The sequence below is a fragment of the Zeugodacus cucurbitae genome, chromosome 4 (genome assembly GCF_028554725.1).
Source record: "Zeugodacus cucurbitae isolate PBARC_wt_2022May chromosome 4, idZeuCucr1.2, whole genome shotgun sequence".
NCBI lineage: Eukaryota > Metazoa > Arthropoda > Insecta > Diptera > Tephritidae > Zeugodacus > Zeugodacus cucurbitae.
Genome location: NC_071669.1, coordinates 53986097 through 54562812, shown reverse-complemented (window position 1 = coordinate 54562812; position 576716 = coordinate 53986097). Strand labels below are relative to the sequence as shown.

Here is a 576716-nt window from a genome sequence, read left to right as displayed (position 1 = left end):
ATTTTGCTCAACTTCGAAAGCAACCTTCCTATGGTGCCAAGAAACAAGTGTGCCAGGTTTCATCAAGATATCTTAATTTTTACTCAAGTTACAGTTTGCACAGACGGACAGATGGACAGATTCTGATTTGAACTCCACTAAAGAGTATAAAAATGTAAGGGTTTTAAGGGGATCCCCCCATTCTCGATTGCACAAAAATTAACTAAATGGCAGGCATTTGAACATTTTTTGTTGATAATCGCCTTTTTTTCAGCCACAAATCAAGTTGAAAAGTAAAAAAGATGTTCACCGATTTGATTTATCCTAGTTCAGACTATACCTATATATGTATAGAATAACGTATAAAAACTTGGAACCGATTGGATTAATAAGTTTTGAATAACCTCATGCGCCAGTCGTAAAAACACTGCTTCGAGAAAAACGCGTTTAAAGACTTGAGAAGCAAATTGTTGGGTATAAAACCTACCTACATTCAATCAGCTATCGGCTATATCTTCAAAAGTTTTTGAAATGTTTACTTGAAATTTTAAAGAAACATTCTTGCATTCAAAAACGATTTTTGAAACCGAGTATGGGGAGGTCCCCTTAAATGTTAAAATCTGGTAGGGAAAGGAAAACCCAATTCTTCCAAATAGTACAATTTCAAGTTACTGTATTTGCTGTCAGTGATGGACTAGTTGACTCTAACCGAATAAAAATATCAAACATTGCCTCCTGATACCTGCTGAAATTGGTAACCCCGTATACAGAAGAAAACTATTTTACAGAGGTCTACGTTAAACATTGTCAAATTGTAGGTGCCTAAACCGGTCATTTCCCAATGGGCCAACATTCGGTTAATTGTAGTTGTTATACGAAAAAGGCGAGATCTTCATTTACTTCTGAACTTTCCAGTTTTATGGAGGTTATGTGCTTCATCTGGATTAATCAATTAGATCGGTTTGAGTCCAATGAAGAGCTTCTCACTCAACTCTTGTGGAATACTTAATTTGGGATCCAAATAGAATAAATACAGAGGTTTAAAACAATTTTAGTCTTAACTCGAACCGAAAAGAGTAAGCAGATGAGATCCAAATAAAAGCCATCGTCATCCTCATTCCTCCGTAGGTAGGGTAGGGAGATAAAGTGGATGTCGTAGGACGCACTCAGGCCTTTAGAAAGCCCATTGTGACTCCACCAGGACTAGAATCCCCTCACATTACCTAGTCCTCTCTGAACAAACTGTGGTCTTGATAAAGTTATTCAATTCAACAAGTTTTATAAATGCTACCTCGGAGATATCGTCAAGAAATTTGTGACCGATAGTTGCCTTACTTTTACTGTGCAAAGCCTTGCATCCACATAGAAGATGTTCTGCAGTCACCTCCTCTTCTTCGTCCTGGCAACTTCTCCAATAGTCACTATAGAAAACAATTTTACAGAGGTCTACGTTAAACATAGTCAAATTGTAGGTGTCTAAACCGGTCTTCATTCGGTTAATTGTAGTTGTTATACGGCGAGATCTTCATTTACTTTTGAACTTTCCAGTTTTGGTCCATAACTGCCTAAATGGAATCCACGTACTATCTGTTATTGGATCAGCAGCTACAGTACCTTATCTAATCGAACAGTGTACTTTAGGCTATATTTCCAGTTAAAAGAAAATAATATAATTTAATTATATAATTGAAATTTGCTCAAAATTACTGTTTATGGAGTTTATGTGCTTCATCTGGATTAATCAATTAGATCGGCTTGAGTCCAATGAGAAGCTTCTCACTCAACATCACTTTGACATAGGTTTAAATGGGACATCCTTGTGGAATACTTAATTCGGGATCCAAATAGAATAAATACAGAGGTTGAAAATAATTGTAGTCTGAACTCGAACCGAATTGAGAGTAAGAAAATGGGATCCAAATCAATCGATGATGAGATCCATCGTCATCCTCATTCCTCCCTAGGTAGGTAGGGAGGTAAAGTGGATATCGTAGGATGCACATAGGCCTTTAGTAGGCCCACCGGAACTAGAATCCGCTCACACTCCCATGTTCGATCTAAACTATCCCGTAACCTTAATAAAGTTATTTGATTTAACAAGTTCTATAAGTACAACTTCGGCGACATCGTCAAGGAAATCGTGGCCGATCGTTGGTTTTCTTTTCCTATGCAAAGCCTTGCATCCATATAGAAGATGGTTTGCAGTCACCTCCTCTTCCACTTCCTGTCAGCTTTTGCAATAGTCATTGTATGGTGTCCCCAGTCTACTGGCATACCTTTCAATCAACCAGTGACCTGTTATCATTCTTACTAAAGTTCTTAAGTCATTTGTTTTAAATTTCAATAAACGGCATGTGCGGGCCTTATTTCATTAAGGCCACCTTTATCTGCTTGTTGAGCAAGTCAGGGATTATTTCCACCGAGACCATAGCCAAGTCTACGACGTATGAAATATCTATGTCATCCCTCCATTAATTACCGTTACATATTTTAGTCAGATGCGGCTTGAGCATTAAACGGATGTCTGACGTCTGAGTTCACCATCATTCCCACTTCATTTGAGTTTAGTTTCCGAAGCAGGCCCCTAACAGTGAATGTCGGTTTTTCGTGAGCTCTCGTTCTGGTTGTTCGTGTGCTTGAGCTGAACCCTACTTCGTAATTTCTAGTCCAAGTCAAGTCCATTCGTCCTTGTTCCTACATCTGTGAAACGTGTCCAGAGAATGAACCCCCAAGAAATTTAAAGAATTCGTTTTTCACTCGGATTTTCCTCGACCATTAGGCATATGTGCCTACACTTTATATATTCTGCATCTTGAAGACTTTCATCTGGAACAAAAAAGAGGTTAAGTTTCAAAAGAAAAATATATTTGACCTTTTCACTCGAGGTCATCGACCAAAACTTCGAATATTGATAGCTGAAGTATTCGCCTATTATATAATACAAATTTCCTTACCTAAATTGACAGTCATTTTCAATAGTTCACAGTTCCTAACACAATTTTGCACATGCACATATACTTCAGCCTAAACGTGTGTCTCACTCACAGGCAATCTTAAAGTGTCAAATGAATACAAAATACCAAATTTTCAAAATTTAAACTCGTCATTTGCATATTTTTATTAGATCAAACACGTGTTGTACTTGAATGAGTCTGTATAAGCGTATAAGTGGCATATTCTGCCTAACCATTTAGCCATAGAAAAGCTAAAAATACACACACACCAACGCACACACAGATGTGTCTCGAACATGTTTTATTTACTCTGCATAGAGCATAAAGTGTTAAACCAATAGCTTTTGGCAATTTCATTTTTGCTTGCGACTGCAGAAAAATATTGGCTATGAAAGTGTATTATGGCGTCTTGCAAATTTCACACGCACACAAGCACACACACACGGCCATACAATAGCTTACATGTGTGCTTACTTTGGAGCAGAATTGGCGCTCGGATGTGAGTGTGTGGCATGGCATGTAAGTCAACGCTTTTGTACAAGCATATTTGTGTTACAGCGTGTAAGTGTGTTGTTGCAGACATGTAAGTAGCCTTGTAAGCAACGAGCTTTCACATTTTATACGCTCACACTTATTGGCAAAGACGATTTTTGGCCAATTATGCCACGTCATCGCATCTTCGGCAAACGCACAGTGGGTTGGTTTAGAAAATTAAAATAAAGAAATTTTTTTTTAAATGTTGAGTTTCACAATTCTCAGCTTTCATCGATTTTATCAGGTACTTAAGCTATAGAGAGATTTTAAATCTCAATGTTTTACTTGAATTTTGATTAAAATGTCGAAATGACGAAAAAACATGAAAGAACGGCTGTACCGAAGTTAATATACCCTTCACAGGTACATTTCTTTTAGTAACTATGTGTTTAAGCAAATCTAAAGACGTAAGAAAAAGTAAGTAAAAAAAAAGAAAGCATTTTACTAATTCTTTTTAGCCGGGTTGTTTGTAATCCATAATAAGTTATCCATGTCAAATTTCGTGAAGATACCACGTCAAATGCGGAAGTTTTCCATACAAGCCCTTGATTCCGATCGTTCGGTTTGTATGGCAGCTATATGATATAGTGAACCGATCTGAATAATTTTTTTGGAGATTAAATTATTTCTATGAACAATAGCTCACACCAAATTTCGTGAAGATATGTAGTAAAATGCGGAAGTTTTCCATACAAGCCCTTGATTCCGATCGTTCGGTTTGTATGGCAGCTATATGATATAGTGAACCGATCTGAATAATTTTTTCGGAGATTAAATTATTTCTATGAACAATAGCTCACACCAAATTTCGGGAATATATGTAGTAAAATGCGGAAGTTTTCCATACAAGCCCTTGATTCCGATCGTTCGGTTTGTATGGCAGCTATATGATATAGTGAACCGATCTGAATAATTTTTTCGGAGATTAAATTATTTCTATGAACAATAGCTCACACCAAATTTCGTGAAGATATGTAGTAAAATGCGGAAGTTTTCCATACAAGCCCTTGATTCCGATCGTTCGGTTTGTATGGCAGCTATATGATATAGTGAACCGATCTGAATAATTTTTTCGGAGATTAAATTATTTCTATGAACAATAGCTCACACCAAATTTCGGGAATATATGTAGTAAAATGCGGAAGTTTTCCATACAAGCCCTTGATTCCGATCGTTCGGTTTGTATGGCAGCTATATGATATAGTGAACCGATCTGAATAATTTTTTCGGAGATTAAATTATTTCTATGAACAATAGCTCACACCAAATTTCGGGAATATATGTAGTAAAATGCGGAAGTTTTCCATACAAGCCCTTGATTCCGATCGTTCGGTTTGTATGGCAGCTATATGATATAGTGAACCGATCTAAATATTTTTTTCGGAGATTAAATTATTTCTATGAACAATAACTCACACCAAATTTCGTGAATATATGTAGTAAAATGCGGAAGTTTTCCATACAAGCCCTTGATTCCGATCGTTCAGTTTGTATGGCAGCTATATGATATAGTGGTACGATATCGGCAGTTCCGACAAAGGAGCAGCTTCTTGAAGAGCAAATAACATCTCCAAAATTTCAAAACGATATCTTAAAAACTGAAGGACTAGTTCGTATATATACTGACGGACAGACGGACGGACATGGCTAAATCGACTCAGCTGAACATACTGATCATTTAAATATATACTTTATAGGGTCTCTGACGCTTCCTTCTGGGTGTTACAAACATCGTGACAAGCTTAATATACCCTGTCTGTTCAGGGTATAATTAAATGCGTATACCGTGCAAATGTCGAGAATTCGGCTTAAAAAGTGACATTTTTTCAGTTGAGAATAAGTTTGGAATGCAAACAGATCTCTTCAAATATTTTGATGGGTTAATGTTTGCACAAATGTCCAAGATCGATATAAAACGATCGATTAAATCGATTTAATCGACCAGTGCTTGACCCTAGAGACATCTATAGAAAAACGGCGGAAGCAAAGTTGTAGACCTAATAGTATGTGAGGTAATTCCTGGACCGATTTCAATAATTTTCACCACCAAGCTACATTATCTATTTTTGAAAAATCTATAATTGGGTATATGATAGCTAGGGGAAGCTATGTCCCGATTTTAACAATTTTTGGTACAGATACACACTATTAGAAGAAAAAGATTCACTCTGAGGGATTTACCGATAGTTTCGATGAAAAATTACCCTAAAGCACTGAGTTCTTCATTTTAGATATCCGGGTCCTTAAAAAGTTATAGACCGATTTCGACAGTTTTTTCACAAGTGAAGCCATAGATGATACAAAGTATTTGTGTTTTAGTTTTATTCCACTATCTTCATTGGTTTCTTATGTATATACTATATAGTAAAGGAATCAGATGGAATTAAAAATTGAGTTATATGGGAAGTAGGCGTGCTTGTGAACCGATTTCGCCATTTTTTCATCCATGTCATAAGATTGACAAGCAAGTATTATACACCGAATTTCATTGATATTGGTCGTGTAGTTTTTGAGATATGGTTTTGACCCATAAGTGGGCGACACCACGCCCATTTTCCATTTCTTTAAAAAATCTGAATGCAACTTTTTCTCCCATTTCTTCTGTAAAATTTTGTGTTTCTGATGTTTTCCCTAGTGCGTTAGCACACTTTTAGTAATTTTCAACCAAACCTTTGTATGGAAGGTAGGCGTGGTTATTATCCGATTAAATAAATTTTTATAGTGTGTTAAGGGGTGGGTAAGGGATATGCCCTTTCTTCCTTGTGCGATCTTTTATACCAAAGTTTACTTTCATAACTTTATTTATGGCTTAGTTATGGCACTTTATAGGTTTTCGGTTTTCGCCATTTTGTGGGCGTGGCAATGGTCGGATTTCATGCATTTTCAATATCACTGCTTCTACGTCCCAAGTAACATGTGTACCAAGTTTCGTCCAGAATTCATAAAAAAAAATAAATTAGTAAAATAAAAAAATTTAGAAAATTTTGAGGTTAGGTTCATATCCCAGAAATACGTTAATATTGATTGAGTTTTGTGGTATTTTTTGTGTTTGTGTTTGCTTTTATATTGAGGTTAGTTTTTTATGAGAAACTGATTTTATGTCCATTACGAATACCTCGGAACATTTCATTTTATTGTAAGACATTTTGAGGTTAGGTTTGTATGACAGATACATATGAATTAAAATATTATTTTGGAGTTTTTGGGTTTATTTATAATACTCTTATAAATATATGGAGACCAAATAAAGTCTTACATAGAACTGTTTTTGGCGTTTTTTTATTTTAATATTTTAAGGTTAGTTCTCCATAGAAGGTACACTTTATATTGAAACTATCATAGATAATTCTCCAATGTGAATTTCTACATTTATTACACAAATGTAGGAAAAATTACGATGCCAAATATTGGATAATACGTTTTTTATCACATTTCAAATCTTTATTTTGAGGTTAGCCTTTGCTTTGAACTAATCGTTCTCCATGATTTTGCATATTTCCACTAATTTGTATTCAAAAAGCTTGCTTAAGTCCTCCAATCACTCTTTCTAATTTTATCCAAGAAATATACAATTCCGACCCACTGTACAACGCTCCAATATATCGTAGATATGTCTAAGAGCACATATAAAGTAGCTCAGCAACTTTAAAAACAACTATAAATAAATTTTCAAACCAAATTCATGTTTCTCCGAGAAAGTTTATTTTCATTTAAAGTTTGATAGAATTCTTCACGATAGGAACAGTTGCCAATACAACGCCTGACACAAAGAATTAAGCGCTTAATTCAAGCGGAAAAGCAAACAACAAAAAACATATACTTCGACTAGATGACAGTTCGAGGCATACATACATCTCCCTACAAATTTATAACGGTTTTCAATAATATTTGTACGTACTGGGTGTGTGTTCTTGGACCAACTTTAAAGTGTTTTTTGTAGTATATAGATGAGACTAACTGCATATGTGTTTGTATGTATATATGTATTCCTATCCACTTGAACTTTTCCAGCTGCTCCCATTTAATTCTGCCATGGTGAACTGTGAAAGAGAATTGTAATTAAAGCATATCGAATGTAAATTTCCCAAAAAAAACCACAACACACTCGGTACTTGCTGTACAATCGATATTGAGCGCCATAGGGCGAGTGGACAAATCGTAGCAAAAGAATTCATGCCAACGCCCCGGCCGCTCAGAAACTTCAAGCAGAACCACAAAATATTCACTTGGTGAATTTCACAGCGGTTTGTTGTGTTAATCAAGGAGTGTGTGAGTGTATTTGCCTTTATCTGGTTATACTTGGGTCTACTACTTACATTAGGTTGAATGTGGGGACATATGTACATATAAAAAAAGTAAATATTTTCAGAGCGTTTAAAAGATTTGGAAAATATTTTTGTGGTTATTTAATTCTATTCAGAAATTTAATTTTTTTTTATAAAAAGGTGGCAACTCTTTAAAAATATATGTCCGATATTATTTTTTTAATAGTTTATTTTAATATTCGTATTGTAATGTTTCACCGATTTTATCATTTAACTGTAAAATAATAATTATGTTATTTAATGGAAAATAAAAAGGTGGCAGCACTTCCAAAAAAAATTATTTGCTACTATTATACTTATTAAGTCATTTAAATTGATTTCCAAAAAGTTACAAAATTTTTGTAAACTAAAATTTTTAAATAGGTGGCAACACTCTTTTAAAAAGGTGGCAACACTCTTTATAAATATTTTCAACTCCTTATATTTTTTATTCAATTTAAATTTTCGAATGACAACTATCTGATTTTCTTTTTCACTCTAAAACATCGGATTTTTACCTTTACCATGGTGGCAACCCTAATAGCTGCGAGATCATTTGGCGAAAGTAGTTTGGTAAATTCAAACCAAATTTTACTTCTTCTACATATTACCTACAATTTAAATATAATTCTGTTTATCTTCTACATCTTTTCTTTAAAGAATTCTCTCAATTCTTAAGCATTAAAATCTACCGACCACTAGCTGGGTTTCTATGAAAGACTAACCTAGAACTAGATTACTAATATTGCCAAAATTTATATTTGAAATGCCCATCGCCACTACAAACGAATGATCTAGTTGTTCGAAGAACCGCTCTCAAGAGACCATTCCATAAGGAGCTACATAATCTAAAAGCTCGTATGTAACCTCTGAATATAAGAGTTTACTAGTTAGGTGATTGGCCAGGAAATTATGTGCATTCTACTAAGGATAAAGAGACACTGCCTCGAGAGACTAATTTACTTTGCCATCAATGTCATCTATGGTCTTTAGAGTAGATAGTTAAGACTGTCAGTCATGAGGTTCATATACAAATTAAGTCAAATAGAATCTTCTCCGAAAATATTTCTTATGTTAAAAAGGCGTCTCGACCATACTACAAATAAGAGAAGAAGGTTTTCGAACGAACTATTAATAAGGGGTTTAAACGTTCCAAGATCGAAAAACCGGTTAAGAGTTTGGTAAATCGAAACTCATTTTTTGATAACAAGTCAAAGCTGCAACATAGCGATTAGACAAGTGGCGAATAGATCATGCCATTAGTGTTAAATTAAAGAAAGATTACTATATAAATACCCATGCCATACAAAAACTTATGAATTTCTTTTATAATTACAATTACCAGTACTTATAATTACCAACAAAGTATTGCAATTAATGGTTTCAATGGAAATGCTCCAAGTCAGCAGAATAATTACGTGATAACGGAACGAGCCGAGAGTACGGAGCAATGAGTAACGGCCAACATCTTGCGGCAGCACACAGTCGTTACGGAAAAGACGCCCGTCCGTACGTCCGCTCGTCCATCCACCTCGGCTTGGACGCCCACCACAAAAAGCGCTCATTGCCCTGCGCCAGCTGGCCTGCAGTGCAGCGGGCGAAGCGAAGCGGGGTAAAACCCGAAAGAATTGCTACTCATCGCCTTAATGGCACATCAGCTATTATGAAATTGAGCACGTATCTGTTGCACTTTTGCCTGACGTCGCATACGCAACGACCCCAATGGGTCATTACGCCAGCTGCTAGCTGGGGAAAATGCAAATAACTGCAATTTATTGCAAACTCTCACATCAATTATGCTGCACTAAGTGAAAAAGCTAAGAGTTTCTCAAAGAACCGAGCCATGATTCGCTTATGATTTTGCAATGCGGGGAAACCATATACATAATTTATAATATGTGTTTGTAGAGATTTTGTAAGCGACAGCCTGTTGGTCGCACAAAAAATATCAATCGATTGACGATGGCTTTCAATTTCTAATCGAGGTCAGTACACGACATTTTTGAGGCGAACCACAATCAGACTTTTTTCAATATGTGGAAGCATAACGGCTTTATTTGCAAATATATATCGAGGCTAAAGGTCATATTCCTTCGAAGGAAACTTATCATTAGACCCCTCGGCTTTAAAGACTCCAAGGTATCAACGAGAAAGGCACTCAGTGGGGGCAAATCTCTCAAGTGTTCCCTTAAGAAAAGATATGATCCCAAGTTGGTAGAAGTATCTATGAAAGCTTCTATAGATGGATCGGAAAAATTACTTGTCCCACCTTTCCTGCTTATAAACATTTGCAAGTCCAGGCTAAATCCAAGTTAACTGATATAGCCTTCGTTGCTCAAATGGATCCAAATTTTGTTGCCATATCTCCAATGATTACTGGAAAATATCCGATGCAGACTATGGAGATATCACAACCTAAAATTTCAAACGAACTATCCTATCTTATCTCCACAAATTTAGGGTGTAGTGGTATACACGATTTGAGTGAGCTCTACATCATTCCTTTGAGTAAAACTATATCCATTGTTGCAGTAGAGGTCGAAACTTTCGAAATTTCGACACAATTACCCTGATATCGTGACCCCTCAAACTTCATTTTACTTATTACTAATATATCTATCTATCATAGAAAAACTTTGATAGATATCATCCCTGAAGTCTTCGGAATTTTTCATCAGAAATACAGCTGATAATTATAACCTTGTGGAGACTGGGAGTTTCAAAAAGTATATTCCAGAACCCACTGATTGAAGTTTTAGGTTATACAGATCAGTTCAGCGATAGTCTAAGAAGCTATTGCTGTTGTTGATGGTTCCGGTTTTATAGACCTGACTTCCAAGAGTGTCGATCTTAGCTCTGTTGTTCCGGATTCAAAAGTATTAAATGTCTGACCTTCCAGCCTAAAAAAGATATATTGAAGTAAACCTTAGCGTAATCCCTCTACTTCATCGGAATCCCCTAGTTTTTAAGAATTTCACATCTTCCGAAACCAAAATGATTAGCAATTATATACTAATACTTCAAGAGATGTAATTATATAAATACTTATACAAATTCTTTAAGCATCATCTCCACTTAAATATTTGAATTCGACGCCGTTATCAACCATGCCATCGTTTAAGACAATCTCCATTATTAATTGTTAAGTAAAATTCGCTCTCTTAACGCGCTGATTACTTCCAGTCGCTGCACTTTGACCAAAGCTGCGCAAAATTCCTCTTCTGCTAATCCTAATTAAATCTGCACTCGACTGGACAAAGATAGTTCGCGAGTTGCTGAATTTAGTGGAATGACGGAACGCTTTCTGGCTAGTTTATTATATTTATGAAGCCATTCAAATCGTTTTGATGGCACGAGAGAATCTCTGTTGTGAGAATTTAATATCAGTAAGTTGTTGAAAATTAGAATTAGTTTGAAGAATTCAACATGAACTTCAGAATTAATATTCGTATTACCATATAAAGCTAGTTTTTGATAAATTATGGAGCGAAAGAGTTTGAGAAACTAGAAATATTTCCACAACTACAAAAAAATAAAACTCTTCAAGAGTTGGCAAATATTAGGATGTCAAATATCTTCCTTCCGCCTTTTTGCCTTTTGAATTCCGCGGCTATGTAGAAAGAGCTCGTATCTGGCAATACTATACATATTTGAAAGGTCTTGACATTCGCGCTATGTTAAAGTTTTCCTTCGTTAAAGGCAAATCCGCTAGAGAAATGTTCCGTGAGATTAATGGTGTTTTGGGGGATGGTACTCTATCGCTTCGAACTGCGGTGGAATGGTTTCGACGATTCGGAGTAGGTGAAAACGACACCATGGATAAGCCAGCCGGCGGAAGACCTGTGACGACGAATACCGATCTAATCTTGGAAAATATCGAGTTAGAACGGCATATGGCATATCATGACATCGCCCAGGAGATGGGTGTTAGTCACCAAGTCATTTTAAACCATCTGCGGAATGCTGGATATACAAAAAAGCTTGAGGTTTGGGTGTCGCATGATTTGACGCAAAAAAAACCTTCTGGACCGAATCAACGCCTGCGATATGCTGCTGAACGAATTCGGCCCATTTTTGAAGCGGATGGTGACTGGCGACGAAAAATTGATCACATACGACAATGTCTAGCGAAAACGATCGTGATCGAAGGCCGGCGAATCGTCCCAAACGGCAGCCAAGCCGGAATTAACGACCAGGAAGGTTTTGCTGCGTGTTTGGTGGGATTGGATAAGAACATCCACTATGAGCTGCTTCCATATGGTCAGACGCTTAATTCTACCATCTACTGCGAACAACTGGACCGCTTGAAGCATGCGATCGACCAGAAGCGTCCAGAATTGGCCAACAGGAAGGGTATAGTGTTCCCCAGGTCAAGACCAGACCACATACTTCGTTGATGAATCGTCAGAAGCTACGGGAGCTCGGATGGGAGGATTTATCGCATCCACCATACAGCCCGGATATAGCACCAAGGGATTACCACCTGTTCCTGTCCATGACGAACGCCCTTGGTGATGTAGAGTTGAACTTAAAAGAGGGTTGTGAAAAGTGGCCATCCGGGTTCTTCGCAAATAAGTCATGCTGATCAGCTGGCTGGGCTATACACTATTCAATAGATGTTTGTAGAAGCATATTCCTCAAATCTTTCGGACAAAAATTGAATTGAAAAGCTATTGAGCTTTATCTAAGCCAAACTAAATCGAACAGCTCGTCTACGTTGTGAGTTTGATTTCCGGTGGTAGGTTCTTTCAGAAGGAGTTTGTTACATACGTTTGAGTTCCATTTTAAATCGTGAATTTTAAGTCCACAATTGAATTATTTCGAAGGTTGGGCTTCCTTACATTTCTTCTTGTGATCTTCATTATGTTATCTACCTTCATGTCCCAGCTTTGATTTTGTTTTTGTAAATGCAAGAAGAAGAACTAAAGTCACACAACCTTCCATTATTGGCCTCTGTCGATAGAATCATGTTTGTCTCTCTATCTTTAGTCCATTTATCTATTATTTCAAACTCACTTTCAGGTACTCAAATTCCTTTTGAAATATGTTGGTCGAACTTTATATTCTAAAAGTTGGTTCAGAAACTACTTTCATTTACTAGTTATACAGTTATTAAACAAGTTGAAGAGATGCATTAAACAAATTCAATAGCTAACAGAGCTTAAGTATTGAAAAGACGGACTTATGACGATTAAGCTGCAATTTTCGGTAGGAAATACTTGCGGTTAAGGAGCTGGACTCTGATTTTCTAAGGGACCGAACTAATTCAGTTCTTGGGAAGTCTACAGATTCTACCACAGAGAAAGCTTCAGCGCAATCGGTAATTATATATTGAACTTGAACTGTAGGATCAAAATAATCATCCGGGCGCAGTCTCCAAAACTTTGCCTCGAGCGATTTTTCTATTTAATACCTTCAGAGTTCTATTCTCAGAAAGTCAGTTTTCTTATTATCAAGAAACCCAGTCAAAATAAAGATTTTCTAGCAACAAATAAAATAAAGCCAATATTGACTTATGTAATTTTTTGAGTGAAATCAGAACATCCTCTTCGAGGGTACACACACGTGGTTCCACTCATATCAGAAATGTACACAAATTCCGTTACGCGGAAAGTAAAAAGAAAAAGAGCAAAAGCGTCCAAGCACCGATGTCGTGAATAATGAGCGACATGTACTGACTTTTGTTTGTTGTGAAATACAAAGAGCGGGGTGCTGTCGGCACAGCTGGTGCTGATGTTACGCGGCTGTAGCGAATGCGAATATGGACGCAGTTGCGATGAAAATCGGTCACGCTGTAACACAGTACACATACACTGGAAGTGACACAACTGACCCCACTTCATACACATACATACATATGAGTATATAGAGAGAAGCAATTGCATTTCTATCGACGACGACAACATCGATGGGGGCATTCTATAGCATTGCTTCCTATTCTAAACTTCTGTGTAACTGTTGGTGGGTGTGTTCGATTGCACAGCAGGTCGCTAGTGCATTTTCGTTTGTTTGCATCGCCCGCGGCTCAATTCACCTTCCTTCCCTTTTGCAGCAAGCGTCGCTTAACGACAACGACGATTTGCTAAGCAGCTCTGCCAGCAGCGTTGGATTGCGCGGATGCTGCGCGTTGCCTGTTCGCTGGCGGCGACGGATGCGATAACAGCGCAAAGATTTTCGTATCGCAATTAAAATGAACTTTTCGCCGTTGTTATAGTTGTTGTTGTTATTGTTGCATTTGAAAATCACTGAGGCGCAATAAACTCGGCAAATCGCGCTTATTTTCGCCCCAAAACTTTCGCACTAACGGGGACAACACTTCCGTTCGCCCACAATCAGTGCGCAGTAGAGCGCGACTGCCGTGACTGTGTGTGTGGGTGTGTGTGTGCGTTGAATGGAATTATGTGATTAATTGCAAATCATTTTCAGCTAAATGGCCAGTTTGAATAGTTGTAGTCGCAATTAATTACTTTCATAACTATCTGTTTGCGGAAAATCTCAACTTTTTGGGTTTTTTTGTATTTGTGAATAACGAAAAAAACAAGATTTCTTCTCGATCTATCATCCGATTAAATGCTGAGTATTTTTCAATTGAACTATATTTAAGGAGTTAGGTTAGGTTTAGAGCCTTCAAAAATAAAAAAATTTAATATTGCAGTAAGGGAAATTAATCAAATTTATTTCTCTAAATGTGTCTTTCTCTCTCTAAAGTATAACACTTGACTGATCTAACTGTTTAAGATTTTTTTCGAGATGGCACATTTATATTTATACTTTGCCTTGAAGCAGCAATGAAAGTTTTTTTGATGATTTTAAGGGGTTAGGAGTAGTCTGGATTTTCAAAATATAAATATTTTGTTTTTTTTTGCATTTTCGTTAAGTCAAATATCTTAAAAATATCTGGGCCAGATCGTAGCTTTTTTCAAAAATTTCGATTTTTTAAGACCAAATAACTGTTGATTTTTTTCCAAAAATCTAGAAAAAAAAATTCCTTAAGAATTTAAAGACGTAAGAAAAAGTAAGTAAAAAAAAGAAAACATTTTACTAATTCTTTTTAGCCGGGTTGTTTGCTAGAAACATTAAGGTTATACAGTTAACCGATCTGAACAATTTCTTCGGAGATTATATTATTAACTTAAGCAGCAATCCATGTCAAATTTCGTAAAGATACCACATCAAATGCGAAAATTTTCCATACAAGCCATTGATTCCGATCGTTCGGTTTGTATGACAGCTATATGCTATAGTGAACCGATCTGAACAATTTTTTCGGAGATTTTCAATGAGCAATAACTCACACCAAATTTCGTGAAGATATGTAGTAAAATGCGGAAGTTTTCCATACAAGCCATTGATTCCGATCGTTCGGTTTGTATGACAGCTATATGCTATAATGGTCCGATATCGGTAGTTCCGACAAATGAGCAGCTTCTTGAAGAGATAATAACATCTGCAAAATTTCAAAACGATATCTTAAAAACAGAAGGACTAGTTCGTAAATATACAGACGGACAGACAGACGGACAGGGCTAAATCGACTCAGTTCAACATACTGATCATTTATATATATGCTTTATAGGGCCTCCAACGCTTTCTTCTGGGTGTTACAAACTTCGTGACAAACTTAATATACCCTGTTCAGGATATAAAGATATCTATTTGGATTAAAAAAATTAAGATTGTGAACTCTTTGAATGCTATCTCCATATCGATGTTCTCATCTCAAATATGAATGTGTTCCTAAATTCAGAGTTCCAAATCTGAAAACGGTTTTTATTGGAGTTATTACATTCAAGATCAAATATACTTCGAAACAGACAGATCCTAAGACAGGATTATATCTATTCTGTATTGTATCGGATTATACGGTACGGGTTTTAGGTTGGTTTTATTCTTCAAACACTTAATTTATATAGAACTCTTTCGATATATGAGGTTATAATTCGTTTATTTATTAGAAAATTTTGAAGTAGATTAGTTGAATATATTGGCTACCCGTAGCGACATTAATAGCCATCATAGCGTCAACAGGAGCGTGACAATCTCAAGAGCAATATGGAACTGCTGTGAGAACTGATGCAGTTTGCCGGTGACTGGCGGACGGAACGATTCTTCTTCTTCCACAAAGTCCGGTATATTATTCGTATTACTAAATAGGTGTGTGACTTCACTTAAAACATCTTATTTTATCATATCTGCACAAAAACCCGTAAAAAATAAATCCTTTCAAAAATCAAAGCCTTGGAAATTATACTTCATTTCCACATTATTTACTTGCCTGTGTGATATGTATTGTAGTACATAACATGAACTGTTTGTGAACAAACAATTATCCTTATCCTTGTACAATTGTTTGGCTTTGAATTTATTTCGTAGAACTACCTCAGAGATAATCTTGTTTATTTAAACAATTTATTTCTCAGTATTTTGCTACAAGTGGCAACTGCAGCTCGAATCGCTTGACAAAACCACACAAAATAAAGTGATTTTGATATTCCGAGAAGTGCAGAGTTGAGTGCGTTTTTGTTGCAGGAGATTTTCATTTCATTTTTAACGACTTTTAATTATATTATGGCGAGCCCTATTTACTTTGCTTTCATTAAAAAGTTTCTATACTAATTTTATTTTTATGCAACTGAAAGGGAGAAAAAATGTGTATTTATGTCGTAGAAAATTTGTATAGTATTTATATATTTTTTTCATTACCCTCTGAGAATGATTGAGAGAGTATATTTTTAAAATTAATTGAGGTATAATAAAGAAGCTCTAATAGACATTATCCAGATATATAAGATATAGATAGAGAATTCTAGTCTATAGTTATTTCTCGAAGCCAATCCATATCATTTTTGGTACGATACGAAAAATCGAGGCTGAATTTATATTAGAGGGGAGTTAAATAACTAGAATATAACTTTCAATCCTTCCGATCGGACGGAGAAATATATCCCAGTTACATATGTTCTGGACCCAATGGTTGATTACCTTAAAAAATGTTTTTAATAGAACATAAAATAATATCAGTCGCCTCTGAGTAAGTATTGTCAAACTCGCAAGGATATTTATGCAACAATTATTGAAATAGAAGCTTAGTCGAATACTTAATATTTATTATATGGGAGGTCTTCATAACTCTAGCTAGATAACTCTAGAAACCCTTAGAGAAATGGGTAAATTAAATAATATCTATAGTACCGGCGATTTCTCTTTATATAGTTCTAAAATGGTTAAATCGGACGAAGATCAGATTCTCCAACTATATAACGGTATTTGAAGCTCCAAGAGTACATTGAACGTTTCAGATCTTATGTTTTATGTACTAAATATCTACCAATGAATGAAATCGGTTTACAACTTAGCTTATCTTAGTTATAGCGAATATATATAGAGATATTTTTTTAATGAAGGGTTGGCATAACCTCACTTTTATATTTATCATCTAAAAACACTTTGACTTGTTCAGTCCAGAGAAAACACTTACCGCCCGACGATATGACTATGACTATGATGTAGATACTTCATATTAGGTTGGCAAATATCTCGTTTTTTGCTCTTTATTCAATAATACCTCCTCGTAGAAGCCCCCATCCTTACCCGCGAAGAACTGGGACATCCACTTTTCACAAGCCTATTTTGAGTTCAACTTTACACCACCAAGGGCGTTCGCCATGGACAGAAACAGTTGGTAATCACTTGGTGCTATGTCCGAGCTATATGGTGGATGCGAAAAACCTCCCATCCGAGGTCCCGTAGAGTTGAGTGCGTTTTTGCTGCAGGAGATTTTCATTTCATTTTTAATGACTTTTAATTATATTATGGCGAGCCCTATTTACTTTGCTTTCATTAAAAAGTTTCTATACGAAATATATTTTCATGCAACTGAAAGGAAGAAAAAATGTGTATTTATGTCGTAGAAAATTTGTATAGTATTTATATATTTTTTTCATTACCCTCTGAGAATGATTGAGAGAGTATATTTTTAAAATTAATTGAGGTATAATAAAGAAGACCTAATAGAAATTATCCAGAGATATAAGATATTGATAGAGAATTCTAGTCTATAGTTATTTCTCGAAGCCAATCCATATCATTTTTGGTACGATACGAAAAATCGAGGCTGAATTTATATTATAGGGGAGTTAAATAACTAGAATATAACTTTCAATCCTTCCGATCGGGCGGAGAAACATATCCCAGTTACATATGTTCTGGACCCAATGGTTGATTACCTTAAAAAATGTTTTTAATAGAACATAAAATAATATCAGTCGCCTCTGAGAAAGTATTGCCAAACTTCCAAGAATATTTCTGCAAAAATTATTGAAATAGAAGCTTAGTCTAATACTTAATATTTATTACATAGGAGGTCTTGATAACTCTGGCTAGATAACTCTAGAAACCCTTAGAGAAATGGGTAAATTAAATAATATCTATAGTACCGGCGATTTCTTTTTATATAGTTCTAAAATGGTTAAATCGGACGAAGATCAGATTCTCCAACTATATAACGGTATTTGAAGCTCCAAGAGTACATTGAACGTTTCAGATCTTATGTTTTATGTACTAAATATCTACCAATGAATGAAATCGGTTTACAACTTAGCTTATCTTAGTTATAGCGAATATATATAGAGATATTTTTTTAATGAAGGGTTGGCATAACCTCACTTTTATATTTATCATCTAAAAACACTTTGACTTGTTCAGTCCAGAGAAAACACTTACCGCCCGACGATATGACTATGACTATGATGTAGATACTTCATATTAGGTTGGCAAATATCTCGTTTTTTGCTCTTTATTCAATAATACCTCCTCGTAGAAGCCCCCATCCTTACCCGCGAAGAACTGGGACATCCACTTTTCACAAGCCTATTTTGAGTTCAACTTTACACCACCAAGGGCGTTCGCCATGGACAGAAACAGTTGGTAATCACTTGGTGCTATGTCCGAGCTATATGGTGGATGCGAAAAACCTCCCATCCGAAGTCCCGTAGCTTCTGACGATTCATCAACGAAGTATGTGGTCTGATCTTGACCTGGGGAACACTATACCCTTCCTGTTGGCCAATTCTGGACGCTTCTGGTCGATCGCTGCTTCAAGCGGTCCAGTTCGCAGTGGTAAAATTAAGCGTCTGGCCATATGGGAGCAGCTTAAAGTGGATGATTCCTTTCCAATCACAACAAACACACAGCAAACCTGCCTGACCGTCAATCCCAGCTTGGTCGTTTTCGCTTGATATTGTCGTATGTGATCCATTTTTCATCGCCAGTCACCATCCACTTCAAAAGTGGATCGAGTTCGTTCCGTTTCAGCAGCATATCGCAGGTGTTGATTCGGTCCAGAAGGTTTTTTTGCGTCAAATCATGTGGCACCCAAACATCAAGCTTTTTTGTGTATCCAGCCTTCTGCAGATGGTTTAAAATAGTTTGGTGACTAACTCCCATCATCTGGGCGATTTAACGAGATGCCACATGCCGGTCTAACTCGATGTTTTCCATGATTTGATCGGTATTCATCGTCACAGGTCTTCCGCCGGCTGGCTTATCCATGGTATCGTTTTTACCCGCTCTGAATCGTCGAAACCATTCCTCCGCAGTTCGAAGTGAAACCTCAAAACACCATTAATCTCACGGAACATTTCTCTAACGGATTTGCCTTTACCGAAATTTCGCGAATTTCGGCGTTAGTGAACTCCATGTTTACACGTCTATAACTGTTGAACGCAATATCCAAACTAATCATGCATAGCGTCGATTTGTAGGTTATGTCAACACCTTTTAAAGATGTAAAGTATTGCCAGATACGAGCTCTGTAGCGCCTTAGCGCCTTAGCCACAGCGGCGAAATTAAAAAGACAATTTTGAAAAGAAAATTAAATTCTCCCCCGAAATAAATTTCCTAAGGAAAAATTGTATTTTATATTTATTAGCAATATCTATTAAGGATTTGTGCACCCTTTCGCCAGCGAAATTGAAGCTGATATAAATGAATAAAACTTTGTAAAATTTTCATTTAAATTCATAGCATTCATATTATTTATTATGCTCACTAATCAAATAATCAAACATATTTTGGCAACTTCTGAAAGAGTTCTCGGGACTTGCGGCTGCCGTCCTTGCTTTCAGACGCATTTCGTTAATATTTAACACCACAAATCAAACCCCGACGGCTATTTATTCAATGGAGTTCGGTGTACTCCATCAGTTGATTGTGTATTTAGGGCCATTTGTCGGTGGTCTTAGTGGGCAAAATCGAATGAAAAGGGCGAAATAAGCAATTTGTATTACAGCAACATTTCAGAAAAGTGGAAAAAAGAAGAAGTGGAAAAAATGAGCAAAAGTGCGTGGAAAGCGGTAAACTCATTCATCTCATTGGCGCTCAACAATGCTGAGGCACGTAAAAGGATTGGGGTTTCTTTCTTTTTTCCAGACGCATGTTTACATTTGGTATATATTTATGTAGGTGGGTTTTTTAATCACATATATTTAATGCGAAATTGCATATATTTTTCATTGCGCTTTTATTCAACGCAACCTATAGCGTTGGCCATTTCATAAATTAAACCTTTTCAATGTGAGGGCTTTTAATGAAAATGCGGTTGAATTGAGTTAAGGTGGAACTCATTACCGAGTGGGCGGGTTATAGAATGCTTTTCACGCATTTTTGTTCGATGGTGTTTTCAGAAATGTTAGGTTATGAGTGGAACTTCATATGTAGATACATTTTAAAATGTAAAAGAAACGTTTTTTTCAAAAACAAAAATTAACAAGTAAGGAAGGGTAGTATATAAAGGAAGGTATATAAAGTATGGTATAAAGTTCATTGAAAATTGAAAACCCTAATAAAGTTATGACCTAGGTGAAGTTATGACCCGATTTCACTCATTTTTGGCACAGAGACATATTATTAGAAGAGAAATATTCCCTATGAATTCCTTCAAAATATCTGAAAGACATACTTATATTTCTGTTAATAAGTGTATTAGAAGCTCTGAGGTCATCATGTTCGATATATGAGGCCTTGAAAACCTTAGGTCCGATTTCGGCGATTTTTAGAGATGAGCTGCCACACTATAAATGCAGTATTTCTGCAAAGTTCTGTTCCGATATCTTCACTGGTACTTACTTTATATATTGTAAAGATAAAAGATTCAGATTGACTTCACAGTTCTGATATATGTAAGTAGACGTGGTTGTAAACCGATTTGGACTATTTTCATAAGATATCATTGGGATGCCAGGATAATATTAAGAATCGTATTTCATTGAAATTGGTCTTAAAGTTTCGGAGATATGGTTTTTGACCCATAAGTGGGCAGAGCCACACCCACTTAAAATTTTGTATACCAATTTGAGTGCAGCCCTTCTGTACCTTCTTCATAATTAAATTTAAGGTTTCTAGTGTTTTTTCTTAGTGAATTAAAGCATGTTTAGTAGTTTTCATGGGAGGTGGGCATGGTTATAATACGATTTCCTCCATTTTTGGACTGTATAAGGTAGTAGTTCCGCTTTTTCCAGATTGGATAAGGAAGCGAAGCGTATGGGTCTGGTGGTGAACGAGGACAAGACGAAATATCTCCTGTCATCAAACAAACAGTCAGCGCATTCGCTTCTTGGCTCCCACGTCACTGTTGACAGTCATACCTTTGAAGTAGTAGATAATTTCGTCTACCTGGGAACCAGCATTAACAGCAATAACAATGTCAGCCTGGAAATCCAACGCAGAATCACTCTTGCCAACAGGTGCTACTATGGACTAAGTAGGCAATTGAAAAGTAAAGTCCTCTCTCGACGAACCAAAATCAAACTCTACAAGTCGCTTATCATTCCAGTCCTGCTTTATGGTATAGAAGCTTGGACGATGTCAACATCCGATGAGACGGCACTAGGAGTTTTCAAGAGAAAGGAGTATTCGCAGTATCCGCTGGTGGAAGCCGAGGAAGAGGGAGACCTCCACTCCGATGGAAGGACCAGGTGGATAAGGACCTGTCTTCACTTGATATTACCAATTGGGGCCAAACTGCCAAAAGAAGAGATGCGTGGTGCGCTGTTTTGGACTCGGCTATAACCGCGTAAGCGGTGTCTACGCCAATCAAGAAGAAGAAGAAGAAGGTAGTACCTAAAAGAAAGGACTGTAGAGAGCGTGTAAATTTACGAGATATGTACAAAATATTAGTAGGGGCGGGACCACGTTCAGTTCCACAAAAAAATACATCCACATATGTCCCTTCATAGCGCAATCCTTTGTACCAAACGCATTTCCGATTTCAATATCTATGACCCTTCGTCTCACCGATGCTCACTCAACTAAAATAAACTAAAATCCTTCAAACGGCATAAGAACTCTGTTCGGCCACGTTTTCGAATACTTCTTTTTATTTATGAATCATGAATTAATTTTTATTAAATTCTATTCTCAAAGAGTAATTAATTAAAGAAGTAATAGGTCGTTGTGTGCCAGTCGCTTTAGCATTTAAATTGCATACTTTCACTGAACTGTGGTACTTCATTAATAATTAATGAGACACTTAAGCGCTTTTACTCTTCTGCGAAAATATGCAGTTCACGCTTATTACGTTAGACTTTATTATTTTCTTTTTTATATCTTTCTCTTGTTTTATTTTTCTCCTGTTGTGCGCACCGACTAATGGATTAATAACTTCAATAACTTGAACTTAATATGCCTTCAACAGGTAGAGATAATTAATTCATGAATAAATTATATACGTTAAGTCATCAGCTGTGTTTCTGCTTATGAACTTGGTTACACAACTTAGTGCATGGAAATCAACTTGCAACGGAGAGCTTAAGATTGTAATACACTGAAAATTATTTGATTGATTGATATGAATGGACACTCCATAGATAAAATAGAATAAAGAGAGAAGAAAAGAGAGCTGGAGCCAGTGTAGTAGAGACTTTTTGGGGAAATTCAAACATAATTTCAAATCTGTATTTTGGGAAGGGAAGCGAGAGTGTTAAGGTCGGTGCTGACTTATAGAAAAACTAAGTAGCGCAACACGTTTATTCTGATATATTCGTCAGTGAAATAAATTATAAAATCAATTAGATTTGCCTATCAAAAATTATGATACAAATTTATTCGAAAAACGTCCGAAATAATATTTTTTTCTAAGTATTATAGGATATTTACCGAGACGTTTTTTCAAAATTTCACGAGTTTTTTAAGACAAATTTTCGAATAAAATCTTCAAAATCACTTTAGACCGTACCAATATTTGAGAATAACTGAAGTAAATGGACTTTTTAGTCGCCCACCGTTCTTTTCCATCGATTTCAGAAAAATTGTCAGCATATCTCTTAGCGGTACCAAAGTGGAGACAAAATACTTGTTTGGCAAATTGACATTACCGATGATATTGTCAATGCTTATCGACCGGAATTATTATTCTCAATTCAAGATCTCAATAGAAATATGGAATATAGAGTCCATGTATTTTCCACTGACTAAAAAGGCTAAGAGTAATAATCATGGAATAATTATTCCTTTGAAGTCCGTAACGATTATTTGTGGGCTTAGAGCACTTCACTTCGAATCATTTGGATACCATTGATTCATCTTGCAGATTAAGTCTACTAATTTATATATACTGTCATTATCAATGCTTCAAAGAGCATCACATGGATGAGCCAGCCGGCGGAAGACCTGACCTGACGACGAATACCGATCAAATCGTGGAAAACATCGGGTTAGACCGGCATGTGGCATCTCGTGACCTCGCCCAGGAGAAGGGAGTTAGTCACCAAACCATTTTTAACCATCTGCAGAAGGCTGGATACACAAAAAAGCTTGATGTTTGGGTGCCGCTTGATTTGACGCAAAAAACCTTCTGGACCGAATCAATGCGTGCGATGTGCTGCTGAAACGGAACGAACTCGATCCACTTTTGAAGTGGATGGTGACTGGCGATGAAAAATGGATCACATACGACAATATCAAGCGAAAACGTTCGTTGCCGAAGGGCGGTGAATCGTCCCAAACTGTGGTCAAGCCGTGATAGACGGTCAGGAAGGTTTTGCTGTGTGTTTGGTGGGATTGGAAGGGAACCCTCCACTATGAGCTGCGCCCATATGGCGAGACGCTTAAGTCTATGTATGTATGTGATTGGCGTTGCAACCGTTTAGCCGGTTATAGCCGAATCGACGATAGTGCGCCACCTGTCTCTCTCCTTCGCAGTTCGGCGCCAGTTGGAGATCCCAAGTGTAACCAGGTCGCTCTCCACCTGGTCCCTCCAACGGAGTGGAGGCCTTCCCCTTCCTCGGCTTCCTCCGGCGGGTACTGCATCGAACACTTTCAGGGCTGGAGTGTTTTCGTCCATTCGGACAACATGACCTAGCCAGCGTAGCCGCTGTCTTTTTATTCGCTGAACTATGTCAATGTCGTCGTATAACTCGTACAGCTCATCGTTCCATCGTCTGCGGTATTCGCCGTTGCCAATGTTCTGAGGACCATAAATCTTGCGCAAAATTTTCCTCTCGAAAACTCCTAGTGTCGTCTCATCTGATGTTGACATCGTCCAAGCTTCTGCACCGTAAAGCAGGACGGGAATGATAAGCGACTTGTAGAGCTTGATTTTGGTTCGTCGAGAGAGGACTTTACTGTTCAATTGCCTACTCAGTCCAAAGTAGCACCTGTTGGCAAGAGTTATTCTGCGCTGGATTTCGAGGCTGACATTGTTCGTGTTGTTGATGCTGGTTCCCAGGTATACGAAATTATCTACGACCTCGAAGTTATGACTGTCAACAGTGACGTGGGAGCCAAGACGCGAATGCGCCGACTGTTTGTTTGATGACAGGAGATATTTCGTCTTGTCCTCATTCACCTCCAGACCCATTCGCTTCGCCTCCTTATCCATGCGGGAAAAAGCAGAACAAACGGCGCGGTTGTTGCTTCCGATGATATCAATATCATCGGCGTACGCCAGGAGCTGTACACTCTTGTAGAAGATTGTACCTTCTCGGTTTAGCTCTGCAGCTCTTATAATTTTTTCCAGCATCAGGTTAAAGAAGTCGCACGATAGTGAGTCACCTTGTCTGAAACCTCGTTTGGTATCGAACGGCTCGGAGAGGTCCTTCCCAATCATGACGGAGCTTTTGGTGTTGCTCAACGTCAATTTACACAGCCGTATTAGTTTTGCGGGGATACCAAATTCAGACATCGCGGCGTAAAGGCAACTCCTTTTCGTGCTGTCGAAAGCAGCTTTAAAATCGACAAAAAGGTGGTGTGTGTCGATCCTCTTTTCTCGGGTCTTTTCCAAGATTTGGCGCATGGTGAATATGTGGTCAGTTGTCGATTTTCCAGGTCTAAAGCCACACTGATAAGGTCCAATCAGTTTGTTGACGGTGGGCTTTAGTCTTTCACACAATACGCTCGATAGAACCTTGTATGCGATATTTAGGAGGCTGATCCCACGGTAATTGGCGCAGATTGTGGGATCTCCCTTTTTATGGATTGGGCAGAGCACACTGAGATTCCAATCGTCAGGCATGCTTTCTTCCGACCATATTCTGCAAAGAAGCTGATGCATGCACCTTATCAGTTCTTCGCCGCCGTATTTGAATAGTTCTGCCGGTAATCTATCGGCCCCCGCTGCTTTGTTGTTCTTCAAGCGGGTAATTGCTATTCGAATTTCTTCATGGTCGGGTAATGGAACATCTGTTCCATCGTCATCGATTGGGGGATCGGGTTCGCCATCTCCTGGTGTTGTACTCTCACTGCCATTCAGCAGGTCGGAGAAGTGTTCCCTCCATAATCCCAGTATGCCCTGGACATCGGTTACCAGATTACCACCTTGGTCTCTACATGAGGATGCTCCGGTCTTGAAACCTTCGTTAAGTCGCTTCATTTTTTCATAAAATTTTCGAGCATTCCCTCTGTCTGCCAGCTTCTCAAGCTCTTCGTACTCACGCATTTCGGCCTCTTTCTTTTTTTGTCTGCAAATGCGTCTCGCTTCCCTCTTCAGCTCTCGGTATCTATCCCATCCCGCACGTGTTGTGGTCGTTTGCAATGTTGCGAGGTAGGCAGTCTGTTTTCTCTCCGCTGCGAGACGGCACTCCTCATCGTACCAGCTTGTTTTTTGTCGTTGCCGAAAACCAATTGTTTCGGCTGCAGCGGTACGCAGTGAGTTTGAGATGCCGTTCCACAGTTCCCTTATACCGAGATGCTGATGAGTGCTCTCAGAGAGCAGGAGTGCAAGTCGAGTAGAGTATTTCGTGGCTGTCTGTTGCGATTGCAGCTTTTCGACGTCGAACCTTCCTTGTGTTTGTTGACGGGCATTCTTTGCTGCACAGAGGCGGGTGCGTATCTTCGCTGCGACCAGATAATGGTCCGAGTCTATATTTGGTCCTCGGAGCGTACGCACGTCTAAAACACTGGAGACATGTCTTCCGTCTATCACAACGTGATCGATTTGGTTCCGCGTGTTTCGATCAGGAGACAGCCAAGTAGCTTGATGTATTTTCTTATGCTGGAATCTGGTACTACAGACGACCATATTTCGGGCCCCAGCGAAGCCGTTTGGCGATGTTTCGTCATGGAGGCTGAATTTTCCGACTGTTGTGCCAAAGACACCTTCTTTACGCACCCTGGCGTTAAAATCACCAAGCACGACTTTTACATCGTGGCGGGGGCAGCGCTCATAGGTGCGTTCTAGGCGCTCATAGAAAGCATCTTTGGTCACATCGTCCTTCTCTTCCGTTGGGGCGTGGGCGCAAATCAGCGATATGTTGAAGAACCTCGCTTTGATGCGGATTGTGGCTAGACGTTCATCCACCGGGGTGAATGCCAGGACTCTGCGACGGAGTCTCTCTCCCACCACAAATCCAACACCAAATTTGCGCTCCTTTATATGGCCGCTGTAGTAGATGTCACAAGGACCCACCTTCTTCCGTCCTTGTCCCGTCCATCGCACTTCTTGGATGGCGGTGATGTCAGCCTTAAGTCGTATGAGGACATCAACCAGCTGGGCAGAGGCACCTTCCCAATTAAGGGTCCGGACATTCCAGGTGCATGCCCTTATATCATTATCCTTAAAACGTTTGCAGGGGTCGTCATCAAAAGGGGGGTGTCTCATCCGAGGCTTTCGTAGATTTTTCATTGGGGGGTGTTTTTATGTGGTGGGTCCCAAACCCTACGCACAACCGCATAAGCGGGCTTCGCCTTCTCACTTTAGCTCGCCTTCAAACGGATGTCTGTTGGCTACCCAGAGGATACTTGGTCTAAAACCGGAAGTCGTGAGCTGCTTGAACCATGTGGAGAAGAATCGTTTCTGGCCACTCCCAAGTGAGTGACAATCAAAAACTTTCCTCACTTGCGTGAACTTCTACACATGATCCCATCTACCATTACTGCGAAAAACTGGACCGCTTGAAGCAGGCGAGAAGCGTTCAGAATTGGCCAACTGGAAAGGTGTAGTGTTCCACCAGGACAACGCCAGACCACACACTTCGTTGATGACTCGTCAGAAGCTACGGGAGCTCGGATGGGAGGTTTTATCGCATCCACCATACAGCTCGGACATAGCACCAAGTGATTACCACCGATTCCTGTCCATGGCGAACGCCTTTGGTGGTTAAAGTTGAAAATAAATAAAAACGTATTTTCCTCTGAAATATATTGACGGAATGACTTTTCTCCGAGTAGGAGACAAAGTTGCTTAATCCTTGTTAAGTGCTTTTTAAATCTTTAGAAACTCAGAAAATATCGCTGAAATATAAAAAATTATCTAGTTCTATATAAGAAAGACCTCTTCTATAGGATCGAATTTTTATAACACGTTTATTATTGAGTTGAGCTCATTGTGGAAAAGAGAGTAAAACGAGAATAGAGGAAGAAAATGACTGAGAGAGAGAGAGAGATGTGGGGTGTTCAAAATATAACTAGAATTGAAAAAATGTAAAACTTCCCAGGTTTAGAGAGTCCAGTCCTGAAATACAATAAAATTTTCAGCTGTATTCATCGGTTACCTTGTCTCTAGCAGCTGCTAAGGTTAGATGGGTATTTATGAGCTTTGCCATTTTCGTTTGTTAAAAACTCACCGTTCGTTGTTAGTTCATGAATTCTCGCCCAAAAACTATACTGTAACGATGCTCCAGCTCTCATATTCGCCAGTCGTGACTCCGTGTGACTATTATCTAGGTACAAGAAATCGCCGAAAGAGTCATTGGCTACGCCAAAAAAAGAATTTGAGAAGTGTTACGACGCTTTGAAGAAGCACTGGCATACTATTGAATGGAGACTATTTTGAAGGCGGCAGCATTAATGTAGTCGAATGATTATATAATTAAAAAAAATAATATTCCTGTTATTTTTTTAACACAACTCGTATAGTACCGTTTTTAACTGTGTCTGTTTACTGTTTTTAACTGTGCCTTTTCATCGCTACACTGTGTTCATAGCCTAAACTGGACTCTTTTAATATGAAACTCTTTCTTTCTTTCGTAAAAATTTCTCTAAACTCTTTCTCTCCGTGTACTTTACATCGATAGGTTAGTGCTCATCATCAACAATAAAACGATTGTTGCTCTCAGCGAAAGCCTGCTTATTGTTGCACAGACAACCACACCCACACCTTCACACAGCTGTCTGCTGTTCGAGGTGCAAGTGGTAGATGTTATCATTATTATTATTAACTGCGAATTGTGTGTGGAAGGGGGGAGTGGCGGGCACGACGAGTGCGAAAGCCAAGTGATGCTAATGGTGGAAGGTGTTGTTGTGGCATATTTTGAGTTTCGATGTTTTGCAGCCTTTTCAACTTCACAATAAGTGAGTGCATGAAGGAGTGGAAGTATGTTTACATGTACATATGTATGTGTGTGTTAGTGCCTTTTAAGACGAGCACTTGCACACTTGACTGCTTTGCGCACACGGTTCAATGGTTGCTTTTGTATTGCATACAAGCCGGCGAGGTCGGAGGTTGTGTAGTTGTGGCATTCATTTGTGTTACTGTTGTTGTTGTTGCGTTTTTCATTGTTAGTGTATCGTGCTGCCACTTCAGTGGAAACTTGTTGCAATCTTTTTGTGTGGGGGGTTGGTGGTGTGTTTGAAACTCGAAAGGATTTAGAAATCACCGCTATTCAATGATTTGCACACTCTTACACTCATCTACACACAAACGTCTCCCACTCATGTACGCGCGTATGTGGCGCCACACTCAGACCTGCCACACTTATTGTGTTGTCTTGTGTTGTGTTGCATGTATTTAAATTCGTAGCGCTGTCAAAAGCGTTTTCGCCACAGTCTTTTGCACAACCCAAAATTATGATGACAGGTTAACAAAATATTTCATGTGCTTTTGCTTCTCCTCTCCTACTTACGTAGATTTCGGCAAATTTCGCTCCGTGACTTGGTTGTTGTTTTTGTTGCTGTTGTATTATGAAATATGTTCGTGTAATAAAAAGGGTGTGGAAATTCCTTGGCAAGCACTTTATTCAACTGTAAAATATTTAATGTGTGGTGACATTTTATTAAAGGCGCTTTTTGTTTGTGTGTGCTAGGGTGGTCCTTAAAAATCCAAAACAATTTTTTTTTTTAATTTCTTCTAACAATCTGAAATATCATTGTAAACTAGTATAAAATCCTATTTTTGCTTTTCATTAGGCTTGTTTAAGGCTTACCCTAATATATGAGGACTCAAAAAATTAAAATGAAAATTCTCTGTCGAATTTTTCTAAACGATATTATTGTTTTTGTTATACAAAATTTCATCTTATTACATTCAAACTAAAAATTAATCCATTTAAGACACACCCTAATCGTCTCCAGTCGGGTCCAAAATGTTTATATATTTTCTTCGGAAAAAGGAATGTGAAAAAAGGTAATCTTCTGCTAAAAGTTATAGCTTTAATCTTTAGAGACTGAGGTGAAAATCTAAATTTTGCTTCCTCTATGACCTACCCTAATATTTCAGTATCCAATTTATAAATTTATTTATGGTTTCTTTGATCAATATAGTAACGATTCTGGATAGTATAACCAAAATTAGAGCTTTAACCTTCCTCTATAGAGGAATATGAACTTCGTCCTAACGGTGACACACCTTAATGATTCGACGCATCCATTTGGGACCACAACTGATATATGATCGCTTCGACTGTAGTACTAATTTTAGGTATTTTATTACAAAATTAATACATTTCTTGAGTCACCTTGAAGATACATGACATTTGAGTCTCATATGACTCTCCCTAATCCCTCACCGTCTCTAATCAGAACCGACATTGTTTATTTAAAGCCTTCAAACAGCATTGTTCTACATATATGTAACCCAAACGATTTCTAAATTATATATAAAGGGTGATCCATTTCGAGGATCCCTATTCTTTTTTTTTAAGAGAAACTCACAGGAAATTCAAATTTAATGGGGAACGTTTACTATCATTCGAAAGAACATTCTTCGCAGCTTATTTTTTCAGATTATCTCTTTCAAATGTTGGCCGCGGCTATGGCTTAGTTGGTTAATCCGTTCAGTCCAATTTTCGACGACTCGTTCGAGCATTTCGACTGGTAACTGGTGAAAGACACGTGTGATGTTTTGCTTCAAGGCCTGAATCGAAGCGGGATTGTCCGCATAGTTTAGACTTTACATATCACCACAGGAAAAACTCTAAGGGTGTGATATCACACGATCTTGGTGGCCAATCGACTGACCCAAAACGTGATTTTATCTGCTCACCAAAGTGTTCTCTTAATAATTCCATTGATTGATGCGCTGTGTGGGAAGTGGAGTGGTCTCTTTGAAACCAAATATCGCCGAGATCACGAACTTCAATTCCAGGCATCAAGTAGTCGATTATCATGGCGCGATAACAGTCCGAGTTGAGGCGAACGGAGCCGAATCGACTCTCCACGGTCTTCGGGTACACTCTCAGGTACGGCTGCTGTATTTTCATCACAGCGTGCTAGGTCGAATATTATCCAATAATGATTGCTGGGTCTCAAGATGGGTGTTGGTATTGAGAATAGTACGATCAGTAGGCCGATTATGTTGACCACAAGTTGAGCAACTTGTAAACGTTGTTCAGGACGAAGTCTTTCCATGATGAAATGCGAAATAATACTGAACAAAAACAACATGACAGCTTAACACGACTCACTCATGATCTGTTAGAAAACAGGCTTTTGGAAAAGTACCTCTACTTGGATTGCCCGATATAAAAAATTCGTTTTTCATATGAGGACCACCCTAATGCACAAACTAATGGTGCGAGTAGTAGTTTTGGCTAAAATTTGGAGCAAAATGGCTAAATGACATTCCAACCGAACTTCGATTATTGTCGCTTCGTCGCGCACCAAACCGCTTGCAAAAACCGCCACACGTGAAAGCCGCACAAAGGAACGCTTAGTGACTTCTTGGAATTCCTGCGCATAAAAGCCCAATTGTGTACTCCGAGTCAATATGTTAAAGGTCGTGTGGGTTATGGGAACATATAGCGGTTATTTAATTTAGCGCTCGCACCGGCGTCGCAAATGTTAGTCGCACATAATTTAAGTGCCACGTGTAGGTGTTTAGGACTGGGGAGACGCGCAGCAGGAAAGGATTGCTTGTCACTTTCATCGTCCATTAATTGTGGTTGTTATTCAATTTGCCTCGAAGTATGAAGTATAGGTGGGAATTCACTCGAATACTAATGAAAGCACTTTCTTAATGAGGCAGGCAGCTAATTTTATACTCTCAAGAAAGTCATTAGTAATTACTGAAAGCTTAAAGGAACTTTTGTATGATATTAAATTTGAAGTTTTGAGTATATTTGCACTTTCTCGATTTAATAAGTGAAGCATACTTTAAATTTTCGTACTTTTGCCTAAATTTAACACTGGAAAATTCAATAAACATCACCATTAAAACCTCTTCAATGGTTAGTTTAGTTGAGGTTAGACAACTGTACTTTCGTACTACGGTACTAATGAGATTCATTAAAATACCACTAAGAAAAAGGAAAACAAAAAAGAGGTACAAAAAAATGTAAGGACGACTGTATAGGTTGGATTAAAGAATCTCAGGAATTCTTTAAATATACCTAAAGCAGAGCTAAGGATAGCGTTGAAAGGTCTGATATTTTTATGTCAGTGGTAGAACAAATTACTATAGCCAGGAATCGATATTTATTAATTTCTGCATCGGTTTATCGATATATTTTCTCTATTTCGCTTCGAAATTTAATTTTCTTTTCGTTCCTATATAGCGGATATTTATCGATAGTTTTCATTTACTAATCGTTTTTATTCCGGTCGCATATCGATATCTTTTTTCACTTTTAATTTGCTCTATTATTTATCGATATGTATTTCGATACTTTATAAATCGATTATTTTCATTCAAAATGGCTTCTTTTCATGTCGATGTATATCGATATACTTCTTTCATCTCTATAATACATTCATCGCATCGATGTTTTTAACATTCTCGAAATATTTGCTCCATTTCGCTTCGGAATTTAATTTACTCTTCGTTCTAAAATCATGCATATTTATCGATATTTTTCATTTACTAATCGCTTTTATTTTCATCGCATATCGATATATTTTTCACTTTTAATTTGCTCTATTATTTATCGATAGATATTTCGATACTTTATAAATCGTTTTTTTTTTCATTTACTAATCGCTTCTGTTCGTGTCAATGTGTGTATATCGATATACTTTCTCACGTTCATCTCTATTATACATTCTTTGTATCGATGTTTTTAAACATTCTCGATATATTTTTCGTTCTAAAATCATGGATATTTATCGATATTATTAATTTACTAATCATTTATATTCTTATCGATATACATACATATGTGGATGGTATATATGTATATATGTATATAGATATACATATTTTTTCACTTCGCATATATGACTTTCAATTTGCTTTATTATTTATCGATAATTTATAAATCGATTTTTCATTTATTAATAAATGTTTTCAAGTCGATATATAACGATATACTTTCTATCGAACATATCTATCTATGTATTGGTGTCGATATTTTTAAACTTTATCGATAAATTCATTGTAACAAATATCTGTATTCGATATAATAATCGATATTCATGATAATATTCGATCTCAGATATACATTTACACACAATAGAACGCTTAGAATTGAAATGTCTACTACTAAATAATTCTTTAGAAGTCAATAAACCCTAAATTGGAGCCACTCTCAGTCTCAGAGCCTCAACTAGGGGGAAGCATATAATAAGAAAATCCATTCGAATAAAATTGAAAACAACTCCAGATTTGATCTACAGTTGTTCCATCATTCCATGACTTAAGATGACTTATGCGTCCACAAAATCTAAAATAATAAAAGTTAAGTACTTTTGTGGCATGAGCAACATTTTCAAAGGCAAAACTCGAAGAACCCCATAATTATTACCATAGAAATAGTATTATAATATTAGGTTGACATTATATTGGTTTCCCAGAAAATACAGCTTATTGTTTAGAACCCATGAACCTATAAAACAATGTTACGCCATTGGCAACTTGAAAAGTCGCTATCTCAAGTTATTTGCTTTCTTGCTTCCATAAAAAGTCACAACACTTTACAACAAACGGCAATTAACGGTATGTTTTCTCACCTCTTTTTTCCCCCATTTAAATTTGTCTCATTTAAATGGCGGCTTAGAAGTCAAATGTGCAAAAAAATGATGTCAACTTTGCGGACTCGGTCGCGTCGTTTCGCAGACCCAAGTCCGTTCGCAAATTCATTGACATTTTTCCTTTAAGCTGTTGTAAGCTCTTAATTGAACAAGGCACCAGACAAGCACCACTCGAAAGTTTCAATTCGCGTCTTTTTTTCCTTCTTGTTTTTATTGCTTCGGCATGGCTGCTGGGAATAATTAATCTTCTTGAACAAAATTTTTCCTCACTTACTAAACTATGCTACATACAAACGTAGAAACATGGAAACAACTTGCAACAAGTGGCTTGAGTGCGGACTTTTAATTAAGTTGCAAAAATATTGTGGCGTAATTTAAAAATAATAAAAACCGTTTAATTTTAAAGGCGCAAATGTACCAGCGGGATCAATTGGCAGGGTGCTTAAAGGAAAGTTTTTTATTTCTTATGAATTTTCCCAGCAAACGGGGCTCAATTAATTGAGATATTAAAGTTGTAAAGTGAAGTGAGTCTTCCTCGGTGTTTGTTTCGTCTGGCGTTCTGCACTTTTACTGACAACTTCTCAGAAGTACCTGTATATACCAAGGTTTGAGCTTGAAGACCTCGTTTATGAAAAACTCTTTTCTATAAATTTATTTTATAGAATTTATTTACTTCGGTCGGAACTTGAAAATAAGAACTAACAAAAGAAGGAACTCGTATTTCAATGCATTCTACAGCTACTACTTGTCTTAGTTTTCTCAAAAGTCGGTTATACGGAAATGAAATGGACCTCGATTCTTATTCTAGCAATGATTGTCACTTCTGCAATATTTTCCAATCGAAAAAGGGATATCCGAGAAATTTGTTACAAAGGCGGGACATCCCAGAAGAAAATGATGTGATAATTCCACCTCGTCCTCCTCCATGCAGCTTCTACAGCTAGCATCCGGTAAGATTTTTAACCTTACAGTGTGGAGCCAGTTTGAACCCCTACGACTATGGTGAGGTAAAATTTACTGAGAGCGAAGGGCTGGGTAGACCTTCTGCCTTTCACCTTAGGTCAGACGGATCTGGCGACTGCTCAAGTGCTAGTGCCTGACCAGCGCTTGCTCAGCTCAGCTCAACAGAGGCCCTTCTGTCCAGTAGTAAACCACAATAGGACAATGGTGATGAGCCATTCGGAGTTGTCTTTCCTGCGTAAGAAAAAAACAGATAATCTTATCAAAATACGGTTGGAGCTCGGCATTATTTCAAATTGGGGATTGGGTGTCAGTATAGAATGTAACTTGGAACATGTTATTATTATTTCCGTAACTTCTATGTATTATTGTGATTATGCGATTATTGTCATGGTTCTGACAACTCATGACTTTTTTTTTTAACCGAAGAGGGGTCATTAAATTTAATTTCGATTCCAATAAAAGAGAGGTGTTCCAGTTTTGTGAAAGACAAACCAGGAACCTACGCCTTTTATCACTCCACGGATGACTGACCAGCTACATTCCCATTTGCACCAACTTCGTCTGTCCTCCGAGTGGAACGTCGACTTCGCGAAAACAAACAAATTTCGGACAATTATCATATCTGATTCTGGTTATTGACCACCGACAACTTATAGTCGTATTTGCAGCGACATGATTGGTTTTACGAGTGGAAAGTTAAACAGAGAAAAAAAAAGAAATTTCGGGTTTCTGGATAAAAGTGTGTACTTTTAAATTACGTAACGTATATTTCATGGACTTTCGAAAATCAACGAAAATTTCTTTTTTTTTGCTTTGAGAGTTATCTATATTGTTCTCAGTATCCCTCAATGAAGAAATCGCTCATTACCTAGTAAAAGGAAAGCAATATTTGAGCTAGTTGCAATTGTATAAAGGATTATCTGTTTGGTCAGGCTTTAAATTTCCTGGGCCCTCCCGAAGATTTTCGGCGATGAACTAGCTAAAATGGTTCTGGAGAAGTTGGATGGTGCGGACTAGTGCGACTAGTCTAAGAAAGAACTAAAATCCTCAGATTTTCCCATCTCTCCTCTATTTTACTAGTTTCAGAACTTTCACTTCGAGCCCCGAAGGTCCGATTATCTAACTTTTAAAGAGTTATCCAAAAGCTAACATAACCTCACTTAACACGAGCAAAAAAAGTATTGTGCTGGTCAAATGTGTTGATCAAAAAAGGGGCGTGGCAGTTAAATCTGATGAAAGTCGCTTAGTCGTGGCTAATATTTAAAGAGAATAACCGCGGAAATAAAACCAAGTGTCGAGATAATCAAAACTAACGGTACGTGCTCTGGAGTATATACTGGTGCACACACCACATTTCTTTAGCATGTTTGCGCTTGATTTATTAAGTATGGCTGCGCCTGCGAGCAAAAAAATCCAAAGCTGGTAGAAAAGGAACAAAAAGCGAAGAAATGTGCATGCATTTTAATGTTAAATAAAAGCTCATAAAAATGCAATGAAGTCAACTAGGAGAGCTGTGATTTCTGCCACATGCGGCTGTCACACGAAGAAACACCACGCAAACATGGCGCCGCGCTCGCGCTGATGTCCCTTGCGCAAAAACGACATGCAACGGATTTGTTTGCGCAAAAAAAAGAGACAGAAACAGAAACAAACAACCACAAGAAAATGTTGGAAGAAAGAAAAATGTTGAAAAAATAAGACTTTGGAAGAAAAGAAAATGTTGGAAGCTAGCAAAATGTTGAAATAAGAAAATCTTGGTGAATACGGAAAACAGCGCTCTCTTCTGCACTATGCGTGATGCTTAGGAATTCATATAACCGTGTCGAAGTGTTGTACAACGAAAAAACTCGCACGTTCACCAAACAATAGAAAAAGCCAAGGAAGTTTCTGCAGAAATTGCATCAGTGAGCAGCGTTCGGCGAGCAGCGAGCGTGAGCGCAACGGATGCGCCAAAAGAACCAAGTCGCTGCTGCACAAGTCGCTCATACCAAATGACATCCACAAATGTGCCTCAAGTCATTGCCAACTGTCGAAGTGCCTCTAGGGTCCAATGACGCAAGCAAGTTTTCGTGGATTTTTACAAAGAACCGGAATCCGAATTCATAACAGTTTTGTTGTGAATTTAGAATACATAATAGTTTTACCTACATTTTAAAATAATATTTTTATGTGGCATCTGCTCCCTATTAAGGTTAGGATGAGCTCGTCATCGATTTTTTTTTGTGGAAACCATAATGTTATTCAACAAGTGGCCGAAGTAGACCTTCGAATAGCTGGTGAATGAGATGATTTTCGTATCTGTATTCTGTATTCAAAAACAGTCGAGTTTTGACTTGAAAATTTTCCTTGGATACTTCGGAATAAGTTCAGTAAACTCTCTTCTCTTTTAAATGTAACCCAAGACCCAAGATGGGAGTCAAAAATCAGAAGAATGGATGTTGATAATATGCAATGAATCGACACTTGAAGATTTATGGATTTTATGAATATCACTAGGCCACAAAAAATAAATGGTCAAAACAATCTACTAGATCATATGACGTTTTCTAGAAATCAGTGTATCGTAACCCTGACTTTGAACCGATTTAATATTAATAGACTTCGAGAGAAGTACCTTAGTCTTAATTTAGTGTCGAAGTCGAATACTAGCAAAGATTTAAGCGAAGAATACATGATTGTACCGTCATAGTCTTAAGCATTTCAAAAATATATCGCTCTTACACGCCGAGTAAATAACCTCAGGCGCTTCGATTTTATTCCGAGGCTACTGGACTACCATCATGTCGACGAGCCCTACCCTGGCGGTCTATTCTCTGCTCTCATACCTACAAGAGAAGGTTGAATGGGTAGAAGTCGCTGGAGGAGAGACGCGGTAAGCTTCTTTACGGATGGGTCGAAGTTAGCGGGGAAAGTTGGGGGAGGAGTTTATTGTCCGAAGCTTCTCATTAACTTCAGCTTTAGGCTTCCGGATCATTGTAGCGTGTTTCAAGCGGAAGTGGCGGCCATAAAGGTTGTAGCGGATTCACTGCTGTGGAGTGCATCAGCTTTTAGAAAGGTAACGATCCACTCTGATAGTAGGGCGGCAACATTAGCCGTAAGCTCAATGACTGTGCGCTCCAGGCTGGTAAAGGATTGCCAGTCCTCGCTATCATTTGCATCGGAGCACTTTGCTATCATACTAGTTTGGGTGCCTGGCCACAGCGGAATCGCAGGAAAGTGCAAGGCTGATGAGCTTGCTAGGCTAGGTACTTTTGTTGCACTTACAGTGGAATGGGAACAAACAGGAGCGCCGCTGTCCTCTTGCAAATTGCTTCTGGATGAATGGGTCTCAGTCGAACTGAGCAGGCGCTGGACAGTCACTAGCACCTGTCCTGTCGCAAGATCATTCTGGCCCAAAGTAAATCGCAAGAGGTCAAGGGAACTCTTTGCCCTAAACAAGATCAATCTTTCCCAAGTTATAGGTGTTCTAACTAGCCATTGTCCCATTGGGACTCACGCGGTCAAATTAAAAATTTTACCGGATGCTAACTGCAAAAGCTGCCTCGAAGAAGGTGAGGTAGAATACTCCCAGCATTTCCTTTTGGAATGTCCCGCCTTTGCGAGATATAGACAAAAAATCATTGGATCTCACTTTTTTGGGCACCCCCGCGAATTAGCGGACACAGAAGTTAAAAACCTCTACAGATTTGTGGTAGCTTCCAAGCGCTTTGTCGATTCATAAATAAGTGAGGGGGTTGAATTTTTACGGCATCACAAGCAGTCCTTTGTCTAAGACAGTCTAAGTGGGTTTCCCCCTTTATAAGGAAACAGCCTTCGTACCTAACCTAACCTAACCTACCCGCCGAGATAGTGTAGATTTCACGTCCGTCTTTAGAAAACTTTACAAAATCAGGATTTCAGTATAAAATCATCAAGATTTAACTATCTGTGCTCACAAGGGACTTCATAAATTGAGGAATTGCATTTGTTCCAAGCTGACATAGATCATTCGTTGGAATTTGGGACTTACTAATAAAATGCAAGCTTTTAACCTCGCCAGGGGAGAGTTAGATCGGTAATTCAGAAGCTGCCGATATCCTTGGCCGGATAAGAATCCGGGTCTGTACCGATTACTTTTAACCGACAGTCGTGGATACGGGACAATTCCAGTAATGCAGATCCGGCTGTTGGGGAGATTTTAGTTACTATTATTAAAAAGTGTTTATTTTGGACTAATTAAATCGTGGCCGGCTGTTGTTGGAATCGGCAGAGATGAGAATTATTTATCAGATTGGGCAATTTCACTGGATACCACGAAGCCCTCTATCTATTTTGCTCCCTTTGAAATAACTTACTCAAAATTGCTTCACTAAAACTTCATCTGCTCCTGTGGATCACTGTATCTTCCCTTTTGGCTATTCTTCTGAACAAATCCACAGATTTTAATATTCTTTGTACCATATATTCTAACCATGTTCAAATTAAGCTTGACCATCCAATGAGACTTCCTTCGCCAGAACCCACTAAACTTAGTTGCAAAGAGCCCCAGTTCCTTCATTTCCAATCATGGAAAGTGTTAGCCATAAAGCGTAATTCGATATACTCCACCACTTACATTCGTGCTAGCAACAACAGACGCATTGGAAATATTTGTAAACGTGACAAAATGGCAAAATCTTGTAAACAAACCACAATGTGTTTATGGCCTTTGGAGCTGTCTTGCCAGTTAAGCTTGATTAATTAAGTGCTGCACACGAAAAATGCCGCCACTTCAGCACTCAGTTCCCTCTACAACAAAGACACACACACACACGGACACAACTTTTTGGATCTTATCCTTTCTGGTGTTTTTGCCAAAGTTAAAAGAAATTCCTGCCATTCTCGCATACATACAAACACACATACACACACAATTATAAATGACAAGTTTCGTAGAAGTTTGCGAGGCTGACGTCAGTCTTTGATAAATGGGCAGTGCAGAAAGCTTGGCAAAACTACATAACTATTAGGTGAAATGAGTTTGGTTCCAAGCAGATTTGGACGATGAGAAATTTAATGTTGAGCAGAAAACAAGATTGCAAATGTGAGAATATCTAACAATTAATAAAATACATTTTTTGGCATTTTTCTGTGAAAGCATAATGGCGACGGAATTTCGAAATAATTTCTTATAAACAAGTGCACTCTAAAGGTCAGTCATGGAGGCCAGACATAAAACTTAGATTCTTGAAAATATTAGAATTTGAAAATATCTTTTGAGGGTAATTTCTTGGATACAGAGGCATTAGACGAGTCTTTCTAGAAAATCTTTAGTATCTTATTGGAAGTGGAATTTAATCAGTATTTTATAGAATTCAATGTAAGATTTTACGATGGAAGTGTCTTTCTGAAAAATAATGCTCATATTTATATAGATATTTAGTGTGTAGTGTAGACATTTTAATGTATGGTATTTCAATCAGTCAATCACTTTGTAGGAATATTTGAAATTGTACTTGCTTTGCTTAGGCTTAGATTTCATTTATAATATGAAGAGCTGGCTTTCCTATCGGTCAATTCTGCTCTATACTTTGTTTCTTTAACTATTGTAATCTTGGTTAATGGGAATTGTACTCCTATTCAACGATTTCGTAATCGAAGTGATTGATATATTCATAGGATAATAGAATATTCTGAACTCTTGCCAACAGGTGCTACTTTGGACTGAGTAGGGAATTGAACAGTAAAGTCCTCTCTCGACGAACCAAAATCAAACTCTACAAGTCGCTTATCATTCCCGTCCTGCTTTATGGTGCAGAAGCTTGGAAGATGTCAACATCAGATGAGACGACACTAGGAGTTTTCGAAAGGAAAATTTTGCGCAAGATTTATGGTCCTCAGAACATTGGCAACGGCGAATACCGCAGACGATGGAACGATCGGCTGTACGAGTTATACGACGACATTGACATAGTTCAGCGTATAAAAAGACAGCGGCTACGCTGGCTAGGTCATGTTGTCCGAATGGACGAAAACACTCCAGCCCTGAAAGTGTTCGATGCAGTACCCGCCGGAGGAAGCCGAGGAAGGGGAAGGCCTCCACTCCGTTGGAGGGACCAGGTGGAGAGCGAGCTGGTTACACTTGGGATCTCCAACTGGCGCCGAACTGCGAAGGAGAGAGAGAGAGAAGTGGCGCACTATGGTCGATTCGGCTATAACCGGCTAAACGGTTGCAACGCCAATCACATACATACAATAGATTGGGCCCCTTATAACTTCATATTATCAAATGGAAATAATCTCAGACTGATTTCAAAGTTATAAAGTTCATCAGTTCCTTAGTGCGCTGTTTGTGTGCTTAAGACTAGTCGAGGAGTGTGAGAGCGCCTGGTCATAACAGAATCGGTGCAACTGTAAGATTTTTTCTTGCACAGAGTAATCATAGGACGCCCAGTAGCCTACTTAGTCCTAACAAAATCGCCTTGCCAACTTCTAGAGGCTCGAACCGAACATAGTCGAATGAATAGCCCGAAGTGAAGCAAAGGTAGTCGCATTTTGTCAAAGTGGTCTGAAGAAGGCGAAATAGTATCATCACGGCACTTTATTCTGGAATATCCTGCAATCGAAGCCAAAACCATTACGTCAAATAATCCAGACTTGATCTGTACCGTCTTGACTCAGAGATAAGGACAGAACAGGTTTTCGGAATAACTTTACCCTAGCGACACCTAACGATATTTTATGTACCATATAAAAATCTTCTCGTCATTACAAGCACTAATTTTATTATATTTATAGGTTTTTTAAAATTATTAGAGCTTTTTGTCTGTCTGATAGAAAGGGTCTTTCAATAAGAGCGTTGCAAAACAAAAAATAAAACAAATACGGTTTGGGATTTAAATGAAATTCTGTCTTCCTATGAAAGTACATTCGATGCCATTTTGCATGGAACTCGATTTCTTTTACGTAGCCATCACGGGTACGCTTATCCAGACGATGAACACAATTTTTGTGAGATAACACATTCACCAAACTTGGTTTTCAATAAATCGATGTGGTGTGTGGCTTGTGGCGCCATTCTGTTGGAACCACATATTGTCCAAGTTCATATCATCCAGTTCGGGGCTAAAATATTCGGTTATCATTGAACAAAAGCGATTCCCATTCACAGTCACGCCGTTGGATCATAAACCGCACCAAACTTTTTTTTTTTTTTTTGGGATGCAATTATGACTCATGAAGTACGTGTGGATTGCTGTCTGACCAATAACGCGTATTTTGCTTATTGACGAAGCCATTCAGCCAGAAATTAACCTCATCGCTAACAATGATTTTTCGATGAAAATCCGGATAATTCACAAACATACGACGATTCTGGTGATCCATCGGCTTCAGTTCTTGCATCAATTTGATCTTGTAAGGATCTAAACCAAGTTCTTTTCGCGAAATTCGCCACGACAATGTTTCAGAGATGCCAAACGCTTGAGGAAGGCGTCTGAGAGACTGATTTTGGTCTCCATCGATGCGCTAGCGGCAGCAATATTCTCGACACTATGGGCACTTTTCTGTATCACTGGCAAGGGAACATTCTGTACTGTGCCTGTGGATTGGAAATTTTTTCACTAGACAATTGAGCGTTGATCTGACAGAACGAATATGACGACCATAAATTGGACGTAGCGCTCTTAAAGTTGAGGCTACTGACTCCGATTTCGGTAGTAAATTTTAATAAATTCGACTGGTTGTTAGATCGTATATCTTTCCATGAATAAATAGCAAACCTTACTAAAGAGAAATGCCAAAAGAGCTGGAGAAAATATGGGGTACTATGAACATACCACAATTGAAGCTCTTAATATGTATGCATATATAACATAAACTCTCTATGACCCGATTTACTATAAACAATTATGTATATCTCTGACTTTCGAATTACAAATTCACACTTGTATTTAATACCTGCGCCGAATTAAATCGTGTAATTATATTACATTCCATTCAAAAGTAATTTATGATAATCACTACATTATTCACCACGGCTGTGAGTGTCAGCTGGGGCGCAGAACTGTTGACAGCTGTCAAAATGTGAGTAGACTACTGATTTTACTGTTGTGTGTGGAAGTTTATTGTAAACTCAAATTAGCCTTTGAACTTTAATAATGCGTACGGTAAACTGTAAACTGTTAAGCACAAATTGTAAATTATATGCATGCAGATAACTGGGCATACTCCAACAGTGAGTGGTGGACACGAACGGCGAGTTGTATAGTGGGAAAACTGGCATGCAATTTGTTTTCAAAATGTCAGGAACTTGTAAATAATGCGTAATTGTTGTGATTATGAAACGTAAATTCGGCACCACAGTGCATAACGGCGTTATAATGTGCGAGTAGCGGTTGTTATTGCGTAGTGTGGTGAAGTTGGGTGTAGGCGACAAGGTGGCAAAATCAATGTACAAAAATACATATTTAAGTAAAATGCAGTTACACTCGTTGATGTAATTTAAAAAAATGTTGCATTACATAGGCAACATGCCACACACACTCACTCATACATACATACATCGCGCGTATTGCCACCACCAAAACACTTTTGGACTTATGTAATTAAAAGCTTTCAAATGAAATAATAGCTTTTGAAACTGCATTACGCACAATTAGCCAGCTATTCAGCTATCAGTGTTTGCACAGTTGCGCGCACAAACTCTGGCAAAGTGTGTGCAACAACATTTAATTAGCTGTAATGCAACGCCCCAATAGCTCGAATATACAATTTAATGACACGACATTATACAAGTATGCATCTCTCTGCAGCGTATTCTCGGGTATGTACGAGTGAGTGCAGTCACGTGGGTGTTGCTAATTTTGTTGTTTGCTTAAAAGTCGCTCATAAATTGTTGAATAATTTTTGGCCGACCATTAAAACAATTTGCGCGAAAAAGTTTTTAAATTGCTTCGGCGTGTTTTCGCATAAAACTATACCGTTAATTGGCAATGCGGGAACTCTCAAATTGTATGCACAGATATGCTAAAGTGTTAACTGGGGTAATGCATTACGTTTTAGGTGTCATTAAATCACTGTTTGGATATGCAAAAGATGTATTAAACGAAAAAGTACTCTATTGCGAGTATTTGAAGTACAAAGGAAGTAATGGGAGGTAATGCGAGTTATAAATTATTAAATACTTTAATATTTTTTGTAATACTGGGAAGCTCATGAAATAAAACAAGATTTTTTTTAGTAATCTGAAGTAATGTATGTGTAATGCAGAAAGAAATATTTAAGATTTTCAGTACAAATAAGTAATGAGGAGTAATGCAAGGGTTAACATATTTAAAATTTTCATAAATTTGAAAAATAAATTAATATAGTAATAAAATGCTGTAAAGCAATAATTTGTATAATTAATTCTAAGTAATGCTTGGTAATCACGATGGTAATGTTTAAAAATTTTCCTTAATTTTGCAATATAAAGTAAAAAAAATTAAGGAAAACAAATTTTTTTATAAGTAATCTAAAGTAATGTATGGTAATCGCGATGGTAATGTTCCATAATTATGCAAAATTAAGTAAAAATAATAATTTTTATAAATAATCTAAAGTAATGCATGGTAATCGCGATGGTAATTTTTAATAATATTCCATATTTTTCCAAATTAAGGTAATAACGTAGTAAAGCAAAATTTTTTCTAAGTAATCTAAAGTAATGCATGGTAATCGCGACGTTACTGTCTAATAATGTTCCATAATTTTGCATTATTATGTAACAAATGTAGTAAAATAATGATTTTTATAAGTAATCTAAAGTAATGCATAGTAATCACTCAGTAATTTTTTATAATATTCCATATCTTTGCGTTATTAAATAACAAATACAACAAAGCAGTAATTTTTTATAAGTAATCTAAAGTGATGCAAGGTAATCACAGTGATAATGTTTAATAAATTTGCAATATTAAGCAACAAATACAGTAAAGCATTTTTTTTTATGTTGCATATATTTGCAATAATAAGTTACAAATACATTAAAACAATATTTTTACAAGTAATCTAAAGTAATGACTGGTAATCACGATGACAATGTTTAACAATTGTCCATAATTTTACGATATTAAATAACAAATGCAGTAAAACAACATTTTTTATAAGTAATCTAAAGTAATGCGTGGTAATCGCGACGGTAAATTTCCATAATTTTACAATATTAAATAACAAATGCAGTAAAACAATATTTTTTATAAGTAATCAGAAGTAATGCATGGTAATCGCAACGTTACTGTTTAATAATGTTCCATAATTTCGCTTTTTTAAGTAATTAATGCAGTAATGCAATAATTTTTATAAATAATCTAAAGTAATGCATGGTAATCGCGATGGTAATTTTTAATAATATTCCAAATCTTTGAAATATTAAGTGACAAATGCAGTAAAGGTAAAATTTTTAAAGAAAATCTAAGGTAAAGCATGGTAATCGTGATGGTAATGCTTATGATTTTTAGTATAATAATTGTTGTACGATATTGGAAACAGTAATGGCTAGTATTTACGGTAGAAATTAGGTGTTCTATAATGGAAATAGTTGGTTGGCAACATAAAAGAGTAATACAAAGAGTGTAAATTTGTGTAAATTTGTCTATACAATAAACCAGTTGGTAAGGTATCATATCTTCTAAACTATTGACGTTACATTTTTTTCATGCAAAGTTTCGACAAGTAAAAGAAATTCGATTTTTTTATACAAAATGTAATGTCTAGTAATGCAAATTGTAGCGATAAGTCTTTCAACAGAAAATTTTGACGAAGATGGGCGAAAAGCAAAACACTGAGATCATTACAGAGCAGCTCCTTTTTAATTTTGGTCTTCTTTCTTTTATATAGTTCTCAAACGTCTAACTCACTCTCTCTCTATTCTTCCACCATTTTACCAACGTGGTCAAAACATCTTTTTCTAGCAATTTCCATATTCTGTCTTTAATTTCTAATCCAATTAAAAGCACCATAAATATTTCATCAATAAGCATAAAGCTTAAAGCTTTAAGCTCACTCACAATACCAAAAGTGACCTTAATTTGCTAACAAAATTTATCTTCATCAAATTTAAAGCGCCACAAAATACAAACACTCAAACGCACTCACACATAAAATCTTGAGGACCTCCTTGTGGCGCATAAGTTTGAATGACCCATTTTCATTACAGACTATGTAAAACTGGAACGCATAAAAAAAAACTTTCAACTGTCAGTCGCAATATCAACCGAACTACTATAAGTATTGAGAATTGTGGAATTGTGGCATCTGCTCTCTGACAACTTAAGTTTCTTGCACTCGCTCGCTCAGTGTATGAAGTTGTCAAGGACAAAGGCATTAACTTTCTCCACTTGAACGATGTGCAGATGTATGTTCGTGTATGTAGACGAAGTGAAGAATACAGAGTAAGAAGAGCGAGTAGGAAACTAAATGATGGCAGCAACAATAACAACGTGCACAGCTGAGACAATTGCACGCAATGAATTATGTCGACCACCTGCATGCCTGCCATTTCAGCTTATTGGAAAACTTTATGCGTTGACTTTAAATGCAAGCCAGTGCTTAGGTAATACATACATATGTACAGATATACAAGCATACTAATGTACGGTTGTATGTTTATATGGGGATGCAAGCATAACAAGTATGATGTCGTCATGCTTAGTTTTGCATGCATTTGGAATTTTGTTTATATATGTATATGGCATTATATAGTTATAGTAGGGTAGTCCTTAAATATATTTTTATAGAAAAGTTTAGCAAAATTTAATGAAAATTTTACTTTTTGTATTTTAGGACCACCATATTATGATGAAAATTTTCTTCCTTATGTATGACTTATTCTCGACTACTTACATTAATTTTTGGTTACAAATTAAGACAGTTTTATTGAAATTCTCATCTAAAACAAATGGGTGGTCACTTATAGCGAAAAAATAATATTTATATTTTTTTTTAGACATATATAAGAAGACAAGACAAGAATTAAAAGTTTGAGATTCAATAAATTCTATGTAAACTTTTTTAAGGGATTAGGGGGGTTTCAAAATTTGTAAAAAATGTATTCTCTTATAAAATGGTGCAATAGGTTTAAAGTATTATTCAAAAATAGCAAATCGATCCGAGTAATATTCTAAGAAATATACCAAAAATATCAAAGCTTTAGATGTGTATATTTACTTTCTGGTTTCATGAACTACCCTATTTTAATATTGATTCGAAATTACAAAATATTGAAATTGAAATATTTTTCAATATGCAACATATTTCAGATATCTTTATCAATATTAAAATCGACGTATTTTTTCGGAGTAAAGGATTTCAAATTTTTGGAAAATTTAAAAAAAAATTTAAACCTAAACGTCTTTTTCTATCTCAAAGGATCACCCTAAGATATTATATTAAATTTTTCCGATTGGCAAAATAATTTATACGCGCAATTTTCGTTTATATTGCCATTAACCCAAAGTTGGAAATTTTAAGTGTTTGGAATTTAAAAAATTTTATATGAAAATCTTCTTTCTGCTTTTAAGGACCACGCTACTTTTGAAATAAATTTTTTAAATATTAAACAAAATTTTGTTGTCTCTTAATATAATCAAATACCGTAGTTGTAGTTAAAAAAACAACTGAAGTACTTTTTTCTTCAAGGAGCACACTATGAAATTCAAATATTTCAAATAAATACATGTATGTTTTCCGTACAGACAGAAAACATAAAAACGATGGCATGCACTATAGTCGTACCGATATGGGAGTTGCATTTTGAAAATTTTAGGCAAAAAATTTTACTTTTAAGAACCACCCTATGTTTATAAAATACTTATTTTTTCTAATTTAGAAAATCATTTGCTTGTATATGATCTAACTTTTATTATTGTAATACTCAGCAGGGATTTGATATCTGTTATACAATTTTTTAAGGACCACCCTATGAAGAAAAAAAACTTAAAATTAAAAATGTTTCCGTTCGGAGACGTAATTTAAACAAAATATCTTCAAAAATTGTGATACCAAATTAGTGGTTAAAGTTAGAAATTCTGATATAAAAACTATCTTAATTTAAGAACTACCCTATTAATATGAAAAATATTATTTTTGCAATCCACAATATTATTTATATCTACTCGCCATAAATTTAGTAATATCCAGATGGGATTTGATATCAAATATATAAAAAATAAATCATAAAAAATACGACCACCCTAATGTAAGTTTATGTGACTGATGAATGCATAACACATTGAATTATTTTCAAATTGCACTCACTTACCCTTCGAGAGTCGCACATATTTTGCATTTTGCCTTTCTATGCAAATACATACATACGGACTAATGCATAAAATTTCTATGCCAACTAACTTTTCGATAACGATTTGCTGCCGTGAATATGTTGCCCAACAGCGTCTAATAACAGTAAATGGCATTTCAAGTGCACTTCTGCGTGCTTTCTTCGACCTTCTGTCGTACAGCGTTGTATTACGATTTCTATTAGCTCTCCGAGATAACCGAGATCTTTGCAAGAGTTTGTAAATGCAAGTGACAGTGTCAGTGTATGGCAAGTGTATATGTGTGCGCGTGTGCCTGCTGCTGGCGGCTGCTGAATATTTATGTGACAAATTATGGCATCTCCAACAATCAGCATACGTGATTAATTCGAAATTTTTGCTATTTTATAGTTGTTGTTGTTCATGTTGTTGCTTTTACATTTACCACTGCATCTAAGGCTGGGGAAAGTTTTCTCATTTCAAACTTTTACTGTGCACACAGTTGCAGCTGAAGTACATGTTTGCCTGAATGGAGGTTAATGCATTCGTTGTCTTGTGTAATGTTCATGAAAGTTGAAAGTTGAAAGTTTTCGTTACAACAACTTTTCACGTGTCGTCCGTGCTTGCGTACTATACGTTTACATACTTATATATACACTTCCATACTCGTTTACAAGAAGTTTTGTGCGTTTACGAATGTGGCCTGTTGGAAAAATTTAGAAGTGAAAGCTTTTTACATACTTGATTGAGCTTTCAGGAGCTTTCGTTACAGAGCTTTCATTAGTAGAGCTTTCGATTGGTTTCCTCGTCACGGAACCTGTAGTCAACGTTGGTCCTTATGATCTTAATGATTTCTCAGCGTCTTGACAATCGGATCTAATAGGCTGGACCCATTAAGCTCGAAAACTTTCCAGTTATTTAAAAGCACTGACTCTTTAGAGTAAACGTAAACAGATTATAAACCTGGAGGCCATATTTTCTTATGGGATAGGAAGAAAAAGGTTTCGGATGTTCGTTTCTATATATAAATTGGACGACTCGTTCGGGTTAGGCACTTAACACGACATTTGCTGAACTTTGGATTTGTTCATATGTTCTCCAAACACCATAAATAGTCTTCGAAAGGAAGTATTCCCGCTATTTCCACTTGATCCTAACAGAAATTCAGTTGAGGAACTTGATTTTCCCTACCACCTTGATGAAAACAGCCCTCTCTTCTCATTATCTATCCATTCCGAAAGATACATTTTTTTGTAGAACCTTCTTCTCCTGTAAACTTTACCTTTCGTCGCTTACGGAGATTTCTCAGTTTCTTTAAAAGGTCAATAAATCATCCTTAAGAACTCGATTATCCCGCCAAAAACCTCTTAGGCTTACAGATAGCAGTTCTTTTATTGGACATCTTGAGCATTCGGGCGATTATTCCTTTAGTGTCTTCTTAAATTCTTCAGAGTGCAAAACTTCGGGGAATAAACTCAAACCCTGCAGCTGGCACTGATACTCACAGAACTCGCTGAAATTCCTGGAACCGAAAAAGCTGTCGCTTAAGGATCTACATTTCCTGTTTTAGAATCTGCTTCGTGGAACGGCTATGACTTTTTCTTACTACTCTTCGTTATTAATGTGTTTTGAAAGTAGATATATGATCTCAACTTTCTACTGTCCGACAAAGTTGGATCTTGCACTTTGTAACCTTGAACCTATGGTCTCGTGGTTATCTACTTACGTCAAGCTAGAATCTTATGAGATCTGCTTTCAAAGCTAGAACAAAAGCAATACCATGACGCCGGGCCAATCGCACCAATGATGAGAAAACTGCAAGGTAGTCTGAGCCACTCAGTCTCGGTTTCACAGGTCGGATTCGGTATATACAAGCCAGTAAATCAGACCGTTGCCATTTTGGCAGCCCAGAAACCAATATTACCTAAGTCATATATCCAAGTCTAAAGGTATAAGAGACAACTATAGGGAGCAATCTAGATATAATTAGTCATTCAAGACTCTTGAATAAAATGTCATCATAAAAGCCAGATCTATAATCAGAACAGATTATAGATCCTCAACTCTGCAAAGTAATTCCGAAGTCCACAATTCAACTTGTAATTCTTGCAATTTTCCTACCGACCCAAAGTCATAAACTTACAGCCAAATGGTGGCAACGCTCGGCATTGGTTGCAATATTACCTTTCGGCTATAAAATGAAAATTCATTGCTGCCATTGTGCTGATATGGAAATGAGCTTGCGTGAGTGTCCTGCAGCTATATGGTTTATTTGCTTTAACAATTAAATAAATACTTTAATTAATATTTGCCGTACATTTGGAAAATCTGTGCATGAAGAAGCACAAAAGCCTAGAATTGCCCTTATAAACAAGAGGTAAATAAAACTGGAAAAAGAGTTGTGTGAATGTATGTCTGTTTGAATTATAAGGAGTCCCTAAGAGTTTTCTATTAATTTTGTTTCCATTATATGCATATGCAAATGAATTTTCGGATTGTGAAATAAATGAATATAAATTGCAAGAGATGTGCATATTTTTTGTTTTTTTTTAGATAAAGAAGAAGGCAAGAAACTGTTAATTTTTCCACAAAACAGTAAGGGAAAAATAAATTTTCATAGACACTGTTGGCTTTAAGACACAGATCGATTTCAAGGAAGATGGCCATTCAATGGCAATAGAAAGACGATAATGATCCTGAGTTAAGTGTTAATTAGTCAGAAATTGTTCGACCTCGGAGCTATGTATTTGCAAGACTGTCGAGACATTGAAAAATCTCTGGAAAGTGGTCTGGAAGCATGGGAAAGTTTGCTCTGTATACTAGCAATCTATAACAGTGTTTACGTTGAGCGATCGCAATGTTTATTTATAGGACATCTATGGACTCATTAAAAAACGCTTTTCTCTAAGACTGTAAGTTTCGACTTCTCACTGACCGCTAAAAATAATTTCCTTAACCATTTCACACAACTCTCTTTTTGATTTTACCCATAGAAATTTTATAGTGCAATTATCTATATTTCAAATGTGATGGTAACCCTATTCAGTTTATTTCCTGGAAGCTAATAATCATTTTTTTTAATTTTATTAAATATTTGGTTGGCAAATATCTCCCTTTCGCTTTTTTGCTCTTTATTCAATGCTTTATAAAAAGTGTTACAATGATCGGATTTAGTTCAAATACTTGCCGTTTCGTTCGGTAATCTGTTTCCATCTAGACGGCAAGTTCATAATACCCCCCTCCTTATTTGCGAAAAACTCGGAGAGCCACTTTCCACAAGCCTCTTTTGAGTTCAACTTTACACCACCAAGGGCATTCGCCATGGACAGGAACAGGTGGTAATCACTTGGCGCTATGTCCGGGCTATATGGTGGATGCGATAAAACCTCCCATCCGAGCTCCCGTAGCTTCTGACGTGTCATCAACGAATTGTGTGGTCTGCCGTTTTCCTGGTGGAACATATGGGAGCAGCTCATAGTGGATGATTCCCTTCGAGTCCCTCCAAACACACAGTAAAACCTTCCTGGCCGTCAATCCCGTCTTGGCCACTGTTTGGGACGATTCACCGGACTTCGACCACGACCGTTTTCGCTTAATATTGTCGTATGGGATACATTTTTGGTCGCCAGTCACCATCCGTTTCAAAAATGGGTCGAGTTCGTTCCGTTTCAGCAGCATATCGCAGGCGTTGATTCGGTCCAGGAGGTTTTTTTGCGTCAAATCATGCGACACCCAAGCATCAAGCTTTTTTGTGTATCCAGCCTTCTGCAGATGGTTTAAAATGGTTTGGTGACTAACTCTCATCTCCTGGGGATGTCATGAGATGCCACATGCCGGTCTAACTCGATGTTTTCCATGATTTGATCGGTATTCGTCCTCACAGGTTTTCTGCCAGCTGGCTTATCCATGGTGTCGTTTTAACCCGCACTGAATCGTCGAAACTCCGCAGTTCGAAGTGATAGAGTACCATCCTCCAAAACACCATTAATATCACGGAACGTTTATCTAGCGGATTTGCTTTTAACGAAGTAAAACTTTAAAATAGAGCGAATTTCGGCTTTAGTGAACTCCATGTTTACACGTCTATAACTGTTGAACGCAATATGCAACGTAATCATGCATAGCGTCATTTTGTAGGTTATGTAATGTCAATAGCCGCGAAATTCAAAATACTAAAAGGCGGAAGGAAGATATTTGCCAACCTAATATACATATGCACTATTTCATTAATTTTCCTTTAATTTTTTATACTCCAACCAAGGTGGCAACTCTGTAATGTCATACTGTAGTGACAGCCCTTATCAAATAGGGCTAAATAGTCCTTATCAAATCTAAAGCCTTATTTGAAATGTATTAAATAAAAAAGGGTGGCAACCCTGTTACAATAAACCTAAAATTTTGAAATTTTTTAAGAATTTTTACTCAGTTTATATTACTTAGCATTTGTTTTTAACACATTTTTATTTCAAATCAGGTGGCAACTCCATCAAAATATAACTTGGCTTTAGCATTTATTATTTAGTATTCAAATTTGGCTGTCCATAATGCCTGATTTTAACATTTTACTTCTAATAAATATTTTTTAAAGACATCTGGCAACTCTTTAGGATTTTATTTATTGTCTCTCCATCTTGAAAGCTCTCAATTCTAATTGGCTTTTTCCTATGTTTTTAAAGATTATGTATGTGTCTATGTATGTATGTGCGGTAATACATTTTCTATGCCATCTACTAAATTTCGGTATGCAAATAAATTTCAAAGCTTTAATAGGTTTCTTAAAATATTCGTAAATTTACGAAAATTAATTCGTCTGGCCTACTAAAGAAATTTATATGCTCAATTGCTAAATCAATACATAAAAAAGGCTATCATTTGTGTTATATACATATGTATGTATATAAATATTTACATATGTGAAGTGTTCATATAGTCATATGTTTAGACTTGCAGTAATATTTCAGCTGTAAGTGATAGAAGACGCTAGCTTTAAGTTTTATGTGCAATAAAACCTGAGTACTAACCTACTCAATATGCAAGTTTCTTAATTTGTTTATTTGTATATCTATATATATGTATGTATGTATATTTATTTATAGTTATCTATATATACTTATATGATTGCCTTCGCTGTTATTCTCGAAGCAACTTTTAGCTTCGCATCAACTTAACATAATGACCTCGACGATAAAGCGTAGCATTTGCACAGTTTTACTTGCAACAAAATTTACAGCTCATATGGAGCTGAGTTACCCTGATGGAGCGTAAATTCGGTTATAAAAACATATCTTATGATGTGTAAAGACCACCATACAATTACTGCAAGTAGTGTGTGAGTGCATGCCCGCTAGGGAAAATATATACAATATAGGTTAGGTTAGGTCTCCAAAAAGATTAGATATAATAAAATGAAACTTGGATCATATCAGATAGTCCTTTTTGAAAGCAGAATAACCACTGAAGTAGGATATTAAGTCTCGGTGAAGCCTGAATACACTTAATAAGAATTATAAAATGTACCATTTCATCAGATTTTATGCAGCTGGAAATAAAAAATTCGCAGCTTTCTTCATCCTTTTGACATACTTCGCTTTCACTGTGTTCCCGGCCTAACAAAAATATTGAAAATAATTGTCTAAATGATGGACTTTTTTTAAATCATATTGTCTAAACTCGAAGTTTTTTCTTTCACTCTAAATTTTCTTTTCCTTTTTGTTATAGAGTTGCATTAGGAAATATTTTTTTTCGTTTTCTTCATATCTGCTAAGTCATTTATTTCTTTCACAACATGTCCTATTAAATTTTTTAACAATTTTGTATTTTATTTTTGTCTTACAGGGTCTACTAAACCCTCGGGTTAACGATCCATACAAGTAGGTAAGTACTTACATTTCCTTTTCTGTTTATATTTAGAGCTTAAAGTGAACGTTTCAATTATTTTCGGGACAATACTTAATGAGTAGAGTTATGGTGAAACTGTACTTTAAGGTTATTATTAATATATATGGAGTATAAAATTCATAAATCAGAGAGTACTTTATACATACCTATTTAAATAATGTTTACAGCAGCTTAATTGTTATTAAATTAATTTTAAAATGTGAAACGAAATGAGAGGTTCTCACTTTGTATGGTCACTGTTAGATTTCCGGACGAACTAAGTACTTTCTCTTCTCTGTTGATAAGTTAGTTAAAATTTTTAAGCTATAATAAATCTTGCCCCATATGAAAAGAGAAACTAATAGAAAGGTATAAATATAAATTTGGTCTAGCGATACAGTTTTTTATTCCAATTTGTGCAGAATAAACTTTTTGGATGACTGTCTCTCGGAAAATAGTTTCTATACCAATATGGTTTATAAGAACCCCCAAAAGTAGATCTAGAATCTGAGCCTCACATTCCCAGAGAAATGTGTCAGTCAGGTTTGTTTCTAATAACTAGAGTCCCCTAAGCAGAACGAGAGCAGGAAATTCTCTGTTAATATCCCATTTAATTATCTTTTCTATCCTTTTGGTTAAGTTACAGGCATTCTAGGGAAACCTGGACGTAGTTAGTGCTCGACGAACCAACGTTCAGACAGCAAAATGTAGAGAAACTATCCAAATTTGAAGAAGCTTATGGACCTTGGTCTGCAAGCCGAGACCGACATAGGTTTGGTTTGCATTACCAGAGTCCAATAAGCAAACTCGAACAGGTCTCGAAGAAATCCTCTGCTAAGAATCGGAACGTTTTGAAATATTTAATGTCTCCATCGAGTTCAAATAAGCTATATCCCGTTTAGTTATCTTAGCCATCAGATCCTTTTAGTTAAGTTACAGGGTTTTACCAGAAACCTGGCCGAAGTTAGTCTATGAAGAATCATCTTTTAGACAGCAATAATTAAAGTAAAGAAACTTCCTGCAGGAATAATTACAGTGGCTTAAAAAAATTAAGGTTAGTCAAAGGATTTTCTCGGAAACCTGGACGAAGTTAGTCTTGAAGAATTTGAAGAAGCAGTTATGTCCCAGGCTTTTTCCAGAAATCTAGACAAAGATAGTCTTCGAAGAACCAACGTTTAGACAACAAAAATTGATGTAGATGATTTTTTGTAAATTTGAAGAAGCAGTTATGAACCTTCAGGAGTAAATACTCCGACTTTAAAAAATTATGGCTACATCACAGGCTTTTCCCGAAAACCTGGCCGAAGATAGATAGTGTCCGACGAACCAACTTTTCGAAAGCAAGAATTGTTGCAGAGAAAATTTTCAAGTTTTAAGAAGCAGTTATGAACCTTTGTATACAAGTGTTGGGCTTGTCGAATTAAGAGTCGAGACTTCGGTCCGCCATCCGGCTCATAACTTAGAAACAGTCTGAAACCGTCGACTCTATATACAATCTATCAAATATAGCCGTAACAGCTGAAAAAAATCTAAAATCTAGACCATTCCTAGTTAATTTTGCACAAATTTTCTAACTAAATACGAAGCATAATTGAAGTTTCCCCCCAACAGCGCTGCATTGAAACTTTGCAACTTTTTAAAATTTTTATCGAAACTCTAAAAAGAGTAAAAGAAAAACGAATTTTGCCTTAATGGGTTTTTCCAACTAAACGACTTCCCCGACATGCCAAAACATATTTTTTCAACTTCCCTATTTTTCTCCCCTTTCCCGTCCTTAATCTTCCGCTTCGCGCAAAATACCGTAATTTGAATAGAAAAACGCGAATATGCATTGGCTACTGATGCCTGATAATGGCGCTACTACTACAGGGGAGCTGTGGCGGTTGCGGCGCCTGCCGCGCGCAAAGTGCCAAAATGCGAGCAAGGGCTGTCTATTCAACTTTCCGTTGCGTAAATCCTCATAGCACTGCTGACAGCTTTGACTTTTGTTGGCAACAAATCCAAGCTGTCAAAATATGCATGCCAAGTCAAGTGCAGCCGCAATTTTCCTATTTTCCGCGTATCACTCGCTGTTTGTATACGTATGTAGAAGGGTGAAGCAGCGTCAGCAATGCTGTGGTTGTCTTTGTTTTTGTGTTTTTGGTTCACCATTTTGCGATTTGGATTTCGAATGCATAGTTTTTCTTCTTAGCTGTCCGTTACAATTTGAATAGAGGTGTCGTAATGTCATAACAGAAATTATTACAGTGCTTTCTGAAAAATGATCCACACGCAGTGATTCGCTGTGACTACGCAATTCATGCATACCTATGTATATACTCACATTGAGGTAGGTGAATATTGTAGACTGGATTAGAATTGCAAATGAAATTTAAACCATATTCAAAAATTAAATTTCTTCAAGGCACGTTTTGAAGAGAGGATATGGCCTGGAAAGCTTAGGTTAGGCAAATAATAACACAAAGTTCGTCGAACGGATTAAAAGGTTCCCAAGAAGACAGTATACAATCACAAATAACAGTTTTTTGAACGAAATTTCTAGAGCAACCTCTTGAGCTCAGGAATATTAGAGCAATATTTGGATAATATTGGAAAAATTAAGTTGGTTACAATGGCAATTTCAAGATGGTCTCTTCTTTCAATACTCTAAATGGTTTCGAATTGCCGAAAAATTGATTTAATAAAGATGGATCGTGATGGATACATTGTTGAAGAATATTTGAACATATGAAAGCTCGGAAAGCTTGAATAGAGTTTCGAGCTCTTCAATTGAGATAATTATTTGATTGGACATACAACTTGACTCCAGCATTTCACTCCGCAATCCAATCAACAACGCTCCATCTAGACTACCTTGATCCAAAGCCTGCAGAGTCTCAACAGTCTCATATCGTCTATTTTTGAGATCGGATCGGATCTCCAAGTTTATGAAACTCAGATTAATGTGGCTGGTTGAATCCTATTAGTGAATATATGAATATTTGGATATACGAGAGCTCGGCGCAAAGTGGGTACCGCATGAGTTCACAGACGACCAATAACAAATATCGAATTAATGACTCTGAGTAGAGTTTGCTGTTCAACTGTAATACCCTCAATATTTCGCCGTCGATATGTGACGAACTATGAAACCCGAGCTGAATTGAATTTCACTCCAGTGTCTATTCAAATACATCCAAGTGGGCTATAAGCGTGAACCTGGATCGAAAGCAAGAGTCCACGCAACAGCGTTACGTTTGAGGCTCGCCATGACTACAGCGATATTGGAACATTTAAAGACGGAAATGGCAAAATCTTACAACTGAATCTTCCGTATTAACATAAGGATGAGCAGGAGGCCTCGAAATTCAGAAAGCTGAGTTCAAATTCTAAACTATACTGATCATGTAACGGTGAAAGAGAAATTTTCTGGAAGAGAAAGTCATATCTCTTTATCTCAAGAAGATAATATTGATTCATAGACACAGAAATCGGAAGTACAGTTCAGACCCTTGTCTTCTAGGTATATCACTGAACAGATTAGCTTTATATTTAATGTCCAGCCATATAGCAACGTGAAAGAATTTATAATTGGGCAGAAAATTGGTTTTCTAGTACTCTACTCGATCAGATCTTATATAGGACTGTTAAAGTTTTGACTGGAAGCTGACAGCTCGACTTTATGATTTTATGGGAATCTTTTGATTGACAAAAATCCGTTTAAACTTTTATAATGAAAACCATGGGTCGCCGGTGTAAAGATCAATATTTTCTATAATTTTAGTTAGTTCTTCAGAAACGGATTTCACACACGATCCGGAAAAGATTTATAGTGTAGCTTTTTCATATCCATATTCGACTTGGAATTATCATTAGGAATGATAAAATATTATATATAACCAGTGCAACCTAGAATCACTCTTGGGAACCTATATTAGGAGTTTATTTAAAAAGGGCTCGAAAATTACATGTTAAGATTTTTTGAAAGAAGAGTGCAAAATATGATCGAGTCCAATGATTTGCCTACGGCATTCCAACTTGGAAAGACCATATCAAGTAAATGTTCCGATGTTGGACGATTTTATACTATTGGAACTGATCTTGAGTTTCATCCGACCGATTTGCTGTCAACTTTAAGTGACAAAAACTACACGAGTTATAACGGGTGATTTTTTTGAGGTTAGGATTTTCATGCATTAGTATTTGACAGATCACGTGGGATTTCAGACATGGTGTCAAAGAGAAAGATGCTCAGTATGCTTTGACATTTCATCATGAATAGACTTACTAACGAGCAACGCTTGCAAATCATTGAATTTTATTACCAAAATCAGTGTTCGGTTCGAAATGTGAAAATCCGCTTTTTTATCGACAAATTTTGTTCAGCGATGAGGCTCATTTCTGGTTGAATGGCTACGTAAATAAGCAAAATTGCCGCATTTGGGGTGAAGAGCAACCAGAAGCCGTTCAAGAACTGCCCATGCATCCCGAAAAATGCACTGTTTGGTGTGGTTTGTACGCTGGTGGAATCATTGGACCGTATTTTTTCAAAGATGCTGTTGGACGCAACGTTACGGTGAATGGCGATCGCTATCGTTCGATGCTAACAAACTTTTTGTTGCCAAAAATGGAAGAACTGAACTTGGTTGACATGTGGTTTCAACAAGATGGCGCTACATGCCACACAGCTCGCGATTCTATGGCCATTTTGAGGGAAAACTTCGGAGAACAATTCATCTCAAGAAATGGACCCGTAAGTTGGCCACCAAGATCATGCGATTTAACGCCTTTAGACTATTTTTTGTGGGGCTACGTCAAGTCTAAAGTCTACAGAAATAAGCCAGCAACTATTCCAGCTTTGGAAGACAACATTTCCGAAGAAATTCGGGCTATTCCGGCCGAAATGCTCGAAAAAGTTGCCCAAAATTGGACTTTCCGAATGGACCACCTAAGACGCAGCCGCGGTCAACATTTAAATGAAATTATCTTCAAAAAGTAAATGTCATGAACCAATCTAACGTTTCAAATAAAGAACCGATGAGATTTTGCAAATTTTATGCGTTTTTTTTTTTAAAAAGTTATCAAGCTCTTAAAAAATCACCCTTTACTTGTGAAAGATCCTTTGACCCCAGTAGATACAAATTTTCCGTTGCCAAATCTAGGATATAGTACAATCCAGAACGCATAATAAGCTGATTAGAGTCTTACCAATCTGACTTCGTTGCAAATCAAAAGGCCACTCCATGTCTATTATAAGTTACTTCGGAAGCAGGCTCAAGAACTCTATCATGTCTTACCCTGCATTGCATTTACTATTGGAAACCTCTTAAAAGTTTAACTCGGCCAGCATTTACTATCACTTTGGAAGAATATTAAATTATCAGTGAAGTGTTGGGTGACAGGGCAACGCCTCATAACTCGTCACACGATGAACCAAAACAAAAAGATGTCAACTGCTGAAACCTGAAGCCAAGTTTATATCTACATATATATCAACTACAAGAGTGTGCAACATATGCAATCGCCAGTAGTGAAGGCAAAAACAAAAACATAAAAAACAAAAAATCCAGTGCACTCGATTAACTTTATGCAATATATCTCTTGGGACCGTGTCGCGAAAGAATGAATTTTTCCTGCTTTATTCTTTTGTATACTCAAGTAGTTGTTGGCAGCGCATTTGTTGTTGCGCTGTTGTCATATCTTATTCTGTCATAACGGAAATTGCTGTTGTACATTAAAGCGTCCCACAGCTCAAGCGTGTAAAACAAAGAGAAAGAGCATTTTTGAAGTGTAGAATATTAAAGAGTTGTTAATATTAGATTTATTCTGCTACAGAGTTTAACGGTGTTGGAGCTGCATATACGCTACCCATGAGAGACAAAAGTGTTTTAGTGCTAAGAGTACAAGGAATGACCCAAGGGTTGCAATTGGACCTGAAAAGGCGGAAGTTCAGCAAGTAGTTGGTTTTACTTTTTTTATTTGTTGTAGTTGTAACGTTCTAAAGTATGTCTCAAGTAGTTTTTGTGAAGTCAAGTTGACAGTAATTAAGTCGGGTGAAAATCTGGATCAGTTTCAGTCCATATACCTGACCTGCGTCGGAACATTTATTTGATATTGTCTTCCCTAGTTGGTCTTTCAATACTGAGGGTGGCTAGGACCAATGTCGGAACATTTATTTGGTATTGTCCTCCTCAGTTGGTCTTTCGATACAGAGAGTGGCTAGGACATAGGATAATTATTTTACTCGATCATATTTTACGCTTTTCTTTCAGAAAGGTTCCGAAGAGTGATTCTAGGTTAAACCAGTTACATATTTTATAGAAGTTAATGATTCTTCATCTTCTTCTTAATGATAATTCTAAGACTAATAAGGATAAGAAACCAAAAATTATATGAAAAGAACTACATCACTCACGAAACTTTCCCGGAGAGAGATCGTGTCTAAAGTCCGTTTCTGAAGAACTAGTTAAAATTATAGAAAAAGTTGATCCTTACACCGGCGACCCATGGTATTCATTATAAAAGCTTAAATGGATTTTTGTCAATCAAAAGATTCCCATAACGTCGAGCTGTCAGCTTCCAGTCAAAACTGTATCAGTCCTATATAAAAGACGTCTCTTTGGTCGAGGAGGGTACTAGCGAACCTTTCCAGCAACGGTCCGTAGGCACTTGTCACCTTTTTGTAAGGACTTAACGATATCATGTGATGCCAAAAAACAATTTTATCTGAAACATTCCATCTAATATGACTAACCCGTGAAGATGAATTCTTTCTACTTAGAAATCTCTATGATAAATTCTTTCACGGTGCTGTACGTCTGAGGACATTAAATATAAAGCTAATTTGTTCAGAGATGTACCTAGAAGACAAGGGTCTGAACTGAACTTCGGATTTCTGTGTCTATGAATCAATATTATATTCTTGAGATAAAGAGATTCGACTTTATCTCCTAGAAAACTTTTATTTCTAAGTGACATAATCAGTATAGTTTAGAATTTGAACCCAGCTTTCTGAATTTCGAGGCCTCCTGCTGTTAGCTCAACCTTATGCTTATACGAAAGATTCAGTTGTAACATTTTTGAGGTTATTATGAGGTCTTGACTACATATGGTAGGTTGTCAGTTTGATTTCCAACTGAAGGAGAATCTGAAATATTATATAACATAGTTTCTTTTATGAAACCGGTAGCCCCTCAACTATGTATCTACAAGCCTATATTTTATTCGAAAAAACTGAATATTTTCCCCATTCAATATTTTGAGTAGTTAATGACAGCTTACAAGCCTTCACTCATCTAAAATACTGACCAGTAAGAAGAAGAATTGGAAAAACATCATCTTCCACTTCAATGCTACCTCACATTTCCATTTCCATTTCTTGCGCAACACTTCGAAAACTAGAAGAGAAGAATTGAGCATATTGTTGTCAGCATTTGATAGTTGATATCTGCAGCACAACTATTGAGTGCTCAACCGTTATATAACGGTGAAAAAGTGTTGATTGCCTATTTGTGCAGCAGTTACATATTATTTCAAGTGCAACTAAAGTTAAACGTAGATTCCACTGACAGGCTGTCAATAAATGCAAACGTACTTTGGCAGCGGCGCGTTGCCAACCAACTGAGACGCCGTGATTGCTGACAGGCGGAAGCGCACATCCGGCATTCGCTTACTTTTAAAAGCCAGCTTTTTTTCGCAATCACGTGCTATGTTTCGCTGTAGCTACCGCTAGAGCACGTGTGCAAGTGCAGTTGTTGTGGCGCAAAGTCAGAGTGAGTGGTGAATGGAATACTGAGAGTGTGCATTCGAGGAATTTCTTATTATATTTTTTTTTAGCTTTTTGCAATTGTGCACTTTTATGTGAGTATAGTTTATTTATTCTTTTATATTTATTCAATTTTCAAAAAAAAAATCGCTCTATATAATAGTAGGAAAGAAATTGCACAGCTCCCTTATTAGGTGCTGCAGTGCGTATGAGTAATGTTAATTTCATACTATATTGTCTTAGGCGGGATTTTTGTTTAAATCATTTGTTTGATTTTTATTTAAAGTCTTACTTAAAATAATGAATTTACTTTGAGAGTTTGATCATTTTAAAATGAAAACCATTACTGATATATACCATATACCGCAAGAAAAAGATCTGACATTCCTATTTACCCTTCACATTATTTTCGATATGGTCATGGGTGCTCAAGCTAAGTAATTTTGACTATGGTGCGATAGTCATTTCCTCATTACTTGACGTTAATTTAAAAATTATGGGGAATTTAAGTCCTTCCAATCTAATGTTCTTATTAATATATAATTTAATCAATTTTGATATCCAATGCCATCATAATTGTTCATTCTTCTCGTTTTCGAAACAAGCAATAACGGTTTGTTTGCTGTTTTTATACTCTCGCAACATGTTGTACAGAGTATTATGGTTTTGTTCACATAAAGGTCGTTTGTGTCACCAAGAAAAAAAATAGTTAGATATGGGGTTATATATATATATACAAAATTCTATATCTCTAAAAAACTCTATATAAGGAACAGATGTGTTCAAAAAATAACGGGAATTTTTTTTTATTATTTATTCATTCATCCACATTAATGTTGTCCGCAATATTATTAAGTTTTCCGGCTTGTAGCATTCTTCTAACGTTCCAAGAGCCAATATTCAAATCAATATTCCTTTTTTCCGTTCTGAGGCTTATGTTTTGCTTCCATTACAAAGTATTTTCAACGAGTGAGTTGTCGGCACAACGTCGTCTAGGCTAATTTTTCCTACAGTCGCCGATAGTCTGCTATTCTCCGGACTACTAATCGCCTGTTTAATCTTTCGAGAATTGGCTGTTAAGGATATACCGTCCATACTCGGTCGTCAGAGCCTCTTTCGTTATCGACACAATACACCGACGTGTAGGTGAGGATGGCAGTTGAATAGGAGAGGCTCTATAATTGCTTCACTGTCCCATAGCATCCCATTAATGTTGTCGCAAAATAGTGTCCATTCGATATTACGCACTTAGGTCAGTGTTTCTTCCAATCCTCGAAACACTTCTCAAACTCGGTTTTTGGGGTAGCCTTTGGCTCTTTGAACGATTTCTCGTATGCTTCTAAAACCAAGGCCCTTTAATGTTCTATTTATTTTGGGAAATAGGAAGAATGGTGAAGAATGATAACTAGTTCTTCTTTCAGTCAAACCACGAGTTTGTTATTTACATTTTTCAACTTCGAGCTTTCTTCGTCTCTATTGTTTTAAAACGGGTCTGTTATTATTTATCTATATGGATAACTGTTTCATCTGACGCATATGACAAAAGGAGTTTGTAACTTATGAGATCATACCACTTTTAGCATTCCGAACTGCATACTGGAAACTTTAGAGAATTCTGATTTGAGCTAAAATCGGGAATAGTTCACTATGATACAGATTCTTTTAATGTTAAAATCTGAATGGCTTAGTTAATATCGCTTTGGAAATCTCTTGGGAAGAAAACATTTGGTGTGTTAAGTTTTAGCTCTAAGCTAGAAACCAAAATAAAATAAAATACGGCGCAACCTCTCTGGGACAGATACTCACAGTCGAGCGATTTTTGTTCGCCTAAAAGAGGTGTCCGCCTAAGAAAGGGTCCTTTGTTATAAAAATGTAACTTGGTGCATGAAAAAATGTTCGCTCAGGGAGGTTGGTTGGTTGGTTGGTTGGTTGGTTGATTGAAAAGGGAGACGAAGAGAGCCTGACCGCCAATGAACGCTCTTAATCGATTATTAGGTCCAATGTGCTCCCCGTAGATACCCTGAGAAGCATCACCAGAACAACTCGGTCGATTTAACGAAGCTTCTGAGTTTTTTCCATCGCAGCTGCCCAATTTCTCTTAGATTAGAGTAATGGGAGCCATGGAAGGTATCTCTTCTTAACCGACAGAAGGCTGGGCATTCGCAAAGATAATACTCTAGTGTCCCGTCATCTTCCGCGCACGCCCTGCATTCTGGCGGGTCTACTATACCAAGTCGCTGCAGGTGGTTTCTTACACATGTTCCAGGACCTGAGATATTCCACTAGTATACATTGCTTTAGGCAGCACTTGAGAGAACTGAAAGGTCTGGGGCTCAAGGGAGGTATTCTTCCAATAGAGGTGTACATTAGGAGAGGTTTCTCTCTACTAAAATAAATTAGTTATTCCAGACTGCAGTCTATGTTTATAGATCAGATCAAAACACTGTCGCGCAATGAAGAGTAAGCAATCAATGCTAGTCAAAACCTTGATTCTCCGTACTAAAACTTAATAAAAAGGATAATCCTAGATATATGAAGTGCACAATCTACCACCAACAACAACAACAACTACCAAAATTGCGTCACGACAAATAACTACGATATAGCGTCTGCTCACTTGAGACAACAATCTCTTGCTGATAACCACAAAATGTATTCTTCGAATTAACATAAGAACCACCCTAATGCAAATTACACCGCCATATGCATTTATGAAAATATTTACTTGCGGCTGCGACACAGCGCCACACTGGCAGCTGCTTCCGCAATCATCAACGTCAAAGCAAAGTTGCGCGCTGCAATCACACAGACAGCTTTACATATACATATGCGGTTGCATATGCGACTCTGCATGTGCGCTGCACATCCTTCCTGCTGCTGTCACCGTGCATATTTTGCAACTCAGCCACTTCTCCACAACAAGCATTTATCGGCAACAGCAGCAGCACACGTACAATTTCCTCGTCGCGCTTTCTTTGGCAGCACTTCTGCCACGCACACACACACTCACTCACGCTCTTACACTTAAATTTCGTGTTTCTTCAGCCACCGCTGCCGCCGCTGCTGCTGCTGTTGGCTGTGTGTTGCCAACACTTATCATCTGCTTTTGCCCTGCGTTGCACCCTCCCCAATGTCGGTCGGTGTGCTCGTTTTAATGTCGCTTCAGGTAATTTCATTTAGCAAAATTCGTACTTACGGCATTGGCAACAAAAAATTGTAGCAACAACAACAACAACAACAACACCAACAACTAAAGTGAGAACAATAATGACACTGACAACGGAAGCCATACCTGTTGGCAAAATATTATCTTGTTACGAATTTCCCCCGAAATACACTGAGGCATACACACTCAGACTCACATACATACATATCCATACAGACACTTGTAAATTTGTATTTTTGTTGTATACATTCTGGTTACTTATAAAAAAAAGTGTTGTGTGCTCACGTAAATGCCAGCATTCGCATTCAAGTTGCATTTACTACATTTCTTCACGCCGCGCTTCTTCTTCCCCTTCTTCTTCCCCTTTTTTTCCCATTCTTCACCATTCCAACGCAATTCTCAACCGTTCATTATCCAGCTGCCAGAAAGTTACTACACATTTGCATTGTTTCAATCTAATTTCAGTGCGTTGTGTGCTGTTTCCACTCCTTATGTAAATGCAATTCTTATAATCTTATCCACTTCTGAGATATAGTCAAGGTTAACAATTTAAATAAATTTTCTTCTGAAAAAATGTATTTTAAGGTTAGGTTGAAATTTTCTTCTGAAAAAATTTATTTTAAGGTTAGGTTGAAGAGTTTTTGTGGCATATTTTATGTTATTCTACAAGAAAGTAGTTCACGCTGCATCTGAAGAAACGTCTCACGTCGTAAAGACACCCATAAGTTCAACTTTGACCGAATTTATGGGGTTTCAATTGATCTCTACCTAACCCGAAGGCTCCAAGATTATATGTGCATGAACTTTTTGCAAAAATAATTAAAGATTACAAAATTGCAAAATATTTCTGAGTATGCAGGTTTGTTATTATTAATGTATACGATATAAAAAAAAAAAAATTAACAAATTTCTAAATATTTTTTAAACTATAAAACAGAATTGAAGTTTAGGCTAATAGTAAATATTTATATGTGCATTTTACTATTTTTACCAGTAAAGCCTATACATTTGAGTTTAATTGAAAGAAATGTTTATTTTAAAACTAAATTAAGCCGCTTAATCAGAGAATTAACTACTGACTGTAGAATAGTTATATAAATATTGGCAAATTCTTGCTTTATGGCTAATTTGAGGTGACGTACTGTCTCAAACTGCTTTTCGTTTTGGAAAAGGTTCCCCCAGAGATCCTCAATAGGATTTAGGTTCGAACTCAATGCTGCACATTGTAATACCGGAATTTTCCGGTCGTTAAAGATGTCTTTCGTGTGGATTGAAGCGTTATCCTTTCAATAAGTCCAGTTATACGCCATAAATATTGCCAGCAAATTTTATTAACTCGCTGTCCAAAAGATCTACATTGATATTAGCACTCATTTGAGTGAATATAAAACATGTACGTAAATAGCATTCCACAGCAGCAAAATGCAGCCCATGAAATCAAAGTACCGCTTCCAAAACATCGCTTGTAGTAGGAACGTCGTTCCTGGTGCGTATCTCTTCAATATTTCTTGCAATGACTTGGGCCGACAAAATTTAATTTTTTTTCGTCACTAAAGACTGTATTCTATCACTCATCGGCACAGAATTGGTATTTATTTGCAAACCTCAAATGTGCTTTATTGTGTCTTTCTTTAGCGTTGGTTTAGGTGCCATGTAGGTGTGTTTCAGAAACTGATATTTATGTATAATTGGAAAAATTATATTTATTGTGATTTTCTGTCTTAACTAGGCCCTTATTTGATGGCTGCTTATCAAGTCCGCAACTACTAGCCGTGGAATCATCCTTTCGCACCGCTCATAAATGTTGTTTTTCGTCCCCTGCGTCGCACTATACCATAATTAGTGGGGTTTTTAAGAAATTTGGAGATACAGTTCCGATGTCGTTTTGGTCTACAGCCATTTTGGAATCGCTTTCATGCATTCCTATGATTATTACTTGTTCCTCGACTGATAAACTAGTACCATGAGGTATTTTAGGCTTAAAGTTAAATAAATGTAATAAAATTTTTTAATAATTCATTAAGTTAATGCACCTACAATAATTTTGAAAACAAATTTTAGCAAAAAAAAGTTTTTGCTGCGACACTAAGAAAGATCCGCTAAACTGATTTTGCACATATAAATATTTACTATGCAATACCCAATTCACAAACACATTCTTAATGTAACTGTACAACGAACGAGAAAAGTATGAAACAATTTTCGTTGCATAGTAACGGTAACATATCAACCTTTTATTCCACATTTACCGAAATCCAAAAAATAACAGTGATTAAGAAATATAAACAAAAGCGGAAATGCACATATAATTATTTGACTGGGGTATTTATTTGCTTAGAACTTCGTTAAAAAATTTTCGATATTTAGCAATACCAAACATGCAGCATTCGAGAGAACTGTTCACCGCAAGATTTTTGGAGCCGTCCGCGGAAGTAAGGAGTACCGAAGTACATGAACTCTACAGCGACTTTGATATAGTAAAAACGCATAAAAATCCAATGATTTTCCAATTGGGACAATGTTCAGCGAGAAGCTACTTCGATTCAAGGTCCATGGGTGGACAACGGAAGCAAGCGGGTCTACGCATTCAATGAAAGGACTAAGTGCATACAAACTTGCCTGCAGTTGGGATGTACAACAGTCGTGACTTCGCAAAGGATGAAGGCAAATGGCCAACTTTTGTATTCTCGGCTCAGACCGACCCACGGTTGTAGTGCAAAGGTGAAGTCATGAAGAAGTCGATTACCAGTCGCTGGGCTTAAGAGGTTATATACAGTTAGGAGGTCGAAAAAAAGGCATTTTTCAAGAATTTTTCGAAGCAAACTATTTGGTTTATTGATTTGAAACTTGGCAGGGGTATATTATGACAACCTTAAACTATATTCACATATTTTTTATTGCCAAAAATAATTATCGGGAACGTTGATATTGCCAATTTTGCAGAGGTCCGCAAAAAAAAGCATCTTGCGGTGAGCACGATATCTCTGGACAGGAACATCTAAAATGTGAAAACCAAATAAATTTCATTAATATAATGAACAATCTATTGATTCATCGAAGGAATTAGCAAAAAAAAAAAATGTTGACAAAATGGCGGCTAGTCAAAGCAAAAGTTTCGATTTTCGACCAAAATTCGGTTCTTTAATTGTTTATAAAAATAAGAAATTTTCATCGGATGGGGAAATCCTTCGATTAATTACTAAGAAATATAGTTAAGAAGCTTGTGTAAAATTCAGACCGATCGGTTCAGCCCATTCTGAGAAATCTGGCTCACCCACTTTGAAAACACCATTTCGAGAAAAACGAGTTTAAAGTTTTGAAAGCACTTTACATGTAGTCAGCGCGCCTTCACTAATGTGTCTATAACTTCGAAAATATTCGACGGATCGACTTGAAATTTTGTGCGTGTATACTCAGATATATATATATTAAGAAAACGCAAAAAAAAATGTTTTTTTTTTTTTTAATTCCTAACTGTATATAACACCTTAAGACAAGTGATATTCTTCTTCCATCTCAGAATACGATTTCTTTTAAATTGAAACTGGTAAGTAATCCAAAAGGAACATTCTAACAGAACCTGCTGAAAACTGGTCATTCGGAGAGCTTGAGAGCTTTCGTCATCTTCAGCGAATGATCTACTCTGTAGCAAATCTGCCTTATCGAGTAAATGACCTTTACTAAATACTCAGACCTTTTGGATCCTTTTATTTCGGAAGAGATACCATCACCTCTATCAGCCCTAGAATGTTATTATGCTTTATTGACAAGACGGAGTTCAATGATATACTGCGATAATAGTCAAGGGCATAATAGATCACAGGTCGCCCTGTGATAATCCACCTTTACCCATAAATTGTTGGAGGCTCTGTCAACCATCCATTTGACTCCAAAAATAAGGTTTTGGGAAAGCACTTTATTGTTGGTGTTCCAAGGTGAGATGTGTTTCCTTAGCTTCCATTGTTTTAAGCAGCATTTGATGGAATTGAACGGTCTTGGGAACTGGTTCCTGGGCTGCCAGCGAGGATTTGCTTTTAAATTACTTCCAGGTACATGAGCCCAAATGGTGTTAACGAAGTACCTCACAGAGAGTATATTTCTTTCTCTCTGTGGTGCCATCTCAGTATTGGAATCATCGAGTTTGAGGGTAACTTTCACTATCGGTTCTATTGGGTTAATGCACCTTCGGTCAATGACTACTTCACTAGAGAGGGTATAAGTGGAATACTATTACTTTGAAGACTCATTTTCTCGATCACATTGTTAGTAAAGCCTTCGTTTTGTAATAATATTCGATATATTGATGCATCCACATTTTGGGCCCTGGTTATAGTTGCCTTTAAAACGGCCAACGTATCTAAGTCTGCATAAGTGTTGTGCTTCCTGAAAAAGTAAAACCATTTATTTCTGTTCTCTTAGAGTCCTTTAGTTTAATCTCATCTATAATAAGAGAGAATTCTTACAGATTGCCAAAGGTAGTTGACTATAACTACTCTTCTAAAGGCTTCGATTTTCTTTTCCTGCTATTATGTTGTCGGTATTGATGCTATCCAAACACAGAAAGGTCCTCATTGGACCCCTACTCTTAACATTTCCATGATAAATCTATGTTTGGAAGTTTGCTCCCCGGAGTGGCAGATATGGTTTGTGTTGTTTGGGCCTTTCTAAATGACTCAATAGTGATTTCTTCTTTCAATGAATATCCAGCTTCTATTTTAAAATATTAAAGACCTTAAATAAAAGTTGTACTTAGCGGCCACAGAGCTTTCAGTTTGGAAATTAAATATATTAAAGCATGTTCGTGTCAGTGACTCCATAACCAAGATATTACTCTTTGAAGTAAATGTGTCTACACTCCAAACACTTCTAACAACACATAATAATACATGCATATAAGTATAATCAAGTATTCCTATGTTTGTAAACTCTTAACTTATGTAAATATCATGAAATGTTCCTTGCGCGCCACACCACTTCAGTATGGAAAAACTCTTCGCAAAACGCCGCGAGCTCCATTTGTTCATTGTTGCCAAAGCGAGTCGAATGGCGAATGGTGGTTGTGGCGTTGGTCCGCGCGGCTGGCGTCACGTCTAAATTCAACTGCAGTGGCTTTGGTGGGCGCCAATTTTGACATTCGTAGATAAATTTAAGATTTATTTAAATAAGTTCTTGCCAACTTTAATTTACAAGGCGGAAGCCGGATGGACAAACCCACACAATTAAAGAAAATTAAAAGATAAAAGGACTGTGTGCAGTACTGTAATGCCTGTGGACGATGGCAGTTTCATTTTGAACCCATCATTGGATGGGACGTTATGAGATATCAGTAAAGTTACTAATCGATAAAATTTTCCGGAGCTTGGGATGAAAGATGTCATGAGCCTTTATGAGCGAACTGTTGAATGAAAGGCTTTTAAGACACCTAATAAACATATTATCTAATTTTTATACGGCTGAATGTGATGTCAGTAGACTACCTCATATGAAGCCACACTTTAGGGGCCCAAAAAAGCAACGATTTTAAACTTTGCAATGAAGTATTGAATCATAGATTGCAGTGTCTTTGTTGTGGAACACTTAATCCTCTTCGAAATCCGAAACAAGGGTCTACTGTTAACGGTAATTACTAATCGACACATCATTTTTTCGCTTCCTTAACCATCTCCAACCGTTAAAATATCTTAACTGAAAATCTAGAAACCATATAACAGTGTAAAAATATTATCTGAGACATTTAAAGAGTCAATGAGCCTAATTGAAGGGTTTTCTCTTCAAAGCCATATATAACAGAAGTGCTCATTGCTATCAGAAAACACAAGAGGAAAATTTGGTTTGAAAAGTGAACTTCTACGTAGAGTCATACTTCATGAGAAGTCTAAAGCTTGAAAGAAATTGTCGATGAAAATCAGTCTCGATGTATTAGAAAATTCTACTTTGATTTGAAATAGAAAGGGTCGGATCGAATCTTATTTCAGTTAATCAGGCTAAATTTCCGGAAAAGTGAGAAAACCCTTGGTAATAACAGGTTTTAGTCAGAAAAGAAGGTGGTTATAATTTGATATCAACAGAAATGGTATTATAAATTTTCTATGCAAATTATTCAGAGTTCTTTGACCATATTGAATCAGACTTTTCAGAATGTTTCCTGTAATTATCTTCTTCCCCCCATAATGAAAGATATCTAATGGAAAAGGTTCTTATTAACCTACCAGTGAATGACTCACGTTGAACATCCTTCAAAAAATTCACATCGGTAACCTCGAAAAGTTGTAAGAGATGGCATAGGCTATCAACTCAATAGATTCTTCTAGCTGAGACTATTTCCTAACTATAGATCGACCTTAAGAGGAATAATGTCGACTAAAATCCAGTTTTGAAGACATTTATAGAGTTTTTTGAAATTTGAGTCAAGGTCCGATAATCTAGACTATATATTTGTCTCTTATATACGTTATATAGTGAGAGCTTTTTTCGTGCGTTTGGTTTTAACGACATCTCCAGGACGATACCGGAATTAAAATTTTCGACAGTCTTTATATAATCTTGAAAGTGGCCCTATAAAGTATATATATAAATGATCAGTATGTTGAACTGAGTGGATGTCCGTCTGTCTGTCCGTCGGTCTGTAAATATACGAACTAGTCCTTCAGTTTTTAAGATATCGTTTTGAAATTTTGCAGATGTTATTATCTATTCAAGAAGCTGCTTATTTGCCGGAACTGCCCATATCGCACCACTATTTCATATAGCTGCCATATAAACTGAACGATAGAAATCAAGGGCTTGTATGGAAAACTTCCGCATTTCACTACATATCTTCACGAAATTTGGTGTGAGTTATTGCTGATAGAAATAATTTAATCTCCGAAAAAATAGTTCAGATCGGTTCACTTTAGAATATAGCTGCCATACAAACTGAACGATCGGAATCAATCTCCGAAAAAATTGTTCAGATCGGTTCACTATAGCATATAGCTGTCATACAAACTGAACGATCGGAATCAAGGGCTTGTATGGAAAATTTTCGCATTTGACGTGATATTTTCACGAAATTTGACATGGATTACTGCTTAAGGCAATAATATAATCTCTGAAGAAATTGTTCAGATCGGCTGACTATATAACCTTAATGTTTCTAGCAAACAACCCGGCTAAAAAGAATTAGTAAAATGTTTTCTTTTTTTTACTTACTTTTTCTTACGTCTTTAGATTTGCTTAAACACATAGTTACTAAAAGAAATGCACCTGTGAAGGGTATATTAGCTTCGGTACAGCCGAAGCTAACGTTTTTTCTTGTTCTTTACACATTTTTAAATATTTTGGAGTTCAGCTACCCAGAGAATGTGCAGATTTGGAGAGAAGTATTTATATTGAGCAATTAGAACTTGTATACTGTTAATAGCGTTTAGCCAAATTAATTGCTGAATTAAAATTTTAATTGAGAAACCCTTTTTTTTGCCTTTTACACTACCGGTTACTCGATAACCGATCAGCTGTTATACAATTTTGTTTCTGCTTTTCATAAGAAATTGGGCAGTTTCATCAGCTGATTGAAATTTTTAGCAGCGACATCTACCGTAGCTTTTTTATCAATAAATTCAGCCAATCAGCCAATCTTTGTCGCAGAGTTGCATTTCATTTTCAAATCGATTAAGATTCAATTATAAATTAATGTAGATTTTTATTTTGTATGGTAAATAGATCTTAATAAGCGTTTTAATCAGGCAGAGGCCGGTTAATTGAACAATTAGCTCCTGTGTAAAAAGGCTATAAGGCCATTATTTACCTGAAATCCGTTCTAAAGTAGTTATGGCACAACTTCGCCTAAATTCACCAACAGCAAACTAGCGTTGGGTATAAAAACCACTGCTTCCAAAGCCTTCGGTGAATAGTCAGTCCGTGTAAATATATGTATGTATGTGAGTGTGTTCAAAGTGCATTTGTGTACTAAATTCAATAAGGATTAAAAGCCGTTGTCCAAAAATATTTTCTATTTATTTAGCGCGCCAATGTGTCTGCTTCCGTTTATTTGTCTGGCGTTGCAAGCACTCGCACATACAAACAAACAAAAATTATTTCAATATGCAGTAGAGCAAATGAATGCACACAGACAAACACAACTACAGATATATAATGAATATAAGTATTTTTGTGTGTGCATAGTTGCAATGCAACATTTCGCATTCCAAATATGAAAGGTAACGGCGTTGCGTTGCGAGCGTGTTCGCCTGCCAATTGGGTCAAGTGACAGCGACATGGATGATTGCCAGCAAAAATTTTTGTGCTGAAAAGCTTCAAACGCGCACAAAGAAAAAATTATACATATACGAGTATAACTTTATAACATTTTGCTTACAACATAAAGAAGTCACAGTGGAAATTTGTGAAAACGCAAATACACAGACAAACATACACATTCATATCCTCACACACAAACACATACTTGTTAAAATGATTTTCTATTGAAAATTTTTAAACTTTTTGCGTACAAACTGCGCCGTTGCGATTTTCCAACACAATTCACGCAAACAGTACAGTTACATACATACAATCATACAAACACTCACAAATGTAAAAATTTACAATGAAAGAATCCACAACTGCAACTTATGGCTACAAAAATTAAGAAATATCTATTGTTGAAGTTCCTCATACAACAAGAGCGTATCAGACCGCATACAACCGTTATAAAATGTTATTTATAAAAAAACAACAGTAAAAAATATTGTATGCTTATCTTCAAATCTTCAAACCCATTTAAGTTCCGTGGATAATAAAGAATCATTGAAGCTGGCTTAAGGAGTTACATGGGTTTCGTGGATTCAAAAAATCGATTTTTTGTTTTTTGGCTTATTAATTTCTACAAGATCTCAGGAATATTATCCTAAAGTTTCAAGTCGATCCGAATAATAGTTTCGGAGATACAGCTTCTGGAAGATGTGCGCTCCAAGTCAAGTACTATTATTACTCAAACTTTAAACGCGTTTTTCTCGGAACCGTGGTTTCAACCGATCTTGATGAAATTTTGAACAGGTGTTCGAGATACAATTTACTCGTGCTTGAACGAAGGATTTTATTTTTTTTTTTTTCAATTACAACTATTATAAAAAAGCAAAATGTCAAGAAAATGTGTCCGAAATTTTTATTTGTTTGGAAAAATGTCTGCCAAAATTCCAATTTTCGCTTTCACTTTTTTTGTCTTTCCTTCGTTCAAGCACGAGATTATGGTCTTACCTAAAAAACTTATTTTTATTTCTTCATTTTGGATGATCCTGTCTGGAGTTATGCTGACAACGCGGACGCACCTTTTTTCATAGGGGTCACCGGAAATGACGTCACAATGGAGGAGCTTTGATTTTTTTTTGAAAATTTCAGAAATTATTCTTTAAATATGTATCTATAAAGTAGCAAGATAGTTTGAATTAAATAAATATTTTTTACATAAAAAAAAATATTGAAAATAGGCCATTTTTTACGCGACAAAACCCATGTAACCCCTTAACTTGAAGCTCATGACTATTGCACATATATTATAATTAAATATCTCAAAAAAAGTAGCTACTGTAAACCACCAACACTTCAAAATATATATATAATTCGATATTTTTAAAAGCTGAAAAATTACAAAAAGTAGTACCTTGAAACGAAAAATACTCAAGAACAGTAAACTGAGCCCCGGAAGCCATTAGTCTTCTGTTCCTGATTCAAAAGCGACGCTACAAAAAACCCGTTAGGTACAACAAACGACGCCATATTTTGCCCTCTCTTTTGACATTTCTCTTCAGCAAGTTTTGCCATTTCATCAAGGAAAGTTATACGATCCAACAACAACGAGTCGAAATTATTAAAATTTAATACCGAAATTCGGAGTCAGTGGGCTCACGTTAAAGTTATGGTCGGCTCATTTCTGGCTGAATGGCTTCGTCAATAAGCAAAAAATGCGTTATTGATCAGGCAGCAATCCACACGAACTCCATAAGTCATGAAAAAAATACGGTTTGGAGCGGTTTATGGATCGACGGGGTCATTGAGCAGCTTTTCTCCCATGATGATCAAGACCGGCATGTTACTGTGAGTGGGAATCGCTACCGCTCAATGATAACCGAATATTTTTGGCCCAAATTGGATAATATGGACTTTGAATATATGTGTTTCCAACAGGACGACGACACAAGCCACACAGCCAATGTCACAATCGATCGATTGAAAACCATGTTTGGCCGCCTCGGTCTGATTTGACGCCGTTAGACTATGTCCTGTGGGACTACGTCAAGTATATGGTCTATGCCAACAGGCCAGCGACGATTGATGAACTTCGTACGAATATCGAAATTGCAGCAATATCAGCCGATTTATGCTCGAAAACCGTCAGAAATTTGGTTCCACGTCTGGACTTCTGCAAGCGTGCTCCTGATGGCCATACAAAAGAAATCGTGTTCCATACATAATGTCATCTTTAAAGCTCTTATTGGAAAACCCTTTATTATTTACAGAATTATACACGCAAAAACAACAGCGAAGAAAAAAATTGAAATGTAAAAAAAATTAAAATGAATTCAAAACTGAGTATTTTGAAATATTTGGCTCAGAAAAATGTTTTCGATATAAGGTAACACAGTCGAATTTTAAAATTTCCATTTTTCCAGAAGTCCAAAAGTCCATTTGTCATTTTTTTTTTTATTTTTTATTATGTTGTTATACATGCCCAGGAAGAACAATAATACTTTCAGCTGTATTCATTGCTTACTTTTAGTTTTGTTAAAAGCTCACATTTAGTTACTTTTTCGCAAACTCTTGACCAACTATTGGACTATTTTGCAGGCGAAAATATAAATGTAGGCGACTGAATAAATATTTCTTTTTTTTTCAAAAAACGAAAATTCCCGTTATTTCAGTTTATTTCCGAGAAGCTTATAAGCATTATACAATATTGTGTTATATAATTTGTTTCTTAGTTTGACCCTTACAATAGGTAGCAAAATTATGTAAATCTTTTATATGAGTTAAAGACTTACCGAAGGCTCTCCGGAAGTTCTTCTTATAAGCTTTACAGCTTGAACATATTTTCTAGTTGACAAGTTCAATTGGTGGCAACTTCAATAATTTACTTATGTATCTCACATAAATCTTTCAGGAATTCCTTATTGTACTCTCCACATTTTAGGCAACTTTAGTTCCAATTAAATTTATTTTAACTGTATATTTATTAGACTATAATAATAGGTTTTATCAATAGCTGGTAATTATGAATTACATACTACCTGATTACCTCTAATTCAAAGTCAATATTTTTATTTGCAATATTCTGTTTTGTTATTGTTCATTATTATCCTTATTCAATAGACGTGCTATAACGAATTTACAGCTCCGATTAAATAAGTACGAATCTGAAACTTTCAAAATCTATTTTCGTACTTTTGGGCTTCTGTCTAAGATTTTCTTACGGACCAATTTCCCGACTGTTACTAATGTCATTAAGAATCTATTTCATGAAACAACGACAAGAGATACATTCAGTGAACTAAGTATCCGGAAATTCTTATTTTAGAATTTGCCGCTGAGAATATTAAAAAAAAAAAGGTTGGCACAACTGTCAGCCACTATTCTATCAATTGTTATTAACGATGCGATTTTTACTATGGATTCAACCATGTCGAAAACTCAAGTTTACGATTGGTATAAACGAGGGGCGAGAAGAAGTGAACGATTTGCCACATTCAGGACGGCCTTCGACTTCTTCAACTGAAGAAAACGTCGACAAAATAAAGGAAATGGTGCTCGAAAATCATTCATTCAGTTATTATAGTTTGCGAGAGATGTCCCATGAGACCTCTCGTCATATTTTGGTTGATATTTTTGGTATACGGAAACTCGCAGCGCGATTGATGCCAAAAGATCTGAATTTTCTTCAAAAAGTGAATTGCATTTAGGTGGCTGAAGACATGCTTGAACGCGTAAATTCTGATCCAACGTTCATCGAACGCGTCATAACTGGTGACGAGACATGGGTTTTCGAGTACGACATGCAATCAAGTCAATAATCATCGGATTGGCGCGACAAAACTGAGTCGAAATATTAACATTTCCCATTGTTTGAGGAATAGCAATATATTGGCAACAAATTTACCACAATTTCAACGATTTCTATGCAATTTAAAACTATTTATACAATTTATGAAATAAGGCATTGTCAAATTTAAGTCAGACAGTCTAGAAAAACCAATGAAAATGATTGTAATTTCTTATTTTTGAAAAGAATTTATGGCAACAATGTCTGACTCAAATAAAGACTTTGCATGTTATTGTGATCTCTTTAGTTATTTACTATTTTGGTCACATTTAATGGCAATCTTGCCAATTTCATAAAACGATTTTTTATGGCATTTTCTGACATTAATTTTGGGGTCAAATCGATTGTCTTATTGATAAACAGTTCAGTAAAATAAAAATTGGGAGCTTGTAGATATTTCAATTCATACTTTTCCCAGCCCACTGAAATTTCACATTTGTCATTTTAGTGTCATTAAATTTGACATAGTGTAAAGCGAGCATTATTCTATAAGTCTATTTTCTCCGAAGTGTCTTGAATACCTTTCATTGTCTAAAAGCTGCCGTAAACAGTGCCTAACGCTAATGCCACGCTATTAATACACTACCTTATTGTAACGGTAAATATACTTTCTATATATAATATAACTCACCGTAAAATTTACTCCACAAAAAATCACTTAAGCGGATAATAAATCTCGACTCTTGTCAGAGTACCCGTAGCATGGCTAATTAGGCGTAACATAATAATGAAGCTTTGCTTAAATTAAACATGTTACACCCAATACAACAAAAACAACAATAACAAAAGCAATTGTAGCAACAATAATAATATCAGCAGTGCTGGCAACAACAACAATAATAATAATTATTATGTAACAAGCAATAAATCACTGGTGAAACAATACAATGAAGCTACTTGATTGCCTTCCATGTTCCGTTGAGTAGTTCAATATCCTTTCACCAAACAGTACGAGTATAATACTTGACTTGATTTCCTCCTGCCCATTTGGCAAACAGTAAAAGCAATTAATGGCATGGCAGTGGTAAGGCAAGGCACGGCAATTCTAAAGATGCCAAGAATAACAACAACAACAGCAAAAACACGGCATGGTAATGAAGCGGCAAAATGGCCAGGCCCGTCCGCCACAAGACTTCAGCACTTCGGTATCGTTATTAACTATTGGAGTGCTAACTGCCAGTGTAACGGTATATTGTTGCATGCAACTGATTAGTTGGTGCTGCCGCATGCTTAGTGCGTGCCATTTGGTGCATGCAACTGCATTGCATTGCTTCGAGATTTATGCATTTCTTGTGCTGTTGAGATCGCTGCCGATACGACGGCTATGCGGACTACTGTTCGCCAAGCTCATGCTTGCCGTACTTCCCATGTAAATTGAGTGGCGTTCGTAGGTAATGCAATTTCATTTGGATATCTCAGTGTTGGCATTGGCAACACGTACGCAGTAGTTGCAGCTTTGCGCTTATAGCTTGCAATTAAATTATATACGAAATTTGTAGGCGTTGTGTGGTGTTGCATTGGAGACTTATAGTTTCGCTTTTAGCGCTAAATAGGCTTTGCTCAGCACTTCCAAGCTTCACTGAGGCATCGTTGTTAAATGATATTATTAGCACGAATCGTGTCTAAGGAGTGCGAATGTGCAAAATAAATTCCATTTTATCTGGAGCAACAAGTCAAGGAACTCATTCCCACTACCCACTCTTTCAAATAGAGATTATTACCAAAGAGGTTTTGAAGAGTTCCCTTAGCTCAGAAGATATTCTCAGCTGTCCTAAATGAATCGTTCTTTTGGTAATTCACACGAAGTTGAGCCTAATCTTCTCCTGATATGAAATATAAAAGAACAAACAAGAAGTCTTACTTTTGTATGACTGTGAATTGTTGAAGACCAAAGTCGATCTGATTACACACCTTTGGGTGAGATGTAAAGAGATCAGAACTCATTAAAATAAATATTCACTATCTTCCAGAGTTTTTTTCTTTACAGGAATATCTCATTTTGCTTTAGTTTATTATTTTAAATGACTTTATCAAGATTTAGTTTGGAGACTACTATATCATAATTTCATCTGCCCATGATTCTCAACCACTCACATAGTGAGGAAATGGAAAAAGGAAAAATGAAGTATTAAAATCAAAGAAAGATATGCGCGGAACTGAAAAGATAAGAGCCATATAAAGGGTTTTTCAATACGGACGCTACAAAAGCACAGCAAACGACGCCATATTTTTTCCGCTCTTCTGACATTTCTCTCCAGTAAGGATTGCCATGGAAAGATATACGATCCAATAACGTGTCGAAATTATTAAAATTTACTACCTAAATTCGGAGTCAGTAGCCTCAACTTTAAAAGCGCTACGTCCTACGCAGCGATGAGGCTCATTTCTGGCTGAATACCGAAAAAATTACGTTTTGTAGTTCTTCCGTGATGATCAACACCGGCACGTCACTCTGAATGGGAATATTAACCGAATGAATTTTTGGCCCAAATTGGATGATATGGACTTGGACAATATGTGGTTCCAATAGGATGGCGCGACAAGCCGCACAGCCAATGTCACAATCGATTTATTGAAAACCACGTTTGATGAACGTGTTATCTCATGAAGTGACCCAGTGAATTGACCGCCTCGGTCGTGTGATTTGATGCCGCTGGACTATTTTCTGTGGGACTACGTCAACTCTATGGTCTGTGTCAGCAGACCAGCGACGATTTATGAACTTCGTACGAATATCGAACGTGAAATTACAGCAGTATTGGCCGATTTTTGCTTGAAAACCGTCGAAAATTGGGTTCAACGTTTGAACATCTGCAAGCGTGCCAGATTCACATACCCAATTTATTAAAAAAAAAACTTTTGTAGCGCTCTTATTGAAAAACCCTTAAGAACAGATGATATAATATGTGATATATCTGATGGCATCAAAATATTTAAGCGAATTTAAACACATATAGAGTAAAATATTGAATTGCTTGAAAGAAACATCAATTATGAAAGTATATTTTATAAAACCTCAGTTTTCTTCCATAAGTACTATTTCGAACTGCCTTAGACTCGCAATATTAGAAAACAACTGATATAGAATAGTCGACTTCGAGAATATCGCTTAGATGGCCATATTGTCAATCAGGGAGAAGAAGGAAGGTGCGGAATGTGTGGATTTCGAATTGGATGTTTTATTTACAACCTTTCCTTAGTGCAACTTGCTTTTCTGAAATGACCCTGCTTTAGACCTCGACGCCGTTTCCAGATTATTAAAATTTTTTGAATTCTTCCTTCTATCATATACACTCAGAATAACCACTCATCAAAGGCTAAGCTTTTTAAAACTGGACTTTAAATTAACAAAAAGTGGGAACATTATTGGAAAGATGGCGTATGTGTCTTCGGCAACTAGTCATTGTGACTGAGTGTTTCTGTGAAGGATTTGCAGACCAAGTCTAGACTCTAATACCAAGAATACTTGATTAACAAATTAAAAACAAATATCACATAGCGAAGGATCAATTTGTATGGAGACCCAATGTAAGAACAAGGGACTCAATAAGCTTCGCTCCTGTCCTCTGGTGGTAATAATATGTGTATATTAATTAAGGTGCTAAAATTTCTAGTTATTTTAACTTTCGGTTTCTCTGCCGCTGCATTCGAACTCAAATAAAGGACCAGATTTTTGTTTTTATTTTTTGTAGCCAAGTATGTGGTGGCAACCTAGGATGGTCCTGGTACATGTCTTTATGTCTAAGGACATGTCTTCATGTCTTAAAAAAGTATAAAGATTTTATATGTATAGAGTGGTTGATCGAAATGAATTTTTCAGAAACTTTTTCAAAAATAAAGGTGTCAAAGATTACGCCTCCTTGGTAAAATATCGTTATCTAGCAAAGAATTGGTATGCCTATAATACATATATGTCAATTTTTCATTTATTTTTGAAGTATTCATTCAGATTACACTTTGGGAGAAAGGAACGAGTGATTTTTTTACACATTTTTCAATCTTTAGATAAACAATTCTTCAGCACGTGTGTATGTCCTTGAACTCCACACAAACGGATGGACCGATATGAATAAAATATTGTTTTGTGTCTTCTGCTGGATTCGAGAATGGTTTGTAGTCACCATTCGGTTCAATTTAAATAGTGCATTTAAAAACACTAACCGAAATTTTTGGAATTTGGTCAAGTTTACGAGACTTTAGGCACTGTACACGTCCAGTAATTTACAATTTGGGGTCTTTTCGTCACTTTGGTACTAGTATTTCCTTATTATTATACCATTATATACTCCTTAGATGGTTAAATAAAACATTGCTGATAACCTTTTTACCCCATTAGGAATTATAGGGCCCTAGTTGGACCACTTCCAACTATATCATTTTAAAAATGCAAATAGCAAAAATGAATCACCAACTTATTGACAAATTCTTTGTAAATGTCATTACGAAGAATAGGTAACGGTAAAATACGGTTAATTGTGTAACACGTGCTAAAAAAGTAAAAAACGAAGTGTGTAAAGTGATTCTTGACACTAACAAAATTTAGTGATACTTGTTTTTTGTTGTTTTTGCATCGCTTTTAAATTTTTTGTGCATCAATTCTCTTTAAATACTATCTGTAACCATCCCTGATTAAAAAAAATGTTGAACTGAAGTAAAAAGTAATATATTTTGCTGCGGAAAGTGAAAAAGTGTATTTCTATTCAATGTGTAAACTGTTTCTTGACAAATTGTATATCGAGTCTGCTAGTACTTTTAATAAAAAAACGATTCACTTCATTCCACAGAGCTGTATTATTGTCTTTCTGTTCTTTAAAAAAACAATACAATGAAAAATGCGATAAGGACCACCCTATATTTGATACAATTTTATGAATTTTGATTTTTTAACAAACTAACTGTGCATTTTTTAACCAAAAATACACACCCGACTCCCCAACTTTCGCTCAATACAATGTAGTTTAACATAGAACACTAATAACGATGTCTAAACACCAACCACACACACACACCTGCGAACAAACACTTTTGTATGAGTATCCACTTCGCCATGCAACATTTACGGTGTCAAGAGGCATTCTCACCATTTCTTAACAACAAAAAATGTAACTGTGTAACAACAACAACAATAAAAATGAAAAAATATAAAAACACGGAAAAAAACTAAAAAAGTAAAGAAACAAGTGAAGAAGAGAAAAGAGAAAAACACACACCCACACCTAATATAAAAGGAAAATAGCCACAAGCGCCGGATGCTAAAGCTGAGCAGCTGGAAGCAACATAACGTTGCATTTCCTTTCGGCGTACACTTTTGGTATATTTGTTGTTGTGTTTGTTGCAAGTGAGCGAAAGAGTGACAGAGAGAGAGAGTGAGAGGAGAGAGGGAATGACGCAAACACGTTTGTTAATTCAGCTCAAGCCTTCAAGGCAATTTGCACGTTCATATCGCGTCACTTCAGCGCTTGTCGACTGGCGTGAGCCAACATAGAGACACACAAACACACATACATACATACATATATATGTACACATACATATATACTTTTCTAGTGACATAGGGACTTCACTTGGCTATTGCTTGGACAAGAGTGCTGCCATTGCGCTGCTATTATATCTACAGTGGACCTGCGGGCTTATAAACACACATGGACCCATATGCATATGTTTGTGTGTATGTATGTAAGTTGCACTAAGTGCTTTGCTTTCGCTATCGTTTGTTGAATTTTTCAGTGGTCCTTACAAGCACACACACTCCTCGAGACACACATGCATACACACATGAACACATCATTGGTGGATATGCATATGCATTATAGTATTGGTGGCGAAGTCTTTATGCTATCATCTCCTCGGGTTAGTCAGGTCATCGCGTTGGCATTAAGTTGGCTATAAAAGGTAAAATGAAAGAATAAACAATTCAAAGGATGTGCTTTTCTTTGCACCATTTTTCTCTCGCTTTTTCGATTTTTTTTTCTTGTTTTGCTTTTTTTGTAATGTTGAACTAAAAAGTTTTGGCCTTTTCACTTTTTAAGCGGATGCATTAAGCGTCGTCGTCAATTTAAAGGGGTCCATAATATTGTCTGGCAATTAGGCTAAAGTGGTTGGCCACATTAAGCACGAAAATAGTTATAACGGTAAATCGAAGAATGCAATTCAATAAATTCACTTAACGTTAATTTTATTGCTTTTGAGGTTATGTAAGTCGTATTGGATAGTTGATTTCTTTTTTTTAGTAGATCTAGTATATTGCTTTTTATCAAGAGCTGGAGTACAGAACTAGCATTCAACTTTATATGATGAGATGGAGTGCTTTAGTTAATAATTTATTCTATGAGCGCTCACTAACTGTAAAATGCTTTTTTAGGCCTTTTAAGACTCAGCTCATTGCTCCGTGGCATATTTTTAGGCGTAAATACATGATTTCATTCACAAATGTTTGTACTTCTCAACCGATTAATGAAATAATTAAATTTCATACCTCATTTATAATTAGGAAACGCTAAAACGGGGCGGAAGATTTTTCCAGACGAACAAATGTCTTCTTTGAGGTCCCAAAAAATGCGAAAATCCATTTAAATTAAATACAAATTGTGGTTGATTGAAGTAGATCATCGAGAAGACTACACGCTAGTGACTAAGCTTAAACTTCAGTCTTAATATTTTCCGCTAGAACTACCAATCAGATTTATAAATACGTCAAACTTCATCAAACTATACCTTTCATATCCTTGCAGTCGAGTTTCTAAGCAATCGAAATATAGATATTCAATGGTTCCTACTTCTAGAGTATTTTATGAATTTATAACATGGAGCTCTTTCAAGATCTTTTTTTAGATATTGAATCTACTATTAATAAACATGAATTACTTCGTCAGTTTTCTATTCTTATTTCGATTTGGAGGAAGCATTCTTGGATAGCGTTGCTTCTAGGGTGAGTACAAGCATAGGACTGGTATCCGTTCTTAAAACAATCGGACCTGCGTAATCGGTCGGGTGCTGACTACCAAGACTTCTCACATATCTGAATATAGCAGTCTATTGCATTTATACCAGTTGTGTATTCGTTTCGCCACTCTCCAAGCTCTGGCAAATCGAACAAATCTATTATTTGAATTCGTATGCAGTTGAACTTTTAGTGCTGGGTCCCAAACCCTTCGCACAACCACAGAAGCGGACTTCGCCCTCTCACTTTAGCTCGCCTTCAAACGGATGTCTGTTGGCTACCCAGAGGATACTCGGTCTAAAACCGGAAGTCGTGAGCTGCTTGAGTCATATGCAACAGAATCGTTCCTGGCCACTTCCAAGTGAATGGCAATCAAAAACTTTCCTCACTTTCCGTCCCCTATCGCTCGGCTATCGGTTCCTACGCCAAATATATATATATATATGCAGTTGAACTTCCCTAACTCAAATCACCACAATCCACAAAACAACTTCGAGATATAGAGACTTCGAGTTAGGGAAGGTAATTTTTATGAAATTTTACATATTTCACTATCTATTTTTATAGGGCTTTCGTTTGTCATTAAGGGCATTACATAAGTAGAAGTAACGTTATTTTCACATTACAACCCTGTAATTTTCGTAGAAATCTGCTGCAATTATTTTGAAAGTGAAAATATCAAAGAATTTTCAGATTGACCTTAATTTAATGTCTACGTAAAGGCAGTAAACGAAACATAGCACCAAGATAATTATACGAAGGTGGAACCATGTCCAAATTACTGCACAGTAATCACCACATGACCTGTCAACCTATATGCACCATGAACATATAAGAGTACATGTTCGGGTATGTGTGGGTATTTCGTAGATAAGACACACTACACTCGACATGAGGTGTTGCTGGCCAACAAGAAATGTTCGTCTTCCAAGCAGTTTTGAAACCAAAGAGAATAATTTATAAACCGACTTTAATGCCAACTTAGGGAGTCCTTATTTATCCCGATCTTCTGACCTGGTACAATACTGTCAATATATTCCCAATATTGATCTGTTTAAGATTCTTAAAACTCTGTTGATTAGGCTTGATGGTTTGTTAGTTATAAGATTGTTATAGAACCGGCCCCAAAAACTTTGCTCGATTTCGGAAGGCTTTTGAAGAATTGACAAAGCTGTATTTGTGGTCCGATATAAAGATCAAAATGATTGGCTTAGGTCCAAATTTTCACGACAAAGAAGGTCGACAATTAAATTGAGTTTTAGTCTTCAAAATCTTTTCGTGAAGATGAGACTTTCATTAGGTATACTGTTATAAAAACTCTTTCATTATCCAACGAAGTTTGCCGATCCGCAAAGTGTAGCGCATGCAAATGCCACAAGCGCCGCTCAGTTCAGTCAAAAGGAAAGGCACAATGTTAAAGGAAGGCGATAATTAAAGTGACAACAAGGTAAACAATGTGCGAAACAATGACTGCAATGAGCAAGTGCACACCGTGGCACCGTGTCGAGTCGTCGTTAGAGCTGTTCCTAAGGCAGTTGGAGGTGAATATAAAAGGCTTGCATGCTGCCATCGTTACACCTGGAAACATGTAGGCAAGCATGGTTGTAGATGTGTATGTATTAGGTATATGGGTTAAATGCATTTCACTTTCGGTTCCTTTAACTGTACTTTTATGGGCGATTTCTCGAGAAAGTGTTGAGAGCTAACGCCTTCCAATAACAGCCACTAATTTCATCTACAGTCCAATATTCGTAATTTTATTAATTCAAAATTGCTGATTGTCGATACCAAGTAGATCTTATGGAAATGAGATGTTCTTGTAGAACTACAAGCAAGTAAATTTTCAGTTTTTACCAACTATCCATCGTCTACCCAAAGATCAAATTTTTTATAACTTACTTATGGAGTAAACAGTTCTCGGTTACTGGTTTCATCCACCCATCAATGGCACCAGCTCAACATTATAACTTTGTATATGTACTGGGGGTGAGGGTGGACTGGGTAGCATTATTTGAATCAATGATCGAGCTCGTTTTGAGGCTTACTCGTTGGAGTCTCCACAGCTTATGAATTAATACCCGGTTTTCACCTAATCTTTGGTTAAGGTTAGGTTCCATGACTGTTTCCTCCAGAGGAAACACACATAGACTATTAAGGACAGTCCTTGGTGATGCCCAAAACTGTCTCCCTCAGAGGCTAGAGGCTACTACAAATCTGTAGAGGTTTTTAACTTATATCAAATATCTCCCTTCCGCTTTTTCAATGCTTTATATAAGGTGTTACAGGGATCAGATTAAGTTTAAATATGCGCCGTTTCGTTCGATAATCTGTTTCCATCTAGACGGCAAGTTCATAATACCCCCTCGTAGAAACCCCCCTCCTTATTTGCGAAGAACTCGGACAGCCACTTTTCTCAACCCTCTTTTGAGTTCAACTTTAGATCACCAAGGGCGTTCGACATGGACAGGAACAGGTGGTGATCACATGGCGCTTTGTCCGAGCTTTATGGTGGATGCGGTAAAACCGCCCATCCGAGCTCCCGTAGCTTCTGACGATTCATCAACGAAGTGTGTGGTCTGGCGTTGACCTGGTGGAACACTACACCCTTCCAGTTTGCCAATTCTGGACGCTTCTGGACGATCGCCTGCTTCAAGCGGTCCAGTTGTTCGCAATAGATGGTAGAATCACGCGTCTGGCCATATGGGAACAGCTCATGGAGGATGATTCCCTTCCAATTCCACCAAACACACAGCAAAACCTTCCTGGCCGTCAATCCCGGCTTGGCCACTGTTTGGGATTTGGGTTTGGGATTCACCGTCCTTCGACCACGACCGTTTTCGCTTGATATTGACGTATATGATCCATTTTTCGTCGCCAGTCACAATCCGCTTCAAAAATGTGTGGAGTTCATTCCGATTCAGCAGTATATCACAGGCGGTGATTCGGTCCAGGAGGTTTTTTTGCGTCAAATAATGCGGCACCCAAACTAACTCCCATCTCCTGGGCGATGTCATGAGATGCCACATACCGGTCTAACTCGATGTTTTCCATGATTTGATCGGTATTCATCGTCACAGGTCTTCAGCCTGCTGGCTTACTACACCTGTACTTTAAAAATTATTGCTCTCAACTCTAAAACTACTTTAACACACACACCTAACTGTACTTATTCTAACCTAAAATAATCTCCAGGGAGCATTTTCACATGTGTAATGTGTTAATTAACAATTCATATTGAGTAACAAAAGAGAAAATTATAAAACACAGGTGTTGAGCTCGCACACGCAAACAAACCAACGAGCACTTACGAATAAATAAATCGCACAAACCGCAATTATGTAGAAGAAATGAAGCAACCGAAAACGCAGTCGCGCCAACCAACCAAACGTGCATTCAGTCTGCGGTTGCTACGTGACGTGAAGTCGAAAGCAGAATTTGACGGAAGATTTTGGCGAATATTTATGACTGCAAGTGCTTTTGGGACGTGACAAATAGCTGTGGAGCCGCAGCCGCAACATTTTCTTAATATTTTCGCTAGAGTAAAATTACGGTATTTATGGCGCAGCGTGTGCTCCAGCATTGGGCGAGAGCGATGGTAAGAGATCTCTGAAAAAACTAGTAAACATTTTATTATTCGTCAAACGGTAGACGATGAATGATTATTTGACTCTCATTGATTTACTCAGAGGCTGTATTTTTGTTGACCTCTACTTTCGGTAGCAAAAGTGGTTTATCGGGCAGTCCACTCTGGGCAATTTTCTTGGAATTTATTTTTAGTTTGCTGTAACTCCAAGGTCTTTACTGTTTCGTAGACCTTCGTTCCGTCGGTAAGGATGGGATCTAACCTGTTTTTCCAGACAGGAATAGATGGGGCACTTAATATTACGGGACGTCCAGCTCTGAAAGTATTCGATGCAGTACCCGCTGGAGGAAGCCGCGGAAGAGGACGACCTCCACTCCGGTGGAAAGACCAAGTGCAAAGTGACCTGGCTTCACTTGGTGTTTCCAGTTGGCGCCAAAAAGCAAAAACGAGGAATGAGTGGCGCGCTCTGGTGGATTCGGCTATAATCGCTTAAAGCGGTTCCTACGCCAAATATATATATATATAGATGACTAATTAAAGCTTCTATTGGAGATTAGTATAACTTTTCTTAGTAAGACTAAGGGGGATTTCGGAGGTTTAGAAGTTTCCTCTAAATAATTTGTCATCCTTTCGACGGTCTTGCCAAATTTTTTTCTGACCACAGATGACCTAATTATATCAAAAGCTTTCCGCCAAAAAAATTGAAATCGAGTTTATGTCTAGAAGGTCTTTAATATACTCCTTTTGTACTCCTTTTGAACTCTTTTCACGATTAGGTATTGCTCGCAGAGCATTTAAGACTAGTTTAAGTTCTGCCAAAGGAAATTTTTTATTCAAGTCGTTTTGAAATATTTAGACTGGAGTATTAGGATTTATTTGATGTCGGAAACCGCTCAATCAGTGGTACCGATCGATGTCTGGAACTTTCAGTCCACTGCCTAAGCTTTGTCCTTGTGGTTAGAGATCTCGCCTAGTTCGTCATGCCATCATATGGATTATTAGGCGTTTTTTAAACCAACAGATATATAAATCCTTGAAAGAAACACCCTTCAGGCAGTTCTCATTATTCCATCGGAAGAGTTTCTTACTCCAAAATTACACATACTCAGTTCCACGGAACACCCACTTACAATAGATGATATACAATTTCCAGTCTTACGTTCACTTTCGAACACTGAAAACCGTTATGCATAAACCCACCTCTCGTACACTTAACTTCCGTTACATATTGTCCGTTACCTGCCAGTTCACACCGACGTAAATATGTGACGTAAAGTAAAGTAATAAAATGGAGTTTTCCGAGACTTTCTAATTCGTTGTTCGGAATAATTTATGTGATTGTTACTGAGTGCTAGTCATACGCACCGGGCTATAACATAAGTTTCCCACGAAAGTGTTTATGGGTTGCCGGTTAAAGTAATTTGCGGGCGTCGTCTTGCAGTATACACACACTCACATTTACTCACACACGCACACATATAGGTTTCCATATACATATATACATTTTAAATATATGCACATAAATCACCGTTATGCAGTTTAGAGTTGGTGTGAAAGTTTCAGTGTTGCAACAGCTGTTCCTAACTTTCAAAGCGAACATTATGCGCGCGCCGCGGTTTGTTTATGTTTCTGTCATAAATGGCTATACAAAATGCATTATACATACATATTAACCTAATGGGTCTATTAAGTGCGGCTGCGAGGCAAGCCAAAGTATCCTCGTATGCGATATATGGTAGTTCGTGTGCAGTCGTGTGTGTATGTTCGTTGTTGTAAACGGCAGCTGTTCCTTCGGCACTTGGGTATGAATTATAGCGCTGCAGCCGCGAAGACAAAGCCACAAATGTGAAATTCTAAGTGGTTCTACATTTAACGGTTTCCCATAAAAGTCAAAACCCATCATTATATTGAAATTAGAGCGTTTTTTTAAACAAATTAACAGTGGTCTTAGGTCCACATGGTGGAGAACGCATATGTTGGTACTGTTTACATTGGTTATACAATAAGTTGTGGTACATTATGAAAATTATGTAATCGATAATGGGTTGAGCTGAGTCCAATGTCTACTTTTTGTGAAAAATAAAATTTACGAAATGACTTCTTCTGCTATTGAAATGTATTTTGAACTCAGTGTAAATTTGAAAAGCAGAACTTTCACTCAAGTTAGACTGAGTCTGAATTCCGAGATTAGTAGATACTAAGGGTTTTCTCGAATATTTATGCTTTGTATCACAAATTTATTATACTTTGGTAGTGGGCTCCGATATATGTGGAGCGATGACAACACACCTCCTGTTACACTAAGGTTCTTAAACAGCCGCATTACTCAAAACATTGGGAGCTCAGAAAGTTTCTTGTGTCGAACTCAATCCCATTAATGCGCATAGAAATCAACGAGAGGAAGATGCCCATCATCCCAAATATTGAAGAAAGTCTAGAATATAATATAAACTGCTGCAACACAGAAGAAATAATAATGCCTTTAATAACAGTATTCAAACAAAATAAACAGCGTCCTTAGATTTAATTCAAACACTTATTCGACCCAACTTTTTAGGGGAAACTCCCGATGCTTGTGGTTTACTCCAACTATCCGATTAACACCTTCAACTCCGAGTTTTTGGTCGTCGATTTTTGTTTTGATCCGAAATTCTAACTGTAACATAATTCCTTCTGTAGTCTATAGCCTCCTGTAAAAGCACTGGTTCAAAAACACAATAACTGAGAGATCTACAAAGTACACAAAAACAAAGATTCGGAGAGGTGATTAATGAGGGAGATGGAGTGAGTCTCATTCCAGTCAGTTGGTAGTCTCAGAGCCAAATTTGTGATCTTGATCCTTGGAGAATAAATATAAGCGGTAGAAAGATTTATAGCCTCACTGGTAGTAGACTCAATTCAAAGTTAGTAAGGTGATGTCTGACTTCCCCTGAAGCAATGATATACAAACTTCCAGTTGTAATGTGGATCGCAGACCTTTATGTTTTCATTAAAGCTTTAGAGCACATTAAAAAATTCATTAAATGGGGTTTCCAGAATCACTGCCTACGAATTTGAGGGAGGGGTAAGGGTTTCAGCGTAAAAAAAAACACTTTTTTTGTGATTTTTTATCTCAAATATCGATTAAGCAATTTTATTCAAACCTTTTATACATTATTCAGCATAGTTTTGACTATGTTCTGTAAATTTTTCATGCAAAAATATTAAACCATTAGCCGGTGACAGAGCTTCCCCTAGGACGTCTTGAAAAAAAAAAACAATCTGCGGTGTTCACTGTAACTCAGCCGGAAATTATCTGAAAATGAAAAACCATAAAAATTTAGTTAAATTTTAAACAAATCTTTCCCAAAACGTTCTCTGATTATTTTTTTATACCCTGAACAGGGTATATTAAGTTTGTCACGAAGTTTGTAACACCCAGAAGGAAGCGTCGGAGACCCTATAAAGTGTATATATAAATGATCAGTATGTTGAACTGAATCGATTTAGCCATGTCCGTCTGTCTGTCCGTCTGTCTGTATATATACGAACTAGTCCTTCAGTTTTTAAGATATCGTTTTGAAATTTCGCAGATGTTATTTCCTCTTCAAGAAGCTGCTCATTTGTCGGAACTGCCGATATCGGACCATAGAAATAATTTAATCTCCAATTGTTCATAGAAATAATTTAATCTCCAAAAAAATTGTTCGGATCGGTTCACTATAGCATATAGCTGCCATACAATCCGAACGATCGGAATCAATGGCTTGTATGGAACATTTTCGCATTTGACGTGGTATCTTCACAAAATTTGACATGGATTACTGCTTAAGGTAATAATATAATCTCCGAAGAAATTGTTCAGATCGGTTAACTATATAACCTTAATGTTTCTAGCAAACAACCCGGCTAAAAAGAATTAGTAAAATGTTTTCTTTTTTTACTTACTTTTTCTTACGTCTTTAGATTTGCTTAAACACATAGTTACTAAAAGAAATGCACCTGTGAAGGGTATATTAGCTTTTGGCGGCCATTTAAAGTGTGAACCGTTATTTTTGACAAAAATTTCTGCCATTTTCAGGGTGAGAAACACCCTTAACACGGACTTCGAAAAAGTAGTTTTGAGAAACACGCGTTTAAAGTTTATGAAACAAAATCCCAAGAATATTGCTTAAATCGATTTTTCGAAAGTGAAAACCCTTACCCCGCCCTTGACGTTACTTTTCAAAAATTTTCTTTTTAATTACCCATATTGGTCCGCCATTTTGAATTTTGAAAAAAAAACCGTATTCGTAATCTGCGACTCCGAAATCCCCGGAATTGCAATAATTAAAAAAAAAAACCTCTTCGCTATATTGGTTTTTTTGGGGTTAACACACATAGTAAGACCCCAATTCAGAACCAATTTTTATGAATTACGAACGTCGTTTTTACCGTATCGTAAAAGCAGGTTGAAGAGTTTATGAGTCTTAAATAAATAAAAAGGTTATCTATAAAAGCATAACAACATTTGGCAGAATTTTTATGATATTATAATCTTGTACTGTATCTCTTGTATTTTAAAAGTTTAAACCCGAATCTCGAATTGAAACAATGAAGATTCCATTGCTTTTTATTTTGTATACATTTTTAAAGATTTTTTTATACGTTCTTGAATTTTTTGAGACTATCTCATATTCGATTCCACCCGAACTTAGCCCTGCCTTACTTATCAAAACCCGAAAAATCATAAATTAAGCCTCAATTGTCTAATTTTGTTATTTCATAAACCCAGCGAGAAGTGTGCGAAATGCCAGTTGAACAAGTGAAACACTTAATGCAAAACGGCAGAGCGCCTAAAATTATGCAACAATAAGTTAATTTCGAGTGTATTATCCCAGGATATTAAAATAATATTGCAAAAAAATTATACACACAGTCTATTGCTGGCAATTTTTTTCATTGATAGTTTTTGTTTTTTGTTTTTTTTTTTTGTCATTTCTGCTGCCGGCAAGCTTAAAATCATTAGCCGATCATTAGCTGGTATTATGACACATAATAGCTAGATATTTTGAACTAAGCAGCTTTCCATACAATGGACCAATGATTTTCCAAACAAAATGATAATAGTTAGTAGCATAAAAGCCCGGCACAGTGTCGTGCCGTTGAGACTAAAAAAGCATGCACAAGCCTAGCGCACACACATACACGGGCATGGAAAAATAAGTGTTCACATGTGTCTATGGGTGTTAGAGCTTTGGTATAGCCACTTTGGCCTAAAACAATAGCCTGGGAGTAATATGCCAGTTGTGAAATAACTAGAATATAAACAGCAGTTCCGCAATTAAAAACAACAATACATTGTTAAAGCTGAATATATATGTATGTGTGTGTATTCGTGCTTGAATTGTGCACAAAAACAATAAACGACAGACTCGTTCAACTATCATATGGCATAATTGTGATTTACCAGCACGAACACGAATACATTTTGCAATTTTTACTCTACATGAGTGTGTATATGTAAAGGGTGATTTTTTAAGAGCTTGATAACTTTAAAAAAAAAAAAAACGCATAAAATTTGCAAAATCTCATCGGTTCTTTATTTGAAACGTTAGATTGGTTCATGACATTTACTTTTTGAAGATAATTTCATTTAAATGTTGACCGCGGCTGCGTCTTAGGTGGTCCATTCGGAAAGTCCAATTTTGGGCAACTTTTTCGAGCATTTCGGCCGGAATAGCCCGAATTTCTTCGGAAATGTTGTCTTCCAAAGCTGGAATAGTTGCTGGCTTATTTCTGTAGACTTTAGACTTGACGCAGCCCCACAAAAAATAGTCTAAAGGCGTTAAATCGCATGATCTTGGTGGCCAACTTACGGGTCCATTTCTTGAGATGAATTGTTCTCCGAAGTTTTCCCTCAAAATGGCCATAGAATCGCGAGCTGTGTGGCATGTAGCGCCATCTTGTTGAAACCACATGTCAACCAAGTTCAGTTCTTCCATTTTTGGCAACAAAAAGTTTGTTAGCATCGAACGATAGCGATCGCCATTCACCGTAACGTTGCGTCCAACAGCATCTTTGAAAAAATACGGTCCAATGATTCCACCAGCGTACAAACCACACCAAACAGTGCATTTTTCGGGATGCATGGGCAGTTCTTGAACGGCTTCTGGTTGCTCTTCACCCCAAATGCGGCAATTTTGCTTATTTACGTAGCCATTCAACCAGAAATGAGCCTCATCGCTGAACAAAATTTGTCGATAAAAAAGCGGATTTTCTGCCAACTTTTCTAGGGCCCATTCACTGAAAATTCGACGTTGTGGCAGATCGTTCGGCTTCAGTTCTTGCACGAGCTGTATTTTATACGGTTTTACACCAAGATCTTTGCGTAAAATCTTCCATGTGGTCGAATAACACAAACCCAATTGCTGCGAACGGCGACGAATCGACATTTCACGGTCTTCAGCCACACTCTCAGAAACAGACGCAATATTCTCTTCTGTACGCACTGTACGCATTCGTGTGGTTGGTTTAATGTCCAATAAAGTAAACTGAGTGCGAAACTTGGTCACAATCGCATTAATTGTTTGCTCACTTGGTCGATTATGTAGACCATAAATCGGACGTAAAGCGCGAAACACATTTCGAACCGAACACTGATTTTGGTAATAAAATTCAATGATTTGCAAGCGTTGCTCGTTAGTAAGTCTATTCATGATGAAATGTCAAAGCATACTGAGCATCTTTCTCTTTGACACCATGTCTGAAATCCCACGTGATCTGTCAAATACTAATGCATGAAAATCCTAACCTCAAAAAAATCACCCGTTATATATGTATGTATGTATCTATGTATGTAATCCTTTATTTATGCATGCCTATCAGCAATGAGTGTGTCAGAAGTCGCGGCCTTATTGTGTATTGTAAATTGTCATCAGAGTCGTTAGTTAGTGTTTTGCTGATTGCAGCTACTGCGCAACAATAAATTCTTTTGTTACTGACATTACACATAAATTACGTTGAACTCTGCTCATCGGGCGCAACATGAGTAGCAGCGAAAAGCAGTGGCAACTGAATAGAAAATGTGTATACATATATGGCGAATATGTGTTGGCAAGGACAAAATTGTCATTGAAGTACACTTACACTCATATACAAATACACATACAGATACATTGATGACATGTAAATAAGCATTTTTGCATAAATAAATCCATGTAAATTTTGTATTTAATTAATTTATTTCGTTATACATATTTTTATCCACTTACAAGTAAGTAGACAAGCATGCAGGCATACATTCTAGGTGTGTTCAAAAAATAACGGGAATTTTTGTTTTCGAAAAAAATATTTATTAATTTATCTATATTAATATAATTGTCTTCAAAATAGTCGCCATTCGTTATTATGCACTTATGCCAGCGCGCCTTCCAATCGACGAAATACTACTCAAAATCGATTTTTGAGATAGCCTTTAGCTCTTTCAGTGATTTCGAATATGCTTGCAAAACGTTTTATTTTTGGAAATAGAAAAAACTCACACGGAGTCATGTCCGGCAATATAACTTTGTATTGACTGAATTGAAAGAAAAGTGAAAAATGGAGTTTTGAACAATTTTTTTGGAATATGGAAATTTTAAAATTCCCGTTAGTTTTTGAACACATCTCCTTCATAAGTATATTTTTTCCATGTATAACATAAAATTGCATACGGAAATAAATAAATAAAATTGTACTACTCGTAGTGTATTACACAGAAACCTTGCGAACTTGCTTTATTGTGCAATGACAAGTTGAGTCCTTGAATATTTACGTACATGTTACATGGATAGTTTCTTCATGTAGTTTATTTGCTTAATTATTTCGCTCACAAATCATTTTTGAAAATAATTTTTAGCAATTATTCTCATCATTCAAACTAGATGAGCTATAGTTAATTTATTCACCTTAACCATAACCTCACTTTTTTATAATATACACATAAAAACAAAAGCTCTTCTAAACATGGGATACTTCTAAAGATCGAAGACCTACCTGATTCTCAAATTATCTTCATTATCACATCTCACACATTGTATTTCGTATTGTTAAGGTGGTTTTGACGAGCAAATTTTAACCATAATCTCATTTTTTTCATAACAAACAGATGACAGCATACAATGATTCTTCATTATTGCATACTTCTAAAGACTTAAGATATACTCAGATTTTCACAACATTAGGTAATATCTTCAAATGTCACATCTCAGTCTATTTTGTATAACCATTGAGGATTTTACGAGCAAAATTTGTCCTTATCTACAATTCTATATTTTGTCGTCTCAAATCCGTCGTCTCCATGTAACTCAGTTGTTAGTTAATTAGGAATTCGTAGATAAAGAGAATACTCAAAATATGTGGCCTATCCACTGATGTACTACAATACTCGTATATACATAAATATATATTTGGCGTAGAAACCGCTTTAAGCGATTATAGCGGAATCCACCAGAGCGCGCCACTCGTTTCTCGTTTTTGCTTTTTGGCGCCAACTGGAAACATCAAGTGAAGCCAGGTCATTTTGCAATTGGTCTTTCCACCGGAGTTGGTGTCGTCCTCTTCCGCGGCTTCCTCCAGCGGGTACTGCATCGAACACTTTCAGAGGTGGAGTGTTTTCATCCATTCGTACAACATCACCTAGCCAGCGTAGCCGCTGTCTTTTTATTCGCTGGACTATGTCAATGTCGTCGTATAAATCGGTGTTTGCCGTTTCCAATGTTTAGAGGACCATAAATCTTACGCAAAACCTTTCTCTCGAAAACCCCCAAGAGTCGTCTCATCGGATGTTATCATCGTCCACGCTTCGGCGCCATACATCAGGACGGGAATAATGAGCGACTTGTAGAGTTTGATTTTTGTTCGTCGAGAGAGGACTTTACTGTTCAATTGCCTACTTAGTCCATAGTAGCACCTGTTGGCAAGAGTGATTCTGCGTTGGATTTCCAGGCTGACATTGTTATTGCTGTTAATGCTGGTTCCTAGGTAGACGAAACTATCTACTACTTCAAAGGTATGACTGTCAACTGTGACGTGGGAGCCAAGACGCGAGTGCGCTGACTGTTTGTTTGCAGACAGGAGATATTTCGTCTTGTCCTCATTCACCACCAGACCCATACGCCTCGCTTCTTTATCTAGTCTGGAAAAAGCAGAACTAACGGCCAGTAGCTGTACACTCTTATAGAAGATTGTACCTTCTCTATTTAGCTCTGCAGCTCGTATTATTTTTTCCAGCAATAGATTGAAGAAGTCGCACCATAGTGAGTCACCCTGTCTGGAACCTCGTTTGGTATGGAACGGCTCGGAAAGGTCCTTCCCGATCCTGACGGAGCTTTTGGTGTTGCTCAACGTCAGTTTACATAGCCGTATTAGTTTTGGAGGGATACAATATACTTATATAAAATCTCAAATCTTAGTAAATCTCTAAAGTAGATAACATTGAGTGCCTCTAAGCTCACTAGTTTCGTTCTAACTCACAGAATATACACAATATATCGCAAACATTTTTTGATAAAATAAATATATTTCATATTATCTCAATTTTACAGGTGTTTTTTGAACGATAGGTTGTCAATGAGGCAATACTTTTCGCAGAGTTGGTTTTTTTTGACAGCTGCTACTTGATTTAACTGTTATACTCTGTTTCACAATTAACATACTTACTCCGGAACAACGTTCATTGCTGAAATACCTACCCAATATTTGCAAAAAGTGGTCGAAAATCGAAGTATTAACTAAATCTATTACCAAAGTCTATGGATCAGAGGTACTCTCTCGATAAGCAAGTAAAAACGTTCGCCAATAATAATTGAATAAATTATCTCATAAAACACTCCCGCTTAAAAATGTAAACACCAACCAAAAATTCTATCTTTAATAGCCAATTTTTCTACTCTTCTTTTATTTTCGACTCGTATTCGATTAAGTTAAGTATATAGCCCTTTTGTATTAGTGTTATAACAGTTTTACGCCAGTTTATGATACAGGAAGTGTCTCCGACGTAAGATTCATGAAATGTACAACTTCAATATAGTCATCTAAAAGTATTTTAGGCTTTATGGCTTATAAAGGCTGATCCATTTCGAGGTTCTCTACATTAAAAAAACACAGAACAATCAAATTTAATTAGAAATGTTTATTATCATTCGAAAGAACATTCGTCTACGTCTCAGATGGTCCATTCGTTGAGACCAATTTTCGATTACTCGTTCGAGCTTTTCGACTGGTAACTGGCGAATGTTTTGCTCCAAGACCTGAATCGAAGCGGGATTGTCCGCATAGACTTTATATTTTACAGGATAAAGTCTAACGGCGTGATTTAACACGATCTTGGTGGCCCATCGATCGGCCCAAAAATTATATGCTCACCGAAGTGTTCGTTCAATAAATACATTGATTGATGCGATGTGTGGGCAGTGTCGTCATCTTGTTGAAACATTGTCTTGTTGAGCTCCAATTTCAAGAAAAAAAATAGTAGGTTATCATGGGGCGATAACGGTCGCCATTGACGGTTACACTATCGCTTAGATGACCATATGTTGAGCGAAGCGAAGCGTGAGTGGACAGCTTGACATAACTTACGCGTAATCTGTCAAAGAGGATATTGAAAAAAAGTACCCTACTTGGATCACCCTTTATATTTGTGTTTTGCTATTATAACAGTTTTTAAACCAGCTTATAATACTGAAAAGTATCGTCCGATGTACTTATAGGTATGTTAGGCTTGGTTTTTGCGAAGACTCATAAAATATTGCATAAATCCTATGCTGGTATAACTAACTTCTTATGATTTTGATTATAATGAAAACCACTCTTAGCCGTTTTAATCATCAGCAGGATATACACACATTTTTCGATAAAAATATGTCAATAGGTCAAAGCTCACCTTAACTGTATCCATATATTGAAATCTGTACCGGTCTATTCACCACAATTATAATTTTATCACTCGGACTTTAAAATTTTGATTGGCCGAATGTCACACCGGGAATCCATTTAACATCAATTGCAAATAGTTGAAAAGCTTTCAAAAGTTTCTATCAAAAATTTTGTGCTTTTTCTGTACAAATGTAATCACAGCCATTGATTACCATCAATAAAATAAATATTACAATCTCTGAGATTAACTGTATAATTTTCAAATATTACTTACAAAAATAACTTAATCCGATTATACACGAAAAGCACATACACTTCTACAAATATTTATTCTATTAATTTTTGTATCTCTATGATTTATAAATCTGAAGAGTATTCTGCGCAAAATGGCAAATAAATACATGAATACATAGCTTCATAAATATGTGGTACATGTGTGAATAATCCAATGGCGAATAATCCAGCTCTATTTTACACATTTTTGTTACTTTTGCCATTTTTGTTAGATTTTCTGTTTGTTTCGGAAAATTTATTAACTCTTCTATGTAGTTTAATACAAAATGCTTTGTTTTAATTTTACGACAAATGGAAAATATTTGTAGTCTAATTCAACTTTATTGTTATAGAAATTGTCGGTGAAAAGCTAATTGCTGAACTTGCACATACCGTTTTACAAATGCGTATGGTGTTTATTTTGTTCGACATTCTAAGTTTTATCTTGATTAAAAATTTAATATTATAACTCACTGAGTTGTTGGGAAAACTAACTTTGGTGACCCAAGTGGAAATGTGACAGAGAAGTGAAATTTCATTTTATATTTCACTGGTAGAAATGCTTAAAATTTGCGCTAGTGTGAAATAGTTCTCAAGGCATTGTCCAAAAAGTAACCGCTGCGGCTGACTCGTATAAATTCCATAATTTTTGACCACTTGGAAACAATTGGTCCGTATGTGAGCAATAAATGTTGTTCCGGAGTAAGTCTCCTCTCTTTCCTTCGCAGTTCGGCGCCAGTTAGAGATTCCAAGTGTAACCAGGTCGCTCTCCACTTGGTCCCTCCAACAGATCGGAGGCCTTCCCCTTCCTCGGCTTCCTCCGGCGCGTACTGCATCGAACACTTTCAGAGCTGGAGTGTTTTCTTCCATCCGTACAACATGACCTAGCCAGCGTTGCCGCTGTCTTTTTATTCGCTGAACTATGTCAATGTCGTCGTATAAATCGTACAGCTCATCGTTCCATCGTCTGCGGTATTCGCCGTTGCCAATGTTCTGAGGACCCTAAATCTTGCGCAAAATTTTCCTCTCGAAAACTCCTAGTGTTGTCTCATCTGAGGTTGACATCGTCCACGCTTCGGCGCCATATATCAAGACGGGAATAATGAGCGACTTGTAGAGTTTGATTTTTGTTCGTCGAGAGAGGACTTTACTTTTCAAATGCCTACTCAGTCCAAAGTAGCACCTGTTGGCAAGAGTGATTCTGCGCTAGATTTCGAGGCTGACATTGTTGGTGTTGTTGATACTGGATCACAGGTATACGAAATTATCTACGACTTCGAACTGTTTGCTTGATGACAGGAGATATTTCGTCTTGTCCTCATTCACCTCCAGACCCATTCGCTTCGCCTCCATATCCATGCGGGAAAAAGCAGAACAAACGGCGCGGTTGTTGCTTCCGATGAACTGGTATTCTCTAAGTTAGGTTAAGGATGTATCGATAATTAGGTGCAGGTGTCCCCATCTGTGATGACGAAGTCTGTATATATAGTTTAATAGTTTTGAAATATATGAACATTTATAAGAATACGCCGAGTCCTAAGATCTTTAAACTTTACGCACAATTCTACAGTTAAAAGTATATACTTTTTTTTTGTTCATCTGATCGAAAGCCCATTCGCACTTAATAACGAAGCCATATATCACTATTACTTTTTAAAGCTTCGAAGTACCGGTAAAACTGGCCACTTCTTCAACTTTGTCTCGCTTCCCTAACTGCTAATGTCTAATGTAGGATAATAATCTTTAAAAGTTTAGGAGCATATATAACAACATATAACGGATTCGATTCGATTCGAAAATATACGGTCTGATAATTTAAGATATATACTCATACATATTTTTTCTCATAGTTCCTAGATAGAATATACATAGGGCCTCATATAATATATCTAATGACCTGAAATTCTCATGTAAGAATCGATTAAGTTAACTAGAGAAAGTTTTTTTGAGTTAAACTGTTGTTACTAACTTCTCCGCCTCGAGTCAAGGGTTACGTGACCCAAAACTAGATACGAGATTCCGTCTGTAGTGAAATTAGTAACTTATAATCTAAGAAGGCTGTTAGTGGAAAGTAAGCAATTTGTAGGTTAAAATTATTGTTTAGTGCCCTGTCTTGTTTTTACAAAGATTTATAAAAACTCCAAATCATGTTGTACAGCTATGGAATGCGGCTTGAACAAGTTTTAAGATAATATATGAATATTTTGCTTAATAAAGGTAAATAAAACTTCGTAAGACTATTTGAGACAGTATTCAAACCTTTATCAGATTCCTTATCAAATAAGCAGACTATTTCAAATTTTTACTTAGAGAGTTATCGAAATAGGACATCCGATATTCTTACAGCAGCATTTATGAGAGAAAAATTAGAGAGTCTTTACCGAAACTAGCAAACTACTTCATATTTGTTTCTCTTGCCTAACTTCTTAATGTCAGGTTATAGTCTTCAAAGATTTCGGAGAATATATAACAAGATCTAACGCATTATATTCGAAAAATCTATAGCCTTCTGATAATGTAAGATATTTATATAATTTTTTCCCGCATAGTTCCTTGATGAAATAGAAGAACTCATTTAGATATCTAATGATCAGAATTTCTCATATTAGAGGCGGTAACTGGGATTCATCCAAGGCGTCCTATATGTCTTGGACATCATTATAAGATAGTAGAGAAATATTTTGTTAATAAAGGGAAATGAAAGCTGGTAATACTATCAATATAGTTGAGATAATCAGTCTCCAAAAAATTTCGAAGAAGGTTTTTAAGTCAAGATCTGATTGAGATTTACAAAGACATATACTGTTATGGCAGACAAATATTCATATTCTCGGATAGTCAAGCGGCTTTAAAATCATGAAAGTCTCATAGAATATCTTCTAAGATAGTGAAAGAATGCTTGGATTTATTATTGACAATGACGTCATATTTCACGATACACCTAAAATGGGTCCCAGGACATAGTGACATCCCTGGGAACTGTGTGGCAGATGAACTAGCCAGATTGGGCACCACACTGCAGTTGGAGGCCGATAAAGAGACAATCTATATACCTCCGGCAACCTGCAAATACTTAATCGATAAACATGCAGTAGATATGGCTGAATCACAATGGAAACAAGTAACGACTTGCTCCGTAAGCAGAAAAACGTGGCCAGAGTGGAATAAGAGTCGTACTTGTCGCTTATTGAAATTTAAGAGGAATGATACAAGAACCCTTGTAGGGGTGTTAACGGGACACTGTCTGATTGGGAGACACGCCATCAGACTGGGGCTACCTTTCAATGTTTACTGCAGGAGCTGCCAAGAAGAAGAAGAGGAAGAAACTATCACACACCTTCCTTGTGGATGCAAGGCTCTGTACAGAAAAAGAATCGCAACTATTGGACGCGGTTTTCCCGAGGAAACTTCTGGCGAAGTTGCTCATGTCAAATTGTGTGAACTTTTTCACTTTATCAGGACCACAGGGTGGTTCAATGTTGACTCGATTGTGTGAGGGATCTCAGTCCCAGTGGTATCCCAATGGGCCTCCCAAAGGCCTAGGTGCGTCGTTTGACAGCCACTTAACCTAACCTAACCTATAGCGGTATTACCTGTGGTCATGGAAATCCGATCTCGGTAACCTCAGAAACTTGATAAAGAGTTGTTCTTACATATAATAGAGAACACTGAACCCTAATATATTTGAACAAACTCTAACTGGATCTTGTGAGATTCATTTGGGTCTAAATAGTTTATAGATTAAAGCGATGTTTTAAAGATAGAAACACTGGTAGGATTCTCAAACTCACCGAAACAAACATTAGATTAGATGGTCGAAAAATAGCTCTTGGTTGAATAAAATCCGGCTAAATTCCGGCGACGTAAAACCGACTTTTGTGGAAATTCGGAATATTCCCTTCGTCTCAACTTTCCTACAGGGTTCTAAACACTTTCATTCAACTTCAAATACGAACAATTCATTCTGACATACTAAATTACACTGGAAGCGAAAGTTTTTAGACACAACATGAGAAAAAAGAAACTCTCACAGAATTAGAAACACCTGGACAAAGGGGTAGAGAGATGGAGACAGAGAGATGGAGACAGAGAGATGGCGACAGAGAGAGATAGACCCACACAAACTCACATAGAGATAAATGTGACTTGTTCACACCTGGAAAACTGAAGTTTACAAGTTTACGTGTGTTTTGTGGTCACAACAACAACTATATATGTATATAGAAATACGAATGTATGTATATCTTTGTCCTTGTTGGTGTTTGTGAAGTCATTGCGGTGATCGCTTGTTGTTGTCAACGGCTATTGTTAGGACTAACGCCTTTAGTTAACAATGCAACAACAACAATAACACACGAGTCATGTATATTAAGTTGCTGCATGGCAACTAAGAGTAAAACGGAAATTGCATGCAACAACAACACACACACACAGCGAGTTACAAAAACAAGCAGCTTTTGTTGTTAGGCAATCGGAGTGTGTTGGCTCACTCACAGTGTCTGGCAGCCTTAAATTACTCGGTCGCTTTGTTCTTTCGTCTATATTCTAATTTTTTGTTGTTATTATTGTTGTGTGCATTTTTTGGTATGTCCATGTGTCTGTGTGTGTGTTCTTTTCTGTTTATTTTGCCCATCAGAGTTTTATGTTTCACAGCTGTGCAGGACACACCGGCTGATTTCAGGTGAGAAATGCAACGAACCTGCAAACAAGTGATGTGACAAATGCAAGCCAAACTACAAGCCAGCTACACAACGGTACATTTACTGCGCTATTTTATGCTGTTGGCATTTTAAAAGTTTCGCATCTCTTTTTTTTTGCTTTTGTTGTCATTATTTTTTTTTTGTGTCTTTGGCTTGCTTGTTGCAAATTGCTTCGTTGTAATTAATTTTCTGTTTCCAGCACGTTTTTAGATGTACATGTCCGTCTGTCGCTCACATTTTACTTACAAATGTTATTTTTTTGCTCCCACATTTTTACACACTTATCAGTTGCGGATTAGAAATGCTCACTCGTCTTTCTTCCGCTCTCTTTGTCATTTTGAATTTTTTAATAAAATGCTTTAAAATTTCTATCGAGATTTATGGAGCGGAACCTCGTAAGTCCTTCCACAGACCACTTGGGCTTATACTTACACAGATATTACGGAATGGATTGGATGGCGGGCGTTCTTTGCTGCACAGAGGTGAGTGCGTATCTTCGCTGCTACTAGAAAGTTCTCCAAGTCAATGTTTGGTCCTCAAAGCGTTCACCCGTCATGACCACAACATGATCGATTTGATTGCGCGTGTTTCAATCAGGAGACAGCCAAGTAGCTTGATGAATTTTCTTGTGCTAGAATCTGGTACTACAGGCAACTATATTTTGGGCCGCAGCGAAGTCTATTAGCCGCAGGCCGTTTGGCGATGCTTCGTCATGGAGGCAGAATTTTCCGACGATTGTGCCAAAACACCTTCTTTACCCACCCTGGCGTTAAAATCGCCAAGCACGATTTTGACATCGTGGCGGGGGCAGCGCTCATAGATGCGTTCCAGGCGCTCATAAAAAGTATCTTTGGTCACATCGTCTCTTCCATTGGGGAGTGGGCGCAAATCAACGATATGTTGAAGAGCTTCGCTTTGATGCGAATTGTGGCTAGACGTTCATCCACCGTAGCGAATGCCAGGACTCGGCGACGGAGCTTCTCTGCCACCACAAAACCCACACAGATTTTGCGCTCTTTTATATGGCCACTATAGTAGATGTCACAAGGACCCACCTTCTTCCATCCTTGTCACGACCATCGCACTTCTTGGATAGCGGTGATGTCAGCCTTTAGTCGTTTCAGAACATCAACCAGCTAAGCAGAGGCACCTTCCCAATTAAGAGTCCGGAGATTTTAGGTGCATGCCCTCAAATCGTGTTCCTTAAAACGATTGCATAAGTCGTCATCAAAAGTGGGATTTCTCATTCGAGGCTCTGTTTGGTCTTTGATTGGGTTGGGTTTTTTATGTGGTGGGTCCCAAGCCCTCCGCACAACCGCAGAAGCAAGCTTTGGCTTCTCACTTTGGTTCGCCTCCAAACAGATGTCTGCTGGCTACCCTTAGGTCTAAAAACGGAAGTCGTTGACTGTTTGAGTCGTATGCAACGGCATTCAGAAACGTTTATCACTTACATGAACTTCTACATCCGACCCCATCCCCGAAACGAAAATTCCCGTTATTTTTTGAACACAACCAGTTTAAGTAGCCACAATTTTTGTACCAACGAAATTTCGATCTTTTTACAAAATTAGAAGGAGTGTTCGAGAACTATAGGCCAGGAAGAATCAACATACACGATTGAACTCACCTAGCTGGGGGTTACATAAGATCCTAGATCCTAGATAGATAGCTAACTAAGCCTCAATGGAGATCAAATTTGTTTATATTTTCTGTTGTTATGTGAAGTAAAGCTGAAAATGATGGGAGGTCAAGCTAGAGGTTATGCGAAGTCAAAAGAAACCAAGACAAGCGTTAAGAGAGATGAAGTAAGGTATTACCTTAGTTCAAGTTAAGAATTGGTTGTAACTGATCAATGAAGGTCAATCAGGTCCTTATAAAATTTTAATATTTTTATTCGAGATATTTCTTTGCTGATCTGACCTACTTAACACTACGAAACATGGATCCATTTTATACATTAAAGGACTAGCAATTTTCTAAACACTAAGGAAAGTTCGTTGAAGCAGTATATTTGTTGAGATCAAATTGCTCAACCTCCAAATGAGTGCAGAAACTTCATAGCGGTTGTTCCTTAGGTTCTAGTATACAGAACTCGTTACAATTACTTACTCATTGAGATCACTTAGCGTCTTTCCAAAAAATTACTCATTATATGAAATATTGTATTGCTTGGTTGAGAATCGATTTTATTTTTATGGACTCCGTTCTCTTGTAGACAACTCTAAGTTACTAGATCATATAAATAAAAAATATATATATATGTATATATTCTTAAACAATAAATATAAAATTCCAATTGAAATCAAAATAAATTTTTACTTAGAAACACAATCAACCTTTCTTCTTCTTCTTCTGAACCTTGACCACTTTGGCAACAATTCAATGTGTCGTCTAGACGTGTGTTATTTATTGTTAACGGAGCAAGTAGAAATTACATACTTCATTAACAAAGCGAAACCGAAATGAATTGACCAAAACTTTTACATTAGCTTGGACATTCTCCTATTTAGGTGGCTCGAGGTATTGTTTATTTGTAGCACAAATATGAGTGTGAGCCTTTGTGTGAATGAAATCGATACATCGTAGTTCAAGTTACTTTTCTTAATTGTGTGCTCACATTGTGTCAACGCTTGGCTAGAATTTCAGAAACGATACAATGGTTATAAATATTGAGTGGAATATAGTATATATAGATGATATATGTATATGTATGTATGTACATGTGGCAGAGACAGACCTCAATTTTAGAAAGAGAACCCTCTACATATTTTTCTCAATAACTTAGTGGTACTTACTTAAAATGCTTTTAAATTTCTGAACTCATCTGGAGGTCGAACATTATTTTTGTAATAGGTACCAATATGAAAAAAAAATAATGGACTTCTTCTTTCCGGCTTATATGACAGGATTTTTTCTCTCCGGTACTGGTTTCCCCGGTAAAGTTTAACGATCCTTTGGTTTCGGCTTGCAATTCACAATATTTATTTGGGTCCCTTCTGTCTTTGAGAAGCTGAGAATTTAAGGACCGGAACAAGATGTCGTTGTCAAATTGTTGGAAACTGAGATCAGCTCTCGAAAAAATGAAATTGGTTTAAGTTTTTTTAATTTTGTTTTTAACTGCCAGTTCGGAAAATATTTGATGTCTCAGAAAAAATGATATACCTCAGTCAAATAATTATATGTGCATGAACTTTTTGCAAAAAAAAAATTAAAGATTACATAATTGCAAAATATTTCTGAGTATGCAGGTTTGTTATTATTAATGTATACGATATAAAAAACAAAAAATTAACAAATTTTAAAATATTTTTTAAACTATAAAACAGAATTGAAGTTTAGGCTAATAGTAAATATTTATATGTGCATTTTACTATTTTTACCAATAAAGCCTATACATTTGAGTTTAACTAAAAGAAATGTTTATTTTAAAACTAAATTAAGCCGCTTAATCTGAGAATTAACTACTGACTGTAGTATTGTTATATAAATATTGGCAAATTCTTGCTTTATGGCTAATTTAATGTGACGTACTGTCTCAAACTGCTTTTCGTTTTGGAAAACAGGAGCAGAGAGGTTCCCCCAAAGATCCTCAATAGGATTAGGTTCAAACTCAATGCTGCACATTGTAACACCGGAATTTTCCGGTCGTTAAAGATGTTCTTCGTGTGGATTGAAGCGTTATCCTTTCGATATGTCCAGTTATATGCCATAAATATTGCCAGCAAATTTTATTAACCCGCTGTCCAAAAGATCTACATTGATATTAGCATTCATTTGAGTGAATATAAAACATGTAGATAGCTTTCCACAGCAGCAAAATGCAGCCCATGAAATCAAGGTACCGCTTCCAAAACATCGCTTGTAGTAGGAACGTCGTTCCTGGTGCGTATCTCTTCAATATTTCTTGCAATGACTTGGGCCGACAAAATTTAATTTTTTTTCGTCACTAAAGACTGTATTCTATCACTCATCGAAACAGAATTGGTATGTATTTGCAAACCTCAAATGTGCTTTATTGTGTCTTTCTTTAGCGTTGGTTTAGGTGCCATGGAGGTGTGTTTCAGAAACTGATTTTTATGTATAATTGGAAAAATTATATTTATTGTGATTTTCTGTCTTAACTAGGCCCTTATTTGATGGCTGCTTATCAAGTACGCAACTACTAGCCGTCGAATCATCCTTTCGCATCGTTCATCAATGTTTTTTTTCGTCCGCTACGTCGCACTATACCATAATCAGTGGGGTTTTTAAGAAATTTTGAGATACAGTTCCGATGTCGCTTTGGTCTACAGCCATTTTGGAATCGCTTTCATGCATTCCTATGATTATTACTTGTTCCTCGACTGATAAACTAGTACCATGAGGTATTTTAGGCTTAAAGTTAAATAAATGTAATAAAATTTTTTAATAATTTATTAAGTTAATGCACCTACAATAATTTTGAAAACAAATTTTAGCAAAAAAAGTTTTTGCTGCAACACTATCAGTAAGAAAGTTCCGCTCAACTGATCTTGTACATATAAATATTTACTATGCAATACCCAATTCACAAGCACATTCTTAATGTAACTGTACAACGAACGAGAAAAGTATGAAACAATTTTCGTTGCATAGTAACGGTAACATATCAACCTTTTATTCCACATTTACCGAAATCCAAAAAATAACAGTGAATAAGAAATATAAACAAAAGCAGAAATGCACATATAATTATTTGACTGGGGTATGCTGTAAAATTGCTATACATCTTCAAGATTTCTTTGACCCATCACTAGGCAGTACTACTGCTCTAGCTGTCCTCTCCCGTTAAGAAATACGAGTTCGTTTCGATTATGTCAAACTGTTAGCCCTGTCTACGAAAGATTCTTAAAAGACTTCTAAACCCTTTTCATAAATATTTGAGTGTCAATTTATCTCCAATTCGATGGCAATTAAGTGAAGTGACTTTCTTACTGCGTTTGAGATTTACCTTGTAAGCTCACAATATCTTCTCTCTCTCTCACTCTCAAAACGCTTTGTATCATTAAATCATGCCAGCTCGAGTGTTAAAACTCTTCACGAAGCAAATCACTGTACAAATAAATGTCTTACAACCAATCATAAATGCAAAATATTGCATCAAGCTTTCGACCTGAATGGATGCTCCTTAAATCAAAGCGCACTTACAACACTCTTCAGCTATGCTGGCTGCTTCTTCTTGTTATTTTTTGTTATTGTATGTTGTATTTTCTGCACCTGTCAATGTCATTCGTTTGTCGATCGATTTCAATCAGCAAAACTGTAAAGAAAAATCACTTCGCTCCGTCTCTCTTTATATCTCCCTCTCTTTCTGTCACACCCTGTATGCGCTTGCACTCGCTTATAAATTTATTCAAGTTGCACTAAAAAATGCAAATTCTTCTTGTAAAATTTCTCCTACTTTTTTCTCTGTTTTCCGTTATTATTTTTATTGCTACTCGCTGACAGTCGCTCGCAACGCTCGTAAGTTAGAGGAAGAAGTTCAGCAGCATAAAGTTAATTACATACAAGACAATTCCTTTGACATTGGCACGAGCCTCTGGATTGGCACTCAGGCAGATTATCCGAGAAGCGAGTGTATGCAAAACTGAAAATAAGTGCTCGAATCGTTATTTGAAATTCATATCTTCTTGGCAGGATGCAAGCTTACCACGCTCGTTGGTGCTTGCTTTCCTCCGAGTGTAACGGTAAACACACACTCGCTCAATCTACAAAGCTGTACGTAATCCACCGACTGACCCACCATGCCTCCCCCTTCCTCTTTCCAAGGCCCACCTGTTTACCCCAACAATTGTATGCTTTCATTGGGATCTCAAATAGGTCAGTTGTGGGCTCTGTTTGTTCGCTGCGTTTTGTTCGCTTTTTCGAAATTTCATTCGCACGTCGGTTAAAGGGATTCTTCTTACACCGTTATAGAGTATGTGTATATGGTGTATATCTATTGGTTCGCCACATTTCTACACTGCCACATGGCTTGTGCCCCCTGCATTGACACTTTATTGAGTAAAATAAACGACAAACTGTATGTGCCGTGCCAGAGTGCCAAAGTGTGCAAATATGTACTGAGCATAGAGTTCGAGTTCGAGAAAGGAAGAAAGGTAAACGTGTAAAAATGCACGTTTGTCGATAAAAATCGGTGATTGCTTCTGTATGTGTGTAGGCACTGCACCAAACTGATCACAAGTCGAATGTCAAAAAGTCAGTGGACGTGAAAAATGTGTTTGGACTTTATGCGGTTGAATGTGAATGTAAATTGAGTTGAAAGTGTGCAGATCTTAAGTCCGAGTTAAGGCTTCAAATTTAAAGCTAAGCAAATCTCGAAAAAGAACTTAAAGTGTATGAATTTGTTTGGACTTGGCTAGTGGGAGTCTATTAGATAGGAATGAAACCAGGCAAAAATTTTATTATATATAAAGCTCCCCAAAAACGCCCACTCTACTCTACTCAACAGGTTCCAACCTTTCTCAAAAGATGGCAAAGTCAGGAAGGATATCGCCCAAAAGTCACCCTTTCCAATGAAAGTTGGATTAAGTATACGGTTCAGAAGTAATGCCGACTCTTCGCGAATCAAGTATATTATTTACAAATTATTTATTATGCCCGTCTTACTAAATTTCCACCGTACCGAACAGTAACATACATATTCAAAAGAGAACTCCCGATTTGTAGGCTTCTGGTTCTCAAGGCTTAATCAGGCACTTTTAAGTGATAAGTGAAGTGAGCTAATAGATCGATCCAAAATGATTCAGGCTTCTTGCCTGTTGATGGCATACCTTACTCCTCTGTTATGCAAAAAACCTAAAATTAAAAAAAAAATCATTCCTAAATATCTAGATCTAAAATAGCAAGTGGGAGGTTTAGACCTCTGCATATGGTAATTTATTTTATATATCGATATCTCGCAATTTTAGTACTCGAAATAAATTAAGATTAATAGATCGGTAATACTCTGATTCTGTACTATATTAAAATTCACTGTCTTTAAATGAAATTGCACGGATCTCTAGATGTTCTGGAGCTGTTTAGTTCTTGTTGTTTACTGTGAGGTTTGAGCTGATGTTTCCCCATCAGATTAGTGTCACTGCGGCTTGTAATATATGGATGTGTGGTAATTCCAAAGACAAACAAAAATCTCCCATTTTTCACTTCTAATAAATAATGCAAATCGTGGACGATGTCGATAAATCTTGAAAAATATTTTGCAGTATTGTCGGAAATGATTTTGTGAAATATTTATCGACCTTTAAGCTTTAGCAATGGCAAATATTCCAGTCGGAGTGTATGATCCCTATATTCTCAGCTTTAAAAGATCTAAAGAGAGCTGAGGATATCTATAGAAAGTCACAGAGTAAAAAGGCCAAATACAATTGCATACACCTTTATGTATATATATATATATGTAATTGGCGTAGAAACCGTTCATCCGATTATAGCCGAATCGATAATAGCGCGCCAATCTTCCCTCTCCATCGCTATTCGGCGTCTGTTGGGAATCCCAAATGTAATCAGGCCGCTCTCCACATTTCTTTTGTGGAGTGGAGGTCACTCTCTTCCTCGGCTCCCACCAGCGGATACTGCATCGAACACTTTCAGAGCTGGGGCGCTTTCGTCCATTAGGACAACATGACCTAGGCAGGGTAGCCGCTGTCTTTCTATTTGTTGAACTATGTCTATGTCGTCGTATAAATCGTACAACTCATTGTTCCATCGTCTGCGGTATTCGCCGTTGCCAATGTTTAGAGGACCATAAATCTTGCGCAAAATTTTTCTCTCGAAAACTCCAAGAGTCGTCTCATCGGATGTTGTCATCGTCTACGCTTCTGCACCCTAAAGCAGTACGAGAATAATGAGCGACTTGGATTTCGATGCTGTCATTGTTGGTGTTGTTGATGCTGGTTCTTAGGTAGTCGAAATTATCTACGACTTCAAAGTTATGACTGTCAACAGTGACGTGGGAGCCAAGACGCGAGTGCAGAACCATTCGCTTCGCTTCCTTATCCAGTCCGGCAAAAGCAGAACTAACGGCGCGGTTGTTACTTCCAACGATATCAATATCATCGGCGTACGCCAGCAGCTGTACACTCTTATTGAAGATTGATTGATTGATTGTACTTCCCCTATTAAGCCCTGCAGCTCGTATTATTTTTTCCACCATCAGGTTAGAGTCTAAGACCACGTTTGGTATCGAATGGCATGGAGAGGTCCTTCCCGATCCTGAAACGTCTATCCCGTTTATGTGCTCAATAAATAAATAGAAGAATTTGGACCATCGCTTTGAAGTCCAACAGCGGTGATCCCCGTTCTGAACTACCGCTTCACTTAAGAATCTTTAATTGAACTAACATACATACATACGTTTTTAACTAACGTATGATTTTTTCAAGTTCCATATAAGTTTTTATGAATTATTTGACGAACTTCCCCAATTGATATCTAGATTGGAACCTTAAAGGATACATATATCACACCAAATCAGAAGTCATAAAAGTAAAACATTTCGAAGGATGAGGAAACCTCTCTATGAAGAGAAGATTCGTAGAATACCTAAGATTTGGAAAGAATACAATAATAGTAAAACTTCTTGAAAACAAAAAAAAAAGTGTTATGACCTGGGGATTTTACTATGTGTATCCAGGTCCATTTAACCCAATCAAGCGATTCCGATGTATTTTAAAAAACGCTGTCCACCATATTGGTTTTCTGTGGTTATGTCAAAACACTTAAATGGACCTCGGATTCGGATTTAGCGACCCCAAAAACATTATATCCACATAGCAACATCCCCAGTTATAACAAACATTTTTTTTTTTTTTTTGTGTAGCCGTGTTATCAGATCTGGACTTATTTTGAGTAAAATATCTATTAATGTTAACGAAATCTCTTAAAGCTTCCGACTTAAATTTGAATAAATCTGTAAAACAAAGAAAAACAATAACAAAGCTTACAACCACACAACCAAATAAACTAGATCACGTTTGCCACTTCCCTTGTTTATACCAAAAACTCGTACAATATTGACCTAATCAATCAAGCTTGTTAGTGCGAAAAGCGAACGAATTAAAGTCATTGGCATATCCTCACCACGGGCGTCAATAGTCTTCCACACAGCCATTACATGTATGAATATTATTTACACACACACACATTGGTAATAAATACATAAATCTCTAGATATCTATATATCTATATATGTAAGCACCGTTAGCATACGGATATTAACAATATTCTTATGTTCAACCACGCAGCGACAGACATTTTGGCCGTGGGGTGTGGTCCAATTAATGCCATGTCATCCCATGTCGCAAAGCAAAAACAACAGAAAACACTTTCGCTTACAAAACATGAAGAAAGTGTTTGCGCAAAGATCGATTGGTTTTGTTGGCCAACTGAATTATGTTTTTGTATTTACTGCAAATAGAAGTGGAACCTTATGTTTTTGGGTATATTTATATCACTTCATTTATTTCACATCATTATTCTTGCGGAGAGGTTGAGCATACTTCATATTAACGCCAAGAGACTATATTAAGCTTGGAAATTTGCTAAATGCCTGTTAGGACTTGAGGTCCTTTATATTTAGGGTATTTATCTTGATTTGATCCGAAAATTGAGGTGCTACAATTTCAAGAATCTCTCGATCACGCTGACCCCTTTTTTTTTGAAGTTTTTCAAGCCTTAAATAAAGTCGGAGGGTTTTAACATGACCTAAATTTGAAGGTCCCGTGCTTATTAAAACCCATTAGCTTTCAGAGTGAATACCTGTCGACGACGGCCTTAAGAACAGCGCGCTGATTTTGCTAAGCATTTTCAGTATAAATAACCATCTTAGTAGGGCTCGAGGCCCATCTAAAACCTCTGCCGTACTTTGGCTACGGCACCCGATAGCAGTGCAACTCCACACCGAGTAACCAAAGTCCCTCTGTCTGCATTTAGGTTTCAACCACAGATACCACGAAACTACCCAAAGGTCTCTGGTAAGACCTTGTAACCGAAGATAGTACCAGTTGAGCTACCATAGTGCTCTGCACTGGTGGACAATTGTGGCTTGAACATAATATATATAATATATAATTTTATTTTCTTCCACTTTATAATGAAATCCGTCAATAATATGTTCAAGATGTAGAGGGTGTGGGCTTTACAGCAATTATCAAAACAATATAAATTTATTTTATTAATTGAGAAAGCTTTTTTAATTGCAATTCATTTCTTTCCGCTTAAAAATTATATATATTCACCATACGAAAGTCAACATGCCACAATACCCCAACTGAAACATTGCTCCTTTTGTCAGAGGAGAAATGAAATGAAAGTCACCATGGGGAAAATGAGCATTCTCCTACTTGTGGATATTACTGAAGTTAATGGTGGAGAAATAAATATTACATGCGATATATTTTTAGTGACATTGTATGGTAATCACTAAGAAACCCCTTACAAAAATATCAAAAATAGAAATTGCCTAGCAGGAGAGTTATCACACTTCTTCTCATGGTGTGACTAGGGATAAAATCGACTTGAACTTACGAAAGGTTCATTCCCATTTCGACGCAACCAAACTGAACACCGGAGATGTTGATGTGAACTGAATAAGCTACTTATTCAGAATCCGTGATATATGCAGTTGAACCTCCCTAACTCGAATACCATAATCTCCAAAAATAGCTTCGAATTATGGTAAGGAATTTGACTTCTACTGCCAATTTAAAAAGTTCGAGATGTAGATAACTTCGAGTTATGGAAGTTCAACTGCATAGGAATGCTGTTACCACCTAGGAGGTCAAGGACCCCAGCAAGTTTGTTGCTGCTGGAGTCGCCGTTGCAGAGAAGAAGGTAGAAGCCAAAAAGGTGGAGTCGAATTCGGAAGAAGGCGACGATATGGGTTTCAGTCTCTTCGACTAAACAGCTCAACACTAATGTTGAACCTCAGTTAGCTGGGTTAGAATAATATTCCAATAAAATAATTTATTAATCTCCGATTATTGAGTTCCATGAACTATTTTTATAAGTATATTGGAAGACCCAAGACGTTTTCTTAGCTTTGACTGATCGAGCCTAAAATAACTAAATGTGGATTATGAAAACCTCAAGTCATCTAAATCCTTTTAACTCTCGAAGTCTCTTACGACTAAACGCAATACTTATAAAAGTTGCGTAATGGAAAACGAAATTACAATACTTTTTATTATTATTTTAAATAAACGTTATAACTATAGTTTAGCCTCAGCGAGCTTACAGCCGCCTCCACCATACATTTGTAGATATGGCAATACACACGCCGCCACTTTATCGGGACTATTGAGGTGAACGTGATGCTTCTCACCTTTCATTACATGAAATTCAAATGTGGGATTATTTGCGCGCAGAACACTAAAGACATCCTTAAGACTCTCCAACTCAATGTGATACGAGAGCTCAGCTTTAATGACAAGATAATGAATATTACGCAAGCGTTCAGCTAGCGCCAGCACCAGTTCCGGCTGCGTAAACAACATTTCCATCAGCTTAACTCGACCATCTCGAGAGAAATAATACATATCCGAGTGACCATCGGCCCGTCGAACACTACGCTCCAGCAGACACTTGCAATGCGCCAACTCGACCGATTGCTCCGAACCGCGATAAAGTAAATCAGTTAAGCTCTCATAATCGAAAATTGGCACCGGCGCTGGTGCCCGCAGTCGATCCTCCTCGTTCAACGCCTTCTCCGTCATAACGGACATCATATCGATTTGTATGTGCGGCGGAAAGTATAACGTGGTCAACGCATCAATCGCTATGATCATATCGACCGAGTTCGGAAAGAGTGCGGCGTAGTAAAAACTCAAAGCGGCGCCCATTGAGTGGCCCATAAAGGATACCTTGGGCCACTTATAATGGCGTACAACACGATGCACGATGCGTACAAAATCGTTGAAGTGGTACGACATGCCGGCGGGAAAGTGCGACGAACGTCCGTGACCGGGCAGATCGATAGCTAAAATGGATCGATGCGCTGCGATAAGTGGCGCCAAGCGTGCGAAACTGCCGGCGTTGTCTTGCCAACCGTGTAGAGCGAGCAGTGGCCGCCTCAGCTGATCGCCATACCAACAGCCGGCTATGTAACCCCAAGGCACGGGAATGCGCAATTCAACTGGCTGTAAAATTACGGAAAAAAATGTATTAACGATATTTTTTCACTTTCAAAAGACGTTGCAAGAAATGCACTCACTTGGCTCTCCGTCATTTTGTAACACTCTTTAAGGTTAACGGCACTTACTACTGGAACTATGTATTTTTCACTGCGTGATGTATGACCGTCTAAGACTCTCCACTTTAGCAAAGTAAACAATTCTCTCATCAATTTTGAAGTGGATATTTTATTTTTTTAACAGACAATTTAGTAGAAACTTCATACTTTAACGCTTAGGTCAAGTTGGCTTACAAATTAAGAAATATTAAACTATAAACATAAATGACCTTTGATCCCATTTTGCTGGCTCGCTTACGTAAAGCGGAAGCATGCGCAGCTGCTTACACTGTTGCGCAAAAGTATTAGTCTCATTGTTTCTAAGCTCTTTCTTAACTGTTAACAAGTAAAGGCAAATATCCGATCTCAATGATATATCGGGAATAATTGAGTAATTTTAAGAAATCTACCCCAGAAATGTATTATTAACACGTTGAGAACCATAAAGGGACTCCAAACCGAAGTCCAATAATCAATTTTTCACTAATGGCTCTTAAATATTTTAGGTTAGAATCTCTTGTTCCTAGATTCGGGTGAAGGATCGCTTAATATAAAATTTCTTGATGCTCACTAAATTATTAGACTCCACAAGCCATCCACAAATATTACTTTCGAACTGAACTTCCCTTAATAGCATTTCCTAAAGTCTACACTAGAAGTCTTCTGACATATCTATTGTAGATTGACCGTTATAATGTCTCAAATCCTCTTTAAATATTTTTTTCAAACTATATTAGATAAAACTAAACTATTAGACTCCCTAATCCATCTAAAAATATTACTCTCAAGCCGTAGTTGCCTTAATAGCAATTTCTAAAGTCTATACTCGGAGCTTTCCGGCATAAATGTCGCAGATCGACCTTTATAATATCTCAGTTCCCCTTTAAATATCTCTTTCAAACTATATTAGATTCGGCTTTAATTAAAAACTATTTCCCGCGTAAATAATCTAACTCAAAATGTGACGAATACTTTATTCCAACACTGTATATGCTACAACAATCGTTAGGCCTATTTAATAGATAATTTACTAACTCAATTACAAACTTTAATTACAAACTAAAAGCCGAAAATTCAAGTTCACAATTTAGCCTTTGACAGCAATTCACGGCGAGCATCCGACTCTACCGCTTGAACGAGCGACAGTGGACGATATCGCTGCAAAAACGGTATGATCAAATTCGCGACAACTACGGGTTGGTCCAGATGCACATGGTGTAAGCCGTCAGCAATTACATGTGTTTCAAAGTTCGGATTTTGCGCACTCAGCAAATCGATTAACTTCATCGTTTCCGGACCCATATTCCGTGAAGCACCACCTTTCAAAACCAAAAATGGCATTTTCGCCTCACAAATGCGCATAATCATAGCTCTGGAGAGCGGCTCATCGGCATTTATATCTAATATGTGCTTGAGCCGCGTGTCGCGTGAAAAGTAAAATTTACCGGGAAATTTACGTGATCTACTTAAGTTCCGCGCCAAAATGTATTTACAGTTTTCCAGATACATCGAACGGCCAGAGCCCTCGTAAAGCAGACGCTCACATTCAGCGAAGGTATAACTTGGTGGTTCTTCATATGGTGTGTCATCAATGAGGCGTTGATTATCGCGTTGCACCTTGAGCATCACATTACGTAACTTATCAACAGCGTTATCGAGTTTTATATAACGTCTTAAGGTGGTATCAATGCTAATTAGTACATCGACTTTATTTGGATATAGCATTGCGAAGTAAAATGACACAGCGCCACCCATAGAATGTCCTAGTAACGATATCTTGGTCCACTTATATGTCTTCATTAGACGTAATAGCACGCGTACAAATTCAGCGGTTTGATATAATATTCCAGCAGGTAGGTGTGAGGAGTGACCATGTCCGGGTAGATCGATACAGAGCACGCTGCCAGTTGCTTCGACGAGCAGTGGCGCCAATTTCGCAAATGTACCACAGTTATCCAGCCAACCATGTAACGCGATCAGTGGTTGTATCGACTTATCGCCATACCAGAGGCCGGATATGTGTCCCCATGGCACTGGTATCTGTATCTCTGTAAACTGGAGTAGAAAAGTGAAGTTAGTTTGCGTTATGGAAAAAATCATGGAAATCTTTGCTCATAAAAAAGTTCTACTTCAATAAAAAAATCGCGACTGATTTACATTATGGCACCGAATAACGTAAAATTGTTAATTTCCGTTCTCCTTCGAAATAGACAGCCGAAAGCTTTGAAATATTGGATGTGTGGAAAGGCTAGAAACCCTTGCCATTAAATCCTATCTGACATAATTCTTTGACAGTTTACACGCTTTTCGTAGTTTCGAATATAACCGTTATTAAGAGTGGAGCATGATTATTCAGCCAGAAAGAAGTTGGTATGGAAATCAATTCGTCTTGGCAATTTGATCTTTTTAATATACACATATCTTGAACGATATATAATTATCTCTCAGACTAACCGTCTGATCAACATTTTTAGAGAGAGTTTAAAATATATTTCGAGAGTCCAGTGAAATGTTTGACTCTGCTGTTTTATAGTTTGTCTCTCATTCTCCCGCCATTCATTCATTACTTGAAATGAAAGTCCAGATGAAGTCCAAAGTATTTGTTTCATATATTTTAATATAGGTACTTACAGTATATATTATTTGGTGTTCACATTGTTATTAAGTATTTAAATATTATACTTACAATTGCTGTCTCCACCATGCTCTGTATTATTATTATATCAAAATGGATAGTTCATTGAAGAATAAAAGAACTTCCAATGAGTTTCATTGTTAGAGAACAACTAATACAATTTGCGCTATAATCACAGCAAAGCTATCAAATTAGTAGTATTATATATGTACTTAAGAGAACGCTTTGGGATAAGAGAAAGATATGGAGACTGAGAGGAGAGCATATAAACAAATGTATAAAAGTTTAATTTCGGAGCTTTCCATTAACCCATGAATGGCTGATCAATTAGATATGGTATATATACGATCTATTCAACATTTAACATTCAGATAAATCAATCAAGTTCACAATTTAGCCATTGACAGCAATTCGCGGCGAGCATCCGACTGTACTGCGTAGCCACTCGGCAGTGGACGATATCGCTTCAAAAAAGGAATAATCAAATTCGCGACCACTTCAGGCTGATCCAAATGGAAATGGTGTAAGCCATCAGCAATCAGATGTGTTTCAAAGTTCGGATTTTGCGCACTCAGCAAATCGATTAACTTCAACGAGTCTGGCGCAATATTCGTTGATGCACCACCTCTTAATACCATATAAGGTAGTTTAGCAGCCGAAATGCGCATAACCATGGCTTTGGAGAGCGCCTCTTCGGCATTTACGTCCATTAAGTATTTGAGACGTGTGTCGCGTGAAAAGTAAAATTTATCGGGATATTTACGTGATCGGCTTAAATTGCGCGCCAAAATGTATTTACAGTTTTCCGGATACATTGAACGTCCAGAGCCCTCGTAGAGTAGCCGCTCACACTCAGCAAACGTATAGCTTGGTGGTTCTTCGAATGGTGAACCATCGACGAGACGTTGATTGTCGTGAAGCGCCTTGACCATCACATGGCGTACCACATCCACAGCGACATCTGGTTGGAAGTAACGTCGTAAAACAACATCAATGCTAATTAATACATCCACTTTGGTTGGATAGAAAGTTGCGAAGTAAAATGCCACAGCGCCACCCATAGAATGTCCGAGTAGCGATAACTTCGACCAATTATATGCTTTCATTAACCGTAATAGTACACGCACAAATTCATAATTGTGATATAATATTCCAGCCGGTAAATGTGAGGAGTGCCCATGTCCGGGTAGATCAATACAGAGCACACTGCCGGCAGTTTCGACGAGTAGCGGCGCTAATTTTGCAAATGTTCCAGAGTTATCTAGCCAACCGTGTAGCGCGATGAGTGGTTGTATCGACTGATCGCCATACCAGAGCCCGGATATGTGTCCCCATGGCACTGGTATCTGTATCTCTGTAAACTAGAGTAGAAAAGTGTGGTTAGTTTTCGCTATGGATAACAGTATTAGCATATTCTTTCTTTCTCTTGTCAGAATCATTATATTGAATATATATGTAGTTAGACCTATATCACCGATTTTGACACTAAACCATACTTATATATCAATTATTATTCTATAAATCTGGTATAATATCAATCGGAAGCATCCATACTCTGTATATGGAAGTTAGAAAGGATTTTATAATACATATTTTTGACTGGATAGTATATGCTGTTATTTTTTAGACAGTCATTGTACTATATAACCGTTACAACACAACCGTTATTGAGAGGTGGGCGTGTTTATTACCCAATTTTACACAGAAATGGTACGGCAATCTATTCGTATCGGCAAACTGATTTTTTTAATAGACGTTTATCTTGAATCAGATATAATTATCTCGAGTAGTTTCGGACTACAAGTATTTCAAATTTTTACCCTACTCACAAATACGACATATGGACAGCCGAAATGTATGACTGCGCTGTCTATGGTATGGATACGGGCTAATTCTCCAGCCATTCATTCATTACTTCAATTTCATGTTCAACACCTTTTCTTAATATATAAATATATACTTAATATTCTCTTTGTTGTTAATTGTTTTAATAATGTACTTACAATTACTGCCTCAGTCATACTTTGTATTAAATCGTGGGGTTCATTGAGGATTAATAGAACTTTTAACAATAAAAAAACAAAACAATGAGGTTCGTGGTTAACGAAGAACTAATACGGTTAGCTGAATAATCGCAACAAACTTATCAAATTTATTTGATTTCACAAAATTTTATATTAAGTAATTAAGAGAATCAAGTTGGAGAAGAGTGCAAACAAAAACAAAGAATCAGAGAGCGCACTCTCATAATCACACAAAGAAATGTAGAGAAGTTTAATCTCAAAGCTTTACTTAACCCATAAGCAGCCGCTTTAATATATATATACATACATATATCTAAACGATCTTTTCAACGACTAACATAGATATATAAATGCGCTTTATACATATATATTTCCAAAACTATATCGCTTAATATTATTCATCATCGAACAAAACCCTAAAGAAAAAAATTTACTCCACACCAATATCTAATTTCACCACGTCATTGTGAATGATACATTGCGCTGGCGACACAGCCGGTATGCGCGAAGAAGAAGCAGCACAACAGCTGATTGTCAATTCAGATTTATTTTATGGTTAGAAAGAAGTGTTTGTGCAATAGTTCATGAATTCCAATTGAATACGAGAAAATAATGGCGTTTTTGGCTAGAGGATTGTTTTCGGCGGCACGCCAACCAAGCCTCATAAATAATTTAACACGTAAGTAAAGAAAATCGTATGCATCTACCAAATTTAACTAATCTTTCCATTGCAGACACATTTCGTGCGCTCAGCATAGCACCTCGCCTGCTGCAACAACAAAAACCAACATTGGTGGATGCCGCAGTTGCAGCAAATAAAAGTGAAAAGATTTCTGAACTCGAACAAAAAGAATGTCAAGATGTTTTCGATAAAGTAGATAAACAAATTGCCGAACGCCAGGAGGGACGTTTATTTGCCATTGTGCACTTGTGTGGCAAACAATTTAAAATAACAGCTGGCGATATCATTCTTGTGGAGGGCTATTGGCCACCAACCATAGGCGATGAGATACGTTTGGAAAAAGTGCTGCTGGCCGGTGCAAAGGATTTCACCTTAATCGGTCGTCCACTGCTACCATCCGGTTTGGTGAATGTGAAGGCGACAATTATTGAGAAGACCTTAACGCATACGAAAACACATTTCAAGAAGAAGCGTAGGAAGCAATTCATGCGTATCAATTTCCAACGTTCACCGAACACTATGATTCGCATAAATTCAATTGAAGTTGAGCAAAAAGTCGGTGGTCCAACGCAAGTAATCAGTGAGCCGCGTATGTTTTAGTTGCATTTTTTTAACTGTTGTACATAAAGTGTATGCCAATAAAGTAGTTAAACATTTATTTTGTTCTTAAGATATGTGAAACGAGTGTGTGTTTTTGAAATAGTAAAATAAGTTTGTTAGTTTTACTTACTTGCAGTGAAGTTTGTGTGTTAGTTGGTGTTAATACTTTCCAATCAATTATTTATGTGGTTTTCTATGTATAATATAAGCAACGAAGTTTCTAAATTTAGCGTGGTTTTCATATAATTTACATTCGGAATTGTAAAGAAATTAGTTAATCTTTGTAAAACTAATAAAATTTTTGAGTTTAGACCATTCTGAATACCAGTTGACTTATACCAAAATAGTTTCGTTAAAACGCATTTAGGGGTAATGGTCATTATGCTCAACAAACTCACCACAAGGGGAATTAAGTAATTTTCACTTGGTGTATTGTGTCATACACACGAATATACAAATTTAAACGATTTGTAAATGTGGAATGACGATTATGATAATATAAATTATTACGAAAATCACTGCAGCATTTTGTCTTCTACCAGTTGTTCTGGTCTAACTAGCATAAATGTGTTGAATTCTATTTTATATAAATGGAGTGAGTCTGGAAACATGACCAATAACAAATTCAATACAGGAAATGATTTTGAATTTCTTTTTCTTTGTATTATTGCATTAATATCTTGCATATTACTCATTTTATACACAAATTTCTTTTAAACCACCATAAGTGTGAATATGTATGTGTTTTGACGATATTCGAGTATTTCCTTATTAGTGATTAGTATTTCCTTATGAGCTCATAAAAAGGAATTCTTTCATGTCCTAAAACATTTTTGTGTTTACAGCATTTATAGCTGGTAATGGTCATTGCTTGAAACCATATGACTTACTAATATAATAAGTATTCAGAAATTCTATGCATGTTTTGTGGAAATCAGAAAAATGGAAGGAGACAAAATTAACGTTCAATGTACTACTATGTATATACGTAGCGGAGTATCCTTAAAATAATGTAATAAAATGCTAAACTTTCACTCTTTAATATTGTGACCAGCATATTAAGATTTATGGCTTGAATAGCTTATCTTTTTACAGATTTTTTTATTAATTCAACTCTGTAGATTCCAAAGACGTATTCTCAATATTAATTAACTAAATGCTCTGGAATTAGGGGTTTCTTGGACTAAATTTTTATAAAAATGCTTCTTCAATTTCTATATTTTTTAGATAACATTTTTTAACTGGCTGTTATTCGATGTTACTTCAACTTTAATAAACCTAAATATTTTTTAAGACGAGTTTGATAAGGCAGATAGTCTACCACCTATATAGCTCCACCCTAAAGATTTGTAATATTGATTCTGAAAACATTTTTATTCAGTTCAATTACGGTTCCCGATAAGTCTTGCGTTCAATGAGGCTCAGCATCAGACTAACCACCTCTCTCCTTACCCAATGAAAGCAACTTATCTAACACCCCTCTAGTACATGGTGATGAAAACTTAGCCGGTGAAACGAATAAGTACTGTAGGTTTCCGAACTAACGAATATTCGTTTTAACGAAAACCGCTTATAACGAACAAGCAAATTTGTTACATTGAGTACCATAAATAACGAACATCGAGAATTGGTTAGTACCCAGTTTAACGAACAACATGAAGAAGACATATGAAGGAAGAGGAAAAAATCAAATATCATCGAACCAGAATTAAAAATAAAGCTGGAAAAAATTCAAACGAAATGTGCAAATTGAAAAAATGTTGAATTTTATAAAAAAGCTTAAAACTATTGAACAGCACCAGATAGAAGTATAAGTGTAATAATTGGTCCAATTGGTCCAATTGGAAGAATTTATTGGATTTATTTTTTAACAAATAATTAATAAAACAATTAATTATTTTAAGGTTTGATAACTTTTTTTTATTTTTTTTTTTTATTTTTTTTTCTGAACCATCAACATCTCAAGAATATTGTGTTAAAGTTTTAGGTCATTCGGAGAAAAACTAACGTTGTTACAGCAGGTTAAATAACGGTACCTCCAGCTACCTGCGCTGAGTGTACAAAACTTTGAATCGATTTTTTCAAATATGTCATTTTGTCATATGTAGGTGACCAGCCTACAGAAAAAACTACTGCATCGATCGTTTTGAAATTTTGAGCAAATAATTTAATTACTATCAATTTTACAATAACAAATAGGTCATTTTGGCTTGAAAATGGTATCAAAATTTGAAAAAAAACCCGACATCAATTGAAAGATAAACTAATAAACTAAGAAGGCAGTTTGATTTTTTGGTTTCGGATGATCCAGTGATGCTGTAGGCTGGGCACCGCACAAAAACTTTTTTTCGAGGTGCCTGCAGAGATCGACGATAAATCCGTTATTCCTCGCTATTTTTCGATAAAACTTTTTTTAAGTATCCTTCAAATGTAGTACTTTCATATAATATTAAGTAAAATAAACCTACAGCAACAATTTTTTCTAAAAAAATTCATGAAAAAAGGTCTTTTTTCGACGAAACAAACCTTACCCCCCCTTAAACTGCAATTTACGGACATTTAACTAATTTTTATTGAAAAACCTCTAAGTGAGTACTTGAATTAACGAAAAATTCGATATAACGAACAGGCCTGACAATTAATGTGTTCGTTATTTCGGAAAACTACTGTACTAATAATAAGTACAATAAATGGATACTCAAGCGCTTATCAGGAACTGAATCTTCTTTGGATATGTGAAGTTTGGTGTAATACACTGTCTCGCCACATTGCTCGCCTGTTAATAATCCAAGAAATTTCACCTCAATTACATTAACGTTTTCCGGTCAATACAAGTCAATGCAATGTAGCCTCTCTCGCCCCAAGCGTGGGAAATGAAACGCAATTCGGAGTAGGAGTACACTTTAATGACCTTTCGCAATTTCATGATTTTCTTTTAATTAAAACATACCAAAGAGAAACAAAATTCAAGGAATTTCGCCTTACAGCAGTGGACAAACATTTGTACCCATATAAGGTATGTGTGTGGTACCTTTTCGTGTGTGTGTGTGTGTTCGAAAGGAATTACTGCGCAATTATATTGACAATTGATTGCCAATCGCCAACCAAGGTGGAGTTAATTCAATAGTGGCCCTTTACTACTGATTTTTGTCGACAAATGAAGTTTCAATTAAATTCTATCTGGACCATAAGTTGTTATGGGACAGAAGTATTTCCTGTGACACTATTGGACGACATTGTTTGGGAACCTAACAGAAATGCGACATAAGACTTGGCTTAGAGCAATTGAAGCTTCTACCTATCGTACTAAATTATCTTTTTATCAGTTACTATTCTAAACCTTTCGGATCTTCAACATTCCAAAAAAGTATTCTACAACGAATTTATCCAATTATGTAAGATCGCGGTGACAAATATCGAGTCCAGTGAATATGAGATCTCCTATAGCGCAAGATTGTTACAGATCATGGAAATTGGACTCCAGTGAATAAAACGGTTGCAGAGAAACTTTTGGAAGAATTTATAACAGAAGATGTACATTCTCGAGCAGCAACCATTCTGACAATCTTGGGATCTTCAATGGAACTTCGATTTGATCTCAAGAAAGAGGATGGGTTGTTAGTGTTTAATTTAGTTTTTTACTGTGACTTCAATGATTTCTAATTTCTAATAATTTCGCCAACAAACTTCTCTTCTCAAGTGCTTCAATCGGTTTCTTCCAGCTTTGTAGATCAATGCTTCGCAAATTTGAGACTGCATTTGAACCTTCAGTCAGTACTGGCCAGTAATCTAGAAGTCGTAGTAATATCACTGGAGAGCTGATCTCTGAAGAGGGTAACCACGAACACCTCAGACAAAAACCGAATGAGCTGCAAACCACTGGCTGAATGTTAAGTACCATCGGAATGAATTTTGATATCGTCTCGTAATCGAAAATGAAACATTTTTAGAACTCACATACATTAAATAATAGGAAAAGTAAAATAATTGCAAGAATAGAAAATCAATTAAACGATTCCTGCGAATAAAACGGAACCGAAGAAGTCTATGAGAGAATTTATAACGGTTTCTTGTAGTCAATTCTTCAAATATGTAGAATGTTCTCCGAAGAACGAGAGTCGTAGTGCAATGTTGGCGTGGATTTGTTACTTAAAGTATCGAATTATTCGAAAGACGAAGAAATTTACATCGAAATAATCTATTAGGAAAAGCATAATAAATGGAAGAAGTGAAGATCAATTAGAGGATTCCTGCGGATAAAAGAGTGCCGAAGAAGCCTATGAGAGAACTTATAACAGTTTCTTCAAAAATGTGGAATGTTCTCCGAAGAACGAGAGTCGTGGTGTAATGATGGCGTGGATTTGATACCTAAAGAATCGAATATTTCGAAGGAAGAAGGAATTTACATCGAAAGAACCTATTAGGAAAACTAAAATAATTGGAAGAAGCGAAGATCAATTATAGGAATCCTGCGAATAAAAGGCTAACGAAGTAGCATATGGTAGAATTTATAATGGTTTCTTGTAGTTAAATCTTCAAATATGTAGAATATTCTCCGTAGAACGTATGTCATAGTGCATTGCTGTCGTGGATTTAAGGGGGTATTCTGGTCTAGACCCATGAATTTTAGGCATTTTTTAAACTAAGATAAAAAATATGAAAAAAATTTTTACTATCCATTTGTTTATGTTTTTTATTGACATTTTAATAATATAAAAAAATTTCCAGAAAAAAAACCAAAATTCGTCGAGATACGGGCTGGTGGAGTGGGGGCTTCAAAAAAAGGTGCATCCTGGTTGACGTGACTCCAACCCTTGTAGAGATCTAAAACACAAAAAATAAGAAGATTTTTCATTAGTAAGGATGTCGTTATCGGGTTGACCATTTCAAACAAAAAAAAAAATGGCGTCGAATTGAAAAAAAAAGTTTTTTTACCCGATTTTTTCGATCTTTTCGAATTTTTTAAAAATACTTCAAATCAAAATTTTTGGAAATCCAAAGCAGGCACAATGTTTAGAAGACCGCTCGGCCTGCTCTGACGCCACTTTACAAAATCGGCGGTATCTTCGAAAATAAGTCGAATTTTGAAACATCCTTCCAAGGGAAAGTCTAAACTTTCAAAATATGTAAAAAAATGATTTTTTCAATATCCTAGACCAGAATACCCCCTTAATGCTAGGAACATTTTCTTGGGATTCTTTTGGAAACTTTTACTGATCGGGTTTATAAAATTAAAGAAGATTTAATCAAAAAATTCAAAAAGATTCTCAGTGGGACATGATTTTATACTGAGATTCTTTTGAAAACTTTTAGTGATCAGATTTATAAAATTAAATCAAATATAAAAGCATAAATTAAAAGACGAGACATCATGTTTGTAACGGGTTTTGGTAAAAAAAAATTTCTGCGAACCAAAAAGTCACTGACTTGCCAAATTCGCGCCATAATCACCGTTAGACCCAATCGTTGCATAACAAAACGGTAAACACACACACCCATAGTATACTCGTATATACCCCTGACTACATAAACAACAAGCATGAACTTTTTACAAAGTGCAACGTACAAGAAGCGCAATAGAAATGACTGATAGCTGCGGTTACAGCATACAATAATAACAACAATAGCAAAAACAAAGAAATCCGCTGCAGCATGAAAAACAAATATTCCATTTTGTTTTGAAGATAAACAATAATATTTTCATAACTAAAAACAATCCTGCTGTCTATGCAAACACGTCGAGCCATTTGCAACAAACGAGTGCAATCGCAAATACACACACACACACGTACATATATACAAACATACATGCATACCCAGTATGTAGAGAGTCATGTTGAAAGAAAATGCCAACTTAGATTTGAATATTCATGTAATAATTTCGCAGTTCATGCTCACAACGTGCAGCCTCATATCCAGAGACACACACACATGTACTATCATATGCATGTATGTATGCATGTTGTATGTATGTGTGTTTGGCGCTCTATATGAGGCAACGAACGCACATAATTGGCATGGAATTTATGGTAATATAAATTTTACAGGATTTCATGAAAGTAAAATGAACGTTAGCCATAATGCCGACAAGGGCTAACCAAGCCAAGAGATTGGCATACCGAAAAATAGAGCAAAAACTAGCAACTACAAGAGGAGCCTAGCTGTAGGCTTCACTTATTTTAATGCATTTGTGTTCCAACTCCTCAACTATTATTAGGCGTAATGCTGTGCTGTGTCGAGATGGGGATTTGTTTGCCTTCTTACATACTCGTAAGTGGTGGCAAGTGAGTGAGTGACATTGTATGCGCTTGGAATGTCAACATGTCTGACTTTGTTGTTGCTGCAAGTACTACTGTATGCCAACTAAAATTGACTGCAACAACTTATTCACACATTCTTCACAGAGTGTCTGCGGTTTGTTGAAGAATACATGCTTTGGATAGTACTTAAATTAGTATAAACTATTAGACACTTGAAGGGTTGTCAGTTGGATTACAATGCATAGAAAATTAATGAAAGAAACTTATATTTGAAGGTACTTCAATATTTCATACAATTGCTATGAGTCAGAGAATTCCCAAGTGATTATTTCCCGGTTTATCGAGAAGTGTGTTCAAAACCCTAAGTTTATGAAGTGACTAACTAAGTTTCTTTGTGATCGATTGTTGTCGACGAGTATAACAGGTTTCCAAGTCATCGGACACTACCATATCCAAATGTAATTTGATATTCAGGCCACCAAAAAACCGTTTTCTAAACTATTTGGAAATATTCGATATACCCATAACGAGAGCTCGCCAAAAATCATCCCTAATTTGATAATCTCTGATGGTTAAACCATAGTTTATTCGAAGTTCTCCCTAACTCGAACTCTCGAATTGGCAATGGAAGTAAATTTTTATACAAATTACCTTCCATATCTCGAAGTCTCTCTAACTCGAAGTTTTTTTAGTTGATGTTGGTGATTCAAGTTAGGGAAGTTCAATTACTTCGTAATTACAAGCGATACATGGCAGCAATCAGTCTTCATTATACAAAAGGAATACTGAATCTATATATTGTTGTAGATTGAATCTGAACCCTATCATACAGTTGGCAAAATGACACCTCTCATATGGAAAAGTGTTAGGCTGACATTAAAAAAACGATCAGAAATGTGGTGGAACGCTTACCTTAAAATGCCTTACAGTGCCTGAGGCATTATGTGAAGCCTGGTAGTAAATTCTGTCTGGTGTTAGAGTTACTTTCAAAATGCATATTAGATCTACAACTATGCTTTTTGTTTGTAAATTTAAGGCTTTATTGTATAAAAATGGTTACAAAAATGTTATTCAAAATATTGGCCTTCGCTAGCTACTACTTTTGACCATCTTTCTGGCAGCATGCGTATTCCGTGACAAAAGAACTCCTCATCTTTCGAGTCGATCCAAGTATCAATCCAATTTTTGACTTCTTCATAAGAACTGAAGTGCTCGTTAGCTAGACCGTGTGCCATCCATCGGAACAAGTGTTAGTCAGATGGAGCAACGTCTGGAGAATACGGCGGGTGGGGTAAGATCTCCCATTTCAGCGTCTCCAAATATTTTTTGACCACCTTTGCGACGTGAGGCCATGCTGGAGAATGACTTTATCGTGTCTTTCCTCGTACTATGGCCGTTTTTCTTTTAGTGCTCGGCTCAAACGCATCAATTGCGTTCGGTATCGATCTCCTGTGATCATCTTGGTCGAGTAATGCTTCCAATTCAGCATCTTCGAAGATCTTCTTCCTTCCATCACCATGCCGGTCTTCGACTTCATAATCACCATTCTTAAAACGTTGAAACCATTCGCGACATGTTCTTTCACTTAGGACAGCCTCACCGTACGTATCCGAAAGCATTCGATGAGCCTCAGCCGCACTTTTCTTGGAATTTAAAAATAAAAGCAAAATTTCCTGCAAATGTCGAGAATTGGGCTCAAAAAGTGACATTTTCAGTTGAGAATAAGTTTAGGATGCAAACAGATCTCTACAAATATTTTGTTGGGTTAATGTTGACACAAATGTCCAAGATCGATATCAAACGATTTAATCGATTGACCCTAGAGACATCTATTGGAAAACGGCGTAAGCAAAGTTGTATAAAGAGCAACCTGAAGAGAATCAGGAGCTGCCATTTCATCCAGAAAAAGCAACGGTCCGGTAGAACCATCTTTCCATATTCCTTCAAAAATGATGGCAGTGAGAATGAAACTGTCAATGGCGGCCGTTATTGCGACATGATAACCGACTATTTGATGCAAGAAATTGAAGCTCGTGATCTCAGGGACATTTGGTTTCAACAAGACGGCTCCATTTCCCACACATCGCATCAATCAATGGATTTATTGAGAGAACAGTTAGGTGTAGTAGATAATTTCACGTTTGGGCCGGTCGATTGTCCGACACTGTTAGACTCTTTCCTTGTGGGGATATGTAAAGTCGTAAGTTCTATGCGGACAATCCCGCTTCGATTCAGGCCTTGGAGCAAAACATCACACGTGCCATTCGGCAGTTGTCAGTCGAAATGTTCGAACGAGTCATCGAAAATTGGACTCAACGCGCATGGAACCGTTGGACTCAGTGGTAGGAACACTCGAAATGGATCACCCTTTATTTAAATTTGTAATCCTAGCCGTTCTATATCTTCGATTATCGATGTACGATTGGGCTAGCATTACTCTCTTACTTAGTGGATTTTGGTTTAGATGTAGTGCATTATTGAAGATATAATAAATTAAAATAAAAGCTTAACTCTTATGCAGTGAGTAAATTTTTGTAGTAACAAGATCTTCATTTTTTCACTATCGGGAAAAGGAGGAGGCTCTTTCCTGGCCGGTGTTAACTTTACCCCACCCTCTGGTCGAATTAGATGATTTCAGTCGGATCAGGATATTCATTATTGATTCCCAAGCATGTTTCTAGTGTAAATACCAATCCACGATCGATTTTATAGGATATTAACTTTAATGAACGGGTAAAGGTCCATGAATCGTCGACATAATCTCTATCTGAATCTTATCAAAACTCTTTTCGCTAATCTTTGGCATATTTCAGGGCAATTAAGATGAAAACCTTACAATAGAAGTGTTTACTCTTGAAATATTGTGGATTTATGTTTATTTACTTCGAATTATAGTTCAGTTTTCCTCTTCTGGCTGGCAATTTTCGAACAAAATTTAACAGAGAAACATAAATTGTCACAATTAACATTCATTTGTTCATTTTATGGCACCAGTGTAGAATAACGCCACTAAGTTGCATACCCTCCAAAATGCTTATGCTTCTAATTAAAATAGACGGTCAATATCATGAGTAAAATACTGCGCATACGCAACCAAATTGAAACGAACGGTATTTAGAACAAATTGATAGTTACTTTACAAAATCTGTTTTACTTTTTCACCCCACCCCTCACCCTTATTGAATTCGTTCACCCTTATTGAATAAATTATATTTTTCCCCTCAAAAGAATCACACGCAATGACACCAGCAGCAGCTAACAAGCAGCCAATGGACCAGAGCCCAGTGCAATCACAGCACCTTTCAGCCCACAGCGCTCAGCTCGTGCTCTAATGGAAAATACGAGCATTGCATATTGCATTTATCGAATGGAATCATTTCGTCCTGGCTTGTTTGACTTAACTTTATTCTTTTGCCAGAAGAAAATCACTTATTGGTGAGGAAGGAGGGAGGGAGGCAGGGGTGCACAAATGACATTGTGCAAGTAGCTACAAAAGAATTTCGAAATGTACAATATGTGCATAAATACACCCACACACATACTTATTTGCTTCACTGTAAAAACAGTTGTAAAGTTAAAATTGTTTGAATCGAGGAAACCAGAAAGTTAAGCGAAATCCCACTCAGCCAATTTCCCATTCGATAAAGTTCGAAATTGCAACGAATTAAGTGAGAGAAGTGAAACAAAATGTATAAGAGAAGGAAAAGATGCAAAAAAATCAGAGGGTTCCCAAAAGCTTTTGGACGCAATTCATGCGAAATGCATTTTCAATATGTTTTTGTTTATTTACAGTTAACGAAGTATGTATTTATAACTGCGTTTGTTTTTTGGTTTTGGTTAACCGATAATTTCAATGCTTAAAACTGAAAAATAATCGATTTAATTCCTCGATTGTTAAAATAATCGATTATGAGTAAATGAAATTTATCGATAATAAAAATATTCTTACAGGGGTAGACTTAAGTCTTGGTATAGGGGGGCTTGTGGAACTATTGACCGATTTTGCCCATTTTCGGGATAGAGATACACTATTACAAGGAAGACATCTCCACTTAGATTCTTTTGAATATCTGATAGATGTATCTTATTTTCGTTAAAAAATTGGTCAGAAGCACTGTGTTCCCCATGTTCAGTATCTGTGACCTTGAAAACTTATAATCCAATCGACGGGTGCAAAATGGACAGCGGAGTAGGCACAGGGGTATACTCCGATGAACTACCGAAATTGGTTAGCATCTTCCTAGCGGAAGTACTGGTCATAGAGTAGGACTGTGAAGCTCTATTGGCTAACTACGAGAGGATAAATAAAGCAATAGTCAGGCGGCGGGGTATTGAACTCCCTAGAAGACAAAGCACAACTAGACTTGGTCTGGGTTCCGGGCCACAGAAACATTTTCGGTAACGAAAGGGCTGATAAGTTGGCAAAGGCAGGAGCCGTTCTAGACGAATCCGAGGCTGAGCTAATACCATGCCCACTTGGATCGATCAGAAGAGAGCTCAACTTACAATTCGTACAATTAGCTGAGAACAGATGAAAAATTCAACCAAACATAAAATAACTAAACAGATATGGACAAAATATGATAAGACTCTCGTCTCTCTACTCGGTTCTTATTAAATAGGTTCAGGAAAAGTATTTTCAGACTTACTGCTACGATAACGGGGCATTGGCCATTTGAAGAACATGCAATGAAATTGGACATGTCGTACAATAACATTTGCCGAGGCTTTGACCTAGGGGGGAATAAGGAAGCAATTTTCCACTTTCTCTGTGATTGTCTAGCCCTATCGCAAATCCGACACAGGACACTTGGAATCCATCAAGCATCAAACCTTGAATGGATGTCTACCTAAAGCATATCGGACATTAAGTAGCTTCATCGAAAACACAAAGTGGTTTGAACGGAAAGATGAAACGTGATAGCATTAAATTATTAGGTCTACGATTACTGTATCAAAATGGCACATCTAGTGCTAATTGAGCCAATAAAATTATATGGCTGCAGTCCAACCTATCTATAGTCCAATTCCACAAGTCACATAGCGAATGTCACAATCGATTTATTGAAAACCAAGTTTGGTGAACGTGTTATCACACGAAATGGCCCAGTCAATTGGGCCTATGTCTAGGGATGCAAACGATGTATCGATGTTTTAATGGCCGATGTTTTTGATTTCGATGGGTTTTGAAGAAACATCGATACATCGAACCATCGATGTTTCATTTCACGATGTTTGCATCCCTAGCTATGTCAAGTATATGATCAATGCTAACAAGCCAGCGACGATTGATGAACTTCGTATTAATTCGAACGTGAAATTGACGCAGTATCGGCCGATTTATGCTTGAAAACCGTCGAAAATTATACCCCTTTACTCTCTAAATCAAATTGAGCAATTAATCGATATTTTCTTGTAAACTCGATTATTGTCATAAACTCGAGTTTATGGTTTTGTAATTTTTAACGACTGTACTTTCATAGCTTTGAGTCAAGAAAAATTTCAGGTGTGGTAAACTCGAGTTTATTGCTAAACACTAAATGGAGCAATAAACTCGAGTTCAAAGATCAGTTAATTCAATTTATTTCTCCAAATTAGCTCAGAGTTAGGCATGAAATTTCAACAAACGACAAAAAAAAACGTTTTAAAAATCACTAAAACTAAAAATAAACTCGAGTTTAAAATTCAGTAAACTTTTACCAAAAGTTTTTATTTCAATTTAGTAAACTTCAACAAACATTTATTTTTTGAATCTGAGTTTGAAATCAGTGTTTAATGCTTAACACCAAAATGTACGATAAACTCGAGTTTATGAAAGGTCATGAACATAATATAAAACTTAGTTCAGTAACTTTTTTTCGAAAGCAAATAAACGATTTTTAGGCCTTATGCCGATGATTACACAATCCTTAGCACCAAATTAACTCATTAAAAACAAAAAAGTACGTATGTATGTCTCTAGTATAAGTATGGTATGCCTCCCGCATATCTACATGCACATTAATATGTACATCTCCTAATATGTACCCACATACAACAATAATATCGAACCCCTCAACACCTACCCCCCAGTGCATTTGTTGATCGATTTCGCATTGTTAAAGTTCCATCAAATATCGCTTGAGGAAATATCGTGCAAGTATTAAGCGGTCGACCAAATGAGAAACGGAAAAATAAGCACAAAGAGTGTAGCAATGTAGCAGTAACAAAAACAATGAACGTTCCGGGGGCAAGTAGCCATTGCAGCCGTAATGGAATTGTCAACGCAAGCTGACCGGTTGGGTTATATCTATCTATCATTGAGCAAGTGCGCTACGGCAATTGAACTTGCGGCAAATGTTGGCGCAATTCAAGCGACATGTCACTGCAGTTACACATACACACACAAACAGACAGACACACACACACACATACATACTCGAACACAAATACAATAATAAAGCTTACATGCGTGCATACTTATGGACTCACTTATCGATTTCTTTGGTTTGGATGTTGTTCCTTACAAAAATATAAATGAGTATGAGTGTGAGTGTATGTGTTCAGCTCAAAGTGCAGCACTGCACCGTTATATATGCGTATAAGTTCATTTTTGTTATTTTTGCGTTTTTCACTTTGTTACTTTGCCCCTTTGCAAGCAGAAGCACTTCAAATATTGAATATCGAATCGATTGGCCTTGCGTAAAACCCATTTATCTTGGATCGAAGTGGAACAGTTGCAATTGAAACTTGAGGCATACAAAGACTGTAAATGATGGAAATTTATTATTACTTGTGTAAACTACGGTAACGGTGATTGGCGAGAGTCAGCAAAAGGGCGGAAAAAAAAAATTGCGCTCTTTAAACAAAATTTTCGATTTCACTACAGTTAATTTGCTGTGGTATTTTCGTTTTTTAAACAGACCAATATACTTATAATAAAGCTTTTGGATATGATTTTAAACAATAAAGTGTTGAATCGAATCATTTGCGCTTTAAAGTATTTATATAAATTAATTCGAGTTAATGTTACTCATACGCCGTGACGTCCAAGGGATTATAAATTGAAAGAAATTGTACCTTTGAAAACAAATAGTGGAACATATATGCAAATAGATAAATATTAAATAGTAAATTATTAAATATATATTAGAAATAAAATTATTATTATTTTTTAATATTTTTAATTAATTTTAAGCTCAAATCAATCTTAAACTCAATATGAAGGAAAAATTAGCTTGTATACCAGCAGTAATTAAATTTTCAATAGGAATAAAACAAAAACGGTTTGGGATATCAATCAATTTTATTTATTCCTGTGAGAGCACATTCGATGGCATTATGTATGGAACTCGATTTCTTTTGCATGGCCATCAGGGGCACGCTTGCAAAAATCCAGACGCTGAACCCAATTTTCGACGGTTTTCAAGCATAAATCGGCCAATACTGCTGCAATTTCACGTTCGATATTCATACGAAGTTCATCAATCGTCACTAGCTTTTTGGCATAGACCATAGACTTGACGTAGTCACACAGGAAATAGTCTAACGCCGTCAAATCGCACGACCGAGGCGGCCCATTGATTGGGCCATTTCGTGAGATAACACGTTCACTAAACTTAGTTTTCAATAAATCGATTCTGAAATTCGCTGTGTTGCTCGTGGCGCCGTCCTGCTGGAACCAGATATTGTCCAAGTCCATATCATCCAATTCGGACCAAAAATATTCGGTTATCATTGAGCGTTAGCGATTCCCATTCACAGTAACGTGCGGGTCTTGATCATTACGCAGGAAGTACGGCTCAATACGCCCCCGGTCCATATACTGCTACAAATCGTAATTTTTTCGGGATGCAATGGTGACTCATGGAGTACGTGTGGATTACTGCCTAACCTATAAGGCATATTTTGCTTATTGACAAAGCCATTCAGCCAGAAATGAGCCTCATCGCTGAAGATGAAAATCCGGATTATTTTCAAGTTGTTGCTTAGCCCAATGCACAAACATAGGACGATTCTGATGGTCAAGCGCCTGCAGTTCTTGCGTCAATTTGATCTTGTAAGGATGTAGGCCAAGATCTTTTCGCAAAATTCGCTACAACGACGTCACAGGGATGCCAACGCTTGAGACCGACGTGTGAGATTTGGGTCTTCCTCCATTGATGCGCTGGTGGTAGCCATATTCTCGACACTACGGACACTTCTTTGTCTCACTGGCACGGGAACATTTTGTACTGTGCCTGTGGATTCAAATTTTTCCATTATACGCTCAATTGTTGATCTGACAAGACGATTATGACGACCATAATTTGGACGTAGCGCTCGTCCTATTTCCAAAAATAAATAGAATCTTAAAGGGCCGTCGATTTACAAGCACCCTAAAATCGAGTTCGAAAAGTGTTTCGACGATTGAAAGAAATGCTGGCATAAGTGCATAACATGGAAGGAGGACTATTTTGAAGGCGACATTAGAGTTAGTAGATGATTGATTTTTTTTTTTTTCAAAAAACCAGAATTAGTAGTTAATCTTCCTGGGTGTGTCCTGTACAATGAATTACCTAAGGCGAGCTTATAAATAATATACAGTGATCCCCGCTTAAGTGTCTCAAAAACATTCTATCTTAAGAAAGGACACTAAAGCAGAAAGGACACAACTGTAATTCTAATTTCGATAGGTTCCTCAAAGCGCCTTAATTTAATACCTTTACTCTAGGAATGAGTCTAATTTATTATTTATCATAACAACCCTTCCCAAAAAAATCTCCGAATGAAATCTCTTTTCCAGATGCTTAGTTTGATACCCATATTGTATAATTTCTTCTATTTCAGTAATTTAATGAATTAGCAAGACAGTTGGCAACTCGGCTGGAAAAAAATTTCTGCTGCAAATCTACTTCAGTTCTTTTAATATACTCGTATAACTCATATTGTAATAATTTGTTCAAATTCTTATTTGTTCGAATTGGAATTTCGAAAAAAATGTAAACTCTGATGCTTTCTTAATCTTCTTTGGATTTGGAAAGATTTCATCGATTTTTAAACAGCTGGCAACTCTATCAATAAATGTGTTTCAAAACATGGTAACTGAGCTAATGGGTCAGTTCTCGAGTGCTGTTTCCTTATCTTATTATAAATATTTTCATAAAATTTTCAACATATGGCAACCTTCTGACTTTTTTTTATAAAAAAATTGTGGTATTTCCCCGAACAATTAATGTTCAACTTCAGAAAAAGAAAATTTTCTATAAACATTTTAGATCTAAACCAATGCTTTATTACTTAAAATTACAATTCAATTAATTTCTAAATTAATCCAGCTCAATCCATTCGAATTTCAAATAATTTTTATGCACTTCCCGTTTTATAGTTATCGATAATCTGTACGACACTAACGTATGAGCCAATAATGCCACCAAATATGCCGAATGCAATTAAAAAGAGATTTTTCAACAAATTCAGTTTCCAAACGCCATACCCGATGGCGTATTGCACACAGATCTGCAGCAGGGCGGGGAAGATCAAACCGAGTATAGATAAGCAAAATGAGCCGACAAGCGATAAAAAGAGCGATAAATCCGGTATTGCCACAGCGAAGCAAACTGGAAAATGCAAAAATAATAAATTTAATTATCGGCAATTAAATGCAATTTTATAGTTATGGCGCTGCAAGTTACAACGTCCGACCAATTAAATACGGTTATAATATACATACGAAATGCGACTATAAATGAGCGGAGAAAAACTGATTGCTTTATGATTACTTACACGTCAGCAAAACAATGCCGGCTCTTATCAAAAGCTCATAAAGCACGTGCTTGGATGTATCTTTGGTGCGCTTCGATAGATATTTATTCCAAATGATATCGGCGGTGACATAGCCTTGCAGTGCATAGGTAATCCACGTGGTTATGGCGAAGATGATCTTTGCAACTTGTGCTAAACTGTGAAGAGAGAGTAATGGAGAGGTTAGAAAGTTGTCCTTAAATTGTGAGACGACTGAACTTTTTAAAAGAAAATGTGATGGATAGTGACTGCTTTAGAGAAAATGGTGTATGGTAGTTCCTTTTCGGTTGCCATGACTTCAAAGCATATTATAGGTCTTCTTCGATTTCTTCAGATGCATCTAACACTTTCTTGATCCAACTATTTGAGATTAAGAAACTTTTGTCTAGGAACCTTACTAGTTATTACGGTTTCTACGGAATTTAAGTTTGAAAGTTCTGCTTTATTAGGAACCCCGGTTTCTAAAGTATAGTTTGTTCCAAACCCAGAACGGTTATTCATATGAAATCTTACGAAATCCTATATTGTACACTTCAGGGCAACCTTCCAGAACACCGGTTGCCTTCATGAAGCTTAAAAAGCTTAAAAAGATCCAGACTTCCAACCTTACCTTCGATCGTCACGAAAAAGATTTTTTCAAATCCAAAAGCCTTATCTCAATATCTTTAAGACCTCTTTATTTTATTTAATTATTTTTTACACTTACATCGCCTTCTGTGGTATATTTAAGGTCACGCTGCCCAAAGCATCATCACCATATTCCCAGTAACCGAAGAAACCCAATAGGGTATACAAAGTCAGCACAATTGTCATGCCAATATTCAATACGCCGAAGGGCTTAACATAAGACTTGGGCTTCTCCATTTTCTCTTCAATAGCTAGAATCTAAGTCATAAAAAATACATGTTAATACTTTAAGTTACCTGTAATCTCCTAAATATAACTATAAGTAACTCACCACACCAACGGCTTCAATGGCAAACAGCACAGTGCCAAAGAAAATCGGTAATCGGGTAATAACTTGGAATGGTTGGCGTGTGCTAATCGGTGGCAAAGTCGCGAAAATATAATAAAGCACAATGCCAAAACCTGTAAACATATTAACAGTTATACATATTCCCATATTTTCTTCCATGTATTGTGTTCCCACTCACCCACGAACAGCAGTAAATTGGCAAACGTGGAAAAAGGCGCCAATGTTCTCAGACTTCTGATGCTATACAGCAGAAATAACGGTATTAATATGATGCACATATGCAGTCGCACATCCAAAACCACCAGATACTCATCGACAATCTGCTTGATGCTCTCCGCTATGAAAACCACATACACACAACAGATGCCAAAGTGATAGAAGGCGAGAAAACCGTCAACGAGTGGACTGGATATTGAATACCAGTGAATTAAAAGAGTTGAAAATAAAGAAAATATATATTTATAATGAATTCAGATAATAAAATATCTTAAAATGTTGGTTAAAACTTAAAAGTGGTGGAATTGGTAGATGTTTGTACCAATTTCTGGGAATATCTCCAAGCCGAAGTGCCTAAAATTTTAAAGGTACAGGGAAGATTAATTGATACTTTACAGAAACTTGTCAATTTTATTAAAAATATAGAGATCTAATTTTTCTAGCATTGAAAATTGGTCTAAAATAGTTCCAAAAAGTTCAGAATTAGTTTATAACCAATGAAAAATTTTGGAAACAAGAAATAAATATAATCAGTCAACCGGAAAGTGGATAATGAATAAGCCTCCGCGAGTATTTCTTCCACAAACTTAAAAACTTACGAAAAGTGGGCGCCAGAATTTATAAGATGACATCGAGTCCTCTTCACACATTAAGGTGAAGTTTAAACTAGGAAGTGATAACTCGAGGTATCTAGTATCAGCTTTGTCAATTAGGACTATATAAACGGATGACAATTATCACAAGAGTCGGATAATCGAATCGAAACTCGGATAACCCGAAAGGATCGGGACTTTTAACCGACCAAGGAGCAATTAGGTTTAGTTCTTCAATATATAATATCGTAAGACTATTTTACGCTGTAACAAAAGCAACATCGGATGAAAGCAAAGTTGCCAATTTGCCTTTAAAAAGGAATAGGAACTGGTCAACCCACAAAACCGATATATCATGGATTCTGTTTCAAAATCCCATGTATGACAGTATACAGAAGAGGCCGTTTTATTGATATCGTTGGCTTAATATAGAAAAGGCGTATCTACATTTTTTTCGAAATCGCGTTTTTAATGTATTCTGGTAGACTACTGTCAAATACTCCTCCCCTTAAAAAATTAGTGGGCTATTATCGTAAATAACGGATTTATAGTCATATAAAAAAAAACCCTAACTCATTCGAAGTTACAATAGCAACATAAAGCCCTTTCTCAAATAACTTCAAATAAATTAAAAATAATAACAAAATCATACCACAATTGAAATGTTTTTTGCATCTTCAGTTTTTAAGATTTTATTCAGTTTTTTCCTTCTCCTGAAAAGTAACGAAAAGTGTAGATACCCCTTTTCTATATTAAGCCATCGATATGTAGCAGAGAGTCTTTCCTTATAAAATTTGATAAAACTGGGTGCTATATAAGTTGGCGACTTCGTAAAACGCAAGTTTTTCTTTGCCTTCTATGAAATTGGCATGGCAGATTATTTTAAATATTTGTTCATTCCTAGATCTGGAACCATACAAAGGATTTCATAAGGTACCGACTATGAGGAACAAAATCAAATACAAGGTACTAATCAGATTGAAAATACTCATAAATTAGCGGAGCCCTTTTCGAACCACGCACTTAGAACCTAAAATTTATTATTTCGAAAATGAAACCTCGGAAATGTTTACGCGATCCAACATTTTTCGAAATATTTTTTTTTTTTTAATTTTTTAAAGATCAAACTTTGATCTGTCATAGCAACTGTCTGCTTCACCGAAAAGTTTTATACACCATTGATTAAGAAATAAAAAGGAAAATGTAGATTATATACATATTTTGAATTTTTTAATATCGTAGCTATATTCTGTAATTAAGAATATTTTTTAAGTATATTTTTCGAACTTCGAATTCAAATATTTCTATTTTGGAGGCTAAATCGGAAAAAACACTTTTTATTTTTATGACTCAATCTCCTGAACAAAAAATAGTTTGGTCCAATAACCAGAAAAAAGTCGATTTGCCATATAGTGTAATGCCTAAAATCACTAAACTCACAAGATTTTCTGATAAAACGATAATTAAAATGTGTACTACGAGAAAAGCTCAAATAAAATAATCCAGGTCTTAGATTTTAATGCTGTAAGGTAAAGAATAGCACTCGTTCGCACACGTTTAGACTATTATAAGATATAACTGACCGAGTTTTTTTTTTCAGATTTTGTCATATTCCACAAATAATTTAAAAACATACATACATACGTTGCTATTGGTAAGACACATTTGAAAATAGGTGGGCCTTCATGCAAACCAATTGTCATAGCCTCGGAAAATGTTAGATATGGTACACGCTTACGCTTGCACAGCTCATACATGGAGTTTATCTGTGAGAATGATGAAAATAGAATCGCATTAATTAAAGATTGAGAAAAAAATAAAAATCTTCAGGGGAATATTGTATAGTTATTTAGACAAAATTCTATAACCTATAAGATTAATTTCGCCGAAGAATTTATATTCCTTTAAGATTTGATATTCGACTTACCAATATATGCAGACAGTGCACTGCAATGCCGCCAATGATCAACGTTAGTATGGGTCCAGCCACATAACCAGCATTTGCGAAAGCACTGGGCATAGCTAATACTCCCGAACCTATTGAGGCCTTCAGAAAATGCGCAAATGTTTGCAGAGTTCTATTGAAAGATTTCGATATTAAAAATAATAACCACTTCTGTGTCTAGAAATCTAGAAAAATTCACTTACGTGGTGGGATTCTGTACATTGCGATGTAGATGCGGATCATAATCGTCCTCAGGACTAACTGCTTTGTGTCCATTTGTTGCTTCCTTCGCTTTTGGTAAGCCATTATGATGTGATTCTGCACTACTTGGAGAAATAATTTTTAAAGAAAACAAGTAAGGCAGGACTAAGTTCGGGTGTAACCGAACATTTTTCACTCTCGGAATTTATTGATATAGTTTTATTAAGATAACACAAAATTTGACCCATATATTCGTCATATATATGGTATAAAGTCCATTGAAAGTTGGAAACCCTAATATTAGGTATATGGGAGCTAGATTAAGTTGTGAGCCGATTTCAATAATTTTTGGCACGGAGACATATTATTAGAAGAAAAATATGCCTTCTGAATTTCTTCAAAATATCCGAGAGACATTTCTATATTTTCGGTAAAAAAAATTAGAAGCACTGAGGTCCTCATGTTCGATATATGGGGCCTTAAAAACTTATTGGTCCGATTTCGTTTTTTTTAGAAGGGCTCTGCCACACTATAAATGCAGTATTTATGCAATGTTCTGTTCCAATATCTTCATTAGTGCTTACTTTATATATTGCAAAGTAAACGATTCAGATCAACTTCAAAGTTCTGGTATATATGAAGCAGGCGTGATTGTGAACCGATTTGGACTATTTTCACAACATATCATTGGGAGGTAAGGGAACTATTACAAACCAAGTTTCATTGAAATCGGTCGAGTAGTTTCGGAGATATGATTTTTGACCCATAAGTGGGCGGAGCCACACCCATTTAAAATTTTGTATACCAATTTGAGTGCAGTCCTTCTGTACCTTTTTTAAAATGAAATTTAAGGTTTTTGGTGTTTTTCCTTACTGAATTAAAATATTTTTAGTAATTTCTAACATAACCTTTGTATGGGAGGTGAGCGTGGTTATAATTTCCGATTAGATTCCGATTTCCTCCATTTTTGGACTATATAAGGTAGTATCTAAAAGAAACGACTCTAGATAGTTTGGTTGATACAGCTTTAGTAGTTTACGAGATATGTACAAAAAAATTAGTAGGCGGTGGGGTCACGCCCACTTCCCCAAAAAAATTAACATCCATCGTTACATCGTTACAGCTAGCGCAGTCGGACGGACGGACGGACAGACGAACAGATTCGATTTGAACTCCACTCGTCACTCTAATCACTTTGGTATATAACGGGTGATTTTTTTGAGGTTAGGATTTTCATGCATTAGTATTTGACAGATCACGTGGGATTTCAGACATGGTGTCAAAGAGAAAGATGCTCAGTATGCTTTGACATTTCATCATGAATAGACTTACTAACGAGCAACGCTTGCAAATCATTGAATTTTATTACCAAAATCAGTGTTCGGTTCGAAATGTGTTTCGCGCTTTTTTATCGACAAATTTTGTTCAGCGATGAGGCTCATTTCTGGTTGAATGGCTACGTAAATAAGCAAAATTGCCGCATTTGGGGTGAAGAGCAACCAGAAGCCGTTCAAGAACTGCCCATGCATCCCGAAAAATGCACTGTTTGGTGTGGTTTGTACGCTGGTGGAATCATTGGACCGTATTTTTTCAAAGATGCTGTTGGACGCAACGTTACGGTGAATGGCGATCGCTATCGTTCGATGCTAACAAACTTTTTGTTGCCAAAAATGGAAGAACTGAACTTGGTTGACATGTGGTTTCAACAAGATGGCGCTACATGCCACACAGCTCGCGATTCTATGGCCATTTTGAGGGAAAACTTCGGAGAACAATTCATCTCAAGAAATGGACCCGTAAGTTGGCCACCAAGATCATGCGATTTAACGCCTTTAGACTATTTTTTGTGGGGCTACGTCAAGTCTAAAGTCTACAGAAATAAGCCAGCAACTATTCCAGCTTTGGAAGACAACATTTCCGAAGAAATTCGGGCTATTCCGGCCGAAATGCTCGAAAAAGTTGCCCAAAATTGGACTTTCCGAATGGACCACCTAAGACGCAGCCGCGGTCAACATTTAAATGAAATTATCTTCAAAAAGTAAATGTAACCAATCTAACGTTTCAAATAAAGAACCGATGAGATTTTGCAAATTTTATGCGTTTTTTTTTTTTAAAAAGTTATCAAGCTCTTAAAAAATCACCCTTTAGAACTCCATATCTAACTCGTTTGGTTTTCGTTATGTGAAGGAAACTATTATACTCTCGTAGCAACTTTGTTGAGTATAAATATCATAGAAGATTTTAACTGAAAGACTTTCAATTAAATTTTTTGTTAGATTTTTAGAGGTTTCTTAGATGATTTTGATTTAAGTGATTAGTCTCAAAACGAACAGGACGTGTATCATTCCAAATTTTGACTACCGACTACTTAGAAGGTTCTCATAGATCAAATTATTCAAATTAATCTGTGTCAAAACTAATATACTTTCCCGAAATTCTTCGAATTTTATCAACTCACTTCATTTTTTTAACAAAAATAATTATATAACGGTCTTATCCAAGAATTTTTTTACTATTAAATAATCGTTTTTGGTGAGAGCGAATTATAAAAGTTCGTTAAAACACTTCGGTGAAAGCTTTATAACACACGATTGACTTTTTTATAACTTTTTTAATTATTTCTTTAAACATATATTCATAATTTTATCACGACTTTCTCAAGGGTCCGATATTGTATTAAACGAAATGTATCCTTAGAGAAACTGAACAAATTTAAAATTTAGCATTTCTAGCCAAGCGCTGGATGTAGTTAAACCCGACACTTGATACTGAGACGTAAAGCTTTTCTGATTGCGAATTTTAGTTGTGATTGATGCCAGTGAACGAATTTACGACCTCCCGCCTGCATAGAGAGTTAACTACATTTTATTTTTTAAGACATATAATCTTAGACGATAGTTCAGATACTTCGCACTCCCATATATGACTAGATAACTTATATTATTGCCACCATAAACTATATATGACCGACAGTGCAAAATGGACTTAATTTGGCGATATTTACAGTGTAGCAGGAACTTGCTACGATTTCTAGTGGTTTTGATAAGAAAACTCTTTCGGTTATCTCGCTTATTACGCATGGAAGCTCATATCAAGAGGAGGCTTTTACTTTTGAGAGTATTTTATTAACTGCCAAGTATTATGTGGTAGGACTAGTGGTACAGGGTAGACAAATACACACGTTGGTACTTCAATTCTTAATTAGTAAACAAGGGTTGTTGGATAAGTATTTTATAAAAGGTAAAGATTAGATCTATGTAGCCATATTTTTATTGAATTCTGGATATACATTTCTATGTATATATGTATGTCTTGCCTAGTACAGCTCAACTGAAAGCATAAAACCAAACAAATTTCGTTAGGATGGGGATTTGTGGTGTTCTTTTTTTCTGCAAAAGGGGACGATTTTCTCAAAAATGCTATTTTCTTCATGCTATGAAATCGGTTGAAAACTCTTTCGGCAATCCAAGTCACCGCAACGACTTTTCGGAAAAACTTGATTTCGAGATAATCGCGTTTAAAGAGTCAAGTATACTTTTGTCTAGTGTAGCGGAGATGCAAGATGCAAAACGCTATAACTTCGCTTCTACCGCTTAAATCTCTATAAAAATTTGAGAAAACATTCTTAAGAACGTGTACTTTAAGATAAAAGAATACAAAAAATTTTGATTTTTTGACCGACTTCAACATATAAAACCCCCTAAATGTTATTGGTAACATTTTTATAAGCAAAGCTCCAACTTCTTTACCGCGTCTGAAAAAGTCTCATTTCTGGATGTCTACAAACTGAGCCTTCTAGTTCGACACGAAATTTCTACCCGGCGGGTGACTCTTTCAAGTTTGAAAACAAAATGAAGTCACAATACAATAATTTCACTAATTTGGTTGAGGCGACGGCCGAGCCCGAGCTTTTTTTTCTCTAGGTGGTCGTTATATATCACACTTTGAGAATCCAAGAAAACAGTAGTAATCTTTCCGGTTTCTTATCTTTCCGTTCTTTAAAGATTCATACTGCCTCAGCTATCTCGCACACCTTCAAACGACGAAACGAAATTGTGGACTTTTGTCATATTACCCTCCGTGTAGCCGTTTTTGAACCACCTGTAAATGGCTCACGAAAAATCGGACTGAGATTATTTGACGACATGTTTGAAATATGTCATTATTTTTATATTTAAAACTGGTCAGGAAAGCAAGCGCAAGTTGAACTTGTTGCAAGAAAGCCGAGCCTCGTACCCTTGGTGATAACAGGCCCACTGTTCGCGAACTTCGGAGTATGAGTCCAATGTAGGAAAACAATGTTGGAAGTTTTCGTAAATCAAAGAATCACAAAGGCTACTGATGAAGTTCGGAAACCTACAGAAGATCCAAACCCGTTCTCAAATTCGCAAGAAAGTTTAAAATCTTTGGATACACTGAGATTTTTATATTTTACCAAAAAGGTACTTTGAAAACCAGCTCTCTCTCCCTTTATCTCTCTTTAAAAGCTATAAATATTTAGATATATGGCATATATAGGGGTTAGAACTTCTTAAAGGGTGATGTTTTTATGTTTTTATGTTTCGAATAAAATCCAAATTTCTACTTTGCATTCGGTTTTGGTATTAGTCGAATAATGGTATTTGCCGAAGGATAAACATATGACGGCGTTAATGGTTGTAGACTCTTAAAGATCATCTTATAATATATGGTATTATAGCAACTAACAGTAAATTGAAATATATACCGTTTATCGATTTTTATCGACAACTGTTAGATGGCACAGCAATGATGACGATCTATCGATAGTTTTATTTGAGAATAACAGAAAAACGAAGTCAATGCCCTCTTTATTTATAACTGTTTATTTTTATTTTCCATAAAGCGTTGAAATAGTTAAGGAAACAATAAAAGATAAGTCATTAAAACATACGGTTACCGTGGGGTAATGCAACTAGGTCAGTAGCATATCAAAAATTGTTCGATGGAAAAAAGTGTAAAATCATAGTGATCTAGTAATTTCTTAGTTATTCATGAGTGATTTAGCGTCACAACTGTAAAATCATTACGTTTGCCAATTCATCTGTGCCTAGTTAGACACACCTTATCTGCATTTAAAATTAGTTAATCTTACTTTAACACAAAAGATTACTTAAATTTCGCTCGGCGCCATACAAACTTCGAATATTAGTAAAAGTTAGATAACACAAACACGCTCGCAATTTCGTGACTCAGTGCGTACATTCGTATTCGTATGTATTGTACATATATGAAAATCACAATCTCATAGCATTATTTTGATAATAATTTCATGATATGCTAGAGAAAACGAGCATGCTCATGTATAGTATGTATAATATGTACTATATACAAGCTTATCTTTTTGGCGAACTGCAACAATTGATAACAAATATGAAGAACCCGTTAAATTTGAACCAATTTTAGTTGGATCGGGACTGATGTATGGTACATATGAGTTATTTTAGTAATAAGGCTGACCAGTGAGACAAAGTTCTTCTATATTCATGGAGTATAATATGCCAAAAATCCACGATCTCGTATTGACAGACCGTCGATTGACTGTGTGAAAGGTCAGCTACCTTCAGTAGACACTTCAAAAGATCCCCGCCGTTTAATGACCGTTGACGAAACATGGAGACACTAGTACACATCAATGAATATAAAACAGTCTATAAACCTGTTCCGAAGTATTCGAAAATTGTTCTAACTGCCGAAAGATGATGACCGTTTTTTGGAAATCACAAAGTATGATCTACATCGACTATCTCGAGAAGAGCGAGATGATCTCAGAGTTTTACAATGCAGAGTTTTTGGGCCCTTACGATACAGCATATCACAAAGAACGATCCCAATCGTCGAAAACGAACTGCTCTTCCAGTGAGGTACGACATTACATCGAAGCAAAGCCATCACCATGATTAATTTGGTCCAATAAGGTTACGATCTTGTCAATGCATTACATTCTGGAGTTCCTAACGATGGATGAATTTTTTAAGCTAGCAGGACTAAATATTAAATGATTTAAAATTTGTATTGACTCTGAAAAAATTCAATAGAAAATAGTGAAAATGTCATTAAAGCTCTTAGAATGGTTCTAAAACTCTGAAATAATTCCATAAAAACAGGGAAAATGTGATTGAAGCACGTAGAATGGCTCTATAATGGTGATGGAGTTGGTGCTGGGATATAGTGTCCGGAGTTAGGCATAAAACAGCCGTTCAAATTGCCGAATCACTGCAGTATATGTATGTCAATCAGAGTTCTTTTCTATTGTGAGAGCTGCTGAGCTAGCCGCCAACGCACCAACTCGATACTCTAAAGTTAACGTCTATGTAGACAGCCAAGCAGCAATTAAGGCAATAACCTCGTTTCGAATATCGGCCAAAAGTATTTTGAGTAGCAGGGCAGCAATTGAGGATGTCACCAGGAATATGCGGTTACACTTCTACTGGGTGCCAGGCCATAAAGACATCGAGGACCACAAAATCGTTGACGGGATTGCCAAGAGTGGTGTACGGCTGTCACCCAAAAACATGATAGACATCGGTAAACCCGTGCACTGCCTTTATGATGATCTAGACAGGAACTTGATAATAATGTTCAAAGCACGCTGGAAGGGTCTACCGGGTTATAAGCCCGCTAAGATCATTCGCAAAGATCGGAAATATACAAGGTTCCTACTGGTACTCGATGAAAGGGCTGTACGACCATGGTTGAAATGCTTACTTACTGGTCACATTCTAGTAGCGGCACACGCCTATATGATGGTGCTGTCATATCGGGAGGAATGCAGGAAGTTTCAAGAGCAGGACTCCAAGGAAACAGAGGAGCATCTCTTGTGCGTTTGTCCTGTATTAGCGAGAATACGATACGTTGGAGAAGATATCGTTAGTGAAGCCTCATAAACTATTAAAATTCAAGTCAAGCGCAGGCATCGAGGCAAATTTGACTACTACTCAGAGATTACGTGAAGGCACTCCATCTGATATCGCTAAGGACCATAACTGGTCTATGCGTGGCCTGCAGGTCTACCAGACAAACCTAAGCTAACCTAAAGCTCGTAGAAGTCTCCTCTGAAGAAGGTATAATGCATCAATTTATCTTTAAAATTAAACGTTATAATATTTTTATCTTCCAAATATAGGGCATTCTCTGGAAAAAAAGCAACTTGAAAAAAAAAGTTCTTTATTTTCTTTGGCAATTATATATCTTATAGTACATGTAAAACCTAAAATAAAACATATGGTTTTAGGTCTGTGTAACGCGGGGTTGTCATATTATAAGGGGCCAAAGTTTTTTGTAAAAAAATTTTCGAACCGCCATAACTTTAAAACTAATGAACAGATTTTAAAACACCATGTGACTTTTTTGTACAGAATTTCTCAAACTTTGAAACTGTATATCGTAAAAATTTTTAAAATTAATATTTCATAGCAAAAAATGGAATTTTTAACAACTTATGCCCCCTTCGATTTTTTTGAAAATATCTTAAAATGTTCCTTATTTCATCACCTTTTTACCCCCCAAAGGGAATTTTGGAACAGCAATATTTGTATGAGCTACAAATAAAAAACCAACTCAGAACATGATGAAAAATCATTGATTTATGCACTATTATTATCAGAATTTAGCGTAACCCAGGATTAACGACGTGGACGTAGCAGACATTTAATCCCTTTTTGTTTCTTTTTATTTTTTAATATTTTTTTAATTTTTTGTATTTTTCAAATTTTTATTTTTTTTTGTTTTTGTTTTTTATTTAAAATTATCACGTACTTGAATCTAATATACGTAATAATTTAAAAAAAAGCAAAAACAAAAAAAAAATGCCACATATAACAAGAATTTCTATGACAAATGCGACAAAACAAGTATCGGGATCCCGAAATAATAGCGAAAATATTCGCAAAAAAACATTGCTAACACAGTGAAATTAAATAAATGTTCAACAGCTCGAGTATTTACAACATTTAAGGCATGTTATATAAAAATACATATAAACACACACACACGTACATACATACAAACATACATACATATATGTATATGTATAGATAGCGAATAAATGTACTATTATTAAGCAGTGAGTGAGTGATAAATTGAATTGATGGTAAAGCTTTGTTAAATAAACCAGTCTAAAAGCGAACTTCACCACAGTAACGCCGCAACAGCACAGTTCTTTAGTTGAGAACGGCAATTCGGGGATATCAGATACGTACATACATTTGTTTATATTTATCAAGCATATATATAATTTTTTTTTTTGGTTTCGCGCTTATAAAGAAATGGAGAAAGAGTAACATTTTATACAAGATATAATAGAAAACAACAACAATAACTTGGTAAATCCAAAGAGATTGTTGCGCCTACTGACGACTGTAGTCTATCTGCTGGCCTTCCCCCTAGTAGTAACGTGTAATATTTGTGTGCGAAATAAATTTCAAAGAAATCGTATGCATTTAACTAAATATATATACATATGTATATACTTAAAAATGTAATTTAAAACAGCAATTTTCGGGTGAAATTCTTTTTTTATTAACTCTCTTATTTGCTTATCAGCCGAAAAATATGAGTTGAGGTGTTCAGATATTTATAAGAGATAAATTATATAAATAGTTATATGTATTGTACAATTAACAGGTGAAACGTTGAAGCGGCTTGTCGTGAAGAAATCAAAAATCTAAAAAAAAAAACAACAACAACACACAACAACGGAAAAAAACTTAAAAGAGATAAGACACGAAAATGGTGTACTCCATACAGGTAAATAATATATTAAGACGCAGCCGACCGGACCGACTTTTATTTACACAATTTACTTCAAAATTAATCACATTTAACATACACATTTGTTGATAAATTAAACGCATGAGAAGAGTCTGCGAAAAAAATTAAAAATTATAATAACAACAAAAATGTGTAAAAAGTGTGTAAAAAGAATTTCTCCAAAAGCTGTGACAGAATACCCTAGAAAAAAGAATTTCATAAAAGTAAATACTCACAAAAAATATTAGCGGTTAATATCGTGAATAAAAGTCGCATAACCACATATAGAGACACCGCATTTACGCTGACCGATTAACTCATGCGAAACCAATTAAATATAAAGAGTATAAATAAAAATTGTGGTAGTTGAGTTTCTCTGAGCTGCTCTCACAAGAAGTGGTGAACATTTTGTTGTTGCATTAGAAATGTAGAGTTTCAATCCGAACAGCTGTGACAGCTTGTGAAGGAAAGCTTTCTAATTTTATAAATACGCTGAAAGCTTTGACTTTGACGTTGATCGAAAAAGCTTTTTTTCTCTTAAACAATATTTTTGTATGAGGTCTTGGACCTACGAGTAACACTCGCTAAACTCACACGACTAAAACGGTACTTAATGAAGTTCTGCACTTAATTTTGACTTTTTGGATCAAAAAGTTTTCGAAAATAATGTCTGTTTTGAGATGAAAGATATCAAATTATCTTGACGAAGTTGTAGACTCCAAGATTCATAATCAATAACAAAGTTATGATAGTAAGATGACATTGGACCAGATTGACGTCATTTCCTATATCTTCCACTGGAGCATATGTCCATATGGACCGGATACTTTTTCTTCAACTTACTATCCCAATAACGTTACATTTTAAGCAATCGTCTTTAGGATTTTTTGAGCAGTTTTTAATGTCAGCACACTCGACTATTGTTCGAAATTGACAAAATCCAAAGAGACAACACATCCATAATATTAACAAGTAAGGAGTTAAGTTAAGTTGTTAATTTCGAGTGTAACCGAACATTTTATACTCTCGCAATTGAAGAAGTTTTATTAAGATAACATACAAATATGCCCATAAATTCGGCATAAAGTTTGATAGAATAACGAAAATCGTCATAAATAGTATATGGGGACTGAGGTAAATCCTGAACCGATTACATTTATTTTCACCAGCAAGGTACACTATATCCAAGACTATACGCTCACTTAATTTTGCTAAGATATCTCACATATTAACCAATACATACATATATGCGGAATAAAGCCCACCGTATTTTTGAAAAACCTATAATTAGGCTTATGGGAGCTAGGAGATGTTGTGTCTCGATTTTAATAATTTTTGGAACAGAGACACACTATTAGAAGAAAACAATTTTATTACTGAATTACATTAAATTATCTAAGAGATTTACCCATATTTTCAGTTAAAATTTGCCTTTAGGCGCGGAGTTCCACATGTTCGATATCTGGGGCCTTGAAAAGTTATATTCCATTTTCGACAATTTTTTCACAATTGAAGTTAGTTATGATATGCAAAATTAGTGTGAAGTTTTATTTCGCTATCTATTATTGGTTCCTTATGTTTACATTATAAAGTGAAGGAATCAGATGGAATTCAAAATTGAGTGATAAGGAAAATAGTCGTGGTTGTGAAACATATTCGCCCATATTTCACCCATATCATCATGGTATCAGGAAAGTGTTATGTACCGAATTTCATTAAAATCGGTCGAGTAGTTCCTGAGATATGGTTTTTGACCCATAAGTGGGCGATGCCACGCCCATTTTCCATTTTGTAAAAAAATCTGAGTGCAGGTCCCTTCTGCTATTATTTCTGTGAAATTTAGTGTTTCTGATTTTTTTCGTTAGTGAGTTAACCCACTTTTAGTAATTTTCAACCTAACCTTTTTATGGGGCGTGGCGTGGTTATTATCCGATTTCAACTGTTTTTATGGTGTGCGGTGGGGTGCGTAAGAGAACCGACTGCAGAAAGTTTTGTTTATATAGCTCTATTAGTTTGCAAGTTAAATATAAATAACCGATTTGTGGGCGGGACCGCGCCCACTTCCCCAAAAAAAATACACCCAAATGTGTCCCTTCCTAGTGCGATCCTTTATTCCAAATTTTATTTTTATAACATTTCATTTATGGCTTAGTTATGACACTTTATGTGTTTTTGGTTTTCGCCATTTTGTGGGCGTGGCAATGGTCCGATTTTGCTCATTTACCAAGGAATATTAGTGGCAAGTTTCGTCAAGATATCTTAATTTTTACGCAAGTTATAGCTTGCATAGACGAACAGACAGACGGACGGACAGACATCCGGATTTCAACTCGTCTCGTCCGCCTGATCATTTTGATATATATAACCCAAAATCTAACTCTTTTATTTCTGGGTGACACAAACAACCGTTATGTGAACAAAACTATAATACTCTCTCTTCAGCAACTTTGTTGCGAAAGTATAAAAATACTGAATGACCTTGTTCGCCAATATGATCCTAACATATTTGCAATTAATCGAGTTAATAAAATTATTCCATTAAACACAGACACACATCTAATGTACGTCCCTTCGTTTCATCTTCCTCAGAGATAGTATCATCCACTAAGCATACATTGTACATATTTCAAATGTGTGATAACTGTTGAGTGATTACGACACCAAAGAGGAAGCTATACAAATATTCTTATCTAGAAATAAAATATCTATTTTGTCGCAACTTATCTATTAAATGAGTTCATACGATCACCTTGATGAGTGTTAAGTATTTGAAAACATATCTCATGAGGGCAATTATAACAATGTTTGATTGTAAAATAGTTACAGACCACTACAGACACTAGGTGTTACAGCAAATTTCAGACACTCTATTACAATAATTAAGGTTTACAAAGTGTACATGTAATGGAATGGTTTGACGTCTCGTCTTTTATTCGGGATCTGCGGTATGAAATTGATCACTTCTATAAATGATATATGTATACTCTCAAAAAAGACGAAGCAGTATTCTCTGACGAGCATAATCTCAAGGTAACCCTCCATTTACCTTGAGATTATGCGAATTTATGAGATTGATCCGAATTTGAAGACCTCCAAATTGACATATACAATGTATCTAGATATATCTGTCATATGTAATCTAAGGTCAGCTAAATTGAGCTTGGAATTGCAAAATGGAAAATCCGAAGTAAAAACACTTCTTTTTCAAAAACCTAATTTAGAAACTTCGAAAATTATGGTGTAGACTTAAGGAGACACTCAAGACAATAAATACCGTTCCTCATCGAAACAGGATCCGAAAACTAATAAGAAACCTCCAGCATTTCTTTAAAGCATTCTCATCTCAGATACATCTCATGAAAAATCATCACTAGTTAAAATTTGGACCGCTATTGATCTTGAACAACCAGAATTCAGTCATCTATATAATTTATAATTCATTTATAGAACTCGGAGACAGGTGAACTGCATTATATACATCGCGATTTGACCGATATAAGACAACAAGTTTTGGACTTGGAAACTGGTGAACCTTTAAATGGCACAGAAGTAAAGGTGCGCTATGTGAAGCATAATAATTTTCAAATACCGAAGCGGTATCTGTGTGACGCTAACGACAAAGAAGCGGAGGAGGTGGAGACAGCCATTTACAATGGCGAAAGCACAACAACCGCCACAACTACAGATAATGCAACGGAAGAGCAGTCTCGACAATCGTATAAGAAAGAGGATTTCATCAAAATGGACGGTGTGAAAAATGTATGTTCAATTTAGCAACAACAGCATCAACACCTTAACACTAAAGCACACATTTCATTCACAGGATATCATTTTTGGCTATCAAAAGGAGACTTATCAAATATTTCTTATACCGACCTTATTTTGCTTCTCCATTGGCTTATGTTTTATATTGCTTGTGATCGAGGGGTTTCTACACTGTTGGGTACATAAGAAAAACTCATTGAACACTAGTAAAATATATTACTTTCGCAGTCCACTGCATTTGCTGACGTCACAATTTTGTGCGATTTGTCGCAGTGAGAATGAAATGAAGAAAATCGAAATTTTCCAAGCGTTGAATAAGCAAATGCTACAAGCGGCTAAACAATCGAAAACTTTAAAAGATATGAGCAAAGTTATAACCTAGATATGTGTGCTGGACTTCAGCGTATGATGCCGTTAGACGTAGCAAGTGAAATGCTTTCGGAAAGTCGGTGCTAAATTTTGAAAAATTTACGGAAAGGCATCGAGAGATCATAATTTATATAAAGGATTAATTATATTGAAATTTATGAATTTCTGAAATTGATTCTATTTAACCGTTTTACAAAAACAATAAGACCATATTCATATGAGATATCAATACTCCTTGACAGCTAAATGAAAGCAATTTACTTGCCACATCTCTATATAATTTTATTATTTATACTACACTTTATTAAATAAATCGATAATTTCATTGAAAAGGATATATTAAAGCATATTAATGATTTATTGCGACCAAAAATAATTTTAAACAAGTAAGGAAAGGCTAAGTTCGGGTGCAACCGATCATTTTATACTCGCAATTTATTGCCATATTTTTATTAAGATAACACACAATTTGACCATATATTCGGTATAAAGTCCAATAGAAAAACGAAAATTATCATATACAGTATATAGGCTGAGTTAATTACTGAACCGATTTCACTCATTTTCATCACCTACATACATTATATCTAAGATTATATGCTCATAAGATATTTCATATATTAACCGATTTATAAGCTATTAAGTCCATCTTATTTTTGAAAATCCTATAATTAGGTGTATGAGAGCTAGGGGAAATTATGACCGGATTTTAACCATTTCTGGTACAGATTCCTTCTGAATTAAATTGAGGTATCTGAGAGATTTAACGATATTTTCGGTGAAAAATTACCATAAGGCACTGAGTTCTTCATATTCGATATCCGGGTCCTTGAAAAGTTATAGTCCGATTTCGACAATTTTTTCACAAGTGATCATATACAGTATTTGTGTAAAGTTTTATTTCGCTATCTTCATTGGTTCCTTATGTGAATATATATTAAAAAGTGAAGGAATAAGATGGAATTCGAAAAGAAGTTATATGGGAAGTCGTCGTGGTTGTGAACCGATTTCGTCCATTTTCCACACGTATCATCAGGGTGTCAAGAAAATATTGTATACCGAATTTCATTGAAATCTGTCGAGTAGTTCCTGAGATATGGTTTTTGACCCATAAGTGGGCTACGCCACGCCCATTTTCCATTAAAATCAATCCGAGGGCAACTTTCTTTTGCATTTCTTCTGTAAAATTTAGTGTTTCTGATCTTTTCCGTTGTTAAGTAACGCACTTTTAGTAATTTTCTACCTAACCTTTGTAGGGGAGGTGGGCGTGGTTACTATCAGATTTTATGTCAGTCGGATCTACATAACCCGGTACAGATACGAATTTTTATGAAGTCCAGAACTGTGAACTCAGCAGCATTCCCCAAATTATTTTGGGAAGTTTTCGCTACAACAACAACAACACTAATGTATAGATTGATCGAGGTAACCGTCAAAAAAATAATAGTTCCCCAAGTCCTCTCTCAATGCAAATAAAAAAAATAAAATAGCTGTATTCGATCTTTGAATCCTTTAAAACTTCGAGAGTGATGAATAGAACAAATCTCTAGTATCTACAATGGATTTCCATACACTATTTTCTCTTCGCACTTCCTGATGTGGTGGTAAAAAAATATATTTACTTTTTATTCAACATCGTGTAAAATACCAAATACAATTTACTTAGTAATATAAATGCAGACGTATCACTATGAAGTTTGACTTTTTCTAACACTTAACACGAACTCTTACAAAATTACGCAGTTCTTTTACAAATACACGACAGTAATTAAGCAAGTAAGGCACACAACATAATATTTAGTTTTCATCGATTTGAGCCATCTTCTTAAGATCGGGCGAAACTTCGAATTGCGCACCGGTGCAAGATCTCAGATCTTCCACTGATAAACCCTCGGCAATTTCAATTAAAGTCAAACCGACGCCTTTTTCCACAGAGAAGACAGCCTGAGTGAATAAGAAAAATATAAAATTATAACGGTTTCTATATAGTTGAAATAAATTTTTTGGAAACAAACCTTCTCCGAAATAATCAAATCTACTATGCCTTGACCCGTTAAAGGCAATGTGCATCTGTCCAAAATTTTGGGTGAACCATCCTTGGCATTATGTTCCATTGTAATAATGACTTTGGTGCCAGGAGCTGCTACCAAATCCATAGCGCCACCCATACCCTTCACAAGTTTACCCTGTTGACAGTTATATAGATTTTTTTATAAAATAGATAGATATACTTCCTTCATCAACAACTCACGGGTATCATCCAATTGGCCAAGTCACCAGTTGCGGACACTTCCATCGCACCGAGTATGGTTATATCGACATGTCCCCCACGTATCATGGCAAAACTGTCATCGGAACCAAAATATGAAGCACCAGGCACAACGGTGACACTCTCCTTGCCCGCATTAATTAGATCGGGATCAACTTGTTCCTTGGTTGGGAATGGTCCCAAACCTAAGATACCATTTTCGGATTGCAACAACACATTCATGCCTTTCGGTATATAATTGGAGGACAACACTGGCATGCCAATGCCCAAATTGACGTACATGCCATCGCGGAATTCCAAAGCCACACGCTTGGCAATGCGTTCACGTAACTCCTGTCCTGGACTGGATTTTGCCGTGTCGCCACTATCACGCAAACGCAGACGTTCCACACGTTTGTTATAGTTGTGACCCTTAATTATGCGATCCACATAGATGCCGGGTATATGCACCTCAGCGGGATTTAAGGCGCCAACTGGTACAATGTCTTCCACCTCAACAATGGTGACTTTAGCCGCGCGACTCATTGGCGCGTTGAAATTGCGTGCGGACTTGTTGAAAACTGGATGTGTAAAAAATTAAATAATTAATTAAAAATATTAATTTTTAATAAATCTAAAAATACACACCTAAATTGCCAAATGGATCCGCTTTGTGCGCCTTTATAATCGCGTAATCACCGAAAATGGATTCTTCCATCACGTAGTCTTTGCCATTGAATGTCTGCACCGGTTTTGGTTTACTGGCCACCGCCACCTTGCCATCTTTGCCATATTTAATGGGTGCGCCACCCTTTTGTACGAGCGTGCCATAACCGGTGGGCGTGAAGAATGCCGGAATTCCTGTTATAAATTAATAAAAAAAATATTGAAAATTTTTGGATGAATTTTATTTTTTATTTTACGTGACACTTACCTGCACCACCAGCTCTGATTTTCTCAGCAATTGTGCCCTGTGGCGTCAATTCAATGGCCAAATCACCAGCGAGATATTGCCGTACTAGCTCTTTATTTTCACCCACATACGAAGCGATCATTTTACTGATTTGCTTGTTTTGAATAAGTATGCCGATACCCCAATCTTCGACACCTGAAAGTATAGATATTTGATATTTAACACTTGAAAAAAATAGGTCAATGTCATCAGAAAGTTCCAGGATTTATTTCCAGCGTTCTATTTCAGCAGACAGATTTTCAAATTAGCATGCAAAGCATTTAACAGTAAATCGCTACTGACCTCCGTTATTTGAAACGCCAGTTATATTCTTAACACCCTTATCCCGCAGGGCATCAATTAATTTTTCAGGTATACCACATACACCAAATCCACCGAATAAGATTTTGGAACCATCTGGTATATCCGCAACGGCGGCCGCGGCATTTTCGAAGATCTTCGTTCTCTTAACATGGGTGGCGTAGCAGGCAGTGAGCTGAAAGAAATGCGAAAATACTATTTTTATGGAACTGAAACACTATAGGTTGATTGGTGAAATTGATTTGAATATTTTTTTTTTTCAAGATCGGAAATAGTCTTTATTGGAATAAAATTGACCATATTAATTTTACACGGAGGTCTATACTTGTACACTCTTTACTTCATCAAAACTAAACTGATTTCATCTTTTATAGGTTAAAATCGTTGGTTTTAGAGCACAAGCACAAGCTTATTGTAAATCAAACGATTAACGTTATATTCAACAAGATACCACTATTATAAAGATAATCGTAAATATTATTATCCAATGTCACCTTTGGAAGGAACTATAAATTTAATATATATAAAAAAAAACAAGTTATACACTCGCAATTCATAAGATATTAGTAAATCTTTATCATACTAGTTTAATGGGGACTAGATCAAAGTTTAGACCGATTTCAACACTATCTGGTGTATTTTGGGGCTAGAGGAAAGTTTATACTCGAGAAAATATTTCTACGTAATTTTATTAAGATAACTCAACTTGATCTATAGACCAGTATTCGGTATGAAAAACAACATAATGATGAGTTAGGGAAGGTAATTTGTATCATATATGACTTTTATTGCCAACAGTTCGAGTTATGGAGAACTACGAGTTATAGAAATTCGAGTTAGGGAAGGAAATTTGTATGAAATTTGATTTCTAAACGCTATTGCCAATTCAAGAGTTCGATTTATGGAGAACTTCGAGTTATAGAAGTTCAAGTTATTCAACTGTATATAATATATGTTGGGGCTGGCGTAATTCTTGGACCGATTACACCCATTTTCGCCTCCAAACTACATTATATTCAAAATTACACATTAACTTAATATTACTAATCTTACATATTGACTAAAATATATAGTATAAAGACATCCGGAAGTTTGAAAATCCGTCTATAGAGAAAGTATAGACCCGATTTCACTTATTTTTGTCACAGAGGCACATTATTATTTGGAAAATATACCTCTTGAGATTCTATAAGATATCTCAGAGATTTACTGATATTCTCAGCATTAACACTAAGGTACTCATATTGGGTATCTGGGATCTTGCTGAGAGATTAACTTTCTACAGTATTTTACCAAGTAAACCAAAATAAGAATCATGGCTATATATATATAGTGTAGCGAAGACAAGATCATATTAAAAACATCTAAATAAAGGTCTAAATATTCCCTACCGATTAATTAAAAACAGACATCGAAAAATCAAAATTTTGCGAATGTCGAATCGAACAAACAACTGGCATAATAATCGAATATACTGTAATAATCATAATGTCAGAGAGAGAGAGAGAGAAAGAGAGAGAAAGAGAGGGAGTGAGAGAGAGAGAGAAAATAGAAAGCGGATATAGAATTTTATTGTTGTATTTACACTCTCTCTTGAGTTGCTCTGTTCTGGAAAATTTTATTATTGTTTTCGAGTGCAAATTCATAGGTAAAAGAATATTAGGTGAAACTGTAAACCAAATCCCATATAGTCCATACCGGTTTCGTGGGCAGACCGCTGTGGTGAAAACGAAGAAATAATGGTCTGTTGTTGTTGTGATGGTATAAAATACTCTCTCAAATGTATTTGAAAGAAGGTTGCAAAGTTCTTAAGCTTTAGCCGTTTATAAATGCGGGTCCATAACGGTGAGGAATGCTCGACTTGCTAAATTTTGGGATTTTTTCCTCAAACGCAATTGTAATCCACATTAAAATATTAAACAGAAAAATTTTAATAAAGAAATAATAATTTTAAATTAAAAATAATTTTAATAAAAAAAAATTTAAAAATAATTTTAATAAAAAGAAATTGTAAAACTAAATAATGATAAACTGTTGTTATCGTGATGGTATAAAATACTCTCTCAAATGTATTTGGAAGAATGCTGCAAAGTTAAGCTTTAGACGTTTATAAATAAGGGTCCATAACGGTTACTAAGGTGCGACTAAAATTTGGGATTTTTCCTTAAACGCGATCGTAATCCACATTAAAGTATTAAAAAGAAAATGTTTAATAAAAAAAAATAATAATAATTTTAAATAAAAAAAATTAAAATAATAATAAAAATAATTTTAATAAAAAAATAATATTTTTCAATATAAAAAAATTTAAAAAATAATAAATTTAAAATATAATAATTTTAAATTAAAAAAAAAAATAAAATAATTGTAATAAAAAAATAATAATTTTCAATATAAAAAAATTAAAAAATAATAATTTTAAATAAAAAAAAAAATTAAAAAAGTAATAATTTTAAATTAAAAAAAAAATTAAAAATAATTTTAATAAAAAAATAATAATTTTCAATATTAAAAAATTAAAAATATAATAATTTTAAATTAAAAAAAAATTTAAAAATAATTTTAATAAAAATAATAATAATTTTAAATAAAAAAATTTAAAAAATAAATATTTTAAATTAAAAAATATTTAAAATAATTTTAATAAAAATAATAATAATTTTAAATAAAAAAATTTAAAAAATAAAAATTTTAAATTAAAAAAAATTTAAAATAATTTTAATAAAAAAAATAATAATTTTCAATAAAAAAATCAAAAAAAAATTTTAATAAAAAGAAATTGTAAAACTAAATAATGACGCCTGAAATTCTAGTTTCCAGTATTACATTACACGATTACATCTAGCGTTTACCTTTGCGTGCAACTAACATCTGGGCAATTAGGGAAACTCTATACAGAAGTTTATTATCAATACGTGTTGGCTGTTTATTTAGATATTTATGGATATTTTTGCCAGTTTAAGTGTGGGCAAATACTCGTACCTATCAATAAATAAGTGCTGACAGCAAAGTGGTTTGTACACAACTATAACGCTTTAGAATTTATCAATAAATTGAGATATTCGTGTCAAAAATGGGAATTTCATTTCACCTACGTGGGTCTTGTGACGTGCACGGCTGTGGGATGATCACAATTAGATTAGATTAATTAAATGAAGTGGATACATATACATAATGTACTCGGATATATGTACATATGTTTGTATGTACATAAACGCAAAATAAATTGTCATGTTGTTTAACTATCCACTTAGTTTATATAACCGCAAAATGACAATTCTGATACTGATAACTTGCGTGCTAATTTATATGCAAATTAAATTCCGTTATGGCCATAAACTGTTGGCAGAAACACATTTTTAGTAAATACACGATTTTTTTTTCGTCTTACTTAAATATGAAATAATAGAAGCAACACCAAACTAACTCAAGCGTATTTACAAACTTATTTACTTATATTTTATTATATTTATGCAGACCTATGTGTATGTATGTATGCAAATATTTAAGAAAATAAAACAACATTTTTTATATATGTACATATGCGCTTTCATTTCTCTTAAATTCATTGTTTTTGCGAAAATAATACGACTGCACAAACAAAAATAACTAGAACGGTTGCAAAAACAACAACAACAACCGGATTGCCCCCTATGAATTAAGAGAGTGCGAGTGCTATCTTCTCTGCACACACACACACATGCACAGTAATTTTAGCACCGATATTGTTGTTTAAATAAGTTATTTATGGGCACAGATTATAAAAACTATATATGCATTGTAGCAACAAATGACAATTAAGTGATTAGAAAATCAAACAAAGTAGCGTTTTCAATAAAATAATGGAGATTAAAAAGTTTGTAAAAAGAAAGTACCTGCTGCGTTTGCAGATAGCGCCTCAGCTGATTTTCGCAAATCACGGCGAAAAGTTCACATTATTTTGACATTAACCGCTTATAACACACAATTACAACAACAACATATACATATATTTATTTAGCATATTTAAATTTATAATTTCTATAAGCATTGCACCTTAAATTATTCTCACAAAAACACCGGCGTTCACCAAAAAAACTCACCTTAATTGCTTGCTGTCTGTAAATGGTATTGTTTGTCAACACTTTACGCAACTGTTGCACCAACATGTTTACAATATACTTAACAAAAAATGTATTTAAAAAATAAAATAATAATACGGTTCAACCATAAAAACCTTACTAATCAGTCGTGTGTGCCGAACAAGACTATTTTAGCGCGACAGAAGTACTAAATATGTGTTCCACTTGGAATAATAGTTGGTTAGCATAAAAGCTCTATATTTTGCGAGCTTAATTATCAAAAATTAGTGATGTGTGGAAACTAGTTACTCTAATAATAACAAACGATTTATTTTAAGGTATCGATAAAATAATTTTCTTCGATAAATATGTATAATTATATAGTTGGTTATAATTTTATGCAGAACATATCAAAAATATGCAGAAACATAAACGGGACTATAAAATAAAGGAGAAAATTAAATTTTCAAATTCTACAATCAGGAATTGAATAACACAATCGATATATAAAAGTATTAAATTAAATAATCGATACATTTTAGTTCACAATGCTATCGATAACTTTAATACTGCCATAGAAATATAACTGTTTTTTTATTTATTCAAAATAATCTGTAATAGCGATGGGCAATTATTAAACTGTGCATTTGCCACAAGAGTAGGATTACCGTAAACGAAGCGGACCCGAATAAATATCCGGCTAAGCATTAGTAACTGACAGCATTCTTCAAATTGATTTTGGAATGTCGCTACAACAACAATATTCCAGCATTTTGCTATATTTTTTATTAGCCCATACTTTCAGTAAGTCACTTATTTAACTTTTCTTCTATATAATAGACTAAATTTCTTCGGCAAAAGCGCTTTAATTTTACAAAATTTATAAAAAACTTAGCTATTTTCGATAAAACAGCGCCGAAAAGACAAATAGGTTCTGGTGCTGTTTTGTGATTCTGTAATAAGGTCAATTTCTCATAGTTGTTGTTGCGAAACCTGTCTAGAGAGAGAACATAAAAATGATTGTCATCGATTTCGTCCAACGAGAGGCGCAGGAAACGAGCTATTTCGAAATGATCCGACCATAGGGATACAGTAAAACCTGTCTGAGCTGGACACCTGCGGTTCAGCACTTTTTGTCCAAGTCACGCGAGTGTCCATGTTATGAAGAAATGATTGTTTGTACTATATTATGTTGGTATAGAACATTTTGTCCAATTTGAGCGAGGGTCCAAAGTATATGAGTGTCCAACTTTACAGGTTTTACTGCATTACTAACATTTATATCTCTAATTTTAATTTAATTAGTATCGAATTAATTTAATTCAAGCCGATAGAACTATCGATATTAGTTTGCGCAAACTTAGTATCCAATTCATCTGGTAACACTCGAAAAAGTTAAAACAAAATTGCACTACTCCTGTCAAATTCAACCAAACGCAAGATTACTTGCATTGTTTGTTAAAATTTATTTATAAAATAGGAAAACAAGTGTTTAAAAGTTGTATGCTTTAAAGAAACAAACAGTTAACTTCATTACTAATCGAATAATATCTCGTTTGCATACACATAAACGCTAATCAGCTGTTCGGGGCGATACGAATTTTAGCACGACGAGGTAAAAGAACTAGTACCGTTTTAGTGCAAAAAACTGAACAACAGTTCTTATGATTATGAACATTTAAGCAGTATATGGAATAATTATAGCTGAAATTTGTGAAAAAGTGGTTCTACTACGCAATTGCCAATTGAAAAAACTTGGTTATGCCCTGCTGATTTTATCCGATTAGACTTGTTTATATTTTGCTCTTGAACTAGAGTTGCCACAACGCCGTTAATCTACTTATACTAAAATCCCATAGACTACAAACATCTGATTGGGACTAATTTAAATATGCATTATTTAAATTGTTTAATAATAATTTATTGGTTCTAAACAATGAAATACAGCTTTATATCAAATATTAGATATTTAATTTATTGAATATTGCAGCATTTGTGTTTATTATTATTTTGAGTGCACATGCACCCACATCTTTTTGCGTACATACATACATACATATGCATATAAATGCAAGAACAGTGCTTTTAATGTGTTTCAATCACCCTTGCTGTGACTAGGTGATAACGTTGCTTCTCTTAATCCATCAAGAAAGTAAATAATCTGCAAGTGCAGCGGACAGATGCAATAGTTTATAGTTGATTAAATCGCGCTTGTTGAGTCTCGAAAACAGCAGCTCAGTAACTGTTAGCAAGTGTACCGCAGTGGTTTTAAATAAATATACGACACTTGTAAGCAACATATAACTGTATATAAATCAAATGCATCTGCTTAAAGATTACAAAATCGAATTATACGTATATTTAAGCACATATTTGCAGATAGTTCGCGTATGTGCTCAAATTTACATTAATAATACTTTCACTTTTCCTAGTCCTAATCATTTCAGCTCTCTTCTCAGATATTTACTAAATGAACGTTTGCGAAAGTGTATGTTAAATTAGCAACTAATAGTGGAACAGATGCCAATACAAATCGAAAGCAACAAAACTACAATTACTAAACAAATTAATACATTCGACTACTGCTTTGATGTGATACGTGCAAATAATGGAACAGCAGGCCAGCGAGCAGGCGGAGTGCAGTGCTTATTTGCTGCTGGAAACATTAACTACTATTTGGAAAAATTATCAAAATGCCGGCGATGACAATGCAGCTAAAGTGAGTACTTACAATAATGTGTACATTCAGTTGATAAAGCATTCTTTTGTTTCAGCTGCATTGGATGGAACTTTTTCTGTTCTATTTTCAATATGTAGAGGAGGACACATTGCAATCGGAGGGAATAAAAAGGTTACTGCTACATTATTAATATATTTTAATTGTGTTTATTTAAATAATTCTTTTTATTTTAATATCTGCTTGTGCCTTTACTGTCATGCGCTGCTAATTAAATTTCTGCATTTCATTGCTCTTTTAGTTTCATACACAATATACCCGAAGAGATCACCTCCTACCTCTTGGAGACAGTTTGTAACATCATCAACGAATCTCACTTATCAATTCCTTTACAAACAGCTGAATGTGATAGTAGTACTGACCTAGTACAAAGGGAGATAAGCATAAGCAACACGAACGCTACGAATTCCTTACTGACAAATCGAAGTTTTACTCCGGTAAGCAAACACTTTTGTTATATTGCTTTTATACAATTATTTTTTATTTAAAATTCGCTCCCATTTCAGTTGATATTAAATGCACCAAGTGATTGGAGTAAAATTATTGCTTTGCGGCAATTTTTAACAAATCACATCGGCAAGCATTTGTTGCGTTTTCTTTTACGCGTAGACAATAAGGTATGTTTTATGCTGCTTTTAATGTTTATTTACTATTACTAAACGGAATTTTTCCACAGCTTATCGCTTCACAAAAGGGCCTTTGCAATCTTTGTTGCAAATTGTTTCCGAATTGCAAATGGAATACGAAGGAGTTTATATTGGATACACCGCTTTCTATACTAACTGTCATCGGTAGTATTGCGCCAACACAGTTGTCCGGTGTCGACATGCATAGCACTGCACACATTTTGGATTGTGAAACACAGTCGGAGACAGTTTTATTAGATGCACAGCAGCAGCACGAGGAGAGATTTAAGACATTTAGTAATAGTGTTGTGAGCAGCGACGAAATCGCCTATTTACTCGTACAAATAATGGCGAAATGTGTGGCAAACGAGTGTGAAGATAATCTTAATAGTCAATCAGTATCAGTGATCTCATTAAATTTCGCATTGGAATGTTTATGTTGTGATGATGTTGTTTATGCAACCAGACAGAATGCCAACACAATCAAACTTGAACTGCTACAGCTTACAATACGTTGTATTAATAATATATTCAATGCTACAGCCAGCATAAATGTTTTGCAATTTCAAAATATTTTCAACATGTTGGCGGTCATATTGAAAAAGCATGCTATGGAAATTACAGAAATCAAATGTGAAAATGTAACGGAGAATGGCAACTACTCAACATTGGATTTTGGTTTGGAATTTCTCAGCGCCAGCAATTATGTTTTCTTTTACACGCTACAAAATATCATAATGCGTCTCAATAAATCTAAGGGAACGCATATAATTGGTGGCAATAAGAGCAGCCTAAATGATTTGCAGTGCATCGATGAGAAGGTGATTGATGTAAGCATTAAAACATTCCAGCAAGTGTTGCAGAAGTTGAAAAACATTGCTGTTGTGAATGCTGATGCGCGCATGCTCACTGAGTTAACTTTTCGAACACTGCTTAAGATCAACGAACAACTTTTCAAGCATGAACAGCAGTCCAAGAACAATGTCAATTATACGAATGGTGGTGGGAGTGCGCGTAGACGTTGTCGCCACTTGCGTCAAGCGCATTGTCACACACAAGCGCCAACCTTAAGCTGCTACTTTCAGGGCACCTTGCTGAATTTGCTACCCCACATCAGCGTCGATATGCAAGAGGATGCTGTGCGCTATTTATTACGCATCGGCATTTGTTGTTGTCACTATACAATCGATACCTATGCGTCGTGTTTGCATATGATTTCGCAACTAACGCCTTTATATCAAAATTGTACCTATAAATTTTTACATCGCCGCATACTTTATACTATCCTCACGCAAGATCATGGTGTGTACAATAAACGTGCGCCGGATACTTGTGCCAAATGTGATACAAAACTGAAGTCGCTTGAGTTTCGCAAGGAGATTTTACAGCTGTACAAGCAGCTGCATGTTGAGCTCAACACCGCGGAGTGTGGTGACAGTAAAATGTTGGCATTGCAACTGCTGTTAAAACATTTAAAAAACATATCAGATACATTGAGCAGCGATATGGCTGCGGGTATTTTGGCTGAGGTCATATTGCCCACATTTCGCAAATTCAAAGTGGAAATGTTGCAAAGTCGTAAAGCAAATAAAAGCAGCGAGTCTAAAAACGCAACAGAAACAACAACAAATAATTCACATATCAATATATCATTTCCGGATAGTGAAACTCGTACAGCCGACGGCCCCATGACTACTTTGGTCATCTTACAAGATTGTTTGAATATTTTTGTTGCTTATTTGGGTGGCGATATACGTTTGATTAAGGCGTTTTACAACGAAGAAAACATAATGCATTTGGAGGATCTCTACTATGAGCCACCGTTAGTGCATAGCATATGTGAGCTGATCAAAATTGGTATTGATAATGTAACCTTTTTGGGCGAAAGTAATCAAGAGCAAATGCTGCTGAGTCGTCGCCTCATTATGTTGTTACTGAATAGCAGCGCCTACAATGCTTTTCAATTTAATGCGTTAACATTCAATCAACAAATTGACAACGAAGCGTGCGAATTGTCGCCTAAAAAGTTGGTGGAAAAAGCGGACGCAATGAATGCGGTTGACATTTTATATGTAACAGCGCTCAAATGGTCATTTATACACGAGCTGCTGCAGACCAGTCAATGTTTCTACAACGCATTAACGTCTATGTACAATTTAAATAAGTGTAATGCGCCAACTGTTGAACCTGATGACTCACTAGCGCAAAGCAGGAGTGTAAAGGATTTTGTTACGTGCGAATTGTATGTTGGCAAAACGATTGACGACATTCTCTTACTAAATTATAATGCTTTGAGCACATTTTTGCAACTTTCGCAATGCAAATCTTCGAGTATTCCTACAAAACGCACACAATCGTCGCCACAACACAACACCAATACGGGCACGTCAACGCCAATGCAAGACGCACACTACAATGCAATCAGCGCCGAAGCCAACAAAGAAGACGCTTGTTTGTCAAGTTCACTGGAATATTTGCTCACTAGCATCGAAGTAGATGCGCTACAACAAACGTTTGGTTCGATTAGTTCATCGATTGCAGCGCATGTGTCAACAATTGACGCCTTTAGCGCAACATCGGCGGCGATTCCAAGTTTAACGAATAGCGATTGCAGTTTTGTCGCAAACGCACACACACAGCGTTATGCAGAAGCATATAATTTCACATTTTTAGACAAATTAAAAAGTCAGCATTCAACAAAATACACTGTAGATTTGCAAAGTATTGATGACGCAGAAATTAACGAAAGTGTTGTCATATTCGATGTACGTAATCAGCAAAGTGCAAGTGTAACACAAAATACAATATTACCGGCAACAACAACAACTACAACACTGCATGCTGTTAGTGTGGATGCGCTCGTTCCCACATCAGTTTGGAGCTGTGCTGCCAACGCCTTATCTACGTCCATGCTTGTAGCGGGTCCAGAAACGAATGCGGCCGTGCTTAGTATTGGCATAAGTATATTTGCGAAATTTTTCAGTGTACTCGGCTCATTTTTTGGTGCCAGCAAAACGGGTTCGTTAACCGATTTAAACAATAGTGCGTGTGAGCCAGAAATCGATTCGAATCTTATTTGCTTGCTCGAAAATAGTAGTGATAGTAAGCGTTATCTGCTAAGGCTTTTCGAGACTACAATGGCCATTAGCATCAAAAGTTTCAAAGACGAAGGCGGTAAGTAACGGTTGTTATATTATTGTCTGTTAAAATCATATATCATATATTATACTTGAAAAGTCATTTAGTGAACGTAGATTTTGAGTAAAATACAACCAACTGGTAACTTAATAACTTTAATTTATTTCTAAATTATCCTTGCGAAATATCAATAGCCCTGTAGGGAAAATTAAAGTTCTTCCATAATGAGCTGTGTAGGAATTGTTAATTGGTGGTTCTTTAAATAGCTTGAAGACCCAAAAGACAAAATAGTGTTCTTTGAAAATCATTTGAACTTCCCTAACTCGTATCACTATAATCCACAAAAAAACTTCGAGTTAGAGAGACTTCCGAGTTAAGGAAGGTAATTTGTATGAAATTTGACTTCTATTGCCAATTCAAGAGTTCGAGTTATGGAGAATTTCGAGTTACAGAAGTTCGAAGTATGGAAGTTCAACTGTATATAAATCTAAATATAAGTTAATTTGATCTTTTTGTTATTTAGATTGTGTTTAATTTCAATACTCTTTGTTTAAAAAAATATATCAATTAATAAGATATACTATACCAAACCTTAATTCACATAGACCCTTACCTAAAAATATTGTTTTAGAACAAAACTTTCGATAGAAAGAGAAAAAAATCTATAAAAATGAACCTAAATGATTGCAGAAAATCTTTGAAAATTAGCTGATTTTAATTTTCTTTTTATTTTTTGAAAATTAGAGAACTCTATTTATTACATTTACTCAGATGATAATGCTTGTTTCGTTTTGACTTTCATAACATTTGGTATCTTTTAGTGCCCCAAATGGCAACTATATTATAATTTCATTTTTCATGACTATGTTGTATTTTTTCCTACAGGGTAGTCATACATGATTTTGAAATGTGGTAATAGCTTTGCACGCAAGCGCATACATATATACATATGTTCGTATATGTTTAAGTTGTTAAATAGTACATACGCATGCTTCGAAGCCACACAAGTGTTTGCGGCAATTAGAGATGTGTTTTATACCAATCGGGACAGACGTGATTTAATATATTTGTTTGCAATGTTAATAATAATATTATGTTTGCCACTTTGTTAGATTTTTGATTGAAAAAGTTCTGTAGATTGCGCTATTCTTATTAAATATATTGCACAAAAGGAAAGGTTATGTAAGTTTGGAGCAAATTCATGATGATTTTGGTTTTTAGGTCAAATTTGGTATTTACCTAAAGCTTAAGCCTATATAAATCAATTACTTAACCCTCTCTCTATTAGCCCAAATCATATAATATATGAGGGCTGAGGTAATTCCTAACCTGATTTCACTCAGTTTCACCACCAAGATACACTATATCCAAGACTCACACGCTCACTTAATTTTGCTAATAGATCTCACATATTAACCAATATATACGGTATAAAGCCCTCCGTTTGATAATCCGAATATAAGGTATATGGGAGCTAGGGGAAGTTATGACTTTAACACACTATTAGAAGGAAAAGATCTCCTCTAAATTACATTAAAATATCGTGAGATATTTACCGATATTTTCGGTGAAAAATTACCCTTAGGCACTGTCGAGTCGAAGCACTTTCAGGAACTACTCCTGAGATATGGTATTTGCCCCATAAGTAGGCGCCGCCGCGCCCATTTTCAATTTTCCAACTGAGTGCAGCTTTCTGACATTTCTTCTGTACAGTTTAAGTTTGTGTTGTTTTCTGTTCCTTTGTATGGGAGGTGGGCGTGGTTATAATCCGATTTCACCTATTTTCAGAATGTATAAGGAAGTGCCTGAAAGACACGACTCTAGAGATTTTCGTTGACATAGCTTTAGTAGTTTACGAGATATGTACAAAAACCAAAAAACTAGGAGGCGGGGCCACGCCATATTTTCCAAAAAACTTACATCCAAATATGCCTCTCAATAATGTGATCCTTGTACAAATTTTCATAACTTTATAGCGATAGTGACCCTTCCACGGTCCCAAGGAACATTTGTACCAAGTTTCGTCATGATATCTTAATTTTTACTCAAGTTATCCGTTGTACAGACGGTCAGACAGATAGGATTTCAACTCTACTCTTCAACCTTCTTACTTTAATATATACATATAACCCAATATCTAACTCGTTTAGTTTTTGGCATTACACACAACCGTTATGTGAACAAAACTATAAAACTCTCTTAGCAACTCTGTTGTGAGAGTATAAAAAAATACTTTTTAGTATTTCGGGTTTAGCAATTTCGGGATTGTTATTTTCGGTACCACATTAATTATCAGCCTACCATCCCTAACCTCATATAAGAAAACCGACAAATAATGTAAGACTAGAGCTCAATGTTAAGGCTTTTGAGATTCACTTTTGTAAACATTATTTGTTCATTGTATTTTTTTCTTTAGTTCGAATACTTTTCAACGCAACTGTGTGCACTCCATACACACAATTTCTCTGCAGTTGCAGCGCAAAGCATCCTATATCTTTACACTATCGCTAAGATATCTTTAAGATAAGCACACAACAACAACACATTTCCCACAACAACTTAACCTTTAAGTTAGTCCTAATCTTATCTAGCCGCGCACAATGCAAATTATATTCAGAATATAAATATTAAAAGCATTACAACATTAATAAGGAAAACACATATTTTTTGATACACTTCTAGCGCAAACGATGGAAAAGCATTTGCTAAAGCTGAAGGCAGTGATATTGAGTAACACCATAGCCGGCAATGAGCCAGCTGCAGCGCATCACGAAGAGCATTCACGCGAAAACGCTGTGGTAAAAGCACTACAAAGTCTGCTGAAAATTGCAGAGCAGACCAACAACAACAGCAACACAACGCCAACCGCAATCGCCAACGATTTGAATGGCAGCAGCAGCAACAAGGCTTTGGAAAACAACGCTAGTGAAGAAACGGTATTGCCATCACCGTTACGACCACGTGCACGTTCCTTCAACAGCACAAGAACACAGTCCAAGCACAGCAATGTGACCACACCGCGCACAGCGGCGCCCAAGCGACAGTTGTCTGCCGAAAGTGGCGATGCAGATTATTTCTCCACGCGTATGTCGTTGTTCTGTGAAAGTGAAATGGAGTTGAGTGAGAATGAGAATGATACCAACTATGTAACGGCTGATGAGGGCTACGAAGCCGATGGTGAGATACCGGAAATCTCCGAATCGGAGACTGAATTGGATAAAGCCGAATTCTGGAACTCATTTCAACCGAGTTCGCGCTATCGTACTCACTTGCTGCATGATGGTCTCTGTCATTTGGTTGTGGAAATTCTAATTGAACTATCGGAGAGATGTATCGCCAATCCGTTGGGTTGGTGTGAGTGTTTGGTGCAATTGGCAAATCGGCTGTTTGTGATACGTGCGAGTATAGGAGACTCGCTGTTTTTGTTGCGTGGTTTTGCGCCAGTGCTGAAATGCGGTGATCCACGTTTGAGAGGTTCGTATACAAACTTTTTTTCTGGTTTTTATATTGGATTACATTTCAGTGCAAATTTAGACTTAGAAAATGTTTGATCTTTATATTTGAAGAATTTGACTGAATCCGAGTCGTATAAAAATCGTGAATCGATTTCACTCTTATACCCACCAAGGTACACTATATCCAAGATTATACCATCACTTAACTTGTCACAAAATGACCGATATATGCGGAATAAAGCCCACCGTATTTTTGAAAAACCTATAATTAGGTATATGGGAGCTAGAAGAAGTTAGATCCCGATTTTTAATATTTTTGCCACAGGAACACACTGAGAGATTTACCGGTATTTTCAGTGAAAAATTACCCTAAGGCACTGAGTTCTTCATATTCGATATCCGAGGCATATCAGTTATAGCCAAATCTCGACAATTCTTTCACAAGTGATGTCTCACCCCAAATACAGTATTTATATAACGTTTTATACCGCTATCTTCATTGGATCATAATGAATATATTATAAAGTGAAGGAATCAAATGGAATTCAAAATTGAGTTATATGGGAAGTAGGCGTGGTGGTGAACCGATTTCCATCCGTGTCATCAGAGTGTTAAGAAAATATTATATACCGACATTCATTGAAATCGGTCGAGTAGTTCCTGAGATATGGTTTTTGACCCATAAGTGGGCGACGCCACGAGTATAAAAATCGTTGCCTACAAATAGGCGCTGAATATGTTAGTAAAGTCGCACACCTATAACTAAAAATATTAAAATTGTATATTATATATAGATAAATTAAAAAAAAAGTACTCCATTTCTTTCAATTTTTCAATCTCTTTCCTCTAGAATTGCAACAATCTTTATTGGAACTAATTGTGGACGTGAATACGCCTGATGTTTTATGCACCTATTTTAATATTTTGGCCGCTAAGAATCCACCTGTGGATCTTTTAATAAAATATCTCAATCATATTTGTGGCAACAAACTACGAAAGCCTCAGGCAATGGTGGAATTAGAATTTCCGGTGACAGTTGGTAAGACAGTTATACACCAAAACTAATATTATCCTTTCTTTTATATTATTTTTCAATTTATTTAATATTTTTCTTCAATTTATTTATTTATAGACGGCAAATGCACCTCTACCAGTGATCAGCGCATAACAATGGATATCGATCACTTACGTAATCAGCATATAAACGCGCAAACACACACACCATTATCACGTACACCCTGTATTATGCCCATAACGCATGCGCGACTGTGGTCCAACGACGGTTTTACACTATCGCTTTGGCTGCAGCTGAAGGGTGCACACAATAGTAAACCCTCATCGATACTTACGGAGGAGGAAGCACGCAGTACACACGAAGATAGTCATGTAAGTGTAATTTGCGCGAATTTTGTAACATTTTGTAGAGTTTTTTAAATTTTTTTATCTTTAGAAAACACACATCGTTTCAATCGGCACCAATCAAGTGCTGCTGAGCGCTTATGTCAATCGCGATATGAAGTTAGTGTTTGAAACAAGCAAACCCAATGCAGAAATCCCCACTCAAACATCAGCAGCACAAACGCCAACAGAACCAACGAACGAAAATTTGGAGGAGCGAAATCAGACTCAACCAAGAGATTCGCCCAATCATACCAACAGCGACAATGCAAACACCACACCCACACCGTTGACTTCACCACCCCGCGCCGGCAGTCCTTCAACGCTGCGTGTTGCGCTAAAGCAAACGAAGCTCGTCATACTCAACAGTTTCAACAATATGCATCTCTTTAAGTACCATAACCACAATCAATCGTATGAGACCGCATCGGTTGCACTGAGACATTTTCGTTTCGCGCGCAACCGTTGGACACACATCGCATTTAGTGTGTGCACGCATCAAGACCACTTGGAGTTGAAGGTTTATGTCGATGGTGTGGAGCAGGAAATTGTCTATTTGCATTTTCGTAATGTACGCGCTCTACAGCGCAGCCATGCCTTTCAACTCATTTGCCTTGGTGATAGTGTGCCAGCCACCGGCAGCGCGCATAATGTGGGCGCTCCAACCGATTCGCGTTCCACCGTTGATGGCTATCCTCTAGCATTTAGTCTAACAAATTTACTGTTATTCAATTGTAAATTCAACGCATGGCAAACCATAGCCAATTTAACTGCTATGGGTCCAGATTTTTCCGAGCTCGCGCCACTGCAAGTGAACGCGTGGCGTCCCAATTACGGTTTTGTCAATATGGGTAGACTGAAGAGAGCGAATTTCGGTAATGTCGCGGAATCAATGCGTGCTTTGTATGAGTCACGCCTACTAGTTTACACCGCTGAGTCGCCGGATATTGTAATGGGCTTTAATAATGAAGTAAATGCTAAAGAAGGCAGCGTCTCAAGTGGTGAGTGGAGTTTTGAAGTTTTTATTTCTGAATTTTCGTTTATTATACTCTCGCAACAAAGTAGCTAAGAGAGTATTATAGTTTTGTTCACATTATGGTTGTTTGTAAGTCCTAAAACAAAACAAGTGAGATATAGAGTTATATATACCAAAGTCATGAGGGTGACGAGTAGAGTTAAAATCCGGATGTTTATCTGTCCGTCCGTGCAAGCTGTAACTTGAGTAAAAATTGAGATATCTTGATGAAAATTGGTACACGTATTTCTTGGCATTATAAGAAAGTTAAGTTCGAAGATAGATCGGATTACTGCCACGCCCACAAAATGGCGATAACCGAAAACCTATAAAGGGCTATAACTAACCCATAAATTTAAAAGATCGTTCTAAGAAGGAGCATATTTCAATTTATTTTTTTTTGGAAAGTGGGACGCCTAAAGATCTCGGATCAAAACTTTTCACAAATATATATAAAACTCATTAACATCGAACTATAACTTTTCAAGACCCCAGATGTCGAAAGTGAGGACCTAGAAGTTTGGGGTTAATTTTTTATTGAAAATATCGGCAAATCTCTCAGATATTCTAAAGAAATTCAAAGCAGATGTGTTTTTTCTAACAGGGTGCGTCTGTGAGCAAAATCAGGCCAATATTACCTCTATCCCCTATATACCTCATATTCGGATTTTCAAACTTCCGGAGGACTTTATACCGCTTAAACCGATAAATATGTGAAATATCTTGGCAAACTTTAGTGAGTATAGCTTGGTGGCAAAAATAGTTGAAATCAGTCCAGAAAATGCCCCAGGCCCCATATAGTATATATATTAATTTTTTAGTGGACTTTATTCCGAATATGTGAGTAAAATTGTGTGCTCTCTTATTAAAATTAAACAAATAAATTGCGAAAGTATAAAATGTTCGGATTCACCCGAGCTTATCCCTTGCTTACTTGTTTTTTTCTAAATTTTCACCTTTTTTGATAAACAATTTAATAATATTTTTTTTTTCAATCTTCAGCCGCACGCGTTTATGGATTGATTTTGTACGGTGAGCTGATACAGAATCATTTACGCTCCATTCAAGCCACTACTTTGCTATGCGGTGGCCTTTCAACGCAACTTTACTTATTCGCAAGGATTGTGGAGCTGAGCAGTAATTCATTGTCGCAGTACATGGCATTGGATATTTTCCTAAATATAGCCTTATCCGATTCCCAATTGTATGCCGAGTTTTTACGCATCAACTATATGAGCCTTATAGGTTATGTGGTGAAAACCGATCGTTGCACGAAGGATGTGCATCTCTTACGTAGCATTTTAAATAATGCCTGCTCACAAGCGATTATCAATAAAAAGGGTGACACATTGGAAATTTGCGAAAATACAACAGCTATCGTTGTGTATCCACAATTGATCATATCGATATTACATCGTTACTCGGATTGGCATCGTTCGGGCGTCGAACACTCGGATGTGCTGGACATGCTATTTCACTGCATTTTAGCGTTGACACGTGAGAAACATCCACAACGTGATTTAAATTTAGAACAGTTAAGTGAAGCGGGTCTCCTCAAAGAGTTGCTGAATTTATGCAAAGTTTATGTAATCGAATCGCCAAATCCCGTATACATATCAAAAAGTGCTGCCGAATCCTTTGTTGCTATATTATCCGTTTTCGCCGGTTCGCCGCCATCCACATCACTCATGGATGAGATAATGAAGCTATCGCTGCTGCTGCAGAAGCCTAGCGAATGTTACATCACACATGATAGATCGAAATTTTATTTTCTACTCACACCACTGGCGCCGGTGAAGGAGCGTTCAACGGCTGTATCCAGCTTCGATCGCGTCACAACACCATTTCGCCGCAAATCGAAACGTGAACGTCCCGGCATCGCCAAACCAACAGTGAGTGTCGACAAAAGCGATTTGAATGCCAAGCAAAATGAGCGCATCAAACGTTTACGCCGTTTACATATTGCGGCGACAAGCTCGCCCTTCAAACGCAATTTGCTCGAACTCGAAGATAACCTAGAAAATGTGGCCGATTGCGCGCGTTTGAATAAGAAAGCGCTGCGCTTGCTAAGTCCAGTTAATGTGGAGAATTGGCGCATGAAATTCAAACAAACACCCAACAGGCATGCGCCAACAAGTCCAATGAGAAAACAGCAAACTCCGAGTAATGCTGAGAGAAGACACTCATTAGCCGCTTATACACCGAATCGGATTAGTCATAAGCGTTTGCGTCACGCATCACTTAATTATTTAGCAAATGCTGAGACACCGAAGTTGCGCAAACGCAGCACACAATCATGCGTGGCGCCAGCTGATGGCAGCGATACTGATAAAGAAGCGCTAACTAACCAACAAATAGTCGTGTCAACAACGCAAACAGCCACAACGCAACAACGTCGCAGTCGATTGCTCGTCAAGACGGATTTCTACAGTTGGCCTGGCATTATTGCGTTGCAGGAGGGTCTGTTAACGCTGCTGAAAAATTTCCTCTGTCTTTTACCCGATAATGCTGTAGAAGAGGTATAACAAATCATCCGTTATATATTATCCATTACCAAAATTTGAAATTTTTACAATTCACAGGTCCTGAAGCATTATGTTAAAGTCGATATTATATTGGTCCTATGCAACAATAGCAGTTGTGCCGTGCGTACGGCCATAATCAAATTACTTGCCGTGCTGCTGAAGCGCCTACAGTCAAGTGACATCAACCAACATGTTAAGAACTTGTATCCTCAGCACTTGGCAAATCAAATGTCTATATATACAACCGATATGCAGATGTTTGAGGCCTGTTTGGAATGGGTCACCGGCGTTTATTATAGCACAACGAAAATCTTGCACTGTGATATGACCTTACAGATCGTTGAACGCTTCGGCATTAATACGCTACTCTCAGTTGTCATAAATATGACCAACAATCAGGGCGGTCTGAAGGCGAAAGCATTTAAAATACTCTACAAAATGTTCAATATGGTTTGTTTTTAAGTAAATTATTTGTAAATAATTCTTAATGGCGTTCAATTTTGTAGGAAAGCGAACAACAACAACTCTTAATAGATGCCGGTTTGCTGCTTTGCTGCATTAAGTCACTCTTCAATCTTTATTTGGGCTCTAGTGTTGTTGATGCCGTCATAGAGGAGTCTATTGTAGTGCTTTTAACGCAGATTGGCGAGAAGTCTTTGAAATCGCCGGGACAAATAAAGGTATTTTATATATGAAAATATTGAAAATATAGATTCATTCATCATCCTGAGCTAAATTCGAAAGATGTAGATGAATTTATCATTTTTTTACTTCATCTGAAAATATATATATACTCTCGCAACAAAGTTGCTAAGAGAGTATAATAGTTTCATAAAACTAAACGAGTTAGAGAGTATAATAGTTTCATAAAACTAAACGAGTTAGATTAGGGTTATGTTATCAAAATTATCAGGGTGACGAGTAGAGTTCAAATCCGTCCGTCTGTCAGTCCGTCCATCTGTCCGTGCAAGTGATAACTTGAGTAAAAATTTAGATATCTTAATGAAAGTTAGTACACGTGTAACTTGGCAGCATAAGATTGCTTTCGTAGATAGGCAAAATCGGACCACTGTCACGCCCACAAAATGGCGAAAACCGAAAACATATACAGTGGTCACCTCCCATATAAAGCTTATGTGGCGTGGCGTCGTCCACTTTTGGACCAAAAACCATATCTCGCGAACTATTCGACCGATTTCGATCAAATTTGGTACATAATAATTTCGCAACACCCAGAAGGGTGAAATCGGTTCACAACCACGCCAACTTCCCACATAAAACTCAGTGCTTAAGGGTAATTTTTCACCGAAAATATCGAAAAATCTATCAGATATTTTAATGTAATTCACATCGAATCTTTTTCTGTTAATAATGTGTCTCTGTAAAAAAAATGTTAAAATCGGGTCATAACTTCCCTAACCCCCATATATGTATGTACCTATATATCGTTTCATATGTCAGATCTCTTTGCCAAATTATGGGAGCGTATAGTCTTGGATATAGTGTACCTTGGGGGTGAAAATGAGTGAAATCGGGTTAGGAATTACCTCAGCCCTCATATATTATATATGATTTATGCCGAATATATAGTCCATATTGTGTGTTATATTAATAAAATTTACATCAATAAATTACGAGAGTATAAAATTTTCGGTTGCACCCTAACTTGGCCTTTCCTTACTTGTCCATATTACATTGAAGAATGTTGTTGACTGAAAATTAGAATCCGTTCCGGTTTCTTAGACCAGGCTGTCATTAGAACGGTAATTAATTACCGTCAATAAGTATTTAAAATATGTAAATCAAAATGATATCAAAAGTAGACACAATTAAGCCGAACTCGAAGTATAAGTGAAAACTGTTTTCCGCGGAGTTAATTTTCCTAACCTCTTCTCTTGTATTTAGTACGTTTGGGATATACTCAATATGCTGACATTCCTGCACGAGGGTGCCACTGGTTCGGTCATAAAGAATTTACGTTCTGCGCAAGCGCGTCTGCAATACGCATGGATACGCATGTTCTTCGAGTCGATAAACGAACCGAAGAATTTCAAAGGTACAAACATATTATATATAAAATTTTAATAAGCGTTACTATTATTCTACCCCAGTTATAGCGCTGCCCAACTCCAATTTATCACTCGCCGAGACCAAGGAGCGATTGCGTCTACTAATCGATCGTTGCGCACAATTCTTCACCATTTGCGATGCGAAGTACGCACCAAGCGTTACCGAGGTGGAACTATTCCAATTGATTGTGGCCTACAGCATTGCCACCAGTCAGCGTTGCAACAATTTCATTGCTTGGGGTCTGCAACCATCGCGTCCACATGAACTACGCGCCTACATTGTCGATGCACTTTGGAACTCTTGTCAAGCCGGGCTTTCGCCTCCTGTCATTTGTGATGGCAAGATAATCAAATCGTTTTTGTGGTTATGTCTGCTGGAGGATTTGGAGAAACCATTGCCGAACTTGGAGCGCCTCTGCAAGCATTTGGGTATAAACGAACATGACTCCACGTGGAATTTAGAGAGTGAATTGGAGCGCATTGAGCTCAATCGTAGCACTATAGCGGCCGAACAAAAAGTAAAATTAGAAGAGACCGTTTATCGTCTGGAGTCGCTGGCTGTGAGCTGCATTGAGTCATCAATGTTGAATACCAGGCGTGTTGCGGAACTGCAGGTTGGTCGCTGTTGTTATAAATTATTTGTGTAAGGTAATAATTCAGTTTTTGATATTCAAGAATTCCGAACGCAAGCTGCTGATGTATCAATTAAAAGACTATGACGACGCCAGCATATACAATAAGTGGTTAGGAATTGTGCGACGCATGACACACGAAGGTGCACCATGGCACTCAAAGGAGCGTTCCGAAAAGTATGTACCGAAGTATATTTTCTTTTTTTATTTATTTTTTTAATATTTTTTTTTTGAAATATTTTTTTATATTTTTTAAATTTTTTTTTATTTTTTAAATTTTTTTTTATTTTTTTATAAACATTTTCTTTAAATTTTTTTTTTGTTCGTATATTTTTTAAAAATTTTTTGTTCTTTTTTTAATTATTTTTTAATAATTTTTTATTTTTTTTAATATTTTTTATATATTTTTTATATTTCTTATATATTTTTATTTATTTATTTTTGTTCTGCAAATTTTAATTATATTTCCATGTACACTCTCCAGTTCTTGGGAGTTAGATGACACCGAGGGCCCATCGAGAGTACACACGCGCCTGCGTCGCTGTCATTTGGATATCGATAAACGTTTTTTCATGGAGGACTATTACAACAACACAACAGAATTACGTACCACTGATATTACAATGAACAATAGTGCCTCTTTCACCAACGAATATGTGCGTCCATTGGAATATCTACTATCCAGTTATGATCAACAGCTCAATATTTCGCTCAACTCGCAAATACTTTATAATTTTCCTGCCAAATTTCTACCCGTCGATGGCGAGATTGATGGTGAAATCATTATAACCGATCATAAACTGTATTTTATGGCTACATATCGTTGCAAGTACTTCTATATTAACTGTGATATCTCGAGTATAAGTGAAATTTGGTTGAAACGTTATCAGCATCAGGAGAAGGCTTTCGAAATATTTTTGGATACAAATCAATCATTATTTTTCTCACTACAAAATCAGGAAGATTATAAAATTATGTACGATGTATTTTGTGATAAAATCGTCACGCATCCCGATCAAGCGAAGATACTCGTTATTACGCAGCAGTGGCGCGAGGGTTTATTGACCAATTGGGAGTATTTAATGACACTGAATCAAATTGCCGGTCGCACTTATAATGATCTCATGCAATATCCCATATTTCCATGGATATTGTCTAATTATGCGTCGGATATTTTGGATTTGACTGACCAGACGAACTTTCGCAAGTTGGAGAAACCGGTTGCGGTGCAGCATGAGGACAATGAGGAGCACTACATCACCACCTACACGGTATATATTTTGCAGAATAATCTTATAGTGATATCTAAAATTTAATTTTCCTGTTTTATAGTATCTCAACAATACGATGACCAACATGGGTTCTTTGACACTAAAACCTTATCATTATAGCTCGCATTATTCGAATTCTGGCACTGTACTGCATTTCCTCGTGCGTGTACCGCCTTTTACCAGTTATTTTCTCAGATATCAAGGTAAATATTGGCATTTTTTGTATTTATTTTACTTAAGGCTGTAGTCTGCTATAGAAACCGAAAATAACGTTTTTTTAGCAATTTTTTTTGAAAGGGAAGGAAATGATTGCGGTAAACGGAATTTAAAGACGATAGTGTACTATATTTAAGGCTTAAAAAACAATATTTATTATTAAAAAATATTGAAATTTTTTCAAAGTTGTAAGTATTTGTTTGGAGCGCCTGGAGTATGCACTTGTAAATCGGTGCCGGTGATGGAGTCTGAAACAGTCGAATCTATTTTTTTTTTATTTTTATAAGTTTCTTTTCTTTATGAACTAAATACCGAATGATGAATGAAGTTATAAAATTCCAAATTTTTGAAAAAAAATTCACTTTTTTAAGAAAAAAAATTGACTTTAAGTTGCAAAACAAGTAGTTTAAATAATACTTGTGTCCAACTTTTTTAGTTTAAATAGAAGATAATTTAATACTGAAACTAGATCACTTTGGTTTTTTCGAGAAAACGCGCTTTAAAGTTCTGCCTGAGCATTCGCACCTGCTTGACGCTCGGCTACTTAAACTGCTCTAACTTCGAAAATATGTCGAATTGGCCTCTGGAATTTTAAAGACATATTCTTGGATAGTTTTGGAAGAGATTTAAAACAAAACAAAAAAATCGATTTTTTGAAGCCTGTAAGCAGACTACTGCCTTAATATACATTTATCTATTTCAGAGTCACATATTGTAAAATAATGTCCCTTTCATTGTTGTTGATCAGTATCTTATTAGTATTTTTAAAAGTACATTTCAGTCACAAATTACTCTTAGTATAATTTTAGGCGCATAAAATCTAAGTTTTTCTACTTACTGTAGACTCTTATTCATCATTACAAAAACGAAGATTCCCTACTATATTGAGTCCAGGGAATGTTTTATGCTAAGAACTCACATTTATTTCATTTTTATTAAACTAAAATTCCCCATTTCTTCAGACAATAATTTCGACTTACCTGATCGTACCTTTCACTCATTAAATACCACCTGGAATTTGGCGAGTCGTGATAGCCCCACAGACGTCAAAGAGCTGATACCGGAATTCTTCTGCTTACCGGAAATCTTTGAAAATTTCGAACGTTTCGATTTCGGCTGCCGACAAAATGGCGAACGCGTTGAAGACGTACAATTGCCACCGTGGTGTCTGCGAGATGCGCGTCTTTTCGTGCTCATACATCGCCAGGCATTGGAAGCAGAGTTGACACGCAATCAGCTGCATAATTGGATCGATCTGATATTCGGCTATAAACAGTCTGGTGACAGCGCTGTGGAAGCAATAAATGTTTTCCACCCGGCGGTAATTTCAAACACTAAAGGAAGACTTCAAATGTGAATTAAATATTTAAATTACTTTTTCAGACATATCCGTCATTCTTGGAATCCATAACAGTGGACCCAATAGAGCGCAGAGCTGTTGAGACCATGATTAGGACCTATGGCCAAATGCCGCGGCAATTATTCAAAAATCCACATCCACAAACGAAAACACTCAACTATTGCCTGGGCGCTAAGGAAGTGCTACCCACTGTGCGTGGCTTGAGGTGGGGCGTCTACTTGGGTTCACCGCAGCTACCAGCGCCGACGCTTGGTAATATCTATAAAATACCCAGCGCCGAGTATCTGGTTTCATTCAATAATACCAACGCCGTTTATGGCTTGCCAATGAAATCGTGCATTATGCAAGGTGCTGAGGTCGATACATTCAATGTGATTTCTTGGGATTATGATGATCACATTGTGCGTATACAACCGTTAAATAAATTATACACGAAGCCGAAAAATATACTACGCAGTCAGGTTATCGATGATATTACCGCCTGCGGTGCTGATCCGAATTCCAATCAACTTTGGTTTGGACACAAATCGGGACGCATAAGTATATACAAATGTGGCAACACAGAGCATAATAGCCGACCGGTGAAGAATCGACAAAATTATATACGTGGCCTGCGACGTTCATATAATTCGGCATTTCGCAAGCTTACAACCAAAAGTTATTCCGATGAAAGTGATACTGGCAATGTAACACCGTTGCTGAGTTCAACTACCGGCGGCGCAGCAGCCGATGCGCCACAACGCGATTGCGCCGATCTCTCATGGACAGGACCGACAATACTGTTGCGACACACCGACGAGGTAACCAGTATACGTTTATCGGTTGAATTCAAGATTGCCGTCTCAGCAGGGCGCGATGGTATTGCCGTTATTTGGGACCTAAATAAGTGAGTGCCACACTTTGTTGATATCTAATAACATTTGTTTTAATCCACACTCCATCCACCAGCTGGAATTATGTGCGCACAATAGATAGACCTGCGGAGATACATCACTCGCCAATAACGGTGATCACTATAAGCCCCACGCTGGGTGATATTGTCACTGTGCACACTACACCGCAGCAGTTGGCGCAAAAGGCATCGCCGGAGCGACAAAATCAGAAACCTAACGGCAACAGCCCCGCTGATAGTGGTCAAACAACAGCATCAGTGCCCGATGAATGCTTCGAGGTGACCGAGGAGAGTCTCGAAGATTTCGTGAATGTGTCCGTGCATCCAAATGGTAAATCCATATTGCGTTTGCACACGGTAAACGCGCGCTATGTACAACATATTGTGCATGAGGATCGTATATTGGCGGCCACCTATTCGTACATCAAGGAAGGTGTGGGTGTCAATGTGATCGCCACCGCTGTGGAAGGCGGCACCATACGTTTGTGGTCCAGTTGGAATTTGAGCTTTGTCAGCGAAATCATCACAGGCATATCAAATATACGAAGGTAAGAAAAATGAAATTTATTAAAAATATATGTGTGTGTGGTGAATAAATATAGTTTTCTTCCTTTTAGTATTGTTTACTCAACACATCAGCACCTTGTGGCGCTCACTAAAGATTCGCACATACAGGTGTGGGAAACCGAGGGACTTTATGGAAATTCACCGAAATTTCCACAAATAGCATATAAGTAATGGGCGTGATGAATTATACAGCATAAGCTTAAGAAAAAAACTCACTCAAACACATACATACAATATATTTAAAAAGCAATCACATTTTACAGAAATTCAAATAATTTGTTGTTGTAAAGAAGGGCTTTAATGCGGTAAGTTGTATTTATTTTAATACGAGCAACGTGAAATTATAATTTTGTTCGAAATGTGGTGATCTCAAATAACACTTCTAATTCACAGGGCAACTTCTATCAACTAATAAAAATATTAAATCAATTTAAATCAAGCCGAAAGAGACGAGTCATATTAGAAATTTTTTTAAACGACCTTATACATACATTTAACTTCTAAAAGTGTTTCTGTTATGATTATGCCTCTCATAAAGTCAAGCGCTGTGCGCAGATAGCTTAAATAGTCTTAATTAAGGCTCGAATAACATTAAGGCTCCCGTGATTATGAATAAAAGCAATTACGCAATCCTACATAGAGAACGAAAGAAACAACATTATTCAGCATTTTGTTAATAAGGAACAAATTATTCACAAAAATTCAAAATTGATGCTGCAGATTGAGGTTAAATCCGACCGTTCAGATACTTGTTCATTGTATATGAAGTATTTTTTATAATCGTAAATCAACTGCGGATTACGTCAGCATCTACTTAACACTCCACATTGCTGTACTATTCATTACAAATCATCATCTCATTGAATCCACAACTTTCAAAAGCAAATTCTACTATTCCATAGTCTCAACCGGTAAGTACATACTTCTCATCAACATACATACCGTAGATACAGCTGTGTTCAAAATAATAATAGTGCTATGAACTCAATATTCGAATTTCTTATAAAAATTTATTAATTTTTTGTCTGTGTTGAAATTGAGTACGAACATAACAGAAACATTAATTTTACATATTATTGGCTTTTTATATATTAACCTATAAGAAGGGCCAATTTCGGGTGTAACCGAACATCGAAGTTCATATGAAGTAGGCGTGGTTGTGAAGCGATTTGGCCTATTTTCACAACATATCATTAGGATGTAAGGAAACTATTATAAACCAAGTTTCATTAAAATTGGTCGAGTAGTTCCAGAGATATGGTTTTTGACCCATAAGTGGGCGACGCCACGCCCATTTTCCATTTTGTAAAAAAATCTGAGTGCAGCTACCATCTGACATTATGTGAAATTTAGTGTTTCTGACATTTTTGTTAGTGACTTAACCCACATTTAGTAATTTTCAACCTAACCTTTGTATGGGAGGTGGGCGTGGTTATTATCCAATTTCTTTCATTTTTGGTCTGTACTAAGATGTGGCTAAAAAAAAGACTACAGAAATCTTGGTTTATATAGCTTCATTGGTTTGCGAGATATGTACAAAAAACCTATTTGGGGGTAGGCCACGCCTTCATACCAAATTTTTGTTTTCGGTTTTCGCCATTTTGTGGGCGTGGCAGTGGTCCGATTTTGCTCATTTTCGAAAGCAACCTTCCTATGGTGCCAAGAAATAAGTGTGCCAAGTTTCATTAAGATATCTTAATTTTTACTCAAGTCACAGCTTACATCGACTGACGGACGGACAGACAGACATTCGGATTTGAACTCCACTCTTCACCCTGATCACTTTGGTATATATAACCCTATATCTAACTCGTTTAGTTTTGGGTGTTACAAACAACCGTTATGTGAACAAAACTATAATACTCTCCTTAGCTACTTTGTTGCGAGAGTATAAAAACCGCAAAATTTTTCAATAATGCTAATAAAACTAAAAAAACTCGAAAATTCGTTGTTTAAAAAAATAGAAGTAAATCACATCTGGTTTAAAAACAGTATCTGAAACATAGCTAAATCTAAAAATTATGTATAGATACAAAGAATTGAGGTTCAGTACAGTCGAATAGCCTCTATTATATAAAACTGCCTTACAGGGACGCGGCATAGAGTTGACTAGGCCTTCATAACGGGTTTAAGGTATTTCTTCCCAAGAAACCATCAATATTACCCAAAGTTCGCGATTATTGCCTTTCTGAATATCACCCCATAGGTTTTCTATGGAAATGAGGTCGAACCATTGATACGAAACCACCCCTTGTCTAGCCAACTTGTAAGTTTCGGTTCATTATCCTGCTGGAAGACCCATTTCGTTTTCAGTATAAGGTAACATTATGCTATGTATAAAGAAAAATTTCAACGTGGACATGTTGATCCATGACAGTGTAGATACTAGGGCTCTTAAAATTATTTGATTAACCTGAAAACCGATTATTCGAATATCCGGTTTGTAACCGTTCGTACGAATAATAACCGGTTAGCAGTATTCGGTTAGTCGCAATGTTCCGACTATTCGAATAGTCGTTCTACTGCGGTTATGCGAATAGTTATACTGTCACTATTCGAAAAAAAAAAATGGTTTGCAGTCTAAAAGCCTTTGATTTTCCGTATTCCAGCCACTTTATCATAATCAGAGAGGAGGCAATTCACAAGCTTTTTTGTATGTCTTATGTCATATTTTAATATTCTTAAAAAATACAACACTTGTGAGCACCGACTGACCCAAAAAAAAACCGGTTCTTCACAGAAAACCGACTACCCACTCGTCGAAGTTTTGCCCCAAAACGCCCCAAAGCCTCACCCACCGACCGCCCACACTGGGTTACTGGTTACTGCAGTACTAGGCATATGCCGCAAAAATCTGAAAAAATTCGGCAGCAAGTGGGTAGGGGTATGCATAGCGAACTCAAGAAACATACCAGGCAGTGTTGTATCAGTCATATTTTAATTTTGCATATGACAACAGTGTTGGTATGACAGTCATAAAGAAATAGCGGGTTTTTTGTTAGTTGTAATGCTTCACTTTTTTCAATAAAAATAAGAAAATGAATGAACTTACACTATTCGAATAGTCGACAACGAACGGTTAACCGAATAGTCGAAAACGAGCGGTTAATCGAATAGTCGATGACTGACGACTAGCCGAATAGTGCCAACCGAATATTATTATTCGAATAATGCCCTATTCGATTAATTCGGTTAGTCGAATACCAAGAGCTCTAGTAGATACGATATATGGGCCCAGCACCATAAAAATAAAAGACAAGCCCAAACTAATATTTTTGACCCTCCATATTTTATCGTCATCGTAGTGTGTCTAGGGTGGTATAAATCTTCGGTGGACAATGCACATACTGTCGTGAACCTGTGCCTCCAAAAAGAACGACTTTATTTTCATCTGTTCATAATATATTTCGTCTCTTTTTCAATTTCAATGAGAGAGACTCTAACACACGCACTATTATTATTTTGAACACAACTGTATATAGTTAAAAGTTCAATGCTTTGTATTTCATAATTAAAGTTTTCCCCAGTACATCCAAAAAATCAAACAAAAATAGTGAATTTATTATTTTTATTATTTTTTATTTTTTTTTTTTTTTTTTCGAATTATGAATAAATATTCGGGAGTATAAAACATTTATTAATATCATATTAACTATAATAAAAAAATACTTATTTCTAAGTAAATTATAGTTGCAAGGCTTTTCTATACTATAAGAATATAAATTAAAACAAAACATTTTATTTTTAATTGAAACACATAATTACGTACAAACACGTCTAATGCGCGAATACTGCTACACTTTGTACTTTCATGTATGCATATATACGAGTATTACCCTAACAGTATATTTAAACAAAAAAAAAAAATACTGTTATCCGCGCCATGGTGGCTTGCAGCAATTCATATGTTTATCAGTTTTATCCGATTTCGTGTTGGATGTGGTTGATTTGGTTTTACTAGCTAAAGCTAGTATTTCATCCAATTTATCAAATTCACTGGGTGATTTGCTAAGCAACTGTAAACAAAAATAAAATAAATTAACAAAATTGCTTGCATAAAAAGTGTATTTAACAAACCAATTCAATGTATGCCTGCAGTCTGTCCATTGGCTCGGGTGTAGTTCTGCGCTCATTGTCGTTATTTAGATTATTCTCTTTGAATTTCAATATGCGTTCACGCGTTTTACTATTTTTGGGCGTTTTATAATCACACTCGTCTTTATCCAATGCATTTTCATTGTTTGCCAAGGATTCGCAATCTGTGTTGTTGCTTATGCGATGTGATTGATTGCTTGGTGATGTCAATATTTCCAATGCCTTTTGCCATTGATCTTCCATGACACCGTGCAGCTTTTCGGCTATCACCGCTCTGTAAGCAAATGATTTTATTAAATTTTATGTTAAAAAGTATTTTATTTTTACGCAACCTTTTGTTTTTGTAAGCATTCAGTTTACAGTCCAGATCTTCAATTTTCTTTGTGGCATTCGCAAGTTGTATGCGATACAGCTCTACTTCCTCCTTTTGTTTCTCTTGCAGTAAATTCAGCTCCATCTCATTTTTTTCATTAATTAATTCAATCTGTTTGACCGCACGTTCAGCGATCAAACGTTCACGTTCACGCGCCTCTAACTTAAGTATTTCCTCATTCTTGTCTAATTGCTGTTGAAATTCCTTCATTTTGAGTTCCACTGCATTTTCTAGTTGTTGTTGGTAATGTGATTTAAGTGTCTTCTGTTGAATTTCCATTTTTTTCTTCAAATTCGTCTAAGTTATAAGTTGTATAAATAGTTATATCAATGAATAATAAAATTTTCTAATATTATTTATTTACCTCGCTCTCTGTGAGCGCCGTTACTTTCTCCTGCAATGCTTTTTTCTGTATTTCCAATGTGTCTGCGCGTGTTTTTTGCTTTTGTTGAAATTCCTGCAACAATTCCTTTTGATTCCGCAATGTACCGCAATCCTTTTCCAGCTCGTCGCAGCGTGTTTTGAGCTGCAATTAAATAGTATGCATTACATAAATATTTATTAATTTTGCTCATTTTATTTGTCGCACCTTTTCATTTAGATAATCTACTTTTACCAATTTATCCTTAAATTTGTTCAACTCATTTATAGCGAACTCTTCCGAACGCTTGCAGCCGTGAATCTTAACTTCAAGCTCTTCTATTTGTTGTTTATACATAGTTGTGCACTCGTTCGTTTTTCTAAATATATATATGTTATGCGTATTGTTTTTATGAAGAAAAGTCAAATATAATGGTAATAGGATGCATCATTCATTCATTAAAATTTATAAATTTTTACCTGGAAGTTGTCGATAATTCACTTTCCAGCTTTTCGCTTTTATCCTGAAATTTAGTTACTAAGCTTAATGCCTGTGTTAATTCCTTTTGAAGTGATTCCATTTTAGTGCTATAATGTGTATTATCTGCTTCAAGTTTTGAAACTTTTTCACGCAGTTGATTAACTTCGGCATCCAAGCTATATAAGGAGATACATTTAACACAATTAAAATATTGTAGAATAATTAAAAGAAAATCCAGCATAACAATGCAATACTTACGCTTTACATTCCGTTTGTGCATTGCATATGGCTGCATCTTTGGCACGATCCACTTCTATAGCTACCGACAGCCGCTGTTGATATTCAAGCAAACGCGTTTGCAAAGAATGCACTGTGCGTTCCAGATGCTGACGTCGCAATTGTTCTTCTATATACACCGACTGCTGTGGTACAGCACAAGCAATAGCAGTGCCTTGGCCACTTTTACCCCATATTTCACTTAAGCTAATTAGATTCATGTCAGCTCCCAATGTGTTTTTCACTTCGGCATAAGCTTGTGGATAGCGATTTTTTGTTTGCTGTGGTTTTTCTACGCTTGGATTTGTAATAATGGGTTCTGGCTGTTGCATGTAATGCATATTATCCAATTGTTCACGGTTACGATCGCCTAAGAAATTATCAATTTCATTTAAAATACCACCAGCATCTCTGTTATAATGCCGTTCAGTGTTGGTATAACATTTAGGTGTGGAATGTACCATTCCTTCCCTATTATTTCGTGCTGCTTGTGTGCCATTCGATATGGTGGATATGTCGGAAGCAGCGGTAAAACGACAATCCTTTTCACGTTCCAACAACTTCAAGCGGGAGTTGATTTCATTCAGTTCCATATATTTGTTCGCCACAAACAAATCCATATTTCTCCGATCAGTTGCGTTTTCAACATTTGTATTCGTTTCGGTAAGAGTTGCTTCCATTTCATGCATATTATTTTCTGAGCGATCCAAATGATTACTGTTGCCAATATATGCGCTCATGTAATTTTCATTGCTTGTAAATGCTGTAGCTGGAGTCCTTACAGGTTGAACTGTTTTAAACTCTTCCAATTCCTCCGGGGTAGCAGTAGCAAAGTAATTCGGTGGTATTAATAGCAAAATATCTGTATCATCTGAATCACTCATTACGCGGCGCTACCGCGTTTTACTTATAGTTTATTATGAGTTTGAATAAATTCAGATTGTTAAATGGTCGTTGTACTAAATTATTGTTTATAAATTAATTCCAAACTAAATTTGACATATCTCAAGACAACAATGTGGTATCTACTATGCAATTGGGCGCGCGATTATTCACAATCAGAGCGGCAGGTGTTTGGAAAAACCAGAGCAGGTAATTAAATGTTTGTAATGGTATTAGCAATAGGTGAAAGTAAGCTTTAAGAAAATCAGAATTATTTTCTTGTTTTATTAAATAATTGAATTTTTATCAACAATGAATTCACTAATTTGGGTAATTTATAAAATTTAAAAAAATATTTTATATTATTACTATTGTGAATGGTGTGTAATGATAGCAGCTGTTTTTTGTTTTGGAAGGTAAATAAATATATTTCTTTGAATTTTAAAATTAGTTTTAGAATTTAACTTTTAATTGTTGAAAGTTCAATTGGAATTGGTAGAAAATCTAGAACAAGGATTTACAATTATAATGTTTATATTTCGCTTTAAAATGCTCTTATTCACCAAAGCACAAAATTGCTAATATATTTGAGCATTTTATAAAAAAGCAAATTGTATTATATTAACAACTATTATATATAAAAATTTAATACAACAGATATTTGTTTACATATTTTAAAATACTTATTAAATTTATATGTACGGATTTTATTACGTGTCTGTAGTTGGTGGTGTAAACCGCTGTGTAGGAGCACTGAAGTCATCGTCACTGCTATTAGCTTGCTCATCTGTAATCATATCTTGCTCCTTATCCTGCACAACCATTTGTGTAGAACTGGCGCGCCTCTTCTCCTTGTGTGCCTTTTCCAATTCCTTTTCTATTCGGGCTATTTTATTTTTCTTCTCATTCAATATTAAAACAAATCTGCTCAGCATCTTCTGTTTCCATTCCTCTTTCTCTTGCAGTACCTCTTCAACAGCACCGATTACATTTGTTAGCGCTTTTTCTACCACCTGATCTTCATTTTTACTTTTTTCATTGTTGATCGTTTGCAATGCAACGTCCAACATATCATAATTTTTATCAGCTTCCCTCAATTGTATTTCCACATACATAATCTCCACATCCCCAGTTCGGTTCACACGCAGTATTTTATTTTCACGTTCCAACTCAATTTCAAAGCCAGTCAAGCCAATATCTGTGGTTAGCACTTTCTGGAGATTGTCCAAATATTCGTCCAACGAAATATCCAGTTCCTCTGCAGCCTCTACAAAATCTTTGGCGTCCACTTTTCCTTCATAATAATGCGTTGTGGACGATTCTTTCACAAATAATTTGACGAGCTGTTTCTCATGCCACTCACTATGCAGATATATGTAACGCTTTTTATCGGTTTCCGGATTTTTCAGCAATATTTTTTTTAAGAATACGGTACTCATTGTTTCAGCATTATCCATGGTTTCAGCTACAAATTATTAAAATAAAAATCTTGTGAAATTCAATAGCAAATAAATGTAATGTGACAGTTTGAATGCCTATGTAAATAAACCATATTTAACCAATGTATGGGTTTTGTGTAACTACTTTTTGCTACTATTTATTCAAAAGGGTTGACTTAATATTTTTATTATTAATTTATAAATATTATTAACTGTTTTAATATTCTGTAACGAGTATTTAGTTTGATCAGCTTCAACTTGCTTCTATATTTAAAACGTTGAGATGAATTTAAAATACAAATTTTCTTTCAATCAAGTATAGACATACTAACTGTAAAATTTTTCTGGCATTCCCCTTTGCTGCATGCCAAATATAAATGCCAAACAAATTAGTGTATAGTAGTAGTATTTATTATGTTTAAACATTATAGTTTTTTTTCTTCATAAAATGATTGTAAATAAAATTTATAATTATTAAGTTAATATGAATACATTATTATTTTATATATTTAAATTGCATTAAAACAATTTTAGATTGATACATTTATTTTTATTTACTGAAAAACAGCAATATGCATTTTTTTGTTTCTGTTTTAATTTTTTTCTTTGTTTTTAAATCACCATTAGCCAATACATCAAGTGCATATAGTATATGAATGTATGAATATTGTTGTAATATGTATATGTGTTTGTATATGTATGTACATCAAAGCATAATAATATATAAGCAAATAATATAGAGATTAATTACAATTGGTTTCAACTGAATTATATAATAACAAAACTTAAAATATACACAAAAAAAAAATTACTAGAAAATGTTAACAATCAAAGGCATGCAATGCATGTACATAAATAAGGAAATAATACATTTAGTCTTTATCGAATTACAGAATTTTCAACTCGAATACATTTACATAAACGTATATATGTATATATGTATGTATGTATGTACAAAAGTTAAACAGTTTCAACTTTGAGCTTTGGTCAATATGTGTATGTGTGTGTGTCTGTGTTGTTACACAAGTAAATATACATATATATAAAAAAGAACTGGACACATATTACCAGCATCAATAATGTATGCAACAGTTGAATTCACACATAATTTTATATAAATATGTGTACAATGATGAGCGCGCAGCCTCAATGCCTGCCTATATTTATGTGCATGTGCTGGAAAAAAATATACATATATGTCATACATTTAGCTGCAATACAATACTTATATAGTAAATAACATATTGGGAAACATAATTTGCTTTGCCACCGCTAACGGACATTTTAAATTATAATAATAAATACAATTTAGTTTAGCGCTTTACACTAATGCTAGTTGTAGACATTTAAAAAAAATGGTTATGTTTTAGGTGTGCGATTATCGAGGTTGCAGCATCTTCATAGTATAAGCAAATCATCATCACCAGCTTTTTTAGTCGGTTTCTTTTGATTATCCACAGCGGCGGTACTGGTGGCGCTGGCACTCGTATTGCCTGCGGCGATATTGGGAAGATTTTCAGCAGCTGCGGCACGCTCCTCTAAGAACTTGTCGAATTCGGTGCTGGTTAGGGTTTCCTCAAAGCCTTCAGCGCCTTCTTTCTGCAATGATTTTTTTGTTTTTAAACATTTCTCTAGCATTACATTAACAACAGTGTTATGTATATATGGTTTGCTTGCAATAAAAAAACAGCGCAAATATGCAGACCCTAGTGTTTTTGTAGCTTAACTACATGTAATAAACAGAAAATAAATAGTTTAACCTGTTTACTTACAGAACTGCCTAACCATGCCTCCATTTCATCAACTTCGTTTTCTCTTGCCGGCTTTGTTTACGTAATACGAAACATTTTCGTTTTTTTTTTTTTTCAATACAGAACCGAAAAATATGACAAAACAAAGAATAAAATGTTTAATACAACAACGCAATTGAAATGAAAAAAAAAATGGAAATTAAAATGAAAATTTTTATATAATTTAATAAAATATATAAATAGACATGTAAGCAGATGTATAATATTATTAAAAATAACTTAAACTACTTGATAAATAGGCGTTAAAATATGCACTCACTTTGCTTACAACAGCTGTTTCCTTAGTACGCTTGAATGGCAAATTAATGCTGCCAGCTGCAGCGTCAACAGTGGGAATGTCTTTCAACAGATCGCTTTTGCTGTAAAGTATGAGTGACATAAAGGAAGTGAGTCAATGAAAGGTTATGTTTCATTAAGAAATTAAAAATTTGTATTGCCAACAGAAGAAAATATATATTTCCATACTTATTAGTGTCGGTACGTGATTGCGCCAACATATCGAACTCATCAATATCTTTGTTTAACGGTTTAACTGGATTGGTAGCTAAAAGATATAGTATTACTTGAGACTTCTTTGGCTAAATAAATAGCATGCTTGCTTACTCATGGCGCTGAATGTGTTTGATAACTTCTCAGCACGCACATCCAGATCTATTAAGCGTGAATCATTTGGTATTGCACTAGCTTGTGAGGCACTAGTTGTGGGTGGCACACCAATGGCAGCACCCAAAATGGCCGAAGGCGAAGTTGTGCTACTGCTAGTGCGATTCTTTTCGTAACGTTGATGGCGTAAGAATAAATTGTTCAATTCGTCGTTAAGACGTAGTAACTCAGCGGTAAGCTCATCATCAGTAATGCGTCCGATTAGGTCGACAATTCTGGCTTGCATTTCTCTGCAAATAATTTCAAATTAAAAACATTTTTCTTATATAACATTATTAAAGTTAGTACACACTTGCATGTAGCTGTTAGCTCAGTTAGTAGCGCATAGTCGTCTGCATCCTCCTGTCCTGGTTTTAATTCAGTGAGCATTTCGCCTAAAACTGACATATTATGTGCGACCACTTCCAATTCGGATTGTAGCTTAGTAATTTGTTCCGCGCTCAAAACGGTGGGTCCATTATTCTAAAAATATAAACACACATTGCAATCAAGCTGTTTTGTCAAAAAATATTTTATGCATTTTACATGTGGCGCCATGGGTATAGCGTGTTGTGGTGAAATTGTCTGTTGTACAACCTGTGGCGGTGGCTCTGGTACACTCTGTAAATAAAAAAACAGTTATTTTTTAAATATATTTTTTAAACTTTTTTTAAATCACAGCTACTTACACGCTGTGGTGTGTAAATGGGTGCTAAATGTTCAATATCTGTCTGTGGAAACTCTATGCCCTTATTCTTCAACTCCATGTACATTTGTGTAATACCATTCAAATCCGGTTGATTCTTAAAAGCATCTGCCCAAATTTGTATTAAACTTAATACTTTCTCTTGCATCACCGCTGGCGGATCATTTTTTGGTCCAATCAATTTGATTAGCTCTTGTATGAAGTCCTTTTGTGCGACTAACACATGAAATGCTTTACCGCAGTTTTTAACGCATGTCTCCAGCACGGTCAATGTATACATAATAACCTGATTATCTTTGCCAGCATTTTGTGAGAGTCTTTTGCGTATGGCTTTCATGGCGTCACGTGCCGTATCCGAAGATTCGTTAATCATATCGCATATTTCCATGTTCAAGGCCCAATTTTCGGATGCCAAAGAACTATCGGTAGCTTGCTCTAAAAAAGAACAAAACGACAATTAGCAGGCTGGTATTAGTTTTTCCGAGTTTATAAATTGAATAGAGTGCAAAAATGCATTACAATAGTGTTAATCATCAGAGCAAATAGTCAAATTCACCGCTAAATGTGAACTATGAGTATTACTATTTACACTAAATTAGCATTATAGTGTGAAAATGAAACAAATTATTGATATTTGTTTGCATAAAGTCGAATTCGAAAGTATATATCTATGTATAAATAATAATTTTTATGTAACATGACGGTAATAGTAAATAAATAAGTCTACAACAATAATGCTGGTATGTACATATTTTCCGAGTAATTATAGCAAAGCATATGCCAAGGCTTCCATTAGATTTTATTACAGGTGCTTATCAACAAAATTCTTTGTTAAAGACACACTGAATTAAAGTTGAACAAATGTGTTTTTGTGTTGCTTTTTCCAGTTGCAAAAATTAGCTCATTTATTTATAAAAATCATACATTACTTTTACTATAACACTATGCATTCCAAATATTGCTTGCAGTTAGTTGGATTCAGTGTGATCTTGTTAATCGCATATCATGTGTCCTCTATCAGCATAACAAGCTAATCTTTTATATATTCATAAACATATGTGCAGACAGTGTATATACGAGTGTATCATAAAAAAATATACAATAACAAATCGTATATAGATAACGTCGGTTAAAGGGTTCCCTTGCTCACCGCAAATGCAATGGCGTGAGTCAACAATATTGAAATACATGTCGAACATACACAGCTTATAGATATATGTACATGTGAGGTGAAATGTATGAATAAAAATGTACATTTGTGGAAGTGCAATATTGCGAATTAGGCATTTAAATAAAGCAAATACTATAGTATAACTAAACTGACAAGTTGTTGCTATATATTTTCGCCAGCTTCGAATGCATTATTTCTATCTTATATTAGCGTATACACATACACACATCCATATGTATGCCGACTAGTATTGTGAAAAGTCAATTATCGTATCTATTACAGATTTAGTTATTTTTATTGCTTCACAAAGTATACACATTATTGTTTACACTCTTATGAATATAGCAAATTTGTTGACTTTTCGGTAAAACATTTTAGTTTTTTTATTTAATTTAATTACCTATTCGTTGTCCAATTGGAGTTGAGAATGGATTGTTGAAGAATGATGCCATTTTTTTGTTGGTTTGCTGCACTAGAAGATCTTATTTATATTTCACTATACTCCGTAGATAACTGAATGTTTAATATTAGTTATTTATTTGCGTTTTTCTAAAAACATTAAACACCACAAAAATACAATCCAATAGTTTTCTATATTTCTTCACCAGTTGTACATTTCATAATGACGTTTGTGAAATGACAAATGGATTATTTGTTTTTATTTGTTTTACACGTCAGTATTGCCATTACATTTTATAAACACATATATTTGTGGAGTAAAAGTCAATTTGAAATGTTTAATTACTAATAGAAAGATTAAGATTAATTAAATTTGTATGCAAACCATTTAGTTAGCGCTTTAAATAAATTATTTTCACTACGATTTATATAAATAAGAAATCATTTTTATTTACTTGTATCAGTCAATCATACGTCAGTGACATCTTGAAAGTTGTGGCAATAATTATTGCATCTGCTTGGCAGCACTCATAATTATACAAATTGGTAGCACTTACAAAATCTTTGCTGTCAAGTGTAGTGTGAGGACTGGGCCGATTAAGAAAATTTCTTAAATTTCGATATTTTTGGATTCAATCCTTGCCCATAGAAATAAACGAATATATTCGAAAAATGGCATGCAACGCAAATAAGGCACCTTTCCTTCGTTCGATTGCAGTAAGTTATTATATTAGAAATTTCTTGACAATTTGCTAACCCAAAACTTGGGGGAACCGTGGTTACGTAAAACAATTTTACCCATATACTTATCTGTCATTCCGCTAAAAATGATTGTTAATATTTTGTTCCAACATTAAAGAAACGCGGTTTGGCAAGTCAGTGCCCACGTCCATTGGGCCAAGCAGCTGAAGTCCAATCAACTGTGTTGAATAATAAATTAGTGGTCGCCACTGCCGAAGCCTCCCTCCCGGTTACGCGTGTATCCATTGTTTTGCGGTGAGTAATAACTTGACAATTGGTAACGCTTGAACGGTTATACTTATTGTGGATATGATTTTTAGTGCTGGATCTCGTAATGAAAGCTACGAAAACCAAGGAGCTGCACACTTGTTACGCCTCGCTGGTAGCTTATCCACCAAGAACTCTACTGCTTTTGCCATCACTCGTAATATCCAACAAGTTGGTGGTAGTTTGAGTGCATCGAACGATCGTGAATTGGTTACTTACACCGTCGAAACTACGTCTAATCAGATAGAGACAGGCTTGCGTTATTTACAAGACCTTGTACAACCAGCATTCAAGCCTTGGGAACTTGTTGACAATGTGCCACTTCTACGTAATCAATTGGCATCTGTTTCACCACAGGTAAAATATAAATAATTGCTTTAATACATAAATTACATTTGAAATTAATTGCAAATTTCAAAAAAGGCGCGCGTTGTAGAATTGTTGCACAAGGCTGCTTTCCGTTCCGGTTTGGGCAACTCGATCTACATACCAAAACACCAAATTGGAAAGTTGTCGAGCGAGTCACTGCTCCATTACGTTGCCAACACTTTCACTCCCAACCGTTGCGCAGTTGTAGGAGTCGGTATTGACCAAAACACCCTGTCTGGTTTTGCACAGAACCTTGAATTGGCATCCGGATCCGGAAAATCTGCTTCCGCTTGCTACTATGGTGGCGATGCACGCAAGGATACTGCTGGTAATGTTGCTCACGTCGCTGTAGCTGGACAAGGTGGTGCTCTGCTCAACCAGAAGGAGGCTTTGGCATTTGCCATTTTGAAGCAAGCTGTAGGTGGTGGTGCTGCCACCAAGCGGGGCAATATCAATGGCTCCTTTGGCAAAGCTTTGCACAGTGCCGTACCTGATGCATCCGTTTCATACCAAACCATTAATGCTGCCTATGAAGATGCTGGTCTGTTCGGCTTCTTGGTTTCTACCGATGGACAAAACATCGGCAAGGTAAATCGATATCAAATCGACTATTATTTCTTTACAATACTAAATATTTATATTATTAGGCCGTAGATGCTTTGACACGCGCCCTGAAATCCGGCTCGGTATCTTCCAGTGATGTTAATCGTGGAAAGGCTTTGCTTAAAGCTGCCATTTTGGAGAGCTACTCAACAGACAGCGCTTTGATCAATGAAATCGGTGTACAGGCTGTACATCTGAAACAGGTACACAGCGTCGACTCATTGTTGTCTGCTGTCGATGGTATCACTCAGCAAGAAGTGCAAGAGGCTGCCAAGAAAGCTGGCTCATCGAAATTGTCCGTTGCGGCCGTAGGCAACCTCGCCAACGTACCATATGCGTCAGACCTAGCTTAATTGTAAAATGATATGAATTACTGATACATTATTATTATTAAACATCCCAAATGAGAACTTGGCTAAAACATGTTTTGATCTTAAACCAAATCAATTGAATAGTGAAATTTAGTCACTCTAAAGTGTAATAAGCTGCATGTAGTAACGGTATTGTTAAAGTGATACACATTAAAAATACATTAGGATCAAAAAAATCTTTTTTATTTAAAAATCGTTTAGGCGTTGTCAAAACGAACTTTCTTTCCAGATATAATACAAGTAAGAGCTCTTTCGTAAATATGCCTTACGAGTATATCGTTTTATTCACCCTTTGGTATAAGTGATTTTCCAATCTTAGCAAGATTTACACTTATTTACACTATTTTATATACACTTTCTTATATGATATTACGTTAATACCGTTGATTATTATTATTTTTACTAATTATTTGAAAAATATATTTCAATTCTGTAGGCACGCACATTTTAAATAACTGCCACAATTACAATGGCGATAAATAGCATTATGATTACCAGCCAATAACCTATTAAATAACAAATTAATTATTTATCTGTTATTAGTGTCATCCTTTCGCTCCCATACATACCCCATGTACTATCTTTACGATTTATTTCGCCAATATTGCCCGTTTCGACATGTACACGCGCATCAACTCTATCCATAGTATCGGCCAAATTGTCCAATATATCTGAAAAGTATAAACAATTTATTTGTTGGCCCAACAGACAAAGCTAACCTAACCTATATATAATACAATGCCTATGTCACTTACCATTTTGATTCTCAACCTCTTGCCCCAGTTGTGAAGCGAGGCTTCGCTGTCGCGATATTGTCTGTGATAAAACTTCCAAGCCGCGATTTTGGCGTTCTAATATATCGATTTGATGTTGCTTTAAAACGTTTACATCGCCAACACTTTCTGCAGGAATTGAACTCCCATTGGGACCCGCAGGTTGATTGATCAAACTATGTGGCGGTTGAGCAAACAATTCGGCACGCTCTCCACGCGTATCTTGCGTGACCTTACGATTTACTTGTGCCAACTGAGTTTGTAGGTCGTCCACTTGTTGCTTTCTGCGGTAAAGCTCATCAGGTTCTCTAAATTGGGACAGAGAATTGTTTATAATAGAACAAAAATTTATAAAACATAATACTAAAACAAATTGTACATTGATCGCGTTCCTTCCAACAGTGTGAGCTTCTGATTAAGCTCCTTGACTTCACCTTCGAACTGCTTTAGCTCAGTTTGTATTGCAGTTGTGAGACGATTATATTCTTGTGAATTTTTTTGTCGCTTTTCTCGTAGTTGCAATTTTTGTATAATATTTTGATTAAGCGTTGAGCATGCCTCGCATTCTCTGGACCTGTAAGATTAAATATCAGCCTTTTGTAAGCAGTATTGCGACTTAAATCCCCATAATTTACCATGAGTCAACATCCAACAGTGACATTTTTATATATTCAACACAATATTATGCAAAATAAATGTTTATATACCGCACTTTCGTGAATTAGAGCAATAATAAAGGAATGTTGTTGAATATTTTTAATGTTTTATTAAATTATGAAAACAAATAAACTTGTTACTAAATATTTATCACTGATTTGTTAAACAGATGATTGAGTATTGTCAATGAGTTATCGATAACAGATAAAATTGATCGAAATAATTAATTATCGGCGAAATTTAATTTGCGATGTCGAGAGAATAGCTAGAAAAGCATATTAAACAAATAAACTTTTAAAAGAAATGTTTTATAGAATTATTTTAAAATATTTTAGATTTAATATATCTAATTTCTTCAATACAAAGCAACTTGTATTTCCACAACAAATGTTCCCCGAACAGACCTATTCATTCCTATTGGTTATTTTATGGCAGCACTTGTGCATTTGGTTGGGATATTTTTCATTAAGATTTTTGATTTCGTGCGGCTCGGTTTTTGGTCGGGGAAATTCTAGGAAAGTGGTTTTGCGATTACGAAAAAAAATTTTCTTTTCATGTGCATAATTTTTTAATTAAAGAATGAAGTTCTAAAACTATTTTATATAAACAAAATCAATTTAATAAAGGCAATGCGATAAACAAAGAGTTTTGCTTGTGCAATTTCAAGTGAATATAGGAAACGCAATTACAATTGGAGCGGATCGAAACGGGGCAAAAAGAAGCGAAAAAATACAAGGTGCGAAGATGTTAATTAATGTTGTTCTCTCATATATAAATATACTTAAGTAGATAATTTTGAAGTTTGTGATATACATCATACCACCTAGCCTCGTGTATGTGTCGGAATTTACTTAGTAGTAGGAAGTAAATAATTGTGGTTTTATAACTGCTGCGCCATGTTTGTCACGGCTTAGATAAGAACGGGAAGAAGACCTGCAAAACAGCTGTGAGTTTGTTTACTTAAATTCCAATTGGATATCAGCTACTGTGTTGAATATAAATTGATCTTCAAAATTCTTGCAAGTGCTTATTTATTCAAATCGATTCAAATCGATAGCATGAAATGCATTGTAATTATGTGGGATACACGCCCCCACACTATTATATGTGGGTGTAAATATGAATTTTGTTTGACTTCTACGCTGATAATATTTATTGGTACTTACTCCTACTTCTTTAGTGGACACCGAAGGCGGCCAATTCATACAGAATTTGAAAGAAAAAGACTTAGGAAACCTCGATTATTCGCACTTTTTAAGTATTTAATGCTTGCTGCGGTGGCAGAGGTGTTTAGAGAAATTGTGTTATCTGCGTTGGTGTTATTGTATCTATATTTTTACCTACATATATAAGAAGATGTTAGAAGGCTCGAAATCAGAGGAGATTCAAATATTTTAACGAACGCAAGCAAAACGTTGTATCAGCCTATCAGCAGTCTCGAAATAAGGTATATAGTTAATATTTTATGTTTTTAAATAAGAAAATGTACACTCAGGAGTATCTTTCTAAGGAAGAAGAAAACAGCAGCGAGGACCGTTGGACAGTTGGGTATTCGCTATAACAGCAGGACTAACTCAACTTACAACTAATGTTACTATCCATAATAAGTTTATATGTATAGCTATAATGAAACGATTTATTTGATCTCTCGGGATAAGTAACAAATCGGTTGTACATAATTACGGCAAAGTTCAATAATTATTTTTTACTGCGCCTGCTGGTGGTACAAGTATCATACCTTTCAATATCTCTCCCACTGGAAAGTGAGTACACTTAAGACCTTTCAATTAAACTCCGTCTATTATATGATCAGGAAATAAAGCTTTGGGAAGAATAATCTTATTACATGTAACATATATATTGTCACACGTGTCTTCCCTGCACTATCCTACCATTGTAAGTGTAGCTACATTGAAGTTAAATTTATCTAAGAGCAAAAATAAACTTGGCAACATTTGAAATGAACACCAAAAGCGTTCACTGTAACCTACAGAGGGTGGTTGGAGCGCCCGCTTTTCTACACTTGCAGTGACTTGCAGTGGGGGTAGTGAATCGCGCTGCTATAGGTGTATCGGAATATATTTGTATGCGAGTAGGCGAATATGAGGGTAAAAACGAAATGACAGAAAAGATTGATTTTTCCTGTGCTACGTTGCGCTCGTCTCTCCTGTTGTGTGTGTGTGAAAATATCAACTGAGAAATGACGACGTCGACCGAGCGCTGCTCCACTGCGACAACGATGACTGCGATAAGCCGTAGCGAAAACTTACAATTCTGCCTCAGAGCGCACGGTCGGAAAAATAGAAAATCAGTTCGGGTGAAAATTTAGAGAAATAACGTCACAGCTACGCAAGTACGCCAAAATTGTAGAAGAAGAATGTGAAAATTTTCATTTTATACAAAATTATAGGAAAAAATGCAAGTTTGCAAACCGAAATTGTAACGGGATTATTACATAATATACGGTAACGCGTACGAGAACCGTTGATCACTTTATATGGAAAACAACTTGCGCCGGAAATTGTATTAAAAACGAAATTCGTTAAAATTTCAATAATAACACATTTTCATTTTTAACAAAGGAGCTGAGCAGAGAAAAGTTTCGAAGTTTTTTTCACATTGAAAAATATTAAAATGAAACTTTAATTTTCAACCTAAAACAGATTATAAAATATAAATAAATTTTGTGAATTTAATTTTGCAACACCTGGTAGTGTATTGTATGGTGTAAAATACATTTACTAAACGCGTATCCATTTTCATTTAGAAAAAATAAAAATAAACTAAAACAATTACACATGTTTAAGTTAATAAGCATTTAAGTGAGTACTAAAATTTCACACTAACGCGACAAATTTGCATAAAATCAGCGAAACTGGAACGAAAACAAAAACAAAAACTTAGAATCCATAAAAAATCGGCTATGCAGTGCAAAGTTTATAGATATATCCATTGGTCTGTTTAGATACTGTCTTTTAAAGCATTAAAACAACGCTTTTGTGAGTACTTAAAGTTCGTATAAGCGTTTCGACCAACTAGCATACGGTTAACGGTTGCTGCAGTACCAGTTTTAAAGCTACATTGCATTACTTTAAGGTAGTGTTAGTGGAGGCAGCATACTTTCCATCAGCCGTGCCGAGCAGCACACCCGGAAATGAAGCAAGCAACAACATCCTGCGTCATTTAATTGTTGTCGTCGCAGTAGTCGTCAGCGTCACCTTTCTCATCGTGTTTACCGATATTCACGTCAGTGCTTCTGCTCCGATACACCTGGACGGATTTCTGAAATTGCTGTACGCATCGCATACGAAACAGCACAACAACAAATATTATATAGCTTTAGCTGTGAAACATTGAAGTACTTTGTAAAGTCAGTTTGGTTAGTTGGACCAAGTACCATTGTGTATCTTCAACATTAATAGCTGTGGCAGGTGGGTGAGTGCTACATACTTCCACGCAACATTTTATTTAAAACGGCATATAAAATAATTATACATTGTTCTTAATATTAGCAAATGTAAGAAAGAGGAAAGAGAGTACAGAATTTAAAATACATTGCGAAACAAAAACAAACCGAGAAACTAGTGAAAAGAAAATAAAAGTTTTTTGTAAAACGGCTAGAAAACAAAATAATGTCTAAATAATTTAAGTCAACGGCAAAGCGTCGGCACAGACAATATAACCTAAAAAAAAAGAAAACATCAAAGATAAAATACACAAAATAGCCAAGAAAATAAGGTAAAAAGTGAATAAATAAATTTTGCAAACGCAAATAAACAATAAGGAAAAGTTGTTGTATAATAACATATATCGCTACGTGTATGTGTGTGTGAAGAAAAACTATGTAAAAACAATGGAAATGAGATTGAGTTGATGAGAGGTGTTAGATTTATTTATACTACACTAAATTCTTCAAAGGCTGTGATTTGAGCTAGCAAAAAGCGTGTAAACATGCATACATAAAATTAGTATATACATATATATTTATTTGTATGTATATAAAATTGTGTATAAATTTTTAAACAGTGTAATATTACTACTTTTGCAAGCTGCATAGTTAACGAGCACATCAAATATGATAATTAATTGTTGTACCTCCCAAATAGTTATTATATCACTGCAATTTGCGCGCACATGTCTATGCATATACTATACATATATTGTATGTATGTATGTATGTATTTCGTTTATTTTGCATTGCCCCATTTTCATTGCCCCAGCTGCTCTACAACTAGCCTTTGTTGCCCCAATTTTATACGTATGTATGTATGTGTGTATATAGTGTAAATAGCAGAGCATTTCAGTTCAGACGAATGCTCTCAGTAGTCAGCATACAATAGCCAAAAATTGAAACCCTTAAGCTAAAGCTACACGTTTACATGTCACATGTTTGCAATAATGATTATACTATAATACAGTGTTGGTCATAGTAATGGTAACATAGTTTGAGAAATTCTTATTAAATGAAGGAAAAACAGAGAAATAGTTGATTATGTGTGTTAAAATACATTTTAAAATAATTTCAATATTTAAAGAAACATTTGAAAATGGACAGTTAACCTGTTAAGAAAAGCTTTATCTGTTTGTTCTTTGTAAACGTATGTCTATTTACATATCGGTCAGCGAAGGTTCTAATAATCTTAAAACAAAAAATAAAATTGAAAAGAAGGCAATTTGACCCTAATATCTTCAGTAATATCGTTATAGTGCCTATATTTCGACATTTACAGTATCGAGGAATCAATTGGGGGGGTTAATAGTCTTCCAAGTCCCAATTGACTAGATTATAGTGAATGAGAATCGCGAATTTAACCTGAGCGAATTGTATTATAAAGAGTTCATATATCGTTTTTGTTGCTGTTGCACCGGCACAAAAAATCCCCAAATGATTTTGAACAATGCTACCGAGTTAATAGTTCGGGTCTGTTCCAGTTACGTAGACCCGACTTTCGTGTGTACGTTCATATTTGATATATGACACTAGTAAACAGCGTTTTTAATGTAGGGAAATTTTTAGCAGTTTTTGTATAAATTTGATGCCCTGACTCCAAATCTGTTGTTAGTTTTTGCCTAGGACCTCATTTTTTGAAATACTAATATCTAAAAAATGAGAGCTGATAGTGAAAAACTGATTTTACATTTAGATTCAGCGCCCCAAATATAGCTAAAATCAGCTCAAAAATCCTTGGCAGCAAAAATATATTTTTTTTTTGTTGGCCTGTGTAATCTATTAATTTAAATAAATTTCTCATAGGTTGTGGGAACCTCTCTGGAACCTCGAGAGTACTGAAATATTTTGGCTAAATAATACTGTTTTGGTTAGTTGTAATAAGTTTGAAATTCTTTATATTTTCACTATAAAAATATTTTAATAATAAATTTTAACCAGAGGTAATATTTTTGCGTTCGGTATTATGAATAAGGATGTCCCTATATCCTACTGTCACATACGTTTGTAAAGGGTTTTTCAAAAACGGTTTGGAGTATCAAAGATATTATTTACTCTTGTGAGAGTATATTAGACGTCGTGAGATAACACGTTCACCAAACTTGGTTTTCAATAAATCGATTGTGACATTCGCTGTGTGGCTTGTGAGTCACATCCTGTTGGAACCACATATTGTCCAAGTCCATGTCATCCAATTCGGATCAACAATATTCGAATATCATTGAGCGGTCAGACAGGACAATTATGACGACCATAAATTAGACGTAGCGCTCTTAAGGCAGTAGTCTGCTTTAGAAGCCGAAAAAAGCGTTTTTTTTAGCAATTAAAAAAAAAAAACTTAAAAAACAATATTTATTATTAAAAAATATTGAAATTTTTTCAAAGTTGTAAGTATTTTTTTGGAGCTCCTGGAGACTGCACTTGTAAATCGGTGACCAAATTTTATTTTTAATTTTTATAAGTTTATTTTCTTTATGAACTAAGAAAATACTGAAGAAGTTATAAAATTACAAATTTTTTCGAAGATTGAAAAAAAAATTCACTTTTTTAAGAAAAAAAAATTGACTTTAAGTTGCAAAACAAGTAGTTTAAATAATACTTTTGTCCAACTTTTTTAGTTCAAATAGAAGATAATTTAATACTGAAGCTAGATCACTTTGGTTTTTTTCGATCGGACATATATTTGTTTTGCTATCGCCGGCACCGTTTTCTAACACTTGTGAAAATGAAAACTCCAGAAAACGCGCTTAAGGAGTTATATACAGTTAGAATTAAAAAAAAAATCGATTTTTTTTATTTAATTTTCTTAATGTACATATATTATATACTAGCTTTTTTCCCGCGGCTTTGCCTGCAGTGGAGTCATTAAATAAGTATGAGAGATAAAGGGCAAGGGCATAATAATAGCAATGAGTCAATATGATAACTAAATTTGATTGTTTGGCTAAGATCAACAATTTTTAAAAATTACTACAGACAGAAGTTTCAACACTTTAATATATGCTTATTGAAATGCAACAACAAATGTTAAAATATATCCGAGATATCCGGTATCCTAGGTATTATAACACTATTTCCCTTACCGACACCTGTTAATATAGTAGCACCAAGTATGTTTTGTCCAAATTTTGTTATCCGAAGCTTTGTTCCATTACATAGCCGAGGAGCATCTAGATTTCGCATAAGCATTACTGGTACATTTAGTTGCAATTGAAATTTATGTGACGGTACACCCGATAGTTCAAGTGAATTTAAAAGCTCCACAGGATATGAAGTACTTATTATTATTAAACTTTACCACCGGAACAGCACGTTCCAGCAGTTTCATCTTTCCATTTAAAAGCATCGCAGTACTGACATTTTTTATTCATTGAGCCAATAACAATTAATAGATGATTATGTTATTCAATTGAAGGATCATATTGAAACCCAGTACCATAAAACACAGCCCAATCATTACGCATTAAATTTCTGCGGCGCGTGGTCTGCATGTCTGCATTATGAATTCTTCTCGCCTGCGATTGTTCTGGTGTTTCTATTGCTCTTCTAGTTGTCTGCAGTGCAGCTTGTCTTTCTAAACGAACTCGTGCCTGAAGAGGCGTTTCAGCTGTTCTCAAAACTCTTTGTTGCTCTTCTTGTTGTTGTCTTCTCAGCTCTGCGTGAGCCGAAGTTTCTTGATTTCGTGCAACTTTTGCGGCCCGGGCCGCATAAGATCGACCAGATTTCCGCTTTCGAGGCATTTAAGAAAAAAAGCAGAGTAAAAATTAACATCAGCGAGTAAGATCTAAAATAATAAAGTAACAGCTAACCATAAAAATTACGGATAACCTCAAAAATTGGAATAGTTTTATACTGCATGTAACGACAGAAGAAAGTCACAATATATATATATATATTTGGCACAGGAACCGCTTTAAGCGATTATAGCCGAATCCACCAGAGCGCGCCACTCATTCCTCCTTTTTGCTTTTTGGCGCCAACTGGAAACACCAAGTGAAGCCAGGTCACTTTGCACTTGGTCTTTCCACCGGAGTGGAGGTCGTCCTCTTCCGCGGCTTCCTCCAGCGGGTACTGCATCAAATACTTTCAGAGCTGGAGTGTTTTCTTCCATCCGTACAACATGACCTAGCCAGCGTAGCCGCTGTCTTTTTATTCGCTGAACTATGTCAATGTCGTCGTATAAATCGTACAGCTCATCGTTCCATCGTCTGCGGTATTCGCCGTTGCCAATGTTTAGAGGACCATAAATCTTGCGCAAAACCTTTCTCTCGAAAACCCCAAGAGTCGTCTCATCGGATGTTGTCATCGTCCACGCTTCAGCGCCATACATCAGGACGGGAATAATGAGCGACTTATAGAGTTTGATTTTGGTTCGTCGAGAGAGGACTTTACTTTTCAATTGCCTACTCAGTCCAAAGTAGCACCTGTTGGCAAGAGTGATTCTGCGTTGGATTTCAAGGCTGACATTGTTGGTGTTGTTAATGCTGGTTCCCAGATAAACGAAATTATCTACAACTTCAAAGTTATGACTGTCAACAGTGACGTGGGAGCCAAGACGCGAGTGCGCTGACTGTTTGTTTGATGACAGGAGATATTTCGTCTTGTCCGCATTCACCACCAGACCCATACGTTTCGCTTCTTTATCTAGTCTGGAAAACGCAGAACAAACGGCGCGGTTGTTGCTTCCGATGATATCAATATCATCGGCATACGCCAGGAGCTGTACACTCTTGTAGAAGATTGTACCCTCTCTATTTAGCTCTGCTGCTCGTATTATTTTTTCCAGCAATAGATTGAAGAAGTCGCACGATAGTGAGTCACCCTGTCTGAAGCCTCGTTTGGTATCGAACGGCTCGGAGAGGTCCTTCCCGATCCTGACGGAGCTTTTGGTGTTGCTCAACGTCAGCTTACATAGCCGTATTAGTTTTGCAGGGATACCAAATTCAGACATCGCGGCATAAAGGCAGCTCCTTTTCGTGCTATCGAAGGCAGCTTTAAAATCGATAAAAAGATGGTGGGTATCGATTCTTCTCTCTCGGGTCTTTTCCAAGATTTGGCGCATGGTGAATATCTGGTCCATTGTAGATTTTCCAGGCCTAAAGCCACACTGATAAGGTCCAATCAGTTCGTTGACGGTGGGCTTTAGTCTTTCACACAATACGCTCGACAAAACCTTATATGCGATATTGAGGAGACTTATACCACGGTAGTTGGCGCAGATTGTGGGGTCTCCCTTCTTATGGATTGGGCAGAGCACACTAAGATTCCAATCGTCAGGCATGCTTTCTTCCGACCATATTCTAACGGGTGATTTTTTTGAGGTTAGGATTTTCATGCATTAGTATTTGACAGATCACGTGGGATTTCAGACATGGTGTCAAAGAGAAAGATGCTCAGTATGCTTTGACATTTCATCATGAATAGACTTACTAACGAGCAACGCTTGCAAATCATTGAATTTTATTACCAAAATCAGTGTTCGGTTCGAAATGTGTTTATCGACAAATTTTGTTCAGCGATGAGGCTCATTTCTGGTTGAATGGCTACGTAAATAAGCAAAATTGCCGCATTTGGGGTGAAGAGCAACCAGAAGCCGTTCAAGAACTGCCCATGCATCCCGAAAAATGCACTGTTTGGTGTGGTTTGTACGCTGGTGGAATCATTGGACCGTATTTTTTCAAAGATGCTGTTGGACGCAACGTTACGGTGAATGGCGATCGCTATCGTTCGATGCTAACAAACTTTTTGTTGCCAAAAATGGAAGAACTGAACTTGGTTGACATGTGGTTTCAACAAGATGGCGCTACATGCCACACAGCTCGCGATTCTATGGCCATTTTGAGGGAAAACTTCGGAGAACAATTCATCTCAAGAAATGGACCCGTAAGTTGGCCACCAAGATCATGCGATTTAACGCCTTTAGACTATTTTTTGTGGGGCTACGTCAAGTCTAAAGTCTACAGAAATAAGCCAGCAACTATTCCAGCTTTGGAAGACAACATTTCCGAAGAAATTCGGGCTATTCCGGCCGAAATGCTCGAAAAAGTTGCCCAAAATTGGACTTTCCGAATGGACCACCTAAGACGCAGCCGCGGTCAACATTTAAATGAAATTATCTTCAAAAAGTAAATGTCATGAACCAATCTAACGTTTCAAATAAAGAACCGATGAGATTTTGCAAATTTTATGCGTTTTTTTTTTAAAAAAAGTTATCAAGCTCTTAAAAAATCACCCTTTACAAAGAAGCTGATGCATGCACCTTATCAGTTCTTCGCCGCCGTATTTGAATAGCTCGGCCGGTAATCCATCGGCCCCCGCCGCTTTGTTGTTCTTCAAGCGGGTAATTGCTATTCGAATTTCTTCATGGTCGGGTAATGGAACATCTATTCCATCGTCATCGATTGGGGAATCGGGTTCGCCATCTCCTGGTGTTGTACTTTCACTGCCATTGAGCAGGTCGGAGAAGTGTTCCCTCCATAATCCCAGTGTGCTCTGGACATCCGTTACCAGATTACCTTCTCGGTCCCTACATGATAATGCTCCGGTCTTGAAACCTTCTGTTAATCGCCTCATCTTTTCATAAAATTTTCGAGCATTACCCATGTCGGCCAGCTTTCACAATAAATATAGAAAAATTATAAACAGTTGAAACTATATTCAATTGAATTAGATATTTTCGTTACCGCCTGTAATACAATGGGACGGTATTACAGCATTCAGGGTTGAAACTTCATGACTGTAAAACTTCATTACTGAAGTACATAGCTAAATTTGACGATTTTTTGACAAACAATTGTTTTATCTTTCGTAAAAATTTTTTTTTTAATATAAAGTACCCTATGTTGCTTCTAGTACCTTCAAGAGTATATGTACAAAGTTTCATGATGATCGGTTCAGTAGTTTTTGCGTGAAAGCGTAACAAACAAACTTACATTCGCATTTATAATATTAGTAGGGATTATAATACACACAGAAAATTTCATATCGTTCCGGTGAATATTTTCAAAGTTGTAAGCAAATTTGAAAAGGCGTTTCAGAGTGCTTGGAAGTACAAGGTCCGAGCGGCAGCGCGTTTTTCTCAAAATGGTGTTTTCAAATTCGGTGACCAACATTACTCGAAAACGGCTAGACCGATTAGTCTCAAATTTTAACACGACCTTCTTAAATATATTTTTTAGTAATTAATTGAAGATTTTTTCTCTCCGATAAATATTTTTTTTTTATAAACAATTTAAGGCTGAAATTTCGGTGAAGAATCGATTTTTTTTTTCGAATTGGCCTCTGGAATTTTAAAGACATATTCTTGGATAGTTTTGGAAGAGATTCAAAACAAAACAAAAAATCGATTTTTTGAAGCCTGTAAAGCAGACTACTGCCTTAAAATTTAGGCCACAGGCTCCGAATTTCGGTACTAATTTTAATGTTTTCGACTCGTTGTTGGATCGTATATCTTTCATGGATGAAATGGGAAACATTTGAAGATAAATGTCAAAAGACCGGTTGAAAAATATGGCTTCGTTTGCTGTCCCTATCGGCCTACTTTTGTAGCGTCCCTTTTGAAAACCCCATTATATGTCTGTTCGTGTATGTGCTCAAAAACATCAGCTGAACATTCCCAATTCCGTGTGTCTTTAATTAATGCAGCATGCGCTTACAAGTCAAAATTCCTGCATTGCACCACATACATATGAATCTCCAATTCTTTTTCTACTCTCTTTACAAATATCTATACATACAAACATACATACAAACATACAAAATATTTTGGTTGCAATATGGTTGCTGACATCTTCGCTATATTCGTATCTGTGTGTGCCATCTAGCATATATTCCAACAACAACTACAAGAGCACACGCTTAAACAATTACTCCACTACATACGCACGTACATATGTACATATTCCTAGCATCAGCGCGCATTGTATTTGCCAACCCTCGCTTAACGCTTGGTAACCCAAAAAATTTTTACCAAAGCTTCAAAGCTGACTGGCTGGCGGTGGTGCATAAAGTAACGGTAAACGACTTTTTTGACACAGCAAGTGCACGTGTGTATGTCTGATTGTATGCATGTATCTATATCTATTTCTATCATATACCCGTTAGCATAGTATATAACGCATGTTAGCCAGTCAGTCAGTTACTTGTAGATAGTTGATGGGGTCAGCAAGCGTGTGTGCGGGCGGCGGAGTCCCTTAAAAGCAGTAGCCGAATTAAAATCACCGAGAGCCAGAGTATACATACATATGGATAAAGTAGAGTAAAGCCAAAACAGCACATGGCCTAGTTTGCCAATTCTGCTTTGATTTGCTTTTTTCGTTTACTACCTTTTTGTATGCGTTTCTTTGTATGTATGTATGTGTATGTGTATGCGTATATTTTCATTTGCTATAGTATTACTATGGCATTTGCTGCTTCCGACCGACAATCAGTTCAGTCCAATGCTTTTCGATACACACACACACACACACACACCGAGATCTGGTTCACTGGCATTAAACTGTTAAGGTTGTACTAGGTACACATGAGACACATCTCACGAATTTTTTTTGCTTTCTTTAAATTCAATACATAAATACTTTGTACATACATATGTATGTTTGTATATGCATTTTACTTGTCATTGGCGAAATGAGTTCAAGTATGGAGCATAATAGTTGCCATTATATTTATTACGCTTTGTTGTTTTTGTTGGTGGACTCACTTTGCCGGCTAAGTGAAAAAAGTTAGAAATTAAAATAAAATATATTCTTTATCAATAGCATATTGTAATTCAAACATATTAACTTATGTATTAATTATGATAGTTAATTATGTCAAAGTGCATCGTACTTAATATTACTACTACTTAATATTATGCCAATATATATAATAGAAGTAAATCGGTAATTTTTTAGTATTTTTAAATGTAATTAAATATATTTTTTTTTTGTTTTTAAACTTTAACACAATTTTATTGAATTTTTCTAGAGTACAAGAATATTTTTTTTCTCACTTTTAAAATGGTGTCTGAGGATATTTTTTTGTCTACTGCCTTCGACGCGAGGTCCCAAACTGCTCTATTTATCAATCATCAACCATTTATCTAAAACAAAAACACTAAATATTTGGTTTTTAGGACATTAAACCTATAAAATAAAATAAAAAACAAGTAAGGAAGGCCTAAGTTTGGGTGCAACCGCACACTTTATACTCTCGCAATTTATTGATATAATTTTATTGATATTACACACAATTTGACTCATATATTTGGCATAAAGTCCAATAGAATAACGAATATCATCATATATAGTATATGAGGGCTGAGGTAATTCTTGAACTGATTTCACTCATTTTCACCACCAAGGTACACTATATCCAAGACTATATGCTCACTTAATTTTACTAAGATATCTCACATATTAACCGATATATGCGGTATAAAGCCCACCATATTTTTGAAAAACCTATAATTAGGTATATGGGAGGTAGGAGATTTATGACCCGATTGTAATAATTTTTGAAACAGAGACACAGTATTAGAAGAAAAAGATTCCCTCTGAGTTAAATAAAAATATCTGAGAGATTTTCCGATATTTTCAGAGAAAAATTACCCTAAGGCACTAAGTTCTTCATATTCGATATCCGGGGCCTTGAAAAGTTATACTCCGATTTCGATATTTTTCCACAAGTGATGCCACAGCTCGAGTACAGTATTTGTGTAAAGTTTTATTCCGCTATTGGTTCCTGATGTATACATTATAAAGTGAACGAATCTGATGGAATTCAAAATTTAATTATATGGAAAGTAGTCGTGGTTGTGAACCGAAATCGCCCATTTTTCATCCGTGTCATCATTGGAATCGGTCGAGTAGTTTCTGAGATATTGTCTTTGACCCATAAGTGGGCGACACCACGCCCATTTTCCATTTCATGGAAAAATTTAGTGCACCTTTCTTCTGCCATTTCTTCTGTAAAAATTTAATGTTTCTGATATTTCTCGTTAGTGATTTAACACACTTTTAGTACTTTTAACTAACATTAACGCACTTTTCAAGGAACATGTGTACCAAGCTTCGTCAATTAATTATCTTAATTTTTACCGAAGTTGTTTTTTTTTTGGTGAAAAAATATGTTTCCAAATAGCTCTTGTCCAGATAATCTTGTTCACGAAATTAATCTAAATAGCTCTACTTCAATTTCCAGGTGCCAAGACAATTTACATGTGGATGTACATATATATTTTCAGTATCGACTGTGCCACTATGAGCCATTGAAACTTCATATTTTCGGAAAAAAACGTCGCTCCAAGAACTTGTAGGATCCTCCATATAACAAATAACATAGATCATCAGATACTCACCAAAAACTAGCAGAAGATAAGATAAGATATAAGAATATCAAAAATTCATCGGTCGGTAAAAAAAACTAGAATATTAGAACCCTACAGCAACAGAAAGGCTGCGATGTTTTATCGGTTGTTTCGAACTCTAGATATCTGACCAGATGTTATGAACCTGATTACGGTTAATAAGAAAGTAAATATCGAGAAAATTTAAACAATAAATCTAAATATGTCTATCCTTAGATCCACCATAAATATTTGATAAAGCATTTAAAAATTATCCATTGAGTGAAGAATTTGTCCCCACAAACTATAAATATCAGTTTCATAAATTCAATTTTCTTAGGAAGTACCTGAGCCTCCATTGTACGCTTTGTTTTCCTAAAAATAGATCCCATACAGTTCACGTATATAACTACGAATTCCAGAAAATAACAAAGAAGCTCTAAACAAATAAAATGCAAATAATAGGTTAGGAAAATACCGAAATCTACCATGCAACAAACATCTGAAATTTGAGTATCTATTTAGGCGCGCAACACTCGCCTATACCCTCGTTAGCCAGCCAGCAACCCACTTGCCACCGACCGCACGAAGACCCAAACAATACATAATCGCTATATGTTTTTTCACCCACTTAGTATTCCGCTCTTTCGCAACATTGCACTGCACTCTCTTTCAAGCTTTTGTTTTGTTTACCTCGATTGTTTGTGTGCAAGCGCAGCGCTCTTTTGTCGCTTTGCAGCGCTCTCATGAGTACACAAACGTTCGATAGTAGGGCAAAATTATGTATCGATTATGTGGCATGGACCGACGGCCGACCGACCGACCGACCGACCGAGACCACTAACGATTCACTGCTTACAAACATCCGACAGCAATGACAGACACAGGGGCACGTCATTGTCGCTATGCCGCTGGAATTGACGAGCGTGAGTGCGAGGGTGCGGGCCGCGGGCGGTGTGGATGTTCATGTAGCAATTGACAAAAACATCGCAATCGCAAATCGCATAAAAATGATGATTGTCTTGCTTGACTGCATCGCTGTTTTGCCTCTCGCCTCGTCCGGTGCTAGGTCCATCGCTGCAGTGTCTATACATATTGTGGTGGGGGTGTTTATTAGCTTACAAATAACTGCGTCGACAAAAAACAGAACGTCGACCGCACCGCTCGAGCAAGGGTTGGAGTGAATGGGGCCACTGGGCTGGCGGTCACACATTAGCCGGGTGGCATTGCTCATCGCGTTGCGACGTTGCGGCTCAGTGGGCCGCTTCAATGGCATTTCAGTTTGACCAATTTTCACGTCTATGTCTATTTCTCACTATTCAGCTAGCTTTTGTTTCCAGCTCGTCGAATAGTCTGCGATGTTTTGTTTGGGTTTGCGCTGCTAATCACCATGCGACATTCATTCACATGCCTGTAGGTATGTCTGTATGTGGTTTTATTTCTATAGACTATGAGTTTGCTCGTTCATTTGTCTAACTGGGTGCTCCACGCGATAGCCGTTGAATGGAATCAGAAATTTACTGCTCATTTTAGTACTTTAAATGGCCTTCCGCCACGCTTGAGTAGCAATGTAAGGGGACTTTTTTCTGGTGGAGTGGTGCAGCCGTGTGATAGCAGACGTACATATGTAAATTTGATTCATTCATTTATGCTGTGGGAACATGGATTGGTTCATGTGCAATACTTTGTTGCCAGTTGTACGTCGGCATGTTTTTAATCCGCTAATGGCTGTCTTTCATATTAAGTTCAGAAGCTCAGACTTGATTTTAATGTATTAGTTCTCTTTTAATTTTTAAAATATATCACAATATTGTAAAATATTAGGTTCGCAAAATCTCCCTTCCGTTTTTTTGCTCTTTATTCAATGCTTTATAAAAAGTGTCAGAGTATCAGTGAGGATTTAGTTCAAATATGCGCAGTTTCGTTCGATAATCTTTTTCCATCTAGACGGCAACTTAATAATACCCCGCTCGTAGAAGCCCCTCTCCTTATTTGCGAAGAACTCGGACAACCACTTTTCACAAGCCTCTTTTGAGTTCAACTTTACACCACCAAGGGCGTTCGTCATGGACAGGAACAGGTGGTAATCACTTGGCGCTATGTCCGTGCTATATGGTGGATGCGATAAAACCCCCTATCCGAGCTCCCGTAGCTTCTGACGTGTCATCAACGAATTGTGTGGTCTGACGTTTTCCTGGTGGAACATATGGGAGCAGGTCATAGTGGATGATTCCCTTCGAGTCCCTCCAAACACACAGCAAAACCTTCCTGGCCGTCAATCCCGGCTTGGCCACAGTTTGGGACGATTCACCGGCCTTCGACCACGACCGTTTTCGCTTGATATTGTCGTATGTGATACATTTTTGGTCGCCAGTCACCATCCGCTTAAAAAATGGGTCGAGTTCGTTCCGTTTCAGCAGCATATCGCTTTATTCAGTCCAGAAGGTTTTTTCTGCGTCAAATCATGCGGCACCCAAACATCAAGCTTTGTTGTGCATCCAGCCTTCTGCAGATGGTTTAAAAAGGTTTTCGTGACTAACTCACATCTCCTGGGTGATGCCACGAGATGCCACACGTAGGTCTAACTCGACGTTTTCCATAATTTGATTGGTATTCATCGTCACAGTTCTTCCGCCGGCTGGCTTATCCGTGATGCCGTTTTCACCCGCTCTGAATCGTCGGAACCATTCCTCTGCAGTTCGAAGTGATAGAGTACCATCCGCCAAAACACCATTAATCTCACGGAACGTTTCTCTAGCCGATTTGCCTTTAACGAAGGAAAACTTTAAAATAGCGCGAATTTCGGCGTTAGTGAACTCCATGCTTACACGTCTATAACTGTTGAACGCAATATCCAAACTAATCAAGACCATTCAAAGATGTATAGTATAGCCAGATATGAGCGATTGTAGCGATTTTTTATATAGCCGCGAAATTAAAAGAAAAAAAGCGGAAGAGAAATATTTTACAACCAATATAATACAAGATCAGACTTTTAAGCATGATGTTCCGTGATTAGTTTGACTGACTATCTAAGGGCTGATGAATAAGAATTGGTTTAGTTTTGCACCCGACCTATGGACTAATACTTGAAATACGTAACTGCCTTATACCCGAAAGACCTCGGGTCTTTGAAAATTATAATTGATGTTACTGCCTTCTCGAAACAAGATTCTTTAAAGCATGATCTCGAACATAATCTAGTATAAGTCGGTTTTGTCTGAGCTTTCAGAGAACTTACTCATTTTGTGTTTTTACATTTTAGTATTGTAAGTTTGGAAACCCTTTAAGAGTGATCACTATGGGTCGCCGAATATTCGTTGTAGAAAATATGACTTTTCACCTTGAATCACAATATTTTCCAAAATATTCCTTCTAATAAGAACTTTCATCGGCTAAAACTGGCTAATTATCTAGTAACTTACATACCCACCCTTGTAGAAGCAATAAATTCAATTCAGAAAGGGGATTCACTTCATGTTTTATTTGCAGTGAGTTTTGAAATCAACAAACGAGCATGACTTACAATAAAACAATGCCTGTGATTATTGCATTTCGTGTGTGTGGCCTTCATAAAAATCCAATCAGTTTAATATGGTGAAATATGTCAATTATTTTGTTCTTTCGAATTAACAATGTGCCCTCTAGGGATACTTTTAGGTTATGAATTTGGGATTTTTCAAGGGTTTACGGTATAATATACAGCAAACATATTGACTGGTGGAGAATGAATATCTGTCTTGTTGACATCCGTCAAATGCTAAGAGAGAGTGTTTAGAGAAATTTAAAAGAGTTCTATTGTAAAACTCTTTCTTCCTCTTTTCTTCAACTATCTATTAGGTCTACAACTTCCGCCGTTTTTCAATAGATGTCTCCAGGGTCAAGCACTGGTCGATTAAATCGTTTTATATCGATCTTGGACATTTGTGTCAACATTTACCCAACAAAATATTTGTAGAGATCTGTTTGCATCCCAAACTTATCCTCAACTGAAAATGTCACTTTTTGAGCCAAATTCTCGGCATTTACGGAAAATTTTGCTTTTCTTTTTTAATTAAAAAAAAAGTGCGGCTGAGGCTCATCGAATGCTTTCGGAAACGTACGGTGAGGCTGTCTTAAGTGAAAAAAGCCTTAAATTTACAAAAAACGGCGGAAGCAAAGTTGTATTATAATACATTATTTTTTTTTTGTTCAAAGTGCATAAATTGATCGTAAAAATATATAAAATTTACCCATAAAATAGTTCAATCAGCCGTTTCACAAGTTCATATTTTTCCAGCAGGCCATATTAGACTCCACATGAGTATAAAAACAGATTTTAACGTGCACAATGGGGTTCTTGTGTCGTGTCACGCATAGCGTATTCATTTAAAGCTTCATTGGGATTTCATTGCAGTTAAAATTGATTAATTGTTTACACACATTCAATTAATGCTATCGAAAGTGAGGAATATTGATAGCATACTTAACCTCTATTTCGCTTTGATGCGCACAAGTGTTCGAAAGTGCACTGAGATATTTACAAATAAATCAAAAGCAATGTAAATCATGTATGAACATTTATTTCGTTATAATAAAATTTTCTGATTTATTACTACAATCTAAAGTTGGCTGTTTGTAACAATAATAAATATTATTCCTGTATAAATATTTCAGTTTTACGTAGTGAGTTAATCCATATTGGAATCCACAGTTCCTGAAGGGTTAATGTCAGTACATTAAGACATGGATAGAGATTTTTGCTTTAGATAGACTTAGATTGTTTGTCAGGTAAACAGATTCTTCTCATTATATATAGTATACTATGGCTTCGTGGAGGAGGTAGCCACAATGAGATTCCTATATTTATTACGATCGTATGCTAGCCTCTTTGGTTGACTCCAGCTTTTTTGGATCTTTGATATTTCGATGTCGAAATTTCTCAAGATAAGAGCATGTCGGCCTTTTCTTCGGTTAGCTTGTGGTTTCCAGTCAATAGCGTTCCCGGCGATTGTATCTGCATCTCGCATCAGAACATGCCCCAGCCAGCCCGATTTTCTTTTGAGGACTATTACTCCCGAAAACTTTATTCTCTCCGTACTTGCTCTTGTCACAAACTTCATTCAAACCTCTGAATTTTTCATATATTAGAGCTAACCTTGGTTCAATATAAAACTCGTCTTGTATTATCATTATTTTTGGTATCTTCATACATTTCGGTTTTATTTTCTTTTGTTGTGTTATTTGACTATGTATGTATATGTACAAATATTTATTGAAGCGGCATCCTTATAAATATTAATATTTCTTAAGTAAACATTGATGAAATTAGCAAACACCACATCTTCGTTATTTTAATAATTTAGCAAAGGAGCATTTTTAATAAAAATTATATTTATAGGGTTATGTTGAACTAGATAACCAATATTTGTATACAATCTGCATATATAAATATGTAATATGAAAATAACGACATATAAATAGCTCAATCTTATCTTGTTAACTCTAATTATTATGTACAAGTTTCTATATATTATATGTTAAGTTCAAAGTCGAATTCGCTTCGTTACTTGAGAGTTGTTAATTTCTACTTTTATGTATAGTTGTGTTCAAAATAATAATAGTGCGAGTGTTAGAGTCTTATCTATTGAAATTGGAAAAGAGGCGAAATATATTATGGACAGATGAAAATAAAGTCGTTATTTTTGGAGACGCAGGTTCACGACAGTGCATCATCGTCTACCGAAGACTGAATGCCACCCTAGACACACTACGATAATGGAAAAACATAGAGGGTCAAAAATATTAGTTTGGGCTAGTCTTATTTTTATGGGGCTGGGCCCGTCACTGCACTGTCATGGATCAACATGTCTACGTTGATTTTTTGAATGGCACAATGTTACCTTATACTGAAAACGAAATGTCTCTGGAATGGGTCTTCCAACAGAATAATGACCGGAAATATAAGTTGGCTAGCCAAGGAGTGATGTCGCATCAAAGGGATCTTAATCCTCTTGGTCTGCGCAATAGTCTGACCTCAATTCTTTATGTAATAGTGAAAGATTCTTGGGAAGAAATACCTAAAATTCGTTATGAAGGCCTAGTCAACACTATGCCGCGTCTCTGTAGATAGTTCTATATAATAGGGGCTTTTCGACCAAGTACTGAACCCCCTTTCTTTTACCTATGTTTCAGATACTTTTTTAAGGGGTTATATAAAGTTAGGAGGTCGAAAAAATGCATTTTTTAAGGATTTTTCGAACCAAACTATTTGGTTTATTGATTTGAAACTTGGCAGGGTTATATTATGACAACCTTAAACTATATTCACATATTTTTTATTGCCAAAAATAATTATCGGGAACGTTGATATTGCCAATTTTGCAGAGGTCCGCAAAAAAAAGGCATCTTGCGGTGAGCACGATATCTCTGGACTGGATTATCTAAAATGGAAAAACCAAATAAGTTTCATTAATATAATAAATAATCTAGTGATTGATCGAAGGAATTAGCAAAAAAAAAAATTGTTTGACAAAATGGCGGCTACTCAAAGCAAAAGGTTCGATTTTCGACCAAAATTCGGGTCTTTAATTGTTTATAAAAATAAGAAATTTTCAACGGATGGGGAAATCCTTCGATTTATTACTAAAAAATATATGTAGTTAAGAAGCTTGTGTAAAAATTTCAGACCGATCGGTTCAGCAGTTTCTTGCTCACCGACTTTGAAAACACCGTTTCGAGAAAAACGTGGTTAAAGTTTTGAAAGCACATTACATGTAGTCGGTGCGCCTACACTAATGTGTCTATAACTTCGAAAATATATTGAAATTTAGTGTGTGTATACTCAGATATATATATATATATATTAAAAATCGGTTTTATATAAATAAAAGCTATATATTATGTAAAATTAATGTTTCTGTTATGTTCGTACTCAATTTCAACACGGAAAAAAATTAATAAACTTTTTATAAGAAATTCAAATATTGACTTCTTAGCACTATTATTAATTTGAACACAGCACATAGGTTAAAATCTTTTTAAAATAGTCTCGATTGGAGACTAGCTAGGTGTAAATTGAGTTTTTGCTCTAATAAATGATAAGGATCCCACAAAATACTGTTGAAAGTACAGTCCAAAAGTGCCTTAAATACACAAATCAGCTGTTTACTTTTTCTTTCTCATTTTTATTAGTTATTGTCATTTGGTAAAGCTTTTATTATATTGTTTAAAACAGTGGTTTTATAAATATTTATATTTAACTGTGAATTTGTCTTTCAGTTGTAAACAAAAAAACAGCTGATATGAACATTGGCATGCTGTCCATTTGTTCTCAGAAATTAGTTCTTGTTCACGCTTACTATAATATTCCTATCTAAAATCTGTTAAATAATTATACATAAAAAAATAATAAATTATATTTTGTTTAGTGCAGATTCTCCGAAATTATCAACGAAATTTAAATTTAAAAACAAATGACAATTATAACTTGTCACTTTAAGCAAATTAATGCCAAATTAATCGCTTTTAAATTGTTTTCATGATTCACGAATCTACTCTAATAATGATTATCTACTTGGTGGCATCAAGTTTTTAATTACTGTTATCAGCAAATAGCTATGTGTGCGAATATGAATATGCCTCTTCTTTTTTTGTTTTTTAACATCATGAGTCATTCTAAATAAATTGAAAATAATAATACGATAATTATATATATCGCTTCTGTTTTGTTGATTATTTCAACAAATTTTTTTAGAAGATTATTTAGGAAACCGAATTGTTTTCGGTATAAAATGAGCTAATTCCCAAAAATTTTAAAATTTTAATCTTTGGTAGAGACCCTGCTCTTTATAATTATCTCAAAGTTAAAGAGGTGTTCTTAAATTAAGTCGTTGGAAATTTTGAAATTATGTATATTCAATTCGACTTAATGATGTCAAAATTGTAAACTGATTACTTTGTAACTAATCTAAAATTAGTTACGGAACTAGTATATATGCTTTTATTTGTCTGTTTCTATTTATTTTGAATGAAAATATAGAAAAATTTAAGAAACTGTAAATCAAAATGAACAGCAACAGCTGCTGTCAGCTTATCTTTCGTTGCTTTTATGTTTTGAGGCAGCGAATGCCTCGCGCCGATTAGTCATTTCCACTAATTTAGTTTACAATAAAAATGAAATGAGGGAAATACCGTCTTGCTCACAAATGTAGAACGCACAAACATGCCCCGTAAGAAAAGTAACTAGGAAGTAGGACGAACTTCTTAGTTGAGAAATACTTTCTATTATATTAGGTCTACAACTTTGCTTCCGCCGTTTTCCAATAGATGTCTCTAGGGTCAAGCACTGGTCGATTAAATCGTTTTATATCGATCTTGGACATTTGTGTCAACATTAACCCAACACAATTTTGTAGAGATCTATTTACATCCCAAACTTATTCTTAACTGAAAATGTCACTTTTTGAGCCGAATTCTCGACATTTGCGGGAAATTTTGCTTTGCTTTTTTAATTCCAAGAAAAGTGCGGCTGAGGCTCATCGAATGCTTTCGGATACGTACGGTGAGGCTGTGCTAAGTGAAAAAAGCCTTAATAGATGACTAGGTTAGGTTCTATGGTTGATCCTCTAGGTGGAGATCATACTTGAGTTGATATAGAAATCCGTTTGTGAAGTCAGAAAATCTTCTATAATTCATTTCATGTATAGACAAAGCGTCTTGAACTTCAAATGAGTTTTATTTCCTTTCTCGCCTGCTCACCAGAATGGTTTAAGATCCCAAGTGGTTTAATCTTAACTTTTCGAAGGCTTTCAAAGACAAAGTATTCATATAGGGAAATTAAAACCCATACAAATAGGGCTTTCCTTAACTTGTTGAGGGCGATTTCTTACAACAATAGCTTTCGTGGACCCCCGGGGATATGTATCATTTCATATTTTTTCAAATACTAATGTTAGAATTTTCCTATCGTGGATCTTCCCAAATATTGTATATGACATATTTTTATGTTCTTAGTGTCAACAAAAAATCGCAACGTCAGTTGGCTTCGTCAACGCTAAAAGAGTGGCCACGGCAAGAGTGCCGCATAAGCATTTTGTGTAAAAATAAATATAATGACTGAACATATAAATAAATATCTCATATACGAGTATGCATGAAGACAAATCTTTATGACTGTATCTTTTAACGCATTTGTTCGGTCATCAGCGGCAAAGTGTGGTTGATGTTGTTGATGGTGCAAAGTGTCGTAAATAATTATTGCTACTACTGAACATTTTTGAAGAGCTTTTGCTTTTTTGTTGTTATGAGAGACTCCTAATTTTTTTGTGAGATATACTTGGAAAGTACTCAATATTCTTTACATTTGTTAGTCTCTTTTGATTCAAAAATATTTGGATTAAGAATAGTCTTTTAATTAAATAATGTGTTGTTGTCAATAATTGAACTAATTCTAAAAGCATTGTTTCTAAATTGTTCAATTAACTGAACTGAAATATATGTATCTCGGACCAAACCCGTTTTGCAATAACAATATAAATTAATTAGCGTACACCAAATCTTCGAAGATTGTGTTTAATTATTTTATTTATATTATTGTTGTAGAAGTTACTCTAACCCTGTTTAGTGGTGAGAAATAAGAAATAAAATGAGTCGAATATAGTCAATTTTTCGTTTTTGAAAGCGCTTCTTCATGCTCCATAAAGTGCAGTTCTTCGATGAAATACATATCTGCGAAAGCATCCTAGTAGATATTGTTCGAATATTAATTTTCTATGTTCCTCTCTTTTAGATAGGTAGAAGTGGTATTCAGATCTATAACCATTTCATGTAGACTGTCAAAGGTCACAATTTTCTCTAAACAGAGATCGTGTTTGATTCTTTCCTCATGTTAGTTAAAATGGTTCGGTTTCTTACAGTGGAGAAGCTAGACTATTGGACAAGTATAGGGTTTTCTATAAGAGCGCTTCAAAAAGTTTTTGATAATAAAGTACATTCGGGCACGCTTGAACTCAATTTTCGATGGTTTGCAAGCATACATCGGCCGACACTGATGCAATTTCACGTTCGATATTCGTACGAAGCTCATCAATCGTCGCTGGCTTGTTGGCATAGACCATAGAATTGTAGAACGTAGCTCCACTGGAAATAGTCTAAAGGCGTCAAATCACACGATCGAGGTGGCCATTTGACTGGGTCATTTCGTGAGATAACACGTTCACCAAATTTGGTTTTCCATAAATCGATTGGGACATTCGCTGTGTGGTTTGCGGCGCCGTCGTGTTGGAACCACACATTGTTCAAGTCCATATCATCTAATTCGGGGCAAAAATATTCGGTTATCATTGAGCGGTAGCGATTCCCATTCACAGTAACGTGCGGGTCTTGATCATTACGGAAGAAGTACGACCTAATGAAACCGCACTAACCCGTAATTTTTTTCGGAATGCATTGGTGACTCCTGGAGTACGTGTGCATTGCTGAAGCCATTCGGCCAGAAATAAGCCGACCATAAATTTGACGTAGCGCTTTTGAAGCTGAGGCCACTGAATTTAATAATTTCGACTCATTGTTGGATCGTATATCTTTCCATGATGAAATGGCAAACATTACTGAAGAGAAATGTTAAATGAAAAAAAAAAAATTAAATTTGGCGTCGTTTGCTGTCACTATCGGTCTACCTTTGTAGCGTTCCTATTGAAAACCCCCTTAACCTGAACTTTTTTACATTTTTCTGGTGCAATGTGAGATATGATCTGCTTAATTATGTCACTACAAGCGTCTAAAAATAGATATTCATAGATGAATGAAAAACAATTAGTTATATAAGGAATATCGCCTAATTGTAGGCAACGATTTTTATTAAAATGGTTCTGTTGCCTACATTTAGGCTCTAAAAAACTTCAATATTAATATTGAGCGTTAAAAAATGTTTTTATCACTCGCTGTAACTCTATATTGCCATTTTAATATATTTATTTGCACATAACGGTATTATTATATTTATTTCACTAATTCATATTTCAATATTCTCTCTTTTTATCTACTTATCGGTTTTGCTGGTTTGCTGTGCTTATGGCTTGTATAACGCCACGCTCTGCTTGTGCGCGAACAACAACAATCCTCAACCATACGAAATGTATGTACATATATATGCAACAATCAACACATTGCCAATTCAACGAACAAACCAAAATATAAATAAATCATTTGAACTGACCAAACAACGAAACACAACTACATACGCCTGTCTGTATGTCTGTATGCACATAAATAATTATAACAATTTGGCCAACACTCACTCAACATCTATTATATTCTACCAAAATTTGTTGTTATCACCGCTGTTACTCAATAATGCGCATGCCAAATTACAAAAACAAAAACATATATTATTTTTTTCCTTCGGTAATTTGTATATCTTTTGGCGCTCCCAAAACCCCATCTTCTGCGGTGTACTCACCTTATGTATATATGAATCTATATGCATGTGCTGCTTTCTAAATTTAGGGCATCATCAATAGCAGCCAGAAAAAGCACAACCACCGTCGTCGGGACGCACGAGAGAGCAGCAGCAGCAACAGCAGCAACGTGTGGGCATTAAGTAGTCGACCGGCGCTATTGAAGGAGAACGCATTCGTTGCAGTCGAAAGTCTTTCGCACGCGTGCATATAGATAGTATGTTTGCGACGGATTTATTATTTGTATTGAACTAGAGTTGCGGAAAGTTTGAATCAACTTGTTGGAAATTGAATTAAACCGTTATTACAACTTCACGACGCAGCCTGCAGTTGGCAGTTTGAACATTAAATTTACATTTAGCTTAGCACGAAAAGCACAACAACAGCTAGGCAAGGTGTTAGTTGAGCCAGCGTTTTAATTGCGTTTCGCTTGTGCCAGAAAGCTACACTCAAAAAACAACAACAAAAACAACTGTTATTCAATATAAAAGCGTTTAAGGTGAATACATGCGCTCTTGATTATTTCCGCCGCTCTCCAAACCAACTGCAATAACTGCGACGACGACGACGACGACGAGTTTCAGCAAGTACTTCGTCGATTAAAGTGACGACCGGCTAAAACAGCGCAGAGTACGCTTGAGAACGCACACATATAAAATGGATTCACTTAAAATTCCAAAAGGTAATAAGCTTGGCGTATCATTATAATAACTGCATGTGACTGACGTCACACAGTTTTTTATTTACTTTTATATTTATATTTATATTTGTAGTGTTATAGTTGCTAAACATATGTTTCTTTGTTTCGCTTGCAGGTGGCAATAGCAATGCGGCAGGTGGCGCCGGCGGCAAACCCACTGGCAGCGTACCAATCACCGTGCGATTTAATGCCGGCGATGAATGTATTGACGATATCTTTCAGTCATTTCACAATAGCAACAATAGTGGCGGTGGCGTCGGCGGTGCGGGTGTTGTTGCCGGCGGCAATGGCAGTGTAGGCGGCGGCGGTGGTGGCGTTGGCAGTGGTGGTGGTGGTGGCGGTCCGAATGCCGGCGGTGGGGATTCCCTGTCGAGCAGCCCATCGCAACATCATCAGCTGCAGGCACAACAAAATGTAAGTGTGTTTTGTGTGTCTCTGTGTGTGTGTGTGTGTGTGTTTATCGTAATTAAAATAATAGCAATTAATAATGTATATTCATGATTATTTATGCATATACAGGTGGTTTGAACTCGCCAATTTTTTTCTGTTAGTTAATTATTTTGTTAAAATTAACTTTGCAACTCAATGTGTTGTAAATTATATTTCAAAATTAGAACTGTAGACAACAAGATTAAGAGAGCTTAAGAAGTAACAGGGATAGAAACTATGCTGGATTCAATATTGACAATTTATACCTGGTTAGCAGTCCTTAGCCGTATATACATAAATCTAAGTCGGTACTGAGTACGTAGACACGAAAGTTGTGGGAACGATATTGTTGTTAAGGGGTTAAATACAGTTAGACGGCCGAAAAAAAGTGAATTTTCCAGAATTTTTTCTGAGAAAACTTTTTTAATTTATTGATCCAAAAATTTATTCACATATTATGGTATCGTTTAACTGTATTTTAAGACTTAGTACTAGTAAAAATATTTATTTGAAAAAGAGCTACAGCTGATCTCCAGGACCTCCTCTCAAAAAACACGTTTTGCGGTGACCACTATATCTCGGAACTGGATCATTTGAAATTAAAAAACCGAACAGATTTCGTTAAAATAATATTAAATCTAGTAATTAATCGAAGGAATAAGCAAAATAAAATTTTTTGACAAAATGGCGGTTTCTCAAAAAAAAAAAATCGATTCTTCACCGAAATTTCGGCCTTAAATTGTTTATAAAAAAAAAAAAAATATTTATCGGAGAGAAAAAATCTTTGATTAATTACTAAAAAATATATTTAAGAAGGTCGTGTTAAAATTTGAGACTATTCGGTCTAGCCGTTTTCGAGTAATGTTGGTCACCGACTTTGAAAACACCATTTTGAGAAAAACGCGCTGCCGCTCGGACCCTGTACTTCCAAGCACTCTGAAACGCCTTTTCAAATTTGCTTGTAACTTTGAAGATATTCACCGGAACGATATGAAATTTTCTGTGTGTATTCTTAAATATATGTACATTAAGAAAATGAAATAAAAAAAAATCGATTTTTTGAAAATTCTAACTGTATGTAACGCCTTAATGTGTTAAAAAATTAATGGTGTGTTCAAAAAATAACGGGAATTGTAAAATTTTACGGGTTTGGAGAGTCCTTTTGTCAAATTTTTAAAATATTTATATATACTGAAACGATGCCCTAGCCTCCATATACGCATGAATATTTTTTTTTTCAACAAACGAGAATTCCCGTTATTTTTTTAAATCCCTCGCAATCTCTTCGACTGCTACCATATATATATACATGTATGTATCTTACAATTTAAGAGTTTATTATCTTTAAAATTAATTAGTTTAGGTTAACTCAGTTTAGAAAAGAAAAAGTATTTTTATTCTCTTTTATATATTTTATCCTCTCTTTTTAAACACTCCATATAAAAAGTAGTAGTCCGAAACATCGGGTGCACCTGTTCCAAGAGCTCCTCTTCAGGAAACGGTGATAGTAGGAACTTGTGTTAAGGCAGTAGTCTGCTTTACAGGCTTCAAAAAATCGATTTTTTGTTTTGTTTTAAATCTCTTCCAAAACTATCCAAGAATATGTCTTTAAAATTCCAGAGGGCAATTCGACATATTTTCGAAGCTAGAGCAGTTTTAGTGGCCGAGCGTCGAGCAGGTGCGAATGCTCAGGCAGACCTTTAAAGCGCGTTTTCTCGAGTTTTCATTTTTACAAGTGTTAGAAAACGGTGCCGGCGATAGCAAAACGAATATATGTCCGATCGAAAAAAACCAAAGTGATCTAGCTTCAGTATTAAATTATCTTCTATTTGAACTAAAAAAGTTGGACAGAAGTATTAATTAAACCACTAGTTTTGCAACTTAAAGTCAATTTTTTTCTTAAAAAAGTGAATTTTTTTTTTCAAACTTCGAAAAAATTTGTAATTTTATAACTTCTTCGGTATTTTCTTAGTTCATAAAGAAAAGAAACTTATAATAATTAAAAAAAAAAAAAATTGGTTCGACAGTTTCAGATGCATCGCACGACCTCCATCACCGGCACCGATTTACAAGTGCAGACTCCAGGCGCTCCAAAAAAATACTTACAACTTTGAAAAAATTTCAATATTTTTTAATAATAAATATTTTTTTCTAAACCTTAAATATAGTACACTATCGTCTTAAAATTCCGTTTACCACAATCATTTCCTTCCCTTTCAAACAAAATTGCTAAAAAACGTTTTTTTGGCTTCTAAAGCAGACTACTGCCTTAACTGAAAGAAAATAAAAACGTTTAAATTTACCAAAAAATTTATTATTAAATTGATATTTTGAAAATCCTAGACCGGCCTAACCTCTTAAGAGGGTCATCCCATTTGATGGAATTTTTTTTTAAATCATAAATCATAACGTGTCTAGAATACGGTAGTTTAGTGATTTTCAAAAATTCGAAGTCGTTTTATAGATACAGCAGTTAAAAAGGAGCTGTCCGAACAACAGAGCGCTGGCAACTGGAAACGTTGAACCTGTTTTTCTCAAAATTGTGCTTTTCAAACTTTCCTCTATCGTATCTCAAAAACGGCTTGACCGAATGACTTGAAATTTGCATATGTCAACGCAAAACTTCTATTTTTTAAAGCATAAAACTAAAAATAAAACACAAAATTCCATTTTTTTAGAGGCGTGGGTTTTTAGAACGCTGTTACTCATGTTCCACACAATATTTTTAAAATTCAATTAAAATTTATATTTATACTGTCAAAATATATGTAAATAAAAGATAATAAACTTAACTATTTACTGGTCTTAGACAACAAATTCTAAAAAATCTCAAAAAAACCGGCCGTCACATGGGATGACCCCCTTAATGCAACATTGAACAAATTTCTGCTATGCTTCGAAAACCCTCAACTCGAATGTTTGCATTTGAATTATGCTGACAAAGTAAATGTGGCTCATAGATTTGCGCTTCACTCTTATTTATTTTCTATTTAAAAATCGCATTCAACTGCATAGTACGCTCCCGGTATGGCATCGCTGTGTTATCGATACGAAATTCTTTATCAGATCGTTATCACACTGCAATAATAAACATTTAAAAATATGCTTGCGGTTTCTTCTAAAAGTCCATTATTCGCCGAATTGTTTATTTATGTTTCTATTTTATTGATCCATTACAAAAACCCTTTACGTTTGCAGTTTTCTGTGCTGCATTAAATCGCTGGCGTCCACTCGCCTGCATTTCAGTTTATTTCAGTTGACGTTGGCATTCGTGCAAAACAAGTTCAGTGCTGTTTCATATCGCGATTTCTGGCTGCCGGTTGTTGTGCTTTTTCACTTAATATACTACAATCTTGCTACTTTAGTATATACACACATACTGTACTATAATATATACGCATATAGAAGCTTGCATACGTGCTATATCGTGTTATACAAATATGCTGAGTGAGTCATACGAGTAGAATATACCATATACTTTTTGTGGTATTTTTTGCATTAATTCAAGAAATATGCTTCTGCAGTCTTCAATTTAGAAAAGAAAGTTTATATATTTGTTTGACTTTTTTTTCTTTGATACAAAGTCGCAGATTTGTGTGCTTTTTATACCAGAAGTGTTGAATTATATTCTCGGTATGTATTCCCATCCATATCATTTTTCAAGTGTAATACATGACTAGGATCGAAAACGTGTTTTTTTATTTGAGCACTACAAAAATATTTATCATTTAATTGGCTATATTTGCATTTTTTCGAAATATTAATTATTTCAAATGTTCCTTCCACATTAGTTCTCTTTGCATATCAAAATGTCATTAGATAACACGCAAATAAATTATAAATAAATTATATAATAAATTGAAAATGTAAGATGTTTCCGCCAAATAATTTTTCTTAATTTTTTATACAACCTAAATAATTACACAAGAATATAATCATATTTTTTGGAATAGAATGCTTATATACTTGACCTTGAAAAGGTCATAGAATACATTGCGAATCAAATTATGTGGTAAAGACTACTACAGACTGAAAAATCTTCGGCCTTTAGTAAGATCGCTCAACAAAGATTAAAATCTATATCTAAAAAAAAAATATCGTCCTTCGACTTAAGGGGTTTTTTTTAAATATATACGATCATACATACAGAGGTAGTCAAAATTATTTACACATCACACGTTTTTTTACAAGTTTCACAGAAAAAGCTTTCGCTTGTTGTTGTTGCTGTCGCAGAGTAACAAAATGATGCTATGTTGTTATAATCCTTGATCTATTCCCGAGCGAACGAAGTCGATTTGGCAAGAATTGCTAGAAATATGGCGGAGAAATAAGCGAATGAACTGAAGACTCGGAGTAGTCAAAAGTATTTACACACAACATAAACTCTATTATCCTGTTCTTATTTAATGATCACTATAAAATTTTAATGTTCAGTATAAGTTCCTATTCTAAGGCGATAAATTCATAATTGGTTACATTACCATTGGCATCAATAACAGCCTGCTATATGGTCCCAATTGATTCAACCCAATTGTGCACTAAGTTAACAGTTAATTTAGACCAAATGTTGGTAATTTCGGCGTTTTCGGTTATTATGTCAATTGTCCTCTGATATTTAACGAAAGACCAAACGTTTTGACTAAAGTTTTGGTCAGGGCTGTGCGGAGGTCAACTTGATTTGTTTCATATAAAACTTTTGTAGGTAAAGATCCTTCTTGAAATGGAGCATTGTCCTGTTGTAAAATGTAGTCAATAGTTGGAAAAGGTCGACGGACCACTACAATGGCAAGGTCATGTGAATTCTGATATATCCGGATGATTTAGGGTCCCTAAATTAGTACCAAATCTCCAAAACAGAAATAAGGAAAATTTCCCCAAAAAATCATAATGTCACTCCCGACTCTATTTAGCGTCTAAACTGCGTTATTCTTCTTCTCACGTGGTAAATGCATAAAGCGTTTACTAAAGAATCCCTGGAACTAAAATTCAGTCTTATCTGCCCACGACAGGCTTTAGGATGCATTTTAAGGCAAATGAAAGGCATATCGCTTTTCAGGTTCCGGAAATAAAGCTTTTTTTGGTTTTGGAAGTGGTCAACTTTATGCACAACGTAGGTGTTTATGTTACTATTTTTAAATGTCCTTAACAGTGTAGCATCATTGACTGTTCATGCAATATGATGATTCGAATATTAACAGGACTAATTGTGGGATTTTGTATGACAGTTCCTACTAATCTTCTGCATTCTCTTTGAGTTATCACAGGCTTCTGTCCAGTTCTCTTTAAATTATCCTTGTAATTGTTCGTGTCCTTCTTTTTAATAGCATTATAAACAGTATTCCATCAAATTCTATAAATTTTAACTAACTCCGAAGACGAAACCCGAGTTTTAAACTTAGTAACAGCCTCCAATGTAGTTATAATCTATAATTCCTTTGTTTTCGACATTTTATTTACCAATTTTTATATTTTAAGGCTGAGTTAGGTTGTTATGAATGCAATAGAATCCAATTACTACTCTAGCTTAAACCAAGTCCGAGGATAAAGACAAAATCGCCGTGTGTAAATACTTTTGACTACTCCGAGTCTTCAGTTCATTTGCTTATTTCTCCGCCATATTTCTAGCAATTCTAGCCAAACTGACTTCATTCGATCAGGAATAGATCAAGGTTTACAACAACATAGCATTTTGTTACTCTGCGACAACAACAACAACAAGCGAAAGCTTTTTATGTGAAACTTGTAAAAAATCGTCCGATGTGTAAATAATTTTGACTATCTCTGTATATTTCATGTAAACAATTCAGCATATCAAAGATACATATTTAAACAGTATTTTGTGAAATTTATATTTAAAAACTCGTAAAACTCAGCCGTTGTACAGTTCATCTCACTTGATGTCTAAAAAAAAATTCTTGCCGTGGATAGCATAACTCATTATTTTTATTTCATTATTTCGATGTTACATGGACAAATCTAGTTAACGAACGAAGGAAAAAAATATTAAAATTTTTGAGAGATTTAAAAAGAAATAAAATTTTCATTCGAAATCGTTATTCGTACAATAACTAGGTAATGTTATTTCAAAGATGTGTGCAAAATTTGAAGAAAATCGCTTCATAACTAATCGAGAAATCGTGTCCACTCGTGTTTCCGAGTTGAAAAAGTGAGATAAACGAAATTAATTTTTTTAATTGAAACTAGACCATGTCAGATTGGCGGAGCTTCCAAAGTGTCTATCTCTTAGAATTTTATTCGGATCGATTCGAAATTTTTAGATAATATTTTAAATATAGTTTACTATTTAATTATATAAAAAAATGCAATTGTAAAAGTTTTGAAACCCCCCTAATCCCTTAACTATCTACTGACCTTAAGGGAATCGATTTTTTTATTTTTTGCTTATTCGATAGTTTATACTTTCAAAAATATCCTGTGAAAGCGATAAGGTCGTATCTTGAATAGTTTTTGAATGGCAGCATTCTAAAGAGCGACCACTCGCACGAATAAGCCTTTATAGTTGAAACTTTAAACGTGTTTTTCTCGAAACGATATTTTTCAAAATTGCTGACATCATAACTCAACGAGAAATTGACCGATCTATACTATACAATGACCTACGATCTTTTTGATTTGTTGAAAATTTGCATTTTGGCATTAAAAAAACTACCTTTTTTTTCAGAACTACGCCATTTTGTTAATTAAAAAAAAAAAATGAATTCTTGAAATTTTCAAGAATCATAGGTCATTGTATAGGAAATATCTTCCAATTTAATTTTTTTTTTGAATTTCTTTGTTTCAGCTACTCATTCGGCCGGAAATCTTAAAATATAGCTGATATACTTTATTATGTTCAAAAAACTTCGAAACATTCGATCGAGTACTTAAAAAAAAATCACGATTTTTTCTTTTAAAGAAAACTATAATACTGTCATTGTTCCATGATATTTCATTCGATCGTTCTCATGTTCTCTCAAGTTATTGGTTTAAAACTGACACTATCTCAGCTATTTTTGTTTACAATAGAAATAATGAGAATCGTGTTTTGATAAAACATTGTTTTCTGATGTGAGAGAACACCGTTGATGGAAAGCAATGAATTTGTATGTGTTCAGGTATAACACTAGAACATCAGAAAACCAGAAGCATAGCGAAAATTAGTGAAAATATTGGCTGGGTGTTCGTGAAATAGAGTTGAATGAGTTAGTTAACCGCGTAGGTCCTACGTATAATCCGCGAATTGTTTACAAATGAAAAAATTTCAAAGGTTAATCTGACACTGATCAAACGCAAACATTATACACCTGGGTTTAATTGAAAATCCGCTATATGATTGTTACTTTTTTTAATTTGCAAAATATTGATTTTTTCTCTTATAATCTTTTTTTTAATTTTTCTTTCAAGCAAATAACATTTTAATTTTTTTGTATGTTGCCAATATAATTTTGGCTTGAAAACATAAATGTCTCATGATTTATAAAAACACATAATTAAGTATCCGCTACTTCGTCAAAATCTTTCCTCGCATTAGTGGTGAGTATGCAACCGCACACTAGTGAGCGCGTGTTTGGCGTGAGCACACATCCCTTCTTCTTCCTTTTTTATTGCTTTTTTTCGAGCTATTTAAATTATATTTTATTGCCAAGCAAATAAAAAAATATATATTATATGTTCGTACATAAGTGTATGCTAATTTGGCGCATGTGCTGCATCTCTTTGATAGCAGGTGTTTAACGAAGCAATTAAAATAATTGATGAGTAGTGAAATATTTTTAATTGCAAAATGAATTAAATGAAATATGGTGTGTAGTTTACAAAAACAAAAAACAATATTGAAACACATTCTGTTTAGGTTTGTCACCCTTGGCTGCTGTAAAACGAAATTTAATGCGCACTCTGAATTATGTGCATGAGTACATGTTTGTATGGGTGTTCGTGTGTACGAACAAACATTTAGGAATGCACTAATTGTTTAACAATATATTGTTGTAGTGTATATAAGTACATGGGTATTTAGCTATTTTTTTTTTATTTTACATTCTATACATATGTTACAAATGCAGCTGTGTACAAAATAATAATAGTGCTAAAAAGCCAATATTTGAATTTCTTATAAAAAGTTTATAAATTTTTTTTCTGTGTTGAAATTAAGTACAAACAAAACAGAAACAATAATTTTACATATTATATGGCTTTTATTAACACAAACCCGCAAAATTTTTCAATATCGCTATTAAAACTAAAATAGCTCGAAAATACTAGTAAATCACATTTGGTTTAAAAAAATATCTGAAATATAGGTAAATCTAAAAATTACATATAGATACACAGGAATGGGGTTCAGTATTTGGTCGAAAAGCCCTATTACGAGGGCTACTATATTTAGTTCTGGCTTAATAATGAAAAATTATCAACGAAAATGGTTTTATTGTTTTTCAAAATATTCTCCAAAAGATTTATACACTTTTGCATGCGCTCAAACCAATTTTCGAAGCAATTTTTTTTAGCCTGTTTTTGAGCGATTGTCAAATTGTGCGGGATTCAACGAGAACAAACCTTTTTTACGGCCAGGTGTTCATGCAATATCGAATGTATGCTGGTGGGAGAAATGCATAGGCATGCCTCTATCTAAAGGTATGTTTCATGACGGTCTTGCATTATCAGTTCACGTACGGCATCGATGTTTTCTGGCACAACGGCTGTTTTTGGACGACCTTCACGGAATTCGTCTTTGAGCGAGCGTCGGCCACGATTGAATTCGTTGTACCAGTTTTTCACAGTGCTATAGGATGGTGCTTCATAGCCATACAAAGATTTTAGTTCATCGATGCACTCTTGTCGCGATAATCCACGTCGAAAGTTGTGAAAAATGATCGCACGAAAATGTTCACGAGTTAATTCCATTTTTTGGCCGAGATGAATTTTTTAATTCCCTGTAAATATGTAAAACAATTCACGATTAAATGACAAAACGTTCTGAGTGATGTTATGCTAAAAAATGTCAAACTTTCCAATGGAAATGTCAGATTGTACCTGGCAACACTTAGTGTACGAAATATATAGCAGCCCTCGTATAAAAAACTGCTTTACAGGGACGCGGCGGAGAGTTGATTAGGCCTTCATAACGGATTTTAGATATTTCTTCCCAAGAATCCTTCACAATTACACAAAGTTCGCGATTATTGCTTTTCTGAATATCACCCCATAGGTTATCTATGGAATTGAGGTCGTATCATTTCGCCGGCCAGAGCATGACCTTAATCCCTTTGATACGAAACCACTCCTTGGCTAGCCGACTTGTATGTTGACCTGTGCCTCCAAAAAAAGAACGACTTTACTTTCATTTGTCCATAATATATTTCTTCACTTTTCCAATTTCAATGATAAGACTCTAACGCTCGCACTATTATTATTTTGGACACAACTGTAATTATAGGGTGCAACATCGCGGTGTAGAAACTTGTCGAATACTTATTTCAGTACAATAACAACCATCAATCGCTCCCCAAGAAATAATAAGCAATAAATAAATCCATTTCATGCTAAATGGCAGCATTATTATTCCATTTTTTTTTGGAACGAGGAAATTTATTTGAGATCATATTGTAGGGATTTTTTTCAAATAAAAATTCTAAAAATTTAAATATTGAATCGAAGATGTTTTGTTAGAAAGTTTAAAATATTTACTTTATTTACTTAAAATTAAATCATATTTTGCCTCAGAGTTGCCACCTAGAGATAAATTGAAAAAAAATTGAAATTAAAATTTTTTATTACTATTTTCTTATAATTTTTTAAATAATATTATTGTTTTTTTATTGGTTTATTTTCATTTCGGTCTCCATTTACTTATTTATTATATTGCTTTCTTCCAGGTGGATGACGTAAACACAAGGAATAATTTTCTGCAAGGCAACTTCTTCAATCGCAAAAGGTATGTACTGCAGAATTTTTCTAAATATCTCTATAATACTATATACTTAAATACTTGAATCAACAATCACCCCAAGAAAACATTTCTACCTTCTCTTACACATAACTACTGTTGCCAGTGATTTTTTTTATTGTAATCCGCTGCTGTGGGCCTAATCAAATGTTGGTTGCTGTGGTTATAAGTTTTTTTTATTTTTATGGTGTTTAGCGTAATTTTAGGATGGTAAGGGCAATGAAATAGAAAGAATATAGATTTTTAATTAATATTTTGTTTTTAATGTTGACTTTAAAAAGTTACAAGAAATTTTTTTATAAGTTTTATAACCGCAAATGGTAATAAAACGAGTATTTAAATTTTAGAATATTATTTTATACTTCTTTATAATATCTATCAAATAGTTTGGTATACATAATGTATTTTATTAATTTAAAAAAATGTTTGTATAGTCATGTATTCACCAAAATGTATTTATTGAAATGTATTTCTATATTTAATTTTATTCAATAAGGAAATAATTTGCCAAATATGTATAGTACTTTATAATAAAAAATATTTATATTTTCATTTATGTATTCATATTTATAGATTGTTTGATATTTATATATTTCTAATATGGAAATTTATATATCTAAGGTATTTACAGTACTTTAGGATACAACTTGTACTTAAACACTCACTATAGAGAAGCTAAAAGAAGTTTGATTTTGATAAATTAAAATATCATTGAAAACGTTTAGAATACCTATATAGTACCTAGGTCTACAACTTTGCTTTTTTTTGTATAAAAACGGTTACAAAAATGTTATTCAAAATATTGGCCGTCGCTAGATACTACTTTTGACCATTCTTTCTGGCAGCATGCGTATTGCGTGCAAATGTCGAGAATTCGGCTCAAAAAGTGACATTTTCAGTTGTGAATAAGTTTGGGATGCAAACAGATCTCTACAAATATTTTGTTGGGTTAATGTTGACACAAATGTCCAAGATCGATATAAAACGATTTAATCGATATTGATATTAATACACCTATTTTAATATTATTTTCTTTTGTATAATATTTAAAGTTAATACAGTAAAAGGTCTTTATGCGCGGGGTGTATATTCCATAAATATGCCGCGAATCCAGAAACCGTGAATACGGGATGGTAATTTATATGGGATTTTAGGGGATATGTTCCTAGGTGACAAAAAAAAACAAATAAGTATATAAAAAATTGATTTAATTGAAGTTTTTGAACATTTTAACTAATTATCTTAAGGCTTAGGCAATGGTTTGAAGAATTTTGTAGTTTTTTCCTGCTTAGCAGTTTTCAAAAGCCCCTTCAATTCAGACTGATACACAGCAGTCGCATTAGCAATTTGTCTCTTAAAAATTAGACTTCGTTCCATAGACGGATCAATGTTCATAAAGAAATCGCAGAGCTTATTTGCCATTCTTAAACCTTCACTAAGATTTTTCAAATTAAATGTCACGTTTCCAGTGCTTGTTGAACCCTTTTCATCAATAGGTTGTGTTCAGTTCCATGTGAGCCCGTTCTATATGGAAAAATTACCAAAAGTTCAAAAATATTGTGAAAATGGTGGAATATTTAACATTTTCTTGTAATAAGATCTATTTTACTTTTTTATTAGTCCATTTGACAAGCATATTGGGTTGAATACCTATTTGAATAATTTTATTATTATGTATGTGCTTATTAGATCCGCGAATAAAAAAATTTTTAGTCGCGAATATAGAAATTGGGTCTTATTTTTTTAATTCGCGTATAGTGAAAACGCGAATAAGGGAAGCGCGAATAAGGTGCTTTTACTGTATAAATATATTAATATAATACTATTTTTTAAGGCCGTATACATATTCATACATTTTTATACTCTCACAATAAGATTGCAAAGAGAGTATTATAGTTTTGTTCACATAACGGTTACTCAATTTTATATTCCATCTGATTCGTTCACTTTATAATATATGTATATAATACATTAGAACCATGAAATAGATATCACTTGTGGAAAAATTGTCGAGAACGGACTATAGCTTTTCAAGGCCCCTGATATTGAACATAAAGAACTCAGTGCCAAAAATGGCTAAAATCGGGTTATAACTTCCCATATACCTATTTTTTTTAATACGCTGGGCTATATTCTGCATATATCGGTTAATATGTGAAATACCATAGCCAAATTAAGTGAGGATCTTAGTCTTCGATATAGTGTACCTTGGAGGTGAAAATTAGTGAAATCGGTCCAACCTCAGTCCTCATTTACTATGTATGATGATTTTCGTTATTCTATTGGACTTTATGCCGAATATTTGGGTCTAATTATGTGTTAACTTAATAAACTATATCAATAAATTGCGAGAGTATAAAATGTTCGGTTGCACCCGAACATAGCTTTCCTTTTTTGTTATTTATGCATTTTAATTTAACTTTTTTCGATATTCAAATTCGATATTCATGAAAAAGTTGTGCTATATGAAAATTTTTGACTGATTCAAAACTTTTTCGATTTGACTCTTATAGTTGACAATTTAAGCTTCAATTTAAGCCTAATAAGAGACTTCTAGCACGTCAGCATAATTCTCTACACGTGATCAAAAAAGGCCAAAAACAGGGTTTTTTGAGACTTTGAGTCCATTTTGCTCAAAATCTCGATGTGATGGGCACTTTTGGAGGTCATATTCGTGTTCAGCGATGAAAATCCTATAAGAATATCATTGTCTGATCTTTGAAGCATTTTTTGTGTCGACCAGTGTAATTATTGTTCCGGAGTAAGTCTGTTCATTTTGAAATGGCACACCAAACTGAGTATTAATCATGTGACAGCTGTCAAAAGGACCAACTACGAAAAAAGTATTGTCTCATTGAAAACCATACGTCTTAAAAAATACCCATTATATTGTATTAAAATGTGAAAATTTCCAACTATTTAAAATTAACATTCCACAACTGCATAAATATTTTATTAGCACATTTTGCGGGTAGTTGCGAATTTATAGCTATTCATTTACGTTTTGAAAATTATTATTTGTTTACATTTGCTTGATAAGGCTTAAATGCATTAGTGCTAGTGATTGATCGTCATTCATAATTTGGCTACCATAAAATATTGTATAGAAATTACGAGCAAATGTGTGGAGATATCTAACGGGTGATTTTTTTGAGGTTAGGATTTTCATGCATTAGTATTTGACAGATCACGTGGGATTTCAGACATGGTGTCAAAGAGAAAGATGCTCAGTATGCTTTGACATTTCATCATGAATAGACTTACTAACGAGCTAACGTCGAATTTTCAGTGAATGGGCCCTAGAAAAGTTGGCAGAAAATCCGCTTTTTTATCGACAAATTTTGTTCAGCGATGAGGCTCATTTCTGGTTGAATGGCTACGTAAATAAGCAAAATTGCCGCATTTGGGGTGAAGAGCAACCAGAAGCCGTTCAAGAACTGCCCATGCATCCCGAAAAATGCACTGTTTGGTGTGGTTTGTACGCTGGTGGAATCATTGGACCGTATTTTTTCAAAGATGCTGTTGGACGCAACGTTACGGTGAATGGCGATCGCTATCGTTCGATGCTAACAAACTTTTTGTTGCCAAAAATGGAAGAACTGAACTTGGTTGACATGTGGTTTCAACAAGATGGCGCTACATGCCACACAGCTCGCGATTCTATGGCCATTTTGAGGGAAAACTTCGGAGAACAATTCATCTCAAGAAATGGACCCGTAAGTTGGCCACCAAGATCATGCGATTTAACGCCTTTAGACTATTTTTTGTGGGGCTACGTCAAGTCTAAAGTCTACAGAAATAAGCCAGCAACTATTCCAGCTTTGGAAGACAACATTTCCGAAGAAATTCGGGCTATTCCGGCCGAAATGCTCGAAAAAGTTGCCCAAAATTGGACTTTCCGAATGGACCACCTAAGACGCAGCCGCGGTCAACATTTAAATGAAATTATCTTCAAAAAGTAAATGTCATGAACCAATCTAACGTTTCAAATAAAGAACCGATGAGATTTTGCAAATTTTATGCGTTTTTTTTTTTTTTTAAGTTATCAAGCTCTTAAAAAATCACCCTTTATATCTAGTATATATTTGTGTGCATATACACTGGTGGTCACATAATTAAGGACACTCGGTTTTCTTTTAAAATATTGGTTTATTTTATAATTTAAAAGCGACATATTTTTTTAAACTTCAGTTACCATATTTATTATCTTCTAAGGTATAGATTTATTGAAAATTTAACGAACAGATTGTTTCCCATCTGAACCAAATAAATTAAACTTGGATTCATCGCTCAACAGTATTTGTTTCCAAAAATCTAAGGGTTTTCCGGTATACTTACTCCCTTGCAAATTTAATACGACTCTTTAAGTTTTTGTTTGATACGTGCGGTTTTTTTCTTGCGACGACATCTGATGGTTCGTGTTGATACATCGTTGGTCAGTTGATCCTTTATCGTGCCAAGAATTTGCCTGGAAGTTAAAAAAGGATTCGCCTTGCAAACTCTACAAATTACACGATCGTCCTTTGAAGTAGTTTTTCTGGGCCGTTTTTTTTTCTTATTTTACTCCTTGTCCTCCGTGATGAATCAAAGCATTGTGAACCATTGATTTTGAGCATAAAAGTTCCTTCGCTACGGCTCTAATGGACATTTTTTCCTTCACGTACTTGTAAATAATCATTTTCCTCAATTCTGGAGTACAACTCTTTTTTCGACCCATATCTAACAGTTATTTTATTTGATATTGAATATTTAGTTAATATACAAATGATTTATACAACTTACCGCAAGTTTTTGTGTTAAAATAATAAAAAATCCAATAAAAAAAATTGGTGTTCTTAATTATGTGACCAAGCACAAGCACACTCAAAATACAATAAATTCATTAAACCGCCGAATTTTAGTAAAAGTGTCTAAATTTGTCACTCAAAAACGTGCTACATTTTTGAGCACAGTTATAATATACCGTTGCAATTTACAGTGGGTCTCTAGGCGAAAATTTAGTGCTAAAAACATTGAACTGAAACGCTGTTTTACTCAACTTTATTTTGTCCCTAATTATGTGGCCACCAGTGTATATATATTTCTATTGTCATATGGCTTGAGCGCCAATTTATTAAATATATATGTATATAGCATATAAAAACGTTTTGAAGTAGTATAATATTTTTTTATTGTTGTTGTTGTTATTCCATTGCTGGCATTTTTGCCTCTTTTGTTCGCATTACATACGCGCTTTATTGTTAACTCCACCAGCACATCCCTCACATTCCATCTGGGCGGTCGTTCGTTCGTCCGGCCTGCTTATATGCGGCGGTTGACAACGAATTTATGAATGAACACAGACACGTTCAAGTATTGTTCTATTTTATAGTGGTTGAGCGCACTGTAGAACAGCAAATGGGTTTTTTTCTTCAAACATTTGTCTTGCCGGTTGCCGGAGTTGTTAGCAGACAGACAGACGGAGAGACAGGCTATTGCAAGTTTTGTTTGTGTTTGTCGTCAAGGGAGTGAAGTGGCGACTGAAGTAGCTGCTTACTGCTTGCTGCCTGCTGTCTGTCTTTTCGTGCAAGTGCAATGCATTGCTTTGCATTCATAGTCGCATACCCATGCAATCGCTGGTAAGCTTTTGCGCATACCACTACACAGCTTCTCTGGATATACATATGTGTGTAAATGTGTGCTTGTGTGTGTGTGCAAAATGCATTTACCAGTGCCAAGTCGCAAGTCAAAGCGATAATCAGGTGCAACGCTTTCAATTATGCGCCACGCTATATTGACGGCAGTGAATGACTTTTGCTTGCTTGCTTGCTTGAGACAGGAGGCTCTTTTAATAACCGCCTGCTGCCTTTTCTTTCTAGCATTGTTTTTTATTTCTTATTTTTTTTGTATTTTTTTATTTTTTTTTTATAAATTTTTTTTTTCATTTTCACCCTTTTAACGGTGTGCTACACTTTGCACTACACTCAAGTACTTATCCATTCTTGTTGCACTCTCGAGCTCGGCTAGGCATGGCGTGTGCGCTTGAATTGCAATTGCAATGCTGTTGCCATTAAGTGGATCTCACAGCTGCATTTGCATACAGATTTATGTCTGTGCATGCGCCGAGGCATGCAATATAGACAAGACACACATGTGTGTAGGTATGTGTATATGCATCCAAAGCATATATACAATTAAGCAGCTCAGCGTTGCTTGCTTGTTGGCTTGTTGGTTGACTGTCGCCTTGTCACTTTGCTTTGCGCAAAACTAACAACAATCTACATTGTTAATGACTTTGACTGTCGCGCTGCTATCAAGTGTCTCTACAGCGTCTCTATGTCTACTTAATTTAGCTTAGTTCGTCTGCGCTACAGCCTGTAGCCTGCACAACCCTTTGTGGCCACCCCAAAGTCTCAATCTGATTCCTTGCTTGCCAACCCCACTAATATATACTTTAGTAGTTACTACTTATTTGCTAGTGTTGACACTGCAAGGCACTTTGTTGTTGTTGTATTTTTATTTATTTTTTTGTTGTATTTTTTGTTGTTGTTGTATTGCTTTTGCCAGTGCATTACTCCCAACTCTTTCTCTACGCCAGCGCAAACAACAAAAGTCTGTGCTTTCTTGCACCTTTTCATTTTAAAAATTAAAAAGCGTCTGGCTTTAGCTTGTTAGGCCTGCATTCGAATCCCCTAGTCTGGTTGACGCGTGTCTCTTTTACACACACACACTCCGCTTGCCAATAGCACTATTGAATACTTCTTCTCCTCTATTTATGTAGTTGTTGCTGTTGGGGAAACTCCACTTGTATTCGCTGTGCTGTTGGGCTATTCTGCCTCAGTATGTGCATACGGCCGCTATAGCGCCTAAATGTGTGCTTTATTTTTTATATTTCTGCATTTCTTTGGCACTTTTTGCATTTGTTTTAGTTTTTTGTTTTTAAATTTTTCTTTTATTTTTATTTTTTTCGACTTTTTTGCTTTACATTTTTCTTTATTTAATATTTTATATATATTTTTTTTATTTTTTTAATTTTTTTTCTTTTTTTATTTTTTTTATTTTTTTTTTATTTTTTTTTTTTACTTTTTATAAATTCTTTCCTTTTCATTTATATTTGTGTTTTTATATTTTTTTGTGTTTTTGTTTCATTTCTTTCCTTTTTTATCCTTCCTTATGCTTTCTCCGCTTTGTTTGTGCCACTCTGTGTCTGCTACATTTCTATACATTGCAACCGTGCCGTTCGACATGTATTCAAATTACTTCCAGCATACATAGTTGTAAAGTCGCTAAATTGTACTGGCTTCGTTTTTTTACAAACATAATTTACACACACACATACCCACACACATGCACATATCTGTTCGTTGGTGTTCTAGCATTTGTAAAAGGAAACATTTGCGGAAGAAGTGCTTGTAGCGAGTTCGAGAGGTTATTGATTCCAACATAAATTAAATGCCACATATGTATGTATATATATGTATGTATGTATATGTAAGTTAATGCATTTTTCTAGACAGGGTGACTATGTTAGGTGTTGAAATATTAAATTTTTTTAGAATTTTTTACATTTTTTAGCTTTAAAGTTGCAAAATTTGAAAGTTTTTTGTTTGTGAAACGCCTACTATATCTTTCTCATCTAAGCAAAGAATCTACATTTAACAATCTTCATTCGGTGATGTTTGTGGTTGAATCGCTGGTGGATTGCGAGTCACTTCTTACTATTTCAAAGTTCCAAGTTATTTAATTTTGCCATTTTTAAGTGATAGCTTCACTCAATTAATGTCATTCCTTTCTATTTTTCATTAAATACTAGCAGACCGCTCCGGCTTCGCACGGGTTAAACAAACATTTCAAAAGTTATAAGTTTTTACACATTCTTCCATACATTTGTATGTACTTTCCCGTTTCTTGAGTGGGTACATATAAAAAAAGTAAAATGAGGAAAATTCGAACATTAAATCATGTTTAATTTGTAATGAGCTAAAACGTGATTACGATATCTAGTCTTTGATGTCCGTTGTCTTTTTTCTGATTATGAAGGCGTTGGGAACGCTCAGAGTTCGACTCCCTAGTATTTTGTTCTTCAAGCCGCTGCACACGCTCCGTACTCGACTCTCAAGCGGGTACTTGGGTAAGCGGGTAAATTTAGTTCAGCAAACAGCTGCGAGCGTTCTTTACTCGTCTCTCTGGCACGCGATTGCAATGCGAAGAGAATGACTTACAAAGCGATTTTCAGTTTCAGATTAAGATTCTACATCACGTAGTCTTTTTGATACTCTCACCTGAGAACTATTTCCCGAAAGTTCAAATTTTAGCAATAAATATAGCCTATGTTACTCGAGGTGAATGTAGCTTTCCAATGGTGAAAGAATATTTGAAATCGGCACAGTAGTGTTTGAGTTTATTCGTTACAAACATACATACAAATTTTTCCTCTTTACAATAGTAGTATAGATTTTTTAAGAATTTTTCAAAATCCACACAAATGCTGCACCCTTTAAGTAAATAGATGCATACTACTTCAAAATGCCTACAATGTAATGCCTCAACTCTGTTGTATTTATCTGCATTTTTATACTTCATATATGTCGAAGTCTTTTTTAAGTTTGCCTGCATCTAAAAGCATGCAATTAAAATTTCATATAGATGCAGACAGCTTGACTGCAGACGAGCGTTTGCTGTTCAATGGCTAAATGCGTGAAAAGTGTGCAGTCAACTTCATATAATATACAAGCATACGAACAAATCCATAAAAGTGTGAATGAAACATCAACTCAACCGCTTACATGCAAATACTTGCCCCTACATGTATGCTATGTTTACTTGTGCAGCAGTGAAGTGGTGTTCGGACGCCTAAAAGCATGCTTTCAAATGCACGAGTTTTACACACTTATTTTGTATACATTTTAAGGATCTTTCAAAGTCGTCTTAGAAGTATTTTCTGGGTTTTATTCCGCTTGTAATAGTTATAAAAATATATAAATTTATTTGAAAATTTTAAGTTTATATATCTCGCTTACTAAAATTCCTTAAAAACTATATGTTTTCAATTCTTTCCATAAAATTGGTAACTAAATTTTTTTCTACATCACTCGACCCATTTATTCATTTATTTTTAATCACTTTATGCAGCGTCTCTCCACTTGTGCTATCTAAACTCAGCTACCTAAAATTAAAGCAATTTGTTTAAGCTCTCGCGCCGTTTCCGCGTTTTATTCGAATTTGGTTGTGTAGTGTCTTCTCAGCGAAAAATAAATATATTGTTGGCGACAGCAATTTAAAAGGAGCAAAGCGTTAAAATTGAATTATTATTTTTTTCGACGCGATGTTATTTAGCTACTGTCGGAGCGTGGAGAAGACTGCAATCTAAACATTTAATTGACTGGAAAATTGAAAATGTGTCGCTGTTGATTAATTTACATGTCGTTTAGATGAACTACAGTTTATGCTTTAAAATTCGAAACGAAATATTTCAATGAAAAATTTCACTAAACGAAGAAAAGAAGGACACATTAAATTTATAAAGCATACACAAATTTTTACTTTTGAATATTAAATTAGCCCTTGAGACTTTTTAATACATGTATTTCATTAGTTTATGTTTACCAAAGAACTGTCCAGAATAACTTTGTACGGATTTGTAGTACAAAATTATTCCCTCAGTCTCATTTTGGAGCCTTTCATTGAGAGTATAAAACCACCAGTAATTCATGGAGTTAGAGAGCGAAATCTACATATATATCCTCCTTCAAAGAAACTTTACAATCTTTTTCCGTTAATTATGGAGTTAGGTGCGTTTCAGACTTTAAAAACAAGGATATTTTTACACTTTTTTTAATTAGTACTTTGTCTCTGTTTTGGTTCTGCACAAAAGTTTAGCAGTTTCGTAACACAGAAAAAACTCAACTTCCAAATATACTTGAATTTGCTGGACTTTCCTCTCATTAATTACCAGTGGTACAAATATCTCCTCAAGCCAAAATATGAATTATAAGAACCCATTGGTAATTGCCGTGGAAAATAAAACACGAATGGAAACCTAAAAAAAAATAATTTGATGTTCCTTACATCGAACAGCATATATTAAATCATCCTAAATGTAGAAAACATTTAAAATTTCCAATCAAGTAAATTGCGAAATATCATGAATGCTTTTATGGTAAAATTTATATTATTATATTTTTTTGTGAAATGAGGAGTCTATCTCTTTCTACCATATTCATATTTATTACCAATTATCCTAAATGTATGCTACGCTTAAGTTTCATGTTAATTTTATTATTATTAATCACAAAGCATTGGCTATAATTTGGATAGTAATGCAATAAGACACATAACTCTAGTGTGAACGATATATATTATGAATAATTGAATAGATTACAAGGATAGTCTACAACTTTGCTTCCGCCGTTTTCCAATAGATGTCTCTAGGGTCAAGCACTGGTCTATTAAATCGATTAAATCGTTTTATATCGATCTTGGACATTTGTGTCAACATTAACCCAATAAAATACGAGAGCTGCTATATATATTTCTGGCCTAATAATGAAAATAGGAATATTTATCAACGAAAATGGTTTTATTGTTTTTCAAAATATTCTCCATCAAGATTTATACACTTTTGCATGCGTTCAAACCAATTTTCAAAGCACTTTTTTTGAGCCTTTTTTTGAGCGATTGTCAAATTGTGCGGGATCCAACGAGAACAAACCTTTTTTACGGCCAGGTGTTCAAGCAATATTGAATGTATGCTGGTGGGAGAAGTGCATAGGCATGCCTCTATCTGAAGGTATGTTACATGACGGTCTTGCATTATCAGTTCACGTACGGCATCGATGTTTTCTGGCACAACGGCTGTTTTTGGACGACCTTCACGGAATTCGTCTTTGAGCGAGCGTCGGCCACGATTGAATTCGTTGTACCAGTTTTTCATAGTGCTATAGGATGGTGCTTCACAGCCATACAAAGATTTTAGTTCATCGATGCACTCTTGTCGCGATAATCCACGTCGAAAGTTGTGAAAAATGATCGCACGAAAATGTTCACGAGTTAATTCCATTTTTTGACCGAGATGAATTTTTTAATTCCCTGTAAATAAAACAATTCACGATTAAATGACAAAACGTTCTGAGTGATGTTATGCTAAAAAATGTCAAACTTTCCAATGGAAATGTCAGATTGCACCTGGCAACACTTAGTGTTGCCTAGGTCAGAATATATATATTTCTCGTATTAATGATAAATCATTGGCTCTAATTAGGTATAGTAAAGAATTGTATTATTAAGATTTTATTTGATTGAATACTCTTATAATAATATTAAGTAAAAGTATATGTATATTAGGATTCGTTAAATTAATTTATACCGTATATTAGGAATATAAATTTAGAGAAATAATTCAGAAAAAAGTATAAAATTTATATATCGTTATGTTCAAAATAATAATAGTGCGTGTGTTAGAGTCTTATTATTGAAATTGGAAAAGAGACGAAATATATTATGGATAGATTAATAAAGTGAAGTCGTTCTTTTTGGAGGCACAGGTTCACGACAGACTGAACACGTCAAAAATATTAGTTTGGGCTTTCTTTTATTTTTATGGTGCTGGGCCCATATATCGTATCTGTCATGTATCAACATGTCTACGTTGATATTTTGGTCCTACCTCAATTCCATAGATAACCTATGGGGTGACATTCAGAAGGGCAATAATCTTGAACTTTGGGTAATAGTGAAGGATTCTTGGGAAGAAATACCTAAAACTCGTTATGAAGGCCTAATCAACTCTATGCCGCGTCCCTGTAGATAGTTCTATATAATAGGGGCTTTTCGACCAATTACTGAACCCCATTTATTTTACCTATGTTTCAGATACTTTTTAAGGGGTTATATATGTACAGTTAGGAGGTCGAAAAAAAGGCATTTTTCAAGAATTTTTCGAAGCAAACTATTTGGTTTATTGATTTGAAACTTGGCAGGTATATTATGACAATCTTAAACTATATTCACATATTTTTTATTGCCAAAAATAATTATCGGGAACGTTGATATTGCCAATTCGCAACTCGTCCGCAAAAAAATGCATCTTGCGCTGAGCACGATATCTCTGGACTGGATCATCTAAAATGCAAAAACCAAATAAATTTCATTGATATAATAAATAATCTAGTGATTGATCGAAGGAATTAGCAAAAAAAAAATTGTTTGACAAAATGGCGGCTACTCAAAGCAAAAGGTTCGATTTTCGACCAAAATTCGGGTCTTTAATTGTTTATCAAAATAAGAAATTTTCATCGGATGGGGAAATCCTTCGATTAATTACTAAAAAATATAGTTAAGAAGCTTGTGTAAAAGTTTCAGACCGATCGGTTCAGCCGTTTCTGAGAAATCTTGCTCACCGACTTTGAAAACACCATCTCGAGAAAAACGAGTTTAAAGTTTTGAAAGCAATTTACATGTAGTAGGCGCGCCTACACTAATGTGTCTATAACTTCGAAAATATATTGAAATTTAGTGTGTGTATACTCAGATATATATATATATATTAAAAATCGGTTTTATATAAATAAAAGCTATGTAATATGTAAAATTAATGTTTCTGTTATGTTCGTACTCAATTTCAACACAGAAAAAATTAACAAACTTTTTATAAGAAATTCAAATATTGACTTCTTAGCACTATTATTATTTTGAACACAGCTGTATATACTTATATCGGATTAATACTGCTACTTTTTAGATATTTTTTAACAGTATAACTTTCAAATATTGTTTTATAATTATCAACAGTACAATCCACAGCAAGCCAACATTTGATGAAAAAAGACGCCAACACAATTGAAACATTTTTTTTTATCAACCCACCTTCCGCTCAACGTTGCAAGTGCAATAAAAAATGAATAATATTAAGTAAAATATATATTCACCTATTTTCTAAATATTCATACTTATTTTTAAGAAAAATAAATTATGAAAATATGCTTTGCAATTTCTCAAACGAATGCAACGATTTCGTTGTAATTGTTATTTCAAGTTTTGGGCGTTACTAATCTGTTATTCTGGGCTGTTTCCTATATATATAAATACATATTTTTTGTAAAAGTAACACGTGCTATACGTTTAACGTTTATGAAACACGCAATAATTCCTACTTATTGACTATTTAGTGTAGTTAAGGAAGTAAACTTTGGTCTAAAACAACATTTTTCATGCTGATATAATTCCTATAAACATTTGTAGTGAATAAAAACACAAATGAACCAACAAAAAATGTGCAAATAACAGTGTTTAAATGAAATATTAACGGTATTAATAACAATTTGTAAAACTAAAAACAACAACTAGTGCTTTTAAACGTTAAAATTACACAAAAACTCCGCCCAAACATGTTGAGCAACAAATTGCGGCAACATGTTGCAGCAAATCAGTAACTAGTGAAACTACAACTTCAACTACTAACTGTAAAACAACAAATATACACAGTACATAACAACACAACAAATTTGCCATTGCAAGGATAATAGTGGACATCGTGCAGGGATTTAAGCGCTCAGCATACTGCGCTGCCACAGCTTGCTCAACTTGCCGCAATCCGCACCAGCCGCACCAAGGAGCTCCATACAAGATTTTATTCTATGAATATTTTATACGCGACATTTGTATTTGTATGTATTTGTTAAATGTTTGCTTTTTGTAAATACATGTTAACATGCCAATAAGTGTGGTTGAATGTGTGTGTGTGTGCGTTGTTGTTGTTGTTGAACACTTGTAGTCAATTCGTAAACAACAACAAATCACAACAAAAGCAAATATTTGATGAAATATTAAATGTAAGTGTTGGGTGGACAGCAAATTAGTCGCCTAGCACAAGAACACACATCCATGAATTGCCAATAACGGTCAATCAATTTGTACTTTGTTAGCATATGCAGACAAACATACATACATACGTGTATATATATGTATCTACATACGTAAAAGACATAGTGTTATAAATGTTAAATGAAGGAACTGCGAACGCCCAGTGTAACATATATGTAATGCTTAATGCTTTGAAATTGTATATGATTAACAATAACAACAAGTACAATAGCAATGAGTAAAAGTTCCAGAAATATATGTACATATATTTGTAATGTCAATAAAGAGTGACAGAAAGAGAGAGAGAGAGAGAGAGAGGAATGTCAATTTCCTGTCAAATTATCATCTTGAAATGCATCAGTATTTTTTTTTTTGTTTTGTTATTGTTCAATTTGTAATGCTCGGCGCTCGTTTATTGAGTGGCACCATCACCTCCATCTCCATCGTTGCATATTTGTAACGCTGGGCGGAAGCGGGTTAATAACGAAATGTATTACTTACTGTATATCATGTTTTTTTGATTATAATTCTTAAGTAGATTTGTTATATAATTTATGTAGAACACAATTCAAGTGAATAATCTAATAAGTGTGTGATTGAATTGAAATATTGGAAATTTTCCAATTTGTATGATAATTAAATATTAGAGCACTTTGCATAGTTACTTACGGTTAATGAAAAAATAATTGAACTCTTAGGAAATCTCGATACCTTACGAACTATTTTTATTGGAGATATTTTACCAAATTTGAATCAGTACCCTAAACTATTCAGGTCTACATTAGACTTTAATGTAATATGCGAAATGTTTAAAAATATACCACTAAGCTAGCCAGTGATTTTGGGTACAGCCCAATTTACACTCTACAAGAAGTGCGAAGCCCCAAAAGCTCAGCGCATTAGCTATGGAATAGTCATCATTTCATTGTTGGACAGCCCCTAGTATAGTCAAGTTTGTCTAGTCTACTAGTCAACGTCCTTGTTGTATGAAGTTAGATTCGATATAGTCATCGTTTCTGACTTCCCAAATCTTCTAAAAGAAGTGCCAAGTCCCAAAAGCTCGACTTATTAGCAATGGAATAGTCATCATTTCATTGTTGGACAGCCCCTAGTCTAGTCTACTAGTCAACGTCCTTGATGCATGAAGTATTCGATTCGATATAGACATCTTGTCTGACTTCGCAATTATCTTCTCAACGACTAGACCAATTTTAGTAAGGTGTAGTGTATTCATCTCAAAACACATCTTTTCTATTTACCCATTTCTCTATTATGTACATATGTTATATGGCTTAATTGGACTTTACACCAATATTCCACACACTTGAAATGTAAAATGCAAGCCCTTTATGAAACCAGACAACTTCTGTAAATAGTTGGATCTCATTTATCGACAAAGGGTCTTCAAGTCATGACAAATCTGTATTAACTTTGTATTTTGCTTTCCACTGACTGAGGTTGTGAGATCCAAGGCGGTTAAAGTTGACTTTGTCTTCCTTATCCTAAATCAAACAATTTCGAGAACTGTCATCCCAAGACCATGTAAAATCCCTAAAAATAGGAATCAATTGAAGCTTTCTGAGGGCGAAGTGATCATAAGACTTAGTTTTTGGGATCAATCGGACCTTGCGACTGACTGCGTGAGTGCTAGTAGGTAACCTAGCTTATATTAGACCCTCTCCTTGTTAGCGTATGAACTCTATAATTTTCTGGTTTTGCTTCGGTCCGACGTCCGTACTTGGCTAATCAGGAATTGTGCCAAAACCCTCGATAGTAAGACTACCCTATTCTTAACTAATCTCGAAGTCGGTGCGTTCTAGGTTAGTATAGCCATTTGCTCTAGAAAATATATTAATATTCTGTCTTCTACTTCTCGAGTGGTTCCATTGAATTTGTTCATTTTTCTTTCTGCGGAGAATTTGTATTCAAAATATTGTTTCATCAGTTATTTAATACATAGATTTTAATTCTTTGAACTGATAAAATATATTTAATAAACCTTTTTTTAACATAGAAATTCAAACTATATATTAGACCCATTCTTGAATTGTGTTGTTACAGTAAGTTATGCAAACTTGTTTCATTTTCCAATATAAAATTTAAATAGTTAGTAATGTATTTCAAAAGTAGTCCACCTTACAAATTATCACCACTACCAAAACCACCAAAACCACAACCACCACCACCACACCACATAACCAGTACCAGTACATACCATGCATTGTTGCAACTTTTACATTTTATCAACCAAATTCATTGCTACATCGTCTCACATCTCTATCCTCCGCAGTGGACTGCCCAACAAGCAACAGCTATCACCGAATCATCCCTGTCCGCCACACGATGGCAACAGTCCTACCTCGCCCGGAGGCGGTGGATCACCATATAATGGATCGCAAGCTGGTGGCAGCGGTGTCATTTCGCCAAATTCCAATGCGGGCATTTCACCTAACAAATACCGACGCAGCATATCATTCCCGACTAAGGGCGGCACCTCGCCCACACCCGGCTACTCGTTGGACATGAATGCCGCACAGTCACACATACCCACACTGTCGGTGGGCAATAGCGGTAGTCAGAGTGCTGGTGCCACTGGTGGCGGTGATGCACCCTACCTTGGCGCCGGCTTCACGCCGGACCGTCTGGTGGGCAATGGACTTGATATGCGTCCAATCGATCACTGCTTAAACGATATAATGCGCAATATGGGCGCTGTGGGTGCTGGCGGCGATAATAATGTGGCCGCAGCCGCTGTGCTAGCCGAACGCATGCGCAATCAGAAGTTGAGCGAACATCATTTGAGCGAAGCTGACGCAGTGGCCATTGCAAGCGGTAACGGTGCTGGTGCTTACTTGGATGGCAATATGAAATTGAATTCACCATCGCGCGCATCACCACACTCGCAGGGCTCCGAACATACGGCACGCTATTCACGTAAAGTTTTCGTTGGTGGTTTGCCGCCCGACATCGATGAGGATGAGATCACCACATCGTTTCGACGTTTCGGACCGCTTGTCGTCGATTGGCCACACAAAGCCGAATCAAAGTCGTATTTCCCGCCCAAGGGTTACGCATTTCTGCTCTTCCAGGATGAGAATAGTGTGCAGCAGCTAATCGATTCGTGCATCACCGATGATGACAAACTCTACCTGTGCGTTTCCTCGCCAACCATCAAAGACAAACCGGTACAGATACGACCATGGCGTTTGGCCGACGCCGATTATGTGCTCGACGCAACTATGTCATTGGATCCGCGTAAAACCGTCTTTGTCGGCGGTGTACCGCGTCCTTTGAAAGCTTTCGAATTGGCTATGATCATGGATCGTCTGTATGGTGGTGTTTGCTATGCAGGCATCGACACCGATCCCGAGTTGAAATATCCGAAGGGTGCTGGACGCGTTGCATTCGCCAATCAACAAAGCTATATTGCCGCCATATCGGCGCGTTTCGTGCAACTGCAACATGGCGATATCGATAAGCGTGTCGAGGTGAAACCCTACGTGCTTGACGATCAGATGTGCGACGAGTGTGAGGGTCAACGTTGCGGCGGCAAATTTGCACCGTTCTTCTGCGCCAATGTCACGTGTCTGCAATACTATTGCGAAAATTGCTGGGGTGTCATACATGCGCGCCCCGGACGCGAATATCATAAACCACTAGTCAAAGAAGGCGCCGATCGGCCGAGGGCGGTGCCGTTCCGCTGGTGTTAACGGCGGCGCTAATAAGGCCAGCGAAGAGCCGCCGAGCGAAAGCTATCGACGGCTGATGGCGAATGCGCATCGCTTCAAGACGCGCGGCAAATGGAATGGTAAGGTGGATTGGCGCGTCGGCAGGCGTGAAACGAGCGCGGGGAGTTAAGTGAAGTATGGAGTATATAAAGAAAAGCGTTTAAAATAGAAAGAAATGGAGACACACACGGCGTGTTGATTGACGTTGTAGCAGACAGAGAGAGAGAGAGAGAGAGAGTGGGAGATAGCTTAAGCTGGATTTCAATGCACATGAATGTAATATTTTCTACTAACCCAACAACAAATTGCAAGCATTGAAATTTCTTACTTAAAACAATAGACACACACACACTGAAATACAGATACACACACACACACATAAACCAACAAAAATGCAAAAAACATAAACTTGTATGCGCCGAAGTTATGTGAAATTGCAAAAATAAATAGGTATATCCAAAAACAAACAAAAAACAAAAGAACCTAGAAAAATGCGAAAACGGTTTGAAAACTAACTGGTTTAAGAAATTTTATCATTACTAAAGCATAAATGTAGATAAAAATAAACTGAGAATGAGAAATTTTAGAAACATTTTTATGAGACAAAAACACCTACTTACATATGTATGTATGTGACTAAAACAGTGATGCGACTTAGGATGACAGGCTGATACTCGGATAAGATCTATGTAAATGTATAAAAGTTATATTAGACGGCCTCGAAAGAGCGTAGCATACACTGTGGCGCAAAGCAAAAATAATACTTACAACATTTTATAGCGTTTTCTTACTTACCATAATAACTACAACAACAACAACTACTATTACTACTGATTGCTCCGAAATTATTATGAACCTAGAAACGCTAGTTTAAATGAAGTAAATGTAAATGAAAGCGAAAACAAAAACAAAAATACCCAAAAATTACCCACAAGCATATTAACCTACAGTTTCGAGTTGCAATAATAGCTACATATATATACTATAAAGAAAGCATTTTTTCCAAACGTTTGTAAATCGTAGTAACAGCAAAAGAGTATTCTCGATAGTCAAGTTTCTGCAGCTACAGTTTGTACATTTTATTATGCTATAAATGAAATGCATATGTATGTAGTTGGTAAAAGGCCAACTGCAACCAACACATAATTGATACATACACAGTTAGCGAAAAACACACACACATACATACATACATATATGCATACAAAGGATCACTGAGCGGCGCATAGTTGCAGTTTCAATTGCGTTTTTGTCATTTTCTTGAATATAATACCGTTCAACCGCGCTACGCAGCTTACAAAAGCTTTGATGTGCATACTTTTAGGCGCTTATAACTAGCATATCTTACATGTGTAATGAATTTTGTAATAATTTTTTTTAAATAATTTTTTTTTTTTAAATAATTTTTGTTAAATAAACCGTTTTTTTGTTGCTTAATACAAGCATTTTGCATATATATGCCGAGCTTCTTTCGCATTGTCGAAAATTTCGTAGAAAACAAATGAAATGGTTTCTAAAACCAGCGCAGTATTTTTTTTGTTGTATTTTTAAATTTATGTAAACATACTAATAATCATATAACTAATATTAGTTGCAGCCTTTTTTTCATTAATATTATTTTTGCTATGCTAATCATAATACAAATACCTTGCATATCATTATGTTCACATGCTATGCATATTAATGTAATTTAATTTAGTTTTAATTTGTAACCTAAACATTTATAATGTTTTTTTTTTGTTTTTTTGTAATAATAATTTCATTGCAATTGCAATTTCATTGTGCAATCGTTAAACGAGTGAAGTAGTGCAAAATTAGCAAAAAAATATATAATTAGTGCACTCTGCTGTATTAAAACGGCAATAACTTTCAAAGGAGTGCAAAAAGCTAATTCTGCTTTATATGATACTAGTAAATATTTGTAGTGATAATGTATCCTCGCAGTTAGAGAAACCTCGTAGTGAGTAGAGAAGCCAATTGAATGCCAAAAAACACACAAAAGAACAATGTTAATAATAAGGAGGCAATCCAGCGTTAAATGCTAATGAAGTAAATGTTGAGTTTGTATAAGGCTCAAGCATAGAAAAATATTAATACAGTACAAATAAAAAATGAGTTTAAAAAAATAATTGTGCAAAATTGAAAGAAAAAATTTACCAAAAATATTAAAAAAAAAACAATTTCTTAATAAAATAATAGTTTAATTTTTTTTATGAATGCAAATTTGAGAAAAAAAATAATTTCTTAATAAATACTAGTTTAATTTTTTTTATGAAGGCAAATTTAAAAAAAAAAATGTATTCAAAAATATTTTTAAAAATTTTAATAGCTAAAAAAATATTTTTCGCACTAAGTACTAGTTATAATTTTTTTTTTATAAATGCAAATTTGAAAAAAAAATGTATTCAAAAATATTTAAAAAAATATGTTTTCCCATTAGACATTAGTTTAAAATTTTTTTTGCATGCTTTTTAAGCAAAAATAATGATTTCTAACAAATCAAAAATGTTATTTCGTACCAAAAATCAGTCTTACTGAATTTATTTAAATATTTAAAAGCATGTAATGAGTCTAAACTATTGACTATATAAATTAAAAAATTCAAAACAACATAATTTACTTCATTAGCATTTAAAAGCTGTTGAACGATCATCTGCGCATGATCAAATTAATTTCAAATACCTCAGCAATAATTTTTTTCCAACATGAAAAAATTGAAATACCACCAAAAAAGTAGTGCAATTAATTGGTAGACAAATATCGTTTGTCACTTTTTACCTATTAAATGTTTTTAATATAAAAAAAATATTTAGTTTTATAAAATATGCGTGGTGGAATTTAAATTAAAATTTTTATAATAATTTCTATATAATTTTTTTCAAACCTAGGTTAGGAATTTCTTACATTTTTGGAATATTGATTTTTAATTTTTTTACGCGTTTATAATTTTTTTTATTATTTTTTTAAGCTTTTACGATTTGATAATTAATTTTTGTGATTAGTTTTTTATTTCAAATTTGTTTTTTTATCTCAAATTCATTTTGTTTTATTTAAATTTATTATTTTCATTAATTTTTTTTTATTTTTTTAATTTTTTTTTTATTTTTTTAATTTTTTTTTTTTAGGATTTTTTTAAATTTTTTTTTTTAATTTTTATTTTATTTAATTTTTTTTATTATTTTTTTTTAAATTTTTTTTTATATTTTTTTTTGTATTTTCTTTTCCAATTATTTAATTATTTTTTTATTCAATTTTTTTAGTAATTTAATTTTTGTACATTTTATTTGGAAGTTTTTTTCAAATATGTTTTTTTAATACTTTTTCTACATTTTAGTTTTCTGATTTTTTTTTTTTAATTTAGTATATTTTTATTTTTAAATTTTTTTTTTCTAAATTCTATAATTTTTCTCCTAACTACTAGCTGTTAGAACAGCCTTTTTATTCTTAGTAATACCTGATGTGCTTTAAGTTTTGTAAACTTTCCTACATTTTACCCTAAGCTTTTTTAACTAGTTTTTTTTATTTTCATACATACTGTAATTTTTATAAATAATTGTTTGTGTTTTTCAGTTTTATATGCATTTTATACTTGTTTGTAATGTTTAGTCATACTGAATTTTGTTACATTTGTATTTGCAAATTTTGTTGATTTGATTTTTTTTAATAATTTTTATAAACAACAGATTTTTGTTACTATCAATACTACCAATAGTAGTGCGCCACACACACACACAGACATATCTTTATAATAAATAATAGTTTATAGCTTACTTGTTTTGGCTTAACGGTATTTACTACATTTACATCACTGCAACATTATTTTTTTAAACTTTCCTAAAGAAATTGTGTTTTTGCAGAGCCCAAATTAACTTGGAGAACAATATCATTGCTTATGCCAAATGAAATACATAGGTATACGAAATTATACATACAAATGAATACCGTTATCACTTTCGTAACTCTGATTAGTAACTGTTTTCGAAAATTTCTTCATATAACCTCAAAAAAAAAATAATTTCAACTGAATATGCAGTTTAAACAGACTTATTTTCACGCAATTTATTTCAAATATTCCCTTCATAAAATATATGCTTTTCTATTCAATGAATATAAAATGTGCTTAAGGCGCTTTCTGCGTTTTCGAACACTAAATGAATTTCGAACTAAACGCTAAAATATGCATAAACACAGACCTAACTCTTCAATAAAAAACACACAAACATATATACATTTTCAAAAAAAAAAACAAGCAAATAAATATTGAAAGCAAAGCAAAAAACATGCAAATACAAAAACAATTGTATAATTAAATATAATCTTCAATATTTTCTGGAGCAAAACCATTTTTATATAGAATTTTTGTAACATTTTTATTAAATATATTAAATAAAAGAAATACTGTAATACAACTATTAAAGTAAATAATGCGTATGCAATAAAATCTAATTAAGCTTAAGCAAGTCTAATAGCGTTAAAAATAAAAATAAAAAATAATTCATAAAAGAAAACTATTATCATATTAATGATTACAGAAAGAAAGAAGTGCAATATTGTAAAAATATTAAAAATAAAAATATAAAAATAAATTATATGTATGGTGATGTGTATAAACAACAACAAAATATGCATACAATCCTGTATAGAAATAATAGTTAATGGTTGGTCGACGGCATTTGAAAAAAAAAAACAAATAATGATGTTGAAAAAATGAAAGTGAAAGAAATGAAAAAGAATTGGTTACAAATAGCTGAGCGCTTAAAAAATATAATTTTTTTTATATAAAATATATAAATATGTAAATTTATAGCAATTTATGCAAATAACTTAAGTTGACTTAAGTTAAACTTGGCAATTTTGAGTTATGCTGTGCGCTTTGGCAAGTTACAAGTGTTATATATTGTCTCAAGCTATATTTTGAAAGCAGAAACTTCGGAATGTTAAATGTTTTGTGCTTATTTTTTATAGAAAACAAAATAGTTGAAATAACTAAAGTCGATTTAAGCTTTTTTAATATAATTATATATAGTTTTTGCAAAAAAACATGTAAAAAATTAAATTACAATGCTTTGGAAATTAAGAAAAAATAAATTTAGAATTTTTATTTTAAATTACAATTTTTTTTATATTTTACAGTTATTGTTTTTATTTTAAATTATTCTTTTTTATTTAAATTAATTTGTTTTAATACAAATAATTATTGTTTCGCTTGACTTTCAAAAGACTTTTATCAAATTACATTCAAATAATTAATTTTTCTTATATTTTTATTTATATTTTTTTAATTTTCTTTTTTTTAATATTCTTTTTTTTTAATTTTGTTAAATATAAATAATTTTTTAAGTGTAAAGCTATTTGTACAAAAAAAAAACTATTGAGCGACCGCTTTCCAGTAAACTGTCTGCTAAATATCATATTAAAATTGGAAAGCACACACATACCTACATAAAAAGAATTCAAAAAGATGATTATTTGAGGCAGAGTTGTATTCCTGAGCCTAAGTGAGCTACACAAGTGCGTGTGCTAGCCGTTTCTTCACACATACAGTCTTATACATATGTATGTATTAGAGAATACAAAATTTTATAAAATTAAGCAAAATAAAAAATTAAATATTTTATTAGATAATTTCTAAAAAAAAAACTAAAAACTGTAGAAATAAAAAAATCTGGAAGACAAGCGCGTTACTAAAGATCAAATGCGTTTACAAGCGGCCACAGCGTATATTTCAAGCTAAAATGCGTAGGCATGAATGATGAAAACTTAAATAAAAGTGTGTGTGAAAAAAAAATAAAAATTAAATAAAATAAAATAATATTAAATAATATGCGAAATTGTATCATCACATTAGTTAAATCTTTTTAGACAAATTTTTGCTATTGCTTTACTGAGTAAATAAAATAATAATAAATAAATTAAATAATTAAACTATATAGTATGAAGAAAAAACAAAATGTAATGTACCAAAAAAAAAACAACAGACTAAAGAGAACAACTAAGCAAATTAAATTAAAGGAAAAAAAATACAGAAATTGAATTAAAATATTAAATATTAATAATTATAGTGAAAAATAATAAAATGAAAAACGTAATGAAAATCAATTAATGACTTGTATCATGTATGTATAACTAAATCGATAGACATTTTCTAGAATTTTTATTGTTATTGTATATTGGATATGTTTTTTTTAACGTTCAAATATCGAACTTACATGCATACATACAAACATATTTATAAATTTGAAAAAAAGAAAAAATTATGTAAATCTACACGAGTTTTATAATGTACATACATACAAAGCAAAAGCATACATGTGCTGTATGGGGCGTGGTAGAAAGCGTTTTTTTTTAATATACTTTTAAGCCAATGATAGATGATGTTTGTATGCATAAAAGTCATTAGGTTTTTCTTAAAATACTTATATATAAAAAATACATAATAAATGAAGGCGAAATGCTGAAAGAGTTTGTAAAAAGCGGCTGCAAGGCTGGCTTTAAGCGCGTTGTAGTTGTGTAAATGTATGAGTGTGGACTTGAGTAATTCAATAAGTTCCACACACACAAGAAGCGCCTGCAGTATGACATATACGTTTCTAATTTTCTAAAGAAGGCTTATATTTAGAAAGCAAAATACATACATACATACAAACATATATAAAGATTATTAAATATTATATGAAATCGTAGAAAATTCAAGTTTTTTATAGATTTTTATACTTTTTTATACTTTACTGTTTATTAATGAACACAAAAAAAAAACATAAGTATCAAATGTATAGCGTAGGAGAAAACGCCAAAAACGCTGCAGCAAATGAAAATATAACACTATTACCAAGGTTTATAATCTATATAATTAAGCTTATAGTGGCAGAAAACGTTTTAAACTGTACTGTTTGGGTTTAATACAAGCGCGTAAACGGTAATTTAATTTTTTTTTTATAATGTTCATGCATTGAAACAAGTTAAAATGCTTAAATGAATTATTAATATTTATGGCAACCCTTATGCAAGCTTTATTTTATATGCTAAAAAGCTAAATAAATGAAAAAAACATTACTGTACTGTTGTATAAAGATTTAAACATAATTGCATAGCAAATTTAAGTTTTGTATTAAAACACTTTTTTTATATAATATAAAAATATATATTTTTTATAATTTTTTTAATAAATTTTTAAAATAATTTTTTTAAATATTTTTTTTTAATAATTTTTTTAAATAATTTTTTTTAATATAATTTGTTTAATATTTTTTTTAATAATTTTTTTTATATAATTTTTTTTAATACATTTGTTTAATAATTTTTTTTTACATATTTTTTTTTAATAATTTTTTTTTAAATAATTTTTTTAAATATTTTTTTTTAATACTGTTTGTTTAATATTTTTTTTAAATATTTTTTTTTTAATAATTCTTTTAATAATTTTTTCAATACAATTTGTTTACTAATTTTTTTTAAATAATTTTTTTTAATAAATTTTTTAAATAATTTTTTTTTTAATAATTTTTTTAAATAATTTTTTTTTTTAATAAAATTCTTTTTACATAAACGGCCAAAATCCAATTTTTTTTTTGAATAAAATTCTGTGCAATATTCTGTAATTGAAACAATACGCCAACAAGTTTATGCTAGTTTCTTAATAAAATTATTTGTATGCAATAAAAAATAAATAATTATTATTGGCAAATATTAAAAAAAGTCGAAAGCCAACTGGCTGAAACACAAAAAAAAAATTAAATAAATATTAAATAACAATAAATAACGCTAGGTTAGTCCTTTTTTATAGAAATTTTTTATATTCGAAATTTTTTACCTTCACACTTTGTTATTGTATGTATACAAATAATACATATCTATTGTATTACATAATACATAACAGTATGTATGTAGAGAGCGCTTAGTTTGTAGTCGTAGTTTGCTAATAGCTATAATGTTTTCAAAATATTTTTCCTATTTACACGCATAATCACGTTATTCAATAATTTTATTAAAATAAAAAAAAAAAATAGTTAATTTTTGTTGTGTTTGTTGAGTATATATATGTACATACATATATATATATATATATATATAACTATATATTTTTTGCTTGTTTATAATTATTTTTTATTAAAGACATTTGATTTTTATTGAATTGTCAAAGAGTACTACTGCTATTTTGTGGTTAATTAAATTGTAGTTATAATTTGTATTTGAGAATTTTTTATATTGAAATTTTAAACGTTTTGTATTATATTTTTGGAGAAGAAATTAAAAGAAAAACAAAAAAAAAATGGTAAAGACTACAAAATTAAAATGCGTTTTATTTCCAAGGTGTTTGAAAGAAAGTGAGATATTTTTTTTAAATAAACAAGTTTGCTAATTTTAAGCATTTAGTGTGTTATAACTTAATTTTCATTTCTTTTATACCCCTCCTCAACTTCTGTTACTCAGAAATTATTTTCTTCGAATTTTTTAGAAATTTTCATTGCTTCGACATGCAGCTACATACATATATAATATCTAACACTAAATTATGCTACTGTAATTTCCAACAAATATATATATATTAAATATACTAAAATTGCCTTAATAAACATGAACTCTACGTACACATACATACATGAATGCTTATACATATATGAAGTAATATAAATCAAACTAAATGAAAATTGGTTAAACTTACTAAATATGCATTCGAGTTTAAAGGAAAAAAAAAACAAAAACAAATAATAGTAGTTGTTTTATACTTTCTATACTTGCATAAAACAGAAAAAATCTTAAACTGAAACAGTTTTGCAAACAGAAACAGAACTTGAGAAGAGAAAAAGTTTTGCAAACAGAAACAGAATTCGAGAACAGAAACAGTTTTGCAAACAGAAACAGAACTCGAGAACAGAAACAGTATTGCAAACAGAATCGGAAGGAAAATCAGAAACAGAAACTGTTTTTGGTAGGAAAAGCGTAAAGAAATGCAAAAACAAAAAACTAACTGTCATTTACTAAAATACTGAAAAAAGTGAAAATCTGTTGGCAACAATAAAAACAACTTGAATTTGACGCTCGATCTTCTACTTGTTTAAAAATAAAGAGCAAATGCAAAATCTTTACGATAGTAAGCTATCAACAATACAATTTATCATCTACAATTTTTGAACAATACCTATTTATTACAACTTTTTCTACAAAATATAAAGAAACCGAAAGTAAAACCTAAAAAATTAAAAAATAAAAAAAAAAATTAAAATTCCGCGTTCTAATATTCTGAAAATATATTCAACTGAGGTGAATAAATGAAGACTCTCCTGCTATTGAAAGCGTAAGATATAAATATAAAAATAAAATAAAAGTAAGAATACAAAAAATATAAAATTTAAAAGCAAAACAACTACAAAACAAGAAAGTATTAGAAAAATATAATAAATAAACACACACACACATATGCAAATAAGAAATGTTAAAAAATGACATATGGTAACCCTTAAATATTAAAGGAAAAGTAGTACAATTTCTCCTTCATAGCTGTAGTGAAAATATAAAATAAAACAAAACAAGAAGAAAAACAATAATAATTAAATAAAACAATAATTAAAACAAAAATTAATTTAGTAAAATGTCAGTATGTAGCAGAAATTATACGCAACATATGCTAACTAACCCATTCTTGTAAAATATTCAATAGTTTACTGCGTTAAGGCCACTTACCAAAAATCTAATCCAATCCTAAATAGTATGTTAGCTACACACACAGGCAAATCTACCATGCAATTAAAAAATTATCACTAACAATACTTACCACAAATAGTGCGTTTATAACCAATACATACATACAACTATAAATATATATACACACTTACATATATAATATACTGTATGTTGAGGAGTTAACTTCAAATTTGCCTTAAATTTTTTTATTCTATCCAAATATAATGTTTAATATAAATGCCAGAGTTGCCAGTTTTGAATTATCTACTTTCGAAAGCGACTAAAAAATTAGGAAATTTATTTTATTGACAATTTGAATTAATTATGTAATAATTATTTTTTACAATTAAAATTTTTAAATTTATTATGAAAATAAAAAACAAAATATTTTATATGTAGCAACTATGCTGTTGTCTTCCATACATTTCGTAAGCGAAATATTGCAACTACACATAATTTCGCCTATTTCAATATAGTTAATGTTGTTGTGATTTGAAATTTATTTGATACATATTTTGAAATATATTTCCGAAAAGTAAAATTTTAATTACTGTGTATTATCAGTGCCGTTCACCACAAGCTTTGAGATAGTAACCAAAAAAAGTGAAAGCTATTCAAAATTTAAATGAAGTAGCGTGAAAACTTTCAAAAGCTCTGCTAATAATTTCTGTTTTAAATTGTCACAATCGAAGTAAACCCATTCTACTGCAATTTTGTCTGATGTTACCTTGAATATAAAGCCTAAAAGCTGATTTTAAGCTGAAATGATTTAATTTTGATTTTTTTCCTCTTTAGGTCTTTCAACATATAGTTGAAAGCTTTGACTTAAATTTAACATAAATTCGAGACGAAGGGCAAAGTATAATAACAAAGGCCCAGTTTACATTGCGCGATCATATGATCAACTTTTCTTCTGTGACAGCTCATAAAACTTTTACAGTAAGCTTTTCGGCTGTGTTTCCTGATCTAGCACTCCATTCAAAACGTCGTTGACTGTAACAGAATTCCAAGATTTAAAAAGAGCAAAAGAGCACTAATTTAATAGAGCTCATGTAGACATCTGAGTAATAGCCCTATATTCTTGCTTGTAGTAGTTTCCAAGATAATGATAACCGATAGAAACCAATATCCACTATGATCGCACACTAGATCGGCAAGAAACTTGGTCATTTTATAGATCAACTACGACTAAAATCGTAATTGGAAAGAGCCGCAGAAAAAAATATATATTTTTGATGGTTCATGGTAGAGCTCTTGGTATTCGACTAATCGACTAACCGAATTAACCGAATTTCAAACAATTGTCATTTATTCAAATGCTCGCAGCGGAGCAACAATAATGACAGCAGAACAACTATTCGAATAGTCGTAACATTGCGAATAATCGGTTACAAACCGGATATTCGAATAATCGGTTTTCAGGTTAATCGAATAATTTTAAGAGCCCTAGTTCATGGATCATTAAAGTGTTTCTTAGCTTCCAACCCGCTATTATATGGCTGCTATTCATATTTCGACTGTTTTAAGAGGCACACCTAGTGTAATGGCCTAAAAAAAGGTGATTTTTGGGAATTTTTATTAAAAAAATACTTTATCAATTATTTCAAAATTTTAAGAACATATTTACACATGTTTCAAGAATATACAGTGAAATTTTTGAAGAAAAAAAATTAAATATTTTTTAAGTTATAATCGAACTCCAACGGTGCGAAAAAAGTCCTTCACTGCTGCAGTGATTCCAGCCTTCTCCGTGGATGAAATCTAAAAAAAAAATCTCGTTAAACTATATAATATTGTCTGTACAATGACCTACGATAAAAAAAATCAAAAATTGACAATATGGCGGCGTTTAAAAAAAAATAGTCGAATTTTACCCAAAATTTTGGTCGTTTTTGGTCTGCCAAAATTCGATTTTTTGATCAGATCAAAAATCGATAGGTCATTGTAGGGAGAACTATATAAAGATCATGTAAAAAAACTCGATAGTGATCGGATCATTTCTTTTTGAGTAATCACTGTAGCAAAATTCGGAAAATGATGTTTCGAGAAAAACGCGTTTAAAGATAAAATGATCGTTTTCACTGTTACCGAGCGGCTGCTCTTTAAATTGCTATAACTCAAAAACTATTTATCTAGATGTCGAATATTTCAAAAAGAGTAAAAACAGAAGTAGAAGTTTGAAAATAATATTGGGGTATTCAATTTTCGAATACAGTTGTAAAATTTACCAGACAGAGTTTGACAGGTAACGAATTACAGAATAATCTTATATATGCTAACTATCTTCTCAAGAATTAATTGCTGCTTGCTGTGGTGAATACCATTCAAAATCTCTTTAAAAAACTTTAGATATTTATTTGGAAATAAATTGTAATATTTTTTTTTATAATTTCTCGACCAAAACTCAGTTTTCTGTCAATCGATATCTTTCACTTTTCTTTTTCGCAAATTTTAATGTTTAATTTTTTTCCTTTTCAATTACATTTACAATTACAATTTCTTAAAAAAAATATCTATATATTTTGTAGCACATTTTATAAAATTTGATTAGTATATGAAAAACAAGGTGCATAAAAGGAAATTCAAAGACGTTACCTTAGTAAACCGAGATCCCTAAAAATCTCTAAATTATCCTTACTATGTGTGCATGCATGTATTCATACTTTCATATCCCCTAAAGGGTTAAAAGCAGAAAACAAAAAAAAATTATATTAAATTAAATTACATAAATATACATGAGTAAGAAGTCTTATGGGGAGGATGAGTATAAATTAATTAATATAAAAAATATGCATTGTAATAAAAAGTTGCATAGAATATTTTTTGAAGATTTTCATAGCACAATTTTTGTGAGTTACGAATGCATACTTTATGATTACAAAAGACATATATACATATATACATGCGTATGTATATTTTTTATTTGATAATTTGTAGCTAGTGAATCAGTAAAATAAAGACAGAAAAACTAAATAAGTAAATACAAACACACATACGCCTACAGACAAAAATACATACATACCTATTAGAAATTAGATTTTGGAAAAAAATATATAAAAAAAATTGTAGACAAAGGGAAGGGAAGTTTATTGCATTCACAACTTTTTGATAATGTATTAGTAAAATAAAAATTTAAAAACAAAACTTACCCTAATTGGATGATGAATTTGGTACCTTTACATATTGACTTAAACTAAAAGATTATATAAGTAAAAGCCACAAAAAAACACTGTTTAAATACTAAATAAATTATACAGTAAAGTAAAAAAAAAACATATGAAATTGCGACACAATGTCAATGATGATAACCTAGAAGAAAGCAAACAACAAAAACAAAAACAAAAAACAACTAGAAACTCTAAAAAGTATTACTTTGGCGCGTAAACCGTTTGGTGCATAGTGGAACAGTAGTGTTGAAAATAATGGCAACAATGGAAATGCATTTTTAATTCTGGATAGCATTGTACCTTAATTGCATTAAAAGTTATATATATATACATACATACATATATATATATATATATATACTTAAATTTAATTGGAATAATAAAGGAAATTTAGTGAAATTAACGATAATTAGAAGCGAAACATATAAACATATAATACAAACATAAATTCAATAAAGAAATAGTTGAAAATAAAATAAATAAAATTCAAATAGCGAAATAGACAAGTGGCAACACCGCAACGTGTCGAGTGTCCCGCACAACTCGTCCTTCCATTGAAAAAAAAAAAAGAAAAACAATTACAACAGTAATAAATGCAAAAATACCGTTGTAACTGACATACTGCAGCTCAAAAAAAAATATTTGTATTAAAAAATAACAACAAAAAATACAATAAAAATAATGAATAATACAGTAAAAAAAAAAACAAAAATCAATTACAACAAGCAAATTAAAGTCAAAGCAAAAGAAGAAGAAGCAGAAGCAGAAATTAAACATTTGCAACCAAATACCCTTAACGACATGTAATTCCTTTAGCAAAATATTTACGAATACATACAATACAGAAATAATGAAATAATATAAATGCTTTAATATATTAAACAGAACAAAAACAATTAACTAACTACAACAAAAGCAAAAAGTAGTGTAAAAATTAAATTAAAAAAAAAATAAATAAAAATAAAATATCAAAATAGCGCGTCAAGCATGCATGATATCTATTATGGAAATATTTTTTTTTCATATTTTATATAATTACTTGATATACACAATATTTAAGAATATTATATATTTCATATACGAACAGAAAAATAACCTAAAAAAATATACTATGTATTATTTAATAGTTGAGATTTATAATTATTTGCAATAGAAAATACCAAAAAAACAAGAAAAGAATAACTTAGTGACAACAACAAATATTGTAGTTTTTTTCATTCTTTTAAATAAAAAAGCACACATTGGTAAATAAAAGTAAAAGTTTTATAATAAAAAATTTAATAATAAAAAATATAAAAAAGAGATGGAAATTTTTTAAAATTAATTTCTCGTGATTTGGTCCGCTGCTATTCGTTCCCTACTTCTATTAGAAAACGTATTGGAGAGTGAGTAGTAGAGTAGTAGTGAGAGTGTAGTTTCGTGACTGTTTGAGTGAATAAGGATTGTTATTAGAGACTTTCATAGAACTTTCCTTTGCCTTTTCCACTTTTTTCGCAGAATTTTTACTTATCGGTTATAGGGTGCCATATTTGTGACACATGAAAAGAGATTATTTTTCTATCCTTGTTAATGACTAAGTGTCGAAGTGAGATCTATTGGAGCAGCCCATTAATCTAACCTTATCACTTGCGGAGATTCTTATTGGGAATGCAAAATTGGTCCCTTTTTCTATCCTTGTGAATCACTTGCAGAGTTTTTTTATTGGGAATTTATACTTGGTTTCAATTGATACCTCCCTATTCGAACCAATACCAAACGTTTTTTCGAACTGCAAATCTATGGGTATATTTCAATCATAATGAAGTATACAATCCATTAGTCTTTCGAAGTTAGTCTCACGTTTTTAAGACGAAGATTCGGTAGTAATGAACTTTCCCTTGTAAGAAAACTACAGTGGAACTTCCAGAACTCGAACTTCTATAACTCGAACTTTTGTATTGTCAATAGCGTTTAGAAACCAAATTTAATACAAATTTCCTTCCATAACTCAAACTTCCTTAACTCGAAGTTCTATATAACTCGAACTCTTGAATTGGCAATAGAAGTCAAATCTCATACAAATTTCCTTCCATAAATCGATCTTTTCGTCCAGAGCATAATACAAAATTTAAAATTTTGCTACCGAGGCACAATTTTAAAAGATTCCCTCTATATCATATGGAGGAGAACAAAAAGTATGATATTACTCGAATGGATTTCATAAATCATGTAACAAAATCATGGGATATAGACGTTGAGAGCCAAACAATAGCCAAGTGCAACAAACAAAATTAAAGAATACATGTTTTATCGTTTTTAAATAAAACGTTATGCGAAGTAAATAATTAAAATTAAAAAAAAAATTAATCTATATTTTACAGAAAATTTAATGTTTTGAAAATTTCTATAACTCGAAGTTTTTTTGCGGATTATGGTGATTCGAATTAGAGAAGTTCCACTGTATCTTCAATCAGTAAGTTCGCTTCTTACAGGCAAGTCGGATCGGAGATCGTATTATGATGACCGAGTCCTTTTTTCACCTCGACTATTGCATGGTACATCCACACATACAATGTTCTAAACTCCTCTAGATAATGAAACATTTTAGATAATTTTTCAAACTTACAAGAACCCTTTACAGAATTATTGGATTACATCCTCTTCCAACATATATTCAATAGTAAGCACCGGGGAAAGTGTTTCCTGAAATTTATTGTTAACTAACTACTAAATCTTTAAGAATGTTTGGCTTCTTACTTTCTTGTTTGATTGGGTTGCGAACTGGATTGGGATATCAACATCTAAAGAACCGAGTACCCAATATTTCGTATCGTTATTAAACGGTTATTCGCTAACTAGGATTTCACAAACCGACTCGATTTGTTTGAATTATCATATATAAAGTGTTTGTATTGTTATATATAGAGTGTTTGGCTATGTTTCTTTTTACACCGATTTAAAGTCAAATTGATTGTGAAGCTTTTCCTAAAAGTCGGAATACTACTAAGTTATTTCTGTTCTAGTTTTTTTTTATTTTATAGTGTGATTGCTAGTATTGGTTCGATTGGTAAGAATTAGAAAGGCACTTTAGCTCTTGTAAGTTTTCGCTCCCATGATTTCAACTTTCACTCAATCAATTCAATTGATAATAAGGTTTTCTCCTCTTTCCCTTGCGTTAATTTGTATATTTTATAAATAATTAAAGATTCTTTATTGCAAATGCTACTCCATCACGAATAAATGTTTTTATTTGGAAGAATTTAATAAAAAAAAATTCGAAATTAAAAAAAAAATAAAAATAATTAATTTATTGAGTTAATTGTGTGTGTATTACATATGCATAGCAATGATTAAACTAAAACTGAAACTTGGCAGAAAAACTAAAGAAACAAATAATGGAATTTTACTTTTTTAAATTTCTGATTTCTAACCGAAACATAACAAAGGTACTTGCAAGAAGCAACAACAATAACAACAGCGAAGAATTGCAAAAAAGAGCGTAAATTGAAATCTATTAGATCAAAAATACAAATCCACACAATTATTGAATAAGAGTAAGAATTTCCATTAACAACAACAACAACAAGAAGTAAAAATGACTGTGTTGCAGAAAAAAACAAAAACATGTATGTAAATTACAAAAAAATTTAATTTAATTTATGCAAATAAACGATAAAATATATAGTAAGATTATATGAATTTTAAGAAACCATATAAACAAAATAAAAATAATAAAAAAAAAAAACAAAAAAAACGATATCTCCATTTAATAATAAAAAAACTACTTTTTTCTGAAATAAAAAAATGTCGGTTGTTTTATTTATTTAATTAAATATCCGGGTTGTAAAGGGATAAAGCTGTAATATAATTTTAGGGTAACAATTGAAATTTTTTGATAATTATGTCTTCACACTTTTCTCACCTGTGAGATTCATTTAGAATCAATTTTCAATAGTTCAGGCATTAATTAAATTTTGTCGCGTAAAAAATTGCTTATTTAAACATTTTTTTTCATGTAAAAAATTATTTATTTAATTCAAACCCTTTTGAGTGTTTTATATATACATATTTAAAAAATAATTTCTGAAATTTTCAAAAGAAAGGAGTAAAGCTCCTCCATTGTGACGTCATTTCCGGTGACCCCTCGGGAAAAAGGTGCTTCCGCGTTGTCAGCATAACTCCCGATCCCGATCATCCAAAATGAAAAAACAAAAATAAGTGTTTTAGGTAACACCATAATTTCGTGCTTGAATGAAGGAAAGACAAAAAAAGTGAAAATTGGAATTTTGGCATTTTTCCAAAAAAAATAAAAATTTCGGTCAAATTTGATTTTTTTAAATAGTTGTAAATGAAAAAAAAAACTTTCGTTCAAGCACGATTGTATCTCAAACACCTGTTTAAAATTTCATCAAGATGGGTTGAGTAGTTTTTCGAGAAAATTTGACAACCGTCTTTGAAAACACGGTTCCGAGAAAAACGCGTTTAAAGTTTTGAGTAACAATAATACTTGACTTGGAGCGCACACCTTCCAAAGGCTGTATCTCCGAAACTATTATTCCGTTCGGACAATATGAAAATTTAGGACAATATTCTTGAGATGTTGTAGAAATTAATAAGCCAAAAACAAAAAATCGATTTTTTGGATCCACAAAACCCATGTAACCCATTAAGTGCATCGTGGTCGATTACAACATCCGATGAGATGACTCATGGGGTTTTCGAGAGAAAGGTTTGGCGGAAGATTTATGGTCCCTTAAACATTGGCAACGGCGAATACCGCAGAAGATGGAATGATGAGCCGAATGTATTGTTCGACGACATAGACATAGTCCAGCGAATAAAAAGACAGCAGCTACGCTGGCTAGATCATGTTGTTCGAATGGATGAAAGTGCACCAGTTCTGAAAGTATTCGATGCAGCACCCGCTGGAGGAAGCCGCGGAAGAGGACTACCTCCACTCCGGTGGAAAGACCAAGTGCAAAGTGACTTGGCTTCACTTGGTGTTTCCAGTTGGCGCCAAAAAGCAAAAAGGAGGAACGAGTGGCGCGCTCTGGTGGATTCGGCTATAATCGCTTAAAGCGGTTTCTACGCCAAATATATATATATAATAATAATTATCTAGAAACAAATCGAACTGAGAATACATCTGAGAGAGAACATCTTATGGAAGAGAAACTAGCTTTCCATTTGAAAATTTTATGACAAAATTATGATAACATGAGTGCAAAAATCAAATAAATTTGACATCGATGATATATTGTTTTAGACGTGGCAATTCGACCTCAACCAATTCTCAAGGTCATGATAATATAATTGCAGTGTCAAACATGTATGATTTTTCCTAAAATTGTTATTTTGCGAATGGATATTGAAAAAAACTTTCTACTAAATTTCAAATATTCATTTTAGATTTTAATGAGCTGTCTTCGAATGACTACAAGAGTTAAAAGTTTTTAGAGACCCTTTCTTTAAATCATAATATGGAGGGCTTTCTGTTGACTATTCTTTTTTCTATTCTATAGACTTTGTCGTGTTCTACTCGGGCTTGATCAAGGTTTGGAGTTTATGCTATCTCTTAAACTCTAAAATGCTAACATTTTGTATCACTAGTAGCTATAGTACATATAAGGATTACGTTGAGCGGAATATTATTTTTAAACACTCCAATTTCTGACGAATGGGCAACATTTTTTAAAAAACAATTTTCTGTGTGTGACATTTGAATCTTGCTTTGAAGTCATTTTCACAATAAACAATTGACTTTCATATTTGATAACTTTTTTACAACACATTTTTGTTTGTGCATGTAGATCGGGCAGTATCGAAGGCGTGTCGCCAACTAGTACGGGACCAAATTTGATAGCGGCGCTTGCTGGCAGCGATACACCAACGGTTGGTACTTGGAAATTAATTAAGGGTAAAGTTTCACAGACACTTGAGGATATTAAATCGTCGAAAAATACCACACAAGTATTGTCAGCGTCCGTACCGAAAGGTGAGCCAGTTTTATTTTATTTACTTATATTTTACACATCGTTAAAAATTGAAATATTGTACTTGAATTTCTCACCAAATCTTTGCAGTTGAAAGTTCACGACAATATTTTCCACAGCAAACAAACGAACCCGATTCCGATCCCGAAAATCCCACAACACACTCTTCCATCAGCGATGATTTGCCATTTGACTTGGAACGTAAATCACCGCATTTGAAAGGTGGCGATTCTGATTCCTCCGCCGACGGCGAACTACTGCCCGAGGGTGAGATAGAACGTTCCAGATTGCGTCGCGGTCTTGCAAATCTTAAATCAAAAGTCAAATCTAAAACTCACCACCACACGCATCAATCACATTCGCCATCTCAACAACAGCCCGGTCTCACAACAGCAGCACTTTCATCGGCCACAATTTCCACTGCATTCGGCACAGCTGCCATCAAGCCAATGAAGAAGGAACCCACTGGTCCTTCATCTGCGGCTTCAAGTTCTTCACTGCGTGATGCGTTAATGCGTAGACGACGTCCATCACCGACTGAACAAGCCGCCGCCATGTCACGCGTAGAACCAGCAGAGAGTCAACCGACCGTTGCGGAGAAAAAATCGAATGCGAAAACTAAAAAACGCGGTATAATTTCTGGCAAAAAAGAGGTGGAAATCGAGTCGGGAGTTGAGATGATGGAAGATACTTTGCCAACCACGCCACAAACCTCAGCTGCAAACGCCGAAGAGCCTAGAAGTTCTTCACGCAATCGACAGGACTTGCGCCTACAATTCGATAAGAGTAGCTCGAATAAAGCTTCACCGCCACAAATACCAAGTGGTTTACCAGCTGACGGGGACACTATTAAGCGTCAAAATGAATTGGAAACTTTAAGACATGCTGCCGAGATACTAGAAAGAGAAAATGATCGTGAACGTGAGCGGCATTTGCAACCAAAGAAAAGGTTTACCGCTGACATGCCCATAAGTCGCTTGGCCGTGCTCATTGTAGTGTTGCTCTTACCCGTACATGGTTTTATACGCGGTGTATTGGCGTGTCTGATGAGTTTCGCCATTGTCGATTCGCTGAGTGTGTTGGCACGTTCGATCATTTATAAATTCTTTGAACATCATCCTGAGGGCACCGATTTCGAGATACCAGACTACACAAAAATGCCAATTTGTGAAGTGCCCGCCGTGGAGGAGCACAAAACAATTAAATCATATGCTGTAAGTACTTGCAAATCCATATTAACGGTGGTGAACTCATTTCTCTTGCCACATACCGGAGTGAAGTAAAAGATTCGTGAGCATATACGAATACTTGTAGTTATATAGACAGTTATATATATATAGACCAATGATCTCTTTTTAAAACAAAGCTTCCCAAAGAAATACCGTTGGGATAGCTCTCCAGCGTTTCATAGAATCTGCGAGCATGATATTGAGATATCAATTCTTGTACTATTTAACTTTTGAATGGATCTAAAGGTAGATCTTTGAGAAAAGTGCTGCTTAAAGACGTTCAGGGAACATTGAAATCGACAAGCCGCTTTCAAGATGGGAGCTTAGACACTCGTATAGTCGCTACGTTGAATTTTATTCCAATTTGAGAGAGATAAAGAGAGGTAGACTTTCTCTACCGGAAGTTAGAAATAGTAAGAGAAAGAGACAGAACGGGAGATAGATATGTGAGAGAGGGGAGGGTGATAAAGAGATATAGAGTTAATTTAAGCATTAAACCAAGAAAACTAATCTTAAATTGTGATCCCCAACCAAAGTGAATCTAATGAAATTAATAATTCAATTCTACAGGGTTGGATGAACGAGATTTTCAGCTATGATCCCTTAACCTATCACATTTCACAAACCAATTCGGTTTATTTGCGTCTCGATGGCACCTACTTACGTGTTTCGACAACAACAGCGCGCATACCGAAGCGGATCATGTGGAACGAGCAACCCATCGACATCAAACACATACACTTCACCAGTCATCGCGTGTTCAATTTGCTTGGTTGCAGTGTGGAACTTTTGCCACTGGGATTGGCACGCAAGAGGTACGCTATACCTTCAGTGGCACAATAAGCCAAATATTTAGGTGAAAATTAAATCTTAATTTGAAATAATTTCAGATACTTCAATCGTAAGTATCCAATACAGTTGATTATCAAAAATGGCGCTGAAGAGGATACACAACAGGAGCCATCGGAAATTCAATCAACTCAATTATCTGCTCGCGGCAGCAAGTCCGACTTGACATCGATGGATAGTAGAATGTCACAGGTTTCCACCGATATTTATGAGCAATATGGCGAATCCAAAGAGAAATCGTCATCAAACGTACAGGATATTGACTTCGCTGCTACCGTTATGAATGCCGATGTAAGTTCCGGAGAGTTTCTATGAATTTTTTCTATTTTTTTTTTTACTTAATGCTCACCCACACAGTTACAACAATTGCAAGACAACACGCTGAATAAGGATGGACTCATACCTTGTGGCGACGAGGTGCGCTTGATACTGTTTTCGCGCGGTGATCGTGAGAAGGAGGACTGGTATCGGCGTTTTGTGGCCGCCAGTGAGGGTGATGTGCACGATCAAATGTTGCGCTTGCCCAATCTGAAATTCGTGGATGATGCTGAACTGCAGCGGGTGGCGGCGAAAGCGGCACAAATGCACATGGAATCTGTAAATATTATTTATTTATCGCAATAATATAGATATATATATTTTTATTTTATTTTCTATATTTTTTCAGCGCGAAGGTGTTGCAAATGCAAATGAAGATCATGCAGAAACTGAGTCACATGTATTACCCGCGGATATGGCTCCGCCATTGGTGGTTGAGGGTAAGCCGGAGAAAGGTGAAACATTCAAAGACATTCCCGATGACATGGAAGTAGTGCCATCACCAACTGATGCCTTCGAAGGTTTACTCATGAGCTCATGTGCTGCACGCAATCCCCCAGATTATATACGTTTTATGGCTATATATCAGGTATGATTATCTGGGTATTTAATCAATAATAGTTCAATATATTTCATTATTTTTCATCCTCATCGAAATCATCTAACGGGAGGTCCAGAAAACAAGCTGTTTCGATAGGGTCGGACCAAAGGGAAAGGGGTGTTAGATGAGTAAGATTAAGGAGGTATGCAAAGAGACGGTTAATGTCATGCGGCGACTCTTTGCATGTAGGACATATTGAGTATGTCTGGATCTAGCCTGAATAAGTAGGAGATTAGTCTGCTCCAGAACGAAGTTGCGCAAGGGTTACTTTAGTTTCGCGAGGCAACTGCTCTGTTAATGGCTCCTCTGTGAATGGCGTTTAGTGCTCAACCTCATCTCCAAGTTTTACCAAATCACCAAAATCACTGTTAACTTTTTAATACATATGAGCGGAGAATAATTAAACTGCAACTTTTCTTGAATATGAAAAGACTCACTATTGTCATTGGAGGGAGGTTTGATTAGGCTTTATCTTATATATCTTCTATGATATGATAATGTTGATGGTATCAATAATATGATACGACAAAATCGACTATTTTATGGGTATCAGACTAAATGTTTCCCAAAAAAAAAAAATCATATATACCAAAATATACTGGATCCCCTATAGCATCTGTCATACAAGGTCGAAAAAATTTTTACACCATTGATATAAGAAGAAAATATTTTATATCCATATTTTAGATTTTTTAGAAACCAATAATAATATATACTTTTTTAATTCTTTCTTCGAACTTCGAAACCCAATATTTTGATTTAGAAGGCTAAATTCGAAAATTGGAGAATACACTTTTTCACTTAGGACTCAATCTCCCGGAAATATTTAAATTTTTTACTACAGATTGAGAAATTGTTCTTAAAAAAATCTGAACAAAATAGTGATGTGTAAAAATCGGTTTGGAGTCTTTGGTTCGTTCGCCTCAAATTCAGTCGATGTTTCATCCTTAAATTATTATTGTTAGGTTAGGTTAGTTGAGGTTGGTCTGGTAGGCCTGCAGGCCACACATAGACCAGCAATGGTCTTTGGCGATACCAGAATAGAGTACCTTCACATGTTCCCTGAGTAGTAGTCATCGTTTAGGATGCCTGCACCTGACGTGAATTTTAATATTTTATGAGGCTTCACCAACGATATCTCCTTATCGTATTGTTGGGCCCCTAAGTACCTGAAACGCTGTCTCGCTAACACAGTACAAACGCGCAAGAGATGCTCCACTGTTTCGATCCTCCCGATCCGATCGCCCAATCTTATTGGCATGTGTCACTTCTAGACTGTGACCAGTAAGGAAGCCAATCATGGTCCTACAGCCCTTTCTATCGAGCGCCAGCAGGAACCTTGTATAACCTTTGCAGTTTTACACCCCCGTAGATCCTTCCAGCGAGATTTGAGTTTTCTTGCCATGCACCTGTCTATGTCGTCGTCCAGAATGTGTATGGATTTACCGATGTCGTTCATGTTTCCGGGTAACAGCCGTACACCACTCTTGACAATCCCGTCTACGATTTCGTTGCCCTCGGTGCCTTTAGGGCCTGGCACCCCTGTAGAAGTGTAGCCACTGCTGTCCTGCTGCCCAGGTCACTTTTGGACGATATTCTAAACGAGGTTATCTTGCCTTGATTGCTGTTTGGCTGTCTACGTAGTTGTTAATTTTAGGGAATTGGGCTTGTGCGTTGGAGGCTAGCTCTGCTGCTTTCCCAATAGCAAAGACCTTTACTTGAAATATACTGCAGTGGTTCGGCAGTTTGAACGGTTGTTTTATGCCTAATTCCGGACAGTCCACCACTGCACCAACTCCCTCGTCCATTTTAGAGGCATCTGTATAGATATTTAAGGTGTTTTATTGTCATTGTTAAATGTTTAATTATCTTCAATTTACTTACTTTAGTTTTAAATTTACTTTAGTCCGATTTTATTTTATTTTTATTTAATTTTTTATAATTTCTTTAAGAGCGCTTGCAAAGATGCCAAAATTCCTGTTCATTCAAAACCAAACAGCACATTGGAGAAAATGCAAAAAGTATGCTATCATTTTCCATATTTATTGTTTTCATTTTAATAATAATTTTTATAACTTTTAACTAATTTTTGGTTAATTTTTAAATTGAAAAATATTTGGATTTCCATAATGCTTTTTCGGCATGCATTTTAAATATATATAAATAATACTAGTTATTTTTTTATTGTATAATATAATATAATAAATATTGTTCATCTAAACCTTAGTCGCGTCGCTCCAAACGTCATGCCAAAGATTTGTGGAAAGGCATTGATCAATCGTTATTTTTGGGTCCCTCTGGCAGCGTTGTTTGGGCTAATGTATTAATTGGGCGCGTGCTCTATAGCTGTCTTCATGACAATATGGTCAAGGATAAGATTAAGGAATTGCTACAGAAGAAGATCAGCGCCATAAAGGTGAGTAACAGATTTAAAGAACAAAGATACTCGCTACTTCACTCTTCGGAGGTCTGCTGAGATTTTCAGATATTAGTAGTAACAATGTAATGAGTAACATTTGTATCCAGTTCACATACAATAGTGCTTCTAGACTAGATCACTATTTCAATAATTAATGACATTAATTAATTACCAACATGCGATATCTATATACAAGTGTCTCTAACCGCTTCCATCCACAGCTACCCTCCTTCATTGAAGATGTGGTTATCACCAAAATCAATTTAGGCGACACCCCACCGCTCATACATCGCGTCTCACAACCCATGCTGGATGAGCGTGGCACTTGGGTAGATGCCGATGTCACATACGAAGGGCTGCTGCAATTAACCGTTACAACTAAATTGAATTTGATGCGTATTAAACAACAAAAACGTCCACAAGACCCTTTCAATATAACCGTACCGAATCCAGTGAATACCGGCCCGAATGTGCCAAGTACTACAAATTTCACGGTTGTGCCACCCATCGTGATCGCCGATGCGGAGGGGGCTGGCCGAAATAGCTCAAATCTGAGATCATTCACGGATGAGGCCGGCAACACGGATGAAGGGTCGAGTAATGTTATATTCGATAGCGATGCCGAGAGTACTGGTGATTCGGATACAGATCCAGAGAGTTTGAATGCGCCAACGGCGACCGGGTCCACAATGAATACTGGCGCATCAACGACGGCGGCCGGGCAAGGGTCGTCACAAGGCGATGCGGGCGCAGGTGCTGGGGCAGCGACAGAGTATGTGCTTATATTGGCTGTAACTTTAAACAGTTTTGCAATTTTTTTTTATTTTAAAAAAATTTACAGTTATCACTTCATACCCACGGCGCCAGGCAATGCGCGTCGCATTTTCCGCATTGTGGATCGCATTGCCGCTTCGAATTTCTTTCAATACGCCACCGATTTGCCAGTTGTACAACGCGCCATTGAGAATATGAACACGAATATAACGCTGCGTGTGGATCTGCGGGGCTTGGTCGGACGTGGCGTCATTAACATACCACCACCGCCATCCGATCGCATATGGCTGTCGTAAGTTGTCGATAATTTATCTATTTTTATACTCTCGCAACAAAAGTTGCTAAGAGAGTATTATAGTTTTGTCCACGTAACGGTTATTTGTAAGTCATAAAACTAAACGAGTTAGATATAGGGTTATATATATCAAAATGATCAGGGTGACGAGACGAGTCAAAATCCGAATGTCTGTCCGACCGTCCGTGCAACGGTTAACTTGAGTAAAAATTGAAATATCTTGATGAAACTTGGAACACATGTTTCTTGGGACCGTGAGAGGGTTGCCTTCGAAAATGGACCACTGCCACGCCCACAAAATGGCGAAAACCGACAACACATAAAGTATCATAACTAAGCCCTAAATAAAGTTATAAAAGTAAAATTGGAACAAAGAATCGCACTAGGCAGGGGCATATTTGGATGTAATTTTTTTGAGGAAGTTGGCGTGGCCCCGCCCCATACTAAGTTTTTTTGTATATATCTCGCAAACCAATAAAGCTATATAAGCCAAACTTTCTGCAGTCGATTCTCTTACGTACCCCACCACACACCATGAAAATAGTTGAAATCGGATAATAATCACGCCCACCTCCCATACAAAGGTTAGGTTGAAAATTACTAAAAGTGGGTTAATTCACTAACGAAAAACGTCAGAAATACTAAATTTTACAGAAGAAATTGCAGAAGGATGATGCACTCAGATTTTTTTACAAAATGGAAAATGGGCGTGGCATCGCCCACTTATGGGTCAAAAACCATATCTCAGGAACTACTTGACCGTTTCGAATGATTCGGTATATAATATTTTCTTGACACCCTGATGACACATGTGGAAAATGGATGAAATCGGTTCACAACCACGACAACTTCCCATGTAACTCAATTTTGAACTCCATCTTATTCCTTCACTTTACAATATATACATAAGGAACCAATGAAGATAGCGAAATAAAACTTTACACAAATACTGTATATGATCTGTGGCATCACTTGTGGAAAAATTGTCGAAATCGGACTATAACTTTTCAAAGCCCCGAATATCGAATATGAAGAATTCAGGATAATTTTACACTGAAAATTTCGGTAAATCTCTCAGGTATCTTAATTTAATTTAGAGGAAATATTTTTCATCTAATAGTGTAACTTCCCCTAGCTCTCATATAGCTAATTTTAGGATTTTCAAATTGGGTCAAATTGTGTGTTATCTTAATAAAAATATATCAATAAATTGCGAGAGTGTAAAATGTTCGGTCACAACCGAACTTAGCCCTTCCTTACTCGTTAATATTCAATATGTTAATTTCGAATTTATTTTCGAAATTTTTAAATAATTAAAATTATTTTCTCTTCATTCCAGCTTCCGTGGTCCACCACGTCTGTGGCTGTCAGCAAAACCAGCATTGGGTGAAAAATCCGTGGACTATAGCATTGTGACCGGCATCATTGAGAGCAAGTTGTGCGAAGTGGTGAATAAGTTTTTGGTTTTTCCCAATATGGTGGATGTAACCATACCTTTCCTAGGTCAACCGACCTATGAGTACTTGCGTGGTGAAAAAACTAGAAAAAAATCGTCTGAATAGATTTTGGCTAACATATTGAAATAATTGCACGTAAAGTGTATTGTTATGTTTACAACAACAAAAATTGTGTACGATTTTTTTTTTCTAATTTAAAATGTAGTGTTAAAAAGCTTACAGCTAGAATTTTTTCCAACTCTTTTTCTGTTTTTCTATATGTATATTCCCGGAGTTATATGCTCTTACTTATATACTCGTACAAGCAAATAGCAACATTGTCGTGATAAACAATTTCCAAATAAACTATAAAAATATATACATATATTTATTCATAAGCTGTAATTCCATAAAATTTAACATAACAAACGTACATACATATATAATATAATTGAATCACAAGTCACGATTTGTATAATTACAAAATTAAGTTTTTTTTTTTATTGAATACAAAGTAGTTAGTAGTAACAAATCGATGTTTCTTGAATTTATATATGTATACCAGCTATATATAATATATAAACCGTTATTCCATGAATTATACATTTCATAATTTAGTTGAATATATAATATTATGTAAGCATTGTTTTTATTGTATTTTTGTATTTTGTATATGTGGTGAACAGTGGTTATTAATAAATAGCGCAGAGTTGCTTATGACAAATTATACGTGTAACATTTATAATTATTAATTTATTTTTTTTTATTTTAATTTTTTTTTATCTTTTTACAATAATATTTAATTTACTTTTCAATTTCCATACAATTTAAGCGTCTGAGGAAAAAGAAGCATATTTCTCTAATTATTATTTTAGATTAAATACTTGAAATAAATGTAACGATTTATTAAAGTTTAAGGAGCTATACCAGTGTAACCCATGAAAAATTGAGCGATTTTCGTGAATCGAATGTTTCGAAGTATTTTGAACATAATAATATATCGCTCATTTACTTGAATAGTGTCACAACTCAAAAAACACGAGTTGAGTACACTCTATTTGGTCCATTTCTGCTCAACATTGTATTTAATATATTACAGGCCACTAGATTTGTCAATAAACTGATGGAATTTTTCTATATTTGCTAAATAAGAGACAATTGAAAACTTTAAACCGCTCTCCTGAAAAATCGACTTTTTTGAGTTGTGACACTATTCAAGTAAATGAGCGATATATTTTCAGCTATATTTTAAGTCTATTTTACGAAAATATTGAAAAATAACGGAGTTGGGGAGGTGCCCAAAAAAAGTTCCCTAACTGCTGACATGATTCTGGCCGAAGTAGCTGAAGGAAAAACTTTAAGGGGCACACCTTGTGTGATGGCCTAAAAAAAGGTGATTTTTGGGATTTTTTATTAAAAAAAAATACTTTATCAATTATTTCAAAATTTTAAGAATATATTTATACATGTTTCAAGAATATACAGTGAAATTTTTGAAGAAAAAAATTAAATATTTTTTAAGTTATAATCGATCTACAACGGCGCGAAAAAAAGGTCCTTCACTGCTGCAGTGATTCCGGGCTTCTCCGTGGATGAAATCTAAACAAAAAAAATCTCGCTAAACTAGATTATATTGACTGTACAATGACCTACGATAAAAAACAATCAAAAATTGACAATATGGCGGCGTTTAAAAAAAATAGTCGATTTTTACCCAAAATTTTGGTCTTTTTTGGCCTGCCAAAATTCGATTTTTTAATGAGATCAAAAATCGATTGATCATTGTACGGAGAACTATATAAAGAACATGTAAAAAAAAAAAAAACTCGATAGTGATCGGATCATTTCTTTTTGAGTAAACACTGTAGCAAAATTCGGAAAATGCTGTTTCGAGAAAAACGCGTTTAAAGACCGAGCGGCTGCTCTTTAAATTGCTATAACTCAAAAACTATTTGAGATATCGATTTGAAATTTTAATATGTCATTTTTAAAGGTGTAATCTACCGAAATATGAAAATCGATTTTTTTGAAATTTCACACTAGGTGTGCTCCTTAAAAAGGTAGTTTGACCTACAATTTTTGAAAAATGTCAAAAATTTACAAAATGGCGTAGTTCTGAAAAAAAAATTGTTTTTTTTAGGTAAAAAATGGTATACTCAGTTTAAATTTGAAGTCGATTGGTCAATTTCTCGTTGAGTTATGATGTCTTTTCGCGAAAAACCCTCTTAAAGTTTTGACTACAGCGACGTATACCTACGAGCGGTCGCTCTTTAGTATACTGTCATGCAAAAACTGTTCAAGATACGAGGTTACCGCTTTCATAGGATATTTTTGAAAACATAAACTAAAAATAAAAAAAAATTGAATTTTTGAAAGTTTCACCCTTAAGCATTTGAAAACACAACAATAACAAAAATAATCAAAACAATTTAAATTGTTTTATAATTGACATTACCACAGCAAATTAGTCAGGTTTGACAGGACGTGTGAGTGATATTCGAGCAGCATTATATGAAAATGATAATTTCGAAATACAGTTTTGTTTAAAAAATGAAAATTGATAAACAGTAAAAGGAATTGCATTACAAAAAAGATTTTCAAATTAATTTAATTCAAGAAACTTCATATTTACACTTTTTTTTTGTTTTTACTATTTAGATTTAATATTTTTTTTTCTTTTTTTCAAAAACTGAAAAACCGATTAACTAAAAATATTTTTGTACTAATATTGAAAAAAAAAACGCAACAATGGTTTAGAAAATATATTAATTGTAGTGTATATAAGTACTTATATGTATATTTAATAAAAATGAAATTATATATAATTTAAATTTATATTGTATTATTTATAATTTATATTAAAAATATATTATATTTTTATTAAATTCCAATTTTTTTACCAATCCTATCAGTTATAATATTAAAAAAAAATATATAAATACAGTTCAACTTGCCTAACTCGAATCACCATAATCCGCAAAAAAGCTTCGAGTTGGAGAGACTTCCGAGTTATGGAATTTAACGTGTAAGAAATTTGACTTCTATTGCCAATTCAATTATGGAAGTTCAACTGTAGTTGAATATAAAATTATTACAGTATTGTATTCATTTATATTTATGTTTAATTTTAAACACTTATTCCAGCGTTCTGAACGCTATTTGTTTTGTGAAATGCTTTAAAATAGATACATCATATTTATATGCATACCTACATACATAAAATTATAATTACAATTATATACAAATAAACAACAACGTATAAAGACAGATAAAGTTTCATAAGTATGTTAGTAACATATCTCTGATAGCTGAACAATATTTTCTTAAGAACTGTTATTCTTTTTAACTCTCTCTCTCTCTCTTCTTCTCTCAAATACTATAAACTTTATTAATTCCGATTAAAAATAAAAAATAAATAAATAAATTCAAAATTAAAAAAAAAACAAGTTTTCAAAGAGAAAATATAAAAAACTAAATTAAAAAAGAAATGTATAAAACAAAAATAAATTAAAATGATATACTGTGGAACTTCACTAACTCGAATTACCATAATCACAAAAAAAAAATACAAGTTCGAGAGACTTTGAGTTCAGGAAAGTAATTTGTATGATATTGGACTTATGTATATTGACAATTCAAGAGTTCGAGTTATGGTAGTTAAACTGTATATCATCTCATACATAAATACATAAACTTACAAGAATTTATAAAGGGTTGTTAATAATTTTATTTAAAAAAATATTATTTTTAAGTACAAGAATTAAAAAAAAATATATTTTTTTAATTTTAAGTTTGTCACTATAATTTCACTACTAGTAATATGAATATATTTATATATCTTGATATTTTGTATAATATATTATTTAACTACGATGCACACAACATTAAGCATAATCACACATACAAATGTGTATATTTTTACATAACAATAAAGGAACTCATACGTACACTTCTACTGTGAATTATTACCTAGTATGAACTTATTACTTAATTACATACAAATACTTGTATTAAATAAAAAATATTTACTAATTTAATGGCTGTAGATGTACGCTGTATATATCGTGCATAAATACATACATATATGTACATATATGTATGTACATATGTCTTAGTATATAAATGATTTTAAATAAACATTTAGCTAAACCAAAAAATATTGATTTTCTATATTTGCCATGGATTTACGTTGGAAAATATTCCAGAAATAAGTGGGGCATAATATTTATTATATCAATTTCAAAAAAAAAAAACTTACCGATATGTTGTAAAAGCTGTTTTTTGCATTCCATCAGCAACTACTCGATCATTTTGTATAAAATCTTCTATAATATAAAAATGAATCGCAAAATGTGTTGATAAGCGCATAACTCGAGAACGGCGAGAACGAACCGATTTCGTGAATTCTTTTTTTACAATATTCCTCGAAGTATAAGGATGGTTCTTACGGAGAGAAAAATTAAAAAAAATATCCCGAAAAAGTCTAAAATGCACACTTTTCTAATGTCTCATACAAACAATTTCTAATCTATAGATATAAAAATAAATTGCTCTGTTCATGAGTATCGCAAAAAGTCGAGGAAGGCCAGGAAAAGATTATAAAGTAATTAAATATGAAAAATTGCGAGGAAGAAAATAATAAGAGAATTTTATTTGAGTTGACAACAAAAATATGAAAAAAGAAAACAAAAAATAATAATATTTTAGAGGTTGTCATTGTTGCTTTGTTAAAATATTTTTGTTATTGTTCAATTTCATAAGGTTGTGTCGATAGCCCAAAACAATTTGTAACAAATAAGGAAAGGCTAAGGTTAGGTGCAACCGAACATTAAATCATTAAATCAAGATTTTCCAGATATTCAAGAAGTCGCTGGAGGCACTGCGCAGGATTCAAAAGATTTACGCGACAACCAAAAATTTTGTGGTGGAACCATGATTATGTTGGCAGTGATTTACGCAAGACTCTTCCAGTTAGTTATTCATGGATAATCGCATGCCTAAAATCATCGAATTTGTGGCGACACTTAAAGAATCGCCAATAAACTACTAACATACCACTGATTTTGCAACAATATCAAATTGCGATTGTACGAGTAGAAGCAGTTGGAAATGGTAGGTTCCCAGTTGACACCTCAATGGATTAATAACATTCCCTAAAGATTTCTGTCACTTCATTGACTCGAAGGAGAAGCTTATTCATCGTATTTTTCCTGAAATGAAACCACAATATGATAACCATAAATGACTGCTTGATGGACCTATATTGGTGGTAAAAAAACAAGGATCTCTTTGATTTTAATGCGACAATTTAGAATTTCGTTAAAGGAGAGTTGACACAGCTACAAACCAGGATGACGTATTCAATTATCCCACAGACTATTTTAAATTGCTGGACTATCCCCACTCACTTGCAATTAAAAGTAGTGTGAGTTGTAATCATGCTGCGTAACATAAATCAACCTCGACTTTGCATTAGATCAAGACTGGTTGTGAAGATAGTAATCAATATCGTCACAAAAGTCAAGATAAAGCCAAGTATGAAATTTGGTCATTTGTTACTTTCTTCAATATACGATTAAAAAATCAAAGTTTTACAAATTATGATGATTTACGCTTAATACAGATCTACAATAATTTCTATTAATAATTTTAAAATTTATCGGCTAAAACGTTTTTGTCTTTATGCGTAAGAATTTTTTTCTCTGCTTTGAAAAATTTACTAATTTAATGTATACCTTAGCTACAAAAACGTGTGCCCGGGTCTGCTAGTTTGATAAACCAAATTTACCATTTGAAAATAGTTGAAATCGGACAACAGCCACAGCTATTTCTCATATATCTTAAGAGGTTAGAGTAGTCAGGATTTACAAAAGATATTTTTTTTTTTACATTTTCGTTAAGAGTAATATCTCAAAAAATATTCTCTAAAAATTTGAAGTTGATCTGATAATTAATTTTCGAGTTAGTCGACAAATAACAAAGAGCGTTCGGGCACTCTAACACGCTAGTGTGAAACTTTCAATGCGTTTTCCACAAAACTATGTTTTTTGAACTGTTGACAACTGTAACTCGAAAACCGCTCAGTAGATTTTAATGAAATTGATACAGCTTTTAGAATACATAATTATCCTGGACCGGATCGTATATTTTTTTATTTGAAAAATTTCGATTTTTTAGGACCAATTAACTGTTGATTTTTTCCCGAAAATCTAGAAAAATGTTTCCCGAGGCCGCCATTTTGTTAATTTTTGAAAAAAATAGCTTCGATCAGGCCCGGGATTATCTATTTATAAAACTAATTTTTCTTATCCAATTGAATTTAGATGAATATCTTAGGATTTATGATTGTCCCCATAAGCACCTTTTTTTGGAACAGGGTCAACACAAACAGCTATAACTTTGGAAATTATAATTTTTTTTTTCAAACTTTTGTGACTTCGAGTCAAAACATTGTGCAATAATGCCATATTATTACTTTTTTAAAATCAGGCGTGGCACAACTTATATAAAAATAGTTGACATCAGACTTTAACTTCTGAAGCCCCCGAATATCACGTGAGCTTTACTGTAGCTCTACATGATTAGCTGAAAAACGACAAACAAATGACACGAAAGTCAATACTCACCAGCAACAAGCAAATCTCAATTTGTTTGTTTTTGTTTTTCTTTATTATTATTATTTAATAATATTTCAATTTTACAATAATTCACTTTTCGCTAATAAACTTCAAGAAAACTACGCATAGATTTACAAAACTTAAACTATAAAGAAATTTCCGTTTACATAGTCATGTAAGTATATATGTAAATGTATATGTATGTGTTGGATTACTATTAAAAACAGCTTACAGACATGCTTCTATATACATGTTTACATACTAAATATGTATGTATATATGTTTCTTTTTTCTAACACTAAATAATTCATATTGCATACTTATACAAATTATGTATAGGTATATAAATATATATATACAAGTATATATATATATATCAAATACATAACATACAAAATAAATTTATAGTTAAATATCTTAATAAAATTTGTTTTCGAAAATCATATTAAATGCTACGAAAAATTTGTTGACTCTTATCAAAAATGTGGAAAACACCTGTTTTATATTACATTTGCCAATAAGAATAATGAAATTTTAGTTATGTTAGTATGTGGGTATACAACATGCATTTTGTTTTAAAAAATTATTGTTTGATTAATTGTTAAAAATTGTTGAGATTTCATTTCATTTTGTTTTATTTTATTTTTGTTATATTTTGAATGTGGATTTTTTGTTTGTGTTTGAGAGTGTATAACGACTGAAGTGCAGCTGTACATTATTATATATTTATATATTATATTGATTTTTCATTTGGGAATTGATATTTAAAAACTTTTTTTAATTGTTTTATATTGTTAAAAAAAAATCAAAAATGTCCATACAAGTATATAACTGTATACTTATCGCACTTGGAATTCAAGCCAACGATTTTAATGATTTAAATTCATAATTCAGTTCGAAGTTTTCTCAAAATGTGGCAAAACTTTAATTGACTTTAGTTTAGGGTTAAGTATTTCAGTTTTGTTTTATTAATATTTTTTTATTAATAATATAAACTTTTATTAAAAAAATAATTTTTCGGAAAATTTAATGCATTTATAATTACAAAAATTCGAAATACGGTATTTTCGAAAAATCAGTTAGAAATTAGAATTACATTTGAACTTCTATAACTCGAAATCCTCCATAATTCGAACTCTTGAATTGGCAATAGTAGTCAAATTTCATACAAATTACCTTCCATAACTCGGAATTCTCTTTAAACCGAATTTTTTTTGTGGATTACAGTCATTCGAGTTAGGGAAGTTCAACTGTATATACTTGATATGCACTTCCTGTTGATACACCCTTTAGAAATGTAATGTTTAAAAATTGAATTTCGCTATTTTCTATGATTTAAGGGGTCACAAGGGTTTTAAGGGTTTTGTCACGTAAAAACTGGTCTATTTTCAATATATTTTTTCCATGTAAAAAATTATTTATTTAACTTTTTTCTGTCTTATAGATACATATTAAAAGAATAATTTCTGAAATTTTCAAAGAAAGAGTGAAACTCCTCCATTGCGACGTCATTTCCGGTGACCCCTCGGAAAAAAGGTGCTTCCGCGTTGTCAGCATAACTCCTGACAGGATCATCCAAAATGAAAAAACAAAAATAAGTGTTTAGGTAAGACCATAAACTCGTGCTTGAACGAAGGAAAGACCAAAAAAGTTATAATTGGAATTTTGGCAGACATTTTTCCAAAAAAACAAAAAATTCGGTAAAATTTGCTTGACATTTTTTTTTTTTTTTTTAAATAGTTTTTAATTAAAAAAAATAAAAACCTTCGTTCAAGCACGAGTAAATTGTATCTCGAACACCTGTGTAAAATTTCATCAATATAGGTTGAGTAGTTTTCGATAAAATTTGACAACAGACTTTGAAAAAACGGTTCCGAGGAAAACGCGTTTAAAGTTTTGAGTAACAATAATACTTGACTTGGAGCGCACGCCTTCCAAAGGCTGTATCTCCGAAACAATTATTCGAATCGACTTGAAAATTTAGGATAATATTCTTGAGATGTTGTAGAATAAGCCAAAAAACAAAAATCGATTTTTTGAATCCACGAAACCCTACGAACCCCTTAAATTTTTTTGTTATAATTTCTTGGTTCAGTTATTATAATTTCTTAGTTCTTTCGTTACAATTTCTTAGTTCTTCTTTTGTTATGATTTTCGTATAAATTTGTATCTTAAAAACATTTTGTTTTCAAAATTTTTATTTCGATCTGTACTACAATTGATTTGTGATGTATAGTGTGGAGAGTTTACTAGCTTACTAACTAAGCGAAATGATTTCTACAAGTGTTAGTTATTACTAGCAAGTATGCAGAGCTTATACTAAGATAACTAAAATCAAGTCTTAGTTCGATTTATAATTATAAATTTTTGTTGTTGTTACTTTAGATTTTTTTTTTTTTATTTTTGCTTGCAGATTCTTTACTTGAGTACACAACTACGCCAGATCATATTTACTCCAAATTTGCAAAGTCTAATTTAAGGCGCATATGCTTTGCCACATGCATACTCATTTGTCAGCAAACTGCTTTTTTACCTAACCATTTTCACGTGTATTTTGTCTTTAATTACTCATAAATATATAACAATAGTATTCAGTATGTTCGAAAAGTTCATATACATATGCATATAGTAGTTATGCAAGAGTTTAGTAAAAATTTACAAAAATGTCTGTAAACTACTTATTATAAAAAAAAAAATAAAAAAAAAGATTTCTACAAAATTTGTCCAAAAATTTGTAAAATCAACAAATCAACAATATAAACAATTTATATAGTATAAAAAGAGACAGAAATGACTTGTCTTTACGCCACAACAGCTTCACTTTTTGCTTCACTAGTCATATTTGGTGCAACTAATTTGCTAGCTTTGTGGAGAGTGAGAGAATCTTAAAGACGCATGCCATGGTACTTAGCGAACGCCTTGCACAGGCAGAATGCCAAAAAGATGGCGAACAAATGCACAATGCCAACGCCCAGCAGCACGCCGATAATGATTTCGCGATGGGAAATAATCCAGTCAGTGAAAACCTCATAGCAGCCCTGAAAGTAATAAATATATGAAATACAAAAAAAAAAATAAATACATGATATAAAAAAATTAAAAAAAAAATATCGCATGACATATTTTTCTTGAGTATGCAAAAATCGCATGATATATTTCTCTTGATTTTTTCTCATAAATTACCTTTTTGTAGTAACTATTGCTTTCGCTGGGATTTATCACACAATCATCGTCGCGTGGCAACATTTGGCTCACATCCTTCAGCACACAGCAGGCTTCGGGTAGCGTACGATTACCCTTGTTGCTGACCCATGCGAGTGAGGCATCAAAGTCGCGATAGTCATTCACACCACAGCAGCTCATTTGGCTCATCAGTTGATTCCACATGAGTGTAACGGCATCCATATTCTCGTGGGTAGAGTAATAATCGCTGATGGTCGATTGTAGGAAGGTCTTTGTTTCAGCGCGCGCCTAAAAGCATACCAAAAATGTTTTTGATTTGATGGAAAAAATGGCAATTGTGTTGAGTATAGTAACCTTTTCTTTATAGAAAGCAGCCAAGCCACCGGCGACTATTTCAGCAATGAGCAGCAGAATCATGAAAACGCCATACTTGAAAGAGAAAAAAAAGAATTATGAAATTTTGACTGAGATTTTATTAAAAAATATCTTTCGTAGAACTTTTTTGACAAATTGTTTATTGAAATATCTTTAAAATTTAATGGGTTTTATATAAAGTAAAAAAAATCAAAATTTATTTACAAAAAAAAATTAATTAGTGGTTGCCACATGTCCATACGTCATTCTAAATGTGTAAACAACACAAAAAAAATTAATAAAATGTTTCAATATTCGTAGTAATGAAAAATTATAATAAGAAAAACTATTTTATGGAGTTGCCACTTAAAATTTTTTTTATTTTTCAAACGTATTGAAAATTTTCAAACTTGAAATTAAATGAAAATTTCACAAAATACTGATACACTGAATTGTTTAAATGAAATATATGATTGTATATTTATTTTTATTGTAAAAATATCATTGTTTTTAGACTCTGAAACCCACCTAACCCTATAACTTCAATGTATTACCAAATAATTACGTATACGCCTAGTTGAGCCAGAACCAAGTTAAGGGGTAGTCAGAAACACGAAAAATGAGTATTTTCAGTAACATTTTAAAGTCACGAAAATTTGAAAAAAATTATAATTTCCAAAGTTATAGCAGTCTGTGTTGACCCAGTTTCAAAACAAGGCCCTTGCGGTGACAAACATAAGTCCTTGGAGATTCATGTAAAACCAATCGGATAAAAAAAATAGTTTTATAAATAGATAATCCTGGGCCTGATCGACGCTTTTTTGTTTTTTTTTTCACAAATTAACAAAATAGCGGCCTCAGGAAATTTTTTTCTATATTTTCGGCAAAAAATCATCAGTTATTGGGTCTTAAAAAATCGAAATTTTTGAAATAAAAAAAGCTTCGACGCGGCCCAGGATAATTATGTATTCTAAAAGCTGTATAAATTTCATTAAAATCTACTGAGCGGTTATCGAGTTACAGTAGTCACCAGTTCAAAAAACATAGTTTTGAGATAATATTTCACACTAGATTTACACACAGAAATTCTAATTATTTAATCACTTACACGGAGTCATCTATTCCTGGGCCATATAATAGTTCTTCAGCCATTGTGGTGTACTACTACATACATCAAAGTTTTATTTCATTGAAATAGAACCCAAGAAACCGGTTGCTTGCAGCTGCCGCTAGCTACCTGCTCCCGAGCGTTTTGGAGCGCCCGAGCGATCTTTGTTCTTTGTCGAATTACTCGAAAAGTTATTATCGAGATCAACTTTAACTTTTCGTAGAATATTTTTAAGATATTACACTTAACGAAAATGCAAAATCAAAAATTGATTTTTTGAAAATCCTGACTACCAATAACCCATTAAGCCTTAGCACATTATAATGGGAAGAACGTAAAAAGTGAAGACAGCAGAAAAATTAACAAAATCTATTAAACAAACTTTAATAATTAAATTTTTTTTTAAATACATAAGCACTGCCATTTTTTCGCCACTCAACTGTGCATACATACTATAGCAGTGCAATGGCCACAGTTTTATTTTTTTAGGAAAAATTTTGTACTTACATATCACATTTGTGACACAATTAACTACTTAGTGATGCAGCGAGTAATTTGCAACAACGAGCCACTGGAGTTGAGACGACCTATTAGTGACGAAATGGCATTCAGCCTGCTTCTGTTGTCTCAAAGTCGCGTAGAAAGTGCAGCAAATTGAATTTCAGTGTGCGCACGCTGAAATTAAATGGAGCAATTACATGCCTCTTTTTGCGCGACTGTCGTTGACAAGTTAACTACAAAAGCTGCCACAAACAGACCAAATCAGCTTTAACCAGCTATTTGCAAGGCATTGTCGTTGTGCGAAAATTGCATTATTGTTGTGAGCAACGGTTTAAAGTACGTTGCCCGAAATTTACTTTAGAAGAAAAATTCACGAATTATTTGATCTGAACAATATCAAAAATCACATAAATTCAAGCCACCCAAAACTCCAGCACTGAAAATAGTTTATATTAGCCACCTGCTAAATGCATGTCAATACATAGAGATGGATCTCTCCCTCAGAGATCTTATATCACGGTTTATCTGTAATACATAAATCATTTTGAGAAGTTAAAAAATAAATATAGGTTTTAACCGATTGGCTATGTAACTCGTGGCAGTATGACCTTCGGTTTTCCCTTTACTATTCAGTATGCACATCTTGAAAACTGCATTCATAATCAAATAAACATTTATACAGACATATAAGATAACGATAAATATAATGAAAAAATATAACCATAGATAATTCTAACTGCCGGTAACAAATACATTTATAACGACATCATAAAAAAATTACTGGTCCATATACCCACACATCCATACACACACAAATGTCGAAAATTATAAACAATTGTCGTGTGATAACGGCATTAAGATGCATTTTTATATTTTTAGAAATTCAGTTGCCGATGAGATACGTTCAAAACGCCCATTAGCGGTTGAAAAATGTTTGGATTGTGCAAAAAATCGGAAGGTGTCTTCAAATATGAATACCGACGACAGTTGCTGGCATCAATGTGCAGTAAGATAATAACAAATTATTTTTTTTTACTGTCTCCAAAAAGTGAAGTGAAATTGAAATTGGTGTGGAAACCATCTATGAGCAGCTAAGCTACGCAATAAAATTTCTCTGATTGAAATGAGCTAATAGTGGTTTAACAGTCATCATTTAAACTATTCCTGTTTCGTGGTTTTTATGTAAATTTTTATAAAAGTTCAAGTGATAACACAAACAGTCCTACTCTGCAAAACTACGATAATAATTACTCACAACGATAGGAAATTATCTAACTGATCCTGTCCTTTCCACTCTACAAATAAAAATTCGTCTATAACAAGAAACGTAAGGTTAAGTTCCACTTTTGGCAAGATGACAAAGATTTCCTTTGAATTTCTATAAAATATCTCAGAGATTTGCCGATATTTTCGATAACAAATTAGCCACAGGCATTAAAGTCTTCATATCCGATATCTGGGGTCTTGAAGTAGGCGTAGTTGTAAACCGCTTCTATGCTTTTGAAGTTGAAAATTGGAGTTATATTTCATTAAAATTTTTAAACCCTAATATGTGACTCCACCCATATGTGGAGAAATCGAAAGTCGAAATCTCTTATATCTAATGCTTAGCGAAACGACGACAGCTAGTGAGAATTTATAAGCAAATATATAAATTTAATTTTAATTTGAATTAATTAATTGGCTTATATTAGTCAAAGAACACCAGTGCCTCGATTTGATCCCCATTAAAAAGGGGTTTTCAATAGGGTAGCTACAAAAAGTAGCCCAATAGTAATAGGAAATAACACCATATATTTTCTCGCGCTTTTGACATTTCTCTTCAGTAAGGTTTGCCATTTCATCATGGTAAGATATAAGATCCAATAACGAGTCGAAATTATTAAAATTTACTACCGAAATTCAGAGTCAATGGCTACGTCCAATTTATGATAAGGCTCTTTTCTGGCTGAATGCCTTCGACAATAAGAAAAATATGTGTTATTGATCAGGCAGCAATCCACACGTACTCCATGAGTCACCATTGTATACAGAAAAAATTACGGTTTGGTGTGGTTTATGGGCCGACAGCGACATTGGGTCGTACTTCTTCCCTGATGATCAAGACCGGCACGTTACTGTGAATGGGAATCGCTACCGCTCAATGATAACTGAATTTTTTTGCCCGAATTGGATGATATGGACTTGGACAATATGTGGTTCCAACAGGAAGGCGCCAAAAGCCACACAATGAATATCACAATCGATTTATTGAAAACCAAGTTTGGTGAAAGTGTTATCCCACGAAATGGCCCAGTCAATTGGTCGCCTCGGTCGTGCATATGACGCCGTTAAACTATTTCCTGTGGGGCTACGTCAAGTCTATGGTCTATGCCAACAAGCCACCGACGATTGATGAACTTCGTACGAATATCGAAGGTGAAATTGCAGCAGTATCGGCCGATTTATGCTTGAAAACTGTTGAAAATTGGGTTCAGCGTCTGGGCTCCTGCCAGCGTTCCCGTGGTGGCTATGCAAAAGAAATCGAGTTCCATATACATATAATGGCATCGAATGTACTTTCACGGGAAAAAAGAATTTCATTCCGTTTTTGTTTTAATAAAAAAAAGAACTTTTGTACCGCGGGTTATTAAAAAACCCTTTATAAATATTTGACTTAAAGATTGCGTAAAATGAAATGATATCTTATTACATTTACAAGCTCAATGCAAGTATATGAACGTATAAGTAAATATTCACTTATTAAATTATCTAATTAATTAATTACAGACGGTATTCTCGTATAAACCCCTTAGATAAATATTTATATTTTATTTGCTTATCCAAATTATATAAATTTTTTTATCACATTTACAGTTACGATCACGTCATTTTGCCATGGCTTCGCTTTCGGTTGGTTGTCGGTAATTCTTGCCAAATTGCAGTCGCCCACAGAGACTGAATTGGACTTTGTCATTAATGTAGAGGAGAGTTCTTGGTTTGGTGGAATGTCATCGCTGGGCGGTGTTTGCGGTAATATCGTCTATGGCGGTCTGGTAGACCTTATCGGGCGTAAAGCTAGCAATTATTGCCTGGCAGTGCCTTATATAGTACGTGTATACTGAGTTTTGAAGAAATCGGTAGTCTTATATGCATGTTTAATCTATTTGTATAGGTTTCTTGGATTCTCATATATTTTGCAAACTCCGTGGAATATCTGTATGTGGGCCGCTTTTTAGCTGGTGTCACAGGTGGTGGCACATATGTCATCATACCGATATTTATTGGCGAAATCGCCGAACCAAAGTACGTTGGGTCTAACAGAGTGTTTTTTGTACTAGTATATAAACTAGTCAGTTATTTAAAAATTCTTGTATCCATTTAAATGCATTTTCTTGTCTATCTCTTTCAGAATACGCGGTCGCCTAATCTCACTCTTTTCTCTAACCTTATATAGCGGCACATTATGTGGTTATATAATAACAGCACGCATACGATACCATTTGATACCGATAGTCGGTGTAGTAATACCGTTAATTTTTGTGATATTTCAAATATTTTTCCCGGAAACACCAATGTTTTTGCTACAACGTGGACGAGATGAACGCGCTAAAGAGTCCTTGAAGTTCTATCGGAACTACGCACCGACCACCAAAGAGAGTGCAACGGAATTTGAAGAGGCATTCCAAAAGCTCAAGAGCGATGTGACTAGTCATCAGGCAAATGCGAATACTTTGACATGGCATGATTTCTGTAAGTGAAAGCGTGAAACTGGTAACACGAAATATTTATTTCGCTCTCGTTCTCTATCACTCACTCTCTCTCTTTCTCTTCAAATGACAGGTAATAAACGCGCTGTGATTGCCTTTGGCAATGGTCTTGTTCTCATGTGGCTGAATGTCTTCTGTGGCTCCTATGCATTACTTTACTACACTTCCAGTATTTTTGTCGCCGCACGCACCGAACTGCATCCAGACACGAATACCATTATAGTCGGGCTGGTGCAAGTCATCGGTGTTTATACGGCAACTATTCTGGTCGATAGATTTGGTCGCCGTCCTTTGCTGATATTCTCCTGTGCTGCCACCGGTGTGGGCATGACGATATTTGGTCTGTATGGTTATCTCTTGACAAACACCTCGGTCGATTTATCGCCTGTTAGCGCTTGGTTGCCGCTGGTGAATGTTTGCCTCATTATGTTCGTGATCAATTCGGGTCTAATACCAATACCATTTGTTTTGCTGGTGGAGTTAATGCCGCCGAAGGTCAGTCAAAATACTGGGATTATAAATTCTATATAAACTAACCTATATTTTTGTTTCACATATTTTAATTAGATACGCGCCAAAGCGGCCGCCGTTTGCTTGGTGCTATTCAATAGCATCGCTTTTCTTCTTATGAAAATGTTCCCGATAACATTGGTTGCTTTCGGTCTCTATCTGCCGATGTGGTTCTTCGCACTTACAAGTTTTCTTGGCTTGATTTATGTAGTGGTCTTCATTAAGGAAACCAATGGCATGTCGCTCAACAAAATTGAAGCATGAGTATTATAGTTAATGTATACATAGTACAAAATGTGGATTTAATAGTCAATAAGTGATATTATATATACTAAGGGTAATGTCAATGTAAGTGCGGAAATAAAATGAAAATTAGTTTTAATGTGTGTTATTTTTTAAAATGTCCTCTATTGATACGATACATTTTATAATTTCGCTAATTGTTACTCAGAGTTTACTAGTTCTTTTTGTTGTTATCGAAATGTTCAAGATGGGAGGATCACCAAATCGGGTATTAACCACGTCCACCCACCATATTATGCTTATGTTCGAGAACACTAAAACTAGAACATAAAACATATAAAAAAATCAAGACACATGGTATCTGACAAAGTTACCACACCTACTTTCAGTTTCTGTCCCAATCCCATGTTCCAATGCCCAATACTCATATACTTATTTACGCGTTTCTGGGAAGGAAGCTTTATCAGCTTTTTACATCCATATAGACAGTTATAGACGTGTAAACATGGAGTTCACTAACGCCGAAATTTGCGCTATTTTCAAGTTTTCCTTCGTTAAAGACATATCCGCTAGAGAAACGTACCGTGAGATTAATGGTGTTTTGGGGGATGGTACTCTTATCTCTTCGCACTGCGGAGGTATGGTTTCGACGATTCAGAGCGGGTGAAAACAATACCATGGATAAGCCAGCCGGCCTGTGACGACGAATACCGATCAAATCGTGGAAATCATTGAGTTAGACCGGCTGTGGCATCTCGTGACATCGCCCAGGAGATGGGAGTTAGTCACCAAACTATTTTAAACCATCTACAGAAGGCTGGATACACAAACAGCTTGATGTTTGGGTGCCGCATGATTTGACGCAAACAAACATTCTGGACCGAATCAACGCCTGCCATATGCTGCTGAAACGGAACGAACTCGACCCATTTTTGAAGCGGATGGTGACTGGCGACAAAAAATGGATTACCTACGACAATATCAAGGGAAAACGGTCTTGACCGAAGGCCGGTGAATCGTCCCAAACAGTGGCCAAGCCGGGATTGACGGCCAGAAAGGTTTTGCTGTGTGTTTGGTGGGATTGGTAGGGAATCATTCACTATGAGCTGCTCCCATATGGCCAGAAGCTTAATTCTACCATCTCCTGCGAACAACCCGTCCGCTTGAAGCAGGCAAACGACCAGAAGTGTCCAGAATTGGCCAACATGAAAGAGTGTAGTGTTCCAGCAGGACAACGCCAGACCACACACTTCGTTGATGACTCGTCAGAAGCTACGGAAGCACGGACGGGAGGTTTTATCTCATCCTCCATATAGCTCGGACATAACGCCAAGTGATTACCACCTGTTCCTGTCCATGGCGAAGGCCCTTGGTGGTATAAAGTTGAACTCAAAAGAGGCTTGCAAAAAGTGGCTGTCCGGATGAGTTTGCTGTCTAGTAAATGTATATATTTCAATTAAGCGTGTTAATTGAGTTCGAAACATGGAACAAATTCTTTAGTAAAACTATCAGCCTAGTTGTCAATTTTTTAACAATGCTAGAATGATGGTTGATCTATTCGAATTTGAATTTTGTCTCCCTGTTGTATGAAAGAGTAGAATTGTTGCAAATTTTAAGCGCCTAACTACTTTCGATTACAATTTTGATGCAAAGTGAAAAGTATAAAATTAAGTATCCCAAAAATTAAGCACAAAATAGTATTTTCCTAACCCAACATGTAGACTATATTTATATTTGCAAGAAACCTAAAATCAAAATATCAACATTGCAACATTTTTTCTCTTTTAACCTCCAATTAATTTCCCATATTTTTCTTAGTTTACCAATTCATTTCTGCTCTCCAGCCTTAGCAATCAAAGAGTGTACACACAATGAGTACAAGTCACATAAACTCAGACAATACTTAGACATTTTCTTTTTGCCACATACTTAATGAATGAAATTGCACACAGAGAGGGATCTCTCACTCAGAGGGATGTTTTAGAATTTTCCCGTAATAAATTATAGTTGATCTTATAACTTAGTGTGTCTGTATTTTATAGCTTCATAAATAATTTTGAGAAGTTTAAAAAATAAGCCGATTTAGCCGAATGGGTAAGTAACTCATTGCAGTATGACCTTCGGTTTTCCCCCATCATAACCGACTGTGAACATTTTGACAACTGCATTCATAATCATACACATTTAAGATAACGGTAAATATAATGTAAATATAACCATAGACAAACGGAGTCTGCCTGAAATGCTTAATTGCATTTATATTTATTATACTAACTGCCTGCAACAAATACATTTATAACGCCTCCATAAACAAATGAGTGGTCCATATAGCACCACATACATACATACACAAATGTCGAAAATTATAAACAATTGTAATGTGATAACGGTATATGCTGCCAGTAACGGTATTAATATGCATTTATATATTTATATAAAGTCAGTTCTCGGTGAGATCTCTTCAAAAGCGCGGCTGGCATTTCGAAACGCCCCATAGCGCGGTGTTGACTATCAAAGTACCCGTTGCTTGTGTGAATTTGTGAATTTAGTGCCCGAATATAGAAATCTTTTGAAAAATGTTTGGATTGTGCAAAAATTCTGAAGGTGTCTTCAAATATGAATTCCGCCGACAGTTGCTGGCATCAATGTGCAGTAAGATAATAACAAAAATATATTTGAATGTATTAAAAAGTGAAGTGAATTTGCCAAAACCAACGGTTAATTGGCAATAATTTTAAGTCATTTAAAACATGAAGTGTATTCGAAGAAAATTCGAACATTCGTGAATTCGTGAAAAAAATCGAAGTTTCTGTTACAAATGAATTGGGTTTATATACACCAATTTCAATAGCAGCATTATCAAATTATAGCAATAATTATTACGGCATAAATCATAAGTTTAAAATTGCTATAAAGTGGAATATATTATTATATATTATTATAAAATATTATTGAAATAGAAAACAATTTTAAAACTGAGTGTGGTGAAATAAAGGATTGAAGATAAAATTATGCATAAGGCAGTCTGCTTTAGAAGCCGAAAAAAAGCGTTTCTTAGCAATTTTTGTTTGAAAGGGAAGGAAATGATGCGGTAAACCGAATTTTAAGACGATAGTGTACTATATTTAAGGCTTAAAAAACAATATTTATTATTAAAAAAATATTGAAATTTTTTCAAAGTTGTAAGTATTTTTCTGGAGCGCCTGGAGTCTGCACTTGTAAATCGGTGCCGGTGATGGTCATGCGATGCATCTGAAACAGTCGAACCAAATGTTTTTTTTTAATTTTGATAAGTTTCTGTTCATTATGAACTAAAAAAATACCGAAGAAGTTAAAAAAAACCCAATTTTTTCAAAGTTTGAAAAAAAAATTCACTTTTTTAAGAAAAAAAAATTGACTTTAAGTTGCAAAACAAGCAGTTTAAATAATACTTTTGTCCAACTTTTTTAGATCAAATAGAAGATAATTTAATACTGAAGCTAGATCACTTTGGTTTTTTTCGATCGGACATATATTCGTTTTGCTATCGCCGGCACCGTTTTCTAACACTTGTGAAAATGAAAACTCGAGAAAACGCGCTTTAAAGTTTTCGTTTTCATTCGCACCTGCTCGACGCTCGGCCACTAAAACTGCTCTAGTTTCGAAAATATGTCGAATTGGCCTCTGGAATTTTAAAGACATATTCTTGGATAGTTTTGGAAGAGATTTAAAACAAAACAAAAAAATCGATTTTTTGAACCCTGTAAAGCGGACTACTGCCTTAAAGCCCTGCCCCTGCCCTAATAAAGAGTGAATATTTTTATGAGAAGCCTTGAGTTACAATGCTAGCCCGAAAAATCTGGATTTAATGCCATTTTTAGGCCAATGTAAAAGTAATGGTATTGAAAAACAAAAAGGAAAAAAAGATTACACCCAAATATACTCCTCCATAATGAGACCTCTCTACCAAATTTTACTCTCATAACTTTATTTATGGCTTAGTTATGACACTTTATAGGTTTGCGGCTTTTGCCTTTGAATTTCTATAAAATATCTGAGAGATTTTCAGATATTTTGTCATGTTCAATATTTGGGGCCTTGAAAAGTTGGAGTCCGATTTCGATTTTATGACGGGTGACGTCACACTACAAATGCAGTTTTTGTTCAAAGTTTTCGACTGGTGCTTACAAAATTGAGTAGATGTAAACCGATTCTATGCTTTTGAAGTTGAAAGTTTGAGTTATTGGTCTACAACTTTGCTCCCGCCATTTTTTTGTACATTTAAGTTTTTTTTGTATAAAAACGGTTACAAATGTCGATGATCCCCAGCCGCACTTTTCTTGAGAGTAAAAAAGAAAAGCAAAATTTCCCGCAAATATCGAGAATTCGACTCAAAAAGTGACATTGTCAGTTGAAAATAAGTTTGGTATGCAAACAGATCTGTACAAATATTTTGTTGGGTTAATGTTGACACAAATGTCCCAGATCGATATAAAAAAAATCGATTTAATCGACCAGTACTTGACCCTAGAGACATCTATTGGAAAACGGTGGAAGTAAAGTTGTAGGCCTAATACATTTCATTAAAATTTTTAGTCCGTAATATGTGACCACATCTATATGTGGAGAAATCAAAAGTCGAAATCTCTTACATTAAATATATGTATGTTCGATTCGCTGCTCACTAAGGCCTAGTGAAACGAAGCCATTGATAATGTATAAGCAAAAGGGATTAGTCCTTTAGCCGAAGGATCTATTCATGTATACAACCTATAAAATCTGAATACAAATATAAATAATAAAGGGTGTTTTTTTAATATGTGTGGTTTTCAAGAAGAAATAAAACACATCCATATAATTTTATGTTATAGCCAATAATTTTCTTCTTCTTCTTGGCTGGCGTAGAAACCGGTTACGCGGTTATAGCCGCGTCCACCACAGCGCGTCGTTTATTCCTCGTTTTGGCAGTTTGGCACCAATTGGTAACGCCAAGTGAAGCCAGGTCCTTCTCTACTTGGTCCTTCTAACGGAGTGGAGGCCTCCATCTTCTTCGGCTTCCACCAACGGGTATTGCATCGAGCACTTTCAGAGCTGGGGTGCTTTCGTCCACTCGGACAACATGACCTTGCCAACGTAGCCGCTGTATTTTTATTTATTGAACTATGTCGATGTCGTCGTATAACTCGTACAGTTCATCGTTCCATCGTCTGCGATATTCGCTGTTGCCAATGTTCTGAGGACCTAGCTTCTGCACCATAAAGTTGGACGGGAATGATAAGCGACTTATAGAGTTTTGTTTTTGTTCATCGAGAGAGGACTTTACTTTTCAATTGCCTACTCAGTCCATAGTAGCACCTGTTGGCAAGAGTGATTCTACGTTAGATTTCAAGGCTGACATTGTTGGTGTTGTTGATGCTGGTTCCCTGGTATACGAAACTATCCACAACTTCAAAGTTATGACTGTCAACAGTGACGTGGGAGCCAAGACGCGAATCCGCTGACTGTTTGTTTGATGACGGGAGATATTTCGTATTGTCCTCGTTCACCACCAGATCCATACGCTCCGGAAGTTTTGAGCTGCTTGAGCCACATGCAAAAGAATCGTTCCTGGCCACTCCCAAGTGAATGACAGTCAGGAAATTTCCTCATTTACGCGAACTTCATATTTTAGGTTTATTATACAGAGGGTGAGGGTTTGCCATTATGTTTTAAAAATGATTTCGGGCAAATAATCAAGTAACAGCTGTCAAAAATAACTAAATTATTGCATTATTGGTGCTCAATTTAATTGATATTGGTAGAATCGTTTACCAAAGAGAACCCGCGCCTCGATTTGTTCTCCATTATTCTATGTAAATACTTACTTAAGGCTTGCGTAAAAACGAAATTATATACAATACAAAACAAAATTATAAATTATTACATTTACAAGCTCAGTGCGAGTAGAGTATATAAACGTATAAGTTAATATTTACTTTTCAACTTATCTATTTACGAGAGTAATTCAGAGACGGAATAAACTCGCTCGCATAAACCTATTAGATAAATATTTATTTTTGTCTACAAATTAAATTGCATTATTTGCTTATCTAAATTATCTTAATTTCTTTTTTATCACATTCAAAGTTACGATCATCACATTTTGCCATGGCTTCGGTTTGGGTTGGTTCTCAGTGATTCTGGCCAAATTGCAGTCGCCCGCACAGACTGAATTGGACTTCGTCATTAATGTTGAGGAGGGTTCGTGGATTGGCGGACTGTCATCGCTGGGTGGTGGTTGCGGTAATATCGTTTATGGCATTTTAGTGGATCTCATCGGGCGTAAAGCTAGCATTTATTGTCTAGCGGTGCCGTATATAGTGAGTGTGTATACATTTTTGAAGAAAGCGGTAGTCTTTAATGCATGTTTACTTCATTTATATAGATTTCTTGGATACTCGTATATTTTGCACGCTCCGTGGAATATCTGTATGTGAGCCGCTTTTTAGCTGGCGTCACAGGCGGTGGCACATATGTCATCATACCGATTTTCATTGGTGAAATTGCGGAACCAAAGTACGTAAATCTTATACAACCTCGGGTCTACAAAAATCTGAGTGTTCTTTCAAATAGTAAACTAACTTGGATCTTGTATCTATTTAAGAGCATTTCCTTCTCCATTTCTTTCAGAATACGTGGTCGCTTAACGGCACTATTCTCTCTAACCTTAAATAGTGGCATATTTTGTGGTTATATAATAACAGCACGCATACGATACCATTTGATACCGATAGTCGGTGTAGTAATGACATTAATTTATGTGCTATTTCAAATCTTTTTCCCGGAAACACCAATGTTTTTGCTACAACGTGGACGGAATGACCGAGCTAAAGAGTCCTTGAAGTTCTATCGCAACTACGCACCGACAACAAAAGAGAGTGCCATAGAATTTGAAAGGGCTTACCAAAAGCTCAAGAGCGATGTGACTAGTCATCAGGCAAATACGAATACTGTGACATGGCATGATTTCTGTAAGTGAAAGCGTGAAACTGTTAACACGAAATATTTATTTCGCTCTCGTTCTCTATCACTCACTCTCTCTCTTTCTCTTCAAATGACAGGTAATAAACGCGCTATGATTGCATTTGGCAATGGTCTTGTACTCATGTGGTTGAATGTCTTCTGTGGCGCCTATGCGATACTCTACTATACTTCCAGTATTTTTGTAGCCGCACGCACCGAACTGCATCCAGACACGAATACCATTATAGTGGGTCTGGTGCAAGTCAGCGGCGTCTATACGGCGACTATTCTGGTCGATAGATTTGGTCGCCGTCCGTTGCTGATATTCTCCTGTGCTGCCACCGGTGTGGGCATGACGATATTTGGTCTGTATGGTTATCTCTTGACAAACACCTCGGTCGATTTATCGTCTGTTAGCGCTTGGTTGCCGCTGGTGAATGTTTGCCTTATTATGTTCGTGGCCAATTCGGGTCTAATACCAATTCCATTTGTTTTGCTGGTGGAGTTAATGCCGCCGAAGGTGAGTCCATATCCTGAATTATAATTTATATATAATCTCACCTATATTTTTTTTCACATATTTTAAATAGATACGCGCTAAAGCGGCCGCCGTTTGCTTGGTGCTATTCAATATCATCGGTTTTCTTCTCATGAAAATGTTCCCGATAACATTGATGGCTTTTGGTCTCTATCTGCCGATGTGGTTCTTCGCGGTTACAAGTGTTCTGGGCTTGATTTATATAGTCGTCTTCATTAAGGAAACCAATGGTATGTCGCTCAACAAAGTTGAAGCATGAGTATTATAGTGATATATGTAGTACAAAATGGGGGTGTAATAGTCAATAAGTGATATTATATATACTAAGGGTGATATCTACATATGTAAGTACGGAAATAAACAAATAAAAATTAGTTATTTTTCTTGCTTCTTTTATTAATTATTCACCATGGAGATGTAATATTATCTTCTCAACCCAACAAGTAGACTATACCATATTTATATTTGCAAGGGACCTACAAACCCAAATATTAAACCGGTGAGTTGAAAACGCTCTAATGTAAGTTATATTTGTAGCCATAGTTATGCACTCCCAACTCCCAATGATTTTCCCACATTTTCTTAGTTTACCCATGCATTTACACTTTTTACTTTAGAAACCGAAGAGTGTACTCTTTCATAATGAGTACTGAGTACTCTTTACTACTGACCTCAATTCCATGCCAAGCATTCGATCAAAATTTATGATAACCCTGAGCTAAATATTGTTGCTGCTGTTAGCGGTAGCGGCTAAACTCATTGTATTGCACACTCGATGGGCATATAAATATTTTTTAAAATGCAACTTATGTTAATGCGTTTCATTGCAACAGTGAATTTAAATGCCGCTCGAACACAATGCCAGTAAAACGGGACAAACTTGAAAATTGAAAAGCAAAGCACTCAGCAAAAATGTATATGTTTATATAATATCATACATAAATATTTACGAGTCGATAAAGAAGATGATATACATGTTTAGTTTGATATAGTAGTGAAATTTGTAAGATGGTGTGTATGCAGATGGCGTTAGTTTGCAATTTCTATAGGGTGGAAATAAATGGATGACGGGAGGTTTCTTAGTTTGACACCTGGCGATCATACTAGTCAAGTAGTCCGTTTTTGGATTATATGAGAATATTGCGATATTATTACTGGTCAAGTGATAGGGTTCATACTAGTATGGAGACTAATTTTCCGACATTTTTAAATAGCAATATTTAAATATTTATTACATAACTTTACTATGCACATAAACATAAAATAACATCTAAAATTATTTAAAAAATTATTTATTATAATTGGTAACCTTCCTCAATTTTATGAAATTTTACAGCTAAGTAGTCATTACAAACTAATTTTACCAAATTGTTAGCATTATCATTTAACACTTTATTGCATTTGTTAATTTAAAATATTTAGCCACAAAAAAGCAGTACTTTGACCATGAAACTTTAATATGCAATGGACAAAACCCGCTGCACACTAAAGAGGTCTCAATAGGCTGACTTGCATGCCTTATTTAAGGTGAGTAAGCAAGTATATATATACAATATATTTGGTGAAAAATGTCATTTTATATAATCATGTATTTGCAGAAAAATAGATTTTGATAGTTTGTACAGTAGTAGCCATTAAAAAATTAAAGAAAATAATTTTGAGAACATATGTATCTACAATAGCACTTGTTATTCCTTTAGTTAAACCATATTAAATTTCATATCAAAACTATAAAATATTTGTGTATTTTTGATGGTTCAATTGCAGTTTACTATGCAGTTACTAATATAATCACGAAACTAGAGCAGTTTTATAGTAGGTACGGTTATGATTTTATTTTTCATTTGTATTACAGCAATTAAGATTTAACTTAGTTAATAATAATGCACTTTATTAGCTTTCCACCTATACTAAGTACCGTTATTTTACCAATCACTTATCGCTTGAATGGCTTTAAATTGTTTACAATTGTAATTAAAATTTAGTAAACATAAAAACGAAGTTGATTTACTGAAGGCAGAGCAAATGAGAGATCTAGAAGAGAGAGAGAGAGACAGATTTATTGTTTTTTATTAAGTCTACAACTGCCACCGTTTTTTTGTAAATTTAAGGTTTTTTTGTATAAAAACGGTTACAAATGTCGATGAGCCTCAGCCGCACTTTTCTTGGAATTAAAAAAGGAAAGCAAAATTCCCCGCAAATGTCGAGAATTCGGCTCAAAAAGTGACATTTTCAGTTGAGAATAAGTTTGGGATGCAAACAGATCTCTACAAATATTTTGTTGCGTTAATGTTGACACAAATGTCCAAGATCGATATAAAAAAAAATCGATTTAATCGACCAATGCTTGACCCTAGAGACATCTATTGGAAAACAGCGGAAGCAAAGTTGTAGACCTAATAAGTAAGAAGAACGTCACTCAAAATATTAGATTAGGTATTAAAACTGATCCTCCAGTTGGGAGATCATACTTCGACAGCTGCAGATAAGTTTTAGGTTGTGAAATATACCTAAAAAATATGGATTTAAACCATTATGTATAGAAGTATATATACCTTTACCAATCTTCCAAAACAATTGAAACCAGCTAGTTATCTAGATTTCTAAAAGTATGGGAAACAAGCAGTTTTAACATTAGTTATTCTTTTACTTTGTCTTGCATTTTAGTATTTACATTGGCAATTTACGTCCGCCGAAGATTTTTAGGATCACCACCTATGAAATAATGATCGGTTAAAACCCCTATAAATTGGAAAAGCTGAGGGTAAGAACCTTATCGGACATGTGAAGGCATCTGTGGTGCCTTTTTAAGGCTTCAAACATTAGTGAAAACACGGGAAACCCTGAGAAAATTCTCCATAATATACTAAAATTAGAAAAAATCTTCGAACAGAATTTGGGAACTACAAACGTGCAGCATCGCTTAGCCTTGTCTCAAAGGTATAAAGCTCAGATTACAGATTATGCTGATCAAATTCAAAAATGAAAACATCTTACATTATTCGAGCTAAACATATTTAGAAAATACTACGATAAAATCAGCTTGTTTACCCAAGCTTTAATTATTGCACCATTTCTTGCCGATAAATTACCAACATTTACCACTTTGTGTGTCAAAATGACACTGACGTCTAGGCCTTCTTCATTACAATGACAATCTTTATTATACTTCGCAACAACAACAATACCGATATGTAAGCAATGCACGAAGTTACGAGGGCAGTTCGTTAGGTCAATGGTATTTGTGATTTCCCTAAATGGGCATTTTAAATGCAACTCTGCACATGAGTAGAGTTGTTATGTATAGAGAGGGTCTTAGAAAGTAAGTTTAGAAAGAAAACTCATAATCACTGGACCAAATTTTTCGAGTCCTCAGAAGATACCTATTTATTAAAAAGCTAATCTCAACTCAAAAAGCCACTGACTTATCGCACTGCCCTCAAATCTACGACAGTATTTTTTATCAAATAAATAACAAAGTAAACTGAATTTCCATCGGCAGCGACAAGTGGCCATTAAATATGCACCCTGACTTTTCCTTACAACCAGCACAGTCAGCGACCACTCAACGTTGGTAATATCTTCCATGGCAGTGGCTATCTTCTGCTCGTCTTCTTTGGGCGCTTCTTTCTACGTTTATTGGCCACTTGTATTAGCCATTCGCGGTTTACACTTGGTTGCGCATGCTCGCACGGTCATTGTACAACAACAACAATAGATAATAAAAAACAACCAACACAAATAGAATTGTTGTTGCCAGCGTATCGGTGATAATAAAGCAATAAAAACAACAACACCAACAAAAACAAATTAGTCTATAACACTCTGTAACGAAAAGCGACACCAACAACAACGATAACTCACAACAAATAATTTAAAAAAAATTGCGACAGACGACGACTGAATTCGAGCCTGCACGCCAATCACCGCAGCAACAGCAATAACAACAACAACAATTGCATGTGAGTGTGGTAGCAACCAGTAAGGTGAAATAAAAACACAATTTTTTGTATGAAAATTATATTTTTGTGGCCTAACCTCAAAATCACAATACACCACCGCACACTGCACATCACACTTGACTGCATTCGTTACGTTTCGAAATGGCAACGACACAACAACAATGAAATTACGTGCAATAAATGCACAAACACTATCATCGAGCGCCAACCGGCCGCCACTGAGCTTTGCGTGTGCTTTGTATGCGCTCCTCACTGCTATTATCACTTCACGCTTGTGCTTATATGCATGTGTGTATATGTGCTTCACTTTTTGTTCTGCTTTGCAGCATAAATGATAGCTTATTCAGTTATGGAACACCTTTGTGGGTGACATGTACTGATTTACGAGAGCACGTGACTAGGTGCTTGAACTAGCGCGGTGCATCAGTGTTGAATTTGTTACGGCATTAGCAGCGTTTGCTTTTATGAACCGAAGATGGCTGAGACATTTTCTAGAAAAATTTAACTGAACGATTGGATTTGCTAGGGTTTTATAAAATCTGTAGCTCTAAATAGAGATGAACTTAATTTAGACCTTCTCTGAGATAGTATTGATAAACACTTTCAGTCGAACTTTCATTCATAAAGTATATACTTGGTGTTTTCAAAAGTAGCACAGATGAAATCGCTGAAAGAGCTATGTCAAAGGCTATGTCAAAAATCGAGTTTAAAAAGTGTTTCGATGATTGGAAGAAACGCTAGGATAAGGGCATAATATCAATTGGGGACTATTTTAAAGGTGACAAAATTAATGTTGAGGAGTGAATAATTGTTTATCAAAAAAAAAAAAAATGCCCGTTATTTTTTGAAAACATATTGACCAATTTCTTTGGAGTTTATATATTTAGCTGTTAGCTGAGCTGTTGTTCAGCTAATATAAAGATTTATCACCTTATCCAAGATTATGATTTCTCACTATGCTTTATCGAGTATAGTGCTGTTGATAAGCTTGGATTACCGACAACGATATTAATCTTGCTCTGTTTTTGTCGTTGTACTTTTTACAATTAAAAGTAAAGTAAACTAGTTAAAAAGGACCAATTTCTGTTAACAACACTCAAAAATTACGTTTTATGGCACTATAGCCTCAAAGGAAGAAAACAAAAGTAGAGTAAAAACATCTACCAATTTTGAGCTTTGAACTCATCAATCTCAAATAAATAAAAATATCTCAGGTTTTCAGTTCAATATTAACAAAAACTGACAGTCTATAAAATAAAAAAAGTCTGCACTCCTCTACACTTCGGTTTAATACAATTTTCTTGAAGTACTATCTCTATCCGACTATCGGAGTAGTCGACTTCAAATAACAGAAAATTATTACTAATATTTTGTATTTGGAAAATCTGTGAAGAGGTTACTCATTTCAGTTGTATTTATTTAAAGGTCTATCGTCCTCCGGTATACACAAAATATATATGTATCTTTGAAGATTTCAAACTGAGGTGTCTTCATCAATTTTAGATATCTTTTCTATAATTATAAAATATATATTATATTTAGTGGGCCTAAATAGTACATTTCTAATACCGATCTCAACTTATTGTAATTACAATATCGATCTCAGATATCTGGCTTAACTCAACGCAAGGTCGACAGATGGACAGACATCTTAAGATAAACTCCTATCATGTTTCCCCTCATTTCGTTCTCCCATGATGAGTTTAATTTGGTGAAGGGAATAAAACTACCATACCAATAAACATAAAAATATGTATTTGAGATCCAGAAAAAACACTGTATTAAGGGTAAGCATTCACAAAACATTTATTTATGCCTAAAACAGACATATGGTTTCTATACTAAGATGTACACTACAATAAAAGCTCAAGAAACCATATACCAGCATAGTGACACACATGTAGTATTGTACTATGTTTACATTCATCAGCTGATACAAATAAATTCAAGCAAAATGTAATTATGAATAACAGGCAGGAAAATTGATCCAGACTTAGTTATAACTTCAAGCAATCTTAAAATATCATTGTCCAATATAATTATTACATATTACATATTATTACATACATATTACATATTATTCAAATAATTTTTTTCAAATTTTGTTTTTTGATTTCAATGAATTTTGAATTTAATTTATTTTCTGTATGTCAAAATGTTAGAAAACATATGATTGTGGCAGAAGAGCTTACAGCTTTCGGTGTGTTCAATGCAATCCATTGTAGTACATTTCACAATACCACAAAATTTCAATGGTTTCTAGAACTCTATTGTAGTACGGAACAATAAAATCGGGATCCCGAAAACTCACTTCAGCCAACTCAGTTTGTATCTTTGAGAAATGTTAAAGTTCCTAAACTCCATACAATTGGAAATGTTGGACTTGTATATATAAATAAGCGAACACAAATATTCCCTGACAAATATAAAACTTTCACCATTCCATGATGACGTGAATTTATGAAAAAATTTGGCCAATAATGCCGGAAAAAAACAAAAGAAAGTATTTGTCGTGCAGTCATGCATTAGACCGCCGATCGTGCCTGGCGCTGCACCCTCAACGACAATAACTCAAACTCACAATAAATTTTTTCCCTAAATTATGCCTACTAAGCCTGAGTTTCACAGTTAAGCTTATGGCTTATCTCATCTAAGTTTGTTGGTTTACTGCCACTATATTATGCACTTGTCTTGCATGCCGTCGATTATAATTTCCCCGAGGTTTTGTGACATTTTTTGTATAATTTTTTTTAAATTTAACTTTGTTAACAATTCAAAACACACACACATACACATAGTTAGTTGGTTGATAGTTGTCATTGAAAGTGAATTTTTTCAATTTTTCAAGGTGCGGACTTGTCAACGTGCGCTGCATTCAAGCGTTTAGCAGCACTACATGCATTGTGTAGGTACAAGTACATTGCGCATACGCCACTGCGCACCAACCGAAAACCCTAACAATTGCCTACAAATTGGTTTTTCGTGTTTCATGATTTTATTTTTATTTTTCTCTTTTAGATTGATTTTGAAATTTCATTTCATTTTTTATCTACTATTTTTGATTTATTTTGTACATTGTCGCATGCAATGAAATCTTCCCTGCATTGCATTGTAATTGCGGGATGCCATGGCTGCTACTCAATAGCTTTATTATATTGAGGTTTTTTATTATATTGAAGTTTTGTGCAATGCTTGGAATGATGACTCGCTTGTTGGGCGGGCTGACTGTTCATTGTGTTGGCTCTGCTAATAAAAATTGTAAATTACAGCATTACCATCACGACTAACAAGCAAAACACCGCACACCGCAAATTATCCAATAACATTGGAGAAGCAAGTTTCATTTAATGGATTATTGCAAATATCTGTCGAGGCACAGTGGGATAACTTGTAAAATATGGGAGCAAAAATATCAATAATTATTTAATAATTAACCAAAAATAATATAAATAATAAATACAAATAATAATAAATAAAAATAAAAGTATAGATCGAATTAAAATTTTTGGAAAACTTGACTTTATAAAGTTAGAGACTTGCTTCAAAATACAGAAACTGGAGTTTTAAATGGAACTCTGGATTCATTTTATGTTCCACAACCTTTCCGAATCAAAAGATTTGAAAGGCAAAACAAGCAAAGATTTTGTGTCTATATATAAAGAGTAAATCGCTATATTATGACGAAAAAGGGTTTCATCACGACCTCCATCAATTAGTTGTATTGGAGTACAAATCAATGATAACCATGGCAAACTTGGATGTATTTGGTTTCGTATAGCTTTCACATACATAGTATTTCGCAGATTAGGTTCCTATCCACTTTTTCCTGTACTCAGACCTCAAAAGAATGGTCGATAGATATAATTTAACGACAATTCTGAGGAACCTGTTGAGATTTAGGCTTATTTTGAAACAAACGACATTTCATACGAGGGCTGTTATATATATTTCTGGCCTAGGCAACACTAAGTGGTGCCAGGTGCAATCTGACATTTCCATTGGAAAGTTTGACATCTTTTATCATAACATCACTCAGAACGTTTTGTCATTTAATCGTGAATTGTTTTATTTACAGGGAATTAAAAAATTCATCTCGGCCAAGAAATGGAATTAACTCGTGAACATTTTCGTGCGATCATTTTTCACAACTTTCGACGTGGATTATCGCGACAAGAGTGCATGGATGAACTAAAATCTTTGTATGGCTATGAAGCACCATCCTATAGCACTGTGAAAAACTGGTACAACGAATTCAATCGTGGCCGACGCTCGCTCAAAGACGAATTGCGTGAAGGTCGTCCAAAAACAGCCGTTGTGTCAGAAAACATCGATGCCGTACGTGAACTGATAATGACATACCTTCAGATAGAGGCATGCCTATGCATTTCTCCCACCAGCATACATTCGATATTGCATGAACACCTGGCCGTAAAAAAGGTTTGTTCTCGTTGGATCCCGCACAATTTGACAATCGCTCAAAAAAAGGCTCAAAAAAAGTGCTTCGAAAATTGGTTTGAGCGCATGCAAAAGTGTATAAATCTTGATGGAGAATATTTTGAAAAACAATAAAACCATTTTCGTTACACTATTCACTATTTTCATTATTAGGCCAGAAATATATATAGCAGCCCTCGTACTAAAAATTTTGAATTAAATTAAAAAGTCAAATTCACAAACAGAACAGAAGTTGAATTCTATACAGTTTCACAAAATTACAGATCTTTGTAGTTTAAGCATATTTTCTGAAGCTTTAGATTCTCAAAAAGTTCGGTTTTTGGGAGATGCGAAACATAAATTAGAAAAATTATGACAAGAAGAGGGAATGCACAGATTTTCATTTGATTGAAATCGGTCCAGTAGTTCCTAAGGTATGGTATTTGACCACAAAAAAGGTCTCATTTTAAATTTTAATTGTTAGCAAATAAATAAAGGATAATATCAAATTTACAATATAGCTTCTTATTCAAATCAGAATTATTTTAAGTTAATCACCTCGGGCAGAACACTTAACGATGACTAAAGGGGTTTTCAAAAGGGACGCTAGAGTCCGTAGACCGATAGGGAAGCAAACGGTGCCATATCGCCATCCCGTTCTTTTCACATTTCTCTTCAGTAAGTTTTGCTATTTCATCATGGAAAGATATACGATCCAACAAAGAGACGAAATTATTTAAATTTACTACCGAAATTCGGAGTTAGTGGCCTCAACTTTAACAGCGCTATGTCCAATTTATGGTCGTCATAATCGTCCTGTCAATCAATTGAGGAAGACCCAAATCAGTCTCTTACCCCTCGTTCTCAAGCGTTGGGCCTCTCTGTGACGTCGTTTGCGAAAAAATCTTGGCCTACATCTTTACAAGATCAAATTGACGCAAGAACTGAAACCGCTTGACCAATATAATCGTCGTATCTTCGTGAAGTGAGCAACAACTTGAAAATGATCCGGATTTTCATCGAAAAATCATTTTCAGCAATGAGGCTCATTTCTGGCTGAATGGCTGTGCATATTACGTCAAGTATATGGTCTATGCCAACAAGCCAGCCACGATTGATGAACTTCGTACGAATATCGAATGTGAAATTGGAGCAGTATCGGCCAATTTATGCTGGAAAATTTTTGTCGTAAATTGGGTTCAGCGTCTGAACTTCTGCAAACGTGTCCGTGGTGGTCACGCAAAAGAAAGCGAGTTCCATACATAACGCCATCGAATGTACTTTCACAAGAATAAAGAATTTTTTTGATATCCGAAACCGTTTTTGTAGCGCTCTTATACAAAACCACTTTATTTGATATACTTTTGTATTAATGAAATGCAATTCCAGCCCCTATTCATACGCCTTCAAAACCCATAACATGACCTATTCTGGAGATCTTTTTGTTTTCAACTCACACTATTAAGTTTTCAAATATTTTTAAAACTTGTGTATATCAAGATATCCCAACCACATTGCAAGTCATGCCACTTTCACTAAGATTCTTTAGAAATATTTATGAAAGTGAAATTAATTACACTACTACAGTATATTCCGCTTTGTGTTGAGTAAATAACTTAGACATAAGACCCACTCTCTTAGCCACTTACCGTTGTCAGCAGGCAACGCGACTCACGTATCGCGCCACAATAGCCGAGGAAGCTCATGAAGAACATCACGGCGCCGATAGCAATCAAAACGTACGCCATCTGCTCGATGACACGCGGCTGTGTGAATTGCTGCAATGAAGAAAAATGAATAAAAAATATTAAATAATTTTCCAAAAAAAAAATTAAAATCAAAAAAAAAAAGTTGAAGTTAATTTTTCTTCCTCATAGTTACAGGTATACATATGTATAGTATGAAGCGAAGACTAGCAGAATAAACAACAGAAACCATAAAGTGCTATTAAAATTTATGAATAATACGTAAAAACAAATATACACACACAGATGTTTGTATATATAGTAGAAGTAAATGTATGGCAGTCAAATGAAAATGAAAGCCACTTGAGTACGTGAGCGTAGAAACTTTAATATGATTGAGTTATGCAAAGCTTGTTGACCATTGGCTTTGTAAATAACGGCTTGCATAGCGCAAAAAACGTGAGAATAACGGTCATTAAGTGAAAAATGAAAACTGAAAAAACAAAAATTCCAAATTTTTTGTACTGTTTTAGTTGTTCAAGTCAGATTTTTGAGACCTCTAGCCATATAATTACTTCATGGTTCTTGTTTGACTTGCTCTCCACTCGCCGCGGCTTAAATACTTGTTTTGGAATCATAAATGAAAAAAAAAAACATATAATTAACTAAGTATAAATACATATATGTACACTTATATCTCCGAATAAGTAAATTTTTCAGAAACTTTAGTGAAATAATTAAGCATAAGTATGCTTTTATCTTAAATAGAAATAGAAACATATGGACCATATTTGAGATTGAATTTTTACTTTTTATCATGGCTCAATAATATACTCAATATAGTTCTATATAATCCTAAAAAGAACTTAGATATTTCAGTAAATAGTCTTCGTATTATATTCACTTTTCATATATTATCTATATGGGGCTCTGTGGGTCCATCATTCGAAAAACAATTATGGAGTAAGTTGAAATTCTAAATGGCATGCCATCTACGGACAGTAGAAATTTGTAAGCTGGAGGATGAGTTTCTATAAAAGTTTCGTCCGTAGTCTGGATTATTTGAGTTTTCCCTATGGTCAGGGAATTTATAAGAGCTATCTTTTATTAGTTATCTTATTTTTGGCCACACTGATTTGGACGGCGCATGCACGTTTCATGACGCGTGTCTCTGTCACTAAATTTTACCATGAACCGTCTTTTTTAAAATGATCTGTACCATTGTATGATCAATTTAATCAACTTACTGAGGTGACCTTTTACGCTATTTTGATACAAATTTTGTTACTTCATTAGGTGGCAAGTTTTGCGAGGAAATTTTGGTGTGAAGTCTTCAAGAATACAGTTGGTCAAAGAATTGAAGCGGTACGACCTTCCACAACGCCAAATTGTTGTAAATGGGCTTTTTAGAAACTGTCAGAAGATCAACTTTTCTTTTGGAAAAAAGTCACTGGTTGGCTTGGATTAAGGTCCGGCGGCATCATTGGGCCGTAGTTCTTCAAAGATGATGTGACGTCGCTTCGTTGCTGTGAATGGTGGTTTCAACAAAACAAGCCACACAGCACGCGAAACAGTGATTGAGTGATATGTAAACAAATTGTATTTTCCAAATTTCGAAGTTAGCCTACAAATTCGAAATATTTGGTTTCGAAGTTTGAACGTTTCTACATTTTGTTCTTATTTCAATGATGTTTACAACTTTTCGGTCAAGCTTATATGACCGGTGCTATGTGGGATCCAGTATTTTTCGATAAATATTTTATTTATTTTTTTCGAAGATCTAACTTTGATCCTTCAAAGTATCTGTAAGATTGGTAGAAAAGTTTTATACATCATTGAATTAATAGCAAAATGTAGATTATCAGCCCTATTCTGTGCACTTGACAAAATAACAAAAAAGTTTAAAATTTTTTCAAATTTTTATCAAGTAAGAATTTTTTTGGTATTCTGTAACAATTTTGATAAAATAAAAAGCTTCAGTACGCATAGCTTTTCCCCACACGTGTGGGAAACAAAATAATGTAAACAGAAACAGCTGATTCTGTCCAATTATATTCGAATTGAATTGAAAAATTGATTTGAATTATTTTCTAACGTAAGTTTTCAAATACATTTCAATATTTGTTGCAAAATAGTTAATAATTTAACTTCAATTTCACAATAAATCCATTGCTTTTGGTCTAGACTTTTCTTAGGGTGCGCAAATATTCCATGCTCCGAAGCTGGCACTATTTTTCATACAAAGGACGTTATTTGGATGAGTGTTTGTTTTAACCGAGCCTTCTTCAGTGTTGGTTCGTTGATAAGTTTGGTTTATCTATCCGATTCTGATGTCGAGATATCGACTGAAGCCTTTCAGACCTGATGCAAAGTATTTGGTTTGGTTTCACAACTCCATTTACTCTATATAGATGACAGGGTTATACCTAACCAAACAGGGAGTGCCGCTCGTAAATAAAGTTGATTGATAATCAAATGGCATAGCCTATATATTCACTTTTCCATCCCATATCCTCCATAGGATTTTGCTCCCCCACAAAGCCGTAGAATACTTCATAATATAATACATATACATATGTCCTTCCTAATATATTTAAAACTGTTTGGAATGCAATTTTTATTTAGTTGGTTGTTATGTTTAGCTTTAGAAAAGTTCCTTGGGGACTACGAAATCTAAACTTTGTTCTTTGTTGGCAAAAATTTGCTAAGCTGTAATCGCATGCAATATATAGAAAACAATTTCGTCAATGTTACCCTCATTATCCTCATTTTTTTTATACAAAAAACGGAAAAATAAACTTCTTAATATATTATAAAAGCGGCTCAATAACGCGAGCCATCCACATGATCATATTTTTCATTTTTGTATAAAACTAACGACAAAAGTAAAATATCTCCATTGCAACAAATTCACTTTCACAACTATCCACAGCGAGATATTTTATTTGTCAAGAGCATTTTACTTCTTAACAACTTATGCCCGGTTTCACAGTTCGTACTTAAGTTGTGCCCAAATAAAATCTTAGCTAAGCATTGTTGTCGACTGAGTAGTCATTTGCGTTTCACAGTCGATGCTTATTTTCTATAAAATTCTATTATGATATATGGCAGCACAATGAAAAACATTTGTTTACAAATAACATCTGACAAATTGAAATTATTGTTGATGAAAAATAACTTTGCGACGAATAAATTTAGAATCTGGGACATGGATGCAAACAATAATAGGAGACCGAATTTCACCGCAAGCGAGTGGGGGCACCTATTGCAACTCGCAGGAAAGCAAATAACCGTCATTGAATGCAAGAAAATCCAAAAAAAAATTTTCAGCAAATCATTTTTATTTTATTTTTTTGACAAATAAGTCAATATTCAAAACAAAAATCAGCTGTTACTTAAGCACTGCTTAAGTCTCCCATTTTCAGTACTTAAGCAGAACTTAAGTATGAACTATAAAACGCAATATTTCTGTTTTATCTTAAGCACAACCTAAACACTGACTGTGAAACCGGGCATTATAAAGAAAAGAGCTTTTAATTTTAGACACAGAATACGAAATGCTTGATAAATTTCAATTTTTTACAAATTAGAAATTTGTTGAATTTGTAAAGTGCACAGAATAGGGCTGTATATCCATTTATAGATTTTATTTTTTTCTTTTTAATTATATCTTGTAATTAATAACATTTTTTTTAATCCTTTTTTTTTGAAACTTCGAATCCAAATATACAATCGAAATATTTATCGAGGCTAACTTCGAAAATCGCAAAATACAATGTTTTTTTACTTATGTCTCAATCTCCCCGAAGAAAATTATTTGGTCCAATACCCAGAAAAAATGTCGAATTTGTCGAACTGTGTCATAAAATGACTGGATAATGATAATTAGAATGTAATATTTTAAATAAAACAACTACAATTAAAAATTATACAATTAGTGATTGAAATTGCCAGCATTATAAGCATTTTGTAGACTTATTGCCATACCTTTTAACTTTATTACCATAATTTACAGACTGCCTATAACACTCTCACACTCACTTTGAAAGCATGTCGCAGCAAATAAGCCAGAAAATTGCATATTTCACACCAAAATAAAACAAAAAAAGAAAGAAATGTAAATTGCATATTTTCACGCGCCTTTTGAGTCTCTAATACAGCAGTGTGTATGCATTTTGCATTTTTACTGCATTTTTTGTATGGTTATAGTGAGCTTTCAAAGTTCATTGGCCCAACTTCTTGATTGCATTTTAACATTTCACCCACAATCGGTGTTGCCAACAACAATTAGTGCAATTAGTGCACGTTGGCAATTGCTCACATGCAGGTAAATTGAAATTAGTGTTGTTGTTGTTGTTGGTTGGCATTATGCTAAATGGACTTGCAACACAGGCGGTCGTACGAAGTGCATATGGTACATATTTAAGTGTTTCGTTTTTAAGCAACATTTTCACCATTCGACCCATTAGTGTAACATATACATATCTACTATACTTCGACATCATTAAAATAGATATACAGACGGCACATAATACTAAATATTTACGCCAGTAATTTGCTTGAACGACGTTCGACGTGCGCCGTTCGTGTGGAAAGTGGCCAAAGGCTGGTCGCCGCCAAAGGGTGCGTACGTATGCTAATCGTTATGAGTGTGTGTAGTCCGTGTTTTTGGTGAAAGTTTATAAATGTTTCAGCATTTGTGTGTGAACGCTACAAAGTATGGAGTTTATGTATTTCAGTGTTAATATGTCTTAGAGAGCCCAGCCCAATTCGATTTGTCGACAAGATTTCCATTTCGATATGTTTCCTGGATTTTCTATCATTTTTCCTTACATCCCATTTGCATTTGTGTTGTTCTACAACAAAAAATTTATACCTGCTATGTTGTATTAAAACGCATATCTATGTTCTTCAAATGGCGGATAATTAGGTCAAACCCACCACCACCACCATTGGCTGCCTTATGGCGCTCAGTGGAGTATCAATTTTTTAATATTTCGAAAAATATGCATGACACATTTATATCAATTTCGATAAAAGGGTCAGGAATAGGTTTGCAGGGCAGAAAGTATACACTGTGGAAATAAATTGTGATTAAACTTAAAGTAAGGAATTTAGGTTAGGTTAGGTAAGTAGGCAAATCTCTGTCCAAAAAACTCCTAATGGATCAGAAAGCCACTCGCTCCCATTCCGGTGTTAATGTTGTAATGAAGTTGAATTTTTTGAACTATTAGTTTGGAATAGGGGATCCCGCGGAATATGTTTCGATACAGTCTGCTAATAACAGGGTTCAGACCCTAAAAGTAATACGTCACTATTTGGTCCTGTTACTTCGTTTGTAGAAACACTTTTTTTGTGATTCTTTATCTCAAATATCGATTAAGCAATTTTATTCAAACATTCTATACATTATTGAGCATAGTTTTGACTATGTTCTGTAAACTTTTCATGCAAAAATATTAAACCATTAGCCCGTGACAGAGCTTCCCCTAGGACTTCTTGAAAAAAAAAAACACAATTTGGGGAGTTCACTGTAACGACGGCCGGAAATTATTCGAAAATGAAAAACCATAAAAATTTAGTTAAATTTTAAACAAATCTTCCCCCCAACGTTCTCTGATTATTATTTTTTTTATTTAAAAATTTTTGGCGGCCATCTAAAGTGTGAACCGTTATTTTCGACTAAAATTTCCGCCATTTTCAGGGTGGGAAACACCCTTAATGTTAAAAAAAAAAATTTTACTAAACGTAGGGGGGAGGTATTTTATGTGAAGAAAATGTGTACCAAGTTTGAAATGAATCGGTCGAGTAGTTTTCAAATGGCAGTGAACACGGACTTCAAAAAAGTAGTTTTGAGAAAAACGCGTTTAAAGCCGTAGCTGTTAGAGTTAGAGCGTTAAAGGCCCCGAGACTAATTAAACAATAACTTCAAGAATATTGCTTAGATCGGATTAAATTTTGAGGACATATTCTTGAAATGTCAAACAATAAGATAAACAAAAAAAATCGATTTTTCGAAAGTGAAAACCCAGACCCCTCCCTTAATGTAAATAATGAGTCCCTGAGTTCTTTTACCTAAAAATTAATTCACACTAAAATTGAGTCAGTTTTGGTATGCCGCGAAGCTGTTCCAAGACTTATGATATTCCTCCATCATACAGCTCTCTAAACAGTCAAAGAAGCTGAAGGGCCCGAGATTGTTTACGATGACCACCTAAGTGGGCTAATTATGTTTTCTTTTTCGCTATATTCTCGGAGACTCATGGTCACGGTGGTCTCAGTGACTATAACTATAATTGACTTTAAAGTGAAAACTTATTTGGAGCTTTCATCTGAAGATAATGTCTATATGGGGGGTTTCCACAATAGGAATACCAGTATATATTCTATGAGAATAGTTGATTCGCTTTTAGAAATAGAACAGAATGAAAAAGATGCTTACCTAACTGGAGACGCTCTTAGTGAGGAGCAGATACAAAATTTTGTTCCATTTATACCGTTATCAGTAATAATGAAAATAACAAATAATTTTTGTCAGTGTACAAATTCAAGACATAATCAAATATTCGATTGCGTAAAATCGCCGGAAGAATTTCATATTTATATTTATCTTGTTTAGCTTTGGAGGAAAAGGTAGTATTGTAGTAGATTGAGTATTTTTTACGGGTTTCAGATAATAAATATTAATTCGGCGTGTATAAAACAAACACGCAAATGTCAAACAAATCATATTATATATATGTATGTATATATATATATCCTACCGCTGGCTATCCTTTTGATAGTAAAAGACATGGCGTCCATAATTGCGCGCCATCAAATCTAGATAAGCTGACAGTGACACGCACAGGCAGGCAGGCAGGCAGACAGGTGCACAGTCAGACAGAGAAGCGACAACAAACAAGCGGAGAATGAGGCAATGAGCCGAACGTTCAGAGTTAATAAAGGCTATTTTTAATATTTTAGTAAGCAAAGTTAATTTTAGGGGTTTCCTATGGCTTCTGGGGTTGTCGAGAGTAGATTGTGCAACATGCGACAGTAGCTATAGAAATAACTAGAAGCGGTCATTGCACAACACACCAAAAATCAATTTATAATAATTGAAGTGATTATGTTGGCGTTGCTGCACTTTTCCATAAACACAGGGTGCATCGATATGCATAATTAATTTAATTTATTTAAATAAATAAGTAATTAAAAAAATAAATATTGTATTTATGCATATAATGTTTTATAAATGTTGATATTAAAATAAATATTGCGGTACTTACGGTGATTTGATCGCTTTCCACCATCTTGAGCAGTGCAATTAGTGAGGCTTTGTCGACCGCCAGCCAAATACCAGTGCCCAGCACGATTGTGCCAACGACCTGTGGTTTCGTTAAACAAATAAATAAATAAACACAATTTTATTAAAAATAATAATAATAAGAAATAGTGCTGTAGTAGTAAGGAGTTTATGCAAAGAAAATGAAGAAAGTGTTAATTTCAGGTATCCAAACAAATGCACTAAGGCGGATGTATTGCAAACGAAATGCAAATAGGAAAACTGGATATTTAGTGTACTTTTGTATATTTATATTTACGTTTGTATATATATTGTTGATATCAAATTCAGTCTAAAAGGCCATTTAAGGGTGTGATACGAGGATAGTTTGATTACACAGTGATTATTTGAGATTAATTTTTATTCGACCATAAGAAACTTTATGTATATTCATGTTTCTAGTTAATTACCTCAATGATTAAGAGATTTTCGAAGATTTTGTTTATTTCAGTCATAATTTCTTTATACCCCAGTCAAAAAATTATATGTGCATTTCTGCTTTTGTTTATATTTCTTATTCACTGTTATTTTTTGGATTTCGGTAAATGTGGAGTAAAAGGTTGATATGTTACCGTTACTATGCAACAAAAATTGTTTCATACTTTCCTCGTTCGTTGTACAGTTACATTAAGAATGTGCTTGTGAATTGGGTATTGCATAGTAAATATTTATATGTGCAAAATCAGTTTAGCGGAACTTTCTTACTGATAGTGTCGCAGCAACAACTTTTTTTGCTAAAATTTATTTTCAAAATTATTGTAGGTGCATTAACTTAATGTATTATTAAATATTTAATTACATTTATTTAACTTTAAGCCTAAATGACTTGTGGTACTAGTTTATCAGTCGAGAAACAGACAGTAGTTAATTCTCTGATTAAGCGGCTTAATTTATTTTTAAAATATAAGGGCAATTCTACTGACTATTAAAATAAACATTTATTTCAGTTAAACTCAAATGTATAGGCTTTACTGGTAAAAATAGTAAAATGCACATATAAATATTTACTATTAACATAAACTTCAATTATGTTTTATAGTTAAAAAAATATTTTGAAATTTGTTAATTTTTTGTTTTTTTATGTCGTATACATTAATAATAACAAACCTGCATACTCAGAAATATTTTAGAATTTTGTAATCTTTAATTTTCTTTTGCGAAAAGTTCATGCACATATAATTATTTGACTAACACAGAAACTCATACCCATTTTAAGCTTTCGAAAGAAAATCACATCATAAAGGTTAAATCATGAATATGTTCTCCGTAAATTCGCAATTCGTCTTTAAATTTCTGGTTTACTGTGGTTTCATTGTTTTACTAAAAAATCAAAAATTCCTTTCCAAATGGTATCAGTATTGCCCTATCGAAATATTGGCTCTCATAATAATGATTTTTATTGTTGTAGCGATTTGGAAAAGTTTCTCAAACATTTAGTGAACAAATTCTCCTTATGATCTTCGTCTAAATTTTTTAACAAACAGCTCTCTCTGTAATCTACTTCTTCTAAATTATAAGTCAGGGAAGCGCGGCAACACTTTTTTGCTTTACAATCCAAACACCTACTTGCAATTATTAGTTCAGAAATAGCAGATCTTTAAGCCTCTGGATGGCTAATGAATTGTGGTGAAATAATTTGTTTTTTTTTTTTTTTTCAGAAATACTCTTGTAATTTCGGTATATGGGGAGAAATTGCTTTTAGAAAAACCTTTGAGCATAATTTAATGGGACAGATTTTAAATAATAATAATAATATATATATATATGTAGATAATAGATATTTTCATGGATTTTTAAGAAAAATTACTACTTTTAATGAATTCGCTATCTGCTTTCCATATATAGGTATATACAAATAGTACGTTTACCTAGATAGATCCCCCCTAGTATAAGGTGATATACTATATTTTTAAATAAATACAGTTGAACTTCCATAACTCGATATTCTATACGTCGAAGATCTCCATAACTCGAACTTTTGAATTGGCAATAGCGTTTAGAAATCAAATTTGATACAAATTTGCTTCCATAACTCAAACTGCTATAACTCCAAGTTCTCCTTAACTCGAACTCTGAAATTGGCAATAGAAATCAAATTTCATACAAATTGCCTTCCATAAATCGAACTTTTCGATAGGGCATAAAACAAAATCAAAAATTTTACTATCGCGGCAGAATTTTAAAACAGTCTCTCTATATCGTATGAAGGCGAACCAAAAATATGATATTGCACTTATGGATTACATATGTAAGTCATGTTACAAAGGCATCGAATAAAGACGTCAATAGCTTTAATGAAAATTTTAGAACTCGAAGTCTCTCTAACTCTAAGTTTTTTTGTGGATTATGGTGATTCGAGTTAGAGAAGTTCCATTGTATATTCTTCAAAAGCAGACAGCAGAAGTGTTTGAATTACAATATATTATATTAAATCTAGCCCTTGGTATTATATTATATAATCGCTTGGATAAGATTCAGAGATTCTTTACTATCATATCTTTGTCATATTAATTTTTGTGACTACCGTATATTTTCCGAAATTTTCATTTTGACAAAGATTTTTCTACCTAATTCTTCTACCATATACTGTATAACTCGGTATTAGGGACACTTAAAACTTAATTTGGATATAAAAAAATATTTAACAAGTAAGGAAGGGCTAAGTTCGCGTGTAACCGAACATTTTATACTCTCGCAATTTATTTATTTAACTTTATTTATATTATATAATACACAATTTGACCCACATATTCGTCATATATATTGTATAAAGTCCATTGAAAGTTGGAAACCATAATATTAGGTTAGAAACACCGAGGTACTCGTGTTCGATATATGGGGCCTTAAAAACCTATGGTCCGATTTCGGCGATTTTTAGAATGGGGCTGCCCCACCATTAACCTAGTATTTGTGCAAAGTTCTGCATCGATATCTTCACTAGTACTTACTTTATATATTGTAAAGTATTGTATTGTAAACTATTTAGATTGTCTTCAAAGTTCTGGTATATAGGAAGTAGGCGTGGTTGTGAAGCCATTTGGCCTATTTTCACAACATATCATTGGGATGTAAGAAAACTATTACAAACCAAGTTTCATTGGAATCGGTCGAGTAGTTCCTGAGATATGGTTCTTGACCCATAAGTGGGCGACGCCACGCCCATTTTCCATTGTGTAAAAAAATCTGAGTGCAGCTTTCATCTGCCATTTCTTATGTGAAATTTAATGTTTCTGACGTTTTTCGTTAATGAGTTAACCCGTTTTTAGTATTTTTCAACCTAACTTTTGTATAGGAGGTGGGCGTGGTTATGATCCGATTTCTTTCATTTTAGGACTGCATTAGGAAGTGGCCAAAAAAAAACGACTGCAGAAAGTTTGGTTTATATAGCTCTATTGGTTTGCGAGATATGTACAAAAAACTGGGGGGCGGGGCCACGCCCACTTCCGCAAAAAAATTACATCCAAATATGCCCCTTCATAGTGCGATCCTTCATACCAAATTTTATTTCCATAGCTTTATTTATGGCTTAGTTATGGCACTTTATGTGTTTTCGGTTTTCGCCACTTTGTGGGCGTGGCAGTGGTCCGATTTTGCTCATTTTCGAAAGCAACCTTCCTATGGTGCCAAGAAATAAGTGTGCCAAGTTTCATGAAGATATCTTAATTTTTACTCAAGTTACAGCTTGCACAGACGGACGGACGGACGGACGGACGGACAGACAGACATTCGGATTTGAACTCCACTCTTCACCCTGATCACTTTGATGTATATAACCCTATATCTAACTCGTTTAGTTTTGGGTGTTACAAACAACCGTTATGTGAACAAAACTGTAATACTCTCTTTAGCAACATTTGTTGCGAGAGTATAAAAATATATATAGCAGCCGTTGTCTAAATATCAAATAATCAGTTATCCGAATATATTACAAAGTTTAATCTGTTCGAAACAACTGTTAAGGCACAAACGATTAAACTCTCACTTTAAAACTTTTCAGACTTCAAATTAACTGTGTTCCATTTAACGGACTTATCAAACTACCCTTGTGTCCATCTATAGTATTTTCGTACAAAATAGAAATATGCATATATATTACAACGTCATTCATTCATCTCTCAAAACAAAGAGTTTAGTGCTTTTTTATTATATGAATGTATTTAACCATATAAAATCGTACATAACTATTACATACTCCTACACACAAACACACACAACTAAATAGATTTGCATATTTACTTTGTGGTTTAGTGAACCCGACGCCTTCGAGTGCAATAAATACGATTTTGTGGTCACACAATGGAAAGTCAAAACAAGTTTTCACTTTTATTTGCGCATTTGTTTGGATACCGTGCATAAAGCACACGAATGCATAAAGATATTTCATGTACATATCTACTATTTTGACGGTAGATATCGTATGTAAGTGCACGTAACTGCAATAAATACCATAATATTTTGTTTTCATACTTACAAAGAAGAGGAAATTGAATAGGCATAGCAGATATTTGGCCAGCCAGACGCCACAATCGGAACCCATTTTGGCAGCTTTTGTTGTTTCAATTGAGCGTTGTCAAATGTGTAGTGTGCTGTAATAAGGAAAAGGAAATAAAGTTAAAACAATAAATAGACTGGTTATCGAAATTAAGTACTCGTAACAAATAAATGATATTTTTTTCTCTGAATGAAAAGTGTTTATTTCACTCTTCCTCATGTTTTGATAGTAAAAAATAAGCTGTCTTAAGACATTTAAGCCATCTAATATAAACCGAAGTGCTGAAATCCTCTTCAGGTTTGCCCCTATGCTTTGTCTTGTCTTATACGAGCAGTTCTTATTGTTTTAATGACAGAAGACACTCTCCAAATAATATTAAGCACGCTACCGAGTTAATAATCTTTGAACGGTTAAAAATCCGATTCCTTTTCGATTAAATAGACCCGATTGTCGTGGTAACGGGTCGGCCTAGTGTCCTAGATGCAATCATAATTTAAACCTAATTTATTCTCACCCAAAAATTGTCTCATAAAACCCACAGCTTTTCAGAAGCGATGCTCAGTTCTCCTCTATATGCATTTTATTCGAAAGGTGCTTAATATTCGTAGAACCCTCTATTTTTCGAATAACACCAATGGAAATGTGTGCAAATGATGAAAGACCAGCAAAAACCACTTCAGCCACTAATTAGTTTCAATCTAAGAATTTTGGATAGGTTTTTTCAGATCTCAACATCGCACACCTGCCTCTAAATTTTGGAGCACTTCTAGACACAAGATTATTTTGAAGTCTAAAATAATAATATCGGGACATGAAAAGTGTGGTTTTATAGAATTCTATACCACTTATAGTTGAACCTCCCTAACTCGAATCACCATAATCTATCAAAAAACTTCGACTTTGAGAGACTTCTGAGTTACGGATGTGTAATTAGTATGAAATTTGACTTCTATGGGAAATTCAAGAGTTCAAGTTATGGAGAATCTCGAGTTATAGATGCTCGAGTTAAGGAAGTTCAACTGTATTTGTGAACTATTTGACCAAATCCAAGTATTAACAATGTCAATGACCATTGATTTTCAATTCTGTATTTTAATATGGAAGGCAAGGTGTTAAAACAAAGTGATGGAGCTCAAAACCACAACCGAAAGACAATAAATAATCATCTAAACACGCCCAATAAATTAACACCTAAACGATCAGAAGAGCATATAACACGCACTGGTGGATCAGTTGCTGACAAAAAATACAGAAAAGTACATACTACACACATAATGTAACATATAATATAAAATACTTATTTCGGTGTTGATTTTCAAAATGTTTGGTTATTAATAGCTCAGCGAGTTATTAGCCAAAATATGTCAGTCATGACTTTCGTTTTAATATTAAACTTTCTAATTAGCACCAGCGAACGGTATTCATTATGCTGGCTTATGCCAATATATTGAACACAATTTACATACTGATAGGGTGTACGAGGTCTTTTTGATAAATCGATGATTTTTTGAATACTCGCTGAAGTATTAATATCCATAAATGTTTTGTGGATACTCTGTAGCATTTCTAATACAAAAAAGCTAAAGCTAAGAACAGAATCGATCCAACAATTCAAAAGTCGTAGGCAATATTCACGGTATAATTTTAGAGAATAGTCATCAGGGAAAAGACTTGTGGCTTTTGAATTAATATTCCTGAAAACTAAATGATTCAAATGGGCGCAGTTTTCTTTACAATATGCTTTTAAAGCGATAATGTGAACACTTCTTTACATTGACAGGCGACATTCATATCTTTCCGTACCTGACAAAATGTGACTAAATATTAATCCATTATAATGACATGTAACCGAGCTCCACGAAGTTCGATGTGTTATCCGCATGGTTATGTGAGAAAACCTTTTATCCCATATTGTCAGAACCTCGGATCAACCTCAGCTTCCACAACACAAACCATTTGACCAAGTCGAGACCAACTCGAGCTAACATCCACAGAAACCTTCGAGAGCTTCCCCAGTAGTTTCAAAAGAAATATTTCATAAATGCGTTCTACAAGTGCTCCATCAAGCTTTCAATGCAATCACAAATTGATAATTCAGTACCCTATATGGCAAAGCGATATCGCTGGATTTTATTTATTTCGAATTTAAAGTTGATCATAGTTCGACTACATACCTCAGTCAAATAATTATATGTGCATGAACTTTTTGCAAAAAAAAATTAAAGATTACAAAATTGCAAAATATTTCTGAGTAGGCAGGTTTGTTATTATTAATGTATACGATATAAAAAAAAAAAAAACAAAAAATTAACAAATTTCAAAATATTTTTTAAACTATAAAACAGATTTGAAGTAAATATTTATATGTGCATTTTACTACTTTTACCATTAAAGCCTATACATTTGAGTTTAACTGAAAGATATGTTTATTTTAATAATCAGTAGAATTGTCCTTATATTTTAAAACTAAATTAAGCCGATTAATCAGAGAATTAACTACTGACTGTTCCTCGGCTGATAAACTAGTACCACGAGGCTTTTTAGACTTAAAGTTAAATAAATGTAATAAAATTTTTTAATAATTGATTAAATTAATGCACCTAAAATAATTTTGAAAACAAATTTTAGCAAAAAAAGTTTTTGCTGCGACACTATCAGTAAGAAAGTTCCGCTCAACTGATCTTGTACATATAAATATTTACTATGCAATACCCAATTCACAAGCACATTCTTAATGTCACTGTACAACGAACGTGGAAATTATGAAACAATTTTCGTTGTATAGTAACGGTAACATATCAACCTTTTATTCCACATTTACCGAAATCCAAAAAATAACAGTGAATAAGAAATATAAACAAAAGCAGAAATGCACATATAATTATTTGACTGGGGTAGACTTGGCACAAATAGGTCCTAACGTTAATTAAACAATTTGGTAAAAAGACTATAGCTTCCCCACACTTCGAGATTATATTTGCTTTGGAAAATGTTAATATTAACTAAAGTTAACAAATTTGAAGCTTCAATAATGGAACTGAACTTTGAATAATGTTTTACTTCGTCAGTTTTGGTAATATTAAAACAAGATTATCATGGCGTGGCATAGCCATCTTGATTACTTTCACTGAGGCCACATTTCTAACGAAGCTCTTTTTGAAGGTCAACGCGGAATAACTTTTTCAAATGAGACTGAGGTATTTCAATTTCGGACCGAACCTAAGAAGTATTGGAAACGAAGTTTACCTTAATCCATGAATTATATGATAAATCTAGTATTAGACGTAAGTGTAGTTTGACAACGGCTTCAAACGATTCGTAATAACGGTACATCGGCGTTTCAACTGTTGATTATTCAAAAACTACCCATCTTATTGAGCTTCCCTCGTATATTTTATGTTTAACATATAAATGTGAAACAGCAAATGAAAAGCTTAAAACGCGGTAAGAGGCAAATTGAAACTAAGCACATGTTGCACACGCGTAAATATGTATTTGTGTATGCCAAAGGTATGAACAGTGTTTTTGTTCTTATTTACACAGTGGAAAGCTAAACAAATAAATAGAAGCTGCAGCTGTAATAACACTAAGCCACAGACAGAGAGCGACAGAGAGACACACACGAAACATTAAAAAAATTAATAAATGAAACAACAAAAAAAAACACATAACGGTAGACATTGTAATCGCGGTGGATAACGTAAATGCGACACTTCTCTGAAGAGACTCCGCTATATACATATGTATGTAGTGTATCTGTGGCTGTGTGTCTACTCCTCTGTTTGCTGGCGTTGTCATCACAAGTCATTCGCGCAGTTGCAAAAGTAGTGCAATCGCGGATATGGAGCAGTTTACACACATTTACATATACATATACATATATGTATCACAATATTTTTTCATCTGCACATTGCAATTCCACTTAAGGGCAAATATGTTACCGATCCGTTGTTGCGCATTTTTCCACTGTTGCACCTTGCCAAATATATTACTGGATATGGTTGAAGCGAGTGTTTAAATGGCGCTGCTGCGAAAAGCCCTCGAGTCTTAAGTTGTCATGTTAATACGAGTACATTCAACAGACGACGCGCACTGTTTACATATGTATGAATGTGATGCAACGGAAGGCATTCACCAACGCACTACAGGGGGTCTAACTCGCTGTTGACAGAAAGGAGGAATGCATTGACGAAATTCGCCATAAAAAGCAGAGCATGTTGAGCGGTGTCCAGACTGCTTTACTTGGCCTGTAGACCCACATTGCGTTAACTCGTTTGGTTGCTAAGTTGCTCAGAGAACAGGACCAGATATAGCTATACAAAAGTTTACAGGAAATGCGATAGATTGTAATTAATATATGTAATTGTGGGCTCATATAAAATCAATGAAAAGTGAGCAAAATGGATAGAAGGAGAGAAAGAAGATTTTCATAAATATTTGCATTGAGTAGTTTTGAGTAAGGTTTGATGTTCTCATTTGAACAACTCAAGCGCTCTGGACAAGCCAATTTTCAACATGGCAATGTTCATAGTCAGCTGAAGAAGAGAAAAGTGGAACTCAGATCAGTGCTTACTCAAAAAAATTACAGAACAATAACATATGGTTTGCTCGACCGAGGTTACAAAAATGATGCACTATCAGCATCTGACTCTACAAAGAGATCTGAATTTTGGAAAAAAGAAAGATCCTTTCTGCAAAAAAAATATTCAGCTTAGAAACTCAGGTCATAGGAGATATCGCTCTTAGCGGACCACAGACCAACTAGTTTGCTATTTGATTTTAAAATTGACTCTTAGTCATTACCTAATATGAAAAGTACCTGTCTTCATGATTTGAGCCCTTCTTTGATTAAGCTTGGTTCTATAACTTCCTCCGCTTTTTTGTTCTTTATTCAATGCTATATAAAAAGTGTTCGGATTTAGTTTAACCCCCTCAGCAACTTCATAATACCCCCCTCGAAGAGGCCCTCCTCATTATTTGCGAAGAGCACGGACAGCTACTTTTCACAAGCTTCTTTTGAGTTCAACATTACAGCGCCAATGGCGTTCGCCATGGACAGAAACAGTTGGTAATCACTTGGCGCTATGTCCGGGCTATATGATGGATGCGATAAAACCTCCCATCCGAGCTCCCGTAGCTTCTGACGAGTCATCAACGAAGTGTGTGATCCGGCGTTGTCTTGGTGGAACACTACACCCTTCCTGTTGGCCAGTTGGACGCTTCTGGTCGATCGCCTGCTTCAAGTGGTCCAGTTGTTCGCAGTAGATGGTAGAATTAAGCGTCTGGCCAAATGGGAGCAGCTAATAGTGGATTATTCCCTTCCAATCCCACCAAACACACAGCAAAACCTTTCTGGCCGTCAATCCCGGCTTGGCCACGACCGTGTTCGCTTGATATTGTCGTTTATGATCCATTTTTCGTCGCCAGTCATCATCCGCTTCAAAAATGTTCGTTCGTTCAAAAAGATTTCGTTCCATTTCAGCGGCGGCGTTAGTGAACTCCATGTTTACACGTCTATAACTGTTGAACGCAATATTCAAACTAATCATGCATAGCGTGGTTTTGTAGGTTATGTCAAGACCTTTCAAAGATCTGTAATACCAGATATGAGCTCTGTAGCGCTTTATACATTGCCGCGAAATTCAAAAGACAAAACGGCGGAAGGGAGATATTTTCCAGCCAATATTTAAAAATTATGACATAAAATTTTTTCGAATTTTTCGACTCTACAAAAGATGTATAACCCCTTAAAGCTGAAAGTCAAAAATCTGAACATTGCAATCTTTACGAAGATTCAGCTAATGAATAGTACAATTGCTCACTGGCTTAGATCCAATTTTAATGCCAAAACACGATATGTTTGAAGAAGAAGACAAAAAGCTTTGCGATTTATTCTTTGTTGACACTGTAAATACAATATGGGTCTCATAACCCTTTCCATAGTTTTGTAGTGGTTCTGAAATGGCTTCAGTGTGTTTAAACTAATCGCAGAGCAAAAGAGAATATTGTTACATCCAAAGTTCGATAGGGTCTGAATATCTTTTTTATTAAATATCTTATAAGACCCTTGAGTATTTGTAAGTCAAAACATTTTCAGATCGTTTCGGTTGTTCATTAAGGGACACTGCTTGAATATATGCAGATGAAGAATGTATATGTATATGATGAAGAATGTATATGGACATTCGCCTATATCGCTCCCAATGAGATTTATATGGAAACCCCAGTCCAACTTTAACAATTAAAACTCCTGTTCATAACGTTCCCAGAAAGTTTTTTTTATGAAGCAAGAGACAGCTAAGTTAACGGACCACATACTGCATAGTTATGTATATGTAACAAGAATAGTTTAGCGAATTATCAGGAAGACGCTAGCCAAACACGTAGAAGAACAGTAGTACAACAGCTATGTACGTGAGAAAACAATCGAATCAAAAGGGCCTGAGAAAATAGTGTGCGAACATTCTTCAAGCATTGAAGCGAGCAAAGGGCTGAAATTAATACAGTTAATAGGAGAGTGGAAACCGTAGCACCGAGCACAACTGTACTCAGGTATGTCCATATGTACGACTGAATTGAAATAATGAATTTGCCACATATCTGAATGGGTCCCAAGAGTCGTAAGTACAACGTAATAGTACCGTTCGATATGTTAACTAACACAGCGTACAGAACCGGAAGTGAAGAATGTACCAATGAATAAAAGTCTACATAGAATGTTAGCGGTTTTGCACTTGTTTATGATTACGTTTGCGACTGAGCGATAAACCGCCGACAGACCATATAAAGTGTTTATATTATTCTTGTTTGTTGTTAGTTGTTGTTATTGCTATTGTGCCGTTGTGCTGCCAACTTTATTGTCTGCATTGTGAAATCAACCACAACAGTCAGTAGCGGCAACTTGTTTCACCTATTCGGCTTCAATGATTCCAGCTATTCGTACGGCTAATTCTTCAGTCAGCTATTTGTTACAACGGCGCAGGTTCTAAAGCCTAGAGGTCTGGTTAGGCAGGTAGGTAATTATAACTAGATATACATATGTATTTGTGTAGTTGCAATAGATGCCATTCAGGCATTCACTGCCAGTTCAATTGAAAAATGTTGCTTGGCCTAAACAACAGTTGTTGTTGTTGCTTGACATCTGAGTAGTGATCTCAGTAATCGGCCGCTAGTTAGCTGTAGCTACAGTTATAAAATACAAGTAGGTTTCCTATTTCGTTGGTAATTACATACTTGTATTTGACTACTGCATTACATTGCAAATACTTGAGTATACTAATGAAAAAATCTATATGTATTTATATACATACTAAATCAATTAAATACAGTTGAGCTCTAATTGCATGAACTTCTATAACTCGAACTCTTGAATTGACAATAGCGTTTAGAAATCAAATTTCTTACTAATTTCCTTCCATAACCTAAACTTCCCTAACTCGAAGTTCTCCATAACTCAAGCTCTTGAATTGGCAATAAAAGTCAAATATCATACAAATTATCTTCCATAACTCAAAGTCTCTCCAACTCGAAGCTTTTTTATATTCTCGCAACAAAGTTGCTAGAGAGTATTATAGTTTTGTTCCAATAAGTTTGTTTGTAACACCCAAAACTAAACGAGTTAGATATAGAGACATATAAGAAGGTTAAGGTATATAAGAAGGTTAAGTTCGAAAATGGGCGGAATCGAACCATTGCCACGCCCACAAAATGGCGAAAACCAAAAACACATAAAGTGTCATAACTAAGCCATAAATGAAGTTATAAAAGTAAAATTTGGAATAAAGGATCGCACTAGGAAGGGTCATATTTGGATGTAACTTTTTTGGGGAAGTGGGCGTGGGCCCGCCCACAAATCGGTTATTTGTATTTAACTCGCAAACTAATAAAGCTATATAAACCAAACTTTCTGCAGTCGGTTCTTTTACATACCCCACCCCACCCCATGAAAATAGTTGAAGTCGGATAATAACTACGCCCACCTCCCATACAAAGGTTAGGTTGAAAATTACTAAAAATGGGTTAACTCACTAACGAAAAACGTCAGAAACACTAAATTTTGCAGAAGAAATAGCAGAAGGGAGCTGTACTCAGATTGTTTTACAAAATGAAAAATGGGCGTGGCATCGCCCACTTATGGGTCAAAAACTATATCTCAGGAACTACTCGACCGATTTCAATGAAATTCGGTATATAATACTTTCTTGACACCCTGATGACACACATGAAAAATGGATGAAATCGGTTCAAAACCACGACAACTTCCCACATAACTCAATTTTGAATTCCATCTGATTCCTTCACTTTATAATGTATACGTAATAAAACTTTACACAAATAGTGCATATCATCTCTGGCTTCACTTGCGAAAAAATTGTCGAAAACGGATCATAACTTTTCAATGCCCCACATATCGAACGTGTTGAACTCAGCGCCTAAGGATAAATTTTAACCGAAAATATGGGTAAATCTCTCAGATAATTTAATGTAATTCAGAGGAAATTGTTTTCTTCTAATAGTTTGTCTTTTTTCCAAAAAATTATTAAAATCGGGTCATAACATCTCCATATACCTCATTGTAGGTTTTTCAAAAGTATCTTCTCCTAGCTCCCATATACCTAATTATAGGTTTTTCAAAAATATGGTGAGCTTTATTCCGCATATATGTATTGGTTAATATATGAGCTATCTTAGCAAAATTAAGTGGGCGTATCGTCTTGGATATAGTGTAACTTGCTGATGAAAATGAATGAAATTGGTTCAGGAATTACGATTTTCATTATTCTATATTAAACTTTATGCCGAATTTATGGGTTAATTTGTTTGTTTTCTTAATAAAATGTCTTCAATAAATTGCGAGAGTATAAAATGTTCGGTTGCACCCGAACTTAGCCTATCCTTACTTGTTTGTGATTATGGTCATTCGAGTTAGAGAAGTTCAACTGTATTTGAATTACTGATTTTTACTCAACACTTTTTGCATCGCTTAGAGGTTAGAAATTGTATGGTGTAATTAGAATATTGTGGCTCGTTCTATCTCTCCCTATCTGTCTGGTTAGGTTAAGTCCACATTTCTTCATGTGTTCTAAAGTGTTTTACCGTGACCAGGTAAGTACAAAAAAATCGTTTTAAGATTTGTCGAAAATTAGGACCGAAGGTGGATCAAGCTCAGTGCTTACAACTAAAATGAAATGTCAGTTCCACTGATTGATGATCTCAAATTAGCATCCTTAGGAATATGGAAATTGAGGTTTGGATCAGCATGGAAGTGAACTTCTACGAAAAAGATATAACCGATTTTCATATACCGCAGCGAGCTTTATACGAAAATCCAATTCAAGACAAAGCAGCCATAAATACTATATAGATTACGAAAATATATTTACAAAGTAGGAAACACTACTTTAAATAAATGGGTACAACAACAGTGAAGGTAGGTAGCTATGAATGTAGACTTTTTGGATGCAATTATCTCTAGATACGCCATTTTGATGCACTAATCATTTTTATTATTGCCATCTCGTTTCATCGTTCAAACTGGTCTTCTAATGAAACTACTTATAACCGTTATGCTCTTTGTAGACAGTCATTCAAGGTTTGGTAACATATGGGTTCCAAGAGTTCCATGACGGATAGGGCAGTGAAAAAATTACACGATCGGGGATAAACATATTCGATCAACTGTCTGCAAAAACGATCTCTGGTAAAATACTTGACTCTTAATGTCAAACTACTATGAAATGTCATAGGGACATAAGGACTTTTTACAGATCTGTACCGATGACATTAAGCAGATAGAAGTAAACTTTAAGAAACATAGTTGAATATGGGAAGGTTGAATGAAATGGTAGTTAGCCTGATCGGGGATCATATTAAGGCATCGTTTCAATTTTTTGATTTTATTTATGTAAAAAAAGGAATATTTGATTATAGTATATCTATATACCCGTATGTGGACTTCCCGAACTGTCATCAGAGCCTTGCTTATTTTAGCGGAAGCTAGAATTAGTCAGTTAACCAGTTTTGGTGCCAAAATTAGACTTTTGACAATTAATTTTCTTAGTAGACCTTACCTAACTTTTTGTAGAACATTATATTAAAGATTTACTTATTAAAAGAGGCATGCAGACATTTATTTAAGTGCCTCCATATTTTCACTTTAATTTTATAACGCGAATTGCCACATTTCTTTCTATTTACTTCTACAGAATTAGATTTCTCGAAAATTATTCCAAGTATAAAGACATACATATACAGGTATATGCATGCATAAGTACATTGGTGCTTTCACATTTTCACCAGAGAGATCCTCCCACGATTATTTGCTTCCATTACCCCTGTCAGTCAATCGCTGACAGCTATTAAAATGGCGAAACCGATGAAATATTCACTTTCATTTCGCATTTTTTTGCTTCTGCTTGCTGCGTGACTGTAAATATCTACGAGTATGTACTTGCCGGTGAAAGAGAATGAAAACAATTGAAGAATTAAGAAAAAAAGCAGAAAATAAAAATAAATTATTGTATCAGGTTGTGGCACTTGTAATTCACACACAGAAATTCTATTTCTCAGCTAAGCGGTGTACAAATAATGAATGTTGGCGTTGATTGAGCTTTGTCTTTGGTGGAAATACCGGTGGCATATAATTGGCATAATAAAATGTGGCAAAGTAATTGCGCAAACTGGTATACATATATTATTAAATCTGATCAGATCTTTATATGAATATTCATATGTGTGGAAGTATGTAGTGAGTGTACTTACGGTCGCCAGACTAAACAATAAATCTTAGATGCATTACTTCGATGTTTTGCGGTAAGTAATGAGTAATAAATGGGAAATTATTGAAAATAGATTATCTGTATTTTCCCCAAGACTCAGTGTTATAACCCGATATTTTTCATTATTTATTCATACTTATTTATGACTCATATTGTTTATAAATCTAAAAACGATCGATGCACTAAGGTGTTACCAGAAAGTTTTATAATCGAATGCCCTCACTGTTTTTGCAAATATTTGTCCTTCATCATCGTTTCCTAATACAAAGAGATCTAGATGAAAATGATTTGAAGAACTAGTTAGGTGCAATACAACTAGTGATCAGTGGACCAAATAGTGCTTGAGTGAAAAACAAGAAAAAACGTTAACTTCGGCTCTACCGAAGCTAATATACCCTTCACAGGTGCATTTCTTTTAGTAACTATGTGTTTAAGCAAATCTAAAGACGTAAGAAAAAGTAAATAAAAAAAGGAAATAATTTTACTAACCGATCTGAACAATTTTTTCGGAGATTAAATTATTTCTATGAACAATAACTCACACCCAAATTTCGTGAAGATATGTAGTAAAATGCGGAAGTTTTCCATACAAGCCCTTGATTCCGATCGTTCAGTTTGTATGGCAGCTATATGCTATAGTGAACCGATCTGAACAATTTTTGCGGAGATCAAATTATTTCTATGAACAATAACTCACACCCAAATTTCGTGAAGATATGTAGTAAAATGCGGAAGTTTTCCATACAAGCCCTTGATTCCGATCGTTCAGTTTGTATGACAGCTATATGCTATAGTGAACCGATCTGAACAATTTTTTCGGAGATCAAATTATTTCTATGAACAATAACTCACACCCAAATTTCGTGAAGATATGTAGTAAAATGCGGAAGTTTTCCATACAAGCCCTTGATTCCGATCGTTCAGTTTGTATGGCAGCTATATGATATAGTGGTCCGATATCGGCAGTTCCGACAAATGAGCTGCTTCTTGAAGAGAAAATAACATCTGCAAAATTTCAAAACGATATCTTTAAAACTGAAGGTCTAGTTCGTATATATACAGACAGCGAGACAGACAGACGGACATGGCTAAATCGACTCAGTTCAACATACTGATCATTTATATATATAGGGCTTTATAAGCGACGCGTGAATATAAGCGAAACGAAGCTCTTGAATTTAGCAGATGAGAGCATCACTTTGATTTTCTCGTATATACGTGGGGTATTTTTCTTTAAGAACCAGGAAAACATGGAATGGAAGGAATTGGAAAAAGGGAAGAATACGATGAAAAATTAAGAAATACTTCATACTGTAACCGCATACAATGAATGACTACAAACTGCCACAGATTTCTGTCATAGATAATAAATTTATTTATAAATCTAAAGATAATTACTTAATGAAAGATGATCATTTGTAACCCGGGGATTCATTAAATTACTAGGCAATAGTGTTTCGGTAAGATTGTTTTTAGACCTTCAAAAAACAATATTTTTCGGAAGCGCTTTTACAAACGTTAATAAAAAAAAAATTGAAGTTCTTCCGACTTTGAAACACGAAAAACTGGTTCAACTTGAAGAAATGTATGTAATATGAAGACGTCATTAATAAAATTAACCGAACATTAACTTATAGAATAAAATGTGTTGGTTTAACAGTCTCCTGTTGGCCCGATGTTATGAATTATATACAATTTTAGGTAAACTTTCCATATTAAAAAGGATGCTACTTCGGTTCAAATTTTTTTGTGATCTAAATGTTTTGAAGAACATCTCTCAAATAACTCCCATATTTTTGATATGCATAGTTAAACTTCCCTAATTCGAATCACCATAATCCGCACAAAAACTTCGAGTTAGAGAGACTTCGAGTTATGGAAGGTAATTTGTATGAAACTTGACTTTATTGCCAAATCAAGAGTTCGAGTTTTGGAGAATTTCAAATTAAATAACTTCGAGTTATGGAAGTTTAAATGTATTGTGTATATATTTAGCACTTAAATATTGAATTAAATTATCATTTCTACCCAGGTAGCAACTCATTTAATATATTAAAGCTTCAGAACCACACAGTTTGGTCTCCTGTAACGCCATCAAAATGGATTTAGTGTATTCAGCAATTTCAACGTCTATTTATATAAATTTCTATATTATCTATTATTTTACAGCATTTTTTTTTCCAAACCCCATTCAGTCATTGTGGCTTTTAATTATTTATATTATATGCGTGTAATTTTCACAGCTACCATATTTCAATTGAGTACTAACATTCTTAAACACACATGCAGACATACATACATATACATAAATATAAAAACTATTATATTATAATATAATTATACATCTGCCTATTTTGCTCATTAATTATGTTAGTGAGATGGTTGAGTTTGCCAGTTTTGTTTGGGATTTTCGAGATTTTCATTTTCATTGTTTTAAATGATTTAGGTCAACACTGCATAGCTAAACAGCATAAATGTCGATCACACTGTGCAGCACACGGATGGTGTTTGCTGGCGATGACAGTGTGCGCCGGGTATCAACATAACCAATTATATGAGTGTTTGTTGTTGTAGTGAAGTGTGAATATATAGCAATGCAAGTAATAAAGTGTGGAAGTGTTATTGCTCGAGTGGGCTGTCATCCGTCAGTTAGTTTTCTATTTTACATAAAACAATGAAAATTATGATTTATGGACTGGGGCATGTGGGTAGTGAAATTCTTACTGCGAAACGTTAAATAGTAGGCGTGAAGTTAATTTTTGTGTGTGACTATATATGGGGGGACATATGTATGTATATAAGTACATTAATTTTTGTAGTACATATGTATGTAAGCATATATTATATGAGTCAAAATTAACTAATATTTGGTTTTTCTTCCTTATATTACTCAAAAATATTCCAAAAATTTTAAAATTTCCATTAAAAAACAATTTAAAAAAAAAATAAAAAACAAAATTAAAAAAAAAATTAACAAACAAATTTAAAAAAAACTACAGCACCTTCCCAAATATCTTCAAAATATAATTTTACAACCCCACATAATAAATTAAAAAAAAAAAATAATAAAAAATTTGAAAAAAATATTTTTTGTATATAAAAAAATTAAAAAAAATAAAATTAAAAACAAATTTAAAAAAATTACAGCACCTCTCAGATATCTTCAAAACATAATTTGAAAACTCCACATAATTACAGTTGCAATCGCAAAACATTAAAAAGCTCCACAATTTAACAATTAAATACCTTAGCTGCCAGTTTGTCTCGACTATCAATCAAATTGTGCACAAAATATCGCGAAATTCCAGTAGCTGCTGCTTCCTACTCAAATATTTGAAATTTTTAAACGCGCTTTCAATTAAGCTGAACATAAATACACACAGAAATACTTAAATAAATATAAATTTGCGGAATGCCCAACGTGCAAGGCATTAAGCGGATTATAATGATGGATTTCAGCATCCAAGCTCGAGGGGATAGTAACCCAGTAGCTTGTATTTGAAGCGACAAACTGGTTAGAAAAAAACTAGTCTACAACTAGAATTGACTGCATATACTCAGACTAGTGAGAAAACATCACTTTAACCAGTTTTAGAACGATATATTTAAATTTTTTTTTTTAATTTGCAATAAGTAAATGCTAAGTTTAATATTTCTAGGGTCTGACAAACATATCAATATGTAAAGGGTGCAGTCATGCATTAGATATGTACACACATCTCTCAATCAAATATTTTATTGTCATCGAGTAAGGAAGGTCAAAATTTAGGTGCAGTCGAACATAAAATATTTCCCGGCGTCTATTACACAAACTAAAGGAAGGTTCGAGTTTGGGTGCAGCGGAACATTGCATACTCATGCGATTTTTATACCCTGAACAGACAGGTATATTAAGTTTGTCACGATGTTTGTAACACCCAGAAAGAAGCGTCGGAGACCCTATAAAGTATATATATAAATGAACAGTATGTTGAGCTGAGTCGATTTAGCCATGTCCGTCTGTCTGTCTGTCGGTATATATACTAACTAGTCCTTCAGCTTTTAAAATATCGTTTTGAAATTTTGCAGATTTTATTTTCTCTTCAAGAAGCTGCTCATTTGTCGGAACTGCCGATATCGGACCACTATATCATATAGCTGCCATACAAACTGAAGGATCGGAATCAAGGGCTTGTAAGGAAAACTTCCGCATTTTACTACATATCTTCACGAAAGTTGGTGTGAGTTATTGCTCATAGAAATAATTTAATATCCGAAAAATTGTTCAGATCGGTTAACTATATAACCTTAATGTTTCTAGCAAACAACCCGGCTAAAAAGTATTAGTAAAATGTTTTCTTTTTTTAATTACTTTTTCTTACGTCTTTAGATTTGGTTAAACACATAGTTAGTAAAAGAAATGTACCTGTGAAGGGTATATTAGCTTCGGTACAGCCGAAGTTAACGTTTTTTCTTGTTAAGAATGAAATTAATGTTGAATATTCCCGGAGTCCGAAGAATTTTATTGTAAATAAGTAGGAATGACATAAATCTGGGTGCAACAGAAAACTATTGAATCTCCTCTCGCAATTTTTTAAAAATTAAAGGAATCCAAAATATGCCTCGATGTTTGAATATTTTATCGTATAAAAGTAAGGAAGAGGTAAATTGGGGTGCAGCCGAGTATTTGACGTTAAACGCTTGTCAATTATTTCGATATCGTTGGAAACCGTGCTGAAATATTTATATATATGTTATATGGGGCTAGGGTAATTCCGGGGTAATTTCCAGACATTTTCGCCACAGAGACAAACTACATCTCCGTTGAATTTCTTTAGAATATTTGGGAGATTTACCGATTTTTTATAATGTTCGGTATCTGGGGCATGAAAACTTATAGTCCGATTTATTTTTAGACGGACGATATGTAGTGTTTGTGCAAATTTGCTTTCCGATATCTTCACTAATACTTAATTTATAGATTGTAAAGTAATGGATTCAGATGGACTTCAAAAATGTGGTATATAGGAATTAGAAGTGGTTGTGAACCGATTTCGCTCATTTTCAAACTATCACATTGGTATGCCAAGGAAATGTTATGAACCGAATTTAGTTGAAATTGGTCGAGTAGTTTCTGAGATATGGCTTTTGACCCATAAGTAGGCGGCGCCATGCCCAATTTCCAGTTTTTTTTACCAATATGGGTGCAGCTTTTCTGTACCATTTTTACCTTTTTCATTAATATCAAATTTATATTAACTGATATTTATACTCTCGCAACCTGTTGCACAGAGTATAATAGTTTTGTTCACCTAACGGTTGTTTGTGTCACCAAGAAATACAAGAGTTAGATATGGGGTTATATATACATAAATGATCAGGATGACGAGTGGATTTGAAATCCGGATGTCTGTCCGTCCGTCTGTCCGTCTGTCCGGGCAAGCGATAACTTGAGTAAAATGAGCAAAATCGGTCCCCTGCCACGCCCACAAAATGGCGGAAACCGAAAACCTATACAGTGTCATAACTAAGCCATAAATAAAGTTATGAAAATGAAATTTGTAACATAGGATCCCATTAGGGAGGGGCACATTTAGATGTAATTTTTTTGGAAAAGTGGGCGTGACCCCACCCCCAAATAGGTTTTTTGTATATAACTCGCAAACCAATAAAGCTATATAAAACAAACTTTCTGTAGTCGTTAATTTTAGCCATTTCCTTATACAGTCCAAAAATGAAAGAAATCTGATAATAACCACGCCCACCTTCCACACAAAGGTTAGGTTGAAAATTACTAAAAGTGCGTTAACACACTAACGAAAAACGTCAGAAACACCAAATTTTACATAAGAAATGGCAGAAGGAAGCTGCACTGAGATTTTACAAAATGGAAAATAGGCGTGGCGTCGCCCACTTATGGGTCAAAAACCATAACTCAGAAACTACTCGACAGATTTCAATGAAATTCGGTATATAATATTTTCTTGACACCCTGATGACACGTGTGAAAAATGGACGAAATTGGTTCACAACCACGACAACTTCCCATATAACTCATTTTTGAATTTCATCTTATTCCTTCACTTTATAATATATATACATTAGGAACCAATAAAGATAGCGAAATAAAACTTTACACAAACACTGCATATGATCTAATGCATCACTTGTGAAAAAATTGTCAAAATCGAATCACAAACACTGCATATGATCTAATGCATCACTTGTGAAAAAATTGTCAAAATCGAATCATCACTTTTCAAGGCTCCTGATATCGAACATGAAGAACTCAGTGCCTAAGGGTAATTTTTCCCCGAAAATATACTTAGGTAAATCCCTCAGATATTTTAATGTAATTCATTCCTTCTGAATTTTTTTCTTATAACAGTTTCTCTCCATACCTGAAATGGTATAAATCGGGTCATAACTTCCCCCAGATCCCATATATCTAATTATATATATATATATATTTGGCGTAGGAACCGCTTTAAGCGATTATAGCCGAATCCATGGGAGATGGGGTCATATGTAGAAGTTCACGCAAGTGAGGAAAGTTTCTGATTGCCATTCACTTGGGAGTGGCCAGGAACGATTCTTTTGCATATGACTCAAGCAGCTCACGACTTCCGGTTTTAGACCAAGTATCACCTGGGTAGCTAACAGACATCCGTTTGGAGGCGAGCTAAAGTGAGAAGGCGAAGCCCGCTTCTGCGGTTGTGCGTAGGGCTTGGGACCCACCACATAAAAAAATCTCCCCAATGAAAACAAACACCTAATTATAAGTAATATTAAATCTTGGTGGTGGAAACGAGTGAAATCCGTTTAGGAATTACCTCAGTCCCCATATACTATTTATGATGATTTTCGTTATTCTATTGAACACTATACCCAATATATGGGTCGAATTGTGTTATCTTTATAAAATTACATCAATAAATTGCGAGAGTATAAAATGTTCGGTTACACCCGAACTTAGCCCTTCTTTACTTGTTTTCACATAAAGTCAACTGGAATACCACGGATTCTCAAATTCGATATATGGGGGGCAGGAAAGCCGCTGTTTGGATATACGACATATATTTTTAGAACTATATTTATTGAACACAATGAATGAAACACGTAAGAACTATGAAAGGAGTTCAGGGATTCAAAACAGAGTGGCTAAGCTAACAAAGAATCTTTGGTCGAATGGATATAGGCTTCTCGAGTAAGAAAGTATTTAAGCTAATTGCTATGGATAAAACAAATAGGTCCAAGTATCTACTTCTTTACTCAATTTGAACTGGTTTAATGTTTCGAACTATTGGAACTACTTGTGGAACGAATAAATATTTCTTAAAGTATTACTGCAAAAATCGAAGAAAAGCAAGAAACCAACTAGCAAAAGCAATGCAAACATAACCGATTCACTTATTTGATATCTATCGCTTCAAAATTATTTCGTAAAAACAACAAACAAAAACGAAAAGTGAGAAAAGCAAAAACAAAAATCGAAAAACAAACAGAAAGTTGGTCACTCTATTCAAACAATTTGTAATTAAAATTATCTAATCATTATCAGCAAAATACAATTGTAACAATTTATAACAACAACAAAAACAACCTCAGCGAATAGCATAATTTTATAGCCAACGACCGATGCTCAATTGATGCGCATGCGTAACAGCACAATACAACAAAACAAGAGGCAGCAAAACAAACAGGCCAACGATTGCAGCAATCAAGCGATTAACAGCGTTGAGAAAGAAATATGATAATTACAAAATAAAGAAAAACGAAAATATTGCAAAAACACACAATCGATGGCGAGTTTAATCCTCGTTGAGTGGCGCATCTTGGGGTGACGTTGAGTAGGCATTTGAAGTGTTAATTTTTTGTGAAAAGTGAAAGTGCAACGAAGCTGAACCGAAAGCACGATGTTATGCATGCGCTTACATATGTAAAAGTAAATGCAATTATGTGAGTAAGTATGTGCGAGTATGTAAGTGGCGGTGAGACAAGTGCAGTTGTAGGAACCCGCAGCGCATTCGTTCGAGATGATAGCCATTATTGGCGTACGGGTTTTCTTTGTAGTCTCACCTACTTTGTATATGAATGCATTTATATATGTGTGAATGCGATTATGTGCCACCACTTGAGCGCCTAGTCAACAATGCTGAGATAAAGTGGCATGCATTTTATGATTTACAATGATTTAGAAAATCGAAATTCGACAAGGCATTTTCACACAGATTCTCTCGAGCAAACACATTGAACAATGAACTGATTGAAAAATCAGAAAAAATTAAAAAAAAAAATTTAAAAAAAATTAAAAAAAATGGATGCAACACCCTAGACTCAATGAACTAACAACAGCAGCAATTTGGTTGTAATGTGGCTCAACTGCATAAGTAAACACGTATGAATGTACACATCTGAGTATGTATGTGAGTACAAGTGCCCAAATGTAACATGAAACTGTCTACATTTGCGCATGCGTGCCATGGTAGCTCAGTGAATGTGTGGCTTATTTGCACATATTTGTAAGTAATATATCTACTAGTAGCACTCTTTGTAGCCGCTGGCGTGCATGATTGCCTTTAGGTTGGTCAATTGTGGAATAATTGCGTTTAATGTGTGCATTAATGCATTTCTAGGAACACATTTTTCAGACATACATATATACATATGTAGATGAGTATATAAGTTTTACCTATGCAAATAATCTCGCATGAAATTGTGGTATTAAATTAGTGGATTTAATAAATTATTCGTAGCCAACGTGGAACCTGCAACATGACATGTGGGTGGCATGCAATGGAAGCTTTATTAGTCAGCTTTGATTGTAGCTAAGGAATTCATATACAAATAACCCTAGATGGTTGTTTTGGTCTACTCATATTTATAGTATTATTCATAAAATATGTAAATAGAAAGTGATGAAAACCGAAAGGTTTCAAAGCAATATATATTAATATAGTTAATCAATATTATAACTAACCAAAAAAAATTACAAAAAATTTTAAACCAAGAATAAAAATATTATAAATTTTTAAATATTTAATTTAAATTTTTTTTGAAAATTTTCATGAAAAAATTTATTATTCTGAAAAAAATGTGCTTAATCTCTTCAAGCATCTTTTCATAAATTTTCTCTACTAAATTTTGAGTTATGAAACTCTTGTTATTTTATATACATACACTAGCTGACCCGGCAAACTTCGCCCCGCCCAATTTTTATTTGAAATAGTTGAAACGCTTTTTGAACTCTGTTCAAGGCCATTTATTTGTATGGAATGTTAATATATTCAGGGAATAACGTCTCTGATCAATTTAAATATTTTTGGCGAAGTTCGTTTTTTGTTTTGTTGTGTAGCTTGTAAACAAATAAAGAAGATGGCTCTCCAACACGCTAACATGACACATACATACCTATGTATGTATATACATATGAAACTGTAAAATTTTGAACTTAAACGATAAATCGGTTTGAATCATTCGAATTCTCAGAATGAACATTTCCTCACTTTTAGATTTGCTGTGTTGTAGTAAACTATTCACTACAGTGAAATTATTATTTATGAATAAAGACGGAAACCTTAGTATATATCTGGTATAAAAATCCACGGGATTGAGATTTGAACTTGAGGTCAAAATTTTTAAAATTATTGATGAAAATTTTCGTAGAGTTGATAATAAGCACAAATTATCATAAAATAGTTCATTTTTGATTTTATATTCAAGTTTTTAACAAATATGTTAATTACAAAATTGTTAGTTGATAACATGTAAAATTTAATTTTATAATCTTAGGATAGATAATTCTTAATTTTTAATAGTAGTATTTATTTTTTTGAATTATAAACATTTTAATTTAACTTAGCACTAATTGGTGCACAATATTTTTGGTTAACCTGTCTCGAGCTAACACAAATAGATTTGATGCTTAAATAACAGCTGATTTTTGTTTTGAATTTGCTTTGAATTTTCAGCGACATCTTTCGCAGCGTAGGGCAAGTGTCCGTTTCATTAAAATCGGTTCAATAGTTTAGGAGTCCATCGAAAACAAACAACGTGACAAGTGATTTTTATATATTAAGATATATTAAATACAGCAACCGAGAAGAACCATGAACCCTTTTTAAAAGGAACGGTACAGAAGTAGACCGAAAGGGACAGCATACGGCACCATATTTTTTCCCGCACTTTTGACATCTGTTTTCAGTAAGGTTTGTCATTTCATCACGAAAAGATGTACGATCCAACAACGGGTAGAAATTATTAAAATTTAATACCGAAATTCGGAGTCAGTGGCCTCAACTTTAAGAGCGCTACATCCAATTTATAGTCGGCTCATATCTGGCTGAATGACTTCGTTAATAAGCAAAATATGCGTTATTGGTCAGGCAGCAATCCACATATACTCCATGAGTCACCATTGCATCCCGAAAAAATTACAGTTTGGTGCGGTTTATGGGCCAGCGGCGTCATTGGGCCGTATTTCTTCTATGATGATCAAGTTACTGTGAATGGGAATCGCTACCGTTCAATGATAACAGACTATTTTTGGCCCGAATTGGATGATATGGACTTGGACAATATTCCAGCACCGCAGTATCTCTGGGTTGAAAACATATAGGCGGTCAAAAATCTCCAATCAGAGATCAGAGGAGCAGAGGAGACTCGAGCTCGCTATTCTCGAAAAATTCTAATGAAAGAAAGGAGTGGAACTCCATGTTAACTAGTTTTTAACATTTCCAGTAAAAACTACACCAACATCAAAAAAACCGTCAATCTCATTTCAACTCAGAGCCTCTTAAAATCCTGATTTTATTTTATACATGCAACTTTAATAATTCATAATTTACGTTACAGAATCGAACTTTATACATAGAAACGGAAGTGGTCTTGGGAATCTCGATTCTAGGTATGAATCTCTCTTCAAATTCTAGGTATGAACGTATAAAAACACTAATTTTCAACCAATAAAAAAATCGGTTTGAAATTGAAATTATATTATTTAAGTCCGATTTTCACTTTAATATTATTTAATTTCACCCTAAAGTATGATTAATAGTTAACAGAGTAAAACATCAATCGACAACTACTTTGCTGGTTCAACAATGGTCCGAGTAATGACACGAAATACTCCTATATGTATGTATACCCAGATAGTTTAGGCACAAATTTCGTCGATCAAGCGCGTTGGAGCGTAGATTTGCACTCCATAACTGTAACTTCACATTTTATTCATGCACATAATAAAATGAGGTACTTAAACCGTATGCCTGCATAGAGTTGGAACAAATTCTCAGGGCAATAAATTCTAACACCGACTAATGTACGGGTACATATGTATGGAATTAGGTGCATATTTTCCATAGTTAGTTCATATATTCAAATATAATACAATGTGTAGACTTCAATATTAAAAGAGTGTAAAACTCACATTCAATTAATAACAACAAATGCAGCATGAAATTGTTTCCATCGCACAAATAAGCATACATACAAATTTATGACAGCTGTGTATAAGCTGCTATTTGCAATTTTCATTTGGGATTATTAACCATATTTCGCATGCGATTGCAACTGGAAGTGGTGAACGCTTTGCAAAGTGCAGTCACACCGACCACACCAACCGCAGCGGCAGCGGCAGCGACGGCGGCTGCTGTGGCAGCAACAACGTTGACACAAATGCATGCAATTATCAACCGCCCTGCACCGAACTCCATCTCCGCCGACGACTGCAACTCTACGCTCTACGCCTCTAAGTTCAATTGCTTTTATCGTGTTCATTGCGTTCATCCGTTCATATTTCGCATTTGTAAAATCGTATAACCGTTAGATTGCATATCATTTGAGTGACTCTCAAATTAAAAGCAACAATAACAATAAAACTAATGGAAAATCATATGAATTGTGTGTGTTTTTTCTCTTTTTTGCTTTTCCGAATGACAGGAAATAGTGGTGTGTTTGGGTTGTTTGACATCTAAAAAGTTTTGCTGCTGGAGACACTGAAATATATGGAAAAGTTTTCAATAATTTTAGTGAGAATAGAGCTTTGTCTACACAGAGATTACTATAATACAGTTTTTGTACTATAACTCCAACCAAAAATACTCGGGTCTTACAAGGGATCTCCACCGAGACGAAAGTTGCTGATCGATCTTCAAACCAACGTTACACAATACCCTTGAAGAATTTATAATTATTGCATCGCTACTTTGAACCATGTAGATCAAAGTTCGATCCCTCATAATTAGATCTTACAAATATTTATATAGAGTAGGTTATTGAAGACAAACCAGAAAGTGAAAAGAAATGAAGAAGAGAATAAGGATCTACAGATCAGTATCAGAGTGGAAAACTGAGATTTTATACATACTGGAGCTTTTGATCTTGTCTTGTTTTGGTACACATATTTACATGGCTCAATTTGAAAACAATCCAGCTTAATTATCTATAAGTGGGTCATATGGATCAATATAATCCCTAACTTCATTTGAAAAGTCGGGAGGAGGGATTAACCTTTTATTTGATTCCGTTCAATAAATCATATTCAATAAATGCAATAAAACTAAGAAGCAAGGTGGGGTTTTATTCACTATATGGAAAAAATCTTAAGTGCTCTCTCTTCCATAACTGTTGTACACCATGTTTTTTTAAACTTAGACTCAATGCTTTTCATAAATTATGATCAAATAAATGTTGACCGAAATTTGATGTTGTTAACAAAAGGCAGTTATAATGGTCAACGTTCAGCAAACAATTCTTTGTATGACCATAACTTAAAAGTATAAATCTGTAGAAAACGTTTTGGCACTAAATATTTCACAAACAATGTTTTAATAAACAAGTGCATACTATTTATGGAGACATACTGTATGTGCACATAAATACAGTGAATAAATAAATAATCGGACACTCTTTAATTCGAATTTTCGAAGACAATATTTTAACGAATTTTAGAATATGAATGTGAGATTATGAAATATTTGACTATCTTTTTCGAACCTATTTCGAGTTCGAATAATATTTTTCGAACATGTTTCGAATTCGAAAATAATTTTTTTCGAACATATTTAGAACTCGAAAATAATTTATTCGAACATGTTTCGAATTCGAAAATTATTTTTTAATTTTTTTTTAAGCGTAAAGTGCATATGCAAACCGTTCATGTCATTTCGAAATATCTAAAATTTAAGAACCGTGTTTAATGAAAGGATTAAATAAAAGTAAAAAGTAACAACATTTGGAAAATATTTGTAATAAATAGTTTTAAAATACAGTGGAACTTCTCTAACTCGAATCACCATAATCCACAAATCCAGTTAGAGAGACTTCCGAGATACGGTAGGTAATTTGTATGAATTTTCACTTCTATTGCCAATTCAATAGTTCGAGTTATGGAGAACTTCGAGTTATGGAAGTTCAACTGTATTACAAAAATTTAGTCGAACGAAACGCAATACTAAGTCGCCAGCGAACCGAAATATGATTTGAAAAGTAAAAAATTATCAAACTAACTAAATGTATCAAATTTAAGTAGTAATGATATATATAAAACAACAACTTACAATATTTCTAAATTAAGATTCAAAGCTTTTTTTTTTATTTAAATCATTATTAACATATTTGAAAACAAAAATTAAAAAATACTTTGAGTACGAAAACTTTATCTACACACTGTACACACTACTCCTATGCACATATTCTTTTCGGCCAGCATAAAAACAGTTCGTAATAACAATACTCATGCATTTTATAGTTTGTATTGTACAAAGTTTTTATTTTTTGTTTTGTTTTATCATTTTCCGACTTATTTTATTGCTTGAAGTTTGCCAACAACAGTCAACAAGAACTCGCAGCATGCATCTGTGCATTTTCTAAAAACAAAGCAACAAAAAGTATATATATTTTAAACATTCATAGAATTGTCTGTTCCTTAAATGGTGCAAAGTCGAGAAAATGTGGTTTTTAGTTTTTGTTTATGCTTCTCTAAACTTTTTTTTTGCAGCTGGCTTTTGTCATATTATGCTTTTTGTCATTTCATATGTAGGTCAGTGTCGACTAAAGTAAGCAAAGAAATAAAATGCAGAAACATAAGAACGAACATGCTAAAGCTTGTAAAAAATTAATACAGCAATTTCACTAAATAATGTAAGCACTTTTCTGATAGCTTTTCTTTTCTTTTTATTTTTTTTTTCCTTTTTCGATGATACATAGCTTTTCAGAGTATCGCAGATTGACATACATATGTGCTCTGACTTAAAATACATAAATATGTAAATATTTTAGTATGTCTAGATATTTTTTGTTATACCAAAGTGGATGAAAAAGAAACTAGCAAATTATAGAATCACTTAAAAATAATAAGTGAGTCTCTAAATAAGGGACAACTGGTCCACCCGTGCGTATGAGGAACATTCAAATCCTGCACAACCACAACCTTAAACTAATTTCCAAATCAATATATTTATTAAATATTTTAAGCAAAAAACACAATCAGAATTTCTAATATTTGTTTGACAAGCAGAAATTAGCACATTTGACATTTATAAGATTGACAAGACCAAATGCGACCTCAAGCGCTTCGGAGTAGCACTGCAATGACATAGCTTTTAATGTCATAATTACAAATTGTTGCTGTTGTTGGTCAAATGTCAATTGCCAAATCATTTCACTCAATTAATTGTAGTCAAAATTGTGCGCAGCAACTAAAATGTTAACATTTCTCTCGAAATTCATATTTGAGAGTCATATAATTGCATAATTTATTTATGTCGAATATCTGTCGACATGTGTAGTGGCAAACAAATGGTTCAATGAATAAATTAATAATTAATTGCATATTTACGTATGTATACATGATATACGAGTATAGTAGGTGGTAATTAAAAACTTGCTTTTGACTATTTGATACTACATTCGTTTTAATATAACATTAGGGTGTGTCTTAGAGTATGCATAAAATCACAACAAAAGCAAAAAAGTTTCGAAAATATATTTTTATGGTATATAATTACTTCATCATTAATGAGATTATAGCCTTTTCGCACAGTCAAATTAACTGATCAATAAAAATTTAAATTGAGAAATTGAGAGAAGCCGAGGAAGGGGAAGCCCTCCACTCCGTTGGAGCGACTAGGTGGAGAGCGACCTGGTTACACTTGCTATCTTCAACTGGCGCCGAACTGCGAAGGAAAGAGAGAAGTAGCGCATCGGCTAAACGGTTGCAACGCCAATCACATATCGATCTAAATCAGTGCTTTCATCGAGCGCAGACCGATTCATTGATCACTTATCTCCTGTGCGAAAAGGCTATTAGAGCTCAAACTAAACACTTTAGATGACTAAGAGGCGAAAAAAAATCTTTATAAAAAAAAATATAAAGAGTTTATGAAGGTTAATTCACAATGAAAATTCACGATGAAAACAATCGATGGTCTAGAACAATAGTAATTCAAAAATTAATTGAAGTGAAATATGAAATATAAAATGTTTTGAGAGAAAGTATGAAAGGCAGAGATTATTGAGAGATTTTGTTACCTGAAATAATATAGCGAAGAACTGATGATTGCTCCAAGTATTATGGAACACAATTTGCCTAAGTCTGATAGTTTCGAAACGATATAGAGGATTCCATCTGTCACTGGTTGAATATATTAAACTGTATGCGGTATTAAATATCGTTTGATATTCGAGAAAATTGTTTTTTTTTTTATCAAAGTGAAGTTTAAAAAAATGTAGTGATTAGGAACTAATATAGAAGAAAGGTCTCAAGTTTTATGAAAAATAGTCCACTCATATCGCTATTTCTTAGTATCTTACTAATCATTACAACATATTTCTACAACTTTCTGGGTAACCCTCGCAGACATAAGCATCACTTACGTCCACAAATTTATGGTAATATGCAAAGCATAACTACTCTAACTGTAAATTAAATATTCTATTTAATAGTCAATTAGACTGCTCTCTCAATTAAATGACAAAGTTGAGACTGTCAATATATCAATGAAGAAGATGTGAGTGCTGGCAAGAATGAACTAAAGAGAATCTAATTAATAAACCGAAAAATGTTGCGCACAAATTGCTACAAATATTGGTAAATCATTATTAATCTATGTATTTGTATGTCGAACAGGTATTCAAGCGTAATAAGTAGTCCGAATATCCGAAAATTGCTGTGTGACAAAATTTAATTGTGTTTTGTAAAATTAATTGATAGTTTTTATTCCAATGAATTGTGTCATTGGCGGTTCGCTTCAGTGGTTAACTGAAATCGCATTGCGTGCAATAAGCGAGCAAACTATGTATGCTGCAACAATGTTATTTGCAACTTTATAGTTACAGTTATTTGGTATTTTTATTTAAATGAACTGCGTTGCGTTGGCATTAATGGTAAATTTGGAAAATTGGAAAAATAAGGCAACAAAAAAGAGTTATTTGTCTATATGTAATTGTATGCGTAATTGTCAAATTTTATTTTCATTTTCATTTTAATCCAGTTATTTGAAAACGAAATAGTGCGTTGTCAGATACTCAACCGAAAATTACACAATTTAAATTACATTTGGTTATTAAATGAAGCGAAACCTAAATTAATAGAAGTTGTTTATTGATTTTTTTTTTTTTTTTGAAAAAATAAGGATAAAAATTATCGAACACCAGGTCCCAAATTTAAACGGTCACTCCGGTCAGACAATTAAAATGAAGTCATCATCTTTGATATTTATATTTATTCAATTTAATTTAAAAAATTATAGCCTTTTCGCACAGCCAAATTAATGTAGTAGATTAAGATTATAATTGAGAAACCAGTTTTTACTTTTCGCACAGCCGGCTACTCGATTAATGATCATTATACATTTTTAATTTTGCTGTTCATAAGAAGTTGGTAAGTTTCATCAGCTGATTGGTATTTTATTGCAGACTTTATAATTGATCAATTAACTCTTGTGCGAAAAGGATATTCGTTATATAACTTGATTATCTATTATTTCTTTTGATTGGTTTCTAATGATTGTTTTACATCTTGAGAATAAAAATCATTATACAATTTACAAAAAATTACAAAAATGTTCCAAAGAAACCCTGTGTTTTTGAGTATGTTTAGTGAGAGAAGTAAAACTTATTTTTCAATACAAATTAGGGGTTAATTGTACTTGGATTATAACATATTTTAGACATGTGGTTTTCAAAAAGAAATAAAAGGTATAATTTAATGCTAATGGTTTGCCATAATGTTTTAAAAATGATTTCGTGCAAGAGTGACAGCAGCTGGCTTGATTAAATTCCAGCCATGTGGTCCAATTCTCGAAAACTTTTGTAGAAATTGGGAGACATCTATCAGCAATAAACGTTGCATTATGAAATGGCAAATCAAACTGAAGTATAAACTCAGTAAAGACCATATCCGTGAAAAGTATTGCCGCATTCAAAATCAAACGTCTAAAAACAATATTTATTATATTGTATTAGAATGTAAATTGTTAAAAATAATTTCAAGTTTCTCCAGGAACAATTTGAAGCATAATGCAGTCGTTAATCAGCTTCCAAGAACATTAAAATTTTTTTCAAAATGACATTCTAAATATAGGCGTGATCTTAGCCCGATTTTACCCTTTTTGAAACTTTGAATCGTGTCTAAATACATGTACATTTATCGCAAAAGTATGTGATCCCCGATTCATTTCATTTCTGTTAAATATGACATTCGTGCAATTATCGCACTTTCAGTAGTTCTGAATATAACCATTTATAATAAAATTATATATTAAAATCGGTTTTGTACTTACAATTTTCACTTCAGATGATCAGAGATCAGTGATGTATTAGCTGTTCTATAGCAGAAGAAAGAAAGTTATTGTCGATCGTCTGTAAATACATATATTTAAACAAAAAATATTTTTTAGAATAGTACCATATAGTGTTAAAAATATAATAGATTATATAAATATTCGTCTATAGAAAAACATAATTTTAGTTACAGTTTTAGTAAGTTTTATTTTGTTAATTTCTCATCAGATAACACCATAAAATTATATAAATGATACCAAGAGAAACCACGTCGCTCTACACATGGACTTTCCAACGGAGTGGAGGGCTTCCTCGTGTTCTGCCTCCACCAAACTCTCTAAACGGGTTAAATGGGTTTCAAAATTTATTGTTTTATTAAATAGTGCAATATGTTTAAAATATTATCCAACAATATCAAATCAAACCGAGTAAAATTCTAAGGAATATACCCCTTGGAAGTTTCGCCTATCAGGCCACGTCAGTAAGAATGTAAAACTTTAAACGCATTTATCTCAAAACTTAAAATTTCAAGTCGGTGGACACAATATCTCAAACAATTATGAAGCGATTTTGTTCAAATTTTAAACACACCTTTGGAATAGCATTATCTAGTTAATGAATGAAGGATTTTTTATAGCTTAATTATAATTATTTTTTTTATGCCGAAAATTCGACCAAAAAAGTGAGTTTTTTGGTTAAAACTCTGTCAAAAATTCAAATTTTAATATTTTCTTTTTTCCTTCGTTCATTAACTAAACTCAGCCATGTACTATCGAAATATTTGTGGTTTATTGTTTTAAGATGAATCAATCATGAGTATTGATGTTCACAGCAGGACCTTTCTTTTGGACACGTCATGTGAGATGAGGGCCAAAGCCGAGTTTTCGGAATTTTTAAATAAAAATTACACAAAATACTGTTTAAAAATGTATCTTTGATACGCTGAATTATTAAAATGAAATATATGACTGTAAATATCAAAAAAAAAGCCACTGAAACCTACCTAACCCTTAACAACATTGTAACACTGAATAATAAAATTTCGATAGATGGCGCCACAGTCAAATTATTACCAAAACCCATTAATATTATGTCTGCATCATTATAGAAAAAATATTAGAGCAGCTAAAATCTGTTTCCGCAAACGAAATTCTGATAAACGACAGCGCTAACTATCTCCATTATACATATCTGAGATAACTTTGCATGACAGATGTTTATACTCATACATACTGCTTCCATAAAATATGTATATTTGTATCCAAATGATTATACATATATACAACTAACCATGGCCATCAGTTGCATTTGTTCGCTATTTAAAGGTCGTTCCTCTTATCTCGGCAACGCATTTTGATACACATTTAATCAAATTCAATGTCAACATAGCAGACTCATTATATAAACTAAACTGAATAAAAACTAGATGAAGTAACACACACGAACTAAATAAAAAAGAGTGGCGCAATAAACAAAAGAAAGATGACTTGAAAGTTATGCAAAGAAAAATTAAAAATGCGGAATAAAAAATAAAAAGATAAAACAAAGTTGCCAAAGCAAAGATAGTGAAATAAACAAAAGCCAACAGACCAGAGCATATGTGGAATACATGTGGCGAAAATATTTAAATGGTTAGTGTGGCTTGCTTTTGCTGAGCTGCAGTTTTGCTTGAAATATTAATATTTATTTAAGGTATATATTTATGAAAATATAAATAATATTTAAGTGTACTTGAAAAAAGCGCGTAAATTAAATGTAAGCATTAGGGTGATCGGTTTTGTTAAGTTCTCAATTTTGTATGACTTTCTTCGTGAAGCAGTGCTGAATGATTTTTTATTGCAAAAATTAAAAACAAATTATTTTTTATTTTATTCCAAAAACCAAAAAACAAGTAAGGAAGGGCTAAGTTCGGGTGTCACCGAACATTTTATACTCTCGTAATTTATTTATTTAATTTTATTAATGTTATGTAATACACAATTTGACCCACATATTCGGCATATACATGGTATAAAGTCCATTTAAAGTTTGAAAACCCTAATATTAGGTATATGGGAGATAGGGACCAGATTTCACTCATTTTTGGCACGGAGACATATTATTAGAAGAAACATATTCCCTCTGAGTTTCTTCAAAATATCTGAGAGACTTACAATCGGCCTCCTAAAGGCCTAGGTGCGTCATTTGACAACCACTTTACCTAACTACCTATATTTTCGGTTACCCATTGTTAGAAGCACTAAGGTCCTCATCTTGAAAACTTATTGACCGATTTCGACGATTTTTAGAATGCCGATGCCACTCTTTAAATGTAGTATTTATGCATTTGTGTTCCGATATCTTCACTAGAGCTTACTTTATATATTGTAAGGTAAACGATTCAGATCGATTTCAAAGATCTGGCATATGTCAGGTAGGCGTGATTGTGAAACGATTTGAACTATTTTCACAACATATCATTTGGAAGCTGGGAAGATACCGAATTTCATAGAAATTGGTCGAGTAGTTTCGGAGAAATGGATTTTGATCCATAAGTAGGCGGAACGACTCCCAGTTAAAAAAAAAAGACTCTAGAAAGTCTCCTTGATATAGCTTAAGTAGTTTACAAGATATGTACAAAAATTTTAGAAGGGGGCGGGGCCACGCCAACTTCCCCAAAAAAATTACATCCGCATATGCCCCTCATAGTGCGATCCTTCATACCAAATTTTCAATAGCTCAATTCATGGCTTAGTTATAGCTCTTTATATGTTTTCGGTTATTGCTATTTTGTGGGCGGTGCAGTGGTCCGATTACGCCCATCTTCGAACTTAACCTTCTTATGGTGCCAAGAAATACGTCTTCCAAGTTTCATCAAGATATCTCAATTTTTACTCAAGTTACAGCTTGCACAGACGGACGGACGGACAGACGAACAGACAGACATCCGGATTTACTCGTCATCCTGATCACTTTAGTATACATAACCTTATATCCAACTCGTTTAGTTTTAGGACTTACAAACAACCGTTATGTGAACAAAACTATATTACTCTCTTTAGCAACTTTGTTGCGAGAGTATAAAAATAAAACCCGATCACCCTAATAAAAATGCGTACATGCATTTGAACTTACATATTTAGTCATACATTTCTTACAGCACTTAGACTTACGCCTGACTAAATAACAGCAGTTTAAGTTCATACACTAGTAAATGCCTACTTATATAATTACTTATTTATGCATGTAAAAAGCGTTGACCACTTTGCTTGCAATTTGTCTTTTCATTTAGCAGCAAGAGTGTTCCGCTAATAACCTGCAACACCTACTTAGCAACGCTGCCAAACACAGGTGTGTGTATGTATGTATGTGTTTATGCTATAAAAGTAGCCAGCTGACAAATTAAGAATTCCACAGCAGCTTGGAAACACATGCTGAAAAGCAGACTAGACTAATGCTCTCTTACTACAAACATACATATCAACAAAAGCAAATAAACGGAGCAAATAGTTGGCTAAGTAGACTTCAAAAGGCCTTTAGTAAAGGTATTAGCGCCATTTATGCACAAACAGACACACTGCTAATATGAAATAAGGTAATGTATATGTACATTAATATGAAAAAAATGGAGTTATGCAGTAGACCAAAGGTGCGCAAACAACTGTTTGTAGATTCATATGTACATATGTATCTATATAGTATGTAAGTATTTAGAATATGTACGCACTCTATTAAAGTTGCTAATTAAGTGCAATTATGTACTTGTATTGTTATATTTATTTATAGAGCACCAAATATGTTGCTAATTTGCTTTTATATATTATATAAAGGGTGCTTTTTTAGAGTTATAAATTTTTTTTTTTTTCAAAAAAGTCACCCTATACTTATATGTTTACGAATAAATTGAAATGAAATTTAAAAGCTCTAAAAATACTTAAATAATCCTACTTTTCAGTTAGAATAGCACAAGTCGATTTTGCAAATTTGTGGAAAATTCACCTCAATTATTATTTTTTTGTTGCCGAAAATAACTGTACATAACATCAAATCGAAAAAAAAGTTAGTATGAGTATAGCTGTTCTGAATTCACCTCCAATAGCATGCTTAATGGCGAGCAAACTTTTTGGTATATCTCATAAAAACAACTAAAAAGCTTTTATGTTAAGCCAAAATTAGACTTTGAGCAAACAATTTGAAGTAATTCTTGCAGATTTATAATTAACTTAATTTTTTTTGTAATCATATTCACATAATTTATTACCACTCCAAAGTTCGTAAGTAATTAGTTTAAATCGTAGAAATTAGTCTGCAAGTTGATTGACTTGGATAAGTACAAAATCCTAGACAAAATATCATGGGAACACACATGTAGCCATACCCACACACCTGTAAAATGAAAATAAAGTCTATAAATGGCATAAATTACTTGCTTTCTGCAGAAGTCATTAGTACTAGTATTAACTGGTCTCATTGAGATGAGAGAATTTATAGAACTTCATTTAACTATATATAATATTTTCAATTAATATGAAGTTTCAGATCAAATTTTTTGAGAACTGAAATTTGGTACGACGGATATTTTCTTTAGACGTGTGGTTTTCAATGAGGTAATACTTCTTTCTGGAGTTAGTCTTTTCGATAGCTTTTATTTGATTTGCATTTCATAATGAACAGACTTACTCGGGAACAACATTTGTTGCTGACAAACGGCGGAAAATTGGGCTTGTCGGGTAAAATTTATTCGAGCCAGCTATGGTGGCAACTTGCACGCAATCATTTTGAATGGCAATCCCTTATCTTCTATTTTCTTCTTGAAAACCAACCTTTATGTAGTCCAGAAATGATAATTTATAATCACACACTTATTTGAAATTCAATGAAAGAATTGCTTTCAATTTATAACCATATTGATTTTAAAATTTTATGATTAACAAATATTTATAAATTGAATTAATATGGTAATCCTATTACCAAAAAAAAATTAAAAAAACAATCTTGAAATAGTTTAACATGTTGTTTGCTAGCAATATTGTAAGTTTTAAAACTATTTTCGATTATTAGTCTATTTTCATTTAACTTCTGGCAATTTCATAAAATAACACCTTTTGTATTACATACATCTTAATACTTAATTATAGTCTACTTAAGACGGAATAGTATGATTTATTAGGTTTATAGCCTTTTCGCACAGCCAAATTAGTTTAACACATTAAGATTATGATTGAGAAACCAGTTTTTACCTTTCGCACAGCCGGCTACTCGATAACGATCAGCTGTTATACATTTTGGTTTTTGCTGTTCATACGAAGTTGGTAAGTTTTATCAGCTGAATGCTATTTTATCAATAACCACAACCAAATTTACAGCGTGGACAACAACCTGCAAATTGCATTTCAGTTTCAACTCGATTTGCATGCGATTAAAAATTAATGTAGTAAATAAGCTCCGTCAGGATCGGGAAGGACCTCTCCGAGCCGTTCGATACCAAACGAGGCTTCAGACAGGGTGACTCTCTATCGTGCGACTTCTTCAATCTATAGCTGGAAAAAATAATACGAGCTGCAGAACTAAATAGAGAGGGTACAATCTTCTACAAGAGTGTACAGCTCCTGGCGTATGCCGATGATATTGATATCATCGGAAGCAACAACCGCGCCGTTTGTTCTGCGTTTTCCAGACTAGATAAAGAAGCGAAGCGTATGGGTCTGGTGGTGAATGAGGACAAGACGAAATATCTCCTCTCATCAAACAAACAGTCAGCGCACTCGCGTCTTGGCTCCCACGTCACTGTTGACAGTCATAACTTTGAAGTTGTAGATAATTTCGTTTATCTGGGAACCAGCATTAACAACACCAACAATGTCAGCCTTGAAATCCAACGCAGAATCACTCTTGCCAACAGGTGCTACTTTGGACTGAGTAGGCAATTGAAAAGTAAAGTCCTCTCTCGACGAACCAAAATCAAACTCTATAAGTCGCTCATTATTCCCGTCCTGATGTATGGCGCTGAAGCGTGGACGATGACAACATCCGATGAGACGACTCTTGGGGTTTTCGAGAGAAAGGTTTTGCGCAAGATTTATGGTCCTCTAAACATTGGCAACGGCGAATACCGCAGACGATGGAACGATGAGCTGTACGATTTATACGACGACATTGACATAGTTCAGCGAATAAAAAGACAGCGGCTACGCTGGCTAGGTCATGTTGTACGGATGGAAGAAAACACTCCAGCTCTGAAAGTATTCGATGCAGTACCCGCTGGAGGAAGCCGCGGAAGAGGACGACGTCCACTCCGATGGAAAGACCAAGTGCAAAGTGACCTGGCTTCACTTGGTGTTTCCAGTTGGCGCCAAAAAGCAAAAAGAAGGAATGAGTGGCGCGCTCTGGTGGATTCGGCTATAATCGCTTAAAGCGGTTCCTACGCCAAATATATATATATATATAAAATACGATATTTCTTTTGTATGATAAATCGTTCTAAATCAGCGCTTTAATCGAGCATTTTTCAAGAATAAACCTTTTCAGATTTAGATTCCATAAAGTTTCATCAGATTAAAATGTATTCAAGGAGCACGAAAGTATAAAAATACGTTCACGTACTATACAAGTCAATTCGTAGAAATTTCTTTTAATTTTACTTGAAGTAGATATATTCACGTACAAATGTATAGATATTTAAGATTATTCTCAAAACTGAATTTATTATATACTAATTAAATTTATTTTTTTTGCTGACTGATTAGCATGAGCATTGATTTCAGCGAAAAGTGTGAAAATATTTATTTTTAACCGCAAACACAATAAAAGCAAAAACAATGGATATTATACATACATGTATAAAATTATTGTTCATTACTGTAGTGATATATAGACGATTGAGCACATCTATGACCATTACTAGCATTACTTTTCTAAACTAACATTTATATAAATATATTTTAATTGACGCGCTTAATTTGATTTTTTATATGCTATAAAAATTCCATAACGTTTACGTAATGAATGTACAGGCAATGTGAGTATCAATATATGAGTAAATACTTTGTCGTAATTTTGTTACAGTGATAGCTAGTTTTATTTTTTTTCTGACAGCATGCGTATTCCGTGACGAAAGAACTCCTCATCTTTCGAGTCGATCCAATTATCAATCCAATTATTGACTTCTTCATAAGAACTGAAGTGCTCGTTAGCTAGACCGTGTGCCATCGATCGGAACAAATGGTTGTCAGATGGAGCAACGTCTGGAGAATGCGGCGGGTGGGCTAAGATCTCCCATTTCAGCGTCTCCAAATATTTTTTGACCACCTTTGCGACGTGAGGCCGAGCATTGTCATGCTGGAGAATGACTTTATCGTGTCTTTCCTCATACTGTGACCGTTTTTCTTTTCTTTTAGTGCTCGGCTCAAACGATCTCCTGTGATGGTTTTACTTGGCTTTAGTAGCTCATAATATATCACTCCCCGCAGGTCTCACTAAATGCAGAGCATGATCTTGGCGACGTGAATGTTTGGTTTTGCCGTCGACTTGGAGGTATGTCCAGGCGTTCCCCATGACTTTCTTCGCTTAGGATTATCGTAGTGGACCAATTTTTCGTCGACAGTTACAATGCGATGTAAAAAAACCGAATGGGATGAAGCAGCTGTTCACATGCAAATAAGCGCCGTTCAACATCTCTTTGTTTCAAGTCGTAAGGAACCCAGTTTCCTTGTTTCTGAATCATTCCCATGGCTTTGAGGCGTTTTGATACGGCTTGCACTTGCAACGACTCGGCCAATTCCTCTTGGGTTTGAACGTCATACAACTCAGCTTCTTCGAAAATCTTCTTTCTTCCACCACCATGCCGGTCTTCGACTTCATAATCATCATTCTTAAAACGTTGAAACCATTCGCGACATGTTCTTTCACTTAGGACAGCCTCACCGTACGTATCCGAAAGCATTCGATGAGCCTCAGCCGCACTTTTCTTGGAATTAAAAAATAAAAGCAAAATTTCCCGCAAATGTCGAGAATTCGGCTCAAAAAGTGAGATTTTCAGTTGAGAATAAGTTTGGGATGCAAACAGATCTCTACAAATATTTTGTTGGGTTAATGTTGACACAAATGTCCAAGATCGATACGATTTAATCGACCAGTGTTTGACCCTAGAGACATCTATTGGAAAACGGCGGAAGCAAAGTTGTAGTAAATACCATCTAAATCATCTCCACTCTTTAGTAAAACTGTTTACTTGTGTCGTATTTATGTGACACACTGTACAAGTCACAGCTTATAATTATTTATTAATGTTACGCCCTTTTCGTTGTTAAATAAACTTGTTTGTTAAATACTCTATTCAATTACATACAGACACAATACCCACTCATATGCATTTACATATATGTATGTGAGTAAATCATTTATTTTTTATTAATTTGTTCACTTTAATTTGCATCGATGCTGGATGATTTATTTCCAATTTCTGGGGTACTATACACTTGACCTTCCAGTGGATATATATTTGAAGCTGTGTGAGTGTGTATATATAAGTAAAATATTCTCATTTAAATTATATTTATGTATAAGCATTGCAATTTCATATATGGCAACAGATAAAATTATTTAAACACATATATATTTGTTGGAATATCTGTATATATTCACGAGTATATGCACAATCACTTAATTTCCGCGCTATCTTTCACACATATCTTCGTATATGGTTGGCTATCAACAATCGGATATGCAAATTATAGAACGTGCCTGAAAGCAAGTTTGGCTACAAATGAAGCATTTATAATTCTAATTTTTCCATTAACTTATATTGAAATTATATTATTGTTGTTATAGAATTCCTTAGTGGTGACATTTGTCATAAATAATTTTTAAACTGATTAGTTGGAACTGAAACTGTAAATTCTCTGAGGTATTCAAATAAATGTTGCATTATTTAATATTTTTAATGGGAAAGGTGAATTAGAGACCATAAACAGTGAGTAAATGGTAACTAAAGCGTATAAAAACTAAAGTAGAAGCATTATTAGCTCTGTTTTCTCATAAGCGAGAGCCAAAAGAAGACATGCTAAAGCAACAAATGAACACCAACTCGTCTACTTAACAGAGTTTAGGGAGTTTGATTAAAAAGTAAGCGATTTGATCCGATTCTGTAAATGGAATCGTACAAAAATTTCGTTCGCATACAAAACCGCAGCCAACTTCGGTCGAAATTACCTGTTGGCAAGAGTGATTCTGCGTTGGATTTCAAGGCTGACATTGTTGGTGTTGTTAATGCTGGTTCTCAGATAAACGAAATTATCTACGACCTCGAAGTTATGACTGTCAACAGTGACGTGGGAGCCAAGACGCGAGTGCGCTGACTGTTTGTTTGATGACAGGAGATATTTCGTCTTGTCCTCATTCACCACCAGACCCATACGCTTCGCTTCTTTATCCAGTCTGGAAAACGCAGAACAAACGGCGCGGTTGTTGCTTCCGATGATATCAATATCATCGGCATATGCCAGGAGTTGTACACTCTTGTAGAAGATTGTACCCTCTCTATTTAGTTCTGCAGCTCGTATTATTTTTTCCAGCAATAGATTGAAGAAGTCGCACGATAGTGAGTCACCCTGTCTGAAGCCTCGTTTGGTATCGAACGGCTCGGAGAGGTCCTTCCCGATCCTGACGGAGCTTTTGGTGTTGCTCAACGTCAACTTACATAGCCGTATTAGTTTTGCAGGGATACCAAATTCAGACATCGCGGCATAAAGGCAGCTCCTTTTCGTGCTATCGAAGGCAGCTTTAAAATCGATAAAAAGATGGTGAGTATCGATTCTTCTCTCTCGGGTCTTTTCCAAGATTTGGCGCATGGTGAATATCTGGTCCATTGTGGATTTTCCAGGTCTAAAGCCACACTGATAAGGTCCAATCAGTTCGTTGACGGTGGGCTTTAGTCTTTCACATAATACGCTCGACAAAACCTTATATGCGATATTGAGGAGACTTATACCACGGTAGTTGGCGCAGATTGTGTGGTCTCCCTTCTTATGGATTGGGCAGAGCACACTAAGATTCCAATCGTCAGGCATGCTTTCTTCCGACCATATTCTACAAAGAAGCTGATGCATGCACCTTATCAGTTCTTCGCCGCCGTATTTGAATAGCTCGGCCGGTAATCCATCGGGTAATTGCTATTCGAATTTCTTCATGGTCGGGTAATGGAACATCTATTCCATAGTCATCGATTGGGGAATCGGGTTCGCCATCTTCTGGTGTTGTACTTTCACTGCCATTGAGCAGGTCGGAGAAGTGTTCCCTCCATAATCCCAGTATGCTCTGGACATCCGTTACCAGATTACCTCCTCGGTCCCTACATGATAATGCTCCGGTCTTGAAACCTTCTGTAAAACGCCTCATCTTTTCATAAAATTTTCGAGCATTACCCATGTCGGCCAGCTATTCAAGCTTTTCATACTCATACATAGCTGGAATATTTCAATGGCACTCAAACAACCGCAGCCAACTTCGCTCAAAACTCTTGAGATGAGTTGGAAATTTCAGAAAATGGCATATACTAAATTCAAGAACCAAATCTAGATTTAAGAGAGGAGTACCTATTTTTATCTCATATTTATGAATTATTTAGCTGAAAATCTAGGCATCACCTATTTTGTTTTGAGAAATAATAAACATCGATGACTATTTAAAAACCATAATTTTAAAATTAAAATTATGAAAGTTAGCAGGTTCCTTCTGTAGGTCTAACTAGTATGAACCGCAATTAGAAAGAATTACAAAAAATATATTTAGCAATAACACAGCTGCACAAAAAACAACCCGACACCGAAAACCTTCGAGTATCGAATTCGGAGCAATTCCGATGAATTTTTCAAAATTACGTCCTTCATATTGGATCAGCAATTTTAAATTGCGAAAAACCGACACCGTATTCGTTTTAAGCGATCCCAAAAACCCACGAGTGGTGACTTTCAAGCGAATCCGATGAATTTTAAAAATCGCTGTCCGCCATGTTGGTTTTCCAGGGTTATCTCAAAACCCTGACCTAATGCGATTAAATGTACGGATTCATATTCGGATTCAACGACCCCAAAAACAAATAGCATACAAAATAAGATCCCCAGGACATAGTAAATTTTTTTTGTGTGACTGTGTAATCGAAAATCGATTATTTTTACGATAAATATGAATACATATATAAAACTAAATTATATTTAAAAATAAGTTAAGAATTCTTATATTGGTTTTTATTTTTAAAGTCTTAACACTTCATTGGCGTCATGTTTTGTCTCGCCTTTAATGATTTTAAGATAAGCTCGAGCTAAACTTACATTCGCTTATTGTATAACTGTCTATAAATAAAAGTCTTCAAATAAATTGATTTACGCAAGTTGGAATTTGCATTTACATATTTACATATGCAACTATGGAAATTTGTTCAAATTATTATCAAATTGCTCGGATTTTGACCAACGAGTTTTTTTGTTTTTTTTTTTTTGTGAAATACAAACTGCGCTCTCTGTCGAAATTGTCAAGTTGCCACACCGGCTTAGCGGTATACTATATTTATACAGATGTATGTAGCAGTAGATGTCTGCGCAAATGTAGCGTAGTAAATTCAAAATCCTGTTTAACTGCTATTGTCTTGAGTAAATTAACATTTTTCACTAGTTTGAGTTGGGAGCACGATTGTGACAAAGTTTTAAGTAAGGAGCTTAAAAAAAATATTTGAAAAATGCGCCGCTAATTTGTTATAAATTGCATTAGAAAATGAAAAATAGATTTTGAAATATCAAATATGAATGCATATTTTTATTGAGACCGTAAACTTGAAAACTCTTACCAAAGGTAGGTTTTTATGATGAGATGGGATCGACACAAATCTATTATACCTAGAGCTTGAGTTTTTTGGAACGTTATCTTGTTGAAATATATATTTTGAAGACAGATTCCAGCTTTCGAATGATAATAATGCTTTATTATACATTTTTATTTTATGAACGATCCTTCAAATAAAAGGCTTTATAAAGTATTGAAGCCATCGCTTGGAATAAAATATTATGGCATATTCTTATTAAGGATTATATATGTTGGGATGCGGGAAAATGGGGAAAATTTACATTTTCTGACAATATCTAATCTGTTAAATCAGCTCAAGAACATACAAAAATACTAATAATTGTCAAAGTTATGACATTTTACGCTCGGAAGTACGCGCTTTTTTTCAAAAAGGCTTGCCGTGATTACGATTCCAGTCCATCAGCTCAACTGAATGCATAAAACCAAACAAATTTCGTTAGTATGGGGACTTGTTCCTCAAACGATTTATTGAAATGGGGGAAAAAAATTTTATACAAACGGGGACGATTTTCTCAAAAAGGCTACTTTTTTCATCTGATGAAATGTAGTGAAAAATTCATAGCATTAATATGAAAATTTAAACGAAATCTTTCAAGAACATGTCAAATAAATTGCGAACAATTTGAAAAAAAGAATTGAAATCGATTGAAAACTCTTTCGGCAATCCAAGTCACCGCAAAGACGTTTTCGGAAAAATATGATTTCGAGATAATCGCGTTTAAAGTTTCAAGTACTCTTTTGTCTTTTGTGTAGCGGAGCAAAACGCTTTAACTTCTACTGCTTAAATCTCTATATACATTTGCCATAACATTCTTAAGATCGTATACTTTAAGATAAAATAATAATAAATTTTTTGATATTTTGGCCGACTTTAACATATATAACCCCTTAAGATAAGAATGCTTATGAGCATTAGCGATCTAAGTCCCGATGAATTTTCCATATAAATAATTTGACTTCAACCAAAAGATTTTTGAGAAAAGCTCCAGGTTTGGTTTTATGATTTGATAGACGGTATAATATATTTTCTGAAGACAGCTCCACTACTTTTTATTCGTAAAATATCGAATCGAAAATAATTAAGTCTCTCAAACACTTTATTTGCCGATTTATGACTTCTTCATATATCTAAGATTTATATTTTTTTTTTATTTCTTAGAGATCAATACATAAAAAGAATTTAAGATCAAAAAAATAATTTGAAAACTTTTAAAGCTTTAAAGAGCTTTTAGTAAAACCATATAAATAAACGATTTTAGGATCTAGGATACCTAAAAAATAGTAGTATTAAAATTTTACTGTTATTATGAAAAATGTTAAAAACTGGGTTGCCATCTGACAACAAATAAAAATATTTTGAAAACAAATAATATGAGAATACTTGACAACAACCCATATTGTTAAAAAAATGTTTATAAAAATAAAAACATTGAAACATAAAAATGTTTATATTGCTAAAAAAATTCTTAAAATTTACAAGTAGTTGCCATGTTGATTAAAATATAAAAAACAGGAAATTCAAAAAAAAAAATAATAATAATGGAGTTATTAACTACTATTCAAGAACTAGAAAATATACTCATTTAAATAGTTAAATTTTTATTTTATATTGGAAAAGAGCAAATTCGTAGCATAATTCGGTCTGGTTATAAAAAAATTCAATGTAAGCCGCGTTAGAGGAATTTTTTTTAACAAATTTAGAAGTAAGTTCTTCTTCACCCTTTCTAAAAATATTAGATAACATAAAATACAATAAAAAAGCTAAAATTTAACATTTAAGTTATTTTTTACGAGCCACTAAAATTATATATATTCTACTAATTACTCATTCTACGTCTGCACAATCGACTTTATGTTCGTTCGTCTTGTGCGGAAGATGAACACTTAATTGTACTTTGACTTTTGCCATTTCAACGACATATTGTCATTAAATGCTCTACAGATACACACACACACACTTGTAGCACACGAGTTCTAGCTCGTTCAAAGCAGCTTCTAACTTCAGCAATTGTTGTCAGCAAATTAGCAATAAAATTCCAAACTCACATTCCAGGCGTTCAAGCACTTAGCAAATAACAACAAAAACAACAAGAACAACAACAATACTTTAGACGGAAGAAAATTAGACAGCATTCAGGCCACAGAAACAATTTAACCTACTCCCACGCGGTCAGCACTCTTACTCCACTTAGAAGCGGCTAACCATGCTAGCCATGGTAGTACAGGAATTTATATTAGACATATATATATATGTATGTGTGTAGTTGCTGGTGGTGTTATTCATTTGCATTAATATGGACTCCACAACAAGCTCATTGGCTTGGCTTATGGCAGGCGACCAACCGCTGGCCCAATCTTTAGCCAGACAACTCTGGTAATCTCCGGGAATTAGAGACAGCGGTAAGAACAAATGTATGAGCATGTAGAACCTGAGTAATTGTGTGTGTGTGTCCGCATAAATGTCAACTTAATTGAATGACAATAGGTAATTATAAAGAGACAGTCGGTTAGTTTGTCAGTGGTGCAGGCAGTCTGTCAGCGAATAGAGAATAGAAATTGAATGCAAGTAGAGTAAGCCACTTGGGGAACAGCAGCAATTGACCCAAAGGCATAGTGACTATGCAGAGTACTTTAATTTTCTCTACATACGAGTATATGAGAACATATTTAATAATTGGTCACATACTCTCGAGAAAACTTTCTCTGCAGTTCACTTCTACATACGAGTACATAGAGAAAGAGAAGACTTTATAACAATAGTACTTTTGAAGATTAGTTAGCGACTAATTTAGCTGAAGGATTATCAAGCCCTGAAGTACTAGTTACAGGAAATAAGATACCTATACTTCTTTTTTATTATAGCTCAAAACTTCAAGAAGCGCTTAGACACTGTTGTTGTTTGGATGTGACTCTACATAAAAGTCCCTGAGATTCATAAATTTCGATAGGAAAACTATCGGAGATTTCTACCACAGTATTGCAATGTTTTTTAAGATCAGTGGTTTCCGTTTCATTCGATTGAATTATATTAGAGGTTAGACAAGAGTTTATTAATGTAAATCTACTGTTGAAAAGCTGATGACTCCGAAAGGTTATACGAGGTGTGTTAAAAAAAATTACTGTAATTTTCGATTTTTCAAAAAAAAAAATCATTAGGTTACATTAATGTTGTCGCCTTAACCCATTAACTCCCAAGGGTAAAAATAAATGCATATTTTATGTCATAAAAATACGTTTAAAATATTTCACTTACGCTAAACAGTTATAGCGATTAGCGTGAGTGAAATATTTTAAAACAATCAGCAAGAAGATGTATTTGACATTTTTTACACATATAAATTGTTGTACTTCTACACTGTCTACATCTCCTTCGACGTTTATTTTCGTGCTCCTCTATGACATGACCAATATTATCGAAGCGAATATTGGAAGGTAATGCGTTTTTGGATGGTCTTCCTAAATTTCTATTTGAATTACCCAAAAAGTGAGAATTATCTGCAAGCTGGTCTTCTTCGGGTTTCATCAAACTAACAGCAACGAGCCGTTCGATACCAAACGAGGCTTCAGACAGGGTGATTCACTATCGTGCGACTTCTTCAATCTATTGCTGGAAAAAATAATACGAGCTGCAGAACTAAATAGAGAGGGTACAATCTTCTACAAGAGTGTACAGCTCCTGGCGTATGCCGATGATATTGATATCATCGGAAGCAACAACCGCGCCGTTTGTTCTGCGTTTTCCAGACTAGATAAAGAAGCGAAGCGTATGGGTCTGGTGGTGAATGAGGACAAGACGAAATATCTCCTGTCATCAAACAAACAGTCAGCGCATTTGCGTCTTGGCTCCCATGTCACAGTTGATAGTCATAACTTTGAAGTTGTAGATAATTTCGTATACCTGGGAACCAGCATTAACAACACCAACAATGTCAGCCTTGAAATCCAACGCAGAATCACTCTTGCCAGCAGGTGCTACTTTGGACTGAGTAGGCAATTGAAAAGTAAAGTCCTCTCTCGACGAACGAAAATCAAACTCTACAAGTCGCTCATTATTCCCGTTCTGATGTATGGCGCCGAAGCGTGGACGATGACAACATCCGATGTGACGACTCTTGGGGTTTTCGAGAGAAAGGTTTTGCGCAAGATTTATGGTCCTCTAAACATTGGCAACGGCGAATACCGCAGACGCTGGAACGATGAGCTGTACGATTTATACGACGACATTGACATAGTTCAGCGAATAAAAAGACAGCGGCTACGCTGGCTAGGTCATATTGTACGGATGGAAGAAAACACTCCAGCTCTGAAAGTATTCGATGCAGTACCCGCTGGGGGAAGCCGCGGAAGAGGACGACCTCCACTCCGGTGGAAAGACCAAGTGCAAAGTGACCTGGCTTCACTTGGTGTTTCCAGTTGGCGCCAAAAAGTAAAAAGGAGGAATGAGTGGCGCGCTCTGGTGGATTCGGCTATAATCGCTTAAAGCGGTTCCTACGCCAAATGTAGGTATAACAGCAACGTAAGATTTATATTCTAATTGAGTCATAGATCGCTCATTTGCCAGATTGTAAATCTTCCACGAGTTTACTAAAACACAATCTATCAAATTGATGAACAGTGGCCACCACCACTTTTTCCCTCTTACTCGAATCCTATAATTGTCAATTCCACTATCATGCAGATCGACGCCTCCCATATTTTTATTATAATCTGCTATAACCTAGAGCTGTGGCACATTCACCATTTTTTTACTTTTCTATCGTAACGTTTTGCTGTAACCAATGGTTCGATTTTTGCGTTGTTAGTAGCCACATTTACCACAGAATTGTCATTCCATCGAACTAATAGTACTTCATGTTTTTGGTCAATGTTGAAATCAAATGACCCTCTCTCATTTTTCTGATGAGTTTTCGTATTTATCATGGTTTTATGCATTGTTCTATTTTCTCGAATAGTACCAGTGGCAAATCTTTCAGCCTATCTCTTTCAGAATGCAAAATAATTTGTGTGAAGAAAAGAAATTATCAAAAAAATGCGAGGTTTGCGAGGATCTTCAATGACAGACAATAGGTCCTTTATAGAGTCAAATTTGTTCCGAAATGTTATAAAAAATGCGAGTTTTGACAGCTCTCTCTCGAACCAAAGAGTCACGTATCAAGTTATCTATGCTATTAGCTCAACGTTCTAGAACCAACTGAATAATAAAAACAAAACAGAACTACTCCTAGAATAGCGAGAACCCATTATTGACAATACATTTCTAACACGAATGGCATGCTGAGTAACAATAACAACTGACTATTGTTACTCCCAACGTTGCGTATACGCAATGTTTCCTAGAAATGTAAGATCAACAACACGTGTAGGTAGTTTTGTCCACCAAAAGGGTTTATATCACAAATAAGATATTGTTAAAGCTTTGTACAGTGTAAAAAGTAAAGCTTTATTTAAATTATTATTCTTTATGATTGGATGAATATATCGATCCCGAGATGACTGATGACTTTAACCACTAACCCTAACCTAACTCTTACCTAAAGGCTGGTTCCATGGATATCACCGAATTAGTTATTACTTTATGGGACTTTACTTGTTATAAAATACAGGTCTATTCCAATAAGGCAAACTGTCCTCCTTATGTTAAATCTAAACTCTCTAAGCATAAATTCTAATGGCCACTCATTAAAAATATATGTATATATAATTTCAACACGATCTATTATTCCAGTGACTTTCAATCTTTCGCCTTCGACCTACTCAGACAGACCCACTTATGCAACGGCAAACTTCTATTGAAACTGCATTTTTTTTCCAAATTTATGCAACTGCTGCATCGCATAAAAATTGCGTTGTTGCGTAATGGCCAAACGAACGCTCATTAACACCCACAGACTGCGTGCAGCGGCACCGACCTCAAGCGGCGGTCGCCAATTAAATGGTAGGCGGTTCATATTATTCTCTATATACCACATAGTGATTATTAATACAAATACAAACAAGTGCAAAAAATATGCAGATGTGAGAATTATAAATAAAGTTTATTCTACGCATTGCTGAGTATGATTATTCGTGCGTTTGTATGTATGTAGGTTTAATAATATGTATGTATAATTATCATTGACGCTGACACAGTGGCTTCTGCCATGAATTCATTAGCATCACTTGAGCTGACCGCAGGGCGTTAACGCATACGCAACAGATATTTAACTCGAAAAATGATATTATCTTACATATGTATATATATATACATATATGTTTGTGAACAGTTAAATGCGTACACTTACGCATATAGTTAATACATAGGTATTAATATAAGCTTTTTAATATACATAAGTATGTCCAACCAATTAGCTCTTTAAATTTGCATACATGCTGGGTATTAAGTTGAAAATAATTTTTAAATGGAAATGATACAAAAAAGCAAAAGCGATTAACTGTGTGCATTGACGTGGTATGTAATCAAATATGAACACTTGTATGTGTGTGTATATTTATTTAAGTAAGTGTGCACTCGGATATCAATTAGTTTTCAATTTAAATGGTAATCTCTGAATTTCGCAATTACGGTTAAGCTGAAAATTAAAAAAGTGAACATAAAAATGTATCGTTATTTTTTCGAGTGACATATTTATAATAACGGAAATATTTTAATTTTATTTTTTTTTTTTTTCCTTTGAATAGTAATATTTACTTTAAGTCTGTATTTAATATTGAGAGGTTTAAAGTAGAAGATAATGATTTCGTTTTTCTAAATATAGTAATGAGAGCAGTACCAAGCTAGAATATTTCAAAACATAAAAAAAAGGTTTTCAGAACTTATAGTTTAACCTCTACGAACATATTAATTTAATTTTTTTTTCGGAAAACTCTTTTGAATATGCTATAAGGAAGGGTAATCCACACAATGGTTTTTAGTTTTATTAAAACAAAAATTGAAAAATATAATATATAGATCAACGAATCTACTGCATCTAGACAATGTAGAACTTCCTTGTAGTGAGTATTCTTCAATATATTTACTCTACAATGACCTGCGATTTTTTTGATAGGTTGGTAGTTAAAAAACCCACAATTTGGGATTAAAAAACGACATTTTTTTAACCTAAAACAAAACAATTTTTTCAGAACTACATAATTGTTAATTTTTGATATTTTTAAAAATTTTGAATATTTTTGTTTCAGCTACTCAATCGGCCAGAATAATATCAGCAGTGGTGGAACTGTTTTTTTTTTGGCACCTCCGAAGACATGTTTTTATATTTTTCAATACTTTTGTAAAAAGTCTTAAAATATATGTAGCTGAAAATATTCCTTATTATGTCCAAAAAATCGCAAATTTTTCATGGATTCCACTGGTATAGCCCCTTAAATGATCAAAATAGTGAAAAAAAATTCGGAGGGTTGCCATACAGTTAAAATTTTATTGGTCTACAACTTTGCTTCCGCCGTTTATTTGTAAATTTAAGTTTTTTTTGTATAAAAACGGTTAAAAATGTGGATGAGCCTCAGCAAGATTTCCCGCAAATGTCGAGAATTCAGCTCAAAAGGTGAGATTTTCAGTTGAGAATAAGTTTGCGATGCAAACAGATCTCTACAAATATTTTGTTGGGTTAATCGACCAGTGCTTGGCCCTAGATACATCTATTGGAAAACGGCGGAAGCAAAGTTGTAGACCTAATAGACAAATAAAATTTATTGTGCAGCTTAGAAATAGTAAAAATATGGAATTAAAAAAAATTCAAATTGCCTTACAGCTGAATTTATTTTTTAAAAGGGCTGCCACTTATTTCAAACTTTGATTTTAATTAAAATAAAAAAAAATGATATATTCAAATATGATCATTAAACTGAACAGATATAATATATATGTCATAAATATAAAGTATAAATTGCATAGTGTTACCACATGTTTAAAATTTAAAATATATTACGAAATAAAGGGTTTATCAAAACGGACGCTACAAAAATAGACCATTCTTTTGACATTTCCCTTCAGTGAGGTTTGCCATTTCATCATGGAAAGATATAAAATCCAACAACGGGTCGAAAGTATTAAAATGTGGCCTTAACTTTAAGAGCGCTACCTCCTATTTATGGTCGTCCGCGATGAGGTTCATTTCTGGATGAATGAATTCCGTCAAAAAGCAAAATATGCGTTATTGAACAGGTAGCAATCCACCCGTACACGATGAGTTACCAATGCAACCGGAAACAATTACAGTTTAGTGCAGTTTATGGGCCGACAGCGTCATTGGGCCATACTTATTACGTGATGATCAATACCGACACGTTACTGTGTATAGGAAACGCTACCGCTCAATGATAACAGAATATTTTTGGCCCGAATTGAATGATATTGACTTGGACAATATGTGGTTACAAAAAAACCGGGCCACAGGCCACACAAAGAATGTCACAATCGATATATTGAATACCCATACGTGTTACCTCACGAAATGGCCCCATCTATTGGCCGCCTCGGTCGTGCGATTTGACGCCGTTAAACTATTTCCTGTGGGGCTACATCAGGTCTATAGTCTATGTCCAAAAGACAGCGATGATTGATGAACTTCGTACGAATATCGAACGTGAAATTGCAATCGGCCTATTTATGCTTCGAAAACCGTCGAAAATTGGGTACAGGATCTGGACTTCTGCTAGCGTGATGCTGTGGTAACCACGCTACTTTTTGAAAACCCCTTTAATATTACGAAGCTTTGCAACAAAATGATTGGCAACTATTTCTATTATAGATGATTTTATGGTCAAGTATTTAGCGTACTTCCAAGTGAATCAGTCGTAGAGTGTAACATATGTACAGTAATCAATGTAAAAGTATTCTCACCACTTCAATATTATCGAATAAATCATACTTTCTACCAAAAATGCAATTATGCACGTAATAGCTTAATCTGCAAACCACACCTTTGAGGAAAAACCACCAAAAAAATACCGAAGAAGAAGGCGTCAATATTTATTAGCTTATTCAACGCTTAACCACCTGCATAATGACCTGAGGAGCAATGACCCAACTATAAATACAAATGTAACTACGATTATGTATGTATGTTAATACTTACATAAAGTGCGACTATTATGTTTCCTTTCAAATGTCAGTGATCAAATGTAAGTATATACTATAGGTATGTATATATATACAACATATAACATACGCTCTAACCGATGCGCCGACCGGGCATTAACCATTGCTAAGCAATATAAACTTTCAAATGCAGCCACTCCACAAAACAACAACAACAAAAACAGATGCAAAATTAAAACAACAACAAACCGGCGAAAAAAAAAACATTCGCATCACTTTCTCAATTTCTGCAGCGGTGTAACCATGCAACGCTGCCTTGTTCACGCTTCTCAAATAACGCGCGGCTGCAAACAAAACGACAGACTGGTTTAAAACAAGCGCTTAAATAATAAAACGAACACAAAAACAACGGCAAAATACACAATTGCAAATACCAAAACCAAAAAGGCGTAGATTATGAAGAAATTACAGCAAATGTGGGTAAAGCGAAACCAACAACAACTATAAAAGAAATGTGCAAATTACAAAAAAAAAAACAGAAATATCAAAGCGATTGCAACATTTAGCATTAATGAGGAAAGCAATAATTCGAAAAATTTTACAAACCGGGAAATGCGCAAATGTGTGCAAAAAAGTATGAGGTGTGTTCAAAAAGTAACGGGAATTTAAGAATTTGTTGAAATACCCATTTTCGCCAATGAAATTACTCTATATGACTTCCTGTTATTTCGAAAAAGAGAGCCTTAAACCGTCCTCATTTTACAAGCAAACAAGAAATTGCTGAAAGAGCCCAAAATTATCTCAAAAATCGAGTTTGAGAAGTGTTTCGACAATTGAAAAAAGTTCTAGCATAAATGCATAATATCGAATGGAGACTATTTTGAAGGCGTCTAAATTAATGTAATGTAGACGAACGAATGAATTCAAAATAATCCAAAAAAATACGAAAATTCCCGTTATTTTTTGAACATGTCTTGTATGCGTGTTTTCTCTGTGTTTTTGTATAGATGTGTGAATTGACTGCAACTGAGGTGAATGGAATAACAAGGAATTAAACTCCACTGCCAGCAATGGCCGACACATAAATGTGTGTGATTTAAGTACAGCGAGGGTTTGTGATAGACAGGCTAATTTCATTTTAGTGGTGAATTTATAAAAAAAAAGTTAAATGTGTATTACATATCAATTTACGTGTTTCGTTTTTCCATTATACTATTGTTGTTAATCAGTGTGTGATACGCATCCCCTCAAAAATACTGATTCTTCATTTGCTACCAAAATTGTAATATTGAAAAATATCTTTTAATAGGTGGCAACACCAATCATATTTTGAAGTTTAAGTATTTTCAAACCTCACTATTTTTTATTCGTCGCATAATAATTTCATTTATCTTTACAAGTATAGCTTAAAGAATATTTCTAATTATGTGGCAACCTTCCTAAAAAATAATTTCACCTTTATACCTTGAATATTTTCAATTTAAATATTCATATTGAAGAAATTATTTCATTTCATAATTTTTACTGAAAGAAGGTTTTTAAATATGTGGCAACCTCCTGCAAAAAAAATAATAATTTTCACTTTACGCTTTTTTAAACAGTAGCAATATAATATCCATATATTCATAATTCGCTTGTCTCACAAATTTTATTGATTTAAAAGATGATTGAAGCAGGTAGCAACCATTCTCATAATTATTTACAACTATGAAACCTCTTTAATCTTTTAGGTTATTTTATCGTCCCAAAATTTTCAAACAAATGATCTTTCCATCTATTTTGGGCTGACTATTACGCCAATGAATATTCAAATCGGTTCAGAATTCAATTCAATGGAGCATTCTAGGAGTGTGTTTGAAAATGTTTGTGTGGAAATCTTTACAGTTTCAACCTCTTGTGGTCAAATAACCGAGAGGTCTATATTAAAATATAGTTCCTCTATGTACATGTACATTGACCTCGATTTATAAGCGTTATAACCCTTAAAGACGAGAGAGGTGAATCCCAATTTAACTACATTAAAGAGTATTATCTAGAAAAATTATCAAAAAATGTTGGCAAAGAGATCGGTTACAAATCTTGACTAAAATAAGCTTAACGTTTATTTTGAGAATGTTACTACCGATAAAATCCCCACCTATTATTAGAAAGACACTAGATCTTTAAATGAAATGTGCTTAACAGAATCCAAACTAGTAAAATTTCTGAGCTAATGTCTATGCTAAGGATCTCGACAATATTTATCTGTAATTAATTCTCGGGCGATGATCCGTTTCAATTTGATTACTTCTATTTTTTGACCTAGCATTCAAGCTCCGTATTTAATCAATGAAAAACTAATACATTCTCAGATACTGACCGGTGTTCAGAAGTTCGAAAGAACTCTTTGGCAATTTTGATTTTATAAATTTTATTTATTATTTTATTTTATTGGAAACATCATTTCAGTAAATGAAGGACAAATAAAATGTATGCCAAGTCACCTCAATTAGATCATTTTCAGTCATATAGTATGCGTAATAATTATTATTTTCTAAAATCCCGAAATTTCGGGATAAGAAATTACCATGTTCGGAACCCCGAAATACTATATTTTGTTTATTTCAGAAAATTATAATTTTATGCTTTACACAAAGATTAAATATGGCAGTCTCTATGTTGCAAATATGTCTTAGTTACCATTCTTTCGAAATCTTAGTTCTTACTCTGAGAATAATATTTACTTTCTTACTTTTTTTGGCCGAGTATTACGTCGTTATACCGGTTCCGAATTTGGTTGAAGATCTGGTCCGATTCAATGTCTTATGGCCAAATAACCGATCAACAATCTTTTAATGTAGAGCTCTATACACGCATTGACCAAGATTTATTCATAGATCCAGCACCCTTAAAGACTATAAAGGTTATCTAAGATGGATTCCGATGTAACTGCATAAGAGATTAGAAAAACTGTAAACAATTTTTGGGACAGAGATCGGTTAAAGATCTCGACTAATATAAGATTGTTTCGAAGTTTTTTGGACATTATAAGGTATATTTTCAGCTATATTTTAAAAGTTTTTTTACAAAAATATTGAAAAATAACGGTGTTTGGCACTTCGGAGGTGCCAAAAAAAAGTTCCCCAACTGCTGACAAGATTCCGGCCGAGAGTAGCTCAAACCAAAAAATCAAAAAGCTTAATAAAGTTGAATACATTTACTATACAATGACCCACGATTTTTGAAATATATCAAAAATTAACAAAATGGCGTAGTTCTGAAAAAATGTAGTAAATATATTCAAGAATACTCAACTTAAATTTGATCGGTCAATGTCATGTTGAGTTATAACGTCAGTAGTTTAATACCAGTCTTTAAAACGCTGCCATTCAAAAACTATTCAAAAAAACCTTACCTTACCGCAAAAATAAGAAAATCTATTTTTTGAAAATATCGCACTGGTGTAGACCCTTAACGACCCTAAAATCCGGCACTTTCCATTTAAATGGTCGTACTACTTAACAGGTACAAGGTATATTTCCAGACAAGTGAACTAGTTGAAACTATAGCTAAGTTAATGTCTATATTAAAGGTGAGAATGTGTCGCAAACATCCGTTTTATTTGGATTTCTTTCATTTTTTGATGGAGCAAAAATGCTGTATCTTGGATATCTAGCCCCGTACTTGATCATTGAGAAACTTATGCATCTTGGGATAATGACTGATGGTTGAGGAATACGAAACGAAGTCTTTGATACTAGGTCTATAAATTTTAATTCGGAAACATCATTTTGGTCACACGAAAGAACATTAAGAACGAATTCATGATTTTCAGAGATTGAGAACGTGGAATTAAACGTTCGTAGGGTTCGACAAAGTATCATGTCTTCTCAGATAGCACAAAACAAATTATTTTTTTTGTTAGTCAAATATGAAAATAGGCTTATTATATCATCTCTGCACTCCCTCTATTCTATTCTCTTTTACCACACTTCGAAGAATATTTTCGAGACTTTTTTGTGAATCTTACTTCATAATAAATAAAGAAATAAAAACAAATCAATTTAACTACAACAGCAAAATATTACAGTAATTATGAAAAACAAGAAATAATAAAATAAAAATTACAACAAACACCACATTACATAGCTACAAGCAACGGTAGTCCGCATTTTACATATTACAATACAATTTTTCAGCGTTTTTTTTTCATAATTTGCAAATCATTAGGCAATCGAATCATCAACGCGTAACCTTAAATTTGCCTTCAAAAACAACTTCACGCTAAATAAATTTGGCTTTTATTCAAATTTTTTTATGCGCTTAAACGCTGTTTAGATTTTGATTAGCAAGCCGCAAGCAGCAACAAACGCCGAAATCTTAGTTGAAGTTAAAGTCCAAATTGCAATGTGGCTGTTGGAGAGCGGCTCAGTTCACAGAGTCAATGCAAACTGGACAAAGGTCCGTTTTGCTTTTGTTGTTGCCGCTAGCATATTGAAGCGATTTTTCAGCAACAAAGTAAATTAAAATAGAAAACCAAAAATGGAAAAAATTTAAAGTAAAAAAATTGTACAAAAAACGCGTGCGCTGCTTGAATCCAAGCAGCCGAAATTTTGCACAAGCTCACTTAATTACTTCATGCTAAACTGCAGTACAAACAATTCGGCTGCCAAATTGAAAGCCCAGTCGCGCTTTTGTGTTGTTGTGGCCCAAATTAGTGCGCGCTCAAAATTTTTTTGGCTGCATCGAGGTAAGCAAGACAAGTGAACGCATTCATTCATATGCTGGCTCCATAGACATGCATGGCATGGCATATATTATGTAAGCGGAAAATGCAAACGGCATTTTATGCCCATAACCAATGCAGAAGAACTTAGTTGCAACGTATTTTGGAAAGCCGTCTCTATACAGTTTAATAACAGTTACAAACAAATACAGTTTTATAACCGGAATCCGTTAGTAGTGGAAGAGAAAGATTCAGCAAAGAATAACTATTGAAACTCTAAAAGAGAAACTGGTTAAAAATTTCCCGAGAGAATCGATCGATATCTAATATAATAACAAGTTAATCTATCGTTATGGACTCTTCGCTGATAATAGCCATTTATGATCTCCTCGATATCATCGATAATCGATCTACACGAGAAGATTTTCAGATACTTCGATCTTGATAAACCTAAGTGTTGGTTTCCTGATGAAAATATTCTTGTACATACTTTGGCGGCTTTAAGAACAACACCAAAAATGGCTCTAAATGCAATCTTACACGTGGCACTTGTTGATATCGCCGATAGGTGCACTGCGGCTAAGGTCGCTGTCAGACTCAGAGATGCTGAGTACATGATCGGTACCAAGCAGGGGCATTCTGAAATTCTCCGTCGGTTCGATTGCATCTCTGACTACTTGGACCACTGCACCGCGGAACCGTCCCCTTGAGGTACCTACGAGGGATATGTGGAAAGGAAGAAGTCAATGGAGGAGAAGTGCAGTCAGCTTTTTCTAGGATGAATTGAAGCTAAGGGGAAAGTTGGGTGGGGGAGTTTTCTGCAGAAAGCTCTCTATCAATACCAGCTTTAGACTACCTGACCACTGTAGTGTCTTCCAAGCAGAGGTCGCTGCGATCAAAGTAGCACTGGACGCACTGCTCCTCTTTTAGAGAGGTATGTATTCACTCAGACAGCAGGGCGACAATACTGGCATTGGAATCGATGACATTGTCCAATGGGTACCCATGCGGTGAGACTTTGAATCGTGGCAGATGCAAGTTGCCAAAGCTGTATGGAGGAAGGCGAGATGGAAGCATCTAAGCATTCCCTTCTACATTGTCCAGCTTTTGCCAGACTGAGGTTGGAACACCTCGGAAGGCCCTTTTTCGGCGATCCTAGCAAATTGGCTGGAATCGATATTAGCCGTCTTAAGAAATTTGTAACGGATTCCAAGCGTTTTGCTGAATCTCTTTCTCTAACTTTTGGAAATCCCGAAATTTTGTGATCCGAGTGTACAAGTTCGGGATCCGGAAATATTTTTAACATTTTTTTTTTAATTGAATATATTTTTATTCCAAAACTATATATTGAGTTATCTTAAACGAACTAAAAATCTATATTTAGTGCAGATCATATCTCAAGCTTTGCCTACAAAAGTAATATTTAGTTCAAAACTTATATAGTTAAATGCTGGGTATAAACACTATATATTCCAGCAAAAATTTCGCCTTATTATTCACTTCCTTTTACGTTGGCACAGCAGTGAATTTGGAAGTTTTTGAGATGCTTAGTATCCACATACTTATGTATGTATGTTCAATATGTTCAAGAGTTATGCAATTTGTGTTGCCACCCAAAACGAAAGTAAACCTGCCCCAAACATAATGGAACGGCAAACACATGCATATCTACATTTGTAGATTTATATATATGTATATGTACATATATATGATACGAATGCAGTCAACCATATGGTCTGGTGCAGCTGATATATATATGTATATATATATATATTATATATATTTATATATTTGGTAAGCTTGAAACGATTCACATTTCATGGTATATTTCACACATTCTGTATGTCAGCATATCAATTTCTTGCTAGATTGTAGATATGTAGTTGCATACATACATATATACATATGTAAGTGTATCTGTCATGGGTGATTTCGCTTTTGAATTGGCACAATTATGTCACACGTTTTTTTGTAAGCAGTACAGATATCACCTAACCGTATTTAAGTCACATATTTTGTGGGTTAAGGGAATTCTATGTAGTTTAATTTGGCAATTTGTATAAGAAGTAATTGTTGACTTTAATTATTAAATATTTGAAATTGCAACAATAAAAGAAAATGTGTGCCAAGTAACCTCAATTGGCTATTAATATTACAGGGAGGTCGTTTTCACTGATTTCTTGAACATTATATGCCTAATAATTATTATGAAAATTATTATAGAATACCGAAATTTCGTGATATGAAATTATCATGTTCGGGATCCCGAAATATTTTCCGAATTTTACAGAAAAAAATTAATTTAATTTCTCATAAATCTTAACAGAACAATAATCCCGAAAAATCGGGTTTTGAAATTACCATATTCGTTACATAGAAAATTCAAAAATTTATCATTTTATAATTTTATGGTTTTCCCAAGGGTTAAAAGCACATATTAGGGCTTAAGAACACCTAATTTATTTTTTAGCATCACGAATCTGGTTCTAAAATTTGTCGTTTCAGGAACCCGAAATACATATTTTCTTATTATTTCAGAAAATTATAATTTATTTTCAAGAATCCCGAAATTTTGGGTACAGATATTAACATGCTCTGAATAGGTTACTAGTATAAAGAACATTTAGGAACCTAAAACAAATTGTTAATTATTATTATAATTAGCTGAAATTAAAAGACGACATTTCGGGATCCCGAAAATTCCAATTTTAGATCTCGAAATATTGGGATTCCATATAAATATGAAATTGTTGATAAGCTTTGATGACAAAAGAAATTCATATTTAAATGGAATCCCGAAATTTCGGGATCTAAAATTATAATTTTCGGGATGCCGAAATGTCGAAATTATTTTACATGTATCAAAATGAAAAAATATAATTTCAATTATTCAATTCAAGTATTTTAAACTCTGTTCAGTTTCACACATGCCCGGTCCCACGTTCGAATCAAACTTACAATCCAAAAGCTGGCCTATATAGTATGTACAAATATTTACCGCTTTCTTTTTCACTCGTACTGCCTTCACACACTGTTTTTATGCTAATTAGCCAGATAACCCAGTCTTATTGCTTTACTTTGCTGTTCCGCCCTACACTTACAGACATTCTTCCTAGAATGTAAAGACTCAAGTTAATTAACATTCAAAAGTTGTTGCCATAATGTTGACTACAAAGATAGTGATATCGGTATGTGTGTGAACGAAAGCATATTGGAAAACATTCAGTGAAACAATTTCAATTATTGAAAGCGACATGAACTACTTTCAAAGCGACCAACCAGCATTTGCAGTTAAATATCCACGGGTGGAGTGCTTGCTTTGGAATTGCACGGAGAAATTTAAGTACTTTTTTACTAAAAATTTCTCATAAACATAAAATATGATTGGGAGTGTCTTGAGATCATTAAATGACTGGAATATGGATCAGTTTTTAATTTTTTTTTAATGATATTAATACATTTTGTATTGATTGAGGCATTAGGGTGGTTCTTAAAAAATCTCAAAACAATGTTTTAAAGTGTCATTGCTGTCAAAGGTAGGAAGAAAGATTAAAAATTAAAATAGAATGGAAAAATGGTTTTTTTGCGTTAGGGTATACCTTAAAAAATTAAAAATGGCGGACTTTTTGAGCATCTTTTTCTCAAATAAACTATGCAAATTAAAAAACATTATATAAGCGCATAAAAAAATTTTTAATTAAGTTGATCCTAAAAATGAATTTAAAATTTTTTTAGTCTCACCCTACTAATTTTCTTTTGAAAGTTAAAAGACAAAAATAAATATTATTTTTAATATATTATACATAAAAAATACTACTAAATTAAGAAATTTGTTCACTTTTTAAATCTTCAAAGAAAATTTGTATAATGTAGTACCACCCTAATGTACACAGTGCTGTTTATATGGTTTAAAAAGTATGAAAAATTGCCATGCTTTTGCACACAGCCTACAGTCTCTTGCCATTTTTTCTGCATTTTACCATGAAATTCGCCATTCTTTCCGCGCTCCGCTCTTTCTCCCCTCTCTTGCTGCCCCATTGATTCACTTTCAAGCTCAATTGACAGCTTTGATGCAAACAAACTTTTGGTTTTAACTTCGCCGGGCAAGTGTTACACAGCTGCAGTGCAGGCATGATCTGAGCAAAAAGACAGTTGCCACACGCACACAGACAGACTACTCTACAAAGAAACACATACACACATACAAATTTTAACTTTGTTGTTTGCAATGCAGCTATTGAAGCGCTCATAACGAGATCAACGAGTCGTTGTTGTACTCAATGGACGCGAGTACAAAGAGGAAAAAGTTGGCTGAAGTAAGTAAGCCTTGAAGAAGCCAGTGGTAGAAGCGAAGAGAAACCAGAACGCTGGCAAAACCCGCAAGTCTGGCTGGGCGACAAGTGCACCAACACTGCTGCTGCTGTTGTTGTTAAGCCGCGCTGGAAAAGGTGTTTTGTTAAGGTAGTGGAGCAGCAGCACCACCAATAACAAAACAAACAAAAAAGTAGAAAACACGATTTGCGCATGCGTACCACGAGATCACACGCCGCTGCTAATGACACAGTCACAGACAGACAGCAAGTAAAGAGCCCAATCAAACAAAACAAAAACAAAATAAAATAGAAAACTTTTTAGTTTGCAAAAAATAAGTAAAAAAACACTGCAGAATGAAATGTAATAAAAATACGAAGATGTATATAAAATAAAAAGTGAATAACTGTAAAATCGTAAAAAGTGGCACAACACAGAGATGGTCATAAAATGTGAGGCGGTTTGGTCGGTGGTAGGGATAGAGAAGTGTGTGCAAATGCATGGCAGCAGCGATGCGTTCTTACATACAACATATGGATGATTTATATGCCAATAGTTGCATTTGAGGTGCGTGTCAAAGGTGCGTTATGTGATATATTTAAATTTAATTTTAATATAAATTTTATATATTTTTATTTATTATATTATTATAAATTTTTTATTTTTTCTCTGTATGAGTAGAAAATTTTCAAAATGAAAAAATCTATTGATTTTTTTTAATGTTTCAACTTTTCTATTTACATTTTCAAAAAATAATCTCAAAACACCGCTACTGTTATATTTTAAAACGCATAAAAGATAATACATAATTTCCAGAAAAATCAAAATTTTACACCTTCCTTCTCTAAACAAACTCAATATTCAGTAAGAATATTTCTGTCTTCTGGGTGAATACGCACTCTACAGACACTCGTAAGGCGTTTAAAATCGGCTGCTGCGCCTGTTTTTACGAAAAAATTGAGTAACAGTTCGATTTGGTTCACATCTTTGTTTTTAGTGTGTTAAAATGGATGAATTTGACGGTTTCCTCTTTCTTAATATTCAAAATACGAAGACGAAAAAGGGGTATACTAGGTGTTTTCAAAAAAGAACGTTAATTTAAAAAGTTCGCTAGCGTCAGACGTCTTTTTCTGAGTTTGGCGATGTTCATTTGTTAAAAGAAGCTCACAATTCCTTGCTTTTTCATTAATTCTTGACCAAAAACAATACTGTAACAATGTCTCTACCCAGTCTCCATATTCGCCAAATATGGCCCCAACAAGTAAGGAAAGGCTAAGTTCAGGTGCAACCGAACATTTTATTCTCTCGCTTTTATTAAGATAACACACAATTTGACCCATATATTCGACATAAAGTCCAATAGAATAACGAAAATCATCATATATAGTAGACGAGGGCTGAGGTAATTCCTGAACCGATTTCACTCATTTTCAGCACCAAGGTACACTATATCCAAGACTGTATGCTGGCTTAATTTTGCTAAGATACCTCACATATTAATCGATATATGCGGTATAAAGCCCACTGCTCACATTGTTGAAAACCCTATAATTAGGTATATGGGAGGTAAGGAGAGTTATGACCCGATTTATGGCACAGAGATACACTATTTGAAAAAAAAAGATTCCCTCTAAATTAAATTAAAATATCTGAGAGGTTTTCCGATATTTTCAATGGAAAATTACCCTTAGGCACTGAGGTCTTCATGTTAGATATCCGGGGCATTGAAAAGTTATAGTCCTATTTCGACAATTTTTCCACAAGTGATGCCACACGTCAAGTACAGTATTTGTGTAAAGTTGTATTCCGCTATCTTCACTGGTTCCTAATGTATATATTGTAAAGTGAACGAATCAAAAAGTGATTCGTATCATCCGAAAATATTACAAACCGAATCATTGAAATCGGTAATGTAGTTCCTGAAATATGATTTTTCAAATTTTTGAATTTGAAAGAATCTGTGAGCAGCTTCCTTCTGCCATTTCTTTTATAAAATTAATTATTTGCGGCGGGGCCAGCAGGATAATGACCTAGCCAAGGAGTGGTTTCGTATCAAAGCGATTAAGGTCATGCCCTGCCCTGCGCAATGGTCCGACCTCAATTCCATAGATAACCTATGGGGTGATATTCAGAAAGGCAATAATCTCGTACTTTGGGTAATAGTGAAGGATTCTTGGAAAGAAATAACTAAAACCCTTAATGAAGGCCTAATCAACTGTATGACGCGTCCCTGTAAGGCACTTTTATATAATAGGGGCTTTCGGCCAAGTACTGAACTTCATCTCTTTGTATCTATACATAATTTTTAGATTTACCTATGTTTCAGATACTTTTTTAAACCAGTTGTGAAATACTACTATTTTTGTGAACACCGAATTTTCGAGCTTCTTATACCCTGAATAGGGTATATTAAGATGGTCACGAAGTTTGTAACACCCAGAAGGAAGCGTCGGAGGCCCTATAAAGTATATACATATATAAATGATCAGTATGTTGAACTGAGTCGATTTAGCCATGTCCGTCTGTCTGTATATATACGAACTAGTCCTTCAGTTTTTAAGATATCGTTTTGAAATTTTGCAGATGTTATTTTCTCTTCAATTTTCTCATTTGTCGGAACTGCCGATATCGGATCACTATATCATATAGCTGCTATACAAACTGAATGATCGGAATCAAGGGCTTGTATGGAAAACTTCCGCATTTTACTACATATCTTCACGAAATTTGGTTATTGTTCATAGAAATAATTTAATCTCCGAAAAATTGTTCAGATCGGTTCACTATAGCATATAGTTGCCATACAAACCGAACGATCGGAATCAAGGGCTTGTATGGAAAGTTTTCGCATTTGACGTGGTATCTTCACGAAATTTGACATGGATTAGTGCTTAAGGTAATAATATAATCTCCGAAGAAATTGTTCAGATCGGTTAACTATATAACCTTAATGTTTCTAGCAAACAACCCGGCTAAAAAGAATTAGTAAAATGTTTTCTTTTTTATACTCTCGCAACAAATGTTGCTAAAGAGAGTATTATAGTTTTGTTCACATAACGGTTGTTTGAAACACCCAAAACTAAACGAGTTAGATATAGGGTTATATATACCAAAGTGATCAGGGTGACGAGTGGAGTTCAAATCCGAATGTCTGTCTGTCCGTCCGTCCGTCTGTGCAAGCTGTAACTTGAGCAAAAATTAAGATATCTTGATGAAACTTGGCACACTTATTTCTTGGCACCATAGGAAGGTTGCTTTCGAAAATGAGCAAAATCGGACCACTGCCACGCCCACAAAATGGCGAAAACCGAAAACACATAAAGTGCCATAACTAAGCCATAAATAAAGCTATGGAAATAAAATTTTGTATGAAGGATCGTACTACGAAGGGGCATAATTGGATGTAATTTTTTGGGGAAGTGGGCGTGGCCCCGCCCCCTACTAAGTTTTTTGTACATATCTCGCAAGCCAATAGAGCTATATAAATCAAACTATCTGCAGTCGTGTTTTTTAGCCATTTCCTTATACAGTCCAAAAATGACAGAAATCGGATAATAACCACGCCCCCCTCCCATACAAAGGTTAGGCTGAAAATTACTAAAAGTGGGTTAACTCACTAACCAAAAACGTCAGAAACACTAAATTTCACATAGGAAATGGCAGATAGAAGCTACACTCAGATTTTTTTACAAAATGGAAAATGGGCGTGGCGTCGCCCTCTTATGGGTCAAAAACCATATCTCAGGAACTACTCGACCGATTTAAATGAAACTTGGTTTGTATTAGTTTCCTTACCTCCAAATAATATGTTGTGAAAATAGGCCAAATCGCTTCACAACCATGCCTACTTCCTATATACCAGAACTTTGAAGACGATCTGAATCGGTTACTTTACAATATATAAAGTAAGCACTAGTGAAGATATCGGTGCAGAACTTTGCACAAATACTATGTTAATAGTGTGGCAGCCCCACTCTAAAAATCGCCGAAATCGGACCATAGGTTTTTAAGGCCCCATATATCGAACACGAGGACCTCGGTGCTTCTAACCTAATATTATGGTTTCCAACTTTCAATGGACTTTATACAATATATATGACGAATATGTGGGTCAAATTGTGTATTATATAATATAAATAAAGTTAAATAAATAAATTGCGAGAGTATAAAATGTTCGGTTACACCCGAACTTAGCACTTCCTTACTTGTTAGATTTACTTATGTTTCAGATACTTTTTTAAACCAGATGTGAAATACTACTATTTTTTAACAACGAATTTACGAGCATTTTTAGTTGTTAGTGGTTAAAAGCCATATAATATGTAAAATTAATGTTTCTGTTAAGTTCGTACTCAATTTCAACACAGAAAAAAAATAATAAACTTTTTATAAGAAATTCTAATATTGGCTTTTTAGCACTATTATTATTTTGAACACAACTGTATGTTTTCCATAATAGATTATTAGAAAAAATATATTTTTTTTTAGTTTAAAACTTTATATTTACAAATTCTCAGTAATAAAACTAAAGAATCAAATATTTTATTTAATAACTAATATGTAAAGGCAACACTGAAATTATAACTTTGATTTAATACCTACGAGTTTTGAAGACACTGTCATTAATTTTCAAAAGCTATGACTATATAAAAAATATTTCAATAAACATTTTTATAACTTGAGTCATGTAAAAAAAATTAAATATTCAATTTCCCTAAAAATAAAATTGGCATGCATTTTCTGCACGTTTTCGTGTTTTTACATTTTTTTTTACTATTGAAAAGTAATAATTTGTAGTTAACAATCACGTTTTTCACGATAATTTTCAGTAAAAATTGTTTCACACTTACATTATTTATGGCGCCGTGAACTGCAAATATAACACCAAATCGCTATTAGGGTCTGCTGTTCACCTACTTTCACTGCAAACCAACAACAATGTAATGGAATAATCCCGCCGTTTTCTTGGAGTTTGGTGCAAAATTCAGAAGATGCTTTTCTTTACTTTTCTACGATTTATTTTAGACAATAGAATTCTTACGCTGCTAGAATTCTTTCACATTTAAGTGGCTTACGGGCTTTCACTGATTTTGCCGGTGTACTTAGTAATTGGACAATTGTGGTTTTTTGTTTTTTTAGTAAATTGTTTTGTTGTTGCAGTTATTTTTTTATTGTTGTTGCTGTTAGAACTTTGTTATATGCACAAAACACTTTTAAGATTTTTCTTGCGTTTTTATTTTATCGGTTTTATAAAGAATTTAATGTGGTTTTTTTATATTTTTTTCGAACAAAAATCGAAAACGGCTTTCAGCGATTTTTAATGCTTACTAATATTTTATTAAAGTGTGTAAATACGCGCACAACGCAGTTATTTTTTTGCTGCGAAATCGTATGGGCAGACACGCGTCAATCAAACGAATTGCTGCGCTTTAAAGAACAGGTGGCAATTGCCGTTATTGCGTTACAAAAACAAAACCGAAAAAAAGCAAGCACAAAAGCAAATGTCAACAACGAGCGCGTGAGGCTGAGGAATGACTGATTTTTCAATTATTATTTATTCATTTAATTTTTAATTTTATATTTTTGTTTTATTTTTTCAACAACAACAGCAAGTGCTTTTTGTTTTTGGCCAAAAAAATGGAAAAAATCGCAAGCGAAACACAAATTATCTACACTTTTATGCTTTCAGCCACAGGCAGCAAGTCAGCTATAATGCAGAGCAGACAAAGTCACAGCAGCCACTAGACGAGATGCCGAGCGGACGACAACTTTTTCAAGCGCACGAGCAGAAGCTTTGTATAGGCGAGTGTGTGTATTTGTGGTTTGTGTAAACAAACGAGCATCGAGAGCACTAAGCACTAAGCACCAGTAGCGAACCTTTTGCGTTGAAAACTTTATTTGTATAACAACAACAAAAAATGTGTAGCTTTTTATGCTGACGATTCTTCCGCGCCACGACTTACTTCTGCCTCCAACGAGCGACGACAACAAATTGAATACTTTGCAACGAAATGATAGTTTTGGAGTCATCTCCAGCTTGTAGCGCGCTCCATTCCACTTCGACAACACTTCTCTCATCAAAACACACACATACACAGCCAAATACTCAGCTACGCAGCTCAGCTACATTTGTGCATATCTTTGGAGCTCAGCTCCGCTTTGACAATGTTTCAATTCCGCTGGTGTTGTTGTAATATTTATTAATCCACATACAGCTCTACAATTCCACGCAATGTTTGTTGTTGTTTTTTTTTCATTTTTATTGTTTGCGCTTATAAGCTTCCAACTACTCAATCTCTCACGCTTTGTTTTTTATGTAAACAACATTGCTTCTTGTTGTTGTTGTAACACATTCGTATATTTTTGTTGTTGTTGTAATACACTCGTATATTTTTGTTGTTGTTGTAATATCTGTGCAGTAAATTAAGTTTGCTCACCTCTACCGTTGTTGCCTTTACGCTGCAAAGCTTTCCGTTAACGCTCTAAAGCGCGTTTCAAAGTGTTTCGTTTCACTTTCGTTCCGCTAAATTAACTGCTACGCTGACATTAACTATTTATTGCTTTACTCGTTTGAAGCTTTTCGCTTTGCAGTTGGCTCGTTAGTTGCACTTTGTTGATTACTGCGTTTGGTGAAAGCTTTCAAGAGCTTTTTGTTGTACTCTTAGTGGAAAATAGTAAGCTTGGTAAGCTTTATTATTGACCAAGCTAAGAGTAGTGTCTTTTATCCGTGGTTAAATGCAGATATGTTTTAACTAGTGCTGGCAAAAAAGCTGATATCCAAGTGATAGTGTGGTGACTTAAGCAAGGTGGTTATAAAGTTCAGAGTTACTCGAGTTCAGAATGTTGAGTTAAATGTAATTTCAAATTTAATATAGAGTATATTTAGTTGAAACAATAAGTTTATCATGCTTTTAGTTAATAAAGTTTATTAACACCAATTCACAATTTTATTGAAACGATTTGTTAAAGCTCTGCCTTTAATCCGTTCAAAAATCTTTTCAGAAATAACTTTAAGCTCTAAGCTGTAATGGAGCCTATATTGAATGATAGTCCTATAAGTCTGTCCAATTCTTTTACATTCAGTCTATATAGATCTAGAAGAATCTATCTCATGGTCGAGAAGTCTTAATTGTTGATACTACTTTGAATTATATCTGGAAAAACGACCATGACCATGTCTATCTTATTCAACAAATAATTCATCACTTCGTCCGAAGGCTTACATAATTCCTGAATTGGGTAAGGTTAAATTGTAGCCTCGCATTGAAATAATTGAGAGATTCTCCTGAAATTAAGGCATTTTAGTATAATCAAAGAATTTCATAAGAAGGGTGTACGGTCCATAGCAGAAGTTTTTGAAGAGTAAACCATCTAAATACATTTTACTTCTTAAATTTTGAGATATTTATCCTTATTGTTCTTTTCTAAGAGAATGTGAAGTTAGTTCGTGTCTCTCCTTATTCCATTCATCAGAACTAATTGAGATTCTCAATCCCTAATAATATATCAACAAGTATTTATTGACAGACTTATTACCAACCACCAACGGTGGATCTTGAACTAATACTATATCCGCCACCTATAGATCTCTTTGCTGAAGACAGCGCGACAAAATCGGCGGGCCATGACTAATGTCAGCAGGAGAATTTACGCATAGAACCTTCGGTTATAGCTCAGTGGGTAATGGCAGCTTTGCATGCAACGACTTCTTGACCCCACTGTTCAAATGGGAGGGGTAAATAGTAAGGATGTGGCAGCTGCATGCAGTACATTAAATATCTTTACGGACGACTCGAAAATTGAGAACGGAGTAGGCTACTACCTTAAAGACGGCAATCAAGGAAATATCCTCTTTTTGCGAATCGTCCAAAAGTGTCTTGTGTAGCTAAGCAGCAGTGGAGGATGTCGCCAGAAATAAGCGGCTCCACTTCTACTGGGTGCCAGACCACAGGGGCATCGAGGGTAACGATCTAGAAGACAAAATTGCCGAGAGAGGCGTTAAACTTTCATCGGAAAGCGTGATCAACGTAGGTAAATACATGCACTGCCTATATGATGATCTAGGATAAGTTAAAAGGTAGATCTCCGCAGATGCGGGGAATCTCATCTGTCCTCAAGGCGGCTAATGTCGATTCCAGTTACTTCGCTGAGTTCGCCGAAGATATTCCTATCGAGGTGCTTTAACCTAAGTCTGGCGAATGGTGGATATTGAGGGTGTCTGACTTCATCCCTAGCCTCACCGCGTGTGTTCCTATTGGGCAATGACCAGTAAGCACTCCATTGATCGCGGAAAGATGAGCCTTGCTAAGCGACAGTAGCTGTAAAGACCGTTTTCGATCCACTGTGGGCCAGAATGACCTCGCTACTGCGCAGGTGCTGGTTGTTCTGCAGCGTTTTGCGAGCTCACTCGAAGACAGTGTGTCCAACGCTCTGGCGCAAGTGGACCACGGACTGCCCGCACGTTTTCCCTACGACGTCAATATTGCTAGGGTACCCTCTATTGCAAGCTGATCCACTTTGCAGTTTCCAGCGATTCCTCTGTGACCGAGTACCCACACAAGTCGGATTATAAAGTAGGTCGAAGCTACTGATAACCATGTTAGGCACTCCCTTACTTGCTTAGAGTGTCGGAGTGAATTCACACCTTTCTGAAGGATGCCGCACTTCGAAGCATTATATCTACTGCTACCTCAATGGCAGCTAGCTCTGCCTGAAAGACGCTACAATGGTCTGGCAGCCGAAAACTAAGTTAATTGAGAGCTTCCGACAGCGCAAACATTCTAAAGATTGACTACTTCTCATCGACTACTTGATGGCACTTCATCTGGTATCGCAAAGGACTAAAATCGGTCTATGTGTGGCTCATTGGCCTACCAGATTAACCTAACCTAACCTATTACCAATTTGGTCGACAAGTCTTTTCATGATTCTTCGTACTTTTTAAAAAGGTATATGACAACTTCAAAAACATCGGTTTAGAAAGAGATAGACTTTTCGAAATACCACTTCGTTTAAATTATCTGGAAGTGCAAGTCTCCAAAGTTCTTTCTTCGTTATAACTTAAAAAAACTCTAGTTTATCTTTCATAAAATAACGAAATATTTCCCAGCACTTATTTCCAACCTAGTGAAAAAGAGAACCGTAAGAAAACTTTCAGTCTGACAGTCAATAACTTTTGTTCTTACTTCAATTGAGCACTAAAAAATCTGAAACGAAATATTCAAATTTATTTTTTCTCCTTTTAACTGAAAAACGAAAATTTACGAAAATATCAGCGAAAACGATTGGATTTAGCGAAATCGGCACACAAATGTTACCGATGGCGCAAAATGATTGCTTCCTGAGCATGAGTCAAGATTATCTCATCTGTACAACGGTACACAAAGCACGACAGTTGGGAGTTTTCACAGGCGAGACATCCGTACGCATTACGCTCGACAAGGCACATAGGACCACCAAGCCATACGCGCGCTCAGAAAACCCCTTTTACAATGAGGTAAAGTTAATGAAATCACAGAGAGCTAAAAATTATAGCAACTTCTCTCCACAGTATTTCGTATTCGAAATCCGCTGCACGCTAACGGAACTTTTGCGTTTAACGGTGCTGTACGAAGTGCGTAAGCGAAACGCCTGCAAGAAGACCATGTCGCATGGTGAATTGCTAATAGATCTGCAGAGCGTTTGGAATCAACCGAATCGTTGTTTCTTCAAAAAGTGGGGTCGTCTGGAGGCCTCCATTGCAGATGTGTCCAATAATACACCGGGTGCACCTAAAGGTTATCTGCAGATCGATTTGGCAATCGTAACACAGAACTCCGATCCGAATACTGTGTTAAGGCCAAACGACGACATGCTAGAGTTGAATAGATGGCAAATAAATCAGGACTATGATAATATCGAGCGGTACGAGTATATGAAATTAAGTTTTAATATTTTTCTAATTCTTTCTTGCGACCTTTCTTAGCAACATGCTACAAAATGCCGACAATTCCATGCAGTGCAATATCCGTTATAATGTCACACTCTATAAGGCAGTGCTGACCAAGAAGAGTGACTATCTCATACAAGTATCCTTTGCTGGCAACCATGTACTTGTGACACCGTCCCATTCACCAGTGACCTTTCATTTCTAAAGTTTAGATTCCATCCTTTCAAGGGCAAGACAAATGTTTGCAAGTCCACTACTCAACCGGAGTGGAACCATTCGGTGTGCTTTTCATGGACCTATCCATCACTATCGCAGACCTTTGTCGTACAAATTCTCTCACATGAGCATTTACAGTGGAAGACTATCGCTGACTATGAGATACATTTCGATGAGATCGCTTTTAAAGGTTTCTTCTCGAGCGCGGAATCACATATAGATTTCATAATGAATTTTTGCATCATTTGAATTAAATATATATAACAACTCTTTTGCAGATAAGCCAGCCTTGGGTCCCACTTATGTACATTTCTACGATATATCAAATCCATTGCAGTATTTGGGACGGCTTTTGGTAGAAGTCGTTTCGGAGTGTTTACCATCCGGTCCGGCGCGAGATCTATTAACTAAACCCGTGGCGCCGTTAGACGAGAAGCGTTGGTGGCAGGAAGAGACATTTCTAGTGGAATTTCTACCGTTGCAGGGTGACTTTCTGCACGGAAATTTCAGTAACTGTAAAATTACCATGAAGCTTGCAGGTAATTAAGATATACAGATTGTTCGGATATGTTCTGAGTGTAGTTCTGAATAGGGATATCTCTAGTATTCTGAGTCTTACAGTTTTATAGACTTCTAACATTTTCCTATCTAATATTCAGAGAATTCCTCGAACTACGTGGAGTGTTTTCTAAAGAGTTATGCGGGTAAACACAACAACACTGGCAACAGCTTAAAATATTTTCGCCAGGAAGCACCTTATAAAGCGGTCTATCTAAAAATCACAATGCCCGACAATCGCTATAAGTTCGATAGCGATTATTATATGCAAGAAATATTGGATTTAATAGTTAAGGAATAAAAAACATCATTACTTCACTATTTTAATGTCCTGACACTACACAGGAATCTGAGCTGGCAACATTCAAACTTTTCCAAATCAAGTACACCAATCAATTTGTGTTGCAAGCCAAGTGTTTCAAGGCAATCATTATGCATTTGCAGAGTAAATTGAAAGAAGGCGTCGAGGATAAGCGTCTGGAATATACGGGTTTCAAAGAGACAACTATGTGGGACGCTAATCGTTTGGTCTATATTAATTCATTTTTTGTTAGTATCCACTTTCCTTTAACGCTTTTAAATGAAATTAATTATCTCTCGTTTCTTACCAGGAAAAGTTCCCTGAAAAGCTACGCGCCATGCGTCACAAGCTCAAGACTTCACCATCTATACTCATAGAGTCCACCATTGCTGAAGTTGTCGATCAAATGGTTTTACATTCCAATGAGCTGAAGAGTCTTTTGGCCACGACACGTCTGCAGGATGAGTGGCCCACGCTGTTTATAATGCTTAGCGCTTCGGGCAGGAATGATATTGCGGTATGTCGTTTGAATGGCAAGTACTTTTTGAATGCGCCCAGAGATAAGTCAGCGAGTCCGAATAGTTTGTGTTGGCGCACGCGAAATTTCATATTCAAGGTGAGTTGAGTCGATATAAGAAAAAGAAAGTAATATATGCCCTCGAAAGGAAGATATGGTGACCCTTCAGACAGGCAGCGGTCTGAACATTTACTTAGCTAGATCTGTGGTTCCATCAGACTTCCTAAGCCACTTCTTCTTCCTTTTCCAGGACATTCAATGTCAGCATAGTTGCATCAACTGTGGCTGTAATGTCGGCATTATACAAGGCTCTCTTGGCATTGTGGTGGATAGTGAACGTACTGAGTATTTGGCCAGCATCACTAACGATTGGAAGCAGACCGAATTATACTATTGGTCACCGATAATACACTATACAGTTTATAAATGCCGCGTCTTCATACATCAAGCTAAGATACGTCCGGGCAGCGATACTAGTGGGCTCTGTGATGGCTATCTGCGCGTCATATTCGGTTCACAGTGGGCACAAACATCTACCGCAGAGGCCACACTCTCACCCATATGGAATTGTGTGATCTGCTTCGATGTCGTTGTCTTCCCCGGCAGTCTACAGTGGTATATGAAGAATCCACCGCTGGTGGCTGTCGAATTGTACGATCATGATCGCTTAACGGCTAACGATTATGTGGGTTGTGGTAGTGTGCCGGTATCGGTGATTAGCATGAAAGAGGCCGATGATAGTGCGCGTGAAGAAGCGGAGGGTAAGCTCAAACCAAATAAAATGGTGAAGACCCGCACTGCCATGCAGAAATATCAGAAATTAAAAGTTATTTCGCCGCCACCACTGACGTGGGTTCCAATTGCACAGAACGGCGGTGTGAGAGCCGAGGTGCTGATGTCTGCTGAACTAGTTGAGACAACCGAAGAAATTGGTAAATTGGAATTGCCAGATCCGACCATTACAATGAATATACCGACGAGTATAAGGCCGATTATGAAGAACTTTGTGTGAGTAAATTATGTGGTTCTTTCCAATTTGAAAGTACTTTCGCTCATGCTTATCATCCGTAGCTTGGAGGTTGTATTCATCGGCTTTCGAAACTACACTAAAACCACTTTTGGTGGCAGACATCGTATCAAGGTCATGATGGGTGATCTTTTGCTGACAAGCGGCCTATCCTCGACACGCTTGAAGAATAGCATAAACTTCTTGGTCATCTTCGCTTCTGGAGTTGTGGTGAGTATCTCAGTTTCCACAAATCATGAAGAAGGGTTTCAAGTTTTAACATTAGTCGGAAGACTTGTGCATTAAGACTTTTTAGTTAGAAAGCTGTTCTAGCCAAAGTACGTGCGCTTTCGAGGCCAAAGTACGTGCAGTTAAACACTTTTTGGCACTGAGATGTGAAAACCCTTCTTCATGTTGACTTCTACAACAGTCTTCCTAACTGATCTCAATATACATATTTTTTTATCTTTCAGAGTCTCCCAGAGCAACTAGAATACTGGCCCGCCATCATAGCCACCGATGTGTCCGTTTCATCCAAAGGCGCTGAAACCACATTAGGCGCAGTTTTGATACCTGACTCAAAACGTTTTCTACAAGTCGATAAAACCGTGAAATGTATACCGGCAACACCGGACGAAGAAGGTACCACGATGTTGCAGATTGGCGATTACGAGGACAACGAAACTCAGCCATTACTGCATAGAGACAAACCGACTTTATTCCAAAGAACTTTGGACGTATTCAAAAGATCCAAAGATCTCACAAAACTACCGCCCATCGATAACACTGACTTAACAAAAATAATCGATGAGACACAGTACAGCTGGTGGACAAAATATTACAATTCCATATACACATATCAGGTGAGCGAATAGAAGTTTTGGAATCAGCCTCTTTCAAAATTATTTATTATTTTCTTACTCAGGAAACTGGTGATCTCTCGCATTTATATAAGCAAAGCTTGATTATCTACCCGAATGAGTTGGAGCGTCAAGCCGATCTCGATTATTTGCATGACTGGGCCGAGCCGGTAAAACTGGTGCATGGCGTGAAGTATAAGAAGAACGCCATGCCGAAAGAGGAGACCTATGCAACGCTGAAATTAAATATTAAACTTGTGCCCTGTAAATGTGGTACGAATGATGGTGGCGACGGCATTATGTTGCGTCCACTCGCAGCGGCGCTAAATCCACGCTATCAGGCCGAACTCCATACGCTAACCGATCTGACAAAGATCATTGTACGCGTTTATGTGATACAAGGTGTTCAGTTGAGACCGCACGATAAGAACTCCAAATCGGATGCTTATGTGAGACTGCACTTAGGCGGCAAGACGGTGGTCAATCGTGCGCATTACGTGCCTAATGAGAGTAATCCGGTTTTCGGAAAGTGTTTTCAAATGGATGCTGTACTGCCGAGGTGAGCTCTTGCGCAAGAAATTTTAATAGATCAATGGATTTTAACTATATTAGAAGTCTCAAGTAGTTAGTAGTCGATAACTCATGAGATTTCTATTCATACGAACTTTGAAGAACAGTAGGACTGTTCTCTATTTACTCATTGAGCTACATTTAATTCAATTTTACATATTCATGATCTTATTAATTTCATATTTTCTTAGAGACAATATGCTGGAGGTCTCCGTTTTCGATCGCAATTTATTTACGGACGATTATATTGGTTCCACTTATATCGACTTGGAAGATCGCTGGCGTACAAAACATGGCGCTGCTGTTGGTATTTCGAAGGAATACTCAAAGTACGTATTTAGTCCACGTAATATTTACTCTTTATTTAAACTGTTTATTCGTAATAAAAGGAAAATGCAATCCTCTTACAGAACCGGCTATAACAAATGGCGCAACATGGCCACACCTTTCGAAATTCTCTCGGAACTTTGTTCCCAGCGCGATTTGCCGGCACCGAAATTCGTTGAAAATCGCATTGAAGTGGATGGCGTTAAGTTTAAGGACGAAACGCGACTTGCGTTGGGTTTGTAGATTTTTTTTATAAAAAAATGAAACTTTTTATTCGTTTGACGCATGAAACATTTAGTTAAGCCAATAGTACTTATATAAGTGATATCTTGGAACATATGTTACACTTGTTATACTATTTGCTACCAAAAATTAATGAAAAAGACTCCAAATCTTCACCACTTAATAATAAGATTACTGATTGGGTCTCTAAAAAAGTAGAAAGTCATCTAGTCAGGAGCCCCTAAATTAATGAAATTTTCTATTTAAAAGATCCGTCTTTTCTTTTGATTGTATATAGTCAATATCATTATAATCTATTTCGTCTTTATTTCAATCCTTTAGCCGAGGAACTACAGGAGCGTCTAAGCTTAACAGCTTTACACCATTTGGATCAACTGCCATCTTTCTGTTATAAATTGGTACCAGAGCATGTTGAGACACGGACATTGTATCGACGAGATTGTCCCGGTATAGAGCAGGTAAGAAATTTTGTAATATAATTAATCAGAGGAAAGAGCTCAAAAGTACTGAGACTTATATAAAGAAAAAAGTTGGATAGACAAACAAATCATTTTATTTAAGAGGTGTGTTGATGATCTAGAGAGAAACTTGGGGAGAAAGTCCATAGCGTGCTGGAGGGATCTACCGGGATTTTAAACCACAAATGTTATGAGCAAACCGGTAGATCAGAAGTAAACGAGATTTCTACTGACGCTCGATAGAAGGAAATGTAGGAACATGATCGGCATGCTTACTGGTCACAGTCTGGTGGGCGGCGCACGCCTATAGTTAGCGAAGACTGCTGGAAATGTCAAGAGTAAGATACCAAAGAAACAATGGAACATCTCTTGTATGATTGTCCTGCATTATCAAGGCAAGGGCTTCGACATTTGGGGGCTTCACAATACAATAATCTGGAAGAGGTATCGTGTGTAAAACCGCAGAACCTACTAATATTCGGATGACTATTCCTCACTAACTACGTGACGACGCCCCATCTGGTATCACAAAGGGCCAAAACTGGTCTATGTGTGGCTTTCTGTCTGGTAGGCCTAACCTAACCTAAGAGATGGCTTATTAACCTTAGTCATTTGGAAGAATTTAATATGAAATACCAGTTTGAATATAAGCAAAATGGGTTCGTTGCTACGCCTTTAACATTACAGGCTAAAACACAGGCAGCCATTAAGTTTCAAAAGTCGGCTTTAGTACAAAAGGTCACAGTGTGAAGGAGCTTTAATTTTAAAGTTTTGAGAAGCGTACTTTGTTTCAGTCTCTAATAGCTTTAATGTACATACTTCGTAAAACACTAAAGCTAGGGCCTTTTTTTAAAAAAAAGGTGTCATATATTTTAAAATACTTGACCGACTTGGAATTTCAGTTATTCAGTACAAATCGGAAATCTGAAAAATCCCACCTGCTTATCATAAGCTTCCTTTTGTTTCGAGTAGATTACTCAAGCGTTAATTAAAGTTTAGATATAGAATTTCTCTCTTCAAATGTGGTAACTCTGATCCAAAAATAGTCGCAATTGAATCATTCCTTGTCCAGTCGAAATACGAGTATACTAGAGTATACTGATACCAAATATATCAGTTACTATGCAATTTTAGTGAAATTTCAGACCAACATTGGATGAGATCAGTGTTAATTTTAGCCAGACCCCCATAAATCCAATATTTATAATGATTACCGTACCTATCGCTGACTTTTTACTTTGTATTGCGCTCACTATAAAGTTATCCGGTCACAAAATTATACAATATCGGTCTATACATACCACCAAATCTAGTACCCTCCTCCTTCCACTAACAAGTTTTAGAAAACAAATCCATTTCGCTCTTCTCATATAATTTCAGGGCAAAATACAACTATGGGTTGAACTATACGAGGGCAACTTGAATATACCACCACCCATTGACATCACCCCGCATCCACCACAAGCTTACGAATTGCGTGTCGTCATTTACGGTTGCTCCGACATAATGTTGGATGAGCGTAATATATTCGGCAAAAAGATGAGTGATATCGGTGTGAAGGGGTGAGTACGTGTAAATGTGCATTGTTAATTGGTCAATTACGCATGGTTATTGAAAAGCTCAAATCTAAGCAGCAACTCATTAAATTATAAAAAAATCAGTAAACCACGTATTTGCTTTCAAATATTCATTATTCATTAATTAACGAAGTGTTTTTTTTTTCAAAGAAATATTTCCTTAATAAAACTAAACTTAATTAATATTGTACTGCAGCTGGTGTGCGGATAAGGAGCAATCGCAAGCCACTGATATCCATTACCGTTCGTTCGATGGAGAGGCTGCTTTTAATTGGCGCATGCTCTTCCCCATCAAGTACTCTGCCAATGAGGATATGGTGAGAATGATTAACTTCATTAATTTGAAATTTTTTTTTGTAATTTTTTATATGTGTTCGCAGCTCATTTAGTTAATGAGCGCTAAGTAAAAATATGCAAATATGAGATTATGGTAGAAAGTATTGTTTTCAAGTAAAGATTTCGCTATTAAAGCGAAAATAATGGTACAAAATGTGATGGGGGTAAAAAAGTGTTATTTTGTTGAAAATAAGATCAGCAAGATTTAAGATTTTCTTTTTGTTATTTGATATTTTTTTGTGATAAAAGTATTAAGCATTAATTAATGCGTAGTAAAGATGTATTGACTCATAAGTATTAGTATTTAGAAAAAAATGTGCTCTGGATTTTTCTGAATGTGAATAAACTATTGACAGTTTCCAGGAATTCAAAGAAATATTTTGTCATAAAAACACTTCAAAAAAACAGAACAGAAATATGACGCCGACTTGCTTTAATATCACCACTTTAACACACATCCTTGTCTCCAAGCCACTAAGTACATTGACAGCCAACTTTGTTGATTTACATTTTGCGCGCCGAATTATATTAATTTTTGTAATTTCTCGGTAAGACATAAATATTTATGAATTTCGTTTTGATGTTTGCTATTTCATATTTACGAAATAATAAAACAAGGAAAATAAAAAAAATATATAAGCATGAATACCAGAAATGACTTTAAGGTTAGGTTGATACATTATTTGTCAAGTTAGATATGTTGTTACAGTTCCAACATATTCTGCTAAATAATTTATGGGAACGTTCAAGTACTAAACGTCATTATACTCTCGCAACCTGTTGCACAGAGTATTATAGTTTTGTTCACAAACAACCCTTAGTTTGTGTCACCAAGAAATAAAAGAGTTAGATATGGGGTTATATATATATAAATGATCAGTATGACGAGTGGATTTGAAATCCGGATGTCTGTCCGTCCGTCTGTCCGTGCAAGCGAAAAATTAAGATATCTTAATGAAACTGGGAATACATATTCCTTGGGCAAAATCGGTCCACTGAAGACCTATACAGTGTCATTTAGTTATGATATAAATAAAGTTATGAAAATAAAATTTGGAACATAGGATCGCATTAGGGCACATTTAGATGTATTTTTTTTTGAAAATAGGTTTTATGTATATATCTTACAAACCAAAAAAACTATATAAACCAAACTTTCTGCAGTCGTTTCTTTTAGTCATTTCCTTATACAGTCCAAAAATGAAAGAAATCGGATAATAACCACGCCCACCTCCCATACAAAGGTTAGGTTGAAAACTACTAGAAGTGGGTTAACTCAATAACGAAAAACGTCAGAAACACTAAGTTTCACATAAGAAATGTAAGATAGAAGCTGCACTCAGATTTTTTTTACAAAATGGAAAATGGGCGTGGCATCGCTCACTTATGGGTCAAAAACCATTTCTCAAGAACTACTCGATCGATTTCAATGAAATTCGGTATATAAGACTTTCTGGACACCCTGATGACACGGGTGGAATATGGGCTAAATCGGTTCACAACCACGCCTACTTCCTATATAACTCAATTTTGAATTCTTCGGATTCGTTCACTTTATAATATATACATTAAGATCCAATGAAGATATCGTAATAAAACTTTACACAAATACTGTATTTGAGCTGTGACATCACTTGTGAAAAAATTGTCAAAATTTGACCATGACTTTTCAAGGCCCCTGATATCGAACATGAAGAACTCGGTGCCTAAGAATAATTTTTCACCGAAAATATAGGTAAATCTCTCAGATATTTTAATGTAATTCATTCTCTCTGAATTTTTTTCTTATCAAATTTTGTCTATGTACCAAAAGTGGTTAAAATCGCGTCATAATTTCCCTCAGATCCCATATACCTAATTATAGATAATATAAAATTAAGTGGGCGTATAGTCTTCGATATATTATATCTTGGTGGTGAAAACGGTTCAGGAATTACCTCAGTTCCCATATACTATTTATGATGATTTTCGTGATTCTATTGAACTTTAATCAGAATATATGGATCGAATTGTGTTATCTTTATAAAATTACATCAATAAATTGCGAGAGTATAAAATGTTCGGTTGCACCCGAACTTAGCCTTTCCTTACTTGTTTTTCAACCACAAAAATTTCCTCAAGTTTTTTACCCATATTTTGGTAAATATTTTTGTTGTTGTTCAAACTGTCTTTTGGATTTCTATTAATAATCTCTTTATATTGACAAATTTTCTGTAATTTTAGTTAAGTTTCGAACCCACGAGGTCATCGTCCTCTCCTTTTTAAATCATCTAACCTCAAAGAATACAAAAATTCCAAAATTGTTCAGTAGATTGCCCTACTGAAATGATCTGCGATTAGAACTTTATTTTTTAATCAATTTCCAATGTATGTAATTCTAGACAATAGATCTCCAGACGCAATTGTTTATTTGTTGTTTAAATCGTATATAGACCCCGCCCGGTTTTGTGAAATATTTTTTAACTTTCACTCTAGAATTTTAATGGCGTGACTTCATCTATCAGTTATTTGATTCAGAAGATTGAAAACATTTAAAAACTCCTCTTCCTAGAAAGTTTAATGTACGTATCTGATAAACTACTGTTTCTATCTTATAAGAACGTGGAAATGAAACACTACGCTCAACCAATTAAACATGTTTGATAATATACATTTTAGTCAAAATGCATTTGGCGTGGGCGGTATTCTCGAATACCTAACTTCTGAACAGAAACACGCTAGCAATATGACATAGAAACAGGGCAAAGTAACCAATCTTTAAATGAATCTATTCATAGTCGCAACTGTGAAAGAAATATGGATTAATTCAATATGCCAAAAACCTACCAAAATAAGTATGGTTCCCAGGAATTATATGCACTAATAACCAGTAAAGATTTGCCAAATTAACAACATTAAATAGCTCTGGCATCACTAAAGTGGTACAAAATCAGGAATAGATTCCAAATTCTAAATAAAAACTACGACATAATGAGACCTTTTTTAAAAATGAAAATGTGTTTCGAGCCAAAAGTTCATATATTTTTACATACATAGATTGAAGACCTTGAAACATTTCGGGCTTTGGATAGTTTAGATATAATACAATATGGATATCAATGAAAGATAATTGAATATTTGAGGGAAATTTTTTAACAGATTTTTCCGAATATATAGGAAAAAACAGAAAAAACACGTATGAGATGGTCTTCACTTTTCCTAACATCTCACATCATATATAAATTACGTTTTTATATACGAAAAACGCAAATTCTAACATCACTACCCTTAACCTAAACTATCACAACTTTTCCGTCTCATTCTTAATTTTTTTAAGATGGTTATCAAAGTCAAGAGTGGCATACTCAACGAATACGAAGTAAAGCATCCGCCCATTTTATATCTACAAGTCTGGGACAATGATTTCATAACGAAAAATGAATTTCTCGGTATGCTCGAGTTGAATTTGTCGAACTTTCCCGAACCCTGCACAAATAAGCGTTTCTGCGCGTTGACCAATGAGTTCGCCGGCATTAAACTACCCGAACCACTGGCACGTTTACATGGCATAACACATCGTCGCCGACCGCCGGTCAATTTGTTTGCCAAGAAACGCATACGCGGTTGGTTTCCATTGCATGGACAAATCGATCAAATTTCCAAGGATAAGAGACTCAAAGAACAGATGCGATCGCAAACTGTAAGCGTGGAGATTTAATGATGATTTACATATAAATATGAATTTTGTTCTTTATTTTTTCAGGGGAAAATCGAAATCGAATTGGAAATGCTTACTGAGGCAGAAGCGGCTGCGAATGCGGTTGGCATTGGTCGCAATCCACCAAATGCTTTAGCTATTCCATCGTAAGTAGACTGCGTGAAATATCAACTTTTTGCTCTCATTTTTCATTCGTTTGCTTCAAAGGCGTCCCGACACCTCTTTCAATCCACTTACAAATCCGTTGAAGTCCTTCCAAAAAATACTGCTACCCGTGCTTATTAAAGGTCTCATCATACTTGGCGTGAGCGCTCTTGTTATTTTGGTGCTTGTGCAGTTCTTCTCCAATCTACCGTTCAAATTATTGGGTTTGCGTTGAGTTTATCGCTTCTTAGTTTGATACTAACTGTAATTTACAGTTATTTCCTATATATTTGAGTATTGTATATTCGTTTTCTTATTCTCTTCGTCGAGTGTTAATAAATATAATTTTTGTTTTTTAAATATCTGTAGTGAAGGCTAATTTTAGAAAATTTAATAGGAGTAGCTAACTAGGAATTGCCAATTTAAAAAATTATGTTTTGAAAATAGTTGCCATCCTTTTAAAATATATCTAGAATTATAAATCTCAAACTAATTAAACATACAATATGGGTATCAAAGTAAAGAGGATTACGAGGGCTTACAGATCAAAATATGTATGAGTAGGGTTGCCATATTTTATTTTTTGGTACAATATTTTTTTTAATAAACGACATATTACAAGCCTGTCATCATATTGAAAAAGGTTTGCGAATGTTTATTGTTCGAAATATTTTCAGGGTTGCCACTTGTTAATTTTTTTTTTTGTCAAATATATGGATCGAACAAAAGAAACATTGCAATATGGGTATGAAATTTAAGAGGTTCATGTAAGTTTACAGTTAAAAATATCTTCAGAAGAGTTGCCACCTGTTTTAGTCACTTAATAATAATTAATATTTTAAATATTTCAAACTAATAATAATACGGGTAGATATAAAAAGAGATTTACGAGAATTTACAGATAAAAATTTGTATAGGGTTGCCATAGATTTATTTTTTGGATAAATAATTTTTTAAAATAAACAACAACTTGCAATATGGGCGCCAAACTAAAAATAATTCCAAACATTTGTCGGAGTTGCCACCGGCTAACTTTGTTATCAAATACAGTTATCGAATAAAATAATAATAAACATCAAACAAAAGAGGGTTGCGCAAGTTTACAGTTAAAAAAAATTCAGTAGTGTTGCCACCTGTTTTTAGCCACTTATTAATAATTAAATCAATATGGATATCTAACAAATTAAAAAAACCATAGATTACAATACTCGTACTAAAGTAAGGGAGTGTTCGAGGACTTTCAGATCCATATACGTTCGAGTTGGCCTCCCAGCTGTTTATTTTTTTTTTTGAGTTTTGAGAGTTGCCACCTGCTAAATATCTCAAATAAATTGTTCAAATAACTGAGACATTACAATATGGGTATCAAACTAAAGCGGTTTATGAAAGTTTTCAATACATAATATTTTCAGTAGGGTTGCCACCTGTTTGTAGACACTCATTGCAAATAAAAATAAAAATTTAGAAAATATATTGTAGGTATTAACAAATCAGGCTTAAAATGATTTTGTCGGTGATATGTGTTTTTTTATAATGACTAGCAGTTTAAAATATTTTTCAGAGTTGCCACCTACTAAATATCTCAAATAAATTGTTCAAATAACTAAGACATTACAATATGGGTATCAAACGAAAGTGGTTTATGAAAGGATTCTGTAAATACTATTTTTAGTAGGGTTGCCACCTATTTTTACCTACTCATTGCTAATAAAAATTTAAATTTACAAAATTTAAATGTATGTAGGTATTAACAAAGCAGGCTTAAAATGATTTTGTCGGTGATATTAATGAGAAGTGTTGCCACCTGTTTGAAATTTTTTTTACAATATGTAGAACGAAAATTATTAAAGAAAAATACATCGCATTTTTAGACATTACATTTTTTCGTCGTTCTACGACTTTCCTCTGAGAATCTTTTTTGTAGTTCAATCTTGCAATCAGCAAAGTCGAATGCTTAAGGACATTATATACTAGTATGAAAGTATTTCAGTAGAACTCAATTACTAAATGAGCGAATGGGAAGGCAAACATAAAAATAAGTGGGTGAAAATGCTATGACAATATAAATACAGATAAAAAACTTGACACATAATAGTTATTTCGCAATTTAGTATACATTAGATCCATATATAATAGCTATATAAGCGTATGTGTGTTGGAAGTGGAAAATAGATACTTGCAGATATAATTAAAGCCTTTATCAGCGTGACAAATAGCGAAGAAAAAAAACAACAAATGATAGATAAAATTGCGGCAAGTGTGGACACGTCTGGATGCAGCCAGACAGCAGACTCGCAGCTACTTGACAAAACAGTTGAACGCAATTAGGCGACGCGTACGGATATCCAACCAACCAGGAGACGGAAACACCAGCTATTGGCAAGTGAACTGCTTGTTAGTGGCAAAACGCACATTAAAAGAAGAGAAAGTACAGTTACAAATAAAAAAAAATAGTGTCACGTCACGCGTTATACCGTTAAAGTAGCTAGATTTGCATAAGGAAACCATAAAACCTTTAACCAAGAGCGACAGTGTGTTGTTGTTTTTACTTTAATTATAGCACGTCAAGTTAGACGCGCAGTCTGTGTGTGTGTGTGACTCGCTTTTGAAAGCCAACTCGTCAATTGTTAAAGACATGACACGCTGGCGTGCAAGTGTACACGCTCTCGGCTGTCTTTTTAAGCAGCGCGTTTGAACTCCTTAGAGAAATCAGCAGTAGTGGGTGAAGACTACGCTGACACGCCATTTAACGGTGTCAACTAAGTATTTAGTTTTCGTGGAATTTTGCGCTTTTTGAAGCCAAAGCGTCTTGAAATTTTGTGAAAAGTCATCTTCGCAGTGGCAAATAAATACAACATACAACCATATTCTCGAACATCCGCACACGTGGCAAGTGCAATATTGCAGCTTGTTGTTGTTATTGCCTGCAATTTAAAGCAGTTGAACAAGCGTCAAGCGCCATTTTTTAATTAATTAAAATTATTTTATTACAGTTATTTCATTGATTAGCAGCGTATGCTAATAAAATAATAAAAACTGTGCGAGAAAAAAATACTTTTTAGCAACGTTTTTGTGCTTCAGTGGCGAAGCGTCTTTGTTCTCTCATATACATAAGCTATTTTGCGGTATTTGTGGTATTTCACAATTAAAACTAATAAAAAAGCATATTCTTTGCATTATTTGCGTGTATTCCGTCGAAATGTCGTTCCAGTCTGGTTTTTGTGACAGTTGGTACTGAAGCCATAGAAGTGTTGAAGTGTCTTCGGAAAATAAAATTTTCTAGAACAATTAATACAGTTTTGCAGCAAAAGAAAGCGTTCAAGGTAAAGTATGCTTTCTTATATTATTAAATAATTTACTTATAGTTGTTGTTCAACAAATATTTTTTAAACAAATATGAATAGAAGGTGTAAATTCTATGTATATAATTAAAAAAAAGTGCTTGTAAAATAGAAAATATATAAAATATGGCACAATAAAAATTGGAAAAGAAGTCTCGCTATAATTTTATTATTATTATTATGCATAAAAATCGTTCCTTCTTATATATATTATGAAAAAAAAAATAATATTATCTAATTTTTGTGAAGCAATTTTTTATGAACTAAAACTATTTTTTGTTTCCAAAATATCTATATTCTATAAATAAAAGAAGTCTATATAACAAAAAAAAAATAATTTTACATAAAGTTTAAAAATCATATAATAAAATTAAACATTATACAATTTTATATATATATTTTTTAAATTTAATTGTTGTAATTTTTTCGTAATTTTTACTATTATTATTTTTTTTTTTTTGAAAAATTATGTATAAAAATGAGGTATTCTTTTAGCCAAATATAAAAAATAATAATTAACAAAATAGTATAAAAAGTAGTATAAACAAGTAAGGAAAGGCTAAGTTCGGGTGCAACCGAACATTTTATACTCTCGCAATTTATTGAAGAAATTTAACCAATACATATATGCGGAATAAAGCTCACCGTATTTTTGAAAAACCTATATTAGGTATATGGGAGCTAGGAAAAGATACTTTTGAAAAACCTTCAATGAGGTATATGGAAATGTTATGACCCGATTTTAATAATTTTTGGAACAGAGACACAATATTAGAAGAAAACAATTTCCTCTGAATTAAATTGAGATATCTGAGAGATTTACCCATATTTTCGGTTAAAATTTATCCTTAGACGCTGAGTTCAACATGTTCGATATCTGGGGCCTTGAAAGTTATGGTCCGTTTTCGACAATTTTTTCACAAGTGAAGCCAGAGATGATATGCACTATTTGTGTAAAGTTTTATTCCGCTATCTTCATTGGTTCCTTATGTTTACATTATAAAGTGAAGGAATCAGATGGAATTCAAAATTGAGTGATAAGGAAAGAAGTCGTGGTTGTGAACCGATTTCGCCCATTTTGTCCTTGTTATCAGGGTGTCAAGAAAATATTATATACCGAATTTCATTCGAATCGGTCGAGTAGTTCCTGAGATATGGTTTTTGACCCATAAGTGGAGCTGCCACACCCATTTTCCATTTTGTAAAAAAATCTGAGTACAGCTTCCATCTGCCATTTCTTATGTAAAATTTGGTGTTTCTGACGTTTTTCGTTAGTGAGTTAACCCATTTTTAGTAATTTTCAACCTAACCTTTGTATGGGAGGCGGGCGTAGTTATTATCCGACTTCAACTATTTTCATGGGGTGGGGTGGGGTATGTAAAAGAACCGACTGCAGAAAGTTTGGTTTATATAGCTTTATTAGTTTGCGAGTTAAATACAAATAACCGATTTGTAGTGCGATCCTTTATTCCAAATTTTACTTTTATATCTTCAGTTATGGCTTAGTTATGACACTTTATGTGTTTTTGGTTTTCGCCATTTTGTGGGCGTGGCAATGGTCCGATTCTGCCCATTTTCGAACTTGATCTTCTTATGGTGCCAAGGAATATTTGTGCCAAGTTTCGTCAAGATATCTTAAATTTTACTCAAGTTACAGCTTGCACAGACGGACAGACGGACGGACGGACAGACATCCGGATTTCAAATCTACTCGTCACCCTGATCACTTTGGTATATATGACTCTATACCTAACTCTTTTAGTTTTAGGTGTTACAAACAACCGTTATGTGAACAAAACTGTAATACTCTCTTTAGCAACTTTTGTTGCGAGAGTATAATAAAAACGTTGCCTATAATTAGGCGCAAAGCGTAATAATCCAAAAATGTTGTCCCTTCATTCGCCCTTAACAAGAATGTCCGAAGCTTCCAAGAAATAAGAAATTATATAAGCTAAGCTTTTACATAACCCTTCCCCTTTTTAGCAATTCTAACTATTGTTAGATTGTCAGATACTCGGCGGAGTAAAAAATAGTAATCTATTGAACTATTTAAGTAATTATTGTTGCTTCCAAATGTAAATTAATTAGCAAGAGCACAGGGCACAGCAGAAGTGTGTAATTGGAAAATATTTATATTTTTTATAGGGCTAGAGTTATTTTTATATATTCTTGATATATGGCATGATGTGAAAAATTGCAAAATCTGTTTGACTAACGATGATCATTACATCCCACTTCGCTTAAATATAGAGTTGACCAAATATTATACCGGGGTCATTTGACGCAGCTGGTATTTCGTAACCTCTGCTATAAAGTCGGCACTTAATTGTATGTACATTCAAACTAATTTATATGATTATCCACTAGCAATATTATAGTCTCAATAAATTTACGACGCAATTGGCATATTGAAGAATGGATCACGATTATCTCAAATATAATCTATTTAGTTACCAATTGTCAATCCCAATCACATTTCATCACAATAATTTCACCCAACTCTGATTCACACCTGCTACTAAATAAATGTACATTAAATACCGTTATCTTATCTAGAATTCTTATTTAATTAATTATAGCGCAATTAAATAGTTAATGAAATTTCCTTCTGGAAAACTAAGACTTCCATTAATTATTAATATTTCACCAGATTTGTAATTCAAATATTAGGATAGCCCTAGTCGTGGTAATATTCAAATGGGTTAAGTGAATCGAAATTTCACAATATTTTGAAATATTACTACAATATGGGATATTTGTATATTATATATAAATAAATATATTCAAATGATTTCATTTCAGTGAAGGACCTGTCACTGATTACGGTTCTAATTACAGTTTGATAGCACTTAATTGATATGTGTCAATCGAAAAGGATCATAATGACGTGTGGTTTGGTGCTATATTTATATTTTATATAATAGATATTATTATATTTTAGTTAAACTTTGGGTTGATTGCAATTATGGTGACATATGGATCTATCATCGATCTGTGATTCATCAATTAGCAAATTTTTAGCTTCAAAAGGGTAGGGAACGAAGTTGAAAGTCAAGTTTACTCAAAGATTATTGTTCATTACATCATTTAAGTGAGTGAGTTCTAGGCATCTAGTAGGATCCTCCAGACTAATGGCTTAAAATTGGAGAGAAGATCATAAAAAAGTATTTGTTTATCATTGGGAAGTAAAAGAAGTTGGAAAGGTATATGACAATGTCATCTACGCTCATCGAAAGCAAGTCGAATGTCTAATGATAAATTTTTGTAGAAAGTTAAAGGGTCTGAATGATGGTATACATAAGACCCAATCGCGGTAACTGTGAAACGCTAAAGGTCCAAGAGTTTGGGAAATAATAAATATTTAGTATACGTAAGTTCAGCTGTAGTATTTGAGATGAAGTTCCGGACGAAATTTAGATATAAACTGTGGAGATAAACTACTAAGAGGTTTTCAGAATTTAGCGATGTTGGGAAAATACTTTTGAGAAACTGAAGTCCTTACTATTATATACACATGTACATATATAGACATTATATGTATCCATTTTTGATAGAAAATTATTGAACTTACCTTAATCGCATCAGAACTAGCGTCATTCTTAAATTTAAGAATATGAGTTCTTTTATATGCATTTCTGGAAAGAAAAATAAAAGTGGTTATTAAAAGTAGGAGTATATTGAAATCATAGACGGACATCATATATACTATACTACTATACTATATAATAAAAATTATAAGTTCCTATGAAACCACAAAACTTCAAGAGAAGATCGTGAATTATATCCTTTCCTTTTCAGTTGACAACAACAAGTACTGCGTACTGGGGACTAGTTTCTTTCAATAAGCTCCGACCTTGAACTTTTAAAGAGACTCTATCTTTAGCTTCGTCTATTTTGTGATTTTTTATTGAGACTGAAAAAACACACAGGAATGAGAAATTACATAGAAAAATTATGAAAGTATTCTTCCCATAATATTTCTAAAGGCGACTTCGAATTTGTATACCCTAAGCAGGGTATATTAAGTTTGTCACGAAGTTTGTAACACCCAGAAGGAAGCGTCGGAGGCCGTATAAAGTATATATATAAATGATCCGTATGTTGAACTGAGTCGATTTAGCCATGTGCGTCTGTCTGTCCGTCATCTGTCGGTCTGTCTGTATATATATTTGAAATTTTGCAGATGTTATTTTCTCTTCAAGAAGCTGCTCATTTGTCGGAACTGCCGATATCGGATCACTATATCATATAGCTGCTATACAAACTGAACGATCGGAATCAAGGGCTTGTATGGAAAACTTCCGCATTTTACTACATATCTTCACGAAATTTGGTGTGTGTTATTGTTCATAGAAATAATTTAATCTCAGAAGAAATTGTTCAGATCGGTTCACTATAGCATATAGCTGCCATACAAACCGAACGATCGGAATCGATGGCTTGTATGGAAAATTTTCGCATTTGACGTGATAACTTCATGAAATTTGGTGTGTGTTATTGTTCATAGAAATAATTTAATCTCCGAAGAAATTGTTCAGATCGGTTCACTATAGCATATAGCTGCCATACAAACCGAACGATCGGAATCGATGGCTTGTATGGAACATTTTCGCATTTGACGTGATAACTTCACGAAATTTGACATGGATTACTGCTTAAGGTAATAATATAATCTCCGAAGAAATTATTCAGATCGGTTAACTATATATAACCTTAATGTTTTTAGCAAACAACCCGGCTAAAAAGAACTAGTAAAATGTTTTCATTTTTTACTTACTTTTTCTTACGTCTTTAGATTTGCTTAAACACATAGTTACTAAAAGAAATACACCTGTGAAGGGTATATTAGCTTCGGTACAGCCGAAGTCAACGTTTTTTCTTGTTTTTTTTTTTACTTTTATTACTCTCATACCAATAGTATTAATATATTTATCAACTAGCGACATCAGCGATGCCTCTAAATAATGTGGTAATGACCTTTACCATGAATGTAACTACTTAATTATATACATATATAAAAAATATCTGAAATTACTACTTAAGTTAATTAATTAATTTTCCATAGTTGAAAACATCAAAGTTACACTCGTCGTGAAAGCGCAAGTCATGCTATAAAATACTATTGAAATTTCACTATAATTTATGGTTTCACATAGAAACATACATATGTATGTTACTTAGACTTATATGAGTCTCTAACAAATGCAATGTTTACAATGTATACAACAACATATACGTGTATCTGTATGTAGGTATATTTTAGTGCTTCCCAGCCTTTATTTGCCTCGTTGAGTAGGATATGTGAAATATGTGAAAGAAGCTAGTATTAGGGTAGGACGAATCCAAAACGCTTTATTAGAATTGTGACCATCGCTCATAAATGTAGGCAAGGTTTTATTAATATTTTCAATTGAAATTTATTGAAATAATTAATATGTGGCCTACATCTAGGCGTAATATTTAAATATTTAAATCAAGTGTATAAAATATTTGAGTATATAATTTATTTTAAGGGTATATAGCATTTAAATATAAATTAAATCTACATTTCAATTATATTTAATTACTACAAATTTCCATTTTCATAACAATTTAATTACCAGCCTAATTAATTTATATAAGCAAGAAGTACATATATTAGTTTCTGTTTGAGGTTATGTGAATTTAATAACCCCCACTAATAATAAAAATTTTATTTGTACAGTTAGTTGCGTTGTTTGGCTTATTTTACTTTAGAACACTTCTCGCCTGAAATTATGCAATAACAAGAAAAAACGTTAACTGTTAGCTAATATACCCTTCACAGGTGCATATCTTTTACTAACTATGTGTTTAAGCATATCTAAAGACGTAAGAAAAAGTAAGTAAAAAACAAAAGAAAACATTTTACTAATTCTTTTTAGCCGGGTTCTTTGCTAGAAACATTAAGGTTATATAGTTAACCGATCTGAACAATTTCTTCGGAGATTATATTATTACCTTAAGCAGTAATCCATGTCAAATTTCGTGAAGATACCACGTCAAATGCGAAAATTTTCCATACAAGCCATTGATTCCGATCGTTCAGTTTGTAGGGCAGCTATATGCGATAGTGAACAGATCTGAACAATTTCCTCGGAGATTAAATTATTTCTATGAACAATAACTTACACCAAATTTCGTGAAAATATGTAATAAAATGCGGAAGTTTCCCATACCAGCCCTTGATTCCGATCGTTCAGTTTGTATATAGTGGTCCGATATCGGCAGTTCCGACAAATGAGCAGCTTCTTGAAGAGAAAATAACATCTGCAAAATTTCAAAACGATATCATAAAAACTGAAGGACAATTCGTATATATACAGACAGGCGGACGGACAGACAGACAGACGGACATGGCTAAATCGAATCAGTTCAACATACTGATCATTTATATATATACTTTATAGGGCCTCCGACGCAAACTTAATATACCCTGTTCAGGGTATAAAAATTGAAACTGTTAAAAAGTAGTCGCTTCATTCGCACATAAATTTTAATACTAAAATACAATGGGGAAACTACTATAAATGCGTTATAAAATATATTAAATTCATTTAATAGAAATTCCATTTTATAAATTATATTTTTTGTGGTTTCTTATTTTAAGATAACTTTCTTTTCATTTTTATTTTAAGAAAATAATTTTATATATAAATTTATTTGATTTTTTATGATATAACACATTTTTTTAACAAAAGCGCCTAATTGTAGACAACACAGTAGTTTTATGGCATATAATGTATAAATGAGGATGGTCTTAAATATATGATATAAAAGCATAGAAGAATAAGAAACGATTGAACCAGTAAAGATCAAAAATGAACTAGCACCAAACCAGTTCTGAATTTTCTAGCTTCTCCTCAGCACATCCTACAATTATGCAATACCAACGCAATGGTTTTAATTGTCAACACTCGCATGAAACACAAACCAACATATTCATATGTAGTTTACTGGTGACTACACATGATAAATCAAATAGACCCACATAAGCGCTTCTACATATATACATATGTATATGTATATTAGTACTATAATACCTTGGAAAACTAGTGTATCAAATAACGGTTTGCTTACACATGTTTTTTTTCGTGCAACAAGTTTTTTTTGTTGTCTGCCAAAATTACAAACTTATTTGCCAACACTTATCCTAATAATACAGTTATAATAGCTGGTCAAGTGTGTTTGACTGCTATTTAGCTAGTGGACGCGCGCGTTGAAGGTGCTTGAAAACGAAGTCGGTGTATAATTTAACTGCGTTTATAATTTCTTTACTGTGTGGCATATGGAAAAGAAGCAAGCATGGTCGTAGGTTTTTAAATTCAATTAAAAGAACACCTATATAGACACCTCTTTAAGAATTTAAAATAAAAGTGGAAAAAAAAATAAGTTAAAAAAATTAATCTAGTGATGTTTCCGATATATAACGGTACATCTCTACGTATTAAAATGAAAATATATTGCAGTTTCATGAAAATTAATCGGAGTCATTATGATCGGAAGAGAAACTCGTTACTAGAGGGTTTTCGGGGTCGCTAATTTCGAATCCGGTGTCGGTTTTTTTTTAATTCAAAATGGGGTAGCAATAAGGCGAATTTTTAAAATGTATCCACCATATTGGTTCGCCATTTTGAATTTTTGAAAAGTAATGTCAAATTCGTATTCAGCGATCTTTCAGCGAATAACGAGTTTCGAGCGAATCCGATGAAGTTTCAAAAACGCTGTCCGCCATATTAGTGTTCTAGGGTTATGTCAAAACTCTGATCTGATGGGATTAAATGGACCTCGGATTCGCATTTAGCGACCATAACAAAAAACATAAGGCACATATAGTGAGACCCCAGGTCATGATACAATTTTTTTTGTGTGGCTGCGAAATTAAAAGTGATTGAAATCTAATCTAATAATTAACGATGTAACCTCAGGCCTTTAATATTTTCGGAAACTCATGTAAAAATTTATTAAGTAAATTGAGATTCTCTTAATCTTTTAACTGACATCAAACCATAAAAATATATTATGGAATACTTGAACCTCTTCACAGACTTTGAAACATGACGTTTTTTAACACGTTTTTTAAGGCAGTAGTCTGCTTTACAGGCTTCAAAAATTCGATTTTTTTTGTTTTGTTTTAAATCTCTTCCAAAACTATCCAAGAATATGTCTTTAAAATTCCAGAGGCCAATTCGACATATCTTCGAAGCTAGAGCAGTTTTAGTGGCGGAGCGTCGAGCAGGTGCGAATGCTCAGGCAGACCTTTAAAGCGCGTTTTATCGAGTTTTCATTTTCACAAGTGTTAGAAAACGGTGCCGGCGATAGCAAAAAGAATATATGTCCGATCGAAAAAACAAAAGTGATCTAGCTTCAGTATTAAATTATCTTCTATTTGAACTAAAAAAGTTGGACAAAAGTATTATTTAAACTACTTGTTATGCAACTTAAAGTCAATTTTTTTTCTTAAAAAAGTCAATTTTTTTTCTTAAAAAAGTCAATTTTTTTTTCAAACTTCGAAAAAATTTGGAATTTTATAACTTCTTCGGTATTTTTTTAGTTCATAAAGAAAAGAAACTTATAAGAATTAAAAAAACATTTGGTTCGACTGTTTCAGATGCATCGCACGACCTCCATCACCGGCACCGATTTACAAGTGCAGTCTCCAGGCGCTCCAGAAAAATACTTACAACTTTCAATTTCAATATTTTTTAATAATAAATATTGTTTTTTAAGCCTTGAATATAGTACACTATCATCTTAAAATTCCGTTTACCGCAATCATTTCTTTCCCTTTCAAAAAAAATTGCTAAAGAACGCTTTTTTTCGGCTTCTAAAGCAGGCTACTGCCTTAACACTTCTGCCGTGTGTGATTTTTTCCTACAGTTTTACAGTTGACCAAAGTAGTGTGTGAAAGAGCTTAAACCTTAGTCATTAATTCCATCTCATCAACTTCTCGACGACTTCGCCAATCGGGATTGAACAGCATTTTTGGCTCACTAACTTAATGGCAGTTTTTTCCCCATGAACAAGGCCGCACTAGTCAGTAGATCTCGAACAACCTATAACCTTTTCAAATGTATATTTTCCCACTTAAATATTCTCCATTTCCATAAAAATAATTAACTGGTGGTCAATTAAATGATGAATACTATATAGTTATTTATTTACGTAAATTATAGTAGAAAAATGGTCATTCAACCCATTTGAATACAGTTTCATTGTTTCCGCACTTGCTCACCACGCATTGCTTAAAAAATCGCGTGCTGTGTCCGACAACTAGCACTTTCCCAAAGGATTCGACCAACTTTTGCGCAGCTAAACTAATTTTTCATTTAAGCACTTTAAGCTTATAAAAATGTGCTGCTAATTGGATTTTAACCAGCGCAATTAATAAAGAGGATTCAACTATGAGAAAGAGGATATAAAAAGAAAAGAAAAACTAAAATAAAGAGAATAATGTAAAACAGATATTTTTTTATTTCATTTCCAATATTAGATCTGTCTAAAATTAATAATAATAACTGCAAACACTAGATACCAACCTATATCTAAAGTGTAACTAAACCTCACTTTTACATAGTGATTTCATTGTTCAATTGTCCTCAAACTTAATTCGATTATATCGCTGATTACAAAATTAAATAATGGCTTCCGAGAACTCCGGCATTATTAGCGTAAGTAGTTAGTCGAAATTATATGGTCATAAATCGGTGGCGCTTGTTGAAAGATAACGCTTTATCAGCTAGCAAACTATATTATATGGTAGTTTGGGGATGGCACAGCGTTGACAGGTGCGCGATAAGCCTGATTGAACGAACTATTTCAATATTAACCAACTGATTCATGAAATCTAATAATAATCTACAGACATGCATACATTTATGAATATTAATTTCATATATTTGCTATTATTATATTATCGAAGCACTCAGCTGTGATTAGTGGAAATCGTGATGATAATAGAAATAATTAAAGTAAAATCACTTAATGTGCTCGTTAATAGGGTGAGCGTAACGGTGTACGATTTAGAATAAATAAAATGATTTTGTATTTGGAAATGTTTGAAACGAGGGTAGTTAGTTAAGTCAATGACTCGCAAACTATGAAGGTTATAAAAACTAAACATACTGGACACATTTCTCTTTAGTATCTCAACATACCCACCCTTCATACAAATGTTAGGGAAAAACCTACTTACAGTTTTTTATAAAAAAAAATATGGTAAAAAAGAGTTATACTCAGATTTTTATAAATAATGAAAAATGGACGTATCGTCACCCACTTTTGGAACTCAGGCACTACTCGACCGATTTAAATGAAATGTGATACATAATATGTGGTTGACACACTGATGAAAACGGGTTCACAACCACGCCTATTTTCCAAAATTTTATAGTCCATCCATCCATATAGTTTAAGCCCAGTAAAGCTATTGGAACAAAACTTTGAATTTATAGTGTGATATCGCCCGTCGCAGAAATCGGGCCATAACTTTTCAAGGTTCCTGATATCGAACATGAGATCCTCAGTGCTTGTGGGTAATTTTTACCGACAATATCGGTAAATCTCTCAGATATTCTAATAAAAAAAAATGGGCAATACCAGGTCAATACTTCCTCCAGCCGCCATATAGTTTATATACGGATTTTCAAACTTCCGGTGGACTTTACACTGTATATGGGTGATTCTACGATAAGAGGTAACTTGTGCGGCAATCAGCTTAAAGTATTGTTTTTGTCCTTTATGTTGCTATTTTTTTTAATGAATCACATCATATTAATGTAGTGCATTAAATAACAGTACAATTTACTGTATAATTAAAACAATTTTTTCTGAAATTCCTTTCAAAGTCTAAAAAAGTCCCACCCCTGGCTTGTCCCGTTGCTACTTTTTATTTCACTTTCGGACAATACATATATTGTTTGTATAAGATGCTAAAACAAAACTAAGTTCAATCGGAAGTAAAATAATTAAAATTAAGTATTGTTGAATAAAAAACAAAATTATTTTGTTTATTTCATATAATTTGTAAAATTAACTTTCGTCCCGATTATTTTTATTTATTTACCCTGCCAAATTTTGTTCCGCTTTTACGACATATGTAAATTCAAAGACGATCGCGTTGAAAAAAGTGCTCATGGGCTCATTTCAGCCTGAAGTTAACAATACTAATCGCAAAATCCGTATGAGCGCTACAGTTTTTTAGTTATTGCGTCCCCATCGTGCGGTGTACTGGATTCGAAAACTGATTTTGTCTCTCCCCTGGCAATTCATATAACATATACTATTAATTTAATTTATTTGGCTTTATTATCCTAAATTACTAATACTGTGATAAACAATTAAATGTTTCATGAAAACGTCTCTCCCCTGCCGTGTTTCCCCTGGCAAAATAACTGCCAGGGGAGAGAGTTAGAGACCAGGGGAGTTACTATTCATCATGACACCCGGACCGGAAGTGGTGAGCTGCTTGAGTCTTGATACTTTCTTGCGTGAGTTTCTGAACATCCTTCCCCACCTCCAGCCATCACCAGCATCAACAAACCCAAAAATATTAGCCTCGCAATCCAACACAGAATCATTCTTACCAACAGATGCTAGGTTGGACTGAATGAACATTTAAATGTTAAAGTCCTCTCTCGATGAACCAAAACCAATCTCCACAAGTCCCTTATCATCCCCGTTCTGCTTTATAGTGAAGAAGCATACACGATTTTAACATCCGATGAGACGGCACTAGGAGTTTGCGAGAGGAAAATTTATGGTTTATGGTCGCAAGATTTATGGCCTTCAGAATATTAGAAAAGCGAATACCGCAGATGATGGAACGACGAGGGAAACAGAGTACCTTTCATTTGTAATACTATTTTCAATTAATTTTTTGCTTTTGGTAAAATAATTATCTACCATAAACTTTACGTCTCTCCCCTGGCCGATGTATTTACCCTGGTCGTCGAAAAAGTAATAAAAAATGTATTAAGTGACTTGCCCTTACGTGAGAAGATAAATAAAAGGGACACAAATCGTAATATAGAGGTTTCATGAAAAAAATCCAAAGTTTTTCTTTGGCCGTTTTCTCTATGCAATTGACACCTCTTATCGTAGAATCACCCATATATCGGTTAATATGTGAGGTAAAGAAGTCTTAGCAAAATTAAGGGAACGTAAAATTTTTGATATAATGTAATTTGCAAAAATAGTTGGAACCGATCCATGAATTACACCAGCTTCGCTATACTGTACATAACGTTATTTTAGTGGAAATATATGCCAAATTTTGTTGTGGTTGTTGTAGCGGCAGTGCTTGGCTGGATAAAAATCCGGGACCGTTCCGGTTACATATAACAGACTGACGTCGGAACTGTCAAATTTGGTTTTAATGTTCGGTTACATCCGAACCTTACTTGCCTTACCTTACTTGTTTTCTGATCCTTTATTGTGTTAGGTCCATATTTTTCCTTTGACTTTAAAGCAGTAAAAAATTACTAACGTGTAAAACTGAATATTTCTGGTAGCAATATGAATTATTTCTTCTTCACAAATGTGGATTTTTATGCTTAAAAAATATTAAATTCAAATTTTCATCAACAAATTTCTAAAAGCTATTCTAGTGCATTTTAATATCTAACTTTTCAATAACATTTCAGCACTCCCATCTCTTTGTCGCCCTTCCGCTTTCACGAGGTCGATATGCCGAAATTGTTGAATGGTCTCTACAATAGTGGTGGCATAACACCGGAACTAGTCGAAGCACAACCCAAACTACTAGCCGGTTCATATCGCAATAAGCGCCAACAGAGCAGGGTAAGTACACGTGAGGTTAATGAACCAGCGATAAATTTAATAGTATCACTGGAGAATACAATTGAAAATAAATGCAATTGAGCTTAAACAATCATTTGGCAATTTAAAATGGCTTTTATTTTCAACTTTATTTTCTCTTTGCTGTTTCTCTTTTGCTGTCTTGATTGCCAATCACTCACTCATAAATTTGAACTTTTTTCTGTCTCCACAAACACACATGTCGTCGCACAGTTCTGGATATTCTCAATGATAATCGAACGCGCCACCTCGGCGGGTAGCAAGCGGGCGGAAATCGAGGACAGCGACAACACACCGCTCGAGTCCATACTGAAGCCGGAGCTAAATGAACAAGTTTGTCTGCTGCGCGATAGCCCCTATAGGATATTAAGGGTAAGTAAGCGTTTTTAAAGTGATTCACATGCATTTCTTACCTCCTATTGTTGTTGTTGTTGTTGCTGTAAACTGTATGAAGTATAAAAGAAGGAGCTACAGTGTAGGGAAAGCACAGAGCAACAACAAGCATTAAGTACGTAGCAATAAATTGCCGAGATAAATGCTATGAATCAGCAATGCGTTGACAATGACATACATACACACGCAGCCGCTTCATTGTTTGGGGAATCAACAGGGCCAGGGTTGGCACTCGAATGGCTCAAATCTCAATTTGCTTGATGACATTCGTCTTAGTGTGTCGCTCGTTATTTTCTTCAACTCTACAATGATTTTCGTTTGTTTGTATTGTTGCCTTGTCGATTTTGCTTGAATGATTGTTATTGTTTTTATTGTGTTAACCTCAAAGACGCGGTCAGCACGCGCTGTAGTATTTACCTTGCAATGTACTTTGAGTAAATTTAAGGTGAACTTTAATTTCATAATTTCAAAAAATAATAATTTCAAATAATTAAAAATTTTCAATTATCCAAGGGTCACAAAAGCGAGATTGAGAAGTTTCGACGAATTAAATAACCCTTGGCATAAGTGCATAATATCGGATAGGGACTATTTCGAAGACCGCAACATTGAAGTAAACGAATGAATACAATTTTTTCCAAAAATGAAAATTCTCGTTATTTTTTCAACACACCTCACATACATATACACATATCAAACAATTTGTGTTCTTTAAAAATGGATTTTATGCATTTATTAATGACTAGCTGACCCCACAGGCTTTGCCCTGCGTGAAATTATTTGTTTTGAAAAGGAAGGAAAGTTGAATTTAGATTGTATTGAAAAGCATTTATTTGCGATTTTTCTACATTTTTTTTTTTTCAATGTAACGCAGCTTTATAAACAACATTTTTTGTTTTCTGTTCGGGAGCGTAAATATACAGAGAAGATGGTTTTTCAACTCGTGAACACTCCACATATAGCTGACCGTATGAAAAACATGGCATTTCCAGATTTATGCCACACATTTCCAGCGACTGTCTGTGTGACCTGTTGATTGACATCGCAAATGCAAGTTTCAGTAGAAACTAATACGTTTGAACTGAAATGGCAAAACGTTGGAACTCAGAGGAATTGGTGGAATCAAGCATTCTGCCCCTTGTAAGTCCATTTCAAAATTCTTGCAACTATCACATTATTCGATAGCTGCGTCACAATCAGGGTTCAATTACACAGTTTCGACATAATTACATAATAATGACGAATCCAACTCTAAGATGTAAATGATTCGGCGGCATGTCAAGCAAATCCAAAAAATTTAGAAATGCAACACACAAATCTCACTTGAGACATTCAATTCATCCGCCGCTGTTGATTTTGGAATAACAGGAAGTATTTGTCGAAAATCGCCAGCTAACGGTATCATTGAGCAACCAAAGTGACGATTATTATTCCACAGATCTGTCATTGTTCTGTCTAGAGAATTGCACTTATCTCATACTATCAGTTTACAATTCTTCAACACGTTTGCCATAGCTTGCCTTGCAAACAGGTGTTACATTGATTTGCATGTTTAACGGAAGCTTCAGTGCCGAAGGTGCCGTTCTTCCAACTTCTAGTAATGTTGCAGCAATTCCAGTAGATGCGAGAGCCAACGCAATGCCATTTTGAAATCGTATTGGTGCCAAAATCAATATTATCTGTTCCGCCGTTGTTGTCAACTTAAATATAACTCTTTTATTATTATCTTTCTAGCAAATTTTCAATATTTGTTTACTTTTTCCCTGTACTTCCACGTATATTTCAATACTAAAACAAATAAGGAAAGGCTAAGTTTGGGTGCAACAGAACATTTTATACTCTCGCAATTTATTGCTATAGTTTTATTAAGATATCACACAATTTGACCCATATATTCGGCATAAAGTCCAATAGAATAACGAAAATCATCATATATAGTACATATATTAGTTATCACAAAAACGTTACTCATGGACTTTTTTTAGATCATTAAAAGAGAAATAATTCTTTCATACATAACTTTTGTGTATCTTGAACCTCTTTGGTAGCGCAAGGAACGGAAGCCCTCAAAGATAAATAATTTTCCCCCGTTTTTTACACATTTACCACTGTTTCTTCGCTCAATCGCTATTGGTCGCAGCATGATGCTATATAGCCTTCCTTGATAAATGGACTATCCAAAACAAAAAGAATTATTCAATTCGAACCAGTAGTTTCGGACATTAGCGCGTTCAAACATACAAACAAACAAACTCTTCAGCTTTATAATATTAGTATAGATTTGCTGGTAATAATAGACATTTATAGACATAATATTTTGATGAAAATTCTTTAAAATAGCAAACGTTATTTAGAAATAGACTTATTTTAGATTTTGAGACTGCCCTTTGCGAACGTATCAATTAATTTAAAGTGAACTCATCGTGCCCCATGGCGTATGAGTGATGTCGAATCACTTAGCAAATACTCAAACCACAGCGTCGATTGGTTTGTCGGGTAGTGTGGGGTATAGCCTGACATGCTTGACTCAGAAGGCATGACAAAGAAATACAAACAGCTACTAATCTCTTAAGTGGTTACGTGGGTTTTGTCGGGTAAAAAAGGCCTATTTTCAATATTTTTTTCTATGTAAAAAAATATTTATTTAATTCAAACATTTTCTGTCTTATATGTACATATTTAAAGAATAATTTCTGAAATTAAAAAAAAAATCAAAACTCCTCCATTGTAACGTCAGCATAACTCCTGACAGGATCATCCAAAATGAAAAAAAAAAAACAAAAATAAGTGTTTTAGGTATGGAACGAAGGAAGGACAATAAAAGTAAAAATTGGAATTTTGGCAAAAATGTTTCCAAAAAAATAAAAATTTCGGTCAAATTTGCTTCACATTTTGTTTTTTTTTTTTTTTTTTTTTTAAATAGTTGTAATTTAAAAAAGGAAAAATCCTTATTTCAAGCACGAGTAAATTGTAACTCGAACACCTGTGCAAAATTTCATCAAGATCGGTTGAGTAGTTTTCGAGAAAATTAGACAACCGACGGGAGAAAATACAGTTCCGAGAAGAACGCGTTTCAAGTTTTGAGTAACAATAGTACTTGACTTGGAGCGCACATCTTCCAAAAGCTGTATCTCCGAAACTATTTTTCGGACCGACTGAAAATTTTTTAACATTCTTGAGATGTTCTAGAAATTAATAAGCAAAATTCTTTGAATCTACGAAACCCATGTAACCCCTTAAAGTAAATTTCATAGTGAAAATAGTACAGAAGGGCTGCATTCAAATTTGTGTACATGCCGCCGACCAATAATGGGTCAAAAACTACCAATTTCAACGACATTTGTTTGGCATCTCAATCTATAGTTTGTAAGAAGCTTAATCCATATACCGGAGTTCCGGTGGACTTTATACCGTAAAAATCGGTTAATATATAAGATAGCACGGCAAAATTAAGGGAACGTATTATCTTTGGTTAGGAATAGTTTGGTGACGCAAATGAACCTAGCTAACTGGCGAAAGCATAAAATCGAGTTCGAGAAGTGATTCTACAATTGGAAGTAGTACCGTTATTTTTGAACACTGCCCTCAAAGCGCTCTTCAAATTTCTTCCACTACATAGTTTTCGTAGAAAATATTTTGAGATATACTGCTGAAGGTTGAAAGAGCCAAGACACACCATCCAAACCTTTTTTTATTCTACCTTCAATCTGTCGATTCTACTTTAGTCTAAGATAAGGCGTAGAAATTTAAGAAAATGAAATGAAGAAAAATTAAAAAATTCTCTGTCAACTATCAATGGTTTAATAAAAGCTTTCCTGTAGAAAATTTAATATCTTACTGTGCGGAGCGAGCTTAATTAAATAGTCTCATAAAGTCCATTATAGGATCCAACATATTTTAACTTTTTCAAAATTTTTAAATGGTTACGTTTAATATAATATAAATTTTATAAGCAAATGAAGAGTTTCTAGAAATTTCCGGAACTAGAAAAATCATAATAAGAATCTTAATTTGATACTTCTCCACTGTGAAATAAAAAAAGGTATGCAATACATATGCACATACATAATATTTATGTGGAATACCGGAATATTAATCATTCACTTTGTGAGCACGTGGTCCAAAGCTGTCTATCAAATATAAGCTCAATTACACAGATATAAGTACATACATACAGACATACATATCGTTAAAGGGATGGATGCTGTTGCCGACTAAAGCTTAACAACTGACTGTGATAAGAAAAAGCGAAAATCTACCACACCAACTAATACACTCATACACCACAGCTACCAACGAAGTGAAAGTAAACAAATCAAATCAGAAAGAACAACAACGAATGCATGGATCAAAACAAAATGAAAACTTCAAAGCAAAAGTAAAGCAAAATGCGAAGATACATAAAGTAAATGAGAAAGTGCAAACAACTAGGCAGTGGTGAATAACAAAATCTCAAATAACTCACCACAGCGCACGCAATGTCGTGCAACACGCACGTCCCGAAAGGATACTCATCTAATGAGCAAGTGCATGCGGCGGGCAGCGGGCAGCGGCAGAGTTTGACGCTTATAAAAGCACGCAACAGCGGCATTAAATTTTCAGTTCGGCGCGAATTTTAGAAAAGTGCGTTTCGCTTAGAAGAAAACTTAAAATTTAAATGTGAAACTTTTGTATTAAAAAGTACTATTTGAAGTGCAGTGATTTGTCTATTATATAAAATAAAATTTATAAATGATTATTTAATAAAATGTAAATTTATGATATGTGCTTTATGGAATAACTAGCGAATTGAGTTTGCGATTTATAAAAAAAAAAATTCTAATAAGTGATTCCAAAATATTAATATTTTATTAAAATAACATGCAAGAAAGTGAATTATAAAGTAAAAATTATGTAAATTTTTAAATATTCAAAATGAACATATAGTATATTAAACACAGAAGCATTAAATCAAATAAAATATTTAAAAGTGTTTAAATAACATAAAAATAATTAAACAAAATTCAAAATTAAATAATTTTTATTTTAAAGAGCTAAATTAATTGAAATATAAAATCATATAAATGATATGAAAATGTTATTTTTGTCAAGACGTAAATGTTAAATCACAAAAAAATTATAAAAAAATGATTAAACGTATAATTTTAGAATAGAGGGAGGGAGATATTCCAGAATAAACTAGTTTAATAATTAAATAAATAATAAATAATAAAAAAAAAATAAATAGGGATGTTTTGAAATTCCATCCTTTGAAAACATGTTTGTCCTTAGTGCTGTTAGCTTGTCTAATTTTACTAGTTTAACTTTCGGCGTACACCCAACTAAGTTTTTACAGAAATTCTTAATTCTAACGGATAAAACTAAAAATGAATAAGTGAATGAGAGAATGAGAGAATTGAAAATTTTTTAAGTCTAAAATATAACTAAAAACCATAGTTCTCTCAAAAGTCAAAAGTCCTTTCAAATTTTCTATGATACAGTTATTAATATAAAATTTGTTGGGAAATATATTTCTTCTTTATTTTAGTTTATCACTACCACAAAACCAGTGCGCATCATTAAAAAATTTAAAAAAATCTTCGTTGGTATTTAGGGTATTCTTTTTTCTTTGTTGAAATATATATTTTTACATCAAATTATTTTTAGTTAAAAGTTAAAAAAAAATCGAGCCACTTGGTGCATATCTGAAAAAAAAGCCTTCTTAACTAAAGTCTCGTGTTCAACGACATAGCCACACAAAAAAAAAATGTAACTCCATCAGATCAGGATTTTGAGATAACTCCAGAAAACCAATATGGCGGATTTTTTATTTTAAAAAATTCATCAGAAGTGCTTGAAACTCGTTACTCGCCGATCGCTGATTATGAATTTGACGTTACTTTTTAAAAATTCAAAATGGGCGAACCAATATGGTGGACATATTTTAAAACTTCCCCATATTGCATTCGCCATTTTGAATTTTGAAAAACCGACACCAGATTTGTAATCAGCGACCCCGAAAACCCTCGAGTAACAAGATTCAAGCGAATCCGAGGAATTTTAAAAATCGCTGTCCACCATATTGTTTTTCTGGAGTTAACTCAAAACCCTGTTCTAATGGGGTTAAATGGATTCAGCGACCCGAAAAACATATGGCAAGAGCCCCAGATCATGACAAAAAAATTTTTGTGTGAATATGCTATTGTCTTGTTTTGAGACTTAAAACTGAATTTTAAAAATGAAAAGTCAGCATATCAGTTCAACAAAATACTTTGGCAAAGTAAACAAATAAAATTTAAATTATAGTGAAATTGTCCTAAATTTATTTGTTATGAGCATTCAATTGCATATATTAACTCGCTGATATCCACGTAGACAAGGTGTGTGACTAATGCAATAAATCAAAGATACTCTAAATAGCAATTCAAAAGAGAAAGACAGTAAGATTATTTACTTGGCGTCGAGACGGAAAAATATAAGATTTTTTTGTGTATGGAAATGATTGCTCTTCGATTATATGAAATAAATTGTATTAGAATTTTATTAGCCGAAGCTGAGCGATTGATCAATCGAACAAACAAGTAGCTTACCAAATAGACTCAAACGTACTATTTTAGTACCAAATCCACTCTTTTTAATTAAATTGATTAACTTTGTTAATGATAGAATATAGAAAAGATAGCAATTCTTCAAAAACCTCCTGATATGGGAGATGATCATATGAATTTCCAAATTCTAATTCGACTAGAATTTGAGGACATGAAAGGCAAATCAATGATAACTGGGTGAAATTCGAAATATATTATGCCAAAAAGTGTTGGCAGAATAGTACAAAGGCAACCGATATTTAAAAATTTCTTGAGATGAAAAATAGATGAAAATTTGTCAAAGCCACCAAAATTCAAATGAAAGTGCAATGTCAGCCGTAAACCTTCAACTAGAATGATATATATAGTCTTAAGGCAGTAGTCTGCTTTAGAAGCCAAAAAAAAGCGTTTATTTAGCAACTTTTTTTGAAAGAGAAGGAAATGATTGCGGTAAACGGAATTTTAAGACGATAGCGTACTATAAGTAAGGCTTAAAAAACAATATTTATTATTAAAAAATATTGAAATTTTTTCAAAGTTGTAAGTATTTTTCTGGAGCGCCTGGAGTCTGCACTTGTAAATCGGCGATGGAGGTCGTGCGATGCATCTGAAACAGTCGAACCAAATGTTTTTTTAATTCTTATAAGTTTCTTTTCTTTATGAACTAAAAAATACCGAAGAAGTTATAAAATTCCAAATTTTTTCGAAGTTTGAAAAAAAATTTCACTTTTTTAAGAAAAAAAATTGACTTCAAGTTGCAAAACAAATACATAGTTTAAATAATAGTTTTGTCCAACTTTTTTAGTTCAAATAGAAGATAATTTAATACTGAAGCTAGATCACTTTGGTGTTTTTCGATCGGACATATATTCTTTTTGCTATCGCCGGCACCGTTTTCTAACACTTGTGAAAATGAAAACTCGAGAAAACGCGCTTTAAAGATCTGCCTGAGCATTCGCACCTGCTCGACGCTCGGCCACAAAAACTGCTCTAGCTTCGAAAATATGTCGAATTGGCCTCTGGAATTTTAAAGACATACTCTTGGATAGTTTTGGAAGAGATTTAAAACAAAACAAATAAAATCGATTTTTTTGAAGCCTGTAAAGCAGACTACTGCCTTAAGCATGTTTCCACTACTTCAAAATATCTAGCAAAATATATATGTTAAGCTACTAAATTGATTAAGTATAACTAAGCCGAAAATTTAAATTCATGAAGAAGATTTTGTTTAACTTACTTTTTCTGATGTTGCTTATAAGCTTTAAATCTGCTTGCTGGGTTCTATAAGAACCGCTTGGCTTCAACTATTAGTTAATATTAATATTAAAATAAATGTAATTAGTTAGTAATGTGCTTTGTTTCATAAAACAAGGCTTACCTGTGTATTTCACTTGTAGTCGAGTAACCATCAGAAGTCACCAAGGTTTCTCTATTGGCTGATTTGCACACTTCGGTGTTTGTCGTAGCCTATAAAAAGATATAAATAGGAAGGCAAATATTATTTTAACTTAATTTTCCAAGAATAAAAACATTTTAATTAAATTGCTTGAAATCAAAATGCTAATAGAACAAACGCGGCAAGAATTTGGCAAAGAGAGTTTGCAAACTCAAACAAAATCAAGCACATTTAGATATATACACATATGTATAGTATAGGTTTCTAGCTTACGTAAGTATAGGTGTGTAGACAAACTCTATTAGCTGCCAAAAGGGCTACCCTTATCATTCATTTCGCCAGCGTAATGCGGAGTGACAGCGAGCTGAGCGAGTCTCGGTCTGCTATGTGAAGAAATGAATAACAAAACAACAAACAAAGGAAAAAACAAAGAAAATTGCATATTTTCAGCCAAAAGAGGCTCAGCAAACAGGGCCCAACAAGTAGCAAATGTTTCAATGTGTAGGCCTGGAGAAACGTGAGAATAATCAAATTGTTGTAGTTGTAATTGTAGTTGCTGAGATTTTCTAATTACATTTTTTGCATTCAAGTGTGTCAAAATGACCGAGACCTAGTGCAAATGTAATTCACTAAATTATTTCTAACGATGACCTTTATGGTGAATGTGGAACTTTGTGTGCTTTGTAGCAGGCACCACAAAGGCTTTGTAATGCATTTGGTTGCAAGTGCTCAAATTTGGATTTTGATGTTGTTGTTGTAATTTTTTAAGCACTTAACGAAATTAAATTGTGTGTGAAAATTGTAGAATTAAAAGAAATACTTTCCACAACCGTGAACTCGTAAAATTTTTAAATTTTATAGAACTAAAAAAAATATTTTATAGTCCATTATATGAATTGCGGGGACATGTGTGCAACGAAGGTGGAGTCAATTGTGTCCCAACGGGCATATAAATTAATAAAGTGATAAAAATTTGAATTTGAAAATATGAAAGAATTTTCTCGCCTAAAGCTAACAAGAGTCAGCGCTAAATGAAGTCAGTTATATTAAGGGACTAAATGGGGTTCACTCCGGGAAAATTCAATAATTTTTTTATAATAAAAATTAAATATTTATTTAAAACAATTTATGGTATTAAAAATTAAACTTTTATTAAGAAATTACTGAAATTTTTAAAAGTTTAAATAAATAAATAGTAGTAAGGTATGGCTAAGTTCGGGTGCAACCGAACATTTTATGCTCTCGCAATTTATTGATGTAATTTTATTAAGATAACACACAATTTGAGCCATATATTTGGCATAAAGTCCAATAGAACAACATAAACCATCATATATAGTATATGAGGGTTAGGGTAATTCTTGAACCGATTTCACTCATTTTCACTATTAATGTACACTATATCCAGGACTATACGCTCACTTAATTTTGCTAAGATATCTCACATATTAACCAATGTATGCGGAATAAAGCCCACCGTATTTTTGAAAAACCTATAGTTAGGTATATGGGAGCTAGGAGAAGATACTTTTGAAAAACCTACAATGAGGTATATGGAGATTTTATGACCCGATTTTAATAATTTTTAGAACAGAGACACACTATTAGAAGAAAAGAGTTTCCTCTGAATTACATTAAAATATCTGAGAGATTTACCAATATTTTCGGCGAAAAATGATCCTAAGGCACTGAGTTCTTCATGTTCGATATCCGGGGTCTTGAAAAATTATAGTCCGATTTCGACAATTTTTTCATAAGTGAAGTCACGGATGACTTTGTGTAATGTTTTATTCCGCTATCTTCATCGGTTCCTTATGTATATCTTATAAAGTGAATGAATCAGATGGACTTCAAAATTGAGTTATATGGAAAGTAGTCATGGTTGTGAATCTATTTCCTCCATTTTCCATCCGTGTCATCAGTGTGTCAAGAAAGTATCATGTACCGAATTTCATTGAAATCGATTGAGAAGTTTTTGAGATATGAATATTTCTAAACCTGAGTGCAGCTCTCCCCTGCCATTTCTTTTTAGTGTTTCTGACGTTTTCCGTTAGTGTAACTCACTTTATGTAAGTGATTTTTTTTAGTAATTTTCAACCTAACCTTTGTATGGGAGGTGGGCGTGGTTATTATCCAATTATATACATTTTAATCGTGCTGCAGAATGTTTGGTTTATATAGCTTTATTGGTTTGCGAGATATTCACAAAAAACTTATTAAGAGGTGGGGCCACGCCCACTTAAAAAAAATTACATCCAGATATGTCTCTTCCTAGTGCAACCCTGTGTATCAAATTTTCTTTAATATCTTTATTTATGACTTAGTTATGACACTTTATAGCTTTTCGGTCTTCGGCATTTTGTCGACGTGGCAATGGTCCCATTTACAATATGGTCCCAAGGAATATTTGTGCCAAGTTTCATCAAGATATCTTAATTTTTACTCAAGTTATCCATTGCATGGACAGACGGACGGACAGGCAGACATCAGGATTTCAACTTGTCTCGTCATTCTGAACATTTTGATTTATATAACTCTATATCTAACTCGTTTAGTTTTAGGACAAACAACCGTTATGTGAACAAAGTTATATTACCCTCTTAGAACCTTCTGTTGCGAGAGTATAAAAAAAAATTTTTCCAAGTCCTTGTACATTGTATATCGAAGATGTGTACCAAATTGCATTAAAATAGTTTGAGTAGTTTTCGGGAACTATTGACAACTGACTTTGAAAGCACAACTTGGAAAAAAGCGTTTATAAAATGACTATGCATACCCCCGAAACTATTACTAAGACCGACTTGAATGAATGAAGTTCGTCACTTACTTTGAAATTGTAGCAGATAATTCTAGCATTATAGTGAGAATATTTATCATAAATCATATTTTGGATTCCAGATAAAAGCTACAACAACCCAAAGAATAAGGTAAAAATTAAATTAACGGTACATTTTGTGAAATATTTTTTTTTTAAATAAACGATTTTAAATACAAAAAAAAATATTTTTAAACAAAAAACCAAAGAAACAAATAAATGTTAAAAGACTCCTAAAAATTGAAAATTTTTGTATAAATAGTGACTAACTCCCAAAATATGTATTACACAACAACAAATAAATAATCAAAACACAACGAGAGTCCAACTAAATTAAATAAAACTAAACGGTTCAACTCGCATACACAAGTACATAAATACTCGGTATCAAATCAGGATTGTGAAATAAAATGAAAAACACATCAAAACGTGATGTTGTTGTAAGACCACTACGTTGTTTAATAAATGGCTGTGCGCGTGGCGCCGAATTAAGCATAACAGCACCGTTAAAACTCTCGACACAGTGGACACGAATGTTGCGGATGCAGGCAACACCAAAAATACGACCTGATGATTTACTGCAGGTAAACAAAGCTGAAAAAAATTCAAAAAAATTTTATAGAAAAAAAATTATTTGTCAAATAATCATGCGATACATGTGCCTAGATAACTGTAAAGTAAATACGAATAATATTAAGCAATTAGCGGGACGAACAAATATCATATGTATGATATATAGCAAGTGTAGAAGGTTAGCAACAACAACAACGAGCGCAATATGTTGCTAGAGCCAAGAATCTCTGCTTGTTTTCATGCAGTCACTGCGCATTTGATTGATGTGTGCAATGAAGAGTTTTCAGCGGAAATTTATGATTTATGACCGGTTTTTTTTTTGCTCCGGTTACAAAAAAGTATGGCATATTACATTCGATAACGTTGATCAATATGCGACTAGACCTGGGGGTATGTGTGCAAATTTATGCAGTTTTTAGACAAACCAAAGCAACAGCACCATGCCAAACTTTCCAGCCGATTTGGTAGTCAGCGCTTTATTCCGCTATTTTCCTTTTAAGCTGTATGTGCGGCCTATCGTTGGGTTTAATTACGTCAACAACACTATACGCGGAGTAGGAGACTCAACTTATGGGATAACATAAATTATAGAAAATAGTAAGAGACCTAGAGATAGATGAGTACATGGACAGCATGTGGAGAGATATGTTTAGAAGTAGAGTCCCGTTGAAAATCCTTCTTACACGACCTTCTAATGTATAGATCTAGCGATGAATTCCTCGAAAAATATTCTATTTTTTTCCAATAAGATATTGAAAAGCATTCTTCTAAACTTCACCACTTCTTACTTTTAGTATGACTAGCGAAAATTCCTTTCTTGATAATCTCATCTCTCTTAACTCAGATACTTATTAAGTATATATCTCTTTTCAAAACTTCTTCTTCCTTTTTCCTTTCCTTCTCTGAAGCAAATTTGAAAAGGAATATTATTTGTTCTAATATTTCGACCAATCTATTTAATGATTTCAAGATCATGTATGAAATTAGGACTTTTCAAAAGCGCCTCTTCAGGGTCTTGAGCAATTGTACCTTTCTAAATCCACCGCGCCGTTAGGATAAGGAAGCGAAGCAAATGTGTCTGGAGGCGAATGAGGATAAGACGAAATATCTCCTGTCATCAAACAAACAGTCAGCGCACTCGCGTCTAAGCCCCCACGTCAGACACAGCGTTAACAACACCAACAATGCCAGCCTCGAAATCCAACGCAGAATCACTCTGGCCAACAGGTGCTACTTTGGACTGAGTAGGCAATTGAAAAGTGAAGTCGCTTATCATTCTCGTCCTGCTTTATGGTGCAGAAGCTTGGACGATATCAACATCCGATGAGACGACACTAAGAGTTTTCGTGGGGAAAATTTTGCGCAAGGCCCTTAGAACATTGGCAACGGAGAATACCGCAGACAATGGAACGATAGCGCCAAACTGAAAAACGAAGAAATGAATGGCGCGAGTTACCGATAGGCACGACCACTGTCCTATCTGTCATTCAAAAATCAAGTGACTCGTCGTCGCTGCCGCGTCACTCTCGCTAGGTTTCTTTTTTTTTTCTTCTGTAACGGTAGTTCCCGCTTTGCTTGAGTCGCATCATTCGTCGTGGCTTTTCTGTGGCATCATCTCAAATGAAGTTGAGTTGGTAACTCCGGCACCTATCCGTGGTGGTATCATCTCGAAGGGAGTTGAGATGGTAACTCGCGCTCTGGTGGATTCGGCATACAAATCGACAATTATGCCAATTTATACACCAAACACCGTCCATATAGAATTCAAGGGTCTCAATCAGACCAGCACAATTACCACTATATACTTTTCATATACATATACGCCTCTTTTTAGACGGAGAACAGTCATTTAATTGCATGCAATAGTCAAATCATAACTCTTCTAATAGGTAAGATGGAATTGCAGTGGTTACAGGGACACAACGGCCACAGCCTTTCAGCTGTGCCACCAAGTTGGCTAAACAACGGCACATGGTATCCAATGGCAGTGACTTCAATTACGCAACTTTGTTTTCAGCATCGTTAGTGCAGTATTGAACAACAGAGAGAAATGGCAAAAAAGGGAATTCCAAATGCAAACGTGCGAAGGAGCAAAATCAATTTCTGCATATGTTATTTATGTATGGTGATACGTATGCACCAAAGCAATCAACACTCGTGCTTGGGGTTAAAAAATAGAACTCTCTGAAAACTAAACGAAAAATTCTTTTTTTTTTTTTGGCATAATAAAGGATGTAGCGTCCATATGAACAAAATACAGGGTGTCCTATCTGTTTGGGTCAGTTTTTAAACATTGCATGACCAAAAAGAAATATAATTTTATATTTGAGAAATTTTTATTTAATGAGACTAATCTAATAATTTCTAATACAACAACAATCTCCAGCGATATAGCCATAATTTCAGATAATTTCAGTATACAAATTTTCTTGAGACCACCAATAGCCCGAGGATTTCTGTTGTACCCCTCACTTTTCAAATGACCTCACAAAAACAAGTAAAATATAATCATATATGGAGATCTGGACCCAAGAATTATTTTTGTAAAAATTATTTTCGTTATAGACCCTTTATTCGTTATTTCAGTATAAAAACGGTTCATTATAAGAGTTCAACTTAATTGATGTTTCCAGAACAACTCAATCGGTAAAATACTGATGTTATTCATAATTGGCAAAATGTGTATGCTGCTTAGAATTTAAGAAGCCTTTGAAACTTCTTTCACCAAAATACTAACTTGTCTGTTTACTTCCTATACCGACCCATCGATGTAGTTTTGAATATCGTCAGTGGAGTAGGAGATGGTAGCATCTATATTGAAGGAGTTAGTTCTCATCGAACTGAGGATACTCGAAGAAGAAGTTTTTAGATTTTAGTATTTTCTTTATATGTTATGTGGAAAAAAAGAATCCATCCGTGAAAGACAATGAAATTTCCTTTATCAAGAAATATGTACATATGTATCATAATAATGGGGAAATATCGCCTAGCAGGGTGAGCAAATATTAGAGCCCTACACTCGATGTGTTCAATTTGTTTTCCTATATAAGACGGCATTTCTGAAATAAAAATTTCTACTTGATTGGCACTATTTTTTCCCCATATTCCTACCTTAAAACCACTAAACCTACAGAATACATTTTCTTCCTCGTCGCAAACAGTTGAACATATTATCACTGTACGTAAGAATACGTCTAACTTCCGAAGTTAAAGACTGTATTTTCTTTCGATTACTACTATCGCGAGCATTTCGTCGCGAATATATTTGTTAGCTTTCGATTTATCATTTCACAAACAAGAAAATCATTTTACAACTACCATAAATATATCGGTCTTGTACATATGAGAGCGCTTGGAGATATGCGTAGTAAATGTACGTACATATGTACTATATAAAAAATGTATCAGGTCACAAGAAAGTGGACAAAATGTCAACTGCAGCTACTCAAGCATGCGAAGACACCAACTGCTGGCAACTTTAAGTAACTGTAAGAGTTTTGTATTGCAAAAATATGTATCAAAGGCTTTTAAAGTATAAAGCGAACTTGGCATAATAATTTTAGCCAAGTTTTGTTGCATTCTCAGACATAAATTTTAATTTAGTTTTCAACAATTGCCACTAATTATACTATTGTGTTTGATAAGTTGTTTGCATATCTTTTAATTTCTTTCCTTAATTTTTTTGTTTGTACCATTTCACAGTGGTGCGGCTTGTATGAAGGCGCGGTCATAAATACTTCCCGTTGAGATATCGCTATGAAATTTTCACCAAAAATCTAGAAAAATATTTTAAATATATATTAAAAAAAATTGGCCCCATCGGACTACTAGGTCCTATAGCTCCCATAGAACAGTAATTGCCATTATATGGCAATCATGCGCAAAAATACTTCTCATGGTCATGGTCGCAGCGGCAAAGCTTTCAGTAAGGCTTTGTAAAAACATTTAAGAAAGCAATAAACAACCTGAACATGATTTGTCGTTATAGTTTTCCCCATCCAACCCCCACATTCAACCTATAAGAATAGTATCTTATAAAAAAAATCATGTAGGAAAATAGCAAATTATCAACCAATTCAATACAGTTCATTTTTTCACTGCCATTCAACAGCCATTATAATTGGAACAAAAACATAAAATGTCTCCAGAAGTAAACCGTACACAGAGTGAAATAACGACGATTTATCCTTCATTCAAATCTTTTTTAGCCCAATTATTATGAGTTTGAACTTAAAAATAGTTAATTCAAAGGGCATTATTATTTTGACGATTGCAATACATCCGCAACTTTCCGCACCCAACTTTGACACTTTTATTACCTTAAGACTCTGCTAAATACTACATAAAATAGGTTTGCAAATAGGAAGTGTGGACAATTTAGAAGACATCTGTATACATTTTGACAAAAACCGTGCGATGGATTTTTTGATTTTTGGCCTATGGCGGAATCACTGTGCATTTTAATAATAATAATTAATAATTTTTCTACTCTCTCGTTTGAACTTTAATTGAATGACAGCGTTGCAACTCCAAGTTTATGTGGTTGCAAATAATACGTTAGAGTGGGGCGCAAACAAGATATTGTAAACAACTAAAAGATCCTGAAAACAATAAATAATTCGAAAATGAAACTAAGCAAACAATTGGATTAAAAAAAATATTTCATACAATTTTTAAGTTGATTATAATGGAGACTTTATCACCACAAGCAATGGACCTTTTAAAAAAATTGCGTATTTTTGACATAAGTACATATGTATTTTGATTTCCGCAAATTTTGAGATGTTTTAAAAAAGAATATGAATTTAATTTTCAATGATTTCAAATATATTTTGAACAATGGGGAATTATATTCATTTGATAACGCCTCAAATGCTTATGTTCAATCAGGGAATTTACATATTTGTACGGTTCTATTGTACCGCATGGTTTCCAATATGTCAAATTTAATGACAGTCTTGTCAAACCAATAATAAACGGTTGAATTTTACTTGTCTATAACAATTTAAGGCTATACTTTTCGAGGCAAATTGACAACCTGGTAAAAAAAAAAACAGTGCAGACACATGTCAGCAAATATGTACTGTTATCATTAAATTTGGCAAACTGAAAACCACAGGTTAGACTTTAACTATCATATTATAAAGAAAATAAACATAAAATAAATAATGATTGAGAGCTCTTTCGCCTTTATCGCCAGCTGTGGGACACATTTAAGGTCCGCATACTTTATTGAATCTGATTAGTATCTCTATAGCTCTCTAACCTTATATATCTTTATCTATCAGTCCTTTATTATTTATTGTTATTATCTTATCAACCTTTCTTGCTAGTTACTAGTGCTACTTTAGTCGAAGTGAGTGTCTAGGTATCATTTATTATTACTTAAAATACAAAAAATATAGAGTTGTGCCACCCTACTAGACATTTTTATATCCTTGTATTTGCTGATTTTAATAAGTGCACTTGCGGTTAACTGCTCAAGAGTTCTCTCTTCCTCCTTTTCTAATTTTGCACAAGCACTCTCTATAACAAACTGACAAATAGCCAATCAGCCACACAAGAGAGCAAAGAAGCCTTACGAACTCGCTGACCGACGATGACAGAATATCACACTTAGGAGAATATAAAATTTTATTATATTTGTACGTATGTATGCCATGTGATTCTATTTATACATAAGTAAGTAGTTGTGTGTTGCATATGCATCAAATAAAAATGGTTCTTCAGTTCAGAGCAGTTCGCAGGAGTATCATATATTTTCAGCGTGTGTGGTCGACTGTTGGAAGTTTATGGTAGCTAATTACTATACTAATGCTTGAGGCGCTTTGCAATTTTCTTTTCTCCTAAACGCCAGTATGCTAAAGTCAAAAATGTTAGCTCAACAAATAAATGCATCGATGGTATGCTAAGTGAAGGAGTTATGGCTATGGAAATATAGAAGGAATTTGTACATAAATATTTGCGCAAAATTTTCCATAATTAAAATTTGAAGCAACAAAAATATTTGTAATATAAAATTTGTAAATATAATTCACATGTGTACTAATTAATTCGTTTAAAAGATTTGTAGAAATTTTATATTTATTTACATAGTAGATGTATAAGAAAAAGTTGCGTATACGCCATGGTCGCCCAAGCAGAATTTCTCTTACAAACAAAGAATTTATTACATTTGATTTATTAGCATTTAATTTATTAGTAAATATTATTCAGAATTACTTTAATTAAAATTTTCTCAATGCTTTCATATTTTATTTTTTCATTAATTATATAAGAAAACTAAGAAAGACCTTTTACATATGTACATATATCCTCAGAAGTAGTTATTTTTGATTAATTAAACTTAAACCTGAATTGCCAACTGAATGCGGCATGATTTCTCTCAAAGCAAATATATAATTAATTGTTTGATGACTATGAATATATTGTATAAATATATAAAACTCATAGCCAATATGTTTTTGAGATGCTTCCCTTCCTACTTTTGGTGGCTTTTATTGAGGGTATCAAACAAAAGGTAGATACTGCATGTGTTAGACTGTTTCATAACGGTTCATGGATTTTATTTGAAATACTTTCATATGAACAAGTAAGGAAGTGCTAAGTTCGGGTGTAACCGAACATTTTATACTCTCGCAATTTATTTATTTAATTTTATTAATATAACACACAATTTGACTCACATATTCGGCATATATATGCTATAAAGTCCATTGAAAGTTTGGAAACTATAATATTAAGTATATTGGAGCTAGGAGAAGTTATATCCCGTTTCACTCATTTTTGGCACGTACACATATTATTAGAAGGAAAATATTCCCTCCGGATTTCTTAAAAAGAACTGAGAGACTTACCTAGATTTTAGTAAACAAATTTATTAGAAGCATTGAGGTCCTCATGTTCGATACATGGGTTCTTAAAAACTTATGGTTCGATTTCGACGCTTTTTAGAAGAAGAAAAAGCGATGCCACACTATAAATGCAGTATTTTTGCAAAGTTCTGTTCCGATATCTAAGCACAAGCCTCTTTTGAGTTCAACTTTACACCACCAAGGGCGTTCGCCATGGACAGGAACAGGTGGTAATCACTTGGCGCTATGTTCGAGATATATGGTGGATGCGATAAAACCTTCCATCCGAGCTCCCGTAGCTTCTGACGAGTCATCAACGAAGTGTGTGGTCTGGCGTTGTTCTGGTGGAACACTACATCCTTCTTGTTGGCCAATTCTGGACGCTTCTGGTCGATCGCCTGGTTCAAGCGGTCCAGTTGTTCGTAGTAGATGGCAGAATTAAGCGTCTGGCCGTATGGGAGCAGCTCGTAGTGGATGCTTCCCTTCCAATTCCACCAAACACACAGCAAAATCTTCCTGGCCGTCAATCCCTGCTTGGCCACTGTTTGGAACGATTCACCGGCCTTCTACCACGACCGTTTTCGCTTGATATTGTCGTATGTGATCCATTTCATGTCGCCAGTCACCATCCGCTTCAAAAATGGGTCGAGTTCGTTCCGTTTCAGCAGCATATCGCACGCGTTGATTCTGTCCAGAAGGTTTTTTTGCGTTAAAGCATGCGGCACCCAAACATCAAGCTTTTTTCTCCTTCCAGCCTTCTGCAGATGGTTTAAAATGATTTGGTGATTAACTCCCATCTCCTGGGTGATATCACGAGATGCCACATGCCGGTCTAACTCGATGTTTTCCATGATTTGATCGGTATTCGTCGTCACAGGCCCTCCGCCGGCTGGCTTATCCATAGTGTCGTTTTCACCCACTCTGTTGAACGCAATATCCAAACTAATCATGCATAGTGTCGTTTTGTAGATTATGTCAAGACCTTTCAAAGATTTATAGTATTGCCAGATACGAGCTCTGTAGCGCTTTATACACAGCCGCGAAATTCAAAAGACAGAAGGGCGGAAGGGAGATATTTGCCAACCTTAATATATTGTAAAGTAAACGATTCAGATTGACATCACAGTTCTGGTATATGGGTAGTAGCATGATTGTGAACCGATTTGGCCTATTTTCATAACAAAATACGAAAATATTACGAATCGAATTCCATTGAAATTTGGTCGAGTAGTTTCTGGGAAATGGTTTTTGAGCCATAAATGGGCGGAGCCACACCCACTTAGAATTTTGTATACCAATTTGAGTGTACCATCTTTATAATGTAATTTGAAGTTTCTGGTGTTTTAATCCGATTTCCTCCATTTCTTTATTGTATAAGGTAAAATAAATGACTATAGGGAGTTTGATTGATATAGCTTTAGTAATTTACGAGATATGTACAAAAAACTTAGTACGGGGCGGAGCCACGCCACAAAAAATTACATCCAAATATGCTTCATAGTCCGATCCTTTGTACCAAAAAATTACATTTATAGCTTTATTTAGGGCTTTGTTATGACACTTTATGTGTATTCGATTTTCACCATTTTGTGGGCGTGGCAGTCGTCCGATTTCGCCCAGAGTACCAACTTTCATAAAGATATCTTAATTTTTACAGACATCATTTTAACTCGTCTCGCCATCTTGATCATTTTGATTTTTATAACTCTATATCTAACTACTAGTGACCTGGCTTCACTTGGTGTTTCCAGTTGGCGCCAAAAAGCAAAAAGGAGGAATGAGTGGCGCGCTCTGGTGGATTCGGCTATAATCGCTTAAAGCGGTTCCTACGCCAAATATATATATATATATATCTAACTACTTTAGTTTTCAGTGTTACATACAGCCGTTAGGTGAACAAAACTATTATACTCTCTTAGTAATTTTGTTGCGAGAGTATAAAAATGCACTATCACCTGATATTATTAGGTAAAGAATTTCGTTTTTTATATTATATATTGCCGATACACAAAAATTTAATAAGCCAAATTGCGTAAGAAATATTTTTTTATATACTTACTGAAATACCTATGAATATATAATGTATATTAGTAGCTAAGTACATGCGTATGTCTATACCTCTATTGTGCAAAGCAAGCAAAAAAAAATTAATATGAAAATTTAATTAAAATCGTTTAGATAAATGATTTAGCTGGAACGACTGCTTTTCATCGCTAGAGGGCAAGTAATAAGAAAAAGCGGTTACGTATACGCACTGGTGCCCTAGAGTGTTTAAGCATACATTGTATTTGGCGAAAAAAAAATATTTAAAATTTTTATTGCGATTTCATGAACTCTTTTTCCACTTTTTGCATTTACACTTTTTTATTATTTTTTCCTACGCGGTTTTATTGCTTGCGATTTCATGTGAATAATGTATGCAATAAGCATATTAAAATGTTAAATGTCGAACTTATGATGAATTATGTGCCTGCATGCTAGCCATTACAAAAGGTTAAGGTGGGCTACCTTTTTGGAATAATCGTATACAAACATATTTACTTATATTAAATAATTCATATTGTTTAGCATAGTAAGCGTGCGAATTGAGTATAAGGCCTTTATGGCAGCTTCTCTTAGTCAAATATCTACATTTGAGTAATTTGTTATATTTCTTCTTTTGCTTACAGGCAGCAGAGTCAGGCAATTTGGATGAGTTCAAGCGTCTATATCAATCGGATAATGGACGTTTGTCGATAAGGGATAGCAAGGGCCGCACAGCAGCTCATCAGGCAGCAGCACGAAATCGTGTGAATATTTTACGTTACATAAATGATCAGCGTGCAGGTGGGTGGCAAATTTATAAAATTTATATTTTTATGGTTAACAGTAAATTATATATTTTTAGAGAGAATTTTTAATATTTAATACTTTTACAACGACTTCTTCCTTGCAGATCTCAATGCTAAAGATAATGCGGGCAATACGCCATTGCATGTGGCGGTTGAGAATGATTCATTCGATGCGATTAGTTATCTACTTTCTATGTAAGTATATATATAAAATACATGAAAATTTACTCTCACAATATATTAACGCCAAAAGTAAGTTGAAATCGATTCACTGCCACACCTATAAAATTACTAATCGAGCTGAAAATCGTTTTATAGTGTAGAAAGAATGAAGAAAAATACAAAATTTATAAACTGACACTGATATAGGGAACCAATTAGCCTTCCTTTCCATTCCAACTTAAATTGTTGCGACCGCAATCCCACTAAAGTGATAATCAAGACTCATATCATATATTACATGGGACTAATCGGTCCAACCGGTTAAGCTTGCAAGGGAGGGTACACTAACTACATTGATGTCGGAATGGGAGGGCGTTGGTTGGTTGTTGGACATGCAGACTACGCATGAGCTCGTCAAACGCTGGTCAACTGCCAGTACTTGTGCAGTGGCGAGGTCCTTTTGGCCCTCTGTGGAGCCTAAACGGTCCTTTCAACTGCTTTCTCTGGGCAAGGTCCATCTCAGCGAGATCATTGTTGTACTTACTGGACATTGTCCAATGGGTACCCATGCGGTGAGACTTGGGATCGTGGCAGATGCAAGTTGCCAAAGCTGTATGGAGGAAGGCGAGGTGGAATCATCTAAGCATTTCTTTTTTCATTGTCCAGCTTTTGCCAGACTGAGGTTGAAACACCCCTTTTTCGGCGATCCTAGCGAATTGGCTAGAATCGTTAGTAGCCGTCTTAAACGGATTCAAAGCGTTTTGCAGAATCTTAAGGGTCTTTGATCCACAGGGAGTTTTATTGGTATCACAATGGACAGCGCCAGGCTGTCTAAGTGAGTTCGTCTGTTTTTGCTGAGATCTGCCTACAAAGGCTAGACTAGAAAAAAACTGGGAGCAAGAAGACCACTGAACCTCGAACGAATTATCTCCGGTCAAAGAAACTTCAGGATCAGCTTTTCAGTAGTAAATGGCAAGAAAAAAACGGAAATCGGTGGCATCGTTATACTTTTCGATTAGATTAGTCTGGATTCCTGGTCACAGCGGAATCGCGGAAAAATGTAAGGCTGATGAGCTTGCTTGGTGAGGAACGTCGTCTCACTATTAGTAGCATGGAAACATGTACCAGCGCCGTTGTCCTTTTGCGGTTTGCTAATGGAAAGATTGACCTTAGCTGTGCTGGTCAGTCACTAGCACTTGCCCAATCGCCACATTCTTCTGGCCCAAGGTAAACCGCATGAGGTCTACCGAGCTCTTCGCTCTCAGTAAAGCTTACTTCTCCTTAGTCGTAGGGGTTCTTACTAATCACGCTGTAAGGTTAAAAATCTTACCGGGCGCTAGCTGTAGAAGTTGCCTGGAGTAGGATGTTGTGGAATCATCTCATAACTTTCTTCTAGAATGTCCCACCTTTGCGAGATCAAGAAAAATATTTCTCGGATCTCACTTTGAAGATTTGTAGTAGGTTCAGGGCACTTTGTCGACTCCTAATTGCTAATCTAGTGGGATCCACGCTTCACAAATGACTTTTAATGTCTACTTGTGTTTCCCTTTGGGAAACAGCATTACAACCTAACCTTACCTAATCTAACCTTTCCGTAAACTAATAATCAACCATATTTATTATCAGACATAAACTTTTACAACTAGGAAATACTAACTGAACAATTCAGGATAGTGAGTTCAAAAAATAATGGGACTTTCTGAATTTTCAATTGCCACAAAAACCAAGTGTCAAATGTCAATGGTTTTATGTCCTTGGCGATTTTCGTTTGTTAAAAGCACACACTTCGATGGTTGTTCTTGAAAAAAATTATTGTAACCACGTCCCATATTCGCCAGACATGACTCCGTGTGACTTTTTCCCATTTCCAAAAATAAAAAGAATTTTAAAGAGTTGTTGTGTTACAAGCGGACGAGAAATCGCTGAAAGAGCCAAAGGCTATCTCCAAAACATCGAGTTTGAGAATTGTTTCGACGATTGGAAGAAGCTCTGTCACGAGTACATATATCATATCAAATGGAGACTATTGTGAAGGTGAAAACATTAATATACGTAGACGAATGAATAATGTTTCTAACTGAAATTCCCGTTATTTTTTGAACATACCTCGTGAAGAAGAAAAATTATATTTTTTCACACACTGAATTGTCTGAATGTAAATTGAAACTTCTTAACAGTCAAATGGTTGATCGAACACAGTAGAACCATTTATTTAAAATAGAAACTCAACTAATTTGTGTAGCGAAAATACATATGTGTCAACCACGAGTAATAATTCATTTCCATTTGCACTCCCCTCACCACAGACCCGTCGATACCGGCTTACTCAATGAGAAGAAACAAGCGCCAGTACATTTAGCCACCGAATTGAATAACGTGCAGGCACTACGAGTGATGGGTAAATACCGCAAGCAAATCGATATACAACAAGGTGGCGAGCATGGACGTACAGCTTTGCACTTGGCCGCCATCTATGATCATGAGGAGTGCGCCAGGATATTGGTGAGTGCACACGTGGAGATGTATGTGATTGTAGAAAGAATATAGAATTGAAAATAGCATATATATATGAAAGTGTATTAAAAGTAAGTTAAGAGACGGAAACACACATAAATCCCATACTTCATCACTTTATAGAAAAATATTTATTAAAAAAAAATATATCATATATATGTGTGTGTGTGTGTAAACTCCCATACACTTTTCTTAAATTTTTTTTTATCAAAATTTTCAATTATTTTTTTAATTTTTCCATAATTTCCCATATCATTATAGTTATTGTTATTGTAGTTGTAGTTGCAGTTGTTTTTTTGTTATAATTTGTTGTGTAGCGTCATTTGAACACCATTTAATACGTGTTGCATATGTCTGTCGTATCTTACAGATAACCGAATTCGAAGCATGTCCCCGCACACCCTGCAACAATGGTTATTATCCCATACACGAAGCGGCTAAGAATGCCAGCTCCAGAACGATGGAGGTCTTCTTGCAGGCAAGTAAAATGGAATGGAATTGTTCAACCAACAAACACCAATGCACTCCCTTAGTTCCCATTTCAAGTTTTGTTTGTAAATATGTATGTATTCTAGTTGTCAGTTAGTGGTCTCATTCCTTAAGTTTATGTAACCACTTTATATTCACAGTTATTTGTAGCAAAATATTTGTGTTTTTCCATTTGGTATTTACAACGTCTCCATATGTATTTGTATATATGTAACTGTTTGTGACACGCCCACGCAGACGTGCCATTAATATTTCCGCAAATTTTGTGGTACTGTTAACCTTTACATATTTGCCATTCTTCATACATACATATGTATTTATATATATGTAGGTACTTATGTATGTGTGCATATGTATTTACAAGTATTTGTTTCCATTTTGTTTATTTTATTGTGTTATTTCGCAAATATTTGTTACTGTCATTCGATACATGACCTCTTGAGGTTACACAGACTAAAGTTTAAATTCCTAGAAATGTTTTCTCTTAAGTATATTTGAGTTTCAAATAAATAATTTCTTGTACAAACTAGTGCTTAAGCCTTATCTGAAACAACTTTTGAAGATATACTTCACTTATGCAAAAGACAGTTTACTTGATATAATCTACACTTAAAGTAATACACAAATAAAGGAGGTTTCAAAAGGGACGCTGCAAAAGTAGACCGATAGGGACGGCAAACGACACCCCACTCTTTTGATATTTCTCTTCAGTAAGGTTTGCCATTTCATCATGGAAAGATATCCAATCACGATCCAACAACGAGTCGAAATTATTAAAATTTAATACCGAAATTCGGAGTCTGTGACCTTAACTTTAAGAGAGCTAGGTCCAATTTATAGTTGTCAGCGATGAGTCTCATTTCTGGCTGAATGACTTCGTCAATGAGCAAAATATGCCTTATTGGTCAGGCAGCAATCCACACGTACTCCATGAGTCACCATTGTATACAGAAAAAATTACGGTTTGGTGTGGTTTATGGGCCGGCAGCGACATTGGGGTCGTCCCTGATGATCAAGACCGGCACGTTACTGTGAATGGGAATCGCTACCGTTCTATGATAACCGAATATTTTTGGCCCGAATTGGATGAAATGGACTTGGACAATATGTGGTTCCAACAGGACGGCGCCACAAGCCATACAGCGAATGTCACAATCGATTTATTGAAAACCAAAGTTTGGTGAATGTGTTATCTCACGAAATGGCCCAGCCAATTGGCCGCCTCGGTCGTGCAATTTGACGCCGTTAAAGTATTTCCCATGGCGTTACGCCAAGTCTATGGTCTTTGCCAAAAAGTCAGCGACTACTACGACTATTAATGAAGTTCATACGAATATCAAACGTGAAATGCAGCAGGTCGATTTATGCTTCAAAACCTCTAAAATTGAGTTCAGCGTCTGGACTTCTGCAAGCGTGTCCGTGGGAATCATGCCAAAGAAATCGAGTTCCATACATAATGGTATCGAATGTACATTCACAGGAATAAAGAATTTCATTTATATCCAAAACCGTTTTTGTAAATTAAAATTTAAAAAAATGTATTAATATTTAGCGCTCTAATTGAAAAAACCCTTTACTATCGAGTATAGAAATGTAGAGTAAAATCCTAATAAAGCACATCCCACAAAAGATCCCTTAGCAACTAACGCGTAGAATTTTCCGAAAATATTTTGTTTTCTTTTTCAAGTTGTCTCTTGATAGAAACTTCAAACTACCATTGAACCTTATCTACAATCATAGAATTACTTTGGAATATTAAAAAGCTTCAAATTAAGTAAGAACTGCGGTTTAAAGTTCAGCTAGCTTATTATACTTAGAAGAAGAATTAGAAAAACTCGCACATTCCCACACCATGGATAGAAGAATATATAGAATATTCCGTTTACGAAATCTGTAAACCCTGAGAACCCTAGAGAAACTACAAACTAGACAGCCGGGGTTCACACTAAAAACATATTTAGAAATGCTAGTTAGTTAGTAAAATAGACTTTTAGCATCTAGCGGTAACCTTAAATTCTCTCTTCTTTCAAAAATTACTACGACATGCCTTTCTAAACCAGATCACTTTGAATATACAGATCAAATACTTGTGTCCATTTCATAGAAGTTCAACATCCTTCGAGAAATTCTAACTCTCCAATCTCTGAATATATAAAATGTGCTATCGATTGCTAAAGTGTAATGTAAGTGCTGAGAATTATGAATTCGAAATCAAACATCGTCTTTGGAGGTGAATGGATAGAACTGAGTCTCCTGTCTTGAGATCTTTTTTTAAGAGAAACAATTTTTTTGTTTTCTTTCGATTTGCTTTATACCCGTTAAATCGATACGGACATATTCGCCTAAGCGGTTCCTACGCCAATTACATATGTACATACCCATTAAAGTGAATTTGGCCGAAACCACAACGAGCGAGCCGGTTCTTTCCTATACATTTTGGTGCCATATTACATATAGATATTTGTAGAGTTCGATTATAGGCGCTGTTGCATTATATTGCTGACGTTATATGCTGTTTTGAACTCAAAAGGGTTCACAGGTCTTTTCGCGAATCTTTTGTTCACTCGAATAAGACCTTAAATTCGATGTTGAGATTTTCCGTAATTCCGAATTTATACTGGCTCAAGGTGGACGAAAGACATATCTCCTATCTTTCTGTCGTTAACAAGTTTGAAATTATTGTTTCTGAAAATATTTTTTATATACATTAGCCACAGAGATTCGACTTGCCTTAATATCATATTTTCTTTTCTACATAATAAGCAAACATATCTGCTGAAACATGTAGATAACTGAATTTTATGCAAGCAATCTTAGATTGATACTTAATAAATGTTTTCATATGTGTAAAAAATAGTGCTTTAAGAGCGGCATTTCACATATGTACACATTCTCGGACTTTTACGTACCGCGAAGAAGCACTTTATGCCCGAGTGTGTGTGCCTGATAAAGCCTTTGGAACAATATATAAAATTATAACTAAGCTTTCGTGCTGCTTGGGAAAGACAAACATAATAACACTAACATGGATACATATGTATATTCGTATATGTATGTATATGCAAAAATTTCTTGGCTCGTAAATGAATGAGTATGAATTTTTTCCACTTTGATCTTTTCATGTAAATATATTCGCATATAAATCCATACATATGTACGTCTATATTTGCATATTGTATTACCCACTAAGACGTTTATTGATTCTTTGTGGCAAAAACCGAATTCTCCACATACGCGTTTATCTTCTGCAAAGGATTATCTGTTATATAATCGACATACACAAATCCTTTATCTGTTCACAATAAAAATAAACTTGCAGTTGTTTCAACTTGCAGTTTCTTAAACTTTCTTAAATGTCTATCTGTGGTAATTAAGAGCACATTTCGGAAATTGTTATTCGCTTTTTCCTGTATAATAATTATCTCTAAAACTGTTTATGCAAATTTGGCAAGATTCAACTAAATGTCTCCATTAATATTGTTCTGAAACTCAAGCTTAAGTTAAGCACATATTAAAATTAATTGCAAAATAGTCATGATAACGAATGATAAGCAATGAACATTAACATTCAGAGGTGCTTTGAATATAACGGTAATACATAGTTATTTTCAATTCTTTATACTTAAGCTCGTATTGAATCTTACTACACTATGTTTTTGGCATAATATAAAACTATTGTGGAAGGAACAAATATACAATATAGGATTACATTTTTGACCTTATTATTTTTCATAAAATCTATTAATCCCTTCGGATAACAACCAATCTAACCCTGTCAAACATGATCAAGGGCGATGCCTTGTAGAAATTCCATCGATTGGTTAAAGAAGCGAAGCAGATCCATCTGTCGAGAAAGGATGATTATACTGAATATAGCCCGAGTACTACTCCGATTAGGCGTGGGTTGGGGTGTTCAAAGTATGGATTTGTGAAGTTCTGGATCGTTTGTATAAGATCAAATCATGAGCTATACGAACTTCATAATTACCTTAAGGGGTTAGGTGGGTTTGAGAGGCTAAAAACAAAGGTATTTTTACATTTTTTATACTCTCGCAACAAATGTTGCTAAAGAGAGTATTATACTTTTGTCCACATAACGGTTGTTTGTAAGTCCTAAAACTAAACGAGTTAGATATAAGGTTATATATACCAAAGTGATCAGGGTGACGAGTAAATTTCAAATCCGGATGTCTGTCTGTCCGTCCGTGCAAGCTGTAACTTGAGTAAAAATTGAGATATCTTAATAAAACTTGGAACACGTGTTCATTGACACCATAAGAAGGTTAAGGTTTCGTTTTTTTCAGGCATTTCCTTATATAGTCCAAAAATGGAGGATATCGGATTATAACCACGCCCACCTCCCATACAAAGGTTATGTTGAAAACGACTAAAAATGCTTTAATTCAGTTGCACTATAAAGAATGTACAGAAGGGCTCCACACAAATTGGTATACAAAAGTTTAAGTGGGTGTGGCTCCGCGTACTTCTAGGTCAAAAACCATATCTCCGACCAATATCAATGAAATATGGTTCATAATATTTTCCTTGCATCTCAATGATATGTTGTGAAAATAGGCCAAATCGGTTCACAACCACGCCTACCTCCTATATACCAGAACTTTGAAGTCGATCTGAAGCGTTTACTTTACAATATATAAAGTAAGCACTAGTGAAGATATCGGAACAGAACTGTGCATAAATACTGCATTAATAGTATATACTTGTTATATCCTGAACAAGGTATATTAAGTTTGTCACGAAGTTTGTAACACCCAGAAGGAAGCGTCGGAGGCCCTATATAGTATATATATATAAATGATCAGTATGTTGAACTGAGTCGATTTAGCCATGTCCGTCTGTCTGTCCGTCCGTCCGTCCGTCAGTCTGTATATATACGAACTAGTCCTTCAGTTTTTAAGATATCATTTTGAAATTTTGCAGATGTTATTTTCTCTTCAAGAAGCTGATAATTTTTCGGAACTGCCGATATCGGACCACTATATCATATAGCTGCCATACAAACTGAACGATCGGAATGAAGGGCTTGTATGGAAAACTTCCGCATTTTACTACATATCTTCACGATATTTGGTGTGAGTTATTGCTCATAGAAATAATTTAATCTCCGAAAAAATTGTTCAGATCGGTTCACTATAGCATATAGCTGCCATACAAACTGAACGATCGGAATCAATGGCTTGTATGGAAAACTTTTTTGTTTAGTTACTAAAAGAAATGCACCTGTGAAGGGTATATTAGCTTCGGTACAGCCGAAGTTAACTTTTTTTCTTGTTTTAATATACTATCTTATATTTCATTTAAGAGGTTACATGAGTTTCGTGAGTTTAAAAAATCGATTTTTTGTTTTTTGGCTTATTCATTTCTACAACATCTCAAGAATTGTATCTTAAATTTTCATGTCGATCCGAATAATAGTTTCGGAGATACAGCCTTTGGAAGGTGTGCGCTCCAAGTCAAGTACTATTGTTACTCAAACGTTACGCTTTTTTCTCGGAACAGTGTTTTCAAAGTCGGTTGACAAATTTTCTCGAAAACTACTCAACCGATTTTGATGAAATTTTACACAGGTGTTCGAGATACAATTTACTCGTGCTTGAACGAAGGATATTTCAATTACAACTATTTATTGGTCTACAATTTTGCTTCCTCCGTTTTCCAATAGATCTCTCTAGGATCAAGCACTGGTCGATTAAATCGTTTTTTTTTTATCGATCTTGGACATTTGTGTCAACATTAACCCAACAAAATATTTGTAGAGATCTTTTTGCATCCCAAACTTATTCTCAACTGAAAATGTCACTTTTTGAGCTGAATTCTTGACATTTGCGTGAAATTTTGCTTTTCTTTTTTAATTCCAAGAAAAAAGCGGCTGAGGCTCATCTACATTTGTAACTGTTTTCATACAAGCACGAGTTTATGGTCTTACCTAAAACACTTATTATTGTTTTTTCATTTTGGATGATCCTGTCACGAGTTATGCTGACAAGCGGACGCACCTTTTTTCCGAGGGGTCATCGGAAATGACATTACAATGGAGGAGTTTTAATTTTTTTTTTAATTTCTCAAAACTATTCTTTAAATATGTATTTATAAGACAGAAAAAAGTTTGAATTAAATAAATAATTTTTTAAATAGAATAGATGTAACCACTTAAACAATTCAGCGTATCAGAGATACGTATTTAAATAGTGTTTTGTGAAATTTTTGTTTAAAAAAACTAAGCCGTTGGTACCACATCTCCCAATATTGAAATTTGAATTTTTGACAGAATTTTAACCAAAAAATAAAATTTTTGGGTAAAATTTTCGGCATATATGTGCTCGAAAAAATATTTATAATAACAATATAAAAAATCCTTCGTTCATTAACTAGATAATGTTATTCCAAAGATGTGTGCAAAATTTGAACAAAATCACTTCATAACTTTTTGAAATATCGTGTCCACCGACTTGAAAAATTGAGTTTTGAGATGAATGCAATTAAAGTGTTACATTCGTACTGGCGTGGCCTGATGGACGGAACTTCCAAAGGTTATATCTCTTAGAATATTACTCGGATTGATTTGATATTTTTGGATAATATTTTAAACATATTGCACTACTTAATAAGACAACATTTTTTCACATTTTGATATTTTAAAACCCACCTAACACATTAAAGTAACTCACTAAAAGAATTTCAATACGAGAGGTTTTTACAAATAAGAGATTTAGACGAAGTGAAGGAAAACCTTTAAAATATTCGTCAGCGAAAAAAGAAGAAGCACTTGCACTAGAAAAACTCTACCTAAGCCCAGCTTAACTAAATAACTTTCCATTTTATTTGAGAATACTTATAAAAACTATAATAACAATTCCCAAAAAAATCCTGCCTATCTAACCACTTTTGTCCCTCATAAGATGTATACACATATATTTACCAAGTAGCTGTTGCAAATTGCTTACGGTCGTGCAAACCTGTTGGCATACCTTTTGTGATTGTCTAAAATGCAAATGCAATTTGCCGCAATAAAACTTAAACTCGGTTAAATGTTTACAAGCAACTTCAGCATTTCTTGAGCACGGATTGTTGCGTTCACAAAACTTTTCGCAACATTGATGGGAGGATAATCTCAGTATATGAGTTGGAAGGGTTACAAAAGTTGTCGGTTGCACTAATATTTATTAAACGCATTATAGACTGGCATTTTAGAAATCCTTTTCAGCAATTAGTCGCAGACATTTTTGGAGAGGTTAAAAGTTGCCGCATGATTTTCAAAGTTTTTGATTTTTATATGTGATGAAGCCACTGATATATCAAAGTTCTGAAATAAAAATATTTAATTTCAATGTTCCAAGCTTCTGAATTTTTTTTTCTCATAAAATATGTCCTTAGACCCTTTGATATAACACTGTTAGTCATTTACATATTTCCAGCACGTCATCAGCAGCAGCAGCAACACAAATATTCGTGAAACGTAAATCTAATCAAGTGTCAAATGTTATTTCTTATCATTTCATATGCAACACTATTTAAGGATAAAACAACAAAAACAAGAAGTCAAAATGCAACAAACATACATTTACATATATATCTACCAACCGACAACCTTTTATATATAGATCCCTGTAAACATTAATCATTATTGTTCTTTCTCAACAGTGGGGCGAACAACGCGGCTGTCTGCGCGAGGAAATGATGTCCTTCTTCGACTCGGAGGGTAATGTGCCACTGCACTCGGCCGTGCATGGTGGCGATATCAAGGCGGTGGAGTTGTGTCTGAAATCAGGCGCTAAAATTTCTAAGCAGCAACATGATCTCTCCACGCCAGTGCATTTGGCTTGTGCGCAGGTGAGTGGGTGTGGGATGGGGTAAAAGTAGAGTTGGCAGTGGTTGTGGAGACTCTGCTTGTAGTACTCTAGTGTACTACTAGGGCAAATGCAATTTATTTATGTTGACATTTCGCACTTTTAATTAGTCAGCCACACATTTTTTTTTTCATTGCCGTTGCTATTGGCCTTTTTGTTAGATGTTCGAAATGAAGTTGAATAAATGTATTTTATGCAGAAATATTTATTTTTATACTGAAAGTTACTCTTAGCATATGTCTAAGGCTCCACCCACACCGGTATAGCCAAAAACGTCTTTGACTAATAAGACACAAAAACATATTTTCCTCTAACCTACACCAAGCGAACATGCGTTTTTGTCTCGTCTTGTTCGGTGTGGGTTATCGGATATGAAGCTATGGGATGTTGTCGTATCAGAGAAGAAAATAGACGTCTTGACTAATCCGGTGTGGATTGAAAATAAGATTTCTTAATAAATCACTACATTAGACGCACTGAGCTTGAAAATAATTTCAAATTATTCTAGTCATGTTATCTTTGGAAGAAAACAAGTCCTCTTAACAAAAATATAGTAAATAAATGCTTTTAGTTCTCAGATTCTACGTCCATGCCCTAAAAATACCAATCTATATTGCCGAAATTAACAGGATTAATAATCTACCAAAGGCTGTCAGAACAAAAAATTGGTATCTTGCGGTCAATGATCTGATTAGATCTTGCAAACAGGTTCTCACGAGGAATTGCAAATTGTGATCCATTGCGAGGTTCCCTACTTTTTTTTAAAGAAAAAAACACAGAAAATTAAAATTTAATGGAGAATGTTTATTATCATTCGAAAGAATATTATTTGCGTTTATTTTTTAAAGATTATTTCTTTCAAATGTTGCCTGCGGCTACGTCTCAGATGACCCATCCATTGATTCCGATTTTCGATCACTCGTTCCAGCATTTAGGCGACATTGACGAATGACTCTCGTGATGTTTAGCTCCAAGGCCTAAATCGAAGCGGAATCGCCCGCATAGACTTTAGACTTTACATATCCCCACATGAAAAACACTAACTGTGCGATATCACACGATCTTGATGGCCAATCGACCGGCCCAAAAACTGAAATTATCTGCTCACCGCAGTGTTCTCTCAATATATCTATTGATTGCTGTGATTTGTGTGAAGTGGCGCCATTTTATTGAAACCAAATGTCGTCGAGATCACGAGCTGAAATTTCGGTTATCATGACGCGATAACGGTCGCCATTGACGGTTACGTTCTCATCGGCATAATTTTTAAGGGAATATGGACCGATGATTCCACCGGCCCACAAACCACACCCAATCGTTGTTTTTTTCTGTTTGAAATGGCAGCTCTTGAATCTCTTCAGTTTGCTCTTCGTCCCAAATGCGACAATTTTGTTCGTTTACATACCCATTGAACCAGAAATTGACCTCATCGCCGAACAGAATTTGGCGCAAAACACATTATTTAAGGCGCAAGTCTTACCATAATGAAATGCTAAACAATACTGAACAAAAATAACATGACAGCTTGACACGACTCACGCCTGATCTCATGCTGATTACATAAATAAGCGAAAAAGCTGTTTCCAACGGTAAATAGGAAACTCTTATACAGACGGAATATGGCAGTGACTATTTCCTTCATCAATTTAATCTCTTTGGGATCTCTAAACGGCTTTGTTTTTATACCTGTATTGAAAGCATCATGCTTTAGCAAATAACATAGGTTGGTGGATAATCCTAAAAAAACTTTCAGAAAAGTGTTTTTATTAGGTTGGCAAATATTTCCCTTCCGCCTTTTTGTCTTTTGAATTTCGCGGCTATGTATAAAGCGCTTTAGAGCTCGTATCTGGCAATACAATACATCTTTGAAAGGTCTTGACATAACCTACAAAACGAAATGGAGTTCACTAACGCCGAAATTCGCGCTATTTTAAAGTGACTAATGGTGTTTTGGGGGATGGTACTCTATCACTTCGAACTGCGGATGAATGGTTTCGACGATTCAGAGCAGGTGAAAACGACACCATGGATAAGCCAGCCGGCGGAAGACCTGTGACGACGAATACCGATCAAATCATGGAAAACATCGAGTTAGACCGGCATGTGGGATCTCGTGACATCGCCCAGGAGATGGGAGTTAGTCACCAAACTATTTGAAACCATCTTCAGAAGGCTGGATACCCAAAAAAGCTTGATGTTTGAGTGCCGCATGATTTGACGCGAAAAACCTTCTGGACCGAATCAACGCCTACGATATGCTGCTGAAACGGATGGTAACTGGCGATGAAAAATGGCTCACATACGACAATATCAAGCGAAAACGGTCTTGGTCGAAGACCGGTAAATCGTCCCAAACAGTGGGCAAGCCGGTATTTACCGCCGGGAAGGTGTGCTGTGTGTTTGGTGGAATTGGAAGGGAATTATCCACTATGAGCTGCTCCCATATGTCCAGACGCTTCATATTTGCCAACCTAACAATAAATTTTTTGTATTGCCGACAGATAAGAAAAGTACCAATGTATCAATGACATTTTATTAATTAAGAATTTAAATGAAGTCACGTGGCTCTAGGCGAACTGACAGTTTAATCGCTGCAATGGCGCTATCCGTTAGCACCTCCTATTTATTTAGGCACATTCAGTTATTGGTTAATATTTCACTTGTTGACAGTCATTTTCTAAGTAGGTTCTTCATTGTTTACATTTTCCCACATACTCAGCGTGCCCCCAAGTTGGCATGACCGACAAAATATACAAACACAAAAATTTCACGGTCGCGAGAACCTTTTACTATTGGTAAATATGTACATAGTAGACTAAGTTGGCTCATAAATGCCTTCCTCACGCTATTACTTACGTAAGGGCACATACGAACTCACAGGAATGTTGTTCAAATTAGCACAAGAATTTCTTTGACATTAATAACTGACACAAAATGCATGGCAACTACAAAAAACATAAACAACAACAGCGCAGAACACCACTACAATACATGAGAAAGGAAAGGCGACAATTTACTGAATATAATCCTTCAAGCATTGCGCTTATTTTTCGCTACGTTAGCAGAAAGCTATGACATCGCTATGTACTTACAAAGTGGCCCTTTTCACACGATGTTGACACGCTAACCGAAATGGCGCGTATACCTATGCAAATACAGATATTAACCCATGTTCAGACATGCACATGCTCGCAAAATAAGTAATTATATATGTATTTCAAATATTCGGTGCAAGTTCAAGTTGACAAAGGTGAAAAGAATTTTTTCCAAGAAGCTTAATATCAGCAACATCGTGTAGGAGTTGTCGATATCGAGTACTTTTATTGACGAATTTTATAAATTGGTGGTTTGAAAATATATTTTCATTCAAGTACTAATTTTGGTTTATTGTTGTAATATTTTAAAAATAGAATATTCGTAGAAAAATGTTGAAAAATTGAAATTGCCAAATTAAGCTTCAAAGGAATAATAAGCTTTGACTATGAGTTAATAAGGAGAATAATGAATGTAGGGACAGCAAATGACGTCGTATTTTTTCCCGCTCTTTTGACATTTCTCCTCAGTAAGGTTTACCATTTCATCGTGTAAAGATATATGATCCAACAACGAGTCGAAATTATTAAAATTTACTACCAAAATTCGGAGTCTGTGACCTGAACTTTAAGAGCGCTACGTCAAATTTTTGGTCGTCAGCGATGAGGCTCATTTCTGGCTGAATGGCTACGTCAATAAGCAAAATATGCGTTTTTGGTCAAGCAGGAATCCACATGTACTCCATGAGTCACCATTGCATTCCGAAAAAATTACGGTTTGGTGCGGTTTATGGGCCGGCGGCGTCATTGAGGGCGAACTTCTTCCGTAATGATCAACACCGACGCGTTACTGTGAATGGGAATCGCTACCGCTCAATGGTTACCGAATATTTTTGGCCCGAATTGGATGATATTGACTTGAACAATGTATGATTCCACTTCGTCACTCTCTGTCACTGTTCCTCGGAGGATACAACCTGAAAAGATTCAAACAGTTAATGGCGCTCCCCTGGAACAAACTGAGACAATTAGTTACATTCTATACCGGCCACTGCAGACTACGGTGTCATCTGCACAAATTGGGAATCCACTCGTCAGATCTTTGCTGATTCTGTGATTCGGAGACGGAGACACCAGAGCACTTACTCCTTGACTGCCCGGCGATCGCGAAGGAAAGGGGACAGACAATTGAGGCTTTATATCCCCAAAGAGGAAGTATCGTATGCGTCAGCCATGCAACACTGTTAAGGTTGACGGGGTTGGAGGGGGTGCTGTGATAACTGGATAGGGCACAATAGACCTTAGGTCGCGGTGCAATCTTCTTTATATAATCTAATCTAATGTGTGATTCCAACAGGACGGCCCAAGTCGTACAGCGAATGTCACAATCGATTTATTGAACACGAAATGGCTCAGTGAATTGGCAGCCTAGGTCGTGGTATTTGTCGCCGTTGGACTATTTCATTTGGGGCTACGTCAAGTCTATGGTCTATGCCAAAAAGCCAGCGAATATCGAATGTGAAATTTCAGTGGTGGCCATGCAAAAGAAATCGAGTTCCATACATAATGGCATCGAATGTACTTTCACAGGAATGACGAATTTCATTGATATCCCAAACCGTTTTTGTTTTATTTTGTAGCGCTCTTATTGAAAACCCTTTACATAACCTCAAATTCTGTAAATTGACATTTTGTAACAGAAAAAGATGCTGAGTAAGAAATTATGGACGTAGAACATGCGCTACAGAAAAATTCCACAAGTTCATATGCATCCTACATCCTTAATGAACCCAAGGCCTTCTGAGATTGCATTTTGATCTCCTTAACCCATTCCCTCCCATTGTACTCGCTTGGGTACAGAAAAAATCATATTTGTGGGTTAATGAAGGATTAAAATTCTGTATAACCTCACTTCCTCGACAATTATTTTCAATCACAATTAAACATATATTTTTTCAACACTTCTACTAAAGCAAAAATTAACACACCATTTTCTAAAATTTCTCTCTACTCTACAGGGCGCCATCGACATCGTTAAGCTCATGTTCAGCATGCAACCGTCGGAGAAGCTTACTTGCCTCGGCTGCACCGATGTACAGAAGATGACACCACTGCACTGCGCTGCCATGTTTGATCACCCGGATATTGTCGAGTATCTCGTCAAGGAGGGCGCTGACATTAATGCACTGGACAAGGAACATCGCTCACCGATTTTGCTCGCCGCATCGCGCAGCGGCTGGAAAACTGTACATCTGCTAATACGGCTCGGTGCCGGCATTAATGTCAAGGATGCATCTTCGCGTAATGTCTTGCACTTTGTGATTATGAATGGTGGTCGCTTGCCCGAATTCGCCGAGGAGGTGAACAAGACACAATCGCACTCTCAACTTGTGCAGTTGCTCAATGAGAAAGACGCTTCGGGCTGTTCGCCGTTACACTATGCCAGTCGTGATGGACATATACGTTCGCTGGAGAACCTCATACGTCTGGGCGCTTGCATTAATCTCAAGAATAATAATAATGAGAGTCCCTTGCATTTCGCCGCACGTTATGGTCGCTTTAATACGGTTAAACAGTTATTGGATTCGGAGAAGGGTTCTTTCATTATCAACGAAAGTGATGGTGAGGGTCTCACACCGTTACATATCGCCTCACAGCAGGGTCACACACGTGTTGTACAGCTGCTGTTGAATCGGGGCGCGCTCTTGCATCGTGATCATAATGGACGCAATCCTTTGCATTTGGCTGCAATGTCGGGATATATACAGACGATTGAGCTGCTGCATTCCGTGCATTCACATCTGCTCGATCAGGTCGACAAGGATGGCGTGAGTATGATTTGTAAAGATTATGTGTAAAATCTATTATGAGTGCTCCGAGAATCTGCAAGCTTCTCAGAAGATCCATCAGCCGATCAATAGCGATTTAAAAATTGTTGGATGACTTCTTTATTTGTCGAATACTTCCATGAAAGTCGGTCCTTACCTCGTTATTACTAACCGAAAACTTTCTTTCGGGATCCAGCCATAAGACCATCTCTGAACTCAAGCTCTAACATTTTTAAAGTCTTAACTTCACTTAGGAAATACTATAATTTGTAACCATTAAAAATAATTTCTTATCATTCGCAGAACACGGCACTCCACTTGGCCACCATGGAGAATAAACCGCACGCCATTTCGGTACTACTCTCAATGGGTTGCAAACTCTTCTACAACCACATCGACATGAGCGCCATCGATTATGCCATCTACTACAAATATCCCGAATCAGCGTTGGCTATGGTCACACATGAGGAGCGCGCCAATGAGGTGATGGCTTTACGTTCTGACAAGTATCCTTGTGTTATATTGGCTTTAATTGCATCCATGCCGAAGGTGTTCGAGGCTGTGCTGGATAAATGTATCACAAAAGCAAATTGCAAACGCGATTCCAAGAGTTTCTACGTAAGTATGGTTTCATGAGCTCTCTCTCTCTCTCTTCCTCGGTACTGAAGAGAGCGCCAGTATATAATATATTTAATTAATTAATTGCAATTCCATTCGTACGAGTATTTGTGAGCGATTAAATGCATACAATTTATTTTCACTTCATCTATATCGCAGATAAGATATTCGTTTTCCTTTCTGCAATGTCCTTTCATATATGCGAAATTGGATGAGAAAACCGACGAATCGTTGGTACAGGCGAATTTGACACCATTGCCGGCGTTAAATGTAAGCAGATCAAACGTTGACTGCCTGCCTCTCTGTTCTCTCTTACTCTATATACTTAGATGTATTTGCCTGCAACTTATTTATTGCTATTAATTTAAAAATATTTTCCTATAATTCAACACTCTCCCTCTCTTTATGATTTACTAACTGCCTGCATTGTTTATGATATACTATGTATATGCTATGTAATCCTCTGCTTTTTGAGTAATTACTAGCGCATGATTACCATCTTATACACGTAGTCTAACTAGTTTACTTAGCTGTTTATTAATTTGTAATGTTCAATTAGTATACTAAAAGTATTAAGTTGTAAAAAGGGTTTTTCAATAGGGTAGCTACAAAAGCAGATCGATAGGGACAGCAAACGACGCCATATTTCCCACTCCTTCGACATTTCTCTTCAGTAAGGTTTGCCATTTCATTATAGAAAGATATACGATCCAACAAAGAGTCGAAATTATTAAAATTTACTACCGAAATTCGGATTCAGTGGCCTGAACTTTAACAGCGCTACGTCCAATTTATGGTCGTCATCGATGAGTCTCATTTCTGGCTGAATGACTTTGTCAATAGGCAAAATATGCCTTATTGGTCAGGCAGCTATCCACACGAACTCCATGAGTCACCATTGCATCCAGAAAAAATTACGGTTTGGTGCGTTTTATGGGCCGGGGCGCCACGCCGGCGTCAGAAGTACAGTTCTTCTTCCGTGATGATCAAGACCGGCACGTTATTGTGTATGGGAAGCGCTACCGCTCAATGATAACCATATATTTTCGGCCCGAATTGGATGATATGGACTTGGACAATATGTGGTTCCAAAAGGACGGCGCAACAAGCCATACAGCGAATGTCACAACTGATTTATTGAAAACCAAGTTTGGTAAAGGTGTTGTCGCAAGAAATGGCCCAGTCAATTGGCCGCCTCAAGTCTATGGTCTATGCCAACAAACCAGCGACGACTGAAGAACTTCGTACGAATATCGAACGTGAAACTGCAGCAGTATCGGCCGATTTATGCTTGGAAACCGTCGGAAATTGGGTTCAGCGTCTGGACTTCTGCAAGTGGTGACCATGGAAAGGAAATCGAGTTCCATACATAATGGCATCGAATGTACTTTTGTAGGGCTCTTATTGAAAACCCCTTTATAATAATGATTAGGAAGTGGAGGTCTCGAAGATACTTCCAGGATTATTTAAGGAAAGAATTTGGGGGTCTCGTAAGAATATAATATCTTCTAAGCAATGTAGAAGACATAAATACAAAAATATCTATGACAGTAAGCTAAAAAAGCTTAAGTCGACTTTATCGATTTATTACTGAATCGCTGAATTTTTCAATTCAATGTTTCCCTAACTCGAATCTTTGTTTGGCTCTTGACGTCTCTCCCCAGGCCTTTGTTACATGATTTATGCAATCCATAAATGTAATATCATATTTTTTGTTCGCCTCCATACGAATATAGGGACTCCTTTAAAATTGTTCCTTAATAGTAAAATTTTAAATTTGGTATTATGCCCTGGTCGAAAAGTTCGAGTTATGGAAGTTCAATTGTATATTGGAAACACTGCATCATAATCATATGGATCAAAACAGCCTTAAAGGTTTAATAATATGCGAGGTGTGTTCAAAAATTAACGGGAATTGTAAAAGTTGCAGTTTGAAAAGTGTTTGAGTTTTCGAAGTTTCGACGATTGCAAGAAGCATTGGTATAAATGCATAATGTCGAAGACGGCAACATTAATGTAGATGAATGAAATTTTTGAAAACGAAAATTCTCGTTATTTTTGAACACATTTCATTAAGTTTTTTTTACATTTTGAGGTATTTCTTTGTAACAAGTCAAACCAAGTAAATTTGAAAATCACTGACCTATCCAATGATCTTCGTATAAAATAAACGGTACATTAAAAGTTTGAATCATCTAGGCAATGTACGACATTCATTAATACCTACAGGGTTGGTCATTTTCCAATAGTTATAATTTAAAAAAAAAATCCAATTCTGTTTACAGATAAAATATTCTTTTCATCCAATACAAAAATCACCCGACGAGGTTGCTAAAAAGCGTCTGATGCTTAACGATCCCACTTGGAGACCCGAACCATTGCTCACCATAAATGTGAGTCATTTTATGTGTGCAATTACATACGCTATTCATTCAATAAATTTTTGAAAGCAAACTTAAAGTGTAAAAGTCTCTGAGAAGTAACGTTAACTTTCACTTTGCAATCTAGTGTACATATATGTCCGTTTGTAAAATAAATAAAATGTCTCGTCTCAGCAAAATGTAAATAATACGTCTAACAATTTCTAATACGTTGAAATCTCTGTGGTATATCTGGTGTGTTCAAAAAATAACGGTAATTTTCAAATTTAAATTTTCACGGTATTAGACTGTAACAAAAAAGGCGTGAATATTAATGTAGATATATAAATAAATATTTTTTCAAAAACGAAAATTCCCGTTATTATTTGAACACACCACGTAATATGAGAATCCAGGTATGGAATTAGAGAATTAAATTTTGAGAAAATTTTCACACTTTTGGCTCTATTTTCTTATGCTAATTATCTCCCAGTTGTTTGTTCGATTCGCCACTCTGCAAATTCAATTAAGGACTGTCCTCGTTGTAGAAAGTACAAAGCCAAATTTCTTTTATTGAATAAGATATATTCCAAAAATCATGGTAAAGTGTTAAGTCCATTTGTATTTATGCTTTTATATGAGAAAATTTAAATATTATAATTTGAGATTAGTGAAATTAACAGTTTAGAAGAATTCGGTATGTTTCTTCTTTCCTAATTATTATTTTATCACAATATCCTGTTACTATTATACTGTTTTCACTCAGTTCACTTTCTTTCTGAATGTTTTGTGTAACACTACTATTTACTGTTATTTAATGTATTATTTTTTCAAGGAAAACCGTAATCTCGCATGTAAAAAATAACTCTGATTTTCTATTTTTTAATTGTTGTTGTATTTTATGCTTCATTTTGAGCTTAACCTCACTTTAACTGCAACTTTATGGCTTACTTTATACCATCTTATGTGTCTGTCAAAGTTTGCATCTCTAATTATAATTATTTTTCAAAAAAATATTCAATTTACTCAAATTCTGTCTGCCAGACGATGGTCACTCACGGTCGTGTGGAGTTGCTCGCCCATCCGCTGAGTCAAAAGTATCTACAAATGAAATGGAATTCCTACGGCAAATACTTTCATCTCGCAAATTTGCTCATCTACTCGATTTTCCTCTTCTTTGTGACCATTTTCTCATCGCTAATGATGAATGGCATCGAAATACGTCCGCTGTTTATGAATTCAACCAATTTGGAGCACGCAAATGTAACGGAGTTGAATGACGGCTTTTTAGAGTGAGTTGTTCTTCCAACTCAATGCACAATTTGAAATAATTTTTTATAATTTCTTTTTACTTTTTTCTAAATCTCCACATCCCCCATAGTCTCCAAAAGAACCTGAGCAACAATGAGTGGCCGGAAAATCCCGCCGGTGGAGGTGTTGGCGAATCGTTTGCAATGAAATATGGCGAGTCTTACGAGTGCCTACAACACACCACCGCTCTGATCATCTGTGCCGCCGCAATTGTCGCCTATATTGCAGGCAATTCTCTACGCGAGTTCATACAAATGTACCAACAGCGGCTGCACTACATATTCGAGATCGACAATTTGATATCATGGATACTATACACATCCGCATTGATTATGGTTTGGCCGGTTTTCTTTGCCGAAGGCCACATATCGACTGTGCACTACTCGGCGGCGGCGGTGGCGGTATTCTTGTCGTGGTTTCGTCTATTGCTGTTGCTACAGCGTTTCGATCAAGTAATTTAAAATTTGTTAAAATTAAAAATAATAATAATTATATATTTCCTTCTCACCAGGTCGGCATATATGTCGTGATGTTTTTGGAGATTCTACAAACTCTCATAAAAGTGTTGATTGTCTTCTCGATCCTTATTATCGCTTTTGGCTTGGCATTCTACATTCTCTTGTCGAAGGTAAGGCTGCATTGTTATTGAATGTTGCCACCTTTCAAATTTTTATATTTGAGTCCGTATGTATATGTATATGTTTGTAGTGTGGCATCTATGCTGTTTTACAGATCAACGATGCTCAACCGAATCATTTGTCGTTCTCGAATATACCGATGTCGTTGTTGCGCACCTTCTCCATGATGTTGGGCGAGCTGGACTTTGTGGGCACCTATGTCAACACCTACTATCGTGATCAATTGAAGGTGCCAATAACATCATTCCTCATTTTATGTAAGTATCTTCTGGGTTATAAGGTTTTAGTTCAAGGGGTCATAGACCCCAGATAGCCAGATTATACGGTAGACCCTTTCGATAAAGTTTATAAAGTCACCCAGACCTTTGTTAAATATTATTGGATAGCAGTAAGTCTGATCGATATTGCATAGCCAAGAGGTCCATTGACAACTGGTCCCAACTGTTCAAGATCTCAACCGTAATCTTCTAGAACGGAAGGCATAAGTCTAGTTGTCGCGCTGTTATCTTCGTCCCGGGATCAGTGTCCAGGGATGATGTTGGAAAAAATTAGTATCCAAGACCCATGTTGAATATTATCGGAGAAAATGAGGTCCGACCGATATTGCATGGCCAGAGGTTCATTGAAAACCGATCCCAACTGTTCATGTTCTCAATCGTGATCTCCGTCGCGGCTCCGAAATCGACCCTAGATTGCCACATCAATTATACAGTGTATCCAAGAAAATAGACTTTCTATGAGAATGGTCAAAATAAGCATCCAAGTCCGATCTATATTTCATGACCAAGAGGTCTATTGACATCAAGCTCTTGACATCACAAATGATCTGAGTTTGAACTACTAGGACCTTCGTAAACTTCGTAGCGCACCGAAACCCCGAAACCGTTCAGCCCCGAAACCGAACTTAACTTAGAATCTAAAATTTTACTCTAAATCTCATTTCAGGCGTATTCATGATTCTCATGCCGATTCTGCTCATGAATCTACTCATCGGTTTGGCGGTTGGCGACATCGAGTCAGTACGACGTAATGCACAGCTCAAGCGCCTAGCAATGCAGGTAGATCTTTATACATAACTTTTCTTAAATATAAGTTTAATCCTGAAACTCTTCTATTTTCACCAGGTGGTTTTACACACTGAGCTGGAGCGCAAATTACCTCAAAGATGGCTACCGAAAACTGACAAAATGGAATTGATCGAATATCCGAATAATACAAAGTGTAAACTCGGTTTCCTCGACTTCATACTACGCAAATGGTTCTCAAATCCCTTCAGTGAGGATAGTAAGTATATTATTTAATGTGATAAAGGTGACCCTAGAAGTGACCTGGTGTCTGTAATCTGTTATATGAGGATCTCTTTACTTAAGAAATATTGCAATTCTATCCACAGCCACAATGGATACCATTTCATTCGAGAGCAACGACGACATCATCAACAATGAATTGGAACGTCAGCATCGTAAATTACGTGACATTTCACGTCTGTTGGACCAACAGCAGCAACTCTTACGCTTGATTGTGCAGGTGCGTAAAAGAAGGAGTTTAGATTTGAGTCTAGCAGCTAAATAGTTATAATTTTAATTGCAGAAAATGGAAATCAAAACCGAGGCCGACGATGTGGACGAAGGTGTATCGCCCTACGATCTGAAGGCGGTTACAAGTTATGGCACCGGGCCAGCGCCAGGTTCTCGTTGGACCTCGCCACGTATACGCAATCGTTTGCGTGCAGCGCTAAGCTTCAATAAAAGCCTTTACGAATAGAAACAGTTGAGACGCAGAAAACTATTAAATGATTAGTTTACAATTGTAGTTGTAATTTGTTGTTGTACTTTGTGCAAGATGAGATTGTTGATTAGAACTGACACTCTTTTAAGAATGCAACACTTTGCATGCATTTGTTGTTGATTTAAAGAACATATTTATTAGTGAAATTGTTAGTCAATATCAATTTAAAAAAAAAAAGTTTATTTGAAGAGCCAAAAAACGTATTCTAACCTCAAAATTTCGCACTCTCAAATTTTTAATTATTTATTTTTACCTCAATCAACATAAAATTATTTGTTTTTATTGTGAAAGATACTTATAGGGTCATATAGAGCGAATTCATTTGAAGCTTGTATCCTGTTAAGCCTTGAAGGTGTTCTACGGATAGAAAACTCTCTTTCATGGAAATCGCCCTCAACAATTTAACTAGCATTATTTAAAAACCGGTTCTCAGTGAGAGCGAATGAAACACAATTTTCACCGGAAAGGATACAAACATACGTACAAAATCACAAAACTGCATGGAAATCCGCTCTTTTCTTGACAATGCACTCTTCTAAATGACTTTGCACATTTTCAAAGGTCTAAGAATTCTACAAAAGATGCTTATAAAACCACCCTTTCTTTAACTACTTACAAACACCCTCATATAAGTTATTTGTCTATTGTATATGTAGTATACGAAGGTATAGCTATGAAGGGAAGTTTTATATGAAGACTTGGTATATAATGAAAATGTATGTATGTATGTAATGAAAAACAATATGTACATATGTATGTATGCAGTTGCACAGGACTATGCAGGTAAAAATGAAATAAAGCCGTTGCCGGAAAGACGAATTTACAATTCTATATAGAGTAGACTAATGAAATAAAATAAAATGATTACAACAACTAAAATGCAAAAAAAAAAAAAATATTAAAATATATGTTAATGTTTGTATGTATTGCAATTTGTTTGTGATAAATGTTTGCTGTGTCTCAATGCGTATATAAATTCATTTACACAAAATCATATTATTATTATTAAACGTGTTACACACATACTAAAGTTCATATATGGTGCATACCTAACTTTACACACAGGCATAAATCCATTAAACAAATATACGGCTGCGTGGATAATGCTAATATATGTATAATTGTTTTTAATGTTGTTTTAACCATTGTTGTTGTATTTATATACAAATGTATTAAGCAGTTATATACTTAAAAGAACTTTCGCATACGAGAAATATTTTGAAAAAAATATTGTAGCTGGAAGGAAATTGACATGATTAATATTCGGAATAAATTATACTAAGATATTTGTTTATATAAAAAATGAATGTAAAATTGATGTTGGAAATATACTTAAATATACTTCAACTGAAAGCAAGTTGGTCGTGTTTTGTTATTTAAAATCATTAAAAAATTTCGAAATAGGCAGGACTACTTTGGTAGAGATTTACGCGGCTGCTTTGAAGCAATTTTCATAAAAGGTTACTATAATAAATACAGACTTCAATAATAATCAGATTTACAAAAATAACATGTCATAAACTAAAATAAGTTATTGAAAAGTTAGCTTGGTCTCACATTATCTTTGTTTGAAATATTTTACATTTTGTAAGACATTACAGCAAAAACAAAACTGCATTTGCTTGATAAAAACAATGGACACAAAAGTAGAGAGTATCATAATTTGGAATCAATTCGATGGTTAAAGCGTCAATTTTGGTAAAAATATTTTAATAATGACTTAAATACATACGTACACCAAATGAAAAACATTTCAATTTATCCTGAGTTTGAAATTGAATCAGCAACCAATACTTTAAGACCAAATCTTCCTAAGAGCTCAAATTATACCTGCACTTCTCAGATAAACAATAGTTTGTATACATATTATTCTCCTCTCCATTTCAAAGGTTTGTTTTTCACTCATAAAAATAAAACCAAATATTTGCATAAACAATTTCTTTTCAAAACAAAGCTGCTAAAACCAACTATCACGAGCGTCATCTAACGTCGCATAGCGTAATATGAGCTACAACAATATGGCAATATTTAACTGATAGAGCTACCGTGTGTACATATAAAAGTAACGAGTACAAACAGCGTTGTCGTATTTTTTCCTGAAAATCTAATAAATATTTTTGCATATTTTAATATGTATAGAATATACCATATATATTCAACATAATAAAGTTTCCAAGATTTAGTTAAATGTTCAATACTTCCACCATCTACTCATACAAAATACTTTTTATATAAATTCATGAAATGCAGTCTCCGTCTCCACAAAGTGCCAAGGCATAATAATTTATATTCCAATCACTGCTATATAATAAAGATATAGCTTTTATATATTAATTTTCCAGCAATATGAACGTCTTTTAACCATATTCGTTCGTCTAGGATTGGGGAAGTTTAGTAACTTACTGCAATTCACGTACATAACCTCTATTACTTGGTATGCAGATTTACGTGTGAGAATATATACATGTAATTACTATACTTATTAGTATGTGTAACGGCTTCAGGCAAATATGTCTACTGTAAGAAATTATTAAACTTGGACTCACCGAGTACTTGAAAAACCATATAATTCCGCATTATTGGCGTATCTATAGCAAAATATATTAATATATTAAGAATTCAGTATTGCAAAAGCCATTACCAATAACCAATTACCTTTGAACCGCCATTTCCGTACGTGCAAAAGGCTGCGTTTGCATGCACGCAGTTCTGGAATAGTTTCATTTGTAAATTTCGGATTATTATGCATACCTATATAATAATTTGCAACTTGAACTAGAACAAAAACAATTTTTTTAAAGAAATAAACTAATTTTTACTTAAGAATTATTAAACGATAAAATTTGAGATCCGCTTGCATCGCAGCTTTCTGAAAACTACTGACAGCTCTTCTTTTTCCGCCAAAAAAATGTATTCCACAGAGTTGCAACAAGTAATAAATTCTTGTCTCAACGGAGCAACTTTCGTAGCTAATATTTAAAAACACAATAATATTATGAAATCAAACAAAAATTACAAAGCGCACATTACCTCCGTAAATAACACGCATAAATGTTTTTACAAATGCGAAAAATCTTTCCAAAAACTAATAATTATACAAAACAGTTCTCAGTAACATCGTACGCGAAGTGTGAACACACTGTAATCAATACTTCGAAATTTTAGAAAATTATCAAGCTGGCAATGCTTTGCGGCTACTCGCTCGTTTGCCGCTGCCAGACGATTGCTTTCGAAGTTTTCCGTACACTGTCGTTTGTTCATTCGTTCTTCGTTCGTTGCTCGTGTAGTACTTGTGCGTGAGCGCGGTTTTGTTCATAGAAAAAAAAATTACACCGTCGCCATTTTTAATTTTCTTCAATTGAAGAAAAAATTGTGAAATTTGGAATTATATCTTGAAATAAGACTGAAAGTTAATTCTTCGTCAGAAGGTAAGTTAAAATTATACAGCAAATAGTTTTATATTACATTGCAATACTTTTTTCTCTATGGTATGGGTTCTTCGCATAGACTTTGGTATGTATACTTGTGAAAATGATATTGATTTTTTCTAGTGGAATACTTGTAATTTTAACTGGTTATAAGAATTTAATTGCCTTGTTTTACATGCTTACATAAATTGCATGCTTGTGTTTTAGCTAAATCGAGTTTTCAAGAAATGGAAAAATCCTTGGTGTATTGACCTATACGCTAAGGAAAAGTACAGTCAGCTATGAAACTAGTAATTTTCAAGGGTCTATTTAAAGTGGCCGGTTAATAGCTACGTGTTATACATACAAACTTGTGCGCTAATTTTTTGTATTTGTAAATTTTGTTTTCCATTTGTGTTGTATGCAATAAAAACAAATATGAATGCAATTTGGAGTTTAGATAACTAGCAATCAAAGGCGCCATCTTGTTTTCGCCTTCTAATATTTTCCTTTTTTTACATCCCTCGTTTATGTGCAAGTTTTGTGTGTGTATACAGTATACTACTTGTTTGACAAGTTCTCGCAAAATTATGGTGAAAATTGTTATAATGTGACTCAACCAGTGATTGTTGTAGATAACATTCTAGAAAAAAATAATTGTGAAAGTTTTCTCTACATATTTTATATCTCCAAACTTGTTATATGCCGGCCGGTCTATTGTTATTTGTCCAAAAACTATAAGTTTGTATATGTAAAGTTCAAATCTATGCACATCATGTTGAACGTGATTAATGAATTTCAGTCAAAATGAGGTTATTCACATTTGTATTTGTGTTTTAAGCCATTTTGCTTTAACAGGGCAACAATATTCATTCGTTCGGATACACTGGCGAATGAATATTCATTCGTTCACTCCTTTTTTTGAGTGTGTATTAACGATTTTGTTGTACACTACATTCGTTCGCGCGGAAAATAAGTGTACATACACAAATTGAAGAAAAAAAGCGGTTGTACTTGCTTTTACATTGGTAGTAGACATAAAATTTATTGTAATGCTTTGTTTTAGCGCAAACTAACAATTTTCCGAATTTCTTTACTACTAAATTCCATTGTAAATTATTACACTACTGAAAAAAAAAAATATAGTTTAATTGCTGGTAATTTAAAGTGCATATTTGTGCTATTCTTTTTGTTTTTCAGATATATTACAAGCATTTGCATTTAGCTAATCCTCTGAAAATAAGACTAATAAAGTGCTAGCTTTCACGCTTGTTCCAAATTAGTTAATAATTATTATTTCAACTTTTCGGAAATTCTAAATTTTTAAAATTTTGCAAAGACAAATGTCTCCCAGGTATGCAGTAAAGACTATGCGGCTTTAGCGGCATTTATATATTTTCATAACCATATACGTTTTATTTAATTTAATTTGTATTGTAAAATAATATACTAATTTGTTTGCAAACCTTTTATTTTATAGCGTTAAACAGGTTAATAGCAACACAAATAATAAAATGGCATTCCGTGGTAATCAGAATCGCAACCGCAATTTTGGCGGCAACAACTATGGTGGTGGCCCAATGGGTGGTGCCAATCGCATGGGTAACATGAACATGTCGCCATGGGACACACCAAATGCCGGTGGTAACTTTGGCGGTGGTGGCAACATGCGCCAAGGCGGCGGTGGCCAAGGCATGAACGCTCAGGCTATTAATTTGGCCAACAATTTGTTGAACAACTTGTTCAGAAACCAAAATCCACCATCACTGTTGGATCTGCCACGCGGCGGTGGTGGCGGTATGGGCAATCGCAATCAACGCGGCGGACCGGTATGTATATGATTTTTTTTCGCTTTAACACATTTTAAGTTTTAGTTCTCTTATTAAAGTTAATTATTTATTTTACGTTAGTGTAAAGACTGAATGCAGACAAGAACAACAGTTCTGCAGAAATGCTAACAAATGTATAGCATGTGTGTGGTAGATAAGTGAAAAATTAATGTAGAAAGAGGAAAACTGTTAACTACGTTTACACTCGTTAATTTCGGCTTAAATGTTTACTAGTTTTGTGAGTTTGTCACAGAGGAGATTGTTATTTAAATAATATTAGCTTTATTATCAACTTGAAGAAAGTCTTTAAACTATTTCAAATTTATTTGTCAAATATTTTCAGAAGATATAATATAAATATTGTGTTTTTCAAGTAATTGAATTTGTAATATAAAATTATCTATTTTTAGTTCATTGGCTAACAGATTAACCTAATCTAACTTTTAATATAAAATAATTACAATAAAAGTTTTCTCAATTTCTGCCACACATGCGTTATACAAAGTAGCTATTAATTTTATACTTAACATGTTAGTATTTTGTAAAAAAAAAATTATAACACTTGAACTCTTCCATAAAAAACTAAAAAAAAATATATATATATTGAAGAGTTTTAACGAAAAATACTATACTTAGTAAACCTTTTGAATTTAACGTGTAGTTTTTTTATATTTTTCATCTATTCAAATTGCAAATTATAAATTAATACGAATTGTAAAAGGATTGTGCATTGGAGGCTTTCAAGTAAAAAAGCATTTTTTCCATTTTAAATGCTATATTTTTATATTACACAAGAGAAGAGATGAAATTATATTGTATTAGTGCACAATTTTTTTAGCAGTACCATTAAATGTACCTTATAATTTTCCTATATAACAATAAGAAAAAGTACACTTAGTTGTAATATGAATTGTATGCAATATTGTTGTGCAATACAACTGAATGCTGCAACCACAGATGATACTTTTAGCTCTTTTAGTTTCTTCAACTATTAACTTTAAGCCACTGTCAAAAACAGCGTATTTCATAAAATGTATATTTTATAATTTAAGACTTACAAACAAAATTATTTTGTTGTACTTTATACGCTGTATAATGCCAAGTTTCTAATTAGCAATTGTTTACTTTCTTTTATTCTCTTCTCCATATATATATGTACAAAACCAAAACAAAACAAAAACCCCAAAATCGCATTGAACTCTGAACCTTCAATTTGTTCAAATGTTCCAACTGACGCGTGTCGATTGTGATCGAAAATATTGCAAACGCATTGATGCGGTTATGTTTCGCGTTCTGATAATGCGTATGCCGTTGTTGTTATTATTGCTGTTTTGTAATCGCTTGCGTTATATATGCGTTATCACGCAACAAATGTCAAATGGTTTTCGAATTTCTTTTACACAACAAAAAAAAAAACATATTTTCCTACCCCAAAATATATAATTGTAATCGAAAATCATATAATTGTACATGAACGCAAATGCGAACAAACACAAACAAACACATTTATGGCATTTACGCTATTCAAATGCAACGCTGCATAACTGCCTACTGCCTACAAATGCAAATACTGATCGAATGTAAATGTTGCAACCGATGTCTCTTCAACGTGTTGGTGCGTATCACAACTACTGTTTCACACACACAAAAACGATCGGTCGATGATGATCTCTGCCTACTCTACTGCTTGTTTTAAACTGCTACAACATGTACACTACTGGTCTGGTGCTTCTTCAACGATTCTTTATTGCAATGCAAATGCTGGTGACTCAAAAACGAAACAAAAAAAAATACGAAAAAACAAACCTGTATGAAATTTTTTTAAAACCAAAATTATTTCAAACCATTATAATGTTATGTTATGACAAAAAAAAAAATCGAAACCAAAACGAAAATATTGAACTACAAATGAAATCTGCTATGCTAATGAAATGATGCAACGTGCTTTCCCGTACCAAATTACAATTGTTCGCATAAATGTGTATTTTTAAAATGTCTAATCACACCATGATGGGTTATTTCAAAAATCTGATATGATATATGCAATGAAAATTTCAACGATTCTATTTGAATACCTTAATTAAAAACTTCAATAATATAAATGTTATCTCATCAAATATACAAATATATATATATACATATATATCCATATATGTATACACGCACACACGCGCTCATGCATGATGCCATTTCGGCTAATCCTGTGCCAATGTGCATGTGTGTTGCTGATGCCATTGCTGCTCTCCGCCATCCAACCAAACCGTCTACACACTTTAAATGCTCCATATTTTTGTTGATTGCCAAATATGCCAACGAACTGACACATCTTATAATCGAAATATGATAATATAACAAATATGAAAAATTAATTCATTAAACAAACTAAACTGTATATCTGATATTGTACTATGTGTTCTACGAATATTTAAACATTTTAACTATGTATGCTATTACATATCTATATACAATATTGTAACTACTGATCAATACGAAAACAAATATCTTCAACGATATCACGAAAAAATACAAAAATGTGTTATTGCGCCACTGCTCACATATAATTTCTACGACGATGTTGAATTGTGCTGCGAAAATATAAAAAAAATATCGAATATTGAAATGCAAAATGTATATATTAAATTTGTGTTCTAAAACATGCAAACTAATGTGAAATTTATATAATCTATTATGAAAATGTTTGCAAAAAATCTGTGCATTTCTTTAATACGCTACATTTTTATTGTGTATGCCTTCAAAAAACAAACAAATATTGTTTCTTTCAATATGTGGAAACAAATTGCAAAAATTCAAACATGTTTCCAATACCAAAAAATGTGTGCGCATATATTTTCAAAATATATCCTATGCATATAATTATAAAAACAAATCACATAACATTTATAACAAAAAAGATGGTCAATCGTGGTGCTCCTGGCAATCGCATTAATAATCGCCGTGCTCAAGGAGGTTTTCAAAACCGTGGCCCAGCTGGTGCTAAATCAGCACAAAAGCAAGGCGCTGGCGGCATTCGCAAGCAGAATGCTTTCGATCGTGCCAAGAAACTTTTGGCTAAAAATGCCAACAATAACAAAAAGAAGGATTCCGCTTCTGGCGATAAGAAAACTGAGAGGTAAGCGTTTTTTCACAAACAAAAACAAAAAGAATTTTCAACAAGTTTTTTACAACAATTTCAATTTCGAACCAAAACAAAAATATTTACATAATAATTAAAAAAAAAAAACCTACATCATTTTTAAGCCAACTATAATGCAATATATCTATATATATATAAACATATATAAATGGGGATTCCTCTATATAACCCAATATACATTTTACTATATAAGCATTTCCACTTTCTATGCCATTTATATATATATTGTTAATTAAATATGGGTGGGTTGTTGTAACTACCCTTGTCACAAAAGCAATGTTTACCCATAATTGCAACTAGTGATTTTACATATAGATATGCATGGGGGGACAAGTTGATGTTGATGATGATAGATGATGATGATAAAAAGCCTGTAGGTGGGAATGTGGGTTCTGGGCGGGATGAAAAATCATGAAATTTAACGGCGTTTTGTTTTTTTATTATTTTTATTTTAATATATATTATATAACATTTTATCTATATATCTATTTGTATGCACATACTGATTTTATTTTCTTAAATTACAGTTTTATATATGCTAAACATTTTTTATTTTATTTGTTAACCACCCGTTGCGCATTTTCCACCTATATACTGTCTTATCATCAAAATGCGTATTACAGGCTAACGTGAATTTATTTACACACAAATAATATGGATTGTTTGATTTATGAGCGACTATAAAGTTCAGTCAATGTGAAGCGAAACCACAAAAGTTCAAAGTGTATAGTGTTTTGTGATTCAAAATTTCAAAAAGTTAAACAATCGTATATTAGCTAATTTGAATTGTTATACCAGCCAATGTAAACCGAAACCACAAATGTTCAAAATGTGTTTTAGTGTTTGGTGATTCATAAGAAATTAAAAAATTGTATTTTAGCTGTTTTCAGCTGTGATTCGCTGCAAATAAACTGATGTTCATTAGCGTTAGACAAGGTTGCATTATTGCAGCATAAATTCTAGTTGCAGTGTTTTCATTAAACATAAAATAAATTTTTGGAGAATTTTGTTTAATTCAACTGTCGCTCGTAATTCAAAGAATAAATATATATATATTATTTGTTTTAGATAAAAAAAGTTGTGTACGGTTTTAAAGTGATTTAAATACGGAAGAAATATTCTAAATTTGTACGAAACATCCTTTTTTTAAAGTGGAGTATTTAATGAAATATATTGAAAAAAAAATTTAATTTGTTTTTTATCAATAAAAAAAATCACTTTAAGACTTGGAGAATATTTTACTAGGAGTGTGTTAAAATGTGAAACTGAAATGAATGTTGGATTTATAATATGGGTATAAAGATTTGCTAATTATAGCAATTTTTTTACTGCAAAAAAATCTGTAATTATTAAAAGAGAAAAAAATGCAGATTATAATATAATGAAATTTTCATAATAAAAAAACTATTTTGAATATTAAATAATTCTTTACGCATTTAAAAAATGCAAAGGATCCGAAATTCGTTAATTTATTTAATTGTATTGACAAAAATTGAGTACTATCGCAATACTTCAGATCATAGTTAACTTTTAACCCTTTTTATTCACTAATATTTGTTTAAAGAAAAAAAATTAATCATTATTCACATTACTGGATTCTTCCATGCCATCTTTCTTAGTACAATCTAGCAAGCTATAAAGTTCAAACTTCCTCAGCTGCTTGTAATATCCATCAAATCGCAGAATTCATTGAACTATAATTGAACGCTATCTTGCGGTAGAATTCCTTGTTTATTACTCAAATCCATACGCATACCATCATTCGTATTGTCTTCAAATTTAACACACGCCTAATGTAATATTTAGTACACATTATCATTGAAAAACGCCGCGTTTCCCCCCACCTATTTTTTATAAAAGAGTATTTTACATCCTTAATTCTATGTATTACAGCAAAATATTTATTTATGCAGAAAACTAATATTTCTCTTTTCTATGTATATTTCCATTTCTATCAACTCTAAAAACTCTCAAAACAAAACAAAAATCGAACGAAATTGTTTTGTGTGTGTGTGTGTGTGTGAATTAATTTCACAACAACAACAGCAAGGAGTCACCCTATGCCAGCGTACCCAACGACATGTTCTACTGTCATTTGTGTAAGAAGCATATGTGGGATGCCAACTCGTTCGAGAATCACATTAAGGGTCGCACACATTTAATGATGCGCGAGGGCATTGAGGAGAGCTATCGCCTAAAGGCCAATATGATACGCCAAGAGGCCAAGATCGCTGAGCAATTGAAATCGATTGAATTGGATCGTTTGAAGCGCATGGGCAAGACCAAGCAACGCCAATTGGAATACTGTACTATGTGCGATCTGAACTTCCATGGTCATATTTCGGCGCATCGTAAATCGGAGGGTCATTTGAGTTTGAAGAAATTCTTGCATCCAAAATGTATTGAATGCAATAAGGAATTCGCTACACGCATCGATTACGACACACATTTGTTGTCGGCTGATCACTTGCAAAAGGCCGCCGAGAAGAATACCAAGGTTGGTGAACGTAAACGCAATACATTGACGATTCATACCGAAGAGGAGGAGTCGAAGGACTTGCGTCCACCACAAAAGAAGAGGAAGAAGCCCGTCACCAAGAAGCCAGAGGGTGAAGGTGAAATTAAGAAGGAGGGTGAAGAGGCTGCTGAAGGCGAAGAGGCCGAAGGTGAAGAGGCTGAGAAGAAAGAGGGTGAAGAGGGCGCCGATGAAACCAAAGAGGGCGAGGACTTGAATGAAACACAAGAAGAGGAGGAAGTTGCTTTGCCCGTCGATCCTGAGGATTGCATTTTGGACTTCTCCGATGGTGATGAGATACCAACTGAAGTCGACACACGTCTGCCCAAATACAATTGGACACGTCCAGTTGGTTCCGGTCTCATTACGAAATTGGAGTGCTTCGAGTGCTCGCTATGCGGTAAATTCTTCGATACAGAGAAGACCGTTGAGGTGCATTCTCGCACTGTAACTCACCACCGCAACTTCTTGAAGTTCATCAATGAGAAGGCGAGCGATACCAAGATTGCACAAAAACGCGCCGCCGCCGCCCTTGAGGAGAATGAGCGCAAGAAGCGCAAGCTGGAGGAAGCTGAAGCAGCTTCCACTGAGGTTAAAGTGGAGAATGGTGAAGACGGTGAGGGTGGTGAGGCCGCCGAGGGTGAGTTGTACGATCCATCCGAGGCCACCGGTGATGATGAAGATGTTGAGATGAATGAAAATGGTGAAGGCGGTGAAGGTGAGGAGGGCGATGAAGAGTGTGCCGGTGACGAAGAAATGGAGGCACAAGAACAAGAAGGCGAAGCCGAACCTGAGGTCGAACCCGAGCCTGAGCCAGAGCCCGAACCAGAGCCAGTCAAAGAACAACCGAAGCCCGAGCCCGTCAAGACACCAGTCAAACCTGCTCCAGTAACACCAGCACCAGTCACACCTGCAGCTGAAGCATCGCCGGCCAAGAAAGCAACACCAGCTCGCGCTCCACCAAAAGCAACGCCGCGTGGTCGTGGACGTGGTCGCTACAATCGCTACTAAGCAGAGAGTTTGAGTGTGAACATATTTATGGACGGACGTGTTGTGCATTCGTCAATATTAAGACACTTTTTAAACTTTATCAACAACAACAACAACAACAAAATATAGCATAACTTATTACTAGAAAAAAAAAATAAAGAAATTATTTCCATTATTTAAGTTTAGTTGTACTACTTTCCAACAAATTATACATAAAAACAAACAAACTTTATGTTTTGCAACTTGACAAGATATAAATAATAAACACAAAAAATATAAATTCAATTTTCAATTCTACACTAACAATTTATTCTACCTTAATTAATTGCAATCTTCATTAGCTGTAATCATATTCACTTAAAGAACTGTCGGAAAATTAATATTTGATTGAAATATTCGAGTAAATATTCTACTCTAGAAACAACAAAAACAATGAAAATTATTTAAATTGATAAATACAACAAAAGCCAGTAAAAGTTGTCGAAAAGAAGACAGACAAAGAGTGAGGAGCAGCGCACACATGCAGGCTTCTTTGCAAATGCGTGAATGAGTGTAGGAAGCGATTGTCATGTGTGTGTGTGGTGATGTGATGATGTACATCACAAGCCGTAGTAGTGAGGTACACTGGATTTGCTGTATTATTATGCATTATAAAATGTAAAAGCATATTTTAAGAGGTAAATAAAAGAACCTTTAGATGTATAATATATAAAAAAAGACTTCTGCTGTGTTTTTGTTATTGCTGTGGAGAGGGATTAAAAAAAACTTAAATACTAGATGGATTCTGCTGGATTTTGAGTTGAATTTGCATTCTATTAGAATCCAAGGAGCCGATAGTTTCTCTTCTGCAATCGACCGATTTGCATGGTTGATCGTTTCAAAGGTGTTGGGTACTGTAACACCGCACAGGCTATGTTATTGCCTATTATCGGTTGAGGTTTTGTAACTATTATCCGGACACTAATTAACGTCTAGTTGTCATCGAAGTCATCTAACGGTTCTACGTTAACAGAACTGGATTTTAACCGTTAAAGGACTATTATTTCGACGGTCTCACACCTATTGGATCGGTAAGTTGTATTATTTTCAGGAGTGCTATCGATCGGTAGTTCTTAACTGGGTGAAATATGGGCTGTTTCGTTTACAGAGACCCACTTGTCATGGGGACGGATGTTGATGAGTTGGTAAGTGAGTTCAATATGATCGTAAATTTTATTTTCGATACGGTTTCAATGATTTCGACGTAAAATTTTCGATCGAAACGGATCCAATGATTAGGCCCTATATATTTATTTACTGGAAAACGGATAGATGTCGGGAGATATGTCTCGGCTCTGTTGGTCTCTTCCGATTCTCCAGATTTTCACTTAAAGATATTCTTTGCTCTGTGGTAATTTAACGCAACAACAACCTCTACATTAGAGACCCGTAATTTATTTAGCTAAAAGGAAGTTATATTGATGTTAAACGATAATCTTGTTATTATACCCTGAACAGGGTATATTAAGATTGTCACGAAGTTTGTAACACCCAGAAGAAAGCGTCGGAGGTCCTATAAAGTATATATATATAAATGATCAGTATGTTGAACTGAGTCGATTTAGCCATGTCCGTCTGTCTGTATATATACGAACTAGTCCTTCAGTTTTTAAGACATCGTTTTGAAATTTTGCAGATGTTATTTTCTCTTCAAGAAGCTGCTCATTTGTCGGAACTGCCGATATCGGACCACTATATCATATAGCTGCCATACAAACTGAACGATCGGAATCAATGGTTTGTCTGGAAAACTTCCGTATTTTACTACATATCTTCACGAAATTTGGGTGTGAGTTATTGTTCATAGAAATAATATAATCTCCGAAGAAATTGTTCAGATCGGTTCACTATAACATATAGCTGCCAAACAAACTGAAAGATCGGAATCAGTGGCTTGTATGGAAAATTTTCGCATTTGACGTGGTATCTTCACGAAATTTGACATGGATTACTGCTTAAGGTAATAATATTATCTCCGATGAAATTGTTCAGATCGGTTAACTATATAACCTTAATGTTTCTAGCAAATAACCCGGCTAAAAAGAATTAGTAAAATGTTTTCTTTTTTTTTCTTACGTCTTTAGATTTGCTTAAACACATAGTTACTAAAAGAAATGCACCTGTGAAGGGTATATTAGCTTCGGTACAGCCGAAGTTAACGTTTTTTCTTGTTTTTTATTTTTGAGTCCTCTAAGGTGTTATGTTGACCACTAATACCTTAGAGACAGTTGTTGTATTTCGAGGTTTATATAGTTTTTTTTGTTGTAAACGCAAAAAACGGCATTCCTTACGGCTTAGGACCAACAAAAGAGCAGCCCTGCAACGTGATGGATGAAAAAAATATTGATGATTTATGCTTATAGTTCCTTAAGATAAGTATGTTTAATCATCAGGACATATGTATATAATATGTACTGTTGGAGCGCAGAAAACGAAACTACCATTATAGTTTATTGTTCGAAATTCCTAGTAGACAATTCAAGAAGTAGTCATCTTTCGATCGATCTGTTTTCATTTGGCAAAAATTTTCGAAAAATACCCTGAATGTCGGATCTACGGGCCCGGTCAAAACTCGATAAAAGTATTTAGGAAATGTTTTTCTGTCGATTCGGGAAATTCCGAACGCTTTAATATTCTCTTATTAGTTTAGTTAATTCCAAGACATACTTCAGAATTAAAAAAGAAGTTCCTCCCTACCTTTTAAAAATCTGCAGTGGAGGTAAAATTTGGAAGGAAATTTTTATGAAATTGACTTCTATTGTCATTTCAATAGGTCGAGTTATGGAGAACTTCGAATTATGGAAATTCCACTGTTATAACAAAAATATATATGTAAATATCCAAATTATACAAACTTTTAATGAAAATCAGGACTCTTTAATTGAATATTAGGGGACTCAAATCAGCTATTTAAAGTTTAAACTAAAAGTATTGTAATTTCTGAAATTCATTAAGATTGTAGCTCAATTAAGAACAGAAAAACTGTGAAAAGTTAACAAACTGGCCAGAAATCGCCATAGAAAACATTAGTCATCGATTGTGTAAGCACGGGTTTAGTCAAAGAAATATTTTTATTGAGCAAATATATTCCAGTATCTCTATAGTGTTACGTTTGTGTATTAGAATGAGCTTACGCAAATATTTTTTTTTATTTAAGTATATTAAAAATATTAATTTATTTACAATTGTTGGTATGTAATTGATTGGTATATAATCAAACATTATTTCATACTTTATAAGTACCGTATTTCGAATTTATTTACAACTTACAAGTTAATATACATTTATAGGTAGGTGTATGTGTATCGAACTACAGATTCGTATTTAAAAGTAGTATTTATAATTCATATACTTATGTATATTTACTCGCGTGGAGTTCAACGATGGCGAAAAAATATCAGTTTGTAAATTTTGTTTTTGTTTTTGTGCTTTTTTCTATACAACTTGTGCTTTGTGCACGCTTAAGCACTTATTACAATAACAATAATAAATTTTTTGGGATTTTTAGAATACTACTTTTTAAGTACAAATTTACATTGAAATACTCTTAAATGTCTTTTGGGAGTAATTTTATTTTAATTTCATTTATGTCTAATCATTTGGTTTTGTTCGTTCTGCATTCACACCAATTCAACAAAAACTCGCCAATATAGCAGCCATTACAAGCATTTCCAACGTTCATTTCTTAAACAATACTAAATACACTTTCACTTTTCATTAAAAAATAAAAAAAAAATAAGTATGGAGTAAAAAAAAATATATTAATTTATGTTTATATCTAGAAATACAAAATACTTGTGCGCGCCGGCATGCGCTACGAATCTCAGTTCAGTCCACAGTCCGATGTATTCTGTTCGATGGTTGTGCGCAGCCGACTCTGATCACTCTGCGAGCGTCGCAGTTCGCAGCGACAGCGCTTGAAGCAGCCCAGAATGTAGGAGTGCTTCGTTCGGCTGAGCACATAAATGTACGGGTCCGAGGTGAAGTGCAACGCCATCAGCACATCGGCCAAAATGAAGAAGGGATGCGCCTTCGGCACACGATTCGGTAGTATGGCCATCGGTATGGCAATCTGTGGAGCGTAAAGCATTAATAATGCGCTCAACCACTAGCGGCTCATCACTTACCATTTGCGGCATCCAACAGATGACGAAGGAGATGCTCAGATATGCCATCAGTTTGGCGAATTTAATCTCATCCGGCGATGCGTCTGCTGTCATCGTCACACTATTGCTGTGATGATACAGCGAGGAGCCGCTACTCGGTTCACCCTCGATGCGACTCATGCTGCCCTTCTCACGATTCACCATGTCGTAGTGCATGTGTCGCTTGGTGGTGCGTGTGCGACCGATGAAGCAGAGCACCCGCGTCACGAACAAGTTACAAGCCACAATTACGACGCACAGAAGAGAGCCTGAAAGCAGTGTAAAAGCAATGAGTTTTATTTAGTGGATGAGTTGGGGGATGTTGGAGTGTCAATCAGAGGTAAAATACAGTGCTCCAGTTAAATTTGTGTTTGGAGCAAAGGTTATAATATACCGGTGGTAATGAAAAAACCGGCTGGTATAAAAAAATTGTATCGTTCGTTTCGCCTTTATGTAAAGACTGTTCTGATAGTTTATTCCTTTATCTGCAAAGGAAGTATTACTAATAAAACATGACTCTTGATGAGATCATCATCTGATACGTTTAAAGAAATCACAAGGAGTCCCTACCAGACCATTGTCTTTTGGGCAGAAGTGCTTGTAGACACACTGCTTCATAGTATGGCCTCCTTTAGAGAGGTATGTATTTACACCGACAGCAGAGCAGCAGTACTAGCATTGAAACCGATGACAGTGGGCTCCATGCTAATTAAGGATAGATTCAGGCTAGTGTAGGTATCCAGAAATCTTAGAAGAATTAACACAGGAATGGGCGCGTACTGGACTTACAGACATCGCTTGAACTCGCCAAGCGCTGGAAAACAATCAGTAACTGTGCAGTTGCGAGGTTCTCTTGGCCCGCAGTAGATCGTCAAAGGTCCTTTCTCTTAGCAAGATCCATCTATCATAGGTGTGTTTCCTGGACTGGTACGACTAGGGGTGCTTGCTGGACTGGGAGAGTAGGGATCCTGGCATTTTGCCAAATCTGTTTGGAGGAAGTGGAATCAACTAAGCAAGTAACACCTCGGTAAATACACCTTCGGCGAACCAAGGGAATTGGTTGGAATTGACATTAGACGACTCAAGAAATTTGTAACAGATTCCAAGCACTTTGACGAATCCTTAGATTTTCAAGAGAATCTTGAAATCTCGAAGTATAGCGCTCATAACTATCCAATTGATATCTTCCCGCATATGGAGATTTCTGCCTAATAACCTAACCTAACTTAACATGGAGTCCGAGGAAGTTTTCCTTATACTTCATATGAATGTTTAGAGAATGGAAAATGGCTTTCGACAAGCATCTACCCCTACTTCTAGTCTACCAGAAATACTAAATTATTTAACTAGTTAATCATTCAATCATTGGTCATATAATAATAACTCCAAAACTCACCGAAAAGCATAAACAACACCGAATATGTTTTATTCCAAAAGCCCTCGGCATCGCGATAACGCAAACATGTCGGATTCTTTGGATCGCTCTCATCGATGTAGGCGCCAAAACCGATGAAGGGTAGAAACGTGATAACGACCGCAATGAGCACCAGCGAATTGATAGTTTTGCGCACGAGCTCGTATGTGATGTGCTGCGTGGGTGGTGGGCGAAAAAATAATATGAATTTATATATGTTAGATATGTACATATATAATCGTGTATCATATATGGGACTATTATTGCCTTAATTTTTGTATGTGCGTGTATTATTTGCTCTAAAAATATCCAACTTATTTACCAACCTTATGATAGATGAACGGTCTGGCCAATGCCATCCAACGTTCAATGGCCATGACCGCCGCAATGCAACCGGAACTCAGGCCGAAGAAGCGACACAACACTTTCAATGTACAATCCCAACGCACGAATTCTTTGAACTCCTCTTTGGGCACATAAATCTTCAGCAGCATCGTTGTTAACATGCCGAGCAGGCCGATAAGGTTGTTTGACGCTAAGCAGCTGAAATAACGACAAATAGAAGAGAAAATCATAATATTTATTACGGCACTAAGATATGTTTATTGTGTGTAAGTATAAGGACATATAAGGATACACAGACGAGTATGGAGCAGCATAATGCCGTATGAAGGATGATGTTTATTTTTGTACTTGTCTAATAAAAAGCTGAGCGCAAAAGCATATAAAAAAATATGAAACTCGAGTGTGATGGAGTGTCCGGCACGGTGGCAGGACGACACTACTGCGTACAAAGCTAATGAAATTAAGGTGGACTGCTTCCAAGAAAGGCACACAAATTTTGTTAGCGCTTGAAACTTAAATACGAAGATTTAATAGGAAATTTTGTGCATTCAAAGAACTGTTTAAATTGGAAGAAACTGCAGCGGCTACGCTGGCTAGGTCACGTTGTTCGAATGTACGAAAGTGCTCTAGCTTTGAAAGTGTTCGATGCTGTCCCCGCTGTTGGAAGCCGAGGAAGCGGGAGACCTACGCTCCGTTGGAAGGACCAGGTGGAGAAAGACCTGGCTACAATAAATTGTTAATTCCGGCCTAGGTAAAATCTTAATGTGTAGAGTATTCTAATGACCCTTGGACCATAAACAGTGAAAATATTTTCTAATAAAATCCAAAAGTAGTTACAAGGTGCTTTCGGGCTTGTAGACCTATATACTTGTATAGTATTGGAGACGATCAAATAAATTCATCAAATTCTTAAGTGTATTGGTGTCGTCGGCTTTTGTCGGCTGGGCCTTAGAGCACATTCTTTGATTAACTGGGCTCGCTAATATAAATTACTAATATGAATAATTCAGAAAGGAACTGCAGAGCAGTCCAGAAAATAAAAATAAAATTGTGTGGATTATTTTCGGGTATTATATTTTTTCTTTGAACATAAACTGTATCAAAACGACGTCTTCAGTTGTTAGGTGGACCACCATAAATATTGAGGTGCTCCCTCCCCACGACAGTTTGTTCTACGTTATCGGAATTAACGAGGATTTTTATTCGGCCAATGATTGTCAAAGCAAGCCAAATTGAGATGTTTAATTATTATAGCAGAAGAATATATTTTTATATGTGACCACGTGAAATTTCAATGTTACTAGGCTCTACTAAATCACATACATTTTATATCAAAGCCATATTCAATAGATCGCTCTTGATAAATAAAAATATACACCATTCAACTTACTTTTACTACTCTTTCTCGCTCCCACTACTTCTCTATCTTTATCTGCCCTCTCGCCCTCCCTCATACCTTCTACCACTCTATCTTTATCTCCCTCTACCCCTGTATCTTTCTCTCTCTATTGGCCATAAATAATATTTTCCACAGATTATTTATGACCAGCATAACTTCACCTCATAACATGACAATCACATCAACAACATGTTCGATCTGCTCTCTCTCTCCAGCACATATGGGCAGGTGATTTCTTGATCGGCCAGTAGGGGGCGATAGCCTGCGTAATGTTCCAGAATTATGTGTTATTTTATAGCCAAGTGTGTGGCTACATAACCACCCATAAAGCATGGAGCGTAGTGTTCAGTGTAAAAAAAAAGGGAAAGTCCAAAGGTACACACATCTTCGTATGAAGATAGCGATATAATAAGGCGAACATAAAGCAAACAACATGCGGTTTTTATCACATTCGTCGAACTGTTTTATGCATTTTTGTTTTATTTTGCACGCCTGGTTGTTTGCCTAGCAAACATTTATGGCAATAAATTCACGCCACAAGTGTCGGAAATGTAAACCTTAATATTTCGCACAAATTACAATTTTTCATGTGTCGATTTTTATACACTCGCCAAGTGTTGCATAGAGTATAATAGAATTCTTTTAACGGTTGTTGTATCTATTATAAATCTGAAACTTATTGATATAGATATTAGTTTAGATATAGTCCAAATTATCGGACCGAAACCAAGCTTACTTCCCATAAAACTTCATAGAGAATTCTACCAATTCTAAGTTCTGAAATAGTCAAAAACTATCCCAAAAATCGTCTTTGAGTATTTTGAAGACAACAACATTAATGAGACTAATAATAAATATTTTCTTTTCCAAAAAACGAAAATTCCCGTTATTTTTTGAACACACTTCGTATGCATGTCTATATGAACCAAAACAATTTTTGATTATGTAATTCCTCATTAGCATGAATATTTTTTGTATTTACATATAAATGAGTTTAATGATTGAATACATACACTTCGATGCGGTAAGTAAGAAGCTTGAGCTCTTTAGTGGGTATAATAAATTTCAATCGAACGCAGTAAATAATAAAATGCCGGCAAACAATTTAAGCGAAATATTTAAAGAGTTAGCAAGAATGCAAATAAATCGGTAAGAATAAATATTATCCAATTTAAATTGTTAAGTAAGTGGAAATATATATATATTTATGCTCAAAGAGTTGATTGCTCAATAATAAAAAGGGAATACAAATTAGCAGCGAAAGAAAGCAAATAAGGTAAAAGTGAAGAAAATTAAAAATAAAATAAATAAATGTATTTTTTGAAGGGAGCCTGTTTGAGAGATTCATGAGATGCAATAGGCATAATACGGCAAGCAAAAGCGCAATATGTATACATATATACTGGGGCTCGAAACGGGTCTTTGACTTATAGAATTCCACAATGTTCCTACTGAGCAGTCTGAAGCTGGATGGTAAGGTCAGTGCTAGAATTTGTAGTCGTGAGATTTATTTGTAACTATTCCAAAGAACCAATCGACTATAAAGCCGAAATTGTTAGTTAACCCTTTCATGCCCAATGTTGCCTATAGGCAACATTTAACTTATCGGCTTCTAATTCCCATTATTTAAATATTTTTGACAAGCGGTTTTTTCAATTATGTAGACTTATGTGTTGAGCAAGCTGATAGCTACTTTTTCTGATATGAGCTGTGCACGTTTTCATTCAGAAAGCGTTATCCGCAGAGTGAAATTGTCAAAATCGGTTTCGCGAAAAAAGTGTTAAAAAAATATAAAAATAATTGTTTTATTTTAAAACAAAGTGAACTATATAAATAAGTAAAGATAAGAGAAATATTTAAAAAAAATTTCATGAGAAAAGTGTTTAGTTTATTTATAATACTTTAATTTGTGCCTATAAGCAACATCCTGTAACTAATGAACCAGGATACATAGGATTTTTATCACTTCATATTTGAATTAAGGCTAATATATATCTGTCCTAAAAAAAATGTTAGCTCAGCCCAATTTAATTCGGGCATGAGAGGGTTAATATTATGCCTCTTGGTGAGGCATTTATTTGAACCCAATCGAATCTTAATTAATGAATTCGTACGAGATCTATAGTAGATTGAAATACGGTTCCTAAAAGACAAAAAACTATATTTTTGAACAATGCAATGAAACAAATTATATAAGTTAGATATTGAAAAGAAATTCGATCAAAATATTTAGGACAGAGTTGTAGCCTCTCAGAAAAAATTAAAATGATAATATTTATTGTCACACTCAAATTGCTCCTAAACCATTCTTAGGGGTAGTCAGGATTTTCAAAAAATAAAATTTTCTTTTTTTGCATTTTCGTTAAGCGTAATATCTTAAAAATATTCTCTGAAAATTTGAAGTTGATCCCATGATAACGTTTCGAGTTATTCGACAAATAACAAAGAGCGCTCGGGCACTCCAACACGCTAGTTTGAAACTTTAAAGGCGTTTTTCTCAAAACTGTAACTCGAAAACCGCTCAGTAGATATTATTGAAATTCATACAGCTTTTAAAATACAAAATAATACTGGGCCTGAATGTTATGAATATTATGAATATATCCTGAATCGGATCGAAGCTTTTTTATTTTTAAAAAATTTCGAATTTTAAGTTTTTTTCCGAAAATATAGAAAAAATTAAATGAGTCCGGCATTTTGTTAATTTTTGAAAAAAAGTAAAAAGCTTCGATCCGACCCAGGATATTTATAAAACTGATTTTTCTTAGCCGATTAATTTTAGATGAATATCCAAGGACTTATGATTGTCACCGCAAGGACATTTTCCATTTTTTTGGAACTGGGTCAACACAAACAGCTTTGGAAATTATATTTTTTTTTTTAATTTTCGCGACTTCAAGTTAGAAACATTGTGTAATAATGCCATATTATTATTTTTCTAAAATAACATGATTTAATAACAAAAAAATTAATGTAAATTCTCATTTCGTGTCTCTGACTACCTCTAACCCTTTAAGAAAGTATCTTGGAGATTATTCTAGATGGATTTTGTAAAATAGTAGTTATTTTAAATAAATGTTATAAAATGTGTCTCAAACATAGTGTATTTAAGAAGGTTATGGAAAATATTAATATTTATATTGAAGTAAAGTTATCATCTTCGAAAAATATAACAAGTTTAAAATAAATAATATATGTATAATAAATGTTTTCGAAAGTTAATTTATTTTAGACAGGATTTATATTCTCTTTAGTTATTACTTATTCAATTCATATACATATATTTGAAGACAGTGAAATTAACTAAGTTAAGTTAACGATAAATTGGTTCGTATGTCATATAAGACAGTTTATGCCAGCGAAAAAAAATGTTAATCACTCTGTTAGCACGCACTTATTGAGAGCACTGACACAGTCACGCACTGCTGAAACCACCAACAATAACAAAAATGATAAATATTAAACCCACAAACATTCAACAAGTGTTAGATAAAAAAGTCAAAAGGACTAAAAGCTCAATAAATTTGCCTCGAAATAAACCGCTATAAATATTCGCAAAAACATTCAATTAATGAACAGTGATGCGCATACATATAGACACTTGACAGCCTTTGCTTGCGCTACAGGCTTAGCTGGTGTTACCGTTGTTGTGTTTGTCCATTTCCCGGCATGCTTAAATATCCAAATATAGCGTAAGTGCTTATTAACAGTCAGCCATGAAAGTGATGGTACATTAAGAAAATAATGGGATATTATTTTTATTTTTTAAGAGAGTAATGTGGACAAAAATTAATTTCTTTGCATAAAAAAATGAAAATGAAAATAAAAAATTTTTTTTTTTCTAAGCGAAATTTTATATTTATATTAAAAAGTATAAAAATAATGCATTTTTAATATTTTATTACTTTTTTATTTTTATTATTTACTTTTTTATTTTTTATTTTATTTTTTATTTTTTATTTTTTTCTTATTTTTATTATTTACTTTTTTATTTTTTTTTCAGTATTTTTTTATTATAATTAAAACATTCAACTACATATACCATTACTTTTGTAGCCAACTGTACATATTGACACACATTTAATCATGTCTGTTTGTACGCGTTGATGCCGTTTAATAGCCTATAACGCCTACAAACCTTAACTACATAGATGTACTAAACCTACTTAATGCCATCGCAAATTTTCCGTTATTTTCGCAACGTATCGAAACACGCATTAACGAGTGGCAATTTCGTTAATTAACAGCTACAAGTGAGTGAACTAGAAAACGTGAGAATACAATATTCCGGTTACACTGAGAGCACTCTACAAGTGAATCGATAGCCTCTGCAGGTTTTTAATGAACTTAACAACTTTGAGGTTAGGTTTGTACTAGAGCTCTTGGTATTCGACTAATCGACTAACCGAATTAACCGAATAGGGCATTATACGAATAATAATATTCGGTTTGCACTATTCGGATAGTCGTCAGTCAACGACTATTCGATTAACCGCTCATTTTCGACTATTCGGTTAACCGTTCGTTGTCGACTATTCGAATAGTGCAAGTAACTTCGACGAGTGGGTAGTCGGTTTTCTGTGAAGAACCGGATTTTTTGGGTCGGTCAGTGGTCGGTTTTGCTTGTGCCCTTCTGCCCGAACACTTCTCAACCGATTTATACCGCACATTGTATATATCTTGAAAATACGGACATATATCTGGTTTTAGACTGAATTTTCATTTATTCGAATAGTGACAGTATAACTATTCGAATAACCGCAGTAGAACGACTATTCGAATAGTCGGAACATTGCGACTAACCGAATAGTGTTAACCGGTTAATATTCGTACGAACGGTTACAAACCGGATATTCGAATAATCGGTTTTCAGGTTAATCGAATAATTTTAAGAGCCCTAGTTTGTACTACAGCATTCGACGGCCTATACGATATATATACAGTTGAGCCTCCACAACTTGAACTTTTGAATTGGCAATAGAAGTAAATTTTTCTACAAATTACCTTTCGTAACACGAAGTCTCTCTAACTCGTAGTTTTTTTGTGGATTTTAGTGATTCGAGTTAGGACAGTTCAACTGTTTATATAATGAAGTTTTAGTTAATAGGTTAACTGTCATCTTGACTGTTGAAGTAAACATATGTTTTTGACATTTGTGTACCGTATACTGTGACAGCTGACGATGCGAAGACTTACGTCAGAACAACCTTTTAAAATCCTGAACATTTCTTTTCAAAACTCTATACCTCTAAACAAAAACAGCTTCGAACCAAGTTAGATTTTCTACCAAACCATCAGTATTGACGCAAATTGTCATTAATGACGTTGTATATGACGTTTGTTTAATCGAAAAAGTTGCTTTCAATATCCATATGAAAGCCACATATGCCTCAACCAACAAAAATATACAAAAATATGATTGATCGATCGCCTATGCGTAAACAAAAAAGTAGAAAAGTGCGAATCGGAATGAATTATCGAAAAATAAGTTATTTATAGGTTATGTTTTATTAATTTTTGTTTGTTTTTGGTTTATGTTTTATTATTTAAATTGTGTTTTTTTTAAGCTATGTTCTATTACATTACTAAAGCTTTTTTCCTTATTTATTGATACTACTTAGATTTGTGTGACATTTCCTTCCAGAAAAAATAGCTCAGCGCTTTCTATATGAAAAATTTGATAAATATGTACATGCTTTCTTGTGGGTAACAGCTCATATTTTTTACCACGCTTTACGACTGTAATCAGCATGTTAATTACTTTGTCTATTCGAGTGTTAGTTTCATTATGTATCTATATTGTACTATTTGCAAATATTCATATTTATTTTATATAATATATAATATATTTTATGTGGATACAACGTAAATATTTGCTGATAAAATTTATAATATTTCCTTAGCGTGATTATAAGCGTCGAGGAAATTATGCATTAATAGCTCAACAATATTATTTTATACATAACATATGCTTGATAATCGAGAGTCACTGATAACTAAAACAAAATTTCGCTAATTAACTTCTTTGTTTACATATTTTTGGTCGTAAATCTATAAAATAAGATATCATTACATAACATAACATAGCACAACATAACTTAACATAGCATAACATAACATAGCACAATTTAGCTTAACATAACATAACATAGCATAACATAACATACCATAAGTCATGACATATCATTAAGTAATAAATCACAATTTCCCACGGCATTGCGAAACATAACTTAACCTCACATAAAACACCATCTCATACATAACACAACTTTAAAGTACCGACATAGAAAGCTAACTGCCTAATCTTGTATTTATTTGTATTAGATCAATGTTTAAGTAAGTCAATGTACACGTAAGGAAACAAAAATGAGAATTACTTCTAAAGGGGTTTTCAATACGGACGCTACAAAAGTAGGGACACCAAACCACGCCATATTTTTCCCGCTCTTTTGACATTTCTCTTCAGTAAGGTTTGTCATTTCATCATGGAAAGATGTACGATCCAACAACGAGTCGAAATTATAAAAATTTACTACCGAAAATCAGAGTCAGTGGCCTTAACTTTAAGATCTCTACATCTTACGTAGCGATGAGGCTCATTTGTGGCTGAACGGATTCGTCAATAAGCAAAATATGCGTTATTGATCAGGCAATGAGTCACCATTGCATTCTTAAAAATTTACGGTTTGCTGCGGTTTATAGGCTGGCTTCTTCCGTGATGATCAAGATCGACACGTTACTGTGAGTTGGAATCGCTACTGCTCAATGATAACCAAATATTTTTGCCCAAATTGGATAATATGGACTTGGACAATATGGTTCCAACAGAATGGAAGGATCGAGGAATCGATTTATTGAAAACCAAAGTTTGGTGAACGTGTCTCTCACGAAATGGGCAGTCAATTGACCGCCTCGGTCGTGCGATTTGACGTCGTTAGACTATTTCCTTTGGGGCTACATCTAGTCTATGGTCTATGCCAACAAGCCAGCGACGATTGATGAACTTCGTACGAATGTCGAACGTGAAATTGCAGCAGTATCGGCCCGATTTATGCTTGAAAACCGTCGAAAATTGGGTTCAGCGTCTGGACTTCTGCAAGTGGCGACCATGGAAAGGAAATCGAGTTCCATACATAATGGCATTGAATGTACTTTCACAGCAATAAAAAATTTCATTGATATACCAAAACTCTTTCAGCGCTCTTATTAAGAACCCTTCATATCAGTAGGTATCACAGAAACAAGGTATGGATTGAGAATTCGGCTTAGAACCAATCGGTTCTCGGTCAAAAAGTGCTAGAGTCCTAAGTTCGGAATATTAAATAGTAGTTATAGCAGAGATATTCTTCGAAAATTGTATTTTAATTAGCCCTTAGATCAACCTTAACCATGACAAAGGAAGAGGCTATATTATGCGACTTTTAAAACCTAAATATGAAGACAGTAAAAATAGCGATTTGAGTTGAACGAAGAGGTCTATATTTAAAATTTGCCCAAGTACTTTAAGAGAAGCTGTGGAAGTTATGAAAAATGTGGATGTTTGACCAGAAAGAAGCCGATGCTAAAAGCTAACGAATACGATAAGAATCTAAGATCTAAGACTAATAAGTAACGTGTAGTCTTGGAAGATGATAAGCTGTTAAAAATATTATTGATTCTCGTATTAAATAGGTCTTAGCGGCGAATTTTGATCCGATAACGATTTCAATTTATTAAATTTGGGTTTAGTGGAAGTGTTTTGTAATAATACTCTAATCCAGGCTGACTATACATAGATATAAACAATGTAATACAAATGTTCAAAAAGTTGTTGATATTTTTGTAAATAAACTTGAGTATTTATTAAGAACTACAGCTATATATACTGACATACGTACATATAAGCATATGCTTGAATTAAACACTTGAACTAAAGAAAATCAGCTTTATTTGGATTAAAAATACATTTCGCGTTAATTTCAAAAACAAATAAATATCTACAATACAAACAATATGGAAATGTATGTATGTATGCATTCACTTGCTATTTGCCAACCCGATAAAAGTGTCAAATGCTTAATTCCCCAAGTCATTGGTCACTATTTACACTGCATTTTTATTAAGTACTCATTCTACTTAAAGCAGGCATGCCAGTGTGTAATTAAGTGTGTTTGCATATATGTATGTGTAAATATATTTATTTGCATTTAACTTTACCGTTTGCACTAGGTTTTCACGAAGTACTCATTAATTTATCGCTAATTGTGACAGGAATGTGTTTGAAGAGGTAAAAACAAAAACAAAAATATAAATAAATATGTAAAATCCCGTAATAAGAAGGGTAATCTGTGGTCACTTGAGTCGCAATATTGTATTTGTTTTTTGTTTTTTTGTTTCAGTGTTGCGCTGAAAACCTACAAGTCATGGATGGTGTTGATGGCGTAGTTTCTTAACAGAAGGTTTTCCTATATAGAAAAAAATATTCATATACATATTGAGAGGCAAACATAATAGAGATAATTTAAAAGAAATTATTTTTGTTGTGGCTTTGTGCTTGAATTTGATATGACATCAGTTGTTGGTAAAGAGAAATCATTTTTGATTTGATAAACATATTTTTTTTTTAGTAAGACGAGTTGTCATTTTCGTGATACAGACGAAATTTCTTGTGCCAAAACGTTGGAAATGTTGAAAAAATTATTTGGTGATTCAATCATGTCGAAAACTCAAGTTTACGATTGGTAGAAATCGTTCATAGAGGGGCGATAAGAAGTGAACGATTTGCCACGTTCAGGACGGACTTCGACCTCTTCAACTGAAGAAAACGTCGACAAAATAAAGGAAATGGTGATCGAAAATTGTCATTATAGTTTGCGAGATAACCCAAATAATGCACATGTCTCATGAGACCGCTCGTTATATTTTGGTTGATGTTTTGGGTACACAGCGCGATTGGTGGCAAAAGATCTGAATTTTCCTTAAAAAAGTGAATCGCAGGAAGGTGGCTGAAGACATGATTGAAATCGCAACGCACTCAAAAGGTTGAGTTGATCGAAGCTTTTTTTTTCAAAAATTAACAAAATGGCGGCCTCAGGAAATTTTTTTCTAGATTTTCGAGAAAAAATAAACAGTTAATTGGTCTTACAAAATCAAAATTTTTGAAAAAAAATCCTTCGATCAGGCCTGAGTTTATTATGTATTCTAAAAGTTTTATGGATTTCATTAAAATCTACTGAGCGGTTATCGAGTTGCAGTTGTCACCAGTCCAAAAAACATAGTTTTGAGATAAACGCATTTAAAGTTTCAAACTAGCGTGTTGTAGTGCCCGAGCGCTCTTTGCTATTTGTCGAATAATTCGAAACGTTATCATCGGATTTCGGAGAATATTTTTAAGATATTACACTTGACGAAAATGCAAAAAAAAAAATTTTTTTTTGAAAATTCTGACTATCCCTAACCCCTTAAAAAATAACGGGAATTGTAAAATTTAAAATTTCACAGTTTTGGAGAGTTGTCAACATATTTTCTTTTTTTTTTTAATTTTTATTATGTTGATATACATGACCCTAAAGTACGCTAAATTTTCATCTGTAGTCATTGCTTACATTGTCTGTAGCAGCCGATAAGGTCATAAGCGTTTTTATGAGCTTATGAGACAAAAAGCGGTCTGTTATATTCTTCGCCAAAAGTAATACTGTAATGACGGCCCACCCTCAATATAACATAACCTTAAAGGGTCGAAAATTTTCAAGCAACGCAGAAATCGCTGAAAGATCCAAAGGCTGTCCCAAAAATCGGGTTTGATAAATGTTTCGACGATTGAAAAAGCGCTTATGTCAGCGCAGTGCATAATATCGTTACTAGATTTTATGAGCAGAAATACACTGTATGTGACTATACGCACTTATTTGTATTATACTCACTCACGCTTCATTTAGGTGTACGACTTCAATAAATATTTAAAATTCGCCTAAAGGTAGGCAACACTTTATTTCATTCTTTTTTAATAACTTGAATTGCTTTTATTTCTGTTAAACAGAATTTTGTATTTTACGTTAAAAATATTATTATTTTTAATATGTTTTTAATGGACAAAGCAAATGTCCTTATATGATAGAAAATTTACTCAAAAATAGAATGTCTCACTTGCAATGGCAAATCATGTAAATCACGTGTTTGTTATAGTGGCATAAATTAGTGGGCAATTTCCACATCTGATTCAATGAAATACGTCACATACGTCAAACATTGTGAATTATAAAGTAGAAAATTAGACTAATAAACACTTTGAGTGCCAATAGTGCTGTAAATGTGTGTAGTTTAATAGTAAGTAGCTGTGCAATCATAGCAGAAAATGTGGAAAAATCTAAATATAGAACCATATATTTATTTTTGTAGCTGAAGGTTCTGGCGAAATGCCAATAAAAAAAATTAATAAAAATGAAATTTAATCACAAGGAAATATTTTATAATTTTTATTACAAAAATATGTGCAAAATTTTTATTTTCTTAGCCATATACAAGGCTTCAGAGGTTTTTAAAAAATTTCTTTATCGACAAAAGTTTTAAAACAAATGATAATAACAGTTAATTCTAAATACTTTTATAATTTTAAGTCTCCCAGCAATCCATTAAGTATGTTTTCAGACAACTTTTTTGGTGTCAATTCCAAGTGATAACATTTTTTTCTAATCTATCTGATTTCCTAAAGCTTTTCTGCAGGATGTGCAGAATTTCGAGGTTATTTAAGTTTTCCAGTGATATAATATGATCATTGGCGGATCCACAGGGGGGGTTTTTGGTGTTAAAACCCCTAAACTCAGAGAAAAATATATGTTTGTTGATATGGGTTTGGAATGAGGTTATTCATCAAAAAATCACATCAAATTATAAGCAATTATAATAAGTTACAAGATTTTTGTTGTTATTCATATAATTCGAACTTTCTCTACATTTGTACAAGCAGTATCGCTGAAGCTCAGTGATTAATTGAGGATTACACGTGATCTCACTTTCCATGTTATATTTTCCTTGGTTTTTTAAAGAATTATTCTAGTATTTCATCAACTGACAGATCAATATCCCTATGAATATTCATTGATGCTAGACCATTAAGCCTATCTTGACCTGTCGTATTTCGTAAATAGGTTTTAATTCTCCTTAAACTTGAAAAACTTCTTTCCGGGAATGCTATTGAAACAGGCAATAACGCCAATATGTGTAAAATCTTGAAAACATTCCCAAAAGACGTTTTGTTCACTGATTATTATTTCAATTATTTCAAATTATTTTTTTCTATTATTTTTATTTAATTATTTCTACTATTCTTTATTTCAAAATATTAAAATTTAGACACTTTTAAAAACAATAAAAAAATGTCTGCTCCAAAGTTGATATCAGCACGTGCTTAACATGAGCATAAATACATAATTCAGCCCAGCCAGCCACTGCGTATGATGAACTTTAGGCTGCGAAGCAAACTTATAACATTGCCCCAAAGCAATAGACAGCCTAGAAAGCGAATGTACTATGTATTTCGAAATCAAAAGTAATGTCAACAATTACAAAGCGTGGCCATAAAGACAGCAGACAACATAATTTAAGTTGAGTTCATTGAAAGATAGAAGAAGGCAACTAAAGTTACTCATACGACCTGTGTGTTTGCTTTAAAGGCATTAACTGTTTTGTTTTAGCTAACTATAAATTGCTTTTAGCACATCTGAGAATGCAATTATCTATCTTAAAAAGAAAATAATAATTTAATAAATAGAAACATAAATACCCACTTTTGAGGAGTTAATATGAATTGGTCAATAATCCCCACAAATCAACTTAAGCGCTTTCGCCTTTGTTTGCTAATGATAGCCGCACACACATACGCACTTCATAAACAATAAATTCCTTTTATAATACAGTAAGTGCATAAACTGTTTTAGGAAAATAGTGAAAAAAGTGTTGTCACTTTGAAGTGGTTTCACTTGCGATTTGCAAAGTGCAGTGCGATAAGTGCAAGTACGTTGGATTTACGCTCGCAATTCTTGGAATTTTTAAAGGTTCGCGCATGCTTGCGTCGCGTGGGGAAGAGATAATGATTACTCATGAAGTATAATTAAGATTAAATGTTTATTTTTTTTTATAAACTGCTAAGCAAGACGAATATTTCTCCTTGGAATTTGTAAAAAGATTTTGTAATAATTTTATTAAAATAAAAAAATAATAATAATTTTTGTAATGTCTTTAAATCACGTTGCCAGTTAATTAAAATATTGAAATTTTTTTATAATTTTTTTCTTAACAAAGTTGCCACTTAGTTAATTTTCTTGATATTATTATATATAAATAAATTTATTACTATACCCTGAACAGGGTATATTAAGTTTGTCACAAAGTTTGTAACACCCAGAAGGAAGCTTCGGAGGCCCTATAAAGTATATATATAAATATTAGTATGTTGAACTGAGTCGATTTAGCCATGTCCGTCTGTCTGTCCGTCTGTATATATACGAACTAGTCCTTCAGTTTTTATGATATCATTTTGAAATTTTGCAGATGTTATTTCTTCTTCAAGAAGCTGCTCATTTGTCGGAACTGCCGATATCGGACCACTATAGCATATAGCTGCCATACAAACTGAACGATCGGAATCAAGGGCTTGTATGGAAAACTTCCGCATTTTACTACATATCTTCACGAAATTTGGGTGTGAGTTATTGCTCATGGAAATAATTTAATCTCCGAAAAAATTGTTCAGATCGGTTCACTATAGCATAAAGCTGCCATACAAACCGAACGATCGGAATCAATGGCTTGTATCGAAAATTTTCGTATTTGACGTGGTATCTTCACGAAATTTGACATGGATTACTGCTTAAGGTAGTAGTATAATCTCCGAAGAAATTGTTGAGATCGGTTAACTATACAACCTTAATGTTTATAGCAAAAAACCCGGCTAAAAAGAATTAGTAAAATGTTCTCTTTTTTTTTACTTACTTTTTCTAACGTCTTTAGATTTGCTTAAACACATAGTTACTAAAAGAAATGCACCTGTGAAGGGTATATTAGCTTCGGTACAGCCGAAATAAACTTTTTTTCTTGTTTATAAAATAAATTTTACTATGTTTTAAGAACAATCAAGAGAAGTCTTCGATGGCATTTGGACAGCACTTTAGCAAAATGAGTTATATATTCTCTGAAATATTATCTTATACACTTAATTTATTTTTTAGAAAGTCTATTTTATTATATCGACGTTTAGATGACAAAAAAACATAATTAGAATCAGTGAAGGGTTTTTTTCTGTGTCATTTTTCGATATGTATTTTAAGCGAAAAAATGTATGCTTATATCTTTAAGAGGTTAGGAGTAGTCAGACACACGAAAAGTTAGACTTTTCAATAATTTTTTTTTTGCTATTAAATAGTGTTATTTTACAAAAGTGAAGTGAAGAAAATTTGGAAAAAAATTATAATTTCCAAAAAAAAAAACTGTCTGTGTTCACACAATTCCAAAAAAAGGTCGTTGTGGTGACAATCATAAGTCTTTGGCGATTCATTTGAAGTCAATCGGATGAGAAAAATTAGTTTTATAAATAGATAATACTGGGCATGATCGAAGCTTTTTGTTTTTTTTTTTCAAAATTAACAAAATGGAGAAATATTTTTCTAAAAACTCCAAATTTTTGAAAAAATCAAAGTTTCACAAAAGCGTTTTAGAGAGTCCGAGCGCTCTTTGTTATGTGTCGAATAACTCGAAAAGTAATTATCGAACTTCAAATTTTCACAGAATATTTTTTAGATACTTAATGAAAATATCAAAACAAAACAAAAAAATTGATTTTTTCCAAATGTTAACTACCTCTAACCCCTTAAGGCCATTCTGATCCAAAACATCAGTCCAAACCTTTTTCAAACATTATATACAGAATGTGGGAATCTCCGGTCCATACATATTTGGTGTTCTGGTATTAAAAAAAAATATTTTATACCCATATACCTATAATACTGATTATGTCTGTATGACTTACTTTAAAAATTACCCTTTACTGTAAATTTCCTAGAGATGCTTTGCAGACTTCTTTTATTTTTTCTTCACAGAATTTTGTTTACTTTGATAGATATATTTCTTTCTTTAGAAAAATGACTACAAATGAGTAACTTAACTGCAAAATGCTGCAAGGCATTACAATAGCTTCACGAAACTTATCAAGAGCAATCTTAATTATGTCGTCATTTCAGAGTAAAAACTATTTTAATGCAATTTTTATTTTAATTATAAACGCATACGTCACATTGACTCACAATCGCAATTAAATAGAAAATATAATAAACACAATTTAAAATAATGAACTAAAGCAGCGCTCATTTTCTATGAGATAGGAAATCCCACATACTGATATGCAAACCCATTTTCAAGCGGCTGATTAGCAATAATGAGTGAGCAAACCATGAGTAATGTCTTCAACACTCAAGCACATAGAATACATACAAACATTTGCGAAAGCTCGCAAGCACAGATCTTGATAGCATTGGCACATTTCTTGAGGTTTTTAGAGGTTAGCGGTTTCCCAAGCGCGAGGTTTCCAAAGAAAATGATTTGCTCTCTTGATTAATAAATTGCATACTTGCTGTCGCTTGCAAACAGACGGCAATAAGTACAGATCATAGCTGTCATTAGCTTGATGGAATTATTGCAACGACTTTGAATTTTTTACTTTGCACTAAACTCACTTCCACCCCCTCTTTCGATATTATATTAACGATTTCGCTTCAATTGTTTCATTCTCACTTTTTGACATCATCGTTGTTAGTGGAATGCATACAATACTAGTTTTGTATACATATTTGTATATAGATAAATATAAATTTAAAAATTTCTCAGAAATCCCCTAAAACATTAAAATTAATTACATTCGCTCAGATGCTCATATAGTATTTATGTGCTGGCTTACACTTATGTATACACACTGCAGCGCAATATGCGAGTAATGAAAATTGTTGCATGACATTACTACAACTGTTAAATGTCCGGGGGAAATTTATGGCAGAAAATCATTTCAACCGTTTTATGTGCGACGCTTTTTGTTGTTGTTGTTGCTGTAACAGTCACGTGATTAAAAGCAAATAGTCGGCTTGTTTATATTGTTAGTACTAACTATTGGTCTAAAGTTGTCTAACTGCGTAAATTTTGTTTATACTCATATTAAATAGAGTTGCCAATTGTTTGAAATTTAACTTTATTAGAATTTTATAATTATACATTTTTTTAGTATAAAAATTTAATTATATTTTATGAGTAAAATATAGAATTTAATTTAATCAGGGTTGCCACCATTATTGAATTTCGAAAACAAATTTTTTCTGGGAATAATAAGCATTTAGTGTTGTTAAGTGTAAAACATTAATACTAACAAGTAAGAAAGGGCTAAGTTCCCAAGTATTCGGCATAAAATCCAATAGAATAACGAAAATCATCATATATGGTATATGTGGGCTGAGGTAATGCATGGACCGATTCCATCTATTTTTGTCACCTATCTCACATTTTAACCAATATATCTATGGTATAAAGTCCAATGACAGTTTGAAACCCCAAATACTAGGTAAGTGGGAGCTAGCGATAGTTATGACCTGATTTCACACATTTTTGGCACTCAGACATATGATTAGAAGAAAAATATTGCCTCTGAATTTCTTCAAAATATGTGAGAGATTTACTCATATTTTCAAGAGCGTCGTGAGACATCCACTTTACACTACCTACTCATATTTTTGGTAAAAAAATTATTAGAATCACTGGGGTCCTCATGTTTTATACATGGGGCATTGAAAACGTATGGCCCGATTTCGACGATTTTTAGAAGGGCGAAGCCTCGCTATAAAAGCAGTATTTATGCAAAGTTCTGTGCCGATATCTTCACTAGTGCTTACTTTATATATTGTAAAGTAAACGATTCAGATCAACTTCAAAGTTCTGGTATACCATATTCCCATATATGGGAAGTAGGCGTGGTTGTAAATCGATTTAGCCCATTTTCAAACATATCATTGGGATACCAAGAAAATGTTATCAACCGAATTTCATTGAAATTGGTCAAGTGGTTTTTGACCCATATGTGGGTGGAGCCACGTCCGTTAAAAATTTTGTATACCGATTTGAATAGAACCCTTCTGTACCTTCTTTACCATGAAATATAAGGTTTCTGGTGTTTTTCCTCCATGAATTAAAGCATTTTTAGTACTTTTCAACATAAGCTATGTATGGTAGGTGGGCGTGGTTAGAGACGCCTCTAAAATATAAATTGTCGTATGGCTTAGTTACGACAATTTATAGGTTTTGGGCAAAGTTACTGAAGTTTTTGGGAAATATGAAGAGTTCACTACCCATATTTTTGGTTAGGGTTGCCATGTATTTTTAGCATTAAATATATAACAGTTTCAATTATTTTTATTTCATGTTTTAAATTTAAATCGCTAACTGATTTGTGAATAAAAATGAATAGGAATAACATTTAATCGCATAAATAAGATAATAGGGTTGCCATAACTTTTTTATGATAAAAATATAAATATTTAAATTGATATACTAAAAATGTATATTATCCGCAATAAAGATATCTTATTTCTTTATATGGTTGCCAACAACTAAATTTATTGTCTTACTTTTTTACGTAAAATGGCTAGAAAACATTAAAATTTGCAATAATATAAATTTTATGATTTTTTTATATTTAAAAATTTTCCACACGTTTCCTAATTACTTTAACTACCGTTTATATGTCGAATATATCACATAATATAACTGTGTGTTTGCAAATTGTAGGAATGGAGAAACATTTTGCAATTCACTGTTATAACATTAGAATATTATGTGTGGCCCGAGTGCGGCAGAGGTGTTTGCACATAGCCATAAATAATGTCTAACAAACGATATAAAGGGTGATTTTTTAAGAGCTTGATAACTTTTTTAAAAAAAAAAACGCATAAAATTTGCAAAATCTCATCGGTTCTTTATTTGAAACGTTAGATTGGTTCATGACATTTACTTTTTGAAGATAATTTCATTTAAATGTTGACCGCGGCTGCGTCTTAGGTGGTCCATTCGGAAAGTCCAATTTTGGGCAACTTTTTCGAGCATTTCGGCCGGAATAGCCCGAATTTCTTCGGAAATGTTGTCTTCCAAAGCTGGAATAGTTGCTGGCTTATTTCTGTAGACTTTAGACTTGACGTAGCCCCACAAAAAATAGTCTAAAGGCGTTAAATCGCATGATCTTGGTGGCCAACTTACGGGTCCATTTCTTGAGATGAATTGTTCTCCGAAGTTTTCTCTCAAAATGGCCATAGAATCGCGAGCTGTGTGGCATGTAGCGCCATCTTGTTGAAACCACATGTCAACCAAGTTCAGTTCTTCCATTTTTGGCAACAAAAAGTTTGTTAGCATCGAACGATAGCGATCGCCATTCACCGTAACGTTGCGTCCAACAGCATCTTTGAAAAAATACGGTCCAATGATTCCACCAGCGTACAAACCACACCAAACAGTGCATTTTTCGGGATGCATGGGCAGTTCTTGAACGGCTTCTGGTTGCTCTTCACCCCAAATGCGGCAATTTTGCTTATTTACGTAGCCATTCAACCAGAAATGAGCCTCATCGCTGAACAAAATTTGTCGATAAACACATTTCGAACCGAACACTGATTTTGGTAATAAAATTCAATGATTTGCAAGCGTTGCTCGTTAGTAAGTCTATTCATGATGAAATGTCAAAGCATACTGAGCATCTTTCTCTTTGACACCATGTCTGAAATCCCACGTGATCTGTCAAATACTAATGCATGAAAATCCTAACCTCAAAAAAATCACCCGTTATCATTAATACTGTTGGCTGTGTAGATTGAAATTTGTAGCTGTTATGAGTCGTTCGGCTTGATTTGTCTATGACAGAAGTGTTGTTTTGCAAAAATTGTTAAATAAAACCATTTATATGATGTGGCACATTTTTGTTGGCGGCTGGAATTTTAATAACTTTCCTATTGCGTCGAATGAAATGCATATACTCGTATATATAATTTTAGTAAGAAATTTAGATTTCATATGACAATTGGATAATATTTTTTTAGAGATAATTGCAAGTGTACACAGTTGCGTTCTGTTTTTATTCTAAAATTATTTGGTGAGATTGATGTATTATAGTTGATTTTAAAACATGAGTAACAAACAGAAATTTTTTTTTATATAAATATTTACATTTTTTTTCGAATTAATTTTCAACTTTTGTTGTTAATATTTCGAAAAAAAAAATTAAAATATAAAATGAGTGCACTATTAAATTTAATAATATTAAAAAAGTGTCTTAAAAATTATAATAATTTTACAAATTTAACATTAAAATTTCATAACAGGGTTACCATATATTTAATGCTAGGTATGTGTATTTAATTTTTGTGTTAAAAATATATATGTATATAATACGTGACATACGTGTCTGAAAAATAACAAAATTTCAAATCAGGGTTACCAATTCTTTTAAGATAAATATATGTTTTTAATTTTAATGTTAAAATTTTTATGTTATACGTGACATATCCCATTTGAAGTCAATTCCTAATCATATCAGAGCGTCACCTTTCTCATTTAAATGGTTAGTCAGGATTTTCAAAAACATATTTTTTTTTTTCTTTAAGTGTAATATCTTAAAAATATTCTGTGAAAATTTGAAGTTCGATATTTACTTTTCGACACATAACAAAGTGCGCTCGGGCTCTCTAAAAGGGCTTGTGTGAAACTTTGAATGCGTTTTTCTCAAAACAATGTTTTTTGAACTAGTGATAACTGTAACTCGAAAACCGCTCAGTAGATTTTAATGAAATTTATACAGCTTTTAGAATCTTAAGTCTGATCGAAGCTTTTTTTATTTATCAAAAATTTCTCTTTTTAAGACCAAAATTGATTTTTTCCCGAAAATCTAGAAAAAAATTTCCTGAGGCCGCCATTTTGAAAATGTTTGAAAAAAGGTTCGATCCAGCCCAGGATTATCTATTTATAAAACTAATTTTTTTTATCTGATTGATTTTAGACGAATCTCCAAGGGCTTAAGATTGTCACCACAAGGTCCTTTTTTTGGAACGGGGTCAACACAGACAGTTATAACTTTGGAAATTATATATTATTTTTTTCAAATTTTCATTTCGTGACTTCAAGTCGAAACATTGTGCAATAATCCCATATTATTACTTTTGTAAAATAACATGAAATACTGAAAATTCTAATTTTTTCGTGTCCCTGACTACCCCTAACCTCTTAAAGGTGGATAGCACAAATAATAAATATGAAATAGAAAGCTCATTGGTTGGTTGTATGAAGAAATATGAACTTGTGGTAAAAATGAAAAGTTGAGAATCATGAACCATTGACTACGAGAAATAATATTACCGCGAAGGTATTATAGACTGGGTCCAAATTTAAAAAAGTTATTGTTCTAACGTTATAGCCTATATTCAGATATATACTAACGGAACCAAACACTCGATCAGATGAGAAGGCAGCTGAATACTTGTTGGACCTGGAAGTAGCTCAAGTATTATACTCAATTTTTTCAGGTTATATAATACGAAATTTTTTAAAAACCTGAAATCATTATCAAAAAACTTTAAAGATTTTGATGCAAAATGATGAATTTTATCAACTTTTTTTAACTATCAATGTAACAAATTTGTCAACCAAAAATATTTGCTAAAAAGTTTAATATTTTGAGCAACAAATATTTTTGACAATAAAATACAGAAAGCATATAAAATAATACAATATTTATTCGTAATCCCGTATGTCGCTGTAAATGTACAATATTTTAGGTAAACAAATGAAATGTAATACAATGGCATAGCGAGTAATCCCTTCAAAGTAAACAGTATTTGCTCTTTTATCTTTACCTTTTCAGACAGGACAAGTGCTCAAATGTATGGAAACGGATTTAGCTGAGCTTTTGTATACGGTTTTTATCTCTTTCTTCAAGTGTTTAGTTGCTTTTTCGTCATTTCCGGTCAACTGGAGTAAATTTATAGCCCAATAATATGTATGTAAACACATCCTTGACTAAATCTCCCATTTCTGCTTTTATTACGCTGTCTTATTCTACTTGTTGACATACATATGCGGGGTTTCAAATGTGAGTATTAATTTTATTCTCAGAAATAGAGCATAATACGAGCATTTTATCTTGTGCGTAGAATATTGAAATGTTACGCATGTTTTGTATTTTTCTTGCTTTAACCTAAGGAAGCCAACTTTCTCTAGGAAATGTATTTGTGCGGCGTGTTTATTAGGCTTCCATTTCGATTTCCGTATCTGTTTTTACTCATACCATCTTCAGTGGATGGAATATTTGTAATTTAATAAACATCCGGTTTTACGTTTTGCTGTTGTTTGTGCGATATTTTTTCAAATATCTAATACAAGGCGTTTATGGGTATCTTTAAGTGTAAATATAAACTACAATATTAGAGACGCTCTCTGATAACTCATCATATACCAAACAGTAGGTATTCCAAAAATTTGACAACCGAAGATGTTACTAGAAAAACTTGAATATCTTGAACTAGTTCCTGCAAAATATATATTCTCGAAGAATAGAGTAAGAGTAGTAGTCTAGTTTGAACATGCGTACAATATGTCCATTAACAAACCAAAGAGCTTTTTGGAGAGTTCAGAAATATTAAATGGATATGTTGAGTTAGGAGAAAACAATATTAAGGACCATCTTATAAAAAAATGTTGACTATGCTATCTGCAAATTTTAGTGAAATTGAAAAGAAGAAGTTTGCATTTTTTGTAAAGAGTTGCCTTCTGTTTGAAAAATAAAAATGTATTATATAAATTGTGTTCAATTTAAAATGAAAGGTATGCGATATCTATATATCTACAACTTTGCTTCCGCCGTTTTCCAATAGATGTCTCTAGGGTCAAGCACTGGTCGATTACATCGTTTTATGTCGATCTTGGGCATTTGTGTCAACATTAACCCAACAAAATATTTGTAGAGATCTGTTTGCGTCCCAAACTTATTCTTAACTGTCTTAATGTCACTTTTTGAGCCGAATTTCGACATTTGCGGGAAATTTTGCTTTTCTTTTTTAATTCCAAGAAAGGTGCGGCTGAGGCTCATTTTATACAAAAAAATTCTTAAATTTACAAAAAATAAAACTGCGGAAGCAAAGTTGTAGAGTTGTAGATATATGAAAAAATATATATATTTCTATAAGGGGTTAGGTGGGTTTCAAAATACATATAAACATTAGAAAAAAACGAAGTGCCGACGGCTGAGTTTTCGGAATTTGAAAATAAGAAAATTCAAAAAGAACTATTTAAATGTGTATCTTTGATACGCTGAATTTTTTAAATGAAATATATGATGGTATATATTAAAAAAAATTGTAAAAATAGCCTTTGAAACCCACCTAACCACTTAAGCAGAGCTGCCATCTTCATTAAAAACGAAAGTGAGTCATTAATGAACTTATCAAATAATATAAAATAGTAAACAAAGAAAGCTATTTGGCCTAAAAATTATAAATGCGGTAATTTAGAGTTGCCAGAAACTATATTATTGCCATAATATACAAATTGCGAACTTTGTACTAAAAAAAAGTCCTCTGAATATAAACATATACAACAAGTAACGAAGGGCTAAGTTCGGGTGCAACCGAACATTTTATACTCTCGCAATTTATTTATTTAATTTTATTAATATAACACACAATTTGACCCACATATTCGTCATATATATGGTATAAAGTCCATTGAAAGTTGGAAGTTAGGTGAAGTTATGACCCGTTTTTTAGGCACAGTGACATATTAATAAAATAAAGATATTCCCTCCGAAATCTACAAAATATCTGAGAGACTTACCTATATTTTCGGTAAAAAAAGAATTAGAAGCCCTGAGGTCCGATTTCGATTTTTCGAAGGGCGATGACACATTATAAATGTGGTATTTGTGCAAAGTTCTGTTCCGATATCTTCACTAGTGCTTACTTTATATATTGTAAAGTAAACGGTTCAGATCGACTCCAAAACCGATTTGGCCTACTTTCACAACCTATAATTGGGATGCAAAGGAAATGTTACAAACCGAATTTCATTGAAATTGGTCGAGTAGTTTCGGAGATATGGTTTTTGGTTTTTATGGTGGCCGGAACCACGTCCATTTAAAATTTTGTATACCATTTTGAGTGCAGCTCTTCTGTACCTTCTTTATAATGAAATTTAAGGTTTCTATTTTTTTTCCTTACTGAATTAAAGCAATTTTAGTAGTCTTTAACGTAATATTTGTATGGGAGGTGGGCGTGGTTATAATTTGATTTCCTCCATTTTTGGACTATATAAGGAAATGCCTGAAAAAACCGACTCCTAAAAATTTCGTTGATGTAGCTTTAGTAGTTTGTGAGATATGTACAAAAAACTTAGTAGGGGGCGGGGCCACGGCCACTTTCCCAAAAAAATTACATCCAAATATGCCCCCTCCCCCTCGTTTGTACCAAATTTTACTTTCATAGCTTTTTTATGGCTTAGTTATAGCACTTTCGGTGTTTTGGGGGCGTGGCAGTGGTCCGATTCCGCCCATCTTCGAACCTAGCCTTTTTATGGTGCCAAGGAACACATGTTCCAAGTTTCATTAAGATATCTTAATTTTTACTCAAGTTACAGCTTCCACGGACGGGGACAGACAGACATCCGGATTTGAACTTTACTCGTCACCTTGATCACTTTGGTATATATAACCTTATATCTAACTCGTTTAGTTTTAAGACTTACAAACAACCGTTATGTGGAAGAAACTATAATTCTCCCTTTAGCAACTTTTGTTTCGAGAGTATAAAAACGTACTTTATAATCCCTACAGACTTTTAATTTGCTAACTTTTTTAATGCAGACTTATTAAAACCTTAAGGGTTGCTGTGAAGTTTAGACCGACAACATAAAAAGTTGATCCCACTTCATTGTTAAATTGTATTCAAGTATTATAAATTCTATAATTGTTTGCAAGTTAGCGATTAAAGCTCAAATTTAGCGAGTAAATTAGTGGCGAATTGAAAGCGCACATTATATCATAAACATGTTTACCTTTTGTAAACATTTTAGAGTATTTCACTTTAGCTTTTTTAAATTAGTATGGGCACAAAAATGTATTATTATTATAGCAAATTTGTATAGTTATTCTTTATAACATTAATAAAAAATAGTATTTATTTGCAATACAACAACAATTTATTATATGTTATTTGCAATGAATGTTGCCTAATACATTAATTATTTTTATGATGCTGTTTAAATAAGTTGTAGGCTTTTAAATTATTGTTTTTTTTTTAATAATAGTATATTTAAGCTTTATGTTTATATTTTATTGAGACTCACATCATACAAATATTATATGAAAAGTTTAATCACTACCCAATTGTATAAAGCCCTTAAGTAACAAAAAATATAAATGTAATTGTCACTTTTGGCCGTTACTAAGGCCTTTTGATGAGTAGTAAAATGTTATGGCATTAAAACAATTGCGCAGTAACAAAACGGTTAAGTAAAGTGAATTCCATTAAATATTCGTTTTTACTTAGTGGCGTACTTAAAATTCAGTTAACTCGATTACTGGAAGGAATATAATATTACCGCCAATGTTGTGAATAACACCAATTTTAAAGACATCAAAAAAGAGTTCATATTGCTCTTGAACTATATATATGTATGTACTATATAATCCCAATAAAAATTTTCAGCAGTTACTAAATCATTCTAACAATAATGTATACAATAATTAATTTGAAAAAATAAATAAAATTTATTGCTCAAATAGATTCACCATGTCTTATTTTCACTCTAAACTTCTTTTACACCGAATTTAAATGCGATAAGCTAATAATTATTTATGCGCTCTGTTGACATTTTGAACTTCAGACACGCAGACGACATAACTCAGCTGTTTTATTTGTTTTAAGCAGCGAGTGTGCCAAACTAAATGCTAAGCGAATAAAAAAAACCTACGGGAATCTCTTCGTATATACTATGAGCATGCACAGACATACACATTCGCCTGATAGCGATAAGCTTTTGTCCGCTAAGGGTTAAAACGTGCTACGTCTAGAGCGGATGACTGATGTTAATTAAACAATAATAATAAAAAAACAGTGAATCAGCGGTGCTGTGAGAATAGTTTGCTAGATTGGAATATCACGTACGGTGAAACTGAGACAACGTTGGGTATTAGTAAGAAAATCTTAGTACTAGCAACAGCTCATTTAAAACTGTATATTGAAGGCGGAATCCAATTCACATACTAAATTTAAGTAGTCTTCAAAACGAGATTTCTGTCGAATAATAATAATAATAGATAATAAAATGGAGAGATTAAAGTTTTCCCAACCTCCAACCAATGATCTTCCGACTGTAGATGTAGCGGTTTGTTTCATATTACGGATTTACCCCAATTGGAATTAAAATAAGTGATTGACTTGCATGCAATCAAAATCAAAATATAGCAATTCTCGTAAGTAAAGTAAGGTTAACTTTAGGTAAGAAGAGAAAAGTGGTATCATTCTCACTTTTTACTAAAGTTTATATGGGATATTAAGGGTGTCATCCCATGTGATGTGCGCTTTCTCCACGATTCCGGCTGATTGGCTTATCGGAAACGAAAAAAGTTAGCGACGTTTTAATCTGTAAGCTTAAATGCATGGAACGCACTGCGATCAAGAGAATATACCAGAAATTGGAATTTTGCAAAATTTTAGTTTTTGAAATACATAATATAGCTTACATGTGCTCATTCGGATTAGCCGTTTTTGAGATACGATGGAGGGAAGTTTGAAAAACATAGTTTTGAGAAAAACGGGTTCAATGTTTCCAGCTGTCAACTGAGCGCTTCGAACAGCTCCATCTTCTAACTGCTGTATCTTTAAAACGACTACGAATTTCTGAAAATCACTTTACTACCGTATTCTATACATGCTAAATAAGCAATTTATGATTTAAAAAAATTTTTTTGAGCCCATCACATGGAATGACGCACTTAAAGCTTCAATTAAAGCTGAAGCTCATCATATTATCATCACACATTATCAGTGTTAAAAACTGCAGCCGGATCTACGTAACTGTAATGGAATCAGATTTGTTTCTGGCCAAGGACTGTCAACTCTGTAGCAGTCTTCTAATTTAAATATTTAGGACATACAACTTTGCTTCCGCCGTTTTTTTTTTGTAAATTTAAGTTTTTTTTGTTTAATAACGGTTACAAACGTCGTTGAGCCTCAGCCGCACTTTTCTTGGAATTAAAAAAGAAAAGCAAAATTTCCCGCAAATGTCGAGACTTCGGCTGAAAAAGTGACATTTTCAGTTGAGAATAAGTTTGGGATGCAAACAGATCTCTACAAATATTTTGTTGGGTTAATGTTGACACAAATGTCCAAGATCGATATAAAAAAATCGATTTAATCGACCAGTGCTTAACCCAAGAGACATCTATTGGAAAACGAATTTAAGAATTAAAAAAAATTATATAAAAATTAATAAACTCTCCAACAATAGAGACATCCATAGAGAAGACTCTCCAAAAATTTCAAATAAATCAGTGCAGTAGAAGAGAAATAGTGGGTATCGTTTTGAGAAAGACAGTTTAAAGTTTCATGTTCAGACGAGCCAGTTGGGATGGCGTGTCAGAAAAATACCTGTTTCTCCGAAAATATTTTGAATTTTGCAAAACTCTGCTGAATATGTCTACAATAAATAGTAAAACTTTACAAATAAAAAAATCGATGTTTTTATTTTTACACCAGAATATCACTTTAAGCTCTCAAAGCGGCTTTTGTCGGGTATAGATATGTGTATCAATATATGGAAGGAGCTTTGTAACTAATGGGCATAAAGTTTCGAATCAAAATTCAGTAAGCTTTTCAATTTAAATTTGTCTAGTGGTTCCAGTTGCCATTTAATATTTATCTATAGTAATTAAAAAACACTTAAGATTGGCACCTAGTTGATCCAAGAGTTCTTGGTTTGTTTCGTCGAAAAAGGACCTTTTTTTCATGAATTTTTTTAGAAAAAATTATTGCTGTAGGTTTATTTTACTTATTATTAAATGAAAGTACAACATTTGAAGGATAATTAAAAAAAAAGTTTTAACGAAAAATAGCGAGGAATAACGGATTTGTCGTCGATCTCTGCAGGCACCTCGAAAAGAAGTTTTTGTGCGGCGACCAGCCTACAGCATCACTGGATCATCCGAAACCAAAAAATCAAAATGCTTTCTTTAGTTTATTAGTTTATCTTTCAATTGACGTCGAGTTTTTTTTTTATTTTTCAATTTTTAAATTTTTGGTACCATTTTCAAGCCAAAATGACGATTTTAGACGAAAAAATCGACCTATTTGTTATTATAAAATTGTTAGTAATTACAATTTTTGGAAAAACTCGACGTCATTCGAGAGCTAAATACATGTAGAATATTTGTTCAAAACGATCGATGCAGTAGTTTTTTCTGTAGGCTGGTCACCAACTTTAAAAATTACATAGTTGAGAAAAACGATTCAAAGTTTTGTACACTCAGCGCAGGTAGCTGGAGGTACCGTTATTCAACCTGCTGTAACTTCGTTAGTTTTTCTCCGCATGACCTAAAACTTTAACACAATATTCTTGAGATGTTGAGATGGTTCAGAAAAAAATAAATAAAAAAAAAAAATGAAAAAAAAGTTGTCAAACCTTACCCCTCCCCCTTAATTTTATAATAATTTTAAATAACTGAATACAGAATGAAAAATAACTAATTTATAGTTTTATTTCATTTTGTTTTAAGCGAATACCGTTATTTGCAAAGGCAAATATTAAAAATGAATTAAATTTTTTTTTTGCAAAATTTTTCCAAAAACAGAACATAAAAAACAGAATTCCACTATTTTCTTCAACTCATTTTAATTTTAGAAAATTATGTGAAAAAAATGTGAAAAATCCAAAACAAAAAAAAAATATTTTCATTTATTTTTAATTCCTTTAATAAACAGTAAATTTCAGTGAAAAGAAATTTAAGGTTAAGTTTCCAAAAAAAAAGTAACACTTTTGGTTGCCAAAATCTGAAGTTCTAGCAAACAATTGCTCTTTTTTCTTCACTTCATTCTTGTTTTGCACATCACATCACACAAACTTCCGAAACGCTTTTACATGCTGTGCAAATTAACAACGCGCTGACAGCACGCCGGACACAAGTGGCCACTGGCGGCGGCGCCACCTTGAACCTCACACAACGCCAAACGGTCGCTGAACCAATTAAGTGCCGCCGCATTAATGAGCATTCGACCACAGACCAAAGACGGCAAACGGCACACGCCACAGCAAAAGAATAAACAAATAAAATAATTAACTGTAGTTGCACTTACCGCAGCATGAGCGTGTATTTGCTGTTTTTTGTCGCCTTTTTGCGCGCCAAAATAATCAATGCCAATAGATTGCCAATAACGCCGAGCAACAGCACAATGCCGCTGAATACGAAGCGGCGCCGGTTGTGATAGAGCGCCAATGGTTGTGCGACAACGCTGGGCGCTGCAGTTGAGCTGACATTCCAGGCGAAATCGCTGGCCGTCGCTGTCTCCGGATCGAGCGAGATCAAAGATAAAACGCTGGTGTTTGACATATCGGTAAATTTGCTTTAGTTATTGTTTATTGCAATTTTGCTGTTGTTGTTATTATGTTTTTGTTGTTATTATATTTTTGTTGTTGCTATTATTATTTTGTTGCTGTTGTTGTTTTTGTATTTTTATTTTGTTGTTTGTCTGTGCAAGTAGCGCCGCAAAAGCAGTTGTGTCTGTTCTCAACCAGGGCGTATACTTAATATATAGTTTATTTTCACTTTAATTGCTCCATAAACTGTTGTTGATTTTGTTTTTGTTGTTTTTTTTTTGCCTGACAGCAATAATAAAGTGCTTTGCAGCAAAACACTAAACGTTCAACTGCGGTGAACGATCACCTTTGCGCGGCCGGTGAAAATTTTAATTCACAACAATTTAATTGTTGTTGTTGTTGTTAAACATCTTTTTCGCGTTTTTTCGATATTTTTCTGCTATTTGTTTCGTCGTGTTTATTTTACTTAAATTTATTTTTTTTATTTTTTTCTAGTTGTTATACTTCTTTTTTGTTGTTGTTGTTGTTTTTTTTAATTACATCAGTTGTTGTTGTTATTGCACATAAAACATTCAAATCCACTTAAATGCCAAATAGCTTAAAAATAATTTATTAGCTACTTTACTGAAGCACTTGCTAATGCAGCGTTGCACTGCTGCAATGGACCGCAGCAAGCAAAAGTAAACAAGTTTCGTATTACCAATCGGCTGCAATTTGGTTTTTTACATTTTTGAACATTTTCAGCCAATTGCACTAAAATTTTTTAAAATAAATTTTTTCTTCAACTGTTTTCCATATGCTTATATAAGCAGGCCAATTCAACTATTTTGAAACCAAAAAAAATTTCAATTTCGCCAATAAAATTTTTTTAATAATTTTTTTTAAATAAATTTTTCTAAATAAATTTTCTTTAAAATCAAATTTAAATTTTCGAGAAAAAAACATTTATATTTTCGAAAAAAACAATTTTTATTATTTTTTTTTAATTTTAATTGCTCGCAAAAAAATTTTCAACCTCAACACAAACACACCTCCAACAGCGCGTTGTAAACAATTCACTTGAGAACAGCTGTTTTTGTTGCGCACTTGAAATTTTCTACAACCAATCGTTAGCGCGGCTCGTGGCGTACTGTCCGAGCGTGTGCCACTGGAATGCTTTAACTGCCGGTAGCGGCAAGCATAAAAGCTGCTGGAGCGACACCGCAACTGCGATAACAGCAACGACGCGCTGCACGACCGCAACAACGCGAATGCAGCGCAGCGGTTCGGCGCCGAAGTGTGCTAACGAAGCGCGCAGCCAGCTGTGATAACGCTAACGAACTCTTGGCGGTGGAGCGAAGTTGCTGCGCAGCTTGGCGACGACGTCGACTGCATAGCGAAGTAGTATATATATTTTTGTGTAGATGTATATAACAAAATATAACGGTACATACGAATATGTATTTTTTACTACGATTTCAATTAAGTCTTAAAGCTTTGTTGCTTTTGTTGTGCTTTGGCCGTTAGTGTCATAAAGGGTTGCCTGAACTGCTATTAAAGCTCACTTTGTAAGCGTTATTGCCACTAAAGTTATGAGGCGCTTATCTTTATTTTTGAGATAAAGGATTTTATGAAGCCATGAATACCAAGGAAGTAGCTCGATTTGCTATATTATACTTTCTCTTTCCCTGGTACAACTGGGCATAGAATAGGCATTAAAGGTTAGTCTTTCCAGGTTGTCTTGACGAACTCGAGTCGGTGAGAGCCAAAAACTGAACTTTCGGTCCAGGTTTTTCTGGATCATTTTAACCGAGTCCCTATAGCTTCATTCGTTGCATGGATTGGCAAGTTGGAACTATTCAATCTATATATCCTAGTCTAAATAAAGAGGGTAGCCACTGATTTTTATACTCTCACAACAAAAGTTGATAAGAGAGTATTATAGTTTTGTTCACATAACGGTTGTTTGTAAGTCATAAAACTTAACGAGTTAGATATAGGATGTGACGAGTAGAGTTGAAATCCGGATGTCTGTCTGTCCGTCCGCCTGTCCGTGCAACGGATAACTTGAGGAGGTTGGTCGAAATCGGACCATTGCCACGCCCACAAAATGGCGAAACCCACAAACACATAAACTGTCATAACTAAGCCATAAATCAAGTTATAAAAGTTTGGAACAAAGGATCGCACTAGGAAGGGGCATATTTGGATCTAATTTTTTTGGGAAACTTTCTGCAGTCGGTTCTCTTACGTACCCCACCACACCCCATGAAAATAGTTGAAATCGGATAATAACCACGCCCACCTCCCATACAAAGGTTAGGTTGAAAATTACTAAAAGTGGGTTAACTCACTAACGAAAAACGTCAGAAACACTAAATTTTGCAGAAGAAATAGCAGAAGGAAACTACACTCAGATCTTTTTGCACAATGGAAAATGTGCGTGACACTTATGGGTCAAAAACCATATCTCCAGAACTACTCGACCGATTCTAATGAAATTCGGTATATAATATTTTTTTTGACACCCTGATAACACGGGCGAAATCGTTCACAACCACGACTACTTTCCTTATAACTCAATTTTGAATTCCAGCTGATTCCTTCACTTTATAATGTATACATAAGGAACCAATGAAGATAGCGAAATAAAACTTTACACAAATAGTGCATACCATCTCTGGCTTTACTTGTGAAAAATTTTTCGAAAATACTTTTCTTTCGGACTATAACTTTTCAAGGCCCCTGTTATCGAACATGTTGAACTCCGCGCCTAAGGGTAAATTTTAACCGAAAATATGGGTAAATCTCAGCTAATTTAATGTAAATCAGAGGAAATTGTTTTCTTCCAATAGTGCATCTCTGTTCCAAAAATTATTAAAATCGGGTCACAACATCTCCTAGCTCCCATATAACTAATTATAGGTTTTTCAAAAATTCGTTGGGCTTTATTCCGCATATTTGTATTGGTTAATATGTGAGATATCTTAGCTAAATTAAGCGAGTATATAGTCTTGGATATAGTGTACCTTGCTGGTGAAAATGAATCAAATTGGTTCTGCTGAGGTAAGCCCTCATATACTATATATGACGTTTTCTATTAAACTTTATGTCGAATTTATGTGTCTAACCGTGTGTTATCTTAATAAAATTTCTTCAATAAATTGCGAGTGTAAAAAATGATCGGTTGCACCCGAACTTAGTCTTTCCTTACATGTTGTTTATCTTTTTAGTTTATACGATTTTTCTAAAACTACAAAAGTGTCGTCTTCACTTAGTTTCAATATGATATTGGTTGGCTAGGTTGGTTGGTTTGGACCCACCGAAAAGTTAACCTTTAAACATTAAGTGTGAATATTTCGAAAACTACACTTTACTACAACTATATTTATATATATTCTTAATTTAAAGAATCTCCTCTTTTCGATCATGACCATTTTAACCATAGTATACTACAGTTTCCCCCCATAGAATAACGAACGAATTGAATTCCTTACAACATTTTTCAATACGAAATTGTGACCCCAATTGAATATATGTATTTCCACGCAATGGGGTTATATCCCCACTACAAGTACCGATATAATACCGTTATATCCAAACATCACTCATTACACTGTAGAACATTCGGCTGGGTTTTGGATCAAACTAATTTTTTCCGGGAGATTGATGCATAAGTAAAAATAGTGTCTTCTTCGATTTTCGAAGTTAACCTCAAAAATCGAAATTTAGTTAGAAGTTCGAAAAAAGGACTTTTTACAAAAAAATATTATTAATTACAGGATATAGATACAAAAAAAAAATCCGAAATATAGATATAATCTAAATTTTCTTTTTAATTCGATTTTCTTCGAACTTCGAAACCAATTATTCGGATTTTGGAGTCTAATTTCGAAAATCGGAGATTGCACTTTCTTTACTTATGTCGCTATCTCCTGAAAAAAAATAGTTTGGTGCAATACCCAAAAAAGAGTCTATTTTGTCATATAGTGTTATCATACATAATATACGAACCAAATTCACATAATTCGGTAAATTCAGTTTCGACAATTAGCGTAGCTTCGTGTAATTACCTAACTAATAGCACATTTTGCTCTTTAATGTACATGACAGTTATTCTGATAAAAGCAGTTAGACACCGTTAGTTGTAACTTCGAGTTGTTCATTTCACCTTCACTTGGCCAGATAATGGCGGCGGACTTCTTCACTGTTTGTGCGCGCTTTTACTATCATCTCTTGCGCGTGCTTCGCTTAAACGATTTGTATTACAATGAGAGCCTGAAGCGTGTCGAGTATCAGCCCCGAAATCCGCGGATACGGCGTAACTTATTCCGTATATATTATACGATTTCCGGCATTTACGCGGCATTCATCACAATCCTACTCTTGGCTGTCCTTTACAATTTTTTGCGAAAATTTGAACAGTTCAGCTCACTTGACATTGTCAGCACAGTAATGGGAGTCATTATAAGATTGGTGTTTATTTCGACGTATTTCATAATATCATATCAAATGCAAAGAAAACGAACCAGCCGATTTTTAAAACATTTTTTCAACGAACTTTTCGTGTTGCAACGAAAGATCTCAGCGCTGACCGGTTGTCGTGCAGTCATGGAGACTTACATCAAGTTATTGTTGTTACTCAAAATAACACTAATTGTTTGGATTTTAATCGTATCTTCACAAAGAATCAATGTTATGAGTAATTATTTAGCCTTTCCTGTCTTCGAACTCGCCTATATTGCGCACTATGTAATCATTATAAAACTGTTAATTCTCCACAAAGTCTTAAAGAAATGGCTGAAGTATGCAGAAGTTCAATACACAGCGAAATCGCATTGCACAGCACTATGCAAGACGAGAACTGTACCGATTTCTGAGGCAATCTCTTTGTGGAGTCAAACGGGTCAAATGCTAACGCACTTTCTGAAATATTTCAATTGGTATGGAAAGCTGGTGCTTTTCGAAAATATATATTGCACCTTTCTATCGTGTCAGTTTATTGTGTGCATAATTTATAAGCAATATTATAACGGTGCGCTACTGCCAGATTTTTTTAACCATTTTATTAATATGCTCCTTATTGGCAAGGTTAATGATACGTTGAAGTATGAGGAAGATTCTTTAAACGATATATTGACGGTACTGGACGGCAAACTGTCACATCAAACCGGTTTGTGCAGCAATTGTAGAGCGCTACTAAGAGCGGTGAGTAGTATGCATACTGAAAATATAATCTAACATTTTTCTCCATATACCAGATCGATCTTCACTTCTGTTACCGGAACCTGCGTCCCAGTGGCATATATATATACGGATATTATTGGAACAGAGGATTCGTAATCGATGTTATCCAAAACTTTATTCTCTTTGGAGTTAGTATAGCACAATTTGGTTCAGATAGTATTTATGTTTGTAATTACGATCCCGATGCTTTGCGTAGACTTCAAATCAGGGCATGATATTGCATTCAAAATAACCTAACTCTGCTCTGGCATAAAATGGAATTCATAGAAATATTTAATGAAACAGTTAATGAGAGGTTCAGATCTTTTTATAAAAAAATAAAATTAAAATTGCATTAAATAAATTAATTTGGCATAAACTATGCTTTTGTGTGTTAATTTGAATTATGCCAGTTGTCGGTTCGTTTCGAGTCACTTCCAACTTTTAGCGTATCGAAGACAGGTATTAAAGGCTACTAAGAAGTGAAAATTTCCCGTTATTTGTTGAGCATACCTCTATTCGTGAAGCATTTTGCTGCTGAAATTAATTTGTCCAACATTTCATAAATAAAGCATACGATAGATGGACGTCCTCTGAGGAACTCCCTGGTATTTTATACATATGTGAACTGTAGGTTCATCGCCAAGTAAGGAAGGGCCAAGTTCGGATGTAATCAAACATTTTATACTCTCGCCATTTATTTATTTAATTTTATAAATATAACACACAAAAGGTTTGAAAACCCTAATATTAAGTATATGGGAGTTAGGTGAAGTTATGACCCGATTTCAAGTATTTTAGGCACGGCGACATATTATTAAAAGAAAGATATTCTCTCCGAATTTCTTTAAAATATCTGAGACTTACCTATATTTTCGGTAAAAAAATCTTACGTTTGATATATGGGGCCTTGAAAATGTGTGGTCCGATTTCGACGAATTTTAGAAGGGCGATGCCCCACTATAAATGTAGTATTTATGCAAAGTTCTGTTCCGATATATTCACTAGTGCTTACTATATATATTGTAAAGTAAACGATTCAGATCGACTTCAGAGTTCTGGTATATAGGAAGTAGGCGTGGTAGGGAACCGATTGGGATTATTTTCATAACATATTATAGGGAAGCCAAGAAGATATAATGAACCGAGTTTCATTGAAATTGGTCGAGTAGTTTCGGAGAAATGGTTTTTTGTCAAATAAGTGGGCGGAACCACGCCCATTTAAAATTTTGTACACCATTTTGAGTGCAGCTCTTCTGTACCTTCTTTATAATGAAATTTAAAGTTTCTGCTGGCTTTCCTTACTGAGTTAAAGCATTTTTAGTAGTTTTCAACATAACCTTTGTACTGGAGGTGGGCGTGGTTATAATCCGATTTCCTCCATTTTTGGACTATATAAGGAAATGCTTGAAAAAAAACGACTCCTGAGAGTTTCGTTGATAGATACAAAAAACTTAGTAGGGGCGTGGCCACGCCCACTTTCCTACAAAAATTACATCCAAATTTGCCCCTTCTTAGAACAATCCTTTGTACCAAATTTCACTTTCATAGCTTAATTTATGGCTTAGCTATAGCTCTTTATGTGTTTTCGGTTATCGCCATTTGTGGGCGTGGCAGTGGTCCGATTCCGCCCATCTTCGAAACTTCTTATGGTGCCAAGGAACACGTGTTCCAAGTTTCATTAAGATATCTCAATTTTTACTCAAGTTACAGCTTACACGGACGGACAGACAGACATCCGGATTTGAACTTTTCTCGTCACCCTAATTATTTCTATATATATAACCTTACACGTTTAGTTTTAAGACTTATCGCAACCGTTAGGTGAAAAAAACTGTTATATGATTTTTTTAGGCTTGGAGAGTCTAGTCTTTAAGAACAAATAATTTGGGTATCTAATCCAATCGATTTGAAAATTTTATTACGTGTGAAGAGTATCTTATCTTGATTGTTGTTTATTGAGTTTAAAAAAAAAAATCTATCTCAATTTTCCTAGCGGGCTTCATATGTTTATGTATATATTTGGACAGTACTTTGCAGTTCTTTGAATAAATCACTAGTCCTCATTGCTTCGTGCATAAATTTTGACAGCTTTCAGCTTTTTATGAGCGTCCAATTTGTCGCTGCCGACATGAGAACACAATAAAAGGATAGTTTTGGCCAAACAAGCACCCAGCCAAAATACAGAAATCGACAGAAAAAGGCCGGCCGGTCGCAAACACACACACACACACACACACACATACCCATTTTTATTTGTTTATTTATATATTTCAGATTATTCACACGCAGACAACTGTTGGCAGTACAAGGTAGAAGGGGATGCATGGGCACGCGCACAGTCGCAAAAGTAGCTGTAAATATATATACATATATGTATATATAAACAGTCCTGAGCATTCATTGTTATGAGTGCGTATTTATTTACAATAAATGAACGAGAGCTTTCATTCATATATGAAGGCACACAAATACCAAAATATTCATATTTCCACGAATGTCCTTATGTGTATGTATGTGCGTATGTAAGTCTTCTTCTTGTTTATCTAAATTTCATTCGATATTTGAGCTCGTTGTTGTCCGCAACAGCGTGTGCCAAGGCTGCGTGCCCATTCGTACCCATTTCGTACCCTTGTCAATGTTGACCCCGTTAACTGTTCGTAATATGTGGTTTGGGTTCAGTGCTCCTTTTTTATTTCCTCACGATCTTTTCGGTGTCACTGCTGCAGTTGATTGTTGTTCATGGAAGCTAATTAATTGAAATTGTTCGAGAAGTGTAAATAAACATTTTCCTACCACCGAAATATATTCGTTTGGGTGTGAAGGTTAAATTATGATAAAGTGGGTCCACCTTGGACAGGTGTTTGTGTGCAATGAAATTCAAAAGCAATGTTTAATGCGCTTAAATTCATAGATAACGGTATTTTGTTTATATCAAAGGTGTAAATGCCTACGGCTTGTTTAGAAGGTGGTCAGTAGAAAGTTGGAGAAAACTTGTAAAGAAATTCGGTATTGGGAACTAACAGGTGTTTTATTATTCAGCGTCGATATAGTCAAGTGTAAATTTTAGAAATTAAACGAGTAAGGAAAGACTAAGTTAGGGCAAACGAACATTTTACACCCTCGCAATGTATTGATGTAATTTTTTTTAAATATTAGCTCTACGACTTTGCTTCCTCCATTTTTTTGTAAATTTAAGGCTTTATTGTATAAAAGCGGTTACAAAAATGTTACTTTTGACCATATTTCTGGCAGCATGCGTGTTCCGTGACGAAAGAACTCCTAATCTTTCGAGTCGATCCAAGTGTTAATCAAGTGTCAATTTTTGACTTCTTCATAAGAACTGAAATGCTCGTTAGCTAGACCGTGTGCCATCGATCGGAACAAGTGGTAGTCAGATGGAGCAACGTCTGGAGAATACGGCGGCTGGGGTAAGATCTCCCATTTCAGCGTCTCCAAATATTTTTGACCACCTTTGCGACGTGAGGCCGAGCATTGTCATGCTGGAGAATGACTTTATCGCGTCTTTCCTCGTACTGTGGCCGTTTTTCTTTTAGTGCTCGGCTCAAACGCATCAATTGCGTTCGTATCGATCTCCTGTGATGGTTTCACTTGGCTTTAGCAGCTCATAATATATCAAATGCAGAGCATGACCTTGGCCTTCATAATCACCATTCTTAAAACGTTGAAACCATTCGCGACATGTTCTTTCACTTGGGACAGCCTCACCGTACTTATCCGAAAGCATACGATGAGCCTCAGCTGCACTTTTCTTGGAATTAAAAAAGAAAAGCAAAATTTCCCGCAAATGTCGAGAATTCGGCTCAAAAAGTGACATTTTCAGTTGAGAATAAGTTTGGGATGCCAACAGATCTCTACAAATATTTTGTTGGGTTAAAGTTGACACAAATGTCCAAAATCGATATAAAACGATATAATCGACCAGTGCTTGACTCATATATTCGGCATAAAGTCTAATAGAATAACGAAAATCATCATATATAGTATGTGAGGCAATTCCTGAACCGATTTCACTCATTTTGATCAACAAAGTACACTATGTATATACAAGACTATATGTACACTTAATTTTGCTAAGATATCTCACATATTAACCGATTTATAAGGTATAAAGCCCATCGTATTTAAAAAAAACTATAATTAGGTATATGAGAGCTACGGGAAGTTATGACCAAATTTTAACCATTTTTGGTACACAATTAGAAGAAAAAGATTCCCTCTGAATAAAATTAAATTATCTGAGAGATTTACCGATATTTTTGTTGGAAAATTACCCTGAGGCACTGAGTTCATCATATTCGATATTATATTCCAAATTCGACAATTTTTTCACAAGTGAAACCAGTGATGATATGCACTATTTGTGTAAATTCTTATTCCGCTATCTTCATTGGTTCCTTAGGTATATTATAATAAATTGAAGGAATAAGGCGGAATTCAATATTGAGTTATATGAGAAGTAGGCGTGGTTGTGAACCGATTTCGCCCATTTTTTTATCCGTGTTATCAGGGTGTAAAAAAATATTATATACCGAATTTCATTCGAATCGGTCTAGATGTTCATGAGATATGGTTTTAGACCCATTTTACATTTTTTAAAAAAGTCTGAGTGCAGATTCCTTCTGCCATTTCTTCTGCAAAATTTAGTGTTTCTGATTTTTCGTTAGTGAGTTAGCGCATTTTTAGTCATTTTCAACCTAACCTTTGTATGGAAGGTGGGCGTGGTTATTATCCGATATCAACTATTTTCATGGTGAGTGATGGAGTACGTAAGGAAAACGACTGCAGAGTTTGGTTTATATAGCTTTATTGGTTTGCGAGATATATACAAACAACCTATTTGGGGGCCGGGCCACTTCCCAAAAAAACTCATATGGCCCTTTCTAGAGCGATCTTTTGTACCAAACTTTACTTTTATAACTATATTTATGGCTTAGTTATGACACTTTATATGTTTTCGGTTGTAGTCATTTTGTGGGCGTGGCAATGACCCGATACCAATCCCTTCTTAGTGTCAATGAATATTTGTACCACGTTTTATTAAGATATTCAAGTTATCGCTTACTCGGACCGACATAGAGGCATCCGGATTTCAGCTCGCAACGCCATCGTGATCTATCTAACTCGTCTAGTTTTGTGCAACATATTACGAGAGTATAAGAAGGAAGAACGGAAGTTAGAATCCATGACATTGAATTTGAATGACTTTTCTGGAACTATTTTTATAGTTGTGTAACAACTAAAGTTCTCTCTAATACAAATTTCTTTATAAAATTAAAATTAAAATAAAAATGTGTTCGAGACTATATATAATACATTTTAGATCGAAATAAATATAAATTCAAAAATAGAAGGCATAATAATATGGTGTTTACATTTCGTTAATATTAGAATTCTGCCTTATATTAATATTTTTGTTAAATAAACAAATATTACATAATTTACAATGAAATACAAAATCTCTTAGGTTTCGATACCAAGAAAAACAGTTCTAAGAAATTCATGATAAAATAATTAAATTATTATTCAATGTTGTACAACGAATTTAGCACCACATTATCAACACACATATCTTTAAAGAAAGATTCGGTTTCGGTTGCAAATATTTAAATTTCGACGCTCGCAAAGTGCAGTGCGTAATGAACGCAAACGAAAGATATTGAATTGCATTCCTTAAATGAATGCATAAAAAATATTTTCAATTCAATTGAAAATTTTAAATTTCTTTTCTTTTTGATTGCAATGATTGAGTTACTAATGAGATTGGCATGAACAAACAATATTATTGTTCGTCGGTGGCAATTTACATATTCATACGCATATCGACAGTACGTCTATAAAATAAATGAGTGTATACGCATATAAGCTCGCATTTGCATGCTAAACGCATTGCATCAGTGAAAATATTTCGAATTTCGATTTTGAAAGAAAAAGATAAGTGGAACAAGTGAATTCCAATAACAGATTTATTAAAATGGAATGAGGTGAAGAAGGCAACGTTCAAAATAAAAGATTTTGAGAATTATTTATTTTATTTACATGGATATAGATAACGGGTGATTTTTTTGAGGTTAGGATTTTCATGCATTAGTATTTGACAGATCACGTGGGATTGCAGACATGGTGTCAAAGAGAAAGATGCTCAGTATGCTTTGACATTTCATCATGAATGATGAAACGATCTGCCACAACGTCGAATTTTCAGTGAATGGGCCCTAGAAAAGTTGGCAGAAAATCCGCTTTTTTATCGACAAATTTTGTTCAGCGATGAGGCTCATTTCTGGTTGAATGGCTACGTAAATAAGCAAAATTGCCGCATTTGGGGTGAAGAGCAACCAGAAGCCGTTCAAGAACTGCCCATGCATCCCGAAAAATGCACTGTTTGGTGTGGTTTGTACGCTGGTGGAATCATTGGACCGTATTTTTTCAAAGATGCTGTTGGACGCAACGTTACGGTGAATGGCGATCGCTATCGTTCGATGCTAACAAACTTTTTGTTGCCAAAAATGGAAGAACTGAACTTGGTTGACATGTGGTTTCAACAAGATGGCGCTACATGCCACACAGCTCGCGATTCTATGGCCATTTTGAGGGAAAACTTCGGAGAACAATTCATCTCAAGAAATGGACCCGTAAGTTGGCCACCAAGATCATGCGATTTAACGCCTTTAGACTATTTTTTGTGGGGCTACGTCAAGTCTAAAGTCTACAGAAATAAGCCAGCAACTATTCCAGCTTTGGAAGACAACATTTCCGAAGAAATTCGGGCTATTCCGGCCGAAATGCTCGAAAAAGTTGCCCAAAATTGGACTTTCCGAATGGACCACCTAAGACGCAGCCGCGGTCAACATTTAAATGAAATTATCTTCAAAAAGTAAATGTCATGAACCAATCTAACGTTTCAAATAAAGAACCGATGAGATTTTGCAAATTTTTAAAAAAGTTATCAAGCTCTTAAAAAATCACCCTTTATAATTATCATAATGCGTCAATATTGTTAGAAAATTTCCAGTTTTAAAAAGGTATATAGTTAATTAGCACAAGGTTCACTCAAGGAGTTTTCTATATCTATAAAAGCATATCCGTTAAAATATGTATGAGGGGCTTAACAAGATCATGCCAAATTCTGTCTTGACAAAAAAATATTTTTTTTACGTCAGACGACAATTTCATAATAATATTTAATATCTGGAGAAACTATGCATTTTAAAATATTTGCCCCTTATCCTGAATCCAACTGAAATTGACATTTTATATGTGAAGGTGTGAGGTTAGGTTAGGTTAAAGAGCTGATCTCTGCAACACCCTCAAGTGCCGACAAAGCGTTTTGAGCCTTTTATGAATTTGTACAAGTAGCTAATATCTAATCGGGGCAGTTCAACTGGTGAACGAAAGTACGCGACTACCTCCTCGATCTTTCTCGCTTCTTCTTTGCGAGGAGCCTGGCAATCGCACCCGCTAAATCCACGGTGACCCTTTTTAATAACTGGAAGGAGTACAGACTAATCCTTAATATTCACGTCGATGGTACACCAATACCGACTGTGAATAACACCACAAAAATTTGGGTGTTACATTTGACAGTCTGCCTCCTTCACTCCGCACACGACCGCAATAATCACTAAAGTACAGAGCCGTAACAAGATCCTCAAGTCGTTAGCCGGTAGCACTTGGTGAAAGGACAATGAAACGTTGCTGGCCACGGCCGGCCGGTCGTAAATTACGGAGCACCCGTACGGACACCTAGATGCAGCGGCACGTAGCAAAAGAAGATACAGACAAGCCAGAACACCGCACTCCAGACTGCCACAGGGTGCCTCTTGATGTCACCCGAAGCACATTTGCATAAGGAGGTCACTATGCTGCCTATTAAGGAGCATAATGAACTGCTTACCAGGCCGTTTCTACTAGGGTGTTTTCGCAGAAATCACCCATGTAGTCACTTACTGGAAGCACAACCGTCCCCCCGGTGCATCAACAGGTCACTGCAACAATACGTCAACGATCTAGCACAATACACCGACCAAACTGCGGAAAGTTTCAGGCACGCTATAAACGCCATTCACAGTGGAGCTATTAACACCTTCCTTGCCCCAGTGAATGTCGTCCTTGGAACCGAACCACCACCTTAAGCAGGCAAAGAGTTCGAGTTGTCAGGTGAAACCAGAGTGACCCTTGCGCAACTTCGTTCTGGATATTGAAGCAGGTCAAACTCCTACTTATCCAGATTGAACTCCGACATGTCCTGCATGCAATGACAATGAATGGTGATACTAATCACCACTTTACATGCCCATCCAACACCCCTTTCCCTTTGGCCCGACCTCATCGAAACAGCATGTTTCCTGGTTCTCCGAAGTTTTTCCAACCAAGATGTTTCAGCCTCAGTCTAGTGAAAGGTGGACAATGAAGGAGAAAGTGTTTCGATTTTTCAATCTCCCCTTCACCCATGCAACTTACTAAGAGCAAATAGCTCAGTAGATCTTTTGCGATCCACATTAGGCCATTGGTCGTAGTCCAACACCTACCGTTTTGATTCGAGTGGCAGAAGGATAGTGGGGCAGCAGCTTGTTTCCAATCTGATGAAATTGCAGCTTGGGTGCCCTTACGTGCAAGCTCATCGGCTTTGTTATTTCCAGCGATACCGCTATGGCCTGGAACCCAAACAAGTCTTATAACTACTAAAGAAGCTAGATGCTATTGATAGAGAGGCTATGTCCGAGTGAAGTGAACAAATTTTCTAGCGCTTTTCTTACATTTTTAGGTTCATATGCAAATAAATTAATAAAAATTCTTGTGTGAAAATCAGTTTTTGACATTTTTCACATTCAATTGTGAAAATTAAAACAACGAAATATTTATTGCTTACATATATATGAGCATAAAAAATGTATTTTTGCAGCCATAACGGTTTTTACATGTGATTTATTAAGCTAATGCGTTGACATAAATCATGCATGTGTGTGTGTGTGCATATGAGATGCGCATGGCGTATACGTAATTTTAATTTGATGCAATTATAATTAATTATGTTACTCATACGCCCCTACCGACATTAATAAGCACATTTTAGGCATATAATCATAATTTAGTGTGAACGCATATTAAAGTACGAATTTGCCGAAATTAATTATTTTAATTATTTAAACAATTTGATCTGAATGACTATATATAGTATACTATATAGTATCTATATCATGAATATATTTTGTTTGACATTTATAAGAGACACAATTAGAGCCATCTGACATTGACTTATTAAAAGTAATTAATATGGAAACTTTTGAAGTTAGCTAGGGGAAACACAAATAACTTTTATGTAAATTTTTCAAGGTAAACGCGTTCATTCAACTTGATTTCTTTTAATTAATTGAATTAAAAAGCTACATTAATTTTTTTATAAAATTTGCCAATTAAAATTTTCTACAAATGCTTGTTCGTATATATTATTTTATATATGTATGTATCTTGTATGTCTGCACGTTTGTCTATATTTTCGTCAGCCATCAATTAATGTCAAAATTGGTGTCAACGTGTAAGTTGTTATTTTCGGAACTGAAAGAAACTTGTGGTTGGGATTTGAAAGCTACTAAGTTATGCAATAGCTTGTGTAGGTAAGTATATATAAGTATATGCTTTCATTGTAATAATTTTCCTGGAAAAGAATAACGATATTGACCTAAGCATAATCAAGTTAATAATGTCTCGATTTCATGCCTCCATGCAGTACTTGGTATCATTTACTTATAATATTTATATATGTATATGTGTATGTGTAGGAACGCACTCATATAGCACATTAAAGCCATAGAAGTACATATACAAATAAATAAATATTTTTGCATGGAAGTATCTTCAATTATGCATTGTATAATATATACCTTGCGTTCGGAAAAAAATATTTTCTGATTCATGTATGCAAAAATTTTGATCGATTTTTAATTATTTTATATAGTCTATACATACTATATAATCTATACATACTATATTAAAACTTTTTTATTAAAAAAATCTAATATTTTTTTTTAAATGTACCCTTCGTTTCGCTATTAAAGCAATTTCTCGGAAATTTTAAAGTTTCTTGATGAAAACTGATATCTATATAACATCTACAACAAAGCTTGAATTCATAGAAAATGTAAAATAAATTTTTATTTTTAAGTGTTAAAGCCATACTCTTCACCACAGGATTGGTTTCTATATACTAACATAGTTATATATGTACATACATATATCAACTCACCTAGATTCGTACATTCATACATTCACAACTATAACTCATCTTTGTGCATGATTTGAGTTCATTCAACTTTTCACTGAAACACATACATACATACCTACAAATCTACATACTTAACTACTAAACTTTAAATGGCAGTCATTTGCATGCCCTCCTTCATAAAATTAATTACACGCACAGTCATTAATTTTAGTTGAAATTATTATGGTTAGGCTATTATTGGTTTGTATGGTTTACTTACATCTAACATAATAAAGATTGAGAGCATACTGTTGTTAAAAGGATAAACTACGTTAATATATTGACTTTGACATTAGATACCACTTAGAGAAATATAAAAAAAAATCAATCCAAAGTATTCTTACTGGCATTTGCTGAGCTTCAATCACATTTTCCAATTTTAGAGTTTCTATATACATAACTAAAATTTATATCTAGAGTAACTACAAACTCCATACATATTGAAGGTCAATTGGGATTCGGTTTTTTTCTTTGTATTCCGATGAGATGGCTTCGCCTTACAGATTGTTTTGGTTTCCCACATGATATTTTCAGGGCAGAGTGTTATAGAGCTATAGTTAAGTTCAAGAAGACCAGGGGGTTGTATATTTTTCATCATAAGGTTAGATCATATTTAATATTTTGCCTTAAATAAAGATAATTTAGTTCTTGAAATCATGATTTGGCGTATATTACCCAATCTCGCTATAACTTTACTCCTAAAGCCCCTTTATTAGTGACTAGCTTGTACCAAACATTTTTTTTTGGGTAAAAAGGGACTTTCGACTTATTTTCCAAAGAGTACAGCTCATATAGCAAGTATTAAAAAAAAAACTGTATATATTGTAACATACATTTCGTAATATTATTTTCTATAAATAGCTTGGAATAATAATAATTAATTCATATTACTTTATTGAAGCTTATCTTGAAACCATGCTCATTGCGTTAAACTTATCTTTCTAAGAAAATATTGAAGTTAGAAGTCTAATGATTGATGCTGTTTTCGCGAAAATGCCTTTATGATTTTATTTAAATTCCATTAATTCTTTTATTATTATGGATTACGGACATTATGCGATTTCACTAAGTCACACAGCGGATTATAAAATGCTAGAAGCAAAAGCCTTAGTGATTTGAGATTAATATTGAAAATATAATGGATCTTGAAAGATTCTATATACATATTTATAGAATATGATCAAGAGATTACAGAAATTTAACAAATTCATAATTTATCAATTATGACCTATTATTCTGCTACATACCGGCAGGTTCTGTATTTCACTTTGATATTTGGTATATTTGATGTACTGAATTTCGATTTTATTTTTCAATTTCCACATTTTTTTTTAAGTTTCACTTTTAATCAGATTGAAGAATCTGCCTCATATTGAGTGGTTATATATATAAATATATGAACAAATATACTTCTAGGCATGCGCTTAAAACCCAAAGAATGTTTACCTTCGTTAATGTTTACATTTTCGTGTTGCATGAAATTTGCTATAATCGCGTTAAGAGTATTAGTGACGTAAGGCAATAACGGCACATATTTAGCACATACATACCTAAATATAATTATAATACGTAGTCACATGCCCGTACTAATTTGCTTAATACCACGCTGCTGTCTGCTGGATGTCACTACTTTTTGTGTCCCATATTTTGCAATTCAATAAAAGGGTAATTAACTTTCGTGCCAGCTGAGCGCGAGTTGGGTGCGTAAGCGTCAACGTCTTTGATGTATGGAAATTGCGTCGAGAGAAAATACTATGTGTCTGCAAGTTCACGACGCTTGTCTTTTGGTGGCATAAATTTAATATTTTTTGGTTGGGAGAGCATTTTCTTTAACTGAAATTCATTTTAATTAAAGCTTAAGCTTTGGAAATTTAAATACAAATTGGGAGGTTTGACTGAATGAGTAAATTGAAAGAATTTTAATTTGTTTTCGAGAATTCTACAGAAATTAATAATTAAATATTTTTTAATTTCAACAAAATTTTTTTTAAAGAATTTAATGTGGTTAAATACCAGCAATCTTTCCTTAGTTTTTCCAAAAAAATTTTGTTTTGGCATCTACCGCGGAAAACCAATGAGTGTATTACAAAGTAAAAACTTAAGTATGAATCATAAATTAGAAGCCTAAGCCTTTTAAGCCTAATTTTAAAGTGGGTTCCATATAAACCGGAGCTTCGTTTCTTTAGTAATCATTCTATGACGCTGATTAGGAATAAACCCAACTGATATCACGGACAAGCAATGACTAACTGTTCACGACCTCTCAACATGAAATGAGCAGATTTCATTTTAATGACTGAACTTGTTGGACTAAGCAAATATTACAAAACTTTATCAACTTTGATCACTAATTATTAAGTGTGACATCAACGCATTGTGGTTTTACACGCTTATTATCAGCCACGGCTATAATTTTTGATTTGCGCAATAGTCATTCTTGTCAATATGAAGACCTATACATATTGCTTACTAATTGCAATCATAATTTTTATATCGCTCACCATTCTTCGGAAGATTGTGGTATCACTTGTAGTTTGCTTTTAAAATGCAAAACATACAACGCAGCTGTCAGCAGCGTGTTGACTTTTGATCGTTTAACAAGATTAGTTTGCATAATTTTTCGCACAAGCTCTTGGGACGGAGCTGCTAGCGGTTGTGTTGAATTTAAAAATTATTTTTTTGTTCTCATTTTCTCTAAAGCAGAGTAGCACACATTGCATATAGATAAATCTAGTTATAAACGATTATACGAGGTGTGTTCAAAAATTAGCGGGAATTTTAGATTTCTAATTTTCCAACAGTCTAATTGTCGAATTTTTACTAGTATACTGTTATACATGCCCCCGAAGTACGATAAAAATTTTCATTTTCATGTAAAATTTGCAGACGTGTTCGCTGAAAAAGTCAAAGACTATCCCAAAAATTGAGTTTAAAAAGTGTTTCGATTATTGGAAGAAGCGCTGTCATAAATGAATAAATAATTTTTTTTTTCAAATATGAAAATTCCCGTTATTTTTTGAACATACCTCATATGCTAAATAATCGTGAGTAAACGTATAGGTAGAATAGGAATTGCAAATGAGCACTTTGTGGTTTACGCGAACGCGTGGCGTTCATAGTTAACATGACCACAACAAGCATTAATGCGGTTTTTAATTGTTTAAAATAATAAGTGTCTAAAAGAATTGTTCAGATTAAAATATATATTTTTTTAATTTTAGGTTAAGATCGATCTAGCTGAATTTATCTATTTACGTAAGGTGTTCTAAGGAGTATCTCTCATTAGGCTGACATTTTCATAGGTTTATATTTAAAGTTCTTTGGAAAGGATGTACCTAAAATTTTAAAGAAATCGGGATAATAAATATTTTTTTGGTTAAACAACAAAAGTTTGCCAGATATCTCCTTTCCGCCCTTTTGTCTTTTAAATTTCGCGGCTATGTATAAAGCGCTACCGAGCTCGTATCTGGCAATATTATACATCTTTGAAAGGTCTTGACATAACCTACAAAACGACGCTAGTTTGGATATTGCGTTCAATAGTTATAAGCGTGTAAACATGGAGTTCACTAACGCCGAAATTCGCGGTATTTTAAAGTTTTCCTTCGTTAAAGTCAAATCCGCTAGAGAAACGTTCCGTGAGATTAATGGAGTTTTGATGGATCAGAATAGGTGAAAACGACACCATGGATAAGCCAGCCGACGGGAGACCTGTGACGACGAATACCGATCAAATCATGGAAAACATCGAGTTAGACTGGCATGTGACATCTCGTGACATCGCCCAGGAGATGGGAGTTAGTCACCAAACCATTTTAAACCATCTGCAGAAGGCTGGATACACAAAAAGGTTGATGTTTGGGTGCCGCATGATTTGACGCAAAGAAGCATCTGGACCAAATCAACGCCTGCGATATGCCGCTGAAACAGAACGAGCTCGACGCATTTTTTAAGTGGATGGTGACTGGCGACATGAAATGGTTTACATACGACAATATCAAGCGAATCACTGTAACACTTTTTATAAAGCATTGAATAAAGAGCAATAAAGCAGAAGGGAGATATTTGCCTATCAATATTATACATTATAATTTTTAACTTTTTTTTTATTATACTATGGGTTTGTCATTGTCATTATACATTTACTGATTTTACCCGTTCTAAAGGCATCTCTTCCCTTAAAAATAAACATTAGTTTCTTCTTCCAGGAGCCGCTAAAGATAAATTAAATTAAATATTGAAGAAGATTCTCTTCTTAATTCAACTATTTTTTTAGGGTTAACTAAGAAAGTGAGTTCTAGATTTTAAACTAGTCGTCAAGATATGTATGTATATTGAAGATCCTATCTTATTGGTATGGCCAATCTTTCTTTATAAAACAGTATTTTCGTGACCGAACGAAACTTGGAGTTTTGAAAAAGCAGGTAAAACATCATTCAAATCTATTGCCTAGGTCAAAACGTAAAGAAATTGATAGCGAACACTTATTTGACTCACTGTAAATATTTATATATATATATATGTATGTTAGCAATCTTTTTTTGTTGCAAGTATATAGAACACAGATCAAAAATGCAAAAAAATAGCAAAGGAAAAGAAATAAAATTATTTAAAAAAATAAAAAAAAATATATTTTAAACAATATGGTTTGCTAAATTTAGCAAACGCGCCAAATGCGGCCGCACACGTACTATTAAATAGTTAATTGATATTTGTATTTACCAACTTCTGTCTCGCTATGCACAATAGGCAAAATTGCGGTGATTGTTTGTGCGAGAATGAGCAATATTTTTTTTCGCAGAATCTGTGTGGTCGCTGCCGTTTAAAATTCAGCCAAGTTGCTGATTGTGTACGAGCAATTATTTTATATGTATCCGCAATTTTTACATAGTTTCGAATTTATAATGTATGCGAGGGTGATTCTTACACTTTTAAGGGAAGCATAAAAATTTAATTTTTATTTTTATTTATATTTTTGTTGTTTTTTGCCACTCTCATCCATGCATACCTTTGTGGAAAATAAATTGTTTGTCAAATATTTTATACAATAAATAAATCTTCCACAGAAGATAATGGCATATGAAATTGCAACTGCTGCATACAAACAAAATACTATCACAGTTGAGATGTGCATTCACATTTCGTTCACGTACTCACGCCCGAGCGTGTGGCGTTGTTATGCATGCGCAATGAGTTGTGGGCATTCTTGGCGCCCCTTTGTTTTAAACTTCGCCAAACGTATAATGTAAACAATTGTATAAATAAATAAGAAGTATCTTTGCGAAATTCTTGTTTATGATACTAAAATACATATATACCGATATATGCATAATACGCCTTGACGTCGTAATCATGGAATTAATTTGTTCAAATGCTAATAACTGTTTTCGAAAATAGTCGCATCTACAGTTAGCATATAAATTACAAACATAGGTATGCATCCAATTATTTATCAGCAATATAAATGAAAATGTTTTTAACTATGTGCTTCAGTATTCATATAAAGTGTTGAATAAGTCATAATTGTTTTACTAAAAATGTCGCTGCCATAATTTTGCAGATTGTTAACCAATAATTCACACGTTTTGCGCATTTTATCAATTATTTTTTTCAGCAATTACGTTTGGTATTGATTTTAAGATTTTTTTTGGCAATAGCTGCGATTTTAAAAGCATGCTTAAAGGCAAAAATATTTCAATAAAATATTTCAATATTTCAATATTAAAAGAAAAGAAATTGATGAGTAAATATTGGTACTAACCTCTGCTTTTAAACTAACTTCTTTTAGAATTATACTAACTTCTCCTTTTTGCAGCTCAACTTAGTGCATAAAGTTCATAAGCTCTGAACTATTCTGGTAAAGCGTAGTAAAAAATGTTAATGTAAATTAATAGATCATGGCAGCCAGTGCTTTAGTTTAATTAATAAAATATATAAAGAAAGAAAGAAATAAAATTTAATTTGTGCGCCATCTGTTTAAAGTACTGGTACTTACTAATTACTCAGCTGATCTTCAGTGAATATGCTGTGCCGCCTGTTAGTTCAATTAGATTCTTAGCTATGCACGAACAGATGTCGCCGTAGCTATTGCATTTCGGCCATCAACAAAAATAGAATTGGTGCTCCCGTAGACCTTTAGCTGGCCGGCCGATGTAATCCACTTACAAATTGACGATAAAGTGCTATTTATGTACAAATTCTGATTCATAAGCGCAGACCAAAAAAACCGCAATTAATACAATTAAGCTGGTAACACAATTGTACCCTTAAAAATGTCTGTATATATCAACTGAATGGGAGCAGGTTTCGCTTGCACAGAAAACCACTAATTTTTATATATTCAATTTATACATGAACAAAAACGCACTCAACTATTAGTTATTAATGAATTTACTAAATTTTGTAGCAAATTTAATAATAAAATTAAATTTTTCAGCAAATTTTCACTCACGACGCGTATTCTTAATTGGAACTTTTGAAATGGCGGCGGAAGTTTGACATAAGGATAGAGTTGCCCTACTGATTATTAATTGGACATAATTTATTATTTCTTAAATGTATTTTATTTGAAACATATAATATGTTATATAAAGTTTAAATATACTTACTAAGAAAATATAACATATAAATTATATATTATATATATTATGTGCAGCAGCTAGTAATTATTTATACTATGGTGACAAATTAAAATAATGAAACACTCCTTAAATTAATTAAAGTATTTTACTATACACATTAATCATTTTTAATATTTGTATATAAATAAACAATAAAGTTTTAAATACAATAAAAATATTTAATGTTGCATAAAAATTATTGAAACGGGGAAACAACACTGCGCTAAGCTTATTCCAGTTCCTTCCAACTGCTTCTGTCAGTTTCCGTTGGCGCGAGTGCACGATTTTCTGCTATTTTGCAGTGGTTTATAAAAATTAGTAAATTTCTTTAAAATGTGGCTATAAGTGCGGTATTTTCTTGATTATTTCATTATAATAAGTAATTGCGCTTTGAAAACAAGTGGAAAATATATGCGGGCGTATTAGTTGTTGGTGAAAATAGTATGGTTCGGTGAAGAAATCCAATTGATGGAAAGTGCATAAGAAAAAGTGTATTTGTATGAAAAAAATATAGAAATTTATAAAGTTAGTGTTTATATACATATATTTCAGAAGTTTAACTATCACATTTCTGGCAGTTTCAGGTGAGTGGTTTTAAGATTAAAGAATTGAAGACTAATTTATATAGAAATTCTTATTTGAGCATCTTTTCAGAGTCATAAGCTTGTGCATGTTCATATTGTATATATGAATGTATATGTACATACATACTTACGTGTATATTTCTGACGCGTTGCAAACATAAAAAGATTAAATGCTAACTGTCGGCACTTTCTAGACAAATTTTATTGTCTTCATAGCTCTTGGCAGCTTCTGTCAATACAAAATAGCGGTGTAAGAATACGCCTTACAACTTACCGGTAAATTGAAATCCATAAGAACGGATACCAGAAATGTTAGTCGAAATGTTGTAGTTGATCTTCAGTTCTTTCTGTATTGCTATTTATGTAGGTTGTGGTAACGTGGCTGGGCATAAATGTGGATGTAGAGAAGTATGGAAATTAAATATAATTTATGTGGGCGCTATAGGGCGTTTGGTGTAGATGTGGATGTAGAGAAGTATGAATATTGCATATAATTTATAGGACGCTTACAATATCGTTTGGAGAAGATGTTTGTATAGAGTAGGCCGTCGCTTCAAAATATTGGCTGTTAAAAGTCAGGTGAATTTTTCATTGTATGCAACTTTTGAATACATAAAAATTAGTTCAAAACAAGAAAAAAACGTTAACTTCGGCTGTACCGAAGCTAATATACCCTTCACAGGTGCATTTTTTTAGTAACTATGTGTTTAAGCAAATCTAAAGACGTAAGAAAAAGTAAGTAAAAAAAGAAAACATTTTACTAATTCTTTTTAGCCGGGTTGTTTGCTAGAAACATTAAGGTTATATAGTTAACCGACCTGAACAATTTTTTCGGAGATTATATTATTACCTTAAGCACTAATCCATGTCAAATTTCGTGAAGATACCACGTCAAATGCGAAAATCCATACAAGACATTGATTACGATCGTTCAGTTTGTATATCAGCTATATGCTATAGTGAACCGATCTGAACAATTTTTTCGGAGATTAAATTATTTCTATGAACAATAACTCACACCAAATTTCGTGAAGATATGTAGTAAAATGCGGAAGTTTTCCATATAAGGCCTTGATTCCGATCGTTCATTTTGTAGGGCAGCTATATGCTATAGTGAACCGATCTGGACAATTTTTTCGGAGATTAAATTATTTCTATGAGCAATAACTCACACCAAATTTCGTGAAGATATGTAGTAAAATGCGGAAGGCTTCCATACAAGCCCTTGATTCCGATCGTTCAGTTTGTATGACAGCTATATGATATAGTGAACCGATCTGAACAATTTTTTCGGAGATTAAATTATTTCTATGAGCAATAACTCACACCAAATTTCGTGAAGATATGTAGTAAAAAGCGGAAGTTTTTCTTACAAGCCCTTGATTCCGATCGTTCTGTTTGTATGGCAGCTATATGATATAGTGGTCCGATATCGGCAGTTCCGACAAATGAGCAGTTTCTTGAAGAGAAAATAACATCTGCAAAATTTCAAAACGATATATTAAAAACTGAAGGACTAGTTCGTATATATAAAGACGGACAGACAGACGGACATGACTAAATCGACTCAGCTCAACGTACTGATCATTTATATATATACTTTATAGGGTCCTAGACGCCTTCTGGGTGTTACAAACATCGTGACAAACTTGTCTGTTCAGCGTAAAAAAAGCTAAAAGGGAGAGATTTTAACTACTACTAGGGTTTTACCAATTTAGTCTCCATTCGGCAACACACATTTTTGGCATCACTGATGTGATACTGAATTTGTGGTTGTGGTCTATACGGACTAGATATTAAATAAAGTCTACTCCATTTTGTGATCCTATAATCAGTGGTCTATTGAATTTAAAAAAAAGGTATAGCCCCTTAACCAGTGTAACCCTTGAAAAATTATGCGTTTTTCGTGAATTTTTTAGAAGAAAGTAGTCGATCGATTGTTTTGAAGCTTTTTACACATAATAAGGTATATTCTTTTTTCTTTTCCTTAAAAAAAAATATTGAAAAAATAACGGAGTTATATGCTGTCTTCGAAGATATCAAAAAAAAAAGCTCACCAACTGCTGACATGATTCCTGCTGAATGAGTAGCTGAAACAAGACAATTCAAAAAGGTTATTAAAGTTGAAGGTATTTCCTATATAATGATCTTTCGATTATTAAAAAATATAAAAAATTAACAAAATGGCGTAGTTCTGAAAAAATTTCGTTTTTGTTAGGTACAAAAGTGATCGTTTTTTAATGCCAAGTTGACAATTTTCAACAAATGAAAAAAATCATAGGTCATTGTATAGTAAATATGCTCAGTTTAAATTTTAAGAAATGTCGTTTCTAGAAAAACGCGTTTAAAGTTTCGACTCTAGCGGCTTATACCTGCGAGCGGTCGTTCTTTAGAACGCTGTCATTCAAAAACTATTCAAGATACGCAAAGCAAAGCACACAATAAAAAAAAATGATTATTTGAAAATGTCATACTTGTATAGCCCCTTAACAGGTGGATATATGTAGGTATTTGAGATCATTGAGATATAATCGATGTTACAAAAAAATCTAGTTCGAGCTAAGGACTTACCGTTTGTAAATACTGGCTACTCAGTCTTGTGGTAAAAAACTACTTAAATACAACAACAACTTTTTGATTTTTAAGCCAAGTTTGAAATAAAACAATTTTTTCTCAAAAATAATATTTATTTGCTTAGACTTCCAAAGTAATTTTCAAATATACATATATACAAATGGTGGTAATTCAATTTCATTTACATACTACAAGCTAGCAAAAATCATATTTTGTAACCTAAAAAATATGCTCATATTTTCTTGCAGATAAATATGCTTAAATTTGCTCTATTTTATTAATTTAGCAACATGAAATTTTAAGCACAAAAAATACTTTTATTCTCAAAGCAAATCACATAGAAAGTGCGAATTACACCGCCAGCGGTGCTTGTTTTCCTAACAATAACTACACAACTCTATTTACATATACTAAAAGCATACGAATCGCTCGATTTTTAACTGTATAAAATTAAATATATGAATGTATGTTTGTGTATATAAGACTAATGTAGGAGATCCGTCTGCGCCCAGCAGCTGAGTATTATTTTTATATAAAAATCTCAATCAGTTCAACTTCAAATGCGATGCTTCTAGTAGACACTCGAAGTTGTACAAACTCCTCAGACAGCCATTTCCCTCACTTTGTGAATATCACAGCTGGCAGCGACAGTCCTTAATGCAACCCATTAGTTTGGATTCTTTGGTGCGGCTGAGCACATAGATGTACGGGTCGAAGGTGAAATTCAACGCCATCAACACATCGGCCAAAATGAAGAAGGGATGCGCCTTCGGCACACGATTCGGTAGTATGGCCATGGGTATGGCAATCTGCGGAACATACGTAAGACATGCAATAAAATATTTGTATTCGATATGTATGAACCGAGTAGTCACATTTAATTGCTACAATGAGGTCAATGGTTGTTTATTCAATTGAAACGCGCTTCACACGCTTACCATTTGTGGCATCCAACAGATCACGAAGGAGATGCTAAGGAATGCCATCAGTTTGGCGAATTTAATCTCATCAGGGGATGTATTGGCTGTCATGGTGCCACTATTGCTGCGGTGATACAGCGACGAGCCGCTGCTCGATTTGCCTTCAATGCAGTGTATGCTGCTTTTCTCCCGGTTCAGCGTGTCGTAGTGGATGTGACGTTTGCTGGCACGCTTGCGACTGATTAAACACAGCGCACGCATCACGAACAAATTACAAGCGACAATTACGACGCACAAAAGGGTGCCTGAAATGTGCACAGGAGAACAAACAAACAATTAGGGGGATTAGTTGTGGCGGTTGAGAGAGCTACGTTGCTGATCAAATAAAGTGGCAATTCATATTGATTTTTAATCATTGATATTTATTGAGTGGGGAAAAACTTGCTACTGCTACTAAAATCTTTAATGTCATTTAATAATTTAATATGTATTTAGAAAATAAGAGTCTGGTAAGGCCAGAGAACAAGATTCTTTGCGATTATCGAGGTGAAATTGTAATTTCTATTTATTTACTTGGACCCGAACTGTGCAATGAATGTTAAAGAGAAGATTTTTTGAAAATTTTGAACCATTAATTATATCATTGTCGTCAAAAGAGAATTACAATTCTGTATGATCTCAAGACCTCCTTCTCCTCCTCCTCCTCCTCTATCCGATCATACCCATTTTAACCCCGAAATCGTGGAATCGTATAATAAAGTTTCCGCAATAAAATTGAGTGAACTTAGTAAACATAGTCAGAGCAATTTTGAGCAAATAACTGTCAAGTGTGGACCGAAGTACAAATCCCATGAATTTTTTTATCAAATTTCTTTCCAATGTCAAAGAGGTTCGCACCTATCTTGAAAAATTTGGCCAACAACGTTAACGTCGCGATCAATTTTTCTCCATCTTTTATTGGTCAGAAAAATGTCTGCTATATCTATCTGAGTATTATTTACTTCATTTATAAAAAAACTTCGTCTTACCTAACCAGTATTAAGGGTCTCTTTACAAAGTTTTCACCATATTATTCTCGACAATAAAATTTAATTTGAAGAAGTGATGAAAAACGTCCCTTTCATCACTAAAATAAGTTCTCGAATAAATCGAACTAAATCTGGGTTGATTTTTATCCAGAATATGTTCCAAGAAATCTTTGATATTGAAATGCTCCCTCCCTCATTTATTTGTATTGTAGTGTTTAGCCGGTTATAGCCGTTTGCGAGGCTTTCGTCGATTTTTCATTGGTACTTCGTTTTTTTGTGGTGGGTCCCAAACTCTACGCACAAGCGCGGAAGCGGGTTCGCCTTTTCACTTCAGCTCGCCTTCTAACGGATGTTTGATAGCTATCCAGAGGATACTTGGTCTAAAATCGGAAGTCGTGAGCTGCTTGAGCCACATGCAAAAAAATCGTTCCTGGCCACTCCCAAGTGAATGACAGTCAGAAACTTTCCTCACTTACGTGAATTTCTATACATGATCCCATCCCATGTCTCGCTTCCTCAAAAATCAATTCATATATGTATATCTCATTTTTTTTTAGATTTTAACTTTGTTAAAAACTCTATAGACAACAATTCTTGAAAGAAACTTTTGTATTGCCCAACTCTAAAATCATCATGTTCAAATAACACTTAAAGTAATATTTCCTAAACAAAACCGAATCAAGAAAACTCACCAAATGACATAAACAATATGGCATATGTTTTATTCCAAAATCCCTCGGCGTCGCGGTAACGCAAACACTTGGGATTTGCGGGATCACTCTCATCGATGTAGGCGCCAAAACCGGTGAAGGGCAAAAACGTGACGACCACGGCGATGAACACCAATAAATTGATGGTTTTACGCACAAGCGCGTATGTGATGTGCTGCATTGTACAGTTATGAGTGAAGGAGACGGAAAGCACACAAAATTAGACATAAAGAAGTTTCGATTATAAATGTTATTGGGTAATAATCTTTATATATATTCCGCACACATGCTTGTTATTAAATGCTTAAACTTCAGTAATGCTGAAGCTTTAATGATGTATTACAAATATTATTGTGGAATTTTAGGATTATTTTCATGATAGCAAATATTTCATGATCGGTATAAATTCAAAGGTTTTAAGAATTTTTTATTTAGAGAGAAAGTATAAAAATTTAAAAAGCGTAGAACTCTGTCAAAAATTTCTTAAAGGACTATAAATAATATGAGCTTATTTCTTACAAGGAAATTTTTAAAGAAAATTATTTAATTAAATTTAATTATGTTCCATTTCATACACACCTTATGATAGATGAATGGTCTAGCCAGCGCCATGAAACGTTCAACCGCCATCACTGCCGCTATACAACCGGAACTAAGTCCAAAGAAGCGACACAAAACTTTCAGCGTGCAATCCCAACGCACGTAGGCCTTGAGCTCATCCTCTGGTACATATATTTTAACCAATAGCGTCGTTAGTATGCCGAGCAGACCGATTAGGTTATTTGATACCAAGCAACTGCAAAACAAAGAGTATAATCTTTAATATTAAAGGTTTGCGCTCTCACGTGGATCCAATACTATGAAGTATGGAACTATTTTAAAGGTAGAGATGAGCGTTATATGACAATCGAGTTAGATATAGGGTTGTATATATCGAAATGATCAGGATGGCGAGACGAGACGGATGCCCGTTCGTCCGTGCAATGGATAACTTGATTAAAAATCAAAATCGTCTTGCCATTCTGATCATATCTTGAGAAGGCTTGGTGCACATGTGCCTTGTAAAGTGGACGTGGCCCCGCTCCTAAATAAGTTTTTTGTGAATATCTCAGAAAACAATAAAGCTATATAAACCAAACTTTCTCCAGTCGTTTCTCTTACCGATCCCATTACACACGATTAAAATTGATATAATCGAATAATAACCACGCCCACTTCCCATAAAAAGGTTAGGTTGAAAATTACTAAAAGTGGGTTAACTCACTAACGAAAAACGTCAAAAACACTAAATTTTAGAGAAGAAATAGCAGAAGGAAGCTGCACTCAGATTTTTTTACAAAATGGGAAAATGGGTCTTATGGGTCAAAAACCATATTTCAGAAACTACTCGACCGATTCGAATGAAATTCGGTATATAATATTTTTTGACACCCTGATAACACGGATAAGAAATGGGCGACATCGGTTTACAACCACGACTACTTTCCTTATAACTCAATTTTGAATTCCATCTGAATCCTTCACTTTATAATATATACATTAGGAACCAATGATGATAGCGAAATAAAACTTTACACAAATACTGTATATGATCTGTGGCATCACTTGTACAAAAATTGTTGAAATCGGACTATAACTTTTCAAGGCCCCGGATATCGAACATGAAGAACTCAGTGTCTCATGGTAATTTTTCACCGAAAATATCGGTAAATCTCACAGATAGTTTAATGTTATTTGGAAAAAATAATTTTCTTCTAATAGTATGTCCCTGTCCAAAAATTGTTAAAATCGGGTCATAACTTCCTTTAGCTCCCATATATCTAATTATAGATTTCTCAAAAACACGGGGCTTAATTTCACATATATCGGTTAATATGTGAGATATCTTAGCAAAATTAAGTGATCGTATAGTCTTCTATATAGTGTACCTTGCTGGTGAAAATGAGTGAAATCGGTTCAGGAATTACCTCAGCCCTCATATACTATATACATATATGACAATCATAATTTATTTTTGGTGGGGTGAGTCTTTTGTAGTACATTTTATTTAAAGAAATCTTATACAATCAATTCATAAAAAGTCATAAGAAACTATCATGAAAGTAGGTTTTGGTACTCCAAATATCGATTTAAGTTGTATTTTGGGCCAAAAGCAAGTTTTTTTTTTCTAATGCCATTTTGTCTTGAGATTCACTACCGATTTCATTCACATTTCTCAGTGTTCTGACATAATTTTACTACTTTCACGTAATTTTATTGTGTAAACACATTTCCACGAGTGTGGTGAAAACACATAAACTCAAAATGTTACTTGACTTATGGTACGTTGAGACACGCACGTTCCTCAATATAGGTACATATGTATGCAAATATCTCAATATATCCAGAAAATTTTTTATTACCATTTAGCGGCGACTTGTGTGTTTACTTATGCACGCGTGCCTATAAAATAGCGCATTTACAGCTTAAACACATTAATGTGTCTATTTGCTGGCTTCATGCCATCAAAGGAACTAACGCAGCAAAGATGAGACGCGGTTTCAATACTCAAAATGAAAAGCAAAAAGCCGCTTATGATTCATTGGAATAACATATGAATGGAGTAAAGCTACAAATTCAAACTGATGTCGTAAATATAGAGCTGAAATTAGTTTACATATTACTATTACCATTGAGGTAGGGGAATGTGATTTGGTGTTGTTTGTAAATCTTGTTATGAATGAATATTTTAACTATATATCCGTATTTTGTGTAAATGGTTCCAGCTGTGTTCTGAACCATGTACAAATAGTTTCGGTTGTGCTGTGCTTAGAACTACAAAAGATAAATAATCACGTGGGTGTATTATAAATCGTAAAGGAGGTGGTAATCACCTTTTGAAGCATTATAAATAGGTTTTATACAAGATCTCTATTATTATATTCTAAAATACAAAAATTGCTGATCCTTGATACTTTTGAAAATATTTCTAAAATATCATTTGATAGGTTCGGTTAGATTAGGTTAGTCTGGTAGGCCAAAAAGTCACACATAGATCAATTTTGGTTTCATTTGATACTGCGGTATTCGCCGTTGCCAATGTTCTGAGGACCATAAATCTTGCGCAAGATTTTCCTCTCGAAAACCCCAAGAGTCGTCTCATCTGATGTTGACATCGTCCAAGCTTCTGCACCATACATCAGGACGGGAATAATGAGCGACTTGTAGAGTTTGATTTTGGTTCGCCAGAGAGGACTTTACTTTTCAATTGCCTACTCAGTCTAAAGTAGCACCTGTTGGAAAGAGTGATTCTGCGCTGGATTTCGAGGCTGACATTGTTGGTGTTGTTGATACTGATTCCCAGGTATACGAAATTATCTACGACGACGAAGACTGTCAACAGTGCCGTGGGAGCCAAGACGCGAATGCGCCGACTGTTTGCTTGATGACAGGAGATATTTCCTCTTGTCCTCATTCACCTCCAGACACATTCGCTTCGCTTCCTTCAGTTGTTCAAAAATCACCAAAATCGGACTATAACTTTTCAAGTCTCCAGATATCGAACACGAGGTCTCGAAGTTTGCGGCTATTTTTTGATTGCAAGTAGCGGTAAATCTCTAAGATATTCTAAAGAAATTCAAAGGAGATGTATTCCTTCTAACAGTGTACAAAAATGTGTAAATTCAGGTCAATATTTCCTCTAGCTTATATATACCTCATATTCGGATGTTTAAACTTCCGACGGAATTTATGTGGCTAATATGTGAGATATCTTAGCAAAACTCAGTAAACCTAAAATCTTGGATATACTGCAGCTTGGCGGCAAAAATAGTTGAAATCGCTCCAGGAATTACTCCAGTCCCCATATACTATATATAATGCTTTTTGTTTTCTAGTGGACTTTATTCCAAATACTTGGCTCAAATTATGTGTTCTCTTAATAAAATTAAATAAGAACAAGTAAGGAAAGGCTAAGTTCGGGTGGAACATTTTATACTCTCGCAATTTATTTATTTAACTTTATTTATATTATATAATACACAATTTGACCCACATATTCATCATATGTATATTGTATAAAGTCCATTGAAAGTTGGAAACCCTAATATTAGGTTAGAAGCACCGAGGTCCTCATGTTCGATACATGGGGTCTTGAAAAGCTATGGTTCGATTTCGGCGATTTTTAGAATGGGGCTTCCACACTATAAAGGTAGTATTTGTGCAAAGTTCTGCATCGATATCTTCACTAGCGCTTCCTTTATATATTGTAAAGTTAACGATTCAGATTGTCTTCAAAGTTCTGGTATATAGGAAGTTGGCGTGGTTGTGAAGCGATTTGGCCTATTTTCACAACAAATCATTGAGATGTAAGAAAACTATTACAAACCAAGTTTCATTGAAATCGGTCGAGTAGTTCCTGAGATATGGTTTTTGACCCATAAGTGGGCGATGCCACGCCTATTTTCAATTTTGTATAAAAATCTGAGTGCAGCTTCTATCTGCCATTTCTTATCTGAAATTTAGTGTTTCTTATGTGAAATTTAGTGTTTCTGGCGTTTTTCGTTAGTGAGTTAACTCATTTTTAATAAGTTTCAACCTAACCTTTGTATGGGAGGTGGGCGTGGTTATTATCCGATTCAACTATTTTCATGGTGTGTGGTGGGGTACGTAAGAGAACTGACTGCAGAAAGTTTGGTTTATATAGCTTTATTGGTTTGCGAGTTATATACAACTAACCGATTTGGGGGCGGGGGCACGCCCTCTTTCCCAAAAAAATTAAATCCAAATATGCCCCTTCCTAGTGCAATCCTCTATTCCAAATTTTACTTTTATAACTTTATTTATAGGTTAGTTATGACACTTTATGTGTTTTCGGTTTTCGCCATTTTGTGGGCGTGGCAGTGGTCCCATTTTGCCCATTTTCGAAAGCAACCCTCTCACGGTCCCAAGGAACGTGTGTTCCAAGTTTCATCAAGATATCTCAATTTTTACTCAAGTTATCCGTTGCACGGACGGACGGACGGACGGACGGACGGACAGACAGACATTCGGATTTTGACTCGTCTCGTCACCCTGATCAATTTGATATATATAACCCTATATCTAACTCGTTTAGTTTTATGACTTACAAACAACCGTTATGTGATCAAAACTATAATACTCTCTTAGCAACTTTTGTTGCGAGAGTATAAAAATTAAAAAAAAGTTAGTCCTTCCTTACTTGTTTAAGCTAAAAATTTCTAAACAGATGGCAACCATCCTTTGTTTATGTCAAGTTCAAGCATTTTTAAAGCTTTTCAGTTTTTATTTTAGCTATTTATTTTGGCATAACCTATATCATAATTTTTAAAAAGGTGGCAACCTTCCATTTTCTATATTTCAAATCGATCGACCAAATTACTCGCTCCAGTTTTCACTATGATTACGCTCTGCTTTCTACTTGAACGTTCCATATTTGTCATGTCTTCTTTTCATCAATCAATTGGCTAAAAAGCATTGACTTTAAACTTCCTTAGCAACCACCATGTTGAACAAACATATTCCTCAATTTGTTTACTATAATAAGATGCTCCATACAATATAGACTATAATATAGGTAATATGTTTGTAAATATGTATGTACACCTTCTGCTTTTGATGTTTAATTGGCGAAAGCCGACAAGCTGGAGTTCTCACCATTAAGTGTGTATGTAGGAGTATGTGTGTACCAAATAGCGCAGCATAAATGCTTCTGCGTCATAAAATACGCATTTGTGTACAAAGAAACATACATACAGACATATATGTATATAGTAAACATATATAAATATGTATATAATTTGCTCTTTGATTACAAACACTAAACTTTATAGCTTGAACTTGTGTCTCATCCTGCGTTGTTGTTCCTAGTTGTTGCTACAACAAGCATACATATCTAGATATACATATTTATATGTATGTATGTATATATACAAATGTATGTGTCTTATGCTCAATGTATTTGAGTAATCAGTGAATTAGTTATCAACAAGCGTGCTCATTCTGCTCTTCCGGTCATCGAAATACCACTCATTATGTTGGTATTTGCCTTTTTGGTAAATGAAACAAAAAAAAAAAATACTAAAAATTATTAAAAAAGGAATTCGTAAACATATTTTACGATTTGTTAAAGCAATTGTTGAGTAAAAGAAATTTTAAGTTTTTTAAGCGAAATTAACCTGCATCACTGATAAGCGCATATTTTTGGGTGATTGTTATTGGCAACAATACACATACATGGATATTCAGATAAAAACCGAATTGCTCTCCCATTGTTTTGTTGCCAGGCAATTCATCATTGGCATGTGCCTGCGTGTGTGCTGGCAATGCATAAAAATTTATTGAATTAACGTATATTTACATAAATAAATGAATTCGCATGATTGAATACAAGTTTATAAGGTAGATGGATTTTTTTTTGATAGCGAGAGAGAAAGAGAGAGTTGATCGTAAAAACGACGCAAGTAAATTTATAATCACAATTAAAGAGTCAGCAAAATATTGAAATAAATCACTAATAATAATAAAAATTTGTAATTTTCCACAAAGGTTATATTTGATATAAACCAAAATCCCTTTTGTAATAAGTAATATCGAAAAAGATTGCGCAAGCAATCCTTCCTGGAAATTTCACTTATTTCCTTTACAACCTTTCATTTATAGTAGTACGAAATTTGAATGCTGTAAAAGTTCAACAATACATATTTCCATTCATCACTCAAAGGCACCTTTTCGGTTGAATGTAGCTAATGATCTAGAAAATCTCTTAGTGAAGCGATGGCAATGAGTAGAGTGGTTTGAGAGGAAAGACTGAGAGACTTCAAAAATTGTAATATTGTTCTCACCCATGCATTCAGTGTTTTTGGAGTTCCTTTATATTTATATTGATCTTGGAATAAAATTTCCCCTAAATTTTCTACACCAATTTTAATTATCAAAAGAATGAAAGCAAAAATTTGTGAAAGTTCGTCTAAACATAGCCTGGCCGAAAGATCCATTGCCTTTAGCTTGACTCAAATATAAATGTTTATATACAATACATTAATGTATTTATTAAATAACTAATAATACAATTTATTTTTATACTCTCGCAACTTGTTGCATGGAGTTATATCAAGGAAACCTTCTAGAGTCGTTTTCTTCAGGCATCTCCTTATACAGTCCAAAAATGGAGGAAATCGGATAATAACCACACCTATCTCTCATACAAAGGTTATGTTGTAAACTACTAAAAATGCTCTAATTCAGTAAGGAAAAACACCAAAAACCTTAAATTTCATTATAAAGATGGCACAGAAAGGCTGCACTCAAATTGATATACAAAATTTTAAATGGGTACTTCCGAGCACTTTTGGGTCAAAAACCATATCTCCGAAACTACTCGACCAATTTCAATGAAATTCGGTTCATAATATCTTCCTAGCTCCCGAATGATATTTGATGAAAATAGTCCAAATCGGTTCACAACCACGCCTACTTCTTACATACCGGAACTTTGAAGTCAATTTGAATCGTTTACTTTACAATATATAAAGTAAACACAACTGAAGATATCGGAACAGAACTTTGCGCAAATACTGCATTTATAGTGTGGCATCCTCCTTCTAAAATTCGCCGAAATCGGACCATAAGTTTTGAAGGCCACATATATAGAATATGAGGACCTAGGATAAATAAATTGGGAGAGTATAAAATGCTCGGTTACACCCGAACTTAGCCCTTCTTTACATGTTTCATCTAGGTTGAATGAACCACTCCTTTTTCTCCCAGCTCGTCCCTTAAGATAAGGATAAAGAGATTACTAAATTTTCGGAGTTTGACCCTCATACCGTTTCTATTTTCTTCTACCGAAAAAGAGTTCTTTAGTTAGTCTAGTTTAATTTAAATAATATTTCTAGAGTGCGAAGTCGTCGGTCTAGACTTAAGTTGGATTTTTAAACCATTACGAAATATTTTTTTTATTCTTTAAACAAAAACCGTTCGTTATTCGGCGTTACGTCGATTTGTTGGTCTAGTTGTTGGATTTTTGAAATCTCTCTATATGTATGTATATATGCATATCTTTATATATATGTATGGATGTATAATATTGTCTATAAAATAGTTTTAATGAATATACAACGTTCATAAGCTCCTTTATGTGTGCCATAACTCTCATAAAATCCCGCATGCTGAGCCTCACTAATGACTTCGTTAATTCTCCTCATTTTACATGAATTACATGACCTCATTAATGAGCAGCAACTTTGTTCATTTCGAATCTACAAGTGTATGACGTTACAGCTTATGTGAGCAGATAGTTATTTATATATATTTATATTGACAAGTACATCGAATCATAATTCTGCTATAGTATATGCAAATACATTGATACTGTCAATTCACAGCTGTTCGACGCCTAATGGTCTACAGCAGAATTATATTTCGTTATCTGAGTATTATATTTGCTAGTTCAGAGTTTCATGTAATTGATAAGAGCATAGCATAGAGCATTTTGTAGTTTTGTACTTCACTGTACACTGGATGCATGATTTACGAAAGTCTAAACTGATCTAATTGATATTTCCAGTAAAAAGTGAATCCATCATGGAAGAGACAGACATCTAGAAATAGATTTGTCTCGTGATTTGAATATACAGTGGAACTTCTCTAACTAGAATTACCATAATCCACAAAAAATTTAGTTAGAGAATGGAAGTTCCACTGTATTTATTTAATGCTGCATCTATTTTCATTAGATGAATCAACTCTTGTGTCACTTTTTATATAATAAAATATGAGGCACAACTAATAATTCTAAGCTTAAACAACCATATACAAATATTTATACGGGTAAGGGTCTTCTCTTATCTACATATATGTGGAGACTTGATTACACTTTACAATATATACAATTTATATCAAATAGTTTTCCGCAATTATATAAATCTAAATGTATTTGAATATGAATTTCCACAATAACTGTTTTCACTTGAGTCACCATAATATAATCTTTAAACCTTCTTTCTACTTATTTACAGAACGCTGAGTGGCCACATAATTTCACAACTCGCCAGGCGTTATATTTATTTTTGAAGTAAGTACTTGTATTTAATGATTATTTTTCTGTAATTTATAATTTTATCAGTTAATTTATTCATATTCTGAGAAATTTAAATAATGTTATGACTAATATTTAAAGATTAAAAGACATACATATTTGTCGAATGCTAAAAAGTATTATACTCGTATTATATTGAAAGATTTAGATGTACTTAAAGGAAACGAATTTTTGAAGTAATTAGATTAGGTTTTCAGAGATAAGGAGATATATTTCCGTCGCTGGGTATGAATATAAATAAGTTAAGCCAAGTTAAATTAAAATCAAATTTCTAGTTTAAGAAAATAATAAGAGAAATAGAAACAAGAAAAAACTTTAACTTCGGCAGTACCGAAGTTAATATACCCTTCACAGGTGCATTTCTTTTAGTAACTATGTGTTTAAGCAAATCTAAAGACGTAAGAAAAAGTAAGTAAAAACAAGTAAGGAAGGGCTAAGTTCGGGTGTAACCGAACATTTTATATTTATTTAACTTTATTTATATTATATAATACACAATTTGACCCACATATTCATCATATATTTATTGTATAAAGTCCATTGAAAGTTGGAAACCCTAATATTAGGTTAGAAGCACCGAGGTCCCCGTGTTCGATACATGGGGCCTTAAAAACCTATGTTCCGATTTCGGCGATTTTTAGAATGGGGCTGCCATACTATTAACATAGTATTTGTGCAAAGTTCTGCACCGATATCTTCACTAGTGCTTACTTTATATATTGTAAAGTAACCGATTCTTCAAAGTTCTGGTATATAGGAAGTAGGAGTGGTTGTGAAGCGATTTGGCCTATTTTTACAACATATCCTTTTGATGCAAGGAAACTATTACAAACCAAGTTTCATTGAAATCGGTCGAGTAGTTCCTGAGATATGGTTTTTAACCCATAAGTGGGCGACGCCACGCCCATTTTCCATTTTGTAAAAAAATCTGAGTGCAGCTTTCATCTGTCATTTCTTATGTAAAATTTAGTGTTTCTGACGTTTTTGGTTAGTGAGCTAACCTACTTTTAGTAATTTTTAACCTAACTTTTGTATGGGAGGTGGGCGTGGTTATAATCCGATTTCTTTCATTTTTGGAATGTATTAGGAAGAGGCTAAAAAAACGACTGCAGAAAGTTTGGTTTATATAGCTCTATTGGTTTGCTATATATGTGCAAAAAACTTAGTAGGGGGCGGGGCCACGCCCACTTCCCCAAAAAAATTACATCCAAATATGCCCCTTCATAGTGCGATCCTTCATACCAAATTTTATTTCCATAGCTTTATTTATGGCTTAGTTATGGCACTTTATGTGTTTTCGGTTTTCGCCATTTTGTGGGCGTGGCAGTGGTCCGATTTTGCTCATTTTCGAAAGCAACCTTCCTATGGTGCTAAGAAATAAGTGTGCCAAGTTTCATCAAGATATCTCAATTTTTACTCAAGTTATCCGTTGCACAGACGGACGGACGGACGGACAGACAGACATTCGGATTTGAACTCCACCCTTCACCCTGATCACTTTGGTATATATAACCCTATATCTAACTCGTTTAGTTTTGGGTGTTACAAACAACCGTTATGTGAACAAAACTATAATACTCTCTAGCAGCTTTGTTGCTAGCAACTTTGTTGCGAGAGTATAAAAAAGAAAACATTTTACTAATTCTTTTTAGCCGGGTTGTTTGCTAGGAGCATTAAGGTTATTTAGTTAACCGATCTGAACAATTTCTTCGGAGATTATATTATTACCTTAAGCAGTAATCCATGTCAAATTTCGTAAAGATACCACGTCAAATGCGAAAATTTTCCATACATCGTTCGGTTTGTATGGCAGCTATATGCTATAGTGAACCGATCTGAGATTTCGGAGATTAAATTATTTCTATGAGCAATAACACACACCAAATTTCGTGAAGATATGTAGTAAAATGCGGAAGTTTTCCATAGAAGCCCTTGATTCCGATCGTTCAGTTTGTATGGCAGCTATATGATATAGTGTTCCGATATCGGCAGTTCCGACAAATGAGCAGCTGCAGAGAAGCTTTGCAGAGAAAATAACATTTGCAAAATTTCAAAACGATATCTTAAAAACTAAAGGACTAGTTCGTATATATACAGACAGACAGACAGACGGACATGACTAAATCGACTCAGTTCAACATACTGATCATTTATATATATACTTTATAGGGCCTCCTTCTGGGTGTTACAAACTTCATGACAAACTTAATATACTGTTCAGGGTACAAAAAAGTCACACGGGAGGGATGTCTGGCGAATATAGAGGCTGAGACATCGTTACAGTATTGTTTTTGGCCAAAAATTCATGAATTTCCGTTTTTTTTGAAAACACAATGTATTTCTATTCCTTACATGCTCAGCTCAATTAAAGAGTTTATCAAGAACTTAATAGCCCTTTCACACAAGAGCTAATTGATCAATTAACCGGCCTCTGCTCGATGAAAAGGCAGATTAAGATCGATTTATCATACAAAATAAATATCTACATAAATTTTTAATTAAATTTTAATCGACTTGAAAATGAAATACAACTATGCGACAAAGACCGTATTTGTAATTATATATACGTCCTTTGTCTGCGAGTTGTTGCTAATTATACACGATACGACGGTAGATGTCGCTGCTAGCAATCAGCACCAACTTCTTATGAAAAGCAAAAACAAAAATGTAAAACAGCTAATCGATTATCGAGCAGCCGGCAGTAGTGTTAAGGGCAAAAACTGGTTTCTCAATCAAAATTTTAATTAATTTGGGTGTGTGAAAAGGCTATCACGGGTTCCCAATCATATTATCAACTAAAGGTTGTACTGCGTACTGAATTGCACTGAAAATTATAGATCTCCTCGATGAACACGTTCGGTTTATTGCGCCTTTAAGTTAATGGTGTTTAGCCATTAATCGCTGAGTTTGTTGAAATTTATTTGACCGTTTTATGCAATTTCCATTGGATTGGTACGTGATATATCCAATTGTTGCGCTCGAGGGCGAGTTAATGATCCAGAATTGCAAAGAGCCAACTCATCTATTATATAATAGCCTGGCAATCACACAAACTGTTGTTATATATTAGACTGCAACAAGCAACATAGTTGAATCGTTTCGGCTAAGTAATTTTTATTCAATATATCCACTTGTTGGACTACTCTTTTTGGCAATAATATGCTCTGCTGTGTCTGTCCATAATAATAAGTGAATATTTCTTCCTTAAAACTATTCGACTAGAACTTTGTTTTTGTTTCTTTTTTTGGTTTGTAATCTTATGCATCTTCTTTTACCACCTTTAAGCTTAAATTATTACATTAACCTCCAATCGCAGCGTCATCGAACCTCGAGCAATGAATATTTTATTGTGGTCTAGCTGTTGCCAAGCCATTGGGGAATATGCTAGTCACATTTTATGGTATAAACACAATTGGATATACAAAATCTAAGTACACCAACCAACCATGCCCTGCAACCAAAAGCAATGACTTCTTCGTCTATTGACTTATTGCTTAAATGGATGAGTGAATGCTGAATATATTAGGTTAATTCAATCACAATTTACACGTGCCAATCAGAGAAATTCACACTTCAGAGATTAGCGAATTGTAGATAGATTTCTAAGAAGGGAAAAATTCGCAAAAACCATTGCGCTTTTAGTGATATATATATGTATATTCATATGTCAGTATGTATGTATATGGGTGCAGCAAACACTTTGTCAGCCACTGCGTATGATGAACTTTAAGCAGGAAGAACTGCTATTGAACCGAGTGTGCGTGCTGAATGTTCGATTTAACTGACGAAAAATGAAATTGAAATTGATGGCATCCACATAAATATTCAAGAAGCAAGTAGCAAAATGTAAGTCTATAGAAAAAATCACTTGGTCTGTCAATTGCAGGGGTGAACAGTTTTGGCAAAAAGTTTGTAAAACGCCAAGGGCTTAGATACTGACAAATATGGTATAAGCAAGTCCTATGTATTGTATATACGGTGTGAAGTTTAATATATATATACCCACATAAGATAAATAGATTTATTGCGCCCAAGCGATAAACCAGACACGGGCAGCTGTGGCCTGCGGCCTGCTTGACAAGTAGCCAATTCGTTGTAAAATTCAAGAATAATAAAAAATCACCAATGTATATGGGTAAGGGACATTAAAGCGATGAAAGTAGTAAGATTTTGTATTTTAAGTGGCATAAAATGCTGGTCGTGTTCAGTGTACTATTTTTCTTCGATGTTCCTTTATGCATATAACTATGAATTTGACTACTAAGGGATCCAGGATACAATGTCAAAATTAAACCAGCTGATGATGTTGGCTGATAATATATGCAGAGGATAAAAATATTTTTGATATTGAACTTGAAGCAAAATTTTTCAGATCATAATCATTACATACATATGTATGTATAAGTATAATTTGTGTGATAAAAAAATAAAAATAATGGGAATTTTTAATTTTTTTATTATATTTTAAAGGTTAGGTTAGGTTGAGTGGCTGTCAAGCGACGCACCTAGGCTTTTGGGAGGCCCATTGTGTTACCACTGGGACTGAGATCTCCCACACTATCGAGTCATCATTGAACCACCCTGTGGTCCTGATAAAGTGAAAAAGTTCACACAATTTGACATGAGCAACTTCGCCTACATCCTCGAGAAAACCGTGCCCAATAGTTGCGACTCTTTTTCTGTACAGAGCTTTGCAGCCACAAAGAAGGTGTGTAATCGTTTCTTCTTCTTCTTCTTGGCAGCTCCTGCAGTAATCAAGGGTTCTTTTTTCATTCCTCTTAAATTTCAATAAGCGACAAGTACGGCTCTTATTCCACTCTGGCCACGTTTGTCTGCTTACGGAGCAAGTCGTTACTTGTTTCCATTGCGATTCAGCCGTATCTACTGCATGTTTATCGATTAAGTATTTGCAGGTTGCCAGAGGTATATAGATTGCCTCTTTATCGGCCTCCAACTGCAGTGTGGTGCCCAATCTGCTTCATCTGCCACACAGTTCCCAGGGATGTCACTATATCCTGGGACCTGAAATATGACGTCATTGTCAATAATAAATCCAAGCATTCTTTCACTTAGAAGATATTCTATGAGACTTTAATGATTTTAAAGATGCTTGACTATCCGAGAATATGAATATTTGTCTGGTCGCTAACACTCTTTTTGACAGAACGAGAAGACTTTCTTTAACTGCAGTGATTTCTGCTTGGAACACACTGCAATTATCCGGTAGCCGGAAGGCGATTCTGGTATCTAGTTTTTGTGAGAATACCCCATCTCCAACTCGTTTGTCTAGTTTTGACCCGTCCGTTAAGATACTTATCACTGAAGCTTTGTCCACTTTTCCCAGAATGATATATGTAGTTCAGATTTTAGATTCATTTCTATAGGATTGCGAAAATCTGTCCTATTTGGTAAAAATGGGAACTTGCCAAGTATACTAGAATGTCCCCTATTGCAGTTTTGCAGTAGTGAAGATTCTCTCAGTCTAAGTGCCGATTTCGCCGCCTGCTGCTTACAGAATATGTCTATAGGCAGTAAGTACAGAATAACATCTAATGCCTGGCTCGGCGTTGTTCTGAGAGCTCCACTGATACATATACATGCTGCTCTCTGTAGACTTTACATGCTCTTTACTACGTACTTCTTGTTTTCATGAGGGTTTTCATGAGCTTAGCGATTTTTTATAAGCTCGCACTTCGTAAAGGGTGATTTTTTAAGAGCTTGATAACTTTAAAAAAAAAAAAAACGCATAAAAAACGCAAAATCTCATCGGTTCTTTATTTGAAACGTTAGATTGGTTCATGACATTTACTTTTTGAAGATAATTTCATTTAAATGTTGACCGCGGCTGCGTCTTAGGTGGTCCATTCGGAAAGTCCAATTTTGGGCAACTTTTTCGAGCATTTCGGCCGGAATAGCCCGAATTTCTTCGGAAATGTTGTCTTCCAAAGCTGGAATAGTTGCTGGCTTATTTCTGTAGACTTTAGACTTGACGTAGCCCCACAAAAAATAGTCTAAAGGCGTTAAATCGCATGATCTTGGTGGCCAACTTACGGGTCCATTTCTTGAGATGAATTGTTCTCCGAAGTTTTCCCTCAAAATGGCCATAGAATCGCGAGCTGTGTGGCATGTAGCGCCATCTTGTTGAAACCACATGTCAACCAAGTTCAGTTCTTCCATTTTTGGCAACAAAAAGTTTGTTAGCATCGAACGATAGCGATCGCCATTCACCGTAACGTTGCGTCCAACAGCATCTTTGAAAAAATACGGTCCAATGATTCCACCAGCGTACAAACCACACCAAACAGTGCATTTTTCGGGATGCATGGGCAGTTCTTGAACGGCTTCTGGTTGCTCTTCACCCCAAATGCGGCAATTTTGCTTATTTACGTAGCCATTCAACCAGAAATGAGCCTCATCGCTGAACAAAATTTGTCGATAAAAAAGCGGATTTTCTGCCAACTTTTCTAGGGCCCATTCACTGAAAATTCGACGTTGTGGCAGATCGTTTCATCATTCATGATGAAATGTCAAAGCATACTGAGCATCTTTCTCTTTGACACCATGTCTGAAATCCCACGTGATCTGTCAAATACTAATGCATGAAAATCCTAACCTCAAAAAAATCACCCGTTAGTTTATTCGTGAATTCTTTGCCAAAAACAATACTGTAACGTCATGGTCATGGCTCTGTGTGACTTTTTCAAATTTCCAAAAATAAATAGAACCTTAAATGGCCGTCAAACACACGAGAAATCGCTGAAAGAGCCATATGCTATCCCAAAAATCGAGTTTGAGAAGTATTTCAACGATTGGAAGAGGCGCTGACATAAGGTCATAATAGCGAATAGGGACTACTTTAAAGTTGACAACATTATTGTGGACGAATGAATAAATATTTTTTCAAAAAACGAAAATTCCCGTTATTTTTTGAACACACATCGTAGTTCTCAACATTTTTTTTTAAATGGAATAGAATATATTTGATTGACGCACCATAAACCAGAAAGTAAATGACAAACAATTATTATTTTTAATAATTTAATTATAATTTCACTTAAAAAAAAATTTTTATCAAAACAAAGTAGATTTCTCGTTAACAGCAAATGATGTCATGTCAAATGCACAGAAGAAACCACAACTGTAAATAATTTGTTTTAAAATAATTTTGTTATGTTTAGCTCTAAATATATATTTTTTTATATTTTCTTATTCATTGCTTGTGTATTTTCAGCATGCAACTGAAGTAAACATAATAAAAATAATATTGTGAGTCAAGTGACCACAGATTATACTAATCATAAGGAGATTTTATATATTTGTATTTGTTTTTATTTTTATTTTATACATTCCTGTCACAATTAGCGATAAATTAATGAGTACTTCGTGAAAACCTAGTGCAAACGGTAAAGTTAAATGCAAAGAAATATATTTACACATACATACATACAAACACACTTAATTACACACTGACATTCCTGCTTTAAGTAGAATGAGTACTTAATAAAAATGCAGTGCAAATAGTGACCAATGACTTGAGGAATTAAGCATTTGACACTTTTATCGGGTTGGCAAATAGCAAGTGAGTGCATACATACATACATACATATCGATATTGTTTGTATTGTAGATATTTATTTGTTTTGAAATTAACGCGAAATCTATTATTCATCCAAATAAAGTTGTTCAAAAAGCTGATTTTCCTTAGTCCAAGTGCTTAATCCAAGCATATATCTGTGTATATAGTTGTAGTCCTTAATAAATACTCATGTAAATTGCAAAAATATCGACAACATTTTCAAATTTTGCATTACATTATACATATGTATGTATAGTCAGCTTGGATTAGTGTATTATCACAAAACACTTCCACAAAAATGAAAAAAAAACAAGTAAGGAAGGGCTAAGTTCGGGTGTAACCGAACATTTTATTCTCTCGCAATTTATTTATTTAACTTTATTTATATTATATAATACACAATTTGACCCACATATTGGTCATATATATTGGATAAAGTCCATTGAAAGTTGGAAACCCTAATATTAGGTTAGAAGCACAGAGGTCCTCGTGTTCGATGTATGGGGCCTTGAAAACCTATGGTCCGATTTTGGCAATTTTTAGAATGGGGCTGCCACACTATAAACGTAGTGTTTGTGCAAAGTTCTGCACCGATATCTTCACTAGTGCTTACTTTATATATTGTAAAGTAAACGATTCAGATTGTCTTCAAAGTTCTGGTATATAGGAAGTAGGCGTGGTTGTGAAGCGATTTGTCCAATTTTCACAGCATATTATTGGGATGTAAGGAAACTATTACAAACCAAGTTTCATTGAAATCGGTCGAGTAGTTCCTGAGATATGATTTTTGAGCCATAAGTAGGCGACGCCACGCCCATTTTCTATTTTGTAAAAAAATCTGAGTGCAGCTTTCATCTGCCATTTCTTATGTGAAATTTAGTGTTTCTGACGTTCTTCGTTAGTGAGTTAACCCACTTTAAGTAATTTTCAACCTAACCTTTGTATGGGAGGTGGGCGTGGTTATTATCCGATTTCAACTATTTTCATGGAGTGTGGTGGGGTACGTAAGAGAATCGGCTACAGAAAGTTTGGTTTATATAGCTTTATTGGTTTGCAAGTTATATACAAAAAAAATATTTGGGGGCTGGGTCACGCCCACTTAAAAAAAAAAATTATATCCAAATGTGCCCCTCCCTAATGCGATCATATGTTCCAAATTTTATTTTCATAACTTTATTTATGGCTTAGTTATGACACTGTATAGTCAGGGTGCCAAGGAATGTGTGTTCCAAGTTTCATTAAGATATCTTAATTTTTACTCAAGTTATCGCTTGCACGGACAGACGGACTGATGAACGGACAGACATACGGATTTCAAATCCACTCGTCATCCTGATCATTTATATATATATAACCCCATATCTAACTCTTTTATTTCTTGGTGACACAAACAACCGTTATGTGAACAAAACTATAATACTCTGTGCAACAGGTTGCGAGAGTATAAAAATTATCAAAATAGTTATCGGAACAAAATTCCCGACCTATTTAATGCGAGGATCAATACTACTCTTAACAGCTTATTATCATCTAAGACTATACGTTAAGGTCTACAACTTTGCTTCCGTCGTTTTTTTTTTTTTTTGTACATTTAAGGCTTTTTTCACTTAGGACAGCCTCACGATACGTATCCGAAAGCATTCGATGAGCCTCAGCCGCACTTTTCTTTGAGTTAAAAAAGAAAAGTAAAATTTCCCGCAAATGTAGGGATGCAAACATCGTGAAATGAAACATCAATGGTTCGATGTATCGATGTTTCTTCAAAACCCATCGAAATCAAAAACATCGGCCAATAAAACATCGATATATCGAAACATCGATATGTTTTTGAACTTTTTTTAAATTTAGTGTGAAAAGCTAAGGGATACAGAAGCAGAAGCATAAATAAATGAAATTTAGTACATCTTAACTTGATACATTTTATTTCACTTAGCATTATATGTCTGTTAAAGTTTTTTCTCAATAAATAACATAATTTCAAAACAACGATATGGAAAGTTTTTTCACTGTCATTTCTTTCCGATTTTACTTCTGCGTGATAGTTGCCCTGAGTTTAGAAAACAGTCGTTTACTCGACACTGAAGTGGCCACAATGTGTAAATATTAATAAGCCTATTTATACAACTCCGGAAACACAGCATTCGTGTCAACCCAAACTCTATTAGCTTCAGATTGGTAGGGGTAACAGCCGAGATACATTTTCTCTTCAACCTTCCGTCATTGTAAGTGTAGATAAATTTGACAGCTTACATTTCATCTTTTGGTGTACCAAATGTTTATTTTGGTTCCAAACATCAAACGAGTATTCTGTTTCACACCCATCCGAAGATTCTGTTGTATCAGCGCGATTCTTTAAATTTTTAATGAAAAAAAAAAGTATTTCTTTTAGCCATAGCATCTTTAAAATGCAGTAATTTGAATCTCTGATCTAATGCAGTAGCCTACGCCAGAATTAAATTGTATAAATAAATCATAAAAGTAACCGCAGTATAGTCCAAGCGCACATTCTCTTAACGAATTCTCCGTATTTTACAAAAATCGAATTCCAATGTAATAAAGCGTATCCAAATAGAGGCTTTCGAGTTAATACCCGAAAAAGCGTGAAGGTGTGAAGTCAAAGTTTTATATAAAACATCGACATAAAACATCGTTGAAAGTGACATCGATGCATCGATGTTTTTAGATTCGAGACATCGATGGCTAACATCGATGCTTTTTGACGAAAACATCGATGTTTCAGAAACATCGATACATCGTTTGCATCCATACGCAAATGTCGAGAATTCAGCTCAAAAAGTGACATTTTCAGTTGAGAATAAGTTTGGGATGCAAACAGATCTCTTCAAATATTTTGTTGAGCTTATGTTGACACATATGTTCAAGATCGATATAAAAAAATCGATTTAATCGACCAGTGCTTGACCCTAGAGACATCTATTGGAAAACGGCGGAAGCAAAGTTGTAGACCTAATAGTTTGTCGATTCTTATCGTGCTTGTTCACTCTTAGCAACGGCTCCTGTTCGAACATTACCATTTTTCATTCCTTCTCGCAGAGTACTAAGACTTCAGTGATAATTTTGAGATAATGATCTCTTCGTTCATCTCAAAACTCTATCATTACTCTCTTCATGTTTAGATTCGCACTGACGGAATTTTTATCAAAGATATAAGATATCCTTCGTCGTAGTTAAGGTTGTACTAAGGTCTTATTAAAATAAAATTTTCGAAGAATATCTCTGCTGTAAATACTATTTAATAGTCTGATAATTATTATAATAAGTTTAGACGTGTTTTTATAAGTCTGGCGGTTTGCGTTTGGTAAAAGCCACACTTTGTTGTTTCTTCATGAATTTTGATAATTTCTTACAAATTCTGGCTGTGGACGACACACAGAAAAGAACCTTTCTCAAGGTTATGAATCTTTTCTGAAAAAATCAATAAAAAATATGTCTCATGATATCATTAATTAACTCACTTAGGTATCCCTTAGACATAAAAGATTGTGAAGGCATTAATAAAAACAATACCGTAATGATGCCACAGCCTCTATATTCGCCAGACATGACTCCGTGTGAATTTATAATTTTTCTTCAAAATTCGTTATACCTTAAACTTTATAAATTTAATATTTTATAAATATCTATACATATTATCGCTAAGTTAATAATAATTCTGAAAGCGATAAGTAAACAATGTAATTATATGAAAGTGAGGAAGCCATGCTTTTTACTTGATTGAAGCTGACAAGCAAAAAATAAATGAAATTATTTAATGCTGACAGGAGCGAATTAAAGAGAGCAACTTTTTAAATGCGCCCAAATGCCAAAAATATTTACTCAAATACAATCTTTTTTCTTAAATTCTTCTTCCCTCATTTGTTTACCACGGCGTTTCCAATGAAAGGCAAATAGAATTTTTAGCTTTTCGCAGCATTTAATATGATTTGGGCACACATATTTATGTACATGCAATATATACGGAGTTCTTACATTGGAATGCGTGCTATTGGTAAACGGTGGAGAACCAATTTCATTTTGATTGATCAGCCAACTGTACAATGAAACTTTTTGCAAAATGTCAAAAATGTTATGGCAAAATTCTCATCGATAAATGAGGAGCAATGCAAACGTAGATAAAGAACTATTTTTAGTTATTTCAGCAGAGAATTACTATGCGAATGCTGGAAAGCACTGCGGTTGTTCTACTCGAGGGATTTCACATTATACTCGTATTTAAGGAGTCAGTAGAGAACTTATAATTTCAATTTCATTACTTAATATAAAAGCCTCTGAATAACGCGGTCCATCACCATGTTCACAATTTCCCTCTTTGTATAAAAATAACAATAAAAGTAAAATATCTTCCATTGCAACAAATTCTCTTTCACAACCATCCACAACGAGATATTTTATTTGTAAAGAGCACTGTGAAGAGCATTTTACTTCTCAACAATTTATAAAGAAGAAAGCTTTTTATTTTAGACACAGAATACGAAATGCTTGATAAATTTCGATTTTTTATAAATTATACATTTGTTGAATTTGTAAAGTGTTGAATAGGGTTGTTTTTATATCAAAAAATATTTTAGCAACAAACAAACGCTGAAAGTAATGTAATTTATAAGTGATATTTGTGTAAGACAAAATAAATTTCTAAAGATTCAATAGCAATTATTGTCAATTTTGGTCTGAATACTAGAATCTCGGACTATAAACTGATTGAAATAAAAATTTATAAATTTTCTCAATAAGAAATATCATGCTCGAGCGCAATCCCATGCAAGAAATATCGTGTAGCGTTTAATTTTTACTATGAAATCTTCATACAGATGAACACTTACGACTACATATGTATCTGTATATTGTACAAACGCGAACAAAAATGTGAGCTGATTCTCACAAGCAATTATATTAAATAGACCGGCTAGCAGTCAAGGACCGATGAGCACACTTTTAAACGGGAAATTGGACAATCTGATTTCGAAAATATAATTTAATTGAAGAAAAATATGAGTCAATCTAAATGCAATCGAGTGAAACAATGAACTTTGTATCCATCTGTAAATGAGCTAAGACGTAATAAGAATGAAAGGCTTTATAATGTAAAGCTAAAAAAATTACGTTTTATTTAAATAATTCTTTGGACGCATTGTAAAAAAGACTGTAGATCGTATAAAATATATTTTTTTACAAATAGTGAGTATTTATAAAATTTTGTTAATCTCAAGAACTCTCTAAGCTTTATATCCACATTGAAGATAATATAAAGTGAGTTAACGTTATATATTTAGGCTGATCACATTTGGATGGTTTCAGAATGATCTTTTATGATACCAAAAGTACATCTAAAGATAGATCACAACTTTAATAAGTCTTCTTAAAGAGACTTTCGACAATTAACCGACCTTGCCGAGAGTAAGTAGTTCGATGGATCTCTGGGGATCTACCCTGGTTCTGGAATGATCTTGCAACTGTGTAAGGTGGTCACCGTCTCTGCGGGCTTATTATTTATGCAGCATAAGTAACCTTTGATCTGATCTGACCTTCTTAAAATTACCATAATTTCTCACATATCATTAACTATTTAATGTATGCCAAGGGTTCTTCTAAAATCAAAATCAAAACTATCAACAGCACTCCCCCGAAATACAGCTGCATTTTTATAATGTCTTCATAAATTGTTTTGACTAAGAGACACCTAAAGTGAGTTAATTTATGATATCATTAGACACATTTTTTGTTAAATTTTTCGGAAAAGGCTCATAACCTTGAGAAAAGAAAAGGTACCTTTTCTGTGTGTCGTCTACAGCTAGAATTTGTAACAAATTATCAATATAAAATGCAGAAGAACACCGGTCAAGTATACCGAAGCAGAAAAAAGGAAGCAATAACTTGCAGCGGACAACAGAAATAAGTTTATATTGTTTACAAGCCGAACAGACACACGTGTGCTGACACATATGTGTGCATATATAACTGTAACTCATACATAAGCTGAAAAAGGCGCAATATTGGCAAAAAAGAAAGTCATATGAGAAAGCACACAAGTGCTAAAGCTGTGGGACATGCTTTTGTAATTACGGTTTTTTTCGCAAACTTAGATTTAGGTTATGTAATATTTTCTTTGTAAGGGATTAGCAAAAATAATTAAATTGTCGAAACGTGTATCTCACATATAGCCAAGCAAGTAGCATAAATAAGACTCATACTCAAGAATAGACACTTGGAAGTAGACTTTCTGTGTTGAACGTTAGTTGTAACATACATTAGTTGTTGTTGTAAAGGTAATGTAGGCAAACTGTTGACAGTGTGTTTCAATGTTAAAGGTGTTTCAATGAAATTATGTCATGTGATTAAAATGTTATTAGAAATCAAATTTATGCTGATGATCGAACGTTTTTGTAAAAAGAAAGTCTATTTAATGTCTAAACTTTTAATAAGTATTAATTAAAAACAGCAAAAAGCTAATATTAACTTTTAATAAGATATTTTTACAAAATATGTTTTGGATAAATATTACTCATACGACCTGTAAGACCTGTATTTCGTTCAGCAAAAGTTTGTTTTCTGAGCAAAATGTGTTCATATTGTTTTAGTTATATATGTATATCGAATGCTAAAAACAACATAACCTAATTTGATCATTTTTAAATTCTCAGTATCAAGCTAAGGGATCGACGCAAAATTATTCTTTATAAATATTACTCATACGCCGTGTCCATAGGTTTCTTAATAAAAGTTTTTTATAGATATTTGGAGAAGATATTAAACTCATATAATTTAATGTTATAGCCAATAATTTAGCTTTATTATGAAGCTGAGGGATTTAAAAATGAATTCGGGAAAGAAAGACGCCGATAGCCCCAATTTCCATCCATTTTTTGCAGCAATTGGTGCCGTATGTCAGTACTAATCCTTGTTCCGTAGTAAATCTGTTCAATATGAATTGAAAAATCAAAAACTGGGGTAATTTCTCGTTGACACCCTCATAAAATCTGTCTATAACTTTTCAAGGCCCTAAATACCGAACAGGAGAACCTCAGTGTCTGCGGCTAATTTTTTACCGAAAATATCGTTAAATCTCTGGAGATATTCTAAAGAAATTAAGAGGGACTTTTCCATATTATAGTATATCTCTGTGCCAAAACTGGGTAAAATCGGCTCATAACTTCCTCTAGCATCCATATGTCTAATATTCGATGTGTCAAACATCCGCTGGACTTTATACCGTATATATAGGTAGATATCTCACCAATATTAAGTGAAAATACTATTCTGGATATAAAGCAGCTTGGTGGCGAAAATGAGTGGAATCGGTTTCACAATTACCTGAGTCCCCATATACTATATTATGATTTTCATAATTCTAGTAAATTGTATGCCAAAGTGTAAGGGTGTGTGCTATTTTATAAAATTTTGTGGAAATAGTTTACTAAAGCTAGTTCATCCTCCAGCTGAAATATATTCAATGTAGTGATGAAATAGGTCTGGACCTTGGTCTAGCCCCAAATCTCTATACTAATAAAATTATACCAATATCTGAAATTGTTTTTATTTTTTTTTTGAGCGTTGCCAATGCGAGAGTATAACGTTTCGGGTAGACTCCCCCTCCCATTCTAGCTTCCTTGCTAGAATATACCATTCAGAAATTCATTCAGTCTCATACTAGTTCAAAACGGAAGCACAACTAGTTCCACTTATAACCACAGGAAGAAGATGGTTTACAGGTCCTTGGTTTCATCAAAAAAAATACTGATTTCCCGTAAAAATTATCTTATATTTATAAATACATTTTCAAGATGTTTTTAATAAGTCTGTAGTTTTTTTTTATTTTTAGTAACTAGTTGGGAACTGCTTGTACTCGTAGCCAATTTTTTATATCTTAAATATCTTAAATCATAGCTACTCACCGTAACAACAACGTATACTTGCTATTCTTCGTCGCCTTTTTGCGCGCCAAAATCGCCAGCGCCAAAGAATTGCCAATAACGCCAAGCAACAGCACAAAGCCACTGAATAGCAAGCGGCGCCGATTATGATACAAAGTCAGTGATTGTTCGATGATGCTTGGCGTGGTGCTTGTGGAGAGATTCGTAATGAAATCACTTGTTGTGGCTTCCTCAGAGTCGAGGGAGTTCAACGTGGATAGACTGATATTCGACATATTTGTTGTTATTGTTATTTTTGTTGTATATATATTTTTTTTTAATTATTTGTTTATAAATCGTTGAACTTTTGGGCGGACGTTGTGCTCTTAACCCAAACACAAACACAACTCAAATGCACTGAGTCAAATACAAATTGCATACACTAGTGGTTTTTGAATTTTTTGGTTTGGTTTTTCATATTTTGTTTTTGTTGGAATCACCTTCGAAGTTCTTGTTGTTATTTAGAAAAATTATTTTCCGCACATTTTTGCATTTAAAAATACACCGCGATTGCATTTGTGCAGCATCATTGAGGAAATAAGTTTCAAATTACGATTTTTTATTCAAAAATTCTTTGCCCACACACACACCAAATGCATATGAGATATATGTACATATATGTACATATGTGTTTGTAGTGCATATATGTAGTTTCTCGTCGCAACTTTCCCGCCTTCCAGCTAACTATAATACCAGCTATTTTCATGAATTAAAACGCAATTTAAAACTTAAAGTTCACACACACACACACAAACACTAACAAAACACAAACGCCGTTCGCTTGCTGTGCCGTGCTCTGCTATGCGCACTCGAAACTGTTTACATCCAATCGTTTACGCGGCTCGTGGCGTACTATCGCAGCGTATGCCACTGGAATATTTCATTTGCCGGTAGCAACGCCGACGCTGCTGGAGCTACGTTAAGGTCAACGTTAACCGCAATGCAGCAGCAGCAGTGGCAGCGACGACGACAGCGCTGTTGTCTGTGGAACCACTTGATGCCATCGGGTTGTTTATAAATGCTTATGAAAAATAAAAAAAAACAACAACAACAATGCTGCACGGCAACTTTGTAATCAATGAAGTAGCTGCGTGCGCTAGCGGCGATGCGTCACGTCGTGACGTCGTCAATGATACCGCAGTGGGTGCCCCAGTAGTGTGTATGTGGGTATTTTTGATTCATTAACTTTGCGCTTGCTGCTGTCGGAAGTGTTGTGAGGTATTCCCTGAACTTGTGTCTTGTGCGGTGTCAAATTGTTTGTCTAATGCAGAATTTCTTTGTAAGTAGAGAAGAGAATTCGTTTTATGTTCTTTTTCTCTTTTTTTTTTTTGTTCAAAAAGTACTTGTAGCAAGCTGTTCTGCGTAAATTTATCAAGTTCAAAATTCAATTTCTACCACCAGATATCTCATCTTCTCATTACCTACCACAATTTTTTGAGCAACGCTGCCAAATGCGTTACAAAAATACAAGCATAGACACTTTAAGCAAGGAAATGTTAATTCCTTAAAGTTTTTGAGGAGCACTCAAGTTTTTCTGCACCTTGCCTTTCTTATTTCTGCCGAAACCAGCAATTGCTTTGTGAATACTTTTACAATTTATTTTTGTTTTTATACTCTCGCAGCAAATGTTGCTAAAGAGAGTATTATAGTTTTGTTCACATAACGGTTGTTTGTAACACCCAAAACTAAACGAGTTAGATATAGGGTTATATATGTATACCAAAGTGATCAGGGTGAAGAGTAGATTTGAAATCCGAATGTCTGTCTGTCCGTCCGTCCGTCCGTCCGCCCGTCTGTGCAAGCTGTAACTTGAGTAAAAATTAAGATATCTTGATGAAACTTGGCATACTTATTTCTTGGCACCATAGGAAGGTTGCAAAATCGGATCATAACTACGCCCACCTCCCATACAAAAGTTAGATTGAAAATTACTTAAAGTGGGTTAATTCACTAACGAAAAACGTCAGAAACACTAAATTTCACATAAGAAATGGCAGATGAAAGCTGCACTCAGAATTTTTTACAAAATGAAAAATGGGCGTGGCGTCGCCTACTTATGGGTCAAAAACCATATCTCAGGAACTACTCGACCGATTTCAATGAAACTTGGTTTGTAATAGTTTATTTACATCCCAATGATATGTTGTGAAAATAGGCCAAATCGCTTCACAACCACGCCTACTTCCTATATACCAGAACTTTGAAGATGATCTGAATCGTTTACTTTACAATATATAAAGTAAGCACTATTGAATATATCGGTGCAGAACTTTGCACAAATACTATGTTAATAGTGTGGCAGCCCCATTCTAAAAATCGCCGAAATCGGACCATAGGTTTTTAAGACCCCATATATCGAACACCAGGACCTCGGTGCTTCTAACCGAATATTAGGGATTCCAACTTTCAATGGACTTTATACAATATATATGACGAATATGTGGGTCAAATTGTGTATTATATAATATAAATAAAGTTAAATATATAAATTGCGAGAGTATAAAATGTTCGGTTACACCCGAACTTAGCCCTTCCTTACTTGTTTTTTCCAATTTTCTTACTATTAACTAAGGGACTAGTTTTGGTTTGAAAGCATGCTTCTTTACTGGTTTTCAAAAAAATACTTCGTTCTTTTTTCACTAGGTAGTCTGTAAACCAATAAGGTAATACTAAGTTCAGGTGTAATAGAAAATTGTATACTCTCGTAATTTAATTGTCTTACTAGAACACACAATTTGACCAGAGAGTCCATTAGATTAACGAAAATCATTATATATGTAGTATTTGGGGACTGAGGTAATTCCCGAACCAATCTCACTAATTTTTACCACCAAGCTATAAAATCCACCGGAAGTTTGAAAATACGTATACATATGAGGTTTGTGGGGGCTAGGGGAACTGATTTTGCACACTTTTGGCAAGGAGTCATACTATTAGAAGGAACACATCGCCTTTGAATTTCTTTAGAATATCTGGAAGATTTACCGATTCTATAAAAAAATACTAGCCACAAGCTCTGAGGTCCTCATGTTCGGTATCTGGGACCTTGAAAAGTTACAGTCCGATTCCGACGAATATGACGGGTTATGCTCGAAATATAGTATTTGTGCAAAGTTTTGATCCGATATCGGTTGTTTAACTTATATATTGTATTGAACGATCAGATGGACTTCAAAATTGTTATCAGACTATAGCATTGAGATGCCAAGGAAATAGTTCGAACCGTATTTCGTTGAAATTGGTCATGTAGTTTCTGAGATATAGGTATTAATCCATAAGTGGCGGGACCATGCCCATTTTTTTATATCAAAAGTGCCAAGGAACACGTGTACCAAGTTTCATCAATATATCTTAATTTTTACTCATGTTTTAGTGTGCACAGACGGACGGACGGATGTCTGTCTGCATGCGGATTTCAACTCCACTCGTCACCATAATAACTTTGGTATATACATATGTATAACTCTATATCTAACTCGTTAAATTTTAGGTGTTAGGTTAGGTTAGGGTTTTAAGGCTGTTTCCCAAAGGGAAACACACGTAGATTTTAAAATACAGTCCTTTGTGAAGCCTGGTTCCCCCCCTTCATTAGCAATTAGGAGTCGACAACGCGCCCTGATCCTACTACAAATCTGCTATTTCGCGAGCTTACTCGAAAAAGTGAGAACCAACAAATCTCTTTATTGATCTCGCAAAGGCGAAACATTCCAGAAGAAAGTGATGAAATGATTCCACCTTATCCTTCTCCATGCAGCTTATACAGCTAGCGTTCGGTAAAATTTTTAACCTTACAGCCTGGATCCCGATGGCACAATGGCCAGTAAGAACTCCTACGACTAAGGAGAGCTAAGCTTTATTGAGGGCGTAGAGCTCGGTAGACCTACTGCGCCAGAAGGATCTTGCGACTGCACATGTCCTAGTGACTACCCAGCTCAACCGAGGCCCATCTGTCCATTAGTAAACCGCAATGGGGTAACGGTGCTCCTACATGCTTCTCATAGTGAGTCTGACGTTTTAGGTGTTACAAATCAAACAAAAATATCTTTCGAAGTCCACTTAAGAGCTCATTTAATATAAACATAAAGATGGATATCTGTTTCAAATCGGTCTCATAATAAACTGACTGGATCACTTGAGAAGAAATTTAGATCTTTTGCTGAATTTTAAGTTACATAAGTTACATAAGAAGAACCCGAGCTTCAACATAGCAATCTTTCAATTCTAGAATTTTATAAAAAAGGTTTTACATCAACTTATTTTCTCTACAGGGCTATCCTACAACTATTTTCATAATAATGCGAATAAATCTGCCTTTCTCATTGCTGCATGCCCAAATTTTGACAAGCTCTCACCATTTTACGAGCATCCAATTTGTCGCTGTCGACATAAAAGTACAATGCCAGGATAGTTTTACAATAAAAGAGCAACAAAAAATTTAAATGCTAGAAGAAAGTAAAAACGTTAACAAGAATAGAACGGCCGACCGGCCGGCAAATGTTTGTGCTTGTATTGATAGGCAAACAACTTTCGGAAAGTAAAAAGGAAAGTGGATTGTCGCACGCGCCTGCAGATAAATATAGACTCACAGCCATGCAAGAGTAAACGAATTTGGCTCAAAATAAATTTTATTTGTGTTTGCAGTATATGTATGTATATTATGTATATGTGGCAACGCTGTGTATGTAGCCAATTTGTGAACTCTTGTAATGCCCAACAAGCATGCTGTGCACTGGCTTGTGGTTTATGTAATTCACTTAACTACCTTCCCACATGCTCACTTTCGCTCTCTCTTTGTTCCTTTTGTGTTTTTGGCGCATTTGAATGTTTATTTATTGAAACTAATTAATTGAATTTGTTTTCGAAGCACAAATGTAAATTTGAAACTGACATACATAAATATATATTAAAGACAAAGGACACAATTGTCACAATGATGAAATTTAAATTTGTATACAATGTAGAAAGCGCAAGATTAATTGTTTAATTAGACAACTTATAGCAGTTGGCCAAAAAGTTCTACAGACAATTGATTTCCACCATTCCACACAACAGTTCATAAATTAGCCAAGAAATCATTAATTTGCAGAGTCACCGAAAGCAGTTAAGAAGTAGCGGAATTGTTGAAGATTATGCGGATGGTTAACAATGGGGATTATGATTGATGATTTGTTCCATTTGATTGCGCTCAGCGATAACTTAGGGTTGATTAAATTTGTGAGGTTAAGTTGGAAACCAATTGACAGTTTAAACATTTTACTAAATTCAACTTAAATCTAAGAATCTTAATATTCTAAAAATTAATTTCAGAAAAGTATATATGCTCGAACATACTCGAACAAATACTTGAAATCTTTAAATTATTCCAAGCTTAAATAATAGATTTCAGCGTACTATGTAACATTAGTAGGCTTATTGATACATGATCTTTTTATTATGGGTCAGTTTTGTTTTTAAAAGAAGAACTTTGGCACAAAAGATTATCAACAACCACCCATAGTTTCACCGATCCGATTAATATACATTATTTGACTCTGCGATCTAAAATACCTTTTATTCCATATTAGTTTTCCGAGATCGGTCATTTCCTTCTCATTGGTATAAGCTTGAGTTTTTAAGAAGGGACACACTACACTGGGAAATGTCAGCATATTATTCCTATTTCCTATAACCATGATTCATTCAAAACTCGTTTCAAAATTTAGTTATCACCGAAGAAGCAAGCATATGTGTCCTCATTGAAATCTGTTGGGAGTATCATAAATTCTCGAATAACATATTTAGACTGTTTCACAGAAGGTTGAACAAAACGGGCATTCTTCATTCTTCCATCACTTTTTTGATAAACTTTCGCGGTTCCGCTGACCTTCTGTTGCTTAACATTTTATGTTTTATTGGGTAAAATTAAAGACTCCTTAACATTTCTGAATATTTCTATTCTAGATCTTAAAATCTGAAAGATTAGTTTCAAAACATTATAAAGAATTACAGAAATAAAAAACCAAAACAAATATTTATTCATTCGTCTACTTCTTCTTCTTCTAAATTGGCAAGGGAACTGCTTACGCGGTTATATTCGAGTTTACAACTGGGCACCATTAGCTCCTCCGTTTGGCAGTTTTGCACCAGTTGGAAATCTGTTTCGCTTGCGGTATTCGCCTTTGCCAATGTTAAAGGGACTATAAATCTTCAGGGATGGGGTCATATGTAGAAGTTCACGCAAGTGAAGAAAATTTCTGATTGTCATTCACTTGGGAGTGGCCAGGAACGATTCGTTTGCATATGACTCAGCAGCTTTGAAGGCGAACTAACGTGAGAAGGCGAAGCCCGCTTCTGCGGTTGTGCGTAGGGCTTGGGACCCACTACATAAAAAAATCACCCCAATGAAAACAAACACAGAGCCTCGGATGAGACACCGCCCTTTTGATGACGACCCCTGCAAACGTTTTAAGGACGATTTGAAGGCATGCACCTGGAATGTCCGGACCCTTAATTGGGAAGTGCCTCTGCCCAGCTGGTTGGTGTCCTCATACAACGAGAAGTGCGATGGACGGGACAAGGACGGAAGAAGATGGGTCATTCTGACATCTACTACAGCGGCCACATAAAGGAGAGAGGAAATTTGATGTTGGATTTGTGGTGGGAGAGAGACTCCGTCGCCAAGTCCTGGCATTTACCCCGGTGGATGAACGTCTAGCCACAATCCGCATTAAAGCGAAGTTCTTCAACATATCGCTGCTTTGCGCCCACGCCCAACTGAAGAGAAGGACGATGGGAGCCAAGTCGCAAATGCGCTGTCTGATGACAGAAGATATTTTCGTATAATAAAAATAAAATTTGAATTTTTTAAAATTCCCGTTATTTTTTGAACACATGTCGTACATTTTTTTGGATGGAATTGTTGAGGAAGTTTAGAATAAAGAAGATATAGAAAATTATAGACAATTTCCGAACTTTAAACTGATTTACTAATTGTCCCATCTTTTATGTGTATATATATGCATTAGGGTTGATCTTTGATATATGTATTAATATGATTATGATTCTCAAAAGAATCTCAACATAAACTTATTATCAACTACAGAACACTACATAAAAATAAAATTTCACTCAATTTAAGTGCCAACCTATGGTTATTAATAGTTTTTTCCTCTATCTGTCGATTTTGCTTCACTTATTGCCATATTATGCGCATATTTTGCATTCCACGGCCACTTTTCAAATTTTTGTTGTATTGTTTGCGCTCTATAAAGTCCATATTCCATTTCAATCGGAGTGCAATGAAGCATTCTTTCCACTCTTCCTTTTTTCAAAGATTTCAATATGCTTCCCTTTACGATTTTGCATTGCAGTCGGCGTACAAATACCCGATATGCATTGCAATATGCAAAGCACTCTTATGTAAATTGGTATATGGAAATGTAGTACTTAGCAGCATACTTTTGCCTGAGCCGCCCAAGAATAGCCGCGCAACGCGTGTGCAAACGTAAACAATAATATTTATTACACAATCAATGCAATGGAATTCTACAAAGCATCATAAATTGTTTTCAGTAATTTCGCTGAGTTTACTTTTATTGTGAGTGATTCATTTAAGGAATGCATAAAGCAATTATTGGCAATTTTAGGCACAAACAGACGAGGTGTGTGTGTGTACGGCGCTGCGGTATTATTTATTATGAATTTCAAAAATTCAACAGTCTCTTTGAGCGGCGGCAGAATGGAGCCGCTGATTTTGTAAAGAATAACTCTGAATAGGCGTCGTGCGCATGCGCACGCTGCATGTACTGGCTTCATGCAATTTGGCAGTCATATGGGTAGTCATTCAATTCCAGCTTCCGCAATTACTCTGTAGACGGTAGGTAGTCAGCAATATATCAGTGATTAATTTGTATTCAAATATTGTAACTTAAATGTGACGACAAAAGACAGTTGTGTTTATTTTCTTCCCCGCCATTTTTGGAGTATACGTTGATGTTATCTCCAGAATTAATGATTCTACAAGTGCTAAGGCTCATTAGATTGTCAGGTGGTCGCTTGATTTGAGCTTTTTCATGCGACAGGTGACTGCAGTGCGTGACAATCATTCGGTGCATCTTAATACTGTTCATTTTTTATACCCTGAACAGGGTATATTAAGTTTGTCACGAAGTTTGTAACACCCAGAAGAAAGCGTTGGAGGCCCTATAAAGTATATATATAAATGATCAGTATGTTGAACTGAGTCGATTCAGCCATGTCCGTCTGTCTGTATATATACCAAGTAGTCCTTCAGATGTTATTTTCACTTCAAGAAGCTGTTCATTTGTCGGAACTGCCGACATCGGATCACTATATCATATAGCTGCCATACAACCTGAACGATCGGAATCAAGGGCTTGTATGGAAAACTTTCGCATTTTACTACATATCTTCACGAAATTTGGTGTGAGTTATTGTTCATAGAAATATTTAATCTCCGAAAATTTAATGTCCGAAAAAATTGTTCAGATCGGTTCACTATAGCATATAGCTGTCATACAAACTGAACGATCGGAATCAATGGCTTGTATGGAAAATTTTCGCATTTGACGTGGTATCTTCACGAAATTTGACATGGATTACTGCTTAAGGTAATAATATAATCTCCGAAGAAATTGTTCAGATCGGTTAACTAAATAACCTTAATGTTTCTAACAAACAACCCGGTTAAAAAGAATTAGTAAAATGTTTTCTTTTTTACTTACTTTTTCTTACGTCTTTAGATTTGCTTAAACACATAGTTACTAAAAGAAATGCACCTGTGAAGGGTATATTAGCTTCGGTACAGCCGAAGTTAACGTTTTTTCTTGTTTATGGTGAAATTTCTCAAACCCCTTCAATTATAATACTCTCACATTAGTTAACTTAAGGCAGTATAAATTTCGAATATGCAACTTTTTCTCAATAAATGTTTCGATGGAAAGCTTTTCTAAACTTAGTAGGTGGCAACTCTTCAAAAAATAAATATATATATATATATATATATTTTAAATCTTTATTACACTTCTTTAGCTTTTCTCCCGTATTGTAGTGATATTTTATCTCATGTGTGTTTAAAATTGCAAACAGGTGGCAACACTATCAATAAATTTTTAAGCTAGAGAGGTTAGCTTAAAAAGCAGATCATAGTATTACTTTATCCTAAAGAATTATTTTTCTAAAGCTTTTCTAACAAGTGGCAACCCTTTCAAAATGTTTTTTTATTTTTTAATTATACGCTTTTGAAAATATATAATGGGGTTAGAGGTAGTCAGTATTTCCAAAAAATTTAATTTTTTGTTTTTGCATTTTTGTTAAGAGTAATATCTTAAAAATATTCTCAGAACTTTGAAGTTGATCAGATAATTACTTTTCGAGTTATTTGATAAATAGCAAAGAGCGCTCGGGCCCTCCAAAACGCTTGTGTAATTATGTTTTTAGAACCGGTGACAACTGTAACTCGAAAACCTCGCAGTAGATTTTCATGAAATTTTGTTTTTAGAATACATAATAATCCTGAGATTGATCGAAGTTTTTTTTGTTTTTCAAAAATTTTGATTTTTTTAAGACCAATTAACTGTTGATTTTTTTCCGAAAAAATAGAAAAAACAATTCCTAAGGCCGCTATTTTGTTAATTTCTGAGTATTACTTTAATTTTATTCTTCAAAAACATTTCTACAAGGTGGCAAGCTTCTCACTGTTTTGCTTACTTTATTTTACTTAAATAAAAGCTCAAAGTTTTTGAATTATTGATTTCCAAAAATTTTTCTCCAGTTTCAAATTTTAATTTTCACATCACCTTTGCTGCATGTGACAACTACACCATACCGTGTGAAAAATCATATTTAATGCGCAAATGCTGCGCATTCAATTGTTCAATACCTTCGCACCATTTACAATACTTTTCGAACTTTTTACCCATGCAGAGAGTTGACTTTCTGGAGTTCATATATTAATTTAAAAAATTTAAATAGGTGAAGAGAAGGTGTGCCATTTTCGCAGTCCCAGTGAGCCGGCGCTCTATGTACATTCATATGTTAATATGTATGTTCATATATGTGTCTTTTCCAGGAACACATCAGAATCAATCATATTTACTGAGCTGTTTTTTATTCAATTCCAACACCAACACGAACTAAACGCATGCTTTGGTCCCCATGGCGTATACGTAATTTAAAATTCTACGCATCAGACGTAATGTTACTCATACGTCCTGTATTCATTTTAGGTAATTTTTTTGGGTAATTTGATTGCAAACATATATGTGATATTTGATATATTCAATTCTCAATGTATATCTTAAATTAGGTTTTAAATTTACACCCACACTTCAAGTGTAACCAAGTATTTTTGTGCCACTTAAAGCAATTAAAGGAATTAGTTGTCACGCTTATATGAAATGTGGCGCTCTACTCTTCTTCTTCTAATGTCCCTTCTGATTAACCCATGTCGTAAAAATTATATCCAAAGCCTTTCAAGTGGCTATATGTTACACTCTAATAGTGACACCTACTTCTGCACACAGATAGAAATGTAATAAAAATACAATAAAAATGCAATTTCTGTCTGGGCGATGGTAGATTGGCGTCTAATAGCCTTCATTGTCTACCAGCTTCACACTTTCCAACACGTATTAACCATTTTAATTGTTTGTAGGAGTTTTCCTAAGGAGGACAAGCACATTATTTTTATTAAATAAATGGTGTCATGGCGATTGTTAACGTCACTAAGTATCTATGTATGTATGTATTAGTATGCATAGTATAGCATTAAACTTGATATTTGGTAATGAAATGCCACTTAATTAACTTCTAATTTTTGTTTTTGTTTTTTATTAAGACAATTATAGTAAAGACGGAGACAAAGAGATTAAGTTCAAAAACCTGAA

The 576716-nt window shown here is 34.6% G+C and overlaps 22 protein-coding genes and 2 long non-coding RNA genes across 63 annotated transcripts; 10 read left to right on the top strand and 14 right to left on the bottom strand.

The window, feature by feature from the left end:
- Positions 1 to 114002: 114002 nt before the first annotated feature.
- Positions 114003 to 115880, bottom strand: LOC105211079 (probable serine hydrolase). The gene is made up of 2 exons (XM_011182351.3): positions 115059 to 115880; positions 114003 to 114984 (listed from the first exon to the last, which is right to left on the bottom strand). Exons 1-2 carry the CDS (start codon positions 115185 to 115187, stop codon positions 114058 to 114060), a joined length of 1056 nt encoding a protein of 351 aa, XP_011180653.2. The 5' UTR covers positions 115188 to 115880; the 3' UTR covers positions 114003 to 114057.
- A 137-nt stretch (positions 115881 to 116017) lies between these two features.
- On the bottom strand, positions 116018 to 117897 carry LOC105211027 (probable serine hydrolase). Its single transcript, XM_054229190.1, has 2 exons — positions 117763 to 117897; positions 116018 to 117131 (listed from the first exon to the last, which is right to left on the bottom strand). The coding sequence occupies exons 1-2, from the start codon at positions 117778 to 117780 to the stop codon at positions 116157 to 116159; spliced, it is 993 nt and encodes a 330-aa protein (XP_054085165.1). The 5' UTR covers positions 117781 to 117897; the 3' UTR covers positions 116018 to 116156.
- A 65-nt stretch (positions 117898 to 117962) lies between these two features.
- LOC128919766 (probable serine hydrolase) lies at positions 117963 to 119915 on the bottom strand. Its single transcript, XM_054229189.1, has 2 exons — positions 119715 to 119915; positions 117963 to 119072 (listed from the first exon to the last, which is right to left on the bottom strand). Exons 1-2 carry the CDS (start codon positions 119730 to 119732, stop codon positions 118098 to 118100), a joined length of 993 nt encoding a protein of 330 aa, XP_054085164.1. The 5' UTR covers positions 119733 to 119915; the 3' UTR covers positions 117963 to 118097.
- Positions 119916 to 120258: 343 nt separating this feature from the next.
- On the top strand, positions 120259 to 121098 carry LOC105211026 (39S ribosomal protein L21, mitochondrial). The gene is made up of 2 exons (XM_011182269.3): positions 120259 to 120414; positions 120470 to 121098. Exons 1-2 carry the CDS (start codon positions 120348 to 120350, stop codon positions 121015 to 121017), a joined length of 615 nt encoding a protein of 204 aa, XP_011180571.1. The 5' UTR covers positions 120259 to 120347; the 3' UTR covers positions 121018 to 121098.
- A 15409-nt stretch (positions 121099 to 136507) lies between these two features.
- Positions 136508 to 143894, bottom strand: LOC105211028 (proton-coupled amino acid transporter-like protein CG1139). 2 transcript variants are annotated; one of them, XM_029039499.2, is made up of 9 exons: positions 143429 to 143894; positions 140973 to 141095; positions 140752 to 140902; positions 140469 to 140590; positions 138194 to 138420; positions 137998 to 138128; positions 137746 to 137924; positions 137022 to 137197; positions 136508 to 136855 (listed from the first exon to the last, which is right to left on the bottom strand). In XM_029039499.2, the coding sequence occupies exons 1-9, from the start codon at positions 143431 to 143433 to the stop codon at positions 136602 to 136604; spliced, it is 1368 nt and encodes a 455-aa protein (XP_028895332.1). In that variant the 5' UTR covers positions 143434 to 143894; the 3' UTR covers positions 136508 to 136601. The 2 variants fall into 2 exon arrangements, with proteins under 2 accessions (XP_028895332.1, XP_011180573.1); XM_011182271.3 differs by having other exon boundaries at positions 140973 to 141092.
- A 5145-nt stretch (positions 143895 to 149039) lies between these two features.
- Positions 149040 to 154208, top strand: LOC105211029 (uncharacterized). 9 transcript variants are annotated; one of them, XM_029039501.2, is made up of 4 exons: positions 149040 to 149185; positions 149614 to 149736; positions 153187 to 153498; positions 153563 to 154208. In XM_029039501.2, exons 2-4 carry the CDS (start codon positions 149719 to 149721, stop codon positions 153884 to 153886), a joined length of 654 nt encoding a protein of 217 aa, XP_028895334.1. In that variant the 5' UTR covers positions 149040 to 149185; positions 149614 to 149718; the 3' UTR covers positions 153887 to 154208. The 9 variants fall into 9 exon arrangements, with proteins under 9 accessions (XP_028895334.1, XP_054086041.1, XP_011180577.1 ...); XM_054230066.1 differs by having other exon boundaries at positions 149060 to 149182; positions 149606 to 149736; XM_011182275.3 differs by lacking the exon at positions 149040 to 149185 and adding an exon at positions 149200 to 149312.
- Positions 154209 to 155472: 1264 nt separating this feature from the next.
- Positions 155473 to 161669, bottom strand: LOC105211030 (succinyl-CoA:3-ketoacid-coenzyme A transferase, mitochondrial). 2 transcript variants are annotated; one of them, XM_011182280.3, is made up of 7 exons: positions 161477 to 161669; positions 157377 to 157569; positions 157056 to 157229; positions 156770 to 156982; positions 156125 to 156702; positions 155889 to 156059; positions 155473 to 155817 (listed from the first exon to the last, which is right to left on the bottom strand). In XM_011182280.3, exons 1-7 carry the CDS (start codon positions 161540 to 161542, stop codon positions 155671 to 155673), a joined length of 1542 nt encoding a protein of 513 aa, XP_011180582.1. In that variant the 5' UTR covers positions 161543 to 161669; the 3' UTR covers positions 155473 to 155670. The 2 variants fall into 2 exon arrangements, with proteins under 2 accessions (XP_011180582.1, XP_054086040.1); XM_054230065.1 differs by lacking the exon at positions 161477 to 161669 and adding an exon at positions 157692 to 157792.
- Positions 161670 to 162916: 1247 nt separating this feature from the next.
- On the top strand, positions 162917 to 196708 carry LOC105211031 (lysosomal-trafficking regulator). Of its 8 annotated transcripts, XM_054230057.1 has the most exons (25): positions 162917 to 163070; positions 163888 to 164174; positions 164230 to 164306; positions 164434 to 164629; positions 164699 to 164809; positions 164869 to 167992; positions 170639 to 171430; positions 172262 to 172450; positions 172544 to 172803; positions 172862 to 173810; positions 174827 to 176343; positions 176407 to 176799; positions 176856 to 177029; positions 178255 to 178405; positions 178461 to 179032; positions 179094 to 179227; positions 179535 to 180321; positions 180383 to 180524; positions 181500 to 181858; positions 181921 to 182783; positions 182846 to 183337; positions 183407 to 183661; positions 183750 to 184267; positions 189952 to 190033; positions 196456 to 196708. In XM_054230057.1, exons 2-22 carry the CDS (start codon positions 164064 to 164066, stop codon positions 183525 to 183527), a joined length of 11514 nt encoding a protein of 3837 aa, XP_054086032.1. In that variant the 5' UTR covers positions 162917 to 163070; positions 163888 to 164063; the 3' UTR covers positions 183528 to 183661; positions 183750 to 184267; positions 189952 to 190033; positions 196456 to 196708. The 8 variants fall into 8 exon arrangements, with proteins under 8 accessions (XP_054086032.1, XP_054086033.1, XP_054086036.1 ...); XM_054230058.1 differs by having other exon boundaries at positions 163915 to 164174; positions 183407 to 184267; XM_054230061.1 differs by having other exon boundaries at positions 163903 to 164174; positions 183407 to 184267.
- LOC105211033 (myosin-10) lies at positions 186974 to 189981 on the bottom strand. Its single transcript, XM_011182288.3, has 7 exons — positions 188924 to 189981; positions 188665 to 188841; positions 188414 to 188564; positions 188189 to 188350; positions 187784 to 188121; positions 187434 to 187725; positions 186974 to 187372 (listed from the first exon to the last, which is right to left on the bottom strand). The coding sequence occupies exons 1-7, from the start codon at positions 189823 to 189825 to the stop codon at positions 187229 to 187231; spliced, it is 2166 nt and encodes a 721-aa protein (XP_011180590.2). The 5' UTR covers positions 189826 to 189981; the 3' UTR covers positions 186974 to 187228.
- On the bottom strand, positions 190433 to 191366 carry LOC105211034 (DNA repair protein XRCC4-like). Its single transcript, XM_011182289.3, has one exon. It carries the CDS (start codon positions 191278 to 191280, stop codon positions 190534 to 190536), a length of 747 nt encoding a protein of 248 aa, XP_011180591.2. The 5' UTR covers positions 191281 to 191366; the 3' UTR covers positions 190433 to 190533.
- Positions 192264 to 196235, bottom strand: Tom1l2_0 (TOM1-like protein 2). 3 transcript variants are annotated; one of them, XM_054230064.1, is made up of 9 exons: positions 195993 to 196235; positions 194405 to 194856; positions 194262 to 194336; positions 194029 to 194198; positions 193677 to 193966; positions 193539 to 193617; positions 193333 to 193432; positions 193023 to 193085; positions 192264 to 192861 (listed from the first exon to the last, which is right to left on the bottom strand). In XM_054230064.1, exons 1-9 carry the CDS (start codon positions 196042 to 196044, stop codon positions 192661 to 192663), a joined length of 1482 nt encoding a protein of 493 aa, XP_054086039.1. In that variant the 5' UTR covers positions 196045 to 196235; the 3' UTR covers positions 192264 to 192660. The 3 variants fall into 3 exon arrangements, with proteins under 3 accessions (XP_054086039.1, XP_011180594.2, XP_011180595.2); XM_011182292.3 differs by having other exon boundaries at positions 193035 to 193085; positions 195993 to 196234; XM_011182293.3 differs by lacking the exon at positions 193023 to 193085.
- On the top strand, positions 196564 to 198392 carry LOC105211036 (cytochrome b-c1 complex subunit 2, mitochondrial). Its single transcript, XM_011182291.3, has 5 exons — positions 196564 to 196708; positions 196851 to 196987; positions 197053 to 197356; positions 197423 to 197956; positions 198016 to 198392. Exons 1-5 carry the CDS (start codon positions 196664 to 196666, stop codon positions 198322 to 198324), a joined length of 1329 nt encoding a protein of 442 aa, XP_011180593.2. The 5' UTR covers positions 196564 to 196663; the 3' UTR covers positions 198325 to 198392.
- Positions 198393 to 198499: 107 nt separating this feature from the next.
- On the bottom strand, positions 198500 to 199958 carry LOC105211035 (uncharacterized). The gene is made up of 5 exons (XM_011182290.3): positions 199751 to 199958; positions 199495 to 199689; positions 199098 to 199423; positions 198912 to 199013; positions 198500 to 198848 (listed from the first exon to the last, which is right to left on the bottom strand). Exons 1-5 carry the CDS (start codon positions 199774 to 199776, stop codon positions 198790 to 198792), a joined length of 708 nt encoding a protein of 235 aa, XP_011180592.2. The 5' UTR covers positions 199777 to 199958; the 3' UTR covers positions 198500 to 198789.
- Positions 199959 to 200227: 269 nt separating this feature from the next.
- Positions 200228 to 280751, top strand: Tex2_1 (translational regulator orb2). Of its 6 annotated transcripts, none has more exons than XM_011182294.3 (15): positions 200228 to 200508; positions 225035 to 225667; positions 225801 to 226099; positions 235990 to 236048; positions 272265 to 272449; positions 272538 to 273661; positions 274247 to 274491; positions 274567 to 274816; positions 274883 to 275122; positions 275193 to 275432; positions 277397 to 277465; positions 277672 to 277860; positions 278085 to 278635; positions 278705 to 278929; positions 280272 to 280751. In XM_011182294.3, exons 2-15 carry the CDS (start codon positions 225643 to 225645, stop codon positions 280492 to 280494), a joined length of 3924 nt encoding a protein of 1307 aa, XP_011180596.2. In that variant the 5' UTR covers positions 200228 to 200508; positions 225035 to 225642; the 3' UTR covers positions 280495 to 280751. The 6 variants fall into 6 exon arrangements, with proteins under 6 accessions (XP_011180596.2, XP_011180599.2, XP_011180600.2 ...); XM_011182296.3 differs by lacking the exon at positions 200228 to 200508 and adding an exon at positions 200851 to 203203; XM_011182295.3 differs by lacking the exon at positions 200228 to 200508 and adding an exon at positions 200851 to 203207.
- On the bottom strand, positions 280336 to 286518 carry LOC128921779 (uncharacterized). Its single transcript, XR_008471081.1, has 3 exons — positions 284761 to 286518; positions 284627 to 284693; positions 280336 to 280471 (listed from the first exon to the last, which is right to left on the bottom strand). It is a non-coding gene; the product is annotated as an uncharacterized LOC128921779 (long non-coding RNA).
- A 2698-nt stretch (positions 286519 to 289216) lies between these two features.
- Positions 289217 to 389618, bottom strand: LOC105211042 (CD82 antigen). Its single transcript, XM_011182302.3, has 8 exons — positions 389335 to 389618; positions 354593 to 354671; positions 326032 to 326146; positions 321505 to 321603; positions 314198 to 314326; positions 290523 to 290597; positions 290169 to 290456; positions 289217 to 290023 (listed from the first exon to the last, which is right to left on the bottom strand). The coding sequence occupies exons 3-8, from the start codon at positions 326095 to 326097 to the stop codon at positions 289871 to 289873; spliced, it is 810 nt and encodes a 269-aa protein (XP_011180604.1). The 5' UTR covers positions 326098 to 326146; positions 354593 to 354671; positions 389335 to 389618; the 3' UTR covers positions 289217 to 289870.
- LOC128919709 (facilitated trehalose transporter Tret1-like) lies at positions 292976 to 296772 on the top strand. Its single transcript, XM_054230021.1, has 6 exons — positions 292976 to 293137; positions 294988 to 295220; positions 295286 to 295416; positions 295523 to 295863; positions 295954 to 296375; positions 296448 to 296772. The coding sequence occupies exons 1-6, from the start codon at positions 293062 to 293064 to the stop codon at positions 296652 to 296654; spliced, it is 1410 nt and encodes a 469-aa protein (XP_054085996.1). The 5' UTR covers positions 292976 to 293061; the 3' UTR covers positions 296655 to 296772.
- Tret1_15 (facilitated trehalose transporter Tret1) lies at positions 299159 to 304535 on the top strand. Its single transcript, XM_011182300.3, has 6 exons — positions 299159 to 299285; positions 302739 to 302971; positions 303037 to 303167; positions 303282 to 303622; positions 303713 to 304134; positions 304205 to 304535. Exons 1-6 carry the CDS (start codon positions 299210 to 299212, stop codon positions 304409 to 304411), a joined length of 1410 nt encoding a protein of 469 aa, XP_011180602.2. The 5' UTR covers positions 299159 to 299209; the 3' UTR covers positions 304412 to 304535.
- A 4036-nt stretch (positions 389619 to 393654) lies between the features above and the next one.
- LOC105211043 (otoferlin) lies at positions 393655 to 405570 on the top strand. 3 transcript variants are annotated; one of them, XM_011182303.3, is made up of 20 exons: positions 393655 to 393980; positions 394035 to 394387; positions 394449 to 394551; positions 394620 to 394818; positions 394907 to 395167; positions 395288 to 395475; positions 395532 to 395735; positions 395798 to 396103; positions 396255 to 397012; positions 397076 to 397241; positions 397484 to 397873; positions 397936 to 398429; positions 398632 to 398769; positions 398851 to 399002; positions 399332 to 399468; positions 400849 to 401030; positions 401242 to 401362; positions 404698 to 405060; positions 405124 to 405224; positions 405286 to 405570. In XM_011182303.3, exons 1-20 carry the CDS (start codon positions 393795 to 393797, stop codon positions 405455 to 405457), a joined length of 4974 nt encoding a protein of 1657 aa, XP_011180605.2. In that variant the 5' UTR covers positions 393655 to 393794; the 3' UTR covers positions 405458 to 405570. The 3 variants fall into 3 exon arrangements, with proteins under 3 accessions (XP_011180605.2, XP_011180606.2, XP_054085084.1); XM_011182304.3 differs by having other exon boundaries at positions 394449 to 394572; positions 394641 to 394818; XM_054229109.1 differs by lacking the exons at positions 393655 to 393980; positions 394035 to 394387; positions 394449 to 394551; ... (1 more) ...; positions 394907 to 395167; positions 395288 to 395475 and having other exon boundaries at positions 395532 to 395569; positions 395631 to 395735.
- Positions 405571 to 407316: 1746 nt separating this feature from the next.
- Positions 407317 to 467770, top strand: LOC105211081 (transient receptor potential cation channel subfamily A member 1). Of its 10 annotated transcripts, XM_054229113.1 has the most exons (20): positions 407317 to 407650; positions 408216 to 408545; positions 421226 to 421382; positions 421614 to 421772; positions 442667 to 442823; positions 442933 to 443023; positions 445297 to 445492; positions 445875 to 445982; positions 453656 to 453844; positions 458912 to 459721; positions 460025 to 460339; positions 460499 to 460609; positions 463744 to 463991; positions 464081 to 464462; positions 464522 to 464638; positions 464719 to 464905; positions 465594 to 465706; positions 465773 to 465932; positions 466042 to 466175; positions 466239 to 467768. In XM_054229113.1, the coding sequence occupies exons 3-20, from the start codon at positions 421269 to 421271 to the stop codon at positions 466410 to 466412; spliced, it is 3765 nt and encodes a 1254-aa protein (XP_054085088.1). In that variant the 5' UTR covers positions 407317 to 407650; positions 408216 to 408545; positions 421226 to 421268; the 3' UTR covers positions 466413 to 467768. The 10 variants fall into 10 exon arrangements, with proteins under 10 accessions (XP_054085088.1, XP_054085085.1, XP_028895340.2 ...); XM_054229110.1 differs by lacking the exons at positions 407317 to 407650; positions 408216 to 408545 and adding an exon at positions 415777 to 415892 and having other exon boundaries at positions 466239 to 467769; XM_029039507.2 differs by lacking the exons at positions 407317 to 407650; positions 408216 to 408545; positions 460499 to 460609 and adding exons at positions 415777 to 415892; positions 462625 to 462732.
- Positions 411907 to 429828, bottom strand: LOC128921427 (uncharacterized). Its single transcript, XR_008470890.1, has 3 exons — positions 429738 to 429828; positions 429597 to 429663; positions 411907 to 412198 (listed from the first exon to the last, which is right to left on the bottom strand). It is a non-coding gene; the product is annotated as an uncharacterized LOC128921427 (long non-coding RNA).
- A 1918-nt stretch (positions 467771 to 469688) lies between the features above and the next one.
- On the top strand, positions 469689 to 479050 carry Pep_0 (zinc finger protein on ecdysone puffs). Of its 3 annotated transcripts, XM_011182305.3 has the most exons (5): positions 469693 to 469864; positions 471044 to 471197; positions 471324 to 471672; positions 474585 to 474802; positions 476873 to 479050. In XM_011182305.3, exons 2-5 carry the CDS (start codon positions 471187 to 471189, stop codon positions 478350 to 478352), a joined length of 2058 nt encoding a protein of 685 aa, XP_011180607.1. In that variant the 5' UTR covers positions 469693 to 469864; positions 471044 to 471186; the 3' UTR covers positions 478353 to 479050. The 3 variants fall into 3 exon arrangements, with proteins under 3 accessions (XP_011180609.1, XP_011180607.1, XP_011180608.1); XM_011182307.3 differs by lacking the exon at positions 474585 to 474802 and having other exon boundaries at positions 469689 to 469864; positions 476873 to 477249; XM_011182306.3 differs by lacking the exon at positions 471044 to 471197.
- Positions 479051 to 482187: 3137 nt separating this feature from the next.
- On the bottom strand, positions 482188 to 514489 carry LOC105211048 (prostaglandin D2 receptor). Of its 3 annotated transcripts, none has more exons than XM_029039498.2 (6): positions 514338 to 514489; positions 513066 to 513903; positions 484256 to 484472; positions 483912 to 484104; positions 482498 to 482784; positions 482188 to 482442 (listed from the first exon to the last, which is right to left on the bottom strand). In XM_029039498.2, exons 2-6 carry the CDS (start codon positions 513317 to 513319, stop codon positions 482194 to 482196), a joined length of 1200 nt encoding a protein of 399 aa, XP_028895331.2. In that variant the 5' UTR covers positions 513320 to 513903; positions 514338 to 514489; the 3' UTR covers positions 482188 to 482193. The 3 variants fall into 3 exon arrangements, with proteins under 3 accessions (XP_028895331.2, XP_011180613.2, XP_028895330.2); XM_011182311.3 differs by having other exon boundaries at positions 513066 to 514128; positions 514338 to 514477; XM_029039497.2 differs by having other exon boundaries at positions 513066 to 514013; positions 514338 to 514441.
- Positions 514490 to 538792: 24303 nt separating this feature from the next.
- On the bottom strand, positions 538793 to 566700 carry LOC105211046 (prostaglandin E2 receptor EP2 subtype). The gene is made up of 5 exons (XM_011182310.3): positions 565813 to 566700; positions 541809 to 542025; positions 541212 to 541404; positions 539510 to 539796; positions 538793 to 539380 (listed from the first exon to the last, which is right to left on the bottom strand). Exons 1-5 carry the CDS (start codon positions 566064 to 566066, stop codon positions 539204 to 539206), a joined length of 1128 nt encoding a protein of 375 aa, XP_011180612.2. The 5' UTR covers positions 566067 to 566700; the 3' UTR covers positions 538793 to 539203.
- Positions 566701 to 576716: the final 10016 nt, after the last annotated feature.

Coding starts and splice junctions, on each gene's coding strand:
- LOC105211079 (XM_011182351.3), bottom strand. CDS start 115,187: ATGAGAGAATTGTTTACTTTGCTAAAGTGGAGAGTCTTAGACGGTCAT. Junction 114,985..115,058: donor ACAAAATGACGGAGAGCCAA/GTGAGTGCATTT, acceptor GTAATTTTACAG/CCAGTTGAATTGCGCATTCC.
- LOC105211026 (XM_011182269.3), top strand. CDS start 120,348: ATGGCGTTTTTGGCTAGAGGATTGTTTTCGGCGGCACGCCAACCAAGC. Junction 120,415..120,469: donor CCTCATAAATAATTTAACAC/GTAAGTAAAGAA, acceptor TTTCCATTGCAG/ACACATTTCGTGCGCTCAGC.
- LOC105211028 (XM_029039499.2), bottom strand. Junction 138,129..138,193: donor CAATTTACTGCTGTTCGTGG/GTGAGTGGGAAC, acceptor ATATGTTTACAG/GTTTTGGCATTGTGCTTTAT. Junction 137,925..137,997: donor CCATTGAAGCCGTTGGTGTG/GTGAGTTACTTA, acceptor TTTATGACTTAG/ATTCTAGCTATTGAAGAGAA.
- LOC105211029 (XM_029039501.2), top strand. Junction 153,499..153,562: donor AAATGGACGGTGTGAAAAAT/GTATGTTCAATT, acceptor TTTCATTCACAG/GATATCATTTTTGGCTATCA.
- LOC105211030 (XM_011182280.3), bottom strand. CDS start 161,542: ATGTTGGTGCAACAGTTGCGTAAAGTGTTGACAAACAATACCATTTAC. Junction 156,703..156,769: donor GGATCCATTTGGCAATTTAG/GTGTGTATTTTT, acceptor TTACACATCCAG/TTTTCAACAAGTCCGCACGC. Junction 156,060..156,124: donor TGGCCAATTGGATGATACCC/GTGAGTTGTTGA, acceptor AACTGTCAACAG/GGTAAACTTGTGAAGGGTAT.
- LOC105211031 (XM_054230058.1), top strand. CDS start 164,064: ATGGAACAGCAGGCCAGCGAGCAGGCGGAGTGCAGTGCTTATTTGCTG. Junction 178,406..178,460: donor CGAACCGAAGAATTTCAAAG/GTACAAACATAT, acceptor ATTCTACCCCAG/TTATAGCGCTGCCCAACTCC. Junction 180,322..180,382: donor ACTACATCACCACCTACACG/GTATATATTTTG, acceptor CCTGTTTTATAG/TATCTCAACAATACGATGAC.
- LOC105211033 (XM_011182288.3), bottom strand. CDS start 189,825: ATGAGTGATTCAGATGATACAGATATTTTGCTATTAATACCACCGAAT. Junction 188,842..188,923: donor GCACAAACGGAATGTAAAGC/GTAAGTATTGCA, acceptor CTCCTTATATAG/CTTGGATGCCGAAGTTAATC. Junction 187,726..187,783: donor AATGCTTACAAAAACAAAAG/GTTGCGTAAAAA, acceptor ATTTGCTTACAG/AGCGGTGATAGCCGAAAAGC.
- LOC105211034 (XM_011182289.3), bottom strand. CDS start 191,280: ATGGATAATGCTGAAACAATGAGTACCGTATTCTTAAAAAAAATATTG.
- Tom1l2_0 (XM_054230064.1), bottom strand. CDS start 196,044: ATGGCATCATTCTTCAACAATCCATTCTCAACTCCAATTGGACAACGA. Junction 193,433..193,538: donor TCACGTACCGACACTAATAA/GTATGGAAATAT, acceptor CATACTTTACAG/CAAAAGCGATCTGTTGAAAG. Junction 193,086..193,332: donor AAACAGCTGTTGTAAGCAAA/GTGAGTGCATAT, acceptor ACGTAAACAAAG/CCGGCAAGAGAAAACGAAGT.
- LOC105211036 (XM_011182291.3), top strand. CDS start 196,664: ATGGCATGCAACGCAAATAAGGCACCTTTCCTTCGTTCGATTGCA. Junction 196,988..197,052: donor CGTGTATCCATTGTTTTGCG/GTGAGTAATAAC, acceptor TATGATTTTTAG/TGCTGGATCTCGTAATGAAA. Junction 197,957..198,015: donor ATGGACAAAACATCGGCAAG/GTAAATCGATAT, acceptor TTATATTATTAG/GCCGTAGATGCTTTGACACG.
- LOC105211035 (XM_011182290.3), bottom strand. CDS start 199,776: ATGTCACTGTTGGATGTTGACTCATG. Junction 199,690..199,750: donor CTGTTGGATGTTGACTCATG/GTAAATTATGGG, acceptor TTAATCTTACAG/GTCCAGAGAATGCGAGGCAT. Junction 198,849..198,911: donor TCGTAAAGATAGTACATGGG/GTATGTATGGGA, acceptor GTTATTTAATAG/GTTATTGGCTGGTAATCATA.
- Tex2_1 (XM_011182294.3), top strand. CDS start 225,643: ATGGATTCACTTAAAATTCCAAAAG. Junction 275,123..275,192: donor CACAAATGCACATGGAATCT/GTAAATATTATT, acceptor ATATTTTTTCAG/CGCGAAGGTGTTGCAAATGC. Junction 277,466..277,671: donor CATTGGAGAAAATGCAAAAA/GTATGCTATCAT, acceptor TCTAAACCTTAG/TCGCGTCGCTCCAAACGTCA.
- LOC128919709 (XM_054230021.1), top strand. CDS start 293,062: ATGTTTGGATTGTGCAAAAAATCGGAAGGTGTCTTCAAATATGAATAC. Junction 295,417..295,522: donor GGCGAAATCGCCGAACCAAA/GTACGTTGGGTC, acceptor TATCTCTTTCAG/AATACGCGGTCGCCTAATCT. Junction 295,864..295,953: donor TTTGACATGGCATGATTTCT/GTAAGTGAAAGC, acceptor TTCAAATGACAG/GTAATAAACGCGCTGTGATT.
- Tret1_15 (XM_011182300.3), top strand. CDS start 299,210: ATGTTTGGATTGTGCAAAAATTCTGAAGGTGTCTTCAAATATGAATTC. Junction 299,286..302,738: donor GTTGCTGGCATCAATGTGCA/GTAAGATAATAA, acceptor TCACATTCAAAG/TTACGATCATCACATTTTGC. Junction 303,168..303,281: donor GGTGAAATTGCGGAACCAAA/GTACGTAAATCT, acceptor CATTTCTTTCAG/AATACGTGGTCGCTTAACGG.
- LOC105211042 (XM_011182302.3), bottom strand. CDS start 326,097: ATGGGTTCCGATTGTGGCGTCTGGCTGGCCAAATATCTGCTATGCCTA. Junction 314,327..321,504: donor TGGAAAGCGATCAAATCACC/GTAAGTACCGCA, acceptor TCTTCATTGCAG/CAATTCACACAGCCGCGTGT. Junction 290,024..290,168: donor GCAATAGTTACTACAAAAAG/GTAATTTATGAG, acceptor TATTACTTTCAG/GGCTGCTATGAGGTTTTCAC.
- LOC105211043 (XM_011182303.3), top strand. CDS start 393,795: ATGTTACCGATGGCGCAAAATGATTGCTTCCTGAGCATGAGTCAAGAT. Junction 393,981..394,034: donor AAAACCCCTTTTACAATGAG/GTAAAGTTAATG, acceptor TTCTCTCCACAG/TATTTCGTATTCGAAATCCG. Junction 405,061..405,123: donor AACAGATGCGATCGCAAACT/GTAAGCGTGGAG, acceptor TTATTTTTTCAG/GGGAAAATCGAAATCGAATT.
- LOC105211081 (XM_054229110.1), top strand. CDS start 415,870: ATGGAAAAGAAGCAAGCATGGTC. Junction 464,463..464,521: donor TGCTACAGCGTTTCGATCAA/GTAATTTAAAAT, acceptor CCTTCTCACCAG/GTCGGCATATATGTCGTGAT. Junction 464,906..465,593: donor AACATCATTCCTCATTTTAT/GTAAGTATCTTC, acceptor ATCTCATTTCAG/GCGTATTCATGATTCTCATG.
- Pep_0 (XM_011182305.3), top strand. Junction 471,673..474,584: donor GCAATCAACGCGGCGGACCG/GTATGTATATGA, acceptor ATAACAAAAAAG/ATGGTCAATCGTGGTGCTCC. Junction 474,803..476,872: donor GGCGATAAGAAAACTGAGAG/GTAAGCGTTTTT, acceptor CAACAACAACAG/CAAGGAGTCACCCTATGCCA.
- LOC105211048 (XM_029039498.2), bottom strand. CDS start 513,319: ATGTCAAACACCAGCGTTTTATCTTTGATCTCGCTCGATCCGGAGACA. Junction 484,473..513,065: donor AAATACACGCTCATGCTGCG/GTAAGTGCAACT, acceptor TCGTTATTTCAG/CTGCTTAGCGTCAAACAACC. Junction 482,785..483,911: donor GGTGTTGTTTATGCTTTTCG/GTGAGTTTTGGA, acceptor CACTGCTTTCAG/GCTCTCTTCTGTGCGTCGTA.
- LOC105211046 (XM_011182310.3), bottom strand. CDS start 566,066: ATGTCGAATATCAGTCTATCCACGTTGAACTCCCTCGACTCTGAGGAA. Junction 542,026..565,812: donor AAGTATACGTTGTTGTTACG/GTGAGTAGCTAT, acceptor TTTGTTTTGCAG/TTGCTTGGTATCAAATAACC. Junction 541,405..541,808: donor GACCATTCATCTATCATAAG/GTGTGTATGAAA, acceptor TGTACAATGCAG/CACATCACATACGCGCTTGT.